Raw genomic sequence first — 494895 nt, forward strand, 5'->3', positions numbered from 1 at the left:
GGAAGACCAGGGTTAGCCTTGTATAAAAAAAAAAAAAAAAATTTTTTAATTCTATAATTGTAAAAAATATATTTGACCAAAACGGTATTGACATGATGAAACAAAATGAACAGAATTAAACGGTTTTTGCCAAATTATTTTTGCTTTAATTCAATGAACATTTAGCTGCTCCTTCTGGTATGCATGCCTTGGCCACGTGGGGGCAGTATAATACACACACAAAGAAGGAATGACAGAATAATGAATTGTTTTTGTTTTTTTTTTAAATAAAGTAAAACTTCTGCTTTGTTCCTCCTTCCATGACAGGTGAGAATAAATGTTTGTTTTTTTGTTTTTGTACTGCACAAGCGACACAGAGCAACAACGGAGCGTTATAGTGTGTAATGCCCATTACAACGCGGGTTCCTCCACACTGTAATTAATGTCCTCAGCTCACAAACGACACTCTGAGGGATCGTACCCGCCTCATTCTTCTCATTTGCCCCAACCGCCAGCTGAAATTAAATCATTATTTGTATTTATTTTGTTCACACGCCAGCAGAAGCATCGATACAATGCGATTTGGATGTCAGTGGAAAGAAAAACAGAGTCATTAGGAGAGGTGAGAAAAAGTCATTTGTGTATCGTACGAGAGAATCTACAGAGACTAAATTACACTTATGATAATGCATTTTTTTTAATCATAAACACTATAATTAATTCAATAGAGCAAAAAAAAAGAGCATAATGATCGTCCATCCATTTATCAGCTATTTTTAATTTTTGTAAATTTGTATTGATTATTTTAAATTCTACATTTGTAAATAAAAATGTATTCATATTTTTTTTCACATGATTGCGTATATTTAATTTAATCATTTTAATTCATTTGTAATTTGCATTTTATTTGACTTATTTACTTACATTACATTTTACCGTTCATTTCATTTTTCATTTCATTTAACGTTTTAGTGATTATTTTAGATTTTATGGTTACATTTTTTATTGACATTTGCATGACTGTACGTACTACGATATGAAAAAGAGTTTGTTTTATTAAATCTTTTTTCATTCCTATTCTGTTGTCTTTATATGTTCTTATTTTGGTCCCCGAAAAATAAATTCCACACTTGACATGAACGTTATGTTGAAAAACAAACAAGTGTGTTGAACAAACATACAAATCCGTATTCACAGTTAATACAGAGCTACTTTGAACTTAAGGACAAATTCCAGCGCGGAACCGCCCTCCTAGCATGCGACTTCATTTCCTCCAGCACTGAAGGCTCTTGCAAGCGTCCCTCTTCCTTTACGGCCTTCAAAATGTCCCGCGTATGCCTTATGTGCGCTCGTGAGCCAGCAATAATTGAAATGTCAAGCGGCCCCCGTATTTGTGGAGCCGTACTGTCCGCCATGTTATGAATAATATCTGCGGGGACTCAACTCAATCGTGTGAGTCATGGCTTGGCCGGAGGGAGGGGAAGAGGAGGGGTCTTTGGTGGTGGTGATGGTGGGGAGGGGGCGGTTAAGTGGACCTGCGAGTTCAGCTGCCCTCCAGTCAACCTTCCCGGCGTGGCTATGAATAATGCATTCATATGTCAGATTGGTTTTAGGGTGAGAGCCTGTGACGTTGAATACGGCTTCAAGTGGACAATTTGCGCATTTCGGGCTTTCGAGGCCTTTCGGCGGCGCACCGTGATTGGGAATGTTGGGAATGCTGGATGCCATCTGGGCCGGAGAGGACCACATTAAATATTCATGCTGCCCTGCGCGCGCGTGTGTGTGTGTTTGTCCACCTGAAGCTAGCTCGCTACATACATAACAATTGGGTCGAATTTCAGCGTTTTTCCTTTTATTCAAATGTTTCCTAATGTTAGAGGAGTACAAGCCTTTGCATGTATCAAATGTATTCTATGTGAAATTAAAGGGTTAACATTTTCCCCTTTGACACCTTTATTAAAAAAAAAAAAAAAAAAAAAAAAAAGATTTGAAGGTTTCAAGCTAGTTTCCGGTGTAGAGATCGCATGTTGGACCTGAGAGATTTCCACTGCATTTTTCTTGCCGTGCTCACAGCCGACATGGAGATGGGGCCCGCTCGGTGCAATCGGACGTCCCGTCGGACCTCTGGCGACACCGCCAAACTCGATTTCAGAGCTTCCTCGGCTCCGACAAAGTTTCGATAATGGCGTCGCCGGGACGAAAACGCGGTAACCCGAGAAGGGAGGCCAGTGTCTGAGTGACCGCATGGTCGTTTCCCCTCCAGCCTCTGCAAACTATTAGCGGACACAGGACACCGGGAAACTCGATTACACACACACACACACACACACACGCACGCAAACACAAATGCGTATTGGGAAAATCTATGACAGCATTAGGGCTGAAAGTATTTGGACCAGGATTGCAGTAGAGTTGAAATAAAACAGGAGGATTTACTTGAATATGGCTATGACCATTCAGGATCTTACCCTCGTTTTTTTAAACACACTCAATTCAAGGCTCTCAGAAGTATTTGGGCAAAGTGATGTTATATTGAATGTTGCGGTCCGTCCCACACACATAGACACACACGCATAACCCCCCCCCCCCCCCCACACACACACACACGAGTTCCTCCACGTGAATGTGGAGAAAGAAGAAAAATAGAGGGGAAAAACAACTCTTCTGCCCAAAAATAGCAAGCACGCACACACATACACACACACAGAGCGAATGTTTTGACAATATCTAGTAATTGGATGCTGATCAGGTGCCAGACAAGTGGCAGCCAAGGGTAGACGAGTAAGGAGCGCAAGTGGAGACTATTAATATTGCACAGGCTGTTATGTTATGAGAGAAGAGTGGAAATGACAACGAGGGGAATCTTTGGATTATTTTTTTTCTATTTCTACTCTGGCGCTTCAAACTCTCAGGGAAGACAAGCCAGGCGGCAGGTTTGGGGAAAGACATTTTGGAAATCAGGAAGCGAGTGTGTGGCATTCATCCAGTTTCGTAGTATTACTCTGCATTGCATCGAAGCCTCATTGCTTTTTCTAGACGGTCACTAGTGCTGTGCGATATGGACGAAAATCTCTGTCACATACTGGTAATTTTATATCCTGAAAACGAGAGCTAACGCGAGTATGTGTTTGGTTTCGTCTTTTGAAGGAGGAAAATTGTATTCAAGAAAATACTAATACAGTGCAGCAAAATACTGGAGAGCTATCTCAAACTATCTAGTCTACTAGTAGACTATCTCATAGTCTACTTCAACCTCATGCACTCGTTTGCTAGCCAATCAGTGATCCACTGCAACATACGGCCGACTCCATTCTCCATTTTGCATACTGCTATTGATGGCCCATTCAGTCAAATCATATCTAAAAAGCGCAATGACACAAAAATCTCTGAATGGTTCACAATCCTAAACGTTGGTTTACACTTTAGCGATCGACGATTTTGATTGACATCGTTTGTGAGACTCAAACGTACTTTACTGAGGACAGATCCTTTTAGAGTCTGTATTTGTGAAGCATTGTATTCTAAATTGCTCATTCTAATTGTACTGTATGTTTAGTTGATAGATTTTAGCACTGCCGCGCTAGGTTCAGACTGGACAGGAAATATCGGGTAGTGCCGCGTCTCGCTTGCTTTTGTTCGCCGTGCAACTACACGGGGTTTGCTTCGAGCGGAGGGGAGGAAAACCTCCTAAATACGGAAAAAACAACCAGTTTCAACATTGGTAGTCAATCTGGTGACCGGTGGTTGTGTTATTACTTTGGCTAATGCTAAATGCTATCTTGGTTGATGGGCTGAAAAATACAGTCATTTTCTCATTTCAAAGAAGACGGGTTGTATTAAGAGGAGACTGAGGGTGGCAAAATAAAAAAATCTAAGCTCAGAACGAAGCCTCTGAACTGCGAGGCAGACATGCTAACCACTAGCACACGCTGCTTCCCGCCATATGCTACATTTACTGTATTTGCCGTGGCTACACATTACTATTAGTGAATACAGATTGGTCATTCAATTCAATGACATTTACCATTTACAAAAAGACTTTGGGAGGGTCACAATTTACTTTGTTTTCCCTTATTTTTATCTATTGTTTGTGAATTGATGCAACATCATTCAAGCAGAATAGTTGTGCCCTCCTGGCATATAACAAGATGTAACATCATTAAAACTTGTTCCAAATGAAGTCCAACGACGCGAAAGAGCGGGCGGTAGCTACCTTCCACGCTGCGCAGCTTAATGGAGTGTTTGTCACCGAGGGGAAGTGAGCTGCTTCTCTCTGACTAATGCTGCTATAAACAGCAGCCGCATGCTCCACATACGCCACTTGCTTACATTTTAAGCATTTCTTCTTATGTTTCCGGCACATAGCGTCGCATTTAATCATTCCCGTTTGGAGCGTGGAAGAGACGTGGAAGGACAAAAAATAATTGTTCCATTTTTGCTATTTTGGGTGGGTGCGCCACATCTAGCTTGCACGTCCGCAAAATTATTTTGAATAAATTGTGCTGTATATATATATTTTTTTTTTAAGTGCACAGCTACCGTACAAATTGGGAGAAAAAGGCACGTTACGGAAATAAATATATAATAAAGCTGTATTTTTCTAATTCACTTGTTAAAATTACTTTCCTACCTTGTTTAAGTTTGTTACGACTACATCAACACTTAACTTAAATCTCAACTTTTTCTTCTTGTAAAACGACTTTATTCTCATAAAATGACCTTCAAGCAATTTATTGTGACTCTCAGCCAAAGGACACTGTCAAACTGACCACAAAGCAAAAAGAATTTGATACGTTATGTTTAATAGTCCCCTACAATGGGACATTTCAGGCTAACAATTTCTTTTTTGGGGGGAGGGGCTTGAACAGAATACAGTAATGGCATTTTTTTCAATAGGGAAAGATGATTTGAGACACTGTGTTAAATTATGAACATGAACCTAATTAGAGTCAAGGCACCGCTGTAGTTACATTTAATTGATTTTACGATTATGTGGCGGTTCATGAAAAAACGTCTCCTCTGAAAGGGGTCACAAAAAGCCGCAAAATATGACGTCACAATGTCAATCACGTCAACAGGCTACTAATTGAATATCTGGCTAAAACTTCATTTCATTCACTGAATTAAAGAGGACATATGTCAAAGTGACTTTTGAATTGCTTCTATATCAGTAGAGTGGAACCTTACAATACACATTAAATTTATTCTGTGACCCTGTCCGCAGAACCATGTGACTATTGAAATGAAAGGAAATGACAATCTGTACTTCATAAAATCATACCGGAATGTCACAATTTGAATAGAATGTAAAGAATTAACCCATTTTTGCCACATTTCGTGCTTCAATGTAATGGCCGTTGTGCTGCTCCTTCTGGTGTGCATGCCTTGGCCACCTGGGGGCGGTATAATACAGCCATAGAGGCATGAAGACTCACAACTGGGTCAGGAAAATGCAATCAATTGCATCTGTATGTAGTGGCCAACTAATGTGACATTTTTTTTTTTCAGTCAGTCTAAACCCCACCATTACATCTGGCAACCCCGTTTCGAATTGAAGCCAAACGTCAATGCCCTGACGTTCCCATATTTTTTTCCCACTCTGCTCGTTATCTAGCATTGAGGGCAATTATTCTTCCCTCATCCACAACAAGCTGCTAAATATTCATGCCGACCCCCCCGACGCTGTTACACGCTGCTAATGGGCCCATTAGAGGCGCCCGCGGGCCTCCCGCCTGATAACAGCGTGGCACACGAACGATGGCAAGGGCACCTTAAGCAGAGCGCGCAGCTCAGGCAGCAGAGCAGATGTTTGGCTTCAATGAGAACTTAACTTATTTACTGTGAAGAAGATTCACTTCCACTTCATTACATGACTGTTTAAGATACTCTCGTCAAAGCACTCTGTGTTAGACCGGCTCACTTGTTACGCACAAACACAGGTACTTCTAGGTTCTATGCAGGCCCACTTGTTGGAACATGGCATTTGGATTCGAATTGCGTTTGTGGAAAATGAAATCCGCCAGTTTTTGTTCATCGCAGGGGGCGGCCATTTTGCCACTTGCTGTTGGCTGAAAATGACACCACAGTTGCTCAGGGCTCTCCCAACGACCAATCATAGCTCAGCTTCGGATAACAGGTGAGCCGTGATTGGTCGTTACCTGTCATTTTCAGTCGGCAGAAAAGACAAAATGGCCACCCCCGAGGTGGCCTAAACAGCTGGACTTTGCTGCTTAACTCATATTCCACAAACGCAATATTCATTACAATGCCATGCTTAGACTAGTGAAGGCGCATAGAACATAATTTCAAAGAAATTTTGGGGGTTGACTTCGTTTAATACCCGCACGCGTCATTTCGCACTGTACAACAGAAACTTAAGGCCAATCAACTAAGCGTTCCATAGGCTTCCACTATTTTGCACAAGAGGTCCCCCTACAGGTCGAAGGTGAAGGTTACACCATGTCAATCAGTGCTAACTTAAGAGCCTCAATGCTAACCTAAGTCTTTCAAAACATTGATTTCAAAAGCACACCACGTTTGAACCTGCTGCATTGGCAGTAACACAGCGAGGTGACCCAGCTGGTAAGTCCAACTGGTCACCGCTGTGTGACCTGCGGTTGCCATAGCAACAACGGACCGAGTCCCACGAGCATTCATAAGTTACGTTTATATATAGCACCTTTTAAGGGACCCAACGGCACATTTGGATGCAGTTACTTTGAAAGGAGCCATTGTTCTATATTGTAAATGGTCCCCTAAAAAAAAAATGAAGTGACAGCAGAGTGGGTTTAAATAACATTTACTTTCTCTCTCACACACAAACACAAATTACAAAAAGGTGACCATGGAAGAACCAGCAGTTACAATCAAGTCAATTAGGTTTAATTGACCATCAAGAGTTTTGGACCGTGTCTCTTGGTCTATGAACAACAACAACAAGCTGCAAAATCATTCATAAGCACAGGACCAGAAGACATTCTGGGTGTGGCACACAAACATTTCGGGGAGAGAGAAAAGGGATCAAACTATTTACACAGCAAATAAAAAGACAGAGGCGGTACTGGCGTCAAGGCTCAGCATAGTCAGTCGTCTTCTTGCAAGGAGGTAATGGGTTCTTCATAATCAAACTGTTTGCTTGAAGAATATGTTTTTCCCCCAAATTAAATAGAAAAATACACAAAAGGAAAAACAAAACATGGTGAATTGCTTGGACTGCCAGAGGACTTAAACGCGTAAAAAATTTCAAACAAAAAAAAAAAAAAAAAAAACAAGCAGTGTGACCAGTGCGCTTCGAATGCACTCAACTAGTGGAAAGTGGGTGACAAGAAAACTCTACGGGTGCCAATCAAAGGAGAAGAAAACAACATTCTTAGGAAGACTTTTTTTTTTTTTTTTTTCAGTCCTGTAAAAGGCAGCCGAGAGCAAGGAAGGGTGGGGGCAGCATAAAACAGGTGTGGGTATTGAAAGGGAAAGACAGGAGTTGGGTGGTCTTACGTTCACAAGGAAGGCATCCCTTTGTCGGAATAGTGCGGAAGACATCAGTTTCAGACTTCCGTGACACAATCAAAATACCGGCCAAACTAGCTACTTACACGCCACACAAAAAAAAAGGAAAAATGTGACTTGATTAGCTTAACTTTGTAAAATCCCTGCTGGTAAACATGATAAACTACCACCAACAAGAAATGTAAAGGGCTATTTTAAAAAACAAATTTAAAAAAAAATGTAAACACACTAAAATTATATATACACAAACACAAAAATGGAGGGGGGAAAAAAACAAAACAAAAACAAGAATTCCTATAGAAGATAATTGGAAGGACCTCCCTCCAGTCCCTGTAGGAGATCCCTCCACATCCTGGCTTCTCACGTCGCCATTCTATGTCGTTTTCTTTTTTCCCTTTTAGAAGATACGCTTGCGCTTCAGGTAGGAGTCTGCGTAATGGCCGCCCAGGCCTTGGGAGTGCTGGCCCACGTAGCCGCCCTCGGGGCTGGGCTCCGGAGACGGGATGAGGCGGGAGAAGACGCGCTTGTGGCTCCCGATGGGGGTCTAAAGCAGTGTTGGGAAGGTAGGCGTTGGTTGAGGGGGGACAGTTGCCGGCAAGAAAAAAAAAAGTGCTGGATGCTGGGGTCTTTTACTCAATCCAGTCGGGGATGCCGTGTCAGCAATATCTCGCCTTCTCTGGGTTTGGTTTAAGCGTCAAAGGTGGAAAAATAACCCCCGACGTGGCCATTTTGTTTGTGGTGAAGACACTTTGTAAATGGGTGGGTGTATGGACCAAGGAAACTCTTGGTGCGCCCCCGATTAAAATGATAAATCGTCGAAATTCTCATCATTGGTAATATTTGCTTAAGGTAAAAACTATTCAGCTGTTCCAGCTATTCAATTATATACTTCTTCTGGCATCATCGCATTCAATCAACTTTCAAACTCCCATTATTATTTTACTTCTTTTTTTTTTCAAATTTTCTTATTTTTACGTGAATGGTGATTCCGCGTTACAGCCATTGTATTAATGTGAAAATTATATTTTGGGGGAAAATAAAAATTGGACAAAAGTGTTTTTCGCAGGACAGCGACGATATCAGTTAAAGCATCTTAAAGCAGTGTTTTTCAAACATTTTACACCAAGCACTACCACAAAAAAAAAAAAGAAAACAGAAACTTGGCTCTTTAAGTACCACCTTATCTGAAGCACACTTGCTTGCAATCCCTAGTGGTTGGGTGTCCTAATTTCCATTCAATCATACGTTTTTTTGGTTGTTGTTGCAAAGCTCTTTGCTTTTCTATTCTTACTATTATGTAAAAAGGAGTTACCTTCATTGTGTTGACAAGTCCTGGAGGGTAGCCAGAGGTGTGGCTCACAGGAGGCATCCCCACAGCCTGACGACAAACAAAACTACTTTGACTGTGTGTGCATTGGTACAGCGGCGATTGAACATGGCCTTTTTCTGTGCTACAGCAGCTCCCCCCCCCCTACCCCCTACACACTGACAAGTAAAAATCAATAGTACTGCATTAAAAGGGAAAGCTTAAAAAAAAAAAAATAAATAAAAAGTGACAGCTTCGAACTCACCCTGTTGAGCTGGCTGGGAGGCAGGCAGCCATTAGCGGAGGCGTCCGAGTTGAAATACGAGGACGGGGGTGGGCTGGGCGGGTAAGCGAAGTGCTGCTGGCTCAAGTCTGACGGATGAGAGAGCTGTAGAAAGCAGAAAGGGGGGGGGTGATAGGGATTGTTGTCAGATGTCTGCCAAGGTGCCATCCACTTCATCTCATTCGGATCATTCACCTGCTGTCCGAAGCCTGTCAAGTCACCCACGTGGTAATTCTCCTGCTCCTCGCACAAGTGCTGCAGCTGATCCTGATCACAAACAGCACATTAAAGAACTAAACTGATGATTAAACGGTTGTAGAAAAAAAAAAAATCATAATAAAACATGGGGGATGTCAAAAGCTAGAGATAAGCAATGTTCATTTGGATTTACAATATATACCATATTTGCTCAAATGGGATAAAAATATACTTCACTAATTGGCAGAGGGATCAAAAATCATCTGTGTTTATCCTTTTTTTTTTTCTTTGAAAAAAAAAAATGGCTTGCCAACTGCGAGAGAGGATTTATTAAAAACATGCAAACGTCTTGCGCAAACATTCTTTTTGTTGTTTTAGCACTGCGACACTGTTAAACAGAGTTGCATTGAATTTTGTTGGGCGCACAGATTAGCATTAGCAAGCAACCATGGCTTCTAACAAAAACACCCGATGATAGCTCGGTGACTGACAGAAAGGACCACAAGCCAACATTTCCTCTTTTTGCCTCAAGATTGAAACTGCGCTTACCCGGTGAAGAGGAGGATATTCTGCATTGTAAGAGTCCTGGTAGCGCAGATTGTAGCTGGGGTGCATGCTGAGGTGCTGGTTGGACACATTACTTAGCGTGGGTCTCTTTCTGTACGGGTGAGGTCTGCAGTTGGGTCCTGGAGGGGACGCGGGGAGAGCCGGCCATCGGACATTGGACTCTGAAAGGAGCACTTGGACAGATGGGGACGGGGGGGGGGGGGATACTCACCTGAGGGAAAAGCATTGTTGACAGAAAGGAAGGAACTCTGGGGAGGAGTCACATCTTTGTTTAGGTCTCCTAGGATGGAGGGCTGCAAGAGACGAACCCCAATTCATGTTAAGAATAACATTCCTGAAGCTAATATATATTGTCAGAATGAAAAAGAAAACATTAGATTTTTTTTATTTATTTATATATATATTTTTTAAATGGAGGCCGTTTCAAATACGCATCAGGTGGTTGTGCGTGCGGAGAGGAGGAATTGCAGAAGATTAAACCGCCAAATGAGGCGTGAAGTTTGGCTGGGGCCTCACCGCTTGCGCCCCGAGGCCGTCTGGCCCCATCATGCCGCCCAGCAGCGGCACAGACAGACCCTGCAGAGTGGGAGAGGGAGTCTGCGGGAAGCTGGGAGACTCCTGGTCCCTTGCCATCGCTCGGCTCAAAGGCGCCGGCTTCAATGGGGGCAGAGGGTCCAGACCGGAGACTACGCCACCTGTTTGTTATATTATGCAAAAAAAAAAAAAAAACCACACACACACACACACAACAAAAAAACAGACATCTTAATTTTAGAAACGAATCCATGGGATGACATTGGGGCCGCGTCGGACCTTGGGGCAGATCTCCGAGCAGATGGATTCCCTGCTGGACGGGCAGTGGGGGCAGAGGATTCTCCGTCAGGAGTCCTGCCTGCTGGGCAGAGGAGAGAAAGAGCAGAGTGGGCGAGGGAAGGTCACAAGCGGTCCAGCTGTGGTAAAGCGCTCAACGCACACATCACGCAAGCACACAACTACTCACCGCCATTTTGTTGGTTTGGAGCACTTTTTAGTTAAAGAATCAAAGCAACAAAAAAAAAAAAAAAAACAGCGACAAATCCATGCCATCGAGGTATCATGTAAATACACTCGCCATTCAACTTTCAGTACACCAGCTAAAGCGCCAAATGTGAAAAATAATGCCTTCAAAACGCCTATGCTCATTTAAATATGCAGTGACTGATTTTTTCATTTTTTTTTGCAGTTGTAGCAATGTAGAAAGCGCTACTAATAATACTATTAAATAGCAAATTTGAGTTAGAAGCCCATTACAACAGCTCTGCTCATTTTTCCTTTTGTGTTTTTCCATTCTTTTGTCATGGAGTGTTTATCGTAGGTCCGTTCTTGGCCATGACATTCAAAGGAGGAGAATATCTGCATCTTTGCAACAGCATCGTTTTTGTTTTGACGAGTATGTCAGCTTAAATGGAAGCCCGCCACTTGACTGTGACGGCACGGCGGATTTTTTTTTTTTTTTTTTTTTGGTTCAGCGGAAAGCGACGAGGAGCGTTGTCAACGCGGAGCAGAGTGCGTCCCCGGAGAAGATGTGGAGCGCAGTGACAGTCGGCGCTAGGGCAAGTCAAGTGATGTGAGAGCGATGACTAAACGGGAGTGGAGAAATGAACCGTCATTTTCTGTAAGCGCGTTTAATCACCAATAGACCAACGGTCTGCCGTTACAAAACTACACTTGCTTTTTTACTCCACTGATCGATGGTAACTTGAGTTTTGCTGCCCTCTCTGAAATGTTTTCAAAAGGCAGACTTGTTTGCTACAGCTCTTGATTTGATCTCATTAGACGGAGCAGGCATATCCAAGGAAGCAGCAGGCGAGCGCATGTCCTAGTTTGTTACATGAAGGTGTTTTTGGGTGTGAACAGGAAGAAAGCACTTCACACGGTCAGGCACAAACACCATTAGCACTCACTCGGGACACTAGAGGGCCTTCGTGACTGCAAAGCACCTGAGCCCAAAGAAGAGGATTTCCCAGAAAGGCTTGCTGATGGCAAAGTGAGCAGAGGAGGGGATGAGTGTGTTGTAAGGATGAATCAAAACTCTCGGAGTGCTTAAGGGTGGGTAGAGAGGTTTTGGGTGGGAGGTAAAAGGGAATAAAAAAAAAAAAAAATACGGTTGTCACCTGCTGGGCTTTCGCCTGATTTTGGAGCAGCAACTGGAGCAGCATGGCGGGGAGGGCCGGGTTGGCGAGTAGCGGCATGGAGGGGGGCGCCCCGAGGAGACCTGCGCGGTAGGACGTCAGGCATGGCGGCGCAAACCGAGACAAACTGGGAGGAAGCTCTCGTCACCTTGCTTGTGGCCCTGCGACAGCGGGTTGAGCAGCATCTGGAGGGCGGCCGGGTTGTTGAGGCCCGAGAGGATCTGCATGGCAGTGGGGTCCGGGAGGAGACCCTTGCCCCTGTTCACAGACTGCGACGGTTGGATCGTTACAATAGTGCGCACGCAACAACTAAACCTATGCCTGTATAATAAAATGTTTGATTTATTATTTCCTATGGAAAAATTGGTTATGAACAAATTGGAGTCAACCAGCATCCCTATGCTCAGATTGAAGTCAACTTTAAAAGGGCGCCACTGTCTTAAGAATGTGGGTCTGGGCCACTTACCATGGTCTGGGCTGCGATCAAAGCGGCGAGCATGCTCCGGCCGGGTGGACCAGGGGCACAGAAGGACGCCCTGATGTGCGTGCCGCCGCCCAGCAAACGGCCATCTGACAGCCGCTGAGCCTCCTCGGCCATCTCAGCCGTGGCAAACTCCAGCACCGCGAAGCGCCGGAAACTTCCATCTTGGCCCTGAGCCAACTGCGGGGGAAAAAAAAATAAAAGGTCATTTAAAAACAAAATCTATAAGCAACCACTCCCCCTAGTTTAAATTAAAAAAAAAAAAACAGCCAGTCTTGCCTTTGTTCAGCTTTGTCTCACACACACAATGAAACGCTGCCTACCTTAACACAAGAGATCGGTGTATGAATGCGCAAGTAACTCAGTATTTACAAATGTGAAACTGAAAACAGACCAAATAAAAACTAAAATGACCCTCATTTCCCCATTTATGCCGCACTTTGTAGAATGAAAACTAAAAAAAAAATTAAAAAAAAAAAAAAAAAAAAAAGACACCAGAAAACCAGCAGCCATACATATGATCTAAAGAGACACGCGCTGTCATTCCAGAAACGTCTGTTGAATAACACCACCTGGGGGGAGTCAGGCGGTCATCACCATGGAAACCAGCAATGCTCTGGGTGGCCACATGCAATCTGGGCTAAAGGTGAACGGCAGTCAGAGATGACCAACGCATTTTCCCCTCACATCTTCGATTAGGTAGGTCAAATGTACATTTTTTTTGTCAGTCCGCATGGAAATAGATGAGCAGGCTGTCAAGTGCATGCCAAAGCAGCAGGTGGCGCTACTACCCCTGATAGCCAAAACGTGGGCCCAGATGAATTATTCCATGTGATGAAACACATTTCTGGAATGTTTAACTTCCATGGTAGCCTAGAAATGCTGGACAGTGACAGAATCCATAATTTAAGAGCTGACCTGCAGTTTTAATTTAACTAGCATTTATGAACCCCGGATAACATTCAAGAACAGGAAAGCCAGATTGCATCCAAAGAATTGAAAGAGAAAAATGGAGAAGAGGCAGCTCGTGAGATAAACTACACCACATCACGCCAGGTGTCAAACCTACACAAATCACACACATCTGAATAACTAAAGCACACCTATCATTGTCCAAATACTTCTGGGCAGAAAATGAGTCACCGTGGAGTGGGAGAAGGTTCCAAATGGTCGAAACACACTTTTGCGTCAATGTGGCGAGTCTGACCTGACAGAAAACTGGCGGGTGGGCATCAGCCAGCGCGTTACGGAGGTCTTGGGCAGTCACAACACTCTGAGGGAGGCGATCCACACAGAGACACTTTGAGTGCAGCAACGGGTACGTGAGCGAGCCCACCTCGGTCCAGTGCACGTAGAGCATGCGCGAGCCCAGCTGCTTTCCGAGCAGCTCCGACTTGGCCCGCGCCGCCGAGTCCTTCTTCATGTACTCCACAAAGCCGTAGCCCTTGGAGCGACCGCTGGATGCCCGGTACACCAGGAAGCAGCGCTCCAGGTTTCCGAAGGGGCGCACCAGCTCCTCAAACTGCTGCTGGGTGAAGGAGCGTGGCAGGTTGGCGATGCACAGCAGGGCGTCGGTGGGTTGCAGCTGCACGGAGATGTCCCGATCGCGGAGCGCGTGCTGGTGGAACTCCTTGATGGCACTTTGCGCCTGCTCGCCGTTGAGCAGCGTCACAAAAGCTGTGGGACGAGGGCGATGATAAAATGTTAGTCGAGCAACAAAGCTAATATCGAACTTGGGCTAAAAAAAAATCCATTTTCAACTTGGTATTTATTTTCTGCTATTCAAGGAGCCCCTTCTCCACATTTTACTTTATGTATTCACTTATTTATTTTAAACCAAATACATTACCAACCTGTGCCCTTGTATTTGTCTACGAAGCAGTACTTCAGGTCATAGTTTCCCAGTAGCTCATGAACCTCCTGGAAAAGAAAGAGCAAAAATATTTAATCATGAAAATATTAAAATCCAAAAATGGCAACTTAAATAATCACAGCCATAAATAAATCTATATTCTGATGGGAGATGCTGGTCGTTAGTTGAATTCTCTACTTTCCGATCATGATCAGTGGGCTAAAGTGGGGTGCTGGGAAGGGGGGAGGCGGTCTACCGATGCCAACTCTTTGTTGGGAGGAGAAAATTGTTCTACGCTGCGTTTGTCCATTCACAAACGAACGGCGATGTTGTCGAGCACTTTCTGAAGCGTTTTGTCCGCACGCCTTCCACCTTTTGTTTGAACGCAACTCGCATCTCGAAACCCACCCTTTTCCTGAACAATGGTATCGCCCGCAGGCCCCACCGCTCGCCACGAGTCAGGCACGTTCCAAAACAGGCGAGGCGGGGGGTAGTTGGGGGCAATAGGGCTTCATGAGTTTAATCAAATCAGTTGATGTGGTCAAATTTGACTTTGTGCCAACATAAAATGAACAAACAAAAAATAAAATAAAACACGTAAAGTGTGACTGATCCACAACTGTGACTGTCGTCCAATTAAATTAAATGCCCGGCGTGGACGTTGTTGAGGCCTGACTGATGGCTCAGGCCACACTTGACAGTTAACTGACCAGCTGGAGGTTCATTAAATTAAACACGAACACATTTGTAGCGCAATTTACAACCACATACTTCGTTCGTTCAGTAAAGCGTGGCTTTTTTTTTTGGTGGGCGGTTCAATAATGGCAAAGGGGTTGCTAATTAACGTTAAACTATTGTTGTTTAATGGCCAGACGGAGAGTAGCGTGGCACGGCTAGGTTAACACTAGCCAAACGACGCCTGTCACTTCAATCAGAAAAAGTTTCAAGCCTGACCTGATTGCTGACGTCAGACGGCAGATTTTTGATGATTATCTTCCTGCGGTTGTAAAACTCTCGCCGAGTTCTCTCCAAGCGGCTTTGGATCTCTTGGGGGCTCAGCGGTGTCAAGTCTTCGTCGGCCCTCCGCTGACCCTCGCGTCCCGCTGTCGGGATCTCTTCGCCGGCTTCGAGCTCCAGATACCGGTGATCTCCGGGCCTCCACTTTTCGCGATCGGCGGGTACAGCGAGGTCGTACTTTTCGTGGAGCGGACGGGAGACGAAGCCGAGCGCTGTGTCTGTGCTTTCTTCTTTGGCGTTTGCGCTCACAGACACGACGGCCGCCATCACTCGACTCGGTGGAAGTTTTGGTTACGCTGGAAAAGCCAGTCGCATTTGAGCAGTTTAAACAATACACACATGGGCCCAACGCCGTCTTCGATTGGACGAGGGGTATGTGACGTCAATGGGTGGGGTTACGAGTGTTTGTGCCCTGCCCAAACCGGAAATGACCAACGTGACGGTCAAGTGCACAGAGCCGACTTATTATTTTATTTTAATTTAATTCTGACCAATATTTTTGTAATCTTTTATCCGACTGATAATTTTATTGTTAAATTAAACATTTAAAATATATCTGGGGGTCCTTTTACTAGATTGACTAGTGTTAACTTTCCTAATTCTCAATTTCTTGACCTGCCTCTCTTACAAATTTACATTATCATTAACAGTATTAGTAGTAACGCTGTATTCTGTTAAGATGTTTGTCAAATTGTGTGCATTAATAAGTGGGTTTGCAGGTGTGTGCTGAAAATATTACCAGTAAATAAATTAATAAAGGTATATAAAAATGTAATCAAAACTCGTACACGTGTATACCTACTTTTGCACCACCTGTATTTAGGCGAATTTTCATTTGAAAATTGTCGACCATTTTACTTTCGTGTAGATTTCCAGCTTGTTGAAAAGGGAGAAAAGCAGCCTTAGACAAACAAGAAAGCTTCTCAAAGACACTTTCGTATGATTCCAGAGTGGCTGATAAGACGTTATCAGGTACTCTTGTGGAAACATTTACTGTAGAAGCAGGGTCCTAATGGTCCGGTAGATGTATTGCTGGTGCCAACCACTGTGAATGTGCATTGCAATACGCAATGGTGAAAAAAGGCAAGGGGAATGTGGAAAATTATTTATTAAACTAATAAACAATTTTATGGTTTGTTAAAAAAATCTAATGCAAAAACTAACAACCCTGTAAAATGTATAAAAATTCAACAACTGAATGGATACTTGCAAGTTTACCTTTTTCTTCACGATGCTCCTTGTTCATCATAATGATGCTGGACCACAATTTATGGAGTAAACTGACATTTGTAAATGTATTTCTAAGTGGTATTCAAGCAAGTAGATTGAAGTCCAGTTCGAAAAAAGTCAATATTTGGCTGTGAGCGAACATCTTCCAGTTGCTCAAAGAGGGAATGGAACGACGGCCTTTCTGCAGGATCTTGATCCCAACATTGCATGGTTATACTCTTCAGCTGTGGTCAGGGAAAAATAAGAGTATTAGACACCCATTAAAGCCCTCAACTAGATGTCATGATATTGGTTACCTCAGGCGGGCAGTCTGTGGGACAAGGCAAGCGCTGGCACCGCTCCAACAAGCCAATGAGCACATTCACATTCATCTCTCTGGGGGATAACCCCGCCATCTTGCCAAACTTCTACAAAACGGAAGACATGGTGTGTTTGAAACAGAGTGACGCGCAAATGTGATTTTTGTGCTGGCTCCACGAGGCAAGGGACGGCGGGCATACCACTGGGGGGCTTTGGCTCGGGTTGCAGCGGGTCAGGATCTCGTACAGCGTCACGCCAAAGGACCAAACATCGGAGCGAAAGGAGAATTTGTTGAGTTTCAGGCACTCGAGGGCATACCTGTTAAGCGTGCAGCACAAAGCATCAAATAACCCATGGCCGTCCCGTCTAATAGACGCCATGCCCCGATTGTGTATGTGTGTGTTACAAACTCACCAAAACACTGGACTGTCACCGTCTTCGGACACGCGGTAGTAGGTGTCATTCTCAGGGATATATTTGGACAGGCCAAAGTCGGCGATCTTCACCAAGCTGTCATTTTTCACTAAGATGTTACGTGCAGCGAGGTCCCGATGGATGTATCGCTTTGAGTGCAAGTATTCCATCCCCTAGGAAATCGCATGAGATCAAATATGATGACTTATCATATTGCAGTACATTCCAGACCAAAAACCTAAATGACAAAAGGCATTCTTTTTGACTCTTTGATGTGAAATGCCGACAACAGGAACCCTAACGGGGAGCGTCGTTAAATGGTCGCTGAAAAGTCTTTTGCCAACTCTGGGTAGGTCTCTAAAGGGGAAGTCGACCCCCGCAAATATCTTTGCAATAATATGTTCTATGCGCCTTCACAAGTCCAAACACGGCATTTTGATTAATATTGTGTTTGCAGAATATGAGTCAAGCAGCAAAATAATACTGAATAGCGTGTAAATAGTGTGTAAAGTTTGCTAAATGTAAAAGTGCAAGTGATGATGTAACGTACATACACACATGCATGGTACAATCCACGCACACGCTACTAAATACTGCTACTACTAAATAGCATGCAAATAGTGGGTAAAGTTTGTCAAATGTAAAACTGTTACTCTGGTGAGTATTTGAAAATGTATTATTTTTTTCATCAAAAGCACATTCTCATTGTTGTTGGTGGTACTTTATAGAAGAAAAGGACTGTCCAGGCAACACTAAAGCAACAATTATTAGCATAAAAGTCACTGTTGTGCATTTTTTTCCCTTTGACTCACAGAACTAGGGCATCTTGAGCTAAGAATTAAAATGCTCACTTCCATACAACAGGCATGACTTCCACACACACACACACACACACACACACACACTGAACTACGCGGCAAAGCAAAGTCAAGTCAACAGCTCACCTGGCAGATCTGCTGAGCAAACAGCAGGCACTGGGACGTACTGTGCTCTTGTTTCTGAAGGTATTTTTCCAGGCTGCCCAGCGGAAGGAACTCCATGATGAGCTGCACCACCTGTCCTCCTGTAAAGGAAGTTAGAAACATTGTGTTTCGGAAGGGAACCTGTAAACATTTTCTATATTTGTTTGCTCTCTGTTTTTTTTTTGGTACGTTCACGTTGTCAACACTGAGATTTAATCGTACGTCTTTGTATAAGGCAACTGGGGCCTCACCTAATTCAGTGCAGCATCCTTTATACTTGACAATGTTGTTGTGATCCAGGGACTTGAGGGTCTCGATCTCCTTCAGCCAATATTTGGGCAAGGGGCCGTTTTCTTGCTTCAAAGCCTTGACGGCCACGAGCTCTCCCGTGCCGTCGTTGGCGGGGTCGTACATGTACAGCGTCACCATTCCAAAATTACCCTGAGAGGCGGACGGCGTGAGTTCGGCTACACGGAGGCAGCAAAAGACCCGCTGGGAGATGAACTCACCTTTCCTAAGATGTTCCTCTTTTTCAGGTGACGCTTGAGAAACACGGTGGATTGAGCCTGAGGAAGAGTTTCGCTGGGGGATATATCAGGATCTGTGCAGGGGATAAAATATTCAACGGCAGGACTCATTGTCATATAACGTCGAACGACTTTGAGAGCGCACTTTTTTTCATGATGTCAATGAGGTCTCTGAGCAAACAGCAGAAGAGAGGCCTCTCCAACGGCTCGTAGGAGAGACACTTGTTGATGAAGATTGTCAGGTCCTGGGAGGACGGCTCCATCAACTTTCCCTTTTGCTGATAGAAGCGTTCTTTCTGTGGAAAAGATACGGTTGGAGGTGATTCAAATCGAAGCAGCCGCCACGTCGTGTGGAGCGCCGGTTCGGGGGGGGGGGGTGGTTGGCCGACCTCCAGCAAAGTGGCGCCGCTCATGGGGAGCTGGCCGTCGTTGCAGATTTCCAGCAGCGTGACGCCAAAGCTCCACTGGTCGGCGCCGATGCCGACGGGCGCCTTGCTGTAAACGCACTCGGGAGCGATCCAGGGAATCCGCTCGAGTCGCTCTGCAGCAAGAGGGCGATGACATAAAGATTTACGTGTGACCAAGTAGCAGGATTTTATTAAAGTATGTAGCATTTGATTTATTAATGTAACAATACAAAGAGCTCATTGCTAGAAGATGATACATATACTCTTCCAAAATTCCGAACAACAATGAAAGGTTTATTGTTTCTATTACCGGCGTGAAATGATGGAATAAGCTACATTCAGACTTAAAACAATGTTTAAGTTTGAAATCAGTTTAAGAACAAATACAAAGAAATTATTTTTTTGAATTATGAGAAAAATTAGTTGTGCAGATGCGAAAGAAGTAAACTGTCTGTTTTGTTGTTGTTTATCGGGAAACTGCAGCAAGCAAACTGTATTATTGGAATAAGCGGTGGGATTAAATAAATGATGCTTCTTCCCACTCCCTTTTGAACATGTTAATTCACTATTGACTATAAAACTTGATTTTGGTTTTGTTTTGCTGTTGAACAGCCATGATGTTGTGTTTTTGTTGTTTATTTTATTGTATATTTCTTCTTCAGGATGCCTTGTGTTGTCTATATCTACATGTTCAAATAAATTCATTCATAGCAAAACCCTATTTATGTCTAAACAAAACTCATAAACTCACCTAACTGTACTGCACTGACACCAAGATGCCACCAGGTGGCGGAGAAAAACAGTGAATAGAGAGATTTGCATCGAATAATGTAGGATCGTTAATAGATTTCACCCTACGATGCTGATACACTTTAAAATGATGTCAAATCAGAACATTTTAAAATACATTGCACTCACTCTGCCGTTATTAATGGTACTGACCTTCCTGGCAAAGTATACTGGGGCAAATTCCCGGGTCACTCAGCTTGACTAAAGGAGACGCACCTTGGCCCAGGCCCCGCCTTGCCACCAGGACGTTCCTGGCACAAACGTTTCCGTGGGTGACACCTTTATTTGCCTACAAGAATGCAGACCCCGTTAGGAGTTAGCTACCTGTCAGCCACGATACATTTCACAACATCTGTCACATGGCAAATTAGTGCCACTTCACGTGATTTATCACAAGGTGTGGCCTGCGCAGTAGTTAGCTCTCGGCTCTAGATATGTGGCTGCCGACACTGTCAACACTGATTCTGATCACTTAGGCTGCGTGCACTCAGAGGGAAAAAAATTAATGGGATCTGAAATCTTCAGATCAGTATCGAGCCTTATGAATGTGGCTACAAATCCGCTATGTTGCTGCTTTTTAAAGTGAGACACATATTGACAGACGAAGCGCAACTTACGAGGTAATTCAGGGCATTGGCAAGTTGTTTGGCCACAATAAATTTCCACCGAGGCGTCAATTTGGCTTTTTCTCTGCGAAGGAAAACGTCTAAAGGCCCAAATTCCACAAATTCCTCCACCATGATATCTGCGAGGGAAAGCACAAGAGGTTTATTTTCAAAATAATCCCAAAAAAATCTAATTGCAATTTTTCCCCCCCTCCTCAATATTAAACTTGGTATTTAATATGCAATATTTTTTTCAAGGGCCTCTTCCCATTTTCTTTTTTTTTAAATAAACCAGCAAAAAATTAATCTGTATTACAATAAACAATATCAGAATTATTATACATATATTTTTTTTATCTTATTCATGCTCAAACAAAATAAGTCTACTTGATTTGGAATTGTTAACTTACTAAAAAAATGGACTCGCAGTCTTTTAAGCATTCACTAGATGAGCCCGTGAGCACTGTGATGTCAATTTCTTTTTTCTGTTAAATGATATTTTTATTGTATAATCAACCATCGTGTGTTTATGTTTATAAAAGTTTTTTTTGAGGGTTTTTTTTTTTTGTCGTTGTTTGTTTTGTTTTTAGATCAAAGTACAAGCTGACTGTGAGTTTGGACAAGATTCAAGCTTCAGTAAGTACTAAAGCCAAATCACACATAAGGAGGAAGTGTGTGTATGTGTGTGTGCGTGTGTGTGTGGCGGGGTGTGGGTGTGTTGAGGAAGTAGCAAAGAGGGAAGTGGACGACTCTAATGTGTGCTCTCACTTTCAGATCCGTTGACTGACAAACCATGGACAAACACCAGGTGATTGTGAGACACGTGGCTCATGAGACTTGCCATCTCAAAGAAAGCCTAAAGCAAAACAAGTCGAGCATTGATTTTGAATCAATAAACAACGCATTCCCGGACCGCTCGCAGCGTGACGGGCGCTTACGGACGTGATATCTTCATTGCTTTGCTCGAGAACCTTGACCACCACTTGGATCTTGTCGTATTTATCGCCGCTCGAGCCGTCGTCCTGCTCGTCGGCTGCTCGCCCGACTTGCAGATGTGCCAAGTAGATGTGTGTTCTAGTGCCAAAACCCAAATGCTGCCCCTGTCCGTAAACACAACACCGGGCGCCTCAGCCACGTGAGCTCGCAAAGCGTCGATGGCGCAACGAACCGGCTTCTCACCAGAATCAGGTCTTTGTACTTGATTTGGAAGCATAGCTCCAACTTGTTTGAGGATAGAGTCTGCGCGTTGGCACCGCCGTCCACGCCGTGTCTCTTCACGAGGAGGTTGGACAGCTCTGCGGCGGACAAACAAGAAAAAAAACGTGGTCAGCGGCACAACAGAATTGCCATAGTCAAAGACATATGGCCGTCATTGTTTAGTGCTCATAAAAAGTCTGCCATCGACAAATTTATTTGGATTTTCACAGTCTGGCCATTCAATCCCAGGGATTTATTTAGGGGTTTTTTTTCAATTTTTTTCAAATGCTAGGAGAACAGAGGGTCTGAAAATGTCTGGTAGTGAATGAGTTCATTGAACGCATGTCAAACTGAAAAATATTCTATCCGAATTGTACGACTTATACACGGGGTGGCAAGCAGGAACCAAATTCCTTCTCATCTCTCAAATCGTGACAACATTTTTTTCATTGTGCCCCAATGAAAAAAAAAAAAAAGAGTACAGAATGCACTTGTTTTGGCTCTGAAGGTGAACCTGAAGTGATTCTGCTGCTGCCCAGTGCAGGTGCGGACAAAAATAATCCTTCACTTTTTTTTTTTTTTGCTTCACCACCTGGCTATTTTTCTTTATAATTCACTACAATGTAAACATAATACACTGTATTATTGACGAGCATTTTCTTAGCCTGTTTTTGATGTCTAAATAAATTCAAGGTGAAGAATGTCCAAAGGGGCCTTTCATTTAATTTTTTTTTTGGTATGGCCCCTTTGAAGAAAAGTTTTGTACACCCCTGGACTAATCCATTCGTCGGCTAACTATGAGCACCACAGGTTGTAGTAGGCTAGTAGGCAGTCTTTACTTTCATTCAGAGATGACTTCGTTGGCTAAATCCCCCCCCCCCACCTGTACGCATTTAAGATCCCTTAAAGAACTACATTGGCCCTATATTGTGGGAAAAAAAATGAAGCACTAGGCAGTGGAGCCAGATTAGGTAGCACAAACACTTGATTTAAGTTGAACTGAATTAAACACAAACCTCCTTGCCGGGGCCGACAGCATTTTTTGATAGTATAGTTCTCTGTGCCCGATTTGAGGATGTAATCCCTCAGGGTGTTTGTGAGCTCCTTCACACTGGAGAATGTCTCCTGCCAGCCATCCAGGGTGAAGACGGAATCTTTATGCTGGATGCAAAACAGCCTGTGGCCCGCCGTCGATCCGTTCTGCTGGCCATCGATAAGTCTTTTTTAAAAAAACACCGTCACCTCGACTGGGCTGCGATGGCTCGGACTTAACGGGCGCGGCGACTCACCTGGGTTTTGTTTGGCACGGCCAGGACGAGTCGGTGATAGTTGAGGATGCTCCAGCGGACGAGGCAAGCTTCTTCTTCCGCGTCCTCCTTTTTCAGCTTGTGTAGCACAAAGTCATCACTGGAAGCACACCGCAGTTGTGATAGAACAGGTTTCCGTGGCGCTTGCGGAGTACCGCAGAGAGGGGTTGAAAACAAAAACTCACTGTATTGGTCCGTGCAGTCCATTAGCTTCACTCAGCAGCACCCTGGGGGGCGCCACCTCATGACAAAGATAGTGGTGGGCGTCCGCAGTCAGCCGGTAGTATCCATCGAGCAGGGAGATGAAGGAGCGGGCCTCCTGGCTGGAGCTCATCTCAACCTCCTACGTGCACATTGACAAAGACAACGAGTGGCGCTTACCAGCACAGCTGCCACCTACGGACGCATTCACATTCTGAAGACACAAAAATGCCAGAAGCGCACAGCGAGCTCGCAGAGTCTAAATGACTTATAAAAACGATTTAAAAAAAAAAAAAAAATGAAAAAAAAAAAGCTGTGTGAACTAGTGGAAACTGTGTATGAGGAAAGGGAGGGAGGAAATGACCCCACTTGCGCCAAAAGATTTGTGGCATTTGACAATGTTGTTTCTCGATTTTTCCGTTGCAGTTTTGCAGGTAAATCGGTGCGAGGGTCACTAATCTGATGTGCGACCGTTTGGGGATTGTTCAATTTGGTTGCAATCGATTTTTTTAATTTTTCAAATATTTCTTTTTTCCTTTTTTTTTTAAAATCCTACTTAAAGTTGGTAAAACACTAAAAAACAAGGAAAGTAAATTATGTTTTTGAATGACAATGAGAGGTGCAACGATCCATGTATTATCAATGGAATCAATAATTATTGTTGATAATCAATTAATCTTTTCAAGACCTTGTTTCGCTTAAAATTGTCCAAATCCCCGGAATTTCAGCCTCTCAACAGTAAATATTCTCAAATTTCTGTAGTCCTTCATTAAAGTAGACTTATCTTTGGTTTGAATCAAAATCAATCATTTGCAAATATCTGCTTTGGCTTTGGTAAACAATGATCACCATTTTTGCCCGCTTTCTGACATATTACAGAAAAAAACAATAACTAACTCCATTTTTTTGCATTTTCTGCATTGTCAATTCGAAATAACCTGTTTTTGAAAAAAGGGATGGAAATTAAAACGTGTTTTTAATCCGATTCAGTGATTCATCGACAACATAATCTACAGATTAATAGTTCAAATAATTATTAGTTGCAGCCATGATTACAATATAACTAACTTGAATCCAATCTTTGGACCTGAATATCACGCTTATGAATTTATAAAATATTATAGAAATAAACAGCCACCCAATCCCACACATGCAAAAGAATTGCTGCTTTGTTTTTTGTAAACGCAATAGATAAAGTAAGGCATCATTGAGTGAGCGTGGCCTTCATTTTTCAGTATTATTTTAGAACCGAAGACAATTTCCTGGTATGCTTTTAACATACTTGGCCAATCAAGATGACTCCGATTCATCCCGAACGATGAATGCAATCAGCGCTCTCACCATGCAGCGATTGTCCTGAGTGCTAATGCAAACATTAGCTTCACTAATGGCGACGTGAATGATTCCTGAGAAGTCACAGAAGGGGGTCCACTCGACGGGAGCGGCCACACTCGGCTGGCTGGAACGTCGCTTGGTTTTCCTTCCATAGTCGGCGCTCAGGATGCCGTTGGCCTGCATGACGGAAAAAACACGAGCAAAAGGTGAATGAGGAAGAAGCAGGAAGTAGCAACATCTCCTGCGATGATATGACAAACCTTCTTCTCGCTGCACGTCGTTTCCCTCCACTGAAGCCCCGTGTTGGCAGATACCATCAGCTCATGCGCGGCCGCCGCCCCGCCGTCCCCCCTCGAAGCATCCGGACTCGCTTCTTCGTCGTCCCCGCTCAGCCTCAGGTGGCGCACGACGAAGGTCTCGGAGCCGAAACGCGGCGCCAAGCACTCGAGAGCGTAGACGTACTTGCAGATAATCTCCTTCACGTCCGGCTGCTTGGCGTCCATGTTGTTCTGGTAGGTGCGCATGGATCGTTCAAACATCCACCGCAGCCTCATCTTCGTAAGGACTTTGTCTTCTGAGATGTACTTGGCATAAGACTTTGGGATGCATTTCACAAAGCTGGAAGAGACACCACCGTTAAATGACGTGGCCTCAGAAATCATTCACAGAAATACAAATCAAATTTTAGAGATATTTTTTGGACTTCTCGTAATATATATGTATTGTTATTACCCTTTCGCACTGAAAAAACAAACTTTTTATTCTTTCAATATTATTACTGTACTTATTTCTTGTAATATTATGGCTTTTTGCCCGAAATATTAGGACTTTAGTTTTTGGTTTGACATTTTTTTTTCTTGGAAAAGTACGACTTCATCTTTGTGATATTATGACTTTATTATTGATTTATTATTACCTATTTCTTCTAATATGGCTTTTTCTTCTTAAGGGGGAAAGTAACCCCCAAAAAATCTCAGCAATAATATGTTCTATGTTTACTAGCCTACACATGGCATCCTGATTCGCAGCAAAATTCACCCGTTTTTAGCTATCTCAGGGCGTGGCCATTTTGACCTGTAATATTATGGCTATTTTCATCATGTAATATTATGACTTCACAACTTTTTTTTTTGTTTTTTTTAACACTACTTCACTAAGGTCCACTGATAGTGTAGTGGTACACACGCCTGAGTTGTGTGCGGGCAGCGTGGGATCGATTCCCGCTCAGTGACAGTGTCTATGTGTGCCCTGTGACTGGCTGGCGACCAGTTCGGGGTGTAGTCTGCCTTCGCCCATTGACGGCTGGGATAGGCTCCAGCAATTCCCCGCGACCCTGTATAGGATAAGCGGTTTGGAAGATGACATGACATGACTACTTCACTACTTAATTACTCTTTCCAATAAAGTGAGAACACGCTTTGAAGGATATTACAGCTCAGTTTTGATTGACACTGTAATATTGCCTATAAAATGATGATCATCTTCATGACGGCAGGACTTTGGCTACAGCTGATTAGATTGTGCATGTGCCCCGAGTATATTACCTGGTCTTTTTTGAAACGCGCTGCAAGGTGCTGCCCGTCTGCAGTGCCAGGTGCACGATGTGGAGCATGGCCATGCCCAAGCTCTCGGTTTTAAAACGACTTAGCTCCTCTTCTGTGTTTAAGTTCTCCATCGGAATGAGTTCATTCACAAAGTCATATTTAGCCTGTCGGGAAGAGATGACGCTGTCAGGGTACCAGCGAGGCAATGCGCTGCGAGAAGTCCGACACAAACCTGGGCAAATAAATACTCCACTGATTTGATTTCCAGCACTGGTTGGCCTTCATCGTCACCATGCGTATAACTTTTGACAGTAAAACGAGTCACATCTGGCTCTTTGTCATTAAATCCATGCCAATTGCGAAAGTAGAACCTGCACAACGAGGAAACAGGTATTGAGTGACACTATGGCGCCTTGTTGTGTATGATGATTACATTACCTACCTCATTCGGTAGTGAATAATAATAGAGGACCCCTCCTCTGGGTGAAAGACGTGATTTGGACTGTACCAGCAGCATGACAGGGGGTCATACAGAGCAAACAACGCATTAAATAGAGGTGCTATCCCTGTATAAAACACACAGTTCACACAATCTGATTTTATGTTATTTTATTTCCGTCTGCATCAAAGTCATTATGCTCACCGACAGCCTCTGCGGCTGAAATGCACAGCTCCTCTGCGGTGACTTGTTCTGTGGCCGTGTGCGACAAATAACGCTCTTCATTGGGGCTCCAGAAGAGGTACACATGGACGCCGTCATCCTGAGGGGTTAGCAGGTGTTCCGCTGATGACCTTCGCATGGAAAGCTTGGACCACCCCCTGACTGGCATGACGGCAGAATCCTGATGCGCACACACACACACATATTATCATTATTAACATGTCCAAATCTGGACCTGCACAGTGGACGATTGGTTAGCAAATACATGTATACACTAGTGCAGGGTGATTTTTTTTTTTTTTTTAACTAGTTTGCACAAAGCGACATAAGAATACGCAGTCAGTATACGTTTTGCATTTATGTATAAATGCGTATAAGCAGGTTTTGCATTTATGGCCTAATATTTCCTAGATGTTTAATGTTATTATTATTAAAAAGCAAATGACAGACTTAAAGAAAGAAAATGGAAGGCATAACACAATTCTGATTAGACTTTGTGAATAACACGAGTAAGTACAGTACCCCAATTTGCGTCAGGACACTGAATAGCAGCAATCAGAATAAAAATACATAAACGACCCAAGGTAATACAGTATAGGATTAGTTACTATAAGTTCAAAAATGAAGGAAGAACAAAAAATAGAGGGAGCCGGCAGTATCCGGAAACTTAGTGGTGGGAAGCATTAGTGAGACCACACGTAGATGACATGTTAACACGTCGGTCTCTGTGTTGTATGTCGACGACTAACGACAGTAGCAAACCTCGTCATTTTACTTCATCGTTGTTGTAGTGACTCCGTCATGACGGAGAGGAGAGAACGAGACCAAGCCGATATTACCTTTCAACGGCGACCTTTGGCAGGGCTATCCGCTTAGAGACGTTGTAAAATTATTAGTCGGTGTTAAGACTTCCATCAAAATTCGTCAGCATTTACCCCACCAAGCCTCAGTTTCTCTGTCTCTCCCTCTCTCGAACCCTCGAAAACAGTTTACTTCCCAAACCAATCCCGGAAGTGACGTATGAACCCCCACACCACCCACGACAGAAGGTTGAAATTTATCGGGGGGAAAAACCGTTGCTGCATTTTATAGAAAAATAGCGAACCAATCGTATGGTTCGAGGTGTACAGCTCACCCATACACTTGCTTGAAAATTAATACAAAGGAGTACATGCTACCTGTGTTAACTGCTATGCTAATCTGTCAAGAACAAGCTATTTAATAAAAAAAGACGTTGATATGAATACATCTTTTGCCAATTATATGAGTACTGTAACAAGTTCTCTGCTGGTTTGAGAGACACTCCTTTACAGCCGATGTAATAGATACGTACTTACTTACTTTCTTCCTCTTAACCACTAAAAAGGGATGCAACTCGCGCATTTAAAGTGTCTGTGATAAGACAAAACAGGAAAATTCCAAGAATTACCCTTTCCTGGTTGTTTTGCAGCGACTATGTTTGGCCTATCCTTAACCAAGGGTTTAGATATTTCACCAAAATTCGGTCATACTTAAAGGGTGTTGCCTCGATTTATGGTGACGAAAACACTCACCTACACGTCAACATAAAAACTCGAAAACAATTCGAAAGTGAATCCAAACACACCTGTCCCTGGACCTGTGCCATCCCTTGCAAAGTGACGCACGGCCCTGTGGCTCATTGCAAGTAAAAAAAAAAAAACAACACACACATTTGTTTGAACTTGTCAAACATTTTTTTCTTTGTGATTTTTCTGTTTTGATAGCAAAACGAACTGGTAGAGCAATTTGCTGAAATAGAGGAAAGGGTAAGGCCACTAAATCCAAAATAATCTGACTTCATTGCTCAGCGATGAGGGTTTCGTGATGTGCCACACACACACAGTCTAGTATCTGAAGTGCTACCTCCATGAATGAAAATGCTTGTGTGTGTGGGCGCGCTTTTCCCCAGTCTGCCCCGGGCTCTGCTTTCGCAAGTAGAAATTGCTGTTGGGGCTCCAACCCTGGTCGTCATGATAATCAAAGCTGGGCTTGCCATTGGCCCAGCAGAGCACACTTGGATTAGACACGTCTTTTTTTCAAACAATTGCAGAAAGAGAAGAAATAGTGTGTAAAATATTCCTTTAAAATGTTCATTACAATCGCATTTTATTCACCTAAAATTATTTCCTAGGAGAATTTTGTTTGTAACTTAGAAGCTACAAATGTGTGTGCTTTATGCAAAAAAAAAATTCAGAAGAATTTTGGTAAACTTTCACAAGTTTATAGAAAATTGGTGGCAAAATACAACCAGACTAAACTGACTGCTGAACATCTAAAAACAAACCGACTTGTTTGAAGGGGAAATAAGAGTAAACAATACTACTCAAGTGTACAGAACAATTTTGGTGTCCGAGTATTAGGTCAAAGAAAAGAACACACAATCGACAAGCTGTGGTTATTTCCCAAGCAGGATTCATCAAGAATGGAGACGTTGCATGACAGCCAATCCTTTACTGGTAAGATATGTGTGTCTAGCTCATTGTTTTTCTCACAAGGCAAACTAGTCGCGCACCTAATGAAGTTGCCGTGAGTTTTCAGCAGGGTTAATTAATCGCAAACGCTCTCCCAGTTGGTCAGTCCTCTTTGGCTTCTTCCGGATCTTCTTTAGGATCCTCGTAGGTGGCGTCTTCGTCTTTCTCGTCGCCGCCGTCCGGTTTGGAGTTGGGCACCCAAAGTCCGGAGTCGATGCAACGCTTCATTTGCACCTTGGCCTCCTGAATCACTCCCCACAAAAAATAGACACAAAATAGAGCATGAGGAGTTAATTCTAGCTTAGAGTATGGGTGAACAAACTTCATTTGAGACAAGACTGTTCTGGCCTCTAGCTTTCGCCTCATCCAATCAGGTACAACCAGAAAGTTGCTTACCGTCGGATCCATCTTGCTAATAACGTCTTGTAACATTTGGATGTCCTTGTCGTCAAAGCATTTCTGCATCTCCTGCAGTACCAGAATAATTTGTGAGCCACTTGAACGGAGGGCATTTATAGTAATTAAAAGGACTGACCTGTGGTAGACCATTGTACACATCAACAGGGTCGAGTCCCCCTGGTCCTAAGCGCTTCTGTCGCTCCTCTTCCTCGTACTCCTTCATGGCCCTCTCGATGCGGATCTTGGCCCTGCCGCGCACGCGCTCCTTGAAAGACTCCAGCTCGTCGTTGAACGCATCCTGATACTGCTGATCTGATGTCTGCGGAGGAAACCGAGCGCCAAATATGTTTTTTTTTTTTTTTTTTTTCTGTTTGTTTTGTTTTTTAATAGTATTTTCAGAAGCAGCTTGACGCACACCGGCCCACCTTGATCTTAGAAAAAAACTGACGAAAGCATCCTCGAGGGTCCACCTTGAGACTTTTTGCCAACTCCAGAATAAACTGCATGACGATGGTCTGATGAGCCACTTGCTCCATCAATGCATGTTTCTGTTGAGAGGAGCCAAAGCAGAAGTTTTGTGCTTTAGAGGACATTTTTATATTGGCTCAGTAGCTATAGAAAAGTTACAGTGGCCCTAAGGTGCAAAAAAAAAAAAAAAAAAAACAACCCCCCCCCCCCCCAAAAAATTATTTTATATATATATATATATATATATATATATATATATATATATATATATATATATATATATATATATATAAAAAAACAATCTGAAAAAGCCAGAGAGCATTACCTTCTCCACTTCAAGGTCAATGCACATAATGACCAGGTAGTTGGCCGTCTCCTCGCACACTAGATGAGGGTTGTCAGACAAGTACTTCTGGCTGTCATCCCAGCGCCGCATCATGCCTGAGGGGAAGACACAACACAGGGGGGAGAATTTAGCACAGCTCTCAGCAGGAAGCATGCAAGCAGCGCCGAGCCCGATGCCAATCCCCACCAAAGTGTTTGATCTGCTTCTCATATTTTTCCACAAAGGTCTTGTGCTTCTTCTCTTTGTCATCTTCGGACTCCTCCGCCGCTTCGGGTTTGATGTTGACGACACTCTGCAAAAACAGACCCAAAAATACATCAGGAAACCACAAACGTTTGGTTTCATGAACTTTATCAACCGCTGGTGGAAATTTCCAATGAAAAGACACTTCGTAGTTCGTACTATGGCCTGAAGCGCTGATGAGGTCTAATTCAGGCACTATTATAGGTACAGTACGCAAAGTGATCATTTGACATAACCAACCCAAAAAATACAACGCTTTATTAATATTGAATGTCAATTTCAACCACAAATGTGCAGCAGTGGCTAAATTACTTCACATGTTCACAAATAAAATAATGAATATGTCATTAAATAATTGTCAGACCAGAATGTTATCTGAGATAAATCAATTCGGATTAAGTTCACACTTATTAAAAGATGAAATTATGTTGTTTAATAATTAACATGACTTTTATTGTTATGGTAATGCACACTTTAAATAAATATGGCTTCAATATTCTGTCTGTGAAACTGAGCAGGAAGGGCAGAATGCAGAATGTGCAGCTGAATATTAAACAAACAGTCAAGTCAGTGACTTTCATTGTGTGGTACGCCAGCTCCCTCTGGTGGTAATAAAAAGCATCCATGAATAAAATGTTCAAAGTGAGAACAATGCTCCAGTGGCTATTTTTTTTTTTTTAAATCCACTACATCGCATTTGTAAATTTCACTTCAGTTGTATTTAACATTTACATGTTTTGGGACAGTTTGCTTTCAAACAATTATTTAGGTACAATTTAAACGGGACTTTTAAGTGCGGTACAATTTAATTGCATCATCAAGTGCAGATTTTTTTAGATCTTCAATATTAAAGCAGTGTTCATGCTCAAACTGTGCGGAATGTTACAGATACAATATTAAATACAATTTTTAGGACTAAAACGTCTGTCTTGTTTTTGATTAACACTTGGGCTTTACGTTTCTACTATATTTTAAAGTAGCTCATTATTTTGGTACCTGGAGAGTCAAATACCTTTTGAGGTGGTACTTAATGTAAAAGGTTAGCGACCCACTGGAGTACATGTACTTCTAATGGTTGTCCCACCTTGCTGAAGCCTTCTTTGCTGAGCGTGTCCACATTCCACGGGATCTTCCTCTCTTCCCGGGAGTGATCCTCAACCTTCCTCTCCCAGTCGCGTTGCTCCTTCTTCAGCTTCTTCTCCTCCACCTGCGCTTTGCTCAGGTCGGTCTTGCTGTCTTCCGTCGCCGACAGGCTCAACTCCTGGATTTTCTTTTGTACTTCCGACACTTTGCGGCGGCACTCAGCGAGCCCCTTGTTGAGGTCTTGTGTTTTTTGCTGGAACTCTTCCATGCGCTCCAAGCGGGCCTGGAAATGACAAGTTCACAGTTGACTTAATGCTGGGTTCACACTGCGTTGTTAGTGACACAACTCAAAGGTGTTATTTTTTTTAATATTTCAAGTGGCAGCTCGAAGACAAAACAAAGCATTGAATTGGCTAGGTAAAATATGACTAATAACTTGACTGTGGCCAGTGGTATAATGCATTAGATTTAAATTATGCAGCTTGTGTCATAAGTGGTAAATCTGGTATCAAATCACAATTTTGTCACGTGCTTTGATGCCATGAGGGTGCCATAGTATGGCACCATCTATTACTTGTACACTATTATTGTAAAAGTAATATGACGATGTCCAATGCTTTATGGTGAGATACATCTCTGGCAGAGTCAACTTAGACTTGAGCATTGTTTGTTTTCATACCGATTGTACTTTAATATACCTAATGAAATGTCCAGTGTGGCACATCACGGAATTCATTCTAAACACCCCGTGAGGCATCACTCTAAGCGAAATCACGGATCGACTATCTCTCTCGTACCTGGTGTCTCCACCTGAAGAGGCTCGGTGTGTCGATGTTTGGATGAGTGTCATCTTCGTCGTCCGACACCTCGACGTGGTCCCACACGCTGTAGTCTATTCTGGACATGATTGAAGAATTGCAAGGGGGGTATAGCGTTAGCTTGGCCGGGGGTGGGCTAGTGGGATCCGCTGAAACAGCGAAGGCCTAAGGAATCCAAGTTTAACTGATAATCATAAAACGGGGGGAAGGATGCTAAACTATGAAGTAAATTGGATTTCAAAACGCCGTCGTTCTTGCCTCGACCGAATAGACAATAAAACAACTAATACGGAGCTAGCGTTAGCCTGCCGAAAAAAATTCTAGAAAGTACTACTGTGCATTTCCGGCGTACGTCATTCGTCTATCACAAGTCAGGCTTGCGCGCCGCTCAGAGGAAGCAGCACCGAGATTTGTATTTTACAGTACAGTAATCCCGTGTTTTTTTTTCATTTCATAGAATATGAAGAAAATGAGATTTGAGATTATGGAACTAAAATAATTTGTTTATCTCATAAAGAAAATAACTCTTTTCGCTACACGTCGTGCGTCTGACGTCACACGGCGAGTTGTGTTGATCCTCCCCTTCTTAAAGCAACATCACGTCTAGTCTGTTAGATGAAAACGAGTAACCGTTTGAAATTAACCGCATCATATGAATAATGTCACGTTGCAACCATTTCATATATTAATACATTTATTTAATAAATTGTGCTCGAGTCAGTGATGCTTCCAGCTGTTATCCCGCAAGCCACGATGGAATCTACGTGCTGGGTTTCATCTTTGTGTGTTCGGGGTCTTTAAAACCGGAGCAGCAGAGGGAGTGTGCGCCATGCATCCGGCAGCATCGCCGCATGTCATCGATCACATCCGCGCACATGCTCTCCACATACTTGTTAGCTGCAGGAATGGAACATAGTTAGCATTGTGCACACGTCGCTTGGAAACATGTCTATAAAGACATACTTCGAGCGTGATATACCTTGTAAACACGTCTGGATGGCGCAAGCTTGCTTTTTGCAAGGGTCTTTTGGTGGCATTGCGGAGAGGAAACGTCTTCCGCTTTCGCCTTGAAATAATGTTGTGATCACGTGACGCACAGCGAGCCAATGGACGTTCTTTAAAGTGTCACAGCGACGTCTGTTGACTGGTGTTGGTATGGCAGTGTAGCAGTTAATTGAGGAGAGCTTGCGTTTCCATGGAATTTGAATAAGAATCGTAATGCATTTTCTTCTTTTATTTTTCATGGTCTGAACTACTTATCCTCACATGGGTCGCGGACGTGCTGGAGCCTATCCCAGCTGTCTTCGATCAGTAGGCGGGGTACACCCTGAACTAGTTGCCAGACAATCACAGGCATTTTATTTCCCCGTTATGAAAATTAATTCATTTATTTTGACATTCAACACATTATATATTATATTAATGTATATATAATGGACACTTTTTATTCATTTTTACAATACAGAAACAACATTTTGATTCTTCAGTATACACCGTACTGACAATTTAAAAAAATCCTTGAATTTGTAAATTACACTGGTCATCAGCAAATTTTGGCTTTATATGTCCTAAAATGTATTTACTTTTTTCAAGAACATTAGGTTTTTGAAATTTTTATTTTATTTTTAAGTTTAACCTATAAAAGCTTGCGCAGTCCGGAATTTACCACACATTGTAGAATATAGCTATGACGTTTCAGAAATATCATAAATATTACTCAATATATTACTGTACTGTACTATATTACATATATTATTGTTATTATAATATTACTCTTAAGCCTGATGTGACACAGAAAAAAACGAGAGCAGATTCGGAATTAGCGCTAAAAATAAATCTAGAAAATTTACCTGCATCTTTGGTTAAAAAAAAAAAAACTGCGAAGAAGCACATCCTCTTTGTTTCCACTTTATTCTTAAATAAAACAAGCATATGTGTTTTCTCCAAACACCGGCATATTTGTACATTCACTCTAAATGATTACATGGACATGCTTTTTTATTTGCTTACAAATTGTAAGGTCAATACGCCCTTAAGGGTAGTGCCCCAGTGACAAGTCACTGGACCCTTAAAGGCACAAATTTAGCACCTTTTTTTTTCTGACAGTGTATAAAATAGATGGATGAATCCACATGTTGAACTTTAGCTTTACAGATGCCACTGTGGAGACTGTTGTGGTGATGGCATATACAGTATTATGACACATGGTGGTTATCACTCACAGCTAATGACATCAGCAACAATTTAAGGAAATCCGTTAACTGAACTGTAAACGTTATTAGACAGCTATCTATGTTAAAATCATGACAAATTTCGCATAAATACTGGATGTGTTGTAAAACTCCCTGGCGATTTGTTCACACCGTCTGTCTACCTTTGCTCTTGGCTTTGACAGTGAACTGCTTGCTCTTCTTCCCTAGTGCGTTGGAGGCGGTGCAGGTGTAGGTTCCGGGCAGCAGCGAGGAGGAGGTGAGCACGGCTTCTTGGTCGTCCTCCCCTTTTGGCTCCAGCTCGGATTTCCAGCTGTAGATGGGTGCCGGGTTCCCCGTGGCGGTGCAGTTTAGAGTTATTTCGCCGCCTTCTGGCACATCCACGTTTTCTGCCTCTGGACTTTGGAACGTCGGAGGAACTACATTGGAGGAAATAATATGCAAAACCTTCGAAGTGAATGTTTAATCATCTGCCTATTTCTGAAAATTGTACATGAGTGATCTGTTCTGCACTTGAACCCATTTAGTGCCATGGATATTTACAGTACAGTATATTCATCGAGTAGATCATCAAGATCAGCCAAAATGCTCTAAAACGACTGGCAATATGGAGAACTCACACAAGCTTCTCCACCCATGACTAGCTAGGCTGGTTGAAGATCCAGAGCTATTTTCAAGCAACAGCCAGTTTTCGGTTCCCGGACTACTGTCTGAACCACTACATGCAGTGACACTATCATACAGAAGCTCTCACAACCCCCACAAGTCTCGCTCACTGGCCCGAGACAGCGACGCCCCCTCAAAACCGGCTAATTTCAGCAAGGCGAGAAATCGGGTCTGCAAACGGTGGTACTCACAGTGCACAGAAACTCTCAGTGGCTCCGAGTTGACAGTCGGGGGAGGTTGTGGTCCCTCCGGTCCGAGTTCCAGCTCTGCCACGCACCTGTACCGAGCGCCGTCATCGGCCTCGGAGGGCGTGATGATGAGGAGAGAGGAGATTTGCACCGGCGAGGGAGAAGTCAGCTCGGTAAAGGAGCGGTTATACACCTCGCTGCGCCCCCTGTACCACCTCAAGTTCAAGTAGTGAACGGGAGCGACGTTCTGGACCTCACATAGCAGCTGGTACTCTTTTCCTGCCACCATCGGCCCGGTATGATTCACCACGGTGATGGTGACGCTGTCTGGGTTTTCTGTGACGGTAAACAAAAACATTTTTTTTTAAATGCTAAACTACAAAAATGTATACATTATATACTGTAATGAAACACACATACAAAAAAAAATGAAACTGACAAATTAAATACATTAAACTGAAGGCCTTTCAACCAAGAAATACTAACAATAAGTAATGAAAAATAGTACATGAAAATAGCATAGTGAAGACAACAACAAAAATAAGGAAATAAGTAAAAAAGGGAGAAAAAAATAATCGAATCAATACAAAAAGTCTATAAATTATATAAAACATAAAATAAAAATATTTAATTAATAAAAACAAGGAGAATATGACATTAAAAAAAGAAAACAAACTGTTATGAAAAACAATACATTGTAAAAATAAGAAATTAAACAAATGACTTATTAAAAAAGAGAAAAACAAAGAACACTGAACTTTAAACATGATAAACATAAAAAAATATAAAATGACTAATAAAACTACATGCAACACTGTAAAAATAAGAAAAACAAATGAATTGTAAAAATAGGTAGGAATAAACAATTAAAAAACATAAAACAATTATAAAATTAAAATGTGAAAATCAATTAAATAATTTAAAAAACATTGTTTAAACAAGAAATAAAACGATCTAAAAATCCTTTTTTAAAACAAATAGAGTAAGACGAAAGCAAAATTGCAAAAAAAAACCCAAAAACCCCCAAAATCAATTCGATAAAAAAAATTAGAACATTAACAAATAATACATTCTAAACACAAACTAATACTGCTAATCAAAAAAAAAAAATGATGGCAAAATAATAGCAAACAAAATAGAGCGCTGTAGTCACGTGCACGTGATCTACATGCTGTCAAATGTTGATCTCACTGTAGAGGACGAGGTTGAGCTTCTCCTCGCACTGGCGCGGCGCGGTGAAGAACACCCCGTAGCAGATGGGCTCCTCGATCCAGTCGATGAGGCTGTCCACCTTCCATTGGACGCTTGGGCCCTTCTGCGTGTGCGCGGCGCTGATGGCCGACTCCCAGCCTAGCACACGCACCGGCCGGGCCGCCTCGCAATTTACTGACACCGGTTCCCCGAAGCCCACCACCACCCTGGCGGGCTTGAGGGTTAGGGAGCAGCCGTCGCCTGAAACTGAGACAAAAATCGGTCGACTCAAATGCAAATAGCTGTAATTAAACCTACTACTCTACTGTAAAACATAGGCAAGAAAACATAATAGATTGTTGTGAAGTACATTTAAGCCAAATGTAACACACGTAAGAGGTACATAAGTGTGGACGTGCCTTTAAAAGGGGCGGGGCCTAGTGAGTGAAATCCACTCGTTTTTAGCAATATCAGCGGCCATTTTGCCACTGTCAACTGAAAATGACGTCACAGTTGCTCAGGGCTCAGGTAACGACCAATCACGGCTCACCTTTTTCCTGAAGCTGAGCCATGATTAGTCGTTAGCTGACGCCCTGAGCAACTGTGACATCATTTTCAGTTGACAGTAAGTGGCAAAATGGCCGCTCCCTGACATGGACAAAACCGAGTGGATTTTACTACTTAATTCATATTCCACAAACGCAATACTAACCAGAAGGCCATGTTTCGACTAGTGGGCCTGCATAGGACATTTTCTTGTAAACAAATTTTTGGGGTCACCGTTTGTCCCACAACTGAAAGTGCGAGTGAAAAACTACACTACTTGAGGGTACCGTTTCCACATTGAGGGATTTAAAGTGATCACGAGTTCTAGCAAAACATGCCAAAAGGGTAAAAAACACAAGCACACAAGACCAACTACAATTTCACAAGTGTCCCAAAAACCAGCATTCAAAGCAATTCAGGGGGATTTATACCGTGTTGACAATTTATGCTGCAAATTGAAGCGCAATTAATCAAAGCCTATTTAGGGCTGCAAAGACGCAGAATGCGCATTATTAATTTCAGGGTACACATTTGAATGACATCAATCACCATCACCAACTATCGTGCTACTGAACCCCGAAGACGTACACATGGATAAAATAGCATCCTACCTGAGCAAAACATGCAAAATGCTACAATCCACAGCAGAGACGCCACATTGGCCATGTTCTCTTGACGGTGAAAGAGCCCTGGATAAGAAAAATCCCAAGTTACACAAGCTTGGCAAACTCTGAAGGGAACAATGCGTGGTGGACACAAGGGCCCCCTTCATCCCAGCTGACTTCAGAGTGTGTGTGTGTGTGTGTGTGTGTGTGTGTGTGTGTAGCGGGGGTACAGAAGGGAAAGAAGGGGATTTGACAGGTGGAAGGAGATCCCCACTGACTCTTGTCATAGTTCAGACATGAAGTAAACACAATTACAAAATGGTAGGTGGTCTAATCTTGAATGCATACGGTTATTTTCACGTCCGTGTGAATTCTTGGCCTGCCAGCAGGCGGGTCTCGGGAGTGCCGCTGTTGTTCCCCGGACTCACACTGTGAGCACGACTGCAGCGCCATTGGATACTCTGCGGTGTGTTTACAGTGTGCGCAGCTGCAAAACGCCACAAAACAAGAATGTTGGGGGAAGCAATGAAATGAAGAATGTATCACTTCATTTAAGCAAAATGGAACTTTTTGAGATCCTTCAATCAAAGGGATGTAAAGAACAGTCCAAGTGGACAAAGTGGAGTCAAGCTAACTTTACATTTGCTCCTAATTAGTATGGCAGCCTCGCAACGCGTGAGTCAATGAGAGCAGCAGCGGCGGGCCAAGAGGGGGCCGATGCAAGGTAAAGACTGGCGCGCAAACAGTTAAAAACAAGCAAGTTGAATCAGTATTCCGCTTGAGAATGTTTACGTAATCGACGACGCATTAGGTCTGTGGTGTTAAAGGGCCCATGCTATCAAAATCCATTTTTCCCACTCTGATGGATTACATAAGTAAAAATGAGTCTGTGACATGGTATAAGTTTTGACATTTAGCCAGTTTTCCATTTGAATGCGATTGAATGCGATTTACTCCGGTAGTTGAACTAGCATTAGCGGTAGCCACAGTTTGGCTCGCGCCATTCAGATGACCCTCAATGGAAAAAGTGGTCTCGTGACGTGCGATTGGAGGAGCCTTGCTGAAAAGTTCATATGAGTGTATATTTGTTGTTAACTTGCTCTAGGCTCATGATTTTCCCCACTGGACCTGAATGTGTGGAAATGAATGTGTGAATTTCTTTCAACCGTCACACAACCATCACAAAACCCATAAATAACATAATTTTAACATTATTTGGTGTCACTAAAGTTTAAAAAAAAAAAAAAATGAACAAATTAACCGCTGTATGATAAAACATAATTACAGTAAAACTACTCACCTTTTGAAGACCCCAAACTGACACGTAATGAGGCAACGGGAAGTTGTATTCGGTGCACTACTGTCTGTGGAGGAATCAAATAAGTTGATCCAAGCAACATTTAGATTTATTCATCATTAAAAATTATTATTAACTGCAACAAATTTTTTTTTTTTTTTTACACAAAAAGCTGACGACTGTAAAATAAAACTAAAATACAGCAAAACTACTGTACTTACCTTTTGAAGACATAACTAAGGTTTCCAGATAAATTCTACCACCTAGAGTCGTTTTTAGGTATTGCAAGAACTAATTACACTTTTTACTTTAAATAACATTGAACAATAAAGGGAGAGAGATTATGAAAAATCACTTTTGGGTCTCTAGTGCCCACTCATCATTCATGGAAGAAAAAAAAAAGTAAATCTTTGTTATCTGCCTGTTTCTTAAAATGCAACTATTGGTCCGATGTAGCTTTTAACTGTCATTTCATCGAAAAAGAGTACAAATGCAAGAACACATTCCATTCTTGGCATCGTAGGCACTATCTATGCCCATTTAATGTTTAACATTGTAAAGTACAACACAGTGGATGATTGTCTTGATAACACTTTGGGAAGTAAACTCATAGGTCAGTGTTTTCAGTGCAAAACCAAATCCAGCTTCACAGAAGCAAAATCATGCAGTTATCGAAACAGCTTCACAGACTATATAAAAAATGTGCAGCAAACACAAAGAGAAAATAAAACACGCAAAGTACGAACAATTTTGGAGCACGCACTAAAATCACAGCGTCTATACTGTACAGTCGCACCTTGACAAAATGACATGCAAATTGGAACCCAGAATTGGATGTTAAGTCGGAAAAAATAGACTTGACTGGGTCTCTTTGGCAAATTAGCCCAAAACACACCTTTCTATCCATGTTGCTCAATCCACACACATACAGTACAAAAAAACTCAAAAGTCAAACAACAGCGCATGCAGATCCACACTTGCATAGTAAAATTGAAGTTGGAAAAATGTAGAAAATGTCCAGGGGGGAGTGAAAAACAAAAAAAGTCCCAGGTCGCCAAGCACGACTGCCAGGGTCAACACCGCGGCGAGCGCCACCGCAAAGGTTGTACGAGATCCTACGGGAGACGGGAGTTTCCATCATTGTCTCGTCAAGAATTCAGACTTTGCGACGGCGAGCTCCGATAAAACTTCCGTCCGAGAGACACCCCGCATCCCACAACGAGCATGGTGACAAAAAACACGGCAACTAAAATCCCAGCAGTGGTCCCGGGGCGACTACCTGATGAGGGAGGCAAAACAGCAATAGCAAGACGAGAGTTACGCAACAATGAAACAGACAGGAAGATGAGAATTAGGGCCCGACCGAAATCGATTTTTTGGGGGGGACCGATGCTGATTCCGATATTTGGCAGGAAAAAATTCAGACAACCGATGAATTCACAGATATATATATATATATATATATATATATTAAAAAAATACAGTTAATAAGATAACTTATTTTTGTTCACTTCATGGTTACAAGTAAAACTATATCGTTATTAATCGGCAAAACTCAGGCTGGATATTATTTTGAAAAAGCCAAATACAATCGATTCATGATTAGTCAGTCGGGCCCTAGTGAAGACGCAGAGGAGCTTACTTGGAGCTTGGGTGACCGTGAAGCGTTTGGTGACGACTCCCTGAGAGTTAGCAGCGGTGCACTCGTAGCTGCCTGGCTGCTTGAAAGTGGAGTTGAAAATAGCTTGAGTTCCAGTGAGCACTTTGGACATGTCAGGAGTCTTCCAGCTGTATTCCGGCGCTGGGTTTCCTGAAGCGCTGCAATTTAAGATCATTTGGCCGCCGACGGGAAGAGTCAGAGTCTCGTTCTTTGGTTGGCTGAGGGTCGGCGCGTCTGTTGATACAAAATTACATTAAGAATGAAAGTGGATATCAATTCCCAGCACACAAGTGAAGCTATTTGGCTCCTGCCTTGTCCTGTCCTTAAAAGGTGAAGAACTGCCTGGCTCACTGCTCCGGTCCCGTTTCATCCTGTCCTGATCGGTCCTGTTCTATTTGCTACTTTCCGCATCCAATGTTCTCCTGTTCTGTCCTAACAGGGTGTATGTAACACTGTCTGTCTCACTGCTCCGGTCCTTTCTTGTCCTGTCCAATTTGCACCTGTCCTGTTTTATTGAATACTTTCCGCATCCAATTTTGTCCTGTCCTGTTCATTCCTATTTGCTAGTTCGTGCATTCGGCATTCCCCTCTCCCGTCCTGTACACGGTATAGCAATGCCTGACTCACTGCTCCTGTCCTATTTGCTACTTTCCACATCGTATATGCTCTTGTCCAAGCTGATCCTATCCTATTTGCTACTGCCGCATCATATATACTCTTGGCATGTTCTGTTCCGTTCTGTCCCATTTGCGCCCCATCCTCACAGGGTGTATGTAGCTCCGTCCTGTGCTCCTGTCCCATTTACTTGTGCCCTAAATGCTCTCATCCTGTCCGATCCAATCCTATTTTCGCTCCTGTCCGGTCCTGTCCTAATGGCTACCTGCTGCATCCTAAACGCGCCTTTTCTGTTGTCCTACTTGATACTCGTTACATCACTTCCTCACAGGCTGTAGCACTGCATGGCACACTGTTCTTGTCCTGTCCTTTACCAATTGCTATCCTTCTTCACTTGGTGTAGACTTACAAAGTACAATCAGCTCGAGCGGCTCCGAAGATGTCGCTGGAAGGTGCCCCAATGGACCAAGGTCGATCGTTGCTTTACAGTGGAACTGCGCTCCGTTATACTCTTTCTTGGATAACAGCGGGAAGCGAAACAATTTGGAAACTGGTTCATGGATGTCAATATCGTTGAACCACACATTGTCCAATCTTGTATTGCCATTGAACAATTCCAAATTGACATGACGTATTGGTGCGATCTGGACGACTTCACACAGCACCGCAAAGAGATCCCACTCCACCAAGGGTCCAATGGTATTCTCCAACAATATGGACACATTGTCCGCCATTTCTACAAGGAGAAAGGACAAAGTGAGGCATAGGTGACGTTGACGTTTAACTCGTCCACATAAAAGCATACTTACTGTAGACGGTGACAGGTAACTCCTTAATGCACTGAGAACCATTGTGATTGACAAAGCAGATGGGACGCAGGCGCCAATGTTGCAATGAATCAATTTGCAAGGAGAGGTTGGACACGCCCTTCACCAGTCCTGTGCCTCCGTATGGCGACTCCCAGCCCATTCCCTTCGTTTGATCGGCTGAAGACTTGCATACCGCTGAGACGGAGCCACCGAAAGGCACCAACACATGGGCAGGGGTCATTTCCAGTGGACAGGAGGTGCTCACAGACTTTGCTGGAAAGGCACACACACACACACACACACACAATGCGATCAGGCGTGACGTTTAAATGCATTGTACAAATGAAGAACTTTTTCTCGCTGCGGCAGCGGTGGGAAAGAAAAGTGCAATACTTTGCTATTGTACAACTTTATTAGATTTTTTCAGGTAGCTGTACTTTAATAGAGTAGTGGTTTGAGAGAGAAAATCATCGCGATTGTGATTGCGAAATCTGGTGTGCAAGACTGCACGCCTTGGCAACCTGGGGGCAGTGCGTTGGTACCCACGCAGTTTTAAGTAAGTGAGAGTGAATCGAGACGAAATCATAATTTCAATATTACGCCACTTTTGTTTGATAGTGTATCGTTGCAGTGTTCTAAGGTAAGGTTCTGCACGTGCCTTGGCTGAATAAAGTTTCGAAGCCCGATTTATTGCAATGAAGGTGGGTGTATACTTTAAACACACGTTTGGTTGACCATGCAGTGCCGCTGTTTTAACGCACACCAAGCATTTAACAGATGACGAAGTATTGTTCCTAACACCTGTATTCCGTGAGCACACTAACACAAATTGGCGAAGCTCACAAAAAGTTCAAAAACAAGCACGTATTTACGACGCGGCTAAGATAATGCTAACAGGGAAATAAATAATAGGCGGGGGGGGGGAATAAAAACACTTACCAGCATACGATAATAAGCAGCCGAGTAGGATGACTATCATCGTGAACGTGGCAAAACAGACAGTGATTAAGACTGAATTAAACTTTAAAAAAAGATGGTACCTCACAAGATGAAGTAAAAGCACCGAGAGTAAAAGTAGTACCGTGCTGCGTCCGAGTGCTCTCCGCCTTGCTTGATGCTAAGAATGTCAGGAGTGATCAGGGAGTACAACCCCGAACACGTCAGTTCCCGTTTGTCATCGTTAAAATTTGCGCAAAGTAATGTTTCGACAGATTAAAAAATCCGCCTAAATGCGTCATTGTGTCACCACGTCTTGATAATCAAGTACAGGAAGTGGGGCAACTAGCTCGCCTGTTGCTTCCAGTATTGCATTCTTCCCGGTGACAGTGAAAGCAGCACGTTAACGATTTAAAAGGCATTGCTGCAATCCAGGCGGCCTCACAGTTCAGAGGTCGTGGGTTCGATCCCGGCTCCGGCCTCCCTGTGTGGAGTTTGCATGTTCTCCCCGTGTCTGCGTGGGTTTTCTCCGGGCACTCCGGTTTCCTCCCACATTCCAAAAACATGCATGGTAAGTTGATTGGACTGTCTAAATTGCCCCTAGGTGTGATTGTGAGTGCGGATGTTTGTCTCTGTGTGCCCTGCGATTGGCTGGGAACCAGTTCAGGGTGTCCCCCGCCCAAAGACAACTGGGATAGGTTGCAGCACGCCCCGCGCCCCTTGTGAGGAGAAGCGGTACAGATAATGGATGGATGGATGCTGCAATCCAAAATAATGTTGGTTTGGATTCTGCACATTTTTTCTTAGTCGTCCTCGCGGTGTACCCCACTAATAAACAAAACAAACAAGTGTAAAACTGTGATTTTAGTGCTTTTGAATCTGCACATAAAGAAACTTAGCTCAAAAGCCACATATTTAATAATAATAATAAAAATACTCTCAGTTATAAATATGTACAGCATGATTCACAAATGTGTGGACACCACATTCACATCCACAATGCAGTGTCTGTTCATTTTAAAAAGTCAAAGTTTTAACAATACACAAAATATTCAATATTAAGGGGCATTCGTTCATAGAAAAGCATCTGACCTCAAAGCAGACCGAATTTCACAAGCTCAGTGATTAACACATGTCACGTCGTGTTTCACAAATCAAGCACAGCTGATGAGTAAAGAATCGTAGTGCACTTCCTCATTTCAAACGGCAACGGCCTCAGAGCCACCGCACGCTTTTGAAAAGGTGCTTGTGTGTCAGTGACATAATGGCACACAAACCACACCACAAGAGTTGAGGGCAGGAAAGCAAACAACCATCCATTTTCATAATTATATCAAAGTCCATTTTGTGCTTATTAAACATTCAAGAGCCAGCTTATGTGCTCTCCTTTTTTTCCATCTCTCCGTCCAGTGAACCGGAAGTAGTAAACACTGACGTGTGCAGCGCAAGCTAGAGTCTTTAAAAAGGATCTGATAGAGAGTCAGATCTGGACGGAGACATGACTGTGAGTCAGTCACCAGACGGCACATCCTGGAACATTTTTGTTGACGCGGTCCGATCACGACAGCTTGGTCATAGGGAACTGTAAGTCCCAGCCGTTGTGGGCCACGTTGGCGTTGTGGCCGCCGAGTTTGGGGTTCTTCAGGCTGTAGCGGCGCATCTTGGTGTTCTTGTAGTAGATGGAGTAGATGAAGAGGAAAATGGCCGAGATGACCACCACAGTGGCCGCCACGAATCCGGCGATGAGGGGCAGGTAGTCCTCTGCAGAGGCAACAACACAACACGGCAAGGATTGTTTTTTTTTTAATTTTTTTTTTAAGTTAGCTCATTGTAAATAAATAAATAATAAAAGATCAAATGAAATAAATACAAATGTATTGCTTCACTCATGGCTCTAAGTGCTTTGAAGAAGAATTGCGGAAGATGACGTTGAGGAATTTTTGTTTTAGTAGCAGTATTACCTTTTGGGATCACTTCAACCTCGTGGACGACCGTAGCCACGGTATTGACGGCCATGCAGATGTAGCGGCCCGGATCCAAAACAGTGATGTTGTTTCTCGACTCCCAAGAGGGCTTTTCGGCGGCGTTTGACCAGTAAATGACGGGAGGCGGCTGACCGTCGGCTTCGCACACAAGCTCCTCGGGGTAACCTCGGAACAGCGGGACGACTCTCGGGAGCTTGGTGGTGTTGATGACCGGCTTGTCTGTTCGAGGTAAAAGTAGGCATCATTTGAAGACATGCGAGAGACCAAATGATTTCTTTCAGACTGCGACTGTGTATCACAGGGGCTTTGTTTGTTTTTAGGTGATAATCTGCAATCTAGAGACCATATAAAGTTTATAGTTTTACGCCAAGCAGAGCCCAAGAGAATTTTTGGGAACCAAAACCACTGTGTCATTTTTTTGGGAACACGTAGGCCTACTACATTGCTGTATTTTAATTGTTGTCATTAGGGTGGCACTTGGTGTAGAAACTACTGCTACGTATAATGTATTTATATTCACATAAAAAGCTGTAAAACGCCATCACAAAAAGGGTTGTTATAAATCACAGTTTCCTGCAATATAGCTGTGATTACAACAGAAAAAAAATCAAATAAAATCAGTGGGTTAATAGGAGAAAACTGTAACATGGAAATGAAAGATGAGCTCACAGTGGACGCTGAAGCGGATAGCGCGTGACATCACGGAGGGTGACAGCCGCGGGCCCAACGGTCCCAAGTCCAAGAGAGCCTCGCAACTTAAAGCTGCTTCATGATGTGTTCGGTTGAGGAAGAACCCGGCGGTGGCAGACACGTTCACCGGCTTCCTAGTGGCGCCCGGTTCACATGACATGTTCGAATCTTGCAGGCAGTCGGACAATCGCAAAGGTTCTGGTAGACATTTTTGGGGGCGGGAAAAAATGTTACAATTTGAATTTGCACAAAAATGCTTATCTTTCAAGATCTGTGGCCTGCTCCAGTTTTTATTTAACGGCCCGCCGAATATTCTCATAAAAACTAAACACAGTTTCCCTGAAAAGGTTACCAGAACAAGTCAAAATGTTGAAAGATATATTTTAAATTAGAAATCCCAATTGAACAACAGCAAAAGTTTGATGTTAAAAGACATAAGACTTTTAAAAATATTTGTCAAAAAAGTACAATGAAAATGTCACTTTTTATATACATTCATGAAATTAATTTAGTTTAATTTCAGTTTGATTGTTACAAGATACTCTTTTTTTACTGTAGATATCACAGTACTACTTATGACTATTTACTTTGTCAATGATAACACCAAATTGAGATCCCCCCCTAAATGTTTAAAGGTCTAGTATACACATATGTATACAGAGAACTCACAGGCATATATTCTTTATCCTCTGGGGAAAAAAAACGGCCGCAAAGTAGACAGCTGCTAGGGCAAAGGTCAGAAAGAAGTCTCCTTACCTCTGACTGACGGCTCAATGGTTCGATTGCCGTGATACCAGCGCACAACGAGGCTTTGTGCGGGAGCCACGTTGGTGATGTCACAATGCAACTGGCACTGCTTGCCTTCCAAAAAGATGGCCTCGTTGACTGGACGGACGGTGACGCTGTCTGGCGTTTCTGGTTGTGGTCATTGAAAGAAAGTGAAAAGACGGAAAAACACATTATCGAGCTGCTTGGAGATGGTCTTATCGCCTTTATCTTGAACATGCTTGCTATAATTTGCTTTCTAATCTCCCGTGACAACTCTCTCCTTCACTTCCCCTGGTTCATGTTTAGTGTGGTACACACCATGTCACCAAAACAACACGGTGACTACTTCTCAGTCTTTAAATAGACCACAGTTACTTCTCATTACAGTGGGTTTTTCTTTTCATTGACAGAGGGGTACCAACAATTAGGTCCACGTGTATACTTCTGTGACATTTGTTTGGTGGATTGCCATGAAACATTTCTAAAGTAAAATATGTGGAATATGGAAACACTGCAATATACTTAAAGAATAAAAGATACACACTGTAGAGGGTGAAGTTCAGTGGCTTCCGGCAAATGACTTGCCCCTGGAAGAAGGCAGCGCAGAAAGGAGTAGAGTCCCAGTCTGTGTGGGTGTCAGGAGTCCAAGTTGTTTCATTGTGGTGGAAGATGTGCCCTCCGTGCCAGGCTATGGCCTGTGCATTTCTTGAGCTGGTAAACATGCACGTGGCATTCTGAATTTCGCCCTTGTATTGGAGCACCAGAGTCTCAGGGTGTATCCTAATGGGGCATTTGTGGTGTTCAACTGTAGAGTCCAGTGGGAGAAAAAAAGAAAAATATCAGAAAACAAACCTAACATGGAAGATGATGGAATGCGCACAGGTGCTGCAATTTGTCTTGAGAATGGGATGTATGGAAACATGGGGCCTTTTCCTACACATATGCGGTGCTGTAGTGCAATGTAGTGCTGGCATTAGGAAGCCTGTAAAACAAAAGCTGTTTGTCGAGAAAGGTCCAACAGGAAAGGAAGGCTGTCAGGAAGGAAAGACCCTCCCAGAGGAAAGTCTGCTCCTGTGGTCTTTGTGCCGGACTTGAATCCAACATCCATCATCAGTCTACATTCCTCAAATTCACAAACAAACGCAACACTTACAAACGATATCATGTTGTTGTTGAACGATAAAACAATTACAACTCTTCATCGCAAACGATGCGCCTATTTGTTCTTCTGATCAAATTCCGCGTTTAAAATGTATGCTAGGTCTTCCTTTGCCCGATTCACCTCACACCAAACAAGCAAACAACCGGATGATTATTTTTAGAAAACTGTCATATTTTTATCATTCCCATTACAAACCATTTTACTCACTCGACTGGACTCCGTTTGTAGACAGCGACAGCTCTAAAGTCAGGAAGACTGAGATAAAACGAAGCCACATTAAATCATCCATTTGACTTTTTTTTGTTTTTTTGTCGCCTCCGTCTCGTAACGGCTCTCTCCCGGCTTTGCTAGCCAAGGTGACTCCGGAGAGGAGGCGTCTCTCGGCCGTGTGCAGTGTGTCAGCTTCTCTCCGAAGCAGCTGAGCGACCGAGCTAAAAGCTAAAGCTACATGCTGGGCTATTCCGTTCTCCACCCGCCAGAGAGGAAACAGCGGTTCTGCCTCCAGGCTCCCTCCCTCTTCTTATTCCGAATCCGAGTGTTCTGCTACACTGTGCATGCGCAATGACGTCGTAGTTACAAACATGGAACTTTTAGCTGGAAATACAACTACCACGGGCGGTCATGCGCATGTAACATCTATGAGAGCAAATGTGACCAGTGCAACGATTAAAAGTACACTGTACTAATAGTCATTGTGTGGACAGCTGACACAATTATTATTTTTTGTTACCACAGTGGATTTCGTCGCTCCCATCACCGCATTTGACTTCTCCGTCACACACCCAACGAGACAAGATGCAGACGCCGCTTGCACACCGAAACCAGCCGGGCTCGCATTCTGTCACACAAACAAACACAATAGAATACGAAGTTGCATTTTTTATGTACTTTCTTCACTTTACATTCAAAGCTTTCCACATTTTTTAGGGCGAATAATAAAATAATAATCTGGTCATTCTGGATTGACACCCCACTCTCGAAATGGGTGATTTCTAATTTCCCCTTTGCGTAGATGAGGGTTCTAGACCAGGGGATGTCATTGTATTTTGTGAACTGTGGGCCTGAGAAGCCCTTTGAGACTTTCTTTATGATTCAGAGCTATATAAATAAACTTGACTTCTGTGTATGAGCCTCACCTTTTACACTCACTGTGACTTCTTCAGAGACAGTCCCTCTTCCGTTACTGGCATAGCACGTGTAGACGCCCGTGTGATGCGAAGCCACGTCTGGTATCAGCAGACGCGAAACGCCATCTTCGTTAACCTGAGTTACGTTTAGACTAGTGGATGTATTCCAGGAGTACTCCGGTCGCGGGTTGGCTCTGGTGGCGCACTTGAGAGATACTTCTGAGCCCAGCTCGACTTCAACGTCCTCCAGCTCCTCTATCTGTGAGGGTGGATCTGACCGAAAGAATTTGTGGTTAGCACTTACAGTAAGTTTTCTCTAACAGCATATTAATCAATAGCGAGTGAAGACAATACAACGGATGGACTCACATACAACATTGAGGTCCACTGTGGCATTGACCGTGCTTGAAGACAAGGTGGCAACCACGACATACTGCCCCGCGTCGTATCTCGTCAATATCACTGGTAACTCCACCTCCTCTCCGTCTTTGTACCAGGTCAACAGAGGTACGGAAGACCCGCCCTCCACGGAGCAGGAGAGGCTGTGAGGAGCGTCCTCCACTGCAGTGTAGTTACTTGGACATGTCAGCTTTATGTCTTCTATATCATCTGAAAAAGAGCAAAACGATTAAAGCTGCAAGCAGCAACGAACAGGCCCTCGTCACCCTCATTTCCAAAAATCCTGTGTCTCAATTTGTACTGTACCCATAAATGCAGCATACTTACATTCAACAGTGAGATTATACTCAGGTGAAAATACACTGAGTTGCTGCCCCTCAGGTGGCAGGTCCAAAACTGCCTCACATTTGAACTTGAGAAGTTGCTGCTGTTCCGAAGATGACTCGAAATATTGATAGTTGTAGCCCAAAACAAGATCAACGGGTCCCTTAATGGACTCCTCGGGGCGTCTTTCCATGACGACCGTATCGCCCTTGTACCACCGCACGATGACGCGTTGAATCGGCGCTATCTTGCTGATGACGCATTTCAGTTCAATCGACTCTCCTTCTTTCAAAACAGAATTGTTGGCCTGGATGGAGATATTTTGTGGAAATGCTGGAAGAGGAAAAAGAAAAGAAAAAAGTGATCAGACAGCTTCACGCTATTGTTCTGTTCCAGTGTGTGATAGAGCTGGACGATTATGGATAAAAATAATAATCAGGCATATTTTAAAAATTGATATTGAAATCGCGATTAATAAACACAATTATTCATTGTTTTCAAAACGTAGTATTTATTCAACTACCAAAATATCACTCCCGGAACTCCATGCTAACTTTCAATTAGGATGTCAATGGATTTTACATTGACCATTAGCATTAGTACTGACCATGTTTCTAAAACAAAATATATATTTGTCTTTAAATGAAGTGTGTGTAATTAGCAGTAGAAGTACAATCAAACTGGGGTGTCGTTCAACTGCTCAAAGGTAGGGTAAAATAATATTTGTCACACGCTAGCTGCAAAAGCAACACGATGCACTCAGGGTGCTTTTACAATGTAGGAACTTGCAAACACACACTGCGATATTCAACGCATTATTTTCCTTCAACAATAATGCATTTCCGATTGTTAATAGCCAAAATTGAAATCATGACAACATTTTAATGAATTGCCCAGCCCTTGGCGTATAAGACTCACTGTAAACGACCACGCTTGGCATCTTGGAGCACTGCTCACGTCCGCTTTTGGGCACCGGGCTGAGGAAGCACTCGGGCAAGATGTACCACGTCGTGAGCGTGTCCACGCTCCAAGTGGAATGTCGCACGGGCATCACGCCCGTGCCACCAAGCGGAGCCTCCCAACCCATCCCTTTGTACAGGGGGTCGGATGTGCTGCAGTTGATGACCACGGGGTCTCCGTATCGCACCGCCACCATGGGAGGGCTCAACTCGATGGGGCAGCAGGCACCTGCGTGAAGCGATATGATTGTTTCAGTCCACAGTTATTGGAGCAATATACAGTGGGGCCTTGAGATACAAGTTTAATTTCTTCCATAACCACACTTGTTATTAAAAAAATATTGTATCTCAAATCATCTTTCCTCATTTAAACGAATAGAAATGCCATTAAATGTGTTCCAGACTCACCCACAAAACAAATTTGAGTTTTGTTTTTCAATATGAAAAATTGCACTCTATAATATTGTCTTTTTATTCTGGCTACTGTACAGTCATGCAGACGAACAAAGAAAAATAGACGTCTTCATTTACTACTACTCAGCAAGTTTGTGTAATATTTGTCATTTTTCATAGAGGATAAAGAATATACGCCTGTGAGTCTTGTTGTCTGTCTACAACAAAGCCTTTGAAGGAATGGAGGGAAAAAATCGTTGGTTTATGGTTGTTATTGTTAAAGCATTATGTCAAGTGCTATGCTACAGCTGCAGCTGTTGTGAAAGAGCTACATAAATAAAGTTGAGTTTTTCCACCATTTGTGTTCAAATGCGGTCTCTTTTGCTAGAAGGGTTGCAAAACTGCAACTATCGATGCTAACTGTTAGCATGTGCGACAATGAATAGAGACCGGAACTTTCTGGGTTTCCCAAGCCTCCCTTCGACACAGTAGTAATATATATATTTTTTCAATAGCTTAAATATCTGTCAACAAATTAGTCTACTGGATAAATTGATCAGAAAGATGTGCACAGAAAATATGGAAAAAAACTAAACATGAACGATCCACAGCATCTACTGGACAGCACCCTCTCCAGGCAGAGAAGCAGCTTCAGTGACAGGCTGCCGTCACTGCTCTGCTCTGCTGAGGAAATCCTTCCGCCCTCGTGCCGTGCGACCTTTTGATTCCACCCTGGGAGGGAAACGCTCATATCATGTTCTGTCAACTCTGCACTGTAATTTCAACATCTCGCTCACTGATCAACATGCACTTCATACCAGCTTCGCACTGCACTGAAATTTGTGACTTTTATTTTATTTGAATGATTTTCTTCTAATATATTTTCCCCAAAAATTCTTTTTAAGAACTTTAGATGATACTGTGTTTCTAAAAAAAAATCTTTGCAATTCGGCATGCCTTGTGTTGTTTTCATTGTGGAAACTAATTGTGAATTTCGCAAGAACACATGAATGCATGTGTTATGTATGTATCGATGTCTTCTTAGAAGGTAACCTTGCAAAGAGAAAATAATATAGAATTCTGATTATTTGGGAACATTTAGGACTTTATTCAAGAGCACGCAGGACTAAAACGAAAAAGAGGTGTGCCTACCTGTGGCGCTGAGCAGAAACCCCAACAAGAGGCGCAAAAATGTTGTCCTTTCGCCCATTTTCTGATGGCAATACAAAGTTCCCGCTTGTGCGATTCCTTCCCCCGGCTCAGCTCCACTTGTGTGCCACTCTCCTGCCTTGCACAAATGTCAAATACAAGAGAAGGCGCGATAAAAAGAGAGAAAAGGAGGTGTGTTCACTTCGTATGTGTGTGTGAAAGAGAGAGAGAGAGAGAGAGAGAGAGAGAGAGAGAGAGACAGAGAGAGAGAGAGAGAGAGAGAGATTCCTGACTGCAGCCAGTCAGGCCGTGTTACACTGCAAAGTCGACGCACCAGCTGCATTAGGGTGCAGATTGGGACTTCAAAATAACCACCCTTGTCACAAACACACAGCTGTTAAATGTCAAATATAATCTTCGTAGACACACTTTGAAGTCAAAAGTATCTAGTCACACTTCCTAATCAATTAATAAAGAAACCAGGAGCTTTTCCAGATGGCAGTGACACATGTGGCAATCATTTTGGCTATGTAGTGTTTGTTTGAGACTATCGTTTATTTTCTGTTAAATCTCTTCACGTGGAAGTCAACTCAAACGTATTTTTGTTTTCAAGAATATGTTCTATGCAAGACCACTAGTTGAAAAAAGGCATTCTGATTAATATTATATGTTCGTGGAATAAGAGTTAATCCACCCGTTTTTAGCCATCTCTGGAGGCGGCCATTTTGTCACTTCTGTCGACTGAAAATGACATCACAACTACACAGGGCTCAGGTAACGACCAATCACGGCTGACCTGTTTTTTTTTTTACCTGAGCCGTGATTGGTCGTTACCCGAGCCCTGAGTAGTTGTGATGTCATTTTTAGTCGACAGAAGTGACGAAACGGCCGCCCCGTGAGATGGCTAAAAAGGGGTGGATTTTGCTGCTGAACTCATATTCCACAAACGATCATAAATCATATCATAAATCAAATAATAACAGCGGTGGCTCATTTTAACACTTGTATGTTCCTTGTGAATGTTTGCCACGTATTAAATCGCCTGTACAGTTAATCACGCGCACAAAAACTGGAACTCAATGTGTCTGCTATCAACATATCCTGTGGAACGTCGCTTATGATAACAAGAAACGAGAGTAGTGCATAACGTTGCACTTTCGAAATCAAACCGAAAGCAAATAAAGCGTGATTACGATCAAACCTTCACCCATTGTGTCGCTTCCTGGATCCCGCCAATGTAAACTGTGGACTTTCCGCACTGCACTTTGTGACTTCAATTCCTGTCTGTGGTGTTCACCAAAAGAAATGGAAAAAGTACAGGAATTTACAGGAAAGGCAGGATATGTTTGCCATCAATGGATGCTCGAGGGGGGGGGGGGGTCAGATGCGGGCACGGTGCTGATGAGTCACCTTCGGATGATTTTTGGGAGTCATAATGAGATCCAGTACCAGCTGGATCACAAATTCCACACTATCACTATGTCAATGTCAACCAAGACTGAGGGTTATTATATCTGAACTGATTTATTTTTTATTTTTGTAATTAAAGCCAAACATGCAACAAGGGGAGGCCAGGGCAAAAGTTGGTTACTGTGTTAAAATTCCACTCATGCCGTTGAAACACTCCTACTTCATCACATCACATTGTGTGCCCTTTTCTCCACCCTGCCCTTTAACTGCAAAAGGGTTTCGGCAAGCTTTTCGATTAGATGATGAAAATGTCCACATTCGTGAGCTTTCAGCATTTCTGTCTGCATACCAAACTAAAACAAAGGCTGATTTCCCATCTTGTTAAATACAGATTCAGTAAACGCACCAGAAATAATGATTGGCTGCTTGAGAAAACACCCATTACAAAACTTAACAAATACAGCAACACAGATAAACAAAAGTGATTCATTTTCCGAGCAGCGCGTTGCTTGTTGCTGGACAGAATTTGAGACTAATCTGTTTGAAAATAGTCAAGCGAGAGTCAACCCAAATGTGCAAAAACTATACGAGGTGACTAACAGCAATAATAAAAACAAACCGCATCGAAGTGACAAATGCACATGCCAGGCCATCATAATGTTGTGAAAGCGTTGTCAAGGAACAAACTTTTCCTTGGACGGGGGTTGCGAAAGCATTACAATGGAACACACTCGTATGATTGCTAGCAAAACACAGCCCAGACCCCGAATGAGTAATGAGTAACCTTTTTGTCAGATAGCGTGGCCCTGAATTCAAACCATTTCTAAACTGACGTCAGCATTTGGTGGCCAGATGCTTCTTTCCTGCCATTTCTCCAATCTCACTCCCAACCTCCCCTCTTAAAAGAAAAAAAAATCGAGAACACTAGTGACTTAGTGAAACAAGGCCGAGTGTAACACGATCGCGGCAACAGTGCTCCTTCTGTCTGCGCACATTGTTGCGTGGCCGCTGAGCCCCTCGTGCAAGAAAGAGGAAATCGTCCAAGTGTCTTTCTTGACTCCCTTTTCCTTCCAATGCTATTCAAACTGCAAGACTGCAAATCGCTGCGTACGCTTCTCATTAATCATCAGCTTTTTCAAAAGCAGGGTGGCTCAAATATCAGCTAAATATGTATGCAGCCACCCCCTCTGAATTCCGACGTCAGGATGTGTGAGAGCGCCAACTTGAGATAACCTAGTTGGCATGACGTCAATATTTCTATGAAAATAAAGAGTTAAATGTTGAAAACGACACAGTTCTTCAAGATTAAATGCAAATACATTGAACACAAAAGTGAAACTGAACTTCCGAACTTCCTTCCGAGGAAATAATGGAAAAGAATTCCTCTATTCCACACTGTAAAAAAAAAAAAAAAATTTCAAGTTGGGCAATTCAACATTTTTTTTTTTTTTACAATAAAATGCAAATTATATTTTTTTACAATGCAGGAGAAAGAGTGTTATGCTTTCATACATCACAAGTTTTAAAATGTCTAACCTCTGGGGTGATCGATTTTAGAGGCTCCACTGAGTTGAAAATTTCATTTAATTGTGGGCTGTAATTCATTTCCTTCGACATGTTTAGGCAAAGGGCAACAAGTTGAGTGGTTAAAATTGTTTTGTGATGCTATCCGCATTCAAACCATCTTTAGTTTGTTTAATTGGGCGCATTTCCTGTGATTCTTTGCAGACCCTTCTGGCTCTGATACTTCCTGGTCAGCTATATCGCAAGTCTGAAAATGATTTTTAGAACATCTGCCAAAAAGCATTCCATTGTTGCTGTCCGTCATTAAAGCAGGGAGGGACATTAACTGGAATACACGTGTGCTTTTCAGAAAGGTCCCATTTCCACACAATACATCTTCCATAATGTCACAATGTTATTTAAAAAGCCACACATTAAATTAGTTAAAAATTGTTGGAAAATGTTACGTTGAATTTTTCGGGATTTATTGAAATATTCCGTCCAACTATTGAAACATTTATACGCCAGACTGTTCGACGAAAGAATAACAACAAATATTTCGGATCAAAATCGCATTTCTAATTTGAATTTGAGATTCATAGACATCTATGGCTACATGTTCATGAAAATAGCTAGCTTGGTGTCTGCATAGAAGAAGAAGAGCATGAATTGAACCCGTGTGTTCTCGTACGAGGGAAAGGAGGCTCTCGGCTACAGTTTAGAGGCGGAATCGGCTCTGCCTCACCTCACATTTTATCTGATATTTTATGCAATCACAAAAATGAAATATGTAACGCAAAAATGTATTCTGAAAACTTAAAGACAATAGCCCCCTAATGTTATAGGACAATAGTTTTCCCAAAAGGTGGTGCTGTTGCTCTGTGCAAGTCTTGCTTTTTGTGTAGGATTACGCAATCTGAAGTGAGGCTGGCTGCTCGCTGCCGCACTTGCCATTTTTTTCCCCATGTATTTGGACAGGATTAGTCATTTAAATGATAAAATCACGGATATTATTGTATCCAAAAAGGAAATCAATATAACGCACAGAGCAGAGAACTAAAACAGAAAATAGTTTTCTGTAATTATTTGCTATTTCCTGATGACATGCCGGTGCACCTCTAAGTCCCCGGTGCTAACCACAGCAGTTGCACCCACAGGAAGTAAAAATTGAAGAGGACATTTTGACTCTTTCCACAAGATTTTGGTTCATTCATCCAGAAGAACATTTGCCCAGTCTCCGTCCTGGAAATGTGAGATTTCCTCTGGACATATAACACACACACAAAAAAGCAGGAAGTGTGTACAGAGGTGAGACTTGGACTTCCTGATTTTACTTCTTGTTATCTGATGACCTCCTGCTCTGCTCACTGGACGCTCCGTCCAGCCGACAACCTTAAGCGCCCCCTCCCACGTTCTTCCTTTGCTCTCGCTTCTTGACTTGATGAGAAGGATTTCACTTGAAGTAATCCAAACGTGTTCCGCTTGCAAACTCCATCTTGTCACTGCTTATTTGCAACCGCTTCCTGTGGCGCCAGTGTGAACTTAGCTCGATTGTTGTTGGCTCAGCCCTCCCCAGGCTCCCAACACACCCGTTTTTAATCTCTTTTAATGCACCCCACGTCTTCCCTTTCCTCTCTTTTACTTTCGGTCTGCTCCTTTCTACTGCCCTCCTTTTCTCATGCAAGCGCTCTCTTGACGTGGAAATGAGCCAGGGTTCATCCCGAGACTCAGACAGAGGTCGTTGAATTGTTTTGTGTTCTTTCTTCAGGATCCCCCTGCCTCATTGGGTGTCGGGGGATGAGGCCACTGTCCTCTAGAAGGATGATTCAGCATTTCTGGATAGTGTTGTTTGGATAGCTACATGTTGCGAGACAGGTGTCCCCATAACGCAGGTGTCCCCATAAGGCAGTTCAGGTGTCACCGGATTTTTGGGGACACCTGCCTTATGATCAAGTCATGGGCGGAGAAACACTGTTTTTACGTTATTATGCAAATTAGACCGCAAGTGAGGCTGATTTGCAGCATGGCTCACTCACAGAGACATTTTCAGAAATAGGTTAGCATTCTCCTTGTAAAGGCAGAATTGCAGTGGATCCCGATAGATATCTCCAAACAGCGCACTTGGATTAAACATGCCTTGAAGTTCTAGAGGTGGAGAGGAGTATAATGTAATGACATCACGAGCATATGTGAATATTTATGGTGCACTCGGTCCACAATGGAAATTACGATTTCTTTTTGAGAGAACGGCGGCGGGGGGGAGCCATCAATGAAAGTTTTTTTTCCATGTCTGTGTTCGATTAAGTGGGAAAAATGTGGGTTAAGGTGGGGTAAGTGCTGACCGATGAATGATGTCATGCATTCTGGGAGTCATAAATGGTCAATGTTTTCCACTTGGACTGGTGAAGGCGTCTCGAAAGAGAAATAATGCAATGACATCTGCTCACGAGGTTTGAAGCTGAGTGTTTTCATCTGCTGGCTGTGTTCGGACAGCATGTTGTGATGTGAGACTCTGTGGCTCCATCGCCTGTTCAACTGAAGAAAGTCCAACAAAAGCTTGAGAAAAAACAGAACGTTTGATCAGATCGAGAGGTTGACCTAAGGGATCATAAAAAAAAAAAGCACTTCATTGTTAAGAGTAAATGGCTACACATGCCAACTACATTGTATCATTATAACAAAATTACTATACCAGTTCAAACATGTCTTTATTACCTAATCAGCTGATACATTTTCTTTAACTTTTGTTTATCAAACGAGAGATTTTCGACGTGACCTCCGTTTAGTTAAAGCTCTGCATTAGTCAGCTAAGTTATAAATAAACCAACTGGCGACAATTAGTTACGACTGACAACATTAGGTCACCGATGCAAGTGTCTCCATAATGCAGGTTTCTGCGATGATGTCTTTGATTCAAATACACATGGCTGGTCACCACTAGATGGCGGCATGGTGTCAAGTGAGAAAGCCAAAAGCCGTGCACATGTTCTCAAAGCATCCAACTCAATGTGCCGGGCCTATGCTAGAAGATTTAAAGTGGGGGCGAAGGGGCGGTGGTCTGTTTCGAACAGGTAGCAGCTGGACGAGGGCTGGTAACCACAGCGACCACACACTCGTTTTGCGGCTTTAGCAGAGCAACTGGGACGTCTCAATTAACAAGGTCCAAAAAAAAAAGAAGAAAAAAAGCCTCTGTGTTGAAACGAAATGAGGAAAATCCCAATTTTGTTTTTCTATTAGGTAAAAATGGAAAAGAAAATGTTTGTTTTCTTCTTACATGGGAAGTCCTGACCTACGCTAAGGTCAATAGAGCTTATTACTTGCAAGACTGAATGTGAAGCCATACATGTCAAAAGGCATAAATTGTAATGCTGCCTGAGACGTATACATCGTCAGGATCAGAAATGAATGGGGTCTTTGTTGTAGTGGAAGTAGGCTTGGGTTTGTTGACAATCTTGAAAGCACCGAAACGCGGCCTCCACAGCGGTACGAGAAAGGTTGCTGTGAACTTTCGAAGCCACGTTTAGCAGGAAATGTGAGTCAGGCGCCAATCGGACGACGCATTGTTTCACTCTTTGAACCCGTGTCACACTTTCGAACGTCTTTTTCCCACAAATTGACCCATTTCTTTCTGCTTTAGTTGCCCCCGATGGGACTTTTTCATCATAGCTTTTAAAGACTACAGGGTGCCAACAACTAATCACCTTTTCCATGTTGTTTTTGATTCAAGCTTGTAGGAAATGACAAGTGTCAATCATTCTACTCAATATGTCTAGTCTATAAGACGTAATACAAGAGTTGCAATATTTTGTCCAAAACAATGCATCTCAATAAATTCAAATATTGTGGAACATTTGATTATTATTTCTTACAAGTAACCTAAAATTCACCCCCAAGAAATGATTTTGTAAACCAAAATATTTTTTTGCCTGTTGTGTTTAAAAACTGTGTTTCAATAAGATCACAGGGTGTGAGGGGGCAAACCTTGTTTATTTGAATATAAACAAAACTTTTTTTTCATTACTATTATCGATTTTCGATGTACTTCATACTTAGAATTTTAAGGCTTTTTAAAAAAAAAAAGAAATATTATTTTTTAATGTGGTCCCCCCTGAAATTGAAGCGTGTTATACCTCCCACGATGATCAATCACTGTATCACTGTATTACGCAAGGCACAATCAAACAATTTTTAATAAATAAAGTAGGTAGAAATTGGCCTTCTGAAAATGACTTTCTGTGTTTAATGCGTCTATATAACATGGGTTTCATTTTCTGAATTGAACTACAGTAGCCTACTGAAAAGCAAACTTGTCTACCATATTCTAATTAATTGAGATGCACTTCATTTACAATGAGAAATGTATAAGAATATATGTCAATATAAGTCGAATGCAGTGCAAGTTATCCCCCAAGCGCAAAAAACAGCAATAATATTGGGCGTCAATAAATAGATCTTATCATCCACCTGTGGACAAGTTAATGTCTTCCAAACTTCGATCAGCTGCTCTGCACCATTGTGCCTCAGCTTTGCAGCTGTTGAACATATTATCGGTCCATTTGTGGCAAAGCAAACCACAAAACTGACAATTTCTCCACTCTTTGAAATGGTAAAGATGCTCTGTTTGCAAGGACTTTAAACATGGAAAACTATTGGATGTCTGCGCTGTGGTTTAATTTTAACTTGTTTGCTTTGGGCCGCCTCCAGCGTGTGCTGCAGATGGGCACTTTCTCACAGAGGTCTGGAGCTTTTTCCAGCTCGCAGCGTCGTTGTCGGGGTCGGATTAGGGGCTGGGCTTGCGTTTGGTCTCAGCGGGCCTACTGGAAAGTCAGAATGTTGTCATCCCGTTTAATGTCTAATGTTAACAAACTGCAACAAAGAAATTGTCCGAACCTAGTAGAGAGCTGACCTTTGCCAAGGCAAAACTGTTAACAAAAGAAGAAACAAATATTTGGGTTAGGGTTTGTCGGTTAGCGGGCAACTTCGGGCTCAAAGAGGATGGCAAAGACATCACTTCAAAAATGCACTTCTGAAACTATGAAAAAACATACCGCGGTGAACATGTCAGCTGGAACAAGACAATTACGGACAACGAGAACTCCTTTATTAACTTAAAGGCGGAGACTGTCGTTTAGGTTAAGTCATATTTGTAAAAAAAGTTAGTATGACCTGGCAGTAGCACATTAGCAAAATAATCTATGAAAGAAAGCTGCCCTCCAAGGCCCCATCGACAACAACCAATCAGAGACAGAGTAGTGAAGCAAGGCTACATCCAAATCTTGCTAGCAGTTTAAACACTGCAAACTCCACCTTTAGCATGTGGCAATAAGGGCATGAATTTCATTCAAGAGGAGACTGAGGGAAGGAAGAACATGAAGAGCCGCTGCAAAGACCCAAGCTAACATCGGCGGTGTTTTAACTCACCCAGTTGGTAACGCTAGGTACTGATCGATCGGTTACTCTTTATAGTACCTTGTTTTGCCAATGGAAAAGTGTCTACGGTTCAAGCCATAGTAAAGTGAATCCCTTGATCTGCAGCAATGTACATAAATTCCATCCGGAATGGTTTTTTTTTTCATGTAATCCTGGTAACAAACAAAAGCTACAGAGAATGGCCTTTGATCATATGAACACAAAACTCTTCAGTCTCTTGTTTCAATACAACAGCAGCCACGGTGGAGGAAATGAGCACAAATATGTGACATTCCAGAGTCTGTATTGTGAAACAAACAGGGTCTACATGACCCGCAAAACTTGGGATCATGCAATTCCGACCGTGAGACACCAGGTCTTGGAGTCCTGAGAATCAAGTCATCGATTTAATATGCTAGCGGCTGGCTTAGAGAAGAGGAAGAGAAGATCATTCATGTAAGGCTGTCACAAGCTGACACAAGAAACCCACAGGCCCAGCGTGAGGACTCGATGAAACCAAATAGCACGACCCGTCTCGACCCATCTGGACCGAAGCACACCTCTCCCTAAAACAGAACCAGGGAGTCGTTTTAAACCACACCCGTGTTCCTTGGGCAGCTTTTCATTCCTGACTCTGCTTGAAGATCGATGATCCATTAACGTGTGAAAGGGAAAGGATGCACAGGTCCTCTTTTTATTGTGGGCTCAGCAGGAGCTTAAAAAAGGCCGGAGTCCCCCCAACCCCCTCTCCGCCTATTCAGAGAGACCTCCTGGGCACTGTAAAAAACACCACTAGCGACTTCCAAGGTTTGCTAAGTGCGGAGAGTACAGCATGTGCACATCTGGAAGGCATCAAGCTGTTGTTGGCCGCAGGTGAAACTCCAGAATGATGACGCGGGTGTGAGTGTGTGCTTTTCGGAGACTTTCTGGAAGACTTAAAAAGCTAACAAATTGAGTCCATTGAGGTTGGCATCTGCAATTAATTAGACTAAAGGAGATGCCGGCGTCCTACGCACGAAGGCAAGAAGTATACTTTTGATTATCGTTGATTTGTTCGGGGGGGTGCTAGGGACTGGGGTCGATACCAGCTGACTTCATCCTTGATTGGTCACCAGTCAATCGCATAATAGGACATTGCGTGGGAAGTGATACCGCGCCGGCTGCACGAAAGTCAGCTATGAGAACCACTACATCACCCTAACCAAAAAGAGCACTACCACTTTGCAGAACTTTGTAGATGGGTGCCACAACCGTGGAAGAGTCTGGTAACGTTTTGGAAAAAAGGCTTCACTTTGAGGCATTGAGATTTGGCTGAAAATGGTGCAAATGGAAATGCTTCAGTCGCGTACATCCATTCACTCCAGAACCCAATAGACGTACGTATTTTGATATTATATTGAGTCATTGTGCCGCCAATGATATACTGAAACACATTTTATTTGAAGAATCCCATCAAGAGTGACAACTTGATTCCACTTATCCTTGATTCGTCATTTTTTTTCAGCACAGTGGTTAGCGGGTCCACCTCAGTTTCGAGGTTCTTGGTTTCAGTCTTGGCCCAGGCTGTGCTGTACGACCATTTCTCCAGGTACTCCAACTTCTCCAACTTCCTTCCACAATCCCAAAACATGTATGTTAGGTTTATTGAAGACTCTTAATTGTCCATCAAAGTCAGTCCCCAAAGTCAGCTGGGTTAGACTGCAGTTCACCTGGAACCCTAATGAGGAAAAGTGCTAAAGAAAATGGTTGAAGTTTTTCACAGGCAGCATGATGCTGTAGCGGTTAGCACGTCTGCTTCAAGGTCGAGAGGTCCTGGGTTCAAATCTCAGTTCGATACCTCTTGTGTGGGTTTTCTTCAGTTACTACCTCCTGTTTCTTCCCACGTTCCAAACTTGCACGTTAGGTTCTTTGAAAACTCAGAATTGTCCATCTTAGTGATTGTGACCCATGATGCTAATAAGGAAAAGGTATGTAGCCGGATGGACTTCTTCAGGTCTCTGATTGGTTAAAAAGACCCCTGCATTTAGAAATCCAATGGATACCTTCCCTTAAAATCTGCAAAGGTTTGGTACCCAACCTCCCACAAACGATCAAACCTTCTTACAGGGCGACGGCTAATGTTCTGGGAACGGTACAAACACTCATCCTGGAGTTCAATCGCTTTCCCAAAGGGATACATGAGTGTAGCATTGGGAACTCAAATTGACTCCCTACTGTAAGTCTGCTTCATACAGTACGGCTCTTTGTTTGAGGACCAGGCGGTCTAAAACAAGCTGTCTTTGTATATGCAGTCATCAACGCTGCCCCTCCTTTCCTCCCGTTCGACTTACCTAAAGCTTTGCCATCGCCTCGGGTGTCTTACATCAGAACCCCCACGCTCACCTCCATTTGCCCCCACAAGACTCGCCGCTCAAAACCACGAGTCACCTCAACCTCGAGTTGACCTTCGTGCGAGCCTTCATTTGTGTGACCAGAAGCTAGCCAGAAGCTAGCGGCAGAAAGTCAACGGAGCAAAGCATACCGCAAATTTGTACTGCTTGGGGAGCTTTGTGTACAACAACCTAATGAGACGCCGCAACCGCTTGAAACACTCCACTGACGATCATCTGGATTGTTGGTCATAAATGAAGCCGGGCCTCGGGGGAGGAAAGCATATGGAGTCCTGATCCTTAGCTGAAGCCACATTAGCGCATCACATGGCACTTGTACAGCCCTGGTTGGCATTTATTAATCAGCTTGTCTTGTGACCGTGTCCCTGACGTTTTATTTGGTCGCGGACTGTCAGAGTTTAACATTTTTCACTGTTCTACAGCTCCATATTTTGCTTGGCAAAGGTCTCCGTGATTCATGTTTGTCATAATAAATTTGTCTGTTGTGGTCCTAATCATTAATTTATATGCGTGTATGTCAGTGTCGTGGCAACGCATGATATATTTTGGTTTTGGATTAATTTGGCTCCCAGAGACGAACTACATTTCGAATCTGGGGTTCAATTTGGGGAACTACTGTGTTGTTATTGTTTGTGGTCTTATCTTTATTGCGCAGTAGGATTTTATTGAATGTAATAATTTGACCATTCTAAGCTTGAGACTGTTTAGTTATTTACAATCATTTATGCATTTGTGTTGGGCCTGTAATAAAACAGAGCAAATGTATTTATTTATTTTCAGAAACGTTAATCCTCACTTGGGTTGCGGGTGTGCTGGAGCCTATCCCAGCTGTCTGAGGGCAAGAGGTGGGGTATGTATTTTTTTTTTTTTTTTACAGTATTTTTTGGGCCTTTTTATGTGGCAGTTGTATGAGATTTTTGCACCTTCACCACTAAACCTTGAAAAAAAAAAAGGGGGGTGGGGGGGTCTCCATAACAAGAGAACATGCTGTGCTCCACAAAGTGCCCCGGGGCTCACTAGAGACAAACACTACATGGTCATAACCCACCCCCGTGCTTGCACCCCCCCCCCCCCTCACATCAAACCATCATCTGCTTTGCCTCCCCTCCCTCCCACTGTGCCCTACAGTCAAGTCTGCTGTTATTGAGCAGGAATTTCACAGACGCTCCCACTGAGACCGAGTGACCTCATCAGCGGGCAGGAAGTCAGAGGGTTCAAGTTCCCCCCCCACTTGCGAGAGCGATCCCACACAAGCCCCGCACAAGGGGAGAGTGGGGTGAGGGCTCGCAGAGAGACCCTGCCACATCATCACTGTCATCACACGACGACAGCTTACGCAAGGACGTAGGGGAAACAATCTCGGAGGGAAACCAGTTGAATCCAGGTGTCTCCAACTTCCCGGCTCCAACGTGGCAGTGGAACAATATGGAGGAAGAGGAAAGGGGATGGAGCCATTTTGACAATTGTATATGTAACCATTAATGGACAAAGCTGTTGCCTGTATGTGACCATTCAGAGACAAAGGCCGCCCCCCGCTTACTCCCCCTTCTGCAGCATGACACCAGGGAATAATCATTAATGTGAAACATCAGGGACACACAAGCGATCGGAGGCTTTTTTTTTTTTTTTTTCCATTCTCGCTGTAGCGGGTCAATGACCTTGACTGTTTGTCTGTCTCTTCCTGTGGCCTGCACCAATGACATCAGTGGGAATATAAAGCCACACGGACTCAGCACGCCCACCTGGTCTCATCGAGGTTTTCCTCTTAGAGGAGTTATGTGGTAGATTTTTTTTGTCAAGGAATATAAACTTGGGGGGGGAGGACTGCTTTGTTTTGTTTCTTGTTGTAAGTGTGTGGCTACGGCATTGATCCATTTTTACTTTAGGCCAGAAACTTCAGAGCGCTTGTTTACAGTGGATCAATAGCAACAATTTGACGTAACCCGGGGCAACATCACGCACGGGGTCACAGACGCACACCATCCCAACGCGCTCACCACCTCCCCCGGCGTCCAAGAGGCTCATGTTGCGGTCCAAGTACTGGCTGTAAAGGAAAACGCGGACCCCATTTAATTTATTTCACCTACCGCACACAGTCAGAAAGCCAAGAGAAAGTTTGTTAGCTCGTGGATGACTCCGCTGAAAAACACATGGCCTGGGTTTGGTCAATGACGATGTGCAAAAGCACTTATGTGGATACAACTGATGAGAGACACCTCATTATTGATCAATTATTATACACGGTACTCTGGAATACAATACTGCAACTTCCTCAGCTCAGGCGCAGCAGCCAGGAAAAGCTTGTCATTTCAAAGAAACAAATTGTATACATGACGAAACTGAAGGCAGAGGGAAGAAAATTGAAAATTGTGGAGTACAACACCGAAACGTCCTGAGGTAAAGCGCATAAGCTAATGCTATTAGCGTTTTAGCAAATTTGTCTTTCCTAGCTGTGCCCCCTCATATTTGACAATGATGCGGCAAATACGTTGAACCACGCTCGCAAAAGCCAGTAAGTGCTGTGAAGTTCCGCTGGGATGGACAAAAACTGATCAAAATTCTGGTAGAAAGTCTTGCGGAAAAGCATGTGCGCACATCAACACAAATGGGTCTTAGCGATAGCATTAGCACACCTCTTGGGAAAACAACAATAAAAGAAAACAGCAACATAAGGAAGCGTTAACGTGCTTAAAAAAAAAAAAAAAAAAAAAAAAAAAATCGCCAATTTATGGCAAAGCAGCAAAGTATGCAGCGATAAAGTGGTGAAATCTAAACAGCACCGCATGTCTGAGAGGCCCGCTTTCACCGGGCACTATCACAATGGGCTGTGTGTGTATGTTTTTCGAGAGCCTCCGTCCGAGCATTCGTATAGTTGGGTGAAAGACAACATTCAACAAGATAGAGGCCGCACTGAAGACTGGGAGGACATTGACTGATAAACTTTGAACCCTCGCACAATGACAGCATTCAGACCAAGCCCCAGATGAGCTCACTTTAACGGTCGGCGCGAGATCATGAAGCCTTCCGACACGGAACAGAACGCGATGATACACTTCAGTCAACAGAATGTGATACAGTTACTCTGGACTTTTGGAACTGGCATACAATCTGGTTGACCTTAGATTTTTTTTTTTTAGCGTATAGCAAACTGGGGGTCCTGTTGTACACTTCTTTGGAAAGCTCAGCCAGAGAGCCAGAGATACGGACTGGGTGGCTAAAGGTCATCAGGATGATCAGAAGTCAATTGAAAGCTTTACGTGAGTGCTTTATTAATAGAAAGTGCGAGAGGGGAGTAGTGATAGAGAAAGCGTTTCGAAGTGAGAGAAAGTGGAGATAAGTGCGGGTCAGCGGAGCCTGGCTGCACTGCGAGTTAAGTTAAGAAGGTCAGCGGGGATCGTCATCAATTGTCGCCGTGTGGGAACGCCTGGAAAAGGATCACGGGTTGGTTGGAAAAGGGGGGGGGGGGTGACATTTTCAGGTCTGTTTGGGATAATTGAAGTGCGTCCTTCAGCTTGGTCAGAAGTCGAAGGGTGAAAAAGAAGGGGAGAGGACCAAAGGGGAGAGTTTTGGTCCTTCAGCAGGTCTGGTTCCCATTAGACCAGAGGCCCTGGATCACTTTGTTTGTACAGGCAGAAAGTCCCAAAGGGGGAACATAGAGGCGGCCTGCTGTTGCTCCTCCTAACTTGGCCGCCATGGAGGGAATATCAGCTGCAGTGCTTCACTCTCTCACCCCCCCCCCCCCCCACCCCCCCGAGTTTGTCCCAGTTCTCCTCCTTCCCACCCACCAACCCTCTGGAAGTCCAAACGGGCCTTTTCGGAACTGTTTACGGATGTTCTCTGTTTATGTGATGGAGTTCCCGCCAGAGCTGTGGGCCTTGCTGTTCTTGAAACATAGCCGTGTGATCAATATGAAATTTGTCAGCTGTCAGGAATTGGGATGCAGTGAGAGTTCATTCCTGCCCCGCAAGGAATAATCTATCTTTACACTAATGCACCCTAATGTACACAGTCAGTGTAAAAGGACAAACAGTAGTGTTAAAAAGATACAGGTATGTTCTCAAGTAGTAAAAAAAAAAAAAAAAAACCTTCATTGAGATTACACAAGAGACTTACAGAAATGAAAGCAGTGTAGCAGTCCATATCCGTCACACAGGGCACATCTTTGGAAGTACAACACCAGTGACGTTAAGACATTGCGCCCCCATGGGACGATTTTTGTGATAATTTCCTCGTAATGCAATTTGTATAAATAAGGCTAAGTAGCCGTAACCAAGTTTGAAAATTGTCATCTTTTTCAGAGCCAAAACAGTAGAAAGTCAAGGGTACAAAACAACCTTTGAGGGTACTGCCCCAATGACATGCACTGTGCCTCCAAAAGACGCAATCAAATAGACAATAGAGCCCGGAAACGTACAACTATGTTCCAATGGGTGCAAAAGCAATGCCTTCAAAGATACCGTTACAGTAACAAGATTCTGTGGGTACCTCACGATCCGATTCTGATTCAGAGGCCCATGATTCGATTCAATTCTGATTCAGAGGCCTATGTTTCGATTCGATTCCGATTCATCACTACATTGGCTTACATTTTAGAGTCAATGCAAACCACTGGTACCTTTTTAAAAACAAAAACCTCAAGAAAGAGCAAGGATTTATATTTCACACTTTGACTTCGCTCGTATGAAGTTTTGCTTGCTCCGCCATCTTGTCATGTATTAGCTTAGCCTAGCACAGAAATCTGACGTACAAACTTAATCACTTGGGCATGCTTTTAGTTGTTTTTATTTAAACTTTAAACATCGATTATTCATACCTATGAATCGATTCAGAATCTTTTTAATACGCCGAACGACGCATCGGAAAAACCCTTTTAAAGACCCCTTAAAGGAAGGCTGATACGGTATGTAGACCTAACCTTTGCATGTCCTAGGAGGCTTGTCTGTTGCTCACACGGGTTGGACCAATCAATAAAAACTTTTTCCACTGGCCTTGGAAAACAAACAAAAAAAAAAAAGCAGCTCTTACATAACACCACTTGTCGCGGGTGACTTTCCCACCCCCAATTGACACAACACCGCACTTTGCACGTTCTTTACAAAAATGAGCAAGCAACACTTTTGCGGTCAGGTTTTTTGTTTGTTTTTGTTTTTCCACACTGTCGACACCTAGACTTGACTGACTGACTGGCACCGTCGCTTTGTATTGCAGGCTATAAAAGCAAAACAACACCCTGACCACAAGCTGAGAACACTGACAGGTAAATGCAGCGGTGAGACTGAGTGAAGCCGCGCAACTTGACGCCAGCGCGGTGCGACAGACGGCGTCGTAAAGATCCGAATGCGCGGCGAGCGGCACAAAGTGAAGCAGACATTCGTTAAAAGAAGGCGGTAAAACAGCGAGGAAGTTCCAGTACTTCCAGCGCAGTATAACAGTCAGGGAGGTGGGGGAGGCATCGAAAGGGAGGTGGGAGGTAGATAGTGGGGGGGTTCAAGGAAAGTAAAGGGGATGATGCTCTACAAGGAGCGGTCCGGGGAGGGTGATTTATGGAAGCCAGAACTTCACTACAACTTTGCCAGGAATCTTTTCTGAGGGAGGGGGGGCAGATGACTTTGCAAAGGGTCATGGCGCAAGAGTAGTCCAAGACTGGAAATGAAGCAATGCTTCACCAGGACCTCAAACATCAATCTACTTCAGGAAGGAAAACGGGACACCAAACGACTTTTTCCTATTGCGGCAATCTGACTTTGACGATGGCCAAAGGGTTGTTTGTCCACAATTTTAGCAGTGTTGTTGCAAATTGTTGGAGCAGGTAGTGCAAATCATTTGCTGACTGCCAGCTGAAGTAAGAGAAGAAGAAAGCTGGACGTCGAGACGGGGGGGAGAGTTTTCAACATCAAGGACGCAAGAAACCCCGTTGCCGTTTTCCCGAAGCAGAAAGGTGAACAATGACAAAGGCGTGACACCACGTTTGGCAACACATACTCTATCTGGCAACAAAAATAGCTACACCTGCATCAGTTTTCGACCTCACATTTCTTGAGAGTGGTACTTATTTTGGAATGTGGGAGGATTCTCGGTTCACGACGGGAGTTCCGTTCTGAAGGCGGTGACAATCACCACCCGATGCTGATATCAGAAGGAAAAGTCAAATTAGTGGATAAAACATAACGTGATGGGGAATTTTTCCACCACAAGTTTCAACTAGCCAGAAAAAATTAAAGTAACACTGTGTCATGTCAGTTTTTGTTGATTATGGCGGCGCCATGTGGACAAAAGCGGTAGTGTTTTGACAAAAGTCAACCACATTTCCCGTGCGCGCCAGCGCGTAGTGTCGTGAAATCCTGAGCTCTCGCTGGCCTGCAAGTTGGACTGAATTTCTATTTCCAGTGGCTGTGTGAAAGATGATTAGCGATGAGGTAATGAATCTTTTGTTTCAACAATACTTTTGTTTTTCTGTTTGTTTTGGGGCTTCTGCCATGACACCAGTAATAGCACGTAGACGTTTGAATCAACTCCCATCCTTATACCGAAAGGACGAAGTGAGTATGCCGTAAAGCAATTCAGGACAGTTGTAGTTTTTTTTGTGTGTGCCAGGGTTGCTCCCATCCTCCTCAAGGTTGCTTAGTGCCAGTAAAAACAATACAGCCCCCCCCACCTTCCCAGGGCAGGACAAAAGTCCCATTCAACTACTTGTAAGTCAATGTTTCATCAAAAAGAGTTGTGAAAAGAATGTATTAAGGTGGAATTCTTGCCCAGTGCTGCTTTAAACACAGCACCGATTCACTCGCATGACTTGTTTGCTACAGTTTTGACACCAGACACCCTTCCTTAGTCGACCGACCCATTTTCATCTGGGCTTAGCACTGACAACTGGTTGGGCATTGAGGAGCTAAACAGGAGTGCCTGTTTGCCCTAAAGACCCTAAATTTGCACGTGAATGTGAGTATTAATAGTTAAAACTAATGGATCGGCGAATCAATGGATCCTTGATTGATTAACGGCTTTGTTTCCTCCAGTGTTGAGCATCTAGTTAATATGTTAGCGCTGACGCCTTTACTTTCCCCATCTAATTGCCAATTGTTTACATTGCCTTTACAGAGGCGGATGCTCAAGGCTGGGATGGAGTGACTCACGCACGCGTCGAAGCAGATCCGAGCCCCGGCTGGCAAGCATCGTCGTGCGCTCACACTCATCGTCATGTGAAAAGCTCACGCGCTGACGTTACGGCGAGCGCCATTTGTCGCGATAGAGGGTGGGGCTCTTGAGTCACTGTGGCTCTTCAGAAAGAATGGATTTCATTTGGGTTTATTTAGCCGTCGGATGTTGCCGGTTGCTGAGCAATTATAATAATCATGTCGTATTGAGTTTCTGCTGCGGCAGTCCTCATTTTTTATTTGTATGAAAGGAATAAGTGCAAACCCATCTGTGGTAGATGCTAACTCGCCTTTAATTGAAGAGGCTATTACAGCCTGGCAGCGCTAAAATGGCATTCACAACTTGATTGGCTGTGGCCGATGAGGTCACCTTGCACACGCAGTCGCTGTGGCAGCTGAATCAATAAAGTTGAACTCCCCTCACTCCTCACTTCACAAAGCCAACTTCTACCTCCTTTTTCAAATTCCAGTAAAACACCAGCGAGATACACTTAAAGTAGTAAAAAAAAAAAACGGACATCTTTCTTTCGAAGAAAGGCTTTATAATTAATACAGAGCAGCGCTTTAATTGAGACGTTAACATATAACTTTGCAATTTCTGGAAAAATTGCATGTAAATGCTGAAATGCTGAATGGAAAAAATATGAACATATGAAAATATGAAAAGTTATTGAATGATACGGAATGGTATTAAATGATGTGGAATGGTAATGAATGGTGAATTTTTTGTGGGGCGTTGACATTTTTGGAATGTTGAAAATCATTACCAAGGTAAATTAAATGTGCTGAATATTTGTAATTCAAAATATTACAAATGGGAACGATGATCTGTTTGTTGAATGTTCTTTTGGGAATGAAGAGGAATTTTTGGGTGGGAATTTTAGTGGAAAAAATGTTAAATTTTTGGTTAATGGGAATTTTTAGCAAGATGAAAAATGTTCCTAAGGTGAATCAACAAACCGAACGTTTTGAATTTCAAATGGGAACGAATCTTTAACTTGACTGTCCCGTTGGGAATGAATGGGGGATTTTTGATTGAAAATGTTGAATTTTGGGAAAACTGTGAAGTGTGAATTTTTGGAATGAGAAAAATAATAGCCTGTGAGGCGTGAATTTTTGGAATAGGTTAAGACTGGAATCATATGCATTATGTTGAAGTAGATGCATGTAAAAAATAATGGGAATAACATTTTCGAAATTTCGAAATTATCTCCATAGTTTTATTGGCACGTGGATGATATGACTTTGCAGGTGAACCAGTGCTGTCCCTTCAAGAGCATGACATACCGCAGTCTATTTTCTTTCCTTCTCCTCCCTCATGCGAGTTAATTCCTGCGAGAGAGCCGTGTGGCTGCTCAGGTTCAGTGCGGGGCCTTATCATTGATGCCCCTCTCATGCAGAGGTTAAGGGTCACGGGAAAAGGAAAAGATTTATTGCAGCTGCAGGAAGGCAAATGCTCTTTAAACGCTCAAGTAGGAGAGAAATGATTCGGCGTGGCATGCAGCGCGGTGGCCAGGTTAGCCTACAACGGACATGCTATTGCGTAATGACATATTATATTATACACACACGTACATAATATTCCCCTCGTTGTTCTGCCGTGCTTGCATATAATTACTTCAGATTCAGTCAAACAGAGGTGAGCTGGGATGGGAGTGAGTTGGAGCCAGGGCCCAAGAGGTGTTCCAGCTGCAGCAAAAAAAAAAAAAAAAAAAACGGAAGGGGAATTGAGACGGTGATGGGAAGAATGCATGCAGGGTGCAGATCAAAGTATCGCTCCCCGGGCCGTGTGTTAAGCTTGACCGCATGGGCAGGACGGTTAACCGCACTCTGGTTTATATGCAACCTTAGCTGGACTAGCATGATCTAAAATCGATCATCAGGTAGTTAAAATGTCCTCCATTATAATTTGGATGTATTTCATTGAATGTGATTTTATTTATTTTATTTTTATGATGAATGGTCATCAAGTAAAACATATTTTTACCAAGGTATTTTATAGCTTCACAGTTAACAAAAAAAAAAAAACCCTTTTTTTTTTTCAGTCACGGGGATATTCAAGACTGTAAATATGTATTGAAGTATCTGGAAGAGAAGCCAAGTTTTGGTTTGGCACAAAATGGCCGCCGAGCAGTAAAAAGTATCAGGAGTTGATGTTGACAACAGGTATGCGTTGGAAGAAGGGCAGAAGGAACAGCACTTAGCTTGTCTGCAGAATGACTCGCAGGCGGGAGACAGCTTCCAAGCAGGAGAGAGGAGGATGTTATTCCCATCATGTGCTATATATCAACCAGTATGTTACAAATTCAAGCTTGTTTCGCCATCTTCCTCTTGGTTTGATGCAATTTGCTCCATGGGGCCGTGAATTCTGATCTTTACCACACACCCCAGTCACCTGTGCGTTTCCTTTTAATCCTGCCTCACTTCCTGTTCTTTGGTTGTACTTCCTGTGTCACTTGTATCAACCTACAGCACCTAGCAACATCTAGCAAGCTAGCCAATCAGCTACATTTCTTTCCTTCTATCTATCTATCTATCTATCTATCTATCTATCTATCTATCTATCTATCTATCTATCTATCTATCTATCTATCTATCTATCTATGCAGTTAGCTATAGATGCTAGCATTTATTTGAAATGTGATATCACTCTTGATCTACTTATCTAGCTGCTTCGCTTCCGGTGCTAGTTGTGCGTTGTGCTCCAGGCTATGTCAGACAAGTGTGAGTTTCAGGCCCCCGCTGTTCTCTTGTCATCCCTCCTCACACTCTTTGTCTATTTCAGTGCTACATTTGACCACTTTGACCACAAAGCGTATGTCTGTGTGTGCCTTGTGGTTTGAGTGTGAGGCAGTGGCCAGGATTCCTGGTCAGCTAACAAAAGAAACACACGCATACACACTAATGCACACACCTTGGATTAAAGTAATGGCCTGACCCTGATCCTTCTTATCTGATGACCCCTCCCCACCCTCCCAAAATGAATCCCCCCCCCCCCACCCACCAACCAACCCCCCCCAAACCCCCACAGCCAGCAGCCAAGTGGCAGCCAGCATTGCTTTGCTAGGCGGAAGAGGAGAAATGTGCACCTTTGACGCACGTGTTTGCACAAACTGCCTTTTGTTCGGCGGCTTTTAAACAAATAGCGAGCGCCGTGCCTCTAGCAAAAATACACAAAGATCAACGCGGACAAAGTCCTCCGGGCAGGCGGCATGGCGGCCTCTCCGGGCCAGATTCCATCGGGCGCACGCTTGACCTGTTTACCCAAAGCTTATTTTACCCTCTCTCGACCGACTTCACTTCCCCCACCTTATGCACATCATCCACATTTTGTTTTCTCGTACGATTACTCATTACCTCTCACCTTTTTTTTTTTCTTTAAGGCTCATTTTCTCGACTAGGATTCAGCATTTCTTTCACGCTGAGGCCAAAGCATGAGCGCAGATGTTGCTGAATGCTCACAGATGTTGACAAAGAGGGAGAAGCACCTCTGGATAATTTCAACACGGACCTTTACAGCTATTTAGGATCTTAGCGTTGTTTCATGTTGTGTGAATGCTGAGAGGCGAGCATTTACACAGGTATGCATCGGAGAATGCAGTCTTATTGTTTTGGAGTAAACGCTGAGAGACAATCATTCCCACAATAATCAGTCCGTCAAAAGAATGATATTTAACGAATGGTAATGGATTCAAAGTGAGAAAATGCTGAATATAACTGTAGGCATTCACACGAATGCTATTTTGCATTGAAATATTTCTCCTCTTATTTTTGAGGGAATACTGAGAGATGAACATCCACACTAATGCCATTGTGCATTACATGAATCCTTTTCCTTTTTGTATGACTGCTGAAAGACGACACATTTTTTTCTTCTTTTTTTATATTACGTGAATGCTATGGGACCGTTGTTTAAGCAAATGCTACTTTGCCTCCAAATATTTTGTTCATACATTCATGCTAACGCTATTGTAAGCCAAAATGTCCTTCGACTTGTGGTGCAAATGCTTGTTTCTCAGTGTCAAGTTGTTAGATTTTCATCGCCCCCGCCTTGCCATAAGTCGAAAATTTCAAATAAATACCGATTTCAGAGCTACGTTTGAAGGTCCTGCAATGCTTGACGCAAAGTGATGACTCACCTTTTGAACTTCCCCTCTGCTGGGTGATTTAGCGTCACCAACGTCAAGCTCGGCTTTCTGGCCGCTGATGGGAGCCATATGGCGATGCCCGAGAAGATTAAATGCCGAGCGACTTGCATGTGTGCGATTGTGTCACGACACTGAAGCCTTTGTAGTGTTTCTGCACCTCTTTAAAAGAAAAAAAAAAAAAAAAGGCAAACTCCCCGACCACCTAATGACTTCTTGACCGCATGGCTGACAGACGCTCATTCCGACTGCAAACACGGCGCGTCATCATGCCAATGATAATGGTTTAGACATGATGGAAGTGTGGATTTGAACGTGTTTTGCTAAGGCTACTTCTACTTCTTCTCGCAAACACGGCCTAATCTGTAGGAAGCTGCAAAAGTCATGACTCTCCCATTCCACACCACCTCCTTCAAACCATGTGGTCCCCTTTACTATCCACTAAGACCCGCTCCTTTGCCTTAGCGGAGTACAATACAATAAACACATCCGACATCCAATACTCAAGCAGGATGCCCCTAGCCAAGGGGGTTGTAATATGGATTGTAGAAGCAACATATTGAGAGACCGCTTACACAAATCTATTTTTAATGGAAAATGGTCATTTTGGCCGTGTATTTACATTTAGGAGAAGTTCAACTCTACTGCTTCCGTCCAAAAATAGTATATAAAAACGGATGACATACGCGTGAGCTGAAAAGAAGGCATAGAAATAATTCAGAGATATGTTTCTAAACATAGTATACATGTTTGGAAATAATTTCTGTAAGCATGAGAACGATTGTGTTGATACAGTGTTAAACGTTTTTTCACTTTTGGAATTTTCCTGATTCTTTGGGTGTGTTGTTAAAATGTTGCCTAATGACAATACATGGATGTCCCGCATGTGTCGCCACATTGTTGGCCATGAGTGCAAGCACATCACAGCGAGAAAGGCGGAATCACGAGGAGGAGAAACGAATGAGAGATTTAAAAAAAAAAGTGCAACTTGACAGCCAGCGTGTGAAGAGGGGCTTTGCACTGATTTGACCGCATTAGAGTTCCTCATTGTGGAATAGACCTGAGACAACCCGGTGAGATATATCCCAGCCACTGGAGGCTTTACATCGCCGCTCACACATCAAGTTATGGTAGGCATAGGAAAGATGCTAGACGATTGTGCGTTTATATTGCCTTTTTGTTCTGTTTTGACAAAATTTAAGGCAATTTCAAACACATTTCTGACTTCTTCTGTGCACATTAACAGTTCAGTCCTTTTGTGAGAGAGAGAGAGAGAGAAAGATAGCAAGAAAGAGAGAGAGCGAGAGAAAGATGGCGAAAAGATAAGTGGTAGACAACACTGCAAAGTCGCGGGGTGGGGGTGCGTGGGTGCACGGATTCTTTCCAAAAACCTGTGAGCAGCAGAGACATGTGGCACAGGCAGCTTCTCGCCCGCTCTCTGGAGTGCAGACAGACATAAGCCAGCCTGACTCCAGGCCACAACAACTTGACTCTGCCGAGGGGCTTTAGTCATACGCCTCACCATCTCAGAATCAATCTGGGACTTTTTTTTTTTTTTTTCAGCCAATCATCCTTGTCCACATACGCTAACCAGTTGTTATGTCCATTATGTGGATTATTGCGCACAAGAAGCAAAGCAATGGCAGACCCCGCCTCCATCTCGTGCTTGCTCACATGAGGGGCCGTAAGTGAATTTCACAGCTTTACGACATAATCAGTTAAATATAGGTCATTACGGCATTTCTGCAGGGAAGTTGAAGGACCAAATCATGTGCCGCTGGCAATAAATGTTATGTTTTGCTGAGATGCATCCCGTGACTGGTGCTTTAAGGCCCCTGCAAACTTCCTGTATCCAGATGCTGAAATGACTTTACGGGCCAAACTATACTTTGAATGTCGTGAGTGAAAGCATTAGTTACACTGTGGAATATTCATCACCCCTCCCTTAATACTCATGTTGAAGAACCTGCTGAGGCCTCCAGGTGTTGTTGCTGACTCATCAACTTTTGACACTCTTGAGCCACGTTGTTGCCCAAGTGTATTTACTAAATTCTCTTGAAACGATTTTGCAAGCTTTGAAGCAATGGCAAGGAAAATGTAGGTCAGGTGTCTACACCCGTTCTCTAATCTGGTCCACCAGGCACAGACATGATCGAGGGTTCTGTAATATTTGTTGCGTGAATGTTTTTGTTTTTTTCTAAAATGTATTAATTAAAACATTCTATAGTGATCTATCTCATGAAAAATCTTATTAAATGATTTATTGCAAATATGAAATCAAATATTACCATTATTTAATTTTTTTATTGTATTAATGGAGAAATAATTGTAATTTCTGTGTCAAATTAATCATTTATTATCAAAATTAATTATTTTACATCCACTTTTTTTTTTAATTTTTTTTTTTTTATACCTAATCTACAAATGACAAATTTGCAAATCAAGTGTGACCCTTGATGTCATATTTTTACCCACTGGTGACCTACACCAAAAGAGCGAATCCAAGCATTAGAAGATGTTGTGTTCGGACTAGCGCATGGAATACGGATGAACAGAATGAACGAAAAAGAGTTTTTGTGACAAGAATTTTGGACCATAGCTTGAAATTTTAGGTCGAATTCCAAATTTATGACATCCAAATGGTCCACTTTATAACAAATGCTAGTAAGGTAATGCTAAGCTAAGCTAAGATAAGCCAAGCGAGTATTAATATAGATTTTCCTTATTTGGTTTGGTCTGAGAGCAATCAGGGTCAACATTCATGAACTATAAAGTCGTTCATCTGTAGATGTGGTTAACACTGAGTAACCCCGCTCAAGATCCTAGGATAAGCTAAGCTAACTGACTAGGCTAACTGAGCGAGCCTGAAGCTGGCAGTAGCGAGTTAAGCAAATGACTGTTTGTAGTAATTCTCTCGCCTTGAGGTCTGTCGTCGCAGTCACAAGCGAAATAAAATCATCTTCCTGTCTTGTGAAATGCACGCTTGTGAAACGTTAGCATAACCGAGGCACACGCCCGCCATCTTCTCCCATTGCAGAGTTGGGTTGTGCGCGCTGGTGCTGCTGAGTTGGTTGCTGTCGGAGGCTGCTAATAACAGCTGCCAGATGTGCAGAGTCCCTCGAGCCCGTGCACATTCTCACAGACAATGGAATGCTTGTGAGGAGCCCCGACAGGAAGTGAGGTCAAGGCTCGTGCCCCCTCCCTTAAACTAAAAGTGCCGCAGCAGGCAGCTCCAGCGGACAAACTCCGGAGAGTGTCCCGTCGTAAAAAGTGCCGTCTGCGACTCATCCCGTTGTACTCGCAACCTGAAACGTGTGAAAAAAGAGCCCTAAAAAAAGGAAAAAAAAAAAAAAAAAAAAAAGCTTCTCTACAGCCTGACTACTTTCCACATACCAGCTGCTGCGGGGGCGGCGGGGAGTGCGCGTTGCACAATCTCGTTGCCGTTCTCCCCCGAGTCAACCACGGGCAGACACGACGTGAGTCAAAGTAGCTGAAATGCCTCAGCGCAGACTCGTCTGCTTTTTTTCTTTCCACTGGTGAACTCTCACTCAGCGCCGCAGGTGGATGTTGTGAGCTGTAGGCCCCTATGTACGTGCTCTGATGTCATTCAGCCAGGTATGAGCAAAAGGGGGAATACACCCTATGCAGTCATAATTACAGGGAGCCCACCCAAGGGATTATTACGCTCTTGGGTAACTTCATTTGCACCTTTCCCAGAAACCCAAAAATAAAATGTAAAACTATAAAAGTCAAGTGAGCAGTACTATTAATGGCACTACACCATTGATAAGACAAAGTAAAGCTGCAGAGACACACCACTTGGTCAATGAAATAATAAGGCTCGTTCAGGTGACAAAATTTTGATTTTTTTTTTTTTTTTTTGCTCTCAAGTTGCACAATTGTGATATGTATCATGGCAGAGTAGATATATAAAATTAATGGAGTTGGATATCTTCAAATCAAAATCGGATTCTTCCACATGGGTGAAAATTTCTTCCGTATCAGATATCTCCTACCCTACCGATTGGATATAACACTAAGTGCGATCTTGATGTCATCAAAGTGCAACCAATCAGTGAGTGTGTCTGTCCAACTAAGACAAACACATAAAAACCCACTGTAAATTTAAAATACACTAAAAGCATAGACACACACATTTGGTTAGATGATGATATATTAGAGGTATGTCCTGAATTAAACTAACATGTTAACTAAACCCTAGGTAAAGTTTAATATTTGTATTTATTATGTATTATTGTTTCCTTTTGTATTGTCACTGCCCGGCATTGACACTTGCAGTTATTTGACAGCAGTATTATGTGTTTTTTTTTTTTTCTGGTCTGCGACACATATTTTTGTCAAAATACCCCAAAGATTAAAAATTCAAGCACACTTTTCCCCTCTATTTTTTTTTTCTTTTCTGAAATTAGCCTGTTTCAAGGGGTTGGTCCTCTCTCATGCAAATGAGCCTCTGCCCACCCCGCCCCTCTCTACAGTGGAACAAAAAGGAGCACCTAGGTGCCTGCTATAAGTTGAGCCCCAAATCTAAAAAAAAAAAAAAAAAATGTGCATGAGCCTCTACAAAGTCAGTAAAACCATGGATTGTATTTTCACTCATGGCAGCAGCACTTCATCACCAATCTGTTGGACGCTGTAAACTTCCTATTCGTTTAAGTGTGAAAATATCATTAAAGACCATGTAAATCTGACACGGTTGGGGCTTTAAGTAACATGAATCCACTTCCTCGGGCAACTGGAAGACTGAACTCTGCTTACGAGCACGATGAAAATCTATAACCTCAATACACCGGAGACGTGACATCACGACCGCGCGAGATGACTTGCCCAGTAATGACTATGAAGACGTTATTAGCTCTGAACACAAGGAGCACCTGCCTCAGTGAATGATGATGACTGACAAGCCCTGAAGGCCCAATGGTGAACATAGCACAGCATCACGGCGGTTAGACGCTAATGTTCATATGTTTGGTCAGTAAGTAGACCCAATTGACATGTGAAACGCTGCCACGGGTCGCATTTTGAAAGCGCAAAAAGCCCCGATGCTTCTTTCAGCTACTCACAGAGGAAGCGAGATTAGTTGGGAAAAGCGAGGACTCGGTGGCACGCTGGGATCTGCGTCAGGGGGAGAGGAAGTGAGGAGGTGGAACATCTGGACTTGATTTGTGCTACGCTCCGACCCGGGGAAACGGCTCCAAAAATAGGCTGTAAAACGCATTACCTCCGCCAAGGAGGTTATACTTCTACTGTGTTTATTTGTTTGTTAGTTAGAGGCCTTAAACTGAAGATTTTACTCAAATTCACAATGAAGAATGAAGGACATAATAGGCTAATATTTTGAGGTACCCTCAAATAGGGCCGTACTGGGCCCAAAATTCGGCATGGGAATTTGAGACTATGGCGAGGCCCCGAATACTAACCAATGAGTGATGACAGCGATTTTCAGTCTTTTTGGAATGGACTAAGCATCATACAACAGTCTGCAATTTGGCAGTCTGACACACCTGTCTGGTTATTGCTAGTTCCTTCTCCATTCTCTTCTTTCTTCCGCAAGACCACCACATCTTCGACCTCCTCCTCCTCACCAGCACGACTGGGGTGCCTCGGTGACACCTCTGCTTGTGACATTCACCGCTGATGTTGCTGCTGCTAATAATAACAACATGAAGTAATATGTAAGATAACGTAATAATATTACGTAATACGTTCTATACACAAAGGCAATCCATGTAAGATAAGACAAGCATAAAGCTCACGCACCTCTTGAAAGCTTTCTTATGTCAGAGTAATCCAGCTCATTTGTTCACATATCAAGCAATGTAAATAATCTTTAAGTACTTAAAGTGCAATGTTATTGTTGAACAGTCGTCAAATTATTTATTAAAAGATGGCTGTGTTGGAATTAGGACATATTAAAAAAAAAAAAAAAAAATCACCGCTCGGGACTTGTCCCGAATTTCCCAATGGCCACCACGCCCCTGCCCTCAAACTGCTAAATTGTACCATTCAAGTACAAGTTATTAACAATTTAGCAATTTGTATTCATTCATATGTATTAGCAATGTCTTCCTATGGTAAAATGTACATTTCTTCTTTTCCCTAAATTAACAAAATAAGGAACATCATAAACCATTTACCACATTTTAGTCATGTGAGACTGATGTGCATGTTCAAACTCAATACAATCAAAGCACTTTTTTCAGTGAAGGTACCACTGAATTTATTCCACATCAGTTCGTTATAGTTAGTTAGTAAGAAACATTTCACATCTCATCCGAGAAGGTTCAAGAAGGCTTAGTTAGGGATGACCAGACTATTGCTGACCCAAACTAGCAATGAATAGTTTTAATTTCATTTTTTTTTTTTTTTTCAATAAATGCATTTATCACATCACACCACTGGAGCTGACTATACGTTTTGTGTGCGCGTAAGAGAAAGCGTTTGTGTTTGTGTCTGCGTGCGCGTGCGCCTGATGGCGTCATACGCGCGCCTCCCTGCCTCTGGAGCGTGTGCTTGCGTGTGTGTGTGTGTGTGTGTGTGTGTCAGAGTGTGAGATTGCGTCTGTTCAGTCAGCAACAGCAACAGCAACAGCAGCAGCAGCAGCAGCAGCAAGAGGAGCACTCGTGCTGCGGCAGACGTGCTGCTGGATCCGAAAAAAGCGATACCGCTGCCGGACACTTATTTTGGGAAACTTCCGTCGCTACCCGACAATTGATTGGACTTGCATCGGAGTCCGCGTCACTTTGGTCCGCTATGGATCGTCTACCAGCACGGACCAGACGGCGCATCTTGGCTCCAAAACGCTCGTGATTGTCATCCGCTGGATTGAAGCAGGAGATCTGAACTTTTGGTTGTTGCTGTTTTTGTTGTTGTTCTGCAAAACGGTTGACTACATGTGAGCGCCACTGGGGACCAAAGCCATCTTTTCTCTCCCATGGGGTAAGTTTTACAACATTTAACAGTGACAGTCGACATATTTTAAGATGCAAACAAAGAGTTCCCCCCCCCCCCCCACACACAAATGTTTGGCGCTTAAGTGAAAGTCGAAGCGCAAGATGTGGCAACCGCTGCATTTGCGCTCCATTCCTGTGTGTGTGTTTAATGGCTAACACGATGTCGTTAAACATTAAATAGACGGGTGTACAGTGGGCTCTGCATCATTTGCTGTCTTGTGCATTCACGTATAAAGGGGTGGTGTTGAAGGGAGAGTAAAGGGGGGTGTGCTGAAAGCCGTTGCGCATCCTGCTGTGCCCCCCCCCTACTGCTATGACCCCTCCGATGTTGTTGAGGCTTGTTCATCCGTCACTCTAAAGAAGCTATTGTATTGAAAGGATGTATTAATAAGACAAAAGCCTCCATTATCACCATGCACCGTGCCCCCCCCGCCCCCCCACGCATCCCCATGTTCTGGCTAAATCTCATGGGTCAGAGATGTCCTCCCCAGAGAAAGGCAACTCACAGCTCAAACAATGGCAGACTTAACACACTCCTGTTGTGGAAAGCACACACAAAGACCGTCACTACTTTCTTAAAAAGGCATTGCTACTGTCTCCCGCTAAAAAAAAGACTGCTGAAGGTTGTTTCCTCAGTCTAAAATCAGCCCCGGAGGTGTCTGCAGCACTTTGGCGAGAAGTGCCAAATCACTGTGAGATAAGATGATAAGGCGGAGGAAATAATGTTTATTGCTCATATAAAAGCGCCGATCCATCATTGGCTCTGCTGTGGTAGGTAAAGCAAGAGCAAGTGTGGTAATGTTGTGATCTGAGCAAAGAAGCAACTACTGGAAAAAAAAGAAAGAAAAAAGCATGCGAATGTGGCGACGCAGCTTGAATAAGATACAAAACGCCATGATAACATCACGGCACAAGTGAGTGAGGAGGAAACACGCTCGGCAGCATCGGTTGAGGGCTTATCAAGTGTCGAAGGCTCCGTCAGCAGCTTCATTGATGGCGGTGTCGCGGCAGACTTGCTCAGTTTGTTTTGGGTTGCCCCTTCTTGGGCAATCCCGGCATGCCAGCGACCGACCGGAGTCCACGCGCCAGTGGTCCGTCTGCATTTTGGTTTTGTGCGATTGCATGACTCGTTGAACCAGAACAAACACTCACCAGAGCCGGTTTTGGTTTCTTCGCACATGGGTCTTCTTTGTCCTGTTTGGGTCGCAATGCTCTGAAAGATGGGCAGAATCGGAAGGAATTCTATCCCGGGGTAAACTCTACATAAATGCTTCCCATCGGAACTACGGATCTTATCCTGTGTCCAAGATTGAAAGGGTAAGAACCAACTCGGATATACTTTAAAGGTTATAGATATGTTCCCAAGTTGTAAAAGTAGGGCGTTGATCCTTGAAAGTGAATCTCCATATAAGGCACTCCAAATTTTGTAAATGGTTTTGGGCCCGAATATGAGAGCTCTGAAGGTAAATGATTCAAAATCTTGACTCAGAACCGCAGCATTAAAAGTATTGGCCTCCAAATTTACTATCTGGTTCAGAGCCAAAAAGGTGCAACAGTGTTCCCAAGCAGTAAAAAGTACAACCTGTCTTTGCGTAATATCCCGGTGACAAGCTGTCATATCATTAAAATTAAAGTCTCCATATAGGGTACTCGAAATGTACCTCGTTTTTGGTCGAAAAGGCACCGAATGTTTCCAAGCTGCGAAAGACAAGGGTACAACAGAAGTATCTCTCGGCGAACACCTCAGACACAAACCATTTCAAACCTAAAATGTATAGAATCCAGAGGGCTAATTACTGGACCCCAAGTTTTGTATCCTGTCATTTTCAGTACAGTACCTCAGTGAGAAACCAGTGTACAGTCACAGATACAATCTACTGTACCCTATAGAGGACTAGGTATAAGATTCCAAATGTCATACCTTGTCTTGAGTCAAACTGGTATAGGCATGTTCCCAAGGTGTAAAAGTCAAGGGTTAAACATATGAAGTTATCATGCCAGACACAAGCCATTGTACCCCTGAAGGTACAGTTTTCACCTAGCGCTTTTTTGTACCTAGCGCTAGTTTTGTACCTAGCGCGAGGCCTAAAGACACAGGCGGTTCCCAGCCTGCAAAAGTCCAAACAAAGTGTGTAAAAACAGTCGATTGAGGGCACCCAGTACATTGTTTTCCTTTTGTCTGAGAGCACATGGCAGAAGTAGTAATCGATATAAAGGAAGCGCAGGCCCGCATGTTTGTCTTGCAGAGCGTTGCCTGCATTTCATGCGTAACCGGAGATAGGGATTAGCGTGAGAATTGGCGTCACATGGATCTGTCAAACAAATAAACAGATGCATGTGTGGATAAATAAATGACAATTGAGCGGTGGGAACTGGATTTGCGAGGGACTTTCTTTTTTCCAACTGGAACCGGTCACCGGGGGGGTGGGGTAAGGGGACGCGGAGCGGGCGGGGGGTGTCGATCCCCCCCCCCCCCCTCGCGGGACGCTCGGGTTTCAGCCGAGGCCTGGGAGCGGTCCGCTAACGGCGCGGCGAGGCGGCTTTTCCTTTGGGAGGGCGACTCTTCTTTTATTGTCGACAACGCAGCACTTTGTGCAGCGCCAACCGAGTGCTAACAACACCGCAAGATCTGAGGAGTTCACTCCCCGAGGCAACTACCTGGTTAAGTGAAACCACCAGGACCGAAAAGAATAAGAGTGACAGATCACATGTGACAATGCAGCAGTTTAGAGAAGTTTTTTTTTTTTTTTTCTCTCTCTCTCTCTCTCTCTCGGGTTTGATTTCTGACAGTTCTGACCGGTTTGCACCCAGTCACAGCCTGACAAACTCATTTATGAGGGTGTGGCAGATGCAGGAAAATAAAAATTTAAAACGCCTTCTCTTCTCACAAGTCACAACACAACACCGGCAGCATGTTGCTTTCTGATTCTCAGCCAAGAGCAGGGAGTGTCGCCCATCTGAGATTATATGGTGCCTTGTGATTTTTTCTTTTTTTTTTTAAGCCCCTTTTAGATCCACTCAACATCCCGCTAGCTCTGGTTATCGTAGCCATTCACACAGGCTCCTCGAGAGTACAGAGGTGTCTCAGTCAATGAAAAATCCATTAACTCCTCTTACATTCCTTTTCCACTTGAGGGACTTGAACAAACTATAAGAAACCCCCGCAATCCCTTCCCTCTCCTTCCACCCCGAACTTCAACACACCGTGACCAGGCGCTGATTCTTGTAGCGGCATGCAAGGATATCCTGACGCTCGCTAGAGCGTGGATGCGGCTCCTGTCACATTTTGTTCCAAAAGTCAAGCCCAAAACATGCGAGGCCAGACATTTTACGCCCAGTCCGCACCGAGGCAAGTATTTTTAAAAAGGTTTCGGCCTTTCATCCACTTTTTTAGGTCAGTGAAAACCAGCGTGAAGACTTTCCAAAAACTGTTGTCAGCGCTTATGTGTAGACGGGGAAAACCGACGTTTTTATTGGCGTCTATCCTTTGTATGACGTTACCACCATATCCTTACGTGTGCAGATTTTATGTTTTTGCTTTATGATATACAAGAATAACTACACTTCGCAAGCAGTCTGCACCTTTGAGTCTTCTGTTCCTTGATATTTTGTTCCTACACCTTTTTTTGATATGACTTTCTTCAGGCTTCGGTTTGACTGGGATGGTCCACGCGCTGGACTTGAGTTTTTCCAGCAACATTGTGAGCTCTCAATCTGCTTTGGCATCGTGACGTTTAGAATTATACAGTGTATGACCGTGTACGGCACTTTTGAATGTCAGGTTTCTGGTTTTTGCTGTGGTTTTGGACGGGATTGACAGCGCTTTGCAGCCTTCACTTGAGGTTGCGCTGAATGAATTATGAAGTGGATGGCAATGGCTTAATCAGCGTGGTCACATCTTGTTTCTTCTGACGACTGATCATTCAGGGTGCTTTGTGACGGGAAAAGTGCGAGAGCAGGTACACGGGAGGATGCTGCGGTTGAAAAGGCCTCCTCCTCCTTGTTCTTCCTCCCGCTTGGGAGTCTTTGTTATCCAATCAGCTTTGTTTGTGCAGCTGCGAAACTCAACGGGGTTACCTTCAATCCACCAGTAAGCCTTGCATCTTTTTCTTAGGTTTTGAATTGTCCAGCCGATTGGAGCTCAGAGCTCTCAGGATGCCAAATATTACAATGCCCCCCCCCCCCCCCCCCGCCCCCCCCGTCACAACAACCTGTTTTAGTTAGCCCCTACAGCCTCTTTTGTTTAGAAACGGCTATTAAGTATGCCTCCGCTTTCTGAAGGATTTAACCCTCAGCTCAACTCAAGCCGGGTCTTGATTGAGGCCAGACTGCTGCGCTGAAACCGACTTGACAAGTGGAGACGGATGCTTTAATATTAGGTCAAAATAGCAGCTCGACTGAAAAACTGAAAAAAATGGACTAAGATTGTAGAACGTATCCGTGGGCAATTTTTGCCCATTTATTCCGAAAAACATCAGGTGGTAGCGTTGTTTGCTCTCAAATTTCGTCATCCCAAAGGTGTTGGAACGAGCTGGAATGGGGTTCTTCTAGGGTTGTGCATCGCCCCACAAAAGACGACTCCATACGTGGAGAGCGAAACGATTCGAGGGCGGTTCGATTTGAAAGTGGAACGATTCGATTTGGTTCGACTCAGCGAGATTACGATTTGATTGGGTATGGTACGGCTCGGTTGGAATTAACTTGTCAGTACTGTACATATGGCATTTCCTTCTAAGATATATCTTTCCAATAAAAAGACGATTACACTGGGGAACACAATTTTTGTTGATTTAGGTCTGACAGCTGTTTTTAATTCATTTCTGTGTGCAGAATCCAAAACCGATCTCATCTTTTTTCACATCAACTTTTTGAGCTTTGGTATCCCCGTTTTCTTAAAAAATATGAAATACATGTCTATGTATGTAAATAAAACACTAAAATGGAATAGTTACAAGCTTTAAAAAAAAAACTGCATAAAACGAAATTGAATTTACAACAGTATGCCATGGTTACAAAGTTAAGAGCAAACCCAGCACTAATCCTCGTAATTCCAACGATGCTAGCTTTCTGTTTGCAGATATTGATCGTACTGACCTATTTGGAGCTGCACACACCTCTCACTGCGCTGTCTCAATTGTGACTGCACAAATAAGTTTTGCTTATCTTGTAAGCTGTGGAGAAAAAAAACTGGACGCGCTAGCAAAATACTCACTGCAATTTTGGCATCAGCAACTTTAGATTTTTTTTCAAATTGCGTTTCCCAATGTGAGACACGTATCTCGATATATCTAAAAGTGGACTGATTCGATTTGGTTCGATTCGATGCACTCGCAAAAGATTTTTCAGTTCAAACCGTTTTTTGTTTTTTTTTCCCCGCTAGGTTCTTTCATCCCAAACTACTCTGAAAATGCGCTTTTGGCTGGAACTGAAAGTGTCCTTTCCCAAACTTTTCTCATAAAGTTATTTTCATGGTCCAAAATGTCTATTAAGACGATGACTTAAGGGCTAAAGATCCTCGCCAACCCATGATTGATTAATTACTTGATCAAGAGGCGTGTCTTAAGACCGCAAAATGGGTGTTCAAATCGCCAATAAATGGAAACTCTCCATTTGGCATGCAACAGCGTGATTTATGGTGTCCAGGTGCTGTCATAAAAATCCCTCCATACATCGGTGACTAATAGTCGATTGTAGTTCTTCAGGAGAAAAGAGGTGACATCATAGCGAGATATCCAAGACATGGAGAAGTTGATTCATTGCGTAAAGATCACAGCCATGTTCCCTTCCTAGGCAACCATGTTGTTTTCTCCCCCACTAACCCCCCCCCGCCCCAACATTTTTCTCTGTTTTAATGGATTTGTGTTTGCTTGGGGAGTCTTGGCGCTTTGTCCTTTTGCTGGAGTGTGAGGATGGATGGACGTTCCTCCATCAGTCCGGCATCTTATCAGCGGGTGCTAGGCAGCGGCACTAGAAGCCGAGAAGCCGATGGTATCATGTTCCATTCCATGTTGTTGTCAACACATCACTCCTCCTCCTCTTCATCCACCCCCCCCCGCCCCCCTCCCTCTTCTCCCCCGCGTCTGTGGAGTTCAAGCGGGGAGGTTTCAGTCGCGGCATGGAAACCGTCCACGAATATGTCTCGTCGCCATTCGTGACCCCGTGACCAAAAAATTGACACGTGAACATGAGAAGGGGTGGAGTTCAAGGTCTGGTGTCCAGAAAGAATGAGAGCGGACAATAGAGTTCGAAAAAGGGGGTTCCGAGCCATTCATTAGATTGAGCTCATTGTGAAGATAGGAACAAGGAAGGTGTCCGATTAAAGTTGATTTTTAATTTTTTTTTTTTTTTTTTTGGGTGAGTTTTCATCAGGGCAACCAAATCTGACCGCATTTCCTTTCACCCCACGCGGATGCCTGCATGCGCCTGCGTGTAAAAATACCACATGGCCTCATGGCTCTTTTCTGATTCTAGAAATTGTGGCAACTGGTTCATAAAGGCATTCTTAGATGAGTTTGATGTAGAAGATGCCCACGCTGCACATTTGGGATGTTCCAGAACGGAAATTGCAGCGGTTCCATGCCCTTTGGCGATAAATTGATACAAATTTGCAAGGACACACTCCCAAATTCCAAAGAAAGACTTCGCAGATTAGAGAAGGCGACGACCAAAGCCACATTTTCTTCCATTTCTGCTTCCTTGAGGTGCTAATGGCAATACGCGTCACTGTAACGACGGAAAGGGCTGTAAAACTGTCGACTGCTGCAGATTCTGATCGGCTCTTTGCGGCCTGCCCTATGACTGGTGTCGTGTAAAATGAGGACGATTTGCAGATTTAAAATCTGGATGTTTCTTGGACGATTACGAATGAAAATAGTTCAGTTACATACATTAGCGTAAGCCTGTTTTGTAAAAGTGGATCACTGCAATGCCTATGATGCATAAGGAACTGGTCAGCCACGAAGGTAAGTGTGTGAGAACGCATTTCTGCCTATTGAACTGCTTAATTTTTTTAATTTGATAAATCACTCATGACTCTAAGACGTTTGAGAAAGTGTTTGGAAGATAAAATAGTCATATAGTCATTTTCTTTCGTGACATAAATTAAAGGCTTTATTATCAGATGGGAGGGTGAGTTTCGGACTTTGATGTGGATGGCTGTTGCTAGCGTCTCATTGCAACATTTTAATCAATGACAGAGTAATAAATTAGTAATTTGGAACACATGCAGTGTAAGCAACTGCCACCGAAAATAGACATTTTTTTTTTCTTGTCAGCATCAAAAACCGGACGTTAAAGTCAATTTGGATTCTATTGCTAACCAAAACATCTGGACCTACCAAAGCACGTAAACAGATGTGTAGCCTTACACCACTCGGAAGACTCTGACTGATCGCTATTGCTTTTGTTTTTGTGTGTGTGTGAACATTTTATTGATACAAACAAGATGCCTTTAAAGTACATAAAGACCATAGCCACTTATTTGAGGAAATACGATGACGACATTAAAGTAATTGCCTCGGAGGTGCCACCTTTGAAGAAACCTCAACCCAGTCATCCCCCCCCCCCCCCCCCAAATAGAAGCAGACTATATTAAGGGATTTTGGGCGGGGGGTGTCTGGTCCACTGTGGGTTATAGCTCCCGAGGCGCTATGATGCCCTTGTTCGCGCAGCTCTTTGTCTTACACCCCCCCCCCACCTCAAGAACATCTGCCATAAATAAAGCACAGCAATCACCCTGCGCTGGACGTTAGTACGGAAGGCAAGTCCACCTCCGTCACTGGACCGACTAAACGGCATTGACACGCACGGAAGAGACTGTGCCCAAACTGTCAGACTCTTTGACAAGCGAAAAGGGTAATCCCTAATTAAACGACGAGACCCCCACTCCGAATTGAGGGCACCCATTTTCACCCCCACCCGCCCGCCATGAATATCCAGACGCTTATGGGCGGTTTAAGCGTGTTTTTCATTTGCATGGAACAAAGACCATGGAGAGTTTTGGTGTTGAAGACAAAGACATTAAAAAAAAAAAAAAAAAAGCTAAGAGGGAAGTGTTTTATCCGTCAGTAAAAGAGGAAGTGCTTTGTTCTGTCTGCTGTCATCCAATGCTTAGGTGACGTAAAGAAACTCCCGCAACTGATACATGCAATCCGCCGAGCAAAAATGTTTGCTCAGTTTTGATTGACACTTGAGGAGTGGCATTTGTTCAACAATATGTATTTCTATACTGTTTGACAATGCATACATACCATACGTGTCGCGTTTCTACCACGTCTTTTTTTTTTTTTTTTTTTAGACTTTTGTCACATAGTTGTTGGCACTGTTTGGAAATCTGCGCGTTTTTGAGTCCATTCATTTTCCGAAGCTGCGCAAAGCTTTTCCGAGTTCCCCCTCAGCGTCAGAACTTGGGGCGCCGCGCACCTCTCCCCTTCCTCGTTTGGACTTCCTCTTCGAGGCGCCGCGCGTGACATATACCGGTGTGATGTCTTTGTGAATCTCTGCGCTTTCAAAAGCAGATCCTGGCAGCGTCATAGTCTTACGGCCTCGGCCCACGCTTTTGCGAACTCCAGAACTCGCCCCCGCCCACTCGCCGCACTTTGACGGTATTGGAATGCTCGAAATGGACATGTCACAATTAAACAGCGAGGACAAATTGTCATCCGCTTGAAAAATAAAAAGTACCGAGCTAACCAAAACAATAACGGCAAACCAACACATCAAAAGTGTGGAGTCTCACCGGTTGGAACCGGTTAAGATGTCTGCCTTTTTTTTTTTTCAGGGTGAAAATATTACTGTTGAAATGGAAATCGTTCCAACTTTTTCGATTGCACTACGAATTTGCCGCGCAGATGCTTTTTACATTCGCATCTTTTAGCGTCCTTATCAGCATGTGCGCAGGAGGGCAGATAACGCGCCTCGCCTACGTGCGGGCCGTCACAACTAACGGATGTGAGCGCTGTTATTTATTTATTTTTTTTTAAATCTCATTTACGGGTAGTAGACTAAACCAGCAGCGCCGTGCGGGCTCGCTATCCGTCTGCAGCAACGGGGTCATTCAAAGGATTAGCAGGGGCTGATTCTTATCATCCCGCTTTTTGGTGCGTGCTTTTAAACCCCGCGTATTGATCGCCGATCAATACTGTGGCGTGGCTCGGATGCGGAAATGATCGACCACCCATGTGAAGCCTCAGGGTGGAGACGTTGAGAGACTCTGGCCAGGTGCCAGCAGACCATCCCGCCGTTTTCCTGTTTAGTTTGCGCGCAAAAAGTCCTCACTTCTAATATGTTCTCGTGTGCCGTGGTTTTGTGAGACAAATATGTCAGCGTTGCTGTTGTTCAAAGAAGGCTAATCAATGTCATTCCGGTCCAATTAGAGCTGAAGCGGCTGCAGTGTTGAGACCTCGTAGTGCTTTTCGCGTTGCTCTTTGTCTCACTTGCAGCAAACCACAAAAGGATATCATGTTTTTGATCAGTAATGCAAATCGGTTTTCGTTTGAGTAATCAGTTGATTTCCATTGGTATTGATTTTGAATGCATCAAGAGTACAGGAGAAGTATAAAAACTATGTTCAGAACACTATGTTTGGCGCAAAAGCAAAATTTGATCTACACGTTCAAAATGTGCTATGCATCTGGAATGAAACATTTTTTCAAGACACCATTTTCTAGATGAATTGAAGCAACTCGATGTTCGATTGTTGATTTTAAATGGATTTTTGAGTAATCGTTACACCCCTAACATATATATATATATATATATATATATATATATATATATATATATATATATATATATATATATAATATACAATTTTATTTTATAAAATAAATATATATATATATATATATATATATATATTTTTTATATATATATTTTTTTTTTGGTATATCACACTTAATTGTCAGAGCAGCAAAGACACTTCTTTTTAGTGTGTGGAAAGACTTTGCCATACTTTGTTACAGGATGTTAGTTCCAAACCACAAACGTCTGCGCGGCCACCAAACAGTTGAAATCCTGTAGCGCAATCAAGGTTTTCCTGAAATGAAGAACAAAAGAAAACAAAACAAGGTTAGGCAGCGCTCGTGTCTCGTTAGAAAGGTGTGCGAAGCATGGAGAGAAGAGAAAGCGAGGGAGTTTTAAGCAATGACAGGTAGCAGGTGGTGCAGTGCTAATTGGAGCTTATCAGGTGTTTGAAAGGGTTGGTGGGGGGTTTGGGAGAAAAAAAAAAACAAAAAAAAACGGCAGTGTGGCTTTTGTGCAGCTGTCACGCAGCTTGAACTGTTCGGACTTAAGAGGGAAGCATCAGCTTTCAGCACGATATTGAAAGTTTAGATGGCGTGCACCAGTAATGGGTGCCAGGTGACTGTGCCTGGTTTGTTTTCATCTGTCGGTCACTTGCCCTAACACGCTCGCTCGCAGCCGTGACGCTTTTTGTCGACTTTTTTTTTTTTTTTTTTTCCCAAAATCTAGACGGCGTGTCGTGTTGTTTTGTCTGTGTGCGAGCTCTCGGCGCGGCCCGCCCGCAAAGCCGCACGGTGACAAGAAAATAATGACAATTATCTGCCCGTCCGGCCATTTTCAATCGCGTTCAATCCCATCTGACTTGGCTGATTGGCGATTGGCTGGACTGGTTGCCAACCAATCAGAAGTCAGACATACACAAACAAGGATTCATGCTCACATTCACAATTTGGAGTCAACGAGAAAGTTCCCACGGGTAGAACATGCAAATTCCTCGCAGGGAGGTCTGAGCCAAGATTCGATTCTCAGAACTGCGAGGCAGCTGGGCTGACCACTAAGTTTTGGTATCGAGGTGTCAAATATCAGGAAGTCAAGCCCAATGGGCGTGACGATGTAAACCAAACATAGTAGGTAAATGGGCGGGGCCAGACAGTGAAGGTATAGGGTTGAGGGTGTGTGCGTGGGGAGAAACCGGCGCATCAGGTTTCCCCTTCGCGTAACGACAGACGCCAGCTTGGTGACAGGAGGACCCGCGAGCTGCCTCCGCAACACACGCGAGAGATCAGTCGTGTGCTGACCTGCCGGAGAGCAGGGAAAACAAGAAACCGCTTGAATTCCCTCTTGCCGAGCATGACGAGTTTATTTTGTTTAAAAAGCAACCCAGTATGCTTGACATGCGCCAAAGGAAAGGAAATAACATCACACAATGATGACATGAAAAAAAAAAAAGGCCCACAAAGTGAAACATAAAAAAAAAAGGTGGAACTGCTATTCTAGTTCAGTCATGACACATTGAAAGAGGAAGTTGCGTTATTTGCTGTGTAACGGCTAAATGCCTGCTAAGCGTTCTTGGGTCGCATCAAGTAGTCCACAAAAAAAGGGGTTCTAATATTCTTTTTTTTAAAAAGTACGATTAATCCAACCTTGTTAATCGTCATTAAATCAACACTGTGTCATGTCAGTTTTGGTTGATTATGGCGGCCCCATGTGGACAAAAGCGGTAATGTTTTGACAAAAGTCAACCACATTTCCCGTGCGCGCCAGCGCGTAGAGTCGTGAAATCCTGAGCTCTCGCTGGCCTGCAAGTTGGATTGAATTACGTTTCTATTTCCAGTGGCTGTGTGAAAGAATAGTGATGAGGTCGTGAATCTAATTTTGTTTCAACAATACTTTTGTTTGTTTTGGGGCTTCTGCTATGACACCAGTAATAGACATTCAAATCGACTTCCGTCCTTATAGCGAAAGAAAGGAGGAAGTAAGAATGCCGTAAAGCAATTCAGGACATTTGTATTTTTTTTGTGTGCCATGGTTGACCCCATCCTCAAAGCTGCATAGTGCCAGTAAAAACGACATAGAACTCCACCCCCCCCACCCCCACCCCTAAGGGCATGACAAAAGTCCTATTCAACTACTTGTAAGTCAATGTTTCATCAAAAGAGTTGTGAATTTTTTTTCTTTTTTTATTAAGGTCGAATTCTCGCCCAGTGCTGCTTTAATAACAGTTCAGAACATGAACAGTTTTCGGAAGGTGAACAAGATTGGTGACCCGGTCCTCGCTCTCATTTAACCTGCTACTTTGCATGGCTTGCTAAGTAAGCATTTTAGACCCCTGTGCTCAACAAAAAAAAAAATGCCGCCTCCTGGAGGGGGCCGCACAATATCATCCTGCAAATGGTCCTCGGCCCGTGAGTTTGAGACCAGTGTGTGTGTACCTTATCTTAACTGGAAGCCACCGGCCATGCAGTGCTGCTCCAACTTGGCCAATTTAAATCAATCCCGGGTGCAAAGAACGTGATTCTGCCAGTGCAGCTGGCACATGTGCTCAGTCTCAAGCTTGCTTGTTTATTTTCTATGAACAGAGCTGAGAGACGGATGCCCACTGACTAGACTACTTTCAAAGCGGCGGGCTGGCTGCTCGCAGCTGTTAAGTCCATCCGTGCCAGCCCTCCAGATGCATCATCAGCCTCAATGCAATGTGGGCGGCGGCATTATGAGCGCCGAAGGCTGTCAAGTCCGACCGCCGCGCTCAACGACTTTATTGTTCCTCATTGCTGCTTGAGGAAACACTGAAGTCGTTATTGCTGGCAAGGCTGTCAAGCACCTGTGCTTCGCCCGCATGTGCGCACATTCAGCGGTCGGGCCTAACCCATGTGGATCTTTTGAGGCCGAGGTCTGATATTTATAAAAAAATGACGATAACCGATTAATGCACCCACAAATGCACCCACAATGAGGGAGCAGGAGAGCAGGAGAATTTGCTGGCTCTAATGTTCAGGGTGTCAAATTTAGTAAAACAAATTTCCAAAAATAAAAAAATAGACTGTGATATTGTACAGCTCAACCTGGAAGAATATGTTGGAGAGGAGCTAAGTTTAGCCTGGGTCGTTCGTAGCGGATAGGGAGAGTTTCCGCCGCCACACATGCATGTGAATGTGATTTTCTGGCGCATTTTTTCAAACTCAAATCATCTAAGATTTATTTTTTGGGTGCAATGAAAGATGAGTTTAGATCGACATTAAATTGTTTTGGCTTCATAGTTTGTGGTATATTTATGGTTTTAATTATTCATTCATTCATTCATTATCCATACCGCTTATCCTCACAAGGGTCGCGGGCGTGCTGGAGCCTATCCCAGCTGTCTTTGGGCAGTAGGCAGGGGACACCCTGAATTGGTTGCCAGCCAATCGCAGGGCACACAGAGACAAACATCCGCACTCACAATCACACCTAGGGGCAATTTAGAGAGTCCAATCAACTTACCATGCATGTTTTTTGGAATGTGGGAGGAAACCGGAGTACCCGGAGGAAACCCACGCAGGCACGGGGAGAACATGCAAACTCCACACAGGGTGGCCGGAGCCGGGATCGAACCCACGACATCTGAACTGTGAGGCGGACGTGCTAACCAGTCGACCACCGTGCCGCCCGTTTTAATTATTAATGTAGGCAATTATAAACATTTTTGGGCGGGAGCGTCAATTGGTTGTGGTTTGTTACTATTTGGTCCTTATTACTGTGTATTCATGAAGATTTTTTTTTTTTTTTTTCTTTCACGGGGGGCTACGGATGTGCTGCTTTTTGTGCGGTCATTCAGATTCCTGCCATTGTGTCCAGATGCCGTTCCACATTCATGCTCATTGTGTGGCTTTTGCTCGCCCTGACTCACTCCTTCTTCTTCCCCGCAGAACTGTGCTATCACAAGCCAGTAGTAGTGAGACGCATCAGTGTTAAATTACCTCCGGAGCGGCGCCGCACATGGATTGTGTTGCTTATGACAACTTGAAGGACGCCGGCTCCTCCTCTAATTAGATTGTCCCTTTGTTGCCGGGCAATTTATCATTTAAAAAAAAAAAAAACTCACTTGACAGATTTTTGCCGGACTCATACGAATATTTAAGCGGGTTACAATCCAAAACCTGACGCCGTGCGTGGATTTCACACCAGTGCGCTTGTTTGTCAAGCCGTCATAGGATACATCTACATATATTTGAATACCACATGTGCATGCACAGGATAGTGCGTGGGAGGTGTTTAAAAGTTAGAATGCTAACGCTAAAGCTACGTATCAACGCTATTGGGCGCCATCTTGCTTGACTTACCGATTATGATATTGTTCAAGGTATCCTATACAGGATAACCCCACCTCAAAATCATGTTCAATCGCTAACTTACTTGATGGGCGATTTCAGAATGCTGATCAAAATGGAGAACACGCATCACAATCGACGACTTTAATACTTGACAAACGCAAACGACTGTGTTATATCCCCACCGTCTTTTTCAAAGATCTTGGAGCCATGCTGCGCTAAATAAAACTGACGTGCAGTTGACTTGAGGGAAAGGAGCCTGCATGCGGTCACCTTTGTTTACAGCGATCCATTTTTAAAGAAACAGACTTACTCAAATGTATTGAACAACTATTTTCATTAGCCTGACGCAATTCAACGCAGCGCCCTGGTAGCATGGTAGCGAAAATCGGGAACTGAAAATCGAAAATCGAAAATCTAATCTAATCGGGGCTTGAGTGAACCGTTACATCCCTAGTGCCAACTATTTTCTGGTTTGGTTGTGTGGTGTTCACAAAGCGAGTCGGTTGGCATCTTGACGTTAATTTCAATTGACGTTAATTGCAAAAACCGAATCTGGATCTGTTTGGAGCTTCCGAGTTGTTGCACAGGCCTGCGGGGGCTGGCGTCGAGAGATATCTCACTGCAGTGGAATGGTTTCGTTCCAACAACAATGCCTCGTGTTGACAGCAGAGCATTCGGGTCGGGCGTTGGTGGAATGTGTCCCTTCAGTCAGCCAGCGGAGTGCTCTTTGTCCAGCTGGCAGCCCCCCTCCCCCGTCTTGAACTCAAATCATCTACCTGAAGATGAGATCTGCATCTGAAACCGGGAACGCTCTGTCTCGCAGAATGAAATATGTTCCCCCAAAGTGCCGTTTAAGGTCCCTGACAAGTCACCGGATTATTGTTGCAATGCAAAAAGCAGCGGAAAGCTTTGCGTGTGGGGGCGTTAAGCGTGTTTCTTGATGAGGAAACGATTCCGTCTCGGTCTTCCAGTTTACCAGGTGGAGTTGAAGCGCATTACTTTGTGAGTCCAACTTGCCACTCATAGCAAGTTTTTTGGGAGTCATCTGGTCAGTGGCGTGCAAGGGGTAAAGGGGGGTACAGTGTGTTCCGCTTATCAGACGCTAACGCTAATCTGCATGCCAAACAAAACTCAATGCAGCTCTGCTTACCTCTTAGGTTTGGCATGATGGCAGGGGCGTCACACCCAAGTGGGATGTACTTTTACATGATAGATCGAAACATTGTTGTCCAGAAGCTAAATTTTTGGCAGTTGCTTGAAAGTGGCAAGGATCTTACCCCCGCATAGCCGTCAGGTCATGGGCCAAGAAAGTTCATCAGTGCGTGGCGGTTATTATGGAAATGAACCAAATTGGGACAAAACAATTTGGCGAAATTCAGGCAGAGAAATAAATATTCACTTGGTTGTTTAATTTTACACTTGATGTTAGGGCTGCAAAAAAAAAAACAAAAAAAAAAAACCTGCCTCATTTTGGTCGCTTTACAAGACCAAATCGTTTATGTATAATTAATCTGATACTGTTTATTTTAACAAAGATTAATTTATTGCTTGAGTTTGTTCAAAAAGACATGAGAAGAGGACCCTGAAAAAAGAATCGCATATTAAATCGCAATTGCAATAATGAAGCCAAAAACTCCAGAGGCACTCTGGAGACCAGCTATTTTTAAACTAGACATTTAAATGTCCCAATCCAAACATATTTTTTTCAAGAATATCTTCCCAGCAGGCCCATTCTGATGAATTTTGCGTTTGTGGAATATAAATGAAGCAGTAAAATGCACTCGTTTTAAGCCATCTCCGGGGGCGGCCATTTTGTCTTCTGTCGACTGAAAACGACATCGCAACTGCTCACAACGACCAATCGCGGCTGACCTGTTTTCTGAATCTGAGCCGTGATATATTTATAACAATAATAACACCCGTCTTCCCTTTGTTTGCGCAGGTGACCCACGTAGCGCTCCTGAGACGTGAGTGCGGGACAGGCGTTCTCCCTCCTTCCCAGCCGCCCCCCCGCCCCCCCCGGCCGCCACCTTCCCTCAAGGCGAGCGTCACGGCCCCGCGGAGTGAATGAGTCTTTGCTGCGAAGCCGCCGTGGTGTGCCAGCTCGTCGCCATGAGGAGCAGATACTCCCAGTACTACAACCGGACTCTGATCCCCTACCACTACGTGTTCGCCAAGAACATGACCCTGGAGGACCTGGACAAGCGCTACGAGGACAAAACGTTGCTGACGGACCCCAGCATCATTATCGTGGTGCTGTGCACCATCATCATCCTGGAGAACCTGCTGGTGCTCATCGCCGTGTGCCGCAACAAAAAATTCCACTCGGCCATGTTCTTCTTCATCGGCAACCTGGCTTTCTCCGACCTCCTGGCCGGCTCGGCGTACATCGCCAACATTTTCCTGTCGGGCTCCCGGACCTTCGACCTGGTGCCCGTGCAGTGGTTCATCCGCGAGGGCACGGCGTTCATCGCTCTGGCCGCGTCGGTTTTCAGCCTCCTGGCCATCGCCATCGAGCGCTACATCGCCATCACCAAGGTCAAAGTGTACGGCTCCACCAAGACGTGCCGCATGTTCCTGCTCATCGGCGCCTGCTGGGTGACGTCCATCCTGCTGGGCGGGCTCCCCATCATGGGGTGGAACTGCATCGACGACCTGCCGCGGTGCTCGGCCGTGCTGCCGCTCTACTCCAAGAAGTACATCCTCTTCGTGGTGACCATTTTCAGCCTCATCCTGCTCTCCATCGTCATCCTCTACGTCAAGATCTACCTGATCGTGCGCTCCAGCCACCAGGAAGCCACAAACTCGCCCGCCTACGCCCTCTTGAAAACGGTCACCATCGTGCTCGGCGTCTTCATCATGTGCTGGCTGCCCGCCTTCACCATCCTCCTCCTGGATTCGTCCTGCACCATCCGGTCCTGCCCCATCCTCCACAAAGCCAACATTTTCTTCGGCTTAGCCACGCTCAACTCGGCGCTCAACCCCGTCATCTACACGCTGCGCAGCAAGGACATGCGCAAGGAGTTCCTGCGCGTGCTGTGCTGCTGGGGGGTGCTGCAGAGCGGGCGGCCCGCCGAGCGCTGCCTGGTGCCGCTCAAGAGCTCCAGCTCCCTGGAGCACTGCACGCACAAACACGAACAGCAGACCACGCCCATCATGCAGAACTGCACCACTTGCGTGTGACGGCGGCGGAGGGAAGACAAAGCGGAGGCAATGGCGCCAGCGCGCGAGTCGGGATGCGACGCCACTTTTTAAACGCCAACAACAACTCCACGTTGGGGTGCTTGGGAAATGTGAAACTGTTCGTGGCTACTTTGCTGAAATCATTTGGAAAGTCATTTTAACGGATGCTAGGCTGGATTTGCACCGCATGGTGTGACGCAATTCCGATTTTTTATTCTTTTTTTTGGACTCTTAAGTGGCGTAGTTGGGATTTCAAATTCATCCGATAGCCTCACAGTACTGAGGTTGAGGGTTCGAATCCTTCCTGTGTGGAATGTGCATGTCTTCATTGGTAGAACCTATCTGAAAATGAGAGAGCAACAGCTCAGATGTACCGTCAGTATGAGCCTGACGTTTTCGCAACACACAGATTGCTGACGTATACACATTTGCGTCTTCCGAAAGGACACAAACACGGTGCCTTGAGATACGAGATTAATTCATTGCGTGATCACACTCGGTACTCAAAACGTTCATGTCTCAAATGATCATTTCCCCTCGAAGTAAATGGAAATGAATTCATTCATTCATTTCATTAATTCGGAACGACCCCCGACCCCGCCCCTCCAAAAATGTGTTTGTCTTTTCTGATAGGAAAAATAGCACTCACTATTATTGAACATTGTAAAAAATGAGTCATTATAACAATAATTTAAAAATAATAGTAATGAACAGCTTGTGCGCCGTGATTTAATGATGATAATGACAATGAAATATAGTCATGCAGACACAAACGAATTGGAGTAGCACTTCTACAATTACTGTAAATGACCCAATAAGATACTGAAATATTAGTCATTTCTGGCAGAGGATAAAGACTATATGCCTGTGAGTACTGTTATATTATCTTTCTACGTGTATTGCTCCACCGTTTGTGTTTAAATATTGCTCGCTTAAAGGGTTCCAAAAACCACAGATATCGACGCTAACTTTTAGCATGCCAATGCCAATCTCCATTATAAGTGAGCATTAAGCTATTGCTCCATGAAAGGGCAACGTTTGTTTGCTTGTTTTAAATATACAGTAAACTTCAACCAGTAGTGGCATTAAACAGCTTGAATCATCTTTTTTGAAGAATTGTTCACTATTTGCCAAACTGCCGCTTATTGTGAAGTGATTTGAACCGAGTTACTGCCAACATACAGTGCTCGTCAAGTATCTTGAAAATCTCGTAAGATGGATCATTCGTATCTCAAGGCACCACTCTAAAGTCATTAAAAAAACGCTCGGTGTGAATCAAAACGGCCAAAGCAAAGGACGTTAATTATGGTGTAAATATGCTACATTAGGCTATAATAGCAAAATATTAGAAAACGCAGGCTCCCATTTAAATCATTGGGGGGGGCGGGGGTACAGTCAGTCAACGTGATGTCCCGTTTAATATTTGTATTATTTATCAACCATTATTTTGTTCCATGTTCACTGCCCTGTGTTGACATGTGTGCGGTTATTTCTGTGCAATTTGGGTATGCAGGTGTTCCGCCGGTGTAAACACAGCCATACGGGATGTGTGCCACTCGACAGACATGTACATGAAATCCGAATTGAGCACTTGGACCTGCAGTGTAAATCCAGCCTTGGAAGCCCAAAAAAAAAAAAAAAAAAAAAAGACAATCTTAGCACCACACGTGAACGTGTGTTATCCCGCAGCGTCTTCAACGCAAAGCTTTCAGCGTTGCACTTTGTAGCTCGTAGGCCAAGCTCCCGGCACCTGACGCCTTCGCGTGCGATACATTTGGGATTTCCTCTGAATGGATGAATGCAAAGTAAGAATCTTGACGATGCTATGATTGTAACACGAGCCATACGATTGCTACTCCTCTGCATTGTATTGTACTTGATGAAGATGACTCCTGTTCCGCTTTAAAGAAACAAAAAAAAAAAACAAAAAAAAAACAAAACAACGTATCACAAACGAGGACGTGTATACAGGACATATTAGGCCTTCGTATTTAGAAACCATTCCACGATGCGCGCCATCGGCTCAAAGCAGGGCTATATAGTCCCGATATAACCTTACTTAAAATCCATTTGAGTAACCATAATCTGCTTCCTTGTAATGCATGGAATTGTAGCTCATGACATGTGTATGATGTATTCCGGCTTCCATCACTAACCCCCTTTCTAGAATTTCCCAGTGCCGCTTTATTTTAACCGCTCATCTTGTGTATGTATCTTAACGGTTTTTCCTTGAAGGGAAAGCACATTTCCTCTAGCGATTCGCTTTGACTGGTTATTTGTCCTGACAGTGTTGTTAGCAACGTCTCTGTTTGCGCCATCGAACTTGGCTGAATGTATGCATGAAGAAGAAGAAGAAGAAGAAGAGGAGGTTACGGGGCAGGGGTTCCGTTGTCGACAGTATTACTGCTCATCCTGACTCACTGTGAAGTCTTAAAACATACAAAAAAAAAAAAAAAAAAAGAGGATCCCGGTTTCATTTGTTCGCCATATGTCTCGCGTGCAACTCGAGCTGCGGGAGCAGATCTGGTTTCAAACACCCCGAACCTGGGAGGTCGGCATCATCCTCATTCTCTACAACTTCCTGTTGCCGTAGGAAGTCCTGTTGTGTTGTTTTTTTTTTCCCATGTTGTCCGGTTCCTGTTGTTCAGGATTATACTCCCAGTCTTCCTTTGTGTTTTATTTTTATTACAAAGAAATAGTAGGAAAAAAATAAATAAATCACATTCATTCACACTCACGCAGCCCAGCAGAAATGGTGAAAAGCACTTTGGCAGCTTCAGTGATGTCTTTTTTTTTTTTTTTTTTTTCTTTTGAGGCCGTCTGTCATGTGTATCACTTTTGTCGCGTCGCCTGACTATAAATATATTGACATGTATGTAAGTATGTATGTATGTACAGTTTATATGTGTGTGTTTATGTATGAGAATGTGTCTCGTGTGCAATAGCCTTTTGTTTTCTGTCCTGTAGCACGCTGCCTGTGTCCATTCGGTACAATCTGAAACACTAATGTAGGTACATTGTTTTTGTTTATTGCATTCCTTTTTTTTTTTTTTTTTTTTTTTTTTACAAAATAAATGAAATACTAAACATGTTGTGTTTTACTTTAAAATCATTATAATTTTTAAAAATATATTTATTTATTTTTGTTTGAAAAACAATTAAGGTAGAAGGTTTTTTGTTTTTTTTTAAATGGCCCCCAAATTCTTCCATTTCACAAAACATTTGGACATCACTGACCAGGATGACTTTTGGCGAAATAGCCGAAATAATCAACCATTCACCTTTGCATTCAGACCTACGGGCTGTTTAGAGCCTTCAATGAAACTACATTTTGATGAGAGAAGTAGGATACACCCAGGGCACGCAATATTTGATTAAATTAATAAAATAATAATAAAATCTGCCATGTTCAAAACGAGCCAAAACTTGACATGTTAAAAGTGCACATTGTTTGAAGTATCCCATTTGATTAATTTCAACGAGAGTAGAAAGCATTAGAGGATGCACGGAAATCAAATAAACGCCAACAAGGTTGCGGGAAAACATGAGCTAGCTCATGAACGAATGAAATTGAACCAAACTGCTTGTCTGTTAATCACGCCTGTCTTACTCAATAGAATTGTTCAATTCCTCAATGGCAGCGCTGATGGGAAGCCGGGCAGAGGGCAAGGAGAGTGAGATTCGGGGTGTGGCGCTGACCAAGAATGTCTATTTGTAAACTGGCTCATTTGAGAAATGCCCCCCAGAGATGTTTTTGGGGTCTGGGGGAGACTCGGGCGAGGGTTGACTTACAGCGGCCTCGGGAGAGTTGGGCCTGTTTCCTGTCAGCCGTCCAGGATTCCTGGGTGGGAACATTGGCTGAATCATCCCCAGGAGGCTGCGCCGGCTGGGAAGGTGGCCAGATCGCTGCACAACCTTATTCCTTGCAGGAAGTGACATCAGATGCTCAAATCTGTAAGAAGTCACGCATGCACATGTAATCCAACCAGCACACTAACAGAGTGAAATAACTTCATGCAATAAGATGTCAAGTGAAAATTATTTCTAAACATGTAACTAAGGTGGAAAGATTTTTTATAAGTTAAAATTTAAATGAGCTATTTTATATGCATGAAAATTGTGCTTGTATCAACTCTGAACGCACATATTGTATTGTCAGTGGTCACGCCTTATGAGCAGAAATACTAATGTCACACTGCCACCTGGGGGTTGGGTTATGTACTATGTTCTTTGAGATAACGATAAGAAAATCTTTGATGGAGCCACAGAGGGAAAATTCTAGAGCTATAACAGAAATGACAGCATGCATCAATTGTTTAAAGAAAGAAAGAAAGAAAGAAAGAAAGAAAGAAAGAAAGAAAGAAAACCCGCTTGAAATTTGTCATAAAAGACAGTTGTGCACAATCACTTTAAATAAAATACATTTATTTGTTCGTGTATGAATGTTTATGTTTATGTGTATGTCTTTATGAACACGGATGTGTCAATACTACAAGTACAAATTTGGGGTCAAAAGGGGTCTGCAATTTGACCCAACCTTTTCACAAAACAACCAAAAAACGTGACTGTTTTATGAAGAAATGTTATTGTAATTTCAACAAATAAGAGGTCAAATCGCCCAATTAACGCTCGGATCCTTTTTGAATTTTACCCACATTATTTTGACCGAACTGTTTTTAGCGCGATAAAAATGAATACAAATAGAACAGCCTTCAAAACAAAGGAAATGTAAAAGGAAATTAAATGAGGATGTAAATTTAAAAAAAGACAGATAGAAAAAGGCTATGCTTCCTCATGCTAGGGACATGAGGGTTTACATAAACACATTTAAAATCAGTGCAAGCCTTTGTTCATCCGAGTACTTAATTGATTGTCTGAATTTGAATAAGAATAAGAATAAGAATGCCTTTATTGATCCCACAGTGGGGAAATTTTCATTGTTACAGTAGCAAAGATATAGGTCACACAGGGGCGGCGGCATAATGTGGCCATTAATGTATAACATTGACGGCAAACATTTAGAATCAAACCTATGTAGATATACGCAGTAACATGTGTATATACACATGTGTATACACACCAACCTACATCTACATAAAAAATATGAGGAACACTCATTTCGGCCTGTACATAGTACAGAGGAAAAAATACTCTAAGTGACAGTGCTGCAGTGCTGTAGTGAAATGTAAGGAACAGCATTGGATAAAAATAAAACTAGACTAACAGTAGTGGGGAATGTTGAGTATTGCGTATTGTGTGGCTTTCTTCCAAGGATTTACAACAATTAATGTGACATTTGTACATTGACAACAAAAGGTGTATGAAGTAACCAATATTTGCGCAGAATGTCTTGTTATTCCCAACGAAAATATTCTAACGTGAAAAAAATCAGTTTGGAGATGAAAACCCAATGCCTGGCGAAGGCGACGTCATAACTGCGAAGAAGAAAAAGTCATCATGTGCTCTTTGGCTCCCTGCGTGATATTTGCTGTATGTGACGCGCGACACGGTTGGGCTTGTCCACGCATTGCGGGATGTGCTGCATGGTCCAGTCTTCAACTTTTGGAGCTGAAGATGAAGACGTCTGCCCTTACCAGGCTCCTGCTGTCGTACTGTAAACTATTTCTTGAAACTGTTCATTACAGCTACACTCACATCTGATCTCATCTGCATAGCCGAGATGTCCGGGACCTGACTGGGACACATTCGCTGAGTTTTGCTACAAACCTTTTGAGGAAAAAAAGACCTGGTCTGATGCTCAGCGTATCTGCAGTGGCTTTGGTGCTGACATTGTGTATATTAGAAACAAGCAGGAGCAAAGCTGGCTGGAAAGTACCTCAACCTTGGGTGCGCACCCCAAATGAAATGTTTAATGGTCTCCGTCGAACTACTCGATACGCGGAATATCTTTGAACTGAATTAGAAATGTGTTCTCATCCACCCTCTGCAGCCACCAGTGACGTGTGGACCGGATTGAACGACCTGGTAGATCCCGGCAGATTCATGTGGTCGGGCCACCACAAGGTCACCTTCACCTACTGGGCTCTGGGAGAACCCAACTACCATGGCAGTGTCAACAAAGATTGTGTAGCATTGAACCAGGTGTGATATACTCAGTAGAGACCACTTTAATGAACACCTGCACAATAAATTGAAATCAATATAATTTGTCTTGCAGACTGGCGGTTGGAAGATGGTGTCCTGCACAGAACTAAACACCGTCATGTGTAAAATGTCCAAAAAGTATTATCCACTTTCTTCAGGTAAAGCTACTAAGTAGACAGTAACAGCCTCAATTGTTGTGGAGAAAAGTGAAACTGTAAAGTGCGAATGTAAGGCTGTTTATTTGTTTCTGTTTAGTAGACGTGTTTTAAGTTTCTGTTACTACTAAACACCTAGTATTTACAATGACACATTTTCGTGTGCTGTTTTTGTGCATTTTTCCTCAAGGTATTAATGCAAATGTAATGCAATTTATTGACGGTGATTACTGTGAGGAATTAACCTACTTGATTAACTGTCTAACTTTTGAATGTTAAAATAAAGAGACAAAACAAAAAGCATCTCTTGGTAATTGAATAAAAAAATAATTAAAAACGTTTGTGGATGAACGAAACAAGTGGAGAAGCTGCATATATACTTACAATAACTTGACAACTAACCGGAAACATTAAAATATATACACTTAAAGCAATGTCACCCCATAGAACTTAGTGAACATGTCAAAATGAATAATCATTTTCATGCACCAATTAATAATGTATTAATTCCATGCAGGATGTCACAGATTTCGAACAAACCTAAACAGCGAAGTCTTATTTTGTTAAACCTGAGCATGGTTTCCGCATGCGCTGTCTTCCTCAACTTGTGTCCTCAAAACAAGAGGTGGGCTAGTTTATCTTACTCAAAAATAACGACTATTCTATCATACATACATTAAGCAACGAAGACACAATTCATCTAAAAAGTTATTATTACATATATAATATGTTTTTCATAGCAAATTGTGCCTCTATTGAGGTCTAATACTTTACTATATTTGAGGTGTCTTACCCGTGGGGCTCTGCGGTGGTACAGTCCGAAACGCCCAGCTTTCCGCGCGAAAAGACTACCCAGGCGCGCCAATTGCTTTCCTGGCGTCCATTCCACAACACGACCCATGATAAAGCTGAGCTTCACCGTTGCACTCGCTCTCACGCTCAGCCGTCGCTTTTAGATTCCTTTTAAACCCATTTTAAGTCACGCTCTTAAACGTCGATTTTACTGCCCGCCGAGCGTCATGCCAGCCAGGACTTCCCTGTCGTTGCCAGAGGATGTCAGGAAAAGGTAGGCGACCGTGTATAATGACCCGGATGCAAACCTGCGCTGTGCTCAAACAGTGCCACTTCATTCTGGGGGGTTTTGTCTTTAACTTCTTTTGGCCTTAACGAATCTCAGCTGCCGTTTACTCGCAGTTGCTGTCGTTAGCATGTCGCCACTTGACCGTCGCGTCCCATTGACCACGTTAGCATGCTCGCTAGCGCCCTAGCCTGTCAATGCGCGCGCGTGTGTGTGCGGGGAAGGATTTGGCGCCACTATGAACAGTGTCATAGTGGTAAACAAAAGAGAAGCTAACATGGCTGAACATCGTTTTGACTTTTTTTTTCTCACCTTCGTTTAAAGGCTGCAGGTGCTGCACGAAGATGGATCTTCGGACGAGGTGAGTTAGACCGCAGCTGGAAAGTCAACCTATTTTGTCACAGGAGAGCTCTATATTTTGTTTTTAAGCAACAATAAAGTGCGAAGCTCTTTTCTATTGACTGTCTCAAGAAGTGCTAAAGCCGCGAATGAGGCTCACACAGGTATAAGCAATGCCGTTGCGTTTCCCGTGTTACGACGTTCTTCGGCTCTGACGTCGACGACGTAACACGCAGTCGTACGTGCTACGCGTTGCGGTCTGGCACTGAAAAACAAGTGTATTCGTTATCATTCCGTTGGTATTCTTAGGACCCTCCTCATTCTTAATATTAATCTTTGTCAATTGGAGACGCCCCCACCCCCTATTTGCTGAGCTAGATAACGTCCTTAAAATTCACTTCAGCGCTATGCGTTTGGCAAGCGTGTCTGGCACTTGATGTTGTGTGTTAGGCACCTTCAGTGTCACACTGAAAAAGGTTGCGACCTTTGACCTGTGGGAGCTGCCTGCTTTCCTTCAGCCTTGTCTTTTCCGCTCAGCTTGGACAGCTCTGCTTCCTTTTCCTCGCAAAGCACTAACAATTTTGTTTTGCTAGTCTCTTCATAAATAACATGCGCAATAAGATGGAATAGTCCAATGTATAAAAAGGGAAAGGGAGCGTTCGAAACATATAACAACAGACTAAGTTTTTTTTAAAATGTATTTTTCAAATGTGTAATTTAAGACTTAAAGATTATTACAAGATTGATTTAACCTATACGTGCGGGACACTTTAATTGAATCATTGATTACACTTTTCAAATGTTCTAAACTTGAGCGCAGTGATAATGTTCAAATTGCATTTTACAGTGGCTTAAAACATGAAATGAACTTCTGGGAATAAAAACTCTTTGGGTTACATTTTAGTTAACAATTCTACACTGTCTGCATAATTCATAATCATTTCCCTACTAATTGCAATCTTTAATTGTCCTTCCAGGATCACGTGAAGGAGAAGCTCAAGCTGGTGCAGGACTTTCTGCACGCAGACACTCAGGACGCCCTTGGCAGCCTCGAGAAAAAGATGAAAAGCTCAGAAATCTCCATGGTTAGCCCCTTTTTTTTATTTTTTTTTCATTTTACCACCATTGAATACCTAAACTCGCAACATTGTGTCTCACACGTTTTTTTTTTCACCCTCCTCCTTCAGGAGGACTACATCTCCAAAGTGAAGTCCCTGCTGGGAAAGGAGCTCAATCTGGAGAACGGCGAGGAGTCCAACGGCAAAACAAACGGCCTCAGTAACGGCTCTCACAAAGACGACGACGCCGGCATGGATGTTGAGGAGGAAGACGAGGCCCTCAAATCGCCCAGCGCTCGAGGGAAAGGACGCAAGAGCAAGACGGACACCAAAAGTTGGTTTAAAGCACTTTTCTTTACAATGCATCATTTTTAAGTGTCAATTATTTTTTAGCTTTAATTCTTGCTTTCCCCCCTAGAGTCTCCGGCCAGTTCCAGGGTGACAAGGAGTGGTGGCCAGCAACCAACCATCATGTCCATGTTCTCAAAATTGTGCGTTTGTAGCTCTCAGACTTTTTTTTTTTTTTTTGCAATTTACCAGTTATCCACAGTCTTGAATCTGAAAATATTCAACGTCCAACATAGATTGTTAGAGGGCTAAATCAATGAGTGTTTTCAGTGTGCTCTTTTGGAAGGATTGTAGGCTTAAAGCATAATACAACTCATGCAACGTTTAAAAATTAATCCATTTTGATAAATATTTTGCACTTCTGGAAGAAATAATTTGAGCGTACGTTGTCTCATTTGAGTTGGTTTTTTTTGGACAAAATTCCTTATTTTACAGTCAAAAGCGAAAGTCTGAAGACCTGAATGGCGAATCCACAAACGGAGAAAGTGAAGTGAAACAGGACGATAGTGCCGATGAGGTGACTTGTCTTAATTTCAACCCCTGCAGCTCGCTTGTTCACACGTTACCAGTCTAATCATTTTTTTAAAATGTGCCATAGTCCCAGGAGAAGCGTCTGAAAGTGGAGTCTGATGACAAGTAAGTTCCTCAAAACACTTTGAGATGGCACTTCGGTGAATTTGCCCAACTAATATACTCAACTTTGACAGAACTGCTCCTGAAGAGGCCAAGACTGAGACCAAGACAGTTTCTGCTGCAAAGGTAACATGTAATATCATCTTCCCCCTTGGGGCAAGAAATAAAAACAATAAACAATTCACAGGCTTTAGCTCATCCGACATTTTTTTTTTAATGTTCTTTTCAGACTCCGCCTCCCAAATGTCCAGATTGCAGGCAATATTTGGATGACTCAGACCTCAAATTCTTTCAAGGGGATCCAGACACTGCGGTGAGCGTGATTTAAAAAAAAAAAAAAAAAAATTTTTAAATACTTTCCAATGGCGCGTGAAAGCGCATGAACCCGGCGCGGTCGTGTCTCCAGCTGGACGAGCCCGAAATGCTGACTGACGAGCGCCTCTCCTTGTTCGACGCAAACGAGGACGGCTTTGAGAGCTACGAGGATCTGCCACAGCACAGGATCACAAACTTCAGGTAAAAATTCTTTAAAAAAAGAAAAAAAAAGACTATCCAGTTTCTACATGAGTACTTATAAGAATTATTTGGGGAAAAAAAATCCTTCTGCAGTGTCTATGACAAGCATGGCCATCTTTGTCCCTTTGACGCTGGACTGATTGAGAGGAACGTGGAGCTTTACTTCAGTTGCGTTGTCAAGCCAATCTATGATGACAACCCCTGCTTGGATGGTGAAGACCACGCCGCCATACGCATTCACGTACTCGCACTGGACACTTGATGAGGCTTAATTGATTTCTGTTCCCTCTTGAGGCGGCGTTCCTGCAAAGAAACTTGGTCCCATTAATGCCTGGTGGATTACTGGATTTGATGGCGGCGAAAAAGCTCTCATCGGGTTTACCACAGGTATTATTGACACTCGTCCTGTTGTCCTTTCATGTCCTGTCAGAGGGAGATGAAGTGTTTTTCCCTCCCTGTCCAGCGTTTGCCGACTACATCCTGATGAATTCCAGCGAGGAGTACTCTCGCATCTTTGCGCTGATGCAGGAGAAGATCTACATGAGCAAAATCGTGGTGGAGTTCCTCCAGAAGAATCAGGACGCCAGCTATGAGGACCTTCTCAACAAGATTGAGGTGAGGATGATTTTTTTAGACTGTCTCAAATTCTTTCTTTGTATAAATGCTGCTGGTGTTATGTAACGATACAGTGGTATTAATGCTACTTTGGAAAAAAATCAGTTTGTGGTGGTTTGACTCTTGGATATTGGGCTATTTTAGCTAATGACAAACCTGACAAAGTGAGTTTTTCTACTACAGTAATACTTTAAAACTTCTTTACTGTAATATGTTCTATGTTGCCCCGCTAGCCTAAACGCGGCATTTTAATTGCTACTGTTTGTGGACTATGAGCTAAATCAACCCATTTTTGTTCATCTCAGGGGGCGGCCATTTTGTCACTTGCTGTCAACTTAAAATGACATCACAGTTGCTCAGGTAACGACCAATCATGGCTCAGCTTCAGAAAACAGGTGAGCTGTGATTGGTCGTTACCTGAGCAACTGTGATGTCATTTTCAGTTGACAGAAAATGGCCGCCCCCTGAAATGGCTAAAAACGGGTGGATTTTGCCGCTTAACTTATATTCCACAAACGCAATATTAATCAGAATGTCGCATTTAGACTAGTGAAGGCACGTAGAACGTATTAATGGAAAGAAAATTTTGTGGTTGATGTCGCTTTAATTGAGATAAAAAGGTATACGTGCTTTTATATTTGGCGCTTATTTCTTTTTCCTGACTCGTCTAGCAACCATCTTTTATTGAAAAGGTAGCGCAACAAATCTATCACGTTTTTGTGTCCGTTTTACAAATATGGGCATGTTGTTTCTTCCCCCCGCCTTCAGACCACGGTGCCGCCGCCGGGCCTCAACTTCAACTGCTTCACCGAGGACACACTCCTGCGCCACGCCCAGTTCGTGGTGGAGCAGGTGGAGAGCTACGACGAGGCGGGCGACTCGGACGAGCAGCCAATCATCGTCACGCCCTGCATGCGTGACCTCATCAAGCTGGCCGGCGTCACGCTGGGCAAGAGGTACGACTTTGTCTGCCGCGGCGTTTCGGTCAGTGCGAGGGGCTCCGCCTTTTCAGTTGCAGCTCCTCCGAATGCTTCCGATATTAAAGTTGCAGCCTTTCTTTAAAAGAACGATTGGCGTGAAGTGCTCGCTAACGTCTGCCATTCCTCTGACATTCCCTAATGCAGCACGCTGCTGTACTGGTAGGTAGGCCTGAATGCATTGTTGGCTTTTGTGATGGGGAAAAGTTCCATGCCATTGTTTTGTATGGCTTCACAAAGTCGTTTGTGTGTACTAGCGCCATTACGCCATCTGGTTTATCATTTCAAGCCGCTCCATAAGCTGCGTGGCGCAGTGCGACGCCCACACGAATGCAACGTTATCCGAGGCCAGCGTCCTGTCCGCCTTACACAAAGATACGGAGCATTATCCCTCTTAAAAGCAGGGTTTTTATTTATTTTATTTTTTCTGGGGATCAAGCTTTTTATTCGGCTGGTGAAAGATGATGGCATAAATCACGCAAAAAGCCCATCTAGCAGACAGGATAATGGTGAAGTGATTTGCCTCCAAGTGCTTTGAAGGTGCAGGTGATCAGCCCAGTGTTGCCATGGAAACTAGTACATGCTCTTTGAATTTGGAGTCTGCGCCTTCTCACATCTCCATTGTTCACTTGAGGTCCTTTGAATTACTTGGAAAAGCTCCGATTTTACACCCATACGCCTTTGGTTCACGAGCGGTACCTTGTCTCGTTAATTGGCTGGGAGGTGTGATTTCATTATACTTAACTAATACGCTCTTTGGGCTTGCAATTGATGAAACTGTTCCTTTAACAGAATTAAACACAGTCCTCATTTAATTACTAAAGAGCAGTACACTCATACCAATTTCGATTTTTAAATTGTGACATCACACACGAGGGGGGGGGGGGGGGGGAAGGTATATTTTGCGTTTGTCCCGCTTTACTTGTCATTCTACAGCTTCACTGTGTTGCTTGTCCATGTCGCATGGCTGGATGCTTTCGATCACCGGTGTCAAACGCCGGTCCTCGCCGGTCACTATCCCGCATGTTTTAAATGTTGCCCTCCCCCACCACAGCTGATTCCAATGATCAGGATTGTCATCAAGCTCCTGCAGAGTTGATCATTTCAATCAGGTTTGTTGGAGGAGGGAACATTTTCTAAATCATGCAGCATGGTGGCTGGCGCTCGAGGACCGGAGTTTGACACCTGTGCTTTAGATGATTGCTTCATCTTGACATTGCATCGCACGACCACCAGCAAGCCCTTGAGGTCCTAAATAACAACTACTTGAGCTCAAATGGTGTTTTTTTTTGTTTTTTTTCGACCTTTGTATTTCAACCAGGCGAGCTGCCAGACGGCAAGCCATCCGTCACCCCACTAAGATCGAGAAGGACAGCAAGGGTCCCACCAAAGCCACCACCACCAAGCTGGTCTACCTGATCTTTGACACCTTCTTCTCGGAGCAGCTCGAGCAGGACGACAAGGAGAGCGTCACCAAACGGCAGCGCTGCGGCGTCTGCGAGGTGGGCCTTTGCAGCGCCAAGACCGTGGACCGAATCACACTTGTATTTGAATGCGCAAGTCTTTGCGACGTTATTTATTTATTTTTAAATAAAGGTTTGCCAATCTCCTGACTGCGGAAAGTGTGCCGCCTGCAAGGACATGATCAAATTTGGAGGAAGCGGCAAAAGCAAGCAGGCGTGTAAGCAAAGAAGGTGAGCGTGACAAAGATCACGCAACATGTTTTGGATTTATTGCGTCTACATTTTGGAGTTGCGGGAGTTGTCATTGATCGAAGATGTGCCCTCATTGAGCCAGGTGCCCAAACCTGGCCGTGAAGGAGGCCGAGGATGACGAGAACGTAGAGGAGGAAGACGTCCCCGTGAAGAGTAAGAAAGCGTCCCGGGTGAAGAGGAAGAAGCAGACTCAGTGCAAGCTGACGTGGGTCGGCGAGCCCATTCAGGTACTGGCTGCTCCTCGCTTGCTCTTGAGTGCGTCATGAACCACACTCAGGTTTTTTTTTTTTTTTTTTTTTTTTTTTTTCCAATTGCTTTCAGTGCGAGGGCAAAAAGCAGTACTACAAAAAGGTCTGCGTGAATGATGAAGACCTGGAGTTGGGCGACTGCGTCTCCGTTTCTTCAGAGGATCCGGCCACTCCGTTGTACCTGGCTAGGTAAATATTTTTAATCCATGCATTTGTGGGAAGAAAAAAAATTATTTGATCGCAGAATTACTACAGCTACAATCCCTTGTTTTTTTGGGGTTGTTTTTTTTGGGGTGTGCTTTTAAGGTGGAGTTAAATGGATTTACTGCTTGCATGTGGCCTTCTCCAAAGAGACATTTTATGCCAGCGTTAGTTTCAAAGTAGATTTTTAAAACATAGGTTTTCCAATCTGGATTAGCCTTTTAAAAAGCCTCGATAGTGGGCGCCTTGACTCACAAATTTATTTCCCCGTTCAAATTAATAGACCTGTCATTAATCCGTTCCAGCCCCCAGAATACACCAACAAAAAAAAAAAAAAAAAAAATGAAACTGTTTGAGCAATATGATTTCATGCTTCGTTGACCGTAGACGTCGCATCTTTGCCACCAGGGGCAGTATTTTGACATGCATAATCACGGACGTTTCACAGATGCAGTCATTTTTAGTTTGCTTTGCACAGAGGATAAAGAATACATACACCTGTGAGTATTGTCACTGTTCCTTTACTTGGGCTGTTATGTTTACTTTCTGTTTTCCAATGTTTCCTTGTCCGCCAGGATCACGGCAATGTGGGAGGACAACAACGGCAAGATGTTTCACGCCCACTGGTTTCTCCGCGGCACGCAAACGGTGCTCGGCGAGTCGTCCGACCCCCTGGAGCTGCTCATGGTGGACGAGTGTGAAGACATGTCGCTCAGCTACATCCAAGGCAAAGTTAACGTCACTTACAAGGCGCCCTCCAACAACTGGTCCATGGAGGTAAGTCCACCTCGCCGCTAAGGGCGGGGACGGACAAAATGGTCTCCTCTTTTGGGGTGCTCACGGCTGCTTTTGCGCTTCAGGGTGGGATGGATGTGGACGTCAAGGTGATCGAAGACGACGGGAAAAGTTTCTTCTATCAGTTCTGGTACGACACGGATTTCGCCCGCTTTGAGACTCCGCCCAAGACCGGGGCGTCAGAAGACTGCAAGTTCAAGTGAGCGCACGCATTTCTTTTACGCAGAAGTTAACGTTCCTCCGCGCTAATCGCATCATTTCCCTCTTTTTGTTTGAATAGGTTCTGCAGCAGCTGCGTGAGGATTAGAGAGCGCGAGGAGCGGGAAAAGCCTCGTGCCTTTGAGCCGCTGGACGAAGAGCACGACTCAAAGGCGCTCTATGCGTTGGCCTGCTTCAGAGGCGAGCAGTTCAGGGTGGGCGATAGCGTCTACGTGCCTCCCGAGGCCTTTAACTTCAGGTGAAGAGTCTAAGAAATGGCTATTGTTTGTTTTAAGATGCGTGGAAATACTCTTGGCCCCCCACTTTTTTTAAATGATATTTTTGTGTTTTTTTTCAACAAAAAAAAAAATATATATATTTTGGTCCTGCACCAAACTTCTTCCATTCTGCTACCATTGCTTCAAGACAGCTATGCAGTCGTTTGAATAAAGTTACCAAATAAAATCCAAGAGATAATATATTTACATTACAATTTTAAAATGGTTTTTACCAAACTTCAAACATTCAAATTGCTTCAAGACGTTGATGTCGTGGTTACTTAAAATTGCAGTCCAAACAAATGACCCCTCTGTGTATATTTCGTTTTTCCGTCAGTGTGAAAGCAGCCAGCCCGGTGAAGCGCTCCCACAGGAAAGAGGACGTGGACGAGGACTTGTATCCAGAATACTACAGGAAGTCCTCGGACTACATCAAAGGCTCCAACCAGGACGCCCCGGATCCGTTCCGCGTCGGCCGCATCAAGGAGATCTTCTGCCACCGGCGAAGCAACGGCAAGGCAGACATGGCCGAGGTCAAACTGCGACTGTACAAGTTCTACAGGTAGTAGATTGCGTTGCTCTCCTGTGACTGTTTAAAAGAATTAAATACATTTTTTTTTTTTTAATGAAATTGCTTATTTCCTCTGATAGACCTGAGAACACCCACAAAGGAGTGAAAGCAAGCTACCACACAGATGTCAATCAACTGTACTGGAGCGACGAGGAGGTCACGGTCAGCATGTCAGATGTCCTCGGATGCTGTCACGTCGAATACGGAGAAGACCTCACCGAGTCCGTCCAAGAATATTCCAAAGGAGGACCCGACCGCTTCTATTTCATGGAGGTGCAGTGTGTACATTTTATTAATAACGTCACTACGGACAATTTAAGTCAGTTTTTCTTTAAGGCGGAAGTCAACCCAAACATTTTTTTTTTTTCAAGAATATGTTCCCAGCAGGCCTACACGTCATTCTGATTAATTTTGCGTTGGTGGAATATAAATTAAGCAGCAAAATGCACTCGTTTTTAGCCATCTCTGGGGGCGGCCATTTTGTCTTCTGTCGACTGAAAATAACTTCACAATGACCAATCACGGCTCAGATTCAGAAAACTGGTCAGCCGTAATTGGTCGTTGTGAGCAGTTGTGATGTCATTTTCAGTTCGACAGAAGACAAAATGGCCGCCCCCAGAGATGGCTAAATACGAGTGCGTTTTGCTACTGAACACGTTTTTTTTTTAACCCCCAATTGAGGACTGTCCATTTCTCTTAATAAACATTCTGATATACCACCAAAATAAATAAACCCAAGTGTTTTTTGACAAGCTATGAAGTCAATTTTACACATCGCCTTTAATCTTCTCTTGCAGGCTTATAATGCCAAAAGCAAAAGTTTTGAGGATCCTCCAAACCACGCTCGCTCTGCCACGCACAAAGGCAAAGGAAAGGGCAAAGGGAAAGGTGAATAAAAAGGGACTTACTGAAATGTTTCTTATCACGGATTTCGTTGCACTTATTTTGAGTCATTCTCAAAAGGAGTCAGTCATACACCAGCGTTTTTTTTTTTCCCAAGGTAAAGGCAAAGGGAAGGCCTCCGCCGTGCAGGAAACAGCGGAGCAGCCCACTGAACCGCAAACTCCCAAGGTGCATAAATATCGCACTCTGGACGTATTCTCAGGCTGCGGCGGTCTCTCGGAAGGCTTCCACCAGGCCGGTATGAGCTCCTTCCCGCACGGTTAATCGGCCCAATCAACACCGGTCACCAAATGAGCGTCGATTTTTTTTTTTTTTTTTTTTTTTTTTTTTTTTTTTTTTTTTATTCTATTTTTTTTTTCATTGCGAAGGCATTTCCCAAACGGAGTGGGCCATCGAGATGTGGGAGCCGGCGGCGCAGGCCTTCCGGCTCAACAACCCGGGCACCACCGTGTTCACCGAGGACTGCAACGTGTTGCTCAAGCTGGTCATGTCGGGCGAGAAGACAAACTCTCTGGGCCAGAAGCTGCCGCAGAAGGGCGACGTTGAGATGCTGTGCGGGGGCCCCCCCTGCCAAGGTTTCAGCGGCATGAATCGCTTCAACTCGCGCACTTACTCCAAATTCAAGAACTCGCTGGTGGTCTCCTACCTCAGGTGTGGCAAGGCAAACACGGATTGAAGGCGGCTCGCTGTAACGACGTTGAGGAATGGCTAACGTTTGGCTTCCTGTGCTGCAGTTATTGTGATTACTACAGACCAAAGTTCTTCCTGCTCGAGAATGTGAGGAACTTTGTGTCGTTCAAAAGCTCCATGGTGCTCAAGTTGACTCTGCGCTGTCTCGTCCGAATGGGATACCAGTGCACATTTGGAGTCCTGCAGGTACATTTATCCTTATCCAGCTTGCTTTTCTGTTTTTTTTTGTTTGTTTTTGTTTTCCCCCCACCGCTTAACATCCACTATTTTACACATTGTGTGTGACTGATCCTTTTTCATTTTTAAGACAACACAGTGGACTTCAATGTATTTTAAAAGATTGCCATAAACTATTGAAAATGGCAACGTGATAAAATGCATTGGTATTTGTATATTTTGGATTACTTATCCAAGTCCTAGTTTAAGAAACAAATGGTGTTTTTATATAAGGTGAACTGAAAAATGTGAAAATACATTTTTATTTTTTTTTACCGGTTGATCATTACGATATGTTCTATCTATCAATGGGTGCCTATTCAAAATAACCTAATGCCTTACCTTGTTTGGCCATCAATGTAATTTATTTCTACAGAGTAGTGCGCACGGTAACATCAGTTGTTGTGCTTTGACCTTTTTGGAATCGGTTTTCAATTTGTTGCAGCTCTAGTTAGTTATCACTCTATTTTGCGTGGTACGTTTTTTTTTAATTGACATCAGAGAAATCTGGTTCTTCTTTAGAAGCGGTTGTTATATGTGTACTTGGTAAGTAATACGTTGTGTGCTCTCCTGTACATTGCTCACATCATCCCTTTTGAATCAGGCGGGTCAGTACGGCGTGGCCCAGACTCGCCGCAGAGCCATCATCCTGGCCGCCGCTCCCGGAGAGAAGCTGCCTCGCTATCCCGAGCCCCTGCACGTATTCGCCCCCAGAGCCGTCTCCCTCAGCGTGGTGGTGGACGAGAAGAGATATGTCAGCAACGTCACACGGTAAGTTTGGCCTCCGGCGCGCGCGCGCTCACTCTGCGTCAAATACCGCTGTAACACGGCGCCCTGCAAACAGCGGCAACGGCGGAATCTACAGAACCATCACGGTCCGAGACACCATGTCTGACCTGCCTGAGATTCGTAACGGCGCCGCCGCCTTGGAGATTTCTTACAACGGCGAGCCTCAGTCGTGGTTCCAGAGGCAGATCCGCGGCACGCAGTACCAGCACATCCTCAGGGATCACGTGTGCAAGGTGAGCAGGCGCACCGAGTTAATGTATTAGGGCTGTAATGCTACCGAGTTGAACGTGTTGCGTAACAGACGGGAAGCGGCAGTCAAGCCACGTGTCTATTCTGTAAACACCAAGACGGTGCGACTCAGCCTCTGGCGAGTCATTTCAGGGCTATTTTTGGAGTACGCCGAACTTCACTCGTTTGAAACACCATCATGCCAGCATGAAGTTTTAAAATTCTCTTTTTATCACAAAAATATGCATACTTGTCAACCTGTACATTTTCCCCGTATTTTATACGTTTTTTTTTTATCATTTCAAATTGTGTATGCCGTATGACAATTTTTTTTTTCGACCGATCTCGTCTTGCCCATTTTGGCTCTAATCCGGGAGCGTCCGTTAGCGATTCCAACTGCAAATTTCAGCCGACTTTCACGAATAAAGTCCCCCCACCTCACCGTTGAGCGATAAATACTGTCTAAGATTAAAACTAGACGCTGTGTAAGATTATATACAGAAATGTACGGGCAAATGACAATGTGTGTCGACTTTTTATATCCATTCCTTTAGTATCTGTGGCTGGTATTGGCCTAATACGGCGATTCATGAGATGGAGATGATAAAATAAAAAATGTAATGCTACTTAAGAGTGTTACTGTATCTCTAAAAACACTAATATGTATTTTTATATGTAAAGGACATGAGTGCTCTGGTGGAGGGCCGCATGCGCCACATTCCACTGGCGCCCGGCTCGGACTGGCGAGACCTTCCCAACATCGAAGTGCGCCTCAAGGATGGCACCATGACCAAGAAGCTGCGATACACGCACCCGGACAAGAAAAACGGACGCAGCGGCACCGGCGCGCTCAGAGGCGTCTGTACCTGTGCCGGAGGTGCGCACGGGCTCAAATGGCTCTTTTGATGAAATCCGCGCGATGCTAATTTGTTTTTTGTGCGGCAATGCAGGAAAGCCTTGTGATCCGGCTGACCGGCAGTTCAACACGCTGATCCCGTGGTGTCTGCCTCACACGGGAAACCGTCACAATCACTGGGCGGGGCTTTACGGGAGGCTGGAGTGGAACGGGTTCTTCAGCACCACTGTTACCAACCCCGAACCCATGGGAAAACAGGTAACAAAACAAAGACCCAAGCATATCTTGATGTCTTTTTTTTTTTTTTTTTTTTGGCACTACTTTTTCTCCATTTTAATATTTTTTTTAATTACAGGGTCGCGTTCTGCACCCAGAGCAGCACCGAGTGGTCAGCGTGAGGGAGTGCGCGCGCTCTCAAGGGTTCCCCGATACGTACCGCTTTTTTGGGAACATCCTGGACAAACACAGACAAGTGAGCAATCGCGCCGGCTTCTTGAGACGCCGTAGAGAAAGTTTGTGTTAATTGCCATCTTTGTTGTCGGCGCCTGGTAGGTTGGCAACGCCGTGCCCCCGCCCCTTTCCAGAGCCATCGGGCTGGAGATTAAGAAGTGCGTTATTGACAGAATGAAGGAAGAACAGACAACAGGTGACCATGCTTGCCCGTTACCCGCGTCCATTGTTGGAATATGTCTTGCGACTTAACATGTCCCCTGTGTTCTCCTACAGAGAATGTCAAACAAGAGAAGATGAAGGTGTCAGACTAGTGCTTCTTCTCCTCCTGTGTCCACAGTGGATATGATTTAATTCTGGGCCGGCACACGTTTACTGTTCAGAATTTTTTTTTTAAGTGTGCGTTTAATGCCTGTTAACATGTTGCGACAAATTGTATGTAGTTTTTATATGTAATATTTCAAATAAAGCTCTTATCACTTGAATCAGGTGATCGCTGGAATTTTATGACACATAGCACTTGTGATGCAAGCTCGTACCCAATTAGAGTACTTCAATTTAAGACCCAGTTTTGCTACTGAAATGACCTCACTAGGATGTTAAATGCGTCAAACTTAACGTTGTACACATGAAATGTAACGAGACACGTTAATGTAGAATTATTGATACAGCTTTTATATTGAACCTTATGTGCTTTGTTAAATTTGGCGGCATCTTAACATTAAACAAAAAAGTGGTTGTGGCGCAAATGCTACTCGGTTTGTGTTGATGCACCCAAAGGTGAAGGTTTGTCAGCTCCAATTTCCACCTCAGCATTACAAATATAAAGGGACATGAAAATTTACTTTAGTGTCTTGCCCACCCATCAAATGTGCAATTAATCAAGTAAATTGTGGCTATTTCTTAATTTCTGAGCAAAGACCCTCATCCCCCATAGGTGCGATGCCCCTGCAATCATGCCAAAAGGTAAGCAGAGCTGCATTGAGTTAGCATTAGCTTTTGATAAGCGATACATGGTGACATGGAGAAGGGTATTTGTATCCATGCATAGTGTAGAGTAGCTGACTCTTGCACGAGACAAAACTGGCTAATTTCAGCAAGGCAAGAAATGTGTCAAGTTTGTGTGATAAAAAGTCTTAACATGAAAGTGACATTGATTCTCTTTATTAACAGCCATATTTTTGCAGTGATAAAATGTGGCCTTCTGATGGGATTTTCTTGAGTCCTCAATTGTTTGATGGTCTGCAAAGTAAAACAAAACAACATGGTCAGTCAGTTCACTTTGGATTTTTCGACTATGTGCAGTGTCGACTTACTTGGCCCATTCAACATTGAGAATAAGATGATCGTATCCAAATCCTGACACGCCTATGATGGCTCTGTCCGCATCCTCGCGACGGTGGAAACTGATGAACGCGAAGCCCTGCGACGCATTTGATTTGGGTTTTCATGTTCTGCTTCGAATACATGTGGCGAGTGTGCGGCGGCTAACCTTGGACTGCCCGGTGTTCTTGTCTTTGGCCAGGTAGATTCTGGAGATGGAGCCGAAGGGTCTGAAGAGCTCCTGCAGGTCGGTCTCGCGTGTGTCCTCTGACAGGTTGGTCACGCGGATGGTGGCGTTGTCGTCGGCTACAGATGTGTTTTGGGTTATTTATTAGCAGCTTCTATCAGGAGACTTGATTTCCACCAACCCACCCACCCTTAAAACCATGACCTCACCTCTGCGGTTGGGCTGCATAGACTCTCCTCTGCGGGCACCCCCGTCCCTCAGGCTGGGGGGCACATACTTGCCAGTCTTGCTCTGTGCAGGCTGCACGGGCTCTGGCTCGGCTGATTGAACACAAAACGGACAATGTTTTACAAGGTTATGAGGAGGGTTTGCTCCTCATGACTAGTGAGTAATTTACCAGAAATTTTCCAACCCTAGCGCTGGATTGCCCTCTTAATACCTGAGCCAGCGGGCTTTTCTTTGTCTGAGGTGGACAGGCCGAGCTGTTCGGCCAGCTCCTTCTGCATGGGGCCCAGGGTGTCCTTGTAGGGACAGCGGGTGGTCCAGTGGTCGCCTTTGCAGATACGACAAGACACGATCTTCTGTCCTTTCAGCTTGTTCATGGGGTCCTCATCCTGGTCTTGGGCATTCAGATCCTGGAGGAAAATATTAGTAGGTACTCATCAGACCCGTTTGTAGTTTCGTCAGACCGGGAGCCGGTCCTCACTTCTTTGCTGGAAATGAACGTCATGAAGACGTCATCGCTGACAGTGGTGGTGGCGACATTCGGACCCGCAGCGTCAAACTCAGAGTTGCCGAATTTCTTCCAGTTCTGGAGGTGAGAAAGAAAGTTTTAACAAGTCACTTTTGCTTCATTTCCACTTCACTCTGACCTAAAAGCACACCTTCCTCCGCGCCACAGCTTTGGAGGCTTTCCTGGTCTCGATCTTGAACGTCCGCACAATCTACAAACAAATTACGTGAATGTCACTTTTTGTTTAACGGCGCTGAAAAACAAGTCCTTGTTTACCTTCAACTTCTTCCCATCGTCGTCGATTTTATACTCTGTAATAGTTTTGATGTTTCCTTTGATGGTTTCTTTGGGGGGTGGAAGCGTTCCTATCAAAATGCAAAATATCAGACATTTCCTATATTAATAGTATAATCCATAAATAAAGCACAAACTACGATTCAAACAGTGCTCAACCCTTAAAAATAATGAATATTACTCCTGGTTTTGTAAATGCTACGGGGTACGAAGAAATAGCTTTGCTTTTTCTATCATCTGAGGGAAACACTGATTAAATCGGATTTTTGTGGGGGGAGAAACGGAACTTTCATTTTAAATCCATCAAATTTAGCCCTAGGGACACTATCGCGTCAATTTAAGATGTTGGCCAGCTAGCTTCCTTCGAGCCTGCATTACGTCACAACCAAGAACATCTGTCCCCCCCTTTTTCTGCCCAACTACTTGCGTCAAATGTGCCACATTCACGTGTATTTGTGACATTGTTAAACCTCCAGACGTAAGAGGAAAAAAAGATGTGCACGCATAGCTCAGCGTCAAGCACGTGGAAACGCGAGCCGCCGAGCTTGCCCCGTCCCGTCAGCACACAGTTCCGACTATTGCGCGTTAGCATGCTAACAATGCGGGTGAGCGTGTCTTACCTTCATCTACTTCCTCTTCAACTTGGTCGGCCCAGCTAGGCTTGGAGCTGAGGGGGAGAAGGAAGTATGTTATTGGATTTAAGGGGACAAAAACAGAAATTAGACGGTCTGGGAAGAAAACACTCACTCGTCGTATTCAATCGACGGCATCCCGAACGCTCAGCTAGCTTAGCTTCAGCAACGGAAAGACCGGAACAGCGCGATAGTTGCTGCTACTGTGACACCACTTCCGGAGTATGAAATTCAGAATTAAAGGTCTTGGGTTTACGACAGTTATGTTTCCATGGCAGCGGCGTTGCACCAATGTACACGTCGGGGCAAAAGCTACGATAATGGAGCAGTAAATTATGTAATATTACAATATATTACATATATTATGTAATAATAATGTAAATTAACAAGCAAATGAAAAACTGGAGTAAATCTTGTGCCACGTCACAAATCGCGTACCACTGTGGAAACTAGTTTACAGCGCGTCTTTTATAACCCCGAAAAATCCTAAATCGAGAACTCAGTACCTCAAACGTCGTTTTCTTCGATTGAGGTTGAGGGTAAGCGGATCGCATAATGTATGTATGGATGACGGACAATTTGCGCAGTCTTCAGCAGAAACATACAACACTGAAATAATTCGAAACAAAGCCTGAAGGAAATATATTTCTTCCCTTCTGGAAAGAGCCCTTTATAAACCTTTGGGTAATATGATATTCATGTTTCAGAAATAGGCAGCACTACATTGCAACTATTCTTTATGAAAAAACAAACATAGATAGATGCATTATTAAGTTAAAACGCAATAAGAAGTGACCCACATTACATTAATACAATTTTCTATAACAATTTATTAGAACATTTTCATAATTGTACAGCCAAAAATACAATAAACATTTTTCTCCAACAAACAGTCAATGTAGCACAGTCAAAAGTGCTTAACCTTTTTTCTTCTTGTGTTTGGAGCCCTGCTTTGCACCTCCGTTGTTTTTCTTGTTAAAGGTCGCATTGCTCTTCTGGCTCTTGGCTTTGCCTTTGTTAATCTTTCCACTGAAAGTTCTCTTGCCTTCAAATTTTTTCTTGCTGCTAAATCTATTTTCGCCATCGCTCTGTTTCTTTTTGAATGGCTTTCCTCCAGGTGGCTGCTTCTTTCCAAATGTTTTCTTTCCGAAGGATTTCTTCTCTTGGTCGCCAAATTTCTTTGTCAGTTTATCCTTGTTTCGTCCTCCCGGGATTCTTCCTTTAGTGCCTTTATTTTGGCCGAACGTTTCAGAGAGCTTCCTCATCTTTTTGGCAGGTCCCCGAGGTCCGTCTTTGCTTCTCCTCCTTTTGGCTCCGGGAAACATATCTGAAGATGAAGGCTTTGGTAAGATGACCTTTCAAGAGAGCGCCCGTAGTAGCGTAACGGATACTAACCTTCATCTGGCTCCTCTCCCACAGCCTGCCGATAGTACTCTGCCTCGTCGTCCGACTCCACTGCCGCTCGCTCGTCCTGCACGCCTGGATCCTCCACCTCGCTGTCCTTGTCCTCGTCATCTCCTTTCCTCTTGATGCCTGCTAGGCTCTTCTTTCTGTTTGCAGGTAAAGTTCAAAAGCAGGTTACACACAGTGAAACCAGGCCAAATTTGAGCCATTTTCTCTCCCTTTTTAAAGTCACCACAGGATCGATTAAAAAACAAAAATGACCTGAAAAGACATGTCCTTCCATTAATACACTTAAAAAATGTATTTTTTTATTCATGGGGTGTCAGTCAAGGAAGTTGCATATTGCTACAGAAAGAGGACATGGGCGAGGGAAAAAAAAAAAAAAAAAAGTGGACATTTAAATGTAACCAGCTATATATTTGAATGTAATCACGCTGCGCTAGAGACCCGCTTTGGGAGGGAAGAGTCTCGATTCGGGACGAAACATACTTGTGCGCTTCCTTTTTCTGTTTCTTCTGAGCGACGTTCTTCTCCTGCTTCTTCCGGCGCTCCTCTTTGGCCTTGATCTGGGCCTCCTTCCGCTGCAATATCTCCTGGATTTCCTCCTCCGTCTTGGCGACTGCGAGCAGAATTTGCTTGAAAAAAAGTACGTTCCCATGGCTCCACATCCACATCAACTATCTTGAAGTGCATCAGTAAGCGTTTACTTGTAGAGAAATCACAGATTTCATACGGACGTTGTTCATCCTCTGCACCAAAACTAGCGGACAGACCAAGACGGGCCACGGAACTTACTGTTGGCGTGATACATGATGTTTCCGTCAGCCATGCCGTCTTGTATCTTGATCAGCTGCAGAGTCATGCGAGGCCCGATCTGCCCATACAAAAGCTCCGGATTAGAAGAGTATTTGCTTTTTTTAAAAAAAAAAAAACGTTTTCCCAGTGAGCGGGAGCATACTTCAGTCAAACGAATAGCGCTCTGCTCGGACGGCATGTTGCCGCGGCCCGAGTACACCTGCGGCAGCTCGGTGATGTTGTGCTCGCCGTCGTTGTCCGCTTCGCTTTCCGAAAGGTTCGCGCCTCTGGGAATGGTGGAGAAAATGGATCGGCTACAACTCGAGCAACCGAACCCGTTTCTCTCTGGATTTATCTTGAGTGTCTGTGGTCGGAATGAATCTTTCCTTAATGTGCCTCCTTACTTCATCATCAGCTCACTGATGTCCTCAAACTTGCTCATGTTGGGGAACTTCTCCTGCATCAGTTTCTTGATGCCACGGCTCATGCCCACCGGCACCACCTTGAGGCTGCTGCAGGGTGCGACAACCGAGAAAAGGTTGCGGTTGGTTTTTGGACATGTCAGAAACATCCGTGTTTCATCATGTGGGGGGAGGCCCATCAGTGCGTTTACTTTGAACATGCATCACTGAGCAGTCAAGTCCGCAGTTTGTCATCATCTGGGCCTCACCCACACAATATTGTCGCCATCCAATGAAAAGCCTGTATCTCCAAAAGGTTTTTCTTGTGGGTTTTTTTTTCTACTCTGTTGTACATTCAAAACAAAAAGTAAACAAAACAAAGTGCTTGTGAGGTACATACATCGTGACCTTGAGTGTGCGTGGCTTGAAAAGGCATGAGTAAATAAGGTTGTTGAGTCTATTAAGAGAAGTGGGCTCAACGTACTAATGGCGGAATTCGATTTCCTGCGTCTCCGGGTTGTAGTTGAGCAGCACGCACCTCTTGATGGTGTTGAGGCTCACCTGGTGGGAAAGACAAAAGGTCATTCCTCAAGAACTCCACTTTAAACCGGCACATTAAATACGTTCTGGGCCAAGGAATCAGAAAGCGTTTACTCTTGAAAAATCTTCAAAGTGCAACTCAGAAGACTATACTTTCATCATGTTAGTCAGCAAGTCCTAATAGATACAAAAGGAAGGAGATCCGAACGAGCAAGTGTGAGCAAACTTGTTTGGCGACTTAAAATACGCTTTTTTTTTTTTTTTGGATTGGCACAAGCCTGTTCAGATGCTTCTTCCTTAAAACCAAACTGACTGATGTGGCTCTCATAATACCTTGTGCACATTAATGGAGGGAAACATGTTCTGGAACATGGTGGCCATCAGTTTGATATGCATGCCGTCGGATCCGAAGTTGTTGAGGATGAGCAGCGGGTGGTGCGTGAACTGTTGCCCGTGCATCCGGTGCTTCTTCAGAGACGAGACCACGTCTTTGACGAGGGTGTACTACAACGGCGACAACAATCAGCTGATTACACCAATCCACATAAAACGCGAATAAAAAAATGAACAGTCGAGTGCATCAGTGCGTTTACTTTGAAAAACATCATTTGGAAGTCAAGTACGAAAAAAAGTGTCATCACGTGCACCCGTCCATTTGTTCTTCGCATGTGTGGGGCGCAGACAGTATTTACCTTGAGCACTTTGAAGTAGAGCATGGGCCCTTTGGGGAGTCGAGCCAGCCTCTGAAAATTACCAAAAATAAAATAGGTTGGCATGCAGATTGATAGATGGACTGTGATGCATGTATGGCAACGCAACCTTTTATCAATTGTTTACTTCCTTTGAAAAATCTTACTACAAACCATTCAAGTGTATATTGTGTGCTCTCACCATATTAACGCTGCCGGGCGTCTTGTTAAAGATGATGAAGTGTGTCACTCCAATTGGTCCAGCTACAGCTACAAAGTCTTTGAGCACGTTCTTTTTCTTGACCTGGTTCAGGTGATGATCATTAACATTTGAAAATGTATTCATGGAAGATGCAAATATGAGATAGTAACATAGCAAGTCAAACCTTTAAATGCTCTGCGGTGTAGGGCTCCATAACTCTCCTGACATCCGTGATGAGCTGAGCCACGTTTTTCCCCACTTGGCCCCGATGGAAGACGAACGAGTGAGGGACGGATCGGTACGTCTCCTCAGCCACATGGTGGGCTTCTGCTCGGGACTTTTTCTGGTTCTTGGTCTAAATCAGGGAAATAACAAATAAGCATTCTTACACAATGATCAGCTTTTATGGACGTGGAGTGGTATACAAGTGAGGCCTTTATGCCGGACAGACCTCGCTTGAGGTAACAATAGGACTACGTGAATTACAAGCACGTAACTACAAACAAACTAATAAACATGTTAATAAACATGTCTTGTTTAGTATGCAAATGTAGCCTCAAATCTCCTAAATGTAACTTTCGGCCAAATCAAGAGCTAACATGCTAGCACATGGAAAGAAGGCTACTTACCTTTGATTTGCCCATGATCACGCGAAAAGTGCAGTTGAGTCCAAATAATTTACTTCACTTTTAATATACTAAATGTACAACAACTATATCGGATGTTTTTGTTTTATTTTTACCGACGATTTACAGAACGTATCTGAGGTTTCCTTCGACATTCCGTCCACATGGTTCCACCGTGGGCTGTGCTATATACTAATATGTCCGTGTTTGCACTTATCTGGGCGATAGATGTTCCTAGCTGAAGTTAAGATAATGCAAGGCTAATTTTACCAACGCTTTGACTTTGTGCAGCCAAAGCAATATAATGTGTGTTTTATATGTCGATTAATATGCTTGTGTACAACCATATAGTCTGTTTTAAACTCGTATTCATGTTAAAAAAAAGTTAATTGTCACGTTAATAACCTTCCGGGTAATGTGAAAAATACTGTACATATGTAAAAAATACATTTTAAAGTACCAGAATGTAGAGCAAAACAATAAAATAATTTATTTGTATTTTGATTTGTATTTACGACCAAAAAAAGCACTTAATTTATCAGTAAATTACGGTAATGGTCTGTTGTCACTGATACAATCTTTAACACATTTTACACGTCGTTATTATCGTTGTTATAATAACAATAATAATAATAATAATAATAATAATAATAATAATTGGTAGTAGTTGCTTTTTGTTAAATTCCTCAACAAAACTGTACAGCTTGGTAAATACATTCGATATCAGTGGTCATTGAACAACAAAACAAATGTGATTAGACTATAGATCAGTTGCATCATGGGAATTGAAGTGTGTGTCAGCTTTTCAGGTTGATGTTGAGGGAGGAGACACATCCCACAACTCCTCCAGTAAGCATGCAGCTTGGAGGAGGTGTCATTTTGCAGGCATACATACTTTGTAATTAGCCTTCTTCATTCAACATCCTGTACAGGCCGTGACCTCTGCACACAAACAAGGGGCTGCAGGACCAGCTGCTGTGTGTCATTCTTCTCCCTCTCCCTATTCTATCCAAATTTCCCCCTGGATCATATTCTCCCAATTCACAGAGAACATCAGTTTTCAGGAGGATTGTCTGAATTCGGCCAATTGAACCAACGGTCACAGTAAGTTTTTAATTACTCAGCAATGAATGAATGTACAATATAATGTTCAATGCTTGACAGAAACTACTTAACCCGCAAAGAGTATTCATTTGACACTTTATCTGTATATCACAGTGATTATAATTCATTTCAACATGATACAATACAGATATACAGATGACTTTAGTGTCCAAAATATTTGTAATATATTTATATATATATTTTAACACACACACATATATATATATATATATATATATATATATATATATATATATATATATATATATATATATATATATATGTATATATATATATATATATATATATATATATATATATATATATATCTAATATCTCACATAATGAAATCTTTTTTCTTTCTATTTCTTTTTCACTTACTTAATTATCCATTTTGAAAAGAACTATTTTTTAACTTTTTTTGGAATATACTGTATTATTATTCAAAACATTTTAAACTCTACTCATATAGATTCACATAGTACACTGATATTAAAATCGTTCCCTCTCAAAAGAAATCCTGGGATCCACATGCGAGCTCCTCTTAAGTGGACCAAATTTGTGAAGGCTTTGTCAACATTGTGTGATTGGTGCGTTTACGACGTTGACCGTGGTTGTTGTGACAAAGCATCCAGCTGACTGCAACGTAGGGATGTGTGTTGATTCTGGACGCCTCGGTCAGGAAATTTCCGCCGCTGTTGTTTGTTGTCACTTTGCAAGGAAACATGTGGTCAGCACAAGGCATGTGGAAGTGTTTGTTAGCACTCGAATCAGTGGGGTTTTCAGATGATAAGAAAGCGTGACGCACTAAACTGACACAATTATTCCAATTCTCCTTCTTTCTTGTGTCACGTGTTGTAGCTAGGCAGAATAAGTACAGTGGAGTCATTTGAGCACCACTGGCTAATGAAACAAAAAAAGGCATGCCAGACCACTAGGTTGTTTGATTTACAATCTGTAGGGGCAGCAAATGGGGCGGCCTCCCCAGGCATCCATTAAAACTATGAACCCAACCTTGGGTAAAAGTAACCCTATCTGCTCAAAATCCACAGCTACACAGTGAGTGGGTTAGGAAAACAACCCTGCATTTTTTAATGTGAAGTCTCATTCCTCCTATGTAATGAAGTGTTTGGGGTTTAATCGCTACTTTGTATTAAATAAAAATACAATCAACTATAAAGACCCTTATCATGCTCTCTTTTCTCCTCCCAAGATGGAGCACACAACATTAATAGGACTGATTCTCCTTTTGGCATTAAGTCTGGACTTGCCACAAGTCAACGGCCTGAGATCCGTTAGAGAGAGCACGGAGGGGCATCCACCAAGTTCATCGGATGTCAAAGCGGGCCGTTGCTCCTATACGTTCATCGTTCCGCAGCAGAAACTATCCGGAGCGTTGTGCTTGGACACGAAGACCTCCGCCACCGCCGCCAACCAGTCGGAGGTGGCTGCGTTGCGGGCTGAGCTGAAGCGCCAGCAGGTGCAGCTGGAGAGCCTGCAGACGCTGCTGGAGCAGGAGGGCAGCTTTGTGACGGAGATGAGAATCCTGCGCAAGGAGAGCAGCGGCATGAACGCCCGCATCGCCCAGCTCTACAGCCAGCTGCTGCAGGAGGTCATCCACAAGAAGGACCAGGTCTTGGAGCAACGCAGGGTGGAGAACCTCCTGCTAAACGCTACGACGCATGTGAGCACGGTCAACCCCTGCTAATTTGCAGTTTCATATTCAGGGATTCATCTATTCTTTTTTTCTGTAGAACAAAGGTTCGGTTGCCTGTTGAAAAACTGCTCTTTCTGAAATGCCTTAAGAAGCCACAAGATGTCATAAAATTCCTGGCTAATGGGAAAGTAGTAATTGGTGTCAATGAAGTAGATCTTGGTACCAATCAGCTTTATTTACAGGCTCGAGGTCCAGGTACGGAAAAATGTGATGCTTGGGAGGAGTTAGGTTTAACCTGGGTTATTAGTGGAAGATACATAGGGGCTTCACCGAATGTATGTTTTCTTTAATTTTTTATTTTTTTTAATCAAATCATCTATAAGCCATTTATTTTCAAGGGTAATGTAAGATTAAGTTAGAATGTTAGTCACGTGTTTTGGGAATTATAGTTTCAGTTTAAACTATTAACATAGGAACTTAGAATCATTTTCGGGGGGTGAGGAGGTTTCAGTTACTGGTGACGTGGCTCAGTCTCGATACCATTCACTTCCTGGTTCCATCTAATGTGGACGCTGGAATCCCATCAGGCGCTGCAGGTGTCCAGCAACTTCAGGGAACTGGAGAAGAAATATGGCATTCTCACATCCATGATGAGCTCCCAAAGCCAATTGATTGCCCGTTTGGAGAGGCAATGCCAATGTAAGGATGAATCCCAGACTGACCCGGTAAGAAAGTATTCCGTCATATTCAACACAGCTTTTGCTTCATATCAAATTCCAGCGAGTGTGTTTTATTTTTTAGCCCGCACAGGTATCAACGGACTCCCCCAAAAGCCGCTCCAGTGTGCTGCTTAATGACAGTTCCGAAATCAGCAACGATCTTCAAAGGGGCTTAAATGCTCTGCAGCAAGACAACCCTTTGGCAACGCTTCTGATTCCCAGCACCACCGCCAGTCCTTCGACAGCCCAGCCTCTCATTAGCGTCCCTGTCACCAAGACGGCAGGCATGCACAATCTTAAACTGTTTTACAGTGTATATACACTCCCGTAGCCGAGAGTACGTCGGTAAGAATTGTTGGGCTGCTGGCTTGCTTTGTACACCGGGAACGGAAAAGTGTCTTTCCCAGCCTATATTGCTGGAAGCAGACAATTAATGATCCAAAATGTGTCACTAAGGTGAAAAATGACTGTTGACTTTTGTCTGCCTACGGTGATGTATTTCAGCGCTTGCATGAGCGGCAAATGCCGATGGAGTCAGCGACCTCCTTTGGGGAGAGCCTTATCTCTCCGGGAATGCCAAAACAATGTCAATGGCAGCGTGCACCCCTTATCAGAATGTTTGAAATTAGCGAGCTAAATAGCCTCGAATTCACCTTGGAGTGATCATTAGGCGTGAGTGTGGGAGACGTGGCTTTTTGTGTATACCTCAGCGCATTCCCTCATACCAAGCTCATTGTGTCTTCTCCGTCCTTAATGGAAGGGAATTCTGACATTGAAAAACAAAGGCTCGCGCCCGCATTCTTGTTCCCTGTGACTCAGGGCCGTGGCGGGATTGCAAACACGCGCTGGAATCGGGCGAGACGACCAGCGGCATCTACCTGCTGCGCTTGCAGAGTGCCAACCGACTCCTGCAGGCGTGGTGTGAACAGAATCACGCTCAGGGCGGCTGGACGGTCATCCAGAGGCGGCAGGACGGCTCCGTCAACTTCTTCAGGACTTGGGAGCAGTATAAGGTGACGTTCGTCATTTAAATGGAAAACGGAAGGCCTGATGTTTACAGCTAAAACCTTACTCATTTAAATGCAGAAGCCAGTCATAAATTAATATTATTTCCCACATAGTTCCAAGGATTCAGAGGTATGTTTACTTTCCTGCCTGGGGAACCTCACTCCATTCACTTTCCAACAGTCTATCGTAGAATTCATTTCTTTGTATTGACTATTTCTGATATACTGTAAATCATCCTGCAAACACATTTTGTTTCTTTATTCTTTTTTTTAATGTTTTTTATAAGACAGTCTTGAAGTGTTCAAAAAGTTGTTGATGCTCACTTCACTTGTGGACCTCACTCCCATAATATCCAATAGTCTGTCAAACTTAATTTTTGTCGCGGGCTACATTGTAGTTCCGGTTTCCCTCATAGGGCAGTTATGATATCATATAAATGTTTCATTACCTCCTCATATTACTAATTATGCAGCACACAACTAATTGATGGATAACTAGTTTTGAAATCAGAAGTCAACAATAATAGTTACTGTGATGAGGGGTTTGATAACAAAAAACATGCTTGCAATATCTCAACGTTATTATTTTATTATTTTTTACAGATGACCATCTGACATTTTTGTACAGATTTTAGCAAGCACCATGGAAGTTGACATGCTTGTTTTTGCGGGCCTCATAAAATGACGTAGTGGGCCAGATCTGGCCCCCGGGCCTCGCGTTTTTGAATTTTCCTGTCTTAATGATGTTTTTATTTGTTGTTTCAAACTGTAGTTCCGAACTATTCTTCCCTTCATAATTTCTGCGGGAAACCATGTAGGCGGTATCCCAGTCGACTGCACTCTTTGCTGGTTGATTCTTAAACCCTGGGTCACTTCACATTTGATTTAAATTTCTGTGGAAGTTGAAAGTTTAAACGGCAACCCAGTTAATCGTGCCCTTTCCTGTTTGATGCTACATAACTTTGCTACAATATCAATCAAATCGATCCTAACAACGGTTTACAGCAAGGCTTTGGGAACCTGGATGGGGAGTACTGGCTGGGCCTGGAGCACCTCTACTGGCTGGCCAAACAAGCCAAATACAAGCTGCGTGTGGTTCTGGACGACTGGCAGGGTCGGCAGGTGTTCGCGGAGTACGACAGCTTCCGTCTGGAGTCGGAGAGCGACTGGTACAGATTGCGCTTGGGTCAGTATCGGGGCAACGCGGGCGACTCGCTGTCGTGGCACAACAACAAGGCCTTCACCACTCTGGATCGGGACAAAGACGGCTACACAGGTTCACATTCCTATCGCGTCCTTACGTCTGCGGATTTGGGGGTTTATAAGTGACTTGTTGCTGTGTCCGCAGGTAACTGCGCCCACTACCAGAAAGGGGGCTGGTGGTACCACATGTGCGCCCACTCCAACCTCAACGGCGTGTGGTATCGGGGCGGTCACTACCGCAGCCGCTACCAGGATGGCGTGTACTGGGCGGAGTTCCACGGAGGCTCTTACTCACTTAAGCGAGTCCTTATGATGGTCAAGTCGATATAGTATGCTTGCATCACAGTCGTCGTGGGAGGGAATGTGAATGCGTGCCTGGTTACGCCATCAGCCTTCCCGTTTCGCTGCTTTCGAGGTCCTCCACTGACATTCACTTACTCATTCACTGTCATGACTCCGCCTTCTTTTTATTCCTCATGATTTCTGTTTGGCAATAAAAATGACCTGAGAATGCAAAAATAGTTGATCTAATTTTGACAGGCCGTGAATCACTCATTGGCCTTCGCGTCACGGTTCACATCTGTTTAAGGTTTACTGTGGAAGAGGGAGTTGACTCTCTTATCACGAGTTTGTGGGCTTGGTTATCGAAAGGCGAATTTCAGGGGAGCTTCGTCTGATCGAGGAGACGGTCGGAATCCTGAAGATGGTGTTTTCTAAAACATCGTGACACGCTTCTTCATTTCGCCTTGCGTTTTTTTTAATACCTGGAAGGATGGCGCTTTGGATGTTGGTGACCTTCCAGCTTTGGGTTGCTTTACATGGTGAGTAAAAGTTGAGAACATTATTGCATATCGCTGGCATCTGGCAGAATCCTTTTATCTCGAAAATCAGCACTTTTCAGGACAACGGCATATTTGTTGAGCCATTAATATTTCCACAATGACAACTTCAGCCCGCACAGTGGAGCGTTGTGGTGAAAGGAGGACGTAAAAAGACGGGGTCCCTTAAAACTACCATGCTACCGAAACGCCGAATGTAAATATAATTGGAAGCAGCACCGGGACAGACATTGGAGTGGTGGAAACAAAACGTGTAAATGTCTTTTCCACGTAGTTTTGTTAAGATAGATAAGCTACGTGACTGTAAAATAACATCTGGTCCATATTATTTCAAGTGACTTGTTGTGTTGACAATGACATAATGTATAAAGTAAAGGTCCGGTACCATTCAAGGCGATATGTTGTGTCGTACGTTTGGTTTGGTGGTACATTATTTGAATAAAGTTGACCTTTGCTTCTCCAGCTGTTCCGAGTTCAGAGGAACAGGATTCCGAGTTCACCCTTTTCTGTGCTGTGGGTTCCCATAATGTTTCTGATGGACCATACACCTACCCAGCCTACAATTGCACGGCCGCCAGTGATCGTTCTGACAGAAGAATGCAATTCACCATTGTTATGATGGAAACGACTCTGGAGAAAGTGGGAAGTTCTCCAGGTGAACGTTCGACTTCTACGTCACATAGACCAAAATATTGGGGCATATCCCTTTCGTCTTGTGATTCTTAAAGTGTGGGACACAAGACTAGTGGAATATCGCAGGAACTAATGTACATGTCAGAGGCAAACAAAATAAAAGTGTTAATTGTTCTTTGTGTTGCTAGTATAGATGAATACAGATAATGTTATTTAAAAGTAAAAAATGATTCCTATACAAAATATATTCTATTAGCCTTACTAGTCAAAACACAGCATTCTGATTAATATTGTCTTTGTGGAATATGAGTTAAACAGCAAAATCCACCCGTTTTTGAAAATGACATCACAGTTGCTCAGGGCTCAGGTAACGACCAATTGCGTTCGCCTGTTTTCTGAAGCTGAGCCATGATTGGTCGTTACCTGAGGCCTGAGCAACTGTGATGTCATTTTCAGTCGACAGCTAGTGATAAAATGGCCTCCCCATGTCATGGACAAAACGCAGCAAAGTCCACCCATTTTTAGCCATCTCAGGGGGCAGCCATTTTGTCACTTTCTGTCGACTGAAAATGAAATCACAGAGCCTCAGGGCTCAGATAACGACCAATCACGGCTCACCTGTTTTCTGAAGCTGAGCCATGATTGGTCGTTACCTGAGCCCGGAGCAACCGTGATGTCATTTTCAGTCGACAGCAAGTGACAAAATGGCTGCCCCCCTGTTGTGGACAAAAACGGGTGAGTTTTTTGACTAGTGGAGGCCCGTAGAACAAATGATTAAGAACAATTTTCGCCTTTAAGTGAAATTATCTTATTTTTATGTATTTGTTTACTAAACAATGTTGACCATCACCTATTACTTCTCTCCTCGCTGTGCGGTGGTTAACACACTCTGCCCATTGTCAGTTTGCCCTATAGAACATATGCACCTCAAAGTATTAGGAGTGCCTATCGACCCAGCGTCCATGAACTGCGACAGCAACACTAGTCGTGTTTGGGACACGCTCTGGAACATAACAAAGGGAGGACAAGTCACAAAAGCTCTGTCGACCGCGATCAACGGCACTCTAGAGGAGTGGAGCTCAAAACGTCAGTGCTACAATGGTTTTCCACACATAGACGGATGTTATGTGCTGCCGCCCGTGGTTTTTTACAGTGAGTAGCGCAGTGACGTGAATTGAAATTCAAAGATGAGATGGAAATAACATTTTGTTCAATTTGCAGACATACCTGATGTGAGCGCCTTTGTGGGTTCTTATTATGGTCCCTATGTGTCAGATAACAGTCTCAGTACTATTTGTCGTGTCACCGACGTGGCCCCTGTGCAAAAGCTGACGGTCAGGTGGCTGCGAGGCGGCAAAATCGAAAGTAGTAAAAGATATAGCGAGCAATCGTCGAGTGACTCCGCAGTGACCCCATTCAAAATCTCAAATTCCTTCGTGCATTGGTTGACCAAAGAAGAAAACAGAGACATTTACACTTGCCAAGTTGAGTTGGACCTGGAGCCATTCGCCTTCATCCAATACAACATTTCCGTTAACATCTCCGCTTCAAGTAAGCACACTCAATGTTTTCTGATTAAATTCCGTTGTGAAATGAATAATAGTCTATAAGTGCCCTGATTCCACTATTTTTTTCCATAATGCACAAAATGTGCAAAGGTGGTGCAAAGCTGTGCAGAGTACTATCATGATTTGTGTTTGCCGAGATTAGATTTAGTTTTATTTCTTGGAATGGCTGGTTTTCTTGTGTCTTTTTTTTCTTCCCTCCTGTGCTCGTCAACCCCAATCCTTTGCGTCTCCCAATCGGCTTCCAACAGGCTCCTCCTCGGCTTGTATTTAGTTTCCCGGTTTCTTTCAGTCTTTGTCAGATTGTTGCGGATGTCTCTGGTCATGGTTGCTTGTAGTGATGAGTGTTTTGTTTCTTACTTTCCCCCTCCCAGAAGATTGTTGATTGTTTTGTTTTTTTTCTTTTAGTTTTTCCCAGTACCCTTGCTTGCGTTTGGTTACTAAACTGCTTTGTCTCATACATCCTGCATTCCTGCCTTGCTTCAACCAAGCACATGTGTGACAGACTTCTTTTTTGTTGCTGTCCCGTGAAAAGGCCGTAACACGGAAACCCCATTAAGGCAAAAATAAAAACAATGGGAAAAAAATGGACGTTGGTATTTTTCACAGCACAGCGCTGATATGCAAATCATGTTTTCAGTTCCAATCAAGAAAGAAATTCTGAAAATGAGGAAATATTAGTAATTTCACATGACTGTGGCAAACGCTAAAAAAGTCGATTGAATAAAGTCGACCTTTGCTTCTCCAGCTGCTCCGTATTCAGAGCAACAGGATTCCGAGTTCAGCCTCTTCTGTGGAATGGATGAGACTACTTTATATAATGCCCGGAGCCCATACGCTAGGGATCTTTTTTATGGCAACCCAACCTACCGATGTATGGCCGCCAGTTTCCGTTCTGACAAAAGGATGGATTTCTTCATTCAAGTGTTGGAAGTCAATTCCACACAAGTGGCCCAATTACCAGGTGAGCATTCAATCCCTCCCAAGATTCTCACCGCTGCTACCCGAGCGTCATCCGTTTTGCTTTTGTTGCGCTACTTCTCTCTTAGGTGTGCACTGATTAACACTCTGTCCGTTGTCAGTTTGCCCTCTAGAACATTCATACTCTAAAACCTTGGGGCAGTTTGTTCACCCAGCGTCCAGACACTGCTACAGAAACATTAAAGACATTTGGGACATATTATGGAGCCTCACGCATGATCTCCGATTTGAGATGAATCTGCTGACTGCCGTCGATGGCACTTTGGAAGAGTGGAGCGCAAAACAACAATGTTACATTGATAAGTCAGACTTACGGTCATGTTATGTGTTGCCTCCCGTCGTTTTTTACAGTGAGTATTGCAACGACGCCATCTGAATTTGGGAAATGTGGTGGTGATAACATTTGGTTGAATTTGCAGGGAGTCCAGTTTTGGTGAGGGCCTATGTGGAGCCTGGTTCTGGTCCCATGTTGGAGGACAACAGTTACAGTCTTTCTTGCGACATTACCGTCATTGTCCCGGTGCAAAACTTCAACGTCAGCTGGCTGCGAGGCGACACAATCGTAAAAAGTCAGAGCTATTGTGGCCTATTGTTGGATGACACCACGGGGACCCCGCAGAACATCACCGTTCCCTTGACCATTTGGGTGAGCAGAGAAGAAAACGGAGGAATTTACACTTGCCGAGCCGAGTTCAACCTTGAGCCGGATGAGGTCAGCCAGAGCAGCTCTTCTATTAACATCACAGTTGAACGTAAGGACACTCAATCTTCTCTGATTCAGTTCCGTTGCGAAATGAATGTGGATAACTGTAAGACCCAGTCAGCTGTTGGTCACCACAGTGCTGCAAAACTGCGCCAATCCATTATATTGCGTTTTACAATGTTACTCATCCACGCCCGATCCGGAGTGGTAATCGGGACTTTTTCCGGTGCTGTTATGTTCTGTATGTTGTTCGTTGCCGCTATTCCAGCCTGCACGTTAATTTACTCCACCCTGACAATCCCTTTTTGAAATAAGCAAACAAATTGGAGTAATTTCGAAGTCTATAATAGCATTCTCGTACAGATAATACACGCAGGCGGGCTATTTTATCCAACACTGACTTTTGGGAACGAGTGGACTGAATTTTGTCAGTGGATCAAGAACCATCACATACAGCTGTAGAATTCTCAGAGTGAAGCCACTCAAGGAACCAAAAATAACGCCAGAAGCAAAAAAAAAAAGTACCGGGCTGTTGCCTCGTGGTCCCAAGTCCTCTTTAGAGTAAATTGGTCCCACAGTTTGGAGGAAAACTGGAGAAGCATAAAAGTCAAGCTGCTTCAAATCCAATGTGAAGTTTCCACAGTCAGTATTTTCAAGTTTGGGGAGCTGGTTGGATTTAAGATTGAATTGTGTAACCAACTACGGTTCGAGAATAGTTCCTACCATCTATCACCAGCTTAGTTGTTGCTGGGCCGTGTGATTTTTCAGAAGTGCATGCTTCAATGTATCATATACAGTAACTGTTTCATTGACGTGTTGGATAAAGATGACCTTTGCCTCTCTAGTTGTTACAGATGGACAGAAACAAGTTTCCAATTTCATCCTCTTCTGCGAAATGGATGACGTTGGTTTGAATTGGGGTTACACCCCTTGGTACACAAAGAACAAGCTGTACTTTTGTACGGCCGTCAGTGAGAATTCTAATAAAAGGATGAGGTTCTTCGTTTATGAGATAGACGTCACTCCCCTGCAAGCGGAACAATTACCAGGTGAACGTTTTATCGAGTGATTCTCAAAGTGTGGCATGTGTACCACTAGTAAAGCATCACTAGTTCAGTTGAATTTAACTCCTAAGTTGAATACATTTTAACACACGTCTTTTTTTGGGTTTTTTTTCAAGAATATGTTTCCAGCAGGCCCACTAGTCTAAACACGGCATTCTGATTAATAATGCGTTTGTGGAATATGAGTTAAGCAGCAAAATTCACCCCTTTATAGCCATTTCAGGGGGGGGCGGCCATTTTGTCACCTCTGTCGAATGAAAATGACATCACAACTGCTCAGGCCTCAGCTGACGACCAATCACGGCTCAGCTTCTGAAAGCAGGTCAGCCGTGATTGTTCGCCTGAGCCCACAACCGCGTTGTGATGTTCAGTCGACAGAAGTGACAAAATGGCCGCCCTTGTGATGTCATTTGCAGTCGACAGAAGTGACAAAATGGCCGCCCCCAGAGATGGCTAAAAACGGGTGTAGTAACTCTAAATCCACAAACGCAATATTTATCAGAATGCCCTGTTTCAACAAGTGGGCCTACATAAAACATGTCCAATTTTCTGGTTGCCGTGGGCTACAATTTTCCGTATCTAATGGTCTCGTGCATCTGTATTGCGTCACGTTTCCATTAGACTTAAATGTCAACGCCGTGCCTTTGAGTTGTGATGCTTGTCTCTTCGGCGTGCGCTGATCAACGCGCTGTTTGTCCACTGCCAGTCTGCCCTCTAGCACATTCGCACTCTAAAACCTTGCAGAAGTCTGTTGACCCAGCATCCAAACGTTGCGACACCGACATTCATCGAGTTTGGGACACGCTCTGGAGAGGAACAAGAGGAGGCCAGTGGATGATACAACTGCTGACTGTTGTCAATGACACTTTGAAAGAGTGGAGCACAAAACACCAATGTTACAGTGATCAGTCAAACTTAGCGGAGGCGTGTTATGTGCTCCCTCCCATCATTTTTCACAGTGAGTAGTGTAATGATATACATTGAAATTGAAAGATGTGATAGACATAACACCTTTTTGAATTTGCAGAGGCTCCTGTCGTGAAGGCCCATGTGGAGCCTGATTCTGGTCCCATGTTGGCGGGCAACAGTTACACTCTTATTTGTGACGTCATCAACGTGGCCCCTGTGCAAAACCTAACCGTCCGGTGGCTCCGAGGCAAAAAAATCATAAGAAGTCTCAGTTATAGTGACCGATCATTGGACGATACCGCCGTGACCCCGCGGAACATCTCCGATTCCTTGAGCATTTGGGCGAGCGGAGAAGAAAATGGAGAAGTTTACACTTGCCTAGCTGAGGTGAACCTGGAGCCGTATGTGGTCAGCCGGAGCAACTCTTCCGTTAACATCACGGTTGAATGTAAGCGCACTCAATCATTTCTGATTCTCTTCAGTTGTGAAAAAGGGGTTAACCAATGGAGTAATCGATCATTGACAACAGCCTCTCAAAATATCCTCGCCTTTACTTTTATATTGATTTTCAAATGGTATCACTCTGTGTCCGTTTTTTTCCCTTGTCAAGCCTTCTATGGCGGCATTGCACAAAGAAAAAGCAAAGCACAGAGCTGGAGTCTCAAAATATTTGCTGATATCATGGCATAGTGACGGTTTTGGGTTCTTAAAATTTTCTTGGTTGTACCTGGCTTTGGAGGCATACATTTTGACAGTGCAGTTATGCTTTGAATCTTGTTTCTTTTGCAGTCTCGGAAAGCAGTCCGGTCCCTGTAATCAGCGCAGGACCCGTGGCGGTCATTTTGGCGTGTGTGTTGGTGTTGCTCGTGATCCTCACCCTGATCTTGAACAGGAAGAGAATGGGCCGGTACAGTTTCAAGGGCCGAAACAACGACACCCCCCCACGAACCAACGCCGGTGGGAACGGGTTCGCCACATAAATGCTGCATACACTTGACGCCATTGCGCAATTTGTTACTGCTTTCGATGTCCTCCACTGGCATGCACTTACTGACTTACTGTCATGACCCTGCCTCATATTTGCACTTTTCATGTTTCTATATTACCGGTATGTCAAATTTAATAAAATTTCCCCAAAATGCTGAAAATATAATTTATTTTAAAAAGAGGCAGTGAACTATCACCGATTGCCTCACGGCTCGCATCTGTTTTAAGATTTCCTGTGAATTAAGGCGTTGACTCCCTCGCTGACTTGTGCAACTCAAGCAAACCAGTCATTTCTAGAATGAGATTCTCCAGCGGGCTGCATCTGACTGAGGAGAAGCTACTAATGCTGAAGATGGTCATCGTCTAAAATAGTGTGAAACTCTTCTTCACTTTGCCTTCAATTTGTAAATGTACCTGTAAGGATGGCGCTTTGGATGTTGGTGACCTTCCACCTTTGGGCTGCGTTACATGGTGAGTAAAAGTCACGTTGACAACATTATTGCATATCGCTGGCATCTGGCAGAATCCCCGTATCTCGAAAAGCAGCACTTTTCAGGAAAATGGCATGTTTGCTGAGCCATTAACATGACATAAAGTGTCAAAATAAGGGACCAGAAATGTAGTACTGTGGTGGAAAAAAAACAACTACTCAGGTACTGCATAACTGGTGAGTAACCCAAAATTGGACATAATTGTTTTTCGCGGGACAGCGACATTATGATATGATATCATATACAATTCAGCCACGATAAATTGTCTTATATTGAGTGTCTTTGTTTGAGGAACAGCACAGATTACATCAAAAACCGCAACGTGTTTTCTCAAATTCAAAGTGGAGTTCTTATAGGTTGAAATGCGGACGTTTTTAGGTCGAGGCAGAGACAGCGCGTGACTTTGCTGTTCTTCATAGTGTGTAAGGTAAACATACCTTGATTAAAATTACTTTAGTCATTGTAATGGGTTCATTGTAACTGGTTACTACCCACCTCTGGTCCTTGCTATGCGTATGTGCTACTCATCCATAAAGTTTCATAGAAAGCAGTGATCAACTAATGTCGTGTTTAAATCTGCTTTTAAAATGGTATAAAATTCTGCCATCACCATCTATTGTTAGTGAACGGTTCCCACCATGGACAACGGCTTACTTGTTGCTGGGCTTTATGAGTTATCAGATGTTGCATGTTTCAATATCTCCAATGACTATTTTTGTGGGACATAAAATGGATTAAATTGATCTTTGTTTCTCTAGCTGTTCCGGATTCAGAACATCAGGATTCTGAGTTCATCCTCTTCTGTGATTTGAATGCCATCATAGCTTTCAGGACATTTCGCCATCTCCCATTCTACAAGTGCACGGCCGTCAGTGAGCATTCTGACAAAAGAATAAGACTCTTAAATCACGTGAGGGAAGTCCGTCCCACACAAATGGAAAGTTCACCAGGTGAATGTTTGACTTCTACACCACATGGACCAAAGTATTGAGGCACAACCTTTTCATGTAGTGATTCTCAAAGTCTGGTACATGTACCACTAGTGGAATATTTGCGCAATTACACTTCATCTAAAAAGTGAAATAGGCTTGAAAGATTAAAAAAAAATGTAATCATTAATTTTCTAAAAACATTTTCAAACAAAAATGTGGCAACAAAATGACTTTTTTTTTTTTTTTTCAAGCAACAAAGCCTTTACCCAAAGGTGTAGAAAAAGTGCTGTCATTCTTGAGCCTTTGAGTACTTTGATGAAAGCATTTCACAGAAATGTTATAACATTGCCCATCAACCATTTGAAATTAAAAGCTATTATTCTGTCGTATAAATATTTAAACATATTACATAAATATATTTAAATATATTTATTAGTCTGTGTATCTTTAATGAGTCGTATTATACTTGAACATCGAGACTTACGCTTCAGTTTTGGGCATTTTAAAAAAAAGGAAAAAAAAGAATATGAACCACTACTGACCACCACCTATTGCTACTCTCCTCGCACTTGCACTGATTAACACGCGCTCTTTTTCCAATGTCAGCTTGCACTCTAGCACATTCGTATTCTCCAATGCCGGAAACGTCTGTTGACGCAGTGCCCAAACACTGCGACGGCAACATTAGTGGAGTTTGGGACGCTCTCTGGAATGGAACAAACGGAGGCCGTTCTGTGAAATCTCTGCTGACCGTGATCAACGGCACTCTGGAGGATTGGAGCTCAAAACATCAATGTTACATTGATATGTCGGACTTAAACTCATGTTATGTGCTGCCTCCCATCTTTTTTTACAGTGAGTAGTGCAATGACATGAATTGAAATCGGAAGATGTGATGGAAATAACAGCGTTGTTTTGAATTTGCAGGGACTCCAAATGTGAGGGCCTATGCTGAGCTCGATGGTCCCATGTTGGCCGGCAACCGTTACAATCTTATTTGTGACATCATCGTGGCCCCTGTGCAAAACCTAACCGTCAGGTGGCTGCGAGGCAACAAAATCATAAGAAGTCTCAGCTATAGTAACCGATCATTGGACGATACCACCGTGACCCCGCGGAACATCTCCGATTCCTTGAGCATTTGGGCGAGCGGAGAAGAAAATGGAGAAATTTACACTTGCCAAGCTGAGTTGAAACTGGGGCCGTATGTCGTCATCAAGAAAAACTTTTCCATGAACATCATCGTTGAATGTAAGGACACTCGATCTTCTCTGATTCGTTTCAGTTGTGAATCGAATGTGTATAACATTAGGGACACATGCACCTTGACTGAACCTTCCAGATTTCAAGTGTATTTTCAATGACTCATTTTGTAGTAGCCCGAATAGTACTTCAATTCAGATATCTAAATGTATCAACGTGATAACACATTTATAATTTTATTTATAATAGGAACTATGATCGTTATGAGATGAACACTGATCATTATTGTTATACAGTAATTATTATCATAGTCTTGACTGATTTGATTGTCTGGTAATAGCGATAATAGTGAAAAATAATGGCCGATTTATGCCGATCTTTTATCTATTGTAAAGGTAAACAAATCAGACAAAGCATTGTGAAAGAGTAAAATGTTCGGCCGGTAATCCATGCAATCCTTTATTGAGTGTTAAGGGACCAAAAATAATATCTGATTAATATTTTAATTAATCAGATGATTTGTCAGTTATCAGAATTTTATCCCGCCAAATAATGGAATCGGCATCGGCCTTCAAAAAAATGCTTATCGGTCGGGCCTCCATTATTGTAATTATTATTAGATCATTATATGAGAATTCTTGATGATCAAGTATCATGGTTTAACTGTACATTATTGTTGTATTTGATAATCAATATTTAATACTCAAGGATTATATGAGAGTTATACTGCTCAGGTGTAGAGCCTCCACTTTTGATCTTTGCCATTACTGGTAGCCTTTTTTGGTGTCATTGCAAATAAATGAATAAATAGATAAATAAATGCAAAGAAAAAGCAAAACACAGAGCTGATGTCAAGCTCAGCGATGGTTTGGTTGCACCTGATTTTGGGGGCATCATGGGCTGTGCAGTCGCGCTTTTAATTTTGTTTCTCTTGCAGTTCCAGAAAGCAGTCCAATTCCCGTTAGCAGCCCGGTCCCAGAAAGCAGTCCGGTCCCCGAAAGCAGTCCGGTCCCCGAAAGCAGTCCAGTCCCCGAAAGCAGTCCCGTCCCGGAAACCAGCCCAATCCCGGAAAGAAGTCCGGTCCCCGGAAGCAGTCCCATCCCGGAAACCAGCCCGATCCCGGAAAGAAGTCCGGTCCCCGAAAGCAGTCCGGTCCCCAAAAGCAGTCCAGTCCCCGAAAGCAGTCCCGTCCCGGAAACCAGCCCGATCCCGGAAAGAAGTCCGGTCCCCGAAAGCAGTCCGGTCCCCAAAAGCAGTCCAGTCCCCAAAAGCAGTCCCGTCCCGGAAACCAGCCCAATCCCGGAAAGAAGTCCGGTCCCCGGAAGCAGTCCCATCCCGGAAACCAGCCCGATCCCGGAAAGAAGTCCGGTCCCCGAAAGCAGTCCAGTCCTTGTGGGAGTCATTTTGGCATGTGCATTCATGTTTCTTGTGGTCCTCGCCGTGATTTTTATCTGCTTGAACAGGAAGCGACAGGGCCAGTACAATTTCAAGGTCAGAACTGACAACATCCCCCTTGGAACCAGCCACGATGGGAACAGTCTCGCGACATGACTCTCTTATTAAATAGCACCAGGATTTAACTAATGAGACTCTCAACATGGCGATGCAACTCAGTGTGCTGAGACTGGGTCAGGAGGAGTGGGCCGGGCATTTTGTGAGGAGGCAAGGTTCTTTTTTTTTATAAAACCAACTACAACTACATCCTCATAGAAAGCATTGTTCAGTCATTTTATTTGCATCAAATGTTTGAAAGCCCTGAAAAAATAATAAAATAAACAAAATATTTGTTCCACGCTTCCATACTTCTGTACAAAAACATAAATGAAAAAAAATAGTACATTGTTGTGTCCAGATTATCACACTCCAGCCACTCTGGGCAGTTATTCTACCGTTTTTATACGGACGCCTAGCGCCCTCTATTGGCACCTTTCTGTTACAACTACCATTTCGACACTATCCCTTTCAAACACCACATACATCGTTTTCTCTTTTTTTTTTTATCACCACATCCATCGTACTGAGTTAGATTTGACAAGACTGACGTCATAAGGGACAGATTTGCTTTGAAACCAATCGGGTTAAAAGAAACTCCCGTTACACCATCGACTTCAGTCGTGCTGGGAAGTGATTGGGAAGGCTTTGGGATAATTAGACTGACTTCAAATCTGATCGGACATAATAAAACCAACTAACATTCACATATACTTTCTGCAAGCATTGAGAGTCAGAGCAGGTGTCCCCAATGTTGTGTCCGGCGCGTGTGTGAGCCAAGTGTCACGTGACGCTCGACGTGCGCGTCAACGCACAGCACGTTCGAGGACGCGCGCGCCGGTGCAGGCGGGACGTGGCCTTGCAGTCAAACTGGAGTGCGCTGTCTCTTTAAGGTTGCAAGGATTTGGGAGTGACGCGGATATGAAACCCAGTTGAGTTTATCCTTCTTTCCTTCGCTATGAAAAATATTTGGACGAACTAGACGAACGGCTGTCAGACGCCTTTAATTAGCCAATTATGTTACCGGTTTACGTGGCTTGCTGAAGGAAGCGAGCGACGCTGCGGAACGGCGACGACGGGCAGAAAGTGCTCCCTCGCCCGCCTTTGGGGGATTATACTCGGAGAACTTTGGAGAAGTTCTTTGTATTCGGGGCGGTCGAGAGGGCTTGGCCAGCGGGCTCAACATGGACTGGGGCACCGAGCTTTGGGTGAGTCACTACCGAATAAGCAACGCGGGCCGGGAGGACTCTTGCTATCTTTTGGGTTGTGTTTCGTTAGCTGCTATTCTTGTTTTAATTACTCGGGATGGTGCGTTCAAGGTCAACGATTGGGGAAATTAGTCCACGTTTGCACGTTGACGGGCCACTTTATTAGGTACACGAGATGCAAAAACCAGTGTCGGTTTTGGTATGTTGGGAGGTCGTGCAGGTTGTACCTAATGTTTTGTCCGAACATCACTTGCGGTGTGATTGTACATCAAGGTTGTCACGTCACCTCTTTCAAATGTCTTGCGATTAAAAGCTACTCCGTGCATGCACCTTCATGGTGTCCCGCAGGGTTACGTTGTAGCCATTGGGAATAGTGTGTTGTTTCCTTGTTGACACTTGGCTTCCATAGAGATGACACCACATGCACAAGTGTCATTTTGATTTCAAAACAACGTTTATACATTCATCATTGACATTCAGCTGGGAACAATGGCAGAAGCTTACATGGTCATAAATCAGTAATTCAATAATAGTCGTTGTTCTGTGCTACCAGACATGTGACTTGCTGAATTGAGTTTTATGACAGACACTAAAACAATTGCATCTAAAGGCCAGTTCACAACTGTGATTGTGCACTGTACTGTTTTTGATTGTTGGAAACTGGCACCATAGTCCTCTTGTAAAGTGAACTCAAACTGTCACCATCATAAAATCTTTATTAAAGGTAGAAAATAAATTAACTACTGTGTAATGGAACTAGCCACCACTGTGGTAGGGCTGAACAATTAAAAAAAGTATTGCGATTTAATTGATATGCGATTATTTCCTTTGATTTGATTAACTGTTCAAACCTGCAACGTACTGACCCCTTGATGTAGCTATAATGAAGTGGAGACAAGGATGCTTGCTGAAGTCCAGTGAATGCTATGTTTGCGCGTGCATAGAAACATGCTCAGCTGCCACAGAAGTGTAAAAATAAGTTAAACGCTGAGAATTACTACGTATACCTGGGAGATGGGAAACACACCTTCTTAGCAATGTATTGCTTCAGTCACTTTTGTGCATTCAGCATGGGTTGAATTCACACTCTGTGACGTATAGGTGCAAAACGGTGGTCTGGCAACCCGTCCGGAGTGTAATCCATCTTTCGCCCAAAGTCAAGGTGTTGCTCCTCCCGTTGCATAAATGCTTAAAGCATCGCAACATAGATGCTATTTAGTGTTAGCAATAAGCTAGCGGACTGAAAGGCTCAGCTATGTGGATGGTTTAAATGCGCGAGGGCTCATTCTTTTTGTTTTATGTTTAGTTTGACAGTAAACTTGAACTGGAAGTGGCAATGAAAAACGAAAGCATTTTTTTTTCGCAAGAATTGTTCGCAAGTCAGAGGAAAAAAAAAAAAAATCAGCAGAATGGTGGCTCCTATCTCGAAAATAGCTGAGTCAGATCTAAAGGCACCACTATTTATGCCCTGTATCCATTTCCATTTGCAACTCAACAGGGCCTAAAACTACAACACATATGGCCTCAAAGCACTTAATAGGCACTCTTTCTCTTGCCCTGAGTGTTACGTTGCCACACTTTTTTGGTACAATTTTTCCACACTTATTCCACAAAGTGCATTCTTTTAGCTGGCGGTCAGATAATCGGTTCCGTCAGCATCAGGCCGCTGCAGCGATCGCAGCTTGTCAGACGACGACACAACTAGTCGACCAAATGCTAAGCGCATATGTGACGTCATGGAGGCAACTTGCACATGCACGTTCTCTGACAGGCCGAATTGCATTGAAGAGATAAAGACTGGGAGGCTGCAGCCTCATTACAGTGTTTCCCCCCTCGGGCCACGTTTCCCGTCCCTCTTTTTGTTCTGCGTGCTTGTGCAACAGCCTAATTAGTTTTGCCCTACTTTGATTGGACGGTGTAGCACCAGTGTGAAGAGGAGGTTCTTTAACCCTCTTATTTGCAATATTTTTCCTCTGATCTCAGCCCCCAAGTAATCGCAAATAATTATAATGAGTGTCAATTATTTGTATTTTTTTTTCTGTTCACTGTCAGGCTTGGTCCCTATCACCAGCGTATAATGGGTATCCACTACACCTTGCTAAAGGTTTATAGCTATGTGGTTATCGAATGCATTAGCATTAAGCTAGTGGATAGCCCTAAATCACTAACTCCTTAAGCTACAATAATAGTAGTGTTAGTCATTTTTTGCGGAGGATGAAGACCATATGTCCGTGGGTATTGTTATATTGTTTGTCTACATGTGTCGCTTCAGCATTTGAATATACGTTGCCAAATGGTTATAATACGGCGACCGTCTGTGCTGTTTTTGTTTTGCGTGGTGTGCTAGCATTAAGCTAGCGGCGGTACACAGCATGTCATTCTCACTGTTTTACCTTGAGTTTGACATGAAACCCCAATTGGTAGTGGCAATAAACTGCTTCTAGCCTCTTTTTTTGCCAAATTGTTGATCAGCTGAGTGATCTCTCGTATCCTGAAATACTTGCAAGTCAGGTCATTCATACCTCAATGCACCACTGTACATGAAATAACACTGCGCTAATGTAAACAATACGCTGACATAAATAGTCAAATGAGAGGTTTTATGATGGTGAGAAATCAATTCACTACCTGATTTGCTCTTGGGAAAATGGTTTTGAAGAACGACTAGGAAGTCCACCGGCACCATGGAACGGATTGCCTTCCACTTGGGGAGGTTGCCCCGTCACTGGCTCTGTGACTGTTTACCTCGACACTCACTTGTTTGGCATCTGTCCACTGATCGCAGTTAATCCTGCTGCTATTTAAAGGTGCGCGGTGTGCAAGACCTGTGCGGCGGCTCGTGCTAGCATGTCAGCGAGCGCTAACAGGGCCTTCAGCGGGGAATGCATATAGATTGCCGTGTCTTGATGAGCTTGTCAGGTGATTAGCGAGATAGTTGTCACACAAAAGATAGTTGTCACACTAATTGTTCCCCCACATTCACCGCTAAGTCATGTGTTTGAGGATCAATCTGTACTTGTTGCCCTCTGAGAATGAACTTTGAGTGAACTCATCAGTGAGGAATTGCTTGAATTGTGGAAGCTTGTTTTGCTTCACTATACACTTAAGTTTGTCTCAAACTTTGTATTTGGTAAGCAAATGCTGCTCCTTTTTTATTAGATTAGTTTTAAAAGCAATCATGTACTACTGAGTTGACAATACTGAGTTGTATCCAATTTTGTGTCTTTAAAAATGCTCATTTTTGCTAATCAATATATGTTTCTTATTGTGGTAGGAGTATTTTTTTAACACAGAATTGTTTATAATATTTTGCCCCCTTTCATGTAGCTAATTGTGTAAACTAGAGCCGCAGCTAACGATGATTTTAAGAATCCATTAATCCGTCGTTTTTGTCAATTTAATCGGTGATCCTAATCGTGATCATTCAAAATAATTGGGATTATTATTTTTTTTCATCATAGTGCAATTTTTCTTGTGAAAATTTGGGGGGTGTTTTTTTTTTTTTTGTGGAGAGGTGGAACAAATTAATCACATTTCTATTCATTTCAATGTGGAATGATGATTTGAGACGTGTGTTTTGGGAAGTAAAGCTGAGCAGTATTATGTTTGTAAAGGCAGAATTTTTGGACAAGTGAATTGGCAGACCTATTGACCCTCGAAACTAGATCCTTGCACCATTTCCTTAGTATGCTGTGAAATGTGTTGGAAATGCCCAGGATATTTGTCTAAAAATAATAATCTCATAAAGTTGTGACACACAATGATGTGGCTCTGTTGTCCAGAAATGTTCCAGACAACACAATTACATGGACCATGAATAAATAGCACCACGTGTTGATGTTTCATGCTGATAGCTTCAGGCGGACCGACCGGTCAGCTGACACTAAAATCGGGCATTACGGATCATCCGCACAAGTGGCCTCCTTTTTCGTTTTCATTTTTAGCCCTCTCAGCAAGCTATTCACTGTACCTACCGTGGCGCAGCATTACCACAGTGGGGCGGGTGAACAAACGTCATTGTCAGTTTGATGACCTTTTGTTTTGGGCCAGAGTCTTTAACCTTTTACTCTGCTCTGTAATTAGTCAAAATGTCGTCTCCGGAAGGGCGGAGAAGGACTGCGCCCGACTTGTCGTGGTTCCCCTGTTCAATTTCCCACCCCCCTTCTCTCGGCCAACTCCTCCTCGATCCAATCACTCGACGCAAATGAAGCCCGTGAATGTCCCGCGAGAGAGAGCATCAGCAGTCTCGTCACTCAATTTTGATCGGCTTGTCTGAGCGTGCCCTTTTTATTACGGAAATCCAATTCCAACAGGGAGAGAATGTTGAGTTTCGCTGCTGACATGAAGCGCAGTGAACACGTCTTATTTTGCTGTATGCTACATTTGTCGGCAATTGGCTCTTGTCATGCGTCATAAAGTGGTTGCATTCAATGAGCGGCGTCCTCATTACAACAATATGAAAACAGTATAATCCGATGAGTTTAAAAAGGTCACGATGAGTGTCTTGGTTGTGTTATTGTAGACACGAATACACCTTTGTTTGTGTAAGTGTCTTCCTCACACATTCCAAAACCATGCACGTTAGATTCATTGAATACTCGAAATTGCCCTGCTGGGTTCGGCTTCAACCTATACGCGAACCGAATGAGCATAAGCACTGTAGAAAATGGATGGATATATGGTATATTGGCATGAAATAATCGTGTAAATGGCAAGAAAGTGTTTGACTTGAGGTATCCTTTAACAAAAAGCTTGGTTGTCTCTATTTGTAGTGGCTTTAAAAGTCAATTGCACAAAAAACGTAAAGCAGAAAAAAAATAAACTAAGTATAGTAGTATAAAGTAATATGTTAAGTAAGCACGGAAGCATATAAAAACAAATGATTTAAAAATGCCACTCACTCCCCGTTAGCTACGCTACAACAAGCCCGGTCGTTTGCCGTACCGCGACAAGTTATACGACAGTAACAACGCAGTGCCGTAAAGCGTCTTTGTTGGTGCGCGTTGTCCGACTGTCATGATGAATAAAGTTCTCGCTAGCACGCAGTTGTCATCTGCGTATTATCGGACAAAATAACGTGACCAAAAAAAAAAGCTTCACTTTACATCGCTGCCGCGTGCATCTATCAAGGCTAGGCGATTAGGCTAGCTAGCCGAAGCTAGCGACATGAGGCTAACCTCGATTCATGCCGCATTCTCCAATCAATTTATTGATTTTTTTCACCTCGCATCATCCTGTTTGTGTCGGGTTATTTCGGTGATAAAAATCTTTCGGTCTGGAACAATGAGTGAAAATTTAAATAAATAAACAGATTTCTGAAGTTAACCAGATGCCCATATTTGTTAAAATGCCGACTATTGCCGCTGGTCTATCCTTAATTATCACCCCCGCAAATGTTTAAAGAAAAAATCACTTTTTTCTTTTTTCTTTTTTTTTTGCTTTAGTAACTGCTGGTTTTTTTTTAATCGCGTTATAATAATGACACATACTTTGTGTCGTTGTTTTATTCCAGCATCCGTTAACAACCAGGCCTTTCCTCTCATGGTTCTTGTGCGTCCTAGCGACTTGTGTGGTGCCCACGTCGAGGTTCCAAGTCACCAAATATGGTTCCTTTCTCTATAAATGGCGACTATTTGGACATTTGGAATGCCGCTGTTGAAACGGACACGAGGAAGTGCTCGAGTCAGTTTGTGGTATAGGCTTGTCATGCGGGCGTCAACCTATAATTGCGCCAGACTTGGCAACATCTTGCTACATTTATCAATGGAATATTGGACAAGCAGCTGATGCAAACTCATATTCATATGCGTGTTTAACTGTAACTGTGCTACATGCGGTGGGAATGTCTGCCGTGTAACATGAAGCAAGATTCTTGACGGCATTCCAGCCAGTGCAACATTAACTCGACATGATTCACTTCCTGCAGCGTCTCTTTTCCCTAATCAGTCCCTCGTGCTCTATTTAAAACGTTTTTTTTTTTTTTTTTTTTTTTTTAGGACCGATGTGACGTCATCGAGAAGCACACGCACTCCGGGATAGAGCTGGTGGAGAAGTATGTGAAATTTGTGAAGGAGAGGACAGAGATCGAGCAGAACTATGCCAAGCAGCTGAGGTGGGCCTTGTCCTTCTCATGAATCATCTGTATCGAAGTGTGTGCGTGTGTGTGCGTGCGCGCGCGCGCGTGTGTGTCCGCATTTGAAGGGGCTGTTTATGGCATGTTTGTCTAGTCCCATGACTCTATCGGAACACACTGGCCTCATTCTGCAGCTGCAGTCCCACTGCCTCCCTCCTTATGCTCGCTGCTCCCACTCGCTGAGCATGCGCTGGGGAAGTGGGAGCAGACGGGCGCATGACACACGGGATATGGTCAGAGGAAGAGTGAAATGAGGACGAGCAGCACCAGAAAGAGGACATGCTTTTTAAAAAAAATTATTTATTTATTTTTTATAATAGTATACGGTGGTTATTGTGGCCACTTGATGAGTTTCTGCATGATGTCATGCAGCTTTTACTGTCATTCACCCAAACGCCCTTATGCTGCGTTTGCAGTACCATGCACTATCCATAGAAATGATACATAAATGGACAGAAGTATTGGGACACATCTCAGATGTTGGACTAAGGCGCTTATGCCGAGGTTGAAATGTTCTAGAAGTCATTTGATGACGATGTCCTTCGTCTGCCGTCATCACTGTCTTCCATATGCTGTTCATTTGAGATTCTTAAGTAAAAGCTAAAAGGGTTTTTTAGTCATTCATATTTATTTCACACAGTTTTCTTCCAAACTGGAACGGATGAATTGGCTTTACATTATTTCCCTATGAGAAATATCGCTTTGGTTTTTGTACGATTCACTTTTAGTCCGGAACGGATTCATCACGAGAACCAAGGTTCCACTGCAGGTGCGATGGCAGGGCGTCCCAATACTTTTGTCCAACATCTCCGCATCGTTTTTAAAAAAAAACATTTTTTTTTTAATGCGCTTTTGTCTTTTCTCAGGAATCTCTCAAAGAAGTTTAACCTAAAACGGATCGGCAAAGACGAGCCAGACGGCAGGTGAGCGAACTTTCCGCGATTTCAAATTTTCCCTCGTAAACTGCACACCGTCAATACACACGCACGTTGACATAGCGTATGTAATGTAGCACCGTAGCATGCTGCCTGAGAGAGTTGAAACGCAGAATAAGGAAATCACGAAGCCCTTATCACGACTTCCCTTTGAGTGTGCGCGGTGTTATCTGAAACCGTCGACACCGCGCTCCTGATTGCCTCCCCTCGACGGTTAGGCTCACCAGCTACCAGTCGTTTGTGGACATCTTGAACGAGATGAACGACTACGCGGGCCAGAGGGAGCTGGTGGCCGAGAACATGCTGATGAACATATGCGCCGACCTCACCAAGTACCTGCAGGAGCTCAAGCAGGAGCGAAAGTCGGTGAGCGAAGCAAGATGGCCGAATCGTTTCAATGTTGTTGTTGTTGTTGTTGTTGTTGTTGTTGTTGTTAAGTGTGTCCGAGCGTCATCTTCCAAATGATCAGCAAGAAACACAAGAATGTGTCCAACTCTTATCTTACGGTCAAAAGGTCGTTTGGTCATCACCTTGCACATTATCTGACGCAATTTGTCATTTGGCCACCACGCGCAAGACAAACGGAATAGGCCTATGGGAGCGTGGCTTGCAGGTTTGCGGGCAAAAGTATTGGGACACACCTCTTAAGTCATTCACTGCCAGGCATTTTCAGACCATCTTTTATCCCAACGTTTGAAAGAATTAGAAAAAAATATGAATAAGTACCCGGGATTGAATGGCTGCACCGTGAAAAGACGAATAAATTCATCAATAGCATTCAATGCGTTAATGGATTTATGAAGCAATCAAGTGATGGATTAAATTCCTCAGTTTCCCTTGAGTCAGTTGTACAATTGAAGTGAATGCTTGCAACTTTGTGCGGAAGGAAGGTGCTTTTCTATAAAATCATGCGTCCGTGGAGAAGAACCAATCCAAACAACTTAAGATCAACTTGAGTGGAGATTGTGTGCAAATGATGCCTTTCCTTTCTCAAAAGTTAACTTCGTGTAGGTGTGTGGCAATACTTGAGTCCCCTTGGCAGTAGATATCAGAGGCGGTTGACGTGCGTCACGCTGATGTGGACATTGTGGACGTTCATTGAAGCCAAACTGGATGTGCAGCGATGTGGCGTCTCTCGTCGAGGAGTCATTCCTTGGCTCCGTCTCATCGGATTATCAGACTGACGGCAGACGAGACGTCTCAGGCAGACACGCTGGCATTTGTCCTTTCCAGTTTCTTTTATTTTTTTTCCCCTTCGTGTTGTCACTATTTACCCTGCGCTTACACCCCCTTCCCCCCCTTCCCCCCGCTGTCACATGACGCCCCCACCCTTCCTTCCCCCCTTCGCTGATTCTATTTTTACAAATGTCTGCAGTATCTGATGGAGGCCAAGAAGGCCCAGCAGGCGTTGGAGAGCACCAACAAGCAGCTCGAAACTGTAAGTGCGATCTCGTATCCACGCGTTCGTGGGAGGTTGAAAACGGATCCCACAATTAAAAAAAAAAAAAAAAAAAAAATACACGATGGCAATCAAAAAAAGTTAATGATGACCCCAAAAAAATACACCATAAAATGTCATTGCAATGACGTAACCAGATCGTTTTACTTGAGTCAAGCAGTCCTCCCTGCTTGTCCTCTTTCCCAGAGTAAAAAGCGCTTTGAGCGGGAATGGCGAGAAGCAGAGCGCGCGGCGCAGAATGCCGACAAGACGGATCAGGACATCAACGCCACCAAGGCGGATGTCGAAAAGGTGAAAACAGCGGCGGGCTTTGCTTATTTGGTCGCCATGCACGGAATGTACATTTTAAGGTCCGTCTTCTTTTCCGTCCGTCGTCTTCTGGGAAGGCCAAGCAACAAGCTCACATGAGAGCGCACACGGCGGAGGAGTGCAAGAACGATTACGCCGCTCAACTCCAAAAGTTCAACAAGGAGCAGAAGCAGTTCTATTTCACCGACATGCCGCTCATCTTTAATGTAAGTCATCATAAGGAGACCCAATATAAGAGCCGTTGCCACAAGTTCACGTCCTTGGGAAAATAATATGTGCAAAAGCTATGAGAGGTATTCACGTAACAAAAGATGAATACGGTACCCGAGCTAGTACTCATCTCAACCACAATAATGAATATTTCCATCCATCCATTTTCTGTAGCGTTTGTCGTCAATAGGGTCACTGATGAGCTGGAGCCTTTCCCAGCTGAGAATTGGCGACGTACACCTTGGACTGATTGCCAGCTAGTCACAGGATATGTAGAGACAAAACAACCAGTTACACTCACATTCACACCTAAGTAGGGCTGTGCAATGAATCGAAATTGAATTATAATTACGATTATTATACTCCACGATTACAAAATTGGCATGATCATAAAGAAAAAAAAAACGATGATTAATTTTCATTTATATTGAACGCACTACGTTTGTTTGCACAAGGAAATCATACTTGAATTTATACATTTGCAATTTTTTTTTTTAATTTTATAATAATTTTATAAAATTGGTTTGGTCCAAAAGGAACTTACTTGTCTTGTCTTTATATTTTTTAGGGTTAAACATGATCTGGTTTTGTTCCCAAAAATGATGATCCTTTGAATAATCGTGATTTCAGTCATCACCCCAAATCATCATGATTAATATTTTTTTCATAAGCGAGCAGCCCTACACCTAAGGACAATTTAGATTCTTCAATGAGCCTAACGCGTATGAAATAGACGAGGATTCAAACCCAGAACTGTGAGGCAGCCATGTCAGCCACTAAGCTGCTGTGCTGCAAAATGTAAATATTACCCCACTTTTGTACTTCCACATTACTTGTCTTATTTAACAGATAATGACAGAAATGTTCACGTCAATAAAAAAACAAAAAAAAAACTGTTTATAAAATGGTTTTTGCTGTGTGTGAACCAGAAAATGCAAGAACTGGACGAGCGGCGGATGCGGAAGTTGGCGCAGGGCTACATCTTGTTCTCGGATACAGAGAAGCAGGTGATGCCCATCATCGGCAAGTGCCTGGATGGCATCACCAAAGCCGGCACGAATGTCAATGAAAAAAATGTGAGTCACTCAGTCTTTCTATTGACTTGAAACGGGCAGTGCGCAGCAGCGGCCGGACGGTTCTCGCACTGTGATTCAGGACACCTTGGTGATCATCGAGCAGAACAAGTCGGGCTTTGAGCGCCCGGGCGACGTGGAATTTGAGGACTACAGCCAAGGCATCAACAGGGCGTCGTCAGACAGCAGTCTGGGGACGCCCAAGGCTTCCATTGACCTTTTGGGCAAGAACCGAAGCAAAAACTTTTGGCTTTTCAGCAAAAAGTCAAAGGTAGGATTTTGCACGTCATCAAAGCGAACGCGATTGATTATACGGCGTGTATAAATTTGAATATGGCGTGAAACGTGTACATATTTTTCAGTGCAGTAGTTCAATTAAAAAAGCGAAGTTGGTCAGAATTGGCCTTTTTTCTGTGTCGGAATGAATCCATTTAACATGTGACGTTCGCTTTTTGAATTGAACTACAGAAAGAAATGAACTTTTCTACGATATTCTAATGTGTTGTTGAGATTGGGATGCACCTGTAGATACAAAACATGTAGTAAACTAGTGGGTGGCTCCATGCATGGCGATCCGAGCCAGGACGGAATTCACTCCCTCTCAACTTCCACAGCATGCTTTTTTTTTTTTTTTTTTTTCTCCCCCCCCGTGGAGTGTTTCGAGAACACACCCCCTTTGCATGAGTGAGCCCCCACCCCTTTTCCCCACACCCTCAAGCCCACCCTCCCTGCGCGCAGGTCAAGCGGCAGTCAAGCGTTGTGCTGCGCTTGTGCTTTCAACAGCGCACGGCCCGAGCAACGTTGAGTTTTTTTTTCCTCCGCGGGCATCCACAAACACACTGCTTCCATTATACTTGGCGCTACAATCGCAAGCATTGTGAGGACAAGCCGCAATGTTATTTGCCGGGTCAGTAAAACGGGAATCGGGGTCAACCGGCGCTTTTAGCTACCGCCGCCAAGTGCAAAAGCACACGTTGGGTTGGACAGCGAACTACATTTGCCAACCAAACATTTTTCAAACGAGATGATGCTCCAAATCTGGCGCCGGTTGAGTCATTTATCGTCACTGTTTGTGGTTCCCTTGCATTTGGAGCGAGGCGCGTATGGCAGTTGGCGCTCTTTCTAATATGCATGACCGCCACCTACAGCAGTGGAGTGGAACGGCATCACGGCGCAGGCATTTGCTTAACGATCAGCAACGGGCACGAGAAGTCGCTCGCTCTTCGAGGTGTTCAGCTGGTCACATGAGTAGTCGCCCACCTCCACACCACGTGACCCCCCCCCCCACCCCATCTCCCTTCTATTCACAAAACTAAAGGACCCCTTCTGTATTCCTTGTTTGCTTGTTCAACGCCTCGTCTCCCCCACAGCATGTCTTCCCAGGCTGCGCTCGGCCGTGCATGTGTGTTTGTTAGCGTGTGTGTGTGTGTGTGTGTGTGCGTGTGCGCTGCGGTGTGTCCTCAGTCATGCTCTGCCAATTAGGCCCGCAGCCTGATGAAGAGCAGGCTCGCTTGAAGGGACTTTCTGGGCTTTGGAGCCTTGAAAGTGCCAGCGCCTTCTCTCTCCAGGAAACAGGCACCGCCGCCTCAGCCTCGCGTCTGACTTTAAGACTTTCAGAGTCCACGACGGGGCCTCTTATAGGTCTGTTTTTGATTTAGATGTTAGTTAGTTAAATGCACACCCATGTTTAGTTTAGTTCACTGGATTCATGGGTAGTGGTTATTTTTTTTAATCTGACGGATAATTAATTGATTGACATGTTTCATGACCATTTATATTGGGGGAGAATTATTTGTGAACTCGAGAAATGAATGTTCATACGTATGAACTAATGATAATTCGACGGCCCGGCGGCCATTTTTCAGTGGCCCACAAACTAAAAGTGACATTTGACATGGCCACTAGTACTCATAAAATTGTTCATATGCTGTGGAGCTGTCCTAGAGATGTAAAGATACAAATACAAAACTGTTTATGACTGGAATAATAACAGAAATGTCTCTTTAAAATGTATATGTAAGAAATGTCATTTCATTTTAAAAGTGAAAAGTCTGAGTTTTGAACATAAATAATCTTCAAATAACTGTTTAAAAAAATGCTCTTGTTTTAGTTCTTGTTTTAGTTCTGGCCGCTGTTCAGTGCAGGGGTGGATCTATCTTGTGGGATAAAGGGCCCAGGCCACCCCAAAAAATGATTTATTTATTTTTCCCCCAAAATAATTACAAAATATAAACAATACATAATTGCGTAGTTGATTGATTTCAGTGTGTTTAATTAATTCAAGTCAAAAGAATCTCAAAGCGGCTCACCTGAAAAAGTGTGTGAGTGTGACTAAGTGTTGGGCTGCTGCTTCCGCATAGTTGGGGTGCCCTGGTGAAGCTACAGCTGCTTGCTTTTCTATTATTATTGTTTTTATTTCAATATGAGCCCAAAGGCCTTGTGCGTGCGTGCGTGTGTGAGTTTGCTGTCATGTCGCCGGGGCTCAATGTTGTCTTCTCGCTTTGTGTTGTGCTTCAAATTGTTGACGGTGTCTTTTTCTTTCTCTTGTCACCTTGTTTTTTGTCTCTCATTTCCCTCCCTCCCCCTCCGCATCCCTCCAACCCGCCCCCTTTTCCTCTTCCCGCTGTACATCGACCCGCCTGCCTCATGCTGTCCCGCCCCCCCCCCCCCCCAACCCGGCCTCTTACCAGCTCTCCCCTTCCACGCTCCCACCTTTCTCCACCCCTCCCGCCCCCTCGCCCGTTAACGGACCCCCGTCCCCCAAGTTTGGCCGGGACCCCCTGTCGTACTGTTTGAAGGAGATCAATAAGACAGTCAAACCCAGAATCTCGTCCTTCCGCACACTCAGGAGATCGGTGAGTCCCTCCCGCAAGGAGAGCCGCTCGGTCACCCGCTGGGGCCTGCACCTGCTATCGCTTCACCTAAGCACTACTTTTTGTTCATTTTATTGTATTTTCCTGCTTTTGTTTGTATTGTGTGTGTGTGTACTGTACATTTTATGGAATGTTATTCACATCACACCTGCGTTAGGCAAACACGTGTCGGGACACCGTCGCCGAGGGGTAACAAGCCCTCTTGACAATACTAAGCATGTGTTCCGATACGTATTCTGCTTCCTTCCCCTTCAGAAGTTCACGCCAGAGAGGATTCCGGTAATATGGAGCGCATTAATGGCGCCGGTTTGCGAAGCGGGTGACTCATAAAGTGGTCACCTTCCCCATGCAAATGCTCATTTAATTATGATTTAAAAAAAAAAAAAAAAAATCAAACACATGTGGCTATCAAATGCTCAAGGGCAAGCCACTGCAGCTGGCATGATTGTATTTATTTATTTATTTATTTTGCATTGGAAAGGTGGTCCCTTGTGGTGGTGGAGAGGAGACACAATTGGTCATGCTCAGAGAATTTGTCTTTTTTTTTTTTTTTTTTTGCACCAAGGAACATGACAAAGGAGTGTTAGGGCCACACTGATGACGGGAAAAATAAATCTGTCATAATGCTGCAAGAAAAAGTCATAGTATTACAGGATGAAAGTTGCAATTTAATGGGAAAAAAAAAATCTACGAGGAATAATTGTAGCGCATGAAAGTCTTGAAAATCCTGATGAAACTATGGCTTTAGTCTCCTAATATTACAACCTTGATGTGTTTGGTCATTGCGGCTTTTTCTTTAAAATTATGTCTTTACTCCCATAACCCTAAACCTTTCCTCATCGTATTTTTTTTTTTTTTATCAGGGTGGCCCTTTTGTGCCTAAGTAGATAACAAAAGCAGCAATTAAACAGTGCAGTGCAATAGTAGGAGTGACTTTTCAGCTCACTATTATACATGACAATAAAAATATTACTGATAAAGTATGATTTTAAAAAAAAAATGTCTAAAAATGAAGGATAAAAAAGTATTAGGGCCACACAGCAAATTAAAAATTAAAAATTAGCCTAGCGCGTGACCAACTGTGACTCGATTTGTTTTGGAAAGTGAGCTGAACTCACGCGCGAGCCTTGGTGTTGTTTCCTGACGGGGGAGTGCTTGTTTTCTTTCTGTAAGTTCCGCAGCGTTAAAGTCGACTTCCTGTGACCTATTCGCAGCCCGCGGTCACCGAGGACTTCACCCACCTCCCTCCGGAGCAGCGCAGGAAGAGGCTGCACGAGAAACTGGAGGAAACCGGCCGAAAGTTGCAGAAGGAAATAGATCAGAGGTTCGTGCGTGCGGTCCGCTCATCCCCGTTCGAGCCTCTTCTGGCGGCTCAGTGGTCGTGTGAGTGAAAAAAAATTCTTAAAATTCTCTCTCTCTCTCTCTCTCTCTGTTTGTATGTCAGTGAGGCCCTGATGAAGATGAAGGACGTTTACGAGAAAAATTCTGATCTGGGAGACGCCGCCAGTCTTGCACCCCAAATCAATCAGACGAATCTAAATATAGAACGCCTCAGGGGGGAGCAAAGCAAGTATGAGGTAATGCTGACTTCAGGGCTCTTATTATTTATTTTGCCCTGTAATAGGTAGCCCGGCCGCGCTCTGAATTATTCATTTGAGCATGAAGTATTGGGAGCAGCCTACTGAGAGATGCAATTAAGCCTTTTAGTTTGAAGGGAGCAGGTAGAAGGTATTACGTTCTCTGAATTAAGTTGACCCGCAGGAGCTTTAGTAGCACTACGCGGCCGTCCCGCGGTAATGGTTATGTTGCAAATCAACTTGTTAACAGCACTGCTTGTGCAATTTAAAAAGTGTAAGTACATTTAAAAAAAAAAAAAAAAAAAAAAAAAGGAGAGGAAGTCATGATGTTGTTTTTTTTTTTTTTAAACTGTGTTTTTGCTTAGTGTTTACGATTCAAGTATGTACTTATTCATTTGAAGGAAAAAAAATGCAAAAAATGTGACATTGTCACCCCTTTAAAGCCAGTCACTGGCTCCGTTTACATGGACACATTTATTCGGATTGAAAGCCTGATCGGAATACAAAAGCTTCATGTAAATTCTGAACGTTTTGACCCGATCAAGCCCATTCCGATCAAGATTTTATTCCGAACGAGAGGAGTGCTTTATGTCGATTTGATCATCCGATCGGCGCGCATGAGAACACTTATGCCCAAATTTCGGAACAAACCGTCTTTACCGCGCATGTCTGTGACGCCCATCTACACGTTTCTGTTATTCCCGGAAGCTAGTAGAAGCAGAGCGAGCGAAAGGCATGGCGGGCGCAAGACTGAACGGGTACATTTGCAGCTCCATAAGGAAGTGTTAACTCGACGTACAAGCACAAACGGGGGGAAAAAAAATAACGCTAACGTGTAAAGTAAAAATGGACGGAGCGATGCTTTGGTGACACGGAAGCCGCTACCGCTTCTTCTTCTTCTTCTACTACTATTTACGGTGTATTTGGTCAATCTGCGCTATGTCAAAATAATTTATTCTGATCGAAAGTGTGATGCATTAACACGCAAGTCCTAATCAGATCAATATTTCTAGTCTCCATGAAATCAGTGCACCCGATCATAGTTTAAATATCCAAACTCTGATCGGATGAAAGATATTTTGTCCATTTTCCAGACGTGGCTGGCTGAGGCCGGAGGTCGAGGAGACACACCACGATACAAATCGCACTCCTTCAACAACAGCGACACTCACGAACCGCTCAGGTGACTCGCATCTTCCTCACATCACTTTTTGACCCATTGAGATTTCCTACACTCCTGTGTGTGCTCTCTACAGTCCGGACGGAGCTCACTCCGATGGAGGCACACCCGACGCCTCCTCCCATGCCATCTACGCCGAGTTCGATGATGACTTTGAGGATGAGGAACTGGCGCCGCCCATTGGGAACTGCACCGCCATGTACAACTTTCCCGGTATGTCGCTGGCTTTGGGTTTTGCTCGCAGTGTTTCCCAACATTTTTGGAGACAAGATATGGAGAAATCTCATGGCATACCTACCGCATGTTGGTATCGGGCCGATAGCGGACTTATTTCAAAGTATCGGTATGTTGTAATGTGTTAAACATTGGCAAAAAAATCTGCCAATTTTTGACGATTTTAAAAGAGTAAATAAATATCAGCCATTTAAATCGGCCTCACTATTTGCTTGGTAACACTCAGAGTCGGGGCTACAGCGATGTGACATCCTGTCAAACGTCAGGCCTTCAAAATAAAAGCACACCAGTATAAGAACATCTTTCACATATCAATAGTAATAAATAGAAGCAATTGTTTAAAAAAAACACAAAAAAAACCCAGTACATTTATTGATAACTCATCAAAGTTGCGGCCACTGTTGCAGGCGCCAGCGAAGGCACCATCGCCATGCAGGAAGGAGAGGTGCTGGCCGTGGTGGAGGAAGACAAAGGCGACGGTTGGACACGCGTCCGTAGGAGCAACGGGGACGAAGGCTACATCCCGACGTCCTACGTCTCCATCTCGCTCCATAAATGACACACGCAAGCGAGAGCAACAAGAGGACTCCCTTAAAAAAAAAAAATTTAAAAAAAAAACGGTTAAGCAGTTCATCCCTATGGGAGCCTTCGCGAAGATGCTACAGCGCTTATGGGCAGGACCAGAAGCGCATCCAGGAAGTCGGGGGATGGGGTTGGCTAACACGAGTGTAGTCCCAAATTAGCAAAAGCACGGTGCTAACAATGTGTTCCACATGGTTTGCGCTTTTTGTAATCCCACTTGGCAAAAACACACAGTGATATTTTCTCTTGAGTTCCCGCCGTCACGGTACCGGAACACACAGTGAGACATTTGCTTCGAGTTGACTTTTGGACCTTATATTGTGCGAGAACAGAACGGACTGGCACCTTGTGTGTTTTCATTTGTTGCTTGACAGCAGACAATCGCAGACATTTGGTCATCGTCCAACCTAAGCCAAGGACATAGTGGTTCCCTTTTGCTGTGTTTTTCTACTACATGTAATTTATTGCAAATGTTTATGGACTTATTTTTAATGTTCCGCTTTGAATTTAGTAGTTTTTTTTTAATGACCTTGCACACATAGCGGACAATGTAGTCACAAAAGGGAGCAGATGAATGCACCAGTTGCGCAAGTGGTGACTATTGTATTTATGTAAGATACACTTTAGACACAACAAGACCACTATTGTCTTATTTAACCTTTCAAATTAAGATTTTTACAGTGTGATAGAGAAGTAAAAGACGCTAATTATTCTTAGTGCGTTGCTCTTAATTGTCTTCATACATTCTAAAGTTTGTTTTAAGCTATATTTTGGAGGAAGCGTTTGTCGTGGGTGCCTTTCAGGTAAGAATCATGAACGCTATTGTTATGCGTGTCTATATTCACCATTTTTTGCATTAAAGATATTCTCTTGGTTCAGAACGAAATAAATCTGGAGCACATTTCAAAGTTAAATGTGTCATTCATACTCCTACATAGTAATTTATATTAATGTCACATTTGTGTATTTTAAAATGATAGTTTATCTGTTTAAAATACTGTATGATGATTCTTTTACAGACTCTTTAAGATATTTAGTAATTTTGCTTGTTTTCATTTCTGTACTGCATTAAAAGACACAATTTATCCGCATTCATAGTCGAGAAGGTTTGAAAGCTCAATAGTAATGGCTGCAGCCTCACTAGATGGCACTGTTGTATTTTTCCACAATAAGGCGTGAGTGTAGATATGTCATCTCTTTCTTTGCATGATTGGTTTTTTTTTTCCATCCAGGCCATGCATTTGCATGCTTCATTAGGTTGCGCAGCCTTTGAAAAATAATTAAGATAAGGGTGTTTGAGACGTGCCGGGGCTCTCATTATTAGCCAAAAGAGCATATTGCTATAGAACGAATGGACTACTATCACACGATCATTTGAACGCAAAGCCTGATGTTGCTTTAAAGGTATACCGGTGTATATATATATATATATATATATATATATATATATATTTTTTCCCTCCCTCAATATGGATCCTCAGCGGGGCTCCAATGTCCATCTTTTGCCTCTGATGTGCCATGCTGGCACCTAGGACCAATACAAGTAATGTGGAACATTTTAAGTCACGTGATCCACACGGTTAAATTAATTCAAACTCAAATTATGAGGCAAAAGGTCAAGCTACTGAATTCGGAACACTTGTTGAATTCCCTTTCCAACGCTACCTGTTTTAAGAATACTGATCCAGTTCGGGGGATAAGGGTTAATACGGCCACGCCCCCCTCCCCCCCCTTTTTTTTTCTATACAAAAAATGTCAAAATTCAGTGGGCTGTTACCTCCCAAACTCCTGCGCCGACTGACTTAAAATTTGAGATTTAGTGTTATGTCATCACTATCAACAAGTACACAAAGTTTCATTATAATGAAAATATTTTATTATTTCCATCCTGCAGCAGTTGCCCAAAGGATTAAAAAAAAAGGCACATCCACAGAAGTTAACTGTTTCAGAAGCTCTGGTGGTCTTGTAGCATATTTCTTCCTTCCTCCTCCAAGCCACACCATTAAACAATTTTACGAGACCAGAGGCGGAGTAAAAAAATACTGAATAATTAAATATTTCGAAACAGTTCGCATAGATGCAGTTCAGACACTTTGTGATACGTAAAATTAAAGTCATGAATAAACAATAACGCTCTCTCTCTTTTTTTAACTTTTTAGATTTTTTTTATTTTTATTTAATGATTGTTCTCTCCGTCCCAACGCTTAATCGAAAGCCTTGTGTTCATTCCTGGGTTTGTGTTTACCACTTTTGTTTTTTAACGCAAAAATCTATTGGGCTTTCTACAGCCCTTCATTGATGCATTGGTGTTGCCTTGGTTTCTTTTCAATTAAAAGATAGGAATGGCCAAACTGCACTTAAACGGGAATGTTTTGGCTTCTGAAAAAGCATTTTGTGAAGATGTTTTTCGACGGAAAGAGCCTTTAATGATGACAAAGGTGTACCGCAAGTAGCGTTAGCCTACTGGTACTCATGCTGTTCATTGATTACTCTTATGCATGACAATAGTGATAAGGGGCTATATAAATGACATGTATATGTATTTATTTGTCATAAATTGGTGTGTAGATCCTCTCCTTACTCACAAGATCAGGTTTGTTGCCAAAGCGAAACATGTTTGGCTGTTATTTGACTCGAACCCAAGTTGTGTGTCTCTTGATTTCCCAGATGTCCTGAACACAATGCAAGGCTTGTTTTCTCCAGTCATGGCTGTCTTCAGATGAAAAGGCTTTGCTAGCTCTACTTAATTGGATTTTCTCCAGTCAGGTATGTGACACGCACTTTTCATCCTCTAAGTGTAACATTACACACATACCTAGTAGTTTGCTTTAGCGGCATTGCACATAACCATATTAGCTTTGAAGCAAATGGGCGGCCATTTTGGGTGGCGAAACATGGGCAGCTCTGTTTGAAACAAGTTGTAGCCAAGTGTCATTTTTGACCACTTAGGCCACCTTTGTGAGCTGTTTTGTGTTTTTGGCCAACAGGACATTAACCTTTGTTGCTCCATATTTGGCGTTGCATTTTCTGTATTAAATAGGGAGTCAACGAAAAAAATTTTTTCAAGAATATGCTTTATGCAAGCCCACTAATTGAAACAGGGCATTATTATATTATTATATTATTATAATATGATAATTATTGCGTTTGTGGAATAAATGTTAATCCACTCGTTTTCAGCCATCTGCGGGGGCGGCCTTCTTGGTTTAAAACAGACTTAAAGCGGAAGTCAACCCAACATTTTTTTCAAGAATATGTTCCCAGCAGGCCCACTAGTTGAAACATGGCATTCTGATTAATTATGAATTTGTGGAATATAAATTAAGCAGCAAAATACACTTGTTGTTAGCCATCTCCTGGGGCGGCCATTTTGTCTTCTGTCGACTGAATATGACATCATAACCGCTCACAACGACCAATCACAGCTCAGATTCAGAAAACAGGTCAGCCGTGATTGGTCGTTGTGAGCAGTTGCGATGTCATTTTCAGTCGACATAAGACAAAATGGCCGCCCCAGGAGATGGCTAACAACAAGTGTATTTTGCTGCTTAATTTATATTCCACAAATGCATAATTAATCAGAATGCCGTGTTTCAACTAATGGGCCTGCTGGGAACATATTCTTGAAAAAAATGTTGGGTTGACTTCCGCTTTAAGTCTGTTTTAAACCAAGAAGGCCGCAAAAAAAACAGTGTTGCACCTAATGCGCACTGGTTACAGTAATTGTCTTCCCATGTCACTTTTTTGTAAGATCCTAAACAACATCAAGTAGTGTCCTCAAATGCTCTTAATTTGCATAAAGTGAATCACCATCTGTGTTGTTTTGAAAATAACTCCTCGAGTCCCTCTTGATTATTATTCTTATTATTATTTACAATTGTGCTTACTCAACATCTTTCAAACCAAAAGGAGTTTCATCATTCAAATTTATGAAGGCAATAAAACAGCTGGTTATCAATTGCACTAGACATTTATGCCCGTTCTTAACTAAGTTACAAAAGCGGTCATTGAACCTCTCATATTTTGTTGATGGGGGCAGTTGAGGGACGCAGCTCCTCAGTCAAAATGTCGCAACGTAATGGATGAATGTGTTGCAGTGTTGAGGTGGAATTGCTCATGAATCATTTACACAGGGAGGCTTATTAGCAGCACATTGGAATACAGATGTAAAACCATAGTCATGATTCATTTTGTTAATTGGAAAGCAATATCAGTCCAATTCCATTACTAGTAATGAGGGATCAAGCACACAAATTGTGAATGACAAAATGTGACTACACGTGTAACCACATTGAAATTAGAGTGTGCTGGTATAATGCTTATTCAAAATCGACACTTTAGGGCCCTATTTTCGTAGACAGGCACACGTGCACTCGGCTTAAAAACTGCCGCATTTTCATTCTCGTGCACTTGCAGGGACTTGGGGAACTTTGCTAAACCCCTGGCGGAATAGCCAACCCCACAAAAGCTGCTTTTCAGACGTGGAGGGGCCACAAGCTTTCAGGATTCAGAAGCGATGTGGAATTAGCAACATCTCTGCCTGCTAGTCAGGTATGTTTATCGCCTTTTTTGATTTATATCTTTCCAAAAATTCTAACTTTAAACCAATTCAGTGATAGGAACACTCAATTACTAATAAGTCATGCTACAAACTAGCAACCGTGGCTAATGTCGGGCTTTTTGCACATTCCCAAACCATGCAAGCGTATTAGGGCCTTGCTTGTTTATATGCGCCCTATGATTGACTAGCCATCAGTCCAGCGTGTACCTCACTCAAAGTCAGCTGGGATAGGCTACAGCTCACCAGCAACCCTAATGAGGACAAGTGCCATAGAAAATGAATGGATGGGTGTCTGATTTCGTATTTGAGGTGGTCATGCTTCAGGTTGTTTTGGGAGGTTCAGTTGAGGGTGACAGAAGCTAATTGGCTCCCCCCCACACCCCCGTTCCTCTATACAGATCTGCCAAAATACATTTGAATTCTGTGCGGTGCTATATCCGCTTTGACTCAGAGACCAACGGTCATGGAAATTGTGTTTTTTATTTTGGTGCATGTGAAAAAGTCTTCAAGTAGACGATCTCGAATGTCTCTGAATGATCACTGTTTATTTTCTATTTATTTTCTGGCTGTTAGAGCCGCATTTCTTGCCAAGCGAGCGTCAGTACCTAAGGGCAGCCCGGAGAAAAGTGGAATCAGAGCAAAGATGTGCAGTTCCCCATCAACGGCGTGCTTCCAGCATGTTTCTAATAATAGTTGGAATTTAATTAGAGGATTTTAATTGGTGGCTCCAGCTCACTTTCTTTGCTCAAGTCGACACGCGGGGAAGTGCGGGGGACATCGGCCGCCAAGTCAACAAACGCAGTGCTCGGTTTCTTCTCCGCTGACATAACAAAAACAAATATTAACTTCATTTTTTTTTTTTTTATCTACTCTATGGCTCTGTGTTTGTTGTGAATGTTTTTAATGAATAGCAGTACCGCACATAGACATATAATATAGCAATACTCACAGATTCTTCAGAGTCCGCTAAACCTGTTTTCTGGGTTTGACCTCGCAATGTTCCGCATATAGCGGAAGTGACGCTTGACGGTGAAGTTGTGACGTTAATTTCAGTCGACAGAGGGTGACACTGCCCATCAGATTGATGAATTAGTCTGTTAACTCTTATTCCACAAACCCAATATTATTAGTGCTGGTTCATACAACGTATTCTTGAAAAAAAAAAAAAAAAAAGTATTTTTCCACCTCTCTCTACTTTTTAACATTGGTAATTGAATTATACCGGTGAATGTGACTTTAACGTTAAATCGCAAATGGAAGCAATGTCTTTCCCATCCGGACACATTTGCAATTGGCTCACTGTCATGCGCAGGTTGTCGTCGTCTCCAAGTAGCCCGTAGGCCTCACCGTGACATTGCTTGGCCTCTCCGAGGCGCTGCTGCCTGCTTGAGTATGCACAGTGGCCCCCCCGGTGATTGATGCCCAGAGAAGGGGAGAGGAAATCTATCCCCGGGTTGCTGCGCGGACTGTTGATGAACGAGCCCTCGGAGGCCTGAGTAGAACTGATGGGTCACGGACGCCCGAGACCTCGGTAGATGGATGAGGCTGGGATGGATGTGGATAGAGTCTTAAGTGGGAGTACAAAAGACAAAAAAGGAATACTGTATACAGTAGTGATTTTTATCATGTTTGCAGACAATAGAGTCAGGGTACTTGAGGGCAATTTTCTCACACCTGCGGACTTTTCGTAATGGCCCATAATAGACCCGCTGAAAAAGTTCCTTCTTCCCAATTTGTCCCGATTTCCTAGCCCTTTGTGTGCTTGCAGAATGTGAGTTTGATATGATGTTGAAAGATGCTATCCCTAAGTATCTTTGCATTATTATTGTAAAAACAAAGCAGCGTGGCAGCTTGACTGCCATCTAAAGGAATGTTCTGTATGCTCGACTCCGCCAATGTGGCACCTCTCCGGGACACACATTTTGATCAGCCTGCAGTGAATTAAGGCAAAATCAATCCGGGTGATGCACAGCAAGACACAGAAAATAATACCATCTGTGTTTTTTATGACGGCAGCAGACGAGGGCCGTCGTTGATTCCAGAAAAAAAAAAATATATAAACGGCAAACAGCTTCAGCCCTGAAGGTATCGTACCTAAAGCATGTTTCACAAATAAGATCCGCTATGACGGCCTTGTGGATTCACAGCAAAGAGAGATAACTATTCCATATCATCAATGTTGAAAATATGATAATAAACCACCCCAAAAACTTTGCGATGTTCTTCACCCTCTCTTGGCTGCTGAGGAGATTCATTGCTACTGCTCCCTGCATGGCCGCAATCTTGGCCCATATCCATGTGGCCATAAAGGGGTGCACAAAAAAAAAAAAAAAAAAAGTATTTTTTTATGAGCCACCACTGTTTTAACATCTCAATCTCTCACCTCAATGCACTGCCCTCATTTACATGCACAAAACCCACAAAAATAAAAAGCCATTTGCACTGCGTCCCTGCCATAGGTTCCTCCCCCGAGGCAGGCCGCCACCCGCTCCAGCCAGTCCGTCCACTCGGGTGGGCCGCAGTGGTGATAAATTGGCATGGATTAAATGTCAGCCCTTGGAGCGCATCCACACTCTGCCCAGTCGCTGTGAATCTCCTTAGCGGGAACAGGTCGGACAAATTAAAGTAGCGAGTCGTCGTCCCGCGCCGTCATCCGGACAATTTAAGGGGCGGTTTGACCCAGAACATGCGGACACAAGGTGAAACCAGCCCACCTTGACACTGCTACTTCTAGTAGTCCTAAATCATGACATGGCTGAACATAGATTCGCGATGTACGGCGTACATGTTTAAAAAAAGTGTTTCCACCTGAACAAATTACGCCGAAAGCATACAACTTGACAGGTTTGCCGTTTCACATTACAAACACGGAAAATATCGGACACCTTTATGATGTAAGAATGTAGGCCCGGATCAGGGTGGAGAAAAAAAAACTCTTAGCACACCCTACACCACAGGATTAAGAATCCTGATAGTTTCTTAGTGGCAACCGATAATCGGGCTGTTGTTGACTTTGATTGGAAAGGGAGAAAAAATACACAAATACAAATGTGTGTACTCACTTGAATGTACCTTGGCATGCCAGCTAGCTTACACAAGAATTTTTTGCGGCCTCAAAAAGATATTTAAAAAAAATAAAACCAGTATATGTCAATGAATCGTATTTAAAAGATTGTAAAACCAGCAGAACGAGTAGTTTATGTCATGGGGCTTATCGATAACATCACGTGACCTTGTGATAAGCTAGTTATCATTAGCTTGCTCAAATAGGACGTTAGAGACTAATACATTTTCCAAAATGTAGAATAGAACCAGAATTGGCAATCAAGCAGCGCAGCAATTGCTAGCCCAGGAACATCATAAAAAATGTCTCTCCCTGTTTATGTGTATCTTTTAAAATCACACAGAGAAGACCTCCGCCAAGGCTTAAGACATCCGTTACCTGCAAAGTCAAGAAATGAAATGGCTACAATTGCGTGAAAAAGCTCATTCAAACTGGATGAGAGCTGACAGCAAGGTCTGACACTTTATGAAGGATAGGGATTTTTTTTTTTCTGGCTGGGTAATTTTTCATGACTCATAAAAATGTAATAGGAGCACCTGTGGAAGAATAACTACCCATCAAAAATCCACTTTTATACATCGCGCCTGTCAAATTAAAGCCACGTTTCTCCAGAAGTGTTTTTCTTTTTGTGAGGGACACAAAAAAAAAAATTAAGAACTCGTTAGAAAATGTACACATGAGACAATGTAACAAGCGTGTAGTTTTGTTGACCTTTGTTCATGGAGAACAAAGATGCTGATGCATGAGATGCCAAATGATGTGTTTTTCTTTGCGTGGGTTAAAAGTGAACTTTCAACTTCTTTGCATATTGTGATCCGCCTCAGTACGCACAGTCGCTTCGCTTTTCTTCTCAAGCATACAACTTTCCAAGACCTCTGAATATACTCTTTCAATCGATGGAATTACAAATTCCAGAAATGCCGCTCATGCACGGTAGCCCCGAACACACCGCTCGAGACTGTGATTCACTTTGCGGGGCTCCAAACGGCATTAGTGCTATGTTTAAAAAAACAAAAACAAAAAACGCTAAAGCACAACTTTGCATAAATATACAAGCAGTGAGCCATCAATTGTTAAGAACCCTAAATAGTCGAAAATTCCTCTCAATAACTAAGGACCATTTTGGGAACAGTTTGGGGAAGGCTCTTTTGGACAGCCTCATCAAACCCCATCAGGATAAAATACAATTACTACTTTCCTATTAGCTAGGGCTTTGGTGCCATCTTGTGGCATCTTTGAGAATTTTGGAAAGAAGAATAGGTGAGGAAAGGCTCCGTAGTAAAGTGAACCGTAACTAGACGGGGGTTCGCTGTGCAATGTGGCTAACAAGCAAGCCTGCTGCTTTTCTGTGCACCAAAAAATGAGGGAGAAAAAAAAAAAAAAAAAAAAAGCAGTCAGCCTAACCGTGGTCCCGCTGCTCTTTATCTCTAATGGACGACTGCCCAGAACTAAGTTGCTTCTGGGACCAAGTCGAGCACATTGCGGCACCACGGTTATTACACTACAAAAAACGCCTGTGCTGCTGAAAATGTCGACAACAAGGGCAGGAAAAGGACAATGTGACCATTTGCTGGCTCCATTTGAGAATCTGTCAACAGCCTGTTAGTCGTGGAATCTTTTCCTGCTTGAAGTTACCGTTAAGCGCGGTTCTCATTTAGAGTCGTAGAGCTGGGGAACCTCCGGTGAGCCGGCTGGTAATTGATGAATGACTGCGGCCGTGAGGGTAGCGCAGAGGAGAGGCCGGGGGGGGGGGGGGGGGGGGGGGGGGGAGCAATTTGCGGCTCAGCAAGGGGGCCCACTCGGCAGCTTTCAACGAATTTGCCTTTTCGTGGTTTTTATTTTTATTTTGAAATGTTGTTGTAGCTTAGACGACCCACCGTTAACGTTCCGATGATCATACATGCAACTCTTGGAAAATTAATATATTTCTTACGTCGTGCACTTATCGGGGAAGTCAACCCAAACATACAACGCAAACAAGGCATTCTGATAAATATTGAGTTTGTGGAATAAGAGTTACTCCACTTGTTTTTAGCCATCTCTGGGGCGGCCATTTTGTCACTTCTGTCGACTGAAAATGACATCACAAGGGCTCAGGTAACGACCAATCGCGGCTGACCTGTTTTCCGAAGCTGAGCCGTGATTGGTCGTTACTTGAGCCCTGAGCAGTTGTGATGTCATTTTCAGTCGACAGAAGTGACAAAATGGCCGCCCCTGAGATGGCTAAAAAGAGGTGGATTTTGAGGCTTAACTCATATTCCACCAACGCAGTATTAATCAGATTGCCTTGTTTCAACTCGTGGGCCTGCAAAGAACATATTCTTGAAAAAAATGTTTTTAGGTTGATTTCCTCTTTGGGACACATAGACGCCTGTTTTCACTTCATCGACATAATTTGTCACGCACTGACATTGAACATTTGTTCCCATTTGATCTCGGTCGCGAACCAAAACAGCCGTACTGAGGCACATGAACAATGTTTGGGGTTAATTAAAGTTTGGAGAGAAACTGAGTTCTTACATTAGTGTTTCCTAACCTGTATTGAGGCAAGGCACACATTTTACTTAAAGAAAATGTCACTGCACAACAACAAAAATGTCGTAAAAAGTATATACTGTACTGAAATAATCACAGTTCCCTCTCAATTTAGTGACATGTACTTACTCAGTGTGAAACTGACAACAAGTTCATACACGGGTTAATTGCGCAATCTGGTGGAAGGAAAGAGAGGCTTTGAATCAGTCATATAAAGCAGGTGACAATTTGAGGTGTGGTGTTTATTCAACTAGACAACGCAGACAGCGATTAATGGGGGGCACGGTGGTAATCTAGAGCCACTATTATATGAATTACGGTTCGAGGTTGTGGAATGGAGACAGCTTATAGTAAAACCGGGATGGAGGACGCTGTGACGATAAGGAGTAGAATGAGCTCTCGTCGCTGCATAGTGAAGAGCTCCCGCGAGTGTACGCGTCCGTATAAATATTCATGTCGCTCATTTGTTTGCGCAGTGACTGCTGCAGCGCTTTCATCCACCGAGCTTTTTCCACTTTCCGAGAAAAGATGGTCCGAGGCTGCGCGCGGCATCCCCGTCGGTTTGTTAGCCGAGTCCACAAGAATGGCCGCATGCTAACTAGTTGTTTTGATTACATGATTTATAATGAATGAGGCCCACCAAAGTGATGTGTTTGTTTGTGATGTGCGTGCGTGTGCGAGAGTATGTTCCCAGCAGGCCCACTAGTTGAAACAAGGCATTCTGATTAATTTTGCGTTTGTGGAAAATAAGTTAAGCAGCAAAATGCACTCGTTTTTAGCTATCACTGGGGGCGGCCATCTTGTCTTCTGTCGACTGAAAATGACATCATTTATATATTTTTAAAATTTTTTTCAAACGTTAGGGTAAAATTGGTTTGAAAATGTCTGTCAGTGAAGTAGTTAAGGACTGAAATGATCTCGACACAAAAGATATACATATACACACACAAAATGAAAGCCTACAGATTGACCGAGATTTCTCCAAAATTGCAGCCATTGCAATTTAAAAATTGTATTCCACTATATTGGTTGTTTTATGTGTTTATATTAAAGGCCCTGCATTTGTCTTCATTCATATATTTGATTAACTTCCACCACTACTAGCACCAGCTTCCCTTGCGTTGACAAATCACTACAATAATCGAAGAGGAGGCAAAGTCCCTGCTGGGGAAGCCCAGCGCACACACGAGCAGCGCTACATGTGAGCGAGCGTGCAACATCAAATATGCAAATATCTCCATCTGCGTATGATGTGTGCATCGCGGCGGCTTTGCACAAGATGGAGAGTCTTGTTTGCTGTTTACCGACTGTGTTTGATAGTTTCATTGTTTCCAGGATGTCAAACACTGTCGGCGTTTTTTGTATGCAAGGAAGTCCGTCATGTCCCTAGCACTTGCCAACGCGTATATTAGCATTAATTTACCTCTTGTGCTGATCAGAACTCTGTTTGAAAAAATAAAAAAAAAATAGAAAGGTGAAGTGAAAATAAACAGCCACGTTGATGTGCACACCATCTTACTGGGAATGTGGTTGTGTTCAGAAGCAACCAAGCACATTCACACGGATTAAATCACACATTAAATCTGAGTCAGCACACATCGGCCACCATCTGAAGTGCCTCTGATTACCCAAATAAAATTCAGATGTTCAAGTAGGATTTTTTTTTTTTTTTTGTAGTTACAACTTTGGGCACAAGCCGTGGTCCACAGAGAGCTTCCAGAGCATCAGAGTGATCTTCTTTTTAAAATGTATCAGTTAGGAGAAGTGTACAAAAAGAATTTCCAAGGCATTCAAAGTTCCATGGAAGAAAATCCTCATCAAGTGGAGAAAATATGGCACAAAGTGAATTGACGTCTTTCCAAAATATATGAAAAGACGAGAAGACAACTGATCAGGGAAGCTGCCGAGATGCCGACATGGACATGGACATGGACAGAGCTGCAGGAATTTCTGGCAATTACTGGCTGTTTATTCCATGTAGCAACAACTTCTTCATATGTCTGAGTGAGAGTGTAAGGAGGTAAAATCTCACAAAATCTGTCTTTTTTTCCTCAGCTGGAACTGAGGCCTGTCACGGTGGAGAGAATTATGAAATAGAACGCAGTGTTAGCCCAAAACTGGCAGGCTTCTGCTAGAAAGCAAAACATGTCACGGATAGCCTACTAGAACGGTGGAACTTTATTTGGGGGTAATGAAAAGCGCTTTAAATGGTGGCAGGTGTGTGCTGCCATTTAACATCAGCCTGAATGTGAAATCATGTTCTCATTTTTTATACCACTAATTCAACCACACTGTATTTAATTCACCCATTAAAAACAGTGCACTATCTATTGTAACTTTTCATAAATTATGCTGGAGTATTGTAACAAGAACAAAAGTACCTATTCTATTTTTTTCCATGGGGATGATCTAAAAACAAACACATGCTTTGACCTTAACCCTTGTAATTTTTTTTTTTTTTACCTTTATTCACATATTTAGTCTACAGCTACTTTGCATATCCCGTTTTCTGCTCTCATGGTAATGCATCTTCCTCTCAGCTGACTGTGGTTGCCATGGTGACGCCAATGTCGCAAATGCAGCGTAGTACGAGCCCACAGGGGCTGCAGTCGACATGCGGTCGAAATTAACTGAAATGATGCAAGTTACTGTAGCATACAGTCTGGTTAAAAAAAAAAAAGACATTAATTAAATATCACTTGTGCACAAAATTAGCTCCTGATTATTCCATAAATTAATCTAAAGCCTAGCATATGCAAATTCCGCCCTTACTTTTGTCTTCACTTTGTTGCACCAGCAGGTGGGATGCTTTTAAGCGTTTTTTTTTTTTTTTAAAGTTTAATTCCATTTTCACATTTGCTTGAGCTGCATCATTAATCATTAAAACAAAATCCTCAATTAAAGCTTCAAACATTCTCCTGTCATGGTTTTCTTTGCAAAGCATAATGTTGGCTGAGTTTGAAATGGATGAATCAAGGTCATCAATTAATAAGGAAATTTTTACGCCTGATGAGCTACATATGAAAGGCTAATGGAATGTGGGGAGAGAAAAAAAATCAAAACAAAGTCAAAGTATATTACAGAAAATGGAGGAAAGTGATTTGAAGACATATTCATACGTGATAAGCATCCTTTTCTGCTACGGTGGCCCTAAAGGTACAAAAATGTTCTATCCGCTTTAACGTCCAACGTCAAGTGCTGCTTTTGGGTGGTGTTTATTAAGTGGATGTTAGATTCTCCCACTCGCTGTTTGAATGCTCTTTCCCCTCTTTTAAAGGCGCAAGATTGCAAGCAAACAGCCAAAAAGTTGCTTGGGGAGAAATAAACACTCCAAGAAGCCTTTAAATGGCGATGGATGAGGAAAAAGCTCGGCTATATGTACGCTCAATGTGCAGTTGGACGTTGGCGAAACAATGTGTGAGTACTTCAGCAACACAAACATGCATAAGATTTTACATTTATTTTATACATTTTAGCAATAACTGGGACACGAATTTTGTTGGGAAAAAAAAATTGCATGCCAGCCTCACCCAACAGGAAAAGTTTACTAAAACAATTAGACGCTCCCTTGCACTGCTTGCCTCATCTTGAGTTTTAATCTGCGGTTTTACGTGTTCACGAAGCTGAATATGTAACACGCAAACGTTAAAAGCATTAGGCTGACTATGAAAAATTAAAGTGCTTATTAAAAGTGTCTGAAAACGTTGCAGTGGAGACATGGAGAGGTGCAAAACAAAACCACCACTCGTGAGGGATTGCGCAATCGGAGGGGAGGCTCAGACACGCTTCGTGTCTCGCAATTTGCAAATTTTGACTATCAAATCAATCGAAAATCATCATAAAGTGCAGACCAAAAAAACGAAGGTAAAGATTCTTCCCCCCTGACCACTTGTCCCTGAAACATACTAAATATCCGACTGAATTTTGACATCCACTGATTTTCTTATTAGAATTGCCATTGCCATTTTTGATTTCGTTCAAGTGAGGCCCTCAATACTCCTTCACAACTCCCCGGGGGGGGGGGGGGGGAATAAACATGATAAGTGAAATGTGTCCTTTCCTCAACCCTCACACTAATGACTTGCACTGCTTGTTTTTACCACGCGTTGCTCCGAGCGATTTCAAATTGACATTTCTAAGTGCTCGTTTGCGATTCCCAGCAGATTTGTTTGCATGCGTGTCAAGCCGCCCTCACAGCTACTCTGTCACTTAATGGAAGGACCCTCCCCACCCTTATCCCTACACCCTCTAGAATAATTCTAGAGAATAAAGAACATTTTTTTTTCTTTCTTTCTTTTTGTAAATCTAACTATTTGAGTGCTGGCTAGTTTCAAAGTCAACTCAATTAAAACAGCCAATGAATCAAAACGAGCAGACTCTTTGTCCCTCGAACAATTAAACGGCATGTTTTTTAGATCTGCTTTTAGAATCCCCCCCCCCAAAAAAAGCCTCAAACAACAATTTGATTACCAAGTGGAGATTCCAGGAATTCCAGGAGAGTAATTGGACGCTTTGCATGAGTCTGCATTTTTGGCAGGTTTTCAGCTTCATTCTCCAACTCATGCTCAGAAACATGGACATCACACAGAGAGCCACATTTGCCGATTTTTTTTTTTTTTTTTTGTGTGTGTGCTGTTCCCCCTTTGCCAACATCCATAATGAGTCGACTGGCTCTGGGTCCCTACAGGACACGGCTGGTAGCAGCAAAGCCTTGGCAGAGCACAAATCCTTTCATCCAGTGCTCATCTCATGTTGGTCCACATGGTGCTCACTGCGGATTTTTTTTCCCAGGCTTTTAAAACATATTTGCGAGGCTCTGTGCGACATCCACCGAGGCTTTGTTTGTACATTTTTCCAAGTGTGGTTGTTCACCTGAGCCGTGTGAAGTTTGCTTTTGTTCTGGAGCCGGGAGTTTTCCGAAATGTTCCCGCTGATATGAAATGCAGCACAACATAAATGAATCCGCATATTGCGCTTGTTATTTGAACGTCAATGTGCCATTATAATAATTTAGTCGTAAATTAGTGACGGATGTACAGGTACCCTCACAATTAACAATTTTCCAGCAATTCTGATCACACCATGAATCACTTCACTGTAATACTTTTTTGGAGTGAAAACTTGCCACATACATCCCATGTTACAAAACCAAACAAATAAAACCAAATGAATCATTCAAAGAAACGGTTTTATAATGCTGAACACAGCTCACGCAACTGTTCCGTGACTCCTAGTGAAAAATGTATGCCCCCCCCCCCCCAAAAAAAAGTTGAAAATGAAACAAAATTAAACAACTAATGCAGAGACGCATTTAGTAATTGCAGTAATGGGATGTGGTATCGGTTTGTACAGTATCAGAGTACCCGTAGTGTGTATATTCTGAAGTTATTGTAAGCGAGTGTGACATTTTTGTCTTCTTGTTGATTGTTTCTTCATTCCCGGGCAGTCTATTAGTGGCAAAAATCCAGTTATTTAGCTTTTTAAAAGTGGCAAGTGCTCTTCGTTCTACTTTCTTGCAAATGACGCACTGCATATTTATTCTTGTTCTCCCTCAAAGACTTTTTTTCATCAACATTTTGCTCTCATTTATTTCTTTTATGACTCCCTCTTGAATCTACTGTGCATCTCTATAATTTGCATCAGTGTAGTGTGGGTCGGCCACAGGGGTACTCTTCCTCTCCGTATAAAAGTGGACGTATAGGTGGACCTGGGCCGACGCTTACACCCCCTCCACCTGGTTTAAACCTGCTCGCACCAGCCATAAAGGATTTATTCTTATATGAAGCTGATATTTTGCTCTGTTTGTGTTGTTTGCGTTTGTTAACTCTCAGTGGGGCTCCAGGGAACGCGGCGGGAGGTCTACTTCTTTCTTTTTTTTTTTCCATGTTAAATGGGGCGAATGTTTAATTGCATCAACGAACAGCTTCAAAGTGTATATGTTCTTTCAGGTATCCAGGCCAATTACCATGCACCTGACTGCGTAGCCGAGGTGGGAGTAAGTCACATATGTGCAAGCCATAAATACATCTCAAGTCCTAACCTAAGTTACCATGGAAAAAAACAGGCAAGGCAAGTTTAAATTTCAAGCAAGTGGAGTCAAGTCATCACATTACAGTTGCGAATCACGTCATACAATCTTGCTAAGTCACGGTATTCACACATTAGCTCTTTTGCTCTAGATGGATTTGTGTTAGTTAGCTGTACTATCAAATTCGCCGTTTTTTTTTTAATAGTCTCAAAACAGTCTTCGTATTGTCTATTACTTTGTTTTCTTAATTAACTGACAAGATACTCGGTTAATGTTTGGCTATCAGTTAGCTTAACTAGCTATCTATCAGTTAGCTTAACTAGCTATCTATCAGTTAGCTTAACTGTGACATTCACAGATCTAAAGTGTTTGATCTTAACTAATAGGCTACATATTTCTCACAGCATAACATCTACTTACAATCAATATAAAGTTCAATGGAAAATCTAGTGGAATGGGGAAGGAAAGGCACCTTATGGGAAAATCGAATCATACACAAAAATATATATATATTTCAAAAGCAAATGAAGTGGCACACTATCTTGACAATGAAGATTTTCAGTCAGGCATGTAGCTCAAATCAAGCCTCATAACATAAATACCAAGTCCAACTCAAGTCGAATCTTTGAACAAATTTTAGTCAAGCAAGTCCCAACTGCTAAAATCGGCGACTTTATTGTAGTCATGTGACTAACTTTCCCCACCTCTCCTCCTGCGTAGTTGTACTAACCGGGCCGCGTTCTTCTATTGTAATGCCGTAATCTCTCTGATGGAATTACTATAACGAGCACGCAATGTTGTGAAAGCCCCTGTCGTACTCGTCTGACATGCATGATGTCAACATGACAGCAGGGAGGTTAATTACACGACGAGGAGCAGATTGCACATGCACACCAACATCTGCTCCTCCGCTTCCGCTTCCACGTGTGCATGCCAGCCAGCGTCCCGGAATGCCGGCGTCCATGTAGGAAGCGGAAAAAGAAAAGTGGGACAAAGTCGACCCGTAATGAAGTCTATAATTAGAGAACTACGCTACCCGTTTGTACTAGATGGAGTGGTGAGGCTGCAGGAGGAGCGCAGCTTCCATTAATCATCCCCCCCAAAAACACCAGAATGGGGGCTAGCCCTTTCCCAAGCCGGTACACTGCAAAACTGCAAAAATGACGCGGCAGTGAACGCAGAGGCCAGCAGCTTTTTTTTCCCTCCTTCTCAGTGAGCACAGAGGGGAGTGGTGAGCAGTTATGCACTGGGAACAAATAAAAGAGACACTGCAAACATGGATGCATTTTGGCCTTGTTGATTAATGTGTATTGTCCTAATAAAAAGTAAAAAATTGGTGCCAGCGGGTCCTAGTTAGCCCCAAGTACAACATGAGTAGCCCACGGTTGTGTTCAATGGAAGAATATTTTTTAATTAATTGAAATTTGTTATTAAAATGTTATTAAAATGTGTTTTTATTTACCCAGTTGTTTTAGAAAAGGACATTTAAGAGCTGTATTTTAATACCGTGATACCGCAATATTTTTGCTCATGGTTGTCATACCATCAAAATCAAACACCAGCCCATGCCTAATACACACATAACGATTTTTATCATCTTATTACACACATAGGGACGATCGTCACAAAAGGATTATTTCCGATTATCCAACTTCCAATCAAAGTCATCAAAGACCCGATTGTTGGAAGCCTCTGAAAAATTGTCTTAAGTGATTATCCTGTGCTGTTGGCGCTGTTATGAGTGATTTATTGATTTTTTTCCAACACTGGCTGCATGCTCAAATGAGCAATGTTAGCGGAGGTAATGATAAAAAAATACAAAAAAAATAAAAAATTCTGGCATTTATTTTCTTTGTCGAGACCTTTAAAAATTTCAGGCCACATCGCCTCGTTATAGAAGAGAAATCAGAGTGTGATCTGTTTATAACCCTCCTCCGTGAATAAAAAATGACATTATTAAACATAGATAACTCTTCCCTGTCTTTTATTGGGATTCTGATTCTTCGGTGACACCTGTCCCAGTGGTGTCATATCTTTTTAAACATTCATTTAAAGCCCCCCCCCCCCCCCCCTCCTCTTCTATCTGAAACAAAGATCAGCATGCAGATGACCTCAATCTCTCATGCTTAGATGTTTCCTCCGCTTAATCCGACACGTCGACACGATCATAAATGTCCTTTACATCGCTAACGATCCTTCTGACACGACACCCTCGCACCAGGCGCCTTTACTAAAAAAAACAAAAAACAACGCATCTTAACGATGACGGCGTTTTGAATGATTCACGGTGCCCGCCGTTACTTGAGCTACACATGAACGCCCTGACTTCACGCATGGCTGCGCATGTGTAGGACATGTGTTCTCCCCTCACCGTAGGAGCTGTCAGTGGCTGTGTTTTGCACACTCGAAGGTTGTAAAAGCAGCGGCTCGCCTGCTGTGCGGTGAGGATTCTCTTACCGGCACTTTTCTTGCAGCCGGCACGTCAAAAAAATGACAGCCGCTCCTGCATGGAGCCCGCTTCCTGTCTGTCTCTCGTGATGGATGCTTTATTTCCATTTCTCCCGAGCCGCCACGTCTGCCAGCGTGATGGGAGGTCTGCCCTCTGACGGCGTTGCAGAGCAAATAAGTCAGACAGCGGCAACATGTTTGGAATTGTGCCGACAGGTTCGATTCACCGGGTCGCAACATTAGGTACGCTTGAATGTGTGTTCAAAACGGAGCTTGAGCAAACATGCTGCCACTGCGAACTCAAGTCAACTTTAATTATCGAGCACTTTAAAAACAACCACAGCTGCATATAAACTGCAGTGAAGTAAAAATCAGACATAAGAAAACAGAGACGGTTAAAAAAAAAAACTGAAACAATGCGTAGAGTATCATGCTGGATGGAAAGTTTTAAAGATGGACAGCCGCAACGGGAAAAGTCCAAATCCCTCTGAGATCCCGCTTCGTCCTCAATAATGAATTTATTATGCTTTGCATCATTCAAAGAGCTGAATAATTTACCCACCTATCTAATCAATTTTATATACCGTACCTACTCTACCGATGGTGTTCTTAAATAACCGAAATACAGTGGTGCCTTGAGACTTTTCCCATTGTAATGAATAGAAAATACCATTAATTCATTCCAGCTTTCCCCACCAAAAACAACAAACAATAGTTGTTCTACACAGAGGATAAATAATATATGTCAGCTGTACTGTCTCATAATGAGGCGATCGGGGCTCAGTATGTGCACCAAACCAAACTGTTGGTTAACTTGCTTAAAGTGTGACATGAATACCTGGAAACGGAGCCTGGCTCTATTTGGAAAGGCAGAATTCTGGTGGTGTACCTAATGAACTGTCCGGCGAGTGTGTATACAGAGCAAGGAGGACCGAAGAAGACAAGAAAAAAAGAAAAACTAACAACAACCTTCACAGCAGAATGACTGCGCTGTTCCCATTTAAAGTCGCAAAGAAACCCGCAGAAATTCCATCTTTCGTCAGTGCACAATTCCGAGCGTTCGGCAGCTCGTGTGCATCCGAGTATCACCGTCGTTAACGTTGACCTTCCCGCCATATGAAGAAATAGAAACTATTTTGCGGTCTCAGACGGAGGGGTATGCATGGGGCAATTTGAATTTAAGCACGTATACTCTCCGTGTGATAACTTTGCTTTGCTTCTCAACTCTCGTCGTCATTTCATCAGAGGCCCTTCATCTCTTTTCATTCTCTGGCCGAACACTTCGCTGCTTAGCTCCGCTTCCCTCGCCAGCTGCCGCCGCCCTGCGGTTTTGGCGGGCCGAGTTCAGAGACGCCCACACCGTACAGGGCTCGTCGAAGCGGCGCCGACCTGACAAAGAGTCCCCCCGACTATTGATTGGCCAAGCACATAATTAGCCCTAGTCTAGTATTTATGTGCGTGTGTGTGTGTGTGTGTGCACCGTCAAACGGCTCAGAGAGCATTAACGGCATCATTGTCGAAGGCTGATCGCACTCATTTGATGTGCTTGTTGATAAAAGCGACCTCGTTCCGTGATGCTGATCCAGCGTCGCATTCGCTTTCATGTGGCGTTGTCGCCGGCCTCTTGATTAGGTACACCTTCGCCATCTAATGAGATCCAATTCAAGTGCGAAATCAAAAATTCTTCCGTGACAAAGAGAATAAAGCTCACCAAGGGAACTTTATATTACAGTGACGGTGCCTTTTAATCATGGTTTCGACACACCAAAGTACCTTTTCCCCACTGTCTTCACTTATTTAGTTTCTCTTGCAAGCGTCACATGTATAATTTATAATTCCCCGGCGTTTGCGCACACGCAAAAAAAAAAGTTTTCGGTGTAATGTTTAAACTTTTCCCAATGCTCCACAAGCGCTTTTATGTCCCCGTATTCAGCAGTGATTCAGCGCCGTAACACCCGTTGTACTGTACAATTTGGATTTTCAACCAATCGTACGTGACGGCCATTTTTTTTCAGAAGCAGTTAGTCTACATTTCTGGAACGGTTCATTTGTACCAGTTTTTTTTTCAACTGAATTTGAAACTTTGTATGAAAGTTGTGAAGTTGTTCAAGGCAATAAAAAGAAAAAAAAAAAAAAATCATTTAAAAATAATCTGGTACATGATTGCTAGGTGTTCAGTGTCCCCCCAAAAATTGGCTTTTTAATCAACGGGGTGAATCTGTTTGAAAAATGATGGGTGAGGATATGATTAAATAAGATGCGCGGTGACTTCATACAATCGTCGTTCATTTTCACACGACGTCAAAGCCAAAAGGCAAGCGGAGCAGTGTTGAGGTTCAACGGATGCATAGATTAGTTTGCCTCCGTTTGTATTTGTTTTTTTTTATTTTCAACCCTCTTGTGCTGCGCTCCGCGTGGCGTTTGATGGCGATGCCGCGCTCTCCCGAGAAAACGCTCGCTTACGTTCCTAACCGAAGCGGCGAGGAAAGCGGTTGGGTTTCTTCTCTTCCGCGGGAAGCGGGAGCCCGCCTCCGCCCGTTTGTTTGGCTCTGTTTGTGAAAGTCGCCTCTGATGTACCCCGACATCCCACCCCCACTTGTTGTCTCCCCTTGAGATGAGATGGAGCCTAATATCTGCCTGTCAAGAAAAACAAGCGCGCTGACGTTCTAGCTCTCGACGACAATCACCTCAGATGTTATCCGGGGTCCTCCGATGAGATTTGAGTGGAGGAAAAAGGCCAAGAGGTCCCCGACTGTGATATGAAATGTTGTGATTGCGCTTTGGATCGGCGTGTCCTTAAGGAAATTGGAGCGACCGGCGGTGATGTCTCAATACAGTGACCTCGGTGACCTCTTCTGACCTGTCTCTTATCGGCTGAGACGCGCGCTCTGCCTGGGAACACGTTGACATTTCAAATGCGTGAGGCTTCTTCTGTGCAAATTACAAACATTTGCTGTGGCTCAGTTTGACACCGGAAGAAGACATTTGAACACAAAGGGTATAGCAACACATCTAGACAGACAATTTTAAAACTCATAATACTCACGGGCATACTTTTTTTTTTTTTATTCTTTGAAAAAAAATCGACTAATATTATTATTATTATGGCGGCCTTCTGAGTTAGTTGTGAGACTTTTTCAAGTGCCCGTACGTCTGCATTATACTGCCCCCTGGTTGCCAAAACGCGCACCCCAGAAGGCGCACGACGTGGTGTGTAAAATGTGCTGTAATTCTGTAGAAAAAAGCACAATATTCCTATATGAAAGAATATAAAATGATATAAACACACTGTTTGGGTTTGACTGCCTTCCAAAGAGTCATATTGACAGTTTCATTTCCCCTTTGAGAAAATGTGCTCCCCTTGTTTGCGTGTAAAATGACCGGTGGAACACGCAAACGGCATTAGAGCATTAGCAAAGCAGCAAGCGTCATTAAAGGCAATTACAGCGGAAATAAGAACCATTATGTGCTTGGTGTTTACAGTCCTGCACAGGAGGGCAACAGAAGAAGAGATTCAAGAAGGGGAGCCTGACAAGAAAGGTAGAGGATGACAACATCAAACTTTGCGTATGTTTTGTTTTGGGGGGGGGGGGGGGGCTCATTCCAAAAGAAGCATTCTCTCTGAGGGGTGTTAACAGAACAACGTGAGACAAGAAGATAAACAGAATGTGGAAGTAGACGGATTTGCATTAACTTATGTAGCTGCAAACCTTAAATCGACTACGGCGTACTAGCAGTGCCGTCGCGTCTTTTTAAATCAAAAACGATATTCCGATTCGAATCGGTTTTCATTACACTTCTACTGCCACCTCAGGTTGCCGCTGTGCGTACCGCACGACATTATGACAAAGGAGGGGTGGCGCGCGGACCCACGGAGATGCGATCGTAAGCGATGCAGGCAGAGTCGGGCGGCCCGCCACTTCCGCCGCCCCCCTTCATCTCCCGTCTGCGCCGTTTGTATAATTGAGTCTGGCTCATTAATATGCGACAAAATAAAATCCCTTTGACTAGCTCAGCAGCTCCTGTCGCTTGTTTTGGTTGAATTTGATTTAATAACAGGGTTCAGTAAAGTGCTGCGATCACAGCCTTTTCCACCATTTGCATATTCATGCAGTATAATGTGTGTAGCCTGCCATGTTTATAAATGGTTCAGGTCTTACTTTTGCTTTGGTGGTCCACGTCGAACATGCTGCCTACACAATGTGCCAAGCAGTGGAAGCACACCCAAATTGATGTATGCAATCGATGAATCATGAGCCTGTTTTCTATCGGAATACTTCAAACATGTCAACCACGGGGAGAAATATTTTCCACGTTTGGTGGGGTATTCAACTTTTCTTTATTGCCCTCAACTGTGTTATGAAATTAAAAGCGAGTCCCCGTTTCCTGCCCGCATATGTATTTATAGCACCAAAGTGTCGAAAACAAGCAGAGGCATCGTGCATGAAGAGCAGCTCTACCCGAGTAGACGCCACGCGCAAACAAAAGTCCCCAAGAGACTCAAAGGGAAGCCAAGTGGGGGGAAAAAAATAGCAGGGACACCGCAGATGAATAACGATTGCTGTCATATAACTTTCTGATGACAACCGTTTATATGCCCCATTTTGGCACCCCAAAAATATATAAGGTCATAAGATCCGAGTGACTCGATTTTCGAGTTCCTCAAGATATGAGCCGTTGGTCGGACTTAAAAAAAAAAAAATCGCTTTGATTTGCGGATACATTTTTTTTTATATAAACGCAGTATCAGTGAACTCAACTCACTCCGCAACAAGTAGCGGTCTGGCCGTAAACGACTCTCTGCCATGTCAAGAACGCCCATGAAACGAAAATAGAAACCGTAGTTCGTAAATGGTCTTGTTTGTGAAATATTTCAACGCGTTGGCAGTTTTGAAGTGCTGTAAATCTACCCGTGTGCTTCAAATATATGTAGTTCCTCCTTCTTTTATTTACTGGTAGTCATTTTCACTCCCGGGAATGTCGTTTCATTTTGATTCTCTCTTGTTATCACTCAGGTCTGTGTTCTTTAATTACAGTACAACGGCAGCGATCTGAGAGACACTGCAGTTAAGCGTTTGATGCGAACTTTATTGTCTAGCCCAGTAACCATTTTAGTGTCCTTCAAAACACAATGAGATATGGCTCAAAAATCAACGGAAGCCCAAAACACAATTAAAGAGACAATTAACGAGTGGGCTTCTCTGTGGAGTTAATTGGTGTAAAATGACCTCCTTCTTCTCTGACCCATTACTCCATCTGCACTCTGCAGCTTGAGCTCCAACATAGCCGTAAAATGTGCAACGATAAAGGCTCACAAAACAATTTTGGCCAATGCAGTTGACCTGGGAGGGCCGGGGGTGGGGCCGTCCATGTTGATGATCAAGAGTGGGTTGGGTTAGGGAATAAATAGATGTCCTTTTAGCAAATTGGATTTGAAAGGGCACCCTAACATTTTTGCCCCGGGATGTCGATATACTGTAATCGTTTGATTGCTCGTTAATTTTGATAATTTACTGCTCTGTTGATTCTGTTGAACTAGCTTGCTTGACAGGATGAGAGTCAGCTGGGCTCCATTAGTAACAACAATACTTGGCTCTGAACAACAATTGTGAGCTGTGTGGTTCTACTGTATTTCTTTGTAACTACACGGTATCCGATTAAGAGCTTCGCTGATGAGGGCAGCGCGGGTGGTTGCAGCCCTTTTTTGTTTTTGGTGTCTTGCCCGGCTGGGTAGATAAAGAGGGGACTGTGAAATGAGCCCTGAGGGACTCCGCGGCAGGTGATTCGTTTATCTTTGAACTGTAAATGCCTGGAAATGTGTTTGCGAGGCCGACGGGAGCTGCGCTAGCGATGCCAAAGGCCGATTTTGAGGTGCGTCATGATTACTAATAATGGCTTCAAAGGCAAAACTAAGGTCTGGATGATGATGATGATGAATCGAATTTACTTTATAGCCTTTGGTAAACGGGGTCAGATATAACGGGTAGCACACCAGAACAGGCACATCAGACTGTCAGGGGATGACGACACTGTTCCAGTGAATGTAAAGAATGAAGAGGATAAGAGCTACCGCACAGTTGAATGCAAGTGGAATCTGCCAGGACCAGCTGCACATGCTGAGATAATTGTGTTCCCGTTGAAAAGGACCAAAAAGAAAGCCGCATGACTAAAGTGGTATCCATGCAGTCGTCCTAACCCGTATATAAACCCATCTGCATCGTAGCCCTCGCGGGTGGGTGACGTTAGCATAGGCGCGAGCAGAGGACCTTGATGCCGTTTGTCCCGCCGCTGATTTTTTTTTTTATACTGTTGGCGGGAACCCATTTTGATGGGAAAAAGTATTTTTCTTATGCAAAGCCACGAAGCAATTCTTAGCGTCAGCTGCAGGTTTGCAAGTGGGGCAGCTCACTATGCTGTCTGTAAACTATCACTATAAATTGATTCCTTAATTCATGTACACCAGCTTAGACCGTTCAATTTGGAAACCGGTCAACGTTTTGGGGAAACTGTGCTGCTAAGCTGCTAACTTGCACCGTCATCATCAAATGTTGTGAAACTTTAGTTCAGTATGCATTGGAAACATTAACTTTATAAGTCTTTGGCTTTTTTTTTTGCTTTGATTCTCTTTTGTTTTATGCCACCACTGCAGGGGGTCTACCAGTGTTAGCAAAGAAGTAAAAAAGGATTTGGACGCAATTAAAATCTATATTCATGAGCATTTTGGCCCAGATCCTGAATAAAAATCTAAGTAGCCAACATTGTAATAGCTGCAAGACAGTTAAGTAATTGCCTAGCAATCAAAACTACACCAATTTACTGCCTGGTAGTTTTACCGGCTAAAGAAATGAATCCAATTATTGATAACATTTTTTAATTCTTTTTATAGTAATCTCATCTCCATCACTATGTACACTGGGAATAAGGTGCCATCTTTTGCTTGACTTGTCCGATTGTGCTTTAAATGTCACCCAGCGCTCTTTGAAAATACCGACGAGAAGCGCTTCATTGATACAAAGGCCACCCACTATGAATGGGATCGCCATGGTTACATGCAGCGGCTCCTCCGAAGCTCAAGGATGGGCCGCGCCTTAGAAATAATTGATCGGGATAAAAATGACATCGCTGCAAGACACAGGCTACAATAAGCCAACATGGCGGTATTTTATCCCTGACGGCAAAGGCAAGCCGACGCACCGAAACTTCCGCAGCGTTTGCCAACCACGCGATATGTTTTTGTGTAGAAGTACTCGATTGCGTTTGCGTGACTGGAGCACGAAAGGCAACTGCGTGCGATATCGTAGCAACGAGCTCTTAGCACAGGATACTTTGTTTTCCTTTGCAGTTCACCTTGAGAAAAATACGAGTGGCAAGCTCAAGATGACAGTTACTGAACTCAAATATGCGGCCATTTTTTGGAGGTCATTCTCAATTACAATTTTTTTCGGCAGTCCACATGCTAAATTTAACTATATCGTTTTCGGGGTTTGATTTAGCATGTGCTTGATAGCAGCTGGGTTGCAAAATTTCTACGGACACCAGAGTTAAAATGCGTTGACATGCTATTGTCCCGCAAGGTACTATTTAGAGCACCCAGTCAGTTCGCATGCAGACGTTAGCTTACCCATGTTGCTGTGCCTCAGGTGTTGATGCTGCAGTTGTCCATTTTCTTGCCACCCTTCAGACATTTCTTATTGGGTTCACCGTTTTTTATTTGTTATCGTGTCTGTCTCTTACCTGATGTGTTCAATGCGGGGCGGCGTCCGCGGTTTCCCACTGTCTTATTTTGAAACGGCAGCCTCGATGACCACATTGGATTTAGACCGGTCTTGTATCTGCGCCCTACTGGTCACATTTGTCATCTGAGCTGACCTGAGCTGATTGTTGTGGTGTTCCTTTCACCGTGAAAAAGTTGCAAGAAATAGCTTCGGATCGGAATCGAACCTTTTCCAAAATGTGGCTAAGAATCCGATCGCTATTGTGTCTTCAAATGCGAATGTGGTATAAATGTGTGGATGGACGTAATTGAAGGACAAAGACTCACAAGGTCATAAATGGTAAAGACTGATATTTATTTCTCATCACAATTAAAATGGACCATGCTTACTCATCACAGAAAAAAAACGAAACAGAAATGCTCAGTCTTTTGTTTCATTACCGACCTTACTGTGGTTTCCACAATGTGAATAATAGCACTCTATGAAGAATTGATAAAAAAAACACGCCTATGCCTGTTAACACTTAAATACCCCCACCCACCCAGCTTGAACTCGTACCCGCCTTTTGTCCACCCGTCTTTTGACCCCCCCCCCACCCCATCCCCCGGCAAACATCGCATACAGCATTAGATGTGTCCAGTCTTGCTTTTGATCTCAATCCCCAGAAGTCTTAATGACCTGGAACAGTGTGACGTTGTAGAGCACCTGATGCCCATTGTTCCAGGTGTAGAGGACCCTCTCCCTGGGATTGTAGTCCATCATGGAGATGTGAGAGTATTGATTGTGGAAGGGGATGTCTGTGTACTCGTAGCTGGACGTGTTGGTGTAGTAGGCAAAGTAGATCTTGGCGCCGGCCAGGTGGGAGTTGGTGACGTAGAGCGTGCTGCAGATCATGAAAGACTCTCCGGCGCTGCGCTTGGGGAAGCCGGTGTCCCACGTTTGGAGCACCTCCAGAGTCTGCGGCTCCAGCCGGCTGATGACGATATTCCCGGCTTTGGGGATGGTGGTGTAGACCGCCCACAGGCCGTTCTCGTCTGCCATCAGGTCGATGTCGGAGGAGCCGCCCCAGGAGTAAGGGAAGGTGTTGTTGTAGCCGGCGCCGCTCAGGCTACGTTGCACCAGGACGCTCCGGGACCGGAAGTGGTACTTGATGATGATGTTGCTCTGGTACTTGTTGTAGTACAGCGAGCCGTTGTAGACCACGTGGCCGGTGCCTGCCCAAGGGTGCGGGAGCAAGTGCTGCACAAAGTTCTGGCCCTTCATGAAGTCACTCATGGTGCGGTACTCCAAGACGCGACGCCCCTTGAAGTAACCGTCCATGGACCAAACCTGCGACGGGGCAGATGGTTACATTAAGGAAGCTTTTCCATTGCCTATCAAGAACTCGCCCAACCGTACTCCGACGCGCCCAAATCTCCGATAAAGATTGGCGATCATAAACAAGTAGGGACTCCTTCAATAAAGCAGCAATCGCGAAAATCTGAAAAGAAAGCCGAAGCACCAAGTGCACACCGGCACACTTTTCGCCATCTTTGTTTGCCACCATCCGTAATTCCATAATCCATAATTGATAAGAAACTGGATTATTTAACTACTGATTCAGCGAAATTATACTTTGGTTGCCAATCACCCGAAGTATGAATCGTTTTATTAGAAGATAACCATGCACGATGCATCACAGGATGAGAATGCTCCAACTGATGATGGGATAGTATCGATTTTGATCATCAATGTTTCCTAAGGGATAACGACGCGTCTCAATATCAATATTTTGTCTAGCAACACACAACGGGTTACGTACACGCTTTCAATCAAATCTCATTGGGCTTAAATGCGAGGACGCATCCAAACTTCTATTTTGAAAAGCGCTTGTCCTCATTAGGGTCGCAGGTGTGCTTGGAGCCAATCCCGGTTGGCAATTTAGAGTCTTCAATGAATCTGACGTGCATGTTTGTGAGGTACAGGAGACGTGCTAACCGCTATTTCAATAGGCTGCCCTTGGCTGACAACAATTTTATATAAATAACTTATACCCAACCCATCCGTTATCGTTTTGTATTAGGGCCAAGTGGCTCAGTGCCCCACCAGATCTGCCGGATGACATTTTTTTTTAGTTACCTTTCGACCGCGAGGGAGACGATTTGAAGGGAATATCAAAATATAAGGGGAGCTGTTAAAAAAACTAGCATTGACCTTTCTGTGTTTTGTTCTTATGGTGTACGGCAGAATTCTTGTGCCCAGCAGCACTTTCAATAAAACGACTTTGAGCGACTTCTTGAGCCCGCTTCACTTGTTCGGGGTTTCGAGGTTCCAAAATCGAAGCGGTGCGCGTCTTCCGCCAACCATGCGGCCGCGTGTCCTCATCCACCGCCGCCTGCTCAACGTGCATTGACTGCGCTGGCTTGTGGGCCTGAAAACGTCGCGGCACTTTTGCAGTCAACCACTTCTGGCGCGCCGTGTCCTCCCCCGTCCACACTTAGAGAAAATCGATCAATTTCGCGGCTCTATCGTCTTCCTGAAGCGCTCTCGGCGGCATTGGCCCGCCGACACGGCCCCGCTCGCCGGCTGCGCCTCTCGGCTCATCCCCCCGCCCACCCCCCGCCCCCGATGCTTCCGCTGAGACAAAGTTCATCTTTTATTTGCTTTAATTAAACAGCACTCCACGTAGATGTTTATTTTGTGCTTAACACAGCGAGGAGGGCTTTGCTAAGATAGCGTTTTTTTTTTTCACCCCCTCCCTCCTCCCCAGGCGCAACAGCATCCACTTTGTTTGCAATAAGAGTTCCAGTGGGAGCGAGGGGAGGAGCCAAGCGCAACGGCTTGGATTGTCGGGTAGGGGAAACGATGGAGCATTAAACCACCTCGGCCCGCCAGACGAGTCCCAGCTGAGCTTACCTTCCAATTTGATTTTAGACTATGAGACAAGCCAGCCGTTCACAACAGAACGGGCTCTCCAAATGCAACCACCGTGATTTTGCTCGGTATGAATATGCGATTCAAGTCCGGATCTCCTTCCTTGAATCATAAACCGACTGATTCAAACCCGCATCATCTCTCAATTATTTGAGGGCACTTTGTATATCACGTGTCCAGGGCACGAGCACTAATTGCCTTGGCCATTTGGAAAACTCGAGTGCAAACAACTCATTTATTCCTCCAGTGATGATGATGAAGTGATTTATTAGCTGGAGCTGCAGAGGCGAACGAGCGCAGGGAGGAGGTAAATGGATCCATTAATTTCTGATGCATTTCCACTGGAGGTTCAACTCAAATTCAGGCATTTTTTCATATTGAATGAAGGAGAATGAATTTCCCATGCCATTCACGGTAATTCTCGTGAATTCATTTATCCCCGCCACCCCTATGGATACAAGTTTGCAACCTCTTAAACCATGACTGCTAATATCTGGTCTTTTTTTTTTTTTTTTTTAAATGTTGGAAATATTCAACGTTCCACACGATGAATATTCTCATCATCTCCCTGAGATTTCCATTAATTTCCACCTGTGAAAATCAAGACCTCCGCGGTTGCTATGCTTAACGGGATCTCCACAGACTCCCCATTTGACACCTTCCCTGTCTTTGCCTTTGGATTTCTGCTCCACTTCATCGTCTCTATTTGCTCACTTCCGGGGATTAGGACACTCACTCGGTTGTCGGAGCTGGGGATCATCGTATCTGTCATCCAGGAGCCGAACCTGGACCCCGACGCACGGACCGTGATGGGATTACTGACGCCCGTCAGCTTCCCGCAGCCTGCGGGTCAAAGTAGAGACGGAGGTATGAATAATAATATTATGTCCACACATGCCGGGTCCTACAGGCAAAGATTTAAATTAGATTCTGAAAGGGATGTGACAACACTCTCTATTGGTTTACTTTAAATGGATGCAGTTGTTTTATTGATTTATAATTTCAAGCCGAACCTAAGCCATTGCGCCTTGTGCGTCATGATGAGAGTGAAGCGCAAAAAAAAAGTCTCCATTTTTTTTTTTTATCGAATCAACATTAGTAGTAATTATGCTACAACATATAGCCTTAGCATATTACATGATACTCTCACATCGAAAGGAAACCTGAGATTTGTGCTGTTCCAGTGACTGTACATAGTTACGCAATACGGTCTTTTTTTTGGTTTCATCAGCAGCAGCTGGTATTTGTTTTTATTCTGTTAAATCATCAGCTTAGCCAAGTGCGAACACAATCAATTATTCATTCTGCTGTTCTAGGAAAGTTTTTCATAATTTACGTTGATCGTTCAAGAGGGCGACCGGGGGTGTAAATGTTGTACAGCAGAACATTTGCCTGTTTATGATGTTTGTTCAATCAATAATTTAAATCCGCCTCGCGCCAGTCACACTAATTGCCCATAGGCACACGAGCGCTGTAATAGAATCGGACGTTTTGCCGATTAAGAATTGGTCGAGAGCGCACCGAGGGTCGTTCGCATGTGAGTAACACACCCAGCTTCTGCATGCAGGAGTGGAGGCGGGTCTCCAGCAGCAGGACCCTCTGGCGCAGCTCCTCGTAGTCGTAGGCGCCCATTTCCTCCTGGATGGCCATCAGCACCAGGGACAGATTCCTCACCTCCTCGCGGAGGTGCAGGATCATCCTGGTGTCCGATTTGTATTGCTCCAGCACAGGGAGGCGACGGAGAAGCTCGCCCACCTTGTCTTTCAAATCCTAAGTAGTCAGCAGGGAAAGAGAAGTCATCTCTCCGTTGCATTTGTATTCATGTGTCTGTCACATTGTTGGTGGGGCAACAAAGATAAGTGCGGTGTGAGAATTTGTGGGGTCTAATTTCATATCAATTCAAATTGTTATTGTGACTGACAGGTGATCAGTCCAGGGTGTCGTCGTATACTCTGTAAGAGATGCGTAACTCCGCTGAGGGTTCAACTTTGCTTTGGTTAAATTTTGAGTCTTTTTTTTTTCTCCCAGCCTGCCCTGAATTTGGATTCCATGCCAAAAAATACAAATAAAAAAAATTGCGAATTTTTGTTTTCAAGATTCCATGTTTCCTTTGAATGATTTAGAATCTTGCCATCTAAAATATATTACTTCATATCTATTTTAGTCTATCCATCCATTAATCCGTCAACCCCTTGCCCACCCGTCCATCTGTTCATAGAATTTTACATCACCCACACACCTTGTCCCTCCCTCCATCCATCCATCTACCCCCAATCTACCTATTCAACCATCCATTCATCCTTCAACCCAATCACTGAAACCTCTATCCATCCATCCATCCCAGCACCCATCCATTAACCCACCCAACCACAGACACTGACAACACACCCATCCATCCATTCATCCAACAACCCACACTGAACCATCCATTCATCCACTGACCCATCTATCGTCCATCAATCCATCCATCCATCCATCCATCCAAGCACCCATCCATTAACCCATCCAACCACAGACACTGACAACACACCCATCCATCCATTCATCCAACAACCCACACTGAACCATCCATTCATCCACTGACCCATCTATCGTCCATCAATCCATCCATCCAAGCACCCATCCATTAAGCGATCCGACCACGACACTGCCAACACACCCATCCACCCATTCATCCAACAACCCACACTGAACCATCCATTCATCCACTGACCCATCTATCGTCCATCAATCCATCCATCCATCCATCCATCCAAGCACCCATCCATTAAGCGATCCGACCACGACACTGCCAACACACCCATCCACCCATTCATCCAACAACCCACACTGAACCATCCATTCATCCACTGACCCATCTATCATCCATCCATCCATCCATCCATCCATCAACCATCCATCCAAGCACCCATCCATTAAGCGATCCGACCACGACACTGCCAACACACCCATCCAACCATTCATCCAACAACCCACACTGAACCATCCATCCGTCCACTGACCCAACCATATATCCACTCACTGACTCATCCATCAATCGAAACCATCCATCCATCCACTGACCCATCCATCTATCCACCCACTGACTCATCCATTCATCCATCCCAGACCTTCACCCATACAAATCACCCACCAAACAATCCTTCCACCCCCCCCTACGACCATCCATCATTCCACACATGATGTTCCACTTTCGTACATGATAGTGTACTATGTGTATGATTGATTGAAGAAGGCAGCTAAGGCAGCTGTGTGACTCATCAGGTGTTCCGAATGGGAGAGGTAGGAGTGCAGGAAGCAGTGGGCGAGCCACCCAGCGCGCGGCTTTGGGAGCCATAGATCAGCCGGGAAATAGACCTTTCCGTAAAATATGCTGGCCACGGGGATGGCGCCTTTGCCCCCCTCCTCTCTCTTGTTGGGGCTTATCTTAAATCTAGTGATGGAGCCACTCTAGGCCCTGTGGCGTCACGTCATAAATCTCGTACCCCCCCCCCCCCCCCCACACCCACCCCACCCCACCTCACCCTTGCCTCCATTCCAAGCCGCACAGATCCCGTTAATCTCCCACGTTGCAACTTGGGGCCGAGCGCAGTCATCAGTCAATACGGTCAAACGCACAGATTTCTCCACTCCCCCTTTATGTTGATTCGCATCGCGAAACCTGGGATGTAACATTTTTTTGCTTTGCTGATGTTTTAATCCTCTCAGCCTTAACTAATGATCAGTCGCAATCGCACACGCCGCACACACACACACACACACACACACCCCCACACATCAGTAAGTTAGCGGAGAATAAAACACAGTTGAGCGACATTCTCGCGTGTCCCCAGGGGGGAGCCAACGTTTTGCATTTATACTTTAATCAAACTATTATATGCTTCATCTCATATCCCAACAGTGTGAAGAATGAATTAGGAGCCGGCGAGAGACAGGAAGACAAAGAGCCCGACAGACGATCGCAGCTTGTATCCGCTTGTAAGGAGATAGGGTGGCGATTGATGGCAAGAAGGGTTCTTTCGACACGACCTGTCAAGTTGCAACACTCCCTGAAAAATAGGAATCTGGAACACGTGCATTATTCGATTTTATTGATTTTTTTTTTTTTGCCTTTTGTACTACGTTTACAGCAAAAGGATTGAAGTTCAGTTAAATTGGTCAATGAAAATATATTTACCCGGGTTGTGTACCTCTCTAATAAAAGACAATTCGATCTCGATACATGCGGTGCGATACAATTAAAGGAGGGTACATTTTAAAGTGGAACGATTGGGTTCGAATCAGTGGGATTACGATTTGAGTCAATAAGGTACGACTCGGTTCGAGAGGGTGTGATGCAATTTCCTGTTGTCATTCCGCAATGTGAATTCATGAAATGGAATTAACTTGTCAGTCCTGTAAATGTGGCTGAGATTTACCAAAGACAAACAAGATTATGTGTTGCTTTTTCCACCTTTATTTAACCCAAACAAACAAAAAATCATCAGCAACATCCACGTATGCCGATTTATAACTTTTTCGTGGGGTTTTCACCGGTTCAAGCTATATAGACGCCGATTCATTAGTTCGTGTATCGATGCACATCTTCTAAATCAGACCCGATTTTCCAATTCAAAGCGTTTTTTTTCAGCCCGCCATTTTTCAGTGCTCATTTTATTTTTTATTTTTTTAAATAAATTGATTCAGTGATTTATATAGACAATATAATAAAAAAATAATACAAAAAAAAAAACATATTTCATTGAACAGTCACTTGTGCATTATATCAAATTCCTGCTTAATTAATTATAAATAGCACAATACGGGTATTAGAATTTTAAATACACATTTGAACATTTAAAATGTTATATTTATGGTTGGTTCTTTTAATTTTTCTCCACCAGCATCCTGGAGCAGCTGTGTGGTTGACCTCGGAGGTTGCAGTCTTTTTAAGATTTCCGTACCATCCCTGTTCGGACAGACCTGCAAAAATGATGCTGTAATATGCATCCCAGCCCAGTAGCTGATAACGCCACTGTGCAAAGAAACAATCCTAGCCGGATTAGTGTCACAGCACCAAGACAACAATGCCGCATTTAACTCGCAAACATTTCCATCGAAAGGCTCCAAAAAGCAGCGTCTTAAAAAAGAGGAACAAAAAAAAAAAATGCTCGCTCCTCTTCAAAATTCAGCAGGGCCACTCAGAACTTTAAATGAAGTTTGTGTTGCTTCAAGTCATACAAAACTTTATTGCCTGTGAAACGACACGAAGCAATTGCGGTGAGCAGGCACGCGCACAGTGCAGCGGAGGTGGTGCGCAGCCAAGTACCTGAAAGCCTTTCGGATTGAGGCTGCGGGGGTTGTCCGAGGCCACCTTCAGCCTCCCGTCCACCGCTTTCATCAGGCCTTCGGTCTCCTTCACGTACTGGAGGTCTCTGTTGGTCCGCAGATCCAGCACCTGCATGGACTGACTTATATTCTGCACCTGCACGACACATGTGGCACGTTTGTATGCGTTGTCAAAGCTGAGCGTTAGTATCTTTGCCGGTGTGGATTTTTCCATACAGCTTCTGTATTGGAGCTCATTAACTTGTGCAGTTGCACCGTTACTGGCGTATAAGTGACGCTGAAAAAAAAAAAAAAAAAAAAAAACCCATAATGCGCCGATGGCTATATATAGCGCAACGGTACTGACATGCTGTCTCTGCAGTTGTTTGACATCTAATTGCATCTGTTCGGATTCTCGGTAAACAAGAGCGTTTGCAGTGCGGGGAGATCATTTCAAATTGAAAGTCGGTTAACTTTCCCGTGAGTAAGACGGCAATTTGAATAGCGACTCTTATCCTTATCTGATCAATATTTGGCAATGGCGCCATTCTCTTAAGAGTGAGGATGTGCGGAAAGTGCATTTTTGGCAGGCATGAATAGACAAAGGGATTTGTTTTTGTCTTTTGGTGGATTTTAGTTAGCGCTGTATTAATCTTGAGAAGAGGGGACGAGCTCAGGCTCAGAACAAAGCTAGCTAGTTAGAGCAAACCCACGCAAAGCACACAGAGATCACGCAGGGGAAATTCTGTTTTCAGGATGAGGGGCTGTGCAAGTTCACCTGGCTGAGGTATTTCAGCGGGACGATAATCAGAATAGCGCAGAATAGCTTTGGCATTGTACAGAACAGACATTGAACTAAAACGCAATGATGTTTGGCGCAAGCGCATAATTTGATCTACACATTCAAAATGTGGTATGCATCTGGAATAGCAAAAAAATCAAATAAAAAAATATTTTTTTAGCACTCTAAATTTGTATATTGTACATATTCTATTGACCTAGGTATGTTGTCTTTTGTTAGGTGTTGCTGTATAGCGCTTGTGAGTGCTGGGATGTCAAAGCTCGATTCGTCTCGATTCAAATCGATGAATCGGTTTGAATCGATTAGTACTCGATTTTTGATGAATCGTTACATCCCTACAAATGGTGCACAGTTTAATCCTATTCAATGAAATCATTAATAATTTCTATAATATGAATATTGTTTGTTTGCATTACAATACACATTACCCCCCAAAAAAGTATTTGGGGGGAGTCTGATATTGTTTAATGGCATATCCATTCATTTCAAGGAGGAAAGATGATTTATTGCTTGCGCCACTTAGGGGCCACTGTGCTGCCGGGAAAAAAAAAAAAAAAAGCAAACTCTTCTATCATATAATATGATTCTGACACTGCATGTAACAAACACAAAATCACACATTCACCGTTAGGCTGCTATTTATTGATTCCCCATTCAGCTCTGCACTAAGTTTAATCCTCTAATGCCGCCAGCCCACTCTGCTGCTGCATAACCAGCCTACTGTCACACCCCCTCAGCAGAGAGCTCATTTGAACCAACGCTTCGTGTCTTCGCTGCGTGTCCGGGCGCTCACGTGGCCGCACAAACAAAAACCGGCTCGCTCCCGCAGACAGGCAGCGCTCCAAAACTCCTCCGAGTTGCACGCGGGGTTTATTTCGTACTTTATCCAACAGTCCCAACTCTCAAAGGTCGCCGTTTGGCATCGAGTCTGTTGCTCCAGATGCCTCGTTCGCCTTCCCGCGGTCGGCCCACTCAATGACTGCGTCCAGCCTACTGTTCTCTGCGCCCATGTCTTCTCCCACATGCTCCATCAAAACATGTTCTTTTCTCGTTTGGAAATGCTCAGAGATGCACATAAAGGAACTAGAATGGAACAAAAGTAGACTTTTGGGGGTGGGGGAGGATTACTTATGATTTTTTTGTTTGTTTGTTTCTTCATTGTCATTTTAGTATTGTACTTGGATTATTTTCATAATTATTTTGTGTCGTTAAATGTTAAAAGTATTGCTAAAAATATCGGCAACAAATCCATGAATGGGTATATTACAAAAAAAAAAAAAAAAAAAATGTTTGTTGAGCCATTGATATCATATCATCAAAGAGAGCAAGCCATTTTCGCTGCCCTATGTTGGTCAATAATTTGTAAAAATAACTAAGCCAGGTGGGGACTGACCCATTACCATCGATTTGTGAAACAATAGGAATTGGATCAAATTTAGACATCACACCTTTCCTCATCAAAATCGCAACAGAGTTAGTATTTTGCACGTATAATATCAACAGTGGTTAACTTCTTTTTACCCTTGCAACTGTTAAATCACTTAAAAACATTGCCTGTTTTTGAAATTTTTATGACGTTACCAGCTTGTTCAGTTCATAAAGATTTGATGGCGGTGGCAATTTGACGATGGAACTTCCATTATTTCTTATGGGAACATTTTGAACCAATCAACGGTTGACCAGCTGCTCGTTCATACCACATACGCTAGCATATCATAGAGATGGAACTCTCGGGGGGCATTGGGGTTGAGTTGCTGTCCTCAAAAGCTTCCACATTGAACATTCCCGCCGCACCTCCGGGGGGGTCAGCTCCGCAATGTACGAGCTTTACATGAAGCTATAGACACATTTGGGTGCCAAGCTGTTGTCAAGTCTTTGAACCTTGACACGCCCGCCTGTCCTTGTCTTTTTTTTTTCCCCCGCCGCCAGTGGAGGGAATTTGTGGATGGGCTCCACTGAAATTCTTCCTCTGCATGCTTTGGATCCAAATGAGGATGTCTCTTTAGTGTGTATGCTACACGCACACACTCACTCTGTCTTTTTTTTTTTTTTTTTTTTTTTTTTTTGCTTTTGTACAGCTCAAATAGCGCAAACCTCAGGTGTCCTCATTAAGACGGGCTCCGGACTATATTATACGTGAGCGCTTGCCTTTGATAGCTGGCGCCTTCCAGGCAGAGTCTGATATTGTAATCACCCGTAGGCCATTTGAGAAGCCTGAATTATACTAAAAAACAAAAAAAAAACAAAAAGGATTGTGCTCCGTTGGTTTGTGAGTGTCAGTGCATTGCAATGTTTTCTTGCTGACGCAGATAGTCCCGCATGGACCCACCAGCCCTCATTTTGTCCTCATTCAGGTGCTGCTACAGTATGTCCCCCTCTGTTGTATTGGCGGCCACTTCCAAAGTCTGCGTAAATTTCGCACGCTTGAAGACGCGGCCGACCCGACGACCGACCGTCTGGGGCAAAAGACAAACTTCCAACGAGGCACAATGCAATACGTGGGTTCAGGCGCCGCCCCCGATCAGGCGGAGGCTGCCGAGACCTCTTCTTGCATCTCAATTTAGCCCCGCCTCCCTCGCAAGAGCACATCAATGTCAGGCTGTGTGTTTTACGGCCCTCCCTTTGCTCGCACTCGAAAGAAGACGCGGCAGAGGTGACTTATCGAGCTGTTACTTCCGCTTGTTGAGACGCGCCTGGAAGTGTGTGAAGTTGTTTCCAGCGCGTTCCCTCACCTCTATCTAAAAATACTAAATAATCTCACTGCACTCGTAAGGTGCAAAAAAAAAAAAAAGTATACTTCAAAAAGGATTTCGCCATTGAAATGATGTGCTTTTTAACCCCAGCACTACTACCTCTTGCTATTGTACTTTATAAAAACGTACAATAACATAATTAGATAGATGTAATGCATTAAACTGTTTTTGTGCATCATGATTTAATGCCGCAATCCACTTCAGTGTGTGATTTCATCTGGTGTACCCACCTTGGCCACCAGGAGGCAGTCGTGCAGACGCAAAGGGAGAAGAACATATTACTAATACAGTACTCCATAAGTTGCTGTAATATTATTCATTTTTGTAGAGGATAAATAATATATACCTATGAGTATTATATTTTCAGTCTACATGTGTTATTCTACATTTCTTAAAGTGTTGTAAAACTGCGACCATCGATGCTAACTGTTAGCATGCCAATGGCAGTTTCCATTATATGCTAGCATTAAAGCGGAAATCAACCCAAACTCATTTTTGGGAAAAATATTGTTCCCAGCAGGCCCACTAGTTGAAACACGGCATAATGATTAATATTGCGTTAGTGGAATAAGAGTTAATCCTCTTCTTTTTAGCGATCTCAGGGGGCGGCCATTTTGTCACTTCTGTCGACTGAAAATGACATCACAACTGCTCAGGGCTCAGATAATGACCAATCACGGCTCAGATTCAGAGAACAGGTCAGCTGTGATTGATTGTTGTAAGCAGTTGTGATGTCATTTTCAGTCGACAGAAGTGACAAAATGGCCGCTCCCACAGATGGCTAAAAACCGGTGGATTTTGCTGCTCAACTCTTATTCCACAAACACAATATTAATCAGAATGCCGTCTTTCAGCTAGTGGGCCTGCTGGGAACATATTCTTGAAAAAATATGTTATGGTTGACTTCCCCCCCCTTTAAGCGAGCGGGGGCCAGTTTGCTCGCTTTAAAAACTACACCATGATAATCAAACAGCTTTTGAAACCTCTTTTTTTTTGACGAAATGTTCACTATTTGCCAATCTGCTGCTGCTTATTGTCAAGATAGGATCAGTAAGAACATGTCAGATTTTCCCCTATCATGCGTCAGGCCTTTGACTTTTTCAAATTTTCAGTCCGTTTCCTAGCCATTGCTCGACGATTCAATTTCAGCGGCGTCATCGCAAGCCGATGAGACTTTGCGTCGCGTGCGCGTGACAGCCTGCGTTGTCAGCCGCGCCTGGAAGCTGGCGCGCGACGGAACGGCGCTCACCTTCTCCACGAGCTGCCGGAGCTGCCTGCTGCGTGGGTCGCGGTTACACATGTTCTGAGCTGGCGCGACCACCGTGCAGATGCACTTTCCATCCGCGCCCTGCGCCGAGCTGTAGATCTGCCAGCCTTCCTCCGGACTCGGGTACAGCGCCTGCGGAATTATGCAGAGATTTACGTCTCAGTCGGGCGAAGACTTTGCCGCGCTTCCGAACACAAACGGCAAGATACTTTCTGTCGTCAGCGTGCATCAACAGTGAAACAGTTGCCCCCCCCCACCCGCACCCATCATAAATTATTTGTAAAGATATGCAATAATCTAACGCTTTTTTATCCTGTGGGGCTGTGTTTAGCGAGAAGATGTTTTGAATTCATTCAATATCGTGATTAGTTGTGCCCATTCTGTCAGTGCAACTTAGCTGCCGAGTCATAATTTCTCCTTGGGATTCTCTTTCGCTCTCGCAGCCCTGTCAAAAGTTGTTCTTCCCCAAAGGCAATTAATGGCAATTGATCCCGGCAACTACTGAGAATCACTTGCTGTCTAATTTTAGCTTTGAGTGGAGCGCAGCGCAGCAGAGAGCGGCTCGCCGTGTTTACAGCATCCGCGCACGATGAGAGAATTTGAGGAGAGGTTTTCCTTTCATTGAATATGGGGGAGAATGAACGATGAATTTATTCATATCTTGTAGGGAGCACAAGTTGCCTGGTGCACGTTGCCTGTGTCGGACGGCAAACAAATGACCATTCAAGGGCGGCACAAAACTGCGGAAACCAACATTAAGTGCAGGAACTCATTTGTACATTTTTTCACCCACACAACAACATAAATAGATACATATAATGTAGAAAACATATAAGGAATCAGTATGTTTTGAAGAAGAAACAGTTTGTAAAAAAAAAAAAAAATTAAAATATTAATTAAAAAAAATATATTATTAATCAAGAAGTCACTCAGATGTATGGATAATTTACAATCTTAATTGTAAATTAAGATTTACAGGTTTACTATACAATAAAAAAATGCAAACAGTAATGCCCATTCCAAGCAAGGAATTAGTTGGCCTCAAACTGGGAAAAAAAAAAAAAAAAAAAAAAACGAAGTCAAGGTTCAATTCAAAAGTTCCCAACAGTTATGTTTATTTGACTCTTTGTTTCTGCTGTTGCTGGTGTTAAGTGTCAAGTTGCCAAGGAAACAGCATAGTGAGCGCACGCTACACTTGTACGCCAATTTCTGAAGTCTAGCAAAAAGTGGCCTCTCAACATGACCAAGAAACACACAAAAGAAATCAGCCTGGTTTAGCGCAGCTGTTGTGACCTCCCCTCGGGGGTGCAAAAGTGTGAGCAAAATAAAGAAATACATTTGGTTGTAATCTGCCAAGCTAACTTTATGTCGTAGTATAGTAGTAGTAGTAGTAGCGAATTGGCCTTGGAATACAAAAAGAAACAAACTACATGAGAACGTTATACTTCCCCGCATTCAAATGGCGGAAAAGGACAACAGGATGGACAGAGTCGGGGAGACCAATTAAGAGCTTGATGGAAGATGAAAAAGCAACGTTTCAAAGTAAAAGAGGCGTGACGGAGCAGTGGAGTGGAAAAGCAGGCGCGCCAATATGTTTGGAAGCGGGCAGGAAATGGAGCTGTCCGCGGATCAATAACCGACCCAGGAAGGGCCTGGCTGAAAGGGTGGACGTCTCCCTTGGACTAATCCAATGAGAAGCGGTGCTGAGTGCTTGCAAGCGCACACGCGCGCACACATGCATACACCAGTCAACATTCTCATTCACATCTCCACTCGCTCTCGGCAGACAAGGCCAAAATGTAATGAGGGAAGGATTGGCCATTTTAGAGATAAAATTAAAGAGGCATCAACATAAGTGCAGGCAGAAGGCGGCAAATAAAATCGCTTGCTTCGCTCCAAGTCATGTCGTCTTTGCTCCGCAGATCACAGGGAATGTTGATTTGGCGGGGGAACTTGTCTTCCGTTGGAGTTTGAAGCCGCACACTCGCGCGCGCGCGCGCACACACGCACAGACGCGCGGGCTACACCCAGCACGTCTTCATTTCCTCTCTCCCGTCACTCTTTCTGAGCGAGTTCGTTTCAAATTTTTATGATTAAATGAATTGTGAGCCAAGCATTGTGGGCGCCAGTATTATAAAAGATGGCCTTCTATCAGCGCTTCCCGCCACAATAAAGTCAGCATATACTATTCTTTTCATGTCATCCCTCTTTTTATTAGTTATTGTCAAAAGTCGTTTCTGCTAGGCTTTGCAAGGTACAGTACAATATTCAATTCCCTCACAAATCATTTCCAACCAGCTTCACCGTTATTACAGGATGAATCCATTACGGCCAAAATGGGATTTCACCAGCAAATACCATATATATATATATATATATATATATATATATATATATATATATATATATATATATATATATATATATATAAATTAAATTAAATAATAATAAGAATTAACGAGGACCAAATGAGGTTCAGGGAATTTATTGAATACAAATAAATAAATTGAAGGGGGAAAAAAAATTAAAGTTCAACAATACAATTATTTGGGAATTATTAATGAATCTAAAAGCGGCCGTTAATGTAGTCACTTTTGCTTTTATGTGCCGTTTCCTGTTTGACTTTGACAGACAGGAAGTTAAGGGGTGTGGCCACAGGGAGGAAGTGTGATCTGAATTGGAATGCAAATTGCTTGCCCACCTGACATCCGTTTAAGTGTTGTACCTTCATTTTTAGGGATTCATCTCTCTCTCTTTTTATTTATTTATTTTTAAACCTTTTTCACTTTGAGGACTCCGGCCTTTGGAAAGCTTGCGACCCTTAGCTCCGATTTCCAAATCGACATCTGGTGAGTTTTGTGCACTTGGCTTTAAATCGTCTTTTTTTTTTTTTTTTTTTTTTTTTTTGCATTACATTGATGATTACTGCGGTTGGGACTTTTCCATTCATGTTGACGCTCCCGTCTCCTGACTGCACTTTTGAATGAACCCCCTTATCTCTCAAAGACAGAAGTCAGATGTGGGATCTGCTTTCAAGTCTGCGTTTATTGTTCTGCTGCAGCGTGACTGTGCTGGTGTGTGTTTCTGCCGAGCATCTATATATTTGCACAAACCCTCTCCCAGGCCTTTTTAATAATGCATGGCTTTTTATATGCGACAAAGTCCCCCGTGAGCATTTGTTTGGAAAGGCTGCGAGGCTTTGCTGCAGATGTGTGTGGGCGTGCTTTTAGTTTGGATGCGAGGAGGCGCGCAAGCGGGTTTCTTGTCGCGGTCTTAACAGGTGGACAAAAGATGGCCTCTGTCTGCAACATGCACTTAACTGTCGGACTGTGCCGTGCCTTGATGAGATTGCCTCATTCATTTCCATATATATATTTTTTTCCTTCACTGCATCATATGTCATAACAAGCCTCATGCAAACGGTTGCAGAAATCCGTGTACGTATATTTGGACTTTTTTTTTTTTAAACAGGGTAGCACATGGTGAGCATTTCAAGTTTAGCTGTGGGATGCCGGAGGACATTCCTTTTGCCCTAACGCTCTCTCCTCAATTTCCAACCTCACGCTGCGCTTCCTCGTGTTTTTTTTTTTTTTCCCCCCCACAAGCTTCTCAGCAACACTTCTCCTGTGTATTAATATTTCATAAATGCCGGGCTGAAATTAAGAGTGCATTTGAATCCGTTCCAATTTCCATTCGCCTCTAACTCGCCCGCTCTTCTGAGCGTTTAGAGAGAGATGGATACACCGGGATGCAAATGGCATGCAGTTTTTTTTTTTTTGCAGGGGGATTCATATGCGTCTACTTATAAGCAGTCAGACTGATTTTAAGCGCCGTGACTTATTGACGTAAATGGAGCATGTCGGTTCTCTAGAAAAAGAATACACATACATTATTCCTTTAAGCTCACCAGATATCTCATTAGCCAAGGAAACCATAATCTTTAGCTCTTCAAAATGAATAAAAAATGCCTATACTCTATTATGTAGGCAGGTCAAACCTGTGCGCCATTTTAATGATGTCATTGGTGGAAGCAGATCACTAAAGTATTTACATTTTCAAACACTTCACTATCTTAATAGCTTGACCGTGACATCCTATGCATCTACATACTCGAGTTTATAGTACACTTTACATTGTCTATTTCTTGTCTTGTTGAAATTAGCTTCTTTTGGCGACCCTGCCTCGTGGAATTGTGCGATTTATCGGGCTGGGTCCCAGCGGCAAGTGTATGCCTAATGACGGGCTGTATCTTGCGTATCTATGCGCGATGTCGAGATAAATCTCACCGGCGAGTGCGTGCCAAATGACACGCTGGATATCGCCAGTGAGTGTTTGCCTAACGTCTGCGTGGATCTCATGTGTGCCTTCCAAATGGTGCTTTGCCATCCCCTTGTGCCCTTCACTCAACAGATTGGCTCATTTCCCCTCGCCAGCTAGTGTGCGCTGTGGCCGCCTGCTTGCCTCTACATGAGGAGGCAGAGCCAAGACACGGGGGGGGGGGGGGTGTTTTTGGGGCTCTTATCAAGACAATCAAAGCATTTTAACTCGTCAAAATGTCAATTTTGCATAGTATGTCCCATTTAGGGAGAGAGGAGGCGTCGGGTTCGCTGTCAGAAATGTGGATCAGGTAGCAGTGAAGGATTAAATGGAATATGCAAGTGGCAGACATGAAGCTGTCACAGTCACGGTGAGAGGAGCCGGCGAGTTTGTGTCGAGCGACTGTTTTGCAGAGGACAGATGATGAAAAAATCAATCGGGCGTCCATTTATGACCATTTTTGTTTTGGAGGCTTTTTCCCAGCAACGGCGCTCTTTCCTCTCCCCCGCCATCAAACGCCTGACACAAAGCGCTAAACTGCAAGTGACTGTCTGAAAGGCTGACACTCACTCACAAAACAAGTTTACTAGACTGCCCGTTTATAGCCGCTAATTTGGCCGGCGGACTTTATTGCCGCGGGCCATTTGACGATGGCGACTTTGGGGCAGTTAGCGCTTTGTGAATATCAATTTGTAGTAACGGCCTGAATATCAATTAACTTGTTTCCTGTATCCAGTCCAGTGTGGCACTCTTGGGGTGGGATGTTAATTAGCAATAGCGCTGATGTACCCATTGACTCCTCCGAGAGCCGCCTTCCACACCACAACCAGCCAAACTTAAAGATATATATTGATGTATAAAGATATACAAAATAAAGACAACTAGACTGACTGGAATGTAATGCTTGCAATCATGCTTTCTTTTTTTGTGCCACCAGCAACGTAAAAATATATGTGGACAGACACAAATGAAATGAAATTATCGGGTGAATATTATGTAATAGGTCTGTATGTAAAAAAAAAAAAAATGTCAGGACGAAAATTGCCCCTTCTGGTTTTCCCCGGCAACAAGGAGTAGCAGTAGCATTTTTTTTCCTTCTTTTGTTCCAAGAAAAAGCTTCCCATGGTGTCTTGAAGGGCGCTATATAAATCTCATTTATTATATTATCAAATAAAAGCAGACCTTTGTGAGGGTGGAAAAAAAGGTAAGCACTAAATTTAAAATTTTTTTCATTCTCTTATCGTGAGCACTTTTTTATTTTCAGAGGTTGACGTGGGCATAAGTGTGGATGTCCACAAACTTTTGGCGCAGTTTTTTAAGCATGGTGATTTAGTTACTCCGCTAATGTCACACCAAGATATGAGTGGAGGGAAGGAGGCGTGTCCGTATTACAGAGCGTTACGTATTCTGATAAAAAAAAAAAAAAAAAAATACATGACAGTTTTTGAGTGAAAAATGGGCCATCCTGGCTGTATAGTCATATATTGCTTTTTAAAGCGGAAGTCAACCCAAACATATTTTTTTTCAAGAATATGTTCCCAGCAGGCTCACTAGTTAAAACACGGCGTTCTGATGAATTTTGCGTTTGTGGAATATGAGTTAAGCAGCAAAATGCACTCGTTTTTAGCCATCTCCGGGGGCGGCCATTTTGTCTTCTCTCGACTGCAAATGACATCGCAACTGCTCACAGCGACCAATCACGGATGACCTGTTTTCTGAATGTGCGCCGTGATTGGTCGTTGTGAGCAGTTGTGATGTCATTTTCAGTCTACAGAAGACAAAATGGCCGCCCCGAGAGATGGCTAAAAACGAGTGGATTAACACTTATTCCACCAACGCGATATTTATCAGAAAGCCGTGTTTCAACCAGTGGGCCTGCATAGAACATAGTCTTGAAAAAAATATGCTTGGGTAGACTTGCGCTTCAAATACATCTTTCTTTTTTTTGTAAAAGCTTCTTGTCATTATTAGGCCTGTTCCTCTTTTCAAAGAAGCTCTCCCAACATGATTTTATTTGATCTTTTGCATATTTTTGCTAGCTTGTGATCTTACTTTCCCCCCCCTCACAAGTGACTTAGATGAGCACCTTAAAACTAAACAAAATAAAAACTTCTTCCAGACTCTGATCAACAAAATATTTTTTGCGCAGCCGCTCTGTGAAGCTGTGTACCAAATGGCCTGCGGCCCAGCGGTTGGGGACCCCTGCCTTAACAGATATTTGCCAATCACACTTTGGCCGCTAGCACATGGCAACTCAAAACGAACGGAGCGTAGAAACTGCGCAGTTTAGTGGCGCGCGTCACTGCAACTAACTAATCAACTTGTGCAATTACCTGCGCATCTCTCAGCAGCAATCAAGCTGCGAGGCCCTTAATGATTAACAAAGTTCAGTGGGATTATCCAATTAGGCGCGTGAGCTGCGGGTATCGCTGTCGAGAGGATGGACTTCCTCCGGTGTTTCATTAGAGCGACCCTGGAGCTGGCTGCCGTACAGGCGCGGCTAAATGAGATCATAAATCTGCTGCTCTACACCTTTTATGAGCATGACGGGAAGTCTATTAGAAGTTTCATAAGCAGCGGGCGATGCCAGCAAATTGAGGCGACCCGCCACATCGCCAGAGCTGAACTCGACGCCACGACCACCAGAGACGGCGTGAGAAAGCGGGGGGGGGGGGGGGGGGGGGGGAGATTTGGGAACGCTTGCGTGAAGCATCAAGCTGAGTTTGTGAGTCTCGATAGAATCGGGACACCTTACCGATGAGGCGGAATCCAGGTGCCATCTTTCAACGAGCGTGAAATAACCTAAAAAGGCGTTTTGTTTAAAGAAATGGGATCATCTCTCTGTGGGCTGCTTGCTGTTTGTCTCTTGGCTTTTACAATATTTGAGCAAAAGTATTGCAACACTTGTCCATTCCACCCCCACTTTGTCTCAATGCCCCGCGCCCCCTCCCCTAAAAACTGGGCACAAGACAGACAGCAACAAAGCAAAGGAACCTCAAGAAAATACTTTATAGTAGATTCATAAGCGACACCGCATTTGTGACATTTCTGCTCTAAGGGGCCGTTCATCACCACTTTTTTATTTTTAGCTGACTGCACAGTACGTTCTATAAACTTCAAACCAATAGTGTTGTAGTAACACTCTATAAAGAATAAATCATGCTACCAATGTGGCAGTCGTGGCTAACTTGTTTACAGTGCTAACGCTAGCTTAGTATTGCAGCAAAGAGAGCACACATTTATGCAGAAAACCACAAATAGGTGAGGATAGCTTCCACATTAACATTTTTTTTTTTCCCATTTGTGTTGCGAGCAAAAATTTTTTTCTTAGGAGTGAGCCTCAGACATTCTGACGTCACATCTGGCCACCATCAGCTCATGTAGTTTACCTTGCTGTGAAATTACAGGTATCTGTCGTTTTACATGGATGACATCTGTTGAAATAAAGCTTGAAACAGTAAAAAGTGAAAAAAAAAAAAGTTGATTTCTTTACATACTATATTCTACGTCTTTACAGTGTGTAAGTCAAGGTACCCCAGTAGGTGAATTCGTGAATAGCGAATAGGTGGGGTTTTTTTTTTGTCTTTTTTTTTTTTTTTTATAGATGAAAAATTCCACTGTACTCTACTGACCTCAACTGTGCTAATGTGACTCAAACAGAGCTAAACTCCGCTCCATCCTCGTACCTCGCCACTCCATCACTCCCACCGTGGTGCCAACTTTCCATCTGGCGCTCACTCGTTCCAAAGGGCGCAGGGGGTGCACAGATGCGGTACGTGCGCTGTCGACTCTGTTTCGGGGCTCAGTCGGCCAACTCTTAGTGAGACTAATGACGGCAAATGACGCCCGTCGCCCCGTACAAGGTCTGTGGCCGCCTGCGAGGTCTTCTGACAGGCGCTTGGCGTCCGATCAGCTGTTTGCTGCGCGCAAGATGGCGATGGAGGCTGGTGTTGTGCAGAGAAGGTGCGACGAGCGGGGCGAAAAACACCAGATACACTGTTAGAACACACACGATGGTTCATTTGATTTTCACGCCTGTGTGAGTTGTGACGTCATGTGTTACTGCAGTACGAGTTCACCACAATAGTTTGTAAACGGTGTCAGGATGCAGCGATAATGCAATCTTGCAATGATGGACTTTGTGTTGATAACAAGCGTTGCCCTGATGTGAGAGACCCGGCAGGTTTTCCTAAGAAACGAGCGGATTTTTTTAAAGTTTGACTTGCATGCAAAAATTCAAGACGCGAGCACTGTACGGGGAGAGATTTCAACTCGCTTCATACAGAAAGCAGCAGTTTGGAAGATAGTTCTTCAAAAAAAGAGCGGTCAAGGTGTTTAATGCTACTCCCAATTAAAGATTACTATCAAACTAAACCTAAAAGTAAGAGAATTAGACTATGTATTCAAAACAACCACACAGCTTTGCCTCCTGCTAGCTTAATGCTAACACATGAAGAGAAAAGCTATAGTTGGGCTAAAGAATAGCATTTTCCTCTTTAAAACAGAAGTCAACGCAAACTTTTTTTTTTTAACGGGGCATTCTGATAAATTCTGCGTTTGTGGAATAAGTCTTAATGCACTCATTTTTAGCCGTCTCTGGGGGCGGCCATTTTGTCTTCTGTTGACTGAAAATGACATCACAACTGACAAATGCACTATTTATCAGAATGCCTTGTTTCAACTAGTGGGCCTGGGAACATATTCTTGAAAAAAATGTTTCGGTTGACCACCCCCTTAAAGTAATGGGTTTATGAACACAAACAAACACATGTAGACAGAAAATATAACAATACTCAACAATGTATTTTCTTTATCCTCTGCAAAAAATGCCTACCAATACTCCAGGTTACTGAGTCACGTACAGTTGTTCATTTGTGTCTGACAACTGTTTCTCCAATCAACCATTCAAACTCTCTCTCAGAATGTTCTGAACACCTGTTTCGACAGGAGTTGTGCCACAGCGGTCATCTTCAAACGACTCATTCAACAGTGCCTCTGATGGCCCAAATTCTTGATCGCCAAAGACAATACTGTAATTATGTCCCCCATGATGTTCACAGGCAATCACCAATGACAAGATGGCTAATTGCTTCAATAGTCTCGTGTGTTTGGTTTCTACAAATTCCAAGTGAAGGCTGTAAAATGCCGCAAAGCTGCTTCCTATAAAATCTGGAGCCGTGTTTAATCAACGGCCTATAATCGATCAACACAATTTGCTTTATTGGGCCGCGCAGTGGATGTAAAAGTTTACAGCGCTTGACGGACGGCGCCACACTGCCCTCAATCACATTTTGATTGGTATGCTGTTTGAAGAAAAAGAAAAAGAAAAAAAATCCATTCCGTCACCTCAGAGCTTTTTTCATTGAAGATAACGCACACACGGGTCTAGAAGTCAATGTATTCACATTATCTCACACACACATTTTGTAGAGTTGATGCGGTTAAAAAAAAAAGGGCAGTGATTCACTGAACAGTCTTTTATTTACATTCTGCAGAGGTCTTTTTATTTCTTTCTTTTTAAATGAGTTTCTTTGTTACGATATTGAAAGTCGCAAAACATTCTTCTTTTTGAAGCTGGCTTTCACATTTATTAGTTTTGGTGTAAATACTGTAATTGATTGAAAAGCTGATTTGGGAGGGCGAGGCAATGAAAATGATTGATGACAGTCTGGAAGCCAATCTTGTTCCGATTATTGGACTTTTTTTTTTGTGTTGTAGTTTTGATGTTGTGTTATGTGCTGCTGCCTTCCGTTTTGTTGTAAAATGCCGTGCTGCTGTAAAACCGAAATTATCCCTTTGAAGGATGAGTAAAAGACCTCTATTTTATTATAATAATCAAAATGCACAGATGGTGGATTTGATTGCATTAACGCAGTACTTTTTTGTACTATGAATTAGAACAAAATGACACTCACTGTGTGCAGTTTGTAAAAGTGACTTTTTAGGGGATTCCCTATTCAATGAATATTCATATTTCTAAATATCAAAGGATTCAAAGTCTTTATTGTCAAATTTCCCAAATAATGCCTAGTAAAATACAAGAAAAGGACAGTGGCATTTTATCAACTGTGTTGCTGGATCCGTATCCGTATACGCAAATAAGTTGTGATATTTGAAAAAACAAAACGTAATTATCTGGTTTAAAAAATAGCATTAGCAGGAATGCCAAAGGAATTGATTTTAATTTTAGTGCAAATTGCAATTAATGACGCAGATCACGAGATGTATTTTCTCCATTTGCGCTGTTGTAATGTGGATGGCCATCGTCCATGGCAAAGGCAGTAGCCTGCTGAGTAATAGAAAAATAAGCAATCAAACACAAATAGTCTGTGACGAGTTTTTACCAGCATTGGAGGTCTGCACTCGACCGATTACTATTCCATCTTTCTTTATTAGGATATCGATTTAATTAAGATGATTTAAGCCACTGTAAAGTAAAAATGTCCTGTAAATTTGACACAACACAGAGAGCAGTGTTATTTAACAGCCCTGCCAAATTTGAATGATTAAAAAAAAACGTGTACGAAATGAAGCTTCTAAATCGTAAAAAAAATCAAGCGTCTCGGTATCTGCATGTCGGCTGGTTGCGCCGAAACCACTCAACTGTCAGTCAATTGATTCTTATGCATACACATCCCAACATGTTTGAGCCATAAAAAATTATCTGCTTGAATCAAATTAAACCAAGTGTCATTGGGCACCGTTTTCAGCCACGCCCCAACAAAAAATAGGAAAACTGAAATGCTGATAAACAATTTGTTTACACAGCTCCACAATTCAGTAGCACATTGCCACATTGCTCTGTCTTCGCATGGCCGTGATTGGTCGTTGTGAGCAGTTATGATGTCATTTTCAGTCGACAGAAGACAAAATGGCCGACCCCAGAGATGACTAAAAACGAGTGCATTTTGCTGCTTAACTTATATTCCACAAACGCAAAATTTAATCAGAATGCCGTGTTTCAACTAGTGGGGCTGCTGGGAACATATTCTTGAAAAAAATATGTTTGGGTTGACTTGCGACTTGAGCAGCAAAATCCACCCATTTTTAGCCATCTGAGGGGGCGGCCATTTTGTCACTTCTGTCGACTGAAAATGATATCACAAATGCCAATTACGGCTCAGCTTCAGAAAACAGGTGAGCTGTGATTGGACAGAAGTGACAAAATGGCCGCCCCTAGAGATGGCTAAGAACTCTTATTCCACAAACGCAATATTTATCAGAATGCCTTGTTTAAATAAGTGGGCTTGCATAGAACATATTCTTGAAAAATATGTTTGGGTTGAATCACCATTTTTATCATAGAGTCTTTCCGTTTTGTCTCCTTGGCCAAGAAACACATGACTGTCACAATCTTAAGCAGTGTTTCAAAGCAATCTCCTGTAAGTAGAAAAGCGAGTCACTGCTCCTGCCTGCCAATCTTCAAATTCCGTGTCAGCGTTAAGACTTTCAGGGCCTTTCGCACTCATTAAGGAAAACACACTTTTGCACTATCCAGATGTGCACAATCATCCAGGCAGCGTCGCATTTCCTGACATCAAGCCGTTCATCCGTCTCCTCAAGATGAGTCGCTTTGAAAGGGGGAAGCACCCAAAGCGAGCGGACCAGACTGAACTGGGAGCGAATGTAGGACGCGGCCGCTAAAGGCCGAGCAGAAGCCGCTGGCTGGCACTCCGGTGTCACAAGAGCGTTGCGACGTCGCCTTTGATAAGAGCACCAAACGCGCTTGTGAGTCACCGTGGCCGGGGAAACGTCTCGTTAATCGTGATGAGACCCGATGAGGCGTTTACGTTCAACTTTTAGTCTTTACGAGGGGCGGATTAGCCGCCATCGCATACGCTAACGATTCAAGGCGCTATCAAACGCGGCCTCTCGGCTTTAATCAAACGCTGATGAAAGGCGCCCCGGCACAATACCCGAAATAAAATCTCTCCTCATAACTATGTATATTTTTATGCCGCCTGTCTCTTTGAAATGCAAAATAAGACGACTTCAGCCACGAGGCTCAGTCAGAATCCCGAGTTAGCTTGCAACATATTTCATCTCTCTCTTGACGGCGAGCGAGATAAGTGAAATGGATGGATTAAGCGGGGCGCTCTCCCCGAAGGGCAAATGTGGAAGTTGGGCAGGATTTCCGGAGTTCAGTGGTGTAAATAATTCACACCCCGAGCACCTTTACATTCACGTTTTACTGCAGATAGCCCGCCGAAGGCGTGTTTGAACCAAAAGTTAAAAGGACTTTCGGCTTTTGTCGCGTGTTCGCCCTCAACCTTACGACTGCACTTTTTGACTAAAGCATGATTAAATATGAAAGTCTTCTCGAAACAGATGGACCTCACACCCCCTTAAGACAAACATACTCGGAATATGTGGTTAAACTAATAAAAATAGACACACGCACTTGTGCGTGTACTCCATAGCCAGATGGCCTCACATCTCTCGGGACGTTCAATTTCCTTCCATCATTTGAAACAGAGCGCTGCATTTTCAGTATCGGGCGTGGGGCCATTAGAAAAGGTGCTCAGGGTGAAACGCTCATCAATCAGGGATATCAGAAAATGACAAATTAATTGAGTTGACTTAATGCTGCTGATTAATCGGCGTCTCGCGGCGGCCATCAGCCAAGACGCAGAGTTCAAGTTTGGGCATTTTAATGGAACGTAGAAATGAGCAAATCCGTCAAAAGTTGGCGCTGAACATCATTTGCTCTTCATCAGAATTCAAATTGTTCAACGTTAATCTGATTTAAAAAAAAAATAAAAATAAAAACAAATATGTTTGATTCAGTTTATCCAAACTGGTTCACTTCTGCTACATTTGCTGTGACGCAAGTTTGATTTGTTTCGCTTTTGGTCAATTAAGTCGGATTCAATGAATTCCAGTTAATTTGTGAGTCGACGTTCCATTAAATCATATTCGATTTAAATTCCAGTTTATTTGGTTTAGTTCTGTTCGGTTGATTGCATTTTGGTTTGGTTTGATGGATTGAGTTTATTTGATTCATTTGAACTAATTCGCTAATGCTCATTTAGGTTGCATTTGTTTGGATAGGTCCAATTTATTTGTGTTCCATTTAATTGGGTGTTTATTTGAGTCACTTCCAGCCAGGTCAGTTTCGGTTTGAATCTATTTGAATTCAATTCAGTTTGCTTTGGCTAACCGTAATCGTAACCCTGCTTAGTTGGATCAAAATATATTCAGTCAATTCCGTTGGGTTTGGTTTGGTTTAATTCCATTCACTTATTTATCTTTTAGTGTGATTGATTCAGTTTGAGTCCTTTTTCACATTCAATTTGATTTGAACGGATTTACTTTCGCTCACTTCAGTTGTGTTGCGTTGCTTTGCATTCATTTTAGTTGGCCTTAGTTTGATTTATTTGATTTTGCTTTTGATTTGAGAGACATCGGGTCAGTTCAATTCCAGTTGAATTCCATTACGTTAAATTCAGTAAGGTAAGTAGGTTTTAAATCCGTTCAATTCACTTATATCAGTTCTGCTGATTCCACTCAATTCATTCATCTTTTGAGTCTAATCTGGTCAATTCAGTTCACTTTCATTCACTTCATTAGATTTTCTTTTCTTTTGTTTCAATCCAGATTTGAACTCATTCACACAGTGTCTGCATCCATTTAAAGTGATCCAATTCAACTGAATTCATTTAGGGTCGTGTCAGGTCAATTCAATTCCATTTTTGATGCGGTGATAATTCACATCAAGAAAGCAATGAGAATGGTTGCGGACCACCCGTTTCACTTCACAGGAGCAAGCACTTTGGCAACGAACAAAGGAAAATAAAACCCGAGAGAAACCTCGAACAGCACCACAAGTCAACCGTGACCGTCTGCCTTATAAATTACCTTTTAAAAGTTGCATTTCATCAGTTCCACATTGTCGTCCATCACATCGCCCGAGAGCACCGTTTGCGTCCCGCCGTGATGACTGACGGATTGCACACGCACCCTAAAACATGCAATCGCCACTTTGTCCATCCGCAGCTTTTCACCATCACTCATCCTTAACAGCTGCATCATTATCCCGGATGACCACTCTCACACATCATTTAGTCAAAACATTGCTCTCGCACGCGTGTCTGACTCCATCACCGATCGCCCTCCTCCAGGGGGATCCGATCGACGGACCCCCGGAGCGGCGCACAACTCAAACGCCAGCCACTTCTCTCACTTGCAAACCCCCCTCCCCCCCCGCCAAAAAAAAGTAAGTAATACCCACACTAACGATCCTCTCGGACGTGCCCCCTCTGGAGATGGCGGTCCCGTTGAGTCCCACCAGAGACGGTAGAGTCTGAGACATCCAGTTGGTCACCATGGCCATAGTGCTGAGCACCGCCCCGATCTTTAACATGGGGACGCTCATATTTGCCTCCTACGGGGGCCCCCCCGGATGGCCCTACAGCCCACCCTTAGACCCTTCCTCTTCTCTCAAGCCCAGTTCGGTTCCGACTCTGATCGGCCAGCTGACGTCGTTACCGGACTCGCCGCTTGCTGAGACCTGTTCGAGGAGAGCAGCATCACGCAGGAATCCTCCCTCTCGTAATGACATCCTGAGTCTCACACCCCAACACCGCCCCCCCCCCCTCCCCTTTCACTCCCTGCCTCCCTCCCTCGCCTCCTCGAGATTCAAAGCAGCACATTGGCTGCCTCGCATCTGATCCCCTCCCAAACCGTTCTACCCACTCGCTCCCATACGGCTCTCGCTGATATTTCTCTGTTTTTTTTTTTTATGACTGGCATACCTGATGTGTGCGTGTAGCCACATTACAGGGGCAGACATCAAAGTGCGCGGCGCGTTTCAAAAAAAGTGTGACGTGCTTGCGGCACCGACGCAGGAGGATGTTTTTCAAAGGTTGCCGGCGGGTCAGCGGGCGGTCTGGCGAACGCAGACGCCGCTGTCACGCCGTCGATTAGCCGCCACGGTGACGTCTCATTCGTCAGCGTCCGCCCGTCCCCGTTGATGCTCGGAGAATGTCGTAACAACGGATTGGCGTCATTGCGTCAATGGCAGCGGGGATTAAATTACTGCTTGGTGTCAGATTGATAGCGGATCAGTCATGGCTTCGGTTTGCAGCCCCAATGGCGGCGAACTGGCGTGACTGCTATAAGATGCTGTCACTCCAGGCAAAATGGGGAATGTAATGCCGAATAATGACTAATGCATTACGGGATATCCCAGCAATTCCATGATAACGTGCAAATCGGCCTCCTGGTGACTGTCAGCAGCACAGGGGATAATAACAGTGATCTGATTGGACGCTCTGTAGCCAGGTTAACCCTTTTTTTTTCAAACTATTTTGATGATCGATTAATCATTCAGAGACATTTTTAACTTTCAAGTCCTCTGATTTCAACGGTGAATGTTCAATGATTTCAGTTTTTTTTCTTTCTGTTAAATCTGTTACAAAAATAATCGTTATCAGCAGCTCTATGAATAAACAGTAGTTGAACCTGAAGTAGCCTCAGGGCACAAGGAAGCAAAAATACACCTTTGTACTCAAGGCAAATTGCAGTTTAGTTGTCTAATAGGCCTGCACGATGTGTCTTTTGAACATCGCGATTGCGGATATCGTAGGGCGTGCGATGTTTTAACTTTTTTTTTTTTTTTTATTATTAGAACACGCGAACTTTTGTCAAGGGTCTATAGTGCACCTGCTCTTTTTATTTTTTTGTTTAAAATATCTTTACTATTTTGCTGCTGTTTACATTGAAGTGTGAAATACAATGTTAAATAATCTATTATGATACAGAGACGTGACCGCTGTGATCCCCTTTATATACAACAATCATCATTCACAGATGAACCCCCTTAGTCTGGATTAAACGATATTATATGAATACAATGATGTCATGGTGAGTTAACCAAATTATTCAACATCGCAATATATATTGCAATATATCGCAACCCACCCAAAAATCGCAATGTCATTTTTTGATTTATTGTTTACAGATTCTGTAGATAACAGAACACAGCGCACACACTGCACTTTTCCTTTCAACAACCCTAAGCTAAATTTAAAATCCATTGAGTAACTATACGCTTCATAATCATTTTACTTGATTAATCGTTTAAATCAAAGTAGTGGTTTTTAAAGAAATCAGAATACCGCCTGACAATTACATTTTTTAAGTGAGATTTTTGGGGTGGTCTTTGGCCCCTTTGCCCATTAGAACTGGTCCGCCTCTGTACTGAGCAGCAGCAGAAACACACTTTCACATTCAGAACCTAATTAAAAGCATCTCCACTATAGGCTGAACTTGACATTGAGCAGGTGTAGCAAACATTTCTGATTCTGAGGCACTCACCAAACGATGCGTGACCAGATTTCTTATTTTCTTGTCCTGCCTTGCCACCCAGAATAGAAAGTAAAGTGCCGGCCATGTCGATTGTTATTTTATGTTATTTTAATACATGCTGCGGGCCACTACAAAACGGACAGCGGGTTGCAAATTTCCCCCTGGCTGCAGTGTGTGTGTGTGTGTGTGTGTGTGCGCGTGTGTCACCCCATCACCGACATTGGTGCCATTCTCTGACAGGAAGCAGCAAGTTTAATGGTGCAAGAAGGAGGGCTCTCAAATAAAAGCATCAGGTCATCTCCCTTTCTAGCTCCTGCTGTGCTGACTTATTCATTGGCCCACCTTTCCGGCCCCCCCACCCCCGCCTGAGTGATATGATCTCCTTCGGAGTGTCCCTGTCACATGACAAGAGACACTTTACCCCCAAAAATCTAATTAAAAAAAAAAAAAAAATGTCAGTACTCCTCAGCTCACCTGCAGGCGTACCTAAACTAAAGCTGAAGCCATAGTGCAATGGTGCCCCCTTGTGGCTAGAGGCGGCGGTGCATTCTTTCCCAAGCTCATCAAGTCCAAACCTGGTGACAGGTAGCTGTCACCTCGCGGCAGTGCACGAAGGAGATGAAGGAGGGCACGTGTCAGCCTTGTTTAGTGTCACACGCTTGCGGAATGCAAAATCAACACAAATACAACAATAGACAGCACAAGAATTAGGACACCTCCGGGTATACTATGAGAGCCAAAAAAAAAAAAAAATCTTGATCTGTACTGCATGCTTAGCACCAAACTAGCTCATTTCATCAGTAAATCACACTCATGCAAATATTTTCTCTTTCTGCACACTTAAATTCACTCACTGGGTGGCAGCAGAGACTCAAGCATGAATTGAGATTTGGATTATTTAGCCTCCTCAGTGAAGATGCCAAAAGAAGTATATTAGGCCAAGAGAAGAGAAAATCACTGTCTCGGATAATTGAACCTTTGACACGAGGGAGCACGCTGGATAATTCACAGATTAATTACCTCTGCCAAGGAGGCTGTTTTCGCCCGTGTGTGTTTTATTCTCTCCTTGCTTGTTTGCTGCTCTCAGTTTTTTTTTTATTTTACACAGATCATTGCTGTGTAATAAAGACTATATTTGAAAGTAGATTAAAACTTTAGAGGCAGTTCAGTACAGATGGGCCGAACTCCAGACGCTCCGTCTGATTTATTTGATGAAATCTGATAACCATTATCAAGCATAGTGGGTTAATTTTCACAGCCATTAAAGTTCACCTTTAATAATCGTCTATTCTCTGCCTGCTCGGATGCCATTATCACTAATTTTCAGCCTTTTGTTCTCACTTTTTGTGGATTTTACCGCCTTGTTCCCAATCTCTCGCCCTTTCATCCCTGTAGCAATGATTACAATTAAAAAAAAAAAAATACAAAAGATAGCTTGGCTTCATCTATTTATGTTCTCATCTCTTGCATGCTCGTAAAAAGGGAGGAATCGCTAATGCCAGTAAAGTAATGGATTTTGGAGCTCGACCAAGATTTTTGTCATTATTTTTTGTTTTTTTACCACCATAAAAGTTTATCAGTAATTACACTGGAAATGCAAACCTTTTGGCCACTGTGACTAAATCAACAACAAAATGTCGCCGATAACTGAATGTACGCTACGTGCACAAGTCATCAGAGTTTCTGTGTAAAAGACAACTAATGATGACATCAAAATGCTGTAATTATAGCACACAGCTAATGAAACCCCAAAACTCAACACCTCAAGAAATTACAATACTATTTTACCTAAAAAATAAATAAATAGATAAATCATTTTATATCTAGAAATCTGGTTAGGAATTGGGCCTCTGAAAAGTATGTTTAAAGAATGTAAATACTATTTAGCTTTTGAATTGCACTACTGAAATATGTCAACTTAATTTGATATACAAGAAACCACCGTGCCCGAGGAAAAAACAACCAAACAGAGACAATGTGTAAGTGTCAATCATTTGACACGCACTTATACACACCAGTCACACTCCATGGCAAACCTTTTTACCACACCAACTTAAATACTAATGACTTGATTTTAAAAGTTACTAAATTTGATTATACTTCCTGCTAACAACACAGGCTAAATAAAAGAATGTTCGCCAATACTTTATTGGACGTGCATTTTTAACAATAATGTAAAGTAGTCTATAAAATTAAAATAAAGACTGATAAATTACACTTGTTTTAATTCCTATTGGTGGAATAAAGCGTCCGATTGCGTTTTCAGTGCTTCCATTGTAAGCGTTTAAATGCTTTGACCCACATTTGCAATACACATACAGTCCATGGCTCTGGCGCGCCATCATGCACACGTATGCTTTTTTTTTTTCTTGATTAGTGCTTCCGGGTGTTAACATGAGCACAAGAAAATTAGCTACTTTGCAGCAGCCTTTAGGCACGCTCCATCTTTAAAGGGCATTTTTAATACCGGCCCCAATGATGAAAATGCGCAGCATCGGCAGCACTTGCGCACGCCCGTGGAGGGCAGTGGAGCACCGCGAGCGCCGAAATCCAGCACTTGGCTGTGATAAACAACATGACGAAACACGCACACACTGGCGCTGAACGCGGCCGGCGACAGATTCACGTGTGAAAACCCAAGCCCCGAAAACACACCTCGGCTCCTCACACGGGGCCAAGCAGGCTGCAGTCAGCCGACTTCCCGCGCGCGGGCTATTTTTCCATAAATGAGTCATCATTTTGATAATTGCATGACGGACGTGGAGCCCCGCCGCCGTCGGAATGGATCAGGATCAAAATCAATTTGGGCGCATGTGACCTCGTCACCACGGTAACAATGTAAATGGCTAGAATAGAGTGCAGCCAAGGGTTGCGGCATGCAGGCTGACTTGGCGGTGTGCTTTTAATCTATTAAGGGGTCCTGCGGGCTTCCGAGTAAAAACAGCAGCGGGGAGTGCACATGTGCGACAACCCGCGTGCAAAGAGGGAGTCATCGCCGGTTGAATATGCACAATAATCCGCAACGAACGCAGAGCCTTTGCAGCGCACGGGAAATTGATTCTTTTTTTAATAGACTAATAGATCGCATACTGTGCAGTGGAACCTTTGAGAACCCTTCAAGAAATGACCTCCGATTAGGTGGGATTTCCAAACAAAGCATATTTAATTAACAATTTCAATATAAGTTGGGATATAACTACATACAGGTGGGCATTCTACTAGTTTGCCACGCCGTCATTTTTTTCAAGCCGAACCAAAATGTAATCGTCTGCCGGTCAGTCCGTCACCCGCGTTTTAGCCTGTTAGCTTGTTTTTCCGCGTCACCTCATCTTACCTTAGCGTGAGCAAAAACTTTTGTGAAGCTGCATGGGAACGTGGTTTGTTTTCCCCTTCAGTGTCTTTGGATTGGCCTGACAAAGAAATGCCGCGGTCGGCAGCGGCGCCGCCGATCATATTTGACTTCAGGGAAATATTTGTACAGCGCCTCGATTGCAGTGCGTCTGTTATTGCACCTAAGGGTTATGGCACCAAATATTATTCACTTCAAGTTCATTTATCCCATCCAGTACTCTGGCTTCAAACAAAACAATATTTCATCCACATGTACATCATCATTTCTCTTACTTAGTGATGTGCGAGAGTGAGCTGAGGCTTCAGGTGGCAGTGCTTTAAACAAAGCGGCGTGAAACAGGAGAGGCTCAATAGCGCTTAAGTCTAATAATAGCTGATAAGAGCGAGCTTTCTTCCCCTCTGCCGGGCGAACGTGTGGGCGGAGATCAATACGGTAGGTGAGCGTGTCTCACTGAAATGACTGTAAATCACCCGCGATGAGTCCGTCCATTGTCAGCGTGTCCCGCCGAGGCTGGACAATCGAGCAAAGATGGCATTGATGACACCCCGTCGGGCAGGACTACCGATTATGGACCAAGTTAACTGTAACTCCAGTTGTCGTTCTTTCTTACTAAATATCGGCGCTGTAAACGCCACTTTTACAATGCATCGTTACGTCAAAATTGAAGGGGGTTGGATTTGCGACTCATCGAGATTGGCCTCAAATTCTATTCGTAGCGCCTGGCCGTGATTGCTCCCTTCATCGCGATCCCAGCAGTTCATGGCACATACGGGATATGAATATTATTTGGAGGAAATGGCTGAGTATAAGGCCGCTCAATCAGGAAGCCTGAGATGATCGTCTCAAGCAACGGACAAGGGGAGCAATCAGCCGCCTTGTATCCAAGGACCATGAAGACCATTTGGCTCCCGCGTCCTGATTGCGACCCGCCGCTGCGCTTCCCGCGCCCACTTGCCATACGTGGAAGCGCTCTCACCGTTCCGCACGCAAGCACGCAGATGGTGCGTGGATGCACAGCGACCATAATAATCGTTCCTTGGCTAGTTGCAGCGTCATAAAGCCTTATTGCCCGCTCAAGTCACAGTGTTTGCCTGACCTCGTTGTCACTTGTGATGTTATTCCGTGCCTTCTTGTTGAAGAAAAATAGCACTCTATAATATTATACAAGATATAAAAACAATGTAATGTGTATATCGAAAGAATTAAATGCGAGGCCTCGGAATTTAATGCTTCAATTCATCGTGCTGCTCCTTCTGGTGTGCATGCCTTGGCCACCGGGGGCAGTATAATGCATGATGAAACTGGCTGTCTACATGTGTTGCCACAGCATTTGTTTAAATATGCTTAAGGGGTTATAACCCCCGATCAATCAGTGCTACTTGTTAGCCCGTCAATTTTGTTTTCTATTATATCCTAGCATTGAGCTAGCTAGCATTCCTTGGGCAAAATTGTTTGGTTGTTTCAAATCCACAGCATGTAATTCATGCATGTTTAATTTGACAGTGACTGGGAGTGGCTTTCAACAGTTAGGAGTCTCTTTTTTTTTTTTTTTTTTTTTTGTTCAAATATCTAGCAGCAAGAAAACGTTTGAAATTGTCCTGATGAACCGACATTATTTAGAATTAAAAAAAAAAAAGGTTTAACCACCCAGCTCTGCCCAGAAGTACACAATGTGTAAAAGTATACATATATTCGGAAGGGGCAGAGAAAGCAAGAGAACAAATGAAAGCAAGAAGCGAGCCAGACGTATCAGCGATGCATTCGAAAGGCCCGAGGTGATGGAGGTGTTTTCTGCTACGTACGCAACAACCGAACTAACAGACTGCTGAGACGCTGCCAATTACACTCAGGGTGACTGTGAGTTTGCTGCAGACCTTTTGTTGAGGGCGGCAAAAACAAAACAAAACAAAACAAAACAAAAACCATTTCAATCCGGCAGAAGAGCAGAGCCCATCGGCTACGCGCACTGGACTGCATGTCAGTAATGAACGCACACAAGCAGCCTGCGCTCTCCAGCCTCCCTTCTTTGTGGCAACTGAAGCCTCCGTTTGTATCCGCTATCTCCAGGTCATTAACGTGCAGAGTAGCTGTGACATTTAATTAGGGAGACATTATTAGTGCTACACAAGGCGTATTGTGCACTAGCGAGAAATCCCGAAACGACCTCTAACTGAATGTTAGAGCCAAACCCAGTTAAGCGCAAATATGGTTATGCGGAACTCTGAGCAACCAACAAATGAGCTTATCACGGTGTGTGTGTGTGTGTGTGTGTGTGCGCGTTTTTTTTTTTTTTTTTCAACGTTTTATTTGACCAAATGAAAACATTTATTAAAATGATTTGATTTAATAGGTGTCCTGGCCACAGCCAAAGATAAAGAATATGTTCGGGAAGCTTCTGTGATGAATGTTCAGTGAAATGAACGTTCATTTGTCAGTAGATTGGTTAATGCTTTTTTTCCATTTTTGTAGTCTTTTTTTTTTTTTTTTTTTCTGTTGGTAATACTAGTTACCAAAAATTGGTCATAAGCAGCAATGTCCGCTGAATGCGATCAAAGAACGTTCCTTTCAACATTCTATCAAATACCGCTATAACACCCTGGTAGCCTTTTTTTTTTCCTACAAAAATATATCATATCAATACAGTATATGTCACCGGGTCATTGCGGGTCAAGTTGGATCTTATTTTAAAAAATGACCCTTTCCCCGTTTGTCTGTGTTTCTCTGTCTGCTGTGCGTTCAGTCATGGTCAACAACAAAGCGCTCTAAGGTGGTCAAGTAGCAGACTATCGTAAGGGAAGATGCATTTTCAGGGTGTAGGCTTAGCTAGCTAGCCAGCTAGCCTGCTCATTGCAACAACACAGGGCAACAGCCGATGCGAACAAAGCCGCTCAAGTGCTTCCATGGACTCATGTCAGACCCGAAAGCTAAGCTCTGTTTTTTTCACCTTTCAAATATGTGCAATAGGAGACTAATCTCTGAATTCAATTTACAGGGTCTTAAATGATCACAAAAGTAATTTATCGGCAAATCCTGTCTGAAGCATCTGAAACCCAATACATATTTTCGCGTCAAATCACAGGTTGGCTTCCAAGCTAGAAAGCGGACATTTAAGGCTCATCTAGAAGAGACGATGGAACACAAACTTTTTATGCTAAGTGAGTCTTTGAGTGCCATAAAAAAAGCCAAGCGTCTGACCCAAGTGCCCGTATGAGCTCATCTAGACTTTTTACAAGAGAAACGACTGATACGTTCGGCAATTTCCACAGAGATCCCCCAAAATATCCAAATGGAGCAATTGTCTTTGCGCGGCACGAATGGAGCCGAGTGTGAGGCGGGAATGATAATAAGTTGAGCGAGGGTGGGGAAACGACTCGGCCACCGAGTCACCCCATGGGGTCGCGCGCCGACGTCGGGCGGCGCCTCCCCACTTACAGATGTGATATTGGGGGCGGGAAAGGTAGTAAAACGAACGGACTAGTGATATGTGAACTGCGGCTCCACATTCTGAGCACCGCCACAAAATTTACAGGGCTCAATGGTATTATTTGTGAGTGCAGCCTGGGAGGTACCACAAAGGCCATTGCTGACATTAATATTCCGTCCACAAAAGGAGTGGGAAATGTTTTTCATCCCCATGCAGCAGCCTCCCAAGGCTATTTTTCATTTGCTGTCTTTAAGGCAGAAATGGACACCTCCACCGGCAATGTCGCTCCCTCCTGGGACTTGCGATTGTTGACTTGCGCCTGATTGACTCTGCTAAAAGGACAAGGATGCTTTCAAACTGAGATTCAACCTCTAAGCGTGGGGAATTAGATTGGCAAGAAATAATGAGATTTAGAGGCTAACGCATCCTGTTACCCAGACTTTGAATGGAAATGGGATTGATAGTCATAAGAGACAATGGAGGATCTGCATTGGGAGTCACCTGAAGTAGAGCACAATGTATCAGCTGATAATAGACAAATTAAATCTCTGGTGGCACGCCTCATTTACAATACGGATGGACAATGCTTTTTACGGGGACAATGCAAACCAGATTATTTGTTTTCTTGATTTTTATATCAAAGTGCGTCTTGATGACAATAGGAAAATGCGGCTCCCGGCATGGGAAGAGTTGAGAATTACTGGTTCAAACACTAGCATCAATGGTTGCGGTGTTGTAACCCTTTAAAGCAGGGGTGTCAAACAAATTTTTGTCGCGGGCCACATCGCATTTATGGCGTCCCGTTACGGTGATAACTGTGAACCCATATAAATGTACGATCACCTTGTCGCGTGTACGCAACAGATTGATGGATGACTAGTTTTGAAATCAGAAGCCAGGATGTAGTTTGTTCAACTATTTTTCAATGTATTTTAAAGGAGGGATGGGTAACAAAATGCTTGCAATATCTCATATGTTGTGTTAACAGTGAAGACGATTTTGAAAAAAAAAAAAACTGTCGAGTCAACACACACGATTTGCCTTCGCGGGCCGCACAAAATGATGTCGCGGGCCGGATCTGGCCCCCGGGCCTTGAGTTTGACATCTGTGCTTTAAAGTAATGGATATTTGAACACAAACAGTGCCTCAACACATGTAGACAGACAATATAACAATATTCACAGCGAAAAACGACTAATATTGGGTCACTTAGGGACAGTTGTGAAGGTCTTCTTTTTTCTTCGGTGTGAGCGTTCCTTGTCTATACGGCGCCTGTGATTGGCTCGCGACAAGTCCAGGTTGCACCCCGCCCCCTTGTACAAGTCAAATTCGATTTGCTTCAGCTCATTCAGCGCCTAATTTGGAGAGGCGCTTTCGAGAGACGAATGCAATTTGCACAAATTTCGACGTCTGTTTTGATCAGATCGTCGCAGATCCGTTCACTTCCTGTCGGTGGAATGGCCGAACCAAAACGCTCCCCCCGATTTTAAATATGCCGCACGAATAAGACGCTTTCCTCCCTTGACGCCCTTCCGCCGCCCGCGTTCAAACCGGGGCCGAGCGTTGGGCCCGAGCGCTGGCGCCGCCTGAGGCGCCAAAGCTTAAAGAGAGGCGAGACCCTCTCCTGAATACAACCTATTCATCACATCACCATTAGTGTGGCTCAAGCACTCAGCTCTTCACTTTAGAAATATAACAAGGATGACTGCATTAGATCCTCCAGCGGAGTCTGACATGATCACTTCCCTCTGATGGAGCGAGGCGAGGGGCGGGGGGGGATTGGGGGGGGGGAAGCGAGCTGCCTATAGAAGAGGACGATGCAGCCGGAAGATAAATAAGACGATTATCAGGAGGGTTTTCTTCCAAAGCATTCAACATTTTGCTAGCGCCTCTGTCAACTTCCATCTTGATGATGAGTTCTTCTCTGCTCAAGTGACAAGATGAAACAAAAAGTTCCAGAGTTTGGACTCACACCTTGGACCCGTCCCAAAATCGCAGAGAGATCTGAAGTCGAAATGGCTGCGACGCAAACGCCGCCTGCGATCAAGTCGGTGCAGCGACCGAAAACTATTCCGTCGGTGAAAAAAAGTTTCTGTGGTGCGGAGCCAATGACGGGATAACCTTGGCAGCCCCGGGAACATTCCAATTAATTTCCCACCAGTCTGTGTTGCCTTTACAATGCGCCGCACTTGCAAATGAACCTGCTTAAATGGTTTCTCGAGGCAGTCGCAGATGGTGTGGTAGGTTAACTCATCTGTGCTTGCACCTCCCAAAATTCATTGAAGACTAAATCGTCCATGTGTGTGATTGGTTTGTCATTTGTGCCCTGTGATTGGTTGCTGACCAGTCCAGGGGTACACTCATCTGGAATAGTCCCCAGCTCATCTGTGACCCTAATTAAGAGGAAAGGGAAGGACGAATTCCAAGTGAACGGTGCCCCCACGCTGTGCGCTGGATGTGCCGATGAAGGGATGTGACTCGCATCCACAAGGAACGTTGGCGACTGCTGGTCGAAGAGAAACGGGGACGAAGCAACGCGCTTCTGATTACGAGGACGCCTTTGGTTGAGGACGGGAGCGATGGTCACCCCGCAGGCACAGTCGGGAGCCTCTCAGTCTTCGCCCTCCACCCCTGCCTGTAATCTCCACTTTTCATTTCCACCAACTCCACTTTGTCTTCTTTTTCATTCCCAAGGCGCTGCTCATTTACCGCGCTATTGCTAAAGCACCGTCAAGCGCTTTTTGTGCTGGCCAACCGCCATGATTCTTTTGTAGTTCACAGCACCGCGTGCATTTGTTATTGCAACCGTGGAACTCCCGGAGGCGTTCGACCGTCGGGATAACGCGCCGGAAGCTCTTCCTTCCCGCGGAGCGTTCTGTTATCGGACGTAGCCTCGCGATCGAAGCACCCCAAGTTGCTCGCGGCGGGGCTGCTTGGTATGCAGCGATGTCGTGGTGGCTGCCGGGCCCCGGCGCCCGCCCGAGTGGAACCTCGAAGTCACGATGCAGCCAGAGAGGCCCGGCGTCACCTCATCAACCGCTTCGCCCGCGCGGCTTTGACAGTGCCGGGCGGAAAACGCATTGATTAAATGCCTCCTCTCACCAACACGCTTCCGCCGTGGCGCCGAGCTCTCATCTCTCATTAGCCCCGGAATAAAAAAAAAAAAAAACCAAAAAAAACCCTCTGCTGCCGAGTGAGTTGAAACTGGGGAGGACAGCTGTCGCATTGACGGTGGCGAGGAGAGGAAGCTCTGGGATAATAGTGGCATGGATCATCGAATTTGAAGGATACGAGAGGAAGAGGACTCGCTTATCATCCGTCGTTCAGTCAGTCCATTTCACGCGATGCGAAGACAGGATAGCTAAGCTAAAGGTAACCAACTCTGCCGTGCTAAATCCGCAATTGAGAGAGTTCCACGCTTGGGAGGAGGACTCGGGCGCAGCATCAAACAGGCGGAGGGAACGTCTATTTCTGTCCGCCGCTGCTCGGATACGTTGTCTTCCGATAAAACTCAAGTGCGACGCTCAATTAGCAGAAATCGAGTCGAGCCTTTTGTGCCGATGCACAATAGGGGCTCTGGGCACAACAGACATATTTATATTCCAATCTCCTAGTCAGAAACCCACATTGCTGGGCTCATAAAAAATTCATGGTGTGGGAAAGGCAAGGTCGCACACAAGTCTGGTCAGGAGCTGCCGTATGCTGCAATGGCCTAAAAAAAAAAAAAAAAAAAAAAAAAGTATGCACGCGGAAAAAAAGGAGTGGCTGTATTTATTTTGTCAAACTGTGTTTTCCGCAGGCTAGCTTTACCGCACTTCAAATGCTCTTAGATCTTCTTAGGCAATTTGTTGCCTCTGCCATAATTGGTCCTATGAGAACTCTGAAACTACAAACCGGAGAACCTTTTATCGAGTGGCAACCGCTTTGTTCGGATGCCTCCTGCACTTCCACAAAAGTCGCCTGGCGCTCGTAGATTCGTTCTGAAGAAAGTTCGTCACCGTGTTTTGCCGATCACGGGGGCAGCAGTCGAAGCACCCCAAAAGTGCCTGGCAACCATCTGCAGTTCCACTGCGAGCCATCCCGAGGCGTTCGCAGGACAGATGCGAGACGCGGTGGTTGAATTTCTGCTCTAAAATCTCCTCTTGGTCCAAGAGGAAGTCATTCTGGATGCATTCGTAGTCGATACCTGAGCAAAGTCGACTTGAGTCTTCTCTTGACATTTGGGAAGTGGCACTGTTCCATTTGGAACATTCTCAAGCCTGGAAACACGGACATTGAACTCTGATTTTGGACTCTTCAGTTCAAGCCCACCTTTTCCCAATATCATACAATATTTGGCAAATAGCCATTGGGAAGCAAACAAAAAAACAAAAAAAAACCAGACATCCATTCATGAATTTTTTTTGGAGCACTTGTCGTCATTATGGTTGGGGGGGAGGCAGTTATATCAGGACACATAAAAACCGTTCACAGTCACTCCTATGTGACAATTTAAACTCCTCAATGAAGCAAATTTACATGTTTTCTGAACGTCGGAGGACCCCCGAGTAGAAAGTTGAACCCGGAACCTTGAAACTGTCTGGTGTCCGCTCTAACCGCTGTTGCACTCTGCTGCCAGGCTTCAGACCTTCGATTTGTTCAGGGACTGTACAAAACAATATTATGGATTCCACTGGCTTTGTTTGACAAGTTTAGCGCTTCCCGTCACTTGGCTGTGACATTTTCTATGCAAATTTATGAGAGTACCGCGATAATGCAGCCGAGCGATGACGCCTCGGGCATGTTAACTACACGTAATGAAAACCCGTCCTTTCTCCAGTTGGTCAATTTTGCCGAACGGTTGTCAGATTGCTTGCGCGTACCTGCAGTTTATTGTAACTGCTCCGAAAAGAAAAAAAAAAAAAAAAAAAAAATAGCTATGAAGATTTACAAATGCTAGCCATAGTTGCTCACCTCGCCCGCCCCTCTGATGCTGCCCCAGTATCCCTTCCACGCATTTGTCTCCCCTTTGACTCAGAGCCCGTCGCTGACATGCTCGCGAATTTGCGAGCAGAAGGCAGAAAGGGACACGGATTGTATGCGTGTGTGTGTGAACGAGTTGGTACGCGCGCATGTGCACGGGCGTCGCCGGCCGGGGTGTTGTCCGAGCAATGTCACTCGCGCTTAGAGTCACAGTTGTGAACCTCTGGGAGTCGTGCGCCCTCCGGCACACGCTGGCACAGAAGGAAAGGGAGCAAGCGAGGAGCCGAGTGGGGGGCGGTCGGGGGGTGGGGGACTTCAGAATGTGATATAAGGATCATTTTTATCTCACCCGACCTTACACTTGACAGCAGGGCGTAACATGAGAATATGAGAAGAAAGCATGTGCGCGTTAAGTCATAATGAAATAGTGTGGCGGTGAGAGAAGGTCAGAAGGTTTGTGTACAAGAAAAAAAAAAACATTAATAACAATGTTTTTTACCCCCCCCCAACCCCCCCCGTAGACCTTTGGAATGACGATTTACGAGCCGCACCAGCTCGGTCCTTGTGAACACTGACGGTCAAGTTAGGGCAACGGGCCTCAAGGTTTTTCTACGAAAAAGAAAACAACGCGACAGAGGTCGCACAGAGCCCATGCAGCCCCCTCCCCCCAAGGAAGCCGTGGCCAGTCTGTGGCCCGGAATGACTAAACGGTCATTTACGGGACAGGGTTTGAATTCACGAATCTCCTCACTGATCGGAAAGGACCTCCATAAGCAAATGTTCCATGTGGGCGGCTGTTTAGTGGGTCGTAGCTGTTTGATTTTAGATGAGGAAATAAGGTCTTGTTGTATGAAGGGCTAAAATAAAATAATGTTGCAATTATTTATTTTGTCATCAATATTGAAAATCGCTGGCGTCGGGCCAAAACCTCAGAAGTCACATTTGGGTGACTTTCATATTCAAAGATTGATACTATCCTTCATGATGCAATGCTAATGTTTGAACAAACTTGCCATTTTTGGGGTCTCCTGTAATTTGGACTATTTGTGAGGTACAAGGTTTTTGCCCGACACCGGCGAAATGGCATTATTTATTCAAGATCCCAAACACACAGCAGAAGAGTCATTTAAAAAATAAAAAAATTAAAGAAAGAACATGCCAACTCCACATTGTAAATCCGCAGCTGAGATTCGAACCCAGAACCTTTTTGCCGCAGACCTGCTCAGCCTTGGACACTATTCCGCTGTCGTAAAATTTAAACCTATCTAATTCTTCTGTAAAAACGCTTGTAAATAACCCTCTTTCCGCCTCAACATTAACATCACATGAGGGTAACAATCCATTATTCAATCAATAAATCACAATCCCACACTGGCACTTTATTATAATAATGTAAAAGAAAGGCCCAGAAGCTGATGTAATCCAGCGCCTTAAACAGAATCTCTTTTAAAGAAGAGAAATGTCTTTTCAGTTGCATGCCGCCATCGCCATCACGTACAATCATCCGCCACTATTCAATCCGGCCGACAAGACGGCAACATAATGCACTGCCATTATCTGTGTATGATTGCGAGGCGTCACGTTGGTGTATAAATGCTGAGCGGAGGGAGCGGTGCGCCCTGAAGGTGGCGGAGGTGTGTTAGCCCAGCTAACCCACTTATACGCCCACACACTGTCAACAAGCAAAGCAACCCGTATTCTCATCCAAACAGCAAAAGGCGTGTATAGAAACAAGCCAACAATACAACCAGTGCAGGTTCTTGAACTTTTTACACCAAGTATCACCTTGCTGTTTCTTCCCCAAATCCATATTTAATATCCATGTTAGCCACTGTAGCGTCAAACACTGTTTGAGCATTTCATTCAACGATTCTTTGGCTAGCAAACATTTGAAATCCGCTCTTTCTCGTGCTACACTTTTTCGTCACTGTGGAGGTCACTCAATCCAGCTTGTCACCTTGTGGCCTTCTCTCAACAAAACAGATCTCACCTGCCCGGCACCCATTTACTCAGTCAGTAAAAGCCTAAAAGTCTTACTGGTAAATGTGCCAGATGCACTTTAAACAAGGTTTGTTGTTCTTTTTTTTTTTTTTTTTTTTTTTTTTTTTTGCAAGGCTGCAATAAAATAGACTTGCGTGAGGTTGTATGGTTGCTGCTCGAACTTCACTTGGCCTTGATCAGATGATGAGATTTTTAGCTAAAGGTTCAGCAGCGAGGCCCGCGGATTGGTCACAGATGTCCGTATTGGACTTGAGCCCACGCAGATGTTTGCCCTGCCTCGCTGTGACCGAGTGTTTTAAGTTTGCCCTCGTGCTCCTCGGGTGCCGACGCGGTATTTTTCATGTCAGCGTCATTGCTTTCCAACTCTTTGGCTGCTTGAATATTCATTGTCCATTTATTGATTTTGCTTATGTTTGACCGGATATGCAAATGGATGTGCCTAATAATCAATCCATTGATTGTTAAGGATGTAGCAATGTCTGTGTTATTATTGGAGACTTTTGGAGACAGGAGATGAGAATTTTCTTTTAGATTAGGCCTCTTTGGCACACAACTACATAGATCATCCGGGTCATGGCACCAATTGAAATATTCTAAAGGAACCTTTACCCAGTCCTTTTTATCTTCAATGCTCACTATAGGAATAAAAATGACCAGAGTAACGACTGTATAGTCTCAGGTGAACTATTTGATGGATGCCAGAAAGATCGAGACATGACCGTGAAGCCGTACTGTGTCAGATGCGAAAGAAAGTCTAATCTGTCCAAAAAATGGCTCCTACTCTTGTCCCGTCTCGGCTAGAAAAGGGCACGGTGTTACAAGGGCTTATCTCAAGTCGCCTTTCTACTTGTGTGCCGAAGAGGCCTAATCTAACAGTTCACTGTATCCAAACTCCAATTGAATTCCTATTTGTATGAAACCACCGCTGGTAATCTTAACTTTTGTTATGACACAATCCGGCCGCGTTCACAGATACACTTAAGTAAATCGGAAGATAACAAAAGACTTGGTTATGTCATTTTATGGGTGGGCAGTCGAGTCAGACACCCGACTATTTGTATACGAGCCATTAAAAAGTCACTTTTCCATTACGTCACCCAAACATGAGCCTTTTTGTGGTACCTGCTTTGTGGCTTTCCAGCCACCTGGAATGAGGAAAACAACTTAATCAGCCCTAAATGCTGGGACTCCTCAAACATTTGTTTATCATAACTCCTGCCGCAAGAGAGTGGCTGCTAAATAGTTGCCAAATCCAGACAATTATGTACACGAGGGGCTTGTGACTCCTTGCTTGAGGATGACAACCAATTAGCTTTTCAGCCCCGCCGCACTTTGGAGTTTGGAACGGCAAAAACGTTAGTGTTTGCATCAATCCACCTCTCCTTGCTGTTTTTGGACCAATAACGGCAACTCTCCGTCCCCTTCTCGAGTGGGACAGCGCAGTAAGCTGCCACTCTTTTAAATACATCCCACAACTTTCGCACGGATTAGGAAGAAAGCAATTCAAAGAAATAAATATGAAAGACTAGTTAACTAGTTGGCATTCTGTCCATATTGAAGGGTCCCCACAACGCACTAAGGCGACGTCAACACTACGTTTGGATGGAATGAAGCGCCCCTGCCTGGCCTGACACCAGCGTTGGCGTTAGCGACGCACTGCCGCTCAAACATTTCATTATATTTTCTGTCAACAACTAATTCACAAATCCATCTCTTGTACCGAAACATGCAAAAGAGTCTTATTTACATACACGCTGCACAGTGCTCGTTCTCCCTCGCTCTGACACACTCACACACACACCGACAGAGTCAATATTCTGCGTTATAAACAAGATTGCTATGGCGGGTAGTGTGTGTTAATTTAAAACATGGCTTACCTTTTAGAAGAGTTGTAGATGACAAGTTTGAGATGCCAGGTAATACTTATGTATGCTAGCACTTTCTCTTTTGTATACCAGCTCTGATGGTCGACTACCAGTGAATTATCTGTACATGTGCAGTAAATGTATTGTCGTTCAGGAGTTTTCTTACCCTATTTTTTTTTAATTTTTTTAACATCAATCTGACAAGGGACTACTAATGGAGACCAGCCCATTTTGCTCTAATCTGGCACATTTCCATGCAAATGTCCATTAATATGCACTCTCCTTTTAAAAATAAATAAATAGTAAATACATCCATCCATAAATAGTCTACTTATATACATAAATATTGCAGACTGTCAGGTTTACTTACCCCCATTTTACTACTAACTCGGTTTCTCATCTGCTGCGTGACTGCCATCAAAATCCCACCAGGCATCCACGGCAATCACAACCTGCCGCTTTTGGGCTTCCCTCCCCACCTGCATTGTCGCATGACTATCCCGTTTTGACCACGGTGACCTAAAATTGGGCCGCAGTGGCCACTGGGTACAAACATAGTCTAAACATATTCCCTGCAAAGCGTCCGTGCCAAGCGGGTGTCTGTCAATATCAGTGAGGGCCCCTAGGGCTTTATCGGTACTTAACAAACACATGCGGCGAATGAACAAGTTCATCTGTCTCATTAAAGCACTCTAAATATTTCATTTGGATCTTCACCAGAAAATACGCAGTTGTGTGGGGACGCCATTGCAGTGGGAGCGGGGAAGCGTCGCATGCGCAGGAAGGCATCAATTCTTTATTATTTCAGCGCAATCGGCCCTGAGACGGGTGGCGACGCATTTCCATTCTGCCGTTTGAATACTTAATGCAGCCATTTACAGCAAATTGTCCCTTAAGGCCATTTATAGTATGAACTGTCTCCAGCGGGGGAGGGTATTTACGACTAACAGTGAGCTATTAGCTGCTACTTTGTCTATTTTCTTTATTTGCAACTAGCATTGATCATTTGAAATACGTCATTAAATATAACCAAATCTCAAACCAAATACTCGTAAGTTTAAATGAAATAAAAACTGATAAAATATGTACTTTTTTTTTATTTATTTTTTTTTTCCGAATTGAATAATAAATGGTTTACTTTCGATGGCCTTTTAAACAACTGGTTTAATTGAATAATGGTAAAGATAACCTATAAATACAATGAAATAGACCCTTCGGGTTTCGAAAAGGTCACGTGTCGCCTATATGTTGTGTGCATGAGATGTGAAGTTCGAGTAGCAGCGTGTGCCGTGCAATTTCTAAATGTCACAGTATTATACCGGTAGCACAATACAAGCAGTTCCGCACCAGATAACCTTGCAATGGATCAAACCATATTTAATCCAATATAGACTTAATCACGGGTTGTTAAGTGAAATTACTCTCGCTGCGGTCATGCTTGAAAAGATTAACAGGATTAATTTGCCTTGTGTGGACTCTTAAGAGATGAATGTCCTCAGGGCCAATGGGAGAAAAAAGCTTTTTTTTTTTTTTTCCCACTCTTGAAGTTTATTCCTGACATGTGCACGGATATACATCTACATGTAGTCAAATTTTCGACCATTTATTTTTTAAAGTGAATTTACAGTGGAAGCTCCAGTCCAACAAAATCGGCCTCAAAAGTCTCAAATTTGAATGTTAACAGGTATCATGCATGTATCACAACTTACTTTTTGTGGCTTGAATGCATAAAAGACAGCAAATGTCCGAACGTTGGGATCATTTCACACTTAGAAGAAGCTAAAGTGCAGTATGTACCACAACAGAAGGTCTGCAAACATCAGAACAAGGTAACGCTGTTAGCTAATGTAATCTAGCCTACATCGCTAGCTGCAACGTATTGTAATGGCCCCGCAAGTGGTCGAGGATAGACACAGGTGCCGGAGCTTTTTCAATAACTTTATTGAACAAACGGTAAGAAAACAAACACATAATTAGCTCATTTATACACAAGCCACACACATTCGTCCCGGACAGTCACAGATACTACAACACTGTAGATTGTCGACCATAGTTAGACCAAGTGGGCAAATAGAGTACCGTTGAAATAAAGTAAATATATGGTCTCTACTTCGTGGATTTCAGATTTCTGGATTGTTCTGCCTGTTTTGGAATTGAATGTCATCCGCAAGAATACCTTGGATGTTGTTCCAAGTAAATGCCGCGGGAAAGAAACTGGCTCTCAATTCAAATGCCTTTCTGTAATAATGATTCTTTGAATGCTCGGCTTTTCAGAATGTTTTTGGAGCTCATCCCCAGTTTAAAATAAAACTCAATGATACCACCCCTGTCCGTTGTCTAGCTCCATTTGCTTACCTAACTGTCCAGTACGGAGCCACAGACACTTCCTGGCTACAAATCAATAGCTTCCTCGCCAATGCCGTGTCTGTATCAATCTACAAGTCGCGGTCTTACTTTTTTTTTTTTTTTTTCCTCCACACCTAATCCTCTACTAAATTCCGGTTAGAACAAGCAGGTTCAGTTGACTCGTAGAGAAGAGCCGTGACTTGTCGCTGTCCGTGGCACTTAATGTACTTGTCACTGCAGCTCCGAGTCCACCGGCCCGCCCATCACCGGCCGCCCGCCTGTCGTGTTACAGGCAGATGCTTTGTAGGCTGTCTGAAAATTCGCATGGCGACCAGCTGAACCCTATTTTGCCAGTTCGCCTGCTCCTCTTTTGACTCCGAAGCTTTTCTGGGTCAAATAATTTACAGCGCCACCGTTTCGGTTTACAACTGTCACATCGCCGCCCGTCACCCTCGACAAAACTGGGCTGTGGCTTCCCTCCGCTGCACGCACTCGTCTTCTGCCGTGAAACCAATCCACCTATGCTCGGCAGCCACAACATTAGGTACACCTAATGCCCACCACGAAATTTTGCCTTCATAGTGCCGCTAATGATCTTTTTTTTATGATGACGGGAGATTTAGTTGTAGTTTTCCTAGCTGCAAAATATTAGAAGCAGTTCATAGTGTCAAAGTGCAATTACAGTAATAAGCATGATTCTACTCTACATGGTCACTGGCCAAATCATTAGGTACACCTAGGGGCCATTTTGTTTTCTGTGAGGGGCATGTTACTTTTATGAGGAAAAAAATAAAAGTAAAACATCCCTCCATCCATAATGTTTGTCCTCATTTGGGTTGTGGTTGAGCCTATTCTGACTTTGTGCGAAAGGCAGGGTACACCCTGGCTGGCTCGCCAACCATTCAAATTCTTATCAATGGATCGTTTGGAGTCTTTAATGACCCAACATGCATGTTTTGGGGAATGTGGGGGGGGGAAACTAAACACAGGAGATCCTGAACTGAGATTCCTAAACTTTAGAGGGAGCCATGCAAACCATTCATCCACCACGCTGGCCAAAATAAGAAACACAATTATTATGATATATTATGACCACTTGTGGATTTAACACTCTTTTTTTTTTTTTTTTGCGGTGTCTGTGTGGATTTACTGTATATTCATGCTGAAATACTGAAATACTTTGCTGGGCAGTATAATTGGCCCACTGGCCACATTTTGACTACCCATGAGCTACCAAATGCCCTGTCAACCAAAACACGACCATTTTTTGTTTTTTTAAAAGGCTTTTTCACCCATAAACTAGCATGTTGGATCCATTGAACACTCTAAATTGTACTCAGATGCCAAACCATCATTACGTGTAATATCTAATGAGACTGCAGCTTCGTGAGCATCTGAAGTCTTTTTGCTGGCTTTTTTTTATTTTTTTAGATGCCACCAAACAAAATATGATCATCATAATACTTCGAATCTATAATGTAAGTTGATTTTACTAAGAGGATTGTAATGTAAATGCACTTATGACACAACACCGGCGTATACATGAGCCCTGCGATTATAATGGCGACCAATCCTCGCCCAAGGATTGGCCGGTGGATGTTGTGCCTAATGAAGTGGCCCTAGTGTATGAATTGAACTTGTTTAAACTACTAAAATGGAACCCTCTTGAGGAAAAAGAATTCAATTCCATCGAAGTGGAGCACAATTGTTGATTACAGCATTCTCTGCACATCCACTGCCATTAACTAAAATACTGAACCCTCCTCCCACAAAAAAAAAATGTATATTTTTTTAACTTTCAATCCTTCACCATGATCACAACGCGTGCAAAAAGCCAACCAAGTTTAAAACAAGCATCATCTAGGTGTTTTTGTTTCCTACCTGGCAGGACGTGACAGCTGACATGACAAGCAGAAACATGGCACTGAGGAGATGCATCTTCATCCAAATGTTAGCTCTCCGCGGTTTCCTCTCGGACCTCCTCCTCTTCTCCTTCTATTGACGCTACTGATCTCGTCCTCTCCCGCGCTCCAGAAGCCTCATCACCGGGGTGGGGCGGGGGAGGAGGCACACGCGCGGCTCTGCCCGGCTCAGGGGCTCGCACAAGGCGGCGTTGCCTCTGCAGAGCTGCCGCTGAATTTGAGACGGGCTGGAGGGTGGGGGGAAAGGGTCCGACGGTTGAAGAGTGTGTGCGTGTGTGTGCGAGTTTGGTGATGGTGTCAAGGTGCCCAGCGGACACACTCACTCTCCCCTCTCTCTCTTTCTTTCTCCTCGGTCTTCCTCCGTCCTGCACTGGGCGAGGAGAGGCGTAGAGGTTGGAAGGTGACTGCTGCTGCACTTGCAACGTTCAGACGATAGGGGCAGCACACACACAACACACCATAGAGAAAGCGCTCTCTCTCTCTCTCTTGCTGTGTGTGTGTGCGTGATATTTATGCGTTTCTAAAAAAAAAATTCTGTGTTAGAAATTCGACGATAAAAGAAATTCAGCGTTAGAAATTCGAATTCAAACTCCGATGGCACAGATTTACTTCCATAGTTTCTGTGCATGAGTTGAGACATGCACGATAAAAGGGGAGAGATTGGTGGATGTCTGTATAATTATAGGCAGGTGCAAACTGGACATTTCATTAGGAACACCTTCACACTACATCCGATACAAAATTCTGTATTTACAAAGACAGTACACACTGGAAGAAAAATACGCAGCAATGTTATGTAATGCAATTCATAATTAAGACAATACTGTAATATATTTATGAGTGATGTGTTTACCGGTATTATTCATTAGTGTTGTGATTGTTGCATATTGCATTACATTGAGCTATGTCTGTCTTTGTTTGTTTGTTTTTACTTTTATTAATTATACAACTAATAACACTGGTCAACAAAGTTTTTGAATCGTAGATGCAAGTAAACCTTTTTTTTTAATCATTTTTGATCTGATTCCAAATCGGGCCTCGTTTTTTTCTCTACCACAAGGTTTTTTTTTAGATAATGTTTCATATAGTAATATATTTGGTAGTATTTATGAAGTAAGGTTTAGGTTCAGCAAGAGGAGGATTTTTTATTTTATTATTTATTTTTATTTTATTAGGCGCGGTGTCATGTGCCATTTTTAGGGGCGCTGTTATTACATTTTCCCTTCCTGTTTTCTCTTCCCACATCGTCAGCTGCAAGAGTGACAACGATAAAGGCTGTGGATCGTGAGTACAAGCCAGGTTGAGTCATGAGATCCACGTACTGTGTTCGCACCGACGCCCCCCCCCCCCCCGCCCCCCAACGACCCTCCACCCCCGCCCCTGAGTTACAGTGGCTGCTTGTCAAGACGAACGCAAACAAAACATGACCCATTTTGTTGTCGTCTTTTTATCCTCCGGTCAGCCCAAAGGCGGCGAGACAAAAGGAGGACGTGAACCTCGGAGACGGACGGTCGTTATTATCCCCCACGACCCCCCCCCCCCTTCCCTGTCGCTTCGCATGTCTACAGATCTCAGTTTTTTTTTCCAGTAAAATCCTTCCTCTTGAAGTCGTCATTGCAAGGCCCCGCTTGTTTGATTGCATGTCAATGTCTGATGGGTGAATGTGTGTGTGTGACTACAATGTTGGAGGCAATTCATGCATCCAGCGACTTCACGTCAAAACATGTCAAGCAGTAAAACACAAGTGGAATGGGGCCATTTGTACTTGCTACCAATAGAAGCTTTATCATGCATATCATAAAAGATGTTTTTTGAGAGGGATTTTTTTTTAAACTACATTTAGAAGTGTGTTTACTTACTATTGTATCTTTAGTTAGCTTTTTACAAATGGGAGACAAGGGGCTCTGCGGGAATGTCGCTGGTCGACACGAAGTTAAAAAAAAAAAAGCTGAAATACTGAAGAATACAGCTGATAGGCTTGATCAGATTTATCTGTCCTTTTGAATTGAAGTGAGATTCCATTAATCCATTCCAGTCCCTGAAAACACATACGAATGCCACTATGTATACTGCACAAAAGAGAACACAAAGAAATTGTGTTTTATAGAGTGTAATATGTACATTAGGACAGTCACAACATGGCTGCTTGCCTTTAAAGTGGGGCGTGGCCTAGTGAGTGACATCTGTGACATGGCCAGTTTGTCCCCATAAACTTCTGACTTGGCATCCCGGAGGTGCCTGCTTGCGAGTATTCTCATTTTGTATTTGTGTATTGCAGTGTTCAGTTAAAGGGGAAATCAACCCAAACATATTTTTTCAAGAATATCTTGTATGCAAGTCCACTTGTTGGAACAAGGCATTCTGATAAATATTGCGTTTGTGGAATAAGAGTTAATCCAGCCGTTTTGCGCCATCTCTGGGGGCCACTCAAGGTGGTATTCCACAACCTTACTGTGACTCCTCCCCTTTTTCGTGCTAGGGAGGCGCGGTTGTTTGAGGTTGCCTTGTTTGGTGACACAACCGCAAGTCTTGTTACTTCTCTGGCGAGCAGTTTATGGTGGACGATGAAGGCGAAACATTCAGTTCATCTATACTCGGCTCTCTCCGAGCACGCAGTATTCTGCACCCCGGGTTGTATTGTACTGCCTTTGTTTGCATTTTAATTGGATGAAAACATAATTCATAATGCGGCAAGGAGCACAAGACGAGGAATTTAAAGTCCATGCCGCCCGAGGCGGGAGAAACCAACAGAAATGTGTTGTTTACATTTTGTTTCCGCTCCATTGAAAATTGCACCGACTTCATGTTTTTTTCATGCATCTGCTGCAATGTTTTCCTTTTTTTATTTGGGGTGGGGGCGTAAAGTTTTGAAGCATTTAAGAATGTCAAGAGTAGGAGACTTGTGGTCCTCTGTTCTGGTCTTTATCCGTGCACATTCGTCTCCATTTTTTTTCTCTTCCCGAAGATTACGACTAGCGGGATAAATATAATATCTTTACATAATTAGGAGATAGTGACTACAACGGATTATCCGCAGAGCACAATCTGCAAACATTCAACCTCATTATGAAGTTAAAGACTGCCACTGATGCCTTTTAATTAGGGAATAAATCCCTTTAAAGCCACTGCTATTCGTAAAACTCTCAAGAGATTATTTGTTGCCTTCCTTCGGATGATGAAATGCTCTCGTTTGCCTCCACTCTGACCAATATCTCCCAAACCACACGGGCGAGCCAGCGCGGACCTGGCCGGGAGGCAGTGCCGACTCAGCACTTTTCAGGAGTTGGTGTGAGGGGACCAAAAGGCTCTTTTATTTTCCAGGGTCCGCTTTTGCATTATTCTCGAGGCAAAGCGGCACGAGAGGATACAACATGGCCACGGTGTGCTAAAAAATAGTTTCTGGTCAGCAACTCTACTGGTCGCATAGCTTCAGCAAATTTATATCAAGTTTCACGGATGATTCGTCTTTGTCAATACCGTAACTTTAATATTGCTCTAGAAAAGTGTCTAAAGCAAGTTGAAGTCTAAAGATCATTGACTGGTGCTGTACCTTACTTTGCTAAGAACTTTATGGGAAATCAGAAACCTTATTCACCCTTCGAAACAGATTTATTTTAATTTTTTTAAATAAAGCTATATAGCCGTAGTCATTTGAGTCCCTCAAAAATCAACGGGCTCACCTTTTGGTGAGTAAGTAATGTACAGTAGTTGTAAAATCCGTAAAATGATGCTTCACTGTTAACCAAAATGCTAATGAATTTAGCTTGCTCAGAGGCTAGCTTTTTTTTTTGGAATTTTTCGGCTGGGACCGAGGACACATACTTAGGCACGCATACTCATATGATCACACAATGCAATACGCAACCTAATCATCAACACTTTTTCATTGGCTTCCGTTCCCCTTCCTTTGTCTGTTGCAGTGCAGCTGCCTGAGAGGCGGCGGGCGCCTTGCGGATGCTGCCTGCTCGCTGCATCTGGGCTTTAACGTCCCCCTGCTTGATAGTCGGCAACCCCACCTCACTTCCACAAATGCCATTATTTGAGTCGCTGTTTGTTGATTTAAAAAAAAAAAAAAAAATTCCCCCCAAAATTAATACATCGCTCCCCTACAAGAGCTTAGTCTGGGGCTGCTTTTTTCCTCTCCCTTCCTCCTGTTTTTTTTTTTTTTTTTTTTTTCTTTTTCAGAAAAACCGGGGCGCTGTAAAAGGCAAACCGGCAGGCTTCCGTTGCGTATCCCCCTTTTGGGCATTGTGTTTTTCTCTCTCTCGAATGGTTTGTATTTGTTTCATTTCGTTGTACCCCGTGGTACAATGTACCGTTGTACTACTACTACCCACTTGTATGTATTGATTGATATTGAAAGTCAGACAATTCGACACAAAAAGTCAGCTATATAAGCCGCCACCTATGTCCACGATTTTATACTCCTACGTTTTATTTTCCTTGACTTTGAAGGCACACCATACAAAACGTAACATATCCTTTTATCGCACGAACGCAGTATTGGTTTTTTTTTTTATCTCCATATGGCACTCGTTACACGATGCATGCAGCATGTACAATAACACAACTACAACTGTGAAGGCGCACAGTGGAAGACCTTCATTAGCTAGCCGGGAAAACATCTCTTTCAAGAACTGCAGTGCAATTATTCAGTGGAGTCGAGCATGTCTTTGCGTGACGACGCAAATTACTTTCCCTCCCCCCGACCCCCCAGCTCACCCCCACACTTTGCAGTTCCTGATATAGAGATACAGGATTCGCAGCGCCGCTCCGCGAGACACACAAACAGTTATTTACACGACTCGATGTGTGCCGGCTTTTTCTTATAGACAGGCCGCGCACATGCCTGTCGGTTTGCGAACGGATAGAAGTACTTGGCAGGGCATACGAGTGACAATTTTGTGCCCTATTTCGGTGACATTGAGAGAAGCAACCCTGCTGCCAATAGTGAAATTACGCGTGTCATTGACATCCACCTGAAAAAGGTTTAGCATTGGCTAAAAGTGCCCTGAATTGGCAGAAAAGCGCTACTTTTGTCATAATGAAGCTCCCCAACTAACTTGAACTCTGCTCCTTGGCACCGAGGTGTCTCAAGTTGGCGGCAAAGCCCTACCTTTGTCTAAATGAAAACTCCTCAACTCACAAAAAGCGAATAAGGGAGGATAGCATCGTTAGCTGAAGGGCTTCCCTCACGTTGTCGGAAAAATACAGATAAAAGATTTTCTTGGTTGTGCAATTTTGCTCCCCGGAGAGCCAACTAATTGTTTGCAAAAAATATAAAGTCACTTTTCTATTGCGTACAGCTTTTTGGTGACGGCAGAAGAGCGAAAGCTTGGCTCAAGGTAACACCAGGTCAGAATTCCCAGCATGAAAACAACTTCAATATGTCTAGTCCTTCCGCTCAAGCCGCTCTTATTAGATAAGAAGACCTGTCCTGTCTGCTAATATCCTTTTGTGCCTCCTGAGACGACCGGTGACTCACTGAATGTCTGATTGGCTGGGAGTGCCCCGCTTTTTTTGCTGCAGGAGAGTCGGACTGGCAGGAAAGGCTGAGCTGACGACGTTCAAAACGGCTCCATTGTAAAGTTCCGCGATCCATCCATTTTCTCTGCTGCTTTTTCTTCTTTCGGGTTTTTCGTTTGTTTTCCGCAATTTCAACCCGGTGTCATTTTCGTTTTCTTTTTACGGGATGCCACCATTGCAGTGAGACATTATGAGTGAGCAAATTAATCGACACGGCGCATGGCACATTAACACTGGTGCTATCTGTAAAAAACGCGCCACCGTTTAACTGCATCGAATTACAAACTCCTTCCGTTTGCTTCTCCAACACAGTATGAGTGGTTTTGCTTTATTTTAGTTGTTGATTCAGTGGAAAGGCCCGTATATAACAAAATATTGCAAGACTACAGCAGCTCGAAAGGTAAAGGTGGCGTCTCAGATAAGGGATGAAGTTCCGCCGGAGAAACATAGTTTGTCAAAATATGAACCTCTCTTTGGCGTTCAGGAGTAGTGAGCAAGCGGTTCATGGTCGCTGACTTCCTATTTATTTTAGCCCTGATCCCTCCAGTCGGGTCCCAGTCAATAGGCGGTGATTTGAAGGCAAAGAGTGTGACAGATGGCCAGTCATCTGGACAGAGGTAGCGGCAGTGGGACGACACGGACGGAGCACCGGTGTGGAGATTTATCCACGTGTCACTTCAGGCCAGACGCTCACTAAATTCCCTGGAAACCCCGCCCCCCCCCCCGTGTGATTATGAAACACATCAATTGATTTGGTGATGAATTTCAGCCCTGTGTGTTATTGATTAGCTGTGTGATAGTGAGTAGAAGGGGTTTAGTTTATGATGACAACTGATTGAATTTTGAAAAGGGGAAAAAAAAAATGCAAGGATGCCAATTTACTGTGGACGGTTGAGCAAACACAACATTCCTGGATGCTAATTCACCTCCTGTTCATTTGCATTTTGAAGCGGAATTAGTTGAAATAATCTGCCAAAACTGTCAAGATCAATAATAATACATTTAAAGTAAGGAACTTAAAGTGGAAGTCAACCCAAACATATGTTTTTTAATATATCTTTTTTTCTGATTAATATTGTATTTCTGGAATATGAGTTAAGCAGAAAAAGCCACCCATTTTTAGCCAGCTCTGGGGGCGGCCATTTTGTCACTTCTGTTGACTGAAAATGACATCACACACCCTCAGGGCTGAGCTAACGACCAATCATAGCTCAGCTTCAGAAAACAGGTGAGCCGTGATTGGTCGTTAGCTGAGCCCCGAGTAGTTGTGATGTCATCTTCAGTCAACAGAAGTGACAAAATGGCCGTCCCCAGAGAGAGCTCAATAGACTATTTCTGTTTCTGTGCCCATCGTTAACTCCAGATGAGTATCACGACACTGGTCAACAGCAAATTTTATGCAATGTATTCAACGTCGGATGGTGCGCGGCAAGTATCGATTAATCGTCACTACCAAGAGCTCCTTCAGAGCGCCAGAACCGCCGCATGCCCAAACAACTCATCCCTCTTGCTGCCATTTCCTGTGTTACCATGGAGACATGTTGTTGTCATGCATGACCAGCTCACCTGTATTTGCCATCGGGGGGCTCGAGACACGAGGATGGAATAAGAACAGAGACGTCGTGGAGCGATGGCGTGCAGCTAGCTCTCGGCCAGTGAGGATGTGTTGATGCGGTACAGTGAACGGGAGTGGGAGAGCCTATTAGTTGCAGATCCTGTATGAAAGTAGATGTGGCGTCCCGCTCGCACCAAGCCATCTGAAGTACACTTCATGTGGCACTTGGGGGGGGGGAGCAAAATTACCAATTCATACTCTTCAGTGCGGTCTATACGTGCTCGGAATGTGTGATGGGCTCCTCTCGTGTGTCTCTCAGCCTTCTGGGTTAACTATGATGGGAGCGGCTGGTGGTGGAGCGTAATTAAAAAGGTGTTTCCCAGGCTACCAAGGGGAAGCGATAAAAGTGAGAAAGTGAGCGGAATTTATGTGATGCACGGTACGTGGCTGAAATTATATTCAAAATAAATTCGGATTAGATTCATGTCTTCAAGCAACAAAGGCAAAATGTGCCAGTTGGCGAACACCGAGTCCCCTAAAAAGCTAATCTTGCAGACAAAATAAAAAAAAATAAAAAAGTCCTAAAAAATACTAAAATTAATCATAAAACTAACACAGACTCAATTAAAATAAATCCTTTCCACAAAAAACAAAACTAATAAAAACTAACAACCCCGCGATAAGATTACATTTTAAAAACCTAAACACAAAATGAAATAAAGCTTACTAATGTAAATTCCAAAAATTTAATAACCCTGGTTGACATTAGGGCTGCACAATTAATCAAATTTTAATCCTGACGATTTTGGCTGTCACGGTTAAATGAACTTGATCGTCGACGCTTCTTCACAATGAAAATGCAGGCTTTGCTGCATATCTAGTCAGTACCACCAGGGGGCGAACACATGCTTGAGGCGTCATTAAAATAGCAAGCGAGCGCAGGCTGCAACTGGTGCGTAAAGTCACGATGACAGTGCGACATGCCAAAAGAAGAAAGTACAACCAAAATTGAATTCTCCTCCATATGCAACTGAAAATGTACTTCAAGGTTGCCTCAGTAAACTTGAGGCAGACGATAAAGGCACTTCTGGAATGTCACACGGCTGCGAGAGGCTTCATCGTTTTCCGCTCATTTCCATGACGTCGGCGTCTCCTTCTTCTTCGCCGACGATAGCCACGCCGCGCTAATAACGCCAACTGTTGGGAAGGCAACTTTATGTACAGCGGCCACATGGGGAGCAAGATGGCACAGCCGCACGAGTGTGCGCGCCCGTTTGTTTGCGTGTTGGCTGGCCTTAATGAGCAGCTGTCGGCCACTCACTCGATCACTATTCATGAGTCGCGTCGCTCACCTCCCCGTCTCAAAGGGCTCGTCCCAAACCTCTCTGTCATTAAATACCGCTGGCGTAACACACGCACACACTTTCAATGATGACACTTGTTAACCTAGCACGTTCTACACGCATGTAAAGGTGTTATTAACATAACTTTAAAAAGAAACCGCATCCCTAATCGAATTCAAATTGAAGCCTTGAGAGTGGATGGCGGTTTGTTGGGCAAACAAAGCATTCAATCAGCACTTTGCCGCGCTTTCTTCCGCCGACGCGGCGCACGCCGCCGTTTGGGAGTCGACAAGACGTGATTAAACAGAGAATGGTGGGAACTGAGATTGCCCAGGCGGTGGCAACGTTGGCGTGGATTTTTCTTACTTTTGCAAGTCTGCTTTCACTTCACATTCAACTATTTCCGGGGGAAAAAAAATCCTTTATTATTAACCACTTGTCACAGTGTCGTGCTTGAATGTGAGGACTTTTAGCTTCGAGCCTCAGGCAGTGCTGACGTTACATTTTGTTCTTGTTTTGTCTTCATTTTTACTTGGTAAGCAATTTGTGCCAGTTTCATTTTTTTTCCCTCCCTCTGTTGTTATTTGTCAATTACAGGAAATCAGGAGAGTCCGGCAGAGAAATGTCAGAAAAACATATGCAGGCACCATTTGAGGTAAGATGCTTTTTATTTCTTTTAGGGAACTTTACAGACCGTGGATTCGGGATGTGGCCAATCATACATGAGCTTTTATTTTGAATGTATTTATTTTGGTTTTATCCTCTATGGCCGTACAGAAGGACGACGGTTGAACAGTTGTTTTTAATTGCATTTTTATTTAAATTTATTACACAATACTTAGTGACATTTTTTATTCTTAACTGATACTCAACAAACATATTTATTTAAAAAAAAAAAAAAAACAACCTAAAACTAATACAGAACATTTTCAGAGGGAAAAAAAAGCTAATTAAAAAATAACAAAGCCACTTTTAAGAACAATCAAAACTAACTTCATTTAAAAATACAAAAGTCAAAAATGAAATAAAAACTAACTACAATGAAAAATCCACAAGAGTTATAGCACAAGTTCTGGTATAAGTGCTAGAAATCTCTTGGGGCTATTACACAACCAAATCCCTAGCTACCACCTTCATACTTCTCATCCCGCATATATTTTTGATGGGAAACAAGATTACTTTATTATTGGTGCCGAGTGCTTTTATTGATCCATCCGAACAGATTCTGCAATGATGATAATAAGCTCCTTTTTATGACCAAAGAATGTATTTTACATCCTTGTCCCCTCAGGAGCTTACTTTGTAACTGGGCTTTTATTGGCGCAATCGGCGCCACGGTTGCTTTAGAACCAGGGGCGGAGCCAGAACGTGGCTAACGGCTGGGCCTGGAAAAATCAGGGCGGGCCTGAATATTTCTCTCACTGAGCGCAATCCTCCTGTGCCGGCACATCATATATTCAAATAAAATGACAAAAATTGAATAATATGGAGTTCGGATCTTCCTTAGACAACCACAGTTATGTCATTCTTAATATTCAATCAAATAAAAAAACATGATGCTTACTGAGTGGGCAGTCTGTCAATCTGGGTGCACACCAAGGCCCACCCATGGCTCCGCCCCCGTTTAGAACTGGCCACTGAGATAGAACACCCCGACAGCGTCTTTGCTTAAAAACCTTTTCCTTCTTTCTCACGCATTTATCTGTGCCTTGATTGCTTTATGAGCAACGCTGCACTTGGCATTCACTGTCACGGGAACTGAACTTCCGCGGGGGGGGCATCGATCCTTCTTTGGAGCGGCGATTGAGGACAGGACAGGAAAGCGAGGGAGAGCAAATTGAAAGAGGGGCCTTTGATCAAGTGCGGGAGGAGTGCGATCCATCAGGGTGAACGGAAACCCTGATTTTTCTCTGACTTTTTGACTTTGGGTTTGAGCCACAGCTGCATCACTGTCTCGGCTGCTCATTGCTTCTGATTTATTGCGGGTGAGCATCTTTACTGAGGGATGGCTTCATGCCGCTATTACTCTCCACTCACTCACTCACTCGTACGCGCTCGCTGCAGATCGGGGCCGAGGTTCTTCATTAGCGCCGCCTGCTCAGGATTTATCAACAGCTGTGCATGTCTAAATTGGCCTAACTCATTCACAGGAGTGAGGAAGCGCTCGCTATAAAGTGCGGTTTCATGCTCGCGTCACGTAGAGCTTTGCTTTCCGTCCCCTCCACTGGCCTAAATGATTCCCTTTCCCGCATAATCAACCTGTGGCCGAGTACGCGTGCCAACTTGCACACATCAGCCGCGTGGAAAATAAGGCCTGCTCGCCAGAGAAGCCGAAAATTGGATTTCCACTAAGGGTGACTTTAAAATAATTCAGGTAAAAGTAAAAAGCAGTCCTCCAAATAATTACATACGAGTAACATTTATCCTATGCGGGTGGGTTCCCGATAATAGTCATCATTTCACTTCCTTTATAGAACGGTCCTCATTATTTTCAGTAGAAGCATGATTTAAATGGCAAAATCTTCAACCGAACGGGCAAGTAAATGAACCACTCCCTCGGCCCCTCCCCTCGGAGCACAAACACACGCGGCGGTTCCAATTGCAAAGATTTTTCCGAACAATTTCATGCCACAATGGTTGACTTCCCGATTGGCATTTTCAAAGCGTTTTGCGTCGTGGTTCTCCTTTCAACCTTAGACGGCATCATTTTTTACTGGCATTCGCGCGCGTTTTCTTCTTGGAGGCTCGTTCCCTTGACTTGGTGCGCCGTTTTTATCTACCTCTCTGCATTTGTTCGCATCGCCCGTGCGGCAGTAAAGAGAAAAAGCCGAGGGAGGAGCGGAATCACGACAACACGCATCCGAAGGAGGCTATCGACGGCTTTCAGCCGGAAATCCAATGAGCCCTGCCGTGTGAGCCAGAGAGCAAACAGAGGCTGCAGAGACAACAGAGCAGCTAAGTTACCTTCTCTGCCCGAACGTAGCTGCGCAAGACCAAATATAGACCGACACTACTGCTCCAGTTCTTCAGCAACGGAGAGCAATGCGCAATTGCGTATTGGCGTACGCGTTTGTGTGAAATGTGTGCGTGACTTTTGGAGTGTGTTTTTCCCAAAAATGTCAAGTCGGGCCAATAACTATCAAGACATCGCCATAACAGTCATCTTTTTGACACTAAACAGCGCTAAGTGCTTTTACAAGCAAATCAAGGTGAAGGTATGTAGGAATTGCAATCGTTTTTTGTTTTTTTTTACAGGTGCCTCCTATTTTTTTAAGGGAGCAAAAGTAGTGGGGCATTCATGTGGTCTGCCAATAGAAATGGTTTCCTTCCTGACATAAGCAGCGGGATGAAGGGTTTTTTGTTTCAGGCGATACGATCTGCTCATATTCAAGCATATACTTCTTTGGATGACCCTCCCTTCCTATGGTGGCGACAACCTGATTTTTTTTTTTTTTCGGCGTAGCATGCCATATTTGGTGTCAGTGACAATGCGTAAATGACGCCCACCCAAGTTTTGCAATTGCCTATTGATCGCCGCAAGAAGGCGACGGCCTGACTAAACGAAGCTCCTCCCCTCACTTCAATCTCGTTGCTCGACACCAGGATGCTTTGAGATGTCGCCAAAGCACTCTTTTTAAATAGACATGATTGTATGCATTATGCCCCGCGCGGTTCATAACCTCACAATGTCAAACGTTGGGACCGTTCCAGAGGCCGGCTGAATTGTAACCTGGACTTTGCTCTTGCCGAGGCTGGTGTGGTGAAAATAGTTCAAAGGGAGCCCCGGATAACGTGTTTTTCTTTCGACTAGCTTTTGAAAGTGTGCGCCAAAGGGGTTGAGCGCCTTGATTTATTATGTGTGCGCGAGAGTGTGTGTATGAAGGGAAAAGCCTTTATAAAGTGAGCGTGTGCTGCGTCTGCAGATAAGACAGTGAGGGGTGAGCAATTACTGCACGTGTAGACCAGAGATAAATGGATGGTGGAATTCAGAGGGGAGGAATGCGATTAAAATGGCGTATTTGCCGATTTTAAAAGCGTGTCATGAAATCTGGTAAACAAGTCAGAGCAAAAATGCTTTGTCATTTGTGACCTTTCTCTTCATCTGCCTTCACTTCAGCCTCCTCCGCCCCTCTGGAGGACTGGAGGGAGCTAATTGATATAAATGAAGTTGCGGGGCAGAACACTGCAGACATCCTCTGGTGGTCGTCATTGTCGAGCTAGACTGTCTGGGAGGTCAGCAGACCATTGGTCAAATGCACCATTTCCCCATCGCCTTTATTCACGCCATTTATTTTTTTCTGACAAATACATTTATGTTCAGTTCAGGGTAACATCTCAAAGTCGAAAGAATAACTGTACAGTATGGAAAATCACTAACAAAAAAACAAACAAACAAACAAAAACATACACAAGAGGTGTAACACAGGGTGGGACTGGAGGACGTGTACATTTCAATTAACTCAGGCTGGATGCATAGTTTGATGTCCAAAAAACATTATGTAGCACCATTTAAAGACATGAACATGTAGTGATCACCTGATGTAACAATGCACTGAGATAGGCATAGGCACATTTTTAATTAGGGCCCGACTAATGTGTTTTTTTTGTTTTTTTTTTGTTGTTTTTTTTAGGTTGATGCTGATTAACAATTTGCAGAATAAAATTGCGATTAATTGGCGATCAATTAAAAAAACGGAATAAACCAACTTCTTTTTTGGTTCCTTCATGCTTGCAACCATAAAGGCATACTTTGTCCTTCAGTATTGTACTATTTTTGTGTTCCGTTCTTTTTTTTTTTTTTAATTGGGGAAGAGGGGAGTGTTTGAATGTCATTATCTTTGTCCTATGTTGTAATGCGTTGAAAAAAAATGGACAAGAACGATTTAAAAATAGCTAATATCTCCTGATTAAATCGGCCGGCCATTAATCGGTCAGGCTCTACTTTCAATGACGCCTCAGTTCGTTTTCATACGTAAATCTCCTTTTCATGCTCATCAAAGAATACAAGAGATGTTCAAATGCAAGAGTTGAGTTTCCCTTTAAAGCTGCAAACCACAATGCACTGGGATGTCCCCAGCGACCTTCACTGGCCCTGTGAAATTGGCACAATCAGCCAGAAGATGTGCAACACGCCCCCCCCCAACCAACCCCTTCTCCCCCCCCCTCGCCTTCAGCAGTCGTCCCCAGCCTCCCTCAGAAGGCGCAATAGCCCCCCCTCCCTCCCCCTGCTATTCGTCCTGTGATCCAGCCCACAGAGGCACACAAACAAACACAAACACACACAAAAAAAAAAAAAAAAAATAGCACCGGCAAACAAATAACACGTTCATATTTCAACATATAAATAAAACCGAGAAACGAATGCCTGCGAGTGAGGCCCTAAAGTAACATGAATTGCATGACATGTCTCTTGGTATAAAGGAACATGGCGGAGATGCATGTTTTTAATCAGCATGATCTTAATTCTTGCCCTGGAATGTCCTCGCAGTGAGGAGACAAATACAGTACGTGTGGAAACACAGATTTGTCAATTAAGACTTAAAGCAACAGGAAACCAAGAAGTATAGTTGTATGGAGCCCACATTTCCGTTTACGAAATGCTAATCATGTTTAGCAAACTGCGCTTGAAGTGTAAGCGGAACAATTTATCACTCCTGCAAACAGGAAATGAAGAACGCTGCTCGTGTAGAATTAATATGCTCGGCTTGTTCGGCGCAGCTATGCAATTGTCAATATAGTAACCCGCTAGCATGCAAATGAATGTGTCTGGGAATTACTCAGTGCCAGTCATTGACAACATTAGGTAGCTCATAAGTTGATCCTTGCGCAGGGCCATTTGCAGTGGAAGCGAAGCGAAGCAAAAAAAAAACAAAAACAAAAAACAGCCTGACATATAAACACATCTTATTTCCCTTTGGCGCTTTGTTGCAACTGATGAATGTCTTCTTGTTGTTGTAAAGCCAAAGGTATTCCCAACGTGGGCTGTGAAGAAAGTCTTAAATAATATACAACATAATATAACAATAAATATTGCTAGGGGCAGTGGTAAAACTCCCGTTCCTTTGGTTTTGCAGTGTTCAGTGGTCTTTTTTTTTTGTTTTTTTTTTTGTTTGTTTTTTTTTGTGTTTTTTTTCCTGGTTGTTGTCTTTTCAGCCAGTGAAGCACACGCGTCCAACTTGGAATCCAAACTTTTGGTTGCTTTGGCCAAAGTCCGTTGCCGACACATCCATAATGGGTAGCAGCTCAGCTGAGGGGGAGTCAATCTCCAGAATGGTACTTTCCTGACCTTTGCGCACCTGAAAGACAAATGTCAAAGCCGTTATGAGATGACCTATAAAACTGTTGGCTTAGGATTTGAAAAAATACTCAATCGGTATGCATCCTTCCGTTTTGCTTGGGATGCTATCTTTCGGTTAGAGTCCTGTCGTCCTGTGCAGTCTGACTGCACCGTCATTGGCTGGATTTATAGACACCGGTCATTAGGGGTGTGCAATTCCGCAATAAAAGATGACTCGATACGTATATTGATACATGGGGTACGATACAATTCAAGAATGGTACATTTGGAACGATTTCTGACGCGTTACAGACCAAAGCGCAGTAACTGACACACACGCATGGCGTGGTGATCGATTAAATAAAAACAATATGGGGCGCGTGTCATTGCGTCTGTGGGACCGCAAGGTACACAACGCTGTTTTTTTAAAAACATTTTTTACTGACACGGCCGCGTGTCAGGAGTGCGGTACCTGCGTGTGACGTGATACAGGTTAAGCCCGTTCTCAAAGCAGTTTGGCGGACCGACTGTGACCACGCGGGTCGTTTAAATACGCAGATGTTAACTCTGTAGCGGTTAGGTGAACTCATAATCAGTTTATTGTCTGTAAATTTGAAACGATAGGAAATTAAAAATGGTTTTATATCCGATGAATCGACAAAATAGTCAACAAATGATTTGATTATAAAAAATAAAAGTTAGTTGTGGCCCCGATCTTGATACATGAGGCCCGATCGGATTCAAGGACGGTGGGTTTTAAAATATATAATAATGATAATAATGATTCGATTCAGTTTGGTTAAATCAAAACCGATTTCCACATTCAAATGGTTGGTGATGTTATCAAACCGACCTGGCATCCGTCATACACTGCGCGGATGAAGGAGCTTTTGGCCTGCGTCAGCTCCTCGTCATTGCCGGCCCGGAAGCGCACGGCGTAGCTGTAGGATTGGGACGTGCCGTCATACCACCCCGCCGAGTTCTGGCACGCGTATGTGAAGCGCTGCTTGGCCGTGGCACTCAGTAGTTTGAGGAAGGTCAGCTGGACCACGTGTACGGTGTTGCCGTCCATGTCGTTGTAAGAGAACTGGCGGGTAGGGGCACATGATCGTTAGCTTCGATCACAGACAGAACTATTGTTATATCTTCAATTAGAATTTGTACCTTTCTGCCTCTTCTGTATTGACTGTACCAGCCTCCTGGTTTCTCTTTGCTCCACGCTGCTAATTTCACCTAAACACCGGTACAGGGAACAATTGTTGGCTGAGTTGCTTGGCAACCGAATGCAGTTTGCACTGTTGGACAGACCATTTCAATCTTCTTGTCAGGGTCCAGGCAGGTGTCTCCGCCAGCTGTGAAGTTGCAGAACACCTTGAGGGCATCTCGGTTGCAGCCTTGGTTAGGATCAATCCAGTAGTCTCCTAGCAAGCACATGCAGACGAGTCGTCATGCATAATGAAGTGAAGACAGCACGCTAATAGGTCAGGACAAAGGATGTCAAGCTCATTTCCATCACAGGTCAGCACCATGTTTGCCGTTAGAACAGGGACGTATGGTCAGATGGGTTGACATTTTTATATCTGGCTCCAGAGGAGTCATTTTCTCACCATTTATGAGCCTCACTGTGTTCGAAGACGTCTCCTGATCATTTTACTAGACGATTTCTGCTGCTTTTGGGTATCAGTCACTGATTTTACCAACTAAGAAGCAGATTTACAATTGGGCAATTTCTATCAAACATTAGAAGACGTAATGGCAGTTTTGGGGCACAGCAATCCGTGTGCTGGAACACATTTTAAAGCAATTCTAGTTTTCAAGCTTTTGCAGACAAGATAAAACAGCATTGCAAGTGCAACGAGGCGCTTCCTCACCATCTTTGAAATCTGCCTGAACCATCATGAGCTCCTTGCAGGTGCGAGCCGGGCTCTCAAAGGTCCCCAGCGGCCTCCTCATCAGCTCCACCTCGGTTTTCATGGATGAAAGCGTGGCAAAGACTTCTTCCATTCCATCCTCTCCTCCTAAAGGCTGATCTGCTTGCAGGTAGTCTTCCATATTGATAAGCGCTTCCCCCCCTCTTGACGAATTTCGTCTTTTCTTCTTCCTGCCCTCCCGGATTGGCAGCGGTTGAACCACCGTAGCAGCGGGTCCCTATAGGGTTGAATGCCAAAAAAAAATGAGCAAAAAAAAAAAACAACCAAGTCCAGGAGGCCATGATGCTGATTATCACATGAACTGACTGGGGGGCCTGGAAGGCCAATTGGGCCTGGATCACCTCTGGCTCCAATGGCACCCTGGAGAACAGAAGAGGAGAATATCACGAGTCAATCATTTGTCACCTTTAATAGTGCTCAGCTTTATCCGGGCACCTATGGCTGCTCCACAACAGGATCCCGCACCTGTGCGCATCTGCGGTCAGTGGTCAGAGCTTTTTTTTTCTTTTTTTGCTCTCCAGACACAGTACAGCAGGTTTCATAAAAAAAAAAAAAAAATCACGCCCAAATCCTATTCCAAGTGGGCCGATGGGCGAATGGCACACGAGGCTGCACGCTTGTACATTGAGCTTTTTTGCGAGGTACACACAGCAGGGGGGCTACGATTATGTGTGCTGCATTTAAGCCCTTGTCCGCCTGCACATTCCTAAAACCCGTAGAGCTGTTTGAAGTTAAACGACCACGTCAAAACTGAAAGCTTTCCTTTTGACTCACCATGTTGCCTTTGGATCCTTTTTCTCCACCAGCACCCTAAGAACAGAGCCAGAGACAATAATAGAAATAGAAATAATAATTTGGTGCATATTTTCCCGAATGCATATGTAACTGTCACTTACTGACAGACCAGGTGGTCCCGGTGGTCCGGTGGGCCCAGGTGGGCCGGTCACACCCTAAATATATGTGGTACAAGAATGTACTTTTAGGCAACTTTATTATCATGAGTGATTACAGTACAGTATATTGTACATGGACGTCGGCACAGTTTAGACATTCTGCTAGTTTGATGTTTAGTTTGACACCATACAACGCTCGCATCTCAAGTCGGTGCTCGCAAATCAACTCGTATCTTAAAAAGTCATCGGTTGGCTCACTCATATCTCAAGGCACCACTTAATATGCAACGTGACAAACATTCGTACCTCATCTCCTTTAGGCCCGTGCGTTCCGTCAATACCAGGCAGGCCTCTGTCACCCTTCTCACCAGGTTCTCCCGGTGGGCCCACTAGGCCAAGCAAGCCACCGTGACCCTGCAGGCAGACGCGTAGTTAAACTTTGTTTTCCACGATATACCGGTAGTCTTTACAAGCAGGCGTACTTTTTCTCCATTTATTCCAGGGTCCCCCTTCAATCCCTGAAGTCCCGGTGGTCCCTGTTAACAATAACAGAAACGTTAGCTAGCCACTTTCATTATGCTCATTCAAATTGGGGAAATTGATTAAATTGTGCATGGCACCTCTTTTCCAAAAAAACAAAACATTCTGAATTGCCTCTCATTTCATTAACTCCATTACCAGCTCAATTTAAGGATCTCACCATTGGCCCGGGTGGTCCAGTTTGTCCTTGAGGACCAGTTAACCCTTGCTCACCCTGGAGTCGAAAGAAATACAAGATTACACATTAGAGTTCAAGAGAGATGGAATCGGACTGTCAACCGGTTTCTCCGAGATCCAGTTGTTGGGTACTGACCGCAGGGCCTGGGATGCCGTGAAGTCCATCTGGACCAGACCTCCCTGGATGGCCTTGCGGCCCCACGGGGCCCGTCTTACCCACTGGACCCTGCGTACCTGTTGTTCCCTACCGAGCCAAAGAGACAGAGAATAGACATGTCGATGACCACAACACATCGGAAAATCAAAATGGATGACCACCGAGCTCAAAGCCGTCATGCTCACCTTGGCCCCTTTCATTCCTTGCTTGCCTTCAAGTCCTGCAGCGCCCACATGACCCTGAGGTAGCGAATTCAAAAAATATATGTTGACGGAAAAGAGGACTCGAGTTGTTTAGCATGTGTGCACGTACAAAATACGCACACACCGACACGTACGGCACATTAACCTCACCCTTCGTCCAGGAGGTCCTGGAGGACCTGGCTCTCCAGAGGCTCCCGGGGCTCCCTGCAGGTGATCGTGGTAAATTGATTCCAGAAAGTTCGCGCGAGATATCACCGATCCAAGTTAACGCCTCCGCCAAACAACTCACCGCTTTGCCTGTTTCTCCGTCATCGCCTTTTGGTCCGGGTCCGCCATCTTGTCCCTAAATGATAAACAATATATGTCATAAATGATAGCAGCAATCATAGCCAACCCTTCCTGCTAACATGAGGGTCTCCTCTATTTGTATGTGACTACTGACCACTGTTAGGAGACTATTTTTATTGGAGAGTGTGAAAGTGTGGCAATAATATACTGCACCAACCAGCGTGAAGGTGCGGCAACAGGATAAGATAACATGAATGTTACAGCGAAGTGCTTGTGGTAAATCTTTTCGACCAATTAGATATGAGAAGTGGTCTACATCGATTCTCCCACGCTTAGAATCCTGTATGACCAGGAGTCCCTTTTTGGTCATATTGTCAATGGAATTGCTCGTGTAGTAGAAAGGTTTATTCGTTGCTTACAGTGACACCAATTTCTCCAAGGGGTCCTAAATCTCCTGGGAATCCAACGGGGCCCTTTGGGAGGCAGAACAGTCAGTAACACAACACTGGACACGATTGTTTTACTTAATCACATCGATGGCAATGTGGTAAATCAGACAAACGAACAATATTGCCCTTAGGACCGTCCTCTCCCGGCGGTCCTCTAATTCCCGGAGGGCCTGCCGCGCCAGATGCTCCAGAGTCGCCCTTCTCCCCTATGTCTCCTTTAACACCCTGAAACATCAGCCAGGTGTGTCACAAAAGCTGCGGGGAGAAAATTAATGGGAAATTATGATTACGGGAGATGGGTATTGACTCACAGCAGCGCCCGACGCGCCAACAGCTCCCGGGTTCCCGGCCTCGCCGTCCTCACCCTAGGAGACAAAACAGTCTGGGAACACGTGCGTAAGGCTTTGTGTTGTTGCTCACGGGACATGCCGACCTTCTCTCCAGTCGGTCCAGGTTGACCAACTCCGCCTGGCATTCCCGCTGCGCCCTGAAAGCCAGAACATCTCAGAATGAGAACCAACGACAGCTTTAAAATATTTGAGATCACAAAAGGGTCCACTTTGCTGGAAAAAAAAACAAAACATAATGGGATGTCAGGTTTGTCTCGCGGTTGAGGCAGGTGCTGTGTCCTCTCTTAGTCGAGGACGGCACTTTAATGCGTGTTTGCGCCCTTGCCGCGTTAAGGCGATCTGTGGCTGCTTTTCCTCATGTCATGCCGCCCACGCGGCGTTCCACTTGAACACATATCGGTTCATTTATGGATCACGGCTTACTGCACTTGAGCGCTGAATAATTGAGCAAAGTGAGACACTGTATGCGGACGGACAGCCATTACCCGGGTAAATATAACCGCCTCTCAGGGTTGACAGTCCAATAGTTGTAAATGATTAATGACGCTGCAAACATAACTGTTGGTGGAAATCGTGAAACTGCGTTAATAATTCAAGTCTTAAAGGTAGATGGGGTGAATGTGGTCGGAACGACGATACCACATACCGGAAAGATAATCGCGAGTCGTCTGTGGTGCGCTCAACAATAGATGACATGGAATGTCTGGCCACAACATTATTTACACCCTCAGATTCTTACGGCAACTAATAAAAGACTTTCAATGAATACCAATTTTTGGATTCAGCTCCTGTGCTGGTTCTTCATTCTGTGGCTCAGACTAGTAATTGGAATATATTTTTTTTTATTCCCCTTGGTGGCAAACAATCATGTTTTCTTTGAGTCACTCACCCATGCGGCAGTCAACACTTTTTTTTTTTTTTTTTGTTTATCCTCGGCTTAGCTACGAATATGTTATTCTAGGTGGGTTGGGTGAACTCTCTTGGGAGCCGCTGGGACCAGTGTGAAGTATGCATTTGATTATCAATTCAAGGCTGTATGGAAACCTGTTTTTAGTTTTGTTCGTGTTTTTTGATTCCCGAGTTGCCTTTTTCAGACATTTCTTCCGGCATCCTACAGTTTGAGGTTACAGAGTAGTGCCATCTGTAGGTTTGAGATTTCCTTAAAGAGGGGCTGGGGGGAGTCAACCCAAACCGTTTTTTTTTTTACAAACAACATGTTTTATGTGCATCCTCTAGTCCAAACACGGCATTCTGATTAACATTGTGGTTGTGGAATAATGAGTTAAGCAGCAAAATACGCCCGTTTTTAGCCATTTCAGGGGGCGGCCATTTTGTCACTTCTGTCGACTGAAAATGACGTCACAGTTGCTCAGGGCTCAGGTAACGACCAATCACAGCTCACCTGTTTCCTGAAGCTGAGCCATGATTGGTCGCCAACAGACCCCCGAGCAACTGTGATGTCATTTTCAGTCGACAGAAGTGACAAAATGGCTGCTCGCTCAGATATTTACTATAGTAAATATTTATATGAAAAATACTAATAGTCCATAAATATACAACAACTAAATGGGGAGTGGTAAACACGGCAGTAATTGTGCAACTGTGAATGGCGGACCCTCTGTACTGTGTTTTTGTATTTTTTTGTGCTTTTTATTGGCTGAAATAAGAGAGCAGTGGTCCAAATCGACAAATGTGAATCCACACAAAAGGATGAGGGTCCCTTTACCTCTGCACCGATTGGCCCCTGGGGGCCTCGGGGTCCGTGCTGTCCTGGGGGTCCCTGTGAAGAAACAAATGAAATGTTTTCATCAGCGTCTTAGTGCTCAACATGTATCGCATCAATCAAAAGTCTACGTGACCTCGCCCAACAAGTCCCCTGGGTATCATAACGTGAGCGACGTGACAAAGCCATCCAGACAGGTCGTTAACCTCCGCGCACAGACTTTTCCTCATTTGCCCCGCCACCGCTATCTCTCTCTCTTTGTTCTTCGTCATAATAAAGCTGTTATGAACAGGACCATATTCTCTCAGCCAACAGTCAGTCAGAACGTGATTGGACTGCTCAACGTTGCGCTACCGAGGCGCCAGGCAATTAATCCCGAAAGTCTTTCAGTTGAGTAAACATACGGAAAAGTGCGAGTTGGAATCGCACTCCCGTCCATCCGGTGGGGACACACTGGTGACAAGTCCTGATGTGTAACACTCAGACATACACGAAGGTTTCCCAAGTGTCCTTGGCAGTCCTCCTGCATCTCTGACTCTGTCTTTCGGTTTTGGCTCCATAATCTGGCCGTTGGAAACAGAGTGGCTGTAGAGAACGTTGCGGAGCGTGTGCTCATGGTTGACGGGGCGCCGAGATGACTGTCACAAAGGAGGATGCTCATTAGTCAGCCAAGGCTGAGGCTAATCTGATTAGCAGCTGTCACGCCGTCTTCCTTCCGTCCTTCTCGCAGTCAGCGGCCCGCCTCTTCCTTCCACTCCGTTGCTCGGCTGCTTCCTCTCCGTCGCCCTTATCTCGTCTTTTTTTCACTTTCACCAAAGGGGAACCCTCATTGAGAGAAAGTCTTTTCTGCTTCTGTATTTTACTCTTTCGTCACGTTCGTGACTACACGTGTGGGCTTGGTGTCCTGTTACTAAGTCTTTAATCCTAAACTCACGTTTACATTGAAGGAGGGTACACTCTAAAAACAGTTGGGTTGAAAATAACACCATTTTGGGTCAAAAATGGACCGATAAACAAATTGGGTCAATTTCTCGCATTGTTTTGTGCAAAACAGCCCATTTTTGGGGGTTGTTTTTCACAAAACTACTCATTTTTTGGGGTTGTTTCTTCCAAAAACAACCAAGAAAGTTGGGTCAAATTGACCCAAGGGGTGGATCGGTCCATTTTTGACCCAAAATGGTGTTATTTTTAACCCAATTGTTTTTAGAGTCGGTTTGCAAGTCATATTTGCAAGTCCTATATGAGAATCCTTTAGTAGACACAATTAAAAAAAAAACAACAAAAAAAACATGTTTTTATTTGACTGTTGTCATGTCAACGCAACCTTAATATTTGCCCAGCTACACGGGAGTGTTGCGCTCCGCATTGTAGTGCTGTGCTGTCTTCTATGCTGACTCGTAGAACATGAAATAGTTGTTTGAAGCGTGAGGATATTGCAGGAGGCAGTTGTTTCCTCCAGGAGAGTACCTTTGCAAAGTTTTGGTATTAGTTGCGCCGTGTCCCAATAGATCAGTGATGCAAAAGCAGATGTGCTCGTCAGCCTGCCATCTTGCATCAAGTCTGACCAAAGCTGAGATGAAACTATCCAAGGAAAATGCATGCAGCAGGAGCACAACATGTCATTTGTCATTCAAGAGCGGCGGCAATGCATTCATCGTCGTCATCATTCTTCGTCTTATATCAGAAGCATTTCGCGTCTCATTTGAAACCGTTGAACAGACGGAGAAAAAAGATGTATAATACTGCCTTCATTTTTTTGTGAATAATAAACTGAATGTAAGTAAATGCCATGAGCAAAAATACAGAAAAAAAAAAAGACACTCTGGACAATCAAATTGTGAATGTGAATGCTGAGCTGACATCAGATCATCACAGATGCAGATTACTGCACATGGTAATCTGCTCCAAACAGAGCTCACTTGGAATATAAAGAGAACTAAGAGAACAGTGGGCTTTTTATGGAACAAGACCTTAGGAGGGACAGCACCTTTTTAATATTTCAAACGCAGGGATGAATTTAGGGTCTGTATAACGAAAGGGTGAACGGATTTTGATGAAGCTTTGATTTGTGCCAAAAATGGACTAATTGGTCAGAATTCTGTTGATTAATCACATCTTGAAGCAAGTGCAATGCTACGCAATGGCATAGCGAATCCTCCTGCCATCCTTTCTCCAATATTATTCAAAGAATTGCATCCGAACAGTAGTTCAGAATATTCACCGATTCTCGCATTGCGCTAAAAAAAAAAATATATATTTTGGAGTGTTTTATCCATAATTTTTACTCACCAGAGAGCCCACATGCCCACTTTCTCCTTTCTCCCCTGGCAGTCCGGGCATTCCCTGCACAGAAAGACAGGGATTTAGATATTAAATTCCTGACTGGATTTTTAATACGTAATTGTTCGATTAGTTGCCCTTCTTACCTGTAGGCCCGTGGGACCAGTTGCTCCCTTAAAGCCTCTCAGTCCTTCATCTCCTTTGGCGCCACTCATTCCCTGCTGCCCGCGAGGCCCTGGCTCGCCATCTGCCCCCTGAAACGCACAAAGCCGGATCAGCGTTGCGAAACAAACTAAAGGATCCCCAACGGATGCGCATTCGTGTGGTGTATCGTGAGTTATGGCGCCCTACAGTCATTCCTGGCTGGCCCACGGGTCCTTGAATTCCAATAGGCCCTGGCGGTCCCTAAAATGCAGAATGCCAGTTAAATACTTTTGCTGAAGACATGATTAAAAGCCATCTGCTCATTATACCGGCGGGGTGCATTGTACAGACAAACTGTTATCATAATGAATTATCCCAAAGCAATTATGAGCCAGGATGTCCTCTGCCTCCCGCTGAAGTCTGTTGCATAATGCTGAGATTATTGAAATGGGGTTCACACTCACTGCTTCTCCTTTGTCTCCCTTGCTTCCCTTCTGGCCCGGTCCTCCTGTCTCACCCTATGGTGACAGATGCGCTCATGTCAACACACAAAATCTTCATTTTCGCTGATAAGGCTACTGGGGCAGTTGATTCCTTATCCCTGGAGCTATACGATATCCAGATTTTTCTCAGAGGGCTAATATAGGACTCACTGTAACCGTTGGTACATCTTCCAAGGCCAAAATGGTATGTGACCAAGCAGAATCTTTGAGGATACCACCTAAGTGATGACTCATTCAAAGTGCAAGGTTGAATACCTTGTCTCCGTCCTCTCCTGGAGGCCCAAGTGGTCCCACGGGTCCTGGCAGCCCAACGGGTCCTTGTTCCCCGTCATGCCCAGCCGGCCCGGTGGGTCCCTTCTCTCCCTTGGAACAAAAGAGAGCGCACATAATCGTGGTTATGCTCGCACAATCGGATCAGAACGGTAGCGTCAACTCAATTCAGAATGTTTGACATCTTACCGGTTCGCCTTTCTCTCCCATCGGCCCCGCGGGGCCCACACTGCCGGACCGTCCTGGCTGCCCAATAGCACCCGCTGGCCCGGCAGCTCCCCTCTCTCCGGTGGCGCCCTATCACCAGCGATAGAGAGATGACGTCATTCGGAGCGGATTCTCTCGCAAGGAAAGAGGATGAGGCGAACTAGCCCCAAATCAGACTTACAATGAGTCCCGCAATACCTGGTACACCCTCTCCTCCTTTTAAACCTGCAGGACCCTGGGGGGGGGGCGCAAACAACTTCTCAATCAAGCCCTTTGATTTCAGCATTGTGACATCAGGTAATCATAGCCAAATGCTGCAAATGTCAGCAGATTTTTGTTTTGTTTTTTGCCATACCGGTGCGCCAGGGATCCCTCTGCTCCCCATAAATCCCTGGATCCCTTCAGGGCCACTCTTTCCTGTTGCTCCTGGTGGGCCCATGTCTCCCTGGAAAGCACATCATCACATGTAAGAACTCAAATGAGTTGACAGCAGAAAGCACCCAGTTCTGCAGTCATCACATCAACCGGAGAGTCCTACGAAGAAAGAATACTCGTCGTTTCTTTGAGGTCTCTTTCTGCGGCGCATTCAAAGTTCGAATGCTAACAGCAGATAAGATATTGTTTCAAAAGTATTGACCAGATCCGTGGACTTTGAATGAAAGGACAGGACCGCAAAGTAATCATGATCCTGACAATACGCTGAAAACGACTCACCTTGGCGCCCTCCTTTCCAGCCGATCCAGGTAATCCTTGCTCACCTGGTGGTCCCGGCGGTCCCGGATGGCCCCTGTCGCCGTTTGGCCCTGTTTCACCAGACTTGCCCTGAACGGGACATTCGGACAATTTTATCACTGGTTTAAAAGGATGAAAGAAAGTGGCATTAACGGGTAAATCCTCTTACCTGTGGTCCGACAACACCCGGGGGACCATGGGGGCCATTTTTGCCTTGGAATCCCTTATAAGAAAGAACATTTAGAGTGTCATGACTTTTGCTTCACTTGCTGTGTTTTAGTGACTATATATGACTCTCAGCTCTTTGGCAATTTATTGTTAGGGTCTTGGGGCAACAATATAAAGCATTAATAAAATGTAGGTGTAATGGAATAGAAGATGACTTACTGGCTCCCCTCTCTGGCCAGGATGACCTGGAACTCCATCTTTTCCAGGGGGACCCTAAACGGAGAGAATCTTTTGTTATCATAAAAAAAAGAATCATAATGGATTCTGAAAAAGGTAAAAGGACAATAACATAAAATCACTGAAATGTCCACTCACAGTTGGTCCTTTTGGTCCTGTTTCACCATGCATTCCCTGTGGGCCTTGGGGACCCTAAGAAATAATATCAAGCGTAAATAAAAAATGTGATCTCAGCCAATCATTGTGTTTTCAGGAGACTGTGCAATTCAAATTTGACACATGGGTCTGAGTCCAAGCCACTGCCCGTGAGTCAAAAAGTTACCTGTTCTCCAGGGGATCCTTGAGGACCATCTTGCCCGGACGAACCCTAAGAAACAAAAACTTGCTCAATTTTGTTTGATATTTAGAGTATGTGAATGTAATGCTATACTGTATATATATTCTTTTAAAGTTTTGGGCATGTATGTCTTTGTTTTGTGCTTTCTTGAGCCCCATCACCTTTTCTCCAGGCTTCCCAGTGGGACCTCTTGCTCCTCTTCCACCTCGGGCCCCCTGTCGGCAAAAACAAAAGGCTAATAAGCGCGTGAATAATTTTGTGGCAAAATGCAGAATATGGAAGTAAACGCCGTCACCGTCATTTTGTTTTAGATCACCGTAGTACATTTTGTCAAGCATTTATCTGTACTCACATTAGGACCTCTTTGGCCTCCAGATCCTGGCTGACCAGCTGGACCCTGGATTGAGAAATTGACCATTTTTATCGTGCCTACATATTCATAGTGAAAGCTGTAGCATGTGGATTTAGATGAATGGAAGTCTCCTCACCCTTCGTCCCTTCTCTCCTAGGGATCCTCCCGCACCAAGAAAGCCAATGGATCCCTGGCGAGACATGGGGAGGTTAATCAGCGTCGGGCATACACTCCAGTGTCTCTTTAGTGTATAATTAACGACTGTATGAAATTATAATCTAATATGAAATACAACGTTAAATACCCTCATTCATAAGCATGTGATGAATGGGTGGTTCTGGTTCTATTAATAGAATGGCCAATTTTAATCAGTCATTTATCATCATTTTGTGTTGAACCAAACAAGGAAGCGTACAGACGGGGATAACACTGAGCTTCATCAGTAATTCGCTACCTTTGACCCTTGACGTCCCGGGTATCCAGGCAGTCCCGGCACTCCAAGGTGACCCTACGAAAAAAGAGGATAGATTTTAGATCGAGATTTCAAAAAAAAATAAAGTCAGTGCTGTGATTTGTTGACTAAAATGAGCACAAACTAATCGCAATAGGATCTGTCAGCATTGTGTGGAAATAAACTTCTATTGTTGCAGTAAAGTTGACCTTTTTGGATATTACACGTCATTAACTTTATGATATGAATGCGAAATGGTGTCATAAGAAGTGAGGTCTTGAATTATGACTTTGATGATTATCTTTGACATTGGTCCAAGCAAATGCAGTTGAAAACAGTCAAATGGAAAGAAAAGCAGTGACTCCAATCCACTGCACTGCCGTACGTTAGTGCGCCGTGTGAGTACAAAAAAGAACTAAACAGTGTGCATCATGGTGAATTTATTGCGGCTTCTTCTTGTATGCGCAACCTGGCCACCGGGGGCAGTATAATACAGTGAAGAAGTGTTGCACAACTACTGTAAGTCACTTAGCAGCAGTAATAGTAGTCGTACTACGGATAGATAAAGATAATAAGGATAAAGAATATATTCCTGAAAGTATTGCAATACTGTCTGTCTACATGTGATGGTGCACCATTTGTGTTCAATATCCATTGCTTAGAACGTTATAACACCGCCACATACTTGGTGGATGCTATTTGTTAGCCCATCTCTAGTATTTTGCGTGGTTTGTTAGCATTTAACTAAGCATAGTTTAGGCAAAGCTTGACATGTGATTCTCTTTAACTCCAAGCGGGAGTGGCATTAAACAGCTTGAAGCCTCTTTGGTGAAGAGTTGTTCACCATCTGCCGGAGTGCTGCTTGTTGTGAAGTGAGTTGAGTTCATGACTTATACGTTCAGCTAAAAAAAAAAAAAAAAAAAAATTCATATACAAGTACTATACCTTTTCTCCAGCAATCCCGGGAGGTCCTAAATCCCCCATGGCTCCCTGTTGGCCCTTCAGCCCTTCCGTTCCGTCCTCTCCACGAGGACCCGGAGTCCCGCTGTCTCCCTAAAGGGTCAAAAAGTAAAAGTTTGTTTTGCAGACTTGTATAAAATAAGTGGGGAAGGAGGCTATATAAGTTATAAGGACGCTCTTACCCTGTCTCCCTTGAGGCCCATGTCACCTTTGAAGCCAGGGAAGCCATCCTCTCCCTAATGAGGGGACAAGCGAGATCTTGAGTGGTAAAATGCGTCACTGTATTGTGATAGTAAATCCATCTGATCACGGCTGACTGATTTAAAGGCAACCGGACGCGTATAAGCAATGTGTATCCCACCTTCTCTCCTTTGCCACCCTTTAGACCTCTTACACCATCTGCTCCCTTAAAAAAATCAAATAAAAAAATAAAAAATGTCAATCATATTTAACATCATTAACTTCCACGAGCAATGTTAATCTTCCGTACAACTCGATTAAAGCATTGTATTGTTTTCGCTCTGAGGCTGAATTAAATGGCACTCCATTAGGTGCAGCAGCACAATCTAATTAAATCAATACTTGACTAATACTTAATGCTTTACTAATCCTGTTGTGATTACTTTGTATTTTTGTTTTAATTTGATTGTGTTTGAAGGTTACTGTGGAGCTTCACTGATTTTTTTTTTTTTTTTTTTTTTTTTTTTTTTTAAGCCTATAAGAAATACAAAATATTATAAAATAAAATATTATAAAATTTATATAATATATATATATATTTTTTTATTTATTCATGATTTCGAGTTTTATTTTGTATTTGGTCCATTTTTTAGTCTGGTCGGGAAACTAAAAAGTCAAGGTACCACTGTATTCCTCATGTGTTGAAATCTGATTCGATTGCCATTCGTTGGCAACAAGGCATTTCCTCCAACTATCACCCGTCACTCAAATACAACGTGTTTATACCGTATATGTGAAAAATGATTTACTTATAGTGCATTGTCTCACCTTGACGCCGCGGGTCCCCGGATACCCGATTGGCCCCTGGGCACCTGGCACTCCCTGCATATGAGACACAACATTTATAGCAGCGAGCAGCATTTTAACGAGCGCATCGTTGCATTCAGCTTTTGCATCCTATCCTGCAGGTTACAAAGAGAATGACATTCCCAAGTTGCAAATGAGGCGAATAGATTTGAGTTTGTTCTTCCTGGTCGGAGGCTAGGGTGAGCAAGCCCGTGATGCGCGGTTACCCACCTGGGTGCCTTTCTCTCCTTGGGGTCCCTCTCTTCCTGGGTGACCCTGCAACAAGAGAACGGATATCATCCCGAGTTAGCACCGTTGTAAATGCACTGTCATAGTGATGCACTTAATGGAACCCCCCCCCCCCCAACTGCAACGAGGCAATTGAAAAGAGGAAAAGTCAGTGTTAGTGAGAGTGAAGCCCCCATTAAAATGCAATTGCTTGAAACAAAGCTTTGCAGGGTAATCAGGGTAATTAAAAGGAGCATCAAGTGAGAGTCATTCAAATGTACCCCACTGCAATTTAGACTAGGATATGGGAGACCTTTTTTTTTTTTCAAATACAGTGAAATCATTGAGGCGGAAAAGAATTTTTTGTAATTTCTTTGTATCTAAAAACGGGGCTCCTGTCGCTGGAATATATCCCACCGGGTTGCAGGGCTTTTCCATGCGCAACGAGGCGCTCTAAAAAGAAAGCAGCTCTGGTTCCGGAATCCAGGAAAAAATAGGAAAACTCTAAAATATGAAAAAATATTGAAAAGAGAGAAAAAAAAATCCTGAATATGCGATTCGACTGTAAGTTTAACTTGTAATATCACCAATCACCAATAGATGGCAGGCATATTTTAGTTAAGCTTACACTGGGTCTTATACTGCCCTAACCTAAAATGTGAGAATAGGACTATTTTTTTTTTTTTTTTGGGCATATTTGGAATCATATGCAGGACAAACATAGTACTTCAATAATTAAAATTACATTTTGAGTGAGGTGATTTTGATTTGATTTTGATTTTTTATGGGAAGGTGCAATTTGAGTTCTTGCACTTAATGTTGGTTTCCTGTTCAGCAGTTTTGTGCCATCGAATGGTAATTTTTTATGCAAGAGAGAGAGAAAAAGAAAATCACAGTTAGTGGTTATTTTGTTGTATGCTTCAAACCCCTTTTTGTTGGGTTATGACCTTTTATACTTTTTGGGATAAATGTATCATGACAAATGAAATATAATTGGAGCACGTATGCTCGGATTTTGTCCATATTTCAAATATCAGTTTTGCCCTACATCTGATTAAGAAGAGCGTGGTCAGTGTTGCTGTTTATGAATATGCGATATTTCCGCGTATGGACGCAGTTTACAATCTTTGTGTGTACCTACAGGTTGTCCCTCAATTCCTGGTAGACCTTGCGCGCCTTGGTTCCCCTTAGGACCCTGTATTGGACAGAATAGCATAGCACAGCGTCCATCACACGCGCAATGGATCAATCAAAGACACAAATATTAACAACGACTTTGTCTTTTTGCTTTTATCCGTCCAGCCTCTTGATGCACAAAGGCCAAGGCTGCCCTTAATGTCCATGCGCCTGTGTATTTTTCTTTGCCATTGATTTCCCGTCTGTGTCAATCCTGTCACAAAGGGAGCCAGCGCTAGTTGAGTTGTACTGTCCCCACCCGTGGGCGAGTGCGGCGACAGCTCGCAAGGTCAGACGGGTTTCATTCGCACGGGAATAAGCAAAAGAAAAAGCGACCCACCTTCTCTCCCGGAAACCCGATGGGACCCTGGGGGCCGGGCAATCCCTGCGCCAGAGCAAAGTATCAGTCAGGTTAAATGTCACAAGGTGCACGGATGAGCGGAGATATTTGTGTGTGTGGACGGATAGTATGTGTGTATATATGAGTCCGAAATATTATGTAGAGGGTTTTTTGAAATGGAAAACGTCAAATCCGAAGGTGAATTGCTGCAGCTTGGATTTATAATCATTGCATCGTAAACAGCAAATTTTAATTAGAGATGGCTTTATGTGTCCGTAAATGTATATTTGAGGTTGTTTTAAAAATGCCTTTACTTTTTTTCAAGCACATCACATTTTTGAGATATTTTAACTTTTTGTTTTTGAGTTTGATTGGTGAAATCAGTATTTTATGGGTCTATTTTATAGCTATGAAGTCGCGGGGGAAAAAATCCACCTGTTGCTGAACGTAATCCTAATTCATGAATATTAATAAATATATTGCATATTCTATTATTATTATTATCAATATGAAAACCAGATCTGGAAGCAAAGAAAAAAAGGGGGCAGATCCAGAATCAAAAAATATGTTGCTTTTTTTATCATTAAGCATATATTACTGGAAAGTTACAGATGAGCAAACGGATCTTTGTATTATATTTGTCAAGGTGCAAAGAAGGCCTATCAAAGTGATTTGAATGAAAAACATTTGGTAAAATTAAGATATGAAAATGGGAAAAAATGCATCCACACATATACAAAGGAGATAACTTATTTGCGGCAAATGTTGAAAAAGTGAATATTCTAATATTACAAAACAGGTTTCTGGATTTTGGCCGTTTGCAGTACCTCTGGTCCAGGATTTCCTTGTTGTCCTGCAGATCCTATTTCTCCGTGCGGACCCTGTCAACAAGCATCATCATTTTTGAATGATATCAAGAAATACATCAACAGTAATCAAAGGAAAGTAAAATAATACATACAGGAAGGAAATGGAGTTAAAAAGGCTACTTTTGCGCAGCAAAAAAAAAAAAAAAAAAATCAAAAGTCAATAATTTTGACTTTGTTCCCCAGCGTGCTTATTTTCCTTCGTTCCGTTTTTGACTCAACAAGTGGGCACAAATTCTCGCAATGATTGACCTATATGTCACGGCACAGTAGAAATGAAAATCATTTCACGTAGCTATCTTTGAAATTATTTTGGGGTGCCATGCCCCCAACAACCCCCCTCCCCCCTTGCAATGGCAGCCTGTGCGGCTGCACTTGTTGCACATGCCAGAAACCGCCACTGATAACGATGCAATTTTTATGATCTTTTCCACTCATTATAACAGACTGACCTGATTTCCCTTTGACCCCTGCGCTCCATCCACTCCTTGGACACCCTAAAAACAGAGATAATAATTTATCTATCGTATATTATTGTCCAAATTGAAGCGACGTTGACTTACCGGTTGACCAGGTGGTCCCGGGGACCCTCTTGGCCCAACAAGACCCCGCGCACCCTGGAGGCAAAACATGAATTTATTTGCATATGTTATGACATGATGCGTGGAAAATACTGCTCTGAAAATGCGAAGGGACTCAAACGTAAAAAGAGATAACGTCACATTTGTTTAATCTTGTATTTGCACATGTATATTTGCGTGCCTTTTTTTTTTTTTTTTTTTTTTTTTTGCCAACCCCCTCCACCCTGCTGCAAACTCTTTGTAGGCTGGCCAAGCCACCTGTTCCAAAGCCACATCTGTGATCTCCCGGGACGTGATTGATATGGAAATATAATCATCGCGGCCATGATTTTTATCTCTTCACTTTGCCTCTATCTCGTTCCCAGCAAACCCAATTTCTGCCTGGCATTTGTCTCTGGCTGTCACACGTTCCTCCACTCGCTCCCCCCCCCCTTTTCTATTCTCGCTCGTGAAAACAGCCCGTTGTAGTTTAACACAGATCTGCGAGCATGTCTTATGGCACTTTATTTCCTGGCCGCGTCGGGTGATGCATTTGGAGGGACAGCCGCCCGCTGAGCCCGAAGCTCCTACTGGGAGGAAGATGAAGTTGAGTGCAAGTCAATCAGCCAGTGTGCTTGCTGCGCGAGAGAAATGACACGCTCACCACCGGCGCGCCCAACATCTCGGGCTGCCTCGTGTTTCTCCGAAGAGGGCACTTTGGAGCTAAGATAATCTGCATCGATGACATTTTATGTCTTTTCCCTTGACTTTTTACCAAAGGTGCCTGCTCTTTTGCAGGGCAACTTTTTCACTCGATCAATAGCTAGCGTGCAAAGTCTACGTCCGGGTTGTGATAAGAAACGAACAAATGCGTGAAATAATAAGAAAATAACACATAAATAAAAAATAAGCAGTAAAGTCCTGTATAAGTACAAAGTAGTCGTAGTATTGATTAAAACATTGTGCGTACAAAGACAGGTATGTGCGTTTGTGTTTTACTCACAGGTTCACCGGGTTGCCCCCTCGGGCCAACAGGTCCATCTGGTCCCTGACAATTACAAAGAAGGCAACAGATTTTCAGCATGGATCCGATCCTAATCACAAATATTGAAATACGTATAGCTCTTTTAAATGATCCCGCCCCTTATACGTTTGTTCGTAAACGTTTGTTCTACATCCATGAGGGAGGATCTGCTCTCCAGCTTTCATGAGCTTCTGGATCAATTGATGCCACCTTGACAGAAGTTCTGTGTCTTATTCTTTTGTATCCTATACACGTATACATCTTTCTTTGTGCTGGATTTAGGAAGGACTTGAATTCAGAGCAGTCTGCTTTGGTGTGCGGTGCTGTATTCATGCGGCGTATCATATTGATCTATTTATCACGGTATTCAATCTCTTTTAACATTGTGGGATGGAGAACAGCAAAACAGAACAAACAAAAAAGCTCCACGGCGCATTTTGTCGAGAAATCGTCTTGTCTCACTTTTTCTCCTGGCTCTCCGGCAGGTCCGTGAGGACCAGGTTTTCCTCTTTCCCCCTGTGAAGATACAAAATTGTCAAAACCGCTGTAAATTTGAAAACGGTTCTCACCATGGGAACGATGCTTTGAACAGATGCGACCCCGCGTACATCGCTATCGCAGATTGCACAACATTCGTGGAGACGATGGGAATAAGCAAATATACATTTTATCGCGTGACAAGGGGTAGTGTGTGAAAATCACATAAAAAGCATTAAACTCACTTTGTGTCCCTGGTTTCCAGGGAGTCCTGGCAGGCCGTCGAAACCTCGGTCGCCCTGTGAGGTCATGGAGCAAGGTTGGCAAACTTGTGTTTTTTTTTTGTGGGCCACATCATTTTTAATGTGTTGAGTTCATAAATCAAGTAGAAGTTGGACTTAGTTGGACCCCTCAGCAAGTTAAAAGTTTAAAAAAATGAACAAACCCCCAAACCTCAGAACTGTGAGGCAGACATGCTAAACACTGTTCCGCCGCGCCACCCAGAAAACATTTGTCAAAATCCAGCATTTTGGACAATTTCATGTTGCCAAATTTGTGGGAACCGTTTGTGTAAATGACCTTTTCTGTCCCCAGTGCGCATTGAAGGCATGTTTGAGCAAATTTGGTGTAGAAGAACTCAAGCACTGACCTATACTGACAACATACATTCTAATATTTGTGACATGAAATAGTCTTTAATTATTCCCCCGATTTTTTTTTTCCTATTTCTAAGGATAGGTTATAAGCAAACACTAATCTTGTGATGAAAACAATTTGGAATTATTTACAATCAAATTCCACTATTTAGAGCAGGGGTCTTCGATCCTGTTCCCCGAGGGCCGGTGTCCTACCTGTTTTCCATCTGTCCCTGCTGCAACACACGCCTGATTCAAATGATCAGGATCGTTATCCGGATCCTGCAGACCTTTGGTGAATATCTGTAGCAGGGGAGAGATGGAAAACCGGCAGGACACCGGCCCTCGAGGAACAGGATTGAAGACTCCCGATTTTAGAGGACTACCTGTTTCCACTGTGTCTCGTCTCGAAAATCATTTCCGCCGTGAATATTCCTTGCAGCCCGATTAAACGAGCATCTCACCACTGCAATGCAGCACTGCGAAGTCTTACCTTGACACCAGTTTCACCTGGAGCTCCACGTCCTCCATCTGTTCCAGCATGTCCCTAAACGAAGCATGATCCAGAAAAAAAAAAAATAAAAAAATGAAATCTTATCACATGAAGCCATCCCATCGCTCACCCTTTTTCCCGGTTTCCCGTTACTTCCTTGAAGTCCTGGCAAACCTTGCGGTCCCTGTACGGACAAGATAAATGGAAAAAAAGAAAGTGTGAAAGCGGGCGAGCAAGCTCGGTGGAAGGAAATCAATACGGCGACAATGAAAGCGAGTGGCGGATGGAAGCTTGCGGCGAGATAAACATGTCCGCTTATTACCGGGGGGCCGGGGTCGCCTATGTTTCCTTTGTGGCCGGCTTGGCCCGGAGCACCCTGTCAAAACGATAAGGAGCAAGTTATTGACACGTGAAGCAATATAAGATTGAGCATTGATCTTTTAAAAAGCTTGTGCAGTACTCTATCGGGAAAAAAATGGCTTACCAGGGGGCCTGCTCGCCCTGTAAGACCCCTCGGACCTGGAGGTCCCTTCATGGACAGCTGTGAGGAAGATGTAAGAGCATGACACATGTCTTTAGATGCCAAACAATTACTCGAAGGGCAGGACGATCAATAAACAAGATTAAGGGATGTACCTGAGCCTGTTGAATAATAGCTTGCGCTTGGGCCTCCTGCGGGGACACCATCGGTCCCTTTTGGGAATCGCCTCCATACTGGAACTGAGGGCAAGAGTAAAGTCAGGAGGAGTCCCCGAGGGTGGGTGAAGCTCAGTCAAACAGCCCCCCCTTGTGGTCAATACTGGTAAAGGAGGATCTGTGTTGGTAGTATGTGCAGCATTGTGCCAAAAGTCTTACAGGTAGCATTAGCAAGGTTCCTTGTGGGCCTGGAATTCCGTCAACCCCGGGAAGGCCAGTGCGTCCTGCTGGGCCCTTAAAAGACGCGACAAGCACACGCAGGAATGAGTCAAAAGAAATAAGAAAACTTATTCTAACCGCTCATTCTCACTTCTAACTCATTTAACGTGTAGCACTACCTTGTTGTGCACTGTCAACATTTTATTTGAACAAGCACACAAACCAAGCGAGAAAAAGGAGGTCAAACAGTCAAATATGAGTCTTAATACGATAATCCACTCACCATTTCACCAGAGTCTCCCCTGGGTCCTGGGGGGCCAATTGGTCCAACCGGTCCAGGAAGTCCCTGCGAATAATAATACCATATTGTCACTTACATACAGTAGTCCTTCATATACATTTGTGGCTCCTTCTTAATTATACACCATACCCCAATTAATGGGCGGGTGCATTGTCTACTTAAATTTATAAACAAAGCACCTCAAATAGACTTTCCTCCCACTGGTCGTGGTGTTACTAAATGATTGTGATTGATTTCAATTCAATATGTCTCTCTGGATGTCATTTCCACAACGCACAGGTAAGAGGTGGCATCTGTAAAGCTGAGGTTTGCTGGAGAGAAAGTCGATTTATTGCATGCAGGACACACCTGAACAGTGTCATAAATACACTGAAGTATACTGCATGCTTATAATTATTAAAATGTGTATTGTGCATATTTATTGGTTTCATTTGCAAAACATTTTCGTTAATGTAATAAAATTGAGAGTGCTTTTAAAAAAATGAAAACAAATTTTTTTTTTGCGATTATAATGCTTACTAAAACTGACTAATTAGTGAAAATGCCCTTCTTGTGCCATTTATTTTTGACGTGAGTTTTTGGGGCTTATTTTAAATTAGTAATTATTTTGGTATTACTGTTTGGCCGTACAGAAGAAGGAAAAGTTGAAGAGTTGCTTTGAGATTGTACTTTACTGTACTTTATTACAAAATACTTGTGACTTTTTTTTTCCTACATCTTAACTTCAACAAATACACCATGTATATAAATAACCAAAACTAATACTAAAACTAATACTAAAACTAATTAAAATCAAGTTAAAATGTAAAGCTAAAAGTATTTTCCAAAATACAAAAATAATAAAGAACTAACAAATCCTCTCTAAAAGCTAATTACGGCTAGCTGAATTAAAAAAAAAAAAAAAAAAGAAACATGAAATAAAAACTAACTAAAGTATAATGAAAAATTCCAAACTGTTATAACCCTGTTCCCTTTTTTCCATACCTTACCCTTTACCAACGCATACAAAAAGTATGCATTGCTTTTATTATTTCCTGAGGGCATGCAGGTATATGACAAAAGTCAAGACTTTATTTGCATACAGTAACACCACCTCACCTCTGGTCCTGGCAGGCCTGCCGGTCCTTCCACTAGCATACCCTATAAACCAAATCATCCAAATATCACCTCATTTGCATGTTTTCATAGCTGAAGCCACTATGATATTCATGCGATGCTTCCGGCAGCTCACCGGCTCAAATACCCCAGGTTCGCCCTTCTGTCCTTTCTCAGTTGGCAGTCTCGCCTGAGGAAGGGAAGCGGGCATAAACAAAATGGCCTGACCACTGGCTTCAAACGCCCGGCTGGAGGTTTACCTTTCCTTCCCACGTCTCGGCTCCTTCTCGCAATGCAAAATCGTAGCCTTCGTCGTATATTTCATATTCGTCATACTCGGACGTGCTGTTGCTGTAGTCGTCGTGTTCGAGGACCTGTTTTAAAATGTGATTATTGACACCTGTGTTGAATGTGACATGTTTCTTTGCATGCACAATACGTTCAACCCACCTCTGATTCAGTAATATTTGTGCCCGCTGTTACTATGGAAATATCAAGGTTGTCACCAAGGTTACCGTAAAGGTCATCGCCGTTCTCCACCTCTGGGCTCCGCTCCGGCTCCTGCACGTCAATTATGAGATGAAATGTTAGCGCTACAGGTGGACGATAGGCAGTGGGGATGTGTTGGTCATCCCCGATGGCGGGTTGGCGGGCCAATTAGAAATCGGAGGCGCTATCAGATTCGCGGCTGCAAGGCGGAAACAGCAGTGCAAAATTAGTATATGGCACAAAGAGGCAAGTCATTCCTTGTGTGTTACTGGGATGTGACACAATTTTAAGATCATTCAGCCAAACGTGACGGGCACATATTGCACTGTAAATACCGGGGATGGGCATTTGACTGCATATGATTTAGCAATTAAAGGGAGGATTTACAATTAATTTGAAATCATATTTTTTTTAATATGACAATCCATTTGTGATTGTTCTGAATTCTTGTTTTGAAGCTAGTGCCGTAATGGGCAGAATAATGAAAGTAATACAGAATTCCATTTTGTCTCAATCACAATCAATTCTTGACTAAGTTTCAATGAATCAACGATCACCCCCCGCTAAAAGGTTTATAATTGCCTATAGAGGCCAGAAGATAGAGCCAAAGCACTACTTTTATTATTAGCTAGTGTTGTGGTCAGTCATAGACCCCTCACTTCAATTTACCGACTTGCCACAAGATGGCGCCTACGCAATCATTTTCAATTATACCAGGCTTTGGCGCCATCTTGTGGTATTTTAGAACCTTTCAGGAGGAGTGCAAGCAAATAGGCGAGTTTTTCTGTGACTAATGGAGGATAGGTTCCAAAAAAACAAAAACAAAAAATCAGTGAATAGGCAGGGGAACACTAATTAATTATTATTATGCCCATCCATTGTACATAACATGCACATCACGCTGGTCTAAGCAAATTATACATGGCGTTGCATGTTCTGAACGTACAGACAGAAAGCCTACTCAAGACCGGAGGCACGTTCTCTGTTTTGGTGTCATAAAGTTGCACGAGGGGGCGCTGGGGGCGCTGGCTGGTTAGTGGTGAGCAGCTGGAGAAATGTGAAATTAGCAGCAGGAGCGATTGGTTATAGTGGCCGAAAAAACAGGGGAGCTGTTAACTCGTCTACCTCAACATGAACCGGAGACTCTGCTATGCTGCCCGGTGAGGGGGCTTCTGTTGACGGTTCATTCGAGGAAGGCATCTCCACGAGGGGCTCGTCCTCGTAGACTTTAGTGGGCCTGACTGTTTCTTCTGTGCTTTTTAGGTCCAAAAAAGGCTCTTGGGAAAGATACTCGGGCAGCGTCGTAGACGCGCTAATCAAGCCGTCCTTCAAAGTGTCCTCCTCGAGTTTTTTCTTCCTGGATCCCTTCTTCTTGCCTTTGCCCTTCCCCTTGCCTTTACGTTTGCCTTTACCTTTAGAGCCCTTGTCCCTCTTCTTTTTGTTCTTTTTGCCCTTCCTGCCCTCTTTGGCTTGCTGCTCTTCCGGCTGGTCCAGTTGGGACTTCTTGTCATGAAAAAAGGGCATTGTGAGGGAAAAGTAGGACGACAGAGGAAAAACACTTTAACAATGCAGCAAACAACAATGAATGCGAGTGTATCTCTGTCCTGTGTTCCGCACACACGCTTCGAATCTCTCTATACAAACAACGATAAATTTCTAGTAGTAAAAACAACATTGGGGTTCTGATTTAGATCCAAACGGGGTCAGTGTGTGCAACGGGACGTCGGCCAGCGGGGAATGTTGACATGCTTTGGCATTCCGAGCTCATCCGAGAGCTGAAATAGTTTCGCGAAAAAGCCAACTGGATGACTGTGAGCAAGATGGACAATTTCTGGATCGCTTTCATTGGCCAGATTTTTGTGCAGACACACGTGCGCGGATGCGGTGTGAGTATCCGTGAGAAGTGTGTCACTGGTTGACTTGGCTGATTTAATGCTCATCTTGCTCAAGATTGGTTTGCTTCATCTCAGCTGTTATTCCCTCAACACAGAATCGCTTGATTTAAAGGAAATGCTTTCCCGATGGCTTTTTTTTCAAGGGAGTCATCAATCATAAAATAATCAGTAGGTGCTTCGCTGTATGTTTTGTGTGGTTGTCGTTTTATTGGCTTAATGGTTGAAATCTGTCCATGTGGGCCAAATTGTTTAGATGTGACCCTTCTTCACACTTATCAAGAACACAATGGCTCATTTTAAAAAAAAAGTGACAAAAAGATCCCTATGATGAATGAATATCCTTTAACACTCTTTATCTGACATTACAAGTCTATCTCGCAAAGAGACAAAGACGAGTTTTCAGTTGGGATATCTTCCCCATAGGCGGCAGTACTGACCCCGTGAAGGTCCAGGTCTTGACTGCTGCTGTGGTGCAAAGCGGAGTCACAGTCCGGCATGTAGTTGACACAGTAAGAGGCAGCAGCCCGGGAGTCGTCGTCAATCAGCAGTTGTTCAATTTCCCCCTGCAATTGACGCCAGAAAACTGTCAATATGGCGCACGGTTGCAGTCTGACGTCGGACTGGAGCTCGTCAGATCGTACGCGTGTTCCGAATGAAATTGTCCGCTTTGCAGTCTGAAGCTTGGGGAGCTTGAGTTACATGACTTGGGTCGGATCAATATTAAGACACTTGAAAACTTATGGACTCGACTTAGACTGGCACTACGCGACTGGAAAAGTCTGCAGCTTTAAGACTTTACTTGACATGCGCATATGTGACTTACTCCCACCTCTGGAATATACTTCACTGGACATGTGGGCAGCCATACTTTATGAACTAAATCCCATTAGCTGCATGATGTTTTGGTCGTTTTACCTCCATTGTAGTCACTTGAATTAGGCTTTAGCAGCCAGGGGTATCGCCTCATGATGCTCACAAAGAGCCCTTGTCAGCAGTGTGTACATCCAAAAAAAAAAAGCCTTTCTTAAGCATTTGCAGAAATGACTGTTGAAGCACACTAATTTGCGCATTAGTACAGTGAGCATGAAGGTTATCCAAATAGTGTCTTTTCTTGCAGTTTTTGGCCAGAGGCCCACAGAGCAAGGGCACTTCATTGCCCTCTTTGACTTGCAGTCATAGTGAGTGCGGGGGAGATAGGCAACAGGGAGTAAATCCACTCTAATCCAATCTCAATTAGAGATCAAAAGCAAAACTCTCACAGAGAAGTTTTCCTATTATTCTTGCCCGGCGGGGTTTCTCTCCCCTACTAAAGCGGTGCCCCCGAAAATCATGAACACTTCATCGTTCCCCAATTAAGATGCGGCAGCAACATAAGAAGGCGATTGCACTCCGATTGCTTTCCTTTAGAAAGTCGCAGCTGCTGTCTACATGACAACTAGTAAAACTATTAATAGCTACTGACTTTCATTCACAATAATAAGTATTGTTGTTTATTAATTCAATGTTCTATTAGCCGCAAGTTCCTTGAGTTTGTCTTAACGATAGTTGACTCGCAACGCGTGATGCTAATTTTGGGTGGTGACTCCAATGCCTTTGCTTGAAGATGCTAATCCCATGGTGCTAACCCAGGCCTGGCTTCAAAATGTGTTCTCTCCTTGTGTTAAAGTGGCGTTGGGGGACTGAGAAATGTAGGGGGACTGAGAAATTGTTCATAAATATATTTTAAATTATAAAATGAAATGCTGGAGAGCATTAATTGGGGCTACGTTGGCGCTAACCCATGCTAAATCCGCTTAAAGCTAATCTACTTCTGTAATGTTATTGTTACCATGTGTCGCACATTTGTGTCATAATGATAATCATTTTGGGTTAGCTAAGGTTAAACTGAAGGGCACATTAGATATTTTTTTTTTAATTGGGCAGATGGGCAAGTTATTTGTAGATTAAAAAAAGGTAAAAATCTGTATGTAAAATGGATTATATTAGAATAATTCATGATCATTTTAAAATCCGAGCTATGATTAATTCAACTATCATTAACCCCCCCCCAAAAAAACATGATTATTAGCAATTTTGAATCAAAATGTTAAACTCTTTGTTTCACTGTTTTTTTTTTTAATTGACAACTAGTCAATTATCAAAATTATGTAATGATAAAAGGGTAAAAATAATGATTAGTGAATCAACTAACCAATTGTTTGGGGGGGGTTGACAGCAAATTTAACGCAACAAATATTACAGGACTCTTGATAATGTAAATGCTTAGTGGGCCGGAGTAAAGAACGCAATAGTCCGTATGTGACACGTGGACCAAACTTTCCCCACCCCTGGGTTAGCCTTTGGCTTTTTTTTTTTTTTTATCATTGCTTAGCATTAGCATGTCAGCAATAAATTGCATCCTTCAATGTGACTTGAAATGCTACTCGCATTGCACTTTTAAACAGACCTCGACCTGTTAAGTCCGCCTTAGTGTGCTAAATCAACAGCTCAGCATCCAAGCACAACTGCCCGTACTCAACGTGTGTGCCAAAAACATGCAACGTTTCCAGTCCAAGTCAAGGCAGAAGACATCATATTTTCCCATCAAATAAACACTTGGTCTTATCTAAACAGTCTGTGTGTTAAGAGTCATATAAACAAGACCCACGGCAAGCCATGAATAAATTCAAGTAGACGTGTAGACATTTTGATGTTTGCAATTCGCTGCGTTTGCCAACAAGAGTTTGGGGTTCAATCTGGAAGTAATAGAGACATTAGTGGCTCAACGCAAGTCCCCCTTGGTCTCACGCCGCACAGCTCCCACGCTGGGAGAACCGGGCCGGAACACTGGTCTCCTCCCACAGTATTGGGGCCTGGGAACAGTGGACCAGAGGTCAGCCCTCTTAATCTGCCGTCCCATGGTACCAGCCTTGTTTCGCGCTAATGACACTAATGCTTTAATGTACACAAACAGACATGTATACTAATGAACTCATGAGTTTTTTACGTGTAGATACGCACCGAAGTGGAAGAAATCTCAAACTTACTCCAGTGCTAGAGGATTTGTTTTGACTGATTGCACAAAAACTCCCAAACCGATTTTCACAAGACTTTGCGGATGGATGAACATGTGTAAAGCATTAAATCATAATGTCTTGGTGATTATCCAAATAAAAGTGTACAGTCATTTATTTGGACTTTTTGGCTTTCAAGTCTACTTGCATCGGATCCAACTGGGGCATTATCCAGATGGAGCTGCACCTGCAGCACTGGAGTGAAGAAGCTCGTCTAGATTGTTCAATCAAGCAAGTCAAACGGAAGTGATGCAGATTTTGACCCTGGCGATTGTTTGTCTTTTGCGGGGTGCTATCCGAGGTCTGACTGAATTGCCGTTAGCGTTATTGAGGACTGTAATTTGTCCGTAGGCTGGGTGTGGATGCACTCGTGAAATATTGTTTGACTATATCTGCCCTGTAATTGGCTGCCGGCTGGGCTTGCCTCCAACTTACCCTAATAAATGCTATAGAAAACAGATGGATAAATACTCTGAAGGATTTGGTCCATGCGTGAGAGGTGTACATATTACATCATACATGATCTCTGTTGCTTTCCAGGGAATAGACCTACCCCTTCAAGTGAAATGTAAAGTCATTTCGAAATGTAAAACGCCTTCAGGGAGCTGGTGGTATAAAGTAATATACAACCTGGGTGGAGCAGAGAGTGATATTGCGTAATGGCACGGGGAAGGTGGGCAAGTCCTCAGGCGACAGGAGAGCGTCCTCTCGCCGTGACCAAGCGCATCTGGTTTGTCCAGGTGAAAGTGAGAGCCATCTCATCTATTAGGCCAACGCGTACTGACAAGCCTCTCGCTGTACTTTCTCCAGGATTAACGACATTCCCTTTTCACGGAAATGGCATCTACTCCAGGAACACTACTTTACATATATAAGATATACATGCTTTTTTTTGTTTTTGGACCTTGATCGTATTTTACGCCACTTTTTTTCCTTGAATTACTAAACCAAATTTCTAGTTAATAGCAGAGTTTGAAAGAGAATTCAAGTGGAGCCGATTGTTCATTCTAAAAGGAGCTGAACCGATACTCAGTGAGTCAATATAATATTGTTTTTGGTTATTTATATCGACAGTGTCATTAACAAATGGATTACGCTTCATTGCGTTGTCTTTGCAATGCATGTGCCCGACACATTTCATTCCTAAATCCTGACATTTCATGAAGTGATAAATGCATTCAATCAATATAATTTGTATTTCAGCCATTACCCATTGAACATTCGCCCAGTAAATGGGTTTTCATTGTCATTGCCCATACATTTCTTGTCATCTTCACAAAGGCAATTTTTTTCCCCCTCAAACAGCTCTTATAATGTCTCTGCATTTCTGGTACCTAATATGTTCACTACGGGAACAATATGCACATGGACGATTCCCAAAATAATGGGTGCTATGACCTGACTTTTCTAGTTACTATTCATGTACTGTGATTTCATACCACATATGAATTCAGCATTCAAGGAGGTGATAGGATGAGGCACATCCGCTCCTCCTCGTTCATTCCCTTTTAAATGCCTCTTTTGCTTTGAAAAATGCTTTGTTCCTCCCACGCTTGATTGACATGAAACCCACGACACCCTCTGGCCTCCTGAACTACAAATTTTCTTTCAAATCGGATCTCCAGTGGCTTTGAAGTCGCTGCGAAAAATGCCACTCTGTATCAGATGCTTTGCAATGATGAGCTCGTACGGGTGCAAATTCTGACTGGACATACTGAGTGAAGGCAGTGAGGCGATGCCAAAGTTCAAACCCAGCCCCTTTGTAAGTAATGTGTGTATTTAGCATTAATGCATGTGCATTTCCTTTTTAAGTTCTGACATTCTACGAAGTGACTCGTGCGTTAAATCAAGGTACCGGTAATTCATTTTTCAGCCATTATGCATCAAACATTAGCTCTGTAAATGGGTTTTTGTGATCCGGCATGCATATTTAAAAGTTCTCTCCATTTCCTGGGTTTCGTTTATTCCCGGTAAAACCCGACCTGTTGAAGGCTTTTCAGCAAACAACCGCGGGAGGGCTTTACCTCGAATACACCTTCATCCAGTAGCCGTGATCCGAATACGACGATGCCCTCCGTGCTGACGGTGGTGTCGTCTCCTCGTGTTAGCTGTAGTGTCTCTACCTTGTGACAATCCAAAAAGAGGGTGACGGACTGGCCCTGTACGCTGTAGGCTATCCTGTGCCACCTGGAAGAGCAAAGAAAAGGACAGCAGGACATGTTTGCATTTAGAACATGTCTTTGGGACATTTGTTGATCCTCACTAGCTTTTAAAACTGCTAGCAAGATTTGAATGTCTCTGACCAAAGCCGTGCCCCTTCGTAACATACAAGAGCGCATTTCTCAAACATGACATAGATGCATGCCATTATAAAACTATTTAGTTGGGATACATTTTCACAGGGAACACTGTCCAGCTTCAACAAAATAGCAACATTAACAACACTAAGCTAGCATTAGCACTAAGCCGACGTTAGCCACGGCTGCTACATTGGTAGCATGACTAATACATACAGAATATGATTGTGACACTAACTGTTGTCGGTTCGAAGTTGTATTTTTTTTGGAATGTCTGACTAATTAAAATTGAAAAATAGATTGGGGCATTTACAATTTACAATCCACTCAGATGCTGAAGGTCCCTACCTCTGTGCTTTTGTTAACAGTTCAACCTTGGCACTGATCTGCTTCATTGGATGCTATTCTGGCACACAAATTAGTCATCCTACCTTGAAAATCAAGGCCTAGTTAAGTTTCAGACTTTTTGTTCGGGCCTGGCCAAATCGTAAGAGCTAATTTTATCTTATTGTATTTGAGGAAGACAGAGACTCCCGCCAGAGCAGACATGGAAGATAGGTCAATGAACTATATATTTATTGGTATTGGAAGACGTACAAGCCCTGAAAATACCCACTCTCCATCGGCCAGGTTGACGTGCTTGAATGTAGGATACGTTTCGGGCTGTCTGGCGGCCCGGCCCTGATACAGGAAGACGGGCAAAGGGCCCACTTCAAGCCCCAGCTGCTGCACCCCATGCTCATCATACACGGACAGTAGAAATGACTGCGATCCCTTTCTGGCTCGCACGGTGGCCATCAGGGAGAAATTTACAGGGAATGTGGACTCTGGAGAGAAGAGAAGAGGAAATGCTTCTAAGTCATACCAGGAGGCATTTATTTAGTTCTACCACACAAAGTAGGGCTGAACAATTTATCCCATTCAACTGGACATCGCAATGTCGTAGAATGTAATTTCCTAAGAGCAAAGGTTGCAATTTTGGGAGGGGGGACGCTTCTCTTTAGTCGGTCGGTAGTCTTTATTTTTGCAAATATATAGTTTTATACATTTGTAGTTTAGTGTTTTATCTATTTTGTCTAGATAAGTTCAATGCAAAGACAAATTAACAACTGCAATTGAAGTACCGGTAGATAAAGATAGTCTTTGATATGAATTATTTGCCTTTATTTTAGCCGAAGCCTAACCTATAAGACCAAAACATTTATGTGTAGTGCTGTCAAGCGATTAACATTTTTTAACTAATTAATCGCAAAATGTTCCATAATTGATCACGATTAATCGTATTTTTCAACTGCAATTTTTTTACGAAGCTTGGAACTGAAATTTACTTGAGTAATATCTTGGAATTAAGGTGGAAAAAAATCTTTCGATTCAAAGACAGTTCCAATAGCTTTCTTTGATATTTGAATATGATTATTTTCCTGTAAAATACAGCAGTTGAACGATACACCAAAGACAACAACATAATGGTATTTGAAATTGGCTTTGCAAAGTGTGCAATTTTTCAGAATTGTTCAGCCCGAACACAAAGTCAATATAAAAAAATAAAAATAAAAATAAAAAATCTACTACCAGGAAAAAACTGTTTGGTGGGAGCGCTGAGCTGGACTTTCTGGTCTATTTTGAAGGCCTGTTGTGTTCCCTCCACCTCTTTATGGTTGCCGCAGAGACCAGGGTGCAGGGACACCCCCTCCATGTTCTCCGACAGCCCCAGCACCCGGAGAACATCGATGGGATGAGCTGAGAATGCAAAAGAAAGACATGATGAGTGCCGTTACACTCGGCCGCATGTACGCACATGAACCCCATCACCTCGCTCTCACGATTGGAGCTCGTGGTAGATGTAGGCAAGCCAATTCCGTCACTGGCGTCATTAAACTCTGCTACTGTTGTTGTCTCGCTCAGTTAAGCGCCGGTCGTTGCCGAGCCAAAAGAGCGGGATTTAGTGCGGCTCCGAGCCAATCTTAAAAGTGCGCAGACTTCCTGCTTCCTAAAAGTCGGAAAAGGCAATCTTCCTGGGAGATTTGGCGGCAGGTGGCCGGGCTTCGACGGGTGTTATTATGGGATAGCGGCAGTACACCATACCGCTTATAATCCTGTTGTGGCACACCTGACAGCTGCATGAGCATCACACTTGGAACACATGAGTGGCAAAAAGCAGCAATGTAAAGCCTTTTTGTCTTGATACCATGGACATTTGTGTTTCCCAAGCTTTATCGAGCCAAGGCGCATATTTTACATTGGAAAAATCTCACCACACACCACCGCCGAGTTAATGATGCCTTCTGCCTGGTGTACTGTATGAGCATTTAGTTCTGTTCCTGGCATACAGTAGAGACATGAACAATACTACACTATTAGTAGATGACGACAATCATAAAAACACAATGAAATACAATGTGAAGAATTTAACAGATTGTGAATCATGATTTAATGTTGCAAATCAATTCATCGTACTGCTCCTTCTGTTTTGCCTGCCTTGGCCACCGGGTGGCAGTATAATACCGTACAGTCACGCAGCTACAAATGAAGAAGAATCAACTTCTTTTGCTACTACTGTAAGTGACTAGGTAAGATTGTTTAATATTTGAATTATTAGTGAATTAAGATCTAATGAGTATTAGGGCTGGGGAAAAAAGTTGACCAAGTTGAAGAAGCGAAACGGGAGTCCGTCGGTACTGATGGGCTGTCCAACACTGATAAAAGATTCAATCGTGACAGCTCGAATGTGTATCGAGTAATTTAGTTTCACTTTGCATTTTTGGAGTTTCTGATCACAGCCTTCTCAACCCTTGATCGAAAATGTCAAATGTATAGTCCTACGTCATTTTCAGTCAACCGGGACTACTGTAAAACAACCAAGCCAACACAATTACGGCATTCCACAATTCTTTCATTCATTCCACTTTTGCCATTTGAATGGCGGTGCACCGGATTCACCCCTCAAATTCCATTCTCATTGTTGTTGTTTTGTTTCCAGAAAATTGCTTTCGTCACGCTTCTGACTGGCTAAAATGACCTTACAGTTAGGCCTTACGGCACCAGCTGTTGCTCTGGCATGCAAATGTGTTTTCAAGTGAATTCGGAGCTTTGTATGCAGCCAGTATTGCAAAGTAGCGAGAAAGATCATTCAAAGTAACTCGTTGGCTCGTAGCATTGTAAACATCCGAAACTATCCGAATTCATCTTTCGGTCACCATATGGCGCGAGTTTGCCATTACAAAGAAGTAGCACGTTACGTTTTATGGCATTTGCACAGCAAACAATGTTTATGCCAAGTGGCTTTGAGTGCTCTCAATCCCCGAGCGTTGCAACAAAGCAGTAAATGGGATAAACTGTGAATCACAGCAAGCCAATGGGAAAATGGGACAAGGACTATAACATTAACACCCCAGGTTTGTGGGTGCAAACAATAGAAACCGTACTCCTACCAGCAACATATGTTCATCCAGACTTAGTCCATTAAGATTTTCGTACATAATAACCGTGATATATGGTAGCATGTAATTGTAAGCGCTAGAGTTGTCTACCTCTATACGTTCGTTCTGGCACGTCGTCTAATTTACAGCCAACACGGCACTAGACTCTCTGGCGTGCAGGTTAATGTGAGGCTATGGCTGCGTCCTCGAAACAGGCTGCAGCAGCGCTACATATTTTTGTCTCGCTTGGGGCTAAGCGTCATTAAAATGTAAGGCTACTTCTTACCAGGGCACTTTGCTGTCCCCGGTTGACTTCTTGCATCACATCATTTTCCGGGATCAAATCTCGAATGTTTACATTCAGCTGGCTCGTTAGGCCGATCCCCCAGTGAGCTCTTTGCTGCTCTCCTTTGATTCCTGACTGCAAATCAATTTCCCTTGGGAAAGAAAAGTTAAATGCGTGTAATTGAATGGAAGGTCAGTATCTCATTGAATGAGCTGGTCTGCCAAGCAGAGAGATTTTTAGAGTCACATTTACACCAAGCGGTACAGATGTCTGACATCAGTTGTTTTGAGAATCTCAGTCATTTTCAAAATTGTTTTTTTTTTTTTTCAAATTAAATCCCGAATCAAAAGATTACATTTGTGCTTAGGTTTTGTACGGTAAAATATGCGGTTGCGCCAATTCTTTGCATTACGCTTTTATCGTCGGTTTTATTGTTCTTGTGGTGACCCGCAGGGGAGAACCTGTCCCTTTAAGGCTGGGGAGGGACGTGACATGTTTCTGGGGGCGAAAGGATGAAAGGTTTGAAAGAGAGTAACTTGCTGGAAAACAATCATTTTTGTGTGGAGAGGAAAGAGACATGTCTCGCTTTCATTATTTCCCTGACCGCATCCCCACATTGTCACGTTAAAAGTGGTTCTACGTATGACGCTTTCTAAAATGCTACTTCAAACATTGCCGGCATAGGTAATGACGTTTTTAGGATGACCGTAGCGTAACTGGAACAGATTTCCTTCCTTTGAAATTCGAAGGAAACAGAGGCTGACAAGCGTCCTAGGAAACATTGCGTTAGATTTGGGCAAATTGACTGCAGCTCTGATCCACTCAAAATGTCTTCAGAAGCTTCTCAATAAGTATTTCTTTACAAAGGCTTCATTGCAAACATGACAACCTGTCAGTGCTCACCGTGAACTAGATGAAGTACATTTCTCCGGTTCTTCTTTTCCAAGTCTGTGTTGCCCAAAGCAAAACACGCTCATGCAACAGGACACTGTTGACCTTCTGGCATGTTTAAGATAAAGAGAGGGAGGAAAAAAAAAAAAAAGAATGCACACGTCCGACGTTGCGAAAAAAGACAAACGTTCGGGGAAGAGCGCAAATCCCAAGCACGGGAAAAGAAGTTGCTATCGTAGTATTACGTCGCTTACAATTCATAAAAGGGATAAAAAGACATTTCACACCCAAGTGTGCAGAATAAACTGGGCTCGGCTTTGGCAAACATGACATGGGAAAAAGCCTGACTTGGAATGAGGAGCATGCAATTATGTTAATGGTTTGTTGGAGCCTCTTTACCTGAAAAGCTCATTGTTGACTTTGCTGCTCTGTGGTTACACAGTGCAGCATGTTTGGAAATATCACAACATCCCTACGGACTGAAGAATGTTTTGAAATGGCGTAAGAAGGTCAGAGAACATGGGAAATAGCTCAAGCATCCATGACTTCAATTTTACAGTTCTATGCATAAAAATGCACTTGCATATTTGATAAATCATCCTCTTTGGCTCGTTTGTTGTTATGTGCGTTAAGAGTGCAAAAATGCCACCCAGCGGGCCAATTCCGTTTCGCGTTTGACACTTGACACGGCCAAGCTCCTCCGCATGTTTGAGTCACGCATGAACATAATGTGATCTCTGTGTTTGTATCCCAAAAACATCTCGGAAACATCCCGCCGTGACTCACACCACCTACACGTCCCAGTCCAGCCTGAAAAATACCACCAGGCCTCGCACAATGCTGCACTGTCAACTGTGAACTATTGCACATGGGAGCGACAGGGGGAATTGAACAAGAAAGCGAGCCAAGAGGGATCTGGGCAGCGGGAGTTTCCCATCGTTTTTTTGGACCGCGCCCTGTATAAGAGCGGAGGAGGGGGAAAAAACGGATGATTGAACTTCGATTTACTGCTTGGAGATGCATATCTGTGTCAGATTGGGAGTTGCATGACAGGAGGTGGAGCATGTGTACATGAAATGAAGATGGATTTCGTATTCCAAGTTTATGTTCTAATAAACGGCTTGACGTATGCAGAGAGGGTCTAAAAAAAACAAAAAATCAGATCTCAGACCTAATCAAATGCATATTGTTTCAGCTTCAACATTTTTAAAATGAATGAACTGTAAGCAGGCAATGTACATGCAAAACAGGGGGAGATGTGAGCTAGCTGACAGGGTGGACAAATGTTAGCATTTAATGAGCACAAGGTGGACCTTCACTTAGCAACATGATTCCGTTAGCAAGCAGACTGATTATTGTTGAACAAATCTATTTTCATTTCTGAAACAATCGGTTGATATTTTACTATGACAGGGTGGACATGTTAAGCTTGACAACGTCCAACTAGCGTGATGAAAATGACATAATGTAAGTGTAAATATGAACTCAACGGCTAATCACGATTTCAGCCTCGTTTGAAAAAAAGACAAAATGCTGGACATCATGCCACTGAAAACAGAAGAGGGGTTCTTAAAGGGACACTTATCTCATAATGACAGGGTGGACAGACATTTTAGGGACATACAGACAGAATACATAGTACATGATCAAAATGACTTGTTTTACCAAATAAATACCATGTGGTCAGTAAAACCTTGTAAAGGAATCTGTATCATATAACCACTTATTACACATGCTGGGCTCTATTTTCATAACACCATTTGCCGGCGGATTGTTTTTTTTTTTTTTTGTTTGTACCAGTGCAAGACTTGCTCTTTGGTGGCCCACTCTCCGACAAGATGGGTGGGCTGGTAGGAGTGTCTTGGAGATGCGCCTGCAGTGACATTTAGATGCAAGAAATTCAATCTAAACAGACCATGTCTAACACCAGTGCGGGGACAGCTTTTATATATTTTTTAAATCATCTCACTGGGTGGCCGTCCCAAGTGGCCACTTCACAGCGTAAATGTGCTTCCACCATTCCAAGACTCCAGTACGCGACTGGCGCACCGCATTTAAAGGGAATTAAAGGAGCCGCTTTGATTGGCCATAATTGCAGTCGGCTGTGACCACCCCCACACAGACGTAGCCGTGCCTCTCTCAGATCCGTCAGCCTGCGCTTGTCAAAAATACCAACATCAGATCCAACCCGCCTCAGAGTAGAGATTTTTGCCGGTCACAAAAATCGAGCCCGCTGCATTTAGCAGAGCAGTGTGAGATGCCCACTGCAGTGCATCCAATGACAATTAATTTGTTGCTATTCACATTATTCTGGGGAGGCAAACTTTGAAATGAATTACTGTGTTCTTCACATCTGATATTTTTTCAGGGACGTGTTGACTTTGTACAACCACTGTGTACTCCGTCAAAACAAGCTCAGTAGCTTGTCAAAGCTGATTATATCAGCAATAATATCATCAGAAAGCAAATCGAGCCCCCGCCCTTGTCCAATTTCCTCTCAGATGTGTACTCCTGCAAATCTTTACATGTGTTCGAGGGGATGAAAACATAACAATAAGCTAATTTGAACACCGCAGCAAAAGACGCTGGTTTTCTTGAAGAATGCAAAATGGGAAGCCGGAGGTTATCACGCACACACACACCGACTGGGCTGTGCGGCCGCTTTGGGGTTCTGCTTTTAGTTATCGCTGACACTGTCGGAGCGTGTCGAGACGAGGGCTTGAGGAAGGTCTGGGAAAGATTTTGAACATATTCTCTGCGGATACGTTTGGTGCACTCGCGAATATCAATATGAGAGCGGCGATGAAAGCAGCCGCGGTGATAATATTTCATTCGATCCGGTTAAAAGCATACAACTTCTTCCGCAGTATTTGTCTTTATATGATGGATTTAGGTCAAGCGTGCAGGCAGATGGTGATCATTTAACTTATAGCAGAAATAACAGTTGGGTTTCGATGCCGACTCGAAACCGACGGCTTACGGATAGAGAGGCTTGCGGATAACATCAAGACCGCATACTTCACTTTGCACTGTTTGTTCACGACTAAAGTTTGTTGACAGGACGATGGGCCGGCAGGCCAAAAAGCTGCCGGACCCTTGGAGAAAACACCTGCCCCTCAAGGCCCGAGCACATGTTTCTACTTCTGCTCTTAAACAGACGATGGAATTTCAGAGAAAAGATCCTTTTTCGTCATCTCTGCTTCAGCCACAGTTTCCATTCACTACGTAGCCTTACGTGATGTTTCGGGGAGGGTCACTCGAAGATACCTGCTCCTCAAAAATGTTCTGATACATTACAGCTTTTAACAGCTACACGCACGTGGGCAGTCTACAAGCATGTGCATACGTGACCATTCAACCCCAAGCCGACACTTATGTTCTCATAGATCTTAACACAGCCATGGCACATGTAGCAATGCACGACAGTCCGTGTTGTTATGTATCTCGTCAAGCCATGATAATCAACACATTATTTACAAATAACAAACAGCATAAAACGAATACATTATACTTACCTTATACTCATTAAGAACTGTATTGGATCAGTGGTTATTATCGTGAACAGAAATGAATGGAAAAACTCAAATTGATAAAACATTTTTGGTAACTGAAACTATGTCTTATGTTTAAAAAAAAACAAAAAACTAATTATAATTATAGCAAGAATGTCCTTTGTCAATTAATGTCATACATGACCTTTCATGGTTCATTTTAAACATGTGTGTAGATCATTTCACGTTATTATTTCTTATCTTGCACTTGACAAATGCTCCTATTTAAAAAAAAAAAAAATAAAATAATAAAAAAAAATAAAAAAAATTCGGGGGGGGGTGCTCTAAAACCTAATTAAAAGTAACGCAATAAAAAAAAAAAAAATTTTACTATTGTGAGAAATCCCAAACCATCATAACTCTGATTGGATCTCATTCAAGTGTACCCAATGAAATGGCTCAGCGAATCTGAAAAACTTCAGTTCCTCCGGAGTGATTCATCACCAACACTCAAGTCCAAATTTTAAGAATTCTGGTTTGCTTGACAGCACAAAAGATGAAAAAGAGAAAACTTGAGGTGCAAAGTCGCTCCACAGAAACAAGCACCGGCAACTTGAGTGAAACTTTTGAGGGCATCATTAAACCGACAAATGTCTACGATGCAAAAACCTCTAATGACGACGTCTTCTCATTTCAATTCACCGGTATATCTCGCCAACTTGTCCCACGGACAGCTGCTCGAAGCATCCACTGATCACAGATGCAGCCTGAGGGGGCGAAAAAGACCTTCCTCAGAGCCAGATGTGCTGCCGCCAATAAAGACTCAAAGCATCACTTGACTTATTAAAAGATTTGACAGACATTCTGCATGGGGACTGCTGTTTAATGCGAGTAACCCAAAAGACTCTGGTATAAAATCCACGTTTTCCTTGTTTTTACCTCACAAAATGCTGCTTTGTTCTTTTGCTTTTGTTCGCCTCAAATTTTTTTTTTTTTCTTTTTACCGTCAAGAAAACCGCATCAAACGGGGAATAGTGAAGAGGCTGTGTGTACATTCTTGTGTTTGTCACACAACTGGGGATGAGGCAGAAAGGAGGTCAGCCTTGCTCTTGCTAAGCGAATGTGTCTTCAAAGAATGAGGCAGGAAAACTGTTGCGAAAATAAAATGGCAGCGCGACTCTTGCCAACGCACCTTGTAATCACATCATGCAAACTGTAACGCAACACAAAATTGCAACACGACAACAACATTCACTCGGATAGGAGCCTGCGCAGCCACCGTTTTCCACTCCCATGGTGCATTGCGGCTGCCTCAGGACATGACAGTACAGTACATCTAAAACAAACGGCCCTTACAACAGTAAACAGTTCTTTCAAAATAAGAGGCTTCACACTTTTTTTTTTTTTTTTTTTTGCCATTCTCAGCTGAAGGTTTCTGTCAATCTAAACATAAAACAAAGAGAGTTACACATCGTGTATTCAAAACTGCATATCCTCCGCTAGGTTAATATCACAACATACAATTGGAAGAACCATAGTTTCGGGGGCTAACAGTTAGCATCTACAGTGTTTGACAGTGTTGTTACCCTGTAAACCAGTGTTGTCCAAACTATGGCCCAGGGGCCAAATAGCAGAATTGGCATCAGTCTTGAGAAATGGGAATCGGTAAAGCCCTAATCGGAACATAAATGGTGGAGCAACACATGTGGAAAGGTAATGTGACAAAACTCAAAGGCATGAGCTGCACAATGTGAAAAATTGTCATAAAGCTGTTTATTTTCCTTCTTGAAAATATAAATATTTTTATTTGATATACTATAAACATATATGGTAATCTTTTTCTCAGTATAAAACACATCACAAAACATTTGTTTGACGCGGTAGGTTGGATCGTGATTTATGGATGTCAGAAAAAGGCACAGTAAAAAGCCAACCCCGACGCAACAGACATGTACGCCCTCCTACTGTTAACACCTGCAAACAAACGCGCCGCCGTTGCGCCATGCTATCAGTCAGCGCCACCTTAAATCCGAGTCAGCGTCACTTCGCAGGCTCTCATAAGACGGCGGTGGACACTGCAGCAGCTGTGAATGTGATTACAACACTTGGCTCTCTTCCTGCGTCTATCACGTTATTGTTTCAGCCGGTGGATTCAATCAAGCCAAGCAGTGACTTTTTTTTTCTTTTTTTTTTGGGAAGTCGGAGGAATTTAAGAAATCAGGCCATCACCAATGAAAATAAGGCGCTTCCGAAACATTAGCAGCAAGGATGCTAAAAGCAAAAAAAAAAAAAAACAGGCGGACAGGGAAATCTTGTGATTTTTTTTTTTTCCATGGATTACGGGGAAAATAAACAACGGATTGTTGTTAGAAATAAGAGATTCCAAAGTGGTAGTACTAGTTCGAGTAATTTAAATTCTCATAGCAGACTTCATAATATTCATCTTTGGACTGAACTAGTGAGCATCAGCATCTTTGCTGATTGAAACTTACACTTGCACATTTTTCCTCATTTACTTCAAGACACCGCGATGAAATAAATGAGGCAACCCAGCCTCTCGATCAATGCCGGCTGGGAACGGCTCCAGCTCAACCCTAATGAGGACAAACAATATAGAAAATGGATGGATGGTTGCTCCAAAACATGATTGAGCAAAAATGGATTTTTATGTCCACCCCTGTCTCGTATCACGGTGGTGCCTTGAGATAAATGTTTAGTTTGTTCCATCGGCAAATGCCATTAAAGCTCAAGTGGCATTCCTGATAACTCTTCTCTGAGCTCATCAGTTCGGCACTAATATTTGTCATTTCACGCAGAGGGTATGACTGAGTACTATTATATTGTCTGGGAACATGTTGCTGAATTAACTGTGACCAATCCGTTGCGTAAAGCCTTAATTAAAGCATCACAATATAGATGCTAATTAGCATTAGCGTTAAACTCGCAGTTGTTTGGGTGGTTTAAATATACACGGTGTAATTCTCTTTGTTTTACATTTTGTTTGACAGTAAACTTCAACAGGGACGGTCATTAAACAGCTTGAATCCTCTTTTTGATGAATTGTTCACTATTTGCAGCTTTTTGTGAAGTGAGTTGACTTGAATTTTCTGCCACCAAAGCAAAAAAAAAAAAAAAAAGTGTCAAGCAACGGCTCGTATGTTGAAGAATTCACAAATGGGGTCATTCGGATCTTAAAGCACCGCTGTATTTAGTTGGCGGTAAATAAGTTTGCCTATAAAGGACTCCTTCATGGGGCCCCTTTGGCTTAGGCCTTTGCATTGATCCGGCCTTGATTAAACCCCCTGAGAGTGCTGTAGATGAATAAACGTATACAAGGAGGATGTTTGTCAGCTAAAGAGTCTGACACTGCAAAATGACTCAAACAGTAGCCGCCTAAACACTACATCCTCTATTTTAGCCTTTGTATAATTGCAACCAGAAGACATGATTGAGTTAGCAACAAGGAGGCTACAATAAAAAATGCCAAATAGCCCTAAGCGAGGCAGTTTTATACAGTGTGCGAGCACGCCACAGATCCGTGCCAGGAATTTTAATCTACTCCCTTTAAGTCAGTTGTTCAGCTCTTTCGCAAGCCAACGTGAAACTCTTTCGCAGTCAAGCGACGCGGCTCACAGGCACACGCCAGCGCGACGTCATACGTTTGCACAAGCGCACACCTGACCCCAACCTGCACGAGGAAGTTCTGGATCGCCATCTTCTCAAGAACTTTGCAGTGCGTCGCGTTCAAGTCTTCACAATCAAGTGAATAGAGGAAAAGGATGATTCTTAATCTAAAATGAGTGAAACGACTATAATCTCAATTTCGGATCTTTTTTTTTTTTTTTTTTTTTTTCCCCTGAAGAAGCATCAACTCAAAAAACATACCCAAATGTGTTCTTTCTACACGTTTGTACATTTCCATACATTTACTTCGGCTATACTTTACCAGCTTGAGTGGCGGTGAAGTGGAGTAGAATAAAAGCCAATAGCCGTACTGTCCCATTCCTTAAAAAGTGGCCCATCTTCCCAAAACTTGAGGGCCCCCACCCCTCTTCCACCAAAACCTGTCGCTGCAAAAACTTCCACAAGTTTCAAACACTAAGCAGCCATGCATGTATAGGAAAAGTTTCAAGAAATCAAATCAAATGAAATCCAGTGGTTGCTTCCACTGGCTGGACCGTAGGAGAGGTTGTTTTGTTGTGGTGGCTCCCCTCAAGATCCTCTCGGAGGCTTCTCATTCAATTTCTCCTCCTCGCCATCACTCCCTCCCTCTGCTCCCCCCTCCTTCTCCTCCTCCTCCTCCTCCTCCTCACTTCCCCTCCCATAGGTGGGCGTCTTGGAGAAGCAAGCTCAGAGGAAGCCCCCGCCGTTAATCACCTTTTATTACCGGATAATTTGCTCGGTCTCACTTCTTTAGATGGTCATTATCCACCGAGGTGACATACAGATCGCTTTTGCTAATCTAGTCCCCCGTTGTTGTCGGCCCTAAAGCTTGACGTTTGCTCGGTGGTTTGATGTAATAGCCGTAATTCCGCGGACGCTTGCGAGTCGGCTGTCCAAAAAGAAGCGTACGATATGCCGCGTTGTATGTCTGCCATCTAAAATGGAGCCTCAGTGTTCATCTCGTTAGATATTTTCTTCCTGATATTATGAACAGAAATGATCTATGACTCACGCAGATGTGGTGCGCTCAGGGGGAAGGCTGGCTGAAGAGGCTGTTGTTGATTTACACACAACCTCGGTACACATCGTAAAACTTTGTGGAGAGAGGAAATTTCCATACCTGATGAAGCATATCAGACCATACTAAACAAAACTCTCAAATTGAACTTAAATTAGATGATGGTTGCAAAATGATTTGACACAATCAATCCAATTTCTCCCCTTCATGTGTTGCTCACAAATAAATATGTTATATGCGGTCGATAAATGCGATGGATATGATACAAAGTGATGTTACAATAGATAACATGAAATGGGTATGATATGCTAAGATGATACAATGCAATAGATATCTCATGCAATAGATATGATGAGATGCATATTATATGATCAGTTGATACGATACGTACGAGGCAATAGATTGATGATAAATATGATACGGTTGGTACAAAACAACGTAATACGCACTATATATTGTCACTGTCCTGTGAAAAACACTTATGTCCAATTTTGGAGATTTTTAAAAATGTTAATGTGATTTCTGTAACATGGAAACACCCATTCACGTAAAAATAAGAAAATTGGGGGAAAAAAATGGACATAAGTGTTTTTCACAGGACAGCGACGATATGATGCAGCAGATACGATACATACGGTGACATAGAATCTGATTCAATGGATATGTGATATTGTATACTACAATACATTAGATACAAGATATGATACATATGATACAATTCAATTTGATACGATGCGATTGTATATGGCAGGACTTAAAAATACACTCCTCTAAAAAATAAAACCTGTTGTGAATTTTCCATTCAGCTCCTTGTCATATAACTGCAAGTCATGCAAAAAAAAAAAAAAAAAAAAAACATTAAACAGTAGTACATGTGCCTTCAAAGGTTTAGAGAAGCTCAAATTAAGTTCACCTGATAAGGTTATATTACTTTTAGATTCATTGTAAAATTTCACCAAAAACCCAAATAACTCACTTTTTGGGTGTAGTATAAAGGAAACTCGCATTTTGACAGAAGCAGCCATGTCTTGGGACATATTGAGGCTGACCTGACATATTGAGGCAGCTCGAACCGCCCGAATGGGAGCCGCGCGCATTCCGAGCAGCTTTTAGCAGATAGTTACCAAGAGCCCGGTGGACAGTCTGAACGGCGGGTGACAAATACTTGCGCTGTGTACATTAGTCCAACTTGGGCCTAATTTATTTGTCAGGTCCACAACAAATGTATAGCAACGGAGCTATTCATCCCTTCCCGTGCTAGCAACTTGTCACGTTCCATAAATCACAATGCTGTTGATATAATGCTGTGGAAGGACAGTTCAACCTGTGAGGGTGATTTTTTTTTTTTTTTTTTTTTAAACGTTCTTCATCGTCAGACAAGTGTAAAAATAAGTTCACCACTGTAAAATGGCAATGTCACCAAAAGCGCCCAAAACACAAATGTTAAATTAATCTTTGTTAGAAAGGGTGTGGGGGGTGGGGGGTGGGGGGGGGGTGAAATCCATTGCACTTGTACTTGACAAAGCAAGATGTCTGTGGTTGGGGTGGGCAGTTGCTTGAGGCAGATGGTGACTGCCCTTTCATGTGTATACTGCATATACGACCTTTTCCCTTGACAATCCTAAGCCTGAGGTCACGTGCGATAGATAAGGTAAGGCTGCTCCATCTATTGGAATACACGCAGCAAGAAAAAAGCCGCAAAAATCAAGGCTTTTTTATGTCCCCGCAATATGCTACGGCACAGGCATGTTACTAACACAAGAGAAACTGCATAGTTATTGTAATAAAGAAATAATAATACATACGGTCATATGTAAGTTTGATAAAATGCTATGTCCAATACTGCCTAGGACCTTTGTGCAGTACTGTAAATGCTTTTGAAATATGGTTAGCATGAAGAGTGAATGGGGCCCATTTTTACTGATTAATCAGCAGAGAGCAACAGAGCCTGTTTTTGCAAGCACAAATCTTGCGAAACATTCATTTGCAATGTTAAATTATACTCAAGGGTTTCATTTTTTGTTGTTGTTGTTGTTGTTATTTGGCATTGGTATTTCTTCATATTTTACTGTACCCGTGTTATAAGCATGACGCAGGTTACATTGAGTGTCAAATGGGCGTCGTTAATCATTTTATCGCCAAGTCACGCACAAATTGTTCGCCTGACGTTTTGCGGGCATCTGTGAGGCGTAGTCTGACATTTGACCATTCTCGAGTGGACTTGAGGAGCGTCGGGGATTAGGAGGAGACCTTTCTGAGTGGCCTTTCCATTGAGCTTCCCCCGGATCGGCTTTGTGTGTGTGTGGAAAAAAAACATGCCAGAACAGGCAAACAGGCAAACAGCCAGAGGAAATATTCATGTGAAGAAAGGTTCACGAGGGGGGAAAAAAAAAAAAAAAAGAATCAACTGACACAACAGATTTAATTTGAAAATGATTTATACATACTATATATGTTCAAGGCGAGGGTTTATTTTTTCACACCATCATTCTGTCAGAGCTGATTTAAAGTACCCCTTCCAAAAGGTATTATATAATGCAGTTAAAGCTCATAATATTGCATTCTTTCCCTTTTTTATTTTTTTATTTTTTTTTATGGTTCCCACTTGTGCTCATTAGGTAATGCTAGCTGCTTTTAATTAACGCACCCAAAAAAAGCCTCCGAATGTGGAAATGTTGCACTGGTTCAGCAAAAGGGAAATGCCAGTGTGGTGATAATTGTAATCATGAGACTTGAAGGGAAGCGCTAAGCTAACTCACGTCGAAGCAGCACGTCGGCTCCATGAGCCGCTCCAACAAACAGTCGAAATTAACTCGAGCTTGCCCTCACTCGTCTTTCTGCATATATTGAGACAGCAGGGTCAGTCCAGGTATAATCAAAAGTGCACAAAAGACTCTTTCAACCTTGTCTCACACAGCGAGTAAACAATGTCCTTCCTTAGGGAATGCAAATTTGCACTTTGTTCGCTTCGGATTGAATTTCGCTGCCAATGTGCGTTTCCTGCACTTTTGTTCATCTTATTTCCACATTTCAAAGAAAACCAGGGAGGTCAGAAATACTTTTGCTTGTCTTGAATTTTAAAAAGTTGCACAAAGAGTTTCAGAACAAAAATTCTAATAATCAAAGATAAAGTAAAAAAAATATATCTTGTGTTGCCATATGCAGCATGCCTACTTGCCCAGTTGACCTGAGATCTTCAATCAGAATGATTCAGCATTTAAACCCAGTATAAAGGGTATTCGTTAGCCTATATATGTTTTTTCCCCCCATTATGTACTAAATTAAGCTTATGTGGTTGGTAAATACACAAATGATGTAATTCTCTTGTTTTATGTTTAGTTTGACAGTATACTTCAATTGAGTGTGGTATTTAACACCTTAAGGTGGCTTTTGGCGAAGAATTGTTTACTATTCACCAAATTACTGCTTGTTTTCAAGTGAGTTGAATTGAGTACATTGCCACCGTACAATTGTGAGGATTTTTTTTTTTTAATTGGATTTAGGTCTGAGCTCTGATTGGACAGACAGCTCTTATATGTAATTGCCCCTGAGTTTATTTCACTCTGGTTAACTGAAATGAACTTTTGATTATCTTTGCTGTGCTGTTTTTTTTTAATTTGTTCTGCTGCAGCTGTCGCAACAATTTTGCCCCCCCCCAAGAACTCTTTCCCAGCTCCTCAGACCATTCTTTTCTGTTTTTAAGTCCACTGAGTGACTCCCTTTCCAAGGCAGCCCCCCCCCCAACGACTCTATTGCTCCATCTCTTTCTTTGTGTCTCTCCTCATCAAGTTTGCATTCCACACCTCCTCTGCAGACGGCGCACAAAAGAGCAGAAAGCGCCACTGATGACCTGTAGCAAACATTCCACTCCGATCCACTCACTCTTTCACACCAGCCCAGTCCGTCATCCTTCCCATGCAGGCGCACTGTCGATCGTCCAAAAAAACGATATCGTGTGGAAATGCCACCCACGGGAGAGTACACACGGTGCGTACAAGGTTTATTAGGGTATTACGGGTGAAAATAAGAGAGAAAGTGAGCTTCTATAGGAGAATTGACAACCTTTTCTCACAGTAAATGACATGTGAGGATGACTTGAAAAGCCCCTTGATGTAAAAACTGTACGCTCCCATCTTTGCAACCGTATGAATTTGAAATTATGGCGGAGAGAACGTGTCTCTGAGTCAAACTTCGATTGTGAGAAAGACGTGCAAATCGAAAAAAAATCACGTGGCCCTTGGGTGTGGGCGTGTTCATAATTAGCAAATCCCATTCAAACTCCTCTTAAATGTGAGTCAGCATAAACCTATCACCATTTAAAGAATTCAAAAGAAGAATTGTGAACAGTTCAAAATGCCAGTCAGTGTTTTTTGCTCGAAAGCAAAACATGTCTGAAAGAGCCTACTCGAACATCTGAGCTTTATTTCAGTTTCATCAGAGGCACCTTAAATGATGGAGGAAGTGTACTAATTTCTGTTTAACTTGAGTTTTAACGTGCTTGGTTAATTCCACATCTCCAGTTATAAGAGGGTGTGCACACTTGTGCAACCACATCAGCTCTTTTAAAAAAATTTTTTTTTTTAGGTTCCCCTCTAGAAAAGTTTTTTTTCCTCAATTGATTTTTACAGTTTATAGTTTACATTGGTGGTGGAAAAAGTTGTCAAATATTTTTTCCCTCCCACAAAAACCTGGCATGGTGTGTACGTAGACCTTTGAAATCCACAGTAGTTTGTCTGTTCATTTGTTGGAAATCATTTTCAGAAATGAGCGAGCCAACAGGATGATTTGTTTATTTTATTTGAGCCACACCACCTCACATAAACTTGTCTGTCAGTAAATTGTGACAGGGGTAAGAAAATGACAGGATCTGTTTTGTGCATAATCAAACAAACCAATGTCTAATGCACTTGGCGGTGTTGTTTTAATGTTTTTTTTTTTTTTTTACTGTACTAACGCTGTTTGGCTGGCTGGAAGTCAGTTTGAGGACAGGAAACCTCTGCACGTGCATCCTCGATCCGTTCACAGGAAATTGAGAATAAAGCTATAAAAGAAGACTGTGACGGGCTGGGCTGCATGGGGGATCATCAGAAATGGAGCACCATCTTTTTGAAGTAAAGGTTAGGGATGAGTTGAGCGTCCAGGTAAAGAATATTCTCTGAGGTGTCAGTGCTAAAAGGCTGTTGTCGACAACTTGGTAGCTGCTGTCAGGGGAAAGAAACAAAAAGATGAAAGTGAAGAGGTGGGTTGCTTGGGCAATGTTTACACGTATGGACTTGTATTATCTCCTTCACTTTGTCTCGCCATCTCACTCGTGTGACTTCATGGGTCAGTTCTCTGAAATTCCACAGTGGCAGCTTTGGGGATCACAAAGTGGCCCGCACACCGCCTCATCATCTCAATCTACACCTGTCCACTTTCTCTGCATGCAAAAGAATGCTAGGAACGTCCCTAATCTTCTCCGAGGGATTATTATGAGTCCCCCCCCCCCCACACACACACACAATTTTTATGGAAATCTTGTCTAGGGATGTACAGGTTATTTATTACAAAAGAAACTCATACTAGAGAATTTGTCCAAATCAGCCCCAATACGATGCGGGTACCGTTGATAGTGCCAAAGTGGCAATCTCTGAGTGGTGGCACAGATATGATTAAAAAAAAAATTTAGTCCGTGGCTTTTTTCCATATGAGCATCTGAGTGCCCATTCCAAGTTGTTCACTCCTAGTTGGTTGGTTCCAGGTACCTCGTTTAGTAGCAGGAGAATAATACTAATCATAATGCCATGTTTTGACTAGTGGGCCTGCATAGAACATTTTCTTGTAATGAACATTCTTGAGTTGACTTCCCCTCTTTAAGCTAATGTACGTTACGTTTGTTTTTTTTAACTTGTTAGCAGTGGGTCACAGCCACTAGGGGGCATAATTTTATGGTAACTCGTGATTGTTAACTATGCTTTGATGTAAAATTACCTTGCTAACCTCGTTTGTACTTTTGGTTTGCTTGTTTGTTTGTTTTTTTATAAGGGGATTGCATTTTCTATTTGCAAAGGTGAATACTGACCACAGAAGCTGTCTGAAAATCCAGCGAGTATTGTATTTATTTGCTACAGACGTCAGCTTGAAAAGACAGCGAGAGGAAATTAATTTTAAACTGACAGTCTGCCTTCACAACCGTGATGAGTGAAAATCAATTCGTTTTTTATTTTTTTTTTTTTTTTTTTTTTTTTTTTTGGTATAGAGCCTACATATATATTTAGGTAACGATTTCTTTTCACATAGCAAAGCTTAACTTTTCTCTCCGCCACCAGCATGCATGGTGGTGAGGCTTGATGGATCCGCATGGCTGCGAGAATATCTTCTTTCAGCGTTATGATGGAAATGAGCAGCTGCTCCCCGACAGCGGAGGCTACTTTTCACCTCCGGAGCACGTAAACATCTTCCAGCCTTTTCATACTGTGGCCCCTTCTGGCGGCTTGAGTCCTTTACATAATTCCCTGCTGTGGCCAAATAATGACCTTGATGCTTTGCTAACATTTTGACGCGTTCAAAGATTGTATTCATCATTACTATGTGCTTGAGCTGGCTTTTTTTTTTTTTTTTTTTTTTTTGGACGGGCAGGAGAATATACAGCCTAGAGCTAATACCTAACCCAGGTATTGAAAAGGGACCAAGCCAATGCTGGGTTATTTATTTATACTCGGCTGGGTTATTTATTTATACTCAGCGCAATGGGCTGAGGTTCAGGGATAGAATCTCCAGCTTTCATGTATGGAGTTTGTATGTTCTACCCGTGCTTGTGTATTTTTTTTCCTCCGTATGCATGCAATTTAGCTTCATTGAAGACTAAGTATTCCGTGGGTGTGAACGTGAGTGTGAGCGTGTTTGTCTGTTTGTGCCCAGCCATTGGCTGACTCTTAATGAGGATAAGCGGTACAGCAAATGGAAGTAGTAATGTACGTATGCATTGTCATGAGAACTCTGACATTTTTGTCATCACAGCAAACACACAAAAGCTGTTTAAGGTGGGCTACATCACATTGTGTCCCCGCATGCCACAACACCCGGCAGACTCACGCTCATGCACTTTAACCTCACACGGTAGACAAAAATAACAAGTCTCTTTGAGCTCTTATCAGATACACTTTGACCCCTTTCAACATCAATCACAATTGACATGACGGAACGTAGCTCGCGGTGCCAGCAAAGTCTGGAAAATGATCTATCGCTGATAACCTGGATTGGATTTGACGTCAGTTCCTTTGCCTCATTTTTGTATTGCAGTGATTTAATTTTTGATAAGGCGCATGCAATGACAAGGCATCAGGGCTTGGCTGCATTTGCTGAACCTGCTTGTGCTATACCTTCTGACCACAAGATAGCAGCACAACCTAAGGCATTTTGTAACTGCAACTTGTAGTTACATGGAAGAGAATGCCATTTCTGTAAAATTGCTGAAGACCAGTTGGAATAAATTGAAATGTCTAATATAAGGCTCTTAAAAAAACAAAGGGAAAGCTGAATTACAGGAAAGAGGTAACGTTGATAAATTTCTCCACGAGTTTGGGAGTTTTCTCATGGAAATTTGGAATTCTTGACAAACTAGGATTCTTTGGTGGAATGCTTGCCATGATAAAATCTGAATCGTGGAAGTCGATTGAGCAATCGTATTTGTTGTGAATTTGTTTTAAAAATATATTCATTTGGGGAAATGTGGAATTGTGACAAAAGCGGGGATTCCAGGAATGTGACAAATACAGTAGGTTAAAATGGTTTAGAAATGTTATCATGTTTATACCCTTTACATGTTTTTTTCTTACTGCGTTCATTTGTGTTTTCATTTAAGGGGGAAAAATGCATTTTATTCTTCTGAAAGTGAAAATAATGGTCTGCGTCAACTTTTATTGCCAATTTGGTTAAGAATCAATAAAAACAGGTGTCTTATGAAAACGTTTCAGTACTGTGACGCAATCCGGAAATATCAGATATAAACAATACAACGTGTCAATACTGTACTGTAAAAAAATAATAATAATCGTGTCACTTTGTGTCCCGCTTTGTAAAAATTTAAGCACTGCCCCCTATGTCACGATCACGTGGGCACGCGCACGTACACGCACCACTCCCCCCACTCGTTTTCGGTGAGGAATTACTGTAACTTGATTTTAATAAGTCTAAACGTGCGTGGGCCTGCGCGCGATGCCACGTACTTTGCGGCCGGTGAGCCCGCGGCTGGAACATGTGACCGCATTAGACGCTCACATGGCCGCCGCGGCGATCCGCTTTTAGTCCGAGGCCGAGCGAGCGAAAGCATCCGGAGGAGCCGAGGAGCTTTGCGAGGCTGCACGGCGCCCTTATCCTCACTCATCATGGCGAACGGCGGGCAGAAAGTTGTGCTGATCACCGGCTGCTCCTCCGGCATCGGCCTGAGAATCGCCGTCACGCTGGCCAGAGATGAGAAGAAGCGTTACCATGGTAAACGTTTTTTTTTTTTTTAATGTTCTCCATTTCTTTCCACCCCACAAAAGACATATTAGTGGGGCTTTAGGAAAAACGAGTCCGTGTTTACTTTTTTTTTTTGGTCCCTTTTTTGTCCCCCGCAGAGCTGAACCGAGCCACCAATGCTCCTTTTACGCACTTTTTACGCACTCGGTGTCGCGTCCACGCGCGGATATGGTATCTGTAACCCCCCACCCCTCTCTCTCTCTTTTTTTTTTTTTTTTACTTTAACGAAGGATCGGGAATCAGTCACCCCTCGGTTTTGTGTTGTGCTTGAAGCATTATCATGTGAAAGCCCACTTCTTTCCCGGGACGGGGGGGGCTCTGGAGGGACGTGGCTTTTCCAGGCACCATCGTAAAAAGGAGGCTTGTCACTTCTCTTTCATGTGACCTACCTCCCCCCCACCGTATTTTTCAACGTTGCCCATTGTGGGTGTATGCACCACTTAGTGCCGTGTCTAATTTGCCTACAGTGCCAGCGCTTTAAAGGAGGGGGGCAAAGTTTGAGACCTGTACAAGCTAGGGCTCTCTCCCGTTTGGAGTGTTCATTGGTGCGTGGGAGGGTGTCCCACGCTGGTGTCACTCAAGCCCTTCTCCATCCCTGCCTGCCTGGCTATTTTGGTGCATTTGAGGCTCTTCCGTCAGAGCTCAGAATCAAGCATGCACAGTAGTGCTAGTGTGCCTTGACGTTTTTGAGTCCACATGTTAAAGAGAGAGGTTGAGATTAAAAAAAAAAAAAGGGAAATCTTTGTCATATTCAAATTGCAATTATCTTCTCTATCAGAGGGCACAGCTAAAAAGTATAGTTTTCTTTCTTTATATGGTCAGGCGTCAACATGGTAGTTTGGGGCGAAATGCTTTAGTCTGTCGACTGAAAATCACAGTTGCTCATGGATCAGATAACGATCAATCACGGCTCACCTGTTTCGTGGAGCTCAGCCATGGTTGGTCGTTACCTGAGCCCTGAGCAACTGTGATGTCATTTTCATTCGGCAGCAAGTGGCAAAAAGGCCGCCCCCTGACATGGACAAAAACGGGTGGATTTTACTGCTTAACTCATATTCCACAAACACAATATCAGTCAGAATGTCGTGTTTCAACTAGTGGGGCTGCATAGAACATATTGTTTAAAAAAAATGGGGTTGACTTGCACTTTAAGAAACATGCAACTGTCACACTCTCTCCTCTCTCTGCATTCACAAGACTGGTTTATGTGAATGCCGTCCTCACAGTAGCTCAGCGTTTGTGTTTAAATGGCCAAGGAAGTCACACTGTTATGTTGTTTTTACTGGAAATGATCACACTTCCAATTGTGAGTGCAAATTCTCAGCATTCACACATTACCATGTATATTCTGACCTTCAGCCTCTCCAAAGGCATTGTCATGACTTACATAGACTCCACCGTAAGCAGTCCTATTATGCATATTTATGTTCAACCCAAAAAATGTCTTTTTTAAAAAATTATTTTTCTTGTACCACAAATTATATGAAAACACATTCATGGTCCCCTTCAGAGTATTTTTCCACCTCCACTGTGGCCTTCCTTTGAGAGGTCACCATATGAATAGTGGAGGTGACCCAATAATAATAAAATAATTTCCTAACACCCTTTGGGAAAGAAGATTAAATACTGCATTAAAGCAGTGCTTAGTTGGCTAAAAACAGAGCGACCCGGTAGAGGCAGTTGTTTGGAACGCAGTGTGGTTCGTACAAGAATGTTAAAGCGGCCCAACAGTAATTCCTGCAGGAGCCCCGGAGAACAATGGCCCTCTTGTTCGTTTCGCAGCCAAACATACATTTCTTCGCATGCTCCACAGCCTCGCAAATTGCTACATTAGGCCTAATTCACTTGATGTTGTGACATGATATCCGAAGAGTTTCTGAGTATTTACAGGCGCACGTTACATGATGAAGCAATGTCCTCAACTGGCTTCATAATGATAGTACACAATGTAACATAGCAGTCTATTTAGGGTCTGTTATGTGACAACAACCACATAGACACAACGAAGTTCTCACTCAGTGCTGCGAAAATGACTTAAACACTGCAGTTCAATTCAACTATTAAAAAGTTAAGTTATACAGTGCAAAATATCTCTTCAAAGAATACATACTCCTCATTAAAGGTGTTTGTGGTGACAAAACTAGAAATATTTGAATGTAGCCTCCCTCCACTAATCCCCCTCTGCCCCGAGTGTCTGCATCTGATTATGAAAGTGCGTAGTCATGATAATTAGTCACAGAGAAGCCAAATCCAGCTTCAACAAAATAGCAGCACTAGCATTACTGAGCTAGCATTACTAAGCTAGCATTAGCACTACAAGTCGACAGTTCTGCTCCTCACCGGCTGTACGATGCCAATTCGTGCTTTGGATAGAATGGCTAGGGGCAGAGCTAGGGTGTTGCAACTAGGTGAGTGGGTGGACACGCGTACGCGTGAAAAAAAAGTGAGTACAAACTCCCAAGTAGTCACAGATTGGTGACGGTGCTAATCTGAGCAGCAAACATCAATGCAGCTCTGCTTCCCTTTTGGCTTCGTGTCATCGTGCTTCTGTGTCGCATTGAGGCAAAAGCGCCTTTGCTCATATAGTCCGATTCCATGTAAATACCGTGTGGATGTTGTCACCGTCAAATTAAAAGCATAAATAATTTGGTGGATAAATATTTGAAATGACCTGTTTTTGAATGGAACGACAATAATAAAATTGTAATTGTAAAATTTGTCTTTCTATAAAATGGTGACATGTTGTGCCTTTAACTAGCATAAATTTGAAGAAATATTTTGTCATTTAAAACAGAAGCATCCACTATGGCTTTCTCCCCCCCACAATGTCAGTTGTAAGATAGGCAAACTGCATTTGAGGTTTCTCTAAACAATGTTTGCTCAGACAAGTGAGGTGACGCTTGGACGTTTATCATTCGAGGCCAACTCCTTGTTTACCTCCGCTGACTGTCGTTGCGCAAGAGCATTTTCCTCCCTATGATAGCGTCACTTGGCCGACTCAGCGAAACATCCGCGCAGCCGAGTTGATCGACGTCGTCGCTAATCATGTGACCTCTGTCGTCATCGTGGTCTAATGTGGCCCCGGCGTGTAAAGTTCAAACCGAATCAGCTCTGTGTCCTGTGCGGCATGCTTGTCGCGGGAACTTTGACCCCCCGCGACTACTTTTAGTGTGCCATGTATGTGCTTGATGGTGTGTAACGAGGAAGTCGCATAGCGGTGGCCTCTCAGATCAAAGGGCTCAAAGTCCCGTGTACCACCTCAGTGCTGTTGGTCATTATTGCTAACTAGCAGCCATAACTTTTGGTACACCTGCACCATCTAATGAGATCCGGTATAAAAAAAAAAAAACAAAAGAAAAACATTCCACACATTCCAAAGATAAATAAAACGTCTAAAGATCTTGTGTTGTTGTCCTCCCTTATAGTCATCGCGACCATGCGGGACCTGAAAAAGAAGAACAAGCTGGTGGAGGCGGCGGGAGACGCGTACGGGAAGACCTTGGTGTTGCTGCCGCTCGACGTCTGCAGCGATGAATCGGTCAAGCAGTGCGTCAACAGCGTGAAGGACCGTCATATTGATATCCTGAGTGAGTCAGTGAGGTCTGCATGACCTCACATCTACAGAATGTCCCAATTTATCATTCAAATATCTGATAAAGTAATTCAGCAGTGTGTTTTATAACCCAGTTATCACCTCTGCTGTAACTGGGGCTTGTTGACAGTGACGCTTCCCATTGGCGAAAAACGCTTGAATCCTAATACTGAACCGACACCACATTTCCCAGCTCATTGGTTCAAGAACATTTCCACCTCGAAAAAAAAAATCATGAAAAACGAGGAAGAGGTTTTATCCCTCAAAAGTATTTTTAAAACTATTATAAGCCACTATAACGTTATGTACAGTATGAACATTAACATTGTTCTTAAACATTCAGCAGTAAAATGAACTGTACTCAAATGGTTTAATTAAAATGTGTTGTGCATAAATGTCAAAAATAAAATCGAACAAAAAATAAATACAACTAAACTGTGCTTAAAATGTACTGTACTTGAAGTAGACATTTTCTGTACATAGAATGTACTGTACTGCATTTGTTTTCAAATTTAAATAGAATGTATGCATAGCTATAAACTTTATCCTAATGTGTTTGACTAAATGTCATGTTTTAAATTAAAATAACATTTAAATTCAGTGATTCTTTTGCATATCACCAGTGGTACTCGTACCACAGTTTCAGAATCTGTCCTTGTTCGTAGTACCTCGAATCATGGTCCACCTGAATAAATAAACTGTCCCTCAAATAGACACCCTTTTTTTCGGCCTCCACAGAAAAACAAATATGCAAGCATCAGGTGGTTGTAATTACATTTTGATACGCCCTCTGTAAAGCTGGATTTGAGTTTAAAGAGAGAGTTCAGATAAGTTCACAATAAGCAGCAGTTTGTTCAATTGTCAACAGTTCATTAAAAAAAAAAAGGCTTCAAGCTGTGAGGAGAATAGTTGAAGTTGAAGTTTACCGTCAAACTAAACATAAAACAAAGAGAATCGCACGTTATTGATTTAAAACAGCCAAACAAACGCTTAAAGAAAGGTCCCGCCATCTTAATGTTAAATAGCATCTATGTCGCAACTTTAACCATCTTGCGCAAAGCCACCACTGGCTTATTTCACCATATCCCACCAACTCAACTCTTTTGAAACACAATTAAAGTCTATTTTTTTTTCTGTCCATACCATTGACACAATGTACTCTCTGAAAATGTAATGAGGAAATGGAGGTCTAATACACATTTTGTGGTTCAATTCACCAAACAAGCTCTTTAATAATAAAGTCAGATCATGTGCTCAGGCTTGAGTGTGTATAAAGGTTCTTTTTCAAAGACTGCTTGCATCCTTTGCCAAGTCCAAAGCCCCTTCACCTCATTACTCAAGACCCACAAGGCCTTTGTTAAAGCCAACCATTGCATCACACATCTTTGTTGTGCTTTTACACTGACCTCTGCTGGTAGTTTCAATTAAGGCCACCAGAAAGCCGCAACAGTTGTATTCGCTCTGTGGCCGCTAAAGCTAAAAATGCTTGTGTCGCAAATCATCTTTTCCCGTTCAAATAAATGGAAGCCTTTCCATTGCATTCATATGTTCCAGCCTCCCCACAAAAAAAAAAAATCGACTGTGTTTTTAGTCAGGAAAATAGTACTGACAGTAATGACAGATTGAAATCGAACATAATTAATTAAACAGCTTTTGCCGCAATGTACACTTTGAAGCATGTGTTCATTTTGATGTGCGTGCTTTGGCAACCTGAGGGCATTATAAGATAGATACGCTGTACCTTTATATGTTAATGAGGATATATTTATGTTAAGACACTGGTCATGTTAAATATTTATTTATTAAGAAATCTTTTTTAAAAAAGGAAACAGATAAATGTCAATATGCAACACTTTATTTCTATAAATCTCTACCAGTGTTTTCAAATGATCACTTCTCCAACATTCCTAGAAAATCCCAATGTGGCGTCACTGCAAGGTTTATTCATATGGTCTTTGGGGGCTACCTTGCAGGCACCACGTTGGTGACCCCTGTTTTAAATACACAACATGTCTTTTTGTTTTTTATGTTTAGTTTGCCAGTAACCTCTTGTGATTTGTGAATTAACCCTTTTGCAGTTTTTTTGGAGGGGAACCTATATATCCTTCGATGTTTGCTCAAAACCTAACCTATTCAATTTTGGGGGGCTCCGGCTAAAGCCATGCCTAATTTTGAGTTATTGCTTCGGCACCATCTCCTAGCATCTAGCAAAGATAAATATAGTCAAGCCAGGTTTCACAGAAATCCTTTTTGTGATGCTGAGCAGTGTGTGCTGTCTGACAGTAAACAATGCCGGCGTGGGCTTGCTGGGCCCAGTGGAGAGCATCAGCATCGATGAAATGAAGCGAGTGTTTGAGACCAACTTCTTTGGCGTCGTGCGCATGATCAAAGAGGTGATGCCCGACATGAAGAAGAGGCGGTCCGGACACATCGTGGTCATGAGCAGCGTCATGGGTCTTCAGGGTAGGCATTCATTGCTAAGGGTATCTTCTTCTTTTGAGTATTTGCATGGTGGTTGCGTGGTGAGCGGTGACCGATTAATTAATTGTTGTTTTTGCCGGTCCTGGAACAGGAGTTGTGTTCAACGATGTTTACACTGCTTCCAAGTTTGCCATGGAGGGCTTTTGCGAGAGCATGGCAGTGCAGCTGATGAAGTTCAACGTCAGGTAATGTTGGTTAACACTTTGAGCGCCGTTGACGTGAAATGCCGTCAACGGGAACCCTAACGGGGAGCGTTATTTGCCGTCAACCTTTTTTTTCAATCGGAATGGGTGAAGAAAAGTCTTGGACAACTGGTTTCATCATAAGATGGAAAAGTTAAAAAAATAAATAAATAACTCAGGCCAACAAATGGCAGCATTCGATTTCTTTTGGATTACTTCACAGTGTGTCACAGCAATGACCTAAATTTTGTCACGTTAAATCTACTGTAAAGAGTGTCACAAAAGAGGAAAGATGTTGGAGATTATTTAGATTTAGAAGTATAGAAGTGATGACGTAATGTGCGTACACACATGCATGGCACGCATGCACGCACACACACTACTAAATACTACTGCTACTACTGAAAAAGAAGTCTATTTACAAAATATATTCTCTGTCATCCCTGTCCTGGTAATCTGCAAAGGTTGAATCGGGACAACCGCGCTCATTTTGTATTTTTGTAAAATTCAAAAATGACTTGGTCAATTATGCAATTTGTCTAACGATAGGGTCCGTTAAGGATTAATGTAGCCAAGTAGTCATCTCTCCGCACCTCTCTTCTCTTGTCTTCACGGTACCTCGTGTCCCTCGTCAGGTTGTCAATGATCGAGCCCGGTCCGGTGCACACGGAGTTTGAGACAAAGATGATGGAGGACGTGGCCAAGATGGAGTACCCGGGCGTGGACGCCGACACGGTTCGCTACTTTAAAGACGTTTATCTGCCGTCATCAATAGATATCTTTGAAGCCATGGGTCAGACGCCGGAGGACATAGCCAAAGTGAGTAAGAACGTTTTGGGATCGTGCCAAAAATCCGATGTCCAACCCGACGTCGCTTGTCGTCCCCTCCAGTGCACTAAGAAGGTGATCGAGTCGAGCAGTCCCCGTTTCAGGAATCTGACCAACAGCCTGTACACGCCCATCGTGGCCCTGAAGTACGCCGACGAGACCGGCGGCTTGTCGGTCAACACCTTCTACAACCTGCTCTTTAATTTGGGACCTCTCATGCACATCACCATGAGCATCCTCAAGTGCCTGACGTGCAGCTGCCTGCGCCGACGCACCATTTCGCCCAACTGAGGACAATCCCCCTCTTCCACCACCAAGCTGGGGTACCAAAATCAGTCGCTATGCAAAAACAAGGCACCTTGATCTGACAGTGTACAGTCCATGCACAGATACATGAATATATTTTATTGAAAATAAAAGGCGCCGGGACTTTAGTTATCACTGCAGCATGGGATGAACTTTAGGAAACGCACAAAGTCCCCCGGACACCCGACAAAGCACAACGGTGAACTCGGCCGTAAAGAGGAGCAAAGTAATTATTGTAATAATTTTTTAAAAAGTCATAACAATGCTAACGCATAGCCTAGCATACCAAGAATGAATCTTATTGTGTGGCGCATCTAATGTCACCTTGGTCATAACTGCTGTGTAATCATAATTTTGATGACTTTGAATCCTGTTGCATTTCAAGGCTTCTTCAGGGTAGATCACATATTCTTTAAATACAATTCAACCTGATTTTATATATATATATATATATGTATAAATAAAGATCTGATTTACCCTTTACCAGCATATTTGTCCACGTGACACTTCCGACTGACCAGCCTGCCCTGCTGTGAGTCTCCTCTTGGAGCGATAGAGGGCAGTATTTCACAACCTTTCCCCAAGAGAGTCACCCAGCATCATCAGCAAATTAAAAATCATAAGATTCTATGAATACAACAGTATTACTTCTGGATTCCCTTCTGGGCACTGAAGGACACTTTACAAGGCGTATATATTAACAGGAGCAACAAGAGTAAAACCTATATGCTAAAAATAAATTAAAGTGATGAATAACTTCATACAAATATAAAGTTGAGTGGATACATTTTGTAATAAAATGGAATATGCTCATATGAGGAGTTAAGAGTCCAAATAATGATTTCTTACCTTCATTGGATTTGCCTTTTTAAATCATTAAATAGCTTTCCTGAAGTCAAACCTCATAAAAAATTGGTCGTATCTATTATATACACCCCCCTAAAAAAAGAAAAGCAAATTAAAGATGACGTGTTGCTCTCGTGCTTTCAACTCATAAAATATATCTCTTTTTTAACGACGATTTGATCAAATAATAGATTGTGAAAGGTGCATAGTGTCAACTAAATGTCATCGTTGAGTTTTCAGCAAAGAGGCCTCGGGCAGAAATACCTTTTAGCATTTGTCCGTGCGCACATGCCCATTAGCATGCGTTTGTGTGTGTGAATGCGTTTTATGTGCACGACCGTGGGCCGAGTTAGTGATCTGTTGATGGATATAAAGAGGTCATGGCCTGCTACCCATCAAAACCCCCGCTCCCTCGGACCCCCCGCCCCTCCCGGGCATGCACCCCGCTTTGTGCCGTGTGAGAGAATGTGACCTGGTTCCCATCCCCGAGGAGGGGTGCGCCCTAATGACGGCCTCCTCAGACGCACCGCCGAGCCCCGGGCCTCCCCTCGGCAGCTGGCCGCCTCAGCCCACCAGACCGGGACTTGGCGTAAGGCTTTTTGTCCGGACGGCGACACCCTGTAAGCACCCCCGTGTCCAGAGCGTGACACGCTCAACGCACACGGTCGCCGTCACCACGAGAGGACGACGCAACCGGTTGCTGGACCTGTTGTTTCGGTGCGTCGTACAATGAGCTCCTCGCCTCTGTGTATGTGTCTTCATCAGAGGCGACAGCTCCCCACAATGGAACAAAGGCGCTGTCAATCACAATCAAATGGGTGTGTGTGCGCGGGGGGGGGGGTGCGGCAGGAGGAGTAAGTCGGGGTGGTGGGGGGGGGGGGGAGTCTTGTTTGTCCCGAGTGTTCTGAGGATGCCAGTGTTGGGACGCTGGAGACGAAGGGCAGGGTCCCATAAAGGGTTGGGGGGGGGGTGTTGGGGTTTTCGGGTCGGATTTGGGAAAGTGGGAATTTGCGGTGCCTGAATGGAAGAGCTGTTTACTAATTGAATGAACACAGGAGATGTAGAGAAGTCTCATTGAAACAGGGCGCTCATCAAACCATTGTTTCACTATCAAGAGCCTAATTGCAACATAATGAGGGCAGCGTGTCATGTTGAGGTCTCCTCCGTATTGTCACCCTGTCACATGTACAGAAGCGCTAAACTCGCCGGGCTGAATGTGAACTTGTTTACCGGCGCGGCCGCATAATCAAGAGCGGAGCCTCCGTATTTATCTTTGGCATGCCGGCGGAATATTTCACGTGCGCGCGATTGGCCTGCTCTCGTGTTGCTGGTTAATCCACTTTCCGGCTTCCTCATTTGAGTCATTTCGCCCATTGTCGGCGCTTCACCTAAGTCTGGTTCAGGGAGTGATGAGACGGACAGGATGGCCTAACAATAAAGACAAAAGGTCAGGAAATTGTGAGAACTAGGCTCGGATCAGTCAGACCCAGACGAGGCAAAGAAAAGGCTCGCGATGCTCGGGGATGGCAGCTTTAAAAGGAGCGGCTGTCTAGACGGAGTGCTTGAGCCTGATCCCAGGTCGGCCCGGCTCAGTTTCACTTTTGCATCCCTCAGATTCAACCTGCACGCAGAAAGAAAGCGCAGGTCACGTTTGAATGTCACGACGGACAGACAGCCAAACACGTTGACATATATTGTCACAACATATCCATCTTCATATTTTTTCATAAAAAGCGGTTCGATGCTGTGGCTCATAATTTGTGGAAAAGTATTTCAAAGGCAGCAAAAAAAGCCCAACAGTGTCATTGCATGCACTATAAAAACAAGGCGTGTAAGTCTCGTGAGGAAATCAAAACAGCTCACCTGTGTCACAAGCTCTCTTAACAGCAGTGGCGTGAGCTCTGCATGCACTCCTTACACCGTATGTTACAGTTCAACGGTGTCGCAACGAGTTCCCGCTTGCACTCCTTAAACTGTGTGCACTCCATAAAGAAGGTATGACAGTTGCATATGAATTGAACCGGAAATCAGCAGTGCCACCGCGAGCTCCGTATGCACCCCTTCAACTGTATGCGCTTCGAAAAGACGGTGTGTCAATTTCATGGCAATTTAGTAGGAACTCAAAACAGCTTAACTGTCAATACGAGCTCCGTATGCACTCCCTAAACAAGGTATGTCCTTTACATAGTCGGAAATCAACGTTGCTCCACAGTGTCACTTCGAGCTCTGTATTCAGCCCTTATTAAACTGTTTACACTCCATGATCATGGTCCCTTTCATGAAAATTCAGTAGGAACGCAACGCGTCTCCACTGCGTTTCAATGTGGGCTTCGTATGCACTCCTTAAATAGCTTCACCATTACATTTTGGAACCAAATCATGACCCCTGACTTCATAAGAGGAAGCTGTGCTATGCATTTGACCTAATATAGAGTATGAAGGGACCACTATAAATCTTTCTCAAGTCAAAACAAGGAGAAGGCCAAGTTGTCCTGCGGCGTCCATGAAAGCAACAGAGGCGACGGGGAGAAACAAACTGAGCACATCCATCTCGCCAAACTCCACTGTCTGTCTGCCCTCTCCTGGCCTCCGTCCATTTTTACCTCCGCTGTGCGCTGACCTCTTACACACCCAACGTGTTTATTCACGCACGGCGACAAACGAGGGGGGCGGGGTGGGCTGGATCATTCGCTCCGGTTCTGAGTCCAGACGCTTGTTCGCGAGATCATTCGGGACCATTTTTCAAAAGAGATGAGTCACGCACATTGTTTGTCGGACAGAAATACTATTGTGGCGAGCGTGACGTGATAAGCTCGCTCCCCTTCTCCTCAGACCACAACACAAACAATCCAAGAGAGTCTGCTCTCAGATCCCGCGGCTGTGATTAGTGCGTGTGCGTGCGTGTGTGTTTACCAGCGTTGTGATTCCCCAACAAGAGAATTACGGGTAATTGTGCAAGGCTAGGAAACAATGTCATCTGATACCGAGTAATGTGATGCTGCACTTGTATTCTGAACAATGACGTAATATCGGTGTAATATTGCACCTGAAACTCTTGTTGGAGGATAAAAAGCAGGACAATGAGGAAAACGACACAAACATGGTCAGTGATGAAATGTCCCAGTCTGGAGTATGACGCTAAACTCTCTTATTGTCTCGTGCTTTTTTTAATTCGAATTTTACTTCCAACAGGAGTGCACTTTAACAGCACAAACCATTGCTGATTCGTTATCAATAATCCATCCGTCCGTTTCGCGTTAGGGTTCACACCTATGTGTACAACATAGAGCTTCCTAACCAGACAAAAATGCCATTTTAAATAAAGACAAAATATGTGCATATCTCTTTTTTAATTGAACCAATGTACATCACAGTATCTTAATATATTTGGATGCTCAAATGCATATAGCAAAGATCAAATGCTCAACTACAAAAAATAACCAAATACTGAGTCTTTTCACCTCTATGCAAAGGGCTCTCTCGCATAAAAAAAAATCACATTGACATAAACCTGTTACAGCAAACCAACATTAAACTCAACCCAACAATTTTTCTTTACAAGAATATGGTCTATGCAGGCCCACTAGTTGAAATATGGCATTCTGATTAATATTGCGTCATTGCATCACCGTGGGTGCAGCACCCATCACAGCAGCCACGTGTTTGTAACTTAAGTATTGAATAGGTCCATGTTATTGGGGACGCAACTTTAGTAACTCTTCCCTTTCAAATGAACTGTCAACGGTTCTTTGTTTACTTTTCAGAGCTGCGTTGAAGGTTGAAATCTCCCATGGCCGTAGTCATGTTATGCCCCCCCAATGAGTGAATGTTGTCTTGTGTGCCTATTTTATGATGATAGTCCGTAACTATTCCATTTTGAAGGCAAGCCTCTTAATATGATTTTACATCGTGTAGGCTACCATCAGTTCCATTGCGCATGTACTGTATGCGCCGCTGTCTACTGTAGTGATAATAAATACATCAAAATGTTCCATATAGTCAGGATCTTTGTGCACCCAGAAAAAAAGTCTTCAGCTGTTTATTTGAACGTCTGAAAGTTCGACAAGCACTTAAATGTGAAGAGCAATGAAAATGTTTTGAGTGCATGCTGTGCAGCCAGCGTGCATATTTTGATCATGGCCTCCGCTGCCAGCGGGATGAAGGGAATCTTTGTTTGCCGCGTCCATTGATTTTTCGCCCCCTCCTCCTCCCTTACCCCGTCCCCTCATCAAAACAAAAGAATGCCTCCATCTATTGACCGTGAAAAGATGTTCGTCGATTTGTCCTCAGTGAAGCGACGTCTTTGTTGGTTATCTCCATTGGTGAGCCGCCTCCATTTGGCCGGGCCTAATCAGAACACAAACACTCCTCTGTCGTTTTGGCCGCTCTCCCTCTCACCCCTTATCTCCCACACCCCCCTCACGTCTGTCTTTTTAACTACGGCAAATGAGATTATGCTCATTTTTACTTCTATTTTTCCAGACTTCACATGTTGGAATGTTTGATTTGTTTATCTTTTCTTTTTTTATCTCATCCGCTCATTAAGTACGGTGTAAATCTCTCCCCCGGCCACAAGCCCGGCACCGGCTCAGAGGAAATGTCGCAACATAAGGAGGATATTTTACTCAACATCTTGAAGCGGTTCAAGATTGTTTGATAAAGGGAAGAGAACTCAAAAGTCGCATCTCAACGTGCAATATGCCGTAATTTGGAGCGGATAGGAAGTCAGGTTATCTTACACAGGAAATAACAAAGTGATGAGGAGAATATGCAGACGGCACATTTTAAGGGGGATTTTATGCTCTCAGAATACCTCAATTGTATGTTTTGAATATAAAACCAGTGCACTCGCCGGCCACACCGTTAGGTATACCTAATATGCCTTATATATTAATGATCAGTTTTGGGTTACACTTCACTTATTTGAAACTGTTTATAACTGTTGTTGTTGTTGTTGATTTGAATGCCATGAGAGGGACAGATTAGAAACAGCCCGCAGTTTAATAAATGCAGTGCAATTCTACATCACTGTCAACTATAACCGGGTTGATTCTGAGCGTTATCGTTGTCAAGGCAGAACTGGACCTAATAAGGTGCCAGATAACATTTGAGACAATATAACATCAAATAAAAAATTCATCAAAATATTTAATTTTCTATTCAAGATTTTTTTTTTTTTTAATTTTCCATTTGAACACTAAGCATTTCAAGTTTAAAAAAACAAACGCAACAAAAGCTTTTCACGTGCATCTGAAAATGCCAAGTATTTCCTCTGGAATCAAAGCCAAGAGTTTGTATTCCATATTAGTGATAAAGTCCCCTTCTCCTCCATCCAGGCCCTCTTGCCTTTTTCCCCTGACCTGTGCAGAATAGACTAGCTGTGACATGTGCCAGAGGTCACATCGGCTATGAGTGGCGTACAGGACCCCACTCACGATCACCCACTCCCCTGAACGTAAGCCAGAAGAGAACACAGCCATGTGTTTGCTCGGCGGTGGGAAAAGCGTCCCCTGGAATGTGACTTTGAGACGACTTGTGCGGGTCCCTCGCTTTTCCCGTCACAAGGCCTCCCCTCTTGTGGCTGTGGGAAGGTCAGAGGGCACCGGAGTGGAGTACCCACACTCCGCAGCACATAAAAACCTACGGCTGACGCAGGAGCCCCGAGGGCATCAGTGAAAACAACTGTCTCCACATGCGCCGCTACCTCCTCCAGTCCGGCGAAAACTTCATAAAGTGTCAGAGAAAGACTTATGAGAAGCGCGTTGGGGATTTCATACGCTCTTCATGCGGAGAACAATGATGTGATACCGCAACAGCTGTCTCCACATTCATGCACTACAAGGTGTTCAAGCACGCAGCCAAGGAATTTTTTTTGTGGTACTTTTTCTTTGCTTTGTTTGCTTCCTGGTGTATATAAGTACAGGTGAAGTACTAAAGCCTTAAAATCGGAACAGCTACCACACAATGCTCATTTGGAGGGAGGCTAAAACTGTCACTGTAGTGTTCTATAAAATGAGGTAGAGCTATAGCAATATTCAGGTCAATTTTCTGGGTCATTTTTCTACCCTTCCGGTGAAACTCGGCAAAGGCTCGATTGCCAGATGTTTCTGACAGATTATGCTGAATGATTATCCAGCGGCATGGGGTGTGTTAAAAGAGATCGTCATTTGTCAACAGTGAGTCCACAGACTCTGAAATTGTGACGTAAAATGGAACAATGCCGTTTGCAAATAAGCTAACTGGTAGCCTAGCTTCTTCTATTTCTTCTGTTACTTTTTGTTGAGTGTAGATAACCTGTGGCTACTTCTCACAATTCAATCTTGTTAATATGACAGACAGATTTGATTTTGGCGAAGGACACCGGTTTATTAGTTAGGTGTGAGGTGTGTATCACACCTTGAATACACGACACATTGGAAGAGAAGAACACCCATGACAATTTATAAGTCGGGTAAGATGTACAAAAGCTCTCTGTTTTAGCCTGTGATACATTTGCATCAGTGAAACCATCTCATAGTCTACTTGGGGAATATTAATGACAGATGCTGACATTACTTCTGTTCTGGATGGAAAAGTAAATAAAATGATGGAGTTTTTTTTCAGGTATAAACTCTAGTGGAAAGACTTTTGACAAAATGTTGCACTGGGCGACAGTCATGCTGGAACAGGAGAGGGACCTTCCCCAAAACTGTTCCCGCAAACGCAACCGGACTGCTCTGTTTATCTTACACGAGGTTTCGCCTCTCATTCGAGATGCTTCATCAGCTTCTGGATATTGTCTTTCATCCAGGTCATTTCTTTCTCTGGGCATTGAATCGATCGCAACTGGACTGCTCTGTTTTTTGTAGAAGACAAAAGGCATCAAGAAGCTTTCTTTGATGAGAGCCAAAACGTCTTCTAAGAAGCTGCAATTGATGCAGTGCCTTGAGAAAGAAATGACCTGGATGAATGAGAGTATCCACAAGCGTGTTCCCACAAATGTGTGGCAGTATCTGTAAGGACTTGAAGCGTTCCAGAATACCAGGTGCTGCAAGCTTAGGCCGTTTTTTTTCTGCAGTCTTCACCAAGCTGACTTCCGTGCTGATGTGATTGATTAGGAGGTTTATTTCTACATCCTTCGGGGCAAAATCATTTGAATACTAGCTAGGCCATACGGTGCAAATTGAAACCTCCTACGGACGACACATGTTTCTCAGTTCCCATCAGGCCCTACGCATGGTTTCTTTCACAAATCCATCAAGTCAGTCTCTGGAAGACTTGTCGACGAAACATGGGAGACTGTTCCCTCATCCTGACCTATTCCCCCGCTTCCTCGTAAAGGCACAAGCCCGCACAGGAAAATAATAAACAGATGAGTAGGATGGGAATTGCTTGCAGCAAGAGCTGCCACGCTCTGAGGCAAGCCAGTCAGCCTCCGGTGGTTTTTCGGTTCTCAAGGCCGGAGAGAAGGAGGGAAGAAGAGGAAGAAGACGACGGACAGGCCTCAACTTGACTCTCCTTGCGTCAGGAGCAGAACCTGTAATACTCTACAGAAACTACCGTTAGCTGTCACTTTCCTCCCACAACTCACGGGCGGCTACGCACTGCTCTGCACAAGTCTGGACAAAAATAATCGGAGAGTGAGAAAATATTTCGATATAGATATCTTGCGGCTCATTTGTTTGGCGGGTGTTGTTTAGCTTCCCTTCGCCAGGTTTGCTCTTTGTGTACTTGGAAATTGAGTGCTCGCTACGGTGCGATGTACAGGCAATAAACGTTTCATTTCACGCTCCCTGCCACGCGCCCACGCACTGAAACATATAAACACTTAAGCCACTTTTTCCACAGCAAACATTCGGAACTCCCGGAAGGGTTTACGTTGCCTTTTTTGCTGTCACATACAAAGTGTAAGTTGAAGAAACACAACATGCAACCAGAACACGGACTAAATAGTTCAAGCTCCATTTCTCGCTCTGTCGCGCTGTCTTGTTTCTCAGAGTTCTGGCAAGGCCTTGAGCAAATTAAATCCAGAGTTCCCTCCCTTAGATGTTGGTCTGACAGCTCCAGATACGTGCCAACACTACTAAACGTCTGCAGATTAGAAGGTCGAGGAACTCGGGATTACGGTCCTCTTGTGCCAACTGACGATTTTGCTTGGCTCCCACTCCAAATGCTTTTGTATCACTTGCGTGCATCTGCTGCGGATCAGCTCCCCTGGAAAACCTCAATCACAGAGGAGCTGATTATGTTTGTACCGGACATGACAATTACTAATCATCCTCCCGTGGGATCAATCGCGTATATCTATCAGTCCTATTAAAAGAATGGGAATGTGCATTGACCTGGCTTTTGGCTTTGAATGTTACGACCACACCAGAGGGTAATCACTCAGGCTAATCTTTATTTAATCAAAAATAAATACATGAAGTATTCTTGTCTCCGACATTCAGACCTGAGCTGACTTTGATCGGACGGGAGGGAAAATACTCAAATAGGCACGATTGTCGGTATGTGCGAACCCTGTCTAAGCAGAAAAGACTCAAGTGACATCCAAACATTTGTCACGTCAGTGTCACGGTAGCTGGAGATGGTCGCTAGCAGTCGTGTTTAGCACCATTACATGTTTATCGTGGAAGTCCTGTTTTTGTACCATCGGCACTGACTTGCTAGAACTCTCGAGCGGTATATGGGGCATCTTTTTTAGGGACTTATTTAGCTCTTGTGTGTGTCTGGTGTTTTGCATCAGTTTGTGCCGCTAGACAAGATGAAGCACTGGAAGAAGGTAGCGGAAGAAAAACACGGAAAGAAAGTGGCGATCAAAGCCTTCCGGGCATCAGAAGGCAGCAGTGACACGGCGGCCAGATAAACGCGACGAAAGCAAGTGCGTCTGGACTTGATCAGCGTGCGCTTGTGAGTCATTCGATTGTCTGCTGGGTCTGCTGTGTGGGAGTCACTGGCCTTTGCGAGTGTTTGACTTCTCCAAGCAGCGTCTGGTCGGACAGCTCCCTGGGTCACTCCTTAATGAATAAAAATCGGATATTTGTGAAACTTGGACACTGCGTTGAAATGGAAACATTCCGATGTCTACCGGCAATCAATTAGCACACACTTTGTTAGATACACCTGCAAAATCTCTGGCGATCCAATGAAAAAGAACCAGGCAATAAATAAGATTTATTGTTGCGCTTGTAAAAGTGCACTATTCTCACAGATGAAGGGCTGTCATGTTAAACGTTTTTTCTAAAATTACAAAGAGCATGATTTCAGAAAAAAATATTATAGAAATGCTCTGAGACCTTGATCATGGGTATTAGAAAAACACTTTTTTAACCTGTATTTACACTTATTCCATTTACAAGCAGCATTACAGCTAAATGCTGATGCACCATGTTTATTTTGAACTCTGGCCTCCACTAATTGAAGCAAGTCTGTTGACCTCAGAACTCTACTGGGTTTATATTCCTTGAACATTTCTTTCATGTCTTCAGGACCTTAATTCATAATTCTAAAATCTATTCTACAGCTGACATGGATCCACTTTTAAGAAGCGCTCATTCGAAAATATTTATATTATTATAGTTGAGAGTTGTTGTGGCATGGAAGTGGTCAGCGTCGTGGAGGTTGAGGCGGGGTCCACAGAACAAGTCCTTGTATGGTGAAAAAATGCGGATCGCCATTCCAGCGGCCTTACTAAAGACTATTTTGAGGCATTTTGAACTCTCCCACGCAACAATTCAGGGGTTACTTCATGTATTTATTTTTGATATTCTTTGCTCTCAATCATTAAATCCCAAGAGAGGGACTTGTTCAGTTGTTTTGGGCCTTTGGGTCTGATCTCTGTTGGGGAGGGGTGTGACTGTAGCCTAGACAGCCAATGAATTGGATATTTTTCAGTGCGAATATTGCTGTAACTATGATTGACATTCAACCTTTGAGGCTTATTGCGAAAGGTGTGTGTGCATCATTCATTAATCCCCCCCCATTCAAACTTGGCATGCTCGCGATCAAAAAATTACGATGGTGGGCGTAGGCGTGGGAGAGACCCCAGGGATAGAAACTCCGTTCTCACAACCCCGCTGCAGGAAAGCCAAGCGTGAGGTTCTCATTTGTATCTCTTTTTTAAAATTTTTTTTTTTTTACTCTGATTGTGGGTGTGACACCGAAACTTACACGCACAGACAAGTTGAATACGTTTTACTCCAAGTAGCACTCGGTTTCATTCGAATGGAGGACTCGCCCGCCAAAATCAACAAGTGCTTACGGAAACGTTGCATGGACACGCATTTTGAGCAACCATGAGCTCATTTGGCTGACGTTACTGCGGAAAGTGGACAAAGCCCAAATGTTTAATGAAGAGGAAGGATGTGGCATGTATAAATGCTTACAAGTAAAGAAGTGATGTGTTAAATACACTCGCATGCGTCTTTCTTCGTCGCCCATGTGGATGTGTAGCCAGACGATGGAGCATGTAAGAGCTTGCCAGTGACAATGGCGACACTTGTGACGCTACTGCAGGCCCTGACAAGATACTCAATTAATTATTGAACGTTGTGTACTTTATCTTGAAATATTACAATGATAGCTATGTCACTGTTTTTTGTTTGTCACGATGAATTCAGTTGCAAAACATGCTTGTTATTCTCATTTGGAAAAGACACGTTTTCTCTTCTTTATGTTCCCAATCAAGGTCATTAGAGTCTCAGAGGATGATAAACACAATTTACATTGAATTGATGCAAAAAAAAACATATATATATATATATATATTTATTTATTTATTTAATTGTCATTACGGTATGTTTTTACGAAGTAAATTCTATAAATTTGTTGTGAGTTTAGACTTAACATAAAAATACAATAGGAGCTGCTAAACTATAACTTGTTACTATGATACATTGTAATTATTCAGTCCACTGTTGCAAAGTGCAACTACAATAATTCACACATTTTAAAGTGATTTAAAAAAAAAAAAAAAAAAAAGGAAGAGCATTATATTTTAAAGGATGTATTTATGACCTAACTCGGTGTCCTACCTTTTCATGTCGGAACCCTCCCATATTTGATGTAACGAACTTTGTGCATCTATCAAACAACTTTTTGTGTATTTCAAATTGATTTGCGAGACAAATTTGTCCTCCCATTGTACATTTCAATCAAATTTAGGACCCTTTTGGCTTTTTCGAGCCTGCAGGAATCATATATTCGGATGACTTCATCCATCTATTTCTGATTACATTTTAAATATGTTATGGAAAGTTAAATTATGATTGGGAGCACTTCCCCAGTCATCAGTGAATGAAGAGACATGGCATGCCCAACTGTTTATGCTGCATAAAGCACTAAAGGCAGATGTTTGGGCTGCATCAGCAAACCACATCAGAAATTTTGCGAAAGCTCATAATTAGACAAGCTCCTCTGAAACCAGCAACATTTATCCAGCTGTATTCTGGCCTTGCGTCCTGGCCCTGACGTCTCCGCCTAATCTGTCACGCTGACCAAAGATGTCTTTTCTGGCCCTGGTGCCTTTACGCGTCAAGGCGTGCACGCAACAGACACACACATATCACACACGAGCCCCCATGTGGGCTTTCCACACGGCGCAGCAGATAAGACGTGTGGATATAGTGTCATCTTTCTGATGTCAAGTTTATCGCACAGGCCCCCTTGAATGGGCCGGCATAGTTTTGCTGAAAGTGCAACAATAATACGCCTATCACACACACACACTGCAGGGATGAGTGTGAAGGATAAACTGTCAGACTATCTCACAGAGATCAAGTTCCACACCGCAACATAAAAAATAAATCCTCCCGGGTAAGATAAAACTTGAGGTGTGAATATATGAGTTGATAAAAGTGTGATTTTTTTTTTTTTTTTTTTTTTTTTCTAGTGACTGTACACTAACACCAAGATTATCTCCACCAAGTACAAAAACACAAATGAGAAAGTTTGACGTGGTTTGCTGGTTGGATGAAAGAGAAAGAACGTCATCAATTTATATAAGGGGTAGGACTAGGTAAATTCATACTTCTTCCTACTCCTTTTCGAACATGTATATTTACTGGATATTTCAATTATAGTAACTGCTGACTACTGTGTAACTTGTGTTGCTTTCGTTGATGCTTTGTTTCTGTGGTATGTTTTTTTGTAAAATATTTATTTTTTGTCTTCACAAGTGAATTACATTTATTTTGTCTTGTGGGTTGTTTTTTTTTTCTTGTTAACAATTTTTACATGTTCGAAATAAAATTCAATTCAATATATGAAACTTTGCGTAGGAGTGACCCGTGCAGAGAAACAAACGCTTTCGAGTTTGGTACAAATATGGATAAATATGTGCATGAAGTATTTTTGTTTTCCTCTTTCATCGTTTTTCAGTAAAATGAGTGTTTTTCTTCACAAAATACACATTCATAAAAGTACAAAATATGTTACATTAAAATTACGCTCACAAGCACAATCCATCTAAAAAGTTACTTACATAAATGTAACGAATCAAATGTAACAATTCTACCTTCTACTGAATACAGTACTCCACTTTTTTTTTTTTTTTTAATAGTTTTATTTGCCACTTCTCAATTCAACCTTGGTGGAGCAACTCACTGCTTTTCAAGCTTCCGTCTTGTAGTGCCACACTGTTGCCCAATCTTACCATCCTGTCAACACTGAGAGGAAATGATTTCCCTAAGTGGATCTTCTTTGTGTGGAGGAGTCAGAGTGTTGTGACCTTGGAGGTTCCCTCTTGGAGCCTCCTCTTGTTTTCCCGCTCATATGCAATCCATACAGTGGCACGGCCGCCTTCTTCTCCCTGCCTTAGATCAGTGAAATCTGAACTGCATCTACAACAGAACTGTTCCCAGTTTCTGAGACCCCGTTCTAATTGAAAGAGCGTGGGAGGAGGGAAACTTATGGTTGCAATTTGAGGAAGCTTTTTTTAGTAACTCTTAAATGTGGGAAGTCAAAGTCGGTGAAGCCCGGGCGCCATTGGGAAGGCGAGCATGAGATCTCGGGAGAGAGAGAGAGAGAGAGGGGGAAGTTTACATCAACTCGTGGAATTCTCTCACTTTCAACTAAGACGGGATGGGTTTGGGGGCATGTGTTTGTTGAAGGTTACGCATGCTTATTTACATTAGATTGATTCAGCCTGTCACAGTAAAAGAGCGAGGCATACAAAGTTAATCTGCAGGAAACGGAACATGCAGCCCTGGCCGCATGCTGCTCCCTCTCATGTGGGAATCCTGCACCACACGGCACTGTAATTTTGGGGGGGGAGGAAGGCCTGGAACAGAGCCGCTGATTTTATTGAAGATTCAGGGTGATCCGCTGTGTTTTTGTCTATTTGAAAGAAATGGAAGAGAGAGAGAGAGAGAGAGAGAGAAGCAAAGGAGCAGAGGCAAATAGAGGAGGAGGGGAGGGCGAGATCATGCATCGGCTTGTAATGGTCCAAAGTGCATCTTAGCGCTCCGTGCCGGTTCCCAGACTTGGAGCCAGCTGGATGGTAACCGTCGTTGCTACACAGCTGCCCTCCAAATGGATTTGGGAGAATTGGCGCGCTGCATCAACAAAGTATCATTCAAAAAAATGTTACTTTAGTTATGTTTTCAGTTAGTTCAATACATGCGTCGATAACCGGGCGGGTTTATAAGGAGCCTTGTATTCCGATTTCAATGAAACCGAATCGAAAATGGAATGAAAATGCTCCGTGCAAACACCTCAATTGGAATAAAAAGGAATTAAATGACACCATTCCTTTTGCCAATCCAGACAAACGTCATGTAAACATTTCACTCGGGTTAGCCAGGCTGCATCCGGTCTGCACATGCTCTGCCTTGATGTAAATGCGTAGTAGTGACGTCATTGTTTACGCACTTTGAAACGGCAGAATCGTGCCAGAGCTCGTCCGCGGCGGGAGAACTCGTTTGAAACTATTTGCATCCTGTTTTTGTATCAAGTTGTTGCTTTGATAAGTGCGAAAACAATCGCTACTAATGTGCTAATTAGACGAATGAACGCTGTCTTTGATAAATCACGTGTTGCTTACATCATCCTGCTGTAAAAAGGCTGCTCTGATTAATGTAGTAGCAACATTTAACTCATTCACTTTTTGGACCCTCTTTTACCCTAACCTTTGAAAAATGTAGAAAAAAATATATAAATAAATTACAGGGATTGAATGACTGGACTGTGAAAAGACAAACTCGTCAATGGCAGTGAACGAGTTTAACAGCTGATCGGAACAGCTCGCATCACGTGCAAACAGTTGAACAGAGATTTTCAGATGGAATGATTTCAATTTGAATGACAAAAAAAAAAAACATCTCCATGTAAAGCTGGCTAATAAGTGCTACGTATGCCTTTTAGTTAAAATAGATTCAATTTGAATCAGTTAATTGCCTGTTAATGTTCCATATTTTTGATCAAGCTATTGTAACCAAATGCCCGCTCTCATCCACGCAGCCTTTGTGAATGAATGCCATCTGGAATTGTAAACAGAGATCCTCCCTGTGAAATACGATGCGGCCTCTTTTTTGGGATCACGCATTTTGCTCGAATCCAAGTTCAAAGAAACACACTTGACAGATGTGACCGACGACCAGCGTCAGCGTCGCCTCTGTGATGTATCCAGACGTGTGCGTGTCTGAAACGCAATATGCCCATCTGTACGGGGTCCTCGGCGGTCCGCCTTTGCTGTGGCAATGCCCGTGTTAATTTGCAGTAAATCCTCTCAAAGGACTCAGTTCCTTCCTGTCACTCACTCACGTTCAGAGGACCCCACTTCCACGGGGCCTCAACATGAGGAATGGCAACATGTGGCTGTTGTGGACCTCAAAACCACTAAGTAGCCTTTCAAAGACAACGTACTGTATTATGCATTATGAAGACAGGGCTCGTGTTGATTTGGGTAACACATGGCTGGACCGACGTGGAGGTCAAATGAGTTTTGGTTCTAGAAAACAAACTGGTGTGCTAATGATAGCAGCTATAAATTTGAATCAGAATTAAATTTTGATCAACATATTGTCCACATTTATGCTGAGATATGCCCTTTAAATCTCATTGGATTGCTTTTGTAAATGCCATGATTTTGGTCCGGATAAAAAGAGCGATATTTTCAAAACTGCACATGGGCGGGCAGACAAAATTAATCACATGGTTTCCCCCTCGCGTTATGTCCTTTCACTGAGTTCAAATCTGTAGTCAAGCCGTGTTGTGATTGCACAGCATTGAAATGTGCATCTTTTAAATCCTGACAGGCGGTCCTCACCTTGTTACTCTGGCAACGCAACCTGTATTTGTAGGCAAGTTGGAACTCGTCCTATCACTAACGTGTGCTGAAGCACTAGTAAAGTTGTAAATAGAGTAAATATTTGTGTTAAAAACAATTCTGGGACATAAATATAAAACTATCAACTGAAAAATAGCTCAAGTAAACTTCCCCACCTCTCTAAAAACACTTGGGTTAAAAATAACACAATTTTGGGTCAATTTGGCCCACCTTCTTGAGTTGTTTTGTAAAAAAAAAAAAAAAAAGCCAATTTTTTTTAGTTGTTTTGTACAAAACAACCAAGTTTGGGGCGGTTGTTTTCTGTAAATTAACCCAGAAAGTTGGGTCAAATTGACCCAAGTAGTGGATCGGTCCATTTTTGACCCAAAATGGTGTCATTTTTAACCCAGTTCCTGATACGAATCATACCAAGGCTTGCGTTGTTCAAGACTTGAAGCAAATAACCAAAAGAAGTCTCCGGCCTTTATTATATGCCACTATCAGCATGCGTGGCTAGCTTCAAGTTGGCTATTCAGATTGCGAGCCGCTCGGCCTGTGTTATCTGGCCACGGTCCACCAGTCCGCCCATTCTGTGTGTTCGTAGCGGGGGTGCACTTTTCCATGCGCTCATAAAGGACAAGTCGCGTTTGCCCTCCTGCAGCACTGTGGGAAAGTGCAACTCCTGCTTCCTTTGCTTATTTGGACCAATCGGGTTATAAATGGATATTTGTAAGGACTGCCCAGAGGCCTCAAGTCACATCGCTTGCACTATTCTCTCAAGAGTTCTGAGGGAGAGGTGCTGGGGGCTAGTTTCCACTTGAGAGGGAAAGGAATACATGGGGGTGGTTGAGTAGATATTAGGCGTTTGTTTACATAACAACCGAATACAAATTATTTTTCTTTGTGTTGTTGTAGACCCAAAATGTTCAATGTGTACAAGAATGGGGGGGGGGGAAGAATGCAATACACGTAGTATCTTTGGAAAGGAAGACTTTGCTCGAGAAGTCGTATAAATGCGAGGCATTTACGAGCCAAAATGACTTCATCAGCTAAAAAGGCTTAACTAGACGGCCCCTTAAGTTCCTATGTTTTACATCAGTCAATTAAATTTGACAAAAAGAAGCCTTTGGTTCATTGTTTGTTGAAGCCGCTCTGAAAGTGGGGAAAAAAGAACATTAGAGCTGAGTTACGGTTTGTTTTGACTCATTTATGACACCTCAAACTGCTACTGACTTTTGAAATCCAGGATTCTTGAGCAAGTCTCATTTCTGGACCGACCACAGTCGTGTTCCGTATCGCTATGTTGAGGCCGAAGCGCCCGCAGAGCAGTTCCATTGTTATGTGAGCGATTAAAACGGAGGCCAGAAAAGAGGGGATATGACTTTGGACTTTCTTGGCCCAGTTTGAGATCGGAGGCACAGCTGCGCAGACAGCGGTGCTGCGGAATCCAGGGCCCGACAGGTGCTGCATTAAAACCTCTCCGAAAGCACCCGCTTTAGCTTAGCGCTGATCCCTTCTTTCCAGACACTCACGGAATGCCTCTTTCATGACAGGTTGTTCAGCTAAAGGCTGATCTGTGACCAAAGCATCAAATCTCCTCACGGTCCGATAAAAACAAATCTACGCTGAGATCCACGCTGGCGACAGGTAATTTCACGTATGTGTCGCCTCTGTTTTTTTCACGTTGACCCTCCTGTTCACTGTTCACTACATTGAAATGACAAGAAGAAGAAAAAACAACCACTCATCTTCTAGGGAAGGTCACGCGTTCCTATAATCCACGATTTGGACGCAGTAGCAGCAGCTGTCACTGTTCCTCTTAGTAGCCTGCTGCACAATGGCATTACACTTCTAATGAGTGATTAGTGTCAGATATCTGGCGCTGGCTGCTTGCTATACTGTCCCAACTGTGGGAAATAGCTGTGGTGGTTGTACCCGATCCAAGGGCTCAGTTTAGAGTTTCCTCCAAACCAAAGAGGAACGCCGGATTCCGGCAGCAAGACTTTGGACTCAACGAACCGGTATTTCACTAAAAGAACCTCATCTCTGACCCTCAGCTGGAGCCTTTCCAACCAGAAAATGTTAAGCACAAATGGAGCAATGCTTCTTCCTTTAAACAGCATGGGTCTTAGATGAGCTTTTGGGAAACACAATTGAAATGCCACAGGGTCCGGTGAGGTGAATAAAGCCACAGCGAATACTCTTTGTACAAAGGAGCGTGTTGCATTACACAGGTCTTCACATTTTTGGCAAACATTATTTGTATTTTTTTTTCGGGTATTGAGACACTCCATTGCTTAACATTCTTCATTACCACAAACTAGAAGACTTGGATGAGGAACATACTTATAGAGAAGTCAACCCAGACATATTTTTTTCAAGAATATATTCTATGCTGAAACAAGGCAATATGATTAATATGAAATATTATCCATTTCAGGGGTCGGCCATTTTGTCACTTCTGTCGACTGAAAATGACATCACAGTTGCTCAGGTCTCAGGCAACGACCAATCACGGCTTACCTTTTTTCTGAAGCTGAGCTATGATTGGTCGTTATCTGAGCCCTGAGATGGCTAAAACGGGTGGATTTTGTTGCTTAACTCATATTCCGCAAACATAATATTAATCAGAATGCTGTGTTTCAACTAGTGGGCCTGCATAGAACATATTCTTAAAAAATATATATTTGGGTTGACTTCCTTCTTTAAGTGTTCAGTCAGACTCAATTCTGGGCTCTCACTAGTGAAAAAAGTGTAAGCCTATCTTAAAGTGGGTACACTTATTAATTTGCCTCTATTTTTCTGTGCATAGTTGGATGTTCTCCGCTTTAACGGGGGTCCAACCAGACTTCTGTGAAACGTGTATTCAATAAACAAGCATTTAATTCCTGCGTTAAATGCGCTAGCTGTGTCAATCTTGGGTTGGATTAGCAATTAGCACGGCTTCTCCGTCTTTCCTCGTCAATCCTTCGCGTGAACGATACTTGTCTGAAATGTAGCTTATTCGCTGCCACAGAGATGATAAATACTGACTTAGGAGCAACTCCTTGACTTGTTTAACCGCAGCAGTAGCCAGCCGAAGCTCATTGCTAGCTAGCTCGCGCGGCGTAAATAACACCTAGCTACTCGAGCGTCGACCTCCGAAACGGTGCGAGGACACCATACACAATAAGAGCAGTAAACACAAACACTTGTGGATGTTTTCACATCACGTGCGGGGGATGCGGTCAGTTTCTTGCTTTCTCCGTTACTTTTCTTCAAATTTACCGGATGGTCTTTTCTCTATGTATAGTACATTTTGAAACACTGTAAACTCCTGGTTCCTTGGGTGGATTCACGGGCCGAGTGATGAGGACCATGTGCTGCAATCAGCAGCCAATCACCAGCATGTTGCACAGGCGCCTCGTGCAGCTGTTTGACCGATAGAAATGAAGTCCGACGTTAGCATTCGCCACGGTTGAAGTGATGTTCTTCTTACTTTGCAGATTTGTTCCACTGTTTTTTACTCTTTGCCGCGAAGCCATGTGGGTAAGACTGGCAAGTCTGTGCAACGGCGGCGGCATCCTCGCTAAGACAAAAGGAAGCTTTGGCAGCCTTGCCGGGGCCACAGTGTGATCAACTAAGCCTTGTGTATTGAACCTCTGTGTCTTTTACACTGTGTTCATCTGCAAGTGTGTGTGTGTGTGTGTGTGTCCAAGACAGTAAAAATCTGCTTCTCCTCCAGCAAGCGGACCACACACAGTCGCCCACTTCAACCACCACAAAGGCCAGCAAGAACAGTCGCAGAAGCCCATGAGTCGACTGTGCGCACGGCGCTGACTTTTCTTGCCTCGTTTGGGACCTGCATTGATTTGAAACAGACTCCAGCATTTCCTCCTCTCTGTCCACTTTATGATTCTATTGCCTCTCTTTGCTTATTTCTTCATGTCTTCATACACACCCCGAGAAGAATGTCACGCTGCTTTCCCATGGTGCCATCCCTGGTATGTGTGTTATAGATATTTGCACACACGACAGCACGCCAAGGACTTCGCCACTGCTTGACAAGGATGGATGCGAACCGAAAAGCTTGAGAACCAGCATTCCAGTTAAGGAACAGCCTTCGCATAATGCATACAGACAAAAGTTCTTGGGACACACACATTTTAATCAAAGAAATGAACATTCAGGGTTGGACTTGACACCTTAGTTGTCTCTGGGACTGGAATCTGGATAAACATCACTGGCGGAGCTAGACCGGGGGCCGCAGGGGCGCTGGCCCCCCAGAAATATGCTTGGACCCCACAGGTGCCAGACCAGATAATTGACTTTTGGGTATTTTCTGATTTTTTTTTTCCAGGAATTTCCCCCTCACCCCGTCCCCGTAGGGGACATACAGTATAATGAATTTTTATCGGCGTTTTCAGAATTATTTTTGGGGGGTTGTTATGCGGACCCCCTGAGATATCCTTGGCCCCCCCACAATCCCCCCAAGGAAAAAATCCTAGCTCTGCCAGTGTTATCCATGATTGTGATTTTGTGGCGTTGTTGTTATTGACGGGGAAGGTTTCCAGTATCCTTCTGCTGAGACTTTCTTCAGTTAACAAAGGCAAGAGCGTAAGGTGAAGTTTGTGCATAATCACATATCTCTCGTTAGAAAATAAAATTGTGCCCAAAAATATAAATTGAAAAATTTATAGTGCTTGGCAAAGACGTTATGGAAATAGGAAACAAAAACCTTTGCACAGTAACACAATATTATGATTTTTTTAAAGGAGAAAGCCCTAAGTGAAGCTTCTGTACAAACATATTTTTAAAAGTAATCTAATAAAAATACAATTCTACCTGAACAGAGGTCAAAACAAATCTGCTTGAAAAGATTCGGAAATTGGAAAAAAAATAAAATAAAGGGCTGAGCCATCATATTATCTTTCATTCTCACTTCCTGCCCCAACAATTCTGTCCATGTAGTTCAGCTGTGTACAGTTAAATCTTAACATAACATGACAGCAGGCTAGTACGGACAGAGGTTTATTGCCACTCAAGTTAGAGATAGTCATCATGTTGACATGGCTGAGTGGAGAATTACGTAGGTGGAAGATCATCTTATCCTTCCATCTCCTTATGATTCCTCAAACACACTTTGAGAGACACGCATACAGTACAGACTATTGGTCAAGGCGTGTGTTAATCCCCCCCCGTAACCCCCTTTATTCCTCCCCATGTTATGTGTTGCTCCTATGCTCCCACATCCTGCTATCTGTGCCCTTGGTTCCCACACCGAGCGCGGATGGGAACGTTGCAAAAACGAACGGCGTGGCTAAAAATTCACATTTGTGAGGTTTGTCAAGATGTTTCTCAGAGGAAAAAATAGACAGAGCGCAAGAGAGACGTTCCTGATTCTTTCATTTAAAGGAAGCAGTCGTTTCCATTTAAAAAGGAAAAAAAAGGGAAAAAAAAGGCAATTCAGGTCTTATTGGTTTCAAAGCAAACCGCAAGTGACTGTATTATAAGACGTTTGTCATTAATCTGTCCAACTTCATCTTATTTTTCCACTCTGGGCCTATTTTCTTCTCTAAGTAACAAAAAAAAAATCCTTATCACTTGAAGGTTCTTGTGAGCATGCCAGCAGAACACAACTACAAACTATTTTAATCGTGGGAAGACACAAATGATCAATATCAGGCTAGTGCTGCAATGCTGAAGCAGTGATGTTTGGTTACTTAAATGTTTGCAGTCAATTTGCAGTGTTTTGTTTGCTTCTCTTTCCAGGCACATCTGTTGTTTATTCCCAGGCTGCAGCAGGTAAATTAAAACTTCATTTGACTGCCACAGGGCACCACATTAGTGGAAAACAGTCATTTTAATTGTTCTGCACCTTTGACCCACACTCCCTAACATTTTTTTTTTTTTTTTTTTTTTTTGTCAGTGCAGGGGTGCTGAGCTTGTTCCACGGATGACCTTGCTGCTGCTCATTTTGGTAGAGAAAACGAGGAAGTTCTCACACACAAATAAAGGATTTCCACGCATGTCAGCCAAGGTCAGTGGACACTGTTATCTGTCCTGCATCGATCCAGGTCGTAGAAAGCCGTTTTTTCCCACACGGAGTCCCCTCACTCAGGGCCGAGTGTTCATTTTGGGACACAAAAAAAAACAAAAAACCCTACACTTGATTGTGTGCTGCGTGGGGCATACTTGAGGGGTTGTGGGGAGGGTGCCCGGTCCAACTAGGAAAACATTACCATGTGCAACATGCCAGGCTGAGTCACACGAGGCCAGAGCCAAACCGCCATTAAACCACCATTTTGCATGCATTCATGTCATCAGGGGGATCATATCGCCATTGGTTACGGGAGAGGGGCCACTTCTTGTTGCTTTGAACAAACTATTCTGCCCGGAAACATTGTGGATGGATGAAACGGGATTTGTTAAAGCAGAAAGACAGAACTATATGGACGGACATATTAGGACAACTGGCCATTAGGTATACAGGAAGTGATAACGGAACCCGCAATTTGAAGCGACAAGAATTTAGGATAACTTCAAATGAGAGAGACTGACAACTAATTTGCGTAAAAAACACACAGAGCTCCTCTTCCGAGGGAGAAGAATTTCCCCAGTAAATGAGAAGGTGCGGGCCTGATTTGTGACCCTCTCACTCCCGCGCCGTTAGACTGGCTGTGATTGCGTTGACCCTCTTCCGCCTCGCTCCCCTCGGGCTGCTCTTTTTTTGGCGCAATACGGGACCGCGGCGCTTCCGCTTCCCCGTTTCTCCTCCCGGGGGTTCAGCGAGCGAGGCGGAATCAGAACAAGCTGTCGAAACAGCGCGTCCGTGGGAGTGCAGGTCAAAGAGACCCCCAAGATTGTCTTGAAGTCCAACCTCCAGAGTCCTAAAAGTCACACCCTTACGAGACTGGTGTGTTGACAAACTCCAAAACATTAAAACGGGAATCTGCTTATGTGCGTTAGTCCAGTAAAATCCTGCAATTGTCAAGTAAGACAAAACATTGTTAAATGTTATTGTGTTATTGCTGTAGCATCTGCCTGCGATGTGTGTGTGTGTGTGCGTTGCATGTATGTGCAACAGAGACAGCCGAGGCCAAATAAATCAAGTGGCATCCATCCGCTGGTTTGTGTTAGCCAGCCATTCCTAGTAATTAGCGGCCACAACAGAGTCCGTGGTGTAATTAGGGGGTTGGCACAGAGCGGAGCGTGGACCACATCTGGGTCCCTGCAGGGTCTTCTTGTCTTAACACGTCCTCCGCCAACGCAAGTGTGAGAACCTCAAGCCGTAAGCGTCAGCGTGCGTAAAACACGCAGCCAACTGCAACTCTGCATCCTGACATGGAGATTTCAATAGGATACTAGACATTTCATTAGGTACACCCGCACAAATGAGATCCTATCAAGGAGCCATTCAAAAATGCTTATTTTTGACTCAAACTGTGAGAAACAATATGTTTGCTATTATAGTGGAGTTGTTGATGGGATATTTGATATTTTGTAAACATTATTTGGTTATTTAAGAGAATCAAAACAATAATGGAACCTCTCAATATGATTCCGTGTAATACTGCAACCACAATAATAAACACATTAGGATGTCTTTGACAGTGTTGCGCAAAACTGAGCAATATTATATTGATGAATTCCAAATCTTTGAGAAGGCACAGTGGCACAATCTTAGTACTTTGCAAAGTTTTTAGCAATACATAATGATACAGAATAGTAATTGCAGTATTGTAATTGCTATTTTGAATCATATTGAATGCTTAAGAAAAAAAAAAAAAAGAAAGTGTATTGAAATGTGTGAGTAATCCAACATACAGCAGCTTGTCCAAACGTTATTTTGTCTCTTCCGTTTGACATCCGCATTCAGCGGAGGTGGTATTGGTGTGAGAAACCTGCTCGCCGTGAGCTCTCATGACACACGCTGCAATCATCACTCTGCTTTCACTAAACGGATGCTAAACAAAAATAAGCAACAGGTGACTCCAAGCCTGGTTTTCTCCTCAAAGGAGCAGGTGCCAGCCAACCCGGCGGGAAGCTTGACTTTTATAAATTTAAAGCTGGACATACATGTGACAACTTTACAAGAGTTTTTTTTTTTTATCGTTCCTTCTTGATTTCGCAATTTTTGATGGAAAGTCGGAACTGCCATCTGGGTCGGTTGCTGTTCTGCAGATGTCACAAATATGGCGTAAATGCGAATTGGAAGTTGTTGCCAACTGTCAAAACAAATCAAGAAGCCTTCTGTGGACGATAAAGCTAAAAACAACTCTGAGGACAAAAGAGAGTCGTAATATAAAATTAGACAAAAAACTCATAATGCGATATTTTTCTAACACTTTTTTTTTTTTTTTTTTTTTAAAGCTCGGACCTACTGCTTGGGTACTGATTAATCCAAAACCAAAAAGTAAAAGATTATGGGCTTCATGTTTTTACTAATAGGACCTGAAGCGAGTACCCTGTAATATTGCCTCCATGCTTACCTGTCACAGGTGTTTTTTTTTTAGTATTTTTTTTTCAAGAGCCAGTATGTCAAGCTAAGAAAGTGGGCTGCTTGCTCAATGTCACCCCTTCTCCTCATCTTCCTCCTTCTCCTCCTCTTCCTCGCCCCGCTTTGATGGTTGAGGGCTTGCAGGACCCGACAGCTGCTCTTAAATTAGAGAGTATGCGAGGACACAACGGCATGAAGGAATGTCTGGATTGTCTCTGTTGCCTTTCTCTTCCAGGGGGCCTTTGGATAAGCGATGCATTCGACTAATACCAAGTTTGTTTAAGGCCTGTGTATGGAGGTGAAGCGCATTCCTGAACTTATGTATTCTGAACGCTCATTCAAAATGTCCCTTTGGAGAAATTAAGGATGGACTACTGTGAATTAAATAACTCGACAAGGAGAAGTGGAGATGCCATTTATTTTTGGGGAGGCTAGTCAGGCTATCCTGGGGGTAAGACCTCAGCTTGTCTGCTGCATGATCCCACTTCCTGTATTAGTTACCATGGAGACAGTGACCAGGTCACTGGGAGGGGTCGGAATGGCCAGGGGCATGGTTGTAAAGTTGCTCCGACAATAAAGTCATCCATTCAGGAGAGATTAGCACTGGCGAGCCTTTGAGGATCCACCCGGGGACAGATAAGACAACCTGAAGCTGCAGGACGCCGCACTAAACACGCACAAGTCAGCCCGAACGGAAGGAGGAGCGCCACAGACGTCTGCGTGGGGAAACATCTGTGGGGTGTTGTTGGCACTCCAGGAAGGGGGAAGAAATAGACTGGAGAAAATAAATGACATCATTGGACCTTTAGAGCTATAGTTTAAACAGTCCTTTGCTAGCCTGTTTGACTTTCACTAAAATATCTTATACGGGGAAATCAACCCAAACATTTTTTTTTCAAGAATATATTCTATGCAAGCCCACTAGTTGAAACAAGGCATTTTGATAAATATTGCGTTTGTGGAATTAGTTAGTTAATCCACTTTAGAACCAACTCTGGGGGCAGCCATTTTGTCATTTCTGTCGACTGAAAATGACATCACAACTACTCAGGGCTCAGGTAACGACTAATCACGGCTGACCTGTTTTCTGAAGCTGAGCCGTGATTGGTCGTTAACTGAGCCCTGAGTAGTTGTGATGTCATTTTCAGTCGACAGAAATGACAAAATAGCCGCACGCTGAGATGGCTAAAAACGAGTGCATTTTGCTGCTTAATTTATATTCCACAAAACGCAATATTAATCAGAATGCTGTGTTTCAACTAGTGAGCCTGTTGGGAACATATTCTTGAAAAAAATATATTTAGGTTGATTTCCACTTTAAGTAAGCCTAGAAACAGTGTTGGGATTTTTTTGGGGGGGCCAGATTATAGTCCAATAATTAGCCTATTGACGCATTTCTTGTTGGCAGCACAGTGACCTAAAAAAAAAAAAAAAGCACGGTGAATCCAAAATTTCAAGGCAACAAACTTCGATAAAATTTCAAGTTGGGCAATTCAACAAAATATTTTACATTTTTCTGTTGGGAAAAGTGGCTTTCCCGCATTTCACAACAAAGACTTTACAAAACTGTTATCGCTAGTTTTGGCCCCTCAACTTAATAAGTAAAAACACCTCAGCAAATTGTTTTGGAGCAAGCAATCTTAATTATTCATCAGTGAATGTGAGTGTAAATTATTAAATATTTGTGCCCTGTTATGTGTCTACTCCAATGAGGACAAGCTCCCACTATATGTCACACGGAGGCTTCTATGTAATATCATGAATGCGAGCATGGATGTAGCCTGCCGTCATGCTGATTTTCACTTCCTGCCACCACAGACTGAATGGTTATTTTCTTCTTTTGTGTTTTAATAAAAGTGGAATTACCGCAAGCCCTCCCCACTCCTTGGGCCCAGTGTGGAATGTCTGCCACTATCAGCCCGCCCTCTCGTGCCCCCGCACCTCTCCTTTCTTCACCGCGACCGAGTCTTTCCCGAGAGCGCCGCTACCTGCTCCACACATGCACTTGACCTTTGTGGCTCACTTCTGAGAAGCTAAATATTAATAGCAGCGGGATTGCACTTGCTTGACATTTCAAGCCATTGTAAAACTAGAATTAGCCGAATTTAGCTTTGCGGTGAGGACGTCACATACAGATAATCTATCAGTTCTGCACCAGCGTGGCTGAATGGGCTGTTTCAGATCATTTACCAACACAGCGGTCAGCAATCCTTGAAGATATTTCCTTTTTAGCCCTCAAGCGCACAGCACTTAAACCATGTCAACCGCCAACACTTCCCTCTTGTACCACCCCGTCTTATTCCATTACGGCTTCCCTTATCACTCAAGTGGGCTTCTGGGCCACAGGCAGGAATGCAGCACGCATTTAAATCAGCGTCCAAACCTGTAAACCTTAGAATTATTTTTTTTATTTTTTATTTACCTGACCCGTATTTTTCCTCCCTGCGTTTTTTTTTTTAATGCAGATCCGCAGCCGCTGTGATATGTCAAATCCTGATACTGTCATTGGCTCTACTCGGCGCATCCACTATAATGAAGTAGGGATTAGAATCACACATGTAATCTCACACTGCTTCAATGAGCTCAGATAAAGAAAGCAGCCAGTTGTCATGATGTGTTCTCTGAATCAGAGGCTGCTGGGATGCCAGGAAAGAGTTCTGTTGATGTAGGTCATGAACTGAGTCATTTCATTTGTCTTTTATTGGGTAATGTTGGCAAAATGTGCCACATTTTGGTAAACACGCCCTGTCTCCCACTTTTAACCTTGTCAAATTTACCCAGGGAGTAAAAGTATTACTTTTGCAATATTCTGAGCCTCCGACTGGTGCTGGACAAGCTGACCAAAGGTCGGTGAACCTTGGATGCGCATCTTTTTTGCGACACCAGGCCGCTCTGTCTGGAGTTTGACAATCTTACCCGGGGAAGGCGAATCTTGGCTTGATCGTATTTTTGTTACACTGGGCTTCTTCTTTCCCTGGAGCATGATGAGTCTACCCTGGCAAGGTGAACCTCGAAACTTTCTTGCAATGTCTTGATCCTCTGCCTGGAGTTTGACACACTTTCCCAAGAAAGGTGACCCTTTGGCTGGCGATGTTTTGGCAACACACCGGTCACAACCTGAAGCCAGGCAACCGCGGATGAGTCGCTAAGAATGCGGCCTTTGCCCAAGGTCTTAGTGAGGATTGGAACCACCCTTTACCACCACCGCTTTTGGCTTCAACACCCTTGAGCAAGGCACCTCACTTGCAATAAATACTCCAGAGGTGAAAATTTACACTCTGATGTGCTTTGTCATGGTTCAGTGGTCAAATAATTCAGAATTTCCGCCCATATTTGCGAGAACCATATGTAGAACTTGAACCATAGTCATGCTTCTTAGCACATGCTGTTCTGTATGATATGTTGCAAAGTAATATAAAAGAAGAACAGAGAGCACACAGAAAAGTGAGCCGGCTGGTTTCGTTCCATGCTTTCATAGACGATTGACATTACGTTACGTGGTTTCTCAAGTGAGAAGTCACCCAGCTTGTTCCGGAAATCTCTTGGTTGAGCTCAGCGTGCATGCAGCGTGAGATTTGTTTGAGGGGAATGCGGGGGTGTGCTCACTAATGGGATGCTTGAGTAATAATTATACCTTAGTGGTGCACTTGCATTGTGACTGGCAGGCAGTTGTTTGGATTGCGCACAAGCTAGGTTTACTGTTTTTTTCTACCCCCCCCCCCCCCTCTTCCCGTGTTCTTTTCTTACGGATGGACGATCCCGGCTCACATGGGCTCTGCCGGGACACGTAAAGCTGCAGGTGGGGGCGGTGTGGGTGCAGCCTCTCTCACCTCGCTACCGTGGAAGTGTGGGAACCACTCCGCTGCCAGCAGTGCATGAGTAACACGTACCCCGAGGGACTGCGCTGTAATCTCTTCTAACGCCTGTTTGGCTCCTGCTCTTCGTGGAACACACACGCCGACGACCGCACACTCATGTGCGTTTGCGAGGCGCAATTTACAGAAAAAAGAAACGCCGGCATATTTGCAATGCGATCGGCGTCAAGAAAAAAAAAAACAGCTCGCCGTGGGATTGGTTTACGATAAAGATGCCGATTTTGTCTGAAAAGGTTTGTCCTTTAGATGACAACACTCTTAAAGTCAAGGCAACTTTATGTATCACATTTTATTCACAAGGCAACTCAATGTGCTTCGCACAACCAAAAGCGCAACACATAGAAGTGACACAATACATTAATTGAACTACTAAATATAGCTACAGTATGTGTCATCTGCAAAGCCATGATAGCCAACACTGGCGTTCTGAAACATTGACCTAATGGCATGCATATACAGACTGAACAAAAGGGGTCCAAGGATTGACCCCTGAGAGACCCCACATGTCATGGCCATTTGATCCGATTCAAAACTTCCAATCACCACAAAATAACTCCTTTAAAATGATTCCCATGATGATTACACAGCCCGGCACTGAAAATGCTGTCAAATGTCAACATCCCTTTTTGAAGCTTTGTGCAATCAACACATTTGGGAAGTACAAACTATTATTAAGACATTCAAATTATAAAAGAATATTCAGCAGGACATTTGGCCTTTCATTTTTCCACACAATCTTTAAGTAATTAATTGTGACTCTAGGAAGAGTTGAATTACGGCTTGAAAACTATAAGAGAGCTACCCACTGAGAAGAAGAATTGCAAAATGGACACTTGAGTGCCCTGGCAAGCTCAATACGTTGCAAACTGATTTCAGCACACACACACGCACACACACCCACACACACAAATCCCGAAACCAACAATTTCACAGTAAACTAAGCCGAAGAAGAGCAAATAATCGAGTCTGCTTCTGCCAGCGATGCAAAGGAATGTTCTAATACGGGTTTGATACAGTGGTGCGAGGGGGGGGGGGGGGTTGCAGCGGGTGATGGCGGTGGGGGTGTTTGGGGCCAGTGGGCTGGCAGCTGTTGCTGCTGTGCAGGGGCCCTCGGGCCCCGGGCCGACCCTAATGGCCAGACCAGCTGTCCAAGTCCAGTCTGTAGGGGCGTGGGGCTTCGGGAGGCGGGGAGGGCATGAGAACTTCCACCCCCCTGTCCTGCGGGGCGGGTCCCCGCCTTGTCTGCCCTCCTTCTGAAACGGGGTGATTGATGGCGCGGGGTTGACACCGCGCTTCCCCAACAATTGACTCAAGAGGGACGGAATGAACGGGGAGCTCGGGACCCCTCCGCGTCTTTCTCCTGCCGTTTTCACAGGCAAATGCGGGATCAGTCGCAGTTGTAATTCAGTCATTTTTCTCAATATGTCTTTTATTTGACGTCTTGACTGGAGCATATGCCGCTTCAAGCACTTTTCAAGGCTGTCAGCGCAATCGCGGCCCAAGTCAACTCGGGTGTTCTGCTCCTTTATTTGTCACATTGGATGCTTTGAGCGCCCTTTTTTTTTTGGGTCAAATATCCTTAATGAGCAATTGCAATTTGCTTTTGTCAAACATAAGCCCGCTGGCTGCAGCCCTCACCCAGCTACGGTCTTCCTGATCCAAACAGGAAGTGCACGGTCCGTCATGGGTGTCCGGCGGCTGATCCTTGAGCGTGTGTTGGGTCATCAGCATCAGGGCCTTACTTACACACAACTGACCTTTAGCACTAAACCCCAGGATCCTCCCTGGTTCCCTTTCAGCAGGTCGCTGGCACCTCAGTTCTCCCTCAAGATTTACAGGCCCTCCGAGGGGCGGGAGGGAGGGAGGTAGGGAGGGCGGGGGGCACACGGGGCACTGTCCGGCAGCTGTTCACAGTGGCCTAAAGTAGCTATTTCACACGGATACACAGTGGTGGCTTTCGGAATCCCTCCAGCTGGCCGCTCTCCAGCTCTGTCCGTGATACATTCCAATGCGGGGATGTCTACTCCGTGCCCTCGCTGCACCCCCCCCCTCCAATTCTCACTACGCTGGTAATCCAAAATGCCGCAGACCTTCCAGTGAATCTCAGTACACTGTCAACCCCGACACCCGCCTCCGTTTTTTTTTTTTTTGCAGAATCATCTCCATATACAGTGGAACATATGATTTCCCCATTTGGGTTTACGAACAAATATTCCACGGGTGAATTCCATTCCAAGCTTCTGTGTCATGATAAATAAGCCATGAAAAAGCACAAAATTCCACATAGGTAAAACATTCTTTCTTTCCCCCCCGCTCGCTTCAAGCCCGTCCCTGGACGTGTGTACACATTGAGGATTTAATAGCCGTTTAGAGAGCTTGTGAGAAAGTCAAACACTTTTTCCCACAATCCGAAAGAAGATTCATCATTCGCACGTGTTTACTTTAGTCAAAAAGCCCCAGCCGCTGTGTGCGTATGCGTGTGCGTGTGTCCGTGTCCCAAGTGAGTGGATGGGAGGGGAAGAAAAAGTGTGCAGAGAAAGAGGATACTAAAGTTTGTCTTTTGTCCAAATGTGCAAGATGTCAAATTTATTGTTTTGAGAGCGGAAAAGCAAAATGAGAATTAACTCATTGTATTGCATATAATATATAACATCAATGGACTCTTCTGTAGGTGCACCTGCACTATATATTGAGATCTGGGTAAAAAAAAAAAAAAGCCTTTACAGAAAAAATGCTTCGTATTTACCTTTGTGAAATTAAGACGTTTTCTAAATCTGAAATCAATGTTATTATTGTGGTTGTCTCGAGCCTATATAACTGTTTCTACTATTTTAACCCTCTCATATCTGAACGACCAATCACGGCCCAGGTTCAGAAAACAGGTGAACCGTGATTGGCCGGACAGAAGTGACAAAATGGCCGCCCGCTGAGATGGCTGAACTCATATTCCACAAACGCAAATATAAATCAGAATGGCATATTTAAACTAACGAAGACGCATTAAACAAATATTATTACAAATAATTTTGACTTCCTCATGCGTTTGATTGGTTAATTCCAAACACGGCTCCAGTTTTAAGAGTGTGTGCACATTTGTGTAACCACATTATCTTTATTTGTAATATCCCGCTCAAAAAGACTTTTTCTTTTTTTGTTCAATTTTACAGGCTAACGGTCACATTTGTGATGGAAAACGTTTTGCAGTCTTGGTCTATTTTTTTTTTTTACCTTTGAACAACGATGAGTGTGAACACTTTTTATGACTGTATATATCTACGTTATTGTCTGAAGATGTCCTATTCCATGAGAATTAGTACCTGTTATTAGCTCTTAGGAAAAGGCAGAGTTTTTTTTCCCCAAATGGATGATGTCAGTTTTCCAGCATCAACAAAGGGCATATCTTATCTATACGTGTTGCGTGTGCGCGTGAGTGTCTCTGCGCCTTGCTTGTCAGCAACAACTTCATTTTTAAAATTCACATTCCATAATCCCACAACTCTTGACGCTCGCGTACTGTACAGATAAAGCGATGGCCAAATTATGAAAAATCATCAACACGGCAGCTGCGCTCTGATTGGCCACCACACGTGGCCTGCGGGGGGTCTCGGCGCCGCGTTTGGCCGTGACCACTTTGTGGGCTTTTAATCCTCTCCGCGCACTCTGGGGGTGCTCTCGTGGTTTTTGCCTATAAATCAGCCTGCCTTGGGTGGTAGAATCATCACGTCTACTGTGTGTCCACGCACACAAACACGCACGCACACAAATACACTGCCTGGTAACGCTCCAAAAAGGCCACCAAGCTAAAAAGAAAATGATGGATTGCTAAAAATCAATAGCTTCTGACTTTTTGGGTGTCGCTGTTATTTTGAGAATGCTACTAAAATCAAATATGTGGATCACATATGCTAAATATTGCATAAGTAGCCTTAATCACACTAATGTAAAACATATGGACTGAAGTGTTGGGATGCCGAGTTGTAACAACTTTCCTTCTTCTGTGAAGAAATTTTGGAGAGTGTCAAGGGGGCTTTTTGTCCATTCATCCATTAAAACACTGATATTAAACTCGAGGCCCGGGGGTCATATCTGGCCCGTCATAATTTGATGTGGCCCACTAAAGGAAAATCATGTGTCTACACTGTTTCTTGCGCAAATCTGCACCAAAATTTAGCCACAGAGAGCTAGAATGGGCAAACTCCGCTTCTTTTTGGTTGCAATCAGATCTAGAAGAATGATGACTTTTTCTGGATATTTCTTTTCACAGAAATTGTGGTTTTCTTCAGATTACGAATTTGATTTTGATGAGCCAAAATGACCCTTGATCCAAAACTGAGTCATCATTTTTCATCCAGCTTCATTGGTTGCATCCTGGTCATCTCGGTTGCCTAAATGAAAAGAAACATACCTGGATTGGGGGTTTTGTAGGGGTTTCTGTGGTGATTTTTGCCCCTTTTAACTAATAAAGAGTGTTTGTAAGGTGACTGTGATGGGGTCCTTCCACACCAGACTCTTTCCACAACCCCGCCCCCGCCCCTTTGTGTGCCGGGAACAGAAATAGGCCTTTCCCCAAAAGCTTCCCGCAAAATTGGAAGCATGAAATCGTCTAAAATGTCATAGTGATGCTTTTCTTTGTGTTTCTGTGTGTTTACAACATAGGTTGGCCCAACTAATGATTGCCATATCCGTGCGTCGTTTCTAAAGTGAGACGTGTTGATGGGTGACTGTCACAGTCAATGGTTTTCTTTTACCCACAAAACCACAATCTACAATATATTGTATGTTGTTATGACTGAAAAAGCCCTTTTGTTGGCAGTTGAATGCAGTCAAATGTTTAACCAAAGGAATTCAAGTGCATTTTTTTTTTTTTTTTCAATTCACAGGGAAAGAAGAAGAGGAGGAGGTCGGAAGCAAGAAGCAGGTCACATCAAGATGTTGCGTCCCAGTCGCATGTAAGGTAAGCGGCGGTGTGAAGTGCGGTCGATTGTCTCTCAAGCAGAGAACAGAGTTATAAATCGCCAAGCCGACGGGCTTGTTTGTGTGAGAGGAGAATTCCCCCCGGGGTCGCGTGCGAGAACTTTGCCACCAAAGCTTCCACTCTCGCACTGCAGCCCAAACAATATTTGATGTTTGTTTGTGTGCGCGTGACAGAGGAGGGACCGCAAATAGTCCGGTGAGATGTGAGTGGATTTCTATTGAATTGTGTTTGCTGGCTGTGCTACTTGAAGAAAAAGAATAGAGGCTGTCCCGCTCCTGCTGTTCACACGTGATTTAGTTCTGGTTTCAGTTTAAGAACAATTCAACAAAACAGGCCAGATCGCATTTCCGCCGGGAAGTCTCGGCTCCTTTTCTATTGGGGACATCAGAGGAGGAAGGGAAATGTTCTGATTGTTTCTTCAATCAATGCAATCTCTGCATAGAGGGAAAAAAAAGTCCTTGCCGGTGTTTGAAAGAGGTCTGATGCAGAATCCAATCTCACAAGAGGGCAGAAGAAAGTCCCAAATGGAAGCACCATTTTATTCATTGGAAAATCAATAATGTTCTTACATGGAGCAATTATTTGTGAGAGTCAGAAGATTGATTAACGATTATGACCAGTAAACTGGTTGGTTTTTTTTTTTTAAGAAGTTTTCAAGTTTTCACGCTTCTGATTGAGTTTTCAGTTTTCACCACGATACGTGCTTGCAAAAATTGACGAGTTTTTGGACAGGTTAAGGTCCCCAAAAAAGACAATTCATAAGAATAATAATCCCTGCCTGGTGCCCGGGCCCTAATTAATTATGACTGGTTCCGCACACAAATGAACATACAAAATTGACAAATAAAATAACACCAAATAAAACCTCAAAAGACAGAAGACGAAAATGATCTATTCATAAAACTGCTTTACAGTTCTGAGGTTAAGGCTTCGACTCTCAGCTCCAGCCCTCCCCTTTGCGGAGTTTGCATGGTCTCCCCATGCCAAAAACATTCTTGCTAGTCAATAGAATGCTCTAATTTATCCATGAATGCGTATTTTTTGTATGCTAGGACAGGCAGTTTAGAAAACGGGTGGACGGAATCCTTTGAAGGTTTTTTACTCGGGAGCAAACATATATTACATACGGGCAAGACCTTACCCTCTTAAATCTGGAGATGAGTCAAAGATTCACTCTTAAGCTAGTTCTACGATATACTACTTCCCCCCTCCGGGGAGCAAATGTCATATATCACTGCCAGTCAGGTGAAAAGACAGAACTGTAGGTTTTGTTGACATAACTTTGCTGAACCTTCTGCCTTGTCTGCTTTTCACGTGCACTTGTCGGAGACGGCCTAAAACACAGCGGTGGGAGGTAAGTTTCAGATCTGAGCCGTCAGTGGGTCTTGAAGTGGCCTAACCCATCTCTTAATAACACCATCACGTTGCTTATGCAAATGCGGAAGACCTCCTCGCTTTGCTCCTGCATGGCTGTGGAAGCTAACTGTTCCACTTCGTGCATGCTGCTCAAAAAAACAAAAACAAAAAATCTATTTTCCGGGTTAAAAGAAGCCAGCCAACAATGGTGTTGGCCTATAGCCTCACCAAGTTAGTTTTTTTTCTTGAAAAGTGTGCACTATAAAAGCATTTTTTGTAATTATGTTCGACGCCCCTGTATGAAATGGATACAAAAGACCGTTGGAAATCAATTATTACCGTTTCATGTAAATTGTAAATGCAAATCTGATAGGCCCTGACTGCACTCCACCGCTTGAGGTGTTCACAAGAAGCCGCTTTACATATCTTGCTTAATGTAAAAGTAAGCATGGTAAGAAACCCTTCTTACCATCCAAAACTTTACCCAGCTTTGATCTCATGCCAAAGGAAGCAGGTGTCTCCAAAGTTCTTTTCACCGATTCCCTCCAGATGACATCACTGCACGAACCAACTTTACTCCCAACCATCCCTCTGCACTCACAGCCTTACCCGTGCTCGTAATTTATTCAAGGCCAGCCCTGGTGTGGCGATGGTGAGTCGGTGGTGGGGACGGTGGCATCGGGGCAGTGAGCTCGAATATTAGTGTGCCGCTCTACCCTGCGGGGGGAAACTGTGTCATAATGCCGGACTCCTTTTATGATTCAAATCAAGGCTATTGTCTCTGGGAGAGAACGGCTCCGTGCTGGCCGCAGAACAACCGAGGCTCTATACAAGGTGCAAGCTAATGCGAGGTGCATGCTGGGAGTGCCGTGTGTGGAGGGGGTGTTAAGAAGAGGGAGGCTTTGCGTTTTCTTTTTTTTAATTGATTTTTTTTTGGGCAGCCGCATAAACGCAGTTAGCAATCATATTTGTTATGCATAAAGTGTAAACACGCAAATAAACAAGAGAGCATTCATGCACAGGACAGGACGTGTTCCACTATTCTGTAAAGTAATGCATATCTTTTTATTATTGTTGTTATTATTATTATTCCTGGTTGCCATGTTTATTAATGCCAGAAATTTCCCAAGTTATGACAAATACCATTTTCATTCCGAGGCAGGGGCCAATAGCACAGCAAAAAAACTGAATTTTTTTTCATTAGATTCTCACCAACATGTGCCAACCCTCCACAAAGTGCAAATGAAGTTGTTGTTTTCCTGCAATCCTGCTCACAAACAAACCACTTAACCACAATTACAGCGATATAGCTCTCATTTTTGTAACATTTAATTAAAACGGACTACCCTGTTTTTGTCATTGCTGGAAGCTGTGTCTTGAACTTAGCTCCTTGTCATGACAAAACGTTTTCCAATGTCTTTATTTTTCAAGTGTTAATGATATGGTTATAAGACTTAATTTCACCCCAAAAGATATTTTCCAGTGAACTACATTTGATGTTATTCAGTTTGAAAGTCAGTTAGTCATGCTTAGGGTTGGGCGTCATTTGAATTTGGACGATTCCGGTTCCGATTCCATTTCTTTGATTCGATTCCGGTTTCTAATGAGTCTCGATTCCGATTGATTTTACATTAATTCCAAGATTTTACTCTCGGAAATATCTGTCATAAGCTTTGTAGAAATTCTTCATGGAAGAATGTGATTAATCGCGATTAATTGCAGAAAATTGTGCAGAAATGAATAAAAATGTGTACATATAATGCGTGTTAAATAGATTTTAAGAAATAAATAATAATTAACCATTTTTATTTTATTTTTATTTTTTTAAACTAACGCTTGCTTTCAATGACAATGGGACCAATAAAGCATGTTAAAGGTCTTCCGGCGTGTGTGTGCGCGTGTCGGTGCGTGAGAGAGAGGGAGAGAGAGGTGGAATGGGAGAGAGAGAGAGAATGAGGTGGAGAGAGAGGGAAAGGCGGAGTGTGTTCAGTGTGCTGCTACAGGCTCTCGCCGTGCAGCCAAAGATTTCCAAGGAATCTCAGTCGAGGAGGATCCGCGGTAGCTGAGCTGCGAGGACTTTTTTTTTTTTTTTTCCTTGCGGGACTTAACGCGACTCCCTTCCCGGTCGACTTTATGACAAAGAAGGCATCGTGGCCACAGCACTCTGGAGCGTTCTTTCCCACTCCAATTTGAATCCTCAAGGATGATTATGTTCTGAAAGGGCGCCACAAAGTGCCGGAAACTTTTTTTTTTCCACCGAAATGGAAGGGAATATTCCGTGGATTATTTTGTCTTGTTTATTGTTTATGCATCTTTGTGAAGGTAATGAATGTTTTGATTACACTTTGGCATTTGCCTGGACATGTCGAGATGTGGTCACTTTGTTTTAAACAGGAGAGTCTCTTTGCATGCATCATGTTCACATTGAATATATTGGCGTTTTCAATGTATATTATGTTAATGATATTATGTGCAGCAATTCTGTTAATGCAATGCTCTGAAGGATGACCACGTTTTCGAATGCTAATGAACCTGTTTTTAATGTTAATTGTGTATTTGTGCTCGTGCGTGTAAAGCCCGTGCTGTTGTGCTAATTCAGCAATCTCTTGCAGAAGTGTTTTTAAAAGATGTTTTTAAACTGAGGGATAAATGAATCGACCCCCCCCCTTCCCATAATAGTAACAAAAACTTGAGCATTTTTGCATGAAATGTATGTTGTAGAAACGTATTTTTAGCATTGAGTCCCAACATAGTGCATCACAAACGCTTCAAAATTGGACAAAAGCCACAAGTTGCATGGCTGAGCTGAGATAAGAGGCGGAGGAGTGGGGTCACATCAGTTTGTCTCCATGTTGCCGTAGTGTCTCATTATTTGGAGATTTGCTGCATGGGTTCCACATAAGTCATTTGTCACATCTTCCACAGGTTTCCGATGCACAGATAAATCCAGGCCGTGTGAAAACGGAGGGACATGCATAGAGTCGCCCTCCCGATGCATGTAAGTGCAACCCCGAAAGTCTCATTAAATTCACTTAACACTTGTTAACACTCTTTCAACTAGAGGTGTCTTTTTTTTTTTTTTCCAGAAAAGCTTCGCCCTCCTCTTATCTCATCAATCCGATAAACATTCCTACTTATAATTGACTTTCTATGAAAGTGGTGATAGATGTTTAATGGCTTATCTTACCAACTAGCATTGGCAAGCCTCCACACGCCTCCTCTGCACCTGTTAAATGTCTCCACAGAAACGATTACACACAGGGGTTTTATTTAATTCCCCTTAAAAGCTTAATTTGATTGAAGTGTGCTTATTTCCCGCTTGCTTTAGGCGTCTTTTGACAGTGATAAGGCTTTTGTTTTTCAAATTGCTGAGGGTGAAGGTGGCGGGCGGGGTGCAGAAGGAGCTTTGTGTGGGAAAATCTGTGACAATAGTCAAGTGAAATAGCCTACAGTGTCTTGCCCGGGGGTCACTTGTGCCCTTTTAAACTCAGTTGTAGCTTTTTCGAGGGGGAACGTGCTTTAGTGTCGCACGGAGGACATACGGTCGAAACGAAGCCGTCTCCGCCACCTGCTCGCCTCCAAAAGGCCCTCATTTTCGTGGCATGAGAGGTCAGACGACACATCAGAACTAGATAAGATAAGAATAATCCTCTTTTCTTCCCCTCTATGCGTAAATCTCAGTTAGCAATGTAAGGCAGATGTAACTCGACTCGCCAATGTGTAACTCGACCGCGTGCCAAGTCACATTGGCAGCAACCGCCGCCCACGTTTTATCAATCATTTGCTGTTGCGATGTGGCCTGAGTGCCATTAAGTCAACCAATGTGTAATTTCATGAAGCCAGGAAAACACTGAAAATGAACAAACATGTTTTTATGTTGCTTTAATGAGAACAAAATGGCATTGCAGTGCCATTTAAAAAAAAAAATAATAATAAATAAAAAAAATTTTAAAAAAGGGCCTCCCAAAAACAGGGGACATCAAATATCAAACCGTAGCAGGGCACAGTAGCCATGCAAAGAGTTGTTGGACCAGTTGAATACTGAGGCGACTAAACCCCTCCACCCCCAACCAGGAGAAAAGAACAAAGATGTACAAGAGTAGAAAAGATCCTTTCTTTCTGCAGATACCTGATACAGAGTGCACAAAGAGGGTGTAGGAAAGACAAAACATAGAAACTGGGTTTGATTTGGATGTTTACCTACAAAATGCAAATTCTGCTAGCCTGTGTTTGTACCCTAAAGAATCTCTTCATAAGACATCTGTTCCAAACTTTGTTTTGTTTTAAGGCCTTCCTAAGTGGAATGCCTACTTTTCCGGTATACATGGCAGCTGCCTTTGTTGCCGCCCCAGATAGCGGTGTATCTAATGTCTTTTGCGGCCATGATGTCACGCTGTATCAGTTTAGCAGCGGCACATCAGAAAACTTTATGACTCCTGAGTGTTGCGACTTCCTGCAAAGGTGAGTCACTAAAGGCCACAAGATCGGAGTCCAAACCCTTACTATCTAGTTTTAACGGCAAACGAAGGGAATGTATGAGACTTTTAGTAGCAAGAAAAAAAAAAGAGTGCTTGAATTTGACAACTGTGTGACAGTGTCACAAATTTTGAAGGTGAGCCCATTTTTAATAGGACATTGTTCATGAAAGTTGATAAATGTGAGGAAAGGGTGAAATAATAGAAACAGGACAAAATAGACATTCACTAGTCAAACTGAACATTTGCTGGAAGAAATTGGAATCAGAATTCACTCATTTGACAAAAAAATAAAAGTACACTATGGACAAAGAGTTCATGCACAGTATAAGAATAAGAAACACACCATTTCTATAGTTGCGGCAACTACTGGTCCCCCAAGTAGAAAAACAGAAAGTCATTTTATAATCACAGCACCACAGAGATATTTAAAACAGCTTATTGTATAGAAGCAAAAATGAAACTGCATTTATTTTGGAGGTTAGGGCAGTTTCATCGGGGGGGGGGGGGACCACAGGCAATGATAGAACAGGGGCTTCCATGATGCTATGATTAGCATGTTTTAGACAGTTATGTTGGCAATAAATTAGCAGAGGTGGACACCAACACGCTGTTTCACATCCTATTATGCAGCCGGAGCTCATTTAAATTGTGTTATGAAGCAAAAAATACTCCAACGAAAGTGGATGAAAGCAAATTTTTTCAATAACATGCCGCCCGGATAGCGTGGTGGCAGCGGTATGAGCGCAGGAGAGATAATTAGGCAGATTGAAAGAGTGTCGCTCGGAGAGGATCCAGCTGGAGGAGCCGGACTTTTGGGGGGGCTCGAGGTTGGTGGTGAACAAGTGGCGGGGGTCTGGCTAGGAGGAGGAGGGGGCCGTAGCGTAGAGGACAGCTGGTGGATGTTGTGATGGTAATCCAGTGAAGTCAGATCTCAACAAAGCGAGAGCGCAGGGCCAGGTGCTGCCATTGAGGAGCATGCCGGCCCACATGCTGCGGGAGACAAGCTCGCCGAGGAACGGACTGGCCCTGCTAGCTCGCTAGCACATGTTAATTCTCTCACAGAGCGACTGTTGATACTCACTCAGTCTCCACATGTTGACATGAACCTCTGGGGGACAGCTTGGATTCCATTGTTGTATGAAAAAATGGCAGGTCAAGAACCACCTAGCAGGAAAACCATGGGAATTCGATTGTATTGTATCTAACGTTACAAACATTCGCAAGTGGAATTTTAGCAGTCGGTGTTAGAATTGCACAAATTCTTCACCTCATGTTTGACGTGCCACTTGTTGCTAGGCAGAGTTCGTAGAGCTCATTTTTAATGGCTTCATAGTGCAATGAAAAAAACAGAGCTAGCTTGGATAAAGAGCTACCAGCAACAGGAGTCGAGTCACTAAAGATTTTCTGAGCGGGTTATTTATATACTTTATTTTTTTTCCGACATAAATCACTGTTCTGTATTAAATGTGTATAAAACAACAATTAGCCAGGAAGAAAAACTGTAGAATCACAACTGGTGCGGCCCGCACGTGGAAGCGCTAGCTGGTAGTGCGTTTTATTTATGAATGTGTTGCCTTTGGCCTCAGTTACCGAGTTAGCGTATAAATTGTGAGTGTTGTGTCATGACCCTTAAACTACTCCCAGGCCCTCAAGACATGATGAAAGGAGGATTGTATTTTGATAGTGCGCAAACATCCCGGTGGTTGGATGCTCTTGTCTCGTAAAATGCTAATGGCGTTTTAAAAAATAACGAGCTGATTTGTTTGAAATGAGACTATGTTGATTTAGTTGCAGTGAGTTGACCAGCTCTTCCATTGCAATATGCAACCATGCTAGGTCACATGTTCCCTGTCTGCCTGGCTGGACACAAGGAGAGTGACTATGTCTTTGTCCACAACCACCGGCTAGCGTGTCGGTGTTTTCTTTGGGCATTTTTATAGCGGATTAGAAAAGGAATGCTGGCTAAGATTCCTCCTGTCCTTCTGGAAGTTACAGGTTATTGTCCATACCTCCCAACTATTCACCCTGGAAGCCTATTCAGGAATGCCCTGGCCTCGACAATACAGTCTCATTGAGGTCCTGATCTTTGGAATGTTTGACTTTACAATTAGCTGCGAGTCATGCCACAATGGATTGCAGATAGCTTCAGTTAAATGTCTTAAAAGGAAGCTCATCACTCATATCTGGCCATTAGGTTTTAAACTAATATAGAGGGGGATAATATTTGTATATAATTCCAAACTGGGAGCTCTGGTTCCCAGGCCCTGCCACAGGAAGTTCTGCCTTCTGACCTTTGTGCTCCACACATCCTGCCTCATCACTGCAGTTTACCCAAGCATCAGGTTCAGTTCATCTTGGCCTAAAGTTACAGAATTTATTCCGATATCTGTTTTTTTTTAAAGGGTTTGGTAGAGGTTTTCGAGATACTTTACTAGCGCCTTGAGTCTCGACTATGTTCTCTGATCAAATCCTCCTCCACTCGGTGTATGGTCAGTTTTAGTTCAACAGCAATAAAGGCCTTCAGAAGTGCAAATTATCTCCCTTCTCTATTGCTGTTATGGTGAGGGGTCTGAGGAATTCTGAAAATGGCCTCGACTTTCTCGTTGACTTGGAAAAAATTCAAGTTCTGATCTGAATTTCCAAGCTTTTGCAGAAATCTGGTTTAGCTTTGGTGTCTGGGGGGAGCGCTGTGGTTGTGTCTGATGCAGAATGTTTGGAAAGACCTCGGCCTTGGGATGCATGTCATGTGGTTATTGCTGCCATTTGAAAAATTTCATGCCGCTGCGTCCAAAAATCTATCAACGCTTGGGGCAAACTTGAATGAGTGTTGTAGGAAGTGATTGCACTGGATGTCATCCGCGACTTTCTCACTGAAGTCAAATTAAACAGACAGACACTTGTCGGGTAATATTCATGCGCCGAAAACCTCATTAGGATGGCTGCGATTGTGTGTCCACTGTCCAAGGGATAATTTGTTCAAACAAACTTCCTTGTGATGGAAGGGACAGGCTTCGGAAGGAACTCAGTTACAAGAACCAAGCGGTCGTGTGTCGCGAGCTTCCTGCACATGCAGCGGTCGTTCCTCCAAAGTGCTCACACTGTCCTCACAAAACCCTCGTTCCCAGCACCCCCAATTTTCCCCGCTAAGGCTCCCTCTCTCCATGGGATACTGTTGCCAGGCGACGGCGTAGGCCTGTTGGTCCATGGAAGCCCAGACCTGAAAGACTAGCTGCTTGGGTCACTGCTCCCCCCCTTGCCTCCCTCCTCCTTCCAACCTGATTATACAAAGGAGTTCTGACTACTTTAGCGCTTTTATTTGGGGGGCCACAAAACACTACCCTCCGACCGCCCTCCCCCCCCAATGTGGCTGTTTGCTGAGAAAGGGAGAGCCAAGGGCTGCTGGAAGGAGGGGGATGTGGATAGGCTCAAGTTGGCAGTGCCGTGTCACCATGGCCTTTCATGGGAGAATAAATGTAGTTCTTGCTCGCGTTAAAGAATGATTTGGAGTTCAGTTTCTACAAAATCACAAAATAAGACGACGCTACGTCTATTGTTGGCGCTCTCCTTCTCCAATGCTCTCTGAGGAAATGACCTCGGCCTCTTTCATACACGTTGCTATGTGGAGCTCGGCTGCAAGTATGAACCGTGTCACAGATGACGGGGTCTTTATTCACAGGTGTGTTGCCCTCTGACCTGATGGAGGAGTATCTGCTATTGTATGGGAAGGGATGAGCTCAGGTTACCCACGCTTCAATGAACCAGAGAGCAGGAAAACCGGCATTGGGTTCCGCCGGTGACGGTGCTCGCTCCCATAAATCAAATGTCCATACCGCTGAGATATTTCCAATGAAAGCCCTCACTTCTTTCTTGTTAAAATGCTTTCTTCTTCTTTCCTCTGCAATTCCCTGTTTGGATGTCATCCTTTGTGGGTTCATGCTACCACGCTGGTTGTAAGTTTCTCCTCTTCTGTGTTCAGGCATGTGGTTGTTTGCATGATGTGTTGCAGTGGTGCCTTTGTGTGAACAGAATGCTCAAAGGAAGTGTTAATGCATGTTTTCTTTAGAGTGATGTGTCTCTTCAGCCATGTGAAGTGGTTTTTGTGTGTGTGTGTCTGTCCCGTGAATAAAGCAGTTGTTATTTTGTCTCAGAGAGTACGAGACACTCAGTGGCGCAATGACAGATATGGACAGATGCATGGTGCCGGGGACCGCAGCTGGCAAAATCCCTCATGTTTTGACACAGTGGAGATTAGCCGACCATCCATGCAACACGCCACTCAAACGCTTCTTCCTCGTCATCATCTGGCGTCCTCTTCCTCAGAGGTCAGAAGTCAGCACCCGGGGGCCCGCCGCATAACAGCAGCCGGCACCTGCCCCTCGCATGCGTCTAAAAAAGCCAAGTGGAAGCGAAAGCAGCCTCGTTGGCCTTGTTGCATTCCCAGAAGCTGCGGAATCTGTAGTCCAGTCCGATAAGGAGTTGTTTAGGTGCAGCAGGACCAAGTTGTGCGCTGGTATCAGTCGGGTTTGTGTGTTATGGGAGAAGGAGGCTGGCCATGAGTCAAGTCTAGACAAAAGAATGTGTTTTGGCGGGTAAACTCAATGCATATTCGAAAGGGAGGAAAACAAAACGATCAGGCATTCGTACTAGTTTGTTCCTTACACATTAACTCAACAACAACAGTGGCTTTGGAAACGTTTTGACAACCTTTGGCCTTGCCACTAGAGTCAGATCTCACACCCTCAAGACGGATTCGACCTTCTCTGTTATATTTTGGGGCGTTATAGTCTCCTCTGGTCTCGGGCTCTCACCGAGTCGCCTACTATGTGCCGCGTTTCATTTTCGTCCTGACCCCTTAAATTCCAGACATAGTTAATTTGCCTCTAAATAAACCCAGCCAAGCCATGACAAATAGCCATGGGTACCAGGGGGGGGCGGGCGAGTGATTGGTTGAGTGTCAGGCGCTTGCTCTTTCGTCTGCGCCGTTACCCAGGGCAACGGGGATCCTGCGTTTCGGAGCGAGAACTGTGTTTTCAGAGCAGCGGACAAGGGATTACAGGAAATATGACATGGCATTCCCTCTGGACCAGACCGTCCCCCCCATCGCACCCCCCCTCCCCACCCCCCAGCCCAATCCACCCACTCTTCGTCCACCAGTTGCAGCCTCCGGAGACATTCTCTCCTGCGGCGTAGCCCCACCCCTCGCCCTGCAGCCTGAGTGACATTATCATCACAATCAGACGGGGGACCTCTGACATTTGACCTCTCAGCAGTGAGGGGGGGGAGCCAAGCTGGCGTTTTTCTGAGGGTGGGGGGTAGTAGCTGAGCCAACTTCAGCTCCTTCCATTCTTAGAGCCTCTGTGCTGACATTCAACTGTAAATTGTAAAGGCGTTCGATACCACTTCAGACCGATACCAGTGTGAGTATTCACTCTTTGAGTTCTCACCGATAGTGAGTACCGATACCTCTAGTACCTTTGAAATAAAAAAAAATTGCAATTTAACACAATGACAAAAAATTGTGGACCTTTCTTTCTGACGCAGATGATGCTTCGCTGATGTGTTTAACTGCTGAAGTATAGCACCAACTACTGCTGAGGGAGACTTACCCAATGTCAGATTATTTTTGCCCGAATTATCAGTAGCTGGTATCGGCAGCCTCCACCAGTACTTGATACCCTAAAATTAAGATGGTATGGGTCCGATACGCTACTCGCCCATCCCTTGTTATAACTATATTATAACTCCTTTTAACTCACCCAATGACTACGCCCTGTGATTGATTGACTGGCAATTGGTCTAAGTTGCAGTCCGCTAGGTTGATCTCTACTAATAGTTCCATTCCATAGCACTTTCCTCTCATGTCTCTTTCTTGTGGATACGCCCGTGCACTCCTTTGTGCCGAGGCCTGTGGCTTCTCTTCATGCTATTGTCTTTGTAACGCTGCAATGTAAGCCAAACAAAGCGAGATCAAAACAGTCATACTGCAAAAAGGCTGGCCTGCTCCCAACAAGCACTGCAAAATGAAAAAAAAAAAAAAAAGTTTGTTTTGTAGATGGGCGGGTAATAATGGAGTGAGACGATGCCTGTACAAAGGAGAACAGAGGGAAACCCATTGTTGATTATGCCCGTGGGGTTCTTCTCCAGTGAAAGACAAGACAGAGCCTCGGGGTGAAGCAAAACCCGGCCGTCACCGCTCTGTCATCGGCATCAAACAGCCTGTTTGAAGAGGGGGCTTGTCCCCAGCCACAGGCTCCACTCTGGGTGTCGGGTTTCTAACTCAAACTAACCTCCTCAGTTAGCACAAACCTTGTCTGAACTCTCATCGGCCCGTGGAGAGCAATCAGATACTCCTGTTCCTATGTTGATATGTTTAGGTAAAAGGCAAAAACAGATAGTGTCTCTTGGAAGCGGATAGGCCGTCTCCTCCAAATGTCACAGCTGCCTTTTCCTATTTGCTCAACATGTGCTGAGTGTAGACCCCATTTTCCTCATGTCGGCACTGGGGTGGAATCGTTTTGGCTTCCTGTCAGCCATCGCTGGGTGTGTTCATATATTCTTTCGAGCCGACCCGCGGAAAAAGCCGTAACGACGGAGGAATGTTAGCTGACACTGAAAAAAAAAAAAAAAAAAAAAAAAAAAAGGGTCTCTCCAGCTGGAGAGGGCGCAAATTGTGTGTTTGGTCAATCCCGTCCTTCAGGATATGGCCTGGCTCCATTTGCGAGTGCATCACTCATTCCACGAAACCACATTGCACTTTTGAAGGAACCGGCACTAATACGAAATAATTCCAGGGCGTAGACGCCAGCCTCACACCACAATATGAGTCAGGAAGGAGGTGTCACGGGGTCTGGGATGCCAGATGCGGTATATTAATGATCAAAATGGGAATTGGCTGGATCTGAAGGATTGCTTCTTTGGGGCTTTTTTTTTTTTTTTTTTTTTTCTTGGTACCTGTTTTGGCGCTCAGCTCAAAGATTTAACGCTCAAGTGTGAATCATTTTGTCCAGATGCCGTCCAGGATTCCTCGGTCTGCTCTGTCAGCATCAGGATCCCTGCCGCCGATCGCCGTGTCTTAACGGGGCGGCTTGCAAGAGCCAAGTGGTCAACGGTATCCCGCAGTACAGCTGCGTGTGCCAGAGGGGGTTCAGAGGTATGCCCGTCACAATTGGCACGGAGAACGATCATCTCTTGGAGAGTCTTTCAACTGACCGCACCTTTCAATGACAGGCCAAGACTGCTCGCTCATTGACGCCTGCGCCACGAGTCCTTGTGCCAATGGCGCCCGCTGTGCCAACTGGAATAATCACTACAACTGCTCCTGCCCACCTGGCTTCCAGGGAAAGAACTGCCGCAGCGACGTGGATGAGTGCCGCAAACCCGGCGCTTGCCTTAACGCCGGTCTTTGTATCAACACCCACGGGTCCTTCCGCTGCCAGTGCCCGCCCGGGTACGGCGGGCGCACGTGCGAGGTTTCCACCCAGCCCTGCGCCCCCTCGCAGTGCCTCAACGGAGGCACTTGTCGCCAGACCAGCGACCATTCCTATGAATGTGCATGCCTGCCAGGTAGGGTCAAAACTGAGACGTTTGTATTTTTGTATGGTATACAGGTGCGTCAGAATTGTAGATTTGTGTTCCACTAAACAGGCCCAGGTTACACATTAAGTAAATCTGTGAGTAAATTGAGACAAAATGTCCTCAATTTTAGTGTACTTCAGATTGTTTTTGTGACATTTTTGTTAGGCCGTGAGATTTTTCTAATGTAAAGCACTGGCGGAGCTAGGATTTTTTTTTTTCCTTGGGGGTGTCATGGGGGGGCAAGGGTATCTCAGTGGGTTCGCATAACAAAAACTTTTTTTTTTTTAAAAACCCCCAAAAATAATTCTGAAAACGCTGATAAAAAAAAAATCATTATACGGGGGATGGGGTGAATTCCTGGAAAAAAAAAAATCGGAATGTACCCAAAAGTCAATTGTCTGGTCTGGCACCTTGGGGGTGTCCAAGCATATTTCAGGGGTGCCTCTGCGGCCCCCCGTATAACCCCGCCAGTGATGTAAAGCTTGGTTGAAAAGTACCATTTTGAAAAGTATCCGAAATGACGGAGAAAGATGTCAAAGTTGTTTGCGTTTCATTTTTCAAGTCGGAATTTGAGCTTGGATAAGTTCAGCTGCGGTGCACTGGTATGAAATCACACGACGTAGCTGATACCATCATTACGATCCCGCCTACACAAAGGCAAGTCAGATTTCGGCAAGCCCACTGGAGCTGTCCCACATGGGAGGGACGTGGCTTCGCACACATGCAAACCATCACTATCACAGAGCGTAAGGCCCACTGTTTTCCCAAGACGGAAGATTTTTCCCAGGGCCGATGACGCAGTTTTGAGCGCCGCTGCTGGGATTTACTCCTGCGTCGCAGGTCAACTTCCCGCCCGCTATTTATAGCCCCCGATGAGAAACGGAGCGGCGGCGTTGGTGAGAAGTCGGAGGAGGCCGCCCGCCCGCCCGCGCTCCTGCTCCACTATGTCCACAACAGAAGGAATTTACTTTATGGACCTCATGGCTTGCCACTGGGGAGCCGACAGGAAATGTCTCTTGCCAGAAAGGAAGTCATTGAAACTGAAAGATTATAAAACAAGCAAACACGGCGGGGAGCGCAGGCCTCCGAGGCGGCCATCGCGGCCGTTGCCGACGTCGCGTGGGAACCGTCACGAGTGGATGTAAACAGTCGGACACCCTCTCAACCTTTTAACTGCCTCGCGCCGCCCGTAGTGTGGGAAACGTGACTCGAGGTTATGAGTTAAACCGTTTATGTTGCGGAACGGGGGGGGGGCGACTTAATGTGTTTGTTTGTCATAACCCTTTTTTCTCTCCATCCAATCCAGGCTTCGAGGGACACAACTGTGAGAATAATGTAGATGACTGCCCAGGCCACAAGTGTATGAATGGAGGCATATGTGTGGACGGAGTCAACACATACAATTGCCAGTGCCCGCCCGAATGGACAGGTAGAGCATGTCGTATTTCAAGAAAGCTATACATGATGTGAGTGATGTGAGCTAATAATAGGCCACCCCCTCACCATGCACGGCAGGCCAGTACTGCGCCGAGGACGTCAACGAGTGTCTCATGCAGCCGAACGCCTGCCACAATGGCGGAACGTGCTTCAACACCATCGGGGGCCACACGTGCGTCTGCGTCAACGGCTGGACGGGCGACGACTGCAGCGAGAACATCGACGACTGCGCCATAGCCGTTTGCTTCAACGGGGCCACCTGCCACGACCGCGTCGCCTCCTTTTTCTGCGAGTGCCCGGTCGGAAAGACGGGTAAGCGAATGCGTCGCAAGGTGACCCTCGTGAGATCTTTGGGCAGGAATTTGCTGCTCAGGGGCCAGATTTAACTTTCGAAACGGACAGATAGGCAGAGTAATTTGTCAAATGTATCGGTGAAATAAGTGAAATCGTTTCTTTTATTCATAAAAGATTCATTCATTTCACATTTTTCATTTTTTTAAATATAATTAATTGAACTAAAATCATCATTTATTTAATCAATTAAATGTATATGATTGACCCACATGTTTGTTTTTGCGTTGGTTTGCATGCAGAAAATTTCAGATACAATCACTGTATGGTGGCATTGAAATCAACTCATTCATTTCACAACATTCAGCAGTTTGGTAGATGGTGAATACTACTTAAAAAAAAAAAAAAAAAGAAGTGTTAAGATGTTAATTGCCACTCGCAGTTGAAGTTTAATGTCAAACTAAACATAAAACAAAGAGAGCTACCCGTTCAAACAGCCCGATAGCTTCATGCTATCAAACAATGCAAAACGCCATCAAAAGAATCATCTGATGTCTCTGTGTTGGGCATGATGTAATCTTTCCGCCCCCGTTAGGTTTGCTGTGCCACCTTGAGGATGCTTGTGTGAGCAACCCCTGCAACGAGGGAGCCGTGTGCGACACCAATCCCCTCAACGGCCGTGCCATTTGCACCTGCCCTGCTGGCTTTGTGGGAGGCGCTTGCAACCAAGACATGGACGAATGCTCCATCGGTATGTCCGCAACGACTTTGCCGTCAATGCCCATGTCGCCATTACCGCCCCGTTAAAATCCCGCGTCCTCTCGTGGATTTTCCCCAATCTCCATTTTACCTCACAGGTGCAAACCCATGCGAGCACTTCGGGAAGTGCGTCAACACCGAGGGCTCGTTCCAGTGTCAATGCGGCCGGGGGTACGCGGGCCCACGTTGCGAGATCGACATCAACGAATGCCTCTCCATGCCTTGTCAGAACGACGCTACCTGCCTCGACCGCATCGGAGAGTTCACGTGCATCTGCATGCCAGGTATCGGGACCTTCTTATGGAGGAATTGCCTGCCCTGTTGCCGTATAGACTGCCAGAGTGGGGCTATTACGCAAGAGAGTACCATTGCTGTCGGAGGAGGGCAAGGGGGCACTTGCCTGCTCTCAGCGCACTGTACGAGCAGACAGAGAGGGTATTAGTGCGGACAAAGTGATGGTTTGGACTCTGGATGACAAAACCAGAGTGAAACTCTCACGCACAGGCCGACATGCATCCCGGGGTTTTGGGAACTATACAAATTAGAGCTGGGACTGGGGCTCTATAGGACTGGATGTGAGAGAGGGCGAGCAGTTAGGGGGAGTGGTGTGCTGTGAATAGTAATGAGTTGTAGAGTGGTGGGAATGGAGCGGAACAATAGGGCCCCTCTGTGCTCCACTTTGCACCCTCGTACACACAGAGAGGGAAAGGAGGCCTTTTCCCAGAGCCTCCCCCCTCTACCCCCTCCTTTTTTTTTTTGCTTTCCAGAGACAGGCTCTTCCTCCTCACCTTCCTCATCATCAGGCAGCCTGGCAAAGCTCATGTGGAGCCGCTGATTATTTCGGATTCCACGCTAGCCGCTCCGCAGGCTTCCACACTCGGCTTCACCTCAATGGAGGGAGCCCCTTAGTCGGTTTGCTAACAGCCGATGTATAACATACATCTGGTGAATGGGACTCTGACCCCCAGGGTGTTGCGATGCTCTCCGGACAGTAACGTGTTAGGATTTGAGGTCAGCGGATCCTGCGGCTCAGTATGGTCCCCGTGAGGGAATCAAAAAAAAAAGGGGTTCTCACAGAATCGTTTTCCCATGCCGCAGAGTGGGGACCATACACAAATACATGCACAATACTTTAACCCAGGAGCTACATGGGTAGCTCGCGGGCTGTTCTTAAAATAGCCAGTGATGGTACAATTGTGATTTCCCAGGAAGGTTCTTGAAAATGTGACCACTGGCAGAGATTATATTGAAATTAAAGGTTGCATAAGTGAATATCATTCTATCGGCTTCTAAAAGGTTTTCGGCCCCTGCTTTAACTCACATGCAAACTTGTCTTGTAGGCTACACGGGGACTTACTGTGAGACCGACGTCGACGACTGTGAGAGCAACCCATGCGTGAACGACGGCATCTGTCGGGACATGGTCAATGGCTTTACGTGCACCTGCCAACCTGGTGAGATGAGCGTCTGTCATCATTACAAATGCACGGAAATGGAAAGAAAATGGGTTTTAATGTTGTGTCCTCACGTAATTGTTGTTTTTAATAACATCTCTGCCCGCAACAAATTAGGAAAAGCGCTTTCTACAGGTAAAGAGCAGTGCATGCCTGACCAACAGGTGGCTGAGTGTTACCTCGACTAACAAAGAGAACATTTTAGCCAATCAGAAACTTGAAGGGTGTTTCTAGAAAAGGCACGGTAACAACATCAGTTTTGACCTGGCATTAGTCCTCAATATTACACTTGAATATAGATATGAATTTGTCATTAAATATAAGACCAAAAAATGGAAAAGTTGAGTTGGAAAATAATCCTCCTGGCCTCATTTTCCCCAACAGTTTTCTTCTCAACGAAAGGCTAAAATTCATAGAGAAATATTGGATATATGTATTCAAAATATCCTCATTTGTGAGCACATGACTTGAATGTCAATCCGAGACAGAGCAGCCTGCAGTGTTTGGAACCTCCACTTATTTAAAAAAAACCAAAAAAAAACAGTGCCTATCCTCTTGCCTAAACAAAGACACTATTGTGACCCCCAGACCCCTCCCCTTTGGAATGTAGAAGGGACAGCAGTCTCCTTCAACCTGCCTCGGTTGTTGTTGGCATTGGTGGTGAAGGGGGGGCCAACAGCAGTCCTGCTAATGAGATTCTTTTCCAGGTCCGCAATTTACATCTGGGACAGACGTCTCCCCCCTCCGCCTCCCCATCTCGCTATTGAGCCAGTGGAGCTGGTGTAGGGAAAGGGGAGGAGGTGGGGGCTGGTACGTTGGGGGGGGGGGGGGGGGGGGTCATCCAAAAGAGAAAACAATCCCACTGCCTCCTTTGCTAACACCCCCCCCCCCCATCAGCACCAACACACAGCCCATCCTCACATTGTTAATCAACAGAGCAGCGTGCTACCAATGCAGCGATTCACAACCCCCCCCCCCCCCCCAATCCGGGCACTTTGCCCACCGATTTCAAGGCTGCGCAGTTTCTCAAGCCTTCAAAGCAACCGAGTCGTACTCGGTATTTCTGATCAATACCAAATTGAAATTGGTAGCGACACCTTGTACGAGCTCCTCTCCGTGACCTTGAAATGCCATCAAGGTCATGGGATTTCATGCATCCTTAACCAGTCCGAGCCAGACGTCTCCGACCACATCGGAGACCTTTGCCCTCCGCCGCGAAAAAGGGACAAAACCGCCCTCGAGCTGCTCTCTGACCCGTCGCCTCTGTGTTTGACTGTCCCAGGCTTCACCGGCACCATGTGCCAGATCGACATCGACGAGTGCGCCAGCACGCCCTGCCAGAACGGCGCCAAGTGCTACGATCGCCCCAACGGATTTGAGTGCCGCTGTGCCGAAGGTACGTTTATTGGCCGCCCGTACGGATTTCGCCAGGAGCCTAAACCACTTGTGGGTTTTGTTTTGTGGGAGGGGTTCATCTATATGTCCACAATCTGACTTGAGGCCGCTAATCCCCCGCGATCCCACCGCCCCTCTCAAGATCACAGGGTCACCAGTAGTTGCCAAGAAAATAACCTTGGTCGTCACCCCGACATCTGTTCATTTGTTCATCTGTTCAACCTCCCCACACCACCTTATGGTGTCCCCGTCCCTCATTCCTTCACATCCATCGTGAAGTTTCATTCAAACAAAAACAAACAAAAAAAAAAAAATGCATCAGCCCAAAAGGATCGCGTTGGGACGTTGTTAACTACGTGTTTTGATGTTAAGCGTTTATTTGGGCCTTTGCCTATAGATGGGTCTGCTTTATTGTTTCAAATGCCAGCTGCTTGCTATTCCCTGTATTTGCGGCCCGCTAAGCCCCCCTCCCCTGCATGGTGAAGTGGCTCTGTTTGACGTGCTGCTGCCCGCCATTGTTCCCTCCGCCGCAGAGAACAAAAGCGGGCCTGGGGTGGGGGGGGGGCCGTGGGTAGGACTTTTCTTTGCCGCTGTGCCCAACTCAGCGGCACACCGTACACATACCAAACAAACCGACACTTGTCTGACGCACAGACAACCGGTCGGCATGGCAACCAGGGACATCCATACCCAAAGCTCCAAAGACGTTTTTTTGGTCGAAAAATGCGGTGAATTCTGGTTTAGTTTCATTGACGAATTTAATTCAGGGTTCGCATAAGAATTTTTGTTGCGGTCTGCATCCTAGTTATGGTTTCCCGCAGTGCGCTGTTGTGACCGGGAAACACAGATACATGTACAAGTTTGGTCACCTCGTCATATTATTCGACGATATGATGAGGTTTTGAAACCTCCTATGTCCAAATTTGGTCATTTTTTTTCAAAATCTATACTATTGGTCAGCCCTCACGGTAGTTCACAGCTCTCCTCTCATTAGGTTATGAGGGTACACTCTGCGAGAGCAACATCAACAACTGCCAGCCTGACCCGTGCCACCACGGCACCTGCGTGGATGGCATCGCCAGCTATACATGCAACTGCGACGCCGGCTACACGGGCTACCGCTGCGAGAACCAGCTCAACGAGTGCCACAGCAACCCTTGCCAGAACGGAGGCAAGTGCGTGGACCTGGTCAACAAATACATCTGCCAGTGCCAACACGGGACATCAGGTACGAGACTTACCGCTAATCCTGACAACAGCTACTCTTAGAATAAAGAGTAAATGTATATCGGAAATGAATCAAATGTCTTGTCTAGCAAAACTGTGTTTTTATTATTTACAATGATGACATTTTATTTTGAGTTGTTTGCTAGGTAGCTTGAAATGCTTGGGAAGCGCAGTACTATGATTTTAGTACTATATTGTTAGGCTCTACTGTCTGTTCTTACTGCTCAAAATGCTGGATTGTGTCACCATTGAGGGAAAAGCATTTAAAACGTTGCTGTCCCGACAGGCACCAACTGTGAGATCAATTTCGACGATTGTGCCAGTAACCCTTGTGATTATGGCATGTGCAAAGATGGCATCAACCGCTACGACTGCGTTTGCAAGCCCGGCTTCACCGGTAAGTCATTTTGAATTTGATTACCGTATACACAAGGGGTGTACAAAGTCCTGGCCCACTGACGTTTTCTTTTTTTTTTTTTTTATTAACTTGTGGCGTGTTATAAAGATACAATTTTAAATGCCCCGTAGCACAAGATTACAAGGAAAAAAACAGAATGTTGAAAGATGTCACTCCAATTTTTTAAAAGTAAAAATACAAATGCAAAAGAAAACTGAATGTTGCCAACACTTTGGTGTTTTATTTTTTGTCAATCAAAATTCATCACACCATTTTTCTATTTGCGATTTTAAAATATTTGAATGATAATCAGATATTTTTTTTTAAGTTGAAGGTTAGTATCTAGCAAATAAAAATGTTGCATGTTACCGGGACTTGCAATTTTTTTCATCAAAGATAATACATTTTGAATGAAGATATCACCTGCGTAATTGTTTTTTTGCCCTCAGTGGAAAAAGTTTGGACATCCCTCATATACACGTTTCAATTTCATTTGCACAGCATTCTTGACACTCACTATCTTGTCAGGTCCCAAGTGTAACGTGGAGATAGACGAGTGTGCGTCGAGCCCCTGTCGCAACGGAGGCACGTGCGTGGATGAGGAAAACGGCTTCCACTGCCAGTGCCCGGAGGGATTCAAGCCCCCGTACTGTTACTCGCAGGTGGACGAGTGCGGCAGCAGCCCCTGCGTCCACGGGGCGTGCAGGGACGACATCAACGGGTACGCACGCGAGGACCACTTTTGCGAGCTTGCGTTTCCGACCGAAACTGATTTCCTCTGTGTCTTTGCAGTTACCGCTGTGACTGCGAGCCAGGCTGGGTGGGAAAGAACTGCGACCTGGACAGGAACGACTGTTTGCCGAGCCCCTGCCAGAACGCCGGCACCTGCATTGACCAACTTAATGGCTTCACCTGCAAGTGTCGTCAGGGCTTTCGAGGTAAGCCGTGCCGGAACACTCGACGGCAGAATTGCAAAGCCTGAACAAATATGCTGTAGACGCAAAATTGAAATCAACAAAAACATTTAGAGAAATCTATTTCTATCGTATGTGCCTTGAATTAGAAATTTAATTGGTTCCTTGACCCTATTTCACAGTTCACTCATCTAGTCCCGTTTTTTCTGCGGCCCCTTTCTCCAGCTACTCAGAGAAAAACTCACCTATTTGCTTTCTGAAAGGCCACAAAATGCTGACAAAGCCCTGTCTGAATGGGAAAGTAGTACTATAATTGATGTCAAGGAAGTATGCTGAGGTCCTGCATCGCGACTGAGACAAACTTTGTATGTAGGAGAGGAGCTAGATTTAGCCTGGGTTGTTAGTGGAAGTTAGGGAGAATCTTCATCGCATGTACATGAGCTCTTATGCGTTAAAAACAAATCTAATAATCTGTAAGACAATCATTTTTAAAGCCAGTGTTGTAAAATGAGTTTGAAATTTGTTGAAATTTTAGGACCATAACCTGTGATATAGGGCAGTGGTTGTCAAATTTTTTATACGAAGTACCACCTAAAAAAATTCTTATTTTTTTTAAATTCTTAAATTCTTACCAAGTACATCACGACTAACAATAAAATACAGTGGCGTGCTGGGCCAGGGTGTTCATCCAAAATAAGACAGGTTTTATTCCTTGAAAGTATATTTACTGTTGTATCATAATGCACAGTTTGAACATTGACGTTGTGCTTGAATGTAGGAAGTAAAAAAAAAAACAAAGTACCACATATGCTACATTTGATTTACAATCAATGAATGGTTCCCCCGGTAGGTAACCTTTGCCAGGTGAACATCAACGAGTGTGCGTCCAGTCCCTGCCTGAACAAAGGCACGTGTGTGGACGGCGTGGCCAGCTTCACCTGTCTGTGCGAGCTTCCCTACAGCGGAGCCACGTGCGCCGAAGTGCTCACCCCGTGCTCCCCCAACCCCTGCGCCAATCAGGCCGTCTGCGCCCACACCCCAGACTACCTGGGCTACCAGTGCAACTGCCAGCCCGGTTGGCAAGGTGGGCACGGAGGCATCTGAGCGGGACGTATTCATATCCCCGCCGCGACCTAATCCTGACCCGTTTTTCGCCGTCCGCAGGGCAACTGTGTAACCGAGACGTGAACGAATGCCTCTCCAATCCCTGCAAGAACCGCGGGACCTGCTCCAACACGCTGGGCTCGTTTGTGTGCTCCTGCAGGCCGGGTTTCACGGGGCCCGCTTGCGACACAGACATCAACGACTGCTCCCCCAGTGAGTGGCGGCGAGGGTGTCGACGTGCGGTGTTGTCGGACGCCAGTCGCTCATTGGCTTCCTTTGCCCGCGCAGATCCGTGCCTAAGCGGAGGCTCCTGCTCGGACAGCGTCAACTCCTTCCACTGCAGCTGCCTGCCGGGCTTCACCGGGCCCCGCTGCGCTCTGGAGATCAACGAATGTCAGCGTTTGCCTTGCAAGAACGGCGGCACCTGCACGGACTACGTCAACTCCTACACGTGCACCTGCAGGCCCGGCTTCACCGGCATCCACTGCGAAACCAACATACCAGATTGCACGGAAAGGTGGGCGGGATCAAGAGACGATGAGAATGAGATCCAGCTAGGGCTGCTCGATTGTGGGGGGGGGGGGGGGGGGGGGGGAATATTCATCGCGATTATTTTGGTTGTAATTGAAATCATGATTATTCAAACGATCATTGAATTTTTTTTTTTTTTTTTTTTTGGTACAAAACAAGAAAATGCTTCAACGTGAAAAATATAAAGACAAGTACATTTCTTTGAAAACTCATTTTTAGTTAGTTAATTAGTTATAAAATAAAGTGCAAATGTATGACGTCCTTGTGTAAAGAAACACAGTGTGCTGGATATATATGCATATTGATAATCATTTTTTTACGATTATGCCAATTTTGTAATCGTGGGGTGTAATGATCGCAATTGTAATTGAATTTCGATGAATTGCACAGCCCTAGATCCAGCCACATGTTGCAAAAAGTCTAGCTTCAGAAAGATACACGGAATAGAGTTAAGGGAAGAGCTCCATCATGGCTGAATCATTCGACGCCTTTATTCCGGTTATCGACTTGGCTCAGCCTACAAATAATTGGCAATTCGTTTATTTTTGAAAATATTCAAACCCCGAATGCAAAGCGCCTTCATCTATGACTAACTTATTGCCTTGTTTGCAGCTCGTGCTTCAACGGAGGGACGTGCACAGATAAGATCAACGGCTACTCCTGTACGTGCCGCTCAGGCTTCACCGGCTCGCACTGCCAGTACGAGGTCAACGAGTGTGACTCGCAGCCTTGCCTCAACGGGGGTCTCTGTCAAGATGCCCTGGAGTCCTTCCGCTGCACTTGCCCCAAAGGCTACGCCGGCACGCGCTGTCAGGTACACCTCAAAAGACTATCTCACTCCAAGCCCAAATTCTTGAGTGCCCGCGTGCTAATTGCTGCGTCTCTCCTGCGCGCCTAGACGCCAGTTGACTGGTGCAGGCGCTCCTCCCCCTGCCAGAACGGAGGACGCTGTCGTCAAAAAGACTCGGCCTTTGTCTGTGAGTGCGCTCACGGCTGGTCTGGACGTTACTGCGACATCCCCAGGGTCTCCTGTGAGACGGCAGCACGGCAAAGAGGTGTCGTTTTGAATTTTGAGACTCCGCCTCCTTTTTGCCGCGCAGCGGAGTCGCTCACGTTCTGTTCCCTTTGTCACCAGGACTCCAGACGGACGAACTGTGCCACCACGGCGGCCACTGCGTCAACACGGGCAACACGCACTACTGCAAGTGTCCCGGAGACTACACGGGCAGCTACTGCGAGAGCCAAGTGGACCACTGCGAGGACAAACCCTGCCGCAATGGCGCCACCTGCAGGGGATACATTGGAGGATACCAGTGTGATGTGAGTGAAAATATTCCCCCCCCCCCCCAAAAATTTTCATTTTTCTGTTATTTTTATCCATTTAATAATTGGCAAATTGATTTATTGTAGATATTAAAATAAAACTATATTTGTTTTAAAATATAGCATATGCATTTAACATCATTTATTTAGTGACTCAGTCACAACAGTGGGTCACTTGGATGATTTGTTTGGCACTTTTTTTTTCTTTTTTTTTTGAACACCAAATGCGCATTCTGACACAAGCCACTCCTTTTTTTAATCCGTTGCTGGATGTTGAGGTACTAGCCAGGAATCGACCCGTGCTGTCTCCATGAAAGGTGGTTGCAAGTACCACTCCAGGAACAGTGCTAAAGTAAAAGAGATAATTAGAGTCGATTATTGAAATGAATAAAACGAATGCGCTGTATATATTTTACATTCAATATTATCTTTACCACACCTATGAATAACTATGTGCCCAACACAAAGGTTTAAAGCTACGTATCGGGAATAATCCTGTTTCTCTTTCACCTGTCCATTTCCAGTGTATGCCGGGCTTCACTGGTCAGAACTGCGAGCTTGAGATCAATGAGTGTCAGTCTCATCCTTGCCAGAATGGCGGCACGTGCATCGACCTTGTCGGACATTACATCTGCTCCTGTCCTCCTGGCACTCTGGGTAGGCCCCGAAATTCCCTGCGTTAACACGGACAAATTTACCCTTCAGATCGCCACGAGGACCCTGTGAACGTTTTAGTAATTCTAACTCGAACTCTACACAATGGTCTCCCTTCAAAGGTGTCCTCTGCGAGATCAACGAAGACGACTGCGCCCCGCCTATGAGGCCTCGCGGCGCTCCCCCCAAGTGCCTCAACAACGGCACCTGCGTGGACCGGGTGGGCGGGTACCGCTGCAACTGTCCGCCCGGGTTTACCGGCGAGCGGTGCGAGGGAGACATCAACGAGTGTCTCTCCAGTCCTTGCAGTCCCTCCAACAGCCTGGACTGCATCCAGATGCCCAACGACTACCAGTGTGTCTGCAAGGCTGGTTTCACAGGTTAGATAAGCGTCAGTCTGAACTAAGAAATATTATTTAAAAAAAATAAAAAATAAAAAAGTCATACATGCAGCATCATTTGAATCTTAACTTAAAAAGTGTAATCAACTAGTCTATCAATATTGATTGTAATGGAGAGTAATTGGGTAAAAATTAGATTTGTTTACTGACATTTTTTTTTTTCAGTTTCTGACTTATGATTCATTAAACAAAGCAGATCATTGCTGTTCGCGCAATGTTCGCGCAATGCAAAAAGTTCCTTTTGTTTGTTTTTTAGTCCACTTTAAGAGGACCACGTAGAGCTTCTTTCATTCACATTTGAATGTTAATGCCTTGGTCTGTGCTCATGATTGATCTTTGTGTGTGTGTTTTTGTTGTTGTTGTCATATGTTTTAGGTCGAAGGTGCCAGAATCGTTTCAGTGCATGTGAATCTCAGCCTTGTCAAAACGGAGGAGCGTGCTCTGCATCCAGTTCTGTTGTTGGCTACACGTGCACGTGCCAGCTTGTGAGTGACGCCGTGAGCATGAGTGTGTGCATGACACGTGTGGATTCAGTGATGATCGATATTGCCACAGTTTGGGACGCTTTTGAAATTATTTTAGTAATTGCCGTGTATATAAAAAGAGTGATCGCGCACTATTCGCAAGCATTTGGGATCGAGCCCTGCCCCAAATCGTGAATGCCGATTAGATGACAGCAAAGACCCTTATACAGAGGGGATAATAGAGCATCCATCCTTAGTTTCAAATATATATTCTGTTATTGTATGTGAGTGACTTCAACTACCAGCGACAATTTTTTTGTTTGTTTGTGTGTTTTAACTCACTTCACTAATCAAGACGATTGCGATTGTCAACCGCAGGGTTACACGGGCCCCAATTGCGGGCGAAGCATGTCCTGCCGCGAGCTGTCCTGCTACAACGGCGGAAGCTGCGCCCTGACCACACGGGGCGCGCGCTGCACCTGCCTGCCCGGCTACGGCGGGCCGCAGTGCGCCCACCGCAGCAACGAAGGTTGCTCCTCGCAGCCGTGTCGTAACGGCGGCCTGTGCACCGAGGAGACGGCCTTCCCGTTCTTCCACTGCCAGTGTCCCAGCGGCTGGACGGGCAAACGCTGCGAGCAGACCGGCCGGGTCAACGAGAGCCCGGCCCCGTCGTGCCCGCTGGCCGACTGCCACGGCAAAGCCAACGACGGCGTGTGCGACAAGGAGTGCAGCACGTTGGCTTGCCGCTGGGACGGAGGCGACTGCTCCCTGGCGGTCAACCCCTGGGCCCGGTGCGCGGACCCCCGCTGCTGGCGGGTCTTCAACAACAGCCAATGTGACGAGTCGTGCAACAACGCGGACTGCTTGTATGATAACTTTGACTGCAAAACCAAGGAGAAAGTCTGCAAGTGAGTTTTTGTCTCATGCTTCTCCTCTGCCAGCATAGCGGCTGATGTGCTCTTATGTTGGTTTGCTTCCATTCTAACTAGAAAATTAACTTGAAATCAATGTTGACCCAATCCACATTGATTAGCTTTTGATCATGATCCAGATCAAAATATTCAACATGTGAACAGATGTGACCAGATATGGTGTGGGCAATTTCATCAATTTATGAAAAATGCTACTATATGGATTTAGGCAACATACTCCAAAACAAAAATGACTTTACTTGATTCTGAGCTGCCGTCAAATGATGAGAACAGATGTGAACACATTTCGATTAAATTAGGGGATAGATTTTGATTGCATGTATAGTTAGATTCGTAAACATGTGGACAAATCTCTTTACATGTTGGCTGAAATTTGCTTTGTATCTTTAGTATGACATGGAGATAAATCAAGTTTTAATCCGGATCTGTGTCATTTTCCATTTAAAATTCAGGAAGAGATTTCAGTCATTCGTCAACTTTTGACCGGATCAGAATTTCTGGAACCAGATCAAAAGTGAACGGGTGTGAATTGATTCTGGACAATTTGTAAACAGGATCCAATTAAATATGTTTGTAGCTTTGGTACAATCAGAGAACACATTTACAAAATTTGAGTGTGATTTGGATCTACAATTTGACACTGGAGTATCCAATAATAAAAAAAAAACATACAGTATGTGTCTTCAGGACAGCCTGATTAACTGGTGATCATGATTGACATCTGGAATCCAGATTTACAGATCTGGATCAGAACATGTCTTGTCAGGGAGGTTGACGTCACTCTTCCTTTTGTTTGTTTCCTTCAGCCCCATCTACGAGACCTACTGCATCGACCACTACGCCGACGGACTTTGCGACCAAGGCTGCAATACGGAAGAGTGCGGCTGGGATGGCCTGGACTGCGCTCAAAAGGTTCCCGAAGACATCGTGGACGGCGCCTTGGTCCTGGTGGTGCTGCTTCCTCCGGAGGAGCTTCTGCGCACCAGCACGGCTTTCCTGCTCAAACTGAGCGCCATCCTTCACACCACGCTGCGCTTCCGGCTGGACCACAACGGCGAGGCTATGATCCGGCCCTACACCCGGCGGGAGGCCCGCCTCAAGCGCGAGCTGCAACCTCAGCAGGAGATTATTGGGTAATCAGATGGAGAATTGTTGATAAATGTTTGAGAGTAATGGTTCCCAAACGTTTTACTCCGTAGCACTAGGAGGAGCCCGATACTGCTACTTTTAAAAGAACTGTTTTAAAGATTACAGACCACTAACATCGGCCTCTTGTTTGACCAGCTCCATAGTGTACCTGGAAATAGACAACCGCTTGTGCACCGACGACTGCTTCCCATCGGCCGAGAGCGCTGCCGACTACCTCGGAGCCTTGTCGGCTGTCGAAATGCTCCGCTTCCCGTATCCGCTCAAAGAAGTCCGCGGTGGGTACAGGCGAACATGAGTAGTAGCACAGCGGAACCCGGCAGGAGCACATCTGCAATCACTCCCTTGCCTTTGCCTGCGCAGGAGAAAAGATTGTGGACGAGGCGGACCCCATTCCTCAATGGGGCAAGCTGATGCTGGTCAGCATAGCCTCGCTTTTCCTGCTGGTCATCATGGTGTTAGGCATGCTGATTTCCCGCAGAAAGCGTGAGCACAGCACGCTGTGGTTCCCCGAGGGCTTCTTCCTCAAGAAGGAGACCAGCAGCAACAAGAACCGCAGGGAGCCGGTGGGACAGGATGCTCTCGGAATGAAGTAAGAGCTACGGACACGGGGAATATTTGTGAATATTTCGTGTGGGTCGTCGGTTTACGGCGGTATTGGCAAATGACGTGTTGAGGCTCAAGTAAAGTTCGGACTATCCGTTAAGTTGAGCTTTTTTAGGGCAAGTGTCGGTGTTTGAAACGTCACTGTAATTTTGACCCGCTGACATCGCGGAAATTTGGCCGGTGCGAGCAATTTGTGGCTGAAAAGTTGCCAGCTAATCAGAGAAGGGTGTTCCCCGGGTATAAGAAGAAAAATGAAAGGATTGAGGAGAATGCTGAGAAATAAGAAAGTCATATCTTTTTACCTGTTTTACTCTCAAAGGCGATTTTTGACCAAATTTTCTATAGTCAATATCAATAAAAAAAACAAAAAAAAAACAGGTAGGCCTTTTTTCTTTTTTTTTAACACAAAAACCCAATTGCTCCAGAGCCCATCATCCAATTTTCTAAATTCTTGGTGTCATGACAAACTAACAAATAAGGACAAACGCTTTAGAAAACGAAAAAGATGGAAGGTTCTTTTAGGTTTCATTTTTATATTTCTCTCTATCATAAACAGACATATGCCGAAAGCAGTTGAGGAGTCTCTGCTTGGAGATCACAGCGACCAGTGGATAGACGCCGAATGCCCAGAACCCAAAAGACTGAAGGTCAAATGAATCCACACATACACAAAAGTCCAACAGTTAATTTGTCACACTGACGCCTCTGCTGTGTGTTTTTAGATGGAGGAGCCAAGCTTGATGTCGGACGGCGAGGACGCCGTTGATAGCCGGCAGTGGACACAACATCACCTGGCAGCGGCGGACATCCGCGTGCCGCCCACCATGGCGCTCACGCCGCCGCAAGGGGAGTTTGAAAGCGACTGCATGGACGTAAACGTCCGAGGTCCAGGTCGGTAATGAGAGCAAAGCAATTTGGGATAATATATTTATTTAAACACACATACTGTATACAGTTTAGCTAGCTAGCTAGCTAACTAGCTATATAATCAAAACCACAATATATATGTATATATCTATATTAAGTAAGTACTGTTTTACCAGATGGTTTTACTCCGCTGATGCTGGCGTCGTTCTGCGGAGGCGGCCTGGAGCCCGAGATCGCCGAGGAGGAGGAGAGCGAGGAGTGCTCGGCCAACATCATCTCCGACCTCATCTACCAGGGCGCGTCGCTCGCCGCCCAAACGGATCGCACGGGCGAGACGGCGCTCCACCTGGCTGCTCGCTACGCCCGCGCCGATGCCGCAAAGAGACTGCTGGACGCCGGGGCGGACGCCAACGCTCAGGACAACACCGGGCGCTCCCCCCTGCACGCTGCCGTGGCTGCGGACGCGCAAGGAGTGTTCCAGGTACGCATGAGAACAAGCGGAAAAATCTGGAAAAAGGGATATTAAACGTGCGACAAAAGATGTAAACCCGTCTTTCTCTTCCCGTAGATCCTGATCCGAAACAGGGCCACAGATCTTGACTCGCGCATGTACGACGGCTCCACGGCACTCATCCTGGCCGCCCGTCTGGCAGTGGAGGGAATGGTGGAGGAACTCATCACTTGCCACGCAGATGTCAATGCAGTTGATGAACTTGGTAAGCAGCTGCTTTGCTTATCTTCGTGTTATCCATTTTGAAGCCCGTCATTTTTGATATGGCTTGCAAAAGCTTCAGAACAACTTGGTTTAGTGTCGACATCATTTGTTATGTTAATACTTTCCCTAACATAAATTACAAGTATAGCATGTGAGTGCTTTACATTATTTTGTCCTTGTGTATTTAACTTGATATCAGAGGGAAAATCTTTTTGGCGGGTGTAGTTTGAATGTCAATATGTTTTTCCTCTTGTTGTAATGTGTTTATGTGTAAATCAGCCCCAAAAAAATCTGCCAATTTTTTGGCTGATTTAAAAAGCTAATATGGACCCAATTTTCGGCCAGCTGATTAATGAGTCGGGCCCTAGTATTTACCGACGTGAAGTAGCTAATGTTGACCGGAGTTTGTTTTCCTCCAGGTAAATCTGCCTTGCACTGGGCTGCTGCTGTTAACAACATGGATGCGACTATTGCCTTGCTGAAGAATGGCGCAAACAAAGACATGCAAGATCTTAAGGTATGGCCTCCGCTAAACGCATTTAGCAGGTCCCTGAAAAGTTATTGAAAAATAACATTTAGCTTAAACGTTTGTAAAAGTCATGGAAATATTGCTTGGTTATTCATTAAAGTTTGAATCGACACGGAATCGCAACTTGATTTCGACTCGGATTTTGGGACACCGATGACAGTGTTTGCGATTTGGAGAGTTTTTTTTTTTTTTTTCTATCTTCAGTGGTCTGACTGAAAAGTGTACATTTTTTAGTCTTGGAAATAAACTGAAAGGTTATGTCAAAGTCATTGAAAAGTGATGGAAAACTAGCGCTAAAAAAGGCGTCCGAATCCTTAACCCCGTGTGTGTGTGTTGTTCAGGAGGAGACTCCTCTCTTCCTAGCGGCTCGCGAAGGAAGCTGCGAGGCCGTCAAAGTTCTTCTGGCTCATTTTGCCAACCGCGAGATTACGGACCACATGGACCGGCTGCCCCGAGACATCGCACAGGAGCGCATGCACCACGACATCGTGCAGCTCCTGGACGAGTACAACACTGTGAGGAGCCCCCAGGGCCACGGCGGGCCCGGGCTCCACCTCTCCAGTGGGCACACCCTGTCGCCCCTCATGTGCCCGCCCAGCGCCTTCCTACCCAGCCTGAAGACCACCCCGCAGAGCAAGAAGAACCGCCGGCCGGGGGCTAAGGGTTCCGGCCTGGGAGGTCAGCACGGCGGCGGCCTGAAGGACTCGGTCAAGGCCCGCAACAAGAAGCTGACCTTGGACATGCAGAGCGCCCTGCTGGAGAGCTCGGTCACCCTCTCACCGGTGGACTCGCTGGACTCGCCTCACGGGGGCGCTAGCAACGCCGGCTACATCACCAACCCCACGTCCCCGGTGGCCATGCCGTCCCCGGGTCTCTTCCACTCGTCAATGTCAGTCCCAAGCACGCCCATGGTGCACGCCGGCATGCTGGACGGCGGCGGTCCCTTCGCCGTGTCTCTGGCGCAGCTCAACGACCTGGGCAACGGCAGCATGGCCCTGCAGGGCCGCGTCTCCATGGCGTCCGACGTGGGCCATGGCTACGTGTTGAGCCCGTCAAGCCAGATGGGGCTCAACATGGGCCTGGTGAGCCCAGTCAGTGTGCCCTTCGACTGGCACAGCCGGGCGCCCGGCTCCCAGTGCGGCCAGCAGGTGGTGAACCTGGTGCAGAGCATGCCGCCGCCGCAGCAGAGCATGCAGCCACCGCTGCAGCAGAGCATGCTGCTGCACCAGCAGCAGCTGTACCGCGGCGCCATGTTGCAACCCACACCCGTCACCTCCACGCCCAGCGTGAGCCCCGTGAAGCTGCCCACCATCAGCGAGCAGCAGATTATGAGCCACTCCATAAGCGGCCAGCAGAATATGACCCGCATGGCGTCGTCCACGCCCCCAACGCCGCAGACCTCGCAAGCCCCGCCGCCTTTCTTCCAGCAGCCCCCTCCGCAGGCGCCGCCGGGGGTCGCCGTCGCACCGCCGGCCGTCGCCCCGGCCCCCCAGCCGGGCTCCACGGAGGATTACCCCACCCCGCCCTCGCAACACAGCTACACATCGGCGCTCGACGCCACGCCCAAGCATTACCTGCACCTGCCCACTGAGCACCCCTACCTGACCCCCTCCCCCGAGTCACCCGAGCCCTGGTCCAGCCCCTCGCCTCAGTGCGTGTCCGACTGGTCAGACTCCACCCCCAGCCCCGCTGTTGCCGTCGCCGGCTCTGCCCAAACCCAAATTTCAAAAATACCCGAGCCCAACAAAAAGATGCAGGTGTTTGCTTAAAGATGCAGTTTATGCGTCAGCCTGTTTCCAAGATTTTTTATTGGATTTGGATTGACTTGTTGTTTATGCCGAGGACCGCCCGCCTGCGTGTAATGTTTGCGGACGGCTTGTGAGACACAGTAAAGGGAAACGTGTGTTGTCTGTAAAACCAACAGGCAATTTAATGAAGTAATTCTGTCACAGATGGACTTTTATTATTAAAAAAAAAAAAAAAGTATATGAAGAAAACCAAGTCTTTTATTTCAAAAGGCTTAGTGATCCTCTCTCGAAAACTAACAAACATTTAAAAGTAGATAAAATCTGAAGGGAATTCATTTATTTTTATTTATTGTTTGTATTTTTTGTAGGTATTTTCACACTCCTTTTTTGTCTTAGTTTCATACAAACAAAAAAAGTGCCACTCCTTTCATTTGATTTCTATGTTGCCTAATTTAATTTATCCTTCAGGCCTGCTCATCACCTCTCCTGGTATTTATTCAGGCCCGTTCAAATGTTGCGTGGAGACTCGCTTCATTTCCCATTGGATTCAGTTGTGCTTTTTCTTTTGATTATTAAGAATGTAGATGAGTGTGTCCGAAGCACTTCAAGTGGTGACTGGCCAAATGAACCACACAATGGATATTTATATGACAGGAGTGGAATTGAAAGCACCTCTATTTTTTAATGATGGCGTTTAAAAAAAACAACAAAAAAAACATATTCCACCTCTGATTTATTTTTTTAGTTTTTTGGTCATTTTTTGTTTAATACATGCATTCCTGTTTTAGTTCACCTCAGATCTACTAAGCTATACTCACCAGCTGCTATTTTTTTCTCCATCATTCCTCCTGCAAATTTCAATATTTGTCTTTCTGTTGGTGTGCCGTTGCGTCTTTTGGGATTGGGTGGACGTGTATTCTAAAAGGAGTGTTAGAAGAGACTGAAGGGAGGAACGCTACCGTGTAGTGCTGCACCTTTTTGCTTTTGACACCTTCCGACGATGGATGACACGCTCGCAAAGCCAAGCGCTTTATTCCCCATCGGCCTTGATATGATTTCAACTTTTTTTTTTTTTTTTTTTTAAAGTTCATTTTATAGTTTATCCTACCACATTGTGAACACGAGTGGTGCACCACTCACTTAGCAACTACTACTACTACTTCTACTACTATTAGTCCTTTATTGTTGTGTCCTGTTCACTTTTGTTGACAAGTTCCACTCCGACTCGATTTGTTAACTTGTTGTTTTTGTTTGATTCATTTTTGGGGTTTTATAAATATATATATTGTGTAACTTGCCTGCCAGTTTTCCCTACCAGGTCGCACTGAGTGTTTGTACATTTCAACTTTTCGACGTTTTCTGTGTGTACATATGTTTGTTACCGGGTAGATCTTTTGCTTGAAAAGTCTTATGTTTCTAAAATGATTGTTATGTACTAAAAAAGGACAAAAATAAAATGTACTTCATTTAGCAGAATTGGGAGTGTGTGACTCTTATTTCTGAAGGTCTTGTTTCATTTTTTGCTTCTCCTTAGTCCTCATGATATTCCCATCAAGGTTGGCAGGGATGATCGGGGTGCCACAGGAAAGTATCCAATTTCATTTAATTTATCTAAAGATGAGTCTTTATTAATTATGAGTACATCTTTGTTCATCTATCTATCTATTCCAGCAACTGATAGTGACATGGACAACAATATAATTTTCTTCAATTTGATGGCAGAAGGTACAATAAACCTTATAAAACTTCAAATCTTCCTGTGTATATGTGCATGTACGCTTTGTGTTCAATTGTTTTCCATTGAAAAGGCCCACAGCATTTTGCATTGAGTACATTGAGACAAGATTTTTATTTCCGTAGTCATACTTTTTGTTTGGTGGTGTGCCATGAGATTTTTGTACTGTACAAAATGTGCCTTACTGGTTTAGAGTTGCTGTGTTACTATACTAACACATTACCAAGTGGGCTCCTTCAGATGTTTTATTGAAGTGAATTTGGCTTAGATTTATACAATAAGAATAACAACAATGGGCATTTACAGTGACAATGTCACACACAAAAACATGTGAATGGCAATATAGTCAGTGTGTGACCACGTTACAGCTGTAATCATCGTTTCTGTTAAGACAGCACAATCACTTCTGGGCACTTCATTATGTACACCTGCAATGTATCCAATTTGACAATTCATATGACAATGTGATTTTTTTTTTTTTTTTTTTTTTTTTTTTTTTGTAGTTGTAGTTGTACTGAGAGTTGTTAGTTGTTTCAGCGTTGTCAACAGCACCTGTGGTTCACATTGCGGCGTCCCTAATGAAATGGATAGTAGTGACAGGACACCCGTACATTTCAAACTTAAAAAGAAAAAGAATTGTCACCCTCTAGTGGATATTTGAGGCTCTACACACCATTCAACGCATCCATTGATGCCCACTCGCCTGATGTCTATTGAATACAGTGGTGCCTTGAGATACGGCCGATTTTTTTGCTTTGACTTGCAAGCAGTGAATTTAACGCACTTCACAACAAGCAGCATTTTTGATACATTCTTCCATTCTTAATGGCAAATCCACTCATTTCGATGGGGAAAGATGTTTTGGGATACAAATTTTTAGTCACTGAATGAATTGATTTGTATCACAAGGCACCACTTGTACTTTACTGTTACTGCTGTACTACAGAAGTGAGTTGTTGGCATCTGTGCACGTCTGCTTGTTTATTGTCTCTAGTTGGGAAAACAGTGAAAACATCACACACGCTCATACACACGCACACATTTTGGGGGACCACGCATGGTGAGTGAGATGATACTGCTGTGCTAGCTGCCCAACTAGGCTTACATACACACACGCCTGTATTCTAGCAATGACGTCATTTACATTCACGTGTTTACAGCGCACTCTTTGAAAATAGAGCCTAGAATTGCCATCTGTACATTTGCATACATTATCAGTATCTTGTCACTGTACAATCAAACCAACAAATGTACACTTTGGAGGCTTATTACAGCTAAAAGGACCAAGTAATAGAGCTTTCTCCATCCTGAGCAAGCAGTACATTTGTGTGACATTCCAAAAGTTGCTTTACACACCTCACTGTTGTGCATCTGCAGATTTAACTCATATCAGTGGCATAAAGAAGCTTGTTGTCGTGTTCATGCTAGGCTATACTTTGTTTCACATACACAGTTAGCCGCTAGCGAAGCGTGAGTCGGCTTTCAGCTATTGATCTAGGGCATGATGCACAAATCTATTAGCAAATGTGTATGAATTGGAAGTAAAACATGAGCATTTTACACCATCATGGTCCTCTGTACATGTACTTTGTGCTTTAGGACGCTTTCACACCAGCAGTTTCTAGTAGTGTGTTCTTATTTTCAGTTCCTATCCATAATGCAGTGCACTAAGGGGCATGTCTAGCTGTTTTATAACTGATGTATATTCACTTGCTGCATGACTCTGAAACTATGCCGATGGGTATTGTTATTTTACTACCGTAAGTTCAACGATACAAAATGTGGAAAGGGACCAATTCTTCTAACTGAGTGATAACTCGAACTACTGGTGTGAAAGCACCCAATAACAATGTGTGTATGTTTATACGTAAGTGTCTCCAACCGATCATTGTTTTTTTTCTTAAAAGCCAGACAAAGCATAACAAGCAAGACGGATCCAAGTAGAACTCGTACGGTGGACACCTCGTTATCAATCATTATCATGAAAGTCTGAAGCCCTGCACTAAATAACAGGTATAGTAGATAGGGTACTGCAATCAGCAAAGCTGTGATCTACTACTAATACAGTATGGCCTTCCCGAACTGCGTATACATGTGTCATTCGTATAGGTAATGCACTGCCTTACTGTAGCTAGGCTTTGAATACACAATACACAAACCAATGCACCTCTTGCAATCATTATGTTCATGCTATTCTGACGTGTGTCACTCAGGTTGGCTTATTCAACAAAACAAGCTGTTTTTTGGTTGTCTTTTTTTTTGCATGGACACATTGCAAGCTGGGATGTCACCAGGTTGTCGGCTAAAGGTGCAGGTTTCACACAGTCCATACGGTTGGATATCGGTAGCCTCAAGTGGGCTCAGAAAATAGTAAGTCTGATTCCTTTTTCTTGGATCCAAAAGCCTTCTGGGGAAGATTTTGTGGTTGGAGGGGAGGCGGGGGGGCAAACTTGCTCAGGTGAGGCACTTCAGTATTTCACCCTGCAGGACAGTGTGAGACTCGCATTCGAGGGGCTTGAACTTCACAAAATACCAACTTTGTACAGCACCAGGCATTGCATCCCAAACAAACTGGGGTTAAAAAAATAGATGACTAAAGAAGAGATGAAAGAATTGGAAAACTTAAGCCTGGTGACTCTGGTGGTAGTTTGGCTTTGTCCTCAGTGGTTATTGCTTGTGGGTTTAACTTAATGTGGTACTTTTTTTCTCCAAGAGGCCTGGATGGTAGCTAGTCGCAATGGGCAATTGACCATATGTTGAATGATATGATGTATCATATCATATTTGAGACCCTCTCGGACTCAGGCCTTTGTCCTGTTGGACCTTGACGTCTTTTCCTCTCTCAGTGACACAGTTATTACAAATATTGATTGCAGCCAGATCAGCATTGCAAGATAATCTGTTGTCAATCTGTCGGAGGTAATTTGTCAATATTCATAAAGCAAAACAGGGGACACCAGGACTTTAAAGACTGGCCGTGTATATCTGAAATGCCAAATACTCTGCTTCTGGGTCTCCATTACTCTCCAGACATCTGTTGACTTCATGAGTACACTCACTACAAGAGTGGATCTCACTGATAAGGTAAATCAGCTTGTCCATCCACAGATTCAGGGATGGGGGTAGTATCCAAAAAGTAATTGAATGCCTTGCTTTTGGTCTTTCACCAGGATAGCAGAGACGATTCCCAAGACAGCAACAACAAGGACAATCCATTGAACATACTTCAGTCATGGACCTCACAGCATGACCCAACAACAACCAAGCAATACAGGTAATGACCAGTGAGGGACTGGAAATTTATGTAATGATGATGTAATCCCCTAAAAAGAAAAAAAAAAATCTGATCTCAAATCTATTTATCAAGGCTATTCTGTTGTTAGGTTGCAGGGCTCGCAAATGGCTATTGGAAAAACCCAACAACAACAACAAGTACTGTGAATTAAATGTTTGATTGAATGACAATACCTAAAAATGTGTGGTTTGAATTGGACTCAATTTATTATATCAATTTTGGGGATTTGGGAAAATGTAGCCCACAATCCCTAGGCCACTGCTGAGATCTTGGCCATCCCTACTACAGTAGTTAGCATGTATTAACTAGCATTGTTATGTTGATGCCTTTGACTTCTGCAGGCTCTTGACCCGTTAATGAACTGTAATCGTAGCTAAACCCACAAGTGATACCCTCAGAGGACGACCAATATAATCAAAAGAATCAACGCAAAGATATGTAACGTATGTAAGTCTTTCACAAAGTCACTGTCCCAGTGGTCCCACGTGTGGTTTATTATCTTAGCCGCTCCTGAACTCCTCGTCAATTTCGGGCAGGATCTTCTTTTCCCGTCTCAGGGTCTCCGTGAGGGGTCGGGCGCTGCTGGGCGACTCCAGGTGTTTGGGCTCGTTCGTGCGGTAGGTGCCCTTCTGCTGGTACGCGTACACGTAAATGCTATACAAGCCCGCCAGCAGAAGAAGCAGCGCCAGGATGACAATGACTATGGGGTAGAAATAGCAGTTATAGAGAGAGATAAGCACCACTCAAGAGACAGATGCTCTCATGATGGGGAACTGTGCATATATTTTTTTTTTGCCCTATCAGCAAATTTCAATCAGCCAAATTTTGTTTTCACCGTGAATTTAATGGTATTACTGTCATATGCTCTGTATTTGGCCTCCTTTAATCTAATATTGAATACCCTGCACGATAATGTGATTAGTGTTCATTTGATGTCCTTTCTGTTTGTCTCCGCTTTGTCCTTTCTACTGAATTTGTCATCCCAAGTGACTGTATTCACGACGCCATCTGGCTCTTTATGTTTAATTTAAATGAATATTGTTTAATCGGGAAGTTCGTTGTAGGGTTGCTTTTTCCATCTTACTACTGTGCAGTAATTATTGGCTAATTGATCGGTTATTAGCAATGATTGGAATGCAATTGATTGACAGTTGCTGGCACTTTAACAGTAAAAACAATATATATAATGGAATAAATAAATAGATATTTTAAAAACTTCAAATGACAAAGTCCACATTTAAAAAGTAATGGTATTTCTTGTTCATTCCAATGTGGCAATTTTAATAGGCACACACAGTATATACACAGTATATGGAAACTTTCTTTTTTGAAAAGTAGGAATAATCAATTACTAAGCACTTTTTTCTTACCCATCTTACTTTAATCAATGACTTTTTCCTGGCAGAATGTGTAAACAAATGTCCCCATTTTGTCCATCGCTAATTCCACAATCATATACATCTACAAAAAGATGTACCGTGTCACATCGCAAATTATATTGCAGGTTTGGGATGTCCTTTGTTTGGATGCATGCTCTAATCTTTGACAATAACGTCTGGCATTAGCATAATACCACTCAATCTGACCGGTGGTGACGTATTAATCTGCAGTGTCTATCAATGACTAGCAGTAAGATGATGAGCCGTAAACTATGCCCAGAGCAGACTAAACTGAGCTGATCCGGTAAAGGTCTCAGACATGGATCGAGTGGAATTGAGTACAGTCTGTACTCTGTCCTCACAGCTGTAATACAATGACGGAGGGCACTCGGCTTCTATAGTGAAATAAAATGACACCGAGATTCAATCATGAGAAATATATAGGAATCTTGCATTGGAGATTGACCATACAATATGACATTTTGAAGATCCATTGTAATTTTGTTGAACATGGAAAACTGTTACTTAACCTACATTTTTGGCCAATCACTGTTTCTTCAGTCTTTCATCCCTTTGACATAAATGTCAAAATTGTCATAAATTGAAGGCGATATCATTTTGGACCCATTATGAACTTTTATTTAATGGATTTTTAAGATCAAATAACGAAATTCAATACCTAAAACAGTGAGGGACTCACCTATTATCCAGAATAGGCCAAGGTCATCATGGATGTAAATATAATCTGAAAGGCAGATATGCACAATAAGAACTGAAATAGTGTGTTTACATTTTACGTCTGTATTTGGAGGCGAAGTGACATACCTATGGTGGTAAACCATGGATCCACCTCCCATGGTACATAACCCAGAACAGGAGGGAAGGCGCCACAGTTGGACTCAGAGACATATCCTTGCGTCGTCACCGGAGGGTCCGTTTCATTCGGCCGGAAAAGAGCCTTTAGAGGGGCATAGACGTTGTATCTCACGCCAGAGATGCAGCCAATGAAGCCTGGAGCATTGTGCCTCTGGATTTCATAGTCGATGTCGCCGACCTCTGAGAGACACATGGCATGGTGAAAATTCAGTCCTTTAAAATAAGGACAGATACGTTCTCGGCATGGAAACGAGAATGTACCTATAACTCTGCCCAAGAAAATGGACCTTGGAGAGTCAAATCTTGCGTCCTCCACTAAAGTTATCTTTTCGACAATGGGCTCCATAAAATCCACCTGTAGAGACAGAGAGATCAATTTATACTTTTTATCTGGATTTGAGATTACGCAGCTAACGGGGATTCAAATCGCGCAACTGTAGAGCTGGATTTTGTCCATCATGAAAACTAAGCCCAAACCATGTGAGTCAGTCAAAAAAGAAGCTCTTCACATCAAGATGAGTTGTCGAAGAATAGAGGTATCTTTTCCAACCTTTCAGGGTCTTCAGAATGATATACGCCAAAATAGGTCAAAAGTTGTACTGTTTTGTTAAGGTGTTTGTTTGGTGGGAGGAACCAGAGCACTGACCTGCGTTTTGATGGTCCTGTTGTGTCTGGTGATGTTAATGTAATGTGGGTATCCATCTGCAAGGTTACGGCGAGTCAGCTCATACTTGTGGGTGATGAGTCCCAGTTTATACCTCAGATCCACGCTACCTGCGTGGAGAAAGTCAATAGATGGCATTGACGTACGCTGTGCGATGAATGGCCTCGTCGCATGCGGTCCCTACCGTCATCCTTGAGTACGACGGCAATATAGTCATGGACAAAGGAGCTGATGTAGAGCAGCACGGCCGGTTTGTAGATGGTACTGAAACTGAATTCTATGTCGTCTGCTGTGTCGTTATAGCCCAGGCTGAAATTGTCGTAATGAGGATCAATCCAGTTGGCCCAAGCTGCTTCGTCGGATATTGGCTTCTTCCGCACATTGTACTTCAGCCAGGAGCCAAGCTCAAAGTGAGCACCAATGTCTTAAACAAGGCCAAAGTAAGAAGCAAATCAGCTTAATGCCTTTCCTGTTTTTAGACAAGTTGTTCCAACAACTCACCTTTATGGCAGTAGAACCCGTCAAATGCAGTGTTGTTGCAGTCACAGGTGTAGGAAGCGTAGCCCTCAATACACTGGCCACTGTTACGGCAAGGTATGGTTGCATTGAGACACTGGCCGGTACAGTTCCTCCTGATACCTTTTTCTTCATCTACTTTCCCTTCCAAATCCAGAGGAACACCATTCAGTCGTAACCCTCTGAGGCAACCCAAGAAGGGTTTTTGGGTGCGGTTCCGTGAACCTAACATAAGATAGTAGTTTTGCAACTTGCTTCTGCGACCTTTAATGGATCGTCATTTTTTTAGTCACCTACCTACAACAAGAGGATTCGTAAAGTTCATGGTGACAAAAGTCTGGCTGGGGAAACGTTTGACAGTCCAAGGCTGGTAGTCGACCTTGATCCGAGCCAATTTCACATTAATCTCAGCCTGGACAAAGTGCCATTCGTTATCATTGAGTGGCACAGGGGAGCGTAGTGTCACATTCTGGATGCCATCTCCCACCATGAAGACGAATACAAGATTATGAGTTGCTGGAAAGAAAGAAGAAAGAGTCACAAAAGTGGCCAGTCAAATGAGAAGAACAGCTCACTGCTGGTTGAACTCACTGTTGAGCTCTATTCGGATAAAGTTTTTGAGGTGATCGTCGGAGTTCTCCAGGAAGACTGAGTCGTATCTATAGGTTTTGAAGTGGAATGAGATGTCAGCGCTGGAGCCCGGCTTGAAAGTGGGGAAGGTTATGTTGGCAGGTTTGGTGAAGGATATAGTATTCCAGATGTTTCCTGCAAACATTGGAATGTTAGTGAGACAAAGCAACTCAAATAGCTTCAAAAAGTGAACCATAAGTCTTGAGCTCACTATCGCCATGGCAGCGAAGGGGTCCTACTGTGAACTGTGCTTCTGAGCCAGTCCTGTTTGTGTCGCCAACCACCACCCTCCTGACAGGAAGATGGTCCCTAAAGTCCAGGTAGCCCTTATCGGAGTACCTGAAGATCAACAGTGACCATGCTGATACATTCACGTAAGTGTTACAGACCCCATAAGTATTGTGTCCTCGTCTCACCATTGTCTGTAGTCTGCATCACAGTTACATTGATACTTGGGGTCAACACAGGTCTGGTTGATGGCACAGCCACACTTTTGGACCTCTCTGAACGTTCCTCCCCAGTAATAGTGACTCTCATTATTGCGACCAATCCAGTAACCAAAAGGTCTTCCACCTGAACCAGAGAGAGTGTCAGCACACTAATCCTTGCTTTTCATTTCCACGGTTTAGTAGACAGACTCACCGGGAGTGTTGAGGAAACGGGACTTGTAGCATGAATAGTCGACCCACTGCTCACAGTACAAGGAGGTGTTGGCAAGGGCGGTGACTTCATCCCAAGATGCGTTCCAGTAGTTGACATTGCCGATGTACGGCTTGTCAATTGAACTCCCTGTTACCTTGGTACCATCCACGCGGTCGTGCAAGATCACAGTCCAAGCTTTGTATGCTGGACACATACCAAGGAAGAGGAAGATCATGGTGAACATAATGATTTGACAAGACTGGAAGGTGACGTAAGTCATTGGTGTTGCTTACACTTCATTTTACAGTACACTTCAAATGGCTTTAGGGGTCCACTTAGATCTGGATCAATGGTGTAGTTTCCTGACCAGTACTTTCCGCTGAGTCTGTAGGCCTCGCATGACTCTTTATACACAGCTGTGAGGGATTAAATAATTCAAGTCATATCATTCGGAGTGGCTTCGTCTTCAGAAATGGGATCAAATTTGAGTGTCCAATACTTACACATGTGACACACTTCCCCTTTGTAACCAGTGTTTTCACATAGACAAATGAAGTCATCCCACGACTGTATACATCTGCCTTCGTGCTCACACGGATTGGGAGTACACCTGTAAAACACAATAGAACGTTTTTTCCATGTACATCAGAGGCGACTTCACATTAGGGGCAACAAGAGTGTGAAAGGTTGCTTCCCACCTGTCAGTGATGCCACATGTTCCCAACAAGAGTTCAGCATATCGCCCCCACTGTCGCTGTAAGATAATGTCGATGTCGAGCTGTTCATTGTCTATAAAAATATGCTGCATGCAACCGTGAAAGCGGTTTAGCTTGGTTTCACACTTCCTGATGGTGTTGTTGGTTTTTGGACAGCCTGGGCAGAAGAACACCAATAGATGAATGACAGATTATAAGATTTAGTTTTTAAGTCAATCTTGGTTAGCAGTTCACCCCCAAAGAAGTAGCGGTCCCCAGTACGTATTGTGAAAGGGTTGGTGATTTTCAGCGGGGAACCCTCCTCCTCATCGATTGTGAGGGTGAGGAGGTTGTCTCTGGCCGCCAAATCAACTGAATGCCAGTAACCGTCATTAAGCCTGTAACCTAGACACAGGAGAAAAGCTTGTCAGATCGGGGATTCTCACCACTAAATTTGATCGCGATAAACCCACCTGCGGCAAATTGCAGTTTCTTCTTGCCGGGCTGAAAGATAGTGACGTTGATCTGTCCCTCGCTAAGACCTAGCTCCAGGGCGCCAAGGTCGTCGGCAAAGCGCGTGAACATGAGCAGCCCTGTGTAGTCCCACGAGCGGAACTTGAACTTCACAAACATGCGTGGCCTTCTGAAGAAGCCCGGCACTTGTAGGTAGTTATTAGGTCCGGCAAAGGTCATCGGTTTGAGAAGAATGTCCCGGCAGGCAAAATGCATCTTTTTCTGTGAGGACAAAAATCCCAACTCATTCTACTACTATTCCTCAGTGAATCGAAACTCTAGACATAATACCTTTCTTGGTATGATGATGTCTGCTTCTTCTTGCTTGGCCTTATAAATGATGTTGATGCCATTGAAGAAGGCATTCTCCAGGCAGCCACGAAAATTTGGGGTGGTGGGGAGGTGAGGCATTTTTGGCTCGATTACACCACCAACATACAACTAAAAGACAGACACAAAGAAACAAACCAGTTTGTTCGACATGTTCTTCAGATGCTGGGCTGGCAAGCCAAAGATGCTGGCCTACCTTATTGTCCAGATCCAGGTGGCTAAACTCTCCATTACAGATGGCTGTCACCGTATGGCTGTCAACAGTGAAGTTCACCTGGCGGCCTGACCGCTTAATGGTGACATAGTGCCAGTGTAGGTTGTCGAGAAGGCTGCCAGCTACCAGAGTGGTCCGACCATCTGTTTTGTGTATAACGCTACTTCCTGAAACAAATAAAGAAACGGGAAATTAGCTAAAGACATAGTGTTCCGCAAACATGGCTCTGATCTCAAGTTAGGCTATACCCAGGCTGATGTGTAGGTGGAGTCGACCTCTCTTTAGCTCGAGAGTGAAGAGGTCTCCCTGAACGCCATCACTGTGTAGCAGCACACCATCTTGCTCCAGCGTTTTGAAGTTTATGGCAATGTGGTCGTTTAGCGTGTGGGACCTCTTCCCAGGGTACGTATAGACCACCGAGTCGTCCCCATTGTACTGTAGCACATAGGAATCTGAGGGGATGGGGCACATTTTGACTGAGGCCTTAGGCCAGGGTATCTGTATTCTACACATTAAAGTTACTTTTTGTACAAAATCCTACCAATTTGCCATGATAACAAATCCAATTGTGACTTTGCTGAATTTATCTATTACCATAATGGCATCCAAACAGCTCCAGCCTCACACCAATCTTCCCTCCATTCTCTGTGTTCCACGCCAGAGGAAGCAGGCGTATGTGTTTGGCTGTAAAGGCATAATGGAAGACATTCCTCTTCACCTGATAATAATTCCAGTTCCCAGGCAAAGTCTGTAAACAGACAAGGGGGAGTGTTATTGAGTCACAGCCTTATTAAGACGCCGGTGCGATAAAGTGGCGATGAGATGAGATTTGTCAGTGTTAGAGATAATGTGCTTTCTTTCAGTCTAGGGACAGTTGACAATGACCACAGTAATATACTCCCTGACTTCAGAATTATCTGTAATGTGTATACATTAAATCGGATGTAGGTAGTTTTGTGCACAAGTAATCCTTGGAACTACAGTATATCCGTCTTTGCTAATTTGACTATCACTTAGGATACATTTACACAGTGACCCAGGAAAAACATCTAATCTTGTCCCGACAGTCACCCACCACGGATTTAATGCCCCCCTCCTGTGACACCCACCGAGTTGCCTCCTTTCATTATATATGGCGTCCATGAGTCCGGCCTGTCCCCGTATAGAAGGGTATACTTGGTGACCCAATCATACGAGTTGAAGGTGCCCTGGGTGGCGATGGCCCTTAGGCGGTACTTCCTGCCCAGGTCCACCTGCAGCCACGGCTGCCGATCTCTGGGGGAGGGTGACCAGCCGCTGCTGCCTGCGGGGAATAAGAATACGTGTTTACCAGACAATTGTGATATGAATACTTCCCTGAGATTAGTATCATTGATAACAATACCCTCGAAACTTACCATACAATTTGGCGAAATTGGCAGAGTAGAGAAAGTTATATCTAGAGGAGGCCAGGAAGGAAGAGGCGTAGAGGCCAGACACCAGCGGGTCCACGCATTCTTCTATGGGTAAATAAATTAGGATTGGGGAAAAAAAGGGAGTGTGAGTTTGCGTGACACCCACATTGCTCCTCGAGCTTTATAAATGAGAACAGTAATTGAAGTCACTTTATCGCCGCACTATCAGACCTTTTGTATTTTAATTAGACGTTAGTGAGTGCTCTGGCGAATAAAATTCTAATTTAGCTTCGGAAGTAAAAGGCACAGCATACCTCGGATAACTCAAATGAATGAGCGATTCAACCCATGGGATTTCAATTGCTTGGTGTTGTGTAACCCAAACTATTATGCAAATGCAGAAACAGTACTTATGATCAAGTCCTCTCATTTGGATGCAGCTTTGCACTGCTCCTGTCCTGTCCTGTTCTGTCTTATTTGCAACTTGACACGTGCCTTCCTCACAGGATGTAGCACAGCCTGACTTGCTGCTTCTATCCTGTCCTGGTCCGTCCCGCCCTGCCCCCCATTGTCCTATCACTTCCTGTCCTGTCCTATTTACTACTTGCTGCATCTCTTCCTGACATGGTATTGCACTGCTTAGCCTGTCCTATCCTAGCCTGTCCCGTTCTGTCCTTGCGTGTTCTGTCCCATTTGCTACTCATCTCGACCCTTATTCACACATGGTAGCACTGCCTAGATCATCCCTCATGTCCTGTCCTGACCCGTCCTGTCCTATTTGATACTCACTTCATCTCATAGCTGTAGAAATGTTGGACTCACTGCTCCTGTCCTATTTGATGTCTTCTTTTTTTTCCCCACACTTTCCAAGTGGTAAAATTTGTGAATTACATTTTCAAGAAAATACAAAAATGACCGGGGTCTAAGATAAATGCCTTGCAGCATTCTGTCAAAATCTTTTTCACGTCGTGTCAAGGCGAGTTGCTGTTCCAACTATTAAAAAAAATATCCTTCTTCCTCATCTCGCTTGTGTCACGGCAGTGGATGAATGTCGCACACCTTGAGAAGACAGAACGTAAATATGAAAAGGGAGGACCCTAGCATTGTTCAATGCCTTTGCCCTCAAGGACATCCCCAGGTTGTTGAGTCGCGGCGGGCAAGGTTAATGTGACCTTCCTGCATCCTCTGACGGAGTTCATAATAATACACAACCCAAGCCAGAACCAGAATTATCTACAAGAGGAAACCTGCATTGCATCTAATGGAAGACATATTGATCGACTTTAATTCCTCCTGAAGTACCAAAAGGGAGTGAACTGTTTCCTTTGCCTCACTCTATAAAAGCTCAGCATCCCACTGTAGGGCGTTGTCAAGTTGCAAACCTGAGGTCTGTGTTGTGCCTTCAAGGTGTCCCCCAAGCCACCCTCCCTCTCCCTTGCACCTATTACAAATTCATCAGTAAACGTCTGTGGCATGGAAACAGTGTGACCACATTTAGAGCGCCAGCTCTATTTGTGCTGACTCATCAGTCTTTGGTAGGAGTGTGGGACAGGCCCACTGAGCTGACACATCTCTCCTGCAGCAGCGCTATGCAGAGAGCAGCAGGAGGAGGAGGAGGAGGAGGATGGGCGGGACCTTCTCCCCATGCAGCGTCACCGACCTGTGACGCTCGCTGTCACGATTGGTACTGTTGATAACCTTATAGTCACTACAGTATATGCACTTTATGAAGCTTGTCCAGTACTGTGGGCCCAACGGGCAGCCTTTCTTTATACATACTACATATAGCCCTCTTTGTCATCACAATAGGCAATATGTGAAAGTGAGGGGAGGAGCTTCATTTACACAGGCCGTAGCCCTGTCTAATGGAAAAGTAGTGCTTTGCCACCATATTTTCATCTCCACGGGCAATTAATTAGAAACCTAAAAACCTAAATAGGAACTCGAGACACTGCAGGCAGCCTTTCTATTCGCTTTTGGTACTATAGGCAACTTTTAGCTACGATAGGCAGCTTTTCTAGTCACCGTTGAGACGACATGCAGCCTTTGTTATTGCTGCATGTAATTTTAAGTCATGATAGCCAGCAGTTGCAATAGGCCTTACGTGTTGCCTTTCTAACCACTATTGGTGCTGTAGGCACCCTTTGTAGGTACTTCAGGAGGTCTTTCTTGCTACCGTGGGTGCTATTGGCAGCATTTGTAGTCACTACAGGCAGATTTGATAACGCTCTAGACCACATTCACAATAAGCACTCCAGATCCAATCACAAAAGTCACTTTAAGCTGTCTTTCCCATCACTATTGGCACTATAGGAAGCATTTCTGGTTACTATTGGTACTATAGCCAGCCTTTAAAGCACTACAGGCAACTTTCCTAAGTAGATTAAAGCAGTTGGCACTATAGACACTTTAGAATCACTATTGGCTCGGTAGGCAGTCTTTCCTGTCACTATACAGAAAGCCCTCCATGCAGGCACTATAGGCAGTCTTTCTAATTGGCACTAGAGACAGCCTTTCGAGTAACAAAGTTAGCTTTTCAAGTCAATTTGTCATGATATGCACCCTTTCGTAGTCACTAAAGGCGCCTAGGACCTTTCTGTTCAATGCTCGTTGAATTTTCCTATGTCCACTGTGCACATATCGCATACTGAAGTTGACCAATCGTCCACTATGGTGCCTCCACTTAGCTCTCCATCAAATTCCACTCAATGCAAGTGTATCGATTGATCAAGCAAGATGGTTCGTTCACAGTAAGCAATCCAACTGTACACTTAAAATAAGCACGCGAATGTGGTCAAAACAACATTGACTGCAAAATTATTTTTTATATCCCAAAGTATTCTCAAGCCACATCACATGACTGGTGCCCATGCCTCCCCACTCCAGCCTCTCTCATTGCAAAACTACTGAGTCATGACAGGCATGCTGCATATAGTTAAACTTCCTTGGTTGCAGAATTTCACCCTCACTTTGACACTTATTTTATGCAAATGAGCATTTGATACATTTTATTCTGTAATGAAGAGAACTGCACTCATCTGCAACCATGCACTGAATCGTCAATTAATTACAGCCCATCTGAGCATGGGGATCCTTGACCCCTCCCCAGGGTAAATTACGTGCAAGCTTTTTGATTGACAGGTAATGCCTTCCCCAAAATATTGCTGCAGTGGGCTGGTCCCGGTTGTCTCCATTTTAAATCTCACTTGAGGGTCAGCTCACGTTTTATATTCACGATATGTTCGACGCAGCCGCATCGACTCTGCAGCGTTGTCCCTGTAGTGCAAGTTGAGGCTGCGCCGGGCACAAACTTGCGTGCAGGGTGAAAGCACTGCAATGCAGACAGTCCCGTCCGTGCTCACCTTAATTCTGCGGGACTGTCTGACGCTGTTCCCTCCCCGCGGTCTGCGTGCACGCAAACAGCACGAAACGACCGACTGCAATAACCAAAATTGCATTCGCTGAAAATAACAATTACAACAAAAAAAAAACGCATTGAAATATTTATACTGAGAGAGCATGACAATGTGCCCTTCAAGGATTCCGATGCAGAAGCAATATGCCCTTCGCTGCTTCGTTAATGCTAGCAACTTTTTGCACAAAAAGACGCGAAAAATACCAATATAACAAGAGAAAGACAAAAAATGTACCGCATGACCAGACTTACGTGACGAGCAGCGTCGCACAGCCAAACACAAGAAGCACAAAGTCAATATTTTGCAAGTCATCCTTCACTTTAGGGCGCCTTTTCTCCGCATCGAAAATGTTAATTAGACGGTAGAATGTCTTCCCATCGCATCCTCTCTTTTTTTCCCCCCACCCCGGTCCAACTTTAACTCCTCCAACTCCTCTTCTTCCCGGGTATAGCCTCTACCGGTGCGGGCACGCGCATGGGATGCTGGTGCTGATGCTGCGACCGGCCGAGAGCGCGCACCTCATTTTTTTCCCCTCAATAGTCCAAATGGTTATTATGATGCGAATGCATGTTTTGTAAGAGCACAGCGGGTGTTTGCACAAGTATAAGGGGGAAAAGGCTGAAGAGTAGCTGAATCGTTCCCAAAATAACTTATTCAAAAACTCTTCTGAAGGGACCTTTAAAAAAAAATCCCCCCCCCCCCCCCCCCAAAAAAAAAAAATCCCTTTAAAAATAATCCATCAGGGCTCTTATATCACCAGGCACAAAAGATGCTTCTTGCCGCTCGTCTGACATTACATATCCCGATTTGGCACAATTCCCGTTTTTAAGCCGGTCCGATCGTGTCGTGTTTGGTGAGTGCATCTAGGAAATGGTCCCACAAATAGGCCTGGACATCCTTGCAGGTTGTCTGCCAGCGACCTTGTCCAGGTACACTGTCCGCCCGCGAACGTTCCAGAACAGGGTTAGGGTAATAATGATGATGATGCCAGCTGCTGTGCCTGATTTTGGATGAGTGAGGCAGGATGGGAGAGAATGTGGGAGGGAGGGCGAGACTTAGTTAGAGGGGGATTTATGGTGATGCGAAACACAGTGGCCACAAAATAGGGGGGAAAAAAATAAAAACAGCTTTGGGATTAAGAAGTGGGTTTATGGGACGTTAGTATGTCCGCGAGATTGAATGCCATGTGTGTGCGGATTTGCTCGTGTTTTCAATCAAATCAGATTGTTTGTAAGATCCCCTAACACCCCCCCCCCCCCCAACATTCCCAGACTGGAATACCAGACCAGTACAATATCTGCAAAGATAAAACCAATGAAATAGCTGAATCCAAATATAATGACAAAACATTTCAAAAGCCCTCCCGTACTTGTATACATGCAGTAGGTGGGACAGGCCCACCATCTGTCCCCATTTTAATTCTTGACCTTTACAAACCATAGATCCGAGTCTATATGATCTGTCTGTGCCCTGTGGAGGGGGATTTAAGTCGCTCATCTGGATGTGAAAATGATTCATGGTAGAACAAATGAACGAGATACTCACATATGTTAGTCACACTGTGTCATATATATTTGAAATTATATACAAATAGTTGGGGTTTTTTTGCAGAAAGTCTCAGCTTTGTAAATGTCCAACACATGGTGGACCAGTAGGTTCCCGACATATTTGAAACGCTTCTTATTGTATGTGTTATTTTACAGTTCTAATGCACTTTATTTTGAAGTCATTCAGTCCTCCCTCAATTGTCTCCAGTTGGTCCAAAATGCTGCTGCTCGCCTCCTGATTGGAGCTCGTAAAAGGGAGCACATAACTCAAATTCTGGCCTCTTTTCACTGGCTCCCTATACATTTGATTTTAGAGTTCATTCTAAGATTCTTTTATTTGTCCTTAAATCTTTAAATGGTGTCACCCCACCTTACTCTTTTCTGTTGCCGGTCCCTCCCTTTGGCATGACCACCCATTAAAAGTTAGGCCGGCCTCCTCTCTGTCCACCTTTAAAACCGGTCTTAAAACACTTTATTATTCTCAGCATGCGGTTCAGCATTGTTTTATAGTGTTTTGTTGTGTTTACTGTTTTATGTTATTAATTTGATGCTTTAACCGTATTTGTTTTTATATGTCTGTTTTTTTTACGTACTGTACAGCAATTTTTACATAACTGTGGTTGTATTATCAAATGAATGGCCATTTTGTGTTGAGCGTCATTCAAAATGAATACAGGTAAAATCCTTATGCACCCCCTTTGTCATGGCAAATTGTCGAACGTCGAACTTCAGAAAAAACATTTATGTTGCCCATATCGTGGTTTCTGATTGAGATTAATTTGGGCTTGAGTGAGCCCTGGAATGGCTGACTTTATGTTAAATTTCATGCATGGTTCCAATATTTTGTCCTCCCATCTATGAAACTTCTCTTCTCATTGATTATTCATAAGGTCCTTCATGGAATAGGTCCCACGTGTCATTTTCTATTTTTAAATAGAGGACTTTTAGGTTTTGGCTCAAATGTGTCTGCTGCAACAAAACACCACTAGATGTCAGTCTTGTCTCTCCTTGCTTCCCCCCTTGGTGGCACTTTGGACACACTTTTAGGTAGTTCCAATACTAAAACAAAAGACTGAGTAACATTTCATTCATTCATCTAGCTAAATTAATGAGCACCTTTAAAATATGCCAGGTAGTCATGTTTACTCCGCAGTGCCCGCTTATTTTGCACACAAACACAAATGGAGCTTGTTTCTCACCAGATAGCGCTTTAGTCTGCCCCCATTCTAGTCGTGCGCTGTTTCCATAGGGGTGTGCACTGGGTAAGACACGCTCACAAGGAGACAGAGTCTGCACCGACGCGTACAACCGAGGGCAACGCCTACGGGTCACAGCTCGTGCCTAGATGTTTCCATGTGATAGTTATGCTGATCTGTTATCATGGCTGAGCGCCACTTGTCATGAAGATGGATGGAGGAACCTTCAGCTGCCTTAGTGTGTGTGGGATCAACTCAAAACACAGGCAGATAACGCTGACAGAGTCCTGTTGGGAAACTTAGGAATTCAGCAGGGTTCTCGCCGGGATGAGTGTTTATGTTGGCCGGCTCCCATGAGAACATGCTGTCACGGCTTCCTGGTGTGGCCGTAAACAGAGCTGTGACAGCAGCCGGCCCTCGGGTGTCCACGCACTGCCTGGGCCTCATGCTGGGTTGCTGGGATCCCTGCTGAAAAGGCGCCCAGGGCGGGATGTCGCATCCCTCCCACTCGGGCCTCGGTGTTGGCTCAACTAGTGCATCAGCTGTTTGAACTCTCACATTTTGGATGCGACAATCCTTTGGAATTTTGTTGATATTTAAACCTGATCCGGTATCGTATCGTGCCAGGGTTCTGGTCCAATTCAGGCTTTCTCTATTCTTTATCTAGGGGTGTACTTCTTTAGGTATATTAATGTACTTTTGTTGAGACTGTAGGTGTCCAGGAGGAGATAGGTAACTCTTTGGACCCCAATTATTATTAGGGGTATCGTTTTCTTGGTATCAGTATCAGCGAGTACTCAAGGCTTGAGTAAAAAAAGTGGTATCGAACATCCTCTATAAACAGTTGGGTTAAAAATAACACAATTTGGGCTCAAAAAAGGACCGATCCACTACTTGGGTTAATTTGACCCAACTTCTGCAAAAACAACCCCAAAAATGGGTAGTTTTGTAGAAAACAACGCAGGAAGATGGGTCAAATTGACCCAATTTGTGGTTAGGTCCATTTTTGATCAAAAATGGTGTTATTTTTAATCCAACTGTTTTTAGAGTGGTAGGGTACTGTTGTCTTATTACTTTCTCTCTGAACCAAGAAGTAGCCTGCTAGCTAACATATACGTGTATGTATATAGTATAATCTAAAAAAAAAAGAAAAGAGGTCCTGTCATCTTGCTTCTTTCTCTATGAAGTAGGAAGTAACCCAGAGTGACAGTAACTTTAGTCATCCGCTAGGGCCTCAACGTTTTTTTTTTTTTTTTTTTTTTTACATAATCATGGCTTTTTTTGTGCTAATTGTTGAAACAGGTTATCATGCAAGTGACACCTTTCTGTCACCGTGCCGTCATCACCCATTCATATTGCTTATTAACACCAATGCAGTGTTAAGGCTTATCAATTCAGTTACGTACACACACACCTGCATGAAGTTTAAATACCAACAGCAGCTGTGGCCTGACAGCGACGCACGGCGACGAGACACTTTTGTTCCCATTGTGCGCAACTTGTAACACAAGCATATGTACACAATGGCAAATCCACGACCACACAGACACACGTATGCACAAGCCGCCACTGTTATTTAGTCTGCCTCCTAGTTTGTTTGCCAACTGTCTTTGCTCTTTTGTGGCTCTGCCTTGGGCTTGAAGTGCTGACTGTGGCAAATGACGAACAACATGACAGTTGCACCTGCAAGGAGTACGCAGGGGAAAAAAAAGCCAAGAGGAGAAATGAGATGGATGCAAACCATTTTCGCATTGATGTCATGCTCGAAATTATATCGTTGCGGTCCAAATCCAAACAAAAGGCTCACTTTTTGATTATGAATCTTCACTGCCACACAGGAAATGTGTGTTAAAACCGTCATTGTTTGTTTAAGAGTGCATTTAAGTGTGTTTCTGTGGCCGTGCGTAGAGGGGGGTGGGAAACAAAATCCAGCCCTTCTCTTTGAACGGTGCACTGTCCGCATCCGCGAATGTGTTGCTTTTGGAGGTCACGGCACCTAGCAACAGCCTGGATCTAGTCCTGGGGGGGAAACATGAGACAACTCACACACACACACACGCACGCAGATTACAGTGAGCCAGAAAGAAGTTTTAAATGCTATTTCACTTAGTTGCACAGTATTTTGCTCAGGCTTTGAGTAGTTGGTTTCCAGTATAATTTGTGTTTTTGCATACAAATCCAAAGCAACATATAAACAAACCGGTATCTACTTATTCTGCTCAAATGTTGGTTGCAGCCATATTTTTCTGTGGTACTCCATGGTGACCACTACCAAAGATACATGAATTTACAGTAAATACTTAATTCTTTTTTTTTTTTTTTTTTTTTTTCATTGGATGGAGAATTCCTTGCGTGTCTCCACAGTGCTCTCGTGCAAAAGTGCGCCACTAATCCGGCCCAGGTTCACATTTTGGCATCGTGTCATCAGTTCTTCATTCTGCCCCGCTTTCACTGGAGTCAGCAGGCTAAAAATAGCCCAAATGGCTGGCTGGCTCTCTGCCCGGCTCAGCCTAACTGTCAATAAGTTATCTTCGGCCTCGTCGCGATCATTAGCGCCAGACACGTTAGCTGTTTATAATTACTGTTGTCGAGCGTCAAAGCGGCTAGAGGTCTTATTGTGCTTGCCCTTTGGTTGGTTGATTAGTGGGATAGCGGCAAAAATGAGTTTGACTTGGTGGTGGAATGGCAAAATATTGGATAAAAATGTGGATTAAAATTACATACAAGGCACAATGGGTCTCCATGAGCAGGAAGTAGCCTCAGCCGGATAGCTATCCTACAAAAAAATGCATTCTAAAAACAGTTGGGTTGAAATTTACACAATTTTGTGTCAAAAATGGACGGATCCACAACTTTCTTTTTTCTTTTCTGCAAAAACAAGTTTTGTACTAAACAATGCAAGAAAGTGAGTCAAATTGACCCAATTTGTGTGTCAGTCCATTCTTGACTCAAAATTGTGTTATTTTTCACCCAACTGTTTTTGAAGTGGTAGGGTACTGTTGTCTTATTACTTTCTCTCTGAACCAAGAAATAGCCTGCTAGCTAACATATACGTGTATGTATATAGTATAATCTAAAAAATAAAAAAAAAGAGGTCCTGTCATCTTGCTTCTTTCTCTATGAAGTAGGAAGTAACCCACTAGCTAATGTAAAAAATAGTGCATTCATTCATTCATTTTCTTTCTTGGCAGTATGAACCAGGAGTCCGACTGCTGGCTAACATACAAAAAATAGGATGGGCTGGCTGTCATATTTAATATTTTTTAATGTATTATATGTCTTTTTGTTGTGTTGGTCACCTTCCCCCAAAATGGTAATGTCTCATCATCTTAGGTAGAACATCGCTTATATTAGATCCACTTAGCTAACAAAAAAGTTACTGAGTCTTCTTGCGTAAACGACGCAGAGTACAGGCTAGTTGCTGGACATAAAGAGACGTTAATAATGTGATTGCTAATACAAAGGATAGTTTGTGTACATGACGTAAAATTAGCTGACAATACGAATGCAACGTATTTACGTTTTGTAGTTTTTGCATTGTCATGTGCTGTGTCTCCTAGCCAGGTTGTTGCTCTGGCATTTTATCTGCTCCTTTTTATCCCCCCCTTCGTCTCCTCCCTATCTTTGTCTCCCTGATTCCAGCACAACGGCCATAAGCTTCCCCGCTTGATGACAGTTAGCGATAACAACAAAGTGCGCTATTATGTCTTCTCTCGTTTTCATGCATGCCGCGCGCCGCCACGGAATGTCACGTTTTACAATTCCAGGAACGGGTGAATTATGGAGCGAAGTCTTTTGTAGAGAGTCATTATGTAACGACGGCGGTGGCGATGGCGCCTTGAATAACACACTTGGCCCACTGGAGAGCTTGCGGCGGCGATGTGGACGTGAGTCACGACTTGGAAGCTGGCGGGTCAACTCCTTGATGACCTTCAACACGCCTTGATAGAAAGTTTACGACTTGTGGCCTTACGCCATGACTCAGTATTCTCGATAAGTGGAGAATTAAAATGTTCTGAAGTGTTTCCCGGCAACTTAAAATCACACTGGAAATACAATATGTGGGACAGGAAGACATGACGTTGAAAATGAAAGAAACCATGAGGGGTTTAATTCCAGGTAGAACACCTCCAGTCTTCTGGGAAGACTTTCCACCAGATTTTGGAAAGTCACAGATTTTGGATCACATCCCAAAGGTGTTTGGTAGGCTTCTTTCAGACCAAACACATCCAAGCATGGCGTTATGAAGTTTGCTTCGCACATTGGGAACAGAAAAGGACATTCTCCTTAGAAAGTGTTCCCACACAGGTGGAGAGGTTTTCTTACGACTCTTTATAGGGTTGAGGTCAGGGGATGACGGTGGCCACGCCATCTTCAATCCAGGATTGGCGTAAGGGGATGCCATGAAATTCTCTCCCTTTAAATCGAATATATTCCCCAGAAACACATCTTCATGCTCCATGATGGCACTTGGACCTAAAATCAAAAGAACAGTCTCCTCTAAACCTAAATTTAAGCCTAACCCTGCAGCACCTCTTTTGAATTCTTCAAATCTGAAAACCAGGCACTTGACATTTAGACCGAGCCAGAGTCTGGAATGCTAAGGGTTATTGTAATCAAGCTACAGTATATGCCAGGAGGTTTGCAAGTTGAAACTGCGAATGCTTGTTGGACATCTGCCTGATGCCCGTTCAGTTTTGCAGGAACAGATGTGCCCAACCAAAACTTGCAATCCCACTGTCTCCCATCGAAAAAAAAAACAACTTCATTTTAAACCCGGAGTGATTCTCTGAGTGCGTGCAGTGAGAGGCAGATGGTTCTCATTTCTTTGTCGTTGATATAATTATCTCCCTTTATCATCATCGTCATCATCATTCCATCCTAATTTTGCACCTCCGCAGAGCGACTGTCACACACGATCCGCACGCACAGCTGGACGATGCACAGTTGGGAGTCGGTCAGCGCGGGGTGGGGGGGGGGTGGGGGGGCTGGTAGAGGGCGGGGGGTTGTCAAGTGTCTCCCGCGGCAGGCCTATCCTGTTACCAGCACCCAGGGGGACTCAAACAGCAGCCCTCTTGTTCGCCCAGACACAGACAGAGGCTCTCGGCCCCGCCCCTTGTTGGACCTGGCCGGACTACGCTGGTCGTAGCACAGCAGGATGAGGGTTAAGTTCAATGCTGGACTGTGTATGGAGGATATCCCGTGTGAGTCATGTGTGTGTGTTGGGGGGGGGGGGGGGGGGGGGGCGGGGGTTACAGGGGGTCAATTCCTCTCCAAAATTGTGAGTGAGGAGGTTGTCAGATAACCTTGAAGAATAAGTTCACAAGCATCAAAGCATGAGAGTGAATAATTCCTTTATGTGCCAGCCAACCGCACTTGGAAGCTCACTTTCGCAAATGAAACCTCAAAAGCACAAACTCCCAAAGACGGGGCCAAAGAAACCCCAACGTGTACCCTCCCAAAATGTGAGCCGGCTTTGCTTTGGCAGGCTGGATTTCACATCCCGTTCTGTTGACAATCAATCTGGCTCACCAACATAAGGTCCTGGCTGCGACGCGGGCTTGCGGAGAAACAGGATCTCGCCGGCTCAGAGTCGAAAGGGAACAGAGTCGGAGCCAGACGCAGAGGCGCACAATGGAGATTGCCTCTGTCTCCAATCAGCTCCGCACGTGATCTTTCGAGCTGCATTTCATGGACAAAAATATTGAGACACACCTCATGACCGACTGAAAACAATCAAGGGTTGGAATACAATCGGCCTTATACTCATTTGGGCCGGGGTGCTGCTGATGACAATGCATTTTTTGGGGAATGTGGGAGGAAGACTACTCAGAGAAAATCCACGCAAGCACTGGGAGAACATGCAAACTCAAACAAGAGGGCCTGATCCAACCATCAAACTTTTGGACTATGAGTCAAACGTGCTAACTACTTCTCTCAACCGTGCTAGCCAGGAACTGAACCACTATTAATCTTAAATGGGAAGTCACCCTAAAAAAAATCTTTACAAGAATATGTAGGCCCACTAGTCGAAACATGGCATTCCGATTAATATTGCGTTTGTGGAATATGAATTAAGCAACAAAATCCACCCGTTTTTAGCTATCTCAGGGGGCGGCCATTTTGTCACTTTCTGTCAACTGAAAATGACATCACAACTGCTCACAACGACCAATCACGGCTCAGATTCAGAAAACAGGTCAGACGTGATTGGTCGTTGTGAGCAGTTGTGATGTCATTTTCAGTCGACAGAAGACAAAATGGCCGCCCCCAGAGATGGCTAAAAACGAGTGGATTTTTCTGCAATCATGGCTCAGCTTCAGAAAAGGTGATATAAGATATATATATATATATATATATATATATATATATATATATATATATATATATATATATATATATATACACATATATACTGTAGGGAAACCCTGACACTCTGATTGTACCTTGAGAGGGAAGAATTGCCTCCTAAAATAGCCTTTTTTCTAGCAGTATCTACTCTGCGTCTCCAGTGGAAACTTTGCACTCTCTATTTCAACAAATGCAAGCAAGAGAGGCCGGCAGGAAGTTGGGGGAGTCTTAGATTTTGAAAACATAATAGTGGCCATGCAAAGGGTTCCCTCCCTCAACGTTTGGGAATATCGGTGCGCACGCCTCACAGCACTGCACCGTCCTTTCACGTGGTGTTGAGACCTTCTCTAGGAAGTACTGTACTTGAAATTCACAGTGGGTGCCCGACCAAATCATATGGCCCGCTCCTGAACGTATCAAGTTATATCTGGCGTGCATCTCAGTGTGTGTGGTATGAGCGTGTGTATTCATGGAGACTCAAGTGTCTTCTCCTGGAAGAGGTGGACCTGGAAGACACAACGGCGTGGGACATTTGACAGTTCTTCATTTGGTTTCTTCTTTTGATATTTGAGGGGTTTTACACTTTGATTTCAGCTCAACCAAAACCCACAAAAACGATGGAGGGATTTTCTCTCTTTTTTTTTTTTTTTTTTAACTCGAGGGGGAGTTGGCTCTAAAAATAAAACATATGTTCCAAGCATGTCTGTGGGAGCAGAGGAGGGCCCCCAGCGTATTGTTTTGGGATATGGGGGAGGATCTGGTCCAAGAAGATTCTGCCTGCAGAAACTGGGATGGGGGTTGGGGGAGGGGGTTTATCTGCTGTACTTTGAAGAAGGCAGTTGGAGAAATATTGAATATGGCTGCTGCATGCATAAGAAAAATAGACTGTTTCTCATTGAGGCGTCAATGTGGGGCATAGTTTGAAAGTATGGGTGAGGGGTGGTCACAGTGAAAAGGTGCATCCATGAGAGTGTTTATTGATTTCTCCATCGGCCTCAGGGGGCAGCAAAGTAACTTAAGGGTTTAGTGCAGCGTGCTAATGTATACTTTAATAATGATATGTGTGCGTTTCGTGGCGGGTTGCAACACCGCAGGCCTTTCCTGCTGGTGAGGAAGGAGTTAAAGCCAGCTGACTGTGAATTTCTGGGGAGTTTGCACGGAGCTGAGAGGGGGGAAACGAAGGGATATTAAGGGGGGAAATAAGCCTGAGCACCCAGGGGCTGTGTGGATCACGTGTCTGGATTTAGCACCAGTCCTCCAGCCTCCAACTGCACTCTCTACGTCGACGACTTGTTCAGTTAAGTGGAAGAGTGCAGCTAAAAAGAAAGCCTGATGCAGAACGACTTCTTTAAAAGTCTTGAAAAGTCGAAAGCAATTCGCGTGCCAGACGTGCTCCGTTTCCAGGATGTGCTAAAGTCAACAGAGCAAGGCTAACTATGCAAATTTCCCATTCATAATCATTTAAACAGGTACACACTACCGCACACATTTATGATCCAAATATTTGGTTTACTCTAACTGTGCAATGTTTAGCACGTGCTAGCCCTGTGCAATCTAACTGATGACTGCTTTGTTTAGTTTTACTTGGGACTGCAACAGTGTTTCTCAACCTTTATTGAGCCAAGGCACATATTCCACATCTGAAAAAAATCTCACGGCACACCACTTAACAAAACGACTCACAAAAAGTGGCTATACAGGGTCATTATGTGCCTTCTGTCATCTCGTGGAAGAACATTTTATTGCTTTGCCTGTTACCATACGTGGTTGGCTTGATTAAATTAAAATAACTGTTTTTTAAATGAGAAAATATATCATTTTCCGCGCCACAATTGATGATCCCTCAAGGAAGGCACGCACACATATGTACACATTTTACTGTGCACTTGTGCACTTTGCACATTCCACGTCATGGTGATGTTCACGATTGGAACAGCGCTGTCACCTCAGCACACGTGATCCTCTGGCAGCGTTGGTGGGAGGGCGTGTCTTATGGCGGTGACGCTGCGGGGAGTGTAGGCTCTTGACCAATCATGTTGCGTATCTGAAGTCCATAGGCGTGGTTTCTGGCTCCCATTAGCTTGCTTCTGCCACAGCATGTCTCAGTGCAACGGTCTGTGCTTGACAAGTGATACGGTCTCGTGTCACTTATTAACTTTATTTACTGGATTCGTCCAACTTTGGTGACATTCTAAAAGGCAAGAAGCGTCGTTTTGAACTTCGAGTTCATTGTATGGGATTAGCTTTACGCTTTCTGTCGTTTGCTTCAGGACGAGTGAACTTCTTGGACAGCAAGGTGGACTGACTTCTTGAATTGCCTTGAACAGTTTAGTGGGCAACTTTCATTCGGAGGGGTGTTGTGTACAATTCAAAGGGGAGAGTCGCATGCTTCCCTCCATCCTCGTCGTCGGGTCTCTATGGAGAGTTTGCCCCGGCGGAGGCGCGCACGCTACTCCCGCTCAACGCCGAGGCCGCCCCGCCGCCAACACTCGTGAATTCCTCGACCTGGATACGACGAGGCGACACACTTAACCTCATTTGAATGCCTTTGCAAGGTGTCTGCTGGTTGCTGTGCTGCCGCCAGGGCTTCAGTTTACTGGGGAGGGACTATGGGGAGAAAGAGGAGGAAGAGTCTTTCGAGTTGCGCAACAAGGACGACTTGACTCCCAATGGACAGGTAAGGAGTGCCCACCTGCACCCCCAAAAACTCCTTTTGCCACTTTGTGTGCTCTACGCATTGGAGTCTTACGCAAATGGTCCCCTTTTGCACACCGACACATTTTCATTGCACAAAACACACTTTAAAAGCCCGTTGGGCTTTTAATTGATTTCAAATTGCACTAAATTGGGTATGGTTTGGACCGCAAGGGTTTTTCTAATTGACCCACATTGTGAGGCACACAACTCCAAGTGTTCACATGTGCCTTGTGGAAATCCTCACTTTGGGATGGGGGACCGCTCAGTGTGTGTTTGTGTGTGCAGCTGCTGAGGTTTGCAATGAGTTTGGGACTCATTGTGCAATCACACACAAACACACACACACCAACACACACTGATGCAAGCGCCAGTGTGTTGAAGGGATCCTTGTGTGTTTGGCCTCAAATAAGACTGCGGCCTTGTCCCCTCTGTAATGTTCGTCATGTGATCGGGCACAGAGAGATCAGTATTGTGCGTCCCCCCTTTCCCTTGTGAGGGGGCATTGTTGGTGCCCTGTGTTTAGGTGGCTTCTTTTCTGTATGTGTCATTGTATGACGCTTTACTGTACAATATACAGTATGGACGGAGAACGTCGTTTTAACTGCTGTGGCAACATTTGAGGTATGACAAAAGGTGGCAAGTTAGAAGGGAAATATGTAGGCCTATAGGAACGGGACTGCATTGGGAACAATTGATTTGGATTTTTGCAGTTGAAAATGTGTTCAGTACACTCATTGAAAAAGATCTCAGTGTACAGATACAGTAGCAGAGCTGTGCAAAATATCCGCCTTTACAAGTCTTGTACAAGATGGAGCGGTGTATGTACAGTCAGGTCAGGACTGGCCATCTGCCATGCAGGGCAGATGCCCGGTGGGCCAGTGTCTTTTGGGGCCACTGCGGTGCTATTTATTATTTTCCTCCATTTTACTCCAAGAGACTACCTCACAATTTAGAGCGAAAAGCCCTTTATTCCCTTTACAATATAAACAACAAACTGAACCAATCAACATCAGTGGCAGAGCTATGTGGTAGCCAGGTTTTTGTGTCATTGTGCTTTCTAGATATGATCCAAGTATAAGTCAAAATGCCAAGGCTTGGTTTTGGGTTCTACTCTAGCTTTTTGTACAACACACAACGGTTGCAATAATGACCTGAGTTTAAATTAAATTGGTCGTTTTTTTTTTTTGAGTGACATTGATACATTGCCCTATTTACATTGTGTTTCAAGTACCACAAGTCATTTTTTTCCTTTCAAGTGGCACATTTTTTATACATTGCAGTTGCGATGCAAAGGTGGAAAAAAAAAATTACATGGAATCGTATATCCATGGATTGCATAGGCCGATACCAAATGTGGTTAAAAATCTACAATGCAAGTCCTGGTACATAATGTTGTTTGTTTTTCTTTGTTTTGTTTTTTTTTATTCAGTTTGATGTCTCAAGCGCTCTCACCAAAAATGTATCCACTGGGATGCAACACATCTCGCAACTATGGATCCAAAATATCCCCTTGTAGGCCACACTATTGTTTAGTTTCAGTATGTGTATTGTTCTGGTTGTAGTTTTCAGTGGTGTAGAATTGCACTGCGATTTCTGCAGAGAGCTGTTTCTAACATTTTGACCCTCTCATGTAGCTGAATAAGGTAAACAAATGAAATGGTGGACTCTTGGACCGCAGCATAGGACTGCAATCATTGTCAAATCAAATAGTAGTAGTCGGAAGAGCTAATGAGTTCTACAGACATGCCAAGACACATTGAAGTAGTTTCGTGCGCTTTTTTTGTACCGTCCCCCCAATCTGTAGGTAAGTGTAAAGAATTGCAGGTGTAAGTAGAACCACATGGAGCCATTAATAATCGTGCATATGTGCTTATCTGTCCGTGTTTGACCCCTTGGTGCACTTGTAAAGACCAGTGTGGGATCATAGCAGTTTGCATGAAAACTTTGACAGCAGATAAGTTCCACAGCGTTATTGCCTCAACTGAAGCAGTTGCCGGCAGATAAGGGTGACATCTGTTGCTCGCGGGCGATCATAAGAGATGCCGCTGTGTCTTCTTCGGTTTGGCAAACGCCGCCCGTCTCGGTCTTAATAACGTGCCATCTGCTTGGCCGTCCACAGAACACACATCTGCACTCGATAGCGTATTTCAGACAGCCGTCCTGATGGAGGTGCCTGATGGCTGTTTTAAAAAAAACGTTATTTCTTTGGTAGCGTTCCCAGCTCTGCCAGTATTAACATTCAGTCTGGGGGATTCAACTGTTACAAAGTAACTTTTAAGGGAATACAGTTGCTCTGGTCGGCCTCTGATTGCATGTAAAGCTAATGTTTTTTTTCTAATATATAATTTGAGTTTCCCTTTGACTCGTTCTTCTCCTTTTATTGACTCTGATATCAATGCTGGGTAGTGATAACAGTACAAGGTTCTTTTCTGCAAAACTTTGGCAGCATTTGACAGTTATGTTGTCCTCCATATTAGTTTGTTCTTCTCGTTGATCAGTGATGACCTTCTTCTTGCGAAGGAATCAATGCACTTCCTCTAATCCACTTTCCTGTTGGTCTGACTCACTCTGCTCTGCCCTGGATCCTGTATCAGAGTCAATAGTTCACACCGAGCCCTCAATTAAGACCACAGCTGAAGCACTCCGAGCCAATTTCATCAGCTGACCTAGTCTTCGAGCAGCACAATTCGTTATGCTCCCCGCCAGCCCCTCCCCACAGAATACACACATCTGAGCTGAAAGTGTTTGCCTTTCCTTGGTGTCAACAGAGGTGGCTGTTGTGGGGTTGGGGGAGGGAGGCTTGGCCGGAGGCTCCAGGCAGGTCCAAGTGACTCCCAGGCAGAGTCCCTCGGGGCTGCGTTCCTCCGCCTCATTTCCTGCGCAGCTTGACGACACATTTGCATGCACCAGGTCAGACCTCCCTTGATGTGTGCATATCGGCCCTTTCAATGTTTAAACACGACAGGGATGACCATAATAGGGATCTAGAGTTTTGGTGGAGTCTCCCACCTTCAGACTTCTCGAAACCCTCACCACCATCTCTGGCGTTTTTGCCAGGGGATGGCAAGATGTGGCGTAACCCTAAGAATCTTTTAAGTCTGAATATAATGATGCTTGAGCAGCTAGACCCCTGCTCCTGCATGTTTGCAGTCGTCCTTTAAAAGATAACGCTCTCCAACAGCTGCCCAAATAGTCACGCTGAGCTCAACACCCCCAGTGGCGGGACAGGAAGCTTCTTTTTACACCAATTGCAAAGTATGACTCTTTTTTTTTTTTTTTTTTTTTTTTTTTTTAACATTTTCTTATGAGCATAACTCAAAGAGTACTTCATATAATTTCACAAAACCGCGTGGAGTAGTGTGACACAGCCCAATAAATCATTACATTGGATAACTGAAATCTGGATAATGGATCCGATGATTCATGGAAGGCGGCAAACATGATTGCAGCTTACAGGTCACATGAATATTTGGCCTTTGGTGGAGGTTGTGGTTCTACTGAATTCTCATGTTGTCCAGACAATTTTACTGTCGCACCGTAAATGTTCCATATTACTTGTCAGTAATATGGTATGGTCAATTTCAGTCTCTCAAAGTGAAAAACAAACCTAATAGCATTTTTATTGGGCGACAAAGCACATTTATCTACATTTTCCGGGACCAAAAAGAAACGGGTATGATCCCAAAGTGTAAAACTCCTAGGCACAAAACTTTGACGGTATCACCCTAAAAACAAGATATTGGAACCTTATATCTGTAATTCTGTCATAAACAGAGCTACTGTACAGTAAGACTCTCTCTAATGCACCTCATAGGGTAAAAGATCAATTTGGGTTGGAAAAGTCAAGGCTACAAAAACGGTACCTTTAAGAATACCGTACACAGCCCCACCTCTCTAAACCACCACTAAACTTTGGGGTCAGAAATGGTGTTCTTTTTTGGCCTAGGGACAGTTGTTTCTTAAAGGGTCTAAAGATGCCATGTACTTTGGCCCCCTGGAGTATTGCAAGAGATACCATTAAAAATGTACTTCCTGTTGGAAAAAGGCCCACTTTCGCCTTGCTGCCGCCCCCTGTCGTCCGTCCTTGTCGTCCTGCTCTGCTTTTATATTTGGTTTCCGTTGTGTCTCCGCCTCACCACCTCCAGGCCACACATCTGTTCTTTGGACCGACACTGGCTGAGCCCAAGCATTTCCTCATGGTTACTCAGCCTCCCAGGAGAGCTGGAAAGAGAGAGCGGGAGAGTAGACTGGGAGGGACGGAGGAAGGGGGTGCAAGTGGGGGGGGGGGGGTTTCGAAGCCAGAGTGGAAGCCAGCCACGGGACGAAACGCATCACGGCATCTTTCCCTCTCTCCTTCCATGCCCTGCTCTATTCTGGAGTGATTCATCCACGACCCGTCCAAGGGGGAGCTTTTGCCAAGGCTCTGCATCGCACGCTATCCTTGTTCCTCATCCCACAGCCCATTTACTACAGTGACTACACCAAGCATTGTCACGTTCTGTTTGGAATTACACACAATATTGAAATCCTTTAACCTTAGCCTTTGGTTTATTGACGCACGCATTGGTTTATATTATGGAATCACAACTTTAAAGTCAATGTCGTGACTAGCACTCATTTCTTGTTTTCAGGCACGGCTGTATGCCGAATGTTTTTTTCTTTACAGCGGTCGTCAGCTTGGCTCAATCTTTTATAGCTAACATGCGGATGGGCAAAGGGAATTACAGTACACTACACATTTTTACCGTTCGCAGCAAGTCTCCTTCCTGACACGGTTCAGTTGTTTTTGGCCGTCTGCTTTGACGTTTACGGTACCTCTCCCCGGGTTAAACATTAATCCAATCTCCTCCTTCGAGCTCCCCTTTGCTCCCTCACACCGTCTGATTCATAAATATATCACAACACCGTACTGGCCTATAAATTGACAGTTCTTGTTTAGTCTTAGTTATTTTGGAGCCACCCGCAAAGAAGCAGTGGAGTGTTTTTGCAGGGCAAAGGGCTATACTTAGACTACTTTGCCCAGTAGTAAAGTGTGGTGTGTGAGCATGTGTGTATGAGCGGGCCTATTGCTGACCTGGATAGTGTTTCAGGTAAACCAGCAACCTCGGGTTGAGCCGGGCCGGCCGCATGAGCTAGCCCAAGGCTGAGGTTCAGGCTGCGGTTCAGTCGTACGAAGTCAGGCCGCAGGGACAAAGAGAGTGGTGCCCTGCCCACCAGGGAATGGCTCCAAATTGTGAATAATGTCTTGTGGGGTTTTCCAAGGTCATCTTGGGAATGTAGAGGCCTAAACATTGTGAAAAGAAATGTCTGCTAAGCTTCGCAGACTAGTCCTGAGATGAAAAATTTGTTTGGGACTATGAAATCCATATCCACGTAAAACTGATGTCAAAAAGGGAGGGTTTGATTTGAATACTTATTTGGTTGTCTGGCTTGGCTCTTAGTGTAACTTTGCAACGGGAGGCGTAAAACTGAGCGTGTTGGTTAAAGACCCGAGGTATTTTTAGGTGAGCAACCTGTTCAGAGGGATGACCGATCTCAGTTGTAGCTCTTTGGGGTTTTGCTGGTTTGGATATGTGCAGCTGTTGCACAAACGATGCCTCTGTTCCCTCGCTACCCTTGCTCCCCACATTAATGAGGCTGCTTTGCTTTCGCTAGCTTTTTGCTACCCTTGCAAGTGAAAGCCAAGTGTTCCAGGAACAGGGTTTTGCGAGATATACCATTTATAATGGTATCTGTTGTTCAGCGTTAGCGGAAGTACTGCATCTCTATTGATCCTTTCTCCCCTCTCTCCTCTGTTGACAGAGTCCAGCCGAGGTGATTCACGTTTCTCAGCCAACACGTACAGCAAATGGGACAAATGGGTAAGTCGCAGAAAAGTGGAAGTAGTTCAACCACTTCTCACCACAGCACACGTTATCTCATGAGACCTCGTATCCAAGCACGTGCTCACACGTGTGTGTGCAAACAGTAAACGCACATTTTCGCGTGCGCTGGTTCGGTTCTCCCTTGTGACCCCTCCGTTTATTTTGATTCTAAAGGCTGGCTTGTCCATCTGGTCTGCTTCAACTGTACGGTATTGTAATAGCACATGTGTGACGTGTTTAATTTTAAACTTTTAAACAAATGCCAGTTGCAAGAGCCCGCTCTGTTTCCCGCATATAATACAATCGGACGTCATGTTTCAGGTAGCGGAGCGACCCAACCAGAAAGCAGTCGGAACATTGCTGGTTTCATTCACACTTAGGTTCTGCTTAGTGTCCTTCCAAGGCAGTATCTGCCATCAGCATTGTGTGGGAAGGTGAATGAGCAAACATTTTTTGGTTACCTTGATAGGTAGGAAAAGCGTACACCAATGCGCTAACCTAGCCATGTCAACCTACGGAATGGTTCTCCTTTTTACTTTAAAATAACTTACTTTAACCTCCTGGATCCCTCGCCGTACACTGGCCAACGGCAGAACCCAGGGTGTTCTTTTGGACCAATTTCAAACCCATCCACTTGAGTCGTACCAGCTGCTAGCTAGCTAACACCTGGGTATTTTTGTATTTCGTTTCTTGCTAGGACTCCGCGCGAGGATAAATAAAAGCTGTTGATACACCGCCCACCTGGGCTTTATTGATTGACTGCTTAACAGTTGAATTGAATTCGCATTTGAATGCAGCACGCTTTCACACGGTCAGTTCACTTCTCTATTCGAGTCACCACCGAAATCGTGCACAGCACTGTATCAAAGAAATGTCTGGATAAATGCAAACCGCTTGAAAACGCCCCTATGAGTGCCAGCTTGCATGGTGACTCATTGGTGAAGGGTGGGTATCCTCATCTAGACTATTAGTGCCGGGCTGTGATCTCAGACAGTGATGTGACCAAGCTCTATCTCTGGCATCTTGCCCGTATCGTACACCGCCAAAACCCCCCCCCCACCCCCCCTTATTCCCAACCACCCACGCTTCCCTCAGTGACAATCTCTACTGTACATCTGAAGATTCAAAAGACGATGAGTCACAAAGCTCAACTTGTGGGGGACTATCAAGCACGTCAAATGAAAAGGAGGAAAGCAAATTTAGGACGCTGCCTCATGGTGGAAGGGAGGAAGACTAACTGTCTAATGGACTGGTTCATATATGTGTGAGTGTGCGCACGTTTGTGTTTGTGTGCCACTCTTAACATGTGGCGGCGACAGCCCTAGGGCACAGGTCATAATTAACTTTTTAAAGGACTGTGTCAAAAGGCGGCCCCGCTGTAATCACGGTCCTTGAGAATTGAGATTAGAGAGCGCTCGCACTCGATCATTACCTGGCCAGTGACGGAACACGGCCACTCCTCGCTTGTGTGGAGCCACGCCAGACTGATAAGTCGCCACAATGGGATGCATCCATTATCTGCAGTCTCACGGTACATGAGGTGCAGCTCGTGTGTACTTTGGAGTCCAAACGTGTCAAACATGATTTGACGAGGAAGCCTTCGCCGATGTCGATTGCAATCGACTGATCGACAGGAGCTTGACTATAGCAGGAAAGAAGCAGACAGTAATAATAAAAATGATAATAATGACTTTGTTTGTATAGCACCTTTCAAAATGTATGCATACGTAGTTTTAAACAATAAGATACCAGTCATGCTCCTTATTTGGTGCAAAATCAACTAACAACAAAAAAGTTTTGGGTTTTTTTCAGACGTTTTTTATTGATATTGACTTATAATACCAAAGTAATCTTGGCTTTAACCTGCAAACTAGGAAAAAAAAAATGGTAGTGTACAAAGTGTACCGGAGGGGAAGTGGACACTTCTCCATTGCTCTCAGCATTTGACCTTCAAAAAGTCTTTTTTGCATGTCAGCTGCCAAGCCGTAATGACTGAAAGAGGCCAGTGTGTATTTAATGTGTGCGTGTGAATGCGTGTGTGCGCGTTGAAAGTGTGTGAGACAGGGGCCCCTGCTAATTGCCTGACTGTGTGTCCGTCTGCCGGTCTGTCAGATAGCTAACTGTCCCGAACAGTTTAGACGTTCAGCACATATAGAATGTTTTCATTCTGCTTTAGGTTCACTATTTCATTTGGACTCAAATAAAAGGCTCCATTGCTTTGTAACAACATTTTTTTTTTTTTTTTTTTTTTTTGGCGCTGATCTCGCGCACCTATGCACACAAACACACACACACATACACACGCATACTCCCTCTCGCTGTCTCCTGCAGTCACACACTCAGACTTCCTGTCACACCACCCTTCCCTTCTCAAAACATGACTTTTTTTTTTTTCTTTCCTCCCCCACCTCCTCTCCCCTGCGTTGAGTCCAGTGATTTCTTGGCTGTGGTCTTAGGTAAACAGTGTATTTTTAGCAGGAAGGTCATATAGGCCCAGTCTTAATCACCACTTTCCCATTTTCCCACCAGCCCGCCTTCAGCTGTAGGCTGCCCCTCGGACCACTGGGGGGGCTGGAAAGACACAAGTGGTTTATTGCGGACATAATGTGTAATTATTATATTTTTTTTCCACCTCCGCCAATGAGATGATGTTTTCTTAGCCATTTTTTGTTTGTTTGTTACTTAGCAGGAATACACACAATGTACACGAGACATTGCTTGTTGCAAACTGTCAGCATTTTGCAGCATTTACATTGTGAAGGTTAGTAAGAATAATTGACTCCAAATATTTTGGTGCAACAAACAGATAAAAAAAAAAAATAATGATAATAATTTTCTGCAGTGTTCCAACACTACTTAGAGTGCATATAAAAAGTCTACACACCCCTGTTCAAATGTACGGTTGTTTGTGGGGACACGGAGAAAGAATATGAAATGTATTGATCCTATTGATTTCCTCCATTTTGAATACATTTTCAAATTACACAACACTGTTCATTACCAAAAGAAAACATTACTTACAATAGCTGTTTTTCTTCAGATGGACCTGGGGCTTTTGTGTAGGGAATTATGAACAGTTCCAAAGAGTAGTCAGTGTGAGCACACAAACTTCAGGCTTACAGTAGAAAGCAAAACAATGGCAGCAAAAGCCTTCTAGAGCACCTGGAATTTATTTAAAATTGTATTTCATTTTAAATTGTATTTCATTTTAAATTGCGGCCAATCTGAGTCACTTTAAATGGTGGCCGGAATGCGCTGACTCCCATTTGACGTCCCACTTATAAGAGGGTGTGCACACTTGTACAAGCACACTTGTACAGTATTTCCGTTTTTAATCGAGTTGTACAGGTACGTAAATGATAGAAAAAGTTTGGAAAACGTAACATTTCACTCTAGTGGATCCCACTTTAGAAACCAAATAACTCGTGCATGAAACCTTAAAACTGCTAAATAATACCAGCCACCCACTTGATGATTTTGTTACTTTTAACATGAACACATTCTCCTGCACATTAAAAGTCTCGTTGTTGTAGCAACATCGAGGTCATCTAGGCCCGAGAGCAAGGATGCCGTTTCGCTTGTTTCATTTCAAACGTTAATTAGCGTCTCAGTGTTTTGATTAAATCTCGACTTAAAATCAATTACTCGTTGCTGTAGCAGACGGTCACATGCCAATCAACTCATTGTGCAACCACTTGGTTGGCTTCGACTGTGTCTATTCTGCTTGTTTACTCTAATTGGAACATGGAGAGGAGCCAATATTTGCATGCATTGTTTATTATGGCCGTTCTCCACTTGTGAAATATGCTCTGAAGAAAAGAGTACTTTTGTTGTCCTTTTGTCAAGAGTATTGCTAATGTACGGCGTGTAAAAGCTACAAGTGGCGTGTTAGTGTTATGTGAGGCACACTGAAGCGACAGTATATGTGCTGATTAGTATTTTGGCATTGCCGCTAACTGGTCGCAACAATAGGGACAGAGTCGAGTGAGATCCAATTCGAATACTGCTCGAGAAGTGTTAATTTCACAATATGCTTATTACTGTGGTTTATTTGAGATTATAACATCTCCGACCGTGCCAATGAAAAAGCCGAATTTTTTGCATTACTTCTTAAATGTTGTGAGTACGCAGTCATAATTTGGCAATTGCTTGTAGTGTTGTATGATGACGCTATTCTGTTCCTCACGTTGTTCCTTCCTCTTTGGCTTGAAGTGTTACCCTTGTCATCGCCTTCCTCTTTTCATCCCACTCAAAGCTTTGTTGCCGGGTCACTTTTTAGATGGTATGAGGGTGTTTAATTTAAGTATGAAAGTCATGTGAGACTGAGAAAGTAGGGCACCACTCCTCACGCACACACATACACGTACACACCCGCACATGAACACACACTCAGTGGTAGTGGCACCATTAGTGATGAATAGATGAGTATTGAGCAGATTATCTCCTCATGTTCATTGAATATTGCCCTTCCTCTTTTCAATGATCTTTCTTTTGTTTTCTTCACTTCACAACTTCCCCTATGTCACATTGTGTCTTATTCCTCTTGCGTGTTGAATTGAAAACTCATCTTTCTGGTTGTTTCTCTGACCTGAGCTGGCCACATTCTGACGTAATGATGTGTTTGAGGAAAGTCAGAAATGTCCTTATAGGGCGTCTCTGTGGAAGCTGCCGCTTTTGTGCGTGTGTAATGTGATGGGCAAAATGATCTACTAATGGGTCATTCAAGTCGCTGTAAAGTGAAATCATAGATTTTGATTCTAAATACATTATGCATGTCGAATGCCCGTCTCTTTAGGAACTGAAAGGTCCTGCAATTTTCCGAGGTGGCGGCTAGAAATGTCTGATTTGCAGTTTTCTGGAATGCTGGACCTGAGGCCCCTGAAATCATTGATCTAAAAGCACAGGGAAGCTCCTAATCAATGAATCTGAATATGGCATAAAAGCAGCTAGGCCCTTCTATACATAACAAGTGTCCCACTTTGTGAAATGCGCTGATAGTCATCGACGCCAACCGAGTGGCACTTGCCTTTTTATATTCAAGCGTGCTAAGCGTCTCTTTACGAACAAGTAGATGGGGCGAGTAGTCGGCCGGCCTCGCCCTCTTGTAGGGCGTTTAAAAATGAACCCAGAAATGCCAGGATGTCTCTTAGCCGAGGTCGTTAGTAACCCTGCGTGGATGTAACAGAGACGTGGCAGAATTAGTCCATATAGTGACAGGGATTTAGATGTACATAAAACCCCTGTCCAGACAAGACCTGGTCGACACTCTGGAGTGTTTATTTGCAGTGTCTTGGATTATTATGCGCTATATCTGCATCAGGTCTGCATGCGAGAGCTAAAAGTAAAGCACATCAGCAATATAATACAAGTGAGCTGCATGAGCGATTAGGAATGTGAAGAACCCAAATGTCTAAAAGCACTTATTTGGACTTTGCTCGGTGCATATTCTGGATTTAAACGCAGCCGTGGTCCCAGCAGCAAAAGATGGACGCACAGTTTATTTTTAATGGCGGTACTGTATATCTCGGTAATAATATTCTTGGAGTTCAAAAAGCAAACTTGGCTCTGGCGTCGCGCAGTTTTCAAGGAAAACGTGGCCACGTTCCACGCCCGCGAAGTCGGAATGAGTCTATTGTTCAAGGCCCAGCTGGGCTTGAAAGTAGCGGGTCAACCTCAGCGACTCGAGGACAAAAAAACGCACAGTTCAAACCAGGTTTTGACCTTTTTTTTTTAGAAGGGGACTGACCTCCGTTGACTTGACTGTTGTTGCCACATATGGCCTAATGTCCCACAACTCCCTTTGGCTTTGATTCAATACCACAAAAGTTCCAAACTTTTAGAGGGATGTCAGACAAAAATGCACTGAAAGTAAACGCCCAATTGTTTGTGATGCTCTATATGCAATGGGATCGCGCTTCTCCAACTCCCAGCAACTTCAACAGCAATTTTGAGTTCTCCAATAAGATTGTATCGGACAGGCGCACATGCCCAAATAAAATGTTGTACTTTTAAAGGCTGTATTTTATTTTTCAATGCCAATAGTCGTTTCAGCGTCACATTTGTTTTGCATAGATTTAACCTATGCTTGCAATCTAGCCTTGTCAATAAAGGAAAAAGTGGCCTCCGCGTTTGACTGCATTCAACTTTCCACAGGCACACTCCAATTTATGTGCAATTAAAGTGAAAGATGGCACGCAGTAATTTCAAAAACAGACGTATTACACAGCTCGGGGGCCAATCTTCCCCTCCCCAACCCATCCCGAGGGTGATGTGGAGCTTTTGGATGTGCACAGCTGTCCGGCAGCTACATCCACAAACCATCCCCGCCCCAAGCCCCCACCCCCACCCCCACCTTCATCCTCCATCCAACACAGCAAGTTACCACCCCCGCATTCCCAGAAGCCCCAGCAGAGTCTGTGACGGAGGAGGCCCCGCATTGGGCCACTTCCTGCGGAGAGCAGGAAGCCATTTGACACGGGGATTAAGACGACACGGAGAACAGTGCAAACAGCGAGTCGTAACAAAGTGGAGCGGCTAGCTACCCGAGCTACATTGCTTCATCTGTTTGTCTGCTTACGTTTCACTCTCTCACGGTCACAAATCAGCTTGGAGACACGTCATATTACCCTTACACGTTCCTTGGTTGTATTCCTTTTCAGAGTGGAAAACATTCAAGGTCAAAGTCAAATTCCAAGGTCACATTCAGTTTATACATGTCAAACCCCCCAAAAATCTTTTCTTTGTCCCTCTCACCTGCATTGTAGCAGTAATTACCTATTTTTGACATTGGCTGTCAAATTTATCTGTTCAAATACTCAATAAGCAGCGAAACAAAACAATGCGTCAACTTCCAGCATGCTGCCCGCGGGCGTGTCCAGAGGTGCGTGATGTCACAGGAAAATCTTTTCCTCTCTTTTCAAAGGGAAAATATTGCCATTGAAATTTGACTCCACTGGAAAAATGGACATGAAGACTCAAACATGTTTTTCAAATGTTAGGTTGTCGTCAGCGCTTTATGGAGCTTTGCGTTTTCCGCACTTATGTGATCAATGTCATATGTAACAGCACAATGACAAAAAAAAAATGGAGAGGGATACATGAATAGGGTGATGTAAAATGCAACTGGTGGTAAAGGTCGTCAGCCCTATGCTGAGTCGACAGCAGTAACAGAACCACTCCTCGGTCGACCAACAGATGTTTGATGTTTAGCGCTTGAGCTCCTGACCTCTTGAACCTTCCAAAAGCGATGCGGCCCGGCTGGCGGGCTCGGCGTCTCCCTGTCACGTTTATTTTCAGTCGCCCTCTCCTGACACATCGACCAAGGTGATAAAAGCGTGGCAAGCTGTCCGCAGTGGTGTAGTGGGGAAACACTTGAGAACACTATATGGAACTTCTTCCTCCCTTTAAAAAAAAAAAAAGGATCCAAATCAGGGGTGATGTGGTGAGAGTGGGGAGGGGATTTGCTGTCTCTAGGCCACTTAACTGTCCTGCGTGTGGGAGTGGTCGCAAGTTATTTATTTACATTCTCCTCTCCAATGCAGAGTGGCGGTGCCAGACACGGCTGACGAGATGAAGAGCCTTATCCTGGAGAAGAACAAGATGGGCCTGGAGGAAGAACCTGAAATTCTGGTCAAAGGTGAGTCAGGCTCATAAAATAAACACCGTTGTTGGCACTCGCCTCTTCCTGCTCAGATGCTGCTTACAATCACCTACTGTACTGCATGTGTCAGTATTGAGCGATGGCCTTGTCTAAGGATTTTGAAACCTTAACCTGCACAAATAATATAGTGTGCATGTTTCTAAATGGAATGGTTCAGGTTTCTGTAAACTCCCTTGTTTGTCTAACTGATAGTCGTAATATTGATGAAAGGTGTAGTGAATAGGCACAATTTTAACTTTTTGTAATGTGCTGTTTGTATGTGTGTACATACACTTCATATGAACGTGTAATTTCACAAGCTAGCTACTTAGTTAATTAGCTAGTCATTGAGTTATTTGAGTAGTTGGGTGCTTAGGTATTTGTTTCATTAAGCTATATTGGCAAGCTAGCTCGTCTAGTTTTTCAGCTATTTGTGTGGTAAGACGGTAAGCTAGCTAGGTAATAGTTATTTGTGTAGTGAGTTAGTTGTTTTGTTGGATAGTTATTTATTAGTTGGGTAGTTAGGTTTTTAAGTAACTAGTTATTTCAGTAGTTGGTTAGTTACTTAGCAGCATAGCTAGGTATTTATTTGTGCAACTTGTCAGTTAACTGGTAGAATAGCTAATAGTTAAGAAATTATCAGCGTAGTTGGTTCATGAGCTAACTTTGGTGCCTTTGTATTATTACACAGAAATTCCATACGGATATACAGATTCCCACACTGTAGCTTTTCTTAACGTTTGTTTTTGCCCAATGTATGCACTCTACTGAGTGCTATTCTACTTTGTAGTTCAAATTGTGACATGTGAAACAAAGCAAGTCCAATTATAACAAATTGCTTGAGTCAGTTTCGCCTTGATGCCTGGCTGAGATGTTCAGGTGCTGTCCTTGTTTAATAAGCATCGTCGCAACTTACTTGTTCTGTCACCCGGCAGCCGGCCCATGCAGCTGCGGACCACATGCGGCTGCTCGCGTGGGCCCGACGTCACAAGCGCTGTCTTGCCTTGCCCGTGCCGTGCTTTTGAGGAATTAGCTCATAGGATATTTTGGGTTATTTTTATTTTTTTTTCCAGCGCTTGGATAACTTGCATCATGTTTGGTGAAATGGTGGCTGTCACATTGCTTCGTTCTGACAGTTACCATGCGACACACAAAAACAACCGCAACTCTAAACCCTATGACCCTATAAAAATGAACCAGACTCTTAAGGCCAGCACATGGCAATGTTTAGTACTGTATATAGTATATAGAAATATTGTTAAAGGCTTTGTGTGTATGCGTAAACAACATTGACCCCTGCCATCTTAAATAGGCCATACTGGCAGAAAAAAGTCTTATTGACATACCTCTGTTGATTTACTGTTCAAATGAACTCGTTTGATGGCACCTCCACTCACGCTCCAGTCATTGCTCATCTGTGGGTCTCTTTTTGGTGCGCTCATTAAGTGTTGTGCAAAACAGCGTTTTATGATGTTTTCCCTAATTTCTTAGTAAATAATATATAACTATATGGAGGCCTACTTTTGCAGTAAAGTGGGAATCTGCTGGCTTCCATTTTCATTGTATACCTGGGTGGATGCCATCTTATAGATTTATTAACTCAGTCTTAGAGCAGATAAAAAATTAAAAAAAACATACCCTTAATTTTTATCTGCGTTTAAATTTAGTTTCAGCTCATGCAGTGTATTTTTCTGTGTGTGCAAGAGATGCAGAACAGCAGTTGAAGTGGTGTCAACAGCATAAATATGGAATGCTGCACTTGACACATTTTGACCAAGATTAGTCACATAATTGGTAAATAAAAGCGGACATAAAATTGAGCCCTGCTGCACAACCCTGTGAACGTATCTGAACATACACCATCATATCTAATGCAGTGTAACCGACTGCTAAGACATAAAACCATCCGACAGCTTCTTCTTAGAGGCCAGAGCTCCGAAATTGTAATTGTTTGAACTTCAGTGCATTCATTTGCTGATTTTGGATAAAGATATGAACAGTAAATTATTGGTGGTGGTATTAATTCTAGGCAGGTCCGGTGATACTTTGGATCACATTCCAATTGTACAGTGACAATAATTTTTTTTTTTAAAAAGTGGAAGCTGCCTGGTGAGATACATTGCAGTTGTCCACTAACATTTCACGATGACAATGCTGCTCAATAATTGCAAGTGGCCAACTAGGAGTAAAAATCGATGCACAGAAAGAGATTGTATGCTCACGTTGTGCTCGAGGGGGCTGGGATTTCGGAGCTGGGTTGAAAGGTCACAAATGAAACAAATTAAGAGTGAGCCGTGGGCCCCCAGGAGGAGGCATTAGCAGGACTTAGATGAGATCCAGATGGGGAGAGCGTGGAGCGAATGTACGGGGTCCCTAAAGCCCTCCCCCTCCCCCTCCTCATGCTGCTCATCTGTTTTGTGAGTGACAGCAAGCTGAAGCGCGACATGCCATCTCTGACAGAGGCGTCGACGTGTTTTAGGCGTGCGCCTCTCCCCGGTGTCTCGCACCCGCTCGGCTCGTCTGCATTCCTGATGTGCGGCTAACTCTGCCCCTTTTAGTTTAACGCTGCGGCATTAAGTAGCTCGAAGGAGGGCTATTTTGGTCTCCTGATGACGACCCTCCATAAAGATCATATAGAGAAATTCTTAAATAGGAAACGTAGCCTGAGAACACCCCTTCGTCTCACGTACTGCATGCGCTTCAATATTTTGGTGTCACGCTGCCTGGGGAAAAACCACGTAGGCGTAACAGAGGTGGGAGTAAACAGGCTGACAGGTGGCACGCAGCTCACGAATCGCAGAGGAAGCCCTGATGCTCGGATGGCGTCATTGGCAGATTCACGGCCTAATTGACGCTTTGCAGGGACGCCCAAACATGCGCGCACGTGGCTTTTGGTAAGGCCCGCTGCCAATGTCGCACACATGCGTTTGACTTTTTGGTCACATACAGTACAGTATGCACGTTAGTTTGACTGAAAGTGTAGCAATTGTTTTTTTTTTCCATTTCTTTATGATATTTCCACAAATAAATTCTTCTGCCTTGAACTCTTGTCACTTTTCTCTGCTCACTGTTCCTTCAGCAACACCATCCCTCTGCTTTCTCCTTTCTCTCGCTCCACAGCTGTAATTAAGCAGGCCACATGGCAAGCTTTAATGCCTCTGCCATTTGCTGGCTATATTTGTGCCCCCCCCCTAGCATTTACCTAAGACGTTTGCCCCTTACAGAAACTTTGTGGACAATTACAGACCTCTGGGGTTTTTCTAAGTGAAACGTACAGTAGTGTGCAGCGTTTTTGTAGTTGCATGACAAGTCTACCTGCTGTCTGGGACATTCGGGGTGGGTGGCGAGGGGGCATAGCTTTTCTTGGAAGTGCTCTACTAACATGGCCGCCAGAATGTGGTGTAAAATCAAATAAGAACAATGTTTTGGTCTTGGCCCCAACTAAACGACTGGCCGTCAGCATCCAGCAGAGCGCAGACCTCCACCAAGGCCCATTAATAATAATTTAGGATAAGCGCCATTAAGATTCATGTGTTATGTTGTGCATTATTCACATTATTCCCAGGTTTATGTTACTTTGCACACTATTCACATTATGTGCTTGTCTTGTAATGTTGTAGTCAATAAAAATCTTGGATCACGTGTCATTAGAGATCTAGTAAGTTATCCAATTTCACTTAATTGCTCCAAAACATTATTCATTTAAAACAAATAATGTATCTTAATTCAGCGATCCGTGATAGGCAGGATAATGGGCCTGCTGCGGAGCAAGCACTGCCGCTATCATTTGAGCTATTCGCTTTCAAAAACAAGTACTTGGCCTCAATTTACAATACAATTCTTGTTGCTCTACCTAAGCACTGTTTGTTCTCAGGTTTTCAATTCTCAATAGAAATAGTATGCAAGCACAGGGAAAAACGTACAATCCATATCTATGGTTCTCAGTGCTTTCACCACTTAGGAAGCTAGCTTGCTAAATATTAGAAAAAGAACTGTTAGCATATTAGCATTTGCACCACCCTCTTTCACAATAGTACCTGATCAGAGGGCACTAAGTTGAATCCTTATCGATCTGTCTTTGTATTTTATGTCTTAGCACAATAACGGTCACCGTTTTAGCAACAGTCGTTCAAAATTCCGCCGCTGTAATTGTCCTTTTTGAGGGTTACAATTTCTGTGGGAAATTTTCTAACTTGAGTACATACATACTTTTTGTGATGATTTGTGAACATGTATTACTAGCTTCATTTGTTTTTTTTTTGTTTTCGTTTTTTTTTTTTTTTTTTGTCCTGGGAAAGGTTGGCTGCTGCGCGAGGTGCGAAGCAACTGGATCAAGCAGCGGCGCTTCTGGTTTGTGCTAAGCCAGGACTCTCTGGACTACTACAGCGGCCCGGAAAAAGGAGCCCGCCGACTGGGAACGCTGGTGCTCACAAGCCTCTGCTCGGTCATCTGGCCAGACAAGCAGACCTTCAAGGAGACGGGTGAGCGCCGCACACACAGCGAGGCCGACACATGGCTGACTCACGCTCGACATCTATCGTCCTGTAATGTCTGCACTGTTCTTACCCTTTGCGGCGTTTTGTCATTTGGACTTTTTCAGAGATTCCGAGTCAGATGTTTTGCATGTTTTCTGATCTATGTGATGTCTTGTGGTTCCCCTTTGTGCGCCCGCACGCACTGTAATTGTGAGTATATTTGGGAAGCCCCAGCGCTGCTCGGTCCAAAATGTGGTCGAAAGTTTGTTTAGAAACTTCTCAGCGATCAGTCAGGCATCTCGGGTTCCTTCTCTGAATGAAACTAAACATTTAGAGTATACCAGGAAACCAGTCTGGATGAGATGATTCTCAATATTTTGGGATTTTACTACTCAGCCTCCTGGTCCAGAAGCAAATATTTTGGACTACCTCATTGTGCATTATGGGGAATTTTCTTGGCAGGCGTGCGGCTTCTCTCCTGGCTTTGTAATGACTTCCATTTAGCCACTATAAAACATTTTGTTCCTTATTCTAGAATTGAAAATGCGTACTTCCTCCTTGTATTTTCTGCTTTTTCATATTTAAGTTCCTGTTAAGCCCCTCGCTTTAATTAGGTTTTTATTCACTCTTATTGAGTCTTTCATGTGAATGTTTATCGCTAGAGTTGGGCGATACATTGGTCATTGCTGATTGTTTGCTGATTCCTGTGTGGATTTTAATACAATACTGACCTTTTAGGTGAGAAAATGGATACATTGAGACAACCTGACCATAGTTCCCCCAAAGGATTCAAAGTTGGGTTCACAATTGAATTTCAAACATTAAAATGTTAAACCGGGCTGCAGAAACCATCTCTAGTTCCTTTTTGGGTATTGTCCAGCAGGTTTTCCGTACAGTTGGTACGCAGCTGACAATACAAGGGTTCCTCTAGGCTAACTTCCTGCAACGGGATTGCACAAGTGCCTTTTTGGCATCGTTTAAGCCAACGAGAAAAATGTCAGTTGCACCAAGCTGTTAGACCTCATCATTTTGGGGTGATAGGAGATCAAGACAGGAGGACACGGTGCCAAGTCACGTAGCAGGAAGGCCTGATAAGAGCCGAGCACCTCTGGCAGGCTTGAGTCACTCATACAAGAAGTCCTGCTTTTCCACAAAGTGGACTTTGGAACACTTGTGGCCCAGTTGCGCTGTTTGATTTGGCGTGGTCCAATTCCAAGAGTGTAGTGATTGATCATCAGCGATATAATGCGGTGTTTCCGTGCTCTTCTTCAAGGCTACTGGAGCATCACGGTGTATGGGCGCAAGCACTGCTACAGGCTGTACACCAAGCACTTCAACGAGGCCGTGCATTGGGCCTGCGCCATCCAAAAAATCATCGACACCAAAGCGCCCGTGGAGACGCCCACGCAACTCCTGATCCAGGACATAGAGGTAAGCTCAAAAACGCTTGCGCCACCAAAGAGACACCAGCGGGGCCACTAATTATTCCTGCCCCTACCCCCAGCTCGATCGCTACGGAAACCACACAAAGGGCCAAAAGTCCAAAGTTTCCTTTCTCTCCTGGATGATGTCATCGTATTCCTCTGGAGCAAAAAAAAAAAAAAAAAAAAAAAAAACCCAGAGGCAGAAAGTGGAGATAAAAGTTATTGTTTGGTGCTGAGTCACCATGCGTGAACAAACAAGACTGAAGTGGGATGATGAAGGTTATTTTTAGAAGCACGGTTGCTAGAGAGAACAGCTCACTGGAATCTCGTGGAGCAGGCGGCCGCCTCGTCTCGTCTCGGGCCGGTCCACGGAGGCAGCGGGCTCGGCGAGGTCAGATAAGCGTTCTGCTCGGCTTTGGCTTCCTGTCTGAGTAATCTAAAAGCCAGAGTGTCTAATCTTAAAGTGCTTCAACTTGACCAGCAGGGGCCGAGCCATGCTGAAGGGGGCGACATTGAGGACTTTTACAGTCCAACCTACCCTGCTAGCTGAATAACAGGCAGCGGTGTGAACCACAATGCTCGCACCCCCCATTTCCATGGGTGTTTAGTGCTTTTCAGTGGCTTTTTAAAAAAAAAAAAAAAAAAGTTAATTTGACTTGTGATAAAAATGAGTCACGACATAATTAACATGGGAAAATGTGTGTTGCACTACACTACCAACGACCCACTTTTGAATTCTTCCTTTCGTCGTTTCACCTTTAGGCGCTGGCGAAATTCGGCAACAGAGCCCGTTTTGTTTGAGCAAAAACGATCGCTTATCTTTTAAAGCATCTCCCAATATCGACACAAGGCGGCGCTTATTTAGCCTTCTTTAGGGCGGTTGTGGTTTATTAGCGCCCTTGCCTTCACCCGCGGGGAATTTAGTTTAATGCTTGTTTGTTTGCGCGCTGGACAGATTAGGCTAAGACGATGTGCAGATCCGGGCATTTTTTTAACATTGTCAGATCGTGTGTATTTTTGGTATTTTTTTTCCTCTGTGAATAAAGCATGAATCCTCGTGACAGATGTTGGGCATACGCAGGAAGTGGCGTTCCGTTAGTTCAGTGTCTCTGTTAAAATAGTGTAATTTCAGAGAATGTGAAATGCAGTAATGCGTTTTATTTAGGATTCAAAACAATTTCCAGGTGCATTAATAACGTGCCTGTGATATTGTTACGCCCCCCCCCCCGAGTGTAGAAAAGAAAATAAAAGCGCAGATTGTATTTTCACTCACTCAAGCAGCACTTCGTCACCAACCTGCCCAATTACATTTGGTAATTAGTGAGGTAGAAAATGGGGGCTCTTCAGCCAGCCGAGCTGCCAACTCGGCGTGGGCGGTCTTATGTAAATTAGCCCCACTGTTACATCACAGTCCAGCAAACAGCAGCAAGACATGTTTTAGGAAAATATGCAGCTCACAAAAGACTTTCTTGGTCGGGTAATTTCACAAGTGATGACTCGGCAGGCGCGCCAGAGACCCCAAAGTTTGTATACAAGCAATTAGAAAGTCGGTTTTCCCTAATATGTCCCCCTCGATGGAAGAAACTGAGCTGCATAAACTGTCAACCATTCTCTTCTGTAAACATGCCTGCACAATGTCTTTTGTTTGCTCTGAGCCTACATGCTTGGTGTGGTTTGGATAATTATCCTAAATTATGGCCATGTTTATGTGACAAGCAAGCATGCCATGCCTCATCTGACACCGGCAAGGCTATTGTCAAAGCAGAATTAAACTGCAGTCTTGAGCGAAGTTGGGCAATTGTCATGTTCAAAGCGTCCGCGTCTCATTCCTGCCCTTGAGACTGGCAAGGCTGTCACCAAGCGCGCACGAAACACCGCGGCGGAATGTGTCAACTCGGGCCCAGTGAGTAAGCTCGTCGGGAAGCCAGCCAGAGAGAAGGTGGCTGCAGGCTTGAGAGGCTGCGGAAAAGTCCGGAGAGCGGCGGCGGCGGCGGCGTTGCTAATAAGCAACAGGTGCCGTATAGCGTGCGAGCCATCTGTTGCCACTGGAAGACGTGAACTGGAACATGAAACATGTTGACCCGGCTGACTCGGGCGGATAAAATATAACATGTCTATCGTGCTGCGGCCGTTTACCGGGTCATCACTTGACCTCGCCGGCGCTTTGAAGGTTGCCAGAGCGGCGGTCCACTGTGCCCCAGACGCACTCAATCACCCGCTGGGCCGGATTGGCTGCACGCGTGTTGGAGCGCTATGAACTTTCTAAGCTGCTTTTGTTTCACCTGTTGTCCTTCAGGAGAACAAGTTCAACCCCGAGGTGGTGGAGCACATCTACCAGCACAACCCCATCCTTAAGTACACCCATGGCCCCCTCTACGCCCCGCTGCTGCCCTTCCCCTACGGCAGCTTGGAGCACACATGTAAGCCTTTGTACACACACATGCCTACACTCCACTCAACTTTCTTTATGTAGCTATTTTTTTTCTGCAATTGATGCTGAGTGGGCAACATTTAATCACATGATGTAATATATGCAGCGTTAGCTTGAACAGCATGATAGTCCAATTCATAAAATGAAGCCCTTCAGAAAGGATCCTGTGGGAACGTGGTTCTCCTCAGGATGTGTTCCGGTTGGTTAATGCCAAATGCTTCACAGCAACAGCCTCAATTTGCTCATCGTCACCTAGCCAGGGGTGTGGAGGAAAGAAGAAGTGGCAGTAAAACAGGCCAACATGCAGCTGTAAGTGGGTGAGGCAGGATGAGTGAGACTAGTTGCCAAATCGGTGGCTGGGGTTTAACTAAATGCGAGAGTGTAGAAATAAGTCTTAAAGCGGAAGTAACCCAAATATATTTTTTTCAGGAATATGTTCCCAGCAGGCCCACTAGTTGAAACACGGCATTCTGATGAATTTTGTGTTTGTGGAATATAAGTTAAGCAGCAAAATGCACTCGTTTTTAGCCATCTCTGGGGGCGGTCATTTTGTCTTCTGTCGACTGAAAATGACATCATAACGACCAATCACGGCTGACCTATTTTCTGAATCTGAGCCATGATTGGTCATTGTGAGCAGTTGTGATGTCATTTTCAGTCGACAGAAGACAAAATGGCAGATGGCTAAAAACGAGTGGATTAACACCTCAAACGCAATATTTATCAAAATGCTTTGCTTCAACCAGTAGGCTTGCATAGAACATATTCTTGAAAAAAAAATGTCTGCGTTGACTTCCTCTTTAGATTTCAGCATTTAGACAGAAAGAGCCATTGTAATTTACACAGGTAGGGCATCCCAGCATGCTGCAGCCTGACTAGAGAATGCTGCAGAACTTGCTGCCTTTTTAAAAATTTTGGCACAAAAATTGGGCTGACAAGGTGACATTTTTCGGTGCATTTCAAAGTGTTCTTATTTTTGGTGATCTCGTACTGTACGCTGTTGTTTGTTTTAATATATAAACTTTTTTACCAGGAGTTACTTTTTGTGGGGATTTTTCTGTGCATTTTGAAACTGCTTTCACATCATAAAATCCTAACATTTGCTGACATGTCCTGTGAAAGCACATCAAAGTTACGTGACATTTAAGGCCAAATTTACCTGAAAATGTTGTACAGTGTTTGTGTTTGTAACCATTGGCAATGGTTCACAGACCACCACGGCAAGGGCTACGGCTCGTTGTGCGAGGAGGCCGTCAAGCTCTTCAACGGCCTGCAGCAGCTGGAGTCGGCGCACGACGCCGTGCCCATCATCCAGGGCGTGCTGCAGACCTGCCTGGACCTGCGGCCGCTGCGCGACGAAGTCTACTGCCAGCTGGTGAAGCAGACCAGCCACACGCCCGCCCCGTACACTGCCGCCCACCTGCGCTACTGGCAGCTGCTCACCTGCATGAGCTGCACCTTCCTGCCCGGAGCTGCCGTCCTCAAGTACCTGCGATTCCACCTCAAGAGGTAACATATCTTTTATGATAATACATTATGTGGACAGAAATCTTCAGACACATTTCTCTGTAGTCATTCACTGCCAATCGACGAATGTATACGTCGAGTTCAGTTGGGCGTGGAGGAGGGTTTAGCCCGCTTTGCTTGTGAATATCAAATTTGGAAATGACATTTGTCAAATTTGACAGACTACGGAAGCGTGGAACTACCAATGTAGAGCAAAAATGTTTGAGTGGCATGTGTCGTACAAACGAGTTGTTTCGCACGTGCTGCAAAGTCGTTTGAACGTATTGATAAAGTCGTTTGAACATCTTGGTTAAGTCGTTCAAATATACTTTGTAAAACGTAAGATAAATCCTGGAAACATAGCATGATTTACCATAATGCCACAAAGTATTGACTTGCGCATGTGCAATTGTGCGTCAATCCCTTGTGGCATTATGGGGGAAAATGCTATTTTTTTTAGCATTTAGCCTACATTCCACCAAATATGTTCAAATGACTTTACCAATACGTTCAAATGACTTTGTCGATAGGTTCAAACAACTTTATCAACTTCAAAATATGCACTGCCAAGTCGTTCTAGCAACATAGCCCAGTAAAAAATGTTTAGTCCACATTGGCAGTTGCACGCTTACGTAGACAAGCAGATAGCTAGGTTGTGACCTGAAATTCGAAACGATACAGAGTATGCATGGTATGGGCACAATATGTGTTGTGGTTGTTTGTAGAACGTGTGCGTAGTGATCGTGAGAAAAGTTCACGCAGTTGATGGCGTGAATGGCGAATGGCATGTAAAAAAAGTCACTGACATTCACCACCAGCAATGTGCTGCAGAAAGGAGCTAACCGCTATCGCTAACTGTAACGTGTTTCATCTTTGTCAACTTTGTGATAAGATCCTGGATTCCTAGTAGGAGTTATTTCTTTGAAATTTTAGGTCAGTTCAAATCAAATGCCGCTGCTGTGAGAACTTTGATGCGGTGACGAGAAAAAAGTAAGCAGGCGCCAGCGTCTCGGAGCGCCACTTTAGCTATTGTTGGCCGTGGATTTGCAGCTCTGAATTAGCCCTTCTGCGGCGCATGCTAATCTACGCTATTAGCCCTATAATCTCCCTCCTCCGCGTTTTCTGTCCCTCATCAAACGGCGGCCGTGTCCGTATCTACAGGAGCGATCGCGGAGTCAAATAACTTGACGCCTCTTTTTTTTTTTTTTTTTTTTTTTTTTTGCTCTCACGCACTTTTTCTCGCCGCTCCCTTTGGAAAGCTGCAGCTGGGCAGCGCCAAGGCTGGAGCTGGGCATGTGGCCCAGAAAAGCTTCCACTTCCCTCCATCCCCCCCTCCCCTCCCAACATGCAGTGCCCCCCGGAGAATGTGTGGAGGGAGGAGAAGTGGCAGAGAAAAAGGGGGCATTTGCGGGGATCCCACAGCCTTGCTGGAACATTCCTAATTATGTTTCAGCAGCAGGACAAATTGCCACCCCTGTGGCAGTGTTGTTATTAAAAAGGCCACGGTTTGAACGCCCCTTTTTTAGTGAATTCTGCACCCCGGCGTCATGTCACATAATTGTTTCCTTCCTATTCCATCCCTGATTTTTGTTTAGGCAAGACTGAGGTCATGAATTCAATTATTTTTTTCTGGTAAAAACTTTCAAATGTTTTTATATTGATTATGACTGTTTGGAAATGCAACTCCTTACCCGAGCGGTTCTCAAAGTGTGGTACAAGCATTGTGATATGAAAGATTGACAGGGAATTAAATGTTCAAACTGTGCATATTGTTAAAGTAGTTTAAACTTTGCTTTTAAATGTAGGCCATAACATAGGCCAAGTACAGTTCAGTTGTATTTGATTTACGTACAATATATTTGCATTTAATATTTTAGAAGTGATTGTTTTCAAATATTTTTGATACATTTTTTAATGTAACTTTTATATACAATCCATTTTAATTAAATCAACATTTGAGAATTTTTTTTGTTTTCCTATTTTTTATGAATGGATTGTTATCTTTGTGTCTTTTTACTAATATTAGATACTACTCAGGGAATAAACTTCACTGTCACTTTTATCACAACATTTATTTTTTTATAATTTTCTTGTCAATTATCAAAAAAATGGTGGTGAAAAGAATCTTTTTTTTTTTCACGTCAGAAGTAGTTTTTGTGCGGGCTCCTTTTCGAACAGCACTTTTTCATCAAATTAATTGTTTTTCTTTGATTGTAATGTTTTTATGATTGTGAGAAGCCAAAATAGAAATTATGATTAAATTGTGATTAATATCCAAGCCCTATGTCATGGTACATGTAATGTCAAACAGACATTTTTGTGGCACCTTGAAAAAGCCGTTTTTATCTTTTTTCATTTTTGAGACAAACTTCCATATTTTTGTGTATTGCATCAGTTATTTTTTTTTAATATTCCATGCCCATTTGGTCTTTACGCAAAACTGAGCTCATAACTTCATCACATTTAATTTCACACCTTAGACGCTCAAAGGGAAGCTTTATAAGGGCCAGCTGCACGCACGCACACGCGCTGGCACGCTCAGCAGGGCCTGGCTCGGACGCTTCGCCAGGAGGAAGCGGCAGGTCAGCCCGTTTCACAGGAGCGGAAACACCTTTTCCTGTTTGCGGCGCTAAACGTGACTTTGAAGCACCATTTAATGTCCCCGAGAGGTAGCGTAAAAAAAAAAAAATGCTGTCACATTTTGTCATTTCGACAGCCCAAAGAAAATAAAACTTCAAAAGGGGTGTTAGAGTCGCACTCTTAAAAGGGTTTGGGTCACTTTCAACAATTTGTCTTTTGTTAGTGCAGCCAAGGCGGTTATGTTTTCATTGGAGGTGGAAAAATATTTGGTTGGTTTATTTAAAAATGGACACATGTTCTCCCCATGAGAATGATTAGGATGATCAAATAAAAGTAGGCCGACATTATATCATTATTTCATTACTATAATAATACGCTGTAAAAATATTAATATAATTTTCAGTGATTTAAATAAAAAATAACACACAGATGACAATTTTAAAAAAAAAGAAAAAAAAAAAGTCTCATGTACTACACACTACATGGGACTGGTTGAAAACCATGACTAAAACTCAAGTTAATTTTTGTTACTTCACTTTAACACAAATATTTGGTTTAGTAGCAAAAAAGTAAACATTTTTAGGAAATAATTTTCAATTGAATAAGTGAAATTTTGGATATAAAAAGTGTCCACACCCCTACACAAATCCCTGTTTTTTTGTGATTTGAGACCAAGATCAATCATTTCAAAACACTTTTTTTCCACCATTAAAGTGACTATATATAAACTGTCCATCTCAATTTAATTTTTAAAAAACTGTTTTGCAAGGAAATGACAGATAATGTGGTTGCACATGTTTGCATACCCTCTTGTTCCATGTTCAGAATTAACCAATCCTGTTCAAACATGTTAAATGGGAGCCAACACACACCTGCCACAATTCAAAGTGCCTTTGACTTCATATCGCAAAACTATCCGCCATAGATTTCCGAATGACTGTTTTGAGCCTTGATGCTATTAGAAATTGGACTGGCAGGCCAATGTAAAATTGTCAAATATGTGTTGCAGGATCCAGAACCAGAGTCCCGAATCGGAGATGGACAACTACGCGTCGTTCATCAGCGAGGCTCTGGAGAAGACCAAGTGTCGTGAGTGCGTGCCGTCCTGGGAGGAGATCCAGATGCTGATGAGCAGGCAGGAGATGCTGTGCACGGTGCACTACCCCGGACCTGGCTGCTGCCAGCTCTACATCAGCTCTCATACCACCGCCAATGAGGTTTGCACTTTGATGTGTTCAACTTCAATACTCTACTGTAGTATTTTTTTTTTTTTTTTTTTTTTTTTAACGATAAAAACATAGTTTGTTTGCACAGTTGTGCTGTGGACGGCCACAAAATGAGAATATGAGTGTGAATTTTTCAAGACGCTTTTTCGCAATGATCGCTTGCTGCACTCACTAACTGCACCCATGCATTTTGGTGACAGATACTCCCCACGCTTTGCTTTAGCCACAAGTATACATCGCTGTTGCCCTCACATGTCTAAAATAATCACTTTTCAGAAAACCCGCAAAATTATGTTTTGTGAGCATTGCATTGTCAAAGACAGCAAACCATTTTCAACACTTTAGATTGCTCAATAATTTGTGAAAATAACAGACTTAAAAAAATATTAAATTGACCAGATTTGGAATGATGGACCACAGAATCGTTGTTTTGTTTTTTTTCACCATTCCGTGAACAGAAATATATTCCCTGCAAAATTCTCAATAGTAAAATGCTATGCAGTATTAACAAAAATATGTAAAAGTGTGGATCTGCTGAAAAATTGATTTTTTTTTCCCTCGGTACAAATTGTACCCTCCTCAAAAATGTTGAGAAAGCATTTTTTTTTTTTTTTTTCCCCAAAATCTTTTCCCCAAAGATGTCCCCCCAAAAAAACGTTGTATGTTCTCCAAAGGTGGTGCAGAGGATGCAGCAGCGGCTCGGCCTGAAAGACAGCAAGAACACGTTTGCACTGTACGAGCAGAACGCGCTATGGGAGCAGCCCGTGTCGGGCGGCGCGCTCATCGCAGACATCCTCACCAGGTCAGACACAAGAAAATCTTTTCAGTGTTATTTGTGAGTCAACAGAGCGGCAGACTGCACAGTTTAAGCTCCTGTGGTTCGCTTCCCATGCGGAACATTTATGCAGCAGTTTGATAAGAGGCGAGCGACCTTGTCTTGGTGGTCAAACATGACACCCTGCGGGGAAACGTGATAGTCAAGGTGAAAGTGAAGTCACTAGATTTTTTTTTTTTTGTCTTCAGGTAGCTACAAAGCAGGAATGGAGTTTAATTCTAGTTTTAGAAACCAAGTTAAATTCTATAGAAATATATTGTCAATGTTCTATGGCTGTGCTGCTACCAGTATGAAGATATCAAGATTTATTTTTTTTTTTTTTTGTCCAATCTGATTTTAGCCTAATCATGTCAGTGTAATCTGCCGTCTGCCTTCAGAATCAGCCGGGCTGTTTGATGTAATTTACAACACATTAGCAATGCAGAGTTCAAATGACATTACTATTTCATATTATTTATTATAGTTAACAAAGACTAACAAAATAACTCAAATGAAAATTGAAAAAACATTTTCTTTACTGAAATACAACAAAAACAGGAATGATTTCATAATTGATAACTAACGGAAATTACAATTTGTTTTTTTCGACACTATAATTTTTTATAAATTTTCTTTGTTTTCATCTTTTTCAGTTAATTTCATCCATGCTTTTTTTTTTTTAACGGGCAGAATAGATGAATTTCAACCTACAGAGTTCATGGTTGCTGTTGTTGAATTTGTGTGCAGCATCTCCAGCAAGGAATGTGAGTCCAAAGGCCAGCGCAAACTGTGCTTCAAGCTCTACTGCCTGCTGGACGCCGACAGCATTTCAGTGGACAGCATCGAGTATCTCTTCCTCTTTGAGCAGGTAACACTTTAGACCCTTTATTAGGTACACCTGCAGGGTCCTAATGCAAGCTCAGTTTTGATTGACACTTTCCAATATCAATCCATATTTTTTTTTTTTTTTTTTTTTTTTCACCCGCAGTGCCACGAGATGGTGATCCGCGGTCAGCTGCCCGCCCGCGAGGAGGACCTCCAGACATTGGCGGCTCTCCGGCTTCAGGCCGTCATGGGGGACTTCAGCACGCACGCGCCCTGTCCGCCCCTGGACCAACTCTTCCCCAGCCACGTGCTGGAAGCCCGCGTCCTGGTGGCGGCGCCGACGGGCTGCCCCGCCGCCCAGCGCTTCCCCACGGGCCTCCTGGCGGGGGCGCTGTGGAGCCACGCGGCGGCGGCCCACAAGCAGAAGGCGGAGAAGGACCTGCGCCTCCGCAGCCGGGCGAAGGAGGAGGCGGCGGCCGTCATGGGAGCCATCTTGGAGCGCTGGAGGGGCCTGGCGGGCTCCAACTGCAGAGACAGTATGGCCGCCTACCTGGCCATCGCGCGCCAGTGGTCCGGCTTCGGATGCACGCTGTATGAAGTCGACTTCTACATTGTGAGTAGCTGTTATCCTGTCAATGCCGGGGGTCGAACCTGTGGCCCTTTGCTCACAGGACACACTCCTGACCACTTGTGCATTTGTAGTTTCCAGTAGTTCATATTTAAATAGTTAAAGAACAAGCAGGATAGCAACAGCTGTTGTTTGCAATTTTAAAACATGAATATTTAATAGGTTAATTTACATAGCCTAGCTGTTAAAATGGCTGAGATATATAATATATATATATATATATATATATATATATATATATATATATATATATATATATATATATATATATATATATATATATATATAATTTATTTGAACATGAAGAAAGAAAAAAAAGTACAATTACAATAAGATAAAATAAAATAAAAACTAACAACAATCAAAAATTAGCACATCTAACAAAAGTCTTCCATGCTTAAAAGGGAGTGGATAGAAGTCTTACACTTATTAAATCCCACCCCTTCTCTATTTTTCTTAATGCATTCTATTCTTCATCTATGGGAAAAATAATACTAAAGATAATAAAAATAGTTATAATAATAATAATGAATATATATATATATATATATATAGATATTTTTTTTTTTTACATAAAAAATAAAAATGGCAGACAACATGATTGCAGTCAGTTTCAGTTCTTCATACACGAGCGTATTGATCGATGTGCATTGACAGCATTTAAATGGTTAAAGCACATTAACGAGTGAGAGCTGTAATAACATAACATTGCACTTCACCGCTTGCGATCAAATTGTTTGACATTTGCTCTCATGCTATGATATGCTGTGTTCAGTTCACGTCTCAGCATTCGTAGCCATGACTAAGGGCAATGTCACTTCTGATTGGACAATGAGGATACGCAGATGTTGCCGTCGAGGTTACGCTGACATTTTGAGTGTCCCCTCCAGAGTTCAACGGGGTGTTTTTCCCAGAAGTTGTGGTTGGGGGTGGCGGCCAGCAGCGTGTCGCTGTATCGCCAAGGAGAGGCCGAAGCGCTCGAGTCGTTCCCCTACGGGCAGATTTGCTCGTACGGCGTCTCCGACAGCAACACGTTCAAGATCAGCGCCGGCGGCCGAGACATGCTCTTCGAAACCAACAAGGTAAGCAACGGACAAGACGGATGAGCGCTTGGAAAAGCTTCAAATGCAAAATGTCATACTTTATCACCATTATAGTAAGCAAAATGGCAATATTATCACAATATTGCTACTGAATAATATGTCACAGAATTTTGGTACACTGATGACAGCCAAGGCAATAATGCTAAACAAAACAAAAAAATGCTAAAATATTGTGGAAAAAAATGCTAAATTATTTGATAAAAATTTCAAATAATACAAAAAGAAAAATACTACAAAAATAGAAATGCAAAAGTATTTCTGCAAAACTATTAAGAAATTCAATAAAATTTCATTAGGACAAATGAAGAAATATTAGATGAAAAATACAAAACAGAAAAAAAATGACGATAATTAGAAAATCATGCAAAAATTCTCAACATTTCTAAACGAAATACAGAAAATAGACAAAGATTAGTGACAAAAGAAAAAAATTTAGAAAGTGACATTTTCCAAGGACGTGCAGTTACGTGCCTTTCTGTGACTCCGACAGTCTCTTTATCTCAGTTGCAACCTACTGGTCACACTGTATCTGCCAGTATGCTATGCTATGCTATGCTATGCTATGCTATATGATACTAAATGCGTCTTTGTGTCCGTTCTAGCTGAGCGAGATCACGCAGCTGATGAACGCTTACTTCAACGCCACCCGTCTGCAGCGAGGCAAAGGCGACGCTGTGAAAATCCACGACGGCACGCCGGTGGTCTTTCGCCACCCGTCCTCGCCCGCCCTCTTGGAGCTGCCCTCGCACCCCGTCTGAGATGGACGCCGCCCAACCCCTCGGCGTTTGCCGGGGTCGACGCGGGGGGGGGGGGACGAATGCGGGGGCCGTTCTCCGACGCGAACCCTCCAAGCTGGACCACGAACAACTTCCACTTCTGCTTTCTGTCTTGGGCCTGTTTGGGTTAACTTTTCCGCCAAGGCGGCCATCATCCCTCTCGTGCGCTCCCCCCCCCCCCCCTTCCCACGGGCTTCATCGGGGAGTTTTGGTAAGGTCCCGGATCAGGCCTGCGTTACCGCAGAAGTGTTGATGCAGCCAACCATGTGAACTTGGAACTGGAAACAGATGTTGCGCCTTTGCAGCTCAAGTCACCATGGCCGCTGCGCTCATGTACAGGACCTTGACGGGAGGATCGCTGTTCTCCCTCTTCTTCTTCTATGGTTTCCTGCCCACTCGTCCCTCATCCGTAGTTTGGCCTTGACTGATGACGTTACAGCACAGCTCAGCTTTGCTAACAATTAGAAAACCGTGGTACCTTGACTTAAGCCCAGCAATTTGAGTTTTCCGTGTTACGGGCCGCCGCTCATGAGATTTTTTTTTTTTTTCTTTTTTAATTACCACAAACATACATACACGCAAAAACGCACACACACAAAAACACTTTTCACATTGAAAAACACATGCACATAAAAACTAACTCAAAAATACAGCCACATAAAAATATGATCACACACACAAAAAACAAATGCACACAAACACACGCCCCAAAAAGTATCCAGCAAACCTTGTCTCCCTCACAATTGAGCCTCTCAGAATTCGAGTGGGCTAACTCCATTTTGGCCCACTGTAATTATCGGTGGCTCAATTGGACATTATTATTTTCTTGGCAAAGACATCCAACATGCTACCTTGTCCCCATATTGACAAACTGTCCGTTTCAAGCATGGATTTTTTTTTTGGGTGTGTCTGTACCTCCCCACATGCAAACGTTGACCAATGCATGTGACAGACACACTGAAATAAAATAATACAATGAAAGACAAATATTTTATTTTGCATTACACAACTTCAGCCAAACAAATTCAAGGTACCACTATAAGAAGAAGACACGATCATAACAGTTGCCTCTTTAACTTTTTTTTTTTTTTTTTTTTTTTAACAACCAAACTGTTCTAGCGCTAACCTTTCCACAATCACAGGACACTTCATTAGGTACACTTGCACAACTTAATGACATGCCGCCTTGACAAAGATAACAATGCTCACTTTTGAGGATTTTACAATGTTTGTTTATTTTCATTCAATGCACCGAATGAGAACCGTTGCCAATCAAAACTGAGCATTATTCATTTTCACATCGACTCATTTGGGGCAGATGTTCCCAATGAAGTGGCTTTCATGTGGGCTCCTCATAAAAAGGCTGAATATGTTTTAGTAGTATTTAATTATTTTTAAATTTAAAGTTTTTTTTAAAAAAATGCCTTCATTTAAATTTTTTTTTTTTAAAGTCTTAAATGCCCACAAGTGCACCTTTTCCCGTTAGCGCTTAGTGACGCTCCCTCAGGTGTGACATTGGATGTTCAGGTTAATTGGAAATTAGACTTTTGTGACATTTACAGTTGTGCTTATAACTTGACATTCCCTGGCAAGTTATTTTACTTTGAATGACATTTGAATTAAACGACAGTAAATGCTGCTTTTACTGAAGATACTGCGAAGTGCTTTAAATCTGTCTTCATTCTCCCACCGCAGCGTCAGCAGCAATTGGCGGCTCGCCGTCTTGCTCAAGGGCGCATCTCACATGGGCCCGGGATCGAACACGCAACTATTCCGAGCCAGGCCGCGACAACTAAAAGCATTTCAGAAGAGTGCAATCATTAAACAAGACACAACAGTCAAGAAAACTGAGATGGTCCCCGTTCGCTCATCAGTGATGCGTTCCAAAAATGTCATAAATTCTACCAGGGTTTGTCCATTTATGAGCGCAACTGTAATTGGCATGTCTGCACGCTAATTACAACAAATGTGACAAGCGTTGTAAAGTCTCCCTGGGAGAGGTTTTTGTTTTGCCTCTCACATGCACATAAAAACACATGCATGTAAAAACACAAAACATGCACACAAAAAATGCACACGCACAAAATACATGCAAACAAACTTAAAAACACACACAAGCACACAAAACACAGAAACACACCCATGCACACAAACATAAAAACTCAGAATAGCACGCCTAAGCACACGAAACATGTAGTGTTTGTAAAAAAAAAAAAAAAAAGTGGGTGGGACCTTCCATGATGGCATTTAGTATTTAATTGATGGGAGGTGTTCATTGTACATTTTTGGGGCTTTGATAGAAACTTCAACCATCTGCTAGAAATTGGCCGGCTAGCTCTATTTTAGCCTTGAGTCTGCGAACAATCACATGTTCACAGAAGCAAGGGAGCGCCTGACAATTTTTGTCAGTGTTGTTGAAAGTTTCTTCCCCTAGCCAAAGTGTTGCCCTGTTTTAGGCTGGACCAAAGATGTTTTTTTTTTTGTTTTTTTTTGCGCTATATTTTTCCAATGATCCCCTCTCCCAGCCCCACCTTCCACTTTTTTCTATTCAAGCGTTTAATTGTACTTGAGCGATTTTGTGGAGCTAATTGTGCGGTATAAGCTTCCCATGTGACAAGACAAAAAAAAAAAAAAAGAAAGAAATTGACGCCAGCAGCTTGTTCCATATCAGATGAATGGGCAAAATGTTGACTGCTTGGCAGCTGCAGGCAGCTTTGGAATGATGTAGCACAACAACAAGAAAAGAAATGAAAGCCTGTTTTGTTTTATATTCACTTCGTTTGTATGCTGCATGGTACCTCTTTATCTAATGTGTGTGTGTATAGTTGATTGCACTATTTTTTTTTAAACTAACTTGAAAGTGCAATAAGACAAATACTGTATGTAATTATTAATAAAAAAACAAAACAGCACCATTTTATCAGATTTTACGTTTTTTTTTTTTCATGTGACGACGTTCCCTTCTGAAAAGGTTACCTGCGTAGTAGTTTTCGTCCTTTGACACTCTTGAAAATTTACAAAATGTTTCTATTTTGTACAAATTGAACATTGTTTTAAAAATTTCACTCTCATCTGACAATTATTTGTGGAGGAAAATAAATATGAATAAAAGTGAAAATAAAAACAAATATTACAAAACATATTTTATTTAAAATATTTTGTTTTGTTTTTAGCATAGTCATCTTTTTCCCAAAAAAACGCATGGTCATTTATTTAAAGAAAACGCCTTTTAGGGGTGTTAACGCTAATCGTTTTTTCGATGCATCGTTCGTTTTATTAAAACATTCAAAAAAATTCAAAGGTATTAATAATCGATGTTTAAATCATAAATGAACAAAACGAAAAAGATGCGAAAGCGATTTCGTGCGTTTTTTGTGAAAAAAGACAACCACGTATAGCAAGCCGTTTTTTGTGAAAAAAAAACGACCATGTATAGTAAGGGTACAGTAAGGTGTTTTTTTTGGTGAAAAAACGACCATGTCAAGTAAGGGTATATAGTAAGGCGTTTTTTTGTGAAAAAAAACGACCATGTATAGTAAGGGTATAGTAAAGCGTTTTTTTTTTGGTGAAAAAAATGACCATGTATAGCATCTATCTCAAAGTCAAGGCCCGCGGGCCACATCCGGCCCGCGAGAAGGTTTTCTACGGCCCCTGGGATGATATTGCTTTTTTATAGTAGCAGAAGTGATCGGGTCCTTCGCGCCTGCTGATGACGTCAAGCGTTAAAATATATTGTAGCGTCTTCCAAGAACACAGACGTAGTTTAATTATCACATTTTATTAGTCCAATCGGCTACTGTGGGCCGCAGCCGACGCCAGTACTCTCGCTCGCATGCCCTTCCCTCAAGCAAGCCGTACGAATGCATTCAATTTTTAAAACAACATCGGAAACAACAGAACTTGGCAAGACACAAATTCGACCACAACACAGATAACCCAATTCGTTACACTATTTCTGTAACATATTTCTTTGCATCTACGTTTGCCACCCCCTGGCTGTTGTTATGACGAACATTATCGCTACTTTTGCGAGGATCGTCCTTCGGTTGTCTACATGCCGACTCAAGATTCTGGATGAAACCGAAGGAGGCTCAGGAGACCTGATGTGACTTTCCAGCAGGGTCCCATCCAAACTTCTGCTTTTTGTTTTTCCTCCTTTTTTTCTGCAGTCATGCCAGAGCTTCATTGAGAGCTGTGAAACAAGATGGCGGTGTATCAAGTGAGCATTTTTTTCCTCTGCAGTTTTGCCAAAGTTGCAGTCAGGATACTCATCAGGGGTCTCCGATCCTGTTCCTTGAGGGCCGGTTTCCTGAAATGTTTTGTCTCCCAGCTGCGACACGCCTGATTGAAATACCGATTTGAATCGGGTGTGTTGCAGATGGGCGCAATGGAAAACAGGCAGGACAGCGACCCACAAGGAACAGAATTGAAGACCCCGGTCAAGTAACTTTTTCCTTTTTGTCCTGCTTTTGTCCACCGGGTGGCGCTGAAGAACCTGATCAGTGCAGCATGGATCAACTTGTGAAGTCGAGCTCCTCTTGGTCAAGGTTGGGACCTGTTGCAAAAGACAAACTTGATGAATCAAAGTACTTGGCTGTTTTTTGTTGTTCTAGGTGGCGCTATGATCAACTTGCTGACCGGTTTAACGGGCTACAAAAACTCCGCATGTTGAAAGGGCACTCGCCTGCTTTTTGTTTGACTTGGCATGCAGTGCAGCTTCCAGTAAGAGTGCCGCCGGGGACTCTTCCACCTGCTGGGCCAAGAGAAATTCTCCCTAAATGAAAAAACAAAACAAACTAATTTTTTTTTTACTTTTTTTTTTTTTTTGAGGGAGCGGAGAATATACTAAAAAGTGGGTGTGGCAAAACTGGAATAAGGCTTTCTAATTCGCTGATGGGTCGAGCAATGTGAATAGAAGGTACACGATAAATCATGATAAATTACCACCCAAAAAAACGTGAAAATCACTAATATATTTGTGAATCTGAAAAGCACACTGTGGTGCGACTAAATACCTTTAAATTCAAAAACATAGATATTTAGTTATGTAATTACGTGAAATACATTTTTGAAAATCACGTATGCATTTGTGTGTGGATAATTTTGAGACAAATCTCTCCCCATATGTGAAGCCATCACTCTTCCATTGACATCAGCTTTGGGTTGGGAAAACATACAAAATTTGTGTAGGTATTTTGTTAACCTCTATAGAGTTTAATCGTGTATATTGAGCACTAACAAAAATAAGTCGTTTGGAAACACATACGAACAAAAAGAAGCCGTTCATAAATCTTTTCAAAATCATTGTGATGCTTCAGTATGCGCTCTGCTTTATCTGTCTATTTTTACGATTAAAGAAAACTGATGTTAGTTTCCCCCCCAAAAACAGGAATGCACGCCAGAAAGAGCATCTCAACTCACACAAAGTATTCTTAAAATGTTTGTCCGCGACATGAGTCCTGTTGCATTTGTGGAGGGGTGATCTAATCTGAAAACGTCACTAAATTTAATGGGGAGAAAAATAATCGTTTGGGACAGCCCTAAACTGTAGGCGCTTATAAATTTATCTCAACTCGAAATACTAATTTTGACACGGACTGGTTTGTTACAAAGTACACAATCTCATAGAAAATGTATTTATTGTACATTTTAAATAGGCCCAACAAACATATTAGGTACATGTCGGTGCACACACTTTTCTGACAGCATTTAGTCAAAATGTGAGTTTCATTACCATCTTTATAAATGTGGCCATTTTGCACTGTACCTTATGAAGTGTCTGCTAAGTGTGTTCTATTTGTCAGTGCAGAATCAGATGTTAGGATTTTAAAAGTACATTTTACAACCAAAAGGATGTCACGCTGTCCTTCGGCACTTTATGCACACCAGGCATTCTCACTGGTTGCCGTTACCCATCATGCATCGCGTCATCTCTCCCGAGGCCACGGTTCGGCTCTTTGCTAAGGGGGACGGTTTACTGCGAAGCGCGTAAAGCGTGAAAACAAGGGCAAAAAAAAAGAAGGCAATAAGTTATGTCAGTGCTGGAAAACACAATGAGATATAACAGGACACTCAATTGGAGTCATTTCGTTTGTTGTATTTGTGGAAATGCGCTGCATTCACTGCTCCTGCGTTCCCCAGGAGATGTAATCGGGCCTGGTGGCGGCGCTGTACTCGTCCACCAACTGCTGCACCACCTCGCGCGAGTTGTCCAGCTCGTCAAAGTTGTCCTGGAAGATGTCCTCCTTGCGGAACTGCTCCAGGAAGGCCTCGCGCTTGCGCAGCTTGTCGTACTGCCGGCACGTCCGCTCAAACAGCTACAAGTTTTTTGCAAATAAATAGACAAAAGGACGTCATCAAACTCAAGATTTGTAAGCGTTGAGGTGAGACTTACGGAGGAGATGCTGGTGTGGTTGGCCATCATCAGGCCGCTGACACGGTGGGCGGACGGCAGGTACGGCGACTTCCTGGACAGCGCCACCTGGATGCTGGCGGGACCCCAGGGGATGAAACTGGCCAGTTTACGCTCCCGGATCCTCTGGAGGCTTTTGTGCACCTGACGAAAAGACGTCCAGCTTCACATCAGCGCTTTTGAAACTGAACGTTTTCAACCAAAAGGGCTGCTTTGACATTTTTCACCTCCATTTTGAAAAGCTAAATAGAAAAATGGTTTTTCAAGATTTCGAGTTGTTTTTACTTTGTGAAATAATATATATATTTTTTCATTTTTGAAAGCATAAAATTTTGTGTTTTTTTTTTTTTTTTAATCTTTCACACAATACAGAAAAAAAAAAAAACTAAAATGAAATAAAAACGAATGAAAATCCTGTACCTGAGTGGGGTCCACCTCTCCCTGGATGATGTTGAGGATGGCGATGTAACAGTGGCTGGGCTGGCGCTCTCTTCCCGTGGACACCATCACGTTCTTGGGCTGCAGGAGCCTCCGCATCACGTCCAGCACGGTAGTCTTCCTCACGCTGGCCACCTGCGCAGCCCTCGCCCATAAATACCCGCCCTCATCGAAAAACCAGCCCGCACCCGGCCGTCGGCTCGGCTCACCGACTGGTCGGTGGTGAGCGGCGTGTAGCCCGTCATCAGGAAGTGGAGGCGCGGCGTGGGGATGAGCGAGGCGATGAGGCCGATGAGGTCGTTGTTCATGTAACCCGGGTAGCGCAGGGTGGTGGTGCTCGCCGACATGATGGTGGACACCTGTCAAGGCCAAAATGTTACAAATGCACCAGGGGACATGTTCAATTATCCCAAAAAAAGAACGGTGGTTTTCAAACAAGTATTAAACATTCTATTGCAAATATGTGCATGAACTAAAGCTGCCGCTTTTTATTTATACTTTTAGAATGTTATTTCTGCTGCTTTAGATTTAGGTTATTCATATCAAGGCCAGACTGATTTGGATTTTTGAGGCAGATGGCAATTCAGATATTCGGCAGAATTTCCGATAACCGATTAATCGGCCAATTAACAATAAAAAAATTAAAAAACATCCCTTGTTTGGTCCCTTTATGCTTACAACAATAAAGATCTAAGCAGAACATTCAATCGTTTTATAATACTGTGTACTTTAGTATTGTCTTTGTTTAACTTTGTAACAGAGATAAAAATGAACCAAAAATGCAGATTTTTTGGCGTTGGGGAAGGGCGCTGGAATGTCATTTATATTTTATCTTGTAACGTGTAATTAAAAAAAAAAAAAAGCAGCAAAATAATTGTCCGATTTTTATTGATTTTAAAAGAGCTAATTATAGATTCAAAGGTCAGGCCCTAATTCATACTTGAGCTGTAAATAAGCATTATATTCAGAAGACATTCAACTGATTGTTTTTTTCCCATAAATTGATTGATTCAGTTAAGAAGCCACTAATCCGTTTAAGCCCCCAACTCACCAGTTTTGCTTTTCTTGAAGAAGAAAAAAAAAGTATGGAGCCCCTCGAGGGACATGGAGGGAAAAAAATGAAAACAAAACAGGACTCATGCAGACCAGAAAGTTTTCTCGTGAGCAGCAAACATTTTTTAGGAGTGCACCAAAAGAAGGATTCTAAGGACATGAATGTCTCACTTCTCCTGTCTTAATTATAACTGGGACATCATTTTACCTCCATTATAACGTCTCAAGCGCTGCTACTAACACACAAAATGGTTTCCCCATCAAAATATTCGCTTTAAATCGAGCATTACCTTTATAAAAAAATGTTTGCTTCAGCTTTCATACTGGACTGTGCGTGTACCTAACTGTACAGTTTTCAGTCCTAAGTCATATGAGCTAGAGCGCAAATCACATCATTAAATTAAACCATTAAACTCATCTAATTCTTCAAGGTTTTCATTTCATTCAAAGTCCGCTGAGCAACTGACCCTCCGAAACAGTTTACTAGTTGTTGGACACGAAGCGAGTTCGAGGGGAGTGGGCACCGCGTGGTCTCACGCTCACTCACCAGCTGGTTGATTTGTGAGAAGGACGGGTTCTGGATGTGCAGCCGGTCGGTGGCGATGCGATTCAGTGCCGTGTTGTCCAGCACCACCTGATGAGGGACACGCGAGACATGAGGACAAAGGCCTGCAAAAAGTGGGCGGCGGTCCATAGTTCCCTTGAAAGAGCTTGAAAATGAGGATTTAACTGATTTCATTCATTTCTTAAAAAGACGAAATGTCAACTAACTATTTCTTGTTGCTACAATTTATTTTTGTGTTACAATTCTGCTGCTGTCTGCAAACCAAATGTATATCGATTGCCAGGTTTGAATGCTTCATACACAAATTTGTGTTGCTTAATGCGTTAGCATTCAAAACAAAATTGGAAAAATCAAATCCAGTCCGAGAGAAAAAAAAAAAGTCAAGGACTCCTTCCATTAAGTGATAGCGTGTGTTCCAACTTTGTATCCTAGCCACACACAAACGCTTGCGTGCAGACTCTGACCCCTCCAATTCCACGAGAGCATGGGACCCAAAATGTATTTAGCCTAATTACATTAACTCTCCTTTTTTTTTTATCGTAGTGAAAAACTAAAAAAAAAAAAAAAAAAAAAAAGTCATTCCCAAACATTTGTCTCACCACGCAGTCGGCATTCTGCGTCAGCCTCTTGAGGGTCAGCAGCGAGTTGTACGGCTGCACCACCACGTCGCTCATTTCGTCCTGGTTGGGGAAAACCGAGTAGGTCTGCACCAGCTTCTTCGGGTACCTGATGAGAAAAATAGCACCCTTGTAAGGACACACACATATCAGTTAAACTCTGAATAAATATTTGTGCCTTTGGACCTGTCATTTAGCCTCTCCAGCAGGTAGGAGCCCAGACCGGAGCCTGTCCCCCCAGCGATGGAATGACACAGGACAAATCCCTGCCGGGGGAGGGGGGTGGGGGGGGATTCAAAATGACTCGTACTACGTAGCAGCATGCTTATTATCAAACGTGGCGAGCTGGCAAAAAAATGTGCACAACCTCCCTCCCTGTAATACCTGCCTTCTACTCAGGCCTTAGCTATTAGCGCCGCGCTTATTACACACCGCGTCCTGCCAACATACACACGCTCATTCGGCCACACCTTCCTCACTCACACACACACACACTAAATGATGGTGATGTAGGGTCGAAAATGTGAGCACCTTACAGGAATTGCAGACATTAGTGAGGAAATGGCTGTTATTTCACAAGGCGGGCAGCTAAAGAAAGCACACAAAAAAAGAGCTAAGAATAATAGTTGATGGAAATGGAAGCAATGGTGCTGTTTAACCGTCAGCCATTACAACAGTGTCATTTACTGTCAAACTACGTGCTGAATTCAATATTGATTGACTCAGTTGCTGGAAAATAATAATCATGTTTTACCTACATGATTTATGAAAATGTAGCATTTAATGTTTTCTTTTGTGCGAAAAAAAATTATTTCACGGTACTGGTAAATTACTACATAGAGTACATCATGGATATTGATCATAAAATTTGTGGTTTTTCCATAGATGTTATTTGCAAACATCCGCTTTTACTTTGGAGAATGATGATCAACATTTCTGCCAATTTTCTTATATGTTACAGTCCAAACCAGGAACTGAATCATAATTTACTTAGGTGTGCGTATTTTTCAAAATGATGGTCTATTTTTTTTTAATGAATCAATAGCTTCATCAATTACGAAAATAATTAGCTGCAGCCCTACACAACATGTTTAGTTTCACAGTAAACTTAATTAAGCCTCTTTTAAGTGTTTTGTATCTACCGAACCACTGCTTGTTTTGAAGCGAGTTAAATTCATTGGTGGAAATACAATTAAGCATTAGAAAAAACATCATGACAAAAAATGACTCCGTCCGTATAAACGCCCAGTACTCTGTGCAGTTGAGTAAATAAGCACACATTGTCACTATATGAGTTATTATGGTATGCGAGAACTCGCCTCCAGACTGTCGCTCCCATCTGCCTCACGGTCAATAATGTCGAAAATGTCCTCTTGGATTTTTTTCCCCTACAGAGAGCAACAAAAAAAAACAAAAAAAAAAAACATGTTGGATTTCTAAATGCTTTCCTTAGGGCGCTCAAAGATACTTATGTCCTGATAAACACGCTCACCTGTGAGTACCCGCTGGCCCAGTTGTTCCCAGCCCCTCCGCCATGCTCGGACAGATAGATATTCTCGGGGTTGTACAGGTTGGCGTAAGGAGAGTTGAGGATGGAGTGGATCACTCGAGGCTCCAGATCCAGGAGGACCGCGCGGGGGATGTAGTGCTCGTCATCGGCCTGTCGTAAACACCATGTGGCTTAATTGGGACATATTATGGAAAATAAAGTAATGAGGTGTGTAAGTGTACTTTAATTTCTGAAATCCTGTCACACATCTGGGAAAAATGCATTATCTTCTTTATGAGTGTTCAGTTAGCAGCATGAGGCTTTGAATGGGTCGACTCGACTGATACAGTACTTGATTATTCTCTCCTCTGATGCCACCTACTGGAGTATTGTCATTGCATGCAGGCAACATTTAGGTATGCCATCTACTGGAGTATTGTCATTGCATGCTGGTAACATTTAAGTCTGCACGCCTGCACAACTTTTCAAGAGCCGCATACAAAAACATTTTCAAAAATAACACCTCAATTTTATAGATTCGATGCACAGCACGTACCTGATAGAAGAAAACATCCTTCCTGTCGGTCCCTTCGGTGGCAAACTCCTCGACGATGCCCTCTGGACTGATGCCATGCTCTGCACACAGCTGCTTCCAAAACTCAAAGCCGACTGCAAACAAACACGTTGCAGCAAATGCGACATTTTATGCACACTTGATGATGGATGAGCACAAGTGCAATTAATAGTAGTTTTGACACTGGATTTAACGTTTGGCAACGATGCAACGGCACTGACTCCTTGTGCACCTCTATGGAAGCAGAAGCTAAAACCCACGTTACAGCTCAGTGAAGCTATTACATTAAGTCTTTATAGATTTGACGACAATATTTCGGTGACGACAATAAGAGGACCACCGCTCTGTGCAAGCTAGCGCAAGTGTACGTAACGGCTGTGAAGTAGCGCGACGTTAGTTGACGTATTGTTTTATTTAGCTTTTTTAAAAATTTTATTTTATTTTTTACACGTACTTTGGTTCCCGCACTGTCCAAGCTGTAGCGTTATGATTTCCCGAGGCATCTTGCAGTCTTGGGCGGCGTTTTAATTAGCCAGCCTGCTAGCCGTTAGCTTATTTTGCTAGCCTGCTTCCCGCTTGGTGCCGATGTGACGTTTGAAGCGGACTTCTTCGTCTACTTATTGGATGCAGTAAAGGGTGTACTACCCCCACAGGTGAACGTTGGTATAACTGATACGTTTGCTTGCCCCCCCCCCACCCCCCAACAAAAATAATACAAGATATATCGCCGTGCCGTGTACAGTATACCGCTGTTTCTCGTTCCTACTTGGGATACATAAGTTTGTCATGCCTGCAATAAGTTTGACTGAAATATAAAGAAACGTCAACGTATTGTCATGTTTTATCGTTGCTCATGATAAAACTCACTGAAGTGCTAAGTGTCGATCGGAATTTCGTTGCATTCACGGGTCACTTGTGAATCGTAAACTCCGAGTAGTTTTAACGCGTGTGAGTGAAAATGACTACAATTTTGAGTTTCGTGCAAATATTTCAGTTCATATGAACAACGTAAGAATACGTTTTATCACCTAGCATTTGTTTGTCAAAGTAGTGCCTTTTCAGCGAAATAAAATAAGTTGTTATAAGTCCTATAACGCTGAACGCATCATGCTACTTTTGTCCCTGCGAATTCTGATTGGACGATAAAGGGCTCAGGAAAAACAGGTTACGCCATATTTGCAGTTCAACAACGAGACCTTCGTGCGAAAATGTCCAAATAGTAAGTGTCAGCTCATTGTTCACTCTCTCCACAATGGCTATTACATTAAGTCCCCGAATATCACCGAACTGCTTCTCTTAGCTCCACTGGCGGTGATCTCTCTCGCTCGTAGCAAGCCGATGTTGTGCTGGCGCCGCTTATCGTCTACTAACCAACACGCGTTTTCCTCTCATTTGCATGCTGCAAGTGTTTCTCTTCTGACGTTTGCGTTTTAAGATGGCTCAAACCGGGGCTATGGAAGACGTGGCAGCGGCGGCGGACAGCGCCGGTGGCAAGTCGAGTTCCAGTGCTGCCGGCCTCCCGAGTCGACCGGGCTCCAGCGAGAGGGACGCTCAGGTGCGGTCGGTCAAAGCGGCGCTGCTGTCCCGTCTGGGGCCCTACGAGCCTCTGCTCACCTACCTGCAGTCGGTGCTGGTGTGGGAGAGACCCATCCAGTGTCTGCTGCTTTACGTGCTGGTCAACGTTGTGTTCTGGTGAGACACTTTTGATGCATTCAAGCAACTGTTTTGACACATCATTAGGTACACGTCATGCACGTTTTAATCGAATCTGGAGTGTCGACGCAAGACAATCGAAAGTGCATTTGCAGGGACATATAAAGGCTCACTTTTGAGAGTTATGCGAGTAACAACGTGATTATCATTGTAGTTAGAAGTGGTGTAATAACTACTTAATTAAGCATGTTATGCGTTCTAAATTGAAGTACCTAACGTATTTAACCACCGTGCAGAAATAACCAAATGTAATTAGGAAGATTCATTTTTGTCTGGGTGTTTTCCATGAAAAATGTGTGTACCACTCTGAGGTGTTCCCAATATTTTGCAGGGTTTAAACAACACACAAGAGGCAAAATTCTGAGGGATGATACCAGTGTGATACAAAACTACAAATTCATGTCAGAATTGAGCATCATCATTTTCTAGATTGACTATTAGATTACAGCTCCATTTATGGAGGCAGAAATTCCAGTGTTACGTGCCAATGTCACATGTCAGTTTAAGTCTGAATAATTTAACATCCCATCGCCAACAGTCTTCCCGAGGTGTGCACCTCAGCAGAGCTTCGGAGGTGAATTAACATTTCCCTAGAAACTAATTTCCATATTTTAGACTTCCTCCACGTTCTTAGAGTCTGAGCTATTAAATTCAGGTTAAAGGTTTATTTCTCAACTTTAAAATATGCCTGCTCACCTTAAAATTATGACTACGGAAATATTTTGATCAGTTAGACTGCAGCAATTGTGGTGGGAGTGTTCGGTTTTGTTGTTTGTCGGCTCTTTAGTGTCTAAATCAAATTTTCCAGATCTTTGCACTTTGCAGATCACATGGCCAACCTCAATTACAGGCCTTATTATGCCAACAAATTCTTGGTCGGGTTAATCCTCCTGCTGTAGCTTTTTGCAGCGTTTTTGTTTTGTGGCAAAAACAGCCACAGTAATAATCATATTGTAATAGTGTCCCGGAGCAGAAATAAACGATGGTGTGATGTGTAAAAGATCAGCATTGTGTTTGCTACAAGCCTTACGTAACAGTCTTATATCATTACGCACAGTCTTCTTTTCATCGGGTGGACGTTAGAACAAGTGGCGTGTGTTGTCGCTGTTGACGAGCTGGCGTTCTCCTGCAGGTTCTTTGCACTGACGTCCCTGCGTCTGTTGTTCCTGCTGGCTTTTGGCCTGGCCGCCTTGGTCTGCGTCGACATGTGGAGGAACAAGATCCGGCCCAAGCTCAGAGGTGCTTACGTGTTTCTTCACTGCCAGCAAAATGTGTGGTCTGCGTTCATGTCAGGATGTGCGACAAAAGTCAAGCGATGAGCCACCTGCTGCAACCCCCCCTCCCCACCCCCCACCCCACCCCTAGCCCCTGAAAGCTGGACTCAACAAGGGATTTATTTGTGTCACCTCCAGCAGTTAATCTCCCATTCTTGCTTCCCAACGCGTCCTCTCGTAGCGTCCTGATCTTGACAAGCGGCGCAGACGAGCCTGCAGACTGGTGCCTGTGAGATTAATCAGGCCTATTTTTGGATGCTAGAAAAAAAAAAAAAATGTAACGTCAACAACGGGATAGGGGGTCGATCTGTGAGCAACACTCCAAAGTCAATAATCAAACGAAAGCTGCAATGGAGCAGAGAAGCTTGTTAATTCAGATGCTCAGCTACCATCATGAAAATAAGATGAACGTTCTTAAAAGGAATTACCTGGCGAACATCCTTTTTTTTTTTTTTAATGTAATTGCACATCCACTACAGTAGGTGGCAGTGGCGCACTTTATTCTTTCTTATTTCAGGCAAACTGATGCTCTTCAAATTTTTTCTGTGACTGACTAAAAAACATGTTAATAAAGTTATTCTTTGTTGTAAGTTGGTCTATATTACTTTTTTGGGATTGTTTTTATGTTTATTTGGCATAGCTGTACTTATAACAGTTTTATAGACCAATAATGCTATTTAGAGTCACAGCGAAGAGTTGTGGAGGTGCAAAATGTTTTTTTTTTCTTCCTAGCGGGACTTGCTTAACACAAATAATTGAGATTTACGCAATTGCTTGCTGGCACCCCCAGTAATCAATGTCTTCTCTTCTTTGCAGTCAGAAACCAGGATGAATCTGAAAGCGAGAGGTTGGTAACTGCAGCCGACATTTTGTCTTTCCGACAGCATAACATTTGAAACGATTTAAAAAAAAATAAATATGGACGCAGTAATGCCGTATTCTGTTGCTTTCGTGTGTAGCTGGGGCCTGGTCCAGCCCGGCATCCTCAGCGTACCCGAGTTGTGCCACCACGTCGCAGAGGCCTGGGTCAGCGCCGTCGTTCTTGCGTCCAACATGACGCACTTCAAACGACTCAACCCCGGCAGGGTGAGGACAATACGAGATGTGACGTTCGTATTGTCGTATTAGTGGTGTAAAACCGCACTGCGTCATAAGTCGCTAATGTGTTGAGCCTCACGTAGATGACGCTGGTCAACACATTTTTAACACTTTTTTTTAACCAGAGATGATTAAGACTGCAAGTCTAAAGTGTTTAGTAAGGTACTAACTAATTGAAGTCGAAAAATAAACCCATCACAATAATATTTCTCAAAATGTTAACGTGCGCGCTTTGCCTGTGTGTGTGTTCCAGTTTTGCATCCTGACCTGCTGCCTCTTCTTCTCTTTGGCCGTGATCGGACGATACATTCCTGGGTTGGTCCTCTCCTACTTGGCTGGTGAGTTCTGCCAAATGCAGCTCCGCCTCTCATTAAGACTTCACGGGTGTTGAAAAAGAGGATCGTCAATGCTCACGAGGTGAAGAAAGCCTAGAAAGATAAAACAGCAGGGTGATGGCCAAATAGGTCGGATGTGTTTAAACACATGATTTTAAAATGCCTCGTCGTATACATTATGGCTGATTAAGAAAAAAAAAATGTTTTCGTAAAAATCCTCGCTCTGTCCTCTGTGCAGTGTTGGTGACGCTCCTGGCCCCTCTGGCGGCCTACCACAGGGTTTTTCAGTGCGTCTTTGTGAAGCTGGAGCCAGTCCTGCAGCGGCTGGACTTCAGCGTTTGCGGATACATGAAGCCGCTCGACAACCAGTGTGAGGAGCCTCGTCGTCTCGTCACACATATCCGCTCCTCAGTAGGACCGCGCTTTTTCACGAAACGTGTTTTCTCTCTGCATGTTGTCCGCAGTCCTGCGCATGCCTCTGCATGGTATCATCTCAAGTGAAGGCAGCGACAGTGAGGAGGAGCTCGCAGCCTTCTGTCCTACGGTCAGTCTGCGTCACAAAACCGGCGCCAAATAGCCGATGTTTGCCAATAACTATAGCCGTAGAAAAGTAATGGTCTCATTATTTACTACGCAGAATTCGATAACATAACTTTATGTCTCCTTAAATATATAAATGTACATTTGATAAGGTAATTCTTTGGACCTATCCAAAACAAAGTAATTTTTTTTTTTTTTTTTCAAACAAGCAACTCTTTGGTGAGCAATGCAAGTTGAGCAAGGAATTGTATGTCACAATTTTACACACAACATAAGTCACGGTTTGTTGAAAAACAAAAATCAATAAAAAGTCAGTTGTAACACAAACACACATGACAAGGGTTAACTTCTCTAAATATTTTGGTAAATTTTTGTGTATTCTATATAAAACTTTTTTTTTTTTTTTTTTTTTAAATAAATATTCACAGGGAATAGGAAACAGGCCAGCCCTCGAATAGCAAAAATCCACATGTAACTGACGCCCATTGAAATGCATTATATATTTTTAAATCAATCATCCGAAAAATTAGTAATTGATCTTTTTTCTGAAAAAATTTGACATATCAACCTAAAATAAAAATTGGTTAGGCTATAATGTCAAGGGTTTTATAAAAAATTAAAAATCATAGTTGACATCACCACAACAAAAAAACATTAGCGGACAATCAGACGCCTTACGGCTGTCATCTTGAGTGTTTTGTTAAGCAATGTACGAGTAAGTACAGTAAGCTTAACCTCCACTCTGTTGCCTCTTAAGAGTTTAATGACTTTGTGTTTTTTTTTGTTTTTAACTTATAAAATGGCAACTAAGTGGCAATCTTGTTTGACAGGCTTTAGTGTTTAGCATTACTGAAAGTACAGATCTGTTCTCTCTTCCAGTTTGACGACGTCGTCGTGGCAAAGGAACTCGCTCTGACCGACTCAGAGCATTCTGACGCTGAGATTTCCTACACCGACAACGGGACGTTTAACCTCTCCCGAGGCCAGACGCCGCTGACCGAGGGCTCCGAGGGTGAGTTATTTGTCATCTTTGAGGACTTTGAAAAAAATAATTGCATAATAAATCTCAATATTGAGGGGGGAAGATCGCCATTAGATTATTTTTCTAAATCGTTCAGGTACGATAGAAAATGGATCGTCCTGTCCATGCTTTTTTCTTCATGTCTGTTTTGACCCCATTCAGATCTGGACAGACATAGTGACGCCGAGGAATCTTTCGCTCAGGATCTCCCGGACTTCCCTTCCATCAACCCAGACGCCACGCTAATGGATGATGACGATGACACCAGCATCGGGCTGCCCAGCCTGGCTCTGTCCGGGCTGCAGAGTCACCGCACCTCCGTACTGGATGTAGACGCTCACCTGGACTCAGACCAGGAAGACGTTGACGCCGAAATGTCCCTCAGCGGCCTGCCGCCCGCCTCCGACTTCGTGGGCGACCTGGCAGGCGACATCGCCAGCAACATGATCCGGGCGGCGCTGGTGGGTGCCATGCAGCCTCGGCGAGCCTCCGCCCAGCGCAGGCAAGCCCCGCCCAAGGCGGGCGCCCACCGCAGCTACCGCAAGCAGTCCAGCTCGGAGCTGGACACGGACTTTGATGTGGAGGACTTTGAGATGCTGGATCAGTCCGAACTGAGCCAGATGGACCCCGTTGGAGAAGGGCAGCGTAGAGAGAGTCAGGGCTCCAACTTCCTGTCCAGCCTGCTCGGTAAACCACAGTAACAAAAAAACAAAAAAAATTAAATTTTTAATGAGTGCGTTGGAGTCTTAGATGGTAGCAAAAATATACGTGTGTGTTCAATCCTTGCCCCATCTGGTCAGCATCACTTTTGCCACTGTGAATGTCATAGAACGTTCAATTGGATTGATTTTATAATGAATCACCAGCTGTTTTCTTTTTTTGGGAGCCACATCCAAGTCTCTTTGTGGGGTGCGAGTTGCTGCATCCAAAATGCTGTCTTTCAACTGTCACCCTCTTTCCCACAGAGGTCTGGACAAGAAGAGGGCTATCTAACCAACACGGGACCAAATCCGCCGTTCCCATTTGAGCCATCCGTGTTGCTTCCCCAGAAGGTTGTTTATTCACAACATACCAGAGTTGTTGTGCTGCTGATTCTTTAGTTCTTTGCTGTTCTCCAAAGTCGCACATCTTTATTTAGACAATCTCATTTTGACATTAAAAGGGGCACTAGATATTTTAAACTGGTTATCGTCCAAACAAATGAAAATGGCAAATATTGTATCCATAATGCTTCTGTTACTCTTGTGTGATTGTTCTGTTATTTTGGGGTTCCTTTTTTTTGCTACGTGAACAAATTCAGGATTAATTTGCCTTTCTCGCCCTTTAAACCGCTCAATGTAAGTGAAAGTCATGTTGAACATTTCTTTTTTGTTAATAAGAAATGTACAAACAGTTTATAGATTTACGCTTGGTTTATGTGAAAGTAAACCATTATTACAGTATTTTAGTTTGTAAAGGTGGCCCATAAATCTTGCGAGTATGCCGTGACTTTCTGATGAAAATATGACTTTGTCATCCATACAGTGCAGTTAAGTGAGCCACAGTTAAGTTTTTACCAGAATTCTAGACTTTTAACGTGTGGTTCTGAGGAGAAAATCACGTTAATGAACAATCTGCACAACAAAACAGCTGGATTCACTTTACAAAGAACAACTGACAGTCTACTCAGTTGTGTATTTTCTTCTCTGCGATCATTTTTATATGTTTTGATGTGCAAATTATATTGAATAAACTGTTTTCAACTAAATTGCTTGCCTTTATTGTGCGTGAGAAACCTACCAAAAGCAATGAGACCGTTGGATTCATTTTCCTAAGAGGCAAAGAACATCTTATAGAATATAGAAAACAACAAATTATAGAATTAAGGCATTCCAAAAGTGCATTAGAACCGAAGCCGCCTAACCCGGAAGTAAAATGGTCTGCACCCAAATGTTATCGCTCACTTATTTCGGGTATAATTTCCATGGAATTCGATACTTTGTCGCTAAAATAACTAGAATTTTAATAATGCTGATAATTGTGTACTTTGTCAAGACGCGGCGGGGTGGGCGCTCCCAATGGGTTTGAGAATTTTTGATGGGTGTACACCAAAAAAAAAAAGAATTGTGACGAATCATTTCGCGCGAAACTCAGTTTGGAACGAAATCGGAAGCGACTAAGGACGAGCTGAAAATGAGTAAAAAGGATAACAGTAAGTTACCATTTTGACCATTATCACCATTTATGACGTGTCATTTTAAATTGTAGCCAAATTAAGCTGCCGCTGATATATATATATATTTTAGGCAGAAATCTGTTGTCTAACATTAGCCTCACATGTAGCTAGCTTCGAGTCACGACAGATTTACATTATGTCACGAATCAAGTCAACACAACAGTTTTGCAGTAACAATTAAGGAGCAAAAAAAATACGATATACGTGAGCAGAATGTCATCCACACAGGCGCCGCAGTCATCCTCGCCTACCTGAATGCCAAGAACCGTCCTTACAGCGCCCAAGATGTCTTCTGTAACCTACAAAAACAGCACGGATTGGGCAAAACGGTTATACACGCACTTTGGGAAAAGTGTGTTTAAAACAAACAAAATATTGTGAATTGTTTTTGTCACCAGGCGGTGGTGAAATCCATGGAGCTGCTGGCTCTGGAGGGAAAAATTAAAGAGAAGACTTATGGCAAACAGAAGATTTATTTTGCTGATCAGGTTATTTGCAGGTTGACAGACCCCAACACACACACACACACACACACACACTTTGGAGAATTTGCAGATTGACAGCACAAAATTCCCCCACCAACAAATTTACACAGATTTCTGACGGGGCTTTAGCAACACATACCCCGGTGGAGTGCCATCACTACTCATCCGTCTCATGGGCCTTTCCTGTGTGACATTTTGAACACCCCTTTCTTCTTCATAGGCTCAGTTTAAAGATGTGAATGATGCAGACCTTAAGGCCATGGACGGTCACATCTCTAAGCTCAATGGAGAGATGCAGGCCCTCAGCCAGAGCTGCAGACAGTTGGATGCAGGTACAGTAGCCACATTTTGTTGTTCTCTGAAAACATGTTGAGTCCAAGTAATTTCGTTTTTTTTCCCCTATGAAAAAAAACTTGCATTAAAAGAAAAAAAAAAGTGATAAAGCTTTACAAATATTTGTATCATCTAATTTGTATAGGTATACACACTTTAAAACAAAAAAAATTTCTTATAGTGCAAAGATTTTTGTTTGTTTGTTTTAAATTTTGATGTTTTAAAAACATGTTTTAGGTTTGGGGGGCAATTTTGGGGGACGACACATTGCCAATTTGCATCCAAATCATGGACTCTTTACCGATTGGGAATTAGCAGTTTAGAACTTGTTTTTTCTGACGGCAGTGCTCCTCTGTTTGTTGCAGAGTTGAAGGAGCTCAACAGCAGCCTGACTACACAGGAAATGACATCAGAAATTTCCAGACTGAGAGAGGAATGTTCAGGATGTCACGAGCGTCTGGACAAAATAAAGTCGGCCACCAATCATGTGACACCGGAGGAGAAAGACAAGGTTTGGGAGTACAAAACCTTTGAGCGACACATCATCGTACCTCACGAGAGCTCAATCTGTGCGAAATGTAATTAATTCTGTATTATGCATTTATCATTCGTGTCATCCAAAATATTTTTAATTGCAGGTTTTGAAAGAGCACAACGTTTATGTGAAAGAGTGGCGAAAGAGGAAGAGACTGGTAATAAGAATTTAAAGTCTTCTTAAATGTCTTCCTCGCAGAGGTCGTGTATAACGCTAGCTTTGATCAATTCTACTCAGGCTTCGGACATGATAGACACAATCCTGGAGGGATATCCCAAGAGCAAGAAAGAGTTCCTGGTGGGTGAAATGAAGCTTTTGGAGTTGACTGCAACACTTTTTTTTTTCTAAATGTGCAACATATCCATGGCGTTGTCCTTTCAGGAGGAGGTTGGCGTGGAGACTGATGAAGACTACAAAGTGGTTGTGCCCACTGTTTGAAATTTAGTTTGCTGTATTTAAAAGAATGTACCAAACAACCCTAGACCTTGAGTAAGAATGTATATATGTTTTTTTTTTCTCTAGTTCATCTTGCACTTAAGATGTGTGCAACAGTGTTTATTTTCCCGTTCCGTATTTCTTACAAGCTTAATAAATGTTCAGCACGCATGATTTGGTCAAAGAAAAAAAGAACGTTGCTGTATCTTGTCCATGTTTCTGTACAATGTTTCACAAAATGTATACGGTTCACTAAATTATTTCAAACACTTTTATTTCACCAGGAAAGACGGCCAGATAAGGAATCACCCTGGCCACGACTGAGTAGCAGCACATTGAAAAACAAGCGACATTCAACGCATATAATCAGGAAAAACATTAAGGGAACAATGTTGTAGTTTGCCTAAAATAAATAAGGAGAGGGGAAGTTCAAAACCAACCAACAAACCAAAATACAGGAATACCGTGGCGGTTGTACAGCTACAAAAAACAACCGCATTTAGATTTGGATTGTTACAGAATGAACAGGAGTAATCCTAGGACAGACCCCTGAGGCACACCATTGGTTAGAATAGAGCGAGAGGCAAAATATTTGAGTACACACTGACGTCTATGCTTGATATAGCTATCAAACCACAACACTTAACTGTTCTAAACGAGAGCTGAGGAAGTCTGTTTCGGGACTTCACGAGCCATGACATCAAATGCTTTTGATAAAAGAAGGCTGCAGTGTTGTTTTTCAATACAATCCTTGGCTACTTTGAGAACTGCTTGCTTGTCATTATGCATTTTCAGATAGAAATCAAGCAAAAAAAAAAAAAGTATTTCAAGTTGCTTCTGATGAGAGCGTTTGAAGTCACTGATAAAAGTACTAATTGACATTGTCATTGGGACAATTAGCTTCCCGTCATTTATTTACAAATCACAAACTAGTTTTCTGTACAAAAGAGTCTAGCCCCTTACACACTGGCAACCGAACACCCTTTTACAAGGTACCGGAGCAGGATTAGGACAGCCCGGGAATTAGCCGGCTTGTGAGGTAGTATCAGAGGCGTAACGGGCAGACCGTCGCTAGTTTGTAAAAGAGAGCGTGTCCACGCCCCTTTGTGTCGAAAGCCGCCGTTCTGACATCACCACGCATCTAATTATATTAATGCGGGAATCTGCCCCGCAGACACTGCAACATCCTGCTCCTGGGAGTAATATCTGAACGAAACAGGCAAATGCAGGCTTTACCGTCACGCCTCTGATGTTCAAATTTACTGGGCTTGACATGTGGAAGCGGCTAGTAGGGATTGTGCTGCCCGGAGTTTGACACTTCACACGTCATGAAAAAACTCTTGCCCTGGAAAATTGTTTGAATTGTCCTGGACCAAGTGTGCTCTTGCTGCTGATGTTGTTAAGCAATCACTATTGTCTTAACATTGTCTATGTACACTCACTGGCCATATTAGGCACATTTGCACAATTAAGAGTGAAATCTCCACAAACTCTGGCAAAAAAATTCTCGAGTAGAGAGCGAGCCAGCCCTGAGTGAGAAAATCCACACACTTTTCAAACATGTTGCTCTTGATAACATCCTGAGGCCTGCGTTTCCACATAATCTGTTGTCAGCTTTTGAAAACGCCGCTGTTTTGTCTACCGACACGTTATCGCAATCGTAAACCGGCTCAAATCGTAAAAATGAGACAAACATCAAGTGCGCCCACGCGGCTAAAATATACACAATCGTGTACCGTCACGGCCCGCATCAGTAGAGCTGCCCGTTGATCTGTCGCAGCACGCCGACGACAAATTCCTTCAGCCTCTACAGGAGGAAAAAAAACCGAAATAAAAACGCATCAAATGCCAGGTTTTGAGCGGGGCGCGTTGCGGTGGACGTACCAGTGGCTTGCAATGCTCCTCGATCCAGTTGATGACGCTGGCCGACAGCTCCTGGAAGCTGTTGACGGACACGGAGCTGCTGAAGGAGTAGAAGAGCGAGTCCATGATGCTCTGGAAGATGTTGAACTTGATCTGGTCCGACACCTGGTTCGCGCCCTGCTGCGGATGGCTCTGGTACGCCGTAACAATTTGCTCGTAGTTCCTGTGAGGTGAAGATGTATGACAATACCTGCCGTGTTTCCTCAAATAGCAGCCAAACTGCAAATAAACGTCATAGTTCATAGCTGTCCAGATAATAAAGAATTAGTGACTTAGCCCATTTTTTTGATAGCCAAAACAGCAGTCTGTCAGGGAGCGGAGTCTCAACTCAGATAAAAGGCCCATTTCCTCATCAGGAAAAGAAATGGAAGAATCTACTTGAGTTCATAGCTTTATGCACACTAAAAAGCTAACTGTCAAACCCCATATGGGAACGCTGTTGCTAACCAAAACACCAGCACCTATCAACAGTCTCCTGCGGATTGCAGTCTTATCGCAAGTGAGACGTCTTATTTTTCCTCATCAGAAAAAAAGGGTTGAAAGTACGTCAATTCATAGCTGTTTCTATTCATCGGTCGGCTCATTGGATTCGTTTTTGTCCTTGCAAAGTTTATCCACTGGATGGCGCTCTGACTCCATTCAATCCAATAAGCATCTTCCAAGAACGTACTTCGAAACGCTAACTGCCACGCACCATTTGAACTTTGCTGCTAACCAAAACAACAGCACCAACCACTATTGTCTCAAAGGGTGGAGTCTCAATCATGAAAGATAGCATTTCTATGCTTTTTTTCCCCGTTTTTATGTGTCTTAACTTCACTTTCCCTTGACAAACTGCACCAATAACATTGTTTGATATTAGTCCAAAACATCCCGAAGAATCCCATCCCCCTGCTCCCCCTTCATATGTAGTTAGCAAGCAACAACAAAAGCGCCACCCCGCCTACCCACCAACGTACGTTTTCATGATCTTCAGCGCCGTCACTTCTTTCTTGAGGCGGGAAACTCCCTCCTCCTGCTTCTTCTTCTCTTTGTGAAGAAACTTGATGTATTCGATGGCTGCACACAAAAACGGTTGTGTAGTCGTAAATTTACTGGACGCGCCTGTAAAGGCCTTTTCGTATTAATTTTTTGCAGAGAATATCTGCACTCTTGGATTTTTTTTTTTTCCCCGCCTCACAGTTTGTTTACGGTGCTAGACCAGCAAGGAGCTTCGCCCCAACATGCCGCTGGCCGGCATTCCCCCATCGAGGAATGCATCGCGGAGGTGACAATGAGCGGGAGATACGACGATTTGCGTTATAAGGAAGTGATATGACGAGAGAGGGCAAGAAAGTAAAATGACGAGAGAGGACTGAATGGTATAGAAAATTGAAACAGTTTCCTTTCATTTTTCATCATGGTGAATGTGACATGAAGGGCGGTTCAAAACTGCAGCTTGTTTTACGTTCAACTTCAGCTACAGCGATGTCATGTAGGCCGCGATCGAGATGACGTAATTCAGCATCCCGGTGCCGTCGTTATTATATTTGCTCTTGTTAACAGCAATGTGTTACAGCGACAGATGCTTCTCTATGAAATTCAATTCAACAGAGTCCAATTTATTTGACTCTGCTTCCTTTTATTGACGTGGTGCCTTCAAAACAATGTACGCGATAAGGTTCTGCGGTCTCTTACTCTTCTGCAGGATGGTGGCCTTGCTCATCTTCTGAGCTCCCACAGCAAATTCAGACTGCAGGCAAGTCGGCACAACCGACTGCAGGTCGTCGTAGCCTTTCTGGAGAGGGAGATTAGGGCGCTTTGAGATCTCAGGAAACAACAACGGCAAGTTCAGTCCTAGTCTGAGGTGAACGCGGTGTCACCTTGATGGCGTCACGCCGCTTCTGCTCGGCCTGCGTGTGCGCTTGCCGCCGCCGATCTTTGCAGGAGTTCTTGTATAACGTCTCATGCCTGCAGTCGCTATCCTCATCATCTGTTGTCATATTAGAAGATTGCCGCACAGTGGGTTTACATATTTTACCTTCTATGATTTAAAACATTCAGTAAGCCAGAGTACCACCTTAACTCTTTTTCTGCCATCAACCTTCACTGCCATGGACAATTGAGTCATCAGTTATGTTTTTAAACAAGTGCAAAAAAAACAACCAAATTCGGGGTACTTGTGTCAAGGTACCATTGCATTTGTAAATTGAGTTAATAATGACACAAAACAAGGTTTATTGGGATTTTGTCCGTTTCTGACACAACATAATCCAGGTTAGAATGACACCAGAACATTATCGCTGCCTTAAGTCCGACTACTTTTTTTTTTTTTTTTTTTTTGTGCGGCAACACCTAAGACAAAGAACTCAACAGGAGGAACACCTGTGTTTGGAACTGAGGAGGCACTTGTTGAGCTGATGCTGTTGGCCCTTGACACCAGGCTCCCTGTCCTAGCCGCGTCGGCAAAAAGAACTGCAACAAAGCACATTGTTCAACATTCATCATCATTATCGGCTTCTGCATGAGGCCGTGACGTGGGGAGCAAGAAACTCACCGGGGTCAAAGACGCCATCGCCGAACGCTGCGTCCGAGTGCTAAATCGTCACCAGGCAACACAAGATGGGGAGAAAGAAATGAGGGACAAAAGTAAGACACAGTTCAAGTGTTGGCCTACATGAGGACAATGACACTCAAAGCACCCGCTGAGCACTAGCTTGATTACTTGTTTTCACGCATGCACAAGACCACAATCACTGCTATGTTCCCCGCTTAAATCAGGACACAATAGTTAGTCCACGTGCCCAAAACTGCCAGGGAAGCTAAATCTACAAAATGTCCTCTTTAACAACACAATAAAAGGCAAAAATATTTTTTTAAATATATACACTGCACATTTGTAAAAGAGTTACCTAGAAACATCATAGGTTTTATGTCCGTTGTAGCTGCAGCAAAAGCAGCACGTATTTGAAGTTCAGTTGAGAAACTACAATTACATATACATACGTGTATATATATATATATATATATATATATATATACATATATATATACATATATATATACATATATATACATATATATATACATATATATACATATATATACATACATACATACATATATATATATATACACACATGGTCACAATGGCCGGGGATTGGACCCACAACCTGCCGGTTGGGAAAGTGTGTAAATTAATTTGAGAATAATGAAAATTTCATTTGTGGTTTACAGTCGTGATTATTTATTTACTGGACAAAATATCAGTTCCAATATTTATATTTTAAAAAAAGAAATCTTATTGTTACAAATATTGATCAAAGGTAGTGATGTGCCACCACACCATTGAGTCGAAACATTTAACATTATAGACCACACTATTTAGTTAAATATGCTCATAAGTTAACTTACCCAGCTAGAGTATGGCAGCAAATTTTGCATTTTCCTTTTAAGGTCTTGAAATCATTATTAAATAAATTAATCCCCGATTTTTGAAAAAGTAACTTTAAAGTAACTTAAACTTGAGTAACGCATTACTCTATTTGTAGAGTAATATTGTAAAGAAACGTATTACTTTCACATGCAAGTAACCAGTAATATGTAATATATTTCATTTTGGAAGTAATTTGCCCAACACTGCTCGCGACACAAAAAAATGCCTCACAACTACATTCACTTGACAAGCAAGACAACAAAGCCAGACTAACTGACAGGCGGCGCGGGCGAAAGTGAACCGACACACGACGGTTTACTTGTGACTGATGTCACAAAAGACTTGTAACAAGACAAAAAAGATGATGTTTGTTACGAACGCACGGCTCGACTTTACCTTGCCGTGGTCCTCGGGCGAAGTCGTCGGATCCGCCATTTTGGCTGTCCGTGATAACGTTGGTGCGTTTGTGGTCCTTCTGGTAAACTTTGAATGCACCCACAAAGCTCAAAACGAAGTACGTGGTCAGCTGGCAAAGTAAGAACGTGCTATTTTTAAATGTTCGTGAAAAAATCCCTCAAATAGATTATCGGCTTTTGTTGTCAACGTCAAAGCATTGTGAATAACTCGTGTGTGTGTTTCCTTTTTTTCCAAACACCCTCAAATGTCACAGGCCGGGATGCAGTAGTCCGTTTGGGCCACACCGTGTCGCCGTTGCTCCTCTTGGACCACTTGACTGGCCTACAAGCAGGCTGGCCCCCCCAAGGGTAAAGGTCAAAACCCATGGTGGCTTCAAGTGAAAAGTAGACACAAAAAAGACAATTTCACCTCTAACCTCAAACACCTGCATTTACCCTAACAGTCACTTCCACAATCCTCACCCTGTGGGTGCTCCACCCTGTGTTTTTCGTGTTGTTACCATGTACAGGAAGTTACCCTTCTGCTTTTCTGTTTGTGTGGTTTCTGTCTTTCTGCCTCTCAGAGTGTCGCCTTCCGTTCAGACATCGCACGCCAAACTGTTCTCAAGGTGTTGTTCTTCCATCCTCCACGACCTCGCGATGCAGCCCCTCTCTCCGCAAGGCCTCATCTAGGCCTACGCGCTCTTTCGGGGTGAGCACGGCCCACTCTGGTATGCACTGATTTCTTGGGAGAAGGTGTTTGTACACTGCTTTCCTCCTGGATTACTTGTGGAGATTAGTGATGGGGAATGCTGGGGGCTCGGAGCAGGAGTCGCTACCCGACAGCCGCGAGTCCAGGAGCTCAGTGGGCACGGCGTCCATCATGAGCGAGCCCGGCGCCCCGACGCTGCAGCAGAAGAAGCAGCCAGCTGCCCCCAAGTTGCCCTTGCCTGCTGAGGAAGAGTTGGAAGAACGCTTCAATGTGGTGCTGGTGAGTGAAGAACGGTTTGTAAACTCACTGTAATAATCCCATTGAGGTCACGTATGCAGAATTAGGCAGCAATGAGCTGGGCATTTTACTCAAATTTCCCGGCCGCCTTACCCTTCCGCTGTCCGTCTATCCGCGTTTTGTCCGGCCGGATCCAATAGTAATCGCCTATCGGCTGGTCCGAGATCGGGCTTCTGTTAGTGTTTCCCTCTAACAATTTAGACCAACGTCTACTAGGAAAAAAAACTTTATTGAGTCTTAATAAAGCTATCTTTTACACCCCACTGTATTATAGTATTGCATGTAGGGCTAAAATAAATGGTTTAAAGGTCATATAAAGCCTAAAAAAAAGTGGATTAGTCACAACAGTTCAAAGATCAAAACATATCGCAAACAAAAATGAAATGATATGGAAAAAGCAACAAGATACGCCTCACTTTTTGGTATGGCGAGCGTGCGGGGTCTAAAGGGGAAGTGGCGCAACACACCAGTGCCACAGACCAGAAGACCGGAAAGCAGCACGCTTTCAACACGCTGCACTCGGGATGTTTGTGCTGATTTTCACCATCTGATATGATCTGGTTAAGGTTGTCACGTTTATTTTCATATCCCCTTAACAGAGCTTATTGGACGTGTAGGAAGTTGACGTTCAACACGTGGATTGTGTGAAAATTCCTCCAAGCCAATTATTGCTGAGGAAAGGACTTCTAAAAACAAATAATTTAGCGCTACTTGCTACGCAAAATTTTAAGAACCAAATTAACAATAATTTTTATTCTATTATAGTATTTCCTGCCATCCAATATTAGTATTTTTTTCATTATTTTGAATCCATGAACCTGATAAGTAGTACACATTTTTTTGTGTTCACACATGGGCCTTTAAATTACTGACACAAATTCTCATTTTAGGAGAAGTGGAATAAACAATGTTTTTTTTTTTTTCCCCATTTGATGGCTGCACTCACTCAGCCGTTTGAGTGTGACCTCACTTCTTCCGAGCCAAACAATTCAGGAGGAAGTGGAACGAACAGAAGGTTCATGTTTAGCAAAGAAGCAACTAGCACGTGTTCATCACGGCTAAAAGCGAGCAGCATCCGCCAGAATTTGACTCATTTTTGTATGCTAAGGGGCATCTCGCGCGTTTAACTGTCAAACCACAATGAAAGCAAGAGAACAGTCACCAACTTCACAGCAAAGACATTTCCGTGTGAGGCCTTCATCGCCAGGTCTAGAAGTACCCTGCGATGAACAAAACAGAAGTTATGAGTGACTCAAATCAAAGCAAGAATTGACTTTGTTCACCGACAATGCGGATAAATGTAATCTGTAAACAAAAACGGACTTGCTAGCTAACGACAGTAATTAACTACAGTAGAAATATCTGTTAAAGAGGAAGCGATAATATGTTCTATGCACCCCCACTAGTCTAAACATGGTATTTTGATTAATACTGCATTTATGAAATATGTGTTATGCTGAAAAATCTGTCTCATTGTTTGGTCATGTGACGTTCGCAAGGTGAGCCCTTTGGCACTGCGATTTTTTTCAGTCGACAGCAAGTGGCAGTACAGGACAAAATGGCCGCTCTCCTGAGATGGCTAAAATGGGTCGATTTTTCTGTTTAATTCATATTCCACAAACATAGGATTAATCAGAATACCGTGTTTAGACACGTGGGGGAGCATATAACATATTGTAAAGACAATTTTTGACTTTAAAAGACATAACTGTCTTGGCGACGGTAAAAACAGAATAAAGAACGTTCTCATAATATTTGTTGTATGACGAAATAATGGATTGGCTGAGAACGGTGGTGTGCTTTTTTATTCTCAGAGTAACAGGTTGGTCACATAATATTTTCAATATTACCAAATAAAATAACTAAAAATACAGATTAGTAATAAGAATGTTACTGTCTTTCAGAGCTACATGAACTTGCCACCAGATAAACTGCAGCTGTTGAGTCAGTATGACAATGACAAGAAATGGGAGCTGGTCTGTGACCAGGTACGTAACATACTGTGATATTTGTTTTATTTTACATGTTGTCATTTTAAATTTAATGTATTACCTTTTATTGTTTTTAATGTAATTGTATTTTAATTGTTTTATTTGTATCATTTTTTTATTATTATTCAAATCGCTGCATTTTCACGTTTAAAATGTTTAATGTCATTTTTAAAGGTATTCCCTTTATTTTTAATTTTATTACATTTTTATTTAATATATAATATAATGTTTACTTTAAAAAAAAAAATGTTGATTTGACTAAGCAAGCAGGTCATAAAACATTGCGGAATAGCGCCGTCCCACAAAGCGCATGTGTGGTTAAGCAGTGTTAAAACCTCAAAGGTGTCGGCATGGCAACAGTGTCGGATGAGACCACACATTGATTGGGGTGTGTTAGCGTGTGCACACTTACCTCAATATGAGTGTGTGTGTGTATTTCAAACCACTCTCTGCTCTCTCAGGAGCGCTTTCAGGTGAAAAGTCCTCCGTCCACGTACCCGGCCAAGATCAAGAGCTTCTACCAGGACCAAGTGGTGGTGGCTCGCCGGGTCAGTAGACTTGATCGTCCCTCATCTCTACTGTACTCTGCAGCAGGGCCCAACCGATTAATCGGCCGATATCGCTACAATTTTGTTTATGATGCTAATAAATACATGCTCTGCTGGTGCTTGTTCATCAGAAGAAAAGAATCCAAGATGCCACCAAGGTCCTCAAGGATTTGGAAATATCCCTGCGCACCAACCACATCGGGTGAGCAACATTTCATTTCAAATTCACTGAAAATAAGTGCTGTTTACAAATAATGGAAAAACTTGGGCATCCCTCTTAAATGTGATGTGTGATTAAATTATGTATTATTAATATGAAAAGTTGGGCTCAAGAGTTCCTCAACGAGCAGAATAAAGGTCTGGACGTGTTGGTGGAGTATTTGTCTCAGGCCCAGGGAGACGCCCCGTGAGTAGCGCAGCAGCTTGAAACGTTTTTCAATATTTCCCCGCCATCCACAGAGTCACCTCAGATATTTTTTTTCTCCCGCAGGTTTGACGTGGAGAACAGCGAAAACGGCGGCAGCGTGAGCGACAAATCGAGGCCTGTCAACGGGAGGTCCATCGAAGACTTGACCAAGAGCAGCGGCGGCGGCGGCTCGCACTCGCACGGGATGACCCGAGCGGCGCGAGCGCTCACAGTGAGGTGAGAAAGTTTCGACTAAATCGGGATTATCTTTTGCGCTGGCCGTCGACCGTGGACTGATGCTCATGTTGCCATTATGAACAGAATCAGCTCCACTCTGGGGAACAAGATGCTGAAGAAGTCTCATCTGCCAAGTCATAGAGATGACGTGCATGTGTGCATCATGTGCCTGAGGGCCATCATGAATTATCAGGTACCAAGGTTATTTTTTGTTCATGAAAAATAACAAAATAAGTAAAGCTATATTGGAAAAAAAAAAAAAACCAAAAAACAATGCCAAAGTCAAATAAAAACAAGAGTATTTATACACCCCTAAAACTAGACAAAAGTAACCCAAATTTGAGTCAAAATCTGGACTGACCTATATGGGTCAATTTGACCCAATTTTGTTTTGTACTAACCAGAAAGCTGGGTCAAATTTACCCTAGTAGTGGGTCGGTCCAATTTAAACCAAAATTTGGTTGTTTTTGACCGAGTAGTCTTTAGAGTGTAACTAACTGAAACTACATTTTGATAAAAGTAACTTACTGAAAATTTCCTACATGTTTGTCTTTTTTTGCGCTAAATATCATACATGAAATTTCGGGGTTCATTTTAACTGTACTTATTTTGGTATTAGTGTGGGGTCATCATACAGAGAGGAAGGTCCAGCAGCTGTTTGGGAATTCAAATTTACTTTACGATATTACACAATAACAAGTGACTTTTTAAATTAATTTATTTTTATCTTGCACTCCACAAATACTCCATATATTTAAAATACAACTAATACTAAAACTAAAATGAAAAATAAAATGAAGCATTTTTCAAAAAAACAAAAAACAAAAAAAAACAAACCTGCTCTAAAACGAATTACAACTAACTGAATTTAAAAAACAAAAAGTCAAAACAACATAAAAAGAAATCATAATGAAAAATCCAAAACTATTTTATAACCATGTCAGGTACACAAAACTTCCTGCAACAGAATACTGTACTTGGAGAGTATTGTAGTTTGCCTGTCATGGTGTACCTGACCAATTCTTTGTCATATAAAAAGTCACTTGATGATACAGTTAATCTTTCTGTAAAATGAACCAATTTGTCAATTTGAAACTTCAGAATGAAATTAACATTTAAAATGTAAAGTAAAAGACGGACAGAATTGCATCGATATGACAACGCGGCTCGCCATTAGCTGACCGCTAAGTCCATTTTTTTTTTTTTTATGTTTTTTGCTTTTTTTAAAATTTTTTTATTTATGCCCTTTCCCAAGCGTATCAATGATGATAAACCAGAGGGAAAAAACCCGAAAAACTACAGCTCCAGCTCTAGTCATGTTTCCATGTCATCCTTTCTGTTTCAGTCGGGTTTCAACCTGGTGATGACGCACCCGCGCTGCGTCAACGAGATCACGCTCAGTCTGAACAGCAGGAATCACAGGTGTGTGTGTGTGTGTACAGTAAGTGTGTGTGTGTGTGTACCTGTGACATCATCATCATCACATCACATCACATCTTCTGTGACAGGACCAAGGCCCTGGTGCTGGAGCTGCTGGCGGCCGTGTGTCTGGTCAGAGGAGGACATGACATCATCCTGTCAGCCTTTGATAACTTCAGAGAGGTCCCATAATAATCATATTCCTAAGAATAATCATGATAATCGATATCAGTAGACAAGACAGACACTATACAATATAAACAGTACACTATTACGCTCACTTTGCCGCATGCACCCCCATGTGGGGAAAAGGTGTAATGCACATACTATGCCTAATAATACAGTATCGTGTAAATGTGTACTATATTATAAAATCAAAGATCTGTATAAAATATGTTGCTTTGGATGCAAGAAACTATGCTGAAGTGAGTTGATGAGCTTTGTGTAGTGCTTGGGTGCCATCTTGTGTCTTTTTACAAGTACCGGTAATTAAAAACCTTTTGGGGTTGCTCGGGGATTTTTTTCTACTCACATCAAGCACTATTAATACTTTTATAAAACTATGTTTTTGACAATTATGTCATTTAAATATAATTACACACAAACGCAATATTATGAATATTTTATGTAACGTACTGTATCGATGGATTTTAACTTTTAATGAACATATAATCATAAATATTGTCAAATGGAAATGGATTATAAAATGCATATTTTAATTTTCACATGCCGCTGAATTTGGCAAAAATATTACAAATAAGATCGATATCTTTGTACATGTCATAAAACATGTCAATTCTCAATTTTACTAATCAAATGCATATATACTATATTTTTTCAATTACATGCTATTAAAATGTAAATTGTATAAACACATTTACTACTACAGTGTATATACGTTATATATATTTATAGCCATACAATACATTACTACATTATAGCATCGATGTTAATATAGAAATCATCAAAACTCTTCTTTGTAAGGCACAATTTTTTAAGCATATGGTACTTATGTTTAAATTCAAATGATAATAATATCATTATTGTGCATCTAATTGTGGTTTTCCCCCCCTCAGGTGAGCAAAGAGAAGTACCGCTTTGAGAAGCTGATGGAGTATTTCCTCAACGACGACTGCAACATTGACTTCATGGTGGGTCGTACAAGTTCCGTACCGCATTGAATTGTACAATCATTTGAAAAAGATTGTTACGAATGGAATGGCATCACTTTGCAGGTGGCCTGCATGCAGTTCATCAACATTGTGGTCCATTCCGTGGAGAACATGAACTTTCGCGTGCACCTCCAGTATGAGTTCACCAACTTGCACTTGGACAAGTATCTGGAAGTGAGAAGATTGTGACGGTCTACCTACTGAAGCGTCCCGTGAATGGAGTTCACTGATGCGCGTTCCGCATTGTTCATGCATTTTAGAGTCTGCGGCAAACGGAGAGCGAGAAGCTAAAGGTGCAGATCCAGGCCTACCTGGACAACGTGCTGGACGTCGGCGCTCTGTTGGAGGACGCCGAGAGCCGGGGCGGCGTTCTGGAGCACGTGGACCAGCTGCAGGACCACAACGTTCAGGTGGGCTACGTAGATCGCACGAGTGCGGCGGAGGTCATGGACGTGTGCTCAGTTGTTCCTTGTGCTGCGCTTTCCAGCTCAACGCTCAGCTCCAAGAGATGGAGACTCAGAGCGGAGAGAAGATTGCCGAGCTCGAGACTCAACTCATGCAGGCCACCAAAGAGGCTGAGTTGCTCAAGGTCTGTTTATTTACGCAACTGCCGAGGGTAGTTTGTTGTTAGTATTAAGGTTTTTGTGGAGTTACAACATTACGGTCCAACTTTCAAAGGGGCAGGCTTCACAGTCAACGGGGGCGCCGCCATATGCCATTTTGCAGTTGCACCATAATAGGAAAGAAGGGTGAAGGGTGTGCGGGGAATCCAACAAAAGTGTTGATAAATAGGGTTGTGTATTGCATCTGTGTAATCATATGAGCTCTGTGATATTGCACCTATTCATGTTTGCACTTGCTGCACGGCTGTGAGACCATGCTGATGAGTCGTCCTCTTCTATCACAGGAAAGCCTGAGAGACTCGTGTTCTCAGGTGAGCACCTTGCAGCAGAGGGAACGGGAGAAGGAGCTGGACAGGGAGCGGGAGAAGGAGAGGGAGCGTCTGAGCATGGCGGCTTCTCAGGCACCATCTGAGCTGGAGCAGAAGATCCAGGAGCTTCAGGAGAAGGGTCTGATCTGCTTGACCAGGACCCCCTCGGGAGGTCTGGACATCAAGGTTGTACCCATCACCGTGACCGATTGCGTATCGGCGCCAGTATCCAAAGCCGACGTGGCGTGTACCGCCTCAACTATGACCTGTCCCTCGGCAACTCCTCCGCCGCCACCGCCACCGCCACCGCCACCACCACCACCACCACCACCTTCTGCCCCTGGAGGAGAAACAACACCACCTCCTGCACCTGCCGCCGGAGCTGTGCAGCAACCACCTCCTCCTCCGCCTCCTCCTCCGCCTCCACCACTTGCTGCCGTAGGAGGGCCGCCGCCTCCACCGCCTCCGCCGCCTCCGCCGCCTCCTTCACATGCAGCTGGAGGAGGGCCACCACCACCTCCGCCACCTCCACCACCGCCTCCTCCATCACCTGCCGTAGGAGGGCCGCCGCCTCCGCCACCACCTCCTCCTCCTCCTCCTGCCGCTGGAGAACGGCCACCACCTCCGCCGCCTCCACCTGTTGGTTCTCCTCCACCCCCTCCAGGAGCACCCAGCATTCTGTCTGGTAGTGAGACTTTCTGAGTGGTGAAAGGATGTGGATCCCAGATCTAAAATCCTAAAATCATAGTTACATGGTCTTCTTTGTGTTCTCTTCAGGGATGAAGAGTAAGAAGCCTATCCAGACTAAGTTTAGGATGCCGTTGCTGAACTGGCAGCCTCTAAAACCGAATCAGGTCACGGGAACCGTGTTTCATGAGCTGGACGATGAGCAAGTCTTGGAGGTAAGAAGGCACAATTCGGACACAGAACAGTCTCTGGAGGTAAGGGTATGAAGGCACAAGGTTTATCATCCTTCTATGTCCGTCCAGGAGCTGAACATGGAGATGTTTGAAGAACAATTCAAGACCAAGGCGCAGGGTAACCCGACAGACCTGACCAAGGGAAAAAAGAAGTTAGGGCCCAAGGTTTCCAACAAGACATCTTTGATTGACCCCAACAAGGCCAAGAATTTGGCCATCACGTTGCGCAAAGGGGGGATGACCCCTTCGCAGATCTGCGAGGCCATCGAGACGTACTGTCCGCCCAACTGACCTTTTTCATGACTTTGTGGAATTAAAAAAAAAAAAACAGTCATTGTCCGTTTCCCTCTTTACAGGTACGATCAGCAGTCCTTGTCCATTGACTTTCTGGAGCTACTGGAGCACTTCATACCCTCGGACTTTGAGATAAAGCTTCTGATCAACTACGAGAATGACGGACGACCGCTTGAGGACCTCACGGACGAAGACCGCTTCATTTTGCGCTTCGGCAAGATCCCTCGCCTGAGCCAGCGAATTAACACGCTCACCTTCATGGGAAACTTTCCCGAGAGTGTCAAACGACTGCAGCCGGTGAGTCGAGCCTCCTCCGAAAGTGTTGGACCAACGATTTGAGCATTTTGTTCTCGTCGCAGCAAATCAACTCCATTATCGCGGCGTCCATGTCCATCAAGTCTTCGGCCAAACTAAAGAAGATCTTAGAGGTCGGTCCAAGAGATTTAACTTGCTCATGAAGCATTCAGACAGATCCTAACTTTGTCCTTTTGCTACCCCCTTTTAGATCGTTTTAGCGTTTGGCAACTACATGAACAGCAGCAAGAGAGGGACAGCTTATGGCTTTAGACTGCAGAGTCTTGACCTAGTAAGTAGCTTCCCAAGAGCTTACACCAGAATGGAAAACCAGTGGTAGAATAAGGTGTTCAACGAACCATGTCATCTTCTGTTTGTACTTTGTATTTCAGCTCCTGGAAACAAAGTCCACAGACCGCACGCAGACGCTGCTCCACTTCATTGCCAACATCGTCCATGAGAAGTATCCCGACTTGGCCAACTTCCACACAGAGCTCCACTTTGTGGACAAGGCAGCCCTCGGTACTAGTTCACACCTGCGTATTTTGTCTTGCATGTTTACACGAAAGCTCCTGTCTCTTTGCCAGTGTCCTTGGACAGCATCCTCCAGGACATCCGCTCCCTGGACCGAGGTATGGAAATGACCAAGAAGGAGTTTATGGTACAGGATGACAGCCCGGTCTTGAAAGAGTTCATCAAAAGCAACAGTGAGCAGTTGGAGTCTCTGATGAAAGACAGCAAGACTGCTCAGGTTAGCCTCAAATGCCACAAGTGAGCTCGTGCGTCAACCTGATCGCCGCTTCTCCATTGCGCAGGAGGCTTACTGCTCGGTGGTGGAGTATTTCGGGGAGAATCCCAAAACTACGCAGCCGGCCATGTTCTTCCCACTCTTTGTACGCTTTATCAGAGCCTATAAGGTGAGAACGTCGGGTGGGGTTGCAAAAGTGTGGCACATCTGGACCTGATGATTTTGGGTTTTTTTTTGGGTCGCAGAAAGCTGAGCAAGATAATCAGCAGAAGAAGAAAATGGAACTTGAGATGAGCCAAGCGAAAGATAGTTCGCCAGCAAAGGCTGGAGGCCAGAAGGTAAAATATCTGGAGTCGAAGAGTACATGCATTAGATTAGGATTTTCCGTGTAAAGAGATTGCCGCATGGAACATAGTAGGTACGGGACAGCAAATATAATAAAGTGCAACTCGGTTTCTGGCTAGTGGGTGATGAGACTGGCGATGTGCTTTTGGTAGTATGTCAAGCTTCATCACACAAATGTAAATATCAGTGCAGAAGGGAAAAAAGAGTGAGTTGCAAACGCAAATGTCTTGACTGTTCAAACTGTTAGTTACATTTTGACTCCGTGACGGCTCACCTGTTTTTTGGGGTTTGGTCATGTGATGTTGGTCATTTTTGACAAATCCTTGTAGGGTCCCCAGATGCCCAAGATGGACTTCATTGCTGAGCTGAAGAGGAAGCAGGTGCAACCTCAGGTGCGCGAGGGCAAGGATGGTGCTTTGGAGGACATCATCACAGGTAAGACCATGCGACAAATTGACGTGTGTGAAGTGTTAGCGTGGTCATACCGTCACCCTTATTGTTCGTTCGCCACCCTCAGATCTGAGGAACACGCCGTACCGCCGCACAGACGGGCGCCGGACAGCTCAACGCTCGGACACCTAAAAGATACAACAACCTCAAGGCCGAAAGTGGATCGATACACACACAAGATGTCAACTTGAAATCTCATGCCAGAAAAACAACATCATCGTTTGTCAACGTTTCAGCGGGAAGTTGCTTTGTATATAAATACATACATTCAAGTTGTATTTTAATCCAAAATGTTATGAAAAAGAAATCGTACATTTTGAGATGCATGCTTGTGTTGTTCTTTATAAAATAAAAAAAACCCAACTTTTTTTCAATTTTAAAAAACTATTCAGTGTTTTTGTGATTTTACACAGGCAGGGCCGACCGACCATTTGGGGGTCGGGGGGTTGAACCAGGCGAACACAAAATTGATCTTGATTTGACTTTGATCTTTCTGTGAAGATGATAAAAATATAGGACTTTGTTTTCGTGACCAGCGTAAATCTGTGCAAAGGTGTTTTAGACCAGGTGTTGGTAATATTACAGACGTGTGTAAGCCTGCATATTTATTAAAGGGCAGTGTGCACCGTTGCGGGTGTGAACACAGCTGATAACGTAAGCGGGTATCGTCGTTATGGTGTATTGTCAAGGCCGTGTTAAGAGACAGAATTCCAGAGAGTCAGTGAACTGTACAAGAGGAGCTGCACTTTATTGGACACAATCACATCATATTATGTACAAAACATTTTGTCACACACATTTCCTCACGTAATGTCATCCACACTAATAAATTAAGTCCAGCATCATTCTTTTTTTTTTTTTTTTAATAAATTGCTATCATCATACATATGTATATTTATAATAAATCTATTGTTACTTTTTGTTCTTTATGTCACACTAACTACAAACTCAGGCCCGCATTGCGCTCAAGCGATCCCGTTAGACGTCACACGACCTAACATGCCTGCCTTTGTTTCACACACAAAACCAAAAGAACATCTCAACTTCAACACCTTTTCTGTTGTAACTCTTTTTTTTTTGTATTTTTAGAGAAAACATTCATTATAGACATCTTAGTATTTTTTTTGTTAATCATCTTGACTGCACCGTGCGATTGCTTCAGACGAGACATGCGTTTGTGGTGGTTTAATACCTTTGAAGCCGTCATTATTCTACTCATAAATAATAATATATCAATATATTTTGATTTTTGGACATAACAATTTCTTGGACCGGCTGGGAACAACTGACTATTTACATAATTTTTGTTTCTTCTACTTTGCGATGCTGTTTGAACATCCACACATTCATGTAAAAATACAGTACATGTACTATATACAGTACATACTATATAGCACATAGGTTTATTGTATTGATATAAAAAAAGAGAGATACAAGTTGAAACACTTCATTGTTGATCCATCTCGGTGGTTCTGCTTTCCCGACTTTTCTTTGCCCCTGCTCAAGAGTGTTGCAGTTTTACGCGCAGACCCAAATGCAACACTAAAGTCATGTGACCTCATACGAACTTTGTACTTACACCATAGAGTGGCACCTCCTACAGCACCAAAAACACGCAAAAATAGCATGGGGTGATTTCTAAAAATACATAAATAAATTTTAAAAAGGCATACGGAAAATAACAATATATATATATATATATTTTTTTTTTTAAATAAATAAAAAATGTTTTGGGTTACTAATTCCTCAATACATACACTATAGAACACATGTCCATACAGAAAATCCTAGAAAAAAAAGGGGCTATGTATATTACAGAGCCTATACAGATATTTATTTTTAACAAATAATAATTTAAAAAATGTCCCACGCATATGAATAAATAAGCTCCGTGTGGAATGCGAAAAGGGAAAAAAAAAAAAATCTGTACAAAACGATCACACTGTTAATTTATAAAAGCTGAAGCGGTGATAACATTTTGCAGTAGATCCTCATTTATAGTCTAAGTCTAAATACTGTATGTATATATATTTATATCGTAATAATCACTTTCTTTTTCACAGGTATACAATCATACAGAGACATCACACACACACACATATCCATACATACATATATACACATATATACATATACATATATGCATATACACAAGTACACATATACATATGTATACTGTATATACATACATATATACTATATAATACTGTATATACATACATATATTGTATATTCATACATATATATTGTATATACACACACTATACATGTACATATTCATAAATATATATGTATATACATATATTCATATATATATATATATATAAATATATATGTATATACATATATTCATATATATATAAATATATATGTATATACATATATATTTATATATATATATATATATATATATGAATATATATGTATATATATATATATATATGAATATATGTATATATATATATATATATGAATATATGTATATATATATATATATATATATATATATATATATATATATATATATATATGCAATAATTCAAGAAGTGTCGTAGAAAGGCCGGGGCTGGGGGTTGTTTAATGTGTGGAGCCTCCAGGTTTAGCTTGTAATGCCATTGCTGCATTCTCTTAATTCCCATTTATTAAATCTGTAAAACTCTATAAAGGGTTTTTGTGCATGAGAAAATAAAAGCAGTCTGACGGTGCTTTGCAAAACGGTGCGGATGGAAACCAAACGAGGCACAAGCAGGATATTTGAACTAAACATACACACAGTGTGTTTAGTTAAGACGTCATGTTGTGCTTTGTCATTAAAATGTAATTAAGAGGCGACTGCGCTCGCTCGTTTAAAGTCTTAATGTACATTTTGTTCTTCACTAAATGTTTGGCGTAAAAGTCGGCGCGGTAAGCTGCTTATAAGGCTGCTTCCCAGCGGACAGATGTTACATTAGAAATGACGTTTATTTTTAAAGGGATAACAACTGTTGTGCTTACTTGGGCCTTACGACGCATTAGTAATATGATGTGTGAATGCAGACAGGGCCTGTTGTCTTTGGGGTAGCTTGGTGTTTTTGTGATGCCAATGATTGTCTTAATATTAACATCAGATTGTATCGACATTAGTATACATATACTATATTCTATTTGTCCTTTGTGTAGTTGGAGCTTCATTTAGAGATGTGCTGCCGCCCAACATAAAATGACACAAAAATATTTTTTTTCATGGGGAGGCAGGGGGTTCTCGTAAGTTCCTTCGCAACAATTTCATCCAAGCATGCCTTTGTGCATTGGGAAAAGAAAAACCTTTCCAAACTGAGCCCACAAAATTGGACGTTTAGAACCATCCACAATGTCTTGCTAAGAATGAGTGTAATCCAACTCATAATTGATTTTTTTTTTTTTTCTTTTAAAAGGTCTGTACCAATACTTTTGTCCATCAAAGAATCATGTAAACAGCACCACTTCGGCTTGAGTTGAAACACCAAATAGCTTAACAGTACCACATGCTTACACACAAACACACGTGCATGTCAATAAATTTGAATATGGTAGAAACGTTTTTTTGTTGTTGTTTTTTTTTCCCCCCATCAGTGTTACTGGAGGCGCCAAATAATGGCCACACACTTCCAAACCGGATGTATGACAAAAATGCGATTTTAAATATGGACAAAATACATGCATATGTGCAAAATGCATTCTCTAATATATTTCATTTTTGATCATACATTTTTCATTGCAGGCATAAAAGCTTCTAACCCAACGACACAAGGTTTGAAGCAAGCAACAAAATAATAATATGATGATAAAGCATATCATTCCAAACCCGCAATAAAATTATTCGGCCTATACTCACATTGTAATATAGGGCAGTATAAGAGACAATGTAAGCGCAACTAAGACATCTAGTGGTGATTGGTGATATTACAACTTAATACCACAGTCGACAGTTTGGCACCAGCGAAGTCGCATTTTCGCAGGATTTTTTTCACAATATTTTTTCATATGATATGAAAATGTGCGCACTTACTTTGCGGGACTGTGGTGGCCAAAAACAAACACACTAAAACAATTGCTGCTACGTTAGCTGTGGACACCACAACATAGATGCTATTTAGACGACAGAGCTAGCGGATTGAGAAGCTAAGCTAAGCGGTTGTTTTATAATACTTTTTTAAAAAAGTGTCATTCTCTTTGTTTTATGTTTAGTTTGGCAGTAAATTCAAAAACTGCTGCTTATTGGTACGTGGATTTCACTTTTTTAAAACTGAACTACAGTACGGAAAAAAAAAAAATCTTTCCACCATATTGCAATTTTTTGAGATGCACCTGTATATAGAGTGGACTCACGTGGTGACGATTATTGCAGCTCTACGTTTTAAAACAGGATCAGCTTATACCAGGAGGAATCACCAGGAAGGTCCAGTTTTGTGCGTTGGAGGGAAAATTCCCTTAGTGGACCTCCGGAAAACCATGTGAGACCGGTCTAAACGGGACAATTTCACTGTCACCGTCCATTCTTGCAGCCGCTGAGGCCCTCCAGACTAGCTTTGGACAAGGTGGGCGACGTGAGCGACGTGGGCGAGCAGGGCGACAGGACGGGCGTGGTGGGCGAGGACGATGAGGATAGGGTGGCGGTGGGCGTCTGCGACGAGGAGGAGGCGGGCGAGGGCGAGCGGCTGCTCGGCGAGGGCAGGGAGGACGCGGATGCCGCCGCACGTTGCTGCTGCTGTTCGCGGAGGAGGCGGTGCTGGCGCAGAGCGGAAGACAGCAGCAGGGCCTCGGCGCTCAGGCCGGCGGCCGACAGGCTGGCCAGCAGCGCCTTGGCCTGGCCGGGCGACGCCCTCAGCGTGGGGCCCTCCGCCCTCCTTCGGCGGATCCCCGACTCAACGCTCGCGGCTCCCTTCAGGTCAGAGGACACGTGATGAGGGGAGCGGGAGTGATGAGGACGGGGAGGAGGGCGATGGAAAAGTCCTACAAAGTGGAGGTTGCCTGCGCACACATGCTCACAAGGTGCTCACTGCTGGAGGGGGAGGAGGGGCGGTTATCGTGCGTTGATGACGAAGCGGGTGGGGGTCACGCCACCACGAGGAAAACGGGGGAGGAAGAGGAGGGGGACAGAACAAACAAAGGACACATTATTTCAGGCGGACACGAGCATGTGCGACGGGTCTGGCGCCATCGGCACATGGAGACCAACACAGGTTTTATTTTGACTTTTAATGGCGAGGACGCATTAAAAAATTCAAAATAATCACACTTGTATGCGGCACACGCACATGTAATGAAGGCAGGAGCCACTAGATGGCAATGTTTGAATACATCTTTTTTTTTTTTTTTTTTGTCAAAAGGTAGAGTGACTAATGGTACCACCGCCAAGCACATTTGGTTTAGTATACTACTCACTGCCTACACATATTTATTTTTATTTATTCATTTACATATTTATTTTTCATTCAAATATTCATTAAGTTCTTTTTTAGCCTTTGCCGTTATTCACTGAAGCCCCTTTTTATTCACGGTTTTTGACCTGATCCTCCGTTTGCTCACAGATATCACTGCTTATGCTATATAAAAAATACTAACATGCAAAAATTAAGAAAATGTAAAAAAAAATAAATAAAAAAAATAAAAAAATTCCAAACCGAAAATTTTCATTTTTCAATCTTAACCGGCAAAATTTATACAATTTTAAAAATACAACATTATAACATTAAAAATTATAGAATATTTTCATATTATTATTATTTTTTTAAGATACCAACATGGCCAATTAAAAAATACAGAAGATATATTTGAATCCAAAGTTAATTAAATCGAAATATTCAAATAATTACAATCATTGTTAATTTACATATCATTTAATTTGTGTGTAACGGGTATAATCCAGATTGCATACGTGCCAGAAATTCAACTTGAACAGGGAACATCCCATTTAACAAAATATACACTTTTCTATTACATTTGTCCAAATGCGTACATAAGGAGACATAAAGTCATCATCTTAAAACCAGATTGTCCAAGCGATCAGAAGGTAAACATTTCGGTACTTGGCGGAGGTTTGCTTCAGTTTATAACGCATAACATTTCTACAGGCCTTGAATTGAGACAGAGAAAACTTTTGCTGCCATTTTCAAACTTTTAAAGGTGTGCGCTGAGCGATTACAGGGATTAGTTCCATATGAGTGCACAAACAGCTGCTGTGGGTCAACTTCCTTAAGATGTTTTCCACAACAAATACAACAAGAGTCCAAACAAGGACTGACTTTAGGGTCTGCCGCCTCCTTCATCAAACCTGCGAGAGGAAGTGAAGTGTTTCGAGAGTCCTCAACGAGAGGATCGTCACGATACCTCGAGAGCGAGGAGAGCGCGGCGCACAGGCCTCAAGACACTTCAACACTGACATCGCTGCAGTTGCGATTTGTTACGTCGACCTCTACAGAATGAAGAATACATGGCAGTTAGTACACCAAAAATGTTACCTTTACAAAGATAATAATGCACACTTTATAATTGACACCGTCAGAGGCGTTGATTAGAAATACGCTTATTATTATTATTAGATTGGATGTATTTGTATTAGCTCCTTTTGTCATTTCATTGTAGCTTAGCATGCTACATTTCTCTGGTTGGTTACTTCAGTGTAGTTAAGCAACATTAAATGTAGAATAACTTCTGTACAGTAGCTGCCAGGTATTCCAAAGACCACGCAGGCAATTAAAAACCCAATTTTCCACTATATGTCTCCTTAAAGTAAATCTTGACGGATTATAAAGGGCAACTAAAGTATGATGTGATGCAAACTACAAGCACGCTACTGAAGTGTAAAAGTTATGCATGTTGCTGTTATGATAAGAATGCATGAGGGCTTTGCAGGGGAGGAAATGGAAGTTACTGAAGCATGTCAAGCAAAGCCACTAGGATTTTTTTATTTTATTTTTTTGCCTTTATGCGAGGGGGGAAAAAATGTAATTCATCAACATCACATGAAATTTCGGTGGCCTCAGATTGAGATGGGATTGGTAGAAATCCCAGTGGCGGCTCTTCATTCTCTGATTATCCGAGATGATGATGATGATGATGATGAGAAGACGAGTGAGCGCTCTCTTCATCCTCGCTATTTCCTCTCCTTTATGTCCCGAGCTTCCGCCTGCCGCAATTTACGCCCGCCAGCCTCGCCGTGAGCCGAGCGGATTCCCGTACTTGTCTCATGAAAGCCAAATTAATCTCATTATTTCAGCATGACGCCGACTCCCAGCTTGCTGTTTTTCTTTTTGTCTCCATTTGAAAGGACTTGCTGAAAAGAGAGTGTATGGACACTTTAAGCTAATTGTGGACCTAAACGCCTCTCTAGGGTGTTAACCGTGTGACGTCAGATAAAGATTACAACTCATTAAAATCTAATAGTCGATGAATTCTAACGTACATTTACAATGGGTTTCGTAGCTTCCATTTTTTTTTTTTTTTTAACCGGGAACGAAACCTAAGATGTCAAAACGTTGTTTTATTAGTATTAAGTATATCTATTTATTGTTCTTGTATTATTCAAGTTGTTATTCTAACTTATATACTAGACCTAATATCTGCGGCATCAGTTTGCTAGCCGGTGTTAGCGGCTACTGGCTAAGCGCTAGCTGCTAGCGGAGAGCGTATTTTTTTAATCAATGTTTTCACATTTATTTATCTACTGTAATTTTTTTTTTTTTTTGCATCCACACATGATTTAATGTATTCAATTGTCCATTGGGTTTTCTTTGTGTTATTTGATAAATCATTGTAATCCATAATTGATGTTCATTACATATTTAAAAACAAATGTGCAGTTGTTTGCAAAATCTATGTTGGGCATCTGAGTGGTTCAGGGATGTTGTTGTAGGGATGAGGCTCTGGGGCTTGCCGCTTTCCACAATAAATAAATAATTAAATAAATAACTCTTAAAAAATATTGATGTTCAGTTCCAGTTTGAATTCCACTAGCCTCACATTCCATCAGCTATCATTATGCCACGAGGATGCTTGTCATCTTTGACGTCAAACCCAAAAAGAAAAAAAGTGATTTGCATCCCGGTAAATGATTATAATCGCAAAAGCCGAGCGGCAACGACGCGGAAAAACAGGCTGATTACCCGAGTGCCGTCTCATCAAAACAACAAGGCGGTGGCGGGCCAACTTTGACGGCTAATCAAGATGAAAGTTTCTCACTGGGTGACAACTAAATGGTTTTTTTTGGCAAAGCACAAACTAGTCCATTTTGATGCCATATTCCAACACCATTACACAACGTAGGAAGAAGACCATGGAAATCTCGCGTCTCCCATTTGTCAAAGACGCCTAATTTCAAATGGAGCTCATTCGGGCAAGCCTTGGACTTTGCCTAAAACGGCTGCTTCAAACCAAAACGGCCGTCTTCCAGTTCAATTTGTGAATGGGACTGTCGGCCTCAGTACTTGAAGCCGAAAGGGGGACCTTTCGACTTTTTTGTTCGTCCTGATACAAAATTCAGGAAGAACGGTTAAATTAGTGCTGGGGGCAACATACATTTTAACAATATGTGCACAATTTTTGTCCCAAAAAAAAGTGTTGATTTTTTAGGCATGTTGAGGCCCCCAAAAAGGGCGCTTCGGAAAAATAAAAAAAACAGCAATTCCAAGAGGGCCTTCAACATCAAAAGGCTTCTCTGTCTCTGCATCGCAACTCATTCGTGATGACAGAACTTTTGGTTACTACAACATGGAGGAGAGGTAGCATGCAGGCGAAGTCACCACAGCGTGCACACAGCCCTGGCAAGGACCTAAAGTACCTGCTGCTGGCTCTTCAGGAAGTCCTCCCTCTTGCCACCTTTGTACTTGTCTGTGCTGTTCTGCTGCTGCAGCTGCTTCAGTTTGGAGGCCGGAGTGGGCGGGACCTTGCACAGGGCGCCATTCCCTCCCTGGAAAAGACAGACGGGAGACAGCGATGAGTGTCTTTTAACGGCGGGGATGGACATTTACCGGAAAACCTTTTCTTTTGATAGTGGACAAGATATCATACGGAAACGATTCAAAGGAAGCATTGAAAAACTAGAGTCTGTACTTTTTTTACTCTCACTTAAATAAAGGAGTTGAATCTGAACGTCTGTTTTATCTTTAATTCTACTTAAATGCAGAGTGGCAGTACTTTTGCCACCTCTGCGAAGAGTCGGAGGAGGCGGCGCCGTATGAAAGTCGGCAACGTGTCTGAGTTGATACGAGATGAACTTCACAAGCTGCCACGTCGCATCACTTTCGCCTTCCAACACAATCGGTAGTAAGCGTTTGTAGAAGCAACGGCGTAGCGAGTGATGCAACGACAAGTGCGGCCATGACGAAACAACGCGAGAGGACTTTGAAATCCTCCGCCGCGCCCGTGGGAAATTATACCCTGAATCGTAATCGTGACAGTGGGATATGACAGCCCGGCACTGAGTGGGAGGCTCCAGTAACACAGCAACTGGGAATTTTGATGTTGTGTCATTGTATGTTGAAGTTGCTCATTTTTCAATGGCAACTAATGATCTGTTATAGTCGTCACATATTGCAAAAGGTATTCATTAAAGATTAGTTATTAATATTGCATGTCATTGTGAGACTGTTGCTTCACAAGCCAGCGTAGTTAAATATGTTGCAGGTAGTGGCGGTTTCTGACATATGCAATATGTGTGGCCACACAGTTGGGATGCGACAGTAATTGTTATTTAAAGGATGGAAGCCCATTTCAGTCCAAAAGTGAATTTGTATTTTGTGACAATGTTTGTACACTGTCCCAAAATACACAGTCAATGCCGCCACCAAAGGTAATCTGAAATTGCCGATTCCTTCTTCATAATTCGATTAAATTGTAGCATAAAATATGTTTTGGAAATATTCTATATATATAATTGATTGGTATTTCAAGTTTTTACAAAAATCAAGACAATGTTTGAGACAGGACTTCATCTCAAAATCATTTTTTTACAGGGAACCCCCACAGTTTTGTGTTTGGAAATTTCTGGAAAATTTCAGGAAAAAAAGAAAATCCCGCACATTTTTTTTGCCCATGATTCTTATTTAAAAACTCACCTATTCACTGTTTTTGTGCTCATATAAAAGCAATAACTGCATTGACTGCTCAGTCCCCCTGCAAATATGGGGGTTAATTGTACAATATATTCACAATTTTAGAGTAATTCTGTGGTAGAAATAGGCTTCCATAAATTGAAAAACATCATTTTCATATCACAATGAAGCGGTATCATCATTTTCACAGCACAACAAAGATGAAAAGTGTTTTGGTATAGAAGCAAAGAAACGACAATAAAAAAATATGTGTTTCTTTTTGTTTTGTTTTTTATTGTCAGTTTAAAGCATGAGAGGGGTGAGAGAGTACAGAACAGACAGCCAACAGCCAATCACAGCGCAAGACAAGTCTGGTGTCTGTCCCGCCCCCTTTCCTTTTCTAAGCCAATGGGGGAAGCAGACATCAGAGGCATGAGAAGTTCCCTCAGACCCTCAGAAAGGAAATGAGGAAAAGAATGTGTCGGCCGAGGAGGCGTGAGGAAAAAACCTGTCTCGACGCCGGCGGCTTGGGCGGGGACCGGCGGTTTCTTGCTCATTTTGGCGTCGGCGTCCTCCGCATGGCAACCTCCGCTGATCTCCTGCAATGTGTTCTCCAACTCTCGAATGGTCTCCTCCAAGCTGTCCAGCCTCTTGTAGGCGCTCCGGCGGACATTTTCTCCTGGTTTGGACTGTATGGAGGCCAGGTCTGATGTCGAAAGACTCGCATCGCCATCGGGAGTCTTAGTACCGGTGCTAGGTTGGAGTTTTAGAACCGTGTCCCCCGTCTCTATCCCCCTCCTCAGAGCCACCACCAGGGCACTCAGCTGGCCCGAGCAGGGGGAGGATCTTTTTCTGGGTTTGGGCCGCGGCGGCGACGTCTCCAAAATCGAAAGCAGGAGCCCGTAGGCCTCCTTGAGCGTGGCCTCCTCCCGGAAAAGCAGCAGCAGAGGCCGCTCACACAAGTGCGCCTCCGAGAGTGCCGCGGTGCGCGCCGAGACGGTGCGCGTTTGCAAAATGACTCCCATGGCGCCGCTCAGCTCCTGGGCCTCGAGCGGCGAAAGCGCCCTCATCTCCAGCTCGGTCAGGAGCAAAGTCACTTCCTGTTTGACGTCCTCCTCCGGGGAACGCTGCGACTCCAGCTCGCGACGAGGAGGTGAAGCACTCGGCATCACGGAACAACGGGGCACATCTCGGACGGGACACTCGGTCAACATGATGTGTGGAATGCAACACAAAGGTCTGCCCTATAAACCAGGAAAGCACTTGGATTCATTTGGGATTGAAACACACTGATGGCAGACCAACTGCCCTACAGACCAGGGCTGTGCAATTAAGCGAAATTCAATTACAATTACGATTATTACACTCCACGATTCCAATATTGGCATAAACGCAAAAAAACGATTATTAATATGCATTTATATCCAACGCACTATGTTTGTTTAAACACACTGAAATCATACTTGAATTTATACATTTGCACCTTTTATTTTGTAATAGCTAATTTTATAAATGTTGTTTGAAACTTACTTAGAGTGTTTGAAAGAAATGTATTTGTCTTTATATTTTTTACATTTAAACATTTTCCTGTTTTGTAAGCAAAAATAAATGATCGTTTGAATAACCGTGATTTCAATTATCACCCAAATAATCGTGATCAATATTTTTTTCATAATCGAGCAGCCCTACTACAGACTGGAGGAATGATGAGTGAATATTCAACATGTTATTTTTTGGGATTGGCTCTCAAGGAGGTCATTTAGGAAGTGAGGCATTTGGTCCATCTGTGTGAACCAAAATGATGTGAACGAAGGAGGTCATCTCTGGTTTCACCCGCTGCCAGGAGCAGGCGCACATACGGACTCCGCTGCTCGAATACGTGCTCACGGTTGGCGAGCACATCTGTCCAAGGACGTGTGAGCTTGTGCGTTTGCACTGTCCCATCAGGACATAACGGAACAGCTTACCTCTGACGGGGCAGAATTTTTCTCCTGCTCTGCGTCCGTCTTGTCTCCGGACAGCGTCGGAGGCGTGGACGCCGGACGGGGGTTTTCCGACACCGTCCTCCTCAATTTCACGTGAGGCCTCTCTGCCTCCTCAGAGTCGGACTTCTGAAAACAGAGTGGGGAAAATCTTTCAAGCACTTTCGTGAATTTTTGTGATTGCCATTTAATATACAGTTCTTTTTCCCAAGGTTATCTTCTAATTTTTGAACAAACACAAGCAATAAAATAATCTTCGTAAAAAAATAATAATTTACTAAACACTGTGACAACTTCACAAAATTCTATCAAAAAAGTGTGGCGTAAACATAACTCAGTACGTCAGAAATTAGAATACACCAATAATGAAAAGAAATCTGTGGCTTCATCGCTTCAACTTCTCACTTTTCAAAATCGCATCAGGAGTTTTGACCAGGCGTTGATTACCTTGACGCTCTTCCCGGGAATGAGGGGCTCGCCGCTGCGGGTGATCAAGCCCGGAGACGAAGGGAAGCTGCGTCTGGGTGGAGGTGGAGGGGGGGACTTGGAAGGTTTCTCTGTGCGGTAGCGAGGCACCGTCAGCTCGTCTGTGGAGGTCGAAGTTACATGAACATCGGTTTTGCTCTTTTTTCCGAAAGTGGGAGCACAACCAATAATCAGGATGAATTTTAACATTCCCCCCCCCCCCCGCTTTGCATTCTAAATCAGCAAAGGCTGTCCTGAGCTATTATTGTGCTAGGTGTTCTGAAAAAGTGTCTCACAACTCATTCACCACAATATAAATGAGAAGGAGAACAGCTTGCCAACATAATGTAGTTATGGGAAAATCGATAATCAGCCTATCTTTTGTATTTTCCGCCAGTCTGGCGCAATGCTGCCTCCCACAGGTCAATCATGCTACTGCAAAAGCCATCTAGTTAAAGAGAGGAAGATTGGCGCTTTGCTGCGCTGCATTGGTCATATGGAGGACACCATGGACGCTAAGAGTACAAAGTATATGAAAGCATTTTTTTTTCCCCTCGACGTGTGTGTGGCCTGTCACATTGTGAAAATAGGTTAAGGCGTTAAAAAATCAGTATGCGTGTACCCCGCTTATCTAATCCGCGGCAGTGGCTCGTGTACCTGGCACTTCAAAGCCCGCATTTAAAATGATTCAATTATTCAAACGGGAAATTGGTCAACACGTGGTTTCATCCGTAAGATTTTTTTTTTTCTTTGATCTTAATAAGCGGACACTATTCTTGCTCCTCTCCTTACCGGATCCTAGCCTGGACCCGCCTTCCTTCTTCTGCAGGGGCTTGTTGTTGACGGCGCGGTGCTCGGGGGTGGCCGTCCCGCTCGTAGGCGTCTGGGGCGCCTGCGAGGACGTCGCGTTGGAGGAGGGCTTGATCTGCTTGGCGGCAAAGTCCAGGTCGGGTATGGCCTTCATGAGCTCGGCCTGGGTCTCCTCCAGCAATCGGTTGATGTCCTGAGCGCTGTACTGGGTCAGGCTGGCCCGCTTTTCCTCCCAGTCCCGCTCGGCCGCCTGAAAAGACGGCAGATGATGCTGATAAAGCCTCGGCTCGATGATAAGAGGATGGCAACGGGGGGGAAGAATCCAAATGATTCCTACCAGGCGAACCTCGACGGACAACGCCTTATCAGCAGCGCTGCGGCGTTCCAGCTCCTCCAGGGCTTTGCCTTTGTGAGGGATGGGCGGGTGATTGTCCTTGTGCTGTCCCGCCGGGTTCCCGTGGTGGCGGCGGGCGAGGCTTGTGTGCGGACTCCAGTTGGACAGGCTGTTTCCTCCCCCGAGGTCGTTGATGGCGAGCGGCGGGCCGGTGGGGAGGTCGAAATCGGGGAACTTTCTCAGCTCCTCGTTGTGCTTGGACGACGCGAAGTCCTCGTGTTTCTTCCACGGGCCCTCGCTGGCTTGCCTTGGAGGGTTAGACAAACACATCAAAATCATCTGAAATGGGGAAAAAGCGTTGGGGGGGGGGTATTTTTTTAAGGTAGATCCTTTGTCTGTCTTTATAACATTTAATAACAGCGTATATTTTTCAATAATTTTGCTATAGCAATCAAAACAATAGAGTAGAATATTTTGCTCGGAAGCTTCAGCATTACAGATGCCATAACTGATCATCATTTGTACATATTTATTTCTTTTTCATAATATTCAATAACATTCTACATACAGTGTACTGTATGTTTTGGGCCATTATTTTCCTTTCGGGGTTATTATAATAAATACATTTTCATTTGCTTCAGATGCCATATCTGGGCCATTTATGAGACAGAAAGCCTCTACTTGTACAAATTATTTTGATACTACTTAATGACACTTGTATACTTTTTGGTAACTCTTTTCCAGTCATCATTGAAATGGTTACACGGGGAAATTAAGATGTCATACTCAGGGTAATTATGACCACCAGGTGGCGCCACCATTTTCTCCCCCTCGGAAAAAATGGAAGCATTTCGTTAGGGTGAGGCATTTATTGAAATTCAATGTCATTATTGCCAACCGTCCACCCTTTTTCATTGGGATTCTGAATGTTCCAATAGACAAGAGTACTTTTCTCCTCGCCTCCTCTTGCATACTTGCGCATGGCGTTGAGGGTGTCCGTGATGGTCTTGCAGCGTTTCAGCAAGGCGTCAAGCCGGTGCGGCTCCTCCTTCAGGAACTTGACGGCCTCCACTTCCACCCGGAGCACCACCCGCATCTTGCTCTGAAGGCTGGGGAACTGATCTGCCGCGCGGGTAGAAGGCTTCAGTTAACTTCGGTCTTTGGCGCAGAAGTCGACGAGAGTGATTCAGCGTTTGACAGACGGCGGGTGGGAGACTTAAAAGGCGAGCGGGGCGCCAAAGCGTCTGACTCACTCTTGAGCTCGGTGAGCGTCTCGCCCAATTTTCGGAGGACGGCCGTCTTCTCCTCCAGCTCCTGCACGCTCACCAGCTTGTGGTTGACGGACGACTCCTTCTGGATGTCCTCCACCGACTTCTCCAGGTCACTGAGGGGGAGGAAATTCACAGAAGGATGAACGCTAGCCACCGCTCCGTCGCTCTTTTCAATTAACTCGCTCCATCAGCTGGCAGTTTCTGCAGAGGTTTTCGTGGCAAGCTGAACCGGAGCAGCGTGGGAAGGAATTAATAAGTTTGGAAAAGTACTTTGGTGGCTTGCAGGGAACACGGGGGCAAGTAGGAATCTAAACTAATGTTTGCAGTATAATTCAGTGCTTAGACATTGGTCAACTTAATACGGGTTTGTAAACTGATTCGTTAAAAGGAGACGTATTATGCAGTTTTCCCCCAAAATTTCAAAACAGCCCTCAGGTGTATTGATGAGAAGTGTGTGACAAATTACCCCAATAATCAGCAATTATAGAACACTTTCCACAATACATTTTTGTCAGGCTGAACTCAGCCTATTTTGAGGGGGTGGTTGGTGTCATGTTTAGGGCAAATTATGTATCACAATTTTCACCTCATCATTAACCAATGCAGTATTTTGTAAAATAATTTAAAAAAATGTATCATTCAGGAGTAAATGAAGGAATGTAGAAAATGAAAAATACTAATTCATTGAAAAAAAAAAAAAAGTGATTTGTGAGCCCTGTCTCATGCAAGTGAACAACTGGTAAACCCGCCCCAAATACTGTTCAGCCAATGGCAAGCACGGATTTCACTACCCTGACGATTGAGGGTGGAGCTAGGGATTTTGTGATTAGGCGAGCGGCTTCCACCATCAAAAATGAAAAGGCGAAAAAAAAAATCATTTTCGTAGTTCCCCTCCATCACGGGGGTTACGTTCCAGATCAGATCTGTTTTTACAGTAAATAAATCCCGTTTGTTTTAAAATAACAAATTTAATTTATCATCTCACAATAAACATGAATAATTCTGCGCAAACAGGATTAAAGAGGATTTGACATTCAGTAATCATCAGCAAAAACTAGATTCTAGATTCATTCTTCCTCTTTCAGATTTACACCGTGTCAAACCGAATAATCTGCCGGCATCAAGTGGTGGACAGTGGAATTACACCCAAAAATAAACATGTTCAAAATATTCAACCAACCACGGACAGCGCATCTATTTGTCGTTCAACGTAAAATAATACTGGCTGCGGCTGCAACAACATTTTATGGGATGTTGCCAGTGAACCCTCTGTAAAGTTAGTTGGAGAATTTTTCTAACAGATGCCGACTGACAATTTATACGCATGTATGTTCTGATTCTACTTGCTTCTGGCCTTGGGCTAAATTTGGGTCTGGTTACCTCAGAGGACACCGCGACGCATATCTGATGTGGCGATCTCAAGGTGGCTCTCAGCTCTGCTTGCGCAGGAGCTTCAATTAGTTGCTAACACCTCACATCTTAATAAGAATCTGGGAGCGCTAAGTCGGGCTTAATTACGCTTCCGGCTTTATCCGAGTGCCGCGGCTCGTCCGCGTGACACACTCACTTGAATTTGCGCTTTGTCGTAGACCTACAAAGAGTAGCTTTTTCTTCTCATTTCTATGATTATCTGTGTGTGTTGGTACTGACTGAAGCTGCTGGATGATGAGCTCCTCCTCATTGAGGTACTTGAGCCTTTCCTCCTCCACCAGGAGGCGCTGCCTCTGCAGGGGGTCCTCTTGTTTGCGAAGGGCGTCGGCCACGCGCACGTTCAGCTCGGCCTCCGTGCGCTTCAGTAGCGTATGCATGGAGTCCTGGTTCTCCAGCTGGCGGATGACACACATATTAGAAAATAATTAACATTTTTTTTTTTTTTTTACTTCAAAATCTTTGAAAAAAAAAAAAAACACATTTAAAAAAGAAAAACCCCACACGTGGATGGATTTAACAGTACCAAAAAAAAAAGATTTATTTATTTTTAAGAATTTAAATTTAAAATGAAAAATGTTGTAGCTGTTCAACCACAGGTGCCTCAGTCACCCTCTATTTTTTTTAAAAATTCATTTTAAATACGAATTTTAACTAATATATTTCATTTTATAAAATGTATTTTCAAATTACACTTCTGGCTCACTGCTGTGAGGTAGAGGGTTCAAATCAAGGCCATCCTGTGTGGACTTTGCATGTCCTCCCCATGAATGGATGGATGGATCTATAAAACATGCTATTTAAAAAGAACATGTAAAATCCTGACACAAAATTGATTCGCTGGACTATTGAAAGAAGCTAACGCTAAGAAAGTTATATAATATTATAATTTCAATATTATAATATATAATTTTGTAACGACAAATCTCATGGATGCTGCATTTTTTTTTTTTTCCCACTACAGAGCTCACGACATGTTTTTATACTGCCCATGCGAGCACTTATTTGCATACGCCCACACCGAGGACGCCCCGAGGAAAAAAAGCACGGGTGTGGCAGATTCACAGAGCGTGGAACTCCTCCTCGGCGTTATGAATGGAAAATTGTACAGAGCCGACGCGTGTAATACAACTCTGAGATGAAAGCACCTGGTAAGGGAGGAGGATGCATTATGGATGAGCCTCATGTTCCAGGAAGTAAAACAACACCACTCGCATTGCGGATGACCCCATGTGGTCCCTGCTACAAAGCCACCACGGGAATGCGCAGAAACACAAGACGACATTTACATATTTTATAAAATATTCACTAATATTTACGCTTATATTATTTACATATGCTCACGCTGGAGAAGAATCCCCATCTTGCATCCGCTTGGGTTGAATAATTCATGAGCCACATGTCAAATGCAAGCTGCGGGCCTTCAGTGTGGGTGACACGTAAGGTGGAGAGGAAACGCCCTGCCTCTGCTGTTAGATACTGTGGACTTCATGAAAACGAAGGGGGGGGGGGGATCACATTAACGAGAAACAAAAGCTATTGCCTATTTATCTAATATTATAATGTAAAAATGAATCACCAGTACTCCTAATTTAATACATTGCATTTAATAATTGAATATCAATTTGACATTGAAATTGCCCTCTCAAAATGATATCCGACCACAGCGATCCAATCCATTCTCTATTATTTTTTTATTGCGCTTTGGAGCTCATTTTAGCCTGGCTTGCTAATAGAAGTTGCAGGGACTCCTCATCGCATGTTCATGTACACGTGGTGCATTCTTTTCGAAAGCAATTATTTTGAAGCGCCATGTAAAATGAGTTTGAAATGATATCAAAAGTGTTTGGAGATCATATTTTATGGTACATGTATGGCGGAAAATATGAAAACAGGCAATTGTAAACATTTTTGGAGACTGCGTCACCCTGAGAGCTCTCTTCTGAATAATTGACTTCACCTGCGTCTTGCGCAACTGCCCGAGCTGCTTGCGCAGGTCGTTGGCGTTCTGCTGCAGCCCGTGTAGGTGCAGCTGCATCTGCAGGCGGCTGACGTTGTTCAGCGGCGTCGAGTTGGACGGCGGCGGCGGCATCAGCGCCAGCGGGGCCGACGGCGTGTGAGCTGCCAATCAGAGCGGGGACACGGGGGGGGGGGGGGGGGAGGAGGGTTCACGGTGAGGTCGGGGCGGACGCGAGCTGATTAATTCGGCGAGCGCCAGTCGGCCCGAGGGGCACACTACAGTATATACACACACCAAACAAATAAACACATATACACGCGTGTACAGTGTGCACAGCGTGTCAATGAGCATCCCCGCAAACCCCCTAACGGCCCACTGGAGATATGTGAGCTCATGCTATTAGTAAACCCATTCAGAGGTGCAATTAGTTGGCCCGGTAGTAACACACAGGGGGGGGGGGGATAACCATGCTCTTATCTTAAACACACTGCTGTGGGAGGAAGGCTAGCTCCCAAAACGCACACACATACACATGGAAGTCTCCTGACAGTGTCCCGTCTAAGACCAAACAACACTGGGAAAGCCCCCGGCCACCCCCCCCACCCCGCCCCCCAAGTACCAAGCAGATATTTAGAGACAGAAAGAAAGGGGGGACGAGGGAGAGGGTCCGCACTACTCCAGGGAGGAAGACACCCAAAACAGGAGGTGAGAGGGCAAAGGAGTAATGAAATGGCAACTACCTTTCTTCTTTAGCCGTCCTGCTGGAATATAGAAAGATCCAGTTACTCAGATCATAGTTAGAGGGAGGTTTTCAAATACATTTGTACTGTAATCTACAGACTTCATGCCGGGAGTTGTAAAAGTTGAAAGCAGGTTGGCTTGACGGGACTCTCAGCTAGTGGTGGTGAACTGGTTCCGTGAACCCGGGGTAGCCGCTTGCTAAAGTGAGCCGGTTAACTTGGTCGAGTGCGATATTTGACATTTGAGTCGTGTCTGTTGCTACCTTGATGTCGGCTGTGTTTCCAGCAAGTCCAAACCATGTCAAGTGAATCTCTGTTTTTTGGTGGGTCTGCTAACTTGAGACAGAGAATTGACTCAACGGACTTATCTGAGTCCCAGTCAGAGGGGAGATAAAGCGACTCAGTGAACCAATTCAACTGAATAATTTGTGTCCACAGCGCTTCCAAAGAGTCTACTAATCAAAATCAGCAAACGATTCAATTGAATCATCAGAGTCTGAGTCAGTGGTGTCTAAGTAGTACGCCAGCTTGTGTCACCGAACCAATTTAACCGAATTATCCACGTCTCAATCTGCAATGTTGTTGGTGAGTGCACTAACTTGCGTCCGTGAAGCGAGTCTGTTAACTGAAACCAGTCAACCGTTTGAACTGACACTCCCGAGTGTGCTATAACTAAAGTCAGTCGACACATTAAACCAAAACTTTCGAGACAGACTCCGCAGTGTTTCGCGTGAGTCCGCTAAAACTTGAATAAGGAGACCGAATCGATGGAGTGATCTGAGTCGGAGTCAGCGGTGAAGCCATTTTATGCATCGTCCGTGCCTGTGCTTCTGTTGAGCTCACTGACTCAAGTCAACGAAGCGATTCGATTCGACCCAATCAGCTGAGTCTGCAGTGTTTCCGGTAAGTCTGCTTAGTCGAGTCAATGAACCAATTGAACCCAACCAACTGAGTGTTGCTGGTGAGCCCTTTGACTCGACCGACTCATTTAACACACTCATCTGAGTCCAAGGTATTTCCGGTGAGTGTGTGACAAAAAGCTAGCGAACCAATTCCCACTGATGATTCACATCAGTGAGCTGATTTGACGGAATCATCAGTCGGACTCTCCAGTGTTTCTGCAGTCCGCTCTTTCGACTTGAAGAAGAACACTCCGAGGGTCCATTCAATCACTCTACCTTGGTCAAATGACAGCTAAAGCTTTGTTTACAAGTAGTGCAATCTGAGTTTCCTCCTGGAAGTATGTGTGACATCATGGCGAAAGGTTTTATCGTTATAGACTGCGGTTGCACTTGGAGGCACCACTGTCACCCTAAGGTACTAAAGAGTTTTTAATTTCAAGTACCGTAGTAATATGTCAGAACTTGTTGGCGGCGTGTGAGTTCCCACCCCCGAGTGTCCAGTACTCACTTCCAGTGGCGGAGCCGTCGCTGTTGGTGTCAGTCTTGTCGCTGGAAGAGAAAGGTAATGTCCGTGAGAAGTCGGCTCCCTGGTCCGGGGGGCAGCCCGCCATCATGCAGAGGCGCAGCAAGCCGCATCTGAGGGATCAACGGCCAGAGGGCAAGCACATTACAGTGCTAACTCTAAAAGCAACACTGGACAGTAACAACGAGGCGTTGCGTCGCCTGCATTGTGTCCGGAAAGCTAATGTTGCTGGTTACTCTAAAAACTCGAAAAAAAAAATGTCTAATGTAATGGAGTATAAATACTTTGCTGCTACATCTGAGAAAAAAATGCACGTTTGTGTACATTACTTTGTTTATTGCATATTTATATTTTCTTACTTTCACTTTTACTCCACTACATTTCCTAAATAAAATATATACTTACCTAACCATCTTCATTAATTTTTATTGGTAAAAATTGAAAAATTGTTCTTTTTAATGTAATGATAGAGAGGGACTTCATAAAAATAAAACGTGGTAATCAGAAAGCTTTTAGACTCTCTCTATCTCTCTCTCTCTCTCTCTATCAGAAGTTACTCAAATGTCAGATACTTTAAGACTTTTACTCAAGTTATACAAGGTGACTTTTATTTCTACCTACCCAAGTCATTTTCTGTTGTATGTTTGAATTTGT

The 494895-nt window shown here is 43.6% G+C and overlaps 25 protein-coding genes and 3 long non-coding RNA genes across 53 annotated transcripts in view; 13 read left to right on the forward strand and 15 right to left on the reverse strand.

The window, feature by feature from the left end:
• Window positions 1-6762: 6762 nt before the first annotated feature.
• raver1 (ribonucleoprotein, PTB-binding 1) lies at window positions 6763-15728 on the reverse strand. 2 transcript variants are annotated; one of them, XM_086055179.1, is made up of 14 exons: window positions 15298-15728; window positions 14345-14411; window positions 13699-14168; window positions 12477-12671; window positions 12159-12279; window positions 11993-12093; window positions 10653-10734; window positions 10356-10534; window positions 10051-10132; window positions 9822-9958; window positions 9270-9341; window positions 9057-9179; window positions 8798-8863; window positions 6763-8029 (listed from the first exon to the last, which is right to left on the reverse strand). In XM_086055179.1, the coding sequence occupies exons 1-14, from the start codon at window positions 15625-15627 to the stop codon at window positions 7883-7885; spliced, it is 2172 nt and encodes a 723-aa protein (XP_085911305.1). In that variant the 5' UTR covers window positions 15628-15728; the 3' UTR covers window positions 6763-7882. The 2 variants fall into 2 exon arrangements, with proteins under 2 accessions (XP_085911305.1, XP_085911304.1); XM_086055178.1 differs by having other exon boundaries at window positions 10653-10731; window positions 15298-15661.
• Window positions 15729-16453: 725 nt separating this feature from the next.
• tyk2 (tyrosine kinase 2) lies at window positions 16454-28346 on the reverse strand. 5 transcript variants are annotated; one of them, XM_086055174.1, is made up of 24 exons: window positions 28269-28346; window positions 26822-27020; window positions 26621-26744; window positions 26411-26549; window positions 26179-26342; window positions 24895-25252; window positions 24641-24811; window positions 23284-23441; window positions 23081-23198; window positions 22808-22994; window positions 21774-21889; window positions 21533-21694; window positions 21363-21450; window positions 20607-20734; window positions 20143-20278; window positions 19183-19334; window positions 18939-19089; window positions 18776-18867; window positions 18518-18707; window positions 18249-18367; window positions 17305-17477; window positions 17091-17208; window positions 16887-16997; window positions 16454-16814 (listed from the first exon to the last, which is right to left on the reverse strand). In XM_086055174.1, exons 2-24 carry the CDS (start codon window positions 27006-27008, stop codon window positions 16662-16664), a joined length of 3495 nt encoding a protein of 1164 aa, XP_085911300.1. In that variant the 5' UTR covers window positions 27009-27020; window positions 28269-28346; the 3' UTR covers window positions 16454-16661. The 5 variants fall into 5 exon arrangements, with proteins under 5 accessions (XP_085911300.1, XP_085911301.1, XP_085911299.1 ...); XM_086055175.1 differs by lacking the exon at window positions 28269-28346 and adding an exon at window positions 27679-27844 and having other exon boundaries at window positions 22808-22991; XM_086055173.1 differs by lacking the exon at window positions 28269-28346 and adding an exon at window positions 27679-27844.
• Window positions 28347-29296: 950 nt separating this feature from the next.
• Window positions 29297-33205, reverse strand: LOC147134383 (hsp90 co-chaperone Cdc37-like). Its single transcript, XM_086056636.1, has 8 exons — window positions 32668-33205; window positions 31872-32153; window positions 30731-30836; window positions 30524-30639; window positions 30156-30278; window positions 29867-30049; window positions 29728-29799; window positions 29297-29574 (listed from the first exon to the last, which is right to left on the reverse strand). The coding sequence occupies exons 1-8, from the start codon at window positions 32773-32775 to the stop codon at window positions 29434-29436; spliced, it is 1131 nt and encodes a 376-aa protein (XP_085912762.1). The 5' UTR covers window positions 32776-33205; the 3' UTR covers window positions 29297-29433.
• A 159-nt stretch (window positions 33206-33364) lies between these two features.
• On the reverse strand, window positions 33365-33819 carry cmc4 (C-x(9)-C motif containing 4 homolog (S. cerevisiae)). The gene is made up of 2 exons (XM_086056637.1): window positions 33668-33819; window positions 33365-33585 (listed from the first exon to the last, which is right to left on the reverse strand). Exons 1-2 carry the CDS (start codon window positions 33723-33725, stop codon window positions 33449-33451), a joined length of 195 nt encoding a protein of 64 aa, XP_085912763.1. The 5' UTR covers window positions 33726-33819; the 3' UTR covers window positions 33365-33448.
• Window positions 33820-34582: 763 nt separating this feature from the next.
• LOC147134385 (vascular cell adhesion protein 1-like) lies at window positions 34583-43881 on the reverse strand. Its single transcript, XM_086056150.1, has 8 exons — window positions 43415-43881; window positions 42476-42748; window positions 42076-42402; window positions 41034-41285; window positions 38101-38178; window positions 36944-37210; window positions 35756-36088; window positions 34583-35317 (listed from the first exon to the last, which is right to left on the reverse strand). The coding sequence occupies exons 1-8, from the start codon at window positions 43452-43454 to the stop codon at window positions 35046-35048; spliced, it is 1842 nt and encodes a 613-aa protein (XP_085912276.1). The 5' UTR covers window positions 43455-43881; the 3' UTR covers window positions 34583-35045.
• A 430-nt stretch (window positions 43882-44311) lies between these two features.
• LOC147134386 (uncharacterized) lies at window positions 44312-72611 on the reverse strand. Of its 2 annotated transcripts, XM_086054699.1 has the most exons (13): window positions 72439-72611; window positions 71809-71922; window positions 52371-52502; window positions 50785-51054; window positions 49870-50199; window positions 49513-49752; window positions 49153-49416; window positions 48747-48854; window positions 47399-47659; window positions 46843-47001; window positions 46066-46284; window positions 45373-45615; window positions 44312-45172 (listed from the first exon to the last, which is right to left on the reverse strand). In XM_086054699.1, exons 3-13 carry the CDS (start codon window positions 52426-52428, stop codon window positions 44970-44972), a joined length of 2355 nt encoding a protein of 784 aa, XP_085910825.1. In that variant the 5' UTR covers window positions 52429-52502; window positions 71809-71922; window positions 72439-72611; the 3' UTR covers window positions 44312-44969. The 2 variants fall into 2 exon arrangements, with proteins under 2 accessions (XP_085910825.1, XP_085910824.1); XM_086054698.1 differs by lacking the exons at window positions 71809-71922; window positions 72439-72611 and having other exon boundaries at window positions 52371-52603.
• LOC147134387 (uncharacterized) lies at window positions 67645-70944 on the forward strand. Of its 3 annotated transcripts, none has more exons than XR_015089986.1 (4): window positions 67645-68336; window positions 68889-69017; window positions 69566-70018; window positions 70178-70944. It is a non-coding gene; the product is annotated as an uncharacterized LOC147134387 (long non-coding RNA). The 3 variants fall into 3 exon arrangements; XR_015089985.1 differs by lacking the exon at window positions 67645-68336 and having other exon boundaries at window positions 68579-69017; window positions 69566-69771; window positions 69886-70018; XR_015089984.1 differs by lacking the exon at window positions 67645-68336 and having other exon boundaries at window positions 68579-69017.
• An 8347-nt stretch (window positions 72612-80958) lies between the features above and the next one.
• On the forward strand, window positions 80959-101279 carry s1pr2 (sphingosine-1-phosphate receptor 2). Of its 2 annotated transcripts, none has more exons than XM_086054700.1 (2): window positions 80959-81335; window positions 97343-101279. In XM_086054700.1, exon 2 carries the CDS (start codon window positions 97468-97470, stop codon window positions 98581-98583), a length of 1116 nt encoding a protein of 371 aa, XP_085910826.1. In that variant the 5' UTR covers window positions 80959-81335; window positions 97343-97467; the 3' UTR covers window positions 98584-101279. The 2 variants fall into 2 exon arrangements, with proteins under 2 accessions (XP_085910826.1, XP_085910827.1); XM_086054701.1 differs by lacking the exon at window positions 80959-81335 and adding an exon at window positions 87680-88311.
• LOC147134389 (uncharacterized) lies at window positions 91249-105887 on the reverse strand. Its single transcript, XR_015089987.1, has 3 exons — window positions 105637-105887; window positions 102376-102535; window positions 91249-91385 (listed from the first exon to the last, which is right to left on the reverse strand). It is a non-coding gene; the product is annotated as an uncharacterized LOC147134389 (long non-coding RNA).
• dnmt1 (DNA (cytosine-5-)-methyltransferase 1) lies at window positions 105660-119030 on the forward strand. 2 transcript variants are annotated; one of them, XM_086054696.1, is made up of 35 exons: window positions 105660-105909; window positions 106246-106282; window positions 107238-107345; window positions 107448-107652; window positions 107737-107809; window positions 108102-108183; window positions 108265-108302; window positions 108374-108425; window positions 108529-108612; window positions 108706-108815; window positions 108909-109027; window positions 109110-109202; window positions 109279-109430; window positions 110199-110386; window positions 110555-110569; window positions 111729-111909; window positions 112004-112101; window positions 112205-112349; window positions 112444-112559; window positions 113147-113348; window positions 113432-113565; window positions 113647-113823; window positions 114180-114404; window positions 114494-114686; window positions 115211-115301; window positions 115414-115554; window positions 115685-115967; window positions 116051-116192; window positions 116827-116993; window positions 117067-117244; window positions 117921-118116; window positions 118190-118353; window positions 118451-118567; window positions 118648-118741; window positions 118822-119030. In XM_086054696.1, exons 1-35 carry the CDS (start codon window positions 105863-105865, stop codon window positions 118857-118859), a joined length of 4485 nt encoding a protein of 1494 aa, XP_085910822.1. In that variant the 5' UTR covers window positions 105660-105862; the 3' UTR covers window positions 118860-119030. The 2 variants fall into 2 exon arrangements, with proteins under 2 accessions (XP_085910822.1, XP_085910823.1); XM_086054697.1 differs by lacking the exon at window positions 110555-110569.
• A 663-nt stretch (window positions 119031-119693) lies between these two features.
• eif3g (eukaryotic translation initiation factor 3, subunit G) lies at window positions 119694-121960 on the reverse strand. The gene is made up of 10 exons (XM_086056024.1): window positions 121830-121960; window positions 121703-121749; window positions 121065-121153; window positions 120940-120999; window positions 120762-120866; window positions 120495-120690; window positions 120265-120375; window positions 120038-120174; window positions 119862-119968; window positions 119694-119787 (listed from the first exon to the last, which is right to left on the reverse strand). Exons 1-10 carry the CDS (start codon window positions 121850-121852, stop codon window positions 119772-119774), a joined length of 891 nt encoding a protein of 296 aa, XP_085912150.1. The 5' UTR covers window positions 121853-121960; the 3' UTR covers window positions 119694-119771.
• A 564-nt stretch (window positions 121961-122524) lies between these two features.
• Window positions 122525-126579, reverse strand: ppan (peter pan homolog). Its single transcript, XM_086056022.1, has 12 exons — window positions 126375-126579; window positions 125930-126100; window positions 125746-125847; window positions 125547-125597; window positions 125188-125358; window positions 124799-124875; window positions 124318-124425; window positions 124077-124200; window positions 123914-123992; window positions 123608-123737; window positions 123110-123264; window positions 122525-123041 (listed from the first exon to the last, which is right to left on the reverse strand). The coding sequence occupies exons 1-12, from the start codon at window positions 126387-126389 to the stop codon at window positions 122632-122634; spliced, it is 1593 nt and encodes a 530-aa protein (XP_085912148.1). The 5' UTR covers window positions 126390-126579; the 3' UTR covers window positions 122525-122631.
• A 693-nt stretch (window positions 126580-127272) lies between these two features.
• Window positions 127273-132550, forward strand: angptl6 (angiopoietin-like 6). Its single transcript, XM_086056023.1, has 7 exons — window positions 127273-127475; window positions 128689-129159; window positions 129720-129857; window positions 129934-130135; window positions 130671-130864; window positions 131864-132134; window positions 132207-132550. Exons 2-7 carry the CDS (start codon window positions 128689-128691, stop codon window positions 132389-132391), a joined length of 1461 nt encoding a protein of 486 aa, XP_085912149.1. The 5' UTR covers window positions 127273-127475; the 3' UTR covers window positions 132392-132550.
• A 195-nt stretch (window positions 132551-132745) lies between these two features.
• Window positions 132746-144161, forward strand: LOC147134394 (uncharacterized). The gene is made up of 16 exons (XM_086056151.1): window positions 132746-132882; window positions 133364-133555; window positions 134437-134685; window positions 134755-135084; window positions 135847-136062; window positions 136181-136429; window positions 136499-136831; window positions 137628-137831; window positions 138553-138804; window positions 138874-139203; window positions 139545-139722; window positions 140164-140213; window positions 140992-141183; window positions 141772-142020; window positions 142093-142416; window positions 143306-144161. Exons 1-16 carry the CDS (start codon window positions 132834-132836, stop codon window positions 143917-143919), a joined length of 4011 nt encoding a protein of 1336 aa, XP_085912277.1. The 5' UTR covers window positions 132746-132833; the 3' UTR covers window positions 143920-144161.
• Window positions 144162-144627: 466 nt separating this feature from the next.
• On the forward strand, window positions 144628-162546 carry trip10a (thyroid hormone receptor interactor 10a). 5 transcript variants are annotated; one of them, XM_086055886.1, is made up of 16 exons: window positions 144628-145067; window positions 151064-151179; window positions 152067-152123; window positions 152354-152501; window positions 153511-153573; window positions 153781-153885; window positions 153981-154109; window positions 155043-155189; window positions 155269-155457; window positions 157877-158041; window positions 158315-158338; window positions 159274-159383; window positions 159504-159636; window positions 160731-160819; window positions 160893-161029; window positions 161458-162546. In XM_086055886.1, the coding sequence occupies exons 1-16, from the start codon at window positions 145044-145046 to the stop codon at window positions 161607-161609; spliced, it is 1788 nt and encodes a 595-aa protein (XP_085912012.1). In that variant the 5' UTR covers window positions 144628-145043; the 3' UTR covers window positions 161610-162546. The 5 variants fall into 5 exon arrangements, with proteins under 5 accessions (XP_085912012.1, XP_085912017.1, XP_085912013.1 ...); XM_086055891.1 differs by having other exon boundaries at window positions 144628-144790; XM_086055887.1 differs by lacking the exon at window positions 158315-158338 and having other exon boundaries at window positions 144631-145067.
• Window positions 162547-175007: 12461 nt separating this feature from the next.
• Window positions 175008-195533, forward strand: LOC147134396 (uncharacterized). The gene is made up of 3 exons (XR_015089983.1): window positions 175008-175209; window positions 191624-191763; window positions 194798-195533. It is a non-coding gene; the product is annotated as an uncharacterized LOC147134396 (long non-coding RNA).
• On the reverse strand, window positions 188317-237904 carry olfm2a (olfactomedin 2a). Of its 3 annotated transcripts, none has more exons than XM_086054691.1 (6): window positions 237483-237904; window positions 201008-201157; window positions 196205-196360; window positions 192447-192666; window positions 191633-191739; window positions 188317-189312 (listed from the first exon to the last, which is right to left on the reverse strand). In XM_086054691.1, exons 1-6 carry the CDS (start codon window positions 237543-237545, stop codon window positions 188638-188640), a joined length of 1371 nt encoding a protein of 456 aa, XP_085910817.1. In that variant the 5' UTR covers window positions 237546-237904; the 3' UTR covers window positions 188317-188637. The 3 variants fall into 3 exon arrangements, with proteins under 3 accessions (XP_085910817.1, XP_085910815.1, XP_085910818.1); XM_086054689.1 differs by lacking the exon at window positions 237483-237904 and adding an exon at window positions 215574-215899; XM_086054692.1 differs by lacking the exon at window positions 237483-237904 and adding an exon at window positions 215201-215381.
• On the forward strand, window positions 203667-311528 carry rdh8a (retinol dehydrogenase 8a). Of its 2 annotated transcripts, XM_086054694.1 has the most exons (7): window positions 203667-203874; window positions 246545-246602; window positions 307082-307243; window positions 309532-309711; window positions 309821-309914; window positions 310547-310730; window positions 310803-311528. In XM_086054694.1, exons 3-7 carry the CDS (start codon window positions 307093-307095, stop codon window positions 311028-311030), a joined length of 837 nt encoding a protein of 278 aa, XP_085910820.1. In that variant the 5' UTR covers window positions 203667-203874; window positions 246545-246602; window positions 307082-307092; the 3' UTR covers window positions 311031-311528. The 2 variants fall into 2 exon arrangements, with proteins under 2 accessions (XP_085910820.1, XP_085910819.1); XM_086054693.1 differs by lacking the exons at window positions 203667-203874; window positions 246545-246602 and adding an exon at window positions 303276-303626.
• On the reverse strand, window positions 251186-294677 carry col5a3a (collagen, type V, alpha 3a). Of its 4 annotated transcripts, none has more exons than XM_086054686.1 (67): window positions 294420-294677; window positions 283959-284126; window positions 283003-283213; window positions 282114-282276; window positions 277474-277599; window positions 276267-276641; window positions 275103-275213; window positions 274913-275026; window positions 274789-274842; window positions 274656-274697; window positions 273540-273602; window positions 273257-273331; window positions 273038-273121; window positions 272886-272942; window positions 272724-272777; window positions 272532-272585; window positions 272402-272455; window positions 271519-271572; window positions 271259-271312; window positions 270776-270820; window positions 269776-269829; window positions 269665-269709; window positions 269174-269227; window positions 268347-268391; window positions 267972-268025; window positions 266834-266878; window positions 266585-266638; window positions 265938-265982; window positions 265759-265812; window positions 265562-265669; window positions 264620-264673; window positions 264302-264355; window positions 264166-264210; window positions 263975-264028; window positions 263799-263843; window positions 263615-263668; window positions 263459-263512; window positions 263241-263294; window positions 263054-263161; window positions 262695-262784; window positions 262521-262574; window positions 262322-262429; window positions 262118-262225; window positions 261824-261877; window positions 261567-261620; window positions 261362-261469; window positions 261225-261278; window positions 258939-258992; window positions 257296-257349; window positions 257174-257227; window positions 256980-257087; window positions 256833-256886; window positions 256415-256468; window positions 256276-256329; window positions 256108-256161; window positions 255902-256009; window positions 255749-255802; window positions 255531-255584; window positions 255355-255462; window positions 255052-255105; window positions 254930-254965; window positions 254462-254515; window positions 254096-254372; window positions 253533-253645; window positions 253389-253457; window positions 253078-253311; window positions 251186-252243 (listed from the first exon to the last, which is right to left on the reverse strand). In XM_086054686.1, the coding sequence occupies exons 1-67, from the start codon at window positions 294493-294495 to the stop codon at window positions 252097-252099; spliced, it is 5538 nt and encodes a 1845-aa protein (XP_085910812.1). In that variant the 5' UTR covers window positions 294496-294677; the 3' UTR covers window positions 251186-252096. The 4 variants fall into 4 exon arrangements, with proteins under 4 accessions (XP_085910812.1, XP_085910811.1, XP_085910813.1 ...); XM_086054685.1 differs by having other exon boundaries at window positions 276267-276644; XM_086054687.1 differs by lacking the exon at window positions 294420-294677 and adding an exon at window positions 286995-287126 and having other exon boundaries at window positions 276267-276644.
• Window positions 311529-347838: 36310 nt separating the features above from the next.
• notch3 (notch receptor 3) lies at window positions 347839-378243 on the forward strand. Its single transcript, XM_086055761.1, has 33 exons — window positions 347839-348142; window positions 348746-348818; window positions 357306-357448; window positions 357526-357861; window positions 359180-359302; window positions 359389-359622; window positions 360197-360352; window positions 360459-360644; window positions 361701-361814; window positions 363097-363210; window positions 364204-364437; window positions 364723-364833; window positions 365362-365554; window positions 365626-365771; window positions 366598-366831; window positions 366912-367064; window positions 367140-367368; window positions 367995-368196; window positions 368281-368437; window positions 368518-368702; window positions 369230-369362; window positions 369482-369739; window positions 370136-370245; window positions 370603-371132; window positions 371963-372289; window positions 372441-372580; window positions 372666-372894; window positions 373465-373555; window positions 373631-373799; window positions 373952-374256; window positions 374344-374491; window positions 374910-375007; window positions 375361-378243. The coding sequence occupies exons 1-33, from the start codon at window positions 348082-348084 to the stop codon at window positions 376786-376788; spliced, it is 7350 nt and encodes a 2449-aa protein (XP_085911887.1). The 5' UTR covers window positions 347839-348081; the 3' UTR covers window positions 376789-378243.
• A 486-nt stretch (window positions 378244-378729) lies between these two features.
• cntnap1 (contactin associated protein 1) lies at window positions 378730-394070 on the reverse strand. Its single transcript, XM_086056072.1, has 24 exons — window positions 393318-394070; window positions 389654-389755; window positions 389366-389559; window positions 388851-389004; window positions 388505-388708; window positions 388239-388423; window positions 388004-388153; window positions 387673-387934; window positions 387455-387604; window positions 387203-387377; window positions 387008-387114; window positions 386798-386920; window positions 386505-386708; window positions 386279-386435; window positions 386074-386201; window positions 385824-385997; window positions 385530-385748; window positions 385218-385457; window positions 384901-385140; window positions 384699-384826; window positions 384314-384407; window positions 384002-384232; window positions 383877-383921; window positions 378730-382497 (listed from the first exon to the last, which is right to left on the reverse strand). The coding sequence occupies exons 1-24, from the start codon at window positions 393376-393378 to the stop codon at window positions 382298-382300; spliced, it is 3927 nt and encodes a 1308-aa protein (XP_085912198.1). The 5' UTR covers window positions 393379-394070; the 3' UTR covers window positions 378730-382297.
• Window positions 394071-403331: 9261 nt separating this feature from the next.
• On the forward strand, window positions 403332-439060 carry plekhh3 (pleckstrin homology, MyTH4 and FERM domain containing H3). Of its 3 annotated transcripts, none has more exons than XM_086056542.1 (14): window positions 403332-403457; window positions 404716-404837; window positions 410660-410718; window positions 418263-418357; window positions 422659-422841; window positions 424109-424266; window positions 426556-426679; window positions 427902-428199; window positions 431786-431993; window positions 432677-432804; window positions 433564-433684; window positions 433805-434254; window positions 435160-435351; window positions 435975-439060. In XM_086056542.1, the coding sequence occupies exons 4-14, from the start codon at window positions 418291-418293 to the stop codon at window positions 436128-436130; spliced, it is 2085 nt and encodes a 694-aa protein (XP_085912668.1). In that variant the 5' UTR covers window positions 403332-403457; window positions 404716-404837; window positions 410660-410718; window positions 418263-418290; the 3' UTR covers window positions 436131-439060. The 3 variants fall into 3 exon arrangements, with proteins under 3 accessions (XP_085912668.1, XP_085912667.1, XP_085912666.1); XM_086056540.1 differs by lacking the exon at window positions 403332-403457 and adding an exon at window positions 404196-404358 and having other exon boundaries at window positions 404431-404837; XM_086056541.1 differs by lacking the exon at window positions 403332-403457 and having other exon boundaries at window positions 404193-404837; window positions 435184-435351.
• Window positions 439061-441770: 2710 nt separating this feature from the next.
• Window positions 441771-447942, reverse strand: tubg1 (tubulin, gamma 1). The gene is made up of 11 exons (XM_086056556.1): window positions 447751-447942; window positions 447279-447391; window positions 446726-446893; window positions 446553-446621; window positions 445420-445499; window positions 445216-445342; window positions 444599-444685; window positions 443208-443357; window positions 442981-443133; window positions 442543-442704; window positions 441771-442465 (listed from the first exon to the last, which is right to left on the reverse strand). The coding sequence occupies exons 1-11, from the start codon at window positions 447797-447799 to the stop codon at window positions 442268-442270; spliced, it is 1356 nt and encodes a 451-aa protein (XP_085912682.1). The 5' UTR covers window positions 447800-447942; the 3' UTR covers window positions 441771-442267.
• retreg3 (reticulophagy regulator family member 3) lies at window positions 447676-455024 on the forward strand. 3 transcript variants are annotated; one of them, XM_086056553.1, is made up of 11 exons: window positions 447676-447949; window positions 448732-448988; window positions 450142-450248; window positions 451100-451130; window positions 451243-451369; window positions 451635-451719; window positions 451955-452086; window positions 452181-452260; window positions 453136-453268; window positions 453440-453964; window positions 454243-455024. In XM_086056553.1, exons 2-11 carry the CDS (start codon window positions 448732-448734, stop codon window positions 454302-454304), a joined length of 1539 nt encoding a protein of 512 aa, XP_085912679.1. In that variant the 5' UTR covers window positions 447676-447949; the 3' UTR covers window positions 454305-455024. The 3 variants fall into 3 exon arrangements, with proteins under 3 accessions (XP_085912679.1, XP_085912678.1, XP_085912680.1); XM_086056552.1 differs by lacking the exon at window positions 447676-447949 and adding an exon at window positions 448427-448515; XM_086056554.1 differs by lacking the exon at window positions 447676-447949 and adding an exon at window positions 448427-448515 and having other exon boundaries at window positions 453440-455024.
• A 184-nt stretch (window positions 455025-455208) lies between these two features.
• On the forward strand, window positions 455209-457490 carry psmc3ip (PSMC3 interacting protein). The gene is made up of 8 exons (XM_086056559.1): window positions 455209-455468; window positions 455721-455821; window positions 455891-455980; window positions 456198-456309; window positions 456676-456821; window positions 456949-457002; window positions 457083-457142; window positions 457227-457490. The coding sequence occupies exons 1-8, from the start codon at window positions 455450-455452 to the stop codon at window positions 457281-457283; spliced, it is 639 nt and encodes a 212-aa protein (XP_085912685.1). The 5' UTR covers window positions 455209-455449; the 3' UTR covers window positions 457284-457490.
• A 47-nt stretch (window positions 457491-457537) lies between these two features.
• On the reverse strand, window positions 457538-464515 carry mlx (MAX dimerization protein MLX). Of its 2 annotated transcripts, XM_086056557.1 has the most exons (10): window positions 464116-464515; window positions 463497-463966; window positions 463015-463405; window positions 461740-461779; window positions 461568-461657; window positions 461066-461175; window positions 460881-460980; window positions 460163-460262; window positions 459165-459366; window positions 457538-459087 (listed from the first exon to the last, which is right to left on the reverse strand). In XM_086056557.1, exons 3-10 carry the CDS (start codon window positions 463051-463053, stop codon window positions 459031-459033), a joined length of 738 nt encoding a protein of 245 aa, XP_085912683.1. In that variant the 5' UTR covers window positions 463054-463405; window positions 463497-463966; window positions 464116-464515; the 3' UTR covers window positions 457538-459030. The 2 variants fall into 2 exon arrangements, with proteins under 2 accessions (XP_085912683.1, XP_085912684.1); XM_086056558.1 differs by lacking the exons at window positions 463015-463405; window positions 463497-463966; window positions 464116-464515 and adding an exon at window positions 462597-462954.
• On the forward strand, window positions 462999-474605 carry fmnl1a (formin-like 1a). Its single transcript, XM_086056551.1, has 27 exons — window positions 462999-463152; window positions 463289-463382; window positions 463598-464004; window positions 465927-466010; window positions 466475-466561; window positions 466693-466763; window positions 466884-466967; window positions 467052-467204; window positions 467289-467397; window positions 468550-468626; window positions 468713-468806; window positions 469700-469774; window positions 469859-469969; window positions 470056-470205; window positions 470283-470384; window positions 470703-471411; window positions 471504-471628; window positions 471716-471918; window positions 472003-472237; window positions 472300-472368; window positions 472446-472526; window positions 472627-472756; window positions 472822-472985; window positions 473050-473151; window positions 473228-473320; window positions 473657-473762; window positions 473845-474605. The coding sequence occupies exons 3-27, from the start codon at window positions 463816-463818 to the stop codon at window positions 473907-473909; spliced, it is 3468 nt and encodes a 1155-aa protein (XP_085912677.1). The 5' UTR covers window positions 462999-463152; window positions 463289-463382; window positions 463598-463815; the 3' UTR covers window positions 473910-474605.
• A 1710-nt stretch (window positions 474606-476315) lies between these two features.
• srcin1a (SRC kinase signaling inhibitor 1a) overlaps window positions 476316-494895 on the reverse strand; it is an 86454-nt gene continuing 67874 nt past the window's right edge. Inside the window, 14 exon segments of the mRNA XM_086054886.1 lie at window positions 476316-478677; window positions 482575-482703; window positions 484335-484361; window positions 484363-485070; window positions 485794-485937; window positions 486256-486395; window positions 487066-487333; window positions 487421-487724; window positions 488392-488539; window positions 488671-488801; window positions 490339-490514; window positions 492077-492237; window positions 492817-492837; window positions 494227-494354. Coding sequence (XP_085911012.1) covers window positions 478282-478677; window positions 482575-482703; window positions 484335-484361; window positions 484363-485070; window positions 485794-485937; window positions 486256-486395; window positions 487066-487333; window positions 487421-487724; window positions 488392-488539; window positions 488671-488801; window positions 490339-490514; window positions 492077-492237; window positions 492817-492837; window positions 494227-494354 — 2881 coding nt within the window. The 3' untranslated portion in view covers window positions 476316-478281.

Source organism: Filicampus tigris, chromosome 16, assembly GCF_054856515.1.
Source record: "Filicampus tigris isolate MCC_2025a chromosome 16, RoL_Ftig_1.0, whole genome shotgun sequence".
NCBI lineage: Eukaryota > Metazoa > Chordata > Actinopteri > Syngnathiformes > Syngnathidae > Filicampus > Filicampus tigris.

Excerpts from the sequence above, each read along its gene's own strand:
- cmc4 (XM_086056637.1), bottom strand. The coding sequence starts at position 33,725 with ATGCCACCAAAAGACCCTTGCAAAAAGCAAGCTTGCGCCATCCAGACG. Across the intron at positions 33,586-33,667 it reads CATCCAGACGTGTTTACAAG|CTAACAAGTATGTGGAGAGC; the intron begins GTATATCACGCT and ends CCATTCCTGCAG.
- LOC147134394 (XM_086056151.1), top strand. The coding sequence starts at position 132,834 with ATGGCGCTTTGGATGTTGGTGACCTTCCAGCTTTGGGTTGCTTTACAT. Across the intron at positions 136,832-137,627 it reads TATTAACATCACAGTTGAAC|TTGTTACAGATGGACAGAAA; the intron begins GTAAGGACACTC and ends TTGCCTCTCTAG. Across the intron at positions 138,805-138,873 it reads CCCTCCCATCATTTTTCACA|AGGCTCCTGTCGTGAAGGCC; the intron begins GTGAGTAGTGTA and ends TTGAATTTGCAG.
- ppan (XM_086056022.1), bottom strand. Across the intron at positions 125,598-125,745 it reads CGCCCGGCAGCGTTAATATG|AGGCTGGCTCGACTCCCCAA; the intron begins GTGAGAGCACAC and ends GGTAATTTTCAG. Across the intron at positions 125,359-125,546 it reads TCTACTTCAAAGTGCTCAAG|TACACCCTCGTCAAAGACGT; the intron begins GTAAATACTGTC and ends TCGCCGTTGTAG.
- psmc3ip (XM_086056559.1), top strand. Across the intron at positions 456,310-456,675 it reads CTGCAGACAGTTGGATGCAG|AGTTGAAGGAGCTCAACAGC; the intron begins GTACAGTAGCCA and ends TGTTTGTTGCAG. Across the intron at positions 457,003-457,082 it reads GGCGAAAGAGGAAGAGACTG|GCTTCGGACATGATAGACAC; the intron begins GTAATAAGAATT and ends AATTCTACTCAG.
- col5a3a (XM_086054685.1), bottom strand. The coding sequence starts at position 294,495 with ATGGGCCACTTTTTAAGGAATGGGACAGTACGGCTATTGGCTTTTATT. Across the intron at positions 264,029-264,165 it reads GAGGCCAAAGAGGTCCTAAT|GGGGCCCGAGGTGGAAGAGG; the intron begins GTGAGTACAGAT and ends TTTTGCCGACAG. Across the intron at positions 257,228-257,295 it reads CTGGACCGACTGGAGAGAAG|GGTGAGGACGGCGAGGCCGG; the intron begins GTCGGCATGTCC and ends TTTGTCTCCTAG.
- raver1 (XM_086055179.1), bottom strand. The coding sequence starts at position 15,627 with ATGGCGGCCGTCGTGTCTGTGAGCGCAAACGCCAAAGAAGAAAGCACA. Across the intron at positions 14,169-14,344 it reads AGACAAATACAAGGGCACAG|CTTTTGTGACGCTGCTCAAC; the intron begins GTTGGTAATGTA and ends CTCGTCCCACAG. Across the intron at positions 12,672-13,698 it reads ACCCGCCAGTTTTCTGTCAG|TTGGCTCAGGGCCAAGATGG; the intron begins GTCAGACTCGCC and ends TTTCCCCCGCAG.
- tubg1 (XM_086056556.1), bottom strand. The coding sequence starts at position 447,799 with ATGCCTCGGGAAATCATAACGCTACAGCTTGGACAGTGCGGGAACCAA. Across the intron at positions 446,622-446,725 it reads GGGCCAGCGGGTACTCACAG|GGGAAAAAAATCCAAGAGGA; the intron begins GTGAGCGTGTTT and ends TGCTCTCTGTAG. Across the intron at positions 444,686-445,215 it reads CGCAGAATGCCGACTGCGTG|GTGGTGCTGGACAACACGGC; the intron begins GTGAGACAAATG and ends GTCCCTCATCAG.
- plekhh3 (XM_086056540.1), top strand. The coding sequence starts at position 404,703 with ATGCCTTTGCAAGGTGTCTGCTGGTTGCTGTGCTGCCGCCAGGGCTTC. Across the intron at positions 426,680-427,901 it reads CGGCAGCTTGGAGCACACAT|ACCACCACGGCAAGGGCTAC; the intron begins GTAAGCCTTTGT and ends AATGGTTCACAG. Across the intron at positions 435,352-435,974 it reads TGCTCTTCGAAACCAACAAG|CTGAGCGAGATCACGCAGCT; the intron begins GTAAGCAACGGA and ends TGTCCGTTCTAG.
- LOC147134383 (XM_086056636.1), bottom strand. The coding sequence starts at position 32,775 with ATGTCCAGAATAGACTACAGCGTGTGGGACCACGTCGAGGTGTCGGAC. Across the intron at positions 30,837-31,871 it reads GCAAAGAAGGCTTCAGCAAG|AGTGTCGTCAACATCAAACC; the intron begins GTGGGACAACCA and ends CTGTTTTTGCAG. Across the intron at positions 29,800-29,866 it reads TGTACAATGGTCTACCACAG|GAGATGCAGAAATGCTTTGA; the intron begins GTCAGTCCTTTT and ends CTGGTACTGCAG.
- fmnl1a (XM_086056551.1), top strand. The coding sequence starts at position 463,816 with ATGGGGAATGCTGGGGGCTCGGAGCAGGAGTCGCTACCCGACAGCCGC. Across the intron at positions 471,412-471,503 it reads AGCACCCAGCATTCTGTCTG|GGATGAAGAGTAAGAAGCCT; the intron begins GTAGTGAGACTT and ends TGTTCTCTTCAG. Across the intron at positions 473,763-473,844 it reads TTTGGAGGACATCATCACAG|ATCTGAGGAACACGCCGTAC; the intron begins GTAAGACCATGC and ends CGCCACCCTCAG.
- cntnap1 (XM_086056072.1), bottom strand. The coding sequence starts at position 393,378 with ATGACTTGCAAAATATTGACTTTGTGCTTCTTGTGTTTGGCTGTGCGA. Across the intron at positions 386,436-386,504 it reads CCGTTTCCTCAACACTCCCG|GTGGAAGACCTTTTGGTTAC; the intron begins GTGAGTCTGTCT and ends TCTCTGGTTCAG. Across the intron at positions 385,141-385,217 it reads CGGGTTCTACTGCCATAAAG|ACATTGGTGCTCACTTTGAG; the intron begins GTGAGTTGTTGG and ends GCCTTGTTTAAG.
- s1pr2 (XM_086054700.1), top strand. The coding sequence starts at position 97,468 with ATGAGTCTTTGCTGCGAAGCCGCCGTGGTGTGCCAGCTCGTCGCCATG.
- tyk2 (XM_086055174.1), bottom strand. The coding sequence starts at position 27,008 with ATGCCAGTCAGGGGGTGGTCCAAGCTTTCCATGCGAAGGTCATCAGCG. Across the intron at positions 18,708-18,775 it reads AGAGGAACATCTTAGGAAAG|GGTAATTTTGGAATGGTGAC; the intron begins GTGAGTTCATCT and ends TCCGCCTCTCAG. Across the intron at positions 17,478-18,248 it reads TTGCTCAGCAGATCTGCCAG|GGGATGGAATACTTGCACTC; the intron begins GTGAGCTGTTGA and ends GCGATTTCCTAG.
- LOC147134386 (XM_086054699.1), bottom strand. The coding sequence starts at position 52,428 with ATGGGCGAAAGGACAACATTTTTGCGCCTCTTGTTGGGGTTTCTGCTC. Across the intron at positions 47,660-48,746 it reads GAGCGACGAAATCCACTGTG|TTGAACACCACAAATGCCCC; the intron begins GTAACAAAAAAT and ends TGGACTCTACAG. Across the intron at positions 47,002-47,398 it reads ACTGAACTTCACCCTCTACA|AAACGCCAGACAGCGTCACC; the intron begins GTGTGTATCTTT and ends GACCACAACCAG.
- olfm2a (XM_086054689.1), bottom strand. The coding sequence starts at position 215,717 with ATGAGCGTCCCCATGTTAAAGATCGGGGCGGTGCTCAGCACTATGGCC. Across the intron at positions 192,667-196,204 it reads TCAATCCGAAAGGCTTTCAG|GATTTGAAAGACAAGGTGGG; the intron begins GTACTTGGCTGC and ends CTGACTACTTAG. Across the intron at positions 189,313-191,632 it reads TCCCCAGCTCCGACAACCGA|GTTTGGTCCATGGACGGTTA; the intron begins GTGAGTGTCCTA and ends GCCCCGTCGCAG.
- dnmt1 (XM_086054696.1), top strand. The coding sequence starts at position 105,863 with ATGCCAGCCAGGACTTCCCTGTCGTTGCCAGAGGATGTCAGGAAAAG. Across the intron at positions 106,283-107,237 it reads AAGATGGATCTTCGGACGAG|GATCACGTGAAGGAGAAGCT; the intron begins GTGAGTTAGACC and ends TTGTCCTTCCAG. Across the intron at positions 115,302-115,413 it reads AGGAAAGGGCAAAGGGAAAG|GTAAAGGCAAAGGGAAGGCC; the intron begins GTGAATAAAAAG and ends TTTTTTCCCAAG.
- mlx (XM_086056557.1), bottom strand. The coding sequence starts at position 463,053 with ATGGCGGATCCGACGACTTCGCCCGAGGACCACGGCAAG. Across the intron at positions 460,981-461,065 it reads AGCGGCGTGACGCCATCAAG|AAAGGCTACGACGACCTGCA; the intron begins GTGACACCGCGT and ends CTCCCTCTCCAG. Across the intron at positions 459,367-460,162 it reads GCGCTGAAGATCATGAAAAC|GAACTACGAGCAAATTGTTA; the intron begins GTACGTTGGTGG and ends TTCACCTCACAG.
- retreg3 (XM_086056553.1), top strand. The coding sequence starts at position 448,732 with ATGGCTCAAACCGGGGCTATGGAAGACGTGGCAGCGGCGGCGGACAGC. Across the intron at positions 452,087-452,180 it reads GAAGCCGCTCGACAACCAGT|TCCTGCGCATGCCTCTGCAT; the intron begins GTGAGGAGCCTC and ends TGTTGTCCGCAG. Across the intron at positions 453,269-453,439 it reads GCTGACCGAGGGCTCCGAGG|ATCTGGACAGACATAGTGAC; the intron begins GTGAGTTATTTG and ends GACCCCATTCAG.
- LOC147134385 (XM_086056150.1), bottom strand. The coding sequence starts at position 43,454 with ATGATAGTCATCCTACTCGGCTGCTTATTATCGTATGCTG. Across the intron at positions 42,403-42,475 it reads GTTACCTGTCACCGTCTACA|AAATGGCGGACAATGTGTCC; the intron begins GTAAGTATGCTT and ends TTCTCCTTGTAG. Across the intron at positions 35,318-35,755 it reads ACTGAGAGTTTCTGTGCACT|TTCCTCCGACGTTCCAAAGT; the intron begins GTGAGTACCACC and ends CCTCCAATGTAG.
- angptl6 (XM_086056023.1), top strand. The coding sequence starts at position 128,689 with ATGGAGCACACAACATTAATAGGACTGATTCTCCTTTTGGCATTAAGT. Across the intron at positions 130,136-130,670 it reads CCCTGTCACCAAGACGGCAG|GGCCGTGGCGGGATTGCAAA; the intron begins GCATGCACAATC and ends CCTGTGACTCAG. Across the intron at positions 132,135-132,206 it reads GGACAAAGACGGCTACACAG|GTAACTGCGCCCACTACCAG; the intron begins GTTCACATTCCT and ends CTGTGTCCGCAG.
- rdh8a (XM_086054693.1), top strand. The coding sequence starts at position 303,521 with ATGGCGAACGGCGGGCAGAAAGTTGTGCTGATCACCGGCTGCTCCTCC. Across the intron at positions 303,627-307,081 it reads TGAGAAGAAGCGTTACCATG|TCATCGCGACCATGCGGGAC; the intron begins GTAAACGTTTTT and ends CCTCCCTTATAG. Across the intron at positions 310,731-310,802 it reads CGCCGGAGGACATAGCCAAA|TGCACTAAGAAGGTGATCGA; the intron begins GTGAGTAAGAAC and ends CGTCCCCTCCAG.
- trip10a (XM_086055886.1), top strand. The coding sequence starts at position 145,044 with ATGGACTGGGGCACCGAGCTTTGG. Across the intron at positions 153,574-153,780 it reads CCAACAAGCAGCTCGAAACT|AGTAAAAAGCGCTTTGAGCG; the intron begins GTAAGTGCGATC and ends CCTCTTTCCCAG. Across the intron at positions 155,458-157,876 it reads TTTTCAGCAAAAAGTCAAAG|CTCTCCCCTTCCACGCTCCC; the intron begins GTAGGATTTTGC and ends GCCTCTTACCAG.
- notch3 (XM_086055761.1), top strand. The coding sequence starts at position 348,082 with ATGGAAGGGAATATTCCGTGGATTATTTTGTCTTGTTTATTGTTTATG. Across the intron at positions 372,581-372,665 it reads TCCGCTCAAAGAAGTCCGCG|GAGAAAAGATTGTGGACGAG; the intron begins GTGGGTACAGGC and ends TTGCCTGCGCAG. Across the intron at positions 374,257-374,343 it reads ACGCGCAAGGAGTGTTCCAG|ATCCTGATCCGAAACAGGGC; the intron begins GTACGCATGAGA and ends CTCTTCCCGTAG.
- eif3g (XM_086056024.1), bottom strand. The coding sequence starts at position 121,852 with ATGCCGTCGATTGAATACGACGA. Across the intron at positions 121,000-121,064 it reads ACGATGGGAAGAAGTTGAAG|ATTGTGCGGACGTTCAAGAT; the intron begins GTAAACAAGGAC and ends ATTTGTTTGTAG. Across the intron at positions 120,175-120,264 it reads TATGCAGCCCAACCGCAGAG|CCGACGACAACGCCACCATC; the intron begins GTGAGGTCATGG and ends ACACATCTGTAG.